The sequence below is a fragment of the Leptinotarsa decemlineata genome, unplaced genomic scaffold, assembly GCF_025532065.1.
Source record: "Leptinotarsa decemlineata unplaced genomic scaffold, Ldec_3_MD MMD2_tig00026340_RagTag_RagTag, whole genome shotgun sequence".
Taxonomy (NCBI): Eukaryota; Metazoa; Arthropoda; class Insecta; order Coleoptera; family Chrysomelidae; genus Leptinotarsa; species Leptinotarsa decemlineata.
The window spans coordinates 10,122,009-10,620,768 of NW_027412694.1; the positions used below are offsets into that span (position 1 = coordinate 10,122,009).

The 498,760-nt window shown below is 34.8% G+C and overlaps 6 protein-coding genes across 14 annotated transcripts; 4 read left to right on the forward strand and 2 right to left on the reverse strand.

The window, feature by feature from the left end:
- Positions 1-35,158: 35,158 nt before the first annotated feature.
- Fer2 (basic helix-loop-helix domain-containing Fer2) lies at positions 35,159-60,902 on the forward strand. Of its 4 annotated transcripts, none has more exons than XM_023160738.2 (5): positions 35,159-35,374; positions 45,885-46,003; positions 53,796-53,925; positions 59,860-60,071; positions 60,682-60,902. In XM_023160738.2, the coding sequence occupies exons 1-5, from the start codon at positions 35,325-35,327 to the stop codon at positions 60,795-60,797; spliced, it is 627 nt and encodes a 208-aa protein (XP_023016506.1). In that variant the 5' UTR covers positions 35,159-35,324; the 3' UTR covers positions 60,798-60,902. The 4 variants fall into 4 exon arrangements, with proteins under 4 accessions (XP_023016506.1, XP_074039731.1, XP_023016505.1 ...); XM_074183630.1 differs by having other exon boundaries at positions 35,162-35,374; positions 45,867-46,003; positions 53,796-53,904; positions 59,863-60,071; XM_023160737.2 differs by having other exon boundaries at positions 35,165-35,374; positions 45,867-46,003.
- Positions 60,903-65,650: 4,748 nt separating this feature from the next.
- On the reverse strand, positions 65,651-86,049 carry LOC111503119 (uncharacterized). The gene is made up of 4 exons (XM_074183710.1): positions 85,786-86,049; positions 85,251-85,732; positions 82,136-82,309; positions 65,651-70,012 (listed from the first exon to the last, which is right to left on the reverse strand). Exons 1-4 carry the CDS (start codon positions 85,879-85,881, stop codon positions 66,532-66,534), a joined length of 4,233 nt encoding a protein of 1,410 aa, XP_074039811.1. The 5' UTR covers positions 85,882-86,049; the 3' UTR covers positions 65,651-66,531.
- Positions 86,050-89,425: 3,376 nt separating this feature from the next.
- On the forward strand, positions 89,426-444,369 carry cno (adherens junction formation factor afadin). Of its 5 annotated transcripts, XM_074183524.1 has the most exons (20): positions 89,426-89,700; positions 168,168-168,290; positions 221,486-221,785; positions 227,359-227,518; positions 227,626-227,751; positions 238,823-239,071; positions 351,896-352,104; positions 380,537-380,835; positions 383,434-383,580; positions 387,296-387,562; positions 392,285-392,636; positions 392,693-392,954; positions 393,031-393,359; positions 398,676-398,997; positions 404,224-404,548; positions 414,873-415,346; positions 418,134-418,671; positions 423,868-424,203; positions 440,598-441,014; positions 442,339-444,369. In XM_074183524.1, the coding sequence occupies exons 2-20, from the start codon at positions 168,177-168,179 to the stop codon at positions 442,660-442,662; spliced, it is 5,550 nt and encodes a 1,849-aa protein (XP_074039625.1). In that variant the 5' UTR covers positions 89,426-89,700; positions 168,168-168,176; the 3' UTR covers positions 442,663-444,369. The 5 variants fall into 5 exon arrangements, with proteins under 5 accessions (XP_074039625.1, XP_074039626.1, XP_074039629.1 ...); XM_074183525.1 differs by lacking the exon at positions 383,434-383,580; XM_074183528.1 differs by lacking the exons at positions 89,426-89,700; positions 168,168-168,290; positions 221,486-221,785; ... (1 more) ...; positions 227,626-227,751; positions 238,823-239,071 and adding an exon at positions 251,839-252,054.
- On the forward strand, positions 399,004-404,217 carry LOC141485894 (uncharacterized). Its single transcript, XM_074183530.1, has one exon. It carries the CDS (start codon positions 402,300-402,302, stop codon positions 404,013-404,015), a length of 1,716 nt encoding a protein of 571 aa, XP_074039631.1. The 5' UTR covers positions 399,004-402,299; the 3' UTR covers positions 404,016-404,217.
- LOC111502734 (uncharacterized) lies at positions 427,794-435,257 on the reverse strand. The gene is made up of 2 exons (XM_023156891.1): positions 434,311-435,257; positions 427,794-428,242 (listed from the first exon to the last, which is right to left on the reverse strand). Exons 1-2 carry the CDS (start codon positions 435,146-435,148, stop codon positions 427,926-427,928), a joined length of 1,155 nt encoding a protein of 384 aa, XP_023012659.1. The 5' UTR covers positions 435,149-435,257; the 3' UTR covers positions 427,794-427,925.
- Positions 444,370-453,846: 9,477 nt separating the features above from the next.
- On the forward strand, positions 453,847-488,108 carry LOC111502735 (novel acetylcholine receptor chaperone). Of its 2 annotated transcripts, none has more exons than XM_023156892.2 (3): positions 453,847-454,135; positions 460,664-460,802; positions 487,420-488,108. In XM_023156892.2, exons 1-3 carry the CDS (start codon positions 454,010-454,012, stop codon positions 487,629-487,631), a joined length of 477 nt encoding a protein of 158 aa, XP_023012660.1. In that variant the 5' UTR covers positions 453,847-454,009; the 3' UTR covers positions 487,632-488,108. The 2 variants fall into 2 exon arrangements, with proteins under 2 accessions (XP_023012660.1, XP_074039798.1); XM_074183697.1 differs by lacking the exon at positions 453,847-454,135 and adding an exon at positions 454,326-454,940.
- Positions 488,109-498,760: the final 10,652 nt, after the last annotated feature.

Genomic DNA, 498,760 nt, shown 5'->3' on the forward strand with positions numbered 1-498,760 from the left:
CAATTCGTACAGCTCTCCATTTGAAATATTCCAGCTAAGGCTCTATTTGCTCTTTTTTGAATTTCAAATATCCTCGAGATATGAACAGACGTGCCCCAGTTTATCAATCCATAAATTAAGAAACTATGAAACATTGCGTGATAAGCGGTATGGGCAGCTTCATTACCGACTTTATTTTTTATCTGCCTGATTGCATAGACCTTGCATGATAGATTTTTTGCTAGTTTGTCAATATGAGGTTTCCAAGTTAACTTTGATTCAATGGTTATACCAAGACATTTCACATTATTTGAGAGGTTATGGGACAGCGAGAACATAACTGTTTGTGACTTGCTTTTATTCACACATAGGCTATTCGCATTAAACCAGACCGTAGCTTCTTGAATAACTCGCTTTTCTAATTCTGATGACTCTTCAATACTTTTTTTTCCGAATGGCGAAGGAAGGTTCATCGGCGAATAGCATTCTAAACATTGCCATTGAATTTAGCAGGTCATTAATATAAATCAAGAAAAGTAGTGGTCCAAGCACACTACCTTGTGGAACACCATTCAATATCGTTTATAAGCTACTGAGTTCTTCATTATATGATACACATTACTTTCTCTCAGTTAGATATGATGCTAGCAGATTGTGTACTATGCCTACAAATCCATAGTATCTCAGTTTTTCTAATGAAATGTCAGTAGAGACGCAGTCGAACGCCTTGCTCAGATCGAGAAATATGCCAAGTGTCGATTCTTTGTTACCGAAACCTTCAGTTATGAAGTCGACTAATTCGAGCACTGCTTTCGACGTGCTTCTTCCTTTCCTGAATCCAAACTGTCTAACTGTCAAGATATTTGTGTACTCCAAATAATTTATCATTCTTATTGCCATTATTTTGTCTACAATTTTTGCAATTACTGGAAGTAGTGCAACTGGTCTGTAGTTTGAAGGAAGATTGATATCACCACTTTCAAAGACCGGAATTATCTTTGCAATTTTTAATTTTGATGGAAATACACCAGATTTCAGAATCAAGTTGACAAAACATGTAATTGGTCCTAGTAGCGCAGATAGATTTTCCTTGTACATAACCACTGAGTGTTCGTAAATATCAAGCGAGCCCGAGTTTTTTTAGGGATTTGATGACTTCATTCATCTCTGCAGTATCAGTTTGATAGAAATGCATCGAGTTATCAGCATTGCATGGAACTTGGTGGAGATAGTTTGTGAATGAATTATTGGGTGTGCTCATGTCATTATTCATATCCAGAGCTACATTTATAAAAAAGTCATTGAACTGCTCTGACGTAAGACAAGAAGAGCAATTCGTGTGATAATTCCTACCTATGTTTTTATTCATGAGCTGCCAGATTGTTTTTTGTTCGTTTCATCGTTTGTTTCATCGCCTTTTCTCTCTTCATTTTCATAAATAATTGTTCGTATTTATATTTTTTTTATTTAAATTCTGATTTAATTTTCTCACAGTTATTAGAAAGTTTCAATTGATCATTCAGTTTCTGAATTTCATTTTTTGTAGCAATTACTTCTGGATATGAATAAATGCTAGGGTCACGCTTGGAATTCATTCTGACTTTCATTGGAGGAAATGATACTTCCATATAGTAGTTCAGGATATTATACAAAACTTGGATCATCTCATTTATCTCATATTTTTTAAATAGTTCAATCCAATTTTCTGTTGTTAATTTATCGAAGAATAAAGTTTTGTTTGCAACATTTTTATTCAAAATTATTTCATATTTTTGTAGAATCTCTCGTTCTGTGTTAATACTTATAATTTGAGAATAATGGTCAGATAGATGAAAGTCAGAAATTTTTGTTGCCTCAACATCAAAATTTGTGAACATATTGTCGATGCAAGATTTTGAATTACCATAAATTCTGGTGTAGCCAAAATTCGTTTGGATAAGCCAAAAGATGAGAATATTTCTATCATATCTTCACTGTGTTTAGAATATGTAGCGAAATCAATATTGAAGTCACCACCAATGACTAGATTGAAAGTTCTGAGTTTTTCTGATTATATTAGGAGCATGGTAGAGATATTATCTATCAATCGCTCTCCACATGGAGAGCGATAGATAGATACGACAATACATCTTTGTTTCAATAGCTTGATGCAGCAAGTTTCAGTGTGCTTTTCCATGTTATATTCATTCAAAGCATCAATTTCTTCAAACAAAATATCATTTCTAATAAAAATACATACTCCTCCGTGAATGTATATGGATCTCGAAAAGGAACTAGCTAATATATAATTTTCCATTTTACAAAAAAATGTTTCATCACTACTCAGCCAATGCTCACTTAATAGTACAATGTCAAAATGATGTTGCAGTATAATTGTTTTAAGGGAGTTCGGCTTATTTCTGAGACATTGTATATTAACATGCATTATCTCAAGTCGAGTTTCCGCTTTCCTAATTCTAAAAAAGTTTTATGGAGATTTTATACGTTGATTACATTGGCCTCCTCACAATTTCCTCACAAATTTATTTAAGATTGAGGACAGGGTGGAAGAGACTGATAAGGTACTCCCCTGGATGCAAGGGTTGCTGCTGGAGGAAGCGGAGGATGAAGGTATGGTCGAGGTGTACTTGGATGCCGAAGCGAATATGGAAAACGGCAGAATGGGTATAGGTTGGGCGTACGAAAGGACTGAGGGTGAATGAGTACATGGAAATGAACGAATCACTGGACATTGCAGCGTGAACGATGCAGAATTGATTGATAGGTATATGTAGTACGAATGAGAGCGTGATTCTGCCATGTCTGAGGAGCGGATGAATGCGGTACGAGTAAAGAATAAGAGGGTGCCTATGATTCAGAGAATGATTGAGGCAAGGAGAGAAAGGTATGGCGTAGGGGTCATCAGAGCGGCAACCTCGGTAATAAGAAGGCTCATGAAGAGACAACTCGAAGCCTCAACCTCGAACGTGTCACTAGGAATGTGAGGAAAATGGACAGTAAGAATGAGGAGAGAAAAAGGATAAAAAAGCACGTCATAGCAGAGGGAATGGGAAGACGGAACGACTGGGCGGCTGTTATACAGGTACTGTAGAACGGTCGGATTTGAATCGCTCAATCTGTCGAGGAAAGCTGAAAACTTTCCTGGTTACCTATCCAGTGTCAACCTGGGACCTGAGGTTCAGTGCCCCTATGGCTGAGGGGAGCCCGAAACAGCAGAGCATGTGCTTGAGAGATGCATGGAGGGCGTGGATGTGAAGAGCGACTCGAACGAGAAAACGGAGAAATGCAACTTAGGGGTGTGAATGGAAAGAAATGGAAATGGATTCGCTTTGTGAATGAATGGGCAGAGAGTGTGGTGAGGGATGAAAAGGAACAATGGGCAAGCTGCCAAAAGGAAATCTGAGAGGAAAGGCGGTGAATGGTTCGCCCCAGTCCTGGCATGGACTTGGTGTGTGAACTCAGATTGCTGATAATTTCTGGACGCTAGATAATGTAACAAGTGGATTATTGTTTTTTTTTTTATTTTGTTACCTTGTTATTCATCAAGGACTATATAGGGGAATGTTATTAGTTAAGTGTATTAAGGGAAATGTAAACATTTAAGTTGAAGTTAGGGTGAAGTCTTTACTGTAATTATGTTATTTTGGGAAATTAATAAAAATGGGTCTTCTACCCCGCTGGTTTCGTCCCTTCGTGTGGCCGGCGTTACGCACCTACTGCACGAAGGGGGGGTGAGTTCGGAGGAGTAGCGGTTCCCTTGACAGTGGTGGCGCTGGATAGAGGAAAGATGCCTAGTTGTAATGCTTTCAAACCAGGCCAGCGAAAGGCGATGGCATTATTCATGTCTTAAGAGAACATTTTCGATATTAATACATCTACTGATAAAACACTATGGAAGATATTGAATCCATTGTTGACAATCAAAAGTGGCGATAGTATCGAAACAAAATACTCTTCAATCTTAGGTGAGAAAAATACTCATTTGATTTTTGTCCATCTACGATATAGTAGTTCTAAGGTAAGGAAGAATCCCATTATAAAAGAGGAAAATAATCTGAGGTTGTTTCAAAAGTTTTGTCCGTTTTGATATTTTTAAAACTCCATATCCCAATTGATATTTATGCTACTGTGTACTATATATATTAATGCTGTTAATTTTTTCAAAATCTCAATTATTTTGCCTTTCTCCAGCTCATTACTATATGATGTAGGTGAGCGATTTTCGACCAATTTTCCTCTACGAATTCAAATTAAACCAAAGCGCTGCCGAAACAGACCGGAAAATCAATTTGACAACTAGACCTTTGGCAACGATAGTGTTAATGACGGCACTGTCCGACGTTGGTTTGCAAAATTTCGTTTCGGAGATTTTAGCTTCGAAGATGATCCCCGAAGTGGTCGAACCGAAGTAATCCAGGACGAGGAATTGAGGAACCTGGTGGATACTGACCTATCACAAACGTTCCGAGGTCTGTTCTTTTTTGCTTTCGCGCAACTAAAACGATTCTTTTTTTGATCGGATCTTTACCTGTGATGAGAAGTGGATCCTCTACGACAACAGAAGACGTTCAGGATAGTGGTTGGACAGCGATGAGCCACTCAGGCACTTGACAAAGGAATGTACCTAAGAAAAAAGAACATGATTACTGTACGGTGGTCAGCCACTGGTGTGATTCACTTTCTGAAACCGGGCCAAACCATCACATCAGAGTTTTTTTGTAGGGAAATATACCGAAAATTGCGTTAGCAGCAGTCAAAACTGATCAACAGAAGAGGTCTGATCCTGTACCACGACAATGACCGTCCGCACGTTTCACAAATCAAACGAATTGAGCCTGGAACTTCTGCCTCACTCACCATACTACCATCTTTTCAAGCACTTTGATAACTTTCTCACCGGTGGAACCTTCACCAATCAGGACCAGGCAAAGACGGCCTTCGTCGACTTCATCGAATCCCGAGTAAACAATTTTCATGCTGACGGAATTAATCGACTTATGTTACGGTGGCAAAAGTGCACTGATTCAAACGTCGCTCATTTCGATCAACCTGAATCTGATATATCACAGTTAAAAGTGGACTCATGAAAACACACACAACTAATGAAGAATTGAACACTTGCTCACAAACTCTATAGGAACTACACAGGCTACTATTTGAAAAGGTTGGTTAAATTATAGATGTCCGTGGTGGAATCATGTGTTTCATACTCTTTTTTGTATATTGATTCAAGAAAGGGTTTGACAGAAATGTTCATAGAGTTTTAAAAAAATAGTTGGCCTGAGATATCGGCCAATTTTTCTTATAGTTTTTCAAAATTGTTTTTTCGTGCTAGTCATGGGATAGCGAGTATTTTCACAAGGATATAATCAGTGAATTTGTATAACTTCTTTGATGTTTGATAAAATTTGCCCTATCCCTATAGTATTTTGATCGGTGAATCAAAACAAAACACAAAAAAAAATATATTGTGTTTTATTCTCACCACTACTTTTTGATATTAGAAGGTATTGAAATAATAAATCATTCCTACTAGAAATGTGGTGGAATGAGAGATGCGATATTCTCCAAAGAAATGGTCCAAAATCAGAAATTATAGCAAGATGATTCAATGCATATCTGACAAACCAAATACAATTTTGTAGTTGACATACCCTTTTTTGTTGCAAATAGCAGTTGTATCAAACCAAGGATACGTAGCGGTTTCGCAACCTTAGTCAATATGGCATTGGGTTGCGCCAGAGATGCATATTGATCACAGATTATATTTGAATCAAAGATTTGGCTTAAAAACGTAAAAAACCTACGAAACAAAGAGAACCAACCACTATTCAAATACAAGTTTTAAAATCTGTAGCGTTCATTTTTTTATTTCATAATTTTTCAATTCAGGTATACCATTTTGCAATTTGTTTTCTCTGCCAATGAAAGAATATTTCATTACATAATATAGGTTAATAATATGAGATATCAAAATTAATCTTAATAAATTTCCAAGTATCTCTTTCCAAACTTCATTTAAAACCCCAAGTGGACGTTTTTTCATTAGCAATAACTTCTCGTGATATTGAAAGATCAGTATTTTCCTTTCTCATCGGTACTTTCCATTTCGCGTTTGTATATGCTATGAATGATATTAGTGATTTCATTTTTTTTGACGCAAAACTGTCAACCAACCAAATTATCGGAATCAATTTTCTTCAGCAACTTCGGAGCAGAGATACATTTATATCAATCAATGTCAAAATTAAGAACGCAAGTAAAAAATCCCTCCGAACCCCTTACTTTCATATGAACATTGAATTATTCATGTTGTGACGCGTTCCTAAAAATAATTGTTTCAATTTCATAACGTTTGTTTGGAGTACAAATGAAAAGTATAATTCAATGTTCACGTGAAAATAGTTGTTTCAAAAAACTGTTTTCTTGTAGTTTGTATGTGAAAAAATGTCTATGCATGAACTACATATTATTATTATATTATTAATTTTTTTATAATATCTGATTTTCCTTCCTTTCTTCGTAAGTTTTTCACATTTTCAATTCAATAATGGAGAAATAGAAAGCCAATAAGCTTTTTTCTTGTTTCATCTATCACCTCATCTATCACCTAATTACAATTCATGTGGATGAAATTTTACATATTTCGTTTACTATATTGTGTATCAATCCTGTGAATGATATCTGATTCAATTCCATAACTCATCTTTGGAGTACAAACTGAATAGGAAGAAGTGTTTCTTGTATAATTCAATGTTCATGTAAAAGTAGTTGTTTGGCTAGTATTTTTTTTGAGGTAATTCAGTGTTTAACACAAATAAAGATCCAACGAATAGCTGCTGGAAACATTGCAATGTCTTCACAAAAACATTCACAGTCGTCGAATTGCTCGAAGAAAACTGTATATGTACCCGGAAGGAATAGCTGACAGATTTTTTACGCAAATGATATAACAACTTCATACACAGTATGATAATTAGCGCCTATCCGGCCGAATACCGGATTTCACACCAATAGATGATTCCACTTATGTATCGCTTGCGTTTGCGCAGTTATTTTTATTAAGTACTTTTCTTGGTTATTCACATATTGTCTTCAATCGAGGACCGCCTGCCCGGTACTGACGATGCCCAATAGGCTGAAACAGATGTCTACCGGTGTTCTCTTAAATTGAAATCAATATGGGAATGCTCAAAATCGTACTTATCTATTTATATTTTGATTTTCATGGAATTATTTTCCAGCAGTTTGACTGCAATAACCTTTCTCGATGTCATATCATTTCTAGAAACATGTGGATTCCTTTTCCGATGTCATTTCAGGTTAGCTTCCCAAATTTCTGCTACCGCAGTTGTCGGTTGATTGGTCAAACCACCAACACTGACATAAAAACTTGGCAAGTTGACTTGGGTGTCACACCAATACGTGGTTCCACTTATATATATATATATATATATATATATATATATATATATATATATATATATATATATATATATATATATATATATATATATATATATACATATATATCTGCGAGCGCTTTCGACATCTAGGCTCTAACTCAAACTGTGGAGTTTGTGGAGATAATTAAATAGAAGTTATAAAGCTTTAAATCCTTTTTGTGACTTACATTAATATTAAAATACTGAAAATAAAGCATCATTCAAAATATATATATATATATATATAGAGGAACTGCAGCAAATTTGGAATACTGCAGGTAAGTTGGAATACCTTGGATACCTAGTTATTATAAGTGCCATCTGTGTTTTCTTCTTGTAAACTTATCGTCACACGCCATACGGAGCTAATGAGCTCTAAAAACCGACCGCCATCTTGACATTTCGGCTGCCAGCCTCGTAGAAGCGAAACGTCAAATTTCAAACTTTTTTCGGTAAAAAAGCAATCATTGATACTCATTTACTATGATTCAAAAAATCTTTGTTGTAATCATTTAAACTAATAAGCAACCTTTTCAGTTAATGGTTTTACTTTTATTTTCTTAATGTTTCTGAAATTAAAAATGTGATATGAAATTTTAGGTTAGGATGTCATGTTGTTAATTTAGAATACCGAAAGTGAATATAATTTCGGATATTCCATCTGTGATTATTGTGACTGATTATTACTTAATAATTATATTAGTGTAAACTATTTTGTTATAAAAATTATTACCAAGAGAACTGAAAACTATAAAACTGTTACAAAAATAAGAAATTTATTAGATAGTAAGGAAACGTGTAAGCAAAGTCAAAGAAAAAAAGTGATCATAATTTGGAATAATATATTCCAAATTATGTGCACCATGCATTCAATTTACATTGGTGAGACCAGTCGTAATCTATCTGGAAGAATCACGTCACATAAAAGTGACTGCAGACTTAACAAACGTTCCTGTGGACTATCTGAACATGTTATCTCATCAGATCATGTTATGGATTATCAAAATACTTAAATTTCAATAGTTGAAAATAATAAATTCAAAAGGCTTTTTCTAGAAATGGTTCACATAAGTAAAAATAATAATAATTCAAACATAGGGGTAAGTCTGAGTATGGTGTGTCCATACTTTTCAGCAATACTCTCAAGGGCATACACTTTTTCAAATGTTTTTGTCTGTAAAACTTCAAGTAGTTGATTTTTGGTATAGTTATCTTCGAAATACAAATTGTTATCCATTAAAAAACTTTGTATTTCATCTTCCCTCGAATTTTTATTCGGTACTTTGATGAGCTGTCGTGAATGGTAGGTTGCGTTGTCAAGAACTATTACACTATTTGCATCCAAATTTGGTATCAATGTGTTTTCAAACCGTTCTTCAAAAATATTAACTTCCATGTTCTTATGATAGTCATTATTGCAGTCCTCAATTTTTTTTCTACATAATTTCAAAGAATTCGGAACCCATCCTTTACTTCCTCCGCAATGCATAATGATTATTCGCGATCCTTTGTTTGCAGGTATGTTAGGCCTACACATTCTCGAACCATCAGTCCACCCTTTCGTAACTGTGTCGTGAGTGTCAGACCAAGATTCGCCCAAATAGAAAATTTGCCGTTGTTTTTGTCTATATTTAATTATTTGTTCTAAGTATTTGATACGCAATTCCACTATTCTTCTGCTTTCCATAACTGCTTGACGTTTGTTTATTATTGTAAATCTGAATCCCAGTTTCTTTATTCAATTCTGAAGAGTTTTGTCACAGCAGCTCACGTTATGGGCGGAAGTATTCAATTTCTTCCTTATGATTTCGATTGTAGGTATCTCATTGCTTTTGTTACAGTCGTATATTGTTTTTTCAATGATGTTATCAGATGAACATCTAAAGGTTTTAGTAATCCCGTATCACATCGCGTCTTACGTATATAAGTTTTGTTTTTAACTATTTTACATACAGCTGAGAAAGGAATTTCGGTCAAATCTGATGTTGCTTGTAATAGTTTGTTTGCCTCTAAACCAAACTTGAGATGTAGGTTCTTATATATATATATATATATATATATATATATATATATATATATATATATATATATATATATATATATATATATATATTAAAATCTACCTACTCTTTGTGTTTCAATATTCAAATGCATCCGAATCTTATTCCCTGGTATCTCTTTTTCGCATTGTTCACCATCGCTGTTGGAATCACTACACAGGAAAAAGTCTGGGTTGTTATCATACTCGTTATTACTATTAGTAGGTACTTGTCCAAGGACGCCACATTTTAAAGAGATAACAACAATTTCGAATAATTATATCTGCACCAATATCGACTTTCAACACTCAAATCGTGATCAGTTCCTGAACTGAACATTGACAACACGACTCTCATAACCATCCTCGCATTCTATTCGTCACCGTAACATGACTTCAAAATTAATTTTAGGACTCTTCAGCCAATCATTAAACTCGGTTAGTAAAAATCATTCAATACGAACCACCAAGTCTACAGTACACGTGGACTAGTTGGCAGCGGCTTTATTTCTCTGTATTAGTTTCTTTGACCTTTGAGATCGCCGACAGCTTCAACTATGCACAATACCGGTTACTTCGACTATATCTGTAACCGTTTTCCTTTGCGAAGGTGACCATACGTGTCAGTATGAAAAGATCTTGGATTGAACATATTTGGAAGTGTGGATGTGGAAATATGAGTGCCAAAGATTGGTGCGAACAGTGAAAATATTGGTTTCAAAATACCTACCGCTAACCACAAAATACAGTTATTCATAATACAATCCACAACTGGATTACAAAGAAAAGAACACTTTTGAAATTTATAGTGTGTGTTTTAATAATTGCGTGAGTTTCAAGATAGCTCATAAGTTTATTTAGAATATATAAATATCAGTATTTAACAAAAGTATTTCTTCAGTCTTCAATGGGTTAAGTGTAATTCAATCTGAAGTCAACGTGGATTAACTAGTTACAAACTCTTATAAATAGTATAAATTCATTTCAAAATTGTAAAGTTCTAAAAAAAATAGGTGAATAATATACTTTTCTCAAGGACCTTAATTTTTTATTGTACCTCCCATGAAATGAAATATTCAAAAAGGATTTATCACCTGTTAATCCCTCTCCAATCCCGTCCATTGAAACCACAAACCCCTAAATCATCACCCTGAGAAAAACAAATTGAGTTGTTCCAATCAAATAAAAACTATGCAGAAACCAAAACCTAAGCCTGGCTTAAAATTAAATAAAGATCACACACACTTATACATAAACCAACAAACAAACTCCCAAATTAATTCATGACAAAGAAATGAATGCAATGCTCAATCCAGTTGGCTTATCTTTCCGGACAATTGAGCGGCCCCGATGACTAGAATGTGTAGAATATGTGCATATATAGGGTGGCTGTGGCTGCAAACCATGTTTGACACATGTAAGTGGGGCCTCTCGTGTACGGCACGTGAACAGGTCACGTGTCGGCGCAAATCACAGGCATAAAGACGATTTGTCAGTCGCAGATCGAAGTTCGCTTTGAAATCGACACACCCATAATGACATATCCTATTTTCGTGAAATAGGTATTAATGTTAACACTCGAAATAGGAATAAGTTATTCGATGGGGTAAAATTTGAAGTTGATGTATTTGTAAACAAATAAAATATGGGCTTCTTAGAAAAGATAACCTCTATATGAATGGCAATTCAAATGTAGATATAAGACAATTTTATAAGATATATTTTGAAATTCGAAAACATCGAGATAAACTATCTAGATGCAAATATATATATATATATATATATATATATATATATATATATATATATATATGTATATATATATATATATATATATATATATATATATATATATATATATATATATATATATATGATGTGTTGTTTTTTCGGGTGTTCATCCGTTATGTACTATTCGATAGTCGACGTTTCGCCATCATCTCAGATGGCATTATCAAGAGGAGTTACTGCTTCGAATAGTACACAACGGATGAACACCCGGAAAAACAACACATCATATTCTACCATCCGTGAAAACCTACATTGTAATATATATATATATATATATATATATATATATATATATATATATATATATATATATATATATATATATATATATATATATATATATATGTTTAGATTTGAAGCATTTCGTGTTTGAAAGTATTTCTAGTGAAACAATTAATCTTCAAGTTCAGATTCAAATGTATGCCTCAAAAACTTTTGAAAGTACTTTTGAAAGAGACATAAATAAGCATTATCAGAAGTAGTGTGAACAGGTGAATGAAATTTAGCTTTAGTCGAAATATTTCGGAATACAAAAGTTTATAACATTCGCTCTGAATTCATTGTTTCATCTCTTGAAATAAACTGGTCTGTCATGAAATGCTTCATTATAATCTCTTCAGTTGAAACAGCAGTTTTCAGCTCTATCGATTAAATATAGTTGATTTCTTGGGGAGACCGGGGTTGGAAGTCACATTTTTTGTTTTTTTGTCCTTTTTTATAAATTAACAATGATATTTTTTCATCAATAGATAATGTTTTTACACTCATTTGAAAAAAACATTTTTTTTCTTCAACATAGAGAAAATATAACAATTCTTATAGAAAAGAAAAAGTGTGACAACCATCCCTGGGCCAGGGATGGTTGTCACAGTATCTATGGCAAGTAGTCACATAGGTAATTGAGCGGTATAAAAAACATTCAAATGAATATTTTCATTGAAAGTGGAATAATATACGTAATTAATTTTATTCAAAAATAGAAAACGTGTATCATTTATAGAAAAAAACATATTTGCTCCAAATAAATAACTTTCTTCTGGTAACTAAAATACCAAAAATATCCAGGCTGCCATGCTGAAAATACCCATCCTAGCAAAATTATATGTAGCTAGTCTAAAATTCAGTGAATATTCGAAATCACAATTATGATAAATGTAACCGGTGGCCTGGTATGGTAAATGTAACCTGGTAAATGTTACGTCTTTTTTTGATAATTCTTTCTTCTATTTGTCGATGAAGATTTGCCTATACCTTTGATAACCAATTTTTGTTAATGTTATTGATAACACCGTGTTGCTTATCTCTTCGACAGTGAATTTTTTATAAAACCGCATTAGAATGCGATAATAATTAATCCCAAAATCACTTCTTTTGTAGCACGCAGTATCATTGTAATACTAGTCGATCAGACTTTCTCATACGATACCATGACATTTCTATGATTTTTTCTAAACCAAATAAAATTGAAGCTCAAAAAGCCAACAAAAAAAGCAGCACACATATATGGTGTTGGTTATCACATGTGACTACCAGCCCCCGTCAAGTTGAGACAATCAGCCCCCGTCAAGTTGAGACAACCAGCCCCAAAAGACATTTCAAAATATAACATGAAGACTTTTCTATGATTTTTTCTAAAACAAACCAAATTGTATATGGTAGAAGTCAAAATGCCAACAAAAAATGTGACCAGCCCCCATGAAGTTGAGACAACCAGCCCCAGTCAAGTTGAGACAACCAGCCCCAAAAGACATTTCAAAATATAACATGAGACATTTCTGTGATTTTTTCTAAAACAAACAAAATTGTATATGGTAAAAGTGAAAAAGCCAACTGGTGTTGGTTATCACATGTGACTACCAGCCCCCGTCAAGTTGGGACAATCAGCCCCCGTCAAGTTGAGACAATCAGCTCCCGTCAAGTTGAAACAACCAGCCCCAAAAGACATTTCAAAATATAACATGAAGACATTTCTATGATTTTTTCTAAAACGAACAAAATTGTATATGGTAAAAGTCAAAAAGCCAACAAAAAATGCAGCACACATATATGGTGTTGGTTATCACATGTGACTACCAGCCCCCGTCAAGTTGAGACAAACAGCCTCAAAAGACATTTCAAGAATGATTCGATCCATTTGACCTTTTTTGGATATACAAAATCCCAACAGGGATTTTGACAATTGATAACGGCCATCTTGCTGAAGTTACATCTGCTAAATTAGTTGTCATTAATTATGTCTATTTTGTCAAATCGCCATGGACGGATAAAGCATTCAACAAAACGTTGTTTTATCAAAATGTGTGTTCTATACGGGCAACGTATCGCGCGCTTCGCTCACTTCACGGTCGCCATAACCGTCCTACCGAGAGGACGATGATTACAAACTCCTTTGGATGATCTGGACACCAACGACAAGTAGTTTCAACAGGACGGCGAAATACCATGTTTTACCTGTCCCAGAACCAATACAACCAATACCAGACCAATACAAGAATTTTCCAACAGAGCCTATGAGCATGAACTAGCTGTTCACCAATCAAATCCTGCCTCATCCCTCTTCAAATAACACCTAAAGACAGGCCACACAATAAGCTTTAAAAACACCAATACCATTGCTACGGAAAAACGCTTCAGGCCAGGATAATCCGTGAAGCCACTGAAATTGTAAAACGTCCCTACTGTCTTAACAAAGAAAGTCGAGGATCCATTTCCGGCAGGTCAGTTACCTGGTGTAATACCTCTACTCTATACCGGCCATCAGCATAAATACTAGATGCGAAGAACAACGTTATCTGGCGCTCTACGCAGACAACACAGCTCTGCTGACGAGATCAACAAGCCAAGCGCACGTCACCAGAGACTTGCAGCAACAGCCAGATGGATTAGAGGAATGGGCCTGTGGAAGATCAGTATAAACCCTAAAAAGAGTCAGGCAATACTGTTCACCCGGGGGATGGTACACCCGGCAGGAAACATCACCTTCAACGGACAAGAGATTTCGTGGACCAACAAAGCTAGATACCTGGGACTCAACCTAGACAAAAGATTAATGTTCAGGTCTTACGTACGACAGAGAATAGCCGAGATCTGCCCGACAAAACCTATTACCAATAATAGATCGAATAAGCAACATGGGATTAAAAGTGAAGCTGCTGATGATAAAGACCGTAATATTACCGATAATTCTGTATGCCTGCACTACCTAGGGCCAGTGTGCAGCGGCATACAGAAGACAGATCCAGTCGCTTATTAACGCGTGCGTAAGGGCTGCCGTAAATGCTCCATCAGGATATGTACCGAAAAAGTACATATTCCGGGATCTAGACTTGAACATACACTACGTAGACGCATATTCGAGACAACACGCAGAGGACATGTTTGACAGAATTCAAGCGCACGACAATACAGCGCTAAGCGATCTACACAATGCACTGAACAGGGATGACCCCAGATTCTGAGTGAGGGACAAACACAGGAGGCCAACGAAGCAGAACCAGAGACCACCCCCCGAGAGTCGCTATCAGGCGGCTCCGGTATGTATAAAAATTTCTTAACAGAATTTCAAATTCATCTCATTTTCAGAATCACTGAGAAACAAAACTTGCTCGCGACATAAAGACACTCGTCTCCGGTAAATCTTGCTGAAGTGCCCTTCAGTAAGTTGAGGACCGCTCCGGAGGAGCGGAGGTGGATGGACAAGATGGGATGCTCTTCACACAGTAACCGTGCGGAGATTTCAACTCAGGGCACTCAACCCGGGAAGGGGCATGTGGAGGCAAGGTTATCGGTGTTTACTTGGAACTGAACAAAGCCAGTGACGAGACTAGGGGGTCAGGTAGATAATGACCCCGTCATCGAGTTATGTAACTTCGTTCCAAGTAGTTCTTGAAAATTGATTCAAAGCCGAAACCTCGAACAGATGAAAAATACAGACGCGGTTCAACTCGCACTACAGTACGCAAAATTGCTCACCGCCAAAACGATGACTTTAGCTGCAGGAAATGAGATTATTGAAATAGGTGTTATGAAAAGATGGAAGCAAATATTCATGTGCTATTCTTTCTAGAGACTTGGAAAAAATAGGCAAAAATGGTAAAACGGTCTTTGGAATTTATCTTTTTTATAAAATTGCTTATCCATTCTAGCACCATTCATCAATCATCGCTAACCAGTTCAAATCACTTTACCGATTGTGTGGGAATCTTTTCCGAGCGTGAAACCGATCCCTTCAACATAAATTATCATATGACAGATAATAAATTAATTGATGCCACCGTGACAGTGTTTGCGGCTATTAGCAAATCGTACCCAGAAACAGTATTCGAGCATCCGTGAAATCGTTGCCAGTTTCAACTTGACGCTTCCCCATAATCAACGAACGTCTCCGCCCCTTTCCCGGGCGAGCGTCCAGAACACGCGACCGCCCGAAGTCCTCAAGGATTGATGCAGTTATACGAGGGGTGGAAGATATCATTTGCAAGGTGAAGGCAGAAATTTTTGAGTAAAACACATTTATAATAAAAAGTTAGCGTTGTGATATGATAGGGATAAAGAGGGGGATTAGTGCTGTTAAATTCTTGCAAATCGTCATCCTTATTACAGCAGTCTTTCTAAGATCTGATTTACGAACAACTGGTCTAAGTTCTCATGCTCGATTGGATTATTACTTCATGGTCTGCCTTATGTCAGTCCTGAGATACTTGAAGCCTTATAATTTGTCCCTGAAAACTTTCGGTCGATCAACTTTTCTTGCTTATACTTATGGATTCACTATTGTAGTAATTTGAATACTGAAAGAAAGCAATATCAAAATCTCGTTAACTCCATCCAGCTGGAAGACAACTGGTCAGTATATTACTGGAGTTTTTTTCCCACACCAGATCGTTATTTTTAACACCTCAACACGTGTTTCGATCACCAAGTGTTCATCTTCAAGAGGAAGATTAAACCAGTTTATATATTTATTGAAAAAGCTCAGTGTCGTTGCTTTTCGGCTTTCAAACTCGAAAAGCAACGACACTGAAAACCTCAGCCGTGAAAGTCTAAACCATTTTATTGAAGAAACTGTCAAATTTCACTTTCAAAAACTTTTCTTGTTTCCAGCTTTATATATAGGTTTTATTGATGCATTTTTTTAAATACTTGGGAATATGTCAAAATTTAAAGATTTGTTAATTATATGTGCATTTAAAATATTTATATATAGAACGTTTGAAATAAAAATGTGGAGATTTTTCAACTCTGCAGTTGAACGTATTCAAAAAACACTTTATTGTGAAATTTTTACTCTAAACAGTTTTACAAAAACGCAACACGTGTAAGGACACCCCAAAGAAGTCATTGTATGGCGAAACACGTGTTGCATTTTTGTAAAACTGTTCAGTAAAAGTCTCAGAATGAAGTGTTTTTTAAATACGTTACTTATAAATTTTCAATAAGTATCGGCCAATTCCATAATATATTTGAAGTTGAATATTGATATGCATAAGTAAAAATGTTTTCAATCAGGTTGGTCTTTCCATTTAATGAAGTTCCTTCGTTCCGTTCCTTTTTTTATCTGACAAAGGGTTTGGTATCTAATGTTCTTCTTCTGACTGTCGAGATTGATGCGGGTTGTCTCGAAAGAATTTAAAGTTGAAGCGATTTATATATATCACCTCCTTTGACCAAAAACTATTTTATAAATTTGCTCTCTGAAATATAGACCTGTCCCGCCTGAAACTTCCGGTTTCAGGCGGGACACACTAGTGTTTCTGGGGTTGTAGCGAGGGCCTATGTATGTTTTTATGTTTTCTTCATCAATTGTGCCTGGAAATCTAGTTAGGAATAGCCAAATTTTCTTTTCACTGTCATTTCTTTCATAGAAATGATCATCTCCATTTCCTTCTATACCTCTTCTCCGACGTCTCGTTACGTTTATGAAAATTTCCTCTTCAGTCATGCTCTTTCCTAACTTGATGATTTCATCCATTGATTGTATTGTTTTGACTTCGATAAGAAAATCAGAAACTTGTTTATCGATAGTTTTTGAGCCCCGCTGTGTTTTGATCACTTGTGGTGTTGTGGCATTGCGTCTTGGATCACCTTGTCTGTGTGAAACATTTTCTGGGGTCTGGTATTTATTGGAGTGATTGTACGTTATTCCTTTTAGTTGTAAAACTCTTCATTCCAGGAGTGATTTGTTTTCTTGGAGTAATCTAATATCATTTTCCAGGAGCCATTCGAGGCATTCATTTTCTACCATCAGTTTTTCCATTTTCATTTGTAAACTGTAGTACGTAGCCACGCTGATGTAATCTTCAAATTCTTTCAGATCATCATCAAGGATAATATTTGTAGTCTTCTCTTCTTTAACCATGTCGTTTTCACGGCAAATGTTATGTGATGTTCAGCTTTTGTGGTATACTTTATCACATTCTATACATTTCTTTTTTTTTTTTCAGTATATTTTCCTTACAATAATGGCAGACATCTTCACTCACGTCTGCTTTTGTGGCCATCTTGATAAGATGATGACAAGAAGATGAGACGAAAAAACTTCAATTCCAATTTAAAATATTCCTGTCCTAACACTTCCATTAAATAATACATCGATCATTATTGACGGGCATTGAAACTAAGTTGTAAAAAGTTGACAAGAAGGTACAGTGTTTGTATGTAGAATTAAGAAATCGACAGTTTATCCAGAATACAAATGGAAGATAATGTAGGTCAGCCCTTGAAAATGAAAATATTACCTGTAAACAAACTCAGACCAGTTATTTTATTTAATGGTTTTTGAGTATCTTATCTGTAAAAAAATATTTATTTTGGATTGTTGGCGACATTTTCAAAATTGTGTTTGATCCGTGTTAGGAATCACACGTTAAATGGTAAGACCTCGTTAGTCCTTAGCTCGCACAAGTTTCCCAACTTCTGAGAGTTGTCGTTCGTTTGGGGGCAACAGCGGATTAACGGAAAAACATATTTTAAACAGATTTTTTAAACAGACAGATCCTTAACTGGAACTGAATTGGTTTAGACAACTTCCGTAAATTAGGCACTGATATGCCACAAGGGTGAAATCTAAGACCCTTACTATTACATTTTTTTCGTTAATGATATTGAGGCCAAAGTTGATATCAATTTGCTCTTAAATGCATGGAAATGTTTCGCCAAGTTATAAGTCCTTAGGCTCCTCAGTCATATTGCCACATACATGACTATACTTTTGAATAATTATTTATCAGGATATCAGCTACCATCTGAAGAAATTTCAAATTACATTTCCATTGTCAACTAGTATTTATGTCCTGTCAATCCTCTTTCACAGGTACAGTGGCGAGGAGAGCTAAAAAACCGGAAACATATGTATATTTCAGTTTATATTATAACGTATTATGTTACCTACTATGTCTGCCGTGACGTCACTTATTCTGAATTATTCCACAGAAAATTCAAATCTCCCGCTTCGATGTTCTGAGATGCAGAAGCCTGCGCTCTGATAGCTTGACAATTTGAGGATGCTACGTGACAATTTGATTGGTTCGCCGCTGGGACACCACAATTTGGTTGGATGCCTTGCGGAGAAGCAACCTGGCTGGTGTGCTGACGTCACCGTCTGTCTGTCTCGCTCAATCCGGCTGTCTGTCTCGCTCAACCGACGGAACCTCTACTACTATTTTATTCACCCTGCTTTTTTGAATGAATTATTTTATTGATAATGGCCCAATTATTCTTAGCTCAGAGTTTAAAGATGATTTGCAAGATAACTGTTGTTATTGTAACTTGTTTCGTCAATGATTATTACTTTACCTAGTCTAGAGTTCAAACACTTTTTGTTATATCAAATTATTCAACAACCCTCGTAATCTCATCGACACCCCTAATCGGGCCACGCTCCCATAAGCACAGGCAATATGCTAAGGACAAAGGGCTAGCGGTTATAGCGTCCTTGTTCCAAAAATATTATAGCCCTAGTTTGCTGGGTGTGCGTCCGGAGTCCTGGGAAAGTTGCGGAAATGCTATTATTATGCATTGTTACAATTTGTTTGCTGACATATTTAAGTGTGGCAGATTACTGTCATTTTACGGCTGGAGTCCACAAAGAAGTTATCTGTGAATTTGTTTTATTAGGGGAGATGAAACGATAAAAAATGGTTGCAGTCTTTATTCGCTCCATTACTATTGAAAGTAAAGTGAACTTTCAACGCGGATTTTTGCAATAATTTTAGATTCTTCATTCATACAATAATATTTTCTAGAAACCAAATAAGAAAGGGCAGGTTTAATATGAGTAGGTCTGTTCGACCCTCCACTGCAACCCGCAAGGGTTTATTATGGCACACACCTATTCAAACTCGAACAAATAAATTCAGCTTCTTGACGAAGCCGTTTACTTCATTTGGTGAGTGATCTTCAAGGTCAACTGGTAAGAGCAAGACTCTGCCAAACGCTCAAAATCTGATCCAGTTCATGACGGGACCAAAGCCTAGAGTTTCCTAGATAAGGGCGGATTTGGATCTATGTATAGTGGTAAAAGCCAATTGGGAAAAAATCATTATTTCGGTTAGTGTACATATTTTTAAAAAATCCCTAAACACGTGAAATGTAAATTATAATTTGACATTCTTCAACGTAAAAATGCCACCACTACCTTCAATCCTCTTCAAATGATAAGTACAACCTCCAATTTTTTATTGGGAAGTATAGGTTTGTGATATATCGTTTGAAAGGTCTCTTCATTCTCTATTCAAAAATGTTATCGCTCTCAAGTATTTTGCAACAATTGAGACAGAATAAAATAAAATCATGTGGTTATAGAAATTTGATAAAATACACTCAAAAACTAAAATGTAATGCAAAACGTAATGAAATGTAGAATAAAAAAAAGAACTATGGATGTCGCGTCTTCGAATACTTAAAAAATAATAAAAATGAAAACAAGAGTGGACTGTAAGAATTGTGGCATAAAGCGAACTCACCGAATTCCTAGCACAAATCCCTGCTTCTGAAAGGGACCTCTCTTGGAGTGTTCTTTCTTCAGCTTCACTGGATTGTACAACAAAACGGGAAGTTAAAATGAGTTATCAAACAGTCGAAGATGACACAGAGTCTAGAGCACACACGGTGAAATAAGTAATTAGAAAAAATAATAGCGATTCACGTAGCGTACTTAGCATGAGATCGTAGGTAGGTCTCTATTCATCTGGTTTAGATAGATAAGCATACTTCAATTGAGTTTTGAGCATGCGCCCTTAGAAGTCGCTCCATGCCAACAATAATAATAGTAATAAAAACAGAAAATTACAAATAAAGACGCAACATTACCGGCCTCCAAAATGCATATGATTAAATATGCATTTTCCAATTCGAAACAAAATTATAATTTTCTAAAATAAAAAAAAAGCAATATTAATGTCAAAAAACTAAATATATTCAAGTTGAAAGAAAAGAATGAATTTCAATCAATTTGTCTCCTCAATTGGTAGAGGACACAATTTGACCAAAGGTCGTGTTAATGTTCCATTTTTTGTTTTGACCACAGCAACACGGGAAATTCCGTCACTACCCGGTTTCAAAGTAATGATTCGACCTAAAGTCCACTGGAGTGGGGGCGTAACATCTTTTATCAAAACTAATGTACCCGGTGCAACCGGAGTCATCGGTTTAATCCATTTGCTACGTTGATGTAATGTATGCAAATACTCAATTTTCCATCGACGCCAGAAATCTTGATGAATTCGTTGGAGTAATTGCCACCGCGATGAAGGGTTCAAAGGAGTTGACGTGAGATCGGAGTCAGGAACGGCAGACAGGGGTTCTAAAGTTAAAAAATGGCCGGGAGTTAGAACTGAAATATCATTAGGATCTGAACTTAAAGGTGTTAATGGACGAGAGTTCAATAATGATTCAATTTGAACCAGCACCTTATAAAGTTCTTCATATGTCAGAACCTGTTCTCCGATTGTTTTATTCAAATGACTCTTTACTGATTTGATTCCCGCCTCCCAAATACCTCCGAACTGCGGTGCTGAAGGGGGGTTGAAGTGAAATTCAATATTCTCAGAGGACGCGGCCTCTTGTAAAAGTTTAAGTTGACTACAAGCTCCAATGAAATTTGTTCCGCAATCACTGCTTATCGAAGAACATCGTCCTCGACGATCTACAAAACGGCGAAGAGCTGCTAAAAATGCGTCACTCGAAAGATCTGAAGCGAGTTCGATGTGAATCGCCTTTGTAGCGAGACATACAAATAGACATATGTATGCCTTGATAGTTTTTGATCCCCTACGTTTATTCATAGTTATAAAAAGTGGACCACCATAATCCACATCAACGTTAGAAAAGGGCTTAATTTGGGAAATGCGTGGTAGAGGAAGATTCCCCATGGGAGGATGTAATGACACAAGGTGCGTCTTCCAACATGCCATGCATCGAGACAAAATTTTGCGAATTACGCGTTTTGATGCCAAAATCCAATATTGTTGAGATAGTAAGAACTGTACAGTTCGTATACCTGCATGGAAATACTTTTTATGAAAATGTTCAATGATTAAATAAGTGAAATCTGAGTTACTAGGTAAAAGAATCGGATGTTTCTTATCGTAAGATAGGTTAGAATTTGTTAATCTTCCTCCCACTCTGAGAAGTCCCTCATTGTCTATAAATATTTTCAATTTTTTGAGCGGCTTCGAAAAATTATGTGATTCAATTTCTTTTGAGAATGCTAGTTGTTGAGTATGTTTAACAAGAAGTTTCGTTGCATTTTGAACCTCTTTAGAAGAAAGAGAACCAGACAATTTGCTTCTCGGATTTTTCGAATTGAAAATGAATCGTTGGCAATATGCTAAAGTCCGTTGTAATTTTCCGAATGATGATATATCTTTTAATATTTCGCTCAAATAGTGTGATCGATTTACTAATAACAAACCAAGTTTGCGTTCGTCCTCATGCGTGGTATACATTTTCAAATCTGACTCGTGCCACTTATTCTTATTTTGCAAAAAAGTGGGTCCTTGAAACCATAGACGACGATTTAGCAACTCAGATGGAAAAGGCCACGAGATGCTATATCAGCAGGATTCTCGTTCGAATCAACATGATGCCAGAATTCAGGCGACACTTTATCTATCCTGAATATATGTGACTCTATTACTCACAAAAGTTTTCCATCTGTGTGGAGAAGCTTTAATCGATGCAAGAGTAATTTCCGAATCTGCCCATGCCCAAATAGAACTGAATTTGAGTTTACCTTGATATACACTAAGGACAAATGACATTAAAGAAGAGAGGAGTACAGCAGCACACAACTCCAGACATGGAATAGATATGCGCTTGAGCAGGGCAATTTTAGATTTCGCACAGACAAAATATAGCTTCGATTTCTGATTTTGTATTTCACGAAAATAAATGACAGCAGCATAACCTTTTTCGGAAGCGTCACAAAAACCATGTAGTTCACATTCTAAATGAATATTGTGTAATAATCTGCGGGGTAATTGAATTCCTGACAGTGAATTCAATTCTTCTTTATAGCGTGACCAATATTGAATAATTCATTCATTGGGAGTTTTGTCCCAGTCCAAACCTGAAACCCATAACTGTTGAATAAGATATTTTGTTGAAAACGTTATAGGGGCAAGAATTCCCAATGGATCGAATACACGGCAAGTTCGGACAGTAAATTTCGCTTCGTGCAAGGTCTATTCAATACTTCAACTGAAAATGAAAAGTTATCTTCAGAACAATTCCAAAATAATCCTAAAATTTTATGGAAGCTTTCTTGGCATTGATCAAAAGAAATTGGAGATGTGTCTAAATATGATTTGGGTGAATGAGACAGTAGGGAGGGCTCATTGCCAGACCACTTACGTAGATCGAAGCCTCCTTTCTTCAATAGAGTTATCAACTCTTTTTGAAGATGTAAAGCACCTTCAAACGTCGCATGACCTGTTACGATGTCATCAATATAACAATCGGACAACAAAGAAGCAGATGCGAGCGGAAAATTGGCACCATCTTCAGCCACCAATTGCTGAATAGTTTTCAGTGACAGATATGGCGAGGCTGAAATTCCATAAGTAAGGGTGCGCAGTCTATAATCTTGAAGAGGTTCAGATGGCGAGAAACGCCATATAATGCGTTGATAATATTGATGAACGGAAGTGATTAAAATCATCCTGTACATTTTTTGCACGTCTGCACATAGGGTATATTTATGTATGCGAAAATTCAACAGGATCGTGACAATATCACGTTGTAATATGGGACCAGTTAATAAATAACCATTGAGTGATAATTCATTTGGATCACGGGCAGACGCATTGAATACTACTCTCAACTTTGTTGTTGAACTTTGTGGTTTAATTACGCAATGGTGCCGTATATAATAACTTTTCATTGGTACTTTGTTTTCCGAAATTAATTCCATGTGATTAAGGTCCAAGTATTCTCGCATAAATGAACAATAATCTTTATATATATATGTGGTTGTTTTTGTAAACGTTTTTCAAGGGCTAAAAAACTCCTGATTGCAAGACATCTACTTCGGGAAAATACAGGGGGTGAGTCTCGAAAAGGTAATGAAACAATGAAGCGCCCAGACTGATCCCTTGTAGTTGACATTTTATATAAATCTTCAGCCATCTTATCTTCTAGGTTACATCAGGAACAGATTCAAGCTCCCAAAATTTTTTAATATTGTTTTCTAGAGATTTATAATTGATCTTACAAAAAAATGAATTTAATGAAGGCGAAGCGTCACAGTTGAATTGACCCATTACAACATAACCAAATACTGTTTCCAAAGCGTACGGTTCCCCATTTCCACCCTTCAAATGATTTCCTAACAAAATTTTTGGAAATATATCTGCGCCTAAAAGGAGATCAATTTGACCTGGACAGTTAAAGTTAGGATCTGCCAACTCAATATTGGAGATATGTGGCCATTTTTGAATAGAAATATTGTTGGAGGGAAGTTTTTCACATATTTTTGGTAAAATAACAGCATCAGTTGTAAATACAGGTGAAGTTTTTCTATATGGTTTGATACACAATGTTTCCCCACCTGAACTAGTAACAGTGTTAGTTTCACCTAATCCTTGCACAGCCAAAGACAAATGATATTTTGGTAAGCCTAAATTGTTGAAAGCTTTTTGAGTAATGAATGTACTTTGACTGCCTGGGTCTAATAAAGCACGAAAATTGTGATAATTTCCTCGATTACTCAAAATTTCAAAGCGTATTGTTGCTAACATTACCACTGAATTGCGTTTCGTAAATTCACACCCACAGTTGACAGTAGCAACTTCTTGAGCAGCAGGCGTGTTGCCAACAGTAGAATTAGATGTAGATGTTTGGGTTTGAGGCGTTGATGAAGTTGATTTTTCCATCAAACATAACAAGGAATGATGTCTTTTATTACACCACCGACAACAGACATTTGACCTGCAGGTCCGAATATCATGCATATTGCTCAGACAATTAAAACATCGATGTAACGATTCACAAAGATTATAGCGATCTGTAACAGTTTTCTCAAGAAAGTTAGGGCAGGTATATAGTAAATGTTTGCTCTGGCAAAGTGGACACTGATTATTTGAAATGCGTTTTTCAGTTTTAGCAAAAAATGAAGCATTTTTTGAAAAATTACCTTTACCTTTAGAGCGGAAATTCATACTTGACTTATTGCTGGTATCTGAACTTTTATTTGATTTTGAAGTGAAAAAGCTGAAGCTTCAATGGCGGTACATTGTTTATCCAAAAAACTATATAAATCCATGTATTTTGGAATAGAGGTAGAACAATGAATTCGCTCAAAATCTCTCATCATTTCTGGATTAATACGCTTAATCAACATTTGAACCAAAATAAAACTCCACTCATCAATAGGAAGACCCATCTTCCTCAACTCTGATAAATTTTCTGAAAAAACATCCAACAGATGTCGAAACGAAATTGGATTTTCACAATCAACTTCTGGACAATTTTCTAACTCATTCCAGTGAGCCGTAGCTCTGAATCTTTCATAGTATATTTCTTCACAAGACTTGCATATGCAGTTGCATAACTGGGTCCTTCTAAAGGATGCATCTTTACTAATGCTAAAGGAGGTCCGTCTAAACATGATACTAAATAATTGATTTTTTCAGAATCATTCAGTGATCCGTTATTATGAACCGTATTGTTGAAAAGATCAATGAACAATGGAAATTCCTTGTAATCACCAGAAAATGTCCTAAGTTCCATTTTAGGTAACCTTATGCGCGAATTATCGGAAATTGAATTCGTATTTTCAACAGTCTGATTCAATTGTAAACTATTTTCAAATAAATCTGCGTATATTGTGCGAATATCATAATATGATTCTAAAAATGTTTCCTTTGAAGTATTTTCCTGATCCAGCTCAAAGTTTGGATCGCTAGATAAACTAACCAAAATATTATTTGGTGTTTCATGAATTAATCTCTGAGAGTTTCTATCTCAGCATATCTAATTTTGAACAAAGTATGTTGACATTTATTAGTCTTTGCCAAATTTGCGATTCCCTGCAAGTAATAAATTTCGTTAAGTGCGCTAGTCCGCCAAGCCTTGTACCTTTTCAATTTATCTGTCATTATTGAACTCTAAACCAGTACAAATTGTAAACAATCTGAGCGAATGCGATAAAATGAAAAGAAAAACAAATGTTTTTTTATAGATTCACTGTTCGTGATAAAGAAACAACTGACACCTGATGTGTTTGTATACTGCGATATCCCCACTACGATCTCTCAACTCTCCTTTGCGCCTGACTGAATGAAAGGAATGGAACTGTGAGCGTTATCAAAACAAAAAATTGTATTGATAAAAAAAATATATTTTCAAACCAATCCGGCTCGAAGGACCAATGTCGCGTCTTCGAATACGTAAAAAATAATAAAAATGAAAACAAGAGTGGACTGTAAGAATTGTGGCATAAAGCGAACTCACCGAATTCCTAGCACAAATCCCTGCTTCTGAAAGGGACCTTTCTTGGAGTGTTCTTTCTTCAGCTTCACTGGATTGTACAGCAAAACGGGAAGTTAAAATGAGTTACCAAACAGTCGAAGATGACACAGAGTCTAGAGCACACACGGTGAAATAAGTAATTAGCAAAAATAATAGCGATTCACGTAGCGTACTTAGCATGAGATCGTAGGTAGGTCTCTATTCATCTGGTTTAGATAGATAAGCATACTTCAATTGAGTTTTGAGCATGCGCCCTTAGAAGTCGCTCCATGCCAACAATAATAATAGTAATAAAAACAGAAAATTACAAATAAAGACGCAACAATGGATATTAACGATGTAGATATTCAAAATGTTCACTGTGAACGTTTTAGCAACATCCTAATCTCAAATAAAACTGTCTTCTAACATTTTTCAACATATCAGGCGTGACCGACCTAATCGCAAATATTATTCGTTCTTTTGAGTCATTGAAATTTGGAGGTTTAGTTTTGTACATAGTACTCTTTACATATCCTCCATATTCCCAAAAAAATCTAATGATGAAAGATCAGGTGATCGCGCTGGCCATTCAATCGATCCTCGCCTCCCTATCCACCGACCGGTAAATGTTGTATCGAGGTATTGCCGAACATTAACTTGGTAATGTGGTGGTGCTCCATCCTGCTGGACCATATCGTATTCCCTGGAACTTGAGAGTTTCCTGGATCAGGATATAAATTTGCTTAACTTGGAATGACATCATTTTGAAGTATGTAGTGCCAAATAATTATCGCCATTCAAATTTCCCTCAGTGAAAAAGAGATCAATGATATGGTTTCCTACAATCCCTGCCCAAACATGAACCTTTTGAGGGTATTGCGTGTGTTCTTTTCTCATCCAGTGAGAATTTTCCGTTGACCGGTAGCGGCAATTTTGCCGGTTAGCATGACCATTAGGAGACAAAGTACACTAACCAGAAAACATAACGTCTTCTAAAGCGAAACTGCTTGTCTATTTTACTTATTGTTCCTTGAGATATGGGCGGCAAATTAAGAAATTTCTCATGAAATAGGCGGGCTACTTCCTGTCGTGTTCCGGTTTTATCTCCTTAACCAATGATTTGTAAAACTGTTATTTTATTTTCGTTAATTTTACCATATGTCATACTTGATGTTAACGAAATTTACACTTAAATTGAAATACTGACAACTAGTGTTGTAACATACAAAAGAAGTTGACAAGACATACAAGAAGTAAAGTTGCCCTGAAATTAATTACAGTTTTTTAAAGTATACCATCTAAAAAGAGCATGCTTACTTTCTCATTATCAATACCTCAACATGAAGTAAGTTTTGAGTATATTGCAATAAGTTTTGATTGTATTTTATCGAATTTCGATAACCACATGATTTTAATTTATTTTATCTCAATTATTGCAATTAACTTGAAAGCAATGATATTTTTGAATGGTAAATGAAGAGGCCTGTCAAACAATATATCACAAGCATATACTTCCCATTTAAAAAATTTGAGGTTGTACCAGTCATTCGAAGGGGGTTAAAGGTAGGGGTAGCAATTTTTCGTTAAAGTAAGTATGCCAAATTACAATTTAAATTTGAAGTGTTTGAGGATTTTGTTAAAATATGTACGGTAACCGAAATAATGAATTTATTCCATTTGGCTTTTACACACTGTGAGTAGGGGGGTAGTTTCTGAATTTTGGAAAGGGGGAATTTTCAGAGGAAATAATTTATGTATAAAAGTATGTTGGTAAGTATATACAGGGCTATTCAAATTCGTTTATGTACATGGGGATCTCGTAAACGATAAGAGATAGAGTGTCGGTTAAATGTTGGCAAAGTTGCATATTTTAGAGACCTATTCAATGATGTAAAAAACCAGGAAAAACCAAAAAATCCTAAATTATTTTTCTGCCTATATCTTCTGTATTCGCAGACATATTAAAAATGTGTCTACATTTTGCTATCGGCACTTGATGTGGGCTATCAGAATATGTCCATGAATTTTTTATACAGGGTGTCATCTGACTTGGGCCACCCCCATCTTTGAATTATTAAATACGGACCTGTATTTTTTGTTGCATTTTTTTTATCGTCGGCTTTCACTTCATACTGATAATTCAAATTAAATTTTATATTTCGGGGTGTTTGGATAATATTTGATTATAATTGTGTGAATTATTCTCTCTTATCGTTTACGAGATCCCCATGTATAGTAACGAATTTGAATAGCCCTGTATATTGATTGATGCTACTAGTTTTCTTATATTTTCAGTATTTTAATATTAGATACCACTTGTACACAAAAAGGATATTCGAATAGTAGTTGACAATTACAATAATTTATGACATTATCATGATATGCTTGAGAATACTTGACAAATAGTATTTCAAGAAAGTTTCAAGGCAACTTGATTACTCATAATAATTCTGTTTTATGGAATCAAATACATTTTTTCCAACCGCAAAGTATGACGCCGCAGTATTTTCCGTTCTATACAAAAACGGCTTCAATGTTATCATTAAAGCATAATTTTGATTCAGAAAATATATACCGTTAGTGGATTGGCTTTGAGATGGAAATTAACGTTTTATAAATTAACACACAATAGCAATGAAAATTCGTACTTATTCTTTTTGGAAATTTTTGTATTGCCGTAATCCTTCTTTCAAGGCATTTTTCTCTCTAATCAATCATAATTCGTAATATTTTTATAACTCTCAATCCTGGAAGTGTTAAAAAAATATGCCAGGATATACAACAGGAATTCAGCGAATTCTACAGGAAATTCACCCTATATAAGCGACAGCAGGAATATTTGTTAATTGTACGTGACAATTCCGGTCTTTTAATTCCTTTAGAAATTACAAGTTTTAGACCAGTAACTGCAACCAAACTGCAGTTTGTTATTTTAACAGGAAAATAATAATGTAACGAAAACCGGAATATGCTTTACTATTTACAGAATCGTTACACTGATTTAATTGGAATTTTCCAGTTATTTTAATGAACTGCCTTACTTTTACCGGAGCTGTAATTTCGATTTAACAGGAATTTCCTGTTTAATAAACAAACTAGACAGTTGTATTCGAAGCTTCGGACTTCAGTTTTTACAAGAATTTCCAGTAGCTAACCGTTAACTAAAACAGGAATTACTTTACGTATACCGGAACTGTAGTGTCGATTCAACAGGAATTTTCCGTTGAATTAAAGAACTTTCCTTTATACATTACAGTACTAGTTAGTTGTATTCGAAGATCACAACCCGAGCTTTTACAGGAATTTCCTGTAGTTACCTAGTATTTAAAAGAAAATTCTTGTATTTTCTATTTAATTACCTGCGTATTTTTGACAGTAATTTCCATCTGTAGTTGACATTTTTTTCCATGGAATTTCACTAGAAGTTTCCAGTTAGTTCTACCGTGCAGCATTGTTGTAATTCACGGTACTTCCTGTTAGTATTCAAGTGCTATTTTTTTGTAACACATTCTGTCTTCTGCCCAAAGAGAGACTTCGCGAATATGTTTCTTGAATTTGGGAGAATTTTACATTTATTTATTATACAGTATTTTAACATAATTCCAACGAATCAAAGAAACATTCGTTGAATATCAGTATTGAAAAGTAGGTACTTCACAGGTTTATATGGTTCGCTCTTCTTTGAAAGACTAAAATTATTTTCGATTACTCGCTACCTCTAGGGGTGCCGTCTGGTATATTAAAACAGACTATGTACAATAGCCACAGAGTATGGACTTTGAATATAGGTCGGGTATAAAATATATGAAATTCAGAATGTTCAAGTTTAGATTTGTTTATTGAAAAAACAATGGTTCGCGTAGGCGCGTACTGCCCCAGAGTACTGTATTGAATTGTGGGATTCACGGGAATTCCGGTAAAATCGACGTTCTGAGCTGTTAGAACAGTGGCGTGGATCGTAGAGATAACAGGAATATAATATTACATGTATTAAAATACTGTTAGTTGAACAAGATTTATTCAGGTAGAATAATCTAAATTTATTTAAGGAAACCAAAAATTCCTGTTGAATTCAATGTGTCCATACTGTTAGTCGTACAAATTGTGTTGCGTTATATTCACAAAAATATTATATTTCACTAGATATTCCTGTAACATTCACTGTGTTTTATTCCGGTTGCACGTATGGTTCTGACCTACGTATGTTTTACAGTCGTAGCTTGTAAACATAGCAAAATATTATTCTAGATACACAGGAAATATTCCTGATTAATTAAAAGTACCTTATTATTGCTATACTTACCGTTTTTCCTGTTCATAAGACTCAAGTCACTTTAACCGGAATCGGCTTGTTAGATTGCAAGTACAGATTGTTATCAGAACGTTTTTTTCTGTTATGGTAACAATAGTTGCGTTTGAACAACAGGAATTAATTTAACCGGAAATTCCCGAAATTCGTTTTTTTCAGTGAACTAAAATATCAGTTTTTGGTCAAAATTTGATTGTTGTGTGATTTGGTATGATCAAACAGCATCTCAATTCATTTACCATCTTAAACGAGTAGGCTTTTCTTGGTTTCTATGCCAGGAAAAATGAATGCGTTATTGATATCTGTTGAGAACTGTCAGACTTTTATGAACTTATCAAAGATGTATTCAAATGATAAATGGACTGATGCAAAATCAAATAGAAATCCTCTTTTGGAAAGGAATATGTATGTTGAGCTATATACCCAAATCGTCTAATTCTGAACATCCAAATGTTTAGACGATTAGAAAGAAATTTGAGAGACTATGATGCATTTGACAGAAAGAAAACAAGAAAATGTGTGGTTACTGGAAGTGTGAGAAATCAAATAAATGTTATGGGTAAACAAATATCACCTCATAAAAATTTACACAGTGAAAACATCTTTTTTTTTATTTAGGATTGGCCAGTTACAAAAATCATGCTAACCAAGATTGTTCTTTACGAGAAATTTCCCACGAAACGGGGATTTCTGTAAAATTCACCAGAACTATTTCGAAAAAGAACAAATATAAATGCTACAGGATACGCAAAGTTCATCACCTCAATGAAAGGGATAACGGAAGGAGAGAACGATTTGCACAGTGGTTAAAATGTAAAAATAGGAAAACTGAAAATATTTTTTTTATATAATATGGACGGACGAATCAAAATTTACCAACAATAGTTCGTTCACCAGAAATATCCATAATGAAAGGTGGAATAGCACAAATGAACATTTACATAGAAAAACCAATTTCCAAGAAAGGTTCGGAATACATTTTTCGTTGGGATTTAGGGGAACAAACAATCTTGGCCCTTTCTTTTACGATCATCATTTGAATGGAATGTATCTTCATTTTATATTCAATAAATTCGATGGCTACTTAGATGAATTGCCACTGAATATCCGCCATGAAATACAATATTTTCAACAGGACGAAGTTCCTCCTCATCTCTGTATCTGTAGAGTAAGAAAGGTGTGTGTAAGCCCACAGCACTTAGGCCACATGTAACCCATTGTACATCCTCCCGAGGAGTTGTCCTCCTAGGTCATCGTCCATCCTGCTCTTTCCAGGAAGGTGAACAGGTCACTGGGAGACATCTTTATATCGGCAGGTGTAGGCCAAGACTCGCCGAACACACACTCTCTTATTGACGATAACTCCGGGCACTCGCACAGGACATGCCTGACAGTCTCATCTTCCTGTTCACACATCCTGCATAGAGGTGTGTCCACTAGCCCCATATTATGTAGGTGTTTCCTTAGCTGACAGTGGCCAGTCAGAAATCCTAATGTTAAACGTAGATTTTTCCTGGTCGTTGCCAGATATTTCTTCGGCGCCAGCTTCCCAGGGTCGCTCAAGGTGATCCTGGCATGATTGCATCCTTTGATTCCATCCCATCTCTCTAAGGATTGAGCATGGGTGTAACATTTGGCTAGTTCCGCAACTGTCGAAGTCATCAGGCCGTAGGTGCCACTGGGTCCTAAGATTAGCCATGGCTGGACTGAGAAAGAGTCGGCAATGCAATTACCTTCACTCCTGGCGTGTCCTTTAACCCACCTCAGGATAATGTTATTATCTACCGAAGCTTTGGCTAAATCTTGGTGACACTCTAGTACTAGTCCTGAGGTTATATGTTGTTTAATTTATATTTTGTAGGGTTTATTAAACACAAACCTAGGTTCAATTGCATCACTGGTTGCCTGCAGCAGAGGTAGGCCCAGCCTCGATTGACCCATTCCTACTTCGAGGTTTACACCAACCGTGCGCAATCGTACCAGTACCATTAACGCAACTTTCTTAACGTACAGGTCCAGAGGGCTTGTGATGTTTAAATAAGCCAGTCGCTGTATTTGATATAATTTTTAGATGGCCGTTGCTAGTAGAACTTCTAGTCCCCATGCAATGGCTCCGTACGTAAACATAGGTCTTATTATTGCAGTATAGATCAAGGTGACCACAAGAGGTGAAAGACCTCATGCACGCCCCACTGTCTTCCGACATTGCTCATAAGCCACGTATGATCTTTTTGCTCTACTCTGTAGGTGAGAGTTCCATGTTAGCTTTCTGTCGATAGTACCAAGGTATTTCACCTCTTCAGAGAAGTTTAGTTTGCTTTTGAAGATTTCGGGAGGTTTTAAGCCCGTTAAACTTCTTTTTCTGGTGAAAAGGACCATCTCAGTCTTCTTGGGATTGATCGACAGTGAGTGTTCCTTACACCATGTTTCTATTAATTTGAGCCCATTCTGCGCTCTATCGCAAATTTGCCGGTCTGCAAGATAACTATGTCGTCTGCGTATGCAATTGTGTAGAATCCATTTTTGTTGAGGTGATCAATTAGGATATCCAGAACTATGTTCCAGAGAGAGTTCTTTCACTGTGATATCATCTACATTAATACTTATTGCTCTACTAGAGAGCGTCTTGAGTATCCATTCTCCTACTACCAAGGATACATTCCTGGAGTGTAGTTGCTGGGTAATTGTTGGAAAGGTTGTTTTATAAAATGCTCCCTCGATATCTATGAATATACCCAGGGTGGATTCTTTGTTGTCCAATGATCTCTCGATTCTGCCAACCACATGGTGAATGTCCGAATCAGTAGACCTTCCCAGAGTATATGCATGCTGATTTGGATGAAGTGGATTGTGAACTAGTACTTATGTACCGCTCACATAGCCTCTACATAGTTTTTAAGAAAAACGATATAAGACTAATTGGTCGGAATGCTTTTGGTATGGTGTAGTCCATCCTACCTGGTTTGGGTATAAATACTACTCTTACTTCCGTCGCCGTATATTTGCCTCTTCCATCTGAACATTCTACTTTAACCGCAGTAAGGTCTGAGGTGCTGAATTGTGCCATCGGAAAGGTTCTGTATTTCCTAGGAACGTAGACAGCCGTCCTAGATTGCTGATTGCTTGGTGAGCTGAAAATTTGACCAGTTGGGCTACTGATGACCAGTTAGGTTACTGAGTTCCTCCCCATAATGCAGCAATAGTAAGGAAACTTTCAGATGCAATATATCCCTAAAAAATGGATTGGAAACAATATACCAATTAACTGGCCAGCTCGATCACCAGATCTTACTCCTTTAGATTTTTTTGTCTAGGGATACATAAAGGATAAAGTTTTTTCAACATCAAGTACAGATATCGACCATCTCAAACGTTGTGTAAAACTTCAAACGTTATGACTTGGAATTCACAGAAGACAAATGGTCAGTTATTTGCACAATTCTTCGTAGGACTTCTTTTCAGAAAGGTAGGGAACACATACGTTTCTTATTCTACAGGATTTTATTTTGCAAACTGGCACCAGAAAATCACATATCGGCTCGAAGTCGAGCTCTTCCATAAAAATAATATGTTTTTATAATTACGGTTGATTCGCCAAACAGAGTGGTACTCGACAAATATACCAATATATAACAGGAAGGTTTGTGATAAATTGAAAAATCATGTTTCTTGTTCATTCTACTAATTGTCAAGTCCAAGAAATTGATTGACTTTGAATTGTCTGCTTCTAATTCAATAGTGAATTCAATGTGTTCATGAATTTTGTTAATATCCCTATGAAATATATCTAATTGGTGGAGAGTGAAGTTTTTCGACGGGAGTGCTGGATAAAAAAGGATTGGAAATCAATTCAACCCCACTTTGGACTTTGTGTCATATAGAAAGTTGGCAACAACTAATGGTGACTGAAAAAATAAAATAAATAATCAAATTTTGAAACATTGACCTCCAACAGACGTGAAATTTATTCTCTACGATTAGTATATGATAACACGAAACATATAGGTTGAGTCATCGTTTTAAATTGACAACGGATATAAATGTAAAATTTGGGTCTGACGCCAAATTGAGGCCAAAAGGTCGAAAAACCAATGTTTCAATAATAATAACCAAGAAATTTTTTTCTAAAATAATTATTATTGTTCAATGAGAGGAGATTGGGGAAAATTTTGCCTCGAATTCATTCAATGTTAATAATAAAAAAATGCAAAAAAACATTATGACAAAATATTTCAGTAAATTTCTTGGGAAAAGCGCTTTCCTTTCTCTTGTTAACGAACTCCAGTCGATAAATTGCAGAATATCTGCAAATGATAGCTCATTTTCCACCTGTCAAAACCAAAACCACTTCAAACAAACATATCTCATCAGAATGTATTCCCGGATTCAACCCTCTATAACCACAGCTGCAGCCAATAGCAGCGCGAATGTAGGGAAACATTCGAAAGACGAATTCGTATTGGTCGAAATTCGGGGGTAAAACATTCCCCAATCAATACATACACAGCACCAAATGCACCCTTAGAGCTTCTGTCGTTTAGAGCTACAATATTTGACCAATTCTTGTTTGAAAGTAAATTGAACTTTTGGGAAGCCTTTATAAAGGTGAATATTGTTTGAAAAATTCTACAGGGAGCACGTATATAAAATAATTCTCTAGGGATTTGATGTCAGTTCAACTTTAATTATTGCGTAAGAATATCGTTTTAAGTTTAATTGTGCTGTGGTTTTGCAATTTTTTTATTGTACAGTGCGACATTAAATTGTCAATATTGCTCCAGCAGTGATTTTAAAGAAGCGTAATAGAAGAATGACAAATCGTGGGCATCAGTTACCCGATTCATCATCTTCACCACCAAAGTAAGTTATTTTCTAACTTCATAACTATAATTTAACTGTAAGTAATCAGAATTTTGTACATTAGTTGTTTTGAATACTGCATGTTACGGTGTTAAAAATCTATATAGATATAATAAATGAAGTGAAGAATTGAAGTAGGTGTTGAAATAAGAAAAATAATGATACTTTATTGGATTCCGTAAGATCAAGAAATGACGGAAATCCGTCAATACGCTATTGTTAAAATTATGAGGGAACACAAAACATAATTACTTATGCATATACAAAACTATCATTAAAACATATATTACAAAACATAGTTGAGAAACTTGTTCACGATATAGAACGTGGAACTGCTTTTAAACATTGTACTTCAATGTCATTATGTTCAATTCATATATGATGTAATTGGCCGACACTTGATGAAAATTCATAACTAACGTATTCAAAAAACACTTTTCACTAAACGATTTTACACGTGTTTCGCCATACAATGGCTTCTTCGGGCGTGTGTTTACTAACTAATTCTACATATTCAATGCTAAATATACCTTATTCCACAATTTGAAAGTACCTTCATTTCAAGTACCTGAGAAGGAGGTAAATAATTCAATAAATTACCTTGACTAAACCATTACTAAAAATAACAATAAACATGAATTTGCAATTTTCCACAAACAATCGCACACCGACATTATCATACATAATTCTTCCACACACCCTTGCCAGCATTACGTTGCTGCATTCGATAGTATGCTTCACAGACTATTGAATATTCCACTGCCTGAGAGTAATTTCCAGAGAGAGCTGAGTTTGATCAAACAAATCGCGGTCAACAACGGTTATAAGGTATATACTATAGACTCCATTCTTTCCAAAAAACTACAAAAGCAAGCCATGGACCTGGTCTATCCAAATTTTAGATAACGTCAGGTATAGGCATTGTCATATTTAGGTGAACCAACCAATAATATTGCCCGTTTTTTCAAGAAAGAATGCGTAAACGTAGCTTACAAAACAAATAATAGTCTAAGTAAATTTATTAAAAACAATAAAGACAAAACTTCAGTGTCGGATAGATCAGGAGTATATAAACTGACTTGTGGCTCTTGCCCTAAACCTTATATTGGCCAAACAGGGAGAACATTTCCTCAAAGAATTAAAGAGCATATAAGTAATTTTGTAAATAGAATGACCAATTACACATTTGCAAACCATCTTTTAGCAGAAGGAAATGAGTTTAATCATGAATATGATGTGTTACATTTAAAACAGAAGAGTTTGAAACTCAATATTCTAAAATATTTAGAAGACAATAGATTGAGGAATTTGGGAATTTACTAAATGATCAATTAGAACTGAATAACTTCCCATAATTAAATATTTTTTCAAATGTGGAAATTGGGACATAAGCACAGGTAACTTAATTCATTACAAACTAAGGTAAAAATCTGGTACCTGAAATATAGATACTTCAAATTGTAGAATAAGGTATATGTAGCATTGAATATGTAGACACTCCCGAAGAAGCCATTGTATGGCGAAACACGTATTGCGTTTTTGTAAAACTGTTGTGAAAATCTCAGAATGAAGTGTTTTTTGAATACGTTATTTTCAGTTCAGACATGATTTCTTAATATTTTCTGTTCATTATACACGTAATTCATTCAGTGAAACATATTTGGCTACAGGTGAAAAAAGGGACTATTTGATTATTATTAAACTGCCGCTAAAAATTTTTTGAATAATATTTCGCTCAAATTGTTTAAAAAATCAAATAAAATCTATCGCTTTTCCAATAAATGATAAGAAATAAGAACATCCATAAAGATGGCAGTCTTCACAAATTATTTCATCACCCTAAAAAAAATATATTTGTATTTGTGATTCGGTTTAATGTGTCAATATTTTTTACATATTTTCATAATCACGATCCTGAGAACTTGAAGGCTATTTAAGAAATTAGAGTTAACACAAATAATTCGAAATCTCAGATCATCACCATTTTTTATATTTTCATGAGAAACAATATGATTTTCTGAATTTTGTGAAATAAATGATGTTAGGTACGTATACAAATAATACTATTCATAAAGACATTATAATGTGAAAAACTGTTACGTATATATGTATCTGTAGGTAGGGAGGGTGAGTGTAACCCCACAGTACTTAGGACACATGTGACCCATTATACATTCTCCCAAGGAGTTGTCCTCCTAGGTCATGGTCCATCCTGTCCTTTTCAGGAAGGTGGACAGGTCTCTGGGAGACATCTCCTTTATATCGGCAGGTGTAGGCCAAGACTCGCCGAACACACACTCTCTTATTGACGATAACTCCGGGCACTCGCACAGGACATGCCTGACAGTCTCATCTTCCTGTTCACACATCCTGCATAGAGGTGTGTCCACTAGCCCCATCTTGTGGAGGTGTTTCCTCAGTTGACAGTAACCAATCAGAAATCCTACTGATAAGCGTAGATTTTTCCTGGTTATCGCCAGATATTTCTTCGGCGCCCAGGGTGATCCTGGCAAGATTGCATCTTTGATTTCATCCCATCTCTTTAGGGATTGAGCATGGGTGTAACGTTTGGCTAGTTCCGCAATTGTGAAAGTCATCAGGCCCTAGTGTCACTGAGTCCTAGAATTTTTAGTCCAACCGATTCCTTGGCTAAAGAGTCAGCAATGAAATTACCTTTACTCCTGTCGTGCCCTTCAACCCACCTCAGGATAATGTTATTATCTACCAAGGGTTTGTCTAAATCTTGGTGGCACTCTAGTACTAGCCCTGAGGTAACACGTTGTCTGTTCAAGGCTAATAAGGTTTGTCTGCTATCAGTGCAGATTGTTATGTTTTTGCCAGAAATTCCTCTCCTGGTTATTTCTTTTGGAACAATTGAGATACCAGCCAGTTATGTTTAGACCACGCTGGTATTTTTTCCCATTCCCCACTTAATCATTAGGCTTAGTGGAGGGCACTCCACATCCTGAGCCGTCTTTGGTTTTTGAGCTGACTCAGTGTTCTGTTTTATTTGTATTTGGTAGGGTTTGTTATGTATATGGACAAAGTAGAATAAAAAGGAATACGATATACGTGGACTGTTTCAAAAATTCTCCATGTTGGTAAACTCGTCTAGAACATATGTTCACCGTTTCAGCTGTTTAGCATGTTTAGTTTGTTGGTGAGAGGCATAAAAGTTAGAAGTTTGTTTGAAGGTGGTTGACAATGTTTCGTGGTACATTTCATTGGTCCGGACTTCCAGAAAAGAGGGGATAGGCGAAAACACTTGAATGATCTATAAATAATCAGATTTTGGAGGAATAAGTCCAATTATTTGTCCTTCTGACAAACGCCAGTTGTAAAGATAAGGGAGCCAGGCTGCAACCTGTTCGAAACCAAGACGGCTGCCGATTGAATAAGTCCAGTTATCACCCGAAGACGATTGTGGATACTAACAATCGAAACGTCGTGAAGTAACTTGGTTTGGAATCTTTTAATTTTTAATTTTCATTTCTTGTTAATGATTTTTGAGTTTCATCTCGTGTTAATAGTCAATATTTTTGATTTTTGATTGTTGCTTACATTTTATTTCATAGTAGGTGATTTCAGTTTTTTTGCTTGATATAATTGTTATTTTCCAGCTATTCTTTTTAATTTTTCATAGATTCTTTCACGGATTTCAAATCAATTTATATCATATTAGACAATAGAAGTCCGAATCAATGAAATGCACAAAGTTAAGTGTTTTGCGAGTTCAGCGATTTTCTGCGATCGAAAAAAATGCATCAAATAATTTACATCAATTTGTGTAAAAAGGAATTAGGTGCTCAAATATACTTGAAATGTTGACAGTGGCATACGGTGATTGTACTCGGAGTCAGAAAAACGTTCACAAGTGGTACAACTTTTTCACAGAAAGTCGTAAAGATGTGAATGACGACGCTCGTCCTGGACACCAAGGCACATCAACATCCGATGAAAAAAATTGTTAAGAATTGTCAAATCAATGTTAGAGAAGTTGTTCAGCTTCTGCTCACTGTTTTCTTCGATTACCGTGGCGTAGTGGTCGTTCGATCAATAAGGTTAGGTTAGGTTAGGTCTAAAGCGAGTGCAAGGCGGTTTTTGAGGAGATGATTCAGTCGCTTCCTGGCTGCGCCACCAAACCTTTTTTTAGGTTCAGTTATTGGATCGGGAGTTGAGAAGCTCTCGCTCGTGAACTAGATTCACAGGGAGATCAGTTGGAGTTGTAAACTCCACATCCGTCTCCTCTGTAGACTCGCTCCTGAACTAAATTTACAGAGAGGTCAGTTGGAGTCGTAAACTCGACATCCATTTCCTCCGTAGGAGATGGATGTCGGTCAATAAGAAGTATTATCTTGAAGTTATGCGCCGCTTGTGAGAAACAATACGAAAAGAACTCCGGTGTTGTGGAAAAACAATGAATGGCTTTTGAATCACGCTTATGCACTAGTCATTGCTTGTTTTTTTACCAAAAGCAACACCATAATCATGCCTCAGCCACCGTATTTACCAGATTTGGTTCCATGTAACTTTTTTCTTTTCCCAAGATTGAAGAGATACATGAATGGTGGACGTTTTGCAATGATTGATGAGATGAAAACCGAATCGTTGAGAGAATTCAAGGACTTACCAAAAGACTCATATCAGAACAAAATAGAAATTGATGAATGAATAAATATTTTTTGAGAAAAATGAAAATTCACCTCATTTTTTGAACAGTAACCGTACGTGTCAGAAATTGGTGTTGCATGTATTGAAAAGCATTTTCAAGGATTTTTTTTTCATTATGGTTGACTTGAGTACTTTTTGATAATATTATGTGGCTGTTTATTTTTGCATGAATAAAACAGTTTTTCATTCATTAAAACATGAAAAAACAAGCAACTTTAACAATGTAATGGTGACCGGTATAATATAGGTTGCAACCTTCCATTTCCTTGTTTTGTACAATCTCACGGAAACTGAAAATAGGTTAATGCATTTATTTCTGACCGGGATATTATAAGCTTATATCGTCATAGTTACCCTATCAATAAAGAGGGTCATAACTCCCTTAGGACATTATAGATTTTATAATTCCCTCTACCTTTCACAAGTAAAAATAAATAGAAATGAAAACTGAACCATATTTTATTTATTCACGTCATTACAAATAATAAATGTACAATTTTGAAATGTTCCCTGAAAATTACCTGCCTCTTCTGATGACAAAGTAGACAACATACGCGCCGTTTTATTTCTCAATTCGATGCTATCCTCCAAGTACCCCTCCGCCACCGTGGAACTTTTCCAACCTCCGTGTCTTTTTAAGTTAGTCATAGTTGCTCCTGCATTGGCTAGAGCAGTAGCAGAAGTGCGACGAAGGCAATGTCCCGTATAGGAAGATGAGTTTGGCAATCCTAAATACATTGCGATTTTGCTGGGGATTTTCCCAAACATGTTTTTTCCAATTGGCTGAGATGTACATTTATTTTGTCGGGGTGAGTGGCGGGGGGTCACTGTCTCTCTCTTATGGGTGTTTGACAGTCCTCCGGTGCAGACCACACGGCACTCACCCAGTAAAGTTATCGGTCAACTACCCTATCCCGCATCTGCGGGCAACAGGCGTTGGCCGATTTCAAGCTAGATGTGTGGTAGAGGTGTCTCGCAAGAGCCCTCGGCGGTTACTCATCCAACGCTGGAAAGGTAGCTTTCCTAACATGAGTGCCCCTCGGGGTAACGTAAGGGTATGCGGTGCAGACCACACGGCGTACACCCAAAAGTCGTAGATGAACCGCCCTATCCCGCACCTATACGGGGAATGGGCGCGACATCTTCGACATATGATGTGTGGTAGAGGATGCTCGCGAGAGTTCTCGACGGTTACTCATCAAACGTTGGAAAGGGAGCTTTCCTAACATGAGTTCTAGGGGGGAGGTGAGTGCCCGCTCGCGGCTGGAGGCTAGTGAGCCTCATCTCCAACTGGCGTTGGCCTCTTAGGGGCAGCGGCTCCGCTAGCGGGTAAAGGGATACAGGGCTGCGGTAATCCATTCATGGGTGCATTGCAGCCCCATTATGAGGCACTGGACGGCTTATGCTGTTCCGTGATCCTCGCCTGCTTCTGTACGGATCCAAGCGTTCGAGGTGTCGGGGCTTGCGGTCCTTCCGGGATCTAGTATCCGAGTCTAGCCTTGGAGGGCACCAAGGCAGACGCTTGAGGTGTCGGAATCCGGATGGACGGAGCTACTAGTATCCGAGCTTAGGACCCCGGCCGGTCACTTCCGGGACCATAGTCCCAATTGATTTGGCATGGCTGGCGGGGGCAGGTGTGCGACGCGAGCACTCTCTGGCGAAAGAAGAGCGTAGTTAACTTGTACGAACGTTCGGTCGAACGCTGCCGATGGTCCTGTCTCTTGGTTAGCCACACTAAGTAGATGTAAGGAAGCAATTCCGGGTTCGGTGAGCGGGAGGAAGCCCTGCGAAATCCTGTTGGTGTGGGGTGAGGGGCGGTACCCGCAAGGATTTCCCGAAAATCCACCCCTCCACGCCCGATCGCATCCAACGCCAGGGTACGTCTGGGGGGCCTAACCGGCCCCCCAGGCCCCCCGGTGCGGTCGTAACTATGACTCTCAAAAAAAATCGTTCAATACCTTTAGGACGCAAAGACATATAAAGTCTTAATAAAGGCAAAGCGGAGAACTCTTTTTCATCCACAACTGTAAATTTCTTCGATACACCAGTTTTACTTTCCGGTACGTTCACTACCATAACGGAATCCCGGTCCTCTATATCCGATATCTTCATATTCAAAAGTTCCTGACTTCTGCATCCTCCAAAATAACCCAAAACAAAAAAACAAGGAAATAAATACACACAAAAAGGAAAATAAGAAAAAAATTACCTTATGCAATAAATGAATATCATTAGGAGCGTCCTTTAGGAATCTGATAACATCTTTAGGAGATAAAACAGCAGACTTTTTCGGCATATAACTCTAACTCTTTCGTTTCAAAAAAGCCTGTAGTTCATTGAACTTGGTGATATCTCGTTTCTCATGTATAGTCACCATCGATTTTAGCATTGACCATTTAGTCCATAAAGAATTCGGACTATACGTTTCTGACTGAAACGAATAAACACAATTACTACCAAATCTACCGAAAAACATAGAAAATTCCTTACCAGTTCTTGAAAATATGCCAGAAATACAGTTTCAGTGACATCTTTTGGCATAACATTTTTCCGTGTCAGCCAGTCCAGATATATCTTGTATTGTTTTTGGTATACGGCTTCACTTTTCGATGGAATTAATGATTCTCTTGCTTGTTCAGCTTTTTTCAAAATATCCTCCATTACATTCGAGGTAGAAAACACGTTTTCACCGCAAACACAGCTTGATAACAAAGTTCTGTTTATAAACAAGTAACATAGCAACAACCTAGCAACAAGAAAACTCTACTATAATCAACGGTACCTGATTCAAATATACCGGGAAGGTAATGAATTGGTACATTTTTCCGTTTCAAAAATGAACAAAATTTTATTGAAATCGGTCAGAAATAAAATTATCTATGTACCACGGGAATTAATGAGCCTTAATAACCTCAGGCAATTGCTGTCCCTCGGGCCAGAGGCCCTCGGGACGCAAACTTTGCCATCGGTAATTAAGGCCCTCCTAATTCCCTTGATACATAAATAACTATTTTAACATTTAAAATAACTTTGATCTAATATATCCCATTCCTATCGTTATAACTAAACGGCAAAAACCCTATCAACGTCTTTGCTGATGGTAGCCATCTAACTCATCGTTTAGGTACAAGCTGAACCAAATTGTCGGTGAAATATAAAACAAATTTTATTAGTTTGGACTTCCAATGTCTAATATGATTCTAAAATGATTGGAAATCTATAAAAGTACAAATAAAATTAGAATGAATAGCTAAACAATCAATAATAAATGAGCAATAAAACTTGAAATGAAAGAAAGAGGTGATAGGTGAAAGCACTCGAATGACATAAATAGTCCAGTTATCACCCGAAGATGATTGTGGAACTAGCAATCGAAACATCATGAAGTAACTTTCTGAGAATCGCAACTTCAGCACACCTTTTCAACAAACGTGTGTTGAGTTTTGTTTTTAGTTGAACTTTTCATGAAACAAGGGAATTGAAAAGGGAATATTTTCAGGAGAGATCAGTATTTTTGGGCAATCATCGATGGCTTACCACCCACTGATCTTTTACCAGTCACTAAATCAGCACCCACTTTTCGTTGGCCGTTAATTGATTCCCACAGGTTGAACAGAACATTTTCTATACAATAATCTGTTTTAAAATCTGTTAAAAATCTGTTTTTCCGTTAATCAGCCCTCGCCCCCATACGAACGACAACTCTCAAAAGATGAGAACTTGTGCGAACTAAGGATTAACGAGGTTTTACCTTTAAACGTGTGAGTCCTAACACGGTTGCAGAATCATCCCAGCTTCAGCCAGATAAATTCTCTCCAGAAAAATATCTGGAGAGGTGGGAATCGAACCCACGGTCTTCCGATCGTGAATCGGGCGCACTACCACCGCGGCCAATTCCACAACAATAAATAATAATAATTATAAATGGGCTTTATTCATTGACATACCTACATTGTTTATAAAGAAGAAATAGATACAAAAATCACTGAAAGCCGAGGCTGTTTTACAATTTAACCTAGGTGATAGCATGTATTATATAAAAATATAAAAATAATTACCTATATAGTATACATTGGTAAGTGAGTAGTTCGTGAATCTTTGTGAAACTAAGATAAAAACAAAGGTTATAAATTCCAAAGTGAATATTAAAAATCTATTTAGCTTAAATAAGGTCAAATATATAGCAAAACATACACAAAAGTGAGACAATAACTTGTGAAAATCTAGTTATGTGAATGTTCTCAGGACGCAATGAACTTCAAAATGGATTCCAAAACATTCACATCAAAATATTGGCTAGTGATGCAGAATGTGCGATCTTTTTCAGCTTCCGTATCAATAAATCTAACAAAACTATTAACGAACTGTCATTATCTATGTCCCGTCACCTCCATCTTGCATCTGATCAGTATGTAGAACAATTATTGCCACAACTTGACTTTTGACTTTGACTTGACTTTCTTCGCCTTTTCAGCAATATATATCAAAAACACTGTTTCACCGGCCCCACAACGTTTTCATCTTTCTCTATTTCGAATGCAACAAGTTCTTTTTATTATTTTATTACACGCTTTATATTAGCTTCACCTGTATGTATGTCTGTATGTATGTTTGTTTGTAACTCTCAAGCTCGGGATCTGTATTTCACAGAATTATCGACATTATTGCTTGATCTATTTGCGGGCAGATGGCGCTGTGCGTAACCTCTTTAATATAATTCGAACTCACTTTACATGTATTTCTTCATTTGAAAAAAGTATTTTTTTCATCAACACGCGCCTTCTGCCTTATTTGTAACCCTCCTTTACGCCCCTGCTGCCTTGGGCTTGGTAGCTGATTTTCAGGCTCCCTCTCCGGAATCGGAAAATATCAATGGTCATTTTTCTACACAATACACGGCTGATTGATCCCAAACTTTACATAAAATAAATATAGTTTAAAAAGACTAAAAAACACGTTTTTATAGCATACGAATCTAAAAAATTAAAAGAACATCGAACTAAAAAGTTGAAAATAGTTTTTTAAATAAGCGTAAAACAATAACGAACGAAAAATACTAGTATTATTGTGGAAAAAGCCTGGGCGCTTTGTGCCATTTTTTTTTGTATATCAAGCGCTCGTCTCTTTTTTCACAATAATACTAGTATTTTTCGTTCGTTATTTATTTTCGGTTCATCAAGAGTTTACTTGAGAATGGTTTGATAAACCGAAACTGGTCGTAACAAATAAAAAACTTTATAAAAATCAGACAAAAAGTATTTTCTCTATCCTATATATGAACCATAGCTGCCTATGACCTTGGCTATTCACAGTTCGTCAGCAGTATTGTGTTGCAGGATCATTTCAATTTCAACTCGATACATTTTCCCGAGAAAAATATATCGTCGAGGAAAGGATCGAACCTGCATCTTTTCACCACTATTAACACCATTATTGAAACTAAAAAGGGCCCTTTGTTTGATCATGATTTAAATTTTGGATTATAGCATTATTTATGCTAGCTAACTTTGGATGATTCCATTCTCTTGATGAATTAACAGCTCGGTGAGGTATACACAAGAAGTTCTCATAATTCTGTTTCGATATGTGCTACCTTCTTAATCTTCTATTCAATTTTTTCTGAAATTTTTTAGTCAAAAAACTTTTCAACACCAATTGTATATCTGGTATTTAATATCTGAAACAAAAATCAAAGTTTGCCTTTGAACGCATGATTGAATGCCAAGTTAATACCCATGCACATGTTTTGTTATAATTAATGCACAACCTCATGTTGAATGTTTTCCCTATATGTAACGCATTTTCCTTCCTTCTATTTAAGCTTACAATTTGGATATAGTGCAGGAGACATCTCTGAAGATGAAGTTTCGGACCTTCCAAGTTGTGCTTTCGCCTCCAGAGCACCACCTACTACTGGAATTCAGCACCCTTATTTGTCTAGTATACATCATAATGCAGGTAAATATATTTCTTTCATAATTGACCAGATTTCAATTGGGAAAATGGTTCTTAATACATTGAAAATTTACATTTAGGGTTGCGTTTTTCAGAGGACGCAATTTTATTTTTTGAATGTGTGAAGGGGGTTAGTATAGGTTAGGTACAAAGTGTGTGGGTCTATTCGGCACTCCACCGCAACCCGCAAGGTTTATTGTGGCTCACACCTATTCACTCAACCAAATAAACCCAGCTTCTTAACGAAGCCGATTAGTTTGTATGGTGAGTGGTCTTTCAGGTCAGATGGTAAGAGTACGGCTTTGCCGAACTCTGTAAACCTGATTCGGTCCCCAACGAGGCAGGCAGTATGTGCTCTGCTGTTTCATCATTTTCCAAACAGAGGCGACACACACCGTCTTCCGACAGTCGGAGTCTCTGCATAACATGATTCAAATGACTGTAACCTGTAAGAAGGCCTGTTAGACATCGTAGTTCATCCCTACTGTAGTCCAACAACTGTTTGTATTGAGCTTCGAAGAGTAAATAAACGTATTGGAATGAGCCAATCTCAAAAGATTCTGTCAGAAGGGAGTCAGTAGCCTCATTGCCTTCCAGGCCAGTATGGCCAGGAATCCAGACCAGAGATCATATGATAAGTTTTCCTATCGAGGAAAATGGTTTTTGGCAATTTGTTACCAATTCAGACGTTGCTCGATAGGAACCAAGAGCATCCAACGCTGTTTGACTGTCCGAGAATAATTTTGTTGACTTGCCTATGAGGTTGGATTCTTCCATTCTCTCCGCACACAATTCAATAGCGTAAATTTCCGCTTGAAATACAGTCGCATAGGTTCTTAGGCAGGTTGATATCTCTGTCCTGGGTCTGCGACAGAAAACACCTGCACCAGAACGGAAGGTGTTTTTAATCCATCTGTGAACCAACAACTATATGCTCTTGATATTTCCTTCTCAGGGGTCATTTCCAGAATGCTGTGACTTCCAGTGTCAACCAATAGTCTGTTGCACTCTGCATTAAATTGATTTGTGCAATTGGCAATGTACACACGTCTATTTGCAGTCCATCTATCGCCTTTCTTCAGAAAAATATAGAGAGAAGGTACATCTAGAAGGATCTCCATGGCCGCTGACAGAATGGTATTGATGGCATCACTGATGACCAGACAAGCCTGACTCTGTAAGCCATAGAGCTGCGCCTGGGCAGTTTTCTGTAAAGCATTCGGCCACCAGAGTTAGTATAAGCTGAAGTTCAAATTTGTGGAGTCGCAATCCTTGTCCCGGCCGCCATCTTGGAAAAAAATGGGTGCAAACGGTTGTATCGCGTTGTGTCTCGTAAACTACCAAACTATACAGAAAATTTTATGAGACATCGTCATCTAGAATAAAAAAGGATTTGTGAAAACTACTCAATAATTATCATGTATAGCGTTATTAATTTTCATTAAGAAACTGGTCAATGCATTCAAACCATCAATTATACTTCATTTCAATCTTGACGTTGATCATTTAGTATAAAGACCTACATTCTCGAATTTTGTCCAGACTGTGCGAAGTATTTCGACAAACTCGAAGTGAGATTTCTGGTCTACATATTTGGGTGGAGTCTCTAATAACAGATATTGGCTAGTTAGTTGTCATTCTGCGATTTTGACTCTTTTGTCGAATATTCATAATTTAATTTTCTTCCTCAGTTAGATCTTTTGTTGGGTTATAGTTACAAGAAAAGTTCAAGACTGGCTATCACATCACCAATTGGTCTGGTTGATGAAGACTTGACTTCACATCTACTTCAAAAAACGTTTCCAATCCAACGTTTGAGTTCAAGAACCATGTTGAGTTAGTCTCATGAAGACTCTTTAATCATATGAAAGAAGCATGCATTAGATTCGCATGGGATTAACGATCTGCACCAATTATCATAAATATATTTACTAATTATGATAGTTCGTATTGTATACCAGAAAAATAATATATTTATTCTATGAAAGAGAGGACATTGGCAGATGTGGTGCTGGAGGTTTTTCCGGGTTTTTCTGCAGCTGAAAAAGCAAATGCGCCACTGAAATCAATCAAGTCGCCCCGGAGCGCCAATCAATTTTTGTTGTTGTTTCATAATTTCATAATTTATATTACTTTTTTTATAGGAAAAATATCTTTTATATATTGTGTTGAAGAGATCTGGTAGAACTCAGCAAATATAATAATAATATAAGTAAAAAAATGTATGTTAAACGGTTTTATTGAAAAAAAGATGATAATGATGTAGAATATGTAGATAATGAACTAAAAACTAAAAAATAATTCGAAAGGTCCTAGGTAGCAGTCATTACACCACTCTCTTCAGCAATCTGCGGTATTGATCAGATAAAAAAAATTAAATCATTGGGCATAACGTAACCTAAATAAATATGTAAACACTACGCCCAACGATTTAATTATTTCTTTATCTGATCAATACCGTATATTGCTGAAGAGAGTGGTGTGATGCTGATACCTAGGACTTTCCGTACATTAGTACATTATCTACATCATTATTATTTCTTTTTTCTTTTAAATAAAACAGAAGTTTTCAGTTTCTAATTTTGTTCTTTTCTCATTCTATTCAGTTTTAGTGCCTCAGTATTACAAGGTAACATGTAATCCGCCATTTTGTAGCTGCGGTCATCTTGAATTTGCATCTTTTTCAAAGTGTACTACTATTCTACTAGTCGAACCCTGTCATTTGATACCCATATCGAGGTAGTTGCGGAACAATACGTAATCTGTCATTTTGTAGCTGCGCCCATCTTGGATTTCAATCAATCAATCAATTTCATTGGTAATAATACGTTCTTTTACAAATCAAGAAAGGAAGAGTATAGGCCAATAGCCAGTAACACGTGTCCGCGGTTTGCCCCTATTTTTTGAGTGTATATATATATATATATATATATATATATATATATATATATATATATATATATATATATATATACAGTGTCACACATAATGTCCGCATCAAATGGGATTTTTTTGTTCATCTCTTCAAGCAACTTTTGATATCTCCATTAGGTTGTGCTTTAAAAATGATGCCAAATGACAGGCATATGACCGATCAAGTGATTTTTCTTCCCTATCAAATTTGACATTTTTTCCAAAAAATGTTCAGAAAAGCAGTTATTGCTCGAAATTTCGAAAATCGGTAAAGAGAAAAGATGATTGTTTTTTCATTTTTTACCCATATACCAATTTTTAGCTCTCTAGTACAAATTTAGTTTTTTTACAGTTGTTTTTTTACCAATTGCAATTCTAAATACAACTTATTTCGCAAAAATTTAAAACACCAGAAAAAATTATGCCAAAAATGATGCAAAGTTGATACATTTTTTAAAAACAGATAAATATTTCACTTTATTTCTACTTTTTGCGAAATAGCTTGATACATAAGCATAATTAAAAAACAATATCAATGAAAAGTCAATAATTTATTCTTTACTGCACTTTTCAAACAGTTAAACTTTGATTTACTGATTACGAAAAATTACAACGCAATTAAACTAAGGGGAGGAATTATACGAAAGTAATTTCACATTTACTAAATATCTTTTATGAGGTATGAATGAACAAAATTACTTCAGAAATCAATTTAGATTTTGTTGCCTAGAAAACTAAACCGTAAAAAATGCTAACAAACATCTGTTGAAATAAAGTTATAATTTAAATTAAGAACACTAATTCAAATCGAAACATATGCCTAAGCCATGTAAATACCAATAGAAATACAAAATAAAAAGTCACATTCCGGTGTGCCTTCCACCACATTCAATGCAATCGATTGTCCTTTTTAAAACATCTTTAACTGCATTCTTTATACTACGGGGTTTCGTGCTTCCAACACATTCTCGAATAACTGCCTCTAAATGGTTTATATCTCGAAAAGGTCTTTGCTTATACACCTTTTGTTTTAAGTAACCCCACAAGAAGAAATCTAGTGGGGTTATATCAGGAGATCTAGGCGGCCAAAAGTGTTCCATATTGCGACTGATTACTTTGCCCCCAAATATTTCCAAAAGACGCTCTTTAACCACCCTTGTAGTATGAATAGGTGCACCATCACACTGATACCACACATTTCTCACTTGAAGGGGCATATTATCCAAAACTTCAGATAGTTCGGTATTCACAAAGTGTAGGTAGTCCGCAGAATTTACATTATGTCTAAAAAAGTATGATCCTATAATTTGATCGTTTAATATGCCACACCATACATTCGTCTTAAACGAATATTGATCTCGACATTCGATTACGAAATGTGGGTTTTCTTTTGCCCACCACCTGCAGTTTTGCGAGCTCACAACGCCACAACACCTGTTCTATCTGCAATATCTTGAATACTTGTTTTTTTATATTCTACGACATCCGAACATATTTCAAATTTCACTTCTTCAGTATGTCTAGAAGGCTGATGTGCTTTTCTAAAATTACTCTCAACCGAGCCAGTAGATTTAAACGTAGCTATTATCCTACTAACTGTTGACTGATGAATATTTCTTGCAGGATGTCTGGCATTGAAAATATCAGCTACTTATCGGTGACCGGTATTCTCGCCGCATATTAAAACGATTTCAATTTTCTCTTGAAGATTCAGCATTTTTAACAACACACTAGACAACGAATAAACTATTTTAAATCTAAAACTGATAAACACTATTTTGAGTTATTCAACAAATGTCATATGACAATAAAATATTTTGCTTATTCAGTTCAGTTCAATTGTTCCCACAGTACCCTTAGTTTAATTTCGTTGTAATTTTTCGTAATTAGTAAATCAAAGTTTGACTGTTTGAAAAGTGCAGTAAAGAATAAATTATTGACTTTTCATTGATATTGTTTTTTAATTATGCTTATGTATCAAGCTATTTCGCAAAAATTAGAAATAAAGTAAAATATTTATCTGTTTCTAAAAACTGTATCAACTTTGCATCATTTTTGGCATAATTTTTTCTGGTGTTTTAAATTTTTGCGAAATAAGTTGTATTTAGAATTGCAATTGGTAATAAAAATGCGTTGAAAAGATAAGTTAGGCATAAAGCACTAACTTTGTTGAGGTTTGGCTAAATTTGAGAAATCGGCAAATGTCAAATTTTTGAAAAACTGTAAAAAAACTAAATTTGTACTAGAGAGCTAAAACTTAGTATATGGGTAAAAAATGAAAAAACAATCATCTTTTCTCTTTACCGATTTTCGAAATTTCGAGCAATAACTGCTTTTCTGAAAATTTTTTGTAAAAAATGTCAAATTGGACAATTGGCGTAAAGTTATCCATAGATTTCTGGCCACACATACTGACGTAGAGGAAAATTAAAATCTGTGGTTGGGATACGAAATTATTAGCACCCGTACTAATATCTGTGGCTGGAAATAACTATTCACTATAGGTTGAACGTGAAATTAATAGGAGTATTTGGTGTAAAACTTTTTTATAGAATTTTGAGTAGATTGACGCGTTGATAATCGTTTTCTCATCAACAATACAAATTTAGGGAAAAATAAAATTGGAAATATTAGACTTACTTTCCAATACCCCATATAAAAATGATATCCGATGATGTGCGTCCATCAAAATCACACAACTTCCATAGTTTCTTGAGTAGATTAACTTGGTGATGACAGTTTTCTTGTCATCTGAACAGATTTCAAAAAAGAAATTGTTGAAACAATCAGAATAATTTTTTGAGATTACTTGTATTCATGAAAATCACACAACTCCTATAGAATCTTTGGTATATCAATATAGTGACAACCATTTTCTTGTCACCCATACAGATTTCGAGAGAAAAATTGTTGCAACAATCAGACTCACTTTTTAAAACACCTTGTAGAATTGTAACCAGGAGATGTGCGTTCATGAAAATTACACAACTCTTATAAAATTTTGGGTAGATTGATATAGTGAAAACCGTTTCCTTGTCACCCATACAGATTTCGAGAGAAAAATTGTTGCAACAATCAGACTCACTTTTTAAAACACCTTGTAGAATTGTAACCAGGAGATGTGCGTTCATGAAAATTACACAACTGTTATAGAATTTTGGGCAGATTGATATAGTGAAAACCGTTTCCTTGTCACCCATACAAAAATTGTTGCAACAGAAGACTCACTTTTTAAAACACCTTGTAGAATTGTAACCAGAAGATGGGCGTTCATGAAAATTACACAACTGTTATAGAATTTTGGGCAGATTGATATAGTGAAAACCGTTTTCTTGTCACCCATACATGGTTCCCATTCTACAAGGTGTTTCAATAAGTGAGTCTGATTGTTGCAACAATTTTTCTCTCGAAATCTGTATGGGTGACAAGAAAACGGATTTGAAGCTCTATAACTTCTATTCGATTATCTGCGGGGGCTTTCGACAACTGGTCGTGCTGTCATCCTCTAGGCTAGGCACTACTCTATCTGAACGTGTCATCCTGTTGTGTAACCTTTTATACGATACGAACGCCTCAATACAGGTACTTCTGTTGCTTTAGGTAAACTTGCCTGTATTTGGATTACATCAGGTAATATATATATATATATATATATATATATATATATATATATATATATATATATATATATATATATGTATATATATATATATATACATTGAAATGTTGGTTTATCATACATTCATAAAATTACGATTTGTTGATTAAGTTAAATATAATTTGAACAATCATATTAGATCAACGTGGTATCCAAGAATTCCTGAATTGAATAAAAGCCATTTTTTACCAAATAATGTTTGTTTTTTTTAAATAATCTCTCCTCAAGGAGTCTTATGGTAACTGGCAAGCAATTGAAAAAATGTACACCCTAGTAGTCAGTTCCTTTTCTGGTTCTATGCTGTGATATTCAAGCATAATATCCTGGTTATGAGGTGTTTCATAGTTATGAAGTTGTCTATGTGTTGAAAATTCTTGTTTACTATTATAGACAGATTCAATACAGTTCAGTATATATGCGCAAAGAAACGTTAGTGTTTTATGCTCAACAAAACAATGTCTGCAGCACTGGCGATATTTAAGATTCATAACAATACGGATGCATCTCCTTTGTAGCCTAATTTTTTTTTTCCGAATGGGAAGAAGAGTGACACCAACTCACCACAGCATTTGTCATGTTTGAATAAAAATAACCATAATGAGTTGACATTATAGTTTCTCTAGATACAGTCTTAACAAGTTATCTTATCATATATATAATTTTCAAGAGCTTAGACGATAGTTAAATTACATTTTTTCCATGTTAGGCCTTTATTAATAAAATTATTCCAAGAAGATTCACCTCATCACTTCTTAGCAGATTTGGATTCAGAGGTCTAAGAAAAAAATTGATATTTTTGGTCTTGGTTTAGTTAAGAGAAAGTTTGTTTGCTAAGAACCATTCTTTCATCTGATTCTGTCCCTCAGCCACAATTTTTTGAATTGGTTCTGATGGGTGATATGATGAGTGGTGTCATCAGCAAATAGTATGAGTTTTGAGCCAGCTACATTGACTTTCAAGTCATTTATGTAGATCAATAAGAGTAGAGGCCCCAAAACTGAGCCCTGTGAAAATCCATGATGCAACTGCATACCATCTGAGAGATTTACAGTGATACAGAATTTATTAAATTGTATATAATTATCAAAACCACATATCATATCAATCTGTCAACAGAAAGGGGATCAAACTTGAAATACTAAATTTAATCCAAATAAATAAATATACAAACAAACAGGGCAAGCTGAATGAAACCGTTTAAAAAAGTATTTCCATTTGTTTCAGACAGCCAGTGCGGAGGAAATCTATCAAGTTCGGCAGATTACTACGGATCATCTCCTTACAGAGTGCAGAGACATGCTGCTAACATCAGGGAACGGAAAAGAATGCTGAGGTCTGCTATTGGACCCACCGGGTACACTTGTCTTGATTTGTGATTGCTCGTTTGTTTTTTGTGCTCGCCACAGTCTAGAAACTATAGTGTTGTTGATCGTGTAGGTCGTTTTATTTTTATCATTAGTAGAAGAATGTATGCATTACTGAAATCACAAACTTGAATGCAAGAAATGTATTTCACGATCATTCCAAAAAACTAAGAGAAATGAAAAATTAAGTGAAGTAAAACTTATTTTCTCTTCCATTTCTTCAATTCCAATCAGAAAAAATGTTGTTTCCGCATAAATCGTAAAATACCACTTTTCAAAAAATAAGAAAATAATTAGATTTTTATCAGTATGATCTGAGCTACTAATAAAAAATAACAGACCAGCCCCAATATTATCCAATATCTCAATAACAGGAGATGCTAAATTTGTCGAAAAAACACAGTATTGTAATCTGAAATGGAAAATAATTAATCAATGGGTTTCACAATACGTTAAAAATTATATGCAAACAATAATAATAATTGAAAAAAACATTACAGAGGAATGATGATGAAAAAAGGACAAAAAAAGTATCCAATTAAGATACTTCACTACGTTGACTATCCATAAAAGTTTTCGGGAAATAACGTCAACGTAGACCTTTCATCCCTCGATCAGGGGTTTCAATACGTTGCGAAACTCCACACTAGTCTGCCTGAATGCGTCTTTCTTGAATATGTACTTGCTTTTGAACAAGTGATCCTTCCTGTGGATGATTTCAGCTTCGTCGGACCACTTAATATTATGTTGGTGGGTTCAAACATATATCTTAATTACCGATTTGATAACTTCTTCTCGCCGGGGATTTTTCTTGTGCTCGCCAATGCGAACTTCCAACGGTCTTTTGGTTTTATACCGATGTAGGACCATAACCACATGGTATCTGGTAAATTCAATTTTTGAAGTCATGGCCTAGTTTCTTGTCAAAATGTTTCCAGTTCCGTGTCACCATGATCCCAGACTACGAAGGTTGCATCAAAGTATCTTAACCAGATCGGGGGTTTTGTGAGCTTTTAAACGTGTCAACATTCCAAACTATCCCCTGTATATGTTGACTTTTACGGGTGAAAGTGACGATCCGGTTGGCAATCCCTCGTCTGCTTGAGGAATTTGACCCCAGCTGGAAACATCGGTTCCGGGCACAGCATCCCATTGGTGAACCCGTTCTGGCTTTCATACATCATCTTCGGATAGCTTCCTGTGTATGATCTGAGGTATTTCCTTGACTGATTACTTTATTTTGCCAATAGTAAGTGGGCATACTTGAAGACTGGCTTTGAATCAAATTATCTAAAGTCATTCAGATAAGCAGTTAGCCTACATGCAGATGAGGCGATGGCAGATATGTTGCTTGTCTTTCGCCTCAGTTTTGTTCGAGGTATGATACTCTGAAATGATTTGATTTTTATTTATAGGAAATCATCGACTTCGTGTTGATGTGGGACACTTACGCCCTTCGTGGTATTATCCAGGGGGGTAGCTGTTTTCTGATAGGTGTCAGTCCATAAACCCAATGTGTAGAGAAGGGAAGACTTATCTATACGAATTGTTACTTTAGATAATTAACTTTATTTTAATTGGCTTGTTGAGATTTTTCCTTATAGCGGTTGAAAGACTGGAAGTACTTAATTTTTTTTAATATAATTTGCTTTCTTGAACGACTTCCCATTCCTCTTCTCATATGTTAACACCTTCGTTGAAACAATGAAAATGTGAATCTCTAACATTCACCAAGATACGTTGCTAATCAAATTCAAACGATTTATGTTAATCTGTTTAAAATATGTTTTTCCGTTAACTAGCTGTCGCACTCCTACGAACGACAACCCTCAGAAGTCTAAACTTGTGCGAGATAATTAACGAGGTCTTACCTGTGACGTGTGATTCCTAACACGGGTTGGACGATAGCAAGTGAAAATCGATCGTTCAGACTAGGGCTTGGAGCACCGACCAACACGTCTCGAATGATTCTAGACTGAATATTATCGTTTGTTTTTATTATTCATCACTGGTAATATCTCACTGTATCTTCGACAACCGTTATGTGAGAGAGAAGGTTGATTATCAGAGTACTAAGTTTTTCTGAATTACTTTTCCTTTCTAGACGGAATTGTATCGAAAACTGTAGCAGGTTTAAATGCGAACTAGTAATATATTAAACCACACATCTGCACCACACATCTGCACATCTGCACATCACTTAAACTGTGATGTCATTAGTCAAAATTTCAACTAATCCACATTTCTACCACAGATAGATACATATTATCAGCAGCTAAAAGTCCTCTCCCTCGCAAAAGTGGATTTTCAGACAGTCCTTTCTGGATGTTTTTCATTCTATTCCGGTAGCAGTTTTGGTTGCCTGGTTAATTGGGTTACATTTTTTGTACTGACGTGAAATAATTTTTTCAAAAATTCATCATTTAGGTTTTCTGTAGGGGTACGATATGTTATTTCTCATTTCAACCTAAAACATTTCAGCATATTGAACAAAGATGAAAAATAAAGTATTTTATTTGACCAATCATAATAAATCAGCGAGGTGTTTTCGTCTCTCATAATAATATGATTATTTTATTGTATTGCATCATTTACAACCATATAAATATATATTAATTGATTGAAAATGTTTACGAAAGTTTTACAACGTTCCTATTCGATTTTTTCTTTCTACACTCTTGTTTGAAGGAGAGTGTGCTTTGGAAATAATTAAAAAAAAACACTGAACAGAAAAAGAGAGGGAGCATGCCCTTCATTTGAAATATCATAGATACTTGATTTCATGAAATGTCAATAATTATCAAATTTACAAATTAACTGTTTTCCTAGAAGTGATATTTTATTAATTGTGCTTTCAAAATCTATTAACTGTAGATTTGGAGATTTGCCAGATCATTTATCTAACTGAGTTTTGACATAATATTTTACCTGGTTTCCTAGAAGTAATATTGTATTGTGATTGTTTTTCCAAAATCTACCTGATTTACCAGATTTATTCATTTGTTTTGTATTGTTTTGTATTGTCATTACCTACTGATATATAAAAGGTATTGTAAAATAGTTTGGTATACCAGTTTTAGTGATTAAACTACCGTGTAGCAAAATGCGTCTTGAATAAAATGTATTGTGAAAATTTCATAATTATTATAATGGACAAATGTTAAAGACTATGAAAATGAAGATTCAGGAGTGAGAACGAAAAATGAAATGAAATATATATTCAAAGAATATAAACTTTCACTGCTGAAGATACCTGTGCCAAAGATATTTTCAGAATTTTTTGGCCGTGGTCTGCAGGTTTTCATACCTGGCATTTCGTCTACTACTGCGGTAGACATTATCAAAGACGATGAGGTAACGGTCATAATGCTTGAGTTGGTGCTCGAGTTGTTGTTTCTGTTCTTCACAACACAGATATTACAATGCTGGTATTTGACTCCGGTTTCATATTATTATAGGTGGGCGTGGCTCGGTTTCTCTTAATTGGACCTTGTTTGTGTACACTTATAGATTGGTAGCCAGATTTTATAATGTTCATTGTCTCTTCTTTTCTATTGAAATTATCCCTATGGTTTTGAATTTCTATTGCCTCTCTATATAGGTTAGGTTACATTAGGTCCAAAGTGAGTGGGTCTATTGGACCCTCCACCGCAACCCACAAAGATTTATTGTGGGATTAGTTCGTATAGTGAGTGGTCTTTCAGGATAGATAGAAGAGTTACGGCTCTGGCAAATTCTGAAAGCCTGATTCGGTCTACAACGGGGCAGGCACAAAATATGTGCTCTGCTGTTTCATCATTTTCCAAACAGGGGCGACACACACTATCTTTCGACAGTCCATGTCTCTGCATATGATGATTTAGACGACAGTGACCTGTGAGAAGGCCCGTTAGACATCGTAGATCATCTCTACTATAGTCCAACCACTGTTTGGTATCAAGCTTCGAAGGGTGAATGAACGCCTTGGAGTGGGCCAATCCTGGAAGACTCTGCCAGAAGTTCATCAATCTTCTTGCCATCCAGGTGTACAATGTTTGTTTGGCAAAGCCTAAAGCGACGCCAATGACAGGTTCTGGTCCGCTGAAGCTGCTTTGCAGCACCCTCCTTTGCAATGGAGTCAGCAGCCTTATTGCCTTCCGGACCAGCATGGCCAGGAATCCAGACCAGAGACAATCTGTTAAGTCTTCCTATCGAGGAGAGTCGTTTTTGGCAATTTGCTACCAATTGAAACGTTGCTCGGTAGGAGCCAAGAGCTTCCAACACCGCTTGACTGTCCGAGAATATTTTTATTGACTTGTGTACGAGGTTGGATTCTTCCCATCTGTCCGCACACATTTCAATAGCGTAAAATTCCGCTTGAAATACAGTCGCATAGGTAGGTTCCTAGGCAGGTTGATATCTCTGTCCTGGATTTGCGACTGAAAACACCTGCACCAGAGCTTGAAGGTGTTTTTTGCCTCTCTATATACTCTTGGGTAGTATTTTTAAGTTTTATCGAGTACTACTGTATCTTTGAATGAGTGCCTTCTTTTTTAAGAGCATGTTCTGATACAGCTGAACAAACGGATGGTATCGCAATAGGCAGTCCATGCCTTGAAAGGAAATGGGTGCAGCAAAGGAGAATTCTGCCGGGTCATACGACCCAGGAGGGAGACCACCAAAGTAACTCCAGCTAGGCTAGTCATGGAAAAAACTTTTCTTCCCGATGTAAAAATGTTACAGACCGGGTTGCAAGATCCTTTGAGAAACACTACGTGAAACCAATATTTGGGCCAACGAAAACTATCAGAGAAAGTACAAGGTATACCTGGGGTATACCGGATTCCTTGAAGTTGCGGGTCAGTCTACATTGGAACCACGAAAAGGAGTATAGTGTGTCTGAACACAAGAGAAATTGTTGCCTAGAATCAACTAGGTACCCGTTAGAAGGTAAGACCTCATTAGTCCTTAACTCGCACAAGTTTCGACTTCGAGTTATTGTTCTTAAGGGGCAACAGCTGGTTAACGGAAAAAAATATTTTTAACAGAAACAGATCTAATTCTAAGATATAGTAATATTCAAAGAAACTCAAAATTGCTATCCAAAAGCATATAGAGAGGCAATAGAAATTCAAAAATATAGATAAATTTACTAGAAAAGAAAAGGCAATGTACCTAAACTTAATTGTGAACATACAAGTTCAGATAATCTAATTAAGAGAAATCGAGCCATGCTCACCTATAATAATAATATAAAACCGGCGTCAAATACCAACAATGTAGTGTCTGCGTTGGGAACAACAACTCGAGCATCACGACCGTTATCTCATCACCTTTAACAATTTCTACCGCAGTAGTGGACGAAACGTCTGGCATAAAAATTGCCGACTTCGGCGACAAAACCCGCAAAATAGCTCTGACACAAATTATATAATTTTCGAAGTATGACTTCAAAGTCAGCCAGTTTTGAGTTTATCTAAGTGGGTATCCTGTCTTTAGTTTAATCGAAACAGTTCAGATCCAAATGAAAAACGTATTCATCGCAATATTGCTCCGAAATTCAATATAAAGACATGGAACCATCACATCGTCAACTGAAAATAGAGTTCTTGAAAAATTAACCACAAGGGTGACAATATATTTACTTCTAAAATGATTATTGTTTAATGACTGTGCATTTGTTTTTCCCCTCTGGACTACTCCATTCTACGCGTAAACATAATGTTTTCATTCCATTTCTGTCCTTTATGGGTTGTAACGGTTTGACCATTCCTTTTTTTTAATAAAGACCAATTATATGACCAATATTAAAGGCGCTTCTAATCAACGACTGCTTTTTTAGTTGCCTACATTGTTATGTAATAAACGTATAATTCGATAAAAACACCTGCACGGTATAGAAGTGCAACTCATCTCAAAATGTCCTTATTAATTTTGGTTTGCAGCAGTATAAACTCTGCATTCGACGAGCTTCGAATGCACGTGCCCACTTTCCCCTATGAAAAAAGGCTGAGCAAAATTGATACCCTTCGATTAGCGATCGCTTACATCGCTCTGCTTCGAGAAGTTCTAACCGCTGACTGCGACCCCCTGACCTATGTGGAGAAATGCCTGAGAGGAGAGATCAAAGCCGATCGAGCAAACTGGAACACGAGTGGTAAGTTCAGTGTTGTCAACCGTAGCGGAATTCCGCTACCGTAGCGGATTTTCTACAAATAATCAATATTGAAAAAATATGGAAGAAGAAGAGGCAGTGGACAGCACTCGAAGCTGACAGCTGACAATTAAATGAACAGTCAATACGTTATAGTCTTAGTAGCTGAGGTCATTACGTGATGAAAGAGAAGAAGAAGATATATAAATATTTTCAAATCTTCGATTTTGAGGAAATGCTCTTCTTCAAAAATCCAATTCCAAAATATTTCAAGCTAAGAAATATATATATATATATATATATATATATATATATATATATATATATATCGCCATAAGAAGTTATCACTTCAAAAACTCTAATTACAATTTGATTGAATATTGTTAAATTGTGTCGGTTGAACGATAAATGAAACTTTGAAACAATGATGTTTTTTGTATATTTCCTTGTTTTCTATAGATTATATAAATTTATATTGGATTCAAAAACTTATACTGATTCAAATAAATATATATGTTTTAAAAACTCATTTATGTGTTACAAATAATGTTTTCAAACCGTTTCAAAAGATATAGTGCCTTTTTTGTGTTTGATTATTATTGTCTCATTTCAGATTTGACCGCTCGATTATCATGGATAAACTGGGAAAATCTTGGAGTTACTCCTGGTAGGCGCAGTGCTTTAACTTCGTTAGCGCTCACTTCAGAGAATGTCAATAATCCACAGTAATGTCATTAGACCCATTAATGAACTGTAAATATTGTAAATATTCAATAATTATAGTTGATTCAGTTACTGAATTGTTTTTGAAAGTGCAATATTATATTGATCATGTATGAGTATCTTTTTATTGGTAGATCCTTTCTTCCACTTGACTATGCCTTTCCTGTTGTTACCAGTTTGTTATGTGAATAAACATACAGAGTGTATCTTCCGATTAATATCAAAGGTAAACGAGGGCTCCCTCTTTGATATATTCGTGAAATGAGTCTAGACTTCCCATAGATGGCGCCTCCATGAGAGCAGATGTCATTGCCTCTATTTACTAAGATTCCTTCTTTATGGGTAATTTATGATTCAATAGAAAGTAGTGAATTCAATGACTGAGATAGAAATTATGTAGCACGAAAATTTAACGAACGTCCAAAAAACAAAATAAACCATGAAGATACTAACAATAGACGCAAAAGAAAAATGTGCATTTCAAAACTGATGAAATGTAATTTAAGTTCGTTAATCAAAATCAAAATGAGAACTAAAAGTTATGACTTCTCAAGAAATGAAACGTAATTCCTGTCTCACTATTGGCCGATCTATGTTGGCCAACCAACATATGATATTGCGTTTTGTTCTGTCACTAATGTGAGGTATTCCCTTAGAGTAACAAACAGGGAATTCCAGATTGAGTCATTCATGCCAAAAGTTATTCACCGTTTTTTCTCGACATATTTTGATCTAGCAGAGAAAGCGAATAACTTCAAACAGGGCGAACAAATCTAGAATAGAGTAATGCGAACGAAACGCACCTAATGTCGCAAGAGAGGATCCGCAGATGAACATAAATTGTGAAATAAATTGATTTCTATCCAATAGACTAGTAAGCAAACGTGTTCGCTCTCCGTAATAAAATATTCCCATTCTAACATTCACATAAAAATCAATCTTGTTCACAAGCACACAAATTGACACCTTTAATAATTACAGATCCTTATAGGGTTAAGGATGAAATAATACTACATCTCCTTATTTACCTCCTAATTTAATGTAATGTAATAAAATGGAGTAAGTCATATTGGTTGAAAGATTCTACAAGAATGAATCGCTACACCAGTGTATAGTATCTTAGTACTGTGGAATTGTTGTGGAATTGGCCGCGGTGGTAGTGCGTCCGACTCACGATCGGAAGGTCGTGTGTTCGATTCCCGCCTCGACCAGATATTTTTCTCGAGAATTTATCTGGTTGAAGCTGGAATGATTCTGCAACCGTGTTAGGAATCACACGTTAAAAGGTAAGACCTCGTTAGTCCTTAGCTCGCACAAGTTTCTCAACTTCTGAGAGTTGTCGTTCGTATGGGGGCGGCAGCTGATTAACGGAAAAACAGATTTTAAACAGATTTTCAAACTGCTTCAGCTCGACAGCTTTCACTATATATACTGAGAATTCGCTTCATTTTATTTAAATGTTCAATAATGATTCGCGCCAGATCTTTAGAGGAAAAAACAAAAAAAAAAAATTCAAAAAATTAATGAAAAAAAGTTTTTTTCTAAGAAGCTACCTTGAATTATTTGAATCAACTCTAGTTCGTAGACCTTCTTCATCCTTTCTTTCCTTTCTTCCTTCACTGTTTTTCTTATTTACGTTTTTTATCTGCAACTACATTACTCTTAAGACTAACTATGACTCATCGAATGATATCAAAAATATCACAATTGTGGAGTACTGCTGAATGATAGAAGCCGGTTTATGTTCAAATCTGAGATTTTTTTAATCCCGTTCTATAATTGTCGGTACATAAACATTGTTAGTTATGATCACATGAGTAAACGACTGATATGCATTGATATTGATATCATTGATGTATATAAAGTGATAACTTTCATTCTTTTCTTTTATCCTTTTCCTTTTTTTTTCTCTCTTTTCTTTCAACCACTATACAAAGCAGTGCTTTATGTGGCTAACTCTTTATTTATTTGTAATATTGGCATTGGTTACTGTAGTTGTTATTCGAAATTCAAAAAAGTGAAGGTAGTTGTATACACATAGAATTGAAATAAATTTCATTGGAAGTGTTAAAAGACCCCTCTTAACATATAAAAAAAGTTGATAGCTCTCGCTCTCTTGGCGTCAGAACAACCTACTTTTCTGTCAAAACGTATTAAAAATGATCCCTTTTTGCAATAATTTTATCCGACTCAGATATCTTGCCCCGTACGAAAGAAGAGTTGGGGAGAGAGATATACAGGGTTTTTCATAATGAGCGTTAATTAGCCGTTTTTGGCAAACTATCTCGAAAACGGTTCAAAATAGAAATAGTATTATCTCAACAAAGTAAATCTAAAATTGGATGTAGACCTCAAAAATGTTGAAATATACAGGGTGTTCCATTTGAAAAAATTGAGTTCCACTCATTTTTTCATGAGATCAAAGTATCTGCATTTTTTGAAGACCCTGTATGAGGCAAATGAAAATATGAATCAGAGTGAAGATCCTCATAGTATCACTCCACTCCATTTGAAATTTGATCGTTTTAGTGCAAGAGAGTTCAAGATTATCAGCATTTATAAAAGTTCATGTTTGGAAATTAATTTATATCTTCTAAACGGTAATAGATAGGTATAGGAATGAATTTGTTGAGAAAGTGATAATGAATCATAATATGATATTATATACGGTGTGTACCATTTGAAAAATCAAAGAAGCCCCTACTTTATAGTAGAAGCGACAACGCCGCTTCGTCTAAAATATTTTAGGCGTGTAGGTCATATCGACTTATGCGTACTGTGGAATTTTCAGGTTGATCCGTTAAATAGTTTGTCAGAAACGGCTAATTAACGTTCATCACGAAAAGCCCTGTATACGTCATACGTCCGCACTGTACACTATCTTTTTTCAAAGGAGATGTGCATTGGCATCTCAACACACTGTATCCAAACCAAGTTAGCATCTTTAGGAGATGATATTTGTTTTCTGGTGTGACGTGTTTTTCAAGAGATTTATTTTGCGTTAGAGGTTCCGATTCTACCCATTAGGCTTATTTGGTTTGACACCAAAACTATATTTCTACATATTTTTGTAATGATAAATCAGTTTTTAAAACTTTACTTTTTTGCTATTTTGTACTGAGGATTTAATTTGGGTACCTTAGGAGAAGGAAAAAATTTTCGCCTTCATTTACAAAGAGAGTTTGTTTCGTTATTTTTCTCTCAAATATATTACAATGGCGTTTTTTCTTGTGCTGGCATCAGACAGATCTAGTTCTTTTCCCCGAACATTTGCACGAATCTACTGCTTTTCATTAGGACTACCTTTCATGACAGTTTCATCACTGATTTCTGTTACATATTTTCTTAGCTCCACGCCTGTGAAATTATTTAAAAATGTTCTAAGATTCATTCACGTCTCTTAAAAAAATAATGTGAATGTTCAAATTTCGCGGGATGCGTACATTCAATTAAATATTTTTGAACTTTTTTATATTGATACTCTCCTTTTGAGAATATATTCACAGTTTCAGCTGTTTAGATTGTTGTTGAGAGGCATAAAAGTTAGAAATGTGGTATAAGCTTTTCACAACAGGTCGAGAAGATGTGAATGATGACGCTCGCCCTGGAAGCCCCAACACAACAACCAATGAAAATGTTGAGAAAGTGGAGAAAATTCTCATAGAGAATCCTCGAATCACTATTAGAGGAGTTGCTGAGGTTGTCGACATATCGGTTGACATGTAATCTTTTCGGAAATTTTGGGCCTGAAGCGTGTGACAGCAAAGTTAATTCCAAAATTGCTGAATTTTGACCAAAAAAAACCGTAGCATACGCATCGCTCTGGAATTGTTGAATGATGTCAACGGCGATACAAATTTGCCTACAAGGGTCATAACTGGTGACGAATCATGAATATATGTTTATAACATTGAAACCAAAGTTCAATCGTCCAAATGGAAAGGCCAGGAGAGGCAAGAATAAAAAAAGCACGTCAAGTTCGATCAAATGTCAAGGTTTTGCTCAGTGTTTTCTTCAATTACCGTGGCGTAGTGCATCAGGAGTACTTGCCACATGGTTGTATAATCAGTAAGGAGTATTATCTTGAAGCTATGTGCTGCTTGTGAGAAGCAATACGAAGGAAACATCCGTTATTGTGGAAAAACAATTCATGGCTTTCGCATCAAGATAGTGCACCTGCTCACTCATCATTGCTTGTTCATATTCACCAGATTTGGTCCCCTGCGACTTTTTCTTGTTCCCAAAATTAAAGAGACCCATGATAGGACGGTGTTTCGCAACAATTGAGGAGATAAAACTTGAGTCACTGAGAGAGATCAAGGACATACCAAAAAGTGCATATCAGAACTGTTTCGAAGATTGGTAAAAACGTGAGCACAAGTGTATTATATCTGAGAGAGACTACTTTGAAGGGGACAAAATAGAAATTGAAGTTTTTTTAAAAAATTAAATGAAAATGAACCTATTTTTTGAACAGACCTCGTTTTCTTCTCTAACAGATTAACAATTTTAATTTCCAACTTTAGCATTTCTTGAAATATTTTGTTGGATATTTTCTCTGTTATCATTCATTCTGTGTGTGAATTTCTAGATGTAATATTTCCTCATTTGTTACCGATTTCTTTTTTGTGAATCTTGTTTCAAGATGTTTACAGTGGACACGTATTGAACTAACATCGTTCATTTGGAAGTTTTTCCTTATTTGGGTATTTCATTGTATTTGAAATGAGTTTTCATTCTCCTCACTTTGATATAGTTAACATAATATTTCCATAGTCATTGAAAAATATTTTACCTGTTACCTGTCCAGAACTGTAGTTATATTTATGTTAACATCATTAAAAAAGAAAGGAGTGATCAAAACGTAAAAAGAGTATTTTATGATCATTTAAAATAAAATAAATGTTTATCACTAACAATTATAAATAAATAATATATCACTTACAATAGTTACTAATCCATATAGAATTCATTATTTACAAACGTGAATAAAAACAATATCAGTCAATAACAACCAATCTAACACGTCTTCGTCTTCCTACCCTTGACAAATTTAAAACTGGTGTTCCAGAGTTGCTTCCCGTTTCTTGAACAGCATTACCATCACCAATATTATGTACATTATTAGAACAACTACTTTTGTTTCCAGCAATTTCATTTTGAGTTGTGAGAGTTGTGCTAACTGTAGGTTCTCCAGTTTTAGGCAACACAACATCAGGAATTTTGGTGGAGGATACTGGAATTTCGCCATTTTCCTGGTTGACAGCACTTTCATTGACGCTCTGAGGCTTATCATCTTTATCAGAAGAAACTTGAAATTTTGTTATATCACATTCCAAATTTGACATATTCATAGTATCTAGCAAATTGATGATGTTTCTATCAAATGATCTTTGAGTACCATCATCATTCAAGTTTTGGAAATGGTTTTCTTCCAAATGTAAGAGAGGAATATCACCATCATGGGTGAGTGTTAAAGGAGAAGCATTTGGTGCAGAAAGATCTTTAGCAAATGAGGGCATACGGTTTTTTTCTAATATATTTTCAAATGTACAAATCGGACTATCATCAATTCTAATTGGTGTTATTCGTTTGCGTACTGGAACCTGATCAACGACTGAATTACCCTGATTGATGTCAACATTCAGTTCATCGGATTTAGGGATACATTTACCTGAACATTCTACATTTAGTGAATTTTTTGAACTAAACACACTGTCTTTCACCTTGGGAGGAACTTTCACTGAAGATATTTTTGGTGGTTCAGAACCCTTGCTTCATCTTCATTCTTCGTTACTTTTTCAGATACTTCCACACTCGCAAATTTTTCTTCAATCGTTTTCGATTTTTGATGTTTTACACTTTTATTTTGCAATGCTCTCCTCTTAGATCTAACATTATCTTTTGAAAGCTTATCTGCTTCCAACAAAGTTTCATTCAATGGTATAAGATTTGGTACTGGTTGTGGATTTGAATCCTCTGGAAGTATATCTGGCATGTTCCTCATTTCTTTATTGTTAATCAGTGTCTCAGTTTCAATATTTTTTGAACATATCTCCGAGCTACGAATTTCTGAAGAATATTTCAAGTTATTCGTTAACAACAATTCCCCATTTTCTCTTTTTCTTTTGTGAGAGGATGAATCTTTCAAATTTTCATCAGTATCAACCTTACTGTCTGACGATTCTGCTAGTGGATGCTCATTACTTTCTGAATCTATCACCCTTTCCTGTTTGTTAAAAGCACATTTCTTTTCTGGTTTTTCCATTGAATTTGTTTCATGAAGCCTTTCAAAGTCAGTTTCGTGATCACTTTCTCTTGAACAAATGTTTACTTGGTTGTTCAAAGAATCTTTAGTTTCAGTTGGTGCTTTCTCGGGTAGACGTTTCACTTTGATTTTCTGTGAAACAGCAGTTTCAATTACATTTTTTCTAATCAAACTTTCTGGATTATTTTTGTCATTGGCACCAGTAGTTGAATCATCTTTTTCAACAGGCTTCTTATCAGTAGTTTGTTTAATTTTTTTTTTATTTATTTCAATTCGTTCATCAGAATTTCTTTTTGGAGGTAAGTTATCTTTCGTTTCCGAACTATTTTCAAACAATTCTTCTTTTTTAGTGTCCTTGTCATTTTCTGAACACGATGCCCTGATAAGCAACAAATTTTCTTTTTCTGATGATACTAAATTCTTATATTTTCCTTGAATTGATTTTGTTTCTTTTTCTTCACATTGACTTTTTCTGGTTAAATTTTTTCCCAAAATGTTGTGGTTATCATGAACTTTATTTGGACTCACAGGTTCTTGTTTTTCAGTTGCAACATCATCGCATGACAATTTTACATCGATTAATTTTTTTCCATCAGTTTCACCAATTTTCTCTTTACTGAAATTGGTGGAAATATCTTCAGACTCTCTGTCTGTAGCCAATATACTTGTTTTCGCAGTGTTTTCTTCCAGATCCTTGTCACGAGTACAATCTTTACTCATTCCTTCCTTAGATTTTTTAGTAGAACACTTGGTATCAGTTCCGTCTTCTGTTGAAGCTTTTTCTAATTTTTCTGTGACTCTATTTTTAGTAGAAGTGTCTTTTTGTAGATCTGGACTACTGTCACATTCAATTGTTTGATGACTTCTCTTACATTTATTACTTTCCTTTTTTACATGTTCATAAATATTATTTATCTCTGAACTGTCATCATTTTCTTGGAGAGAAATTACTCTTGTTCTCTCTAAATTTGTTTCCATTGTCCTTATTTCATCACTCGCCCCATCTATTCGATTTCTACTTTTTGATCTGCCTCTTCTTGGATCCCTAATATAAGATTCATGATTTTTTAAAGAAAAATGAGATTTTTCATTATGATTTCGACTATTATATTTATCAATGCTCTTCCTATATTCACTCTCTCCACTGAAACTTTTTCTTCTGGAATAGATATTCATTCGATTATCAGTTCTAAATCTGAGTTCTGAATGTTTTCCATACTCGTGTCTGTATGTTTCTCTCCGTTCTTCCAAATTATTATGTTCGTGTCTGTATGTTTCTCTACGTTCTTCCAAATTATTATGCTCATGTCTGTATGTTTTTCTCCGTTCTTCCAAGTTATTATGCTCATGTCTGTATGTTTCTCTCCGTTCTTCCAAGTTATCTCTTCTCATGTGACGCCCTCTTGACCCTGAACGGGCTCTGTGTTCTCTTTCTTCTGATTTTCGTTCTATAAAACTTCTTGGAACCGATTTTGGTCTACTTTTTTGGTATCTTTCCTTTGTTCTGTTAGCGTCCCTGTGTCTTCCTTCATATGAACTCTTGTGATCCTCGTTTGACACCAAAACTATATTTCTTTGGGATTCGGAATCATCACATTTTTGTATTGATGAATCAGTTTCCACCGATTGTTTTTCCTTTTTTGGTATTTTGTACTGAGGATTCAGTTTGGCTACCTTTGGAGAAGCAGACAATTCTCGCTTTCGTTTACAACTAGAATTTGTTTCCTCATTTTCTTCCAAAGCTTTTTTTATGTCAACATCAGGAAGATCTAGTTCTTTTTCCCTAGCATTTGCAAGAATCTTCTGTTTTTCATTTAAAGTACTTTTTATAATAGTTTCATCATTAATTTCTGTTATTTCTTTCTTAAGTTCCATGCTCCCAAAATTATCTGAAAGGTTTTCTGAAGATTTATTTTTTTTTACATGTTCTTCTTCGACAGATTGAGAATTTTGATTTTCAATTTTTTTATCTCTTGAAATATTTTGTTGAGGATTTTTTCTGTTATCATTGCGCATATTTTTCTCCTGTACTTTGAATTCACTCTTTTCAATCTGTGTGTGAATTTCTATATGTGATTTTACCTCATGTGAAAATACATCATTATTTATTGACAGATTATTTACTTGCTCATCATTTGTTGCAGAGTTCTTTTGTTGTGAATCTGTTATAGATTCTTCACAACTAAAACTATTCTCAATAATTGTTTCAGTAAAAGAAGTTGCATCATTTAAAATGTTTAATTTACATACCTTTCTCTCAATCTTATTAGTGTCACTCATGATGGATTTAGATTCTTCGATATGACACAATTTTATTTCTGTGTTGATGTTTTTCTCAGAAGAAGATTCAAGAGGTTTATCAGTAATTTTATTTTGATTGTCTTTATTTTCTTTCATTTCTTTTATATCTGAGATTTCTTTCTGTGATTCAACAACTGCCTCTGATTCTTCTTTTGCAAATCGTAGATTGATATCTTTCAAGTTGTGGGAAGTACTTCTATTTTCCCCTTTCTCTTCTTTGTCGTCTTTTCTGTAAGAAATGGAATGTGAAGAAATGGATTCATTATACATTTCTTCTGAACTCGCTTCTTGTTCTTTCTTGGTAACAGTTATTAGCCTTGTATCGTTTATATCGATCAATACACTATCCATGATATGGTTCATATTTTCAGCAAAAAAGTTTCCCGGTTTCTTTTGAATCGACTTCGTTTTACTATGTGACATATTTTCAATAGAAGCTTTTTTCTCCCACATTTTCTGTTCCAGTTTCTGAACAGCTTTCAATTTTTTTCGCACTGGTTTTCTATTCTCTTCATTTGAATTTTTCAACTTCTTCCTTTCAAAATCTATTTCTTTTATGATTTCCACACATGGAATTCTAGAACATTCGTTTTGAACGTTGTGTTCTTCATCACTGGTGTGAGTTTCTTTTTCCACTATCTCATTCCTTTTCCTGGAAAAGTAATAATTAATAAAAATTTATGAATTTTTGTCTAAAAAAATGAATTATTTTAACAATAATGTAATGAAATGATAAATCATGAATGACCTGAATATTTTATATGAACGTGTGAAAAATGCAATACAAAATATTACAGCCACTCAAACTAAAATACTGGGTACCTACGTATGTGTACCATTTTACATCTTTTTAAAAAAATCATGCAAAATAATGAAGGAAAATAATCAAGTTTTTGGTTTCATGATTGTTTCATTTGTTAGATATCAATTTGATTAATTCGGAATTAAAATGATTAAAACTGAGATATGAGGTTTGGAATTTTGGTCCTTCAAGAACGAAGGAATACACGATAACAAGAAATCGCTGTTCAAACATCAGAACGAGTTGGAGCTGGTATGGTATCAACAAAAGTCTTTCAGATAATTTCATTTAGGCGATTTAGGATTTGCTGCAAGAGATGTTATAAACGTGGGTAATTCAATGCTTTTGGGAATTCTCTACCAAATAAAACAAATTGAAGTTAACCTTTTAATAGTTACTTATGGTTTGACAGGTTTGGTGCATATTTTTTCTCTGTAAAATTTATGTAAGGAGGTACTTATTCAAGTAAACTTGTTTTTGGCTCAAATACTCATTACAATTCATTCAAGATATGGGTTTTTGATAGAAAAAAAAAGAAAACAGGAATTTCATTAGAGAAGGATAGAGATGACTTTTCTGAAAACATGTATATAGTTAGTTCAGAAGAAAAACAAAAAAACAAAAGTATGCAGCATATAGCTATTTGAAAAACCTGCCCTGAAAGTGATCAACAAATCTAACCAGACTTCAGAAATGCTTTTATTAGTTTTGTTTAGGAATCAATAATAGAGAAAATTGGGTTTTTTATAATCTACTAGTACTATGTTGGTATATGGCTGCTATTCCAATGTTTGGACAGAATCAGAATCAACGAACTTAGGCGTGCGCAGCGTTATAAAACAGTGCTTTCAAAATATTGTTCTACAGCGCCATCTCGTGACGAGTTACAGAAAAATTGATAGCCTAAAAACCTTCTCTATGAAAAATTACTTATACATGTCAAGTTTCATCACGATCGGTTGAGCGATGTAGAAATTCATCACTTACCAACCAACAAACATCCATTTTTATATATTAGACAGAAAAATTGATAGCCTAAAAACCTTCTCTATGAAAAATTACTTATACATGTCAATTTTCATCATTATCGGTTGGGCGATGTAGAAGTTTATCACTTACCAACCAACCAACAAACATCCATTTTTATATATTAGATTTTTTTTTTTGTATTTAACAGATAAAGTTCCAGTAAATGAATGAACAATCATTTTGATTTTTAGCATTCACCTATATTGCTATTTGAAAATCCTACCCTGAAAATTATCGACAAATCTAACCAGACTTCAAAACTGCTTTTATTAGTTTTGTTTAGGAATCAGTAATGAAGAAAATTTGGTTTTTTATAATCAGTAACGAAGAAAATTTGGTTTTTTATAATCTAAATATTTTTTGTATTTAACAGATAAAGTTCCAGTATATGAAATAACAATTATTTTGATTTTTTGTATTCAACTATATTAAGAATGAGCATTCTCAACTTATATTGTACTGGTAGGCTTACAACGACACATCGTAGAAATTCAAATGAATAAATTATCCACCGCTGGCCTGAAAGAATAGTGCGACCATCGGTGAAATAAAATTTGGGTTGACTTATAGACAATATCATCCCTGAAAAATCAAATTATCAGAAACGTCTTATAATCCAGAAGAAAAATACAAGAAAAGAAAAAAAAAATAAAGCAGGAGATTGAAAATAAAATCAAGATGTTTCACTTGAACAAACTAAATTATTTTAAGCAGCTAAATTCAACAGTAAAAAAGTTCATCATCATGAGTTTCCAGTAAGTATTCCAAATCTAAGTTATATTAATAAACATACCTCAATTGCTGAAAAATGTGACTGAAATGTTGGACACAAGCTGTGAGTCAACCTTGAATGATATTGATTTGCTTTGCCAAACAATTCCCTATAACATTTTCTGGTGAAGACAAAGATTGACACTTTTTTTGATATATTTGTAAGAATTTTTATCAAACGTGTTTCGACCTTTAGAGGTACACGCTCTCCTGATTGTGCACAATTTGTGAAAAATTTGAATGGAACCATACTTTAAACTTGTACAACAAATTCTTTTTTGACATTAGATCCCAATGTCCTTGTTATAACAGAGGCTTTTCAGAAAGTAATGAAAAAAATTAGATTACGGTAAAACTTGTACACAATTTGATGAGGTTCATGAAATCTCGCAGTGAAAAAAAAGTTGAGGCAAGAAAACACCAAATCCAATGGAATTTAAAGATTTTAGGGAAATGAGTATTCTGCCTGTATTGTCAAAAATATTGGAGAGAGCCAAGGAGTTTCAAATTAAAAACCATCTTTTGAACTTCAGTCTGTTGCCTTCTGTTCAATCAGAATTTCAGAAAAGGCATAGCTGTACAACCGCTCTTCTACATTTTACGTATGACGTAATGAAAGCAATAGATAATATAATATGTTATTTATTTAAGATCCAATTATAAATATAAATGAAGAAGTACAAATTGAAAGTTCAAATAAATAACGAGATGCTCGATAAGTAAGTGAATACTTGTAGATGAAATCAAATGTACGGTGTTAGTCCTAGTAGATTTCAGCCGAACGTTTGATACTCAAATATCACAGCTTTCCGGCAAAAATGGCAGACAATGCTTGTGAAATTGTTAATGCAATTTTAGATAAAATTGTTGAACTGGCAACAGACCACTGTTTATTTAAGAACCCTAGTAAATCGAATGTAATGGTCTTTGGTCCAAGATTTCACCGGTCTATAGTGATTAACTCTGCGAATATCTGCATTCAAAATGAACTACTAGATATTGTTTGTGAAGTAAACAATTTTGGTGTTTTGATGGATGTAGATCTGAGATTATAAAAATGTATAAATAAACTCTTACAACGTGCCTACTCTGCATTGAAAATCAACGCATGACGCATACCGCGAAAACTCCGGATGGGTCCCGAAATCCGCAGAGGGATCCGGAACGTTCGTTGACGATATAAAAACGTCGCTATTCGTCCCGAAGAGTAGTCTGTGCCAAGAAAGCGAATCGAGCGGTTAACAAACGGTGAAGATAAATTAAGCGTTAGTTACTGAGTGGTGTAAATAAATTAGTTGTGATAGTGAAGTATTGTTAAAATAAATTTGTTTAAGACAGTCAATTCTTTAATTCGTTATAATTGGTGATCAGAAGTAGATTTTCAAAATAAATTTGAGAGCGCTTGGTGGACAATTTTTGTATCGCAGTGAAATTGACCATAAAACTTTCGCACTTTCGCGCAGATAGACTGGTGATTCATTGTGTTTCGCGAAGCGGACAGTACCGGACGACGGAAATATAAACGGATAGACCTTTCTCGCGAAAAATAGACTTGTGAAAATAAATAAGTGTTTCGGACTCCATTAAATAAGTGGACATATTCAGTTTTGAGTAAAATAGACAGTAAGAGATAAAATGTGTTCAAGAAAAGTGCGCCTAGTGGACTTGAAAGTTGCCGAATTGAAGCAAGAATTGGAGGAGAGAGAACTGGATTCTTCCGGAAAAAAATCAGTACTCCAGAAGAGACTATGGGACAACTTGATTGAATCAGGAGAAGATCCCGAAACATATTTATTCGAAGTTTCTGGGGGTGATTGGAGTTCAATAATGAGGAAACTCGATGGACTTCAACAAAATTCGGTAAGTCTGGAGGAGAAGCTTCTGGAAAATTCGAAGAGTTTGAAAGATGAACTTCAACAAAATTCGAAGTGCTTGAAGGAAGAACAAATATCCGGCAAACCCTCACGGCCCAGGAACAGGAAGACTATGACCAACTTGTGAAGCATCTTGAACTGCGGTATGGACAGGCCCACCTAGAGCACGTTTACCATTCACAGCTCAAGAACCGCTGCCCGAAATCAGGAGAATCCCTACAGGAGTTTGAAGCCGACATAGCTCGATTGGTCCGTCTGGCATATCCTGCTACACCCGAAAATGTAATGGAGCGGTTAGCAGTTCAGGCATTCTTGGATGGACTTCGCGACCAAGAAACGAAGCAGGCCTTGACGCTAGCTCGTCCCAAACATCTTGTGGATGCACTGGCAAGAGCTCTGGAGTTTGAGGCTATAAAACAATCCTGCAAAGACCAGAGCAAAGTTCAAACTATGGAGGAAGATGGGCAGGGTTCTGCTGATATTGAGGCCACTATTAGAAAGGCGATAAAAGGAGTTTTGTCTGAAAGAAAACAAATAAGATGCCTGAACCGTGGGAAAATTGGGCATGTGCGTAGCAAATGTCCAAGCATTCAAAAAACCAACACCAAACCAAAAAACTAGAGAGGTTCCATGAGAAGGTGCAATCGTCAGCCTTTATCCAGCAAGCCCCCTTAATAAACGTAGATGCCCTGTCACGGAGACCATGCCCTGATGACTGCTCACATTGCCGACGAGCAGAAGAGAAGGAAGCAGCCATTTGTCGAACTAGAGCTGTAGACGACAACTGGGAGGATAATAAGATCAGGGAAGACCAAGAGAAAGACCCAGATCTTGGTTTAGTCATCGGATGGAAGAAAAGTAATCGAAGACCATCGTGGCAAGAGGTGGCAGGTTATTCACCAGTGATCAAGTCCTACTGGGCACAATGGAACTCCCTTACTTTGGAAAACGGGGTTCTGAAGCGGGTGTTGGAGTCTGAAGACGGTGAAGAAGAAAGGCACCAGACAGTGGTACCCAGGAGCAGACGACGGGAGGTACTCGAAGAAATCCATGATGGAGTCACTGGAGGACATCTGGGAGTAACGAAGACCCTCCAGAAAGTAAGACAACGGTTTTACTGGGTTAATTGTCAAGCCGACGTCAAGGACTGGTGCAGAAAGTGTGCTGTATGCGCTGCCAGTAACGGACCTAGGATACGACCGAAAGCTCCAATGCGCCAATATAACGTGGGTAGTCCTTTCGAGAGAATCGCCATCGATATCGCCGGCCCATTCCCAGAGTCCCACCATGGGAACAAATACATCCTGGTAGCCATGGACTACTTCAGCAAGTGGGCAGAAGCCTATGCCCTGCCCAACCAGGAAGCCTTTACCGTCGCTGACGTCCTGGTAAAGGAATGGATATGTCAATTCGGTGTCCCATTGGAGCTGCATTCGGACCAGGGCAGAAATTTTGAGTCCAACCTGTTCCAAGAAATATGTAAACTGTTGGACATTCGAAAGACCAGAACCACAGCCCTACATCCACAGTCCGATGGAATGGTGGAACGAATGAATAGGACTATAAACCGCCACTTGTCCAAGGTAGTCTCTGACCATCAAAGAGACTGGGACCAATACCTCCACCTGTTCCTGCTGGCTTATCGTTCGGCAGTGCACGAGTCAACCGGCCAAACCCCTGCCAGTATTATAATGGGACGAGAGCTGCAGCTTCCTTACGACCTAAAATTTGGGATGCCTCCAGAATAAGACACTGCGGGGGAAGACTATGTCAGCAAGCTTCGGCAGAGAATGGACGACATTCATGAACGAGTCCGTCTGAACATCCGGAGTGCCAGCGATAGGATGAAGGAGGCCTATGACATCAAGGCGAATGCTGGAGGATTCGAAATCGGCGACCTAGTTTGGCTGTACAATCCTAAGCGCCGCCGTGGTTTATCACCGAAGTTGCGGAACTCGTGGGAAGGTCCGTACAAAATCATGAAAAAGATTATTGACCTCGTCTACCGAATTCATAAGCCACCTCGAGGAAAGCCTAGGGTCGTCCATTTTAATAGACTGGCTCCTTATGCTGGAAATCACGACCAAGTTCGCGCCCTCAGACCACCAGAGGATGAAATGACGTTCCAGCAATTCATGTCCTTATACTCGAACGGACAGAAGGTCGTATATGGGGTAACTCGAGAAGAGCCACGAGACCTTTTCAAGGTTCCAGTTGATTACGCCCTAGCACACTGCGTGGCAAAGGATCTCCAAATGTCCAAGGGCATCGCTGTGGTATTCAACAAGAAATTCGGTCAGCTTCAAACATTACGAGAACAGAATCCAGAAGTCGGAGGAGTGCTACAGTTGAAGAAGGGTCAGAGAAACATCTTCTACTTGGTGACCAAAAAGCATTCTCGAGACAAACCATCCTATGAAGATGTCTGGAGGAGTCTTACTAGACTGAAGGAGACGATGCTCGACCAGAATCTCGTGGAGTTGGCGATCCCGAAATTAGCCTCTGGGCTCGACAGGCTGGACTGGAGAATTGTGAGAAGCATGTTGGAAACGATCTTCAGATCCAGCGGCATCCAGATTTTGGCGTGTGGTAACCATCTTCCACGACCGAGCATAAAGACTGTGGAGTGTTACTTCCATCGAACTTCACAGTGCCAATATGGAGAGTTCTGCAGGTATCGACACACGCCAAGTATGACATTTCGGGGCGAAACGTCTTTAAGGAGGGTGCAATGTAATGAATCTGAAGCCGGCCCTGACGGTGTCCCAGTCAGCCAACGCATGACGCATACCGCGGAAACTCCGGATGGGTCCCGAAATCCGCAGAGGGATCCGGAACGTTCGTTGACGATATAAAAACGTCGCTATTCGTCCCGAAGAGTAGTCTGTGCCAAGAAAGCGAATCGAGCGGTTAACAAACGGTGAAGATAAATTAAGCGTTAGTTACTGAGTGGTGTAAATAAATTAGTTGTGATAGTGAAGTATTGTTAAAATAAATTTGTTTAAGACAGTCAATTCTTTAATTCGTTACAGTATTGTAAGATTGATTTTCAATATGGAATATAAGATAGCTGTAAACCGATATTTGTCAGAATGCAACTATTATCGGCACCATCAATTTATCTGTTCAAATGTGTTAATTTTGCGAGAAAAAATCTGTCCACTTTTGCAACCAATGCATCATGCCATGCGGCATGGTAGCTTATTGAGAATACCAGCCCACACCACATCTAAATTTAAAAACTGTCCCCAGTATAGTGCTATTACGTTTTATAATAAACTACCCAACTTTTTAAAAAACTCCAAATCAGACAATATTTTTTATAAAAGTACTAAGGAATTTTTTTTGAAAAATGTTTTTATAATGTACAAGAGTATCTGGATGGCAACTTCAGCTGAGTTTCATTTTGTTTAGTATACTCTCATTGAGATTTTAAACTTTATATCTTACTTACTTGCTATATTTTAAATGTATATGTTTAGTATAAATAGTACCTGTTGACATACCATATGTACATATTGTACCTCAGTGGCTAAATAAATTATTATTATTATTATTATTATTATTATTATTATTGAACATTTGAGAAATCTTCTGGGTCTCGGTGAACAAGTTACTGGAGACCACATACAACTAACAGAAATCTGCATGGAACAGAATTACTTTCAGTTTTACAACTTTTTCTGCAGAACGAAGACATGGCAATGGGAAACCAACTGTCCTTCTTTTTCGCTAATTTATTTTGGTGTTAGGAAACAGTGTTTGTTTTGAAAAAGTGGCCCTTATGGGATGCTCATAGGAAAACGTCATCTCAATACACGAATAACAAAGTTGAACAAGGCAACCCAAAGCGGTCTGTTGCAAAGCCAAGCTTCGATTATAATTGCTGAACAAGAATTGTCATCCGTATTTCACTGCAGCTTCCACTACAAGGCAATTAGATGAAACCAGAGCCCAAAAACGAAGAATTGAAAATCCAACACCAGACAGTGCTGTTTCAACACGCCTGGGTTTCATCAGTGGTGCTATGCCGAACCACAAATGACTGCTGGTATCATGTCTTCTTAGAGGACATAACATCTCCCCTTATGGAGACACTATTCACGGGATTTCCAGAAGACTTAATCCACGAATATCAAAGATAAATGAGGCTCTCCAAAGCGGTCAGTTGCAATTCCAATCTTCGACATCGGCCACCGAACGAGGTTCGTCTTGTGTATTTTACCGCAGTTTTCACTTTATGCAACTAGATGAAATCAGCCGCCTAAATCATTTATCCTATTCTATAAAATACGAATTCTAAGACAACATAACAACAACCCCAGAAAATTATACAAGAGATTTCTTTTACACTTTTATATAGGGTCTTCCAACAGAAACTTCCGAACTTTGACGAGTGATAACGGCCATCTTGTTCAAGGTACGTTGGTCAAATTATCTGTTATTGATTCAGTCTGTTTTGCCAAATTGCCATGGACGGATATAGCATTAAACAACACGTGGAAATAATAAAATTGTTTTATCATAATGGGTGTTCTGTACGGGCAACATACCGCGCACTTCGTCCATTTTACGGTCACCATGATCGTCCTTCCAAGAGGACTATTCGCAATGTGTTAGATAAATATAAATCCACTGGTACGTACTTGGACGAAACGCAAAATTTGCCGAAAACATCGCCGCTGTATGTGAGAATGTACAGCAGAATCCGAGGCAGTTGATTTCACGTCGCTCACAAGAACTCGGCCTTTCACAGACCACGAATTGGCAAATTTTGCGTCATGGCTTGGGCCTGCTCCTATACAAATTTCAATTGACCCAGGACCTGAAGGTAAACGGCCATAGACAACAACGCGACGTGTCTTCCCTGAGTGAGCTCTGGAGCAGTTCTTCAAAAAATCATATTCAGCAATGAGGCCCATTTATGGATGAATGAGTAAGTAAACAAATGAAACTCTTGAATTTGGGACGATATCAATCCACATGAGATCCAAAAGCGTCCCATGCATCTCAAAACAGTCACTGTTTGGTCTCTGGATTTTGGGCTGGTGGCGTCATTAGACCATATTTCTTTGACAACGACGTTTTCCAGGCCAACACTATCAATGGCCGATGATTACCACCTTCTTCTGGCCTGAATTGGTTGATCTGGACACCAACTACATGTGGTTTCAACAGGACGGCGGTACGTGCAACACAGCTCATTACCACATTGGATATGCAGTTCTCTCAAGTCCCAGCTGTATACAAATAAGACACAAACCACATACCTATTGGTCAAATTCAGCCTGATTTATGCGCCAGAGTCATGGAGAATTGGACGTTTTGGTTGGGCTCCACCCAGAAAAGCCATAGCAGACATTTGAACTATGATTACAACTCAACAAACATAAGCTGGTTTAACGACGAGCTAGGAGTATCAACTTTTGATAATAGCAACTATGCAGCCCAAGCAATAGTTGATAGTTTTTCTTTTCAAAATCTCTTTCAAGTAAATGACAAAAATAACTGTTACGGTGTAATGTTGCATTTGATTTTTGCAAAGGAACCACACAACTGTAACGTAGATGTATATAATGACTGCTTGTTGCCATGCGATGCTCATCACCCAGCATTAACAATGACTCTATCAATAGTGAATAATTATAAGAAACTAGAGTATGAATATTTCTACTTTGATTTTAAGAAAGCTGATTATTTTGGATTGAATTATTATTTAGCTGGTATTGATTGAGAAATATAACAGATATAAAAGCGGCTACTAACATTTTTTATAATTTTTTGTATGAGGGTATATGTAACTTTGTACCGTATGTTAGGCAAACTAAGTTAAAATTTCTCTGTTGGTTCAACAATGATTTGAAGAAACTCATTATTGAAAAGAAAAAAGCTCATAAAGCCTATAAACTTAGCAAATCTTGGGATGACTACCAAATATTTTCAGATTTCAGAGCCCGATGCAAACTGGTGTCAAAAATTTGTCAAATGATTATATTAAAAGGATTGAAAATAACTTGACATCAAATATGAAAAGCTTTTGGAATTTTGTTAACAACAAACGGGAAAATTATGGCTTTCCTGATACTATGTACTGCGGGGATAATATTTATAAGAATGGAAATGACATTGTTAATGCATTTGCAGACCAGTTTCAATCAGTTTATAGACCACATAAAGATAATGAAATACCAATATTAAGTTATGAGAAAACAATTGATTTCAATAGTTGTACAGTTTCCTTAGAAATTATCCTACAAAAATTATCGGAATTAGATCCATATAAGGATCCGGGACAGATGGCATTTCATCGGTGCTACTGAAAACCTGTAGATTTACACTAGCTAAACCATTATTCTTATTATTTTCAGCTTCACTTAGTTTGGGAAAATTCCCCCTCATTTGAAAATCAAGTTATATAACGCCAATTTTAAAGTCTGGTAACAAAGCTGATATCTTCAATATCGTTGTAAATGATATCAAAGAAAAAATTACTCACTGTGAAATACTGATGTTTGCAGATAATCTAAAAATTTTTAGAGCAATTGATTCGTTGCAGGATTGTGGGAAAATTCAAATTGACCTTAAATCTTTTTCTGATTGGTGTAAGATGAATTATATGGATGTCAATGTGGCAAAATATAAAAGTATTTCCTTTTCAAAGTCATCAAACCTTTATACAGCTGATTATAGTATTGCAGGGAAGAAGTTGGAACGTGTACAATCTATACGAGATCTGGGTGTTATGATGGACTTTCGTTTACAGTATGAACACATATCTAACAAAGCGATGAAAATATTAGGATTCATATGCAGATCAACAAAAGATTTTACCAACATTTTTTCTATTAAAATACTTATACTTTGCATTGGTTAGATCAGTGATTGAGTATTGCACTTGTATCTGGTCTCCAACATACTTCAATCACAGTAATGATATTGAGAAAGTTCAGAATAAATTCCTTAGATATGTTGCCTACAAAATGAACATGCCAGCTAGAACTCATTCGCTCTACTATTGGATTGCTCAAACTCAGTACAAGACGGGCACGTGCAGACATAATATTCTTACATGAATTGTTGAACAACGAAATTAATTGCCCAACTCTTCTCAGTCAAGTCAATCTGCATGTTCCCCCGAGAAGGACACGTAACAACCAAACTTTCAGTCTCGACTTTCATAGGTGTAATTATGGAAAATGGGAAATGGGACCAATATTGATTTTTTTCATATCTCTCAGAGCACTCTTAGATATACTCTGCATGGTTTAGATTTATAAGACTATTTTTTTTTCACAATTTCATTTTAATTTTCCCTATGTAGGCTGATTTATTAGATATGTAGATACTAGAATAGTTAACTTTCTAAGGTTAATATATTGTATAAAAATTGGGGGTTACAAATAAATAAATATTCCACACCTAATATGGCATCAATAGATCTTCAAAACGAATACAAAATTTTGATATCTCACACACTTTATTTTATAATTTAAATTTAAAGATAGGAAGCGCCTAATGAAGGACCCTATACAATTAATTCAATGATTGTGGAAGACATACAATTTGAATTTATTTCATTAGTTCGGACTTCCATTGTCTAATATGATCTAAATTGATTTGAAATCCCTAAGAGAATCTATAAAAAATTAAAAAGGTTAGCTGAAAAATTACAATTATATCAAGTAAAAAAACTGAAATTGCAATGAAATAAAATACAAGCAACAACAAAAAAATCAATTTGAATTTATTAAACCACTAAGTCTAAATATATGAGGGGCTTGGAAAAAGTCCATGTTATTAAACCAGTAAACAGATTATGCTGTTAACAGCAAGTTGATAGTGGAGAAAATGAGGTTTTTTCAGTGGGGGGAAAAAGGTTGGTGTTTAAGTTTAAGAAAGGACATGTGAAAAAATAAAAAAATAAACAAGCAGCTCTTGTTTATTTTGTTGTGGTCATATTGGATTTGATTTGTTAGAATTCAATTCGACTTGATTTGATTAAAAGTGAAGAAAGTTGAGACTGAAGTTGTACGAAACAGTGTGATAGATACATAAAAAATATGTTCTCTTTGATATTTGTTCTAGATGTAGTAACAAGGATCAGACTGATTTAGGAGCAGTTGCCCCTTAGTAGTGACAGGTCGGACAGTACAGACGGTTCTTAAAACTGCCCCATCTGCGAGTGAACTAAACAATTCCATAGTTACTTTTAGCCTATGCTTGAAGTAGATGTGGGATGATACTGTGAAGACTGTAGAACATTATTAACAAAATAAAGAATTTATTATGCATATAATACCTTGGTAATTGACAGGATTCAGTCCTTTGAAATTCCTTTCTGTCATGAGTACGTCTATAATGATTTGAATATCTATCTCCACGTCTTGAATCCTCCTTCCTGCTGTGTATGTAACGATCTTCCTTTCTATCATACATATTACCATTTTTCATTCTTGTGTTGTTTTGACCATAACTAAAAATCAATCAGTCAATAGTATATGGCAAATACTAACAGATTAGTAAAAGTATGTATAAATATATATTTTGAGTGTTTCCCTATCTTTTACTTTGGTTCGTTAATACATTCACCAGCAGTAATAATTAGTTATATCGACATTGAATAGATGCCAAAAGATTATCAAGTTCAGGATTGTTATTAGTTTTTGTTATTGATATTCATTGATTTTTGTATCACCATTTCAATTCAGTGGCATTCATCAACTTTACTTCTAAGTTGTTTCCATTTTGTTGATAATTTTAATAAATTCAAAAGTGAAATATTAAAAGTATGATACGATAATATAAATCTTGCAGCAAATGGCATCTGTAGTATGACGAGGGGTCCACGAATGAAGGCCCAGATTTTATTCTCTCTAATCTTGACTCCCGCCATGGAAGCATACGTCCTAATATTGTTAATGAGTGTATTTGATGTTAATGAAAAAAAAATCGCGGACTCAGAAAGGGGGACAAAGGGTGATCACTGATGGGAAAAACTTGGTTACCGAAAAAAGAAGTCAACAACAGAAGCCAACTGCACATTTATTTTATTAGTTAGAACAGGGGTTCCCAACCTTCTTGCACCTTCATAACAGTTGACTTTTTGATAAATTTTGGCGTACCACGTGACCTAAATATTTAAATAAAGGTATATTTACTTTTATAAAAGTGTTCAAAGGCTTTTTCAATCAAATTCCTGAGAAAACTTCATATTTAATGATTAGATATTTGTTTATTTACAACATGCTATAAAGGCGAAATAAAAAAATTTAAATGATACTAATTTACAGTCTAACAACAAACAAATAAAAAATCAGTGCAAATTAAAAAAAATTAATCATCATACAAAATATACTTTTATAGTCTTCAGTGTGAAACTTGTTTGCCTGTGATTATTAATATCAACGTCAGGTTAGGTTAGGTACAAAGTGAGTGGGTCTATACAAACCTCTACCATAACCCACAAGGGTTTATTGTGGCTCACACCTATTCACACTCGACCAAATAAACCCAGGTTCTTAACGAAGCCGATTAGTTTGCATGGTGAGTGGTCTTTCAGGTCAAATGGTAAGAGTACGGCTCTGCCAAACTTAAACCTTATTCGGTCCCCAGAGGGGCAGGCATAAAGTATGTGCCCTGCTGTTTCATCATTTTTCGAACAGAGGCGACACACCTTGTCTTCCGACAGTCCGAGTCTCTGCATATGATGATTCAAATGACAGTGACCTGCAAGAAGGCCTGTTAGACATCATAGTTCATCCCTACTGTAGTTCAACAACTGTTCGAAGGACGAATAAACACCTTGGAGTGAGCCAATCCTGGAAGATTCTGCTAGAAGTCCATTAATCTTCTTGCCAGCGATGCTAATGACAGGTTCTGGCCCGATGAAGCTGCTTGCCCTCCTTTGCAAGGGAGTCAGCAGCCTCACTGCCTTCCAGGCCAGTATGGTCAGAAATGCAGACCAGAGACAATCTGTTGAGTCTTTCTATCAAGAAGAGTCGTTTTTGGCAATTTGCTACCAATTTAGACTCTTCTAACGTCGCTTGACTGTCCGAGAATATTTTATTGACTTGTGTATGAGGTTGAATTCTTCCAATCTCTCCACACACAATTCATAGCAATTAATGAAAAAATAAACATTCTTTGATAGACACTCTTTTGTGGAGAAAACGGTGTTTCATTGTTTGAGTCAATCTATTGAGTGTCGGACGGTAGCCAGTCAGTTAGACGTGGATGCTTTGTTCACTCGGTGCGACAATTGGTTAACGGAAAAACAGATTTTTTTTCAAAAACTATAGTTAAGGTTCACTCCCAAAGTTTACTGTGGGAAATTCTCATCTGAAGATTGATTTTAGTCAGTAACTTGTCATATCTATGAATTTTACCCATAAATAAAATAATTAAATAAAAAATTTACATACTTAGCTTTCGTAACAATAATCAACGTTTAAAAAATCAGTCTTTTTATTTTCAAAACTTGAAATTCTTAGTGAAAAATGTCTTGATTGATAATAAATAGGCACATATTATTAATCTGACATATTAATGACTAATTAGACTCATGAGAGGTTCATATTACACAATAACATTTTAGAGTGAACTTTCCAGTTAGCTTTTTACGCTCCAGCAACTAGATGAACTCAAGATCCAACACCAGTGATGCTAGGCTGAACCACTGATGAGATTTGGGCAAGTTGAAGCAACTCATTCTGATGCTGGATCATGAGTTCATTGAATTGCCTTTTAGTGTGAGCTGCAATGAAAGAGGATGAATTTCGTTCGGGGGCTGAAGTTGAAGTTTGGCTTTCCAATGAACAGTTTATGGGGAAGCCTCAGTTATCCTTCATATTTGTGGATTGGGTCTTCTATCGATCCCATAGATGGCGTCTTCTTAGGTGGAAATATTACCATCACACTTTAGCAGTTCCACTGTTGATTTACATTTATTTTTCATCGAGAAAAGTAAAATGTTCCTACTTTTTGATGCTTATTCTTCTAAGAACTCAAAAAAAATATTGAGAAAAATAGATTCTGGTGAAATTTTCTATATTTTCTGGAGTGTAACAGAGGAAATTTTTTAGCTCCAATTAGCTGATGCTCTTCAATTAACCTGAGAGAAAATAGGAAAATTAATCATTAGATATTGGTTTGTGGTGGTTCTTTTGGGAATAAGATTATTATTGTCTCGTGAATGTTTTTGGTTTTCTAATATTTTCTAGAGGAAACAGTGAATTATCAAGTTTTGTAATACAATAAATTCCATTGGGAAGTATTTTACTAAATGTATAGTTCTTTGATTTGCTTTCCTACAGTTGCTAGTTGGGACTATATATCCTGCAGCTAGAATGAGTACAGGAAACTGGAACTTAGTACATTTTCAATTCATTAAAAAATATCTACTTAAAAATGTATACCTCTTTGCTCTACTGTTTGTACTATCATTTTCATGTTTGCCATCTCTATCATTCCACTCGTCAACTACATTGGACCTCTCTTCAATATTGAAATGATCAATGTTATCTTTCTCAAAGTTGTTTTTGTTATGTCCACGGTAATCATGTGAATTATTCTCGTGGATTGTTTTTCTGTCATCTGCTACATTGATAGGTGGATCAAATCTTGCTCGCTTGGATAAATGGTCAGGGGAACTGTATAACTCGGGTTTTCTTTTCCTTACATCACGTCGAAAAATAATATCATCCAGTTTTCTCCGTAAATCTTCAATTATACGATCTTTACGTGCCAGTTCAGTTTGGGCAGTGAGAAACAAAGAAGATATATTTTCGGCTAAATTATCTTGTAATGTTTTTAGCCATTTAACGGCTTCTACCAGTTTTTCTACGTCCTGTTGTAAGGAGTCTATATGATCCTCGAGTCGACTATTTTCTTCCTTGAGCTGAAAATTAGAAATTATCGACATTGAAAACTGACAAAAAAAGGTTATTGTACCTTTTCAACTTCGGTTCCCAGATCAAATTCAATGATATCTGAGTAAATATTTTCAGTTTCTGGGCAATCTTTTGACAATTCCTCCTCCATATTCATGAATTCAATCAAACCCAAATGAAAAAATAAAATAAAATAATGCACAACTATAAAAATTTTATATTTATGGAAAGTAACTTGTTCTCTTTTACATATTTTTCATTTAATCTGTAAATATTTACACTGTGTATATGACGGCGGGAGAAAAATGAAAATTGACATTATTAAGCGAATCTATTTTTGGTTATTTCTTCAGTGTTGCCATGTTACCAATAAAAAAAAGAACCCACACTGCCCTGTATCATAATAAACAAAAACCATGTCTTTTTTTATTAAGAACATCAAACAAAATTTTATAAAACTTCTGTCATAATTCACGGATTTTACCCAGTCCAAGAATACTTTTTTAGATACCTTATTCCTTTATTCATAATCAAAAATAAATGGGTCAAATTGAAGTAACCGGATCAGTAATCGCGATATATACCAGTTGACTGTTTTAAATTGCTGAAAACATGTTTAAAAAATTAACACCAACTAGAATTTTTAAACGAGGTTACTTGAAAAATATGTTATTTTTGGTTACTTTTGAAACAGGACAATTGTGTCATTGATGAGTCATTTGCCCAATACTATATACATTATCCAACCAAAATTGATCTCATAATATTCAAACTGAATATTGAAGTTGGCCATTTATTTTCAAAAGTAACTTTAAATTAGGATGGAGGAGTAGAAAGCCTAAAACCTTTCTTTCCCAAAAATTTATCTCATACCCCTTTCAGTTCAAACAAGTTTCCTATGGCTGGGATAAGATTGAATAAGCGAATAAATGTCTTTACGTACTGTCATCTTGACATTAGTAGATTTACCTCATCCGTGACATAAAGTCGTAATGTTATGATTGAATTGAGTGATTTATTTCACACTGAATTTTTTAGTCCAACATTGATGTCCAACATTGAGGTTGACAGTATTCCATGTGAGAGAAATTTTAACTATATCATATATTGTATTGTTTAGCCATCCTATGAATGATATCTGATTCAATTCCATAAAGAATGTTTGGAATACAAACTGTATAATTCAATGATCATATAAAAATAGTTGCCTTGAAAGTACTTGATTCCGTCTAATTCACTGTTTATATGAATGTAGTTGTTTCGAGAGGGTTCTTTAAAATCCCAGTTCGTTTTTGAAAGTAATTTTACTTCATGATCTACACATCTTGGTGAAGACTTTTTCAATGAATTGCCTTTTTCCTTCCTTTGAACAAATCAAACTTTCAAGTTCTGATGAATCATCAGAAGAAGATGAAAATCTCATAGGGCCCCTAAATTTAAAGAATTTCATGTACTGACCATGAAAATAAATTTACTATCCTTCACTCTAGCCCGTTTTTCATCTTATTCATTAAAATAAATGAATAGGTGATTGTAAAAAGAAATGATGACCTGAGTCGTTTTTTGAAATTATAAGTTGGGTACACTTTTGTGTTCTTCAAAGATAGATGCATATTTTAATGTGAAAAGACACCTTAGTTCCTTATATAAGTGTGCCTCACCTGAGTTCATTGGTCACAAATTAAATTACGGCTGAAAAAGGCGATAAAATTGAATGTAGTGAACAGAAACAAGTCGTTTTTAATATTATTGTTTTTAATGTTTATTAAATTTGTATTTGTTTCACTCTGGGTTTCAACGTAGTTTGTCCATTGTCCCGATTACCTAAATGAGAAACTAGTTGATAACCGGAAACTAATCAGAGTTAAAAAGTTCTTGATTCATTATAATTTCCATATTGTTTTCAGAAAATGGTAATGATGAAATGACATGAAAATCATATGATTTTACTCATCTAGAATGTGAAAATATTGTGTAATTAATTATTAACTCTCCAATTACAAAAACTATTTGGGTCAGAATTTTTTTATTGTTTTTCTCTAAGCAACATGAAAGTGGCCGAGGTACTTTTCAACAATGGGGAATGTTCCTCAATACGGGTTATTAGAGCGAATGCAAGTTTGAACAAAATAAAGTTGAGTTTGATTTATGAGTTTTTAAAATTCACTTCGAAAAGTATTCAAATTGATGTTTCAAATGTTGGGTTTTAATTTTTAAAGGGATTTGTTTCTAATTCACATATTGGCAACAGCGCCTATATCAAGTTGAAATAATTTATACGTACCTAGATATTCTAATACCACCTCCACAAGCCATATATACAACAGTTGTTTTGTTATTCATTTATATAGAGGAAGATAGGTTAGGTGCACAAAATGTCATATGTCGCAGAATGTCTCGGAACTCGGAATATAAGTAAACAGAACAGCACGCCTCTGAAATATGTCATCTTTGTTTGTCTCATACAGGTAATATATTCATTGTCCTTTATTAGCTATAACCGATGTTTCCAAATGATGAAATAGAAACGAATCCCTTGAAATGTTGAATGCATTATTGCATTCCTCTTTTTTAAGTATTTAAATAATTTTTTAAAGAAAAAGGTAATGATGAGTTTAAAATGCGTTGTTTTAGAGCTCTTTTATGAAAACTACTTGATTTTCATCAGGAGGAACATTCTCCATTGTCACTTTCACCACAACAAAATCATCGATTAGTTGTTGTTTTTCGTTCAGTCACAGACGAGTAAACTATATCTGCAGCCCTCTATGTTCAATTGGCTGCGTCCTAAGACATGTACCCAGTCACTAATTGGTTAGTATTTTAACGTTTAGTTAACCAGTTTTCAGGAAACCATGTTTTGTATACAACTGGTTTTTCAGTGAAACCACAAAGTGGTAATTTCATAAAAACCAAACCATATTTCTAGTTACTTTTGGAACATATCTTAAATTGGCTATAATGGTTACGCCCAGGGCAAAAAAACAACAAGCACTGCACTGGATACATCAAAAGGAGCTTTTTGAATCAACTGGACATATATTATTGTATGTCAAATCTCATGTCATGTTTTAATTAATGAAACATATAGGTACTCAAACCGTTTCAGAGAGCGATATTTTTTGCTTCTATTGTAATTTTATTATAGTCTTACTAAAAAATATGCTTTTTTTAAATTTTTTTTCGCAAATATGGACGAAATTACAGCAATCATTCAGTGAAGAAAAATCGCTTCAATTCATCCAGCTGCTGCATTCATCAATTATCGTCTCGAACATAATAAATAAATTTTATTTGCTGGAAACTGTTGAATGGAAGAATGTTTTTTTATCGGTTGCCGTTAGGGTCAGAGTATGAATAATAACAACAGCGTACACAGAACTCACAAACTTATATTGTCTAAAGATATAGGTTTACGACTTCCATGATATTTGATTCTGAATTAACTTCTCTGACCTCTCATTACTTGTAACAGGATCCTTTAGCCGTCCTTTCGATGTGTATAATCAACATTCAACGTTCAGAAACGTTCCCGAATTCAGCGACGGATCTGATGGATTCATCTTTTGCTCCATCTATTGGTCAATTTTATGTTGAATTTAAGAACTCATCTTTTACGTCAATTGTCTTTTAACCTGTCAATGAATCAAGTTGCGCATCACATTGTGCGCAGAGAGAAAAAGATATCTTCGTTTGATTACCTTCTTCGTCGTAGCAATCATCGCTTGTTTGGTTTGCTTTGCAGTTTAAGTTGTAAGCGTTTATCACGTTTGACGTACGCTGTTCCTGTTTTTACGCATACTCAGGAAAATTGTTCGAAAAATACGTGTTGGCGGCGAAAATCATGTAAAAGTGTGTTTTTAATTTGAAGTGGGTGTAGTGCATATTGAACAAATTCAGCAGTTATAATAGTATTATTGTGTTCTTAAATGTCCTGTGTTGAGTGCAAATTATTCTAGTTGTGGATAAACAACAGGTAAGATGTTTGTTTTAATTGAGATGCGCAAGAGAAATTCAAAATACCAACTTTCATATTATTATTTGAATAGTTCGTGGAAGTTTTTTCAAAACTTTAACCATTTATGAAAACCACTTATAAACTGTTGAGAAAGTACGGTGGACAGGTAGGAGCCAAGTTTACACGGTGTAAAACGGACACGAGGACGTTTAAATGTCCACTTTAGGTTGAGATCATAAAGATTGTCATCTCTTTTCTCCACGAGGTTTGATTAGAATTCATTATTGAAGAATGTAAAATGATCAATGAATAATAATTTTAGATTCTTTGTTTTCTAGTACTTACCTGGAATATCTGATTTCGATTATAATAAACAAAGAAGTGTTTAACATACGTTAAGGGAATTGTAAGTTGCCTTAATAATACTAGTAGTTTTTGATCAAGGTCAATTTCAAAATTTAATTTTCCTGTGGGGTATGTTAGATATAAATTTGAATAACTGTTGAATGAATATCCTCGAATTTCCTCCAAGAAGGAAATGACCATTGTTTTTCCAGTACTTACCAAAAATCTTACAAATTTTCTTTTGAGTACCCATATTTAATCTTTATAAGATTCAGCATTTCTTATTGTTGGATATCAATAAGGAAATTAAATATTCCCAAAGTTAGTTAAATCTTTTACGTAGGAAGGTATATTATTTTTTGTGGCTGGAGTTCTCATGGATGAACATTACTTAGTGGCATAGTTTCAATCGATATTTCTACTGGTATAATCTGATGAAGGTTTTCATGTCACGCTATGTTCTTCAGTAACAATAAATTTCACAGATATCTGAAAATTTATTGCAAAACAGACCTGTTACTATTTCAACAGTAGTAACAAGATATCACTGAGAATTTAAGGGTCTTTTAGGCTCAAATTTTTGTCTATTTCCGATTTTCCAAGTGTTTTTTTAGTTTCGTGCAAGTATCACTGTCATTGAAAAGTTCAAAAATCGACTTTTTCAGGGGCTTACTTTTGATAAAAAGTATATGAACACAGTGTATACCTCGAGGTATAGGCAGTGTTTTCAGATATATTCTAACCAAAATATACATTTTAAGTACTGGTCTGTATAGCACCTACCTACTTGTCATTAATACTCAAGAGGCTCTGCACCTTCTTAGATTTACAATCTCTGGTAAAAATGTCATAAACTCTGTAGATATTTTATTTGTTTTGGATTCATTTCAAGTATTATGGATCGTACCGAACTATGGTAGGAATATTCTCACTCAATTTTACGTATTCCTGGACATATAGGTTTACATGATAATATTTGAAATGGTTATTTTTGGATTCATTTTGAGGAAATAAACTTCATATGAACATACCCTATTTGATAAAAATAAAGGTGCTATTGTTTTTCTGATAACTCCGCTATGACTTCATGTATTTTCTGTTGAACAACATGATTTTTTATTGTTATGAGTGGTCTCTGTGCGGAGATTGCTCTGAATCAATTTGAAAAGTGATAAGCCACTGATTTTTCTTAAAGCGAGAATCATTTTAGATGTATTCATTCATTTTTGAGTAATCTGGTCTTTCGATTTTTTTTCATTTGGTGTGAGGTTTCATAATGAAATTAAATTGTTGTTAAATTGGAAGGGGTACATTTTTAGGGAAGATTAACATTGGTTTGGAGGACAAACTGAATGAAAAAAGTGTTTTCATATTACTCAGTGTTCTTAAAAGTAGTTGTTTTGAGAGGGGTTTTTGCTTCCAGTTTGTTTATCTTAAACTTACTTCTTTGCATGAACTAGACATCTTTGTTCACTAGCGACCCGCTGATACTGAATATAAATTCGCCCACCAGAAATTTAAGAAACAGTGATGAAAAGATAATTTTGTTTTATGGATGCGCCTTTTTCCCTCCTCGGCTGTCGCCGCAGTTGGAATATTTAATATTCCTTTCTTATTGCACATCTGCAACATAAAACGAACCTACATACAAAATTTCAACACCCGAAAATACAGCGGTACGGGGAAACTGTGATGAAAAGGTAATTTTCTTATGTAAACGCTCCCCTTTTACTCCTACGAGGGGCGCCTCAGTTAGAATATTTGAAAATCATTTCTTAGAGCACATCTTAGACCTAAGAAGCACTTACATACCAAGTTTTAGTTTCCTAGGACTCACCTAGGACTCACCTAACCCAAGAAAAATCACATTTTCTAAATAATAGTGCTGTTGGGAATATTTTTACACAGAACAATAATAGTATTCAACATGTTCTATAACATATACTACTAGTGTTTTTTCCCAACATCAAACCGTTATTTTAACACGTCGACACGTGTTTCGATCACCAAGTGATCATCTTCAAGAGAAAGATTAAAGTAAATATACTTATAATAATTATCCTTATTCATATCATATATACCTCTTGTAGGTAATACCTGCGTCTTAGGTATCTTAAATTAATTTCACAATTGTGCCTTATCTACTAGTCTTAAATTAATTTTACAATGTGTCCTTATGTAATAGTCAGTTAAATCTAATAATTAAAATATTATTTAACAAGCTATATAGTATATATACTATCAGGTATGGATCTCTCGTCGTTATTCATAATATTATTATGTTTATTTATTTCTACACTCTCTCATAGGCATCTAAATGCCTGTTGTTGTGAACTTGTCTAACTAATCTTGATGAACTAAAGTCTATGGAATGGTTTTGTTGCAAAATATGATAGGCGACTGCTGATTTTTCTGGTCTTCCATATTTTAGGTGTGCTAAGCGTTACTTATATATTATATTAAGAGAGTTTTTTGTCTGTCCATAATATTTTGCATCCCAGTCCTTACATTTAATTTCGTAAATTCCAGACTTTTCCGAATTCTCGATCTTGTCTTTTGGATTTGCTAAAAGGCTTTGTAGTGTATGACTTAAAAACCACCTTCATACCTAGTTCCTTGAAAATCTTTCCAAAGTTCTTTGTGTATTGGTGGTATGGAACTGAAATATATTTGTGTTGGTTTTCGTCGTTTTAAAAAGTCGAGATTCCATTCATTCTTGACCTAAACTCTTTATTCCTTATTATATCATCTATAATACCCCTCGAGAAACCGATACTGGCTGCTATTTCCTCTATTGTACGTTTTTCTTTTGTGAACCTCTCATGTGTGAGAGGAAAAGTCAAAATCGAGGCACTCGAAAATTCAGCCCAGCACGTTTGTGCTGTCCACAGTGATGTGAACTCTCAGGAATATATCTGTACGTGCTGGTTTCCTTCCTAAATGCATCGTATTCTAGCCCTCCATATTGACTCCTCATTACCAAAACGTCAAGAAATGGAAGTTGTCCTTTATTTTGTAACTCATACGTGAATTTTATTGATGGAAATCTGTCAATATTCGATTTTTTGTTATCGAATATCGCGAAAATATCATCCTCATACCTTAGCCATATCCTAGGAAAACACTTTGACTTTTCTTTGGTTTCCATTTCAAATCTGCTTATGAACAGGTTTGCCTGATAAGAGGAAAAGTAATTTACCCATAGCCGTTTCCTCCTGTTGTTCATAAAAGCAACCTTCTACCTGGAGACGGTTTTATTTTCATACACAAATTAGTGAGAGAAACAAATTCATCAATTTCGTTATTATTGAAATTATTTTTTCCTAGTAATTCCCAGAGGTATTGTAAGATCTGTGGAATTGGGACGCTAGGAAATAAGAAACTAACATCGAAGGAAACCAAAATCACACCTTCTTGAAGAACGATGTTTATTGTACCTATGTTGTATGAACTATATGGCTCACTAAGAAATTTGAAGGCTTGCCTAGTAGATAAGGCAATATTGTGAATTTAATTGAAGATACCTAAGACGCATGTACCTAGAATATGTATCTATGGTATAAATAAGGATGATTATTGTAAGTATATTTAGTTAAATTTTCCTTTTGCAGATGACCCCCCTGCAACCCTCTATATTGTTTCGATAAAAAAACTCATTTCTTCTGAAAAAAATAGCTCTACTAGAAATATTTTCACATTAAACGAAAGTATTCGGCCTGTTCTATAACTCCCATACCTTTATGGAAATTTTCATAGGTTCCAATCGAAATCTATGAGTATATTTTTGAAATATCCTTGCGGAAGTTTTGTAAGTCAATACCTATTGAAATTTATTTGGATTCGAATTACGTAACTCAGAAAAACTACACTGTTACGCACTCTACCATGTTCCTGTGTGTGTGTTCTTACTCGCCTCTTTATTCATGCGCCCGTATGAAGTGTCTTGTTACACCCACATAAATACAGGGAATTAATCCGATTTAAGTTTCTACTCATTTGGTCAAGAAGAAAAGGTAAATACAAAGGAGTAATGAATGAATCCGTTTTGCAAATTTATTAAATCGGTGGATCGAATTTTTTGAAAAATATGATGTAAATAATAAGTTCCAAGAATGTAGATTATTGATTTTTATTGAAAAACATTCACGCACATGTCCCAAGTTTTTTGTCACAAATATTAGCCAATATGAATTCTTACGACTTGAAACTTACGACTTCAGAATGAAAGTTGAATTTATCTCAAGAACTTGAAAACTAATTCACCAACGCAATGGTGCCACCATGTGTTATAATGATTATTTAGTCTTCAACCCTCTCTGATTGATTTATTCGTAAAGACGGATCTCCACCAAACGGACTCGGTTGCGACTAGTTTCGTTTTCAAAAACTTGTTTCAGTTTCGAAAACAAACTTGAATTCCACCAAACAGATAAAAGTAGTCTGAGTTGGAGTGTTTAGTTGTGAGCTGTCCCTTGCTTTTTTTCGTTCATGTTCTACAAAGAAAAATTAAATCTCATTGTTGTTTGAAATGAACAATAAATCAAAAAAAAAACCTGCATAGTGCCGATAATCGATACCCATCAGAGATTAACACTTGTTTTGGCGAAATCGACACAGCTGCTGTTTTGTTGTGGTTTTGTCCGTTTGGTGGGAATGCGGTACGGTACGGTACGGTACGAACGGTATGACTGATGTTCAATATTGTCTGGCTGCTGAGTATGTGCAAGACTTTGAAAACTTGTGAATTTATTTTAATTCTCGGGAAATGTGTTCCACATATAGCAGGGGAGCTCACGATGCAAAATGGGGATTTACTCGAGCGTCATTGAGACATATTAGGTTGCAAAGCTTAGATGATAAGAAGAAACAAATTTTATATAATATATACCTTTTCATCGGTGGGGGAAGCGGCTATAGATTTTTAAATATGTAAAAAATACTGTTGCATGGACATACTCAAGCGCGTCAGATATTGATAGCATCAATGTCCTACTTATTTTTAATAATGTTGGTATGTTAATCTGATCGTTTGCATGATGTGGGTGGTTCTACGTAAGGGTTGAAAGTGAAAAGAAAAAAATTAAATGGGCGCGTCAGCTTTTCTAAGGGGGTGTTAAGTGCAACAAAAAAAGCTCTCATTCAATAATCTGACGATTTCGATCTGACGCAAACTTGCGGCCATTATTATAATGTGCAAAAAAATTCGCCATTTTGAAATACTCAAGCGCGTCAGATTAAGATATATATGGTTCATGTTTATGTTTTAGACGTGCTGTCTCATAATCTGACGATTATCTAAAGGGATTCGCTTGATCTGACAAAAACAATATTTTTATAATTTTTTTTAGTTCATTGAACTTAATTAATTGAAAAGCTCAGGAAATATCATGCGAATAAATAAGTGTAAGTATGTTTTTTAAGTAGAATACTTGTATTTATAAGAAAATAATTTTTTTAAAATGCTCAAAAAAATTTAATTTTCATAATCAAATGATTAATCAACGAAGAAAAGAGAAATTAAACTTTCTATGTTTTTTACCACTTTTATTTGTAACTAGCGTTAGTGCAGTTTCGTCCTATAAGGACATTTTCAAACTTATATATTGTGTATACAAATATTACAAATAAAAGTACTTATGATGCACTGTTTGGAACCTTTGGTGTAGTAATGAATATTACTAGAGTTTGTTTTCCCCAACACCAAATCGTTATTTTTAACACCTCCTCGTTAAAAATAAAGATTTGGTGTTGGGAAAAAAACTCCAGTAATATACAAATAAAAGTGGTAAAAAAACAAAGAAAGTTTCATTTCTCTTTTCTTCATTATGATTTCCTACCACGTAGTAACGGCTATACATTCATCAGTTAATTGATTAATTAATCATCATCTTCATCACGAACGAGACTCTGTGATCAGCTGTGATGGCGTCATGGCAACAGAATTTAGAGTGGGGTCGGACTGAGAGCGTAATAGATAGAGAAAAAGTGAATAGAGAATAGAGAAATAGAAACTGGGAGAGGGAAATATAGGTATCACACAGCTGCACGCATTAAACTTTATCGAACGAATTTTTGTTATTTCGGCTTGCGGAAATCAGTCAGATTATATATTTTTCGTTATCCTTGAATTATTTCCTTCAAGATAAAAAAATTAGCTGGATTACTGGAATATACACTTTTTAGCAGGTAATTAACACACCCTAATTTAATCTGACACGCTTGAGAATTTCTGATGATCAATTTTTATTTACTAATCTGATCCTTTATCCCTCACAGGCAGCCTTATATATGAGGCTCATATTTGGTGGAGGTATTTAACCGGGTACAAGGTATCCCCTGTATATAAATCTGCCGCGCTTTAGTAAATCCCGAAATCCCCGCTTGGGCTCCCCTAATAATATAAACGCAGTTCTCCAAATGAAACAGTTCTCAAACATTGAAGTTCGAGGTGTACTGAGTTGAACCTCAAACGAAGAGTAGCCACAGTCCGTCGCGTATTTCTGATATGTACCGCTCTTGGTGAAATCAAATGTGCCAAGTCACTTAAACAATTCTCCTGAAAATATCTACAGAAGAGAGATAAATCCCAACCTTTCTTCGATGTTCCAGACTATAAAGATTGCAAGTGATGTTCGCGTCTCCAATTAGGCGGATGGCTCTTTTCTGAATGGAATCCAGCAGCTTCAGGATATGTTTAGGGGCGGAGCTCCATACATGAGAACAATAATCCAAAGAACATCTGATCTGAGCTTTATAAAGCATCAAAAGTTGCTGAGGTGTGTTCAGTTTTCTGGTTCGGAACAGTGTTCCAAGCTTTTGAGAAGCAGCCTTCGCAATTCCAGCGACATGATTGTGCCAAGATATATTGGTGTTAATTTTAACCCCTATTGGTGTTAATTTTAACCCCTATTGGTGTTAATTTTAACCCCTATTGGTGTTAATTTTAACCCCAAACTTATCAAAGTAGAAAACGGAATTGCCAGACCTGACATTATTATATCCGGGTCGGAGACATTTATCTTTTTAAAGAAAACCGATGCCTGGGTTTTTGTGGTATTGAATTGAACCTAGCTAGTTTCACCCCATTTCGAAATTACTTCTAGATCCTCATTAAGATATGCAACCTTCTGCTGCCGGTGAAGATGTGCATCCACAGCCGATGTCCCGGAATCCAAATATAATGACGAGACAAGTGTGCTGTCGTATGCAAAGCGTTATATTGGATTCTTGATTTTTTCCAATAAGTCGTTAATACACAATAAAACGAGAGTTGGAGACAATATGGATCCCTGGGGAACACCAGCTTTGATGGTGAAAACATTCGAGAGACATCTGCGACGGCCACTTGCACGGAATGTTTTTTCAGGAAGCTGAATAGCCACAAACAAAAATGATCTCGACAAGCAGCTCTTGACTCTCCATGTTTCTCAATCGCGTTATTCTAAATATGGGTGATAGAAGGTTGCCTATTCATCTTTGTTTCCGAAAGCCACATTGATGATCGCTCAAGATGTTGAAGCCTTCCAAATACTCAAGGATATGGTGGTTTACGGCTTTCTCCATGATTTTTGGTAACACTGATAGCAAAGCGACTGGTCTATAGTTATTTGGAAGATTTTTCTTGAAGGAAACCCCCCTTTCTTGTAAAACAAGTTGAAAAGTCTGCAAAATACTGGTGCGAGTTCATTTGCTCACTTTTTAATTACGATGACGGGCACTTCATCAGGACCAGGCGCCTTTTTGATATTGAGCTACTAATTTATATTAAACTGAGTATCATCAAAATATGTTAAGAAGATTGGATCTTTTTTGGTTCGTATGAAAAAAGTTTTTATTGTCCGTAATGCCTATTCTCTAAATTTGAAGTTGAGAGACAAAACTGTTTTTCAGACATAAGTTTCTTAAAAAGTGTTTCTTGTAAACGATTATTTCTTATAAAAACACCTGATATTTAAGTATTAGATAAATAAGTTAATAAAAAAAATGTATTTGATTCAGCAGAATCACTTTACGAGGAGATTATCAGATAAATTTGTTCAAGGAATTACCATCGTATCTCCGGACCCTGTAAATGGGACATGTCTGCATTCTGTCTCGATAGTTAGCTTACCTTAACTTCGTGCTCAGCTGGCGGCGATGTCCTCCAAATTGATGAACATTCCTGTTGCCAGGAGGATTCATCCTGAAAGTTAACTACCCTCGTTTGCTTCGTCATCCGATTTAGCAATAATCCAGTTAGTGTTGGATGACGTCATGCCCGCGACTCATAATTGCTCGAGTCGGAGGGATCGCCGTGACTCAAAATAGCGAGCGGCAAGATTGTTATTTCGGCGTAATCAGTCTGTGTGGGTGGCAGCAGTTGAACATTAAATACAGTAAAACCACCTAATAGAATAATTCGGATGAATATGTCAATGAGGTCAGAATCGATTTCATGAACAAAAATGGTTTCTTTGCAATCGTTCGAAATAAATTTATGTTAAAAAAATAAGGTGACTGTTCAGATTTCGTGGGACACGTGTACATTCGATTAGCGATTTTTTCTTTTTTTTATGTTGGTACATTTGTCTCTAACATATGTTGTCAATGTTGTTGTCAATTTGTTGGTGAGAGGCATAAAAGTTAGAAGTGTTTTGCCCGTTCGGCAATTTTCTGCTATCGAAATAATGGATCAAAGCATATGCATTTAGTTTAAAAAATGGAATTGAGTGCTCAAAAACACTTTAAATGGTGACAGTGGCATACGATGATTTTACTCTGGGTCAAAAAAATGTTTACAAGTGGTACAGGATTATTCACTATAAATTACCGACCCCTTATCATCTTTATTATTGCCTACAGAAAAAAAAGTTGAATGTAAAAGTTGTGTGCTTAGGACTAAATTTTGATAAAATGCTGTCAAAAATACAGATGCGTGCAGATTTCAGGGGATACAAAGTTTGTAATATTTTTTTCAAATGAGACACCCAGTATATTAGGTATTGAAATTTTGGAATTGTCTTTTTTTCCTGATTTCAAAAATATACCATATGTTACCCCTATCTTATACCAGATATATGTTCAAGAACATTTGAATAATGTATTCCCAATATGGATAGAAAATAATGGAAGCATTAAACGGCCACCTAACAGTCCAGACTTGACCCCTAAGGATTCATTTTTCTGGGGATTTCTAAAAAACATTGTTAATAACGATAATAATAATAATATTCAATTAATAATAGACACGATTCGACGTGAAATAATGAATATAAATGTCAATAATGAAGCAATTTCCGATGCACTTATAAATATAAGAAGACGTTATCAATTATGCATTCACAATAATGGTGGGCATATTGAACATCTGTTATGACTTATCATGTTATTTGAATTTCCCAAATAAATTTTTTGTTTTCTATTTTTCAATATTTGAAATTTTTCTTCCTCACCTCTAATAACTCAAAAACGTTATAAGATAGGGGTAACATATGGTATATTTTTGAAATCAGGAAAGAAGACCATTCCAAAAATTCAATAATATACTGGGTGTCTCATTTGAAAAAAATATTATAAAATTTGTATCCTCTGAAATCTGCACGCCTCTGTATTTTTGACAGCATTTTATCGAAATTTAGTCATAAGCATACAACTTTAATATTTAACTTTCTTTTCTGTAGGCAATGATAACGATGATAAGGGGGGGGGGGTATATAATTTATAGTGAATAACCCTGTACAAGGTTTTCGAAGAAGGTCGAGAAGATGTGAATAACAACACTCGCCTTGGACGCCTTCTAGCACATCAACACCAATAAAAATGTTGAGAAAGTGAAGAAAATTGTTATGGAGAATCGTTGAATCACAATTAGAAAAGTTGCTGAGAATGTCAACATATCGTTTGGCTCATGCTATGTAATTTTTTTGGAAATTTTGGGCATGAAGCGTGTGGCAGCGGAATTCAATTCAAGATTGCTGAATTTTGACGAAAAAATCGTCTCTAAAGCATCGCTCAAGAATTGTTGAATGCCGTCAACGGCCATACAGATTTTCTTAAAACGGTCATAGCTGGCCAAAAAAAAAATACGAAAATGCGAAAAGAAATACGAAGAAAACGTCCGGTATTGTGAAAAAACAATTCATAGCTTTTGCATTATGATAATGTATCTGCTCACTGGTTATTTAGAATTTTGACAACCCAAATCCAAGTTTCCCGCAATGCACCAATTTTCATCAGGAATAACATTTTTTGACAAATGGATAAAAAAAGTTTCCCATTTGGTGAACACTTTTTGAAACTCATTGTATATGGAAGGAACGGTTGTACAGCAAAATAAGTAACTATGACAAATTACTGAGATAGTTATTACAAAAAAATGTACTATTCAAAATTCGAATAGATCCATATATTTCTATTCAAAATGGCGGCACTTTAACATTATCTGTGGAAATATTGTCGATTAACTAGATGTAGTGAGAAACATGAGACAAGGTTTGTTTAATTGAATAGAACTGGCCGATACTTCATGAAAATCCATATTAAAACTAATCAATACAGTTTATTGTATGATTTTCACTATCTATCACTACAAAAACCGCGACACGTGTTTCTCTATACAATAGCTTCCTCAGGCGTGAACTCTTGAGGAAGGGAAAATCATATAATAAATAGTTTTAAGGTTTGTTTTGTTATTGAGGAAAATTCCAAGAATTGAAAATGTTCACCCATTCACGTACTTTTCATTTATTTTGTTTTATTTTCGGTTTAACTGGTACAGATTTTCAGTCATTTTATCAGTGGAAAAAATATGGGTTTCAATGACTTATAAATATAAATGTTCACATAAGCGAAAAACTAATTTTTGATACAGGATTTTGAATTTTATTCAGTTCAGAAATTGGGTAGTTTTCAGGTGATCTTATTCCAGACTTGGTCAAAGAAAATATTTGAAAAGTTGTAATTGGGTCGTACTGTAAGAATTTTGATCTAAACATTACAGTTTTGTAGAAACGAAATTGTAGCTGAACTGGAAATTGATTAATCTTTGGTAAGATACGTTAATTTCAAAATGTAGCAAAATTATGTTGTCTCTGTGTGTCATAGATTGAAAGATATAGCAGTATAGTTCAAAAACACGTCACTAACTTTCTTCGAAAGCTACTGATAATTCCTCTTCCATATTCTCTGTTTCACTATCACTGTCGTTATTTAAATCAATAATGAATGTATTTCTATATACCATTAATATGGAATTGTTCAATCTCCATATATAGTATTCTTCAACTAAAATTACTTTTTTAATCCTTTTCTGCCAGCATTCTTCGGTAATATTAGATACTTCTCCTTTAATTAGCTCTATTACCTTCTTATCAAATTTTGGAAAAAAATTTACTCCTGATTCTTTGTTTCAGTTTTTTTAAAATCAACTGGATAGGGTTGAAAACACAAAAATAGGGAGGAAGTCTCAGTATGGTGTGTCCATACTTTTCAGCAATACTCTCAAGGGCATACACTTTTTCAAATGTTTTTATCTGTAAAACATCAACTAGTTGGTTTTTGGTATAGTAAACTTCAAAATACAAATTGTTATCCATTAAAAAACTTTGTATTTCATCTTTCCTCGAATTTTTATTTGGTATTTTGATGAGCTGTCGCGAATGATAGGATGCGTTGTCACTATTCGCATCCAAATTTAGGATCCATGTGTTCGGAACCCATCCTTTACTTTGCAGGCATGTTAGGCCTACACATTCTCGAACCATCAGTCCACCCTTTCGTAACTGTGTCGTGAGTGTCATACCAAGATTCGTCCAAATAGAAAAGTTGCCGTTGTTCTTGCCTATATTTAGTAATTTGTTCTAAGTATTTGTTATGCAATTCCACTATTCTTCTGCTTTACAACACTGTTTAACGTTTGTTTATTATTTTAAATCTAAATTCTAGTTTCTTTATCCTAGTCTGAATAGTTTTGTCACAGCGGCTCACGTTATGGCCGGAAGTATTCAATTTCTTCCTTATGATTTCAGTTGTAGGAATCTCATTGCTTTTGTAACAGTCGTATCTTGTTTTTTTAATGATTTTATTAGATGGTAATCCAGTATTAGATCGCGTCTTGCGTTCATAAGGTTTGTTTTTAACTATTTTACGTACATTTGAAAAAAGGAATTTCGGTCAAATCTTATGTTACTTGAAATAGTTTGTTTTCCTCGAAACCAAACTTGAGATGTAGATTCTTATGTACATTGAACCGTACTCTCTGTGTTTCAATATTCAAATGCATCCGAATCCTATTCACTGGTATCTCTTTTTCGCATTGTTCACCATCGCTATTGGAATCATTACACTGGAAAAACTCTGCGTTGTTGTCACATTCGTTATTACTATTAGTACTTGTCCAAGGACGCCACATTTTAAACAGAACTTTTAAGTAATTTTAACTGCACCAATATCGAATTTCAACACTCAAATCGCAATCAGTTCCTGAACTGAACACGACGACGATAACCATCCTTGCATACACCGATTTTTATTCGTCACCGTAACATGACTTCAAATTTAATTTTATGATTCTTCGGCCAATCGTAAAACTCGGTTAGTTGAAATTATCCAATACGAACCACCAATTTTACAGTCCACGTGGATTAGTTCGTAGCTGGTTCATTTCTATGTATGTTTTTGGCCTTTGAGAGTTCCGCCAATATGCACAATATCGTTTATTTCGACTATACAAATCAATTGTGGCCACTTTTTCAGTGGGAATGTATCAATTAGTTGATTGTGATTTCAAAAGTTTTATTAATTCATTAACACAAATAGTTGAACCTCTATTGCGTTTTGTAGGCCAAAAATATTTGTTCTTATTATTGCCATTTGTTGTTTTCTTGCTAAATAGATTATGAACGGTTGTTCGGATTATAAGATGACGCTGTTTTCTAATCACGTTTTAATAGTCTGCTACATCGGTAGGAGTAAGTTTATGAATGCAACCATTGTATTAGTACCCGCTTTCCAAAATTGACGCCACCTATTAGAATACAAAAGTAATAAAACCAGAAGGCAATGACCCTTGCTTTAAATCTTATAGATAATTGCAGACCCAGAATTGTTTTGTACATATCTGTGAAAGTTGTTTAAACTAATTTTATGAAAAAAAAATTGACTATTTCACCTGAATCAACCAGAGTAACATGGGCTGTACTATATTTTCGAAAAATTTAGAGATCCGTATAACAGTTACAATAATATAAAAGTTTGTTATTTGCAGTGCAGTGAAGGGTCGCTTGTCTCTTATAAAGAACAATCACTAATGTCACATTCTGGGTATCAATTCTTCTTATTATTATAACTAATGTTTAAAAAAAATGTGGGTAAATTTTCGTTTTGAGGGAACCCGGCGATTTTGAAAAAAATTTTGAGTGTACTTACGTATTTTGATGCGTAGATTACGAATCCGAAAGAAAAAAGCGGCGCTCTCCCTTATTTACAAAGTTACGACCTTTCAAAGTTAAGAAAAGGGCAACTTTTCAGCCGTCTTTTTCACAAAATAAACTATTTAAAAACACAAGCATTCATTCACTAGGTCACCTTTACACCTTATTCCTCCTTCTTTGACACTTTTCACATCAATATTCAACATTTTTCCAATAAAAATGTTAAAAAATGTACGGAGCTGCTTTTTGGTTACATATCTCTGTATTTTACGTTTTTAAGGTTAATGGCATGGTTGGTACGACTGATGCAGTCCATATTCCTAAAGTAATTCAAATGTTTTTTACCTTCATTCTTTAGATCGTAAATTGGTTTTTGGTGGTGTTATACCATGTATTAAGAATTTGAAATAGTAGGCGGCGGCAAATACCAACCGCTTTTTTTCTGAAATGTCACTAGTAACTAACCTAAAAATAGAAGAATGTCACTAGGAGAAGCATTCGTTTTTTAAATCAAGTGTTTTATAAAAAAAATATTCATTATTGAAGTGAAAAGTGTCAAAGAAGGAGGAATAAGGTGTAAAAGTGACCTAGTGAATAGATGCTTGTGTTTTTAAATAGTTTATTTTGTTAAAAAGACGGCTGAAAACTTGCCCCTTGAAGTGCCGTAACTTTGTAAATAAGAGAGAGCGCCGCTTTTTTCTTTCGGATTCGTAATCTACGCATCACAATACGTAAGTACACTAAAAAATTATTTTAAAATCGCCGGGTGCCCTCAAAACGAAAATTTACCAAATTGTGTTTGTTATAAGAGTAACGAATGGCCATTCGTTTCGATAGACTAATGACCGGAAACGACTCGTGAAGTAGGTATGTAGGTTATAGAAAAACATTTCACATCTAGCGATCTCTCTCGTATTTGCGTTGATCGCCGAGTTGCGATTATTTAATTGTTCACTATCAACCTCTCTTAGGATTTATACAAATAAATGCTGACTGACATTTCGCGAGTTTTCAAGGTCTGCTTAACCTTAATGCAACCTGAACTATTTTTACGCCTGTGTAATTATTCTTATTCGTAGTAATTGTTGGGATAATAATCGATGTTTTGTTTACTGGTTTTCCACGTTGAGATGGGTTTAATTTTTTCAAATATGACTCAGCGTTCTGAGAAACTCGAGGCGAAAGTGTATTAATCACGAACAAGAAACGAAATAATGTAGCATTTTTGTTTCGGTCAACGACATTGAAGCAATAATCACATATTCAGAAATGGTCAATCAACCAACACGAGCAAAAAAATTTTTATAGATATATCTTTGAATGCTATTTATTGATGTTACCCAAACCAAAGAAGATGGTATTGTCATATTGGCAACACCCTGGTGTGTTTACAATCTCTAGCCAAAATGTCAATTCGATATATCTGAGAAAATTCTATAACAACCAATCGATTGTTTTAGCCTACTTTAGATTGTTCTCAATTAATCTTTTTTATGAAAAGTTCACATTTGTAAAAGATTTCGCCTAAAAATATATGATACTAGTACTATATTGCTGTATCGCTGCTGTTCCAATGTTTTGACATAATCAGAATCAACGAACTTAGGCGTGCGCAGTGTTATAGAACAGTGCTTTCAAAAAATTATTCTTCAGCGCCATCTAGTGGCGAATTACAGAAAAATTGATAGCCTAAAAACCTTCTCTACGAAAAATTACTTATACATGTCAAGTTTCATCACGATCGGTTGAGCGATGTAGAAGTTTATCACTTACCAATCAACCAACAAACATCCTTTTTTTAATATATAGATATACGCTTTCGCCACATCTTGAACGAGAATTGAGCGTCCTTCAATGGTACTTTCACTAATACAGCAAAAGTATGACAAAATGTAGAATGTTGTAATTTAACAGTCCCATAGTCTCAGAGCCTGTACTTAGATATTTCAACATCTCCCCTTACGCAGACGCCACCTATCGGATCGACAGATTAAATACTCAAACATAGATAAACGAGGCTTTTCAGGGCGGTTATAGTAAAACCAATAATGATTGAGAGTAAAGCGCGTTGTCATATCTAAATTTTACGTTACCAGTTTATAGCAGAATCAAAATATAGTAAGCAGTAGAGTTGTAGGTTGTGGCAAATTATAGATAATACACAATACTAGTACGATTAAAAGGTATTATTTATGACAAAAATCTGTAATGAGCTTGTAATGGATAATACTTATACATTTCCTGATTACTGAACAGTTAAAATCCATTATTTTCCGTATAGTGCCAACTAGTGGCAACGCTGTACGCAACAATATTTCTGTCTTTGTCACTTTACCGTAACTTCCATCTCATCGTTGCAGTCCTCACTAATGTACTTGCAGCCATGAGCGTATCATTGGTTTGTGAATTATACAGCGTGAATTGTACGTTTTACAGTTAAGTTAGTCAGCAATCGACGTGTTGTGATAACAATTGGTGAAAATAATAGTGCTAATAAGTGTTTAAGCGTTACATAATTATATTTCTACACCGTTCTCAAACTACTCAAAAAATGGGAGACATGGTTGGGCCTTCCACGTCGAAAAAGGTAAAACGGTCGGAGTCTCGGTCAGTAAGAGAAAAACAAATTGTACTGCGAGTATTTCACTGTCTTGAAAGAGATCATCAGCCACCAAAAGATGACTTTGTGCATATGTGCTGTAATTGTACGTGTGTACCTCCGAATAACCAACCGGGCATTTCTACATCATTAAGTTCCACAATTACAAAAGATAAATTAGTTGATATGTGCTCTGATTATACCGGTGTACCAAAATCATCGATTTACAAAATACTACGAGAAGCAGAAATTCATGGGGACGTATAATCGCCAAAAATTAATAGCGGACGAAAAAAAATCACAGTTGATGAAGAAGCCAAAACCAGTATACGCAGAACTATTTACAGTTTCTTTTTCGGAAATGAGCTGCCCACACTACAAACAGTTCTGGAGGCACTTAGCGATCATGAATTGGTCCCAAAAATTGGTAAAGAAACTTTTAGGAAACTTATACACGAAATGAAATTTATGTACGGAAAAGTTGACAGGAAAAGCATTCTCATTGAACGTCAAGAAATAATAGCATGGAGAAGAAACTATCTAAGAAAAATTGACGAATTTCGGAAGCTCAAAAAAAATTGTACTTCATAGACGAGACATGGGTTAACCAAGGACATACGGTCAAAAAAGTATGGCAAGATGGTAATATAACAAGTGCACGACAAGCCTTTATTGAAGGTTTGTCAGTTGGGTTAAAACAGCCATCTGGAAAAGGTAGTCGTCTGATAGTTACGCATATAGGAAGCGACAGTGGATTTTTACCAAATGGTGAATTAATATTTAAATCTAAGAAAACAGGCGACTATCATGAAGAGATGAATGCGGAGGTGTTTGAAAAATGGTTTGAAGGCATCATTCAACTTGTGGAACCTGGGTCTGTCATCGTCATGGACAAAGCCCCATACCATAGTCGATATTTAGAACCATTACCGAAAGAATCATGGAAAAAAGCAGCAATTCAAGAATGGTTAATGAATAAGAACATCCAATATAACAAACATATATTGAAGGCAGAACTGCTTCAGCTAACAAAATTACACACAGACAAATATAAAAAATTCGCAGTGGATGAAATGGCGTTAAGTCGTGGAATTACAGTTTTGAGGTTACCACCATACCACTACGAATTAAACCCAATAGAATTTATCTGGGCGCAAGTAAAAGGATATGTGGCACGTGAAAACAGAACATTTAAATTAGTGGACGTGCAACATCACCTACAAGAAGCTATTCGAACTGTTTCTGCAGAAGACTGGAAGAAATGCATGCAGCATGTTTTAAAAGAGGAGCAAAAAATGTGGGACGTAGACAACCGTATTGAACACAATATTGAACCAATCATAATTCACTTTGATGATAGCGGTAGCAACAGTGACGAATTTGAGGTTGAAGATTAGACGAAAATTTGTACATTTACATTTATATTATATTCTATTATTAAAAATTTGTAATTTGTATTTTCTAGTACCCCTGACGATGAGTTTAAGTTACTCGAAAGTTTGAGAATAGTTATAAAGAGTTCACTTATCAATTGCTGCAACCCAATAGTGAAAAAAAGTTATGTATATATATATATATATATATATATATATATATATATATATAATGTGTTTTTTATTAATATTGTTAATTTATTTGGTACCTACTATAATCACCACGATTATTACTCCGTTTTCATAAGGCCCACCTCTTGACTACAACGATTAGGTAAATTACGATATTGCAAAGTTTTAATGAAATAAATAAAAAATGTGTATGAATATTTTAACTAATTGTACTAAGAATTTTTCTTTCATTCTTAACCCTCTCAAAAATTAATAAGCACGCCCCCGATTTGCTGTCAACTGGGCTTACTCCTACTCTCAATCATTATTGGTTTTAGTATAGTTATATACAAAGTTTCTCACAATAGCTTTCACTGCAAGGCATATAGTTGAAACCAGAACAAAAAAATTAAAGTATTCGTGATTCATCACTCCAAGACTGTTTTGACCCGTTATCAGTGATGCTGAACCACGTATGCATTACTTGACTTGACTGTCCTTGAAAGATATGCGCAAAGAACACCTATATATAGAATGAAATGTCCTGTGGTAAAGCTAGAACACTGGTACTAGCGCTATAGTTGTCCGTTAACAGATCTTATGGACGAATCGGCGCGTCATCTGCTGGACAAAAGAAGAACTATTAAAACGCGGCAAATTTAAAATTCTATGGTTATTATTAGGCTCATCCATGGTTATTGAGCAACGACCAAGTATTTTCTTTTCATGTCTCGCGTGAAAATGACATATTTTTCAAAAAAAAAAGTATAGAGTTGAAAATGAATCGAATACTCCTATAAGAAGCTAAAATGTATCAGTTCTGTTTGCAAGTTTGTACTTGAAATAAGGTAAACAATAGTTTATTTAAATGAAATGAATAAAAAACTTTTGTCTAAATACCACTGGTAAATTTCAGTTATACGTCTGGTTTTGAGATTGACCCCATTATCAAGTATAAAACTGAAATCTGAATTTTGAAATATCGATTTTATTAGAAATTTCAGGTATGCTGCAAAGACAGGTATTTGAGAGACAGGATGCCAACTCAAAATACCACCCTGAAAATTCTAGGGGTTGTTAAACTCATAAATTCAAGAAAGGAGACCTACATAAATCAAGTTGCTAGTTTAGGGGTATGTGTTGGAGGCCATGGAAATTAACAAATCAATTAAAAACTCCTCCTCTCTCATTTAAGTGATCATGAATTACCATAAAGTAATCAAGTCATCAATCACACATACAATAGTTTATGATATCCAAAACTAGGTTTAATAATGAACAATGATGAGGAAATAAAAATTATGAAAGCATGTACCTAATTCAAATTTATTTCTAGAATCAGACGAGCAGAGTCAAAATTGAATTTTACAAATAACTCTGGGATCTAAAAACAGTCGATGTTTAAAATACATACACAGACACAATTACAGTGATAACAAGAGCATTACAGTATCAGAACAACAATTCTCGAATTAAACCCGCAATCAATGGAATATAAACTCAAATTTGGAAAATGCCATTTTTATTAGACAGAAAAAGTAACTTCATATGAGTGCCAGTAGCATTAAAAGTAGAATGTAAATGTGGCAAATTAGTTCAACTTTATTGTTGAATATCAGTAACATCGCTCATTTCCTGTTTGACAAAAAAATTATATATTTTAGGTTTTTTGTCAAAAATGTTTTGTGACCCATAACCTAATAGCAGGGGAGCCCACGATGCAAAATGGGGATTTACCCGAGCGTCATTGAGACATATTAGGTTGCAAAGCTCAGATGATAAGAAGAAAAAAATGTTGTATAATATATACCTTTTCATCGTTGGGGAAAGCGGCTATAGATTTTTAAATATGTTTAATACTGTTGCATGGACATACTCGAGCGCGTCAGATATTGATAGCATCAATGTCCTACGTATTTTTAATAATGGTGGTATGTTAATCTGATCGTTTGCATGATGTGGGTGGTCGTACGTAAGGGTTAAAAGTGAAAAGAAAAAAAATGTAATCGAGCGCGTCAGATTTTGTAAGGGGGTGTTGAGTCCAACAAAAAAAAAGGCTCTCATTCAGTAATCTGACGATTTCGATCTGACGGCTACATCCACTAATTAATTGAATAATTCATCTTCATCTTCATCACGAACGAGTCTCTGTGATCAGCTGTGATGGCGTCATGGCAACAGAATTCAGAGTGGGGACGGAGTGAGAGAGTAATAGATAGAGAAAAGGTGAATAGAGAATAGAGGAATAGAAACTCGGAGAGGCAAGTATAGGTATCACACAGCTGCACGCATTAAACTTTATCGACGAATTTTGGATATTTCGTCTTGCGGAAATCGTCAGATTATATATTTTTCGTTATCCTTGAATTATTTCCTTCAAAATAAAAAAAATTTAGCTACGCTCAAAAATGTCGAAATGACGTTATTTTTTTACAACTTTGCTGCCCTCCCCTTTCTGTACGTCACTCTCAAATTGTCAGATTACTGGAATATACACTTTTTAGCAGGTAATTAACTCACCCTACCTTAATCTGACGCGCTCGAGAATTTCTGATGATAAATTTTTTTTTACTAATCTAATCCTCACAGGCGGCCTTATATATTGGGCTCATATTTGGTGGAGGTACTTAATCGGTTACAAGGTATCCCCCTGTATATTAATCTGCCGCACTTTAGTAAATCCCCGCTTGGGCTCCCCTATTATAATAGGATCTGTATTTAGAGAAGTGTTTAGAGAAATAACAAATTTCGAATCCCTACCTTTCATGATTTTGTTAACTTGTTTACACCAATTTGACCACCATATTTGATTATTTTTACCCTTTTTCATTTGAATGGGGTGAAAATCCGTGAATCTCAAGAATAATTTATGTTTTGAATTATGAATATCTAACATAAATTATCTTAGTGAAGAAGGAAATCTACAAAAATTACGTTCTTTATTAATTTGAACACTAATGATAAAGCTTCCCAATTTCGTGTTTATTTTTGGAAATCCACCGGAAAGGTTTTGTAGACTTCCAGGAATGCGCATTATATTTCTATTTGGGTAACCGATAACAGAGTTCAAACAAGTGGATGTTTACAGGGCCATTGTCTTTAGTGTATCCATTTTCACATTTTGAACGTCTTCCCCAGAAATAGCTGCTACGAAGTTATCTCTGAACATTCCGATTTGATGAATCACTCATGGAATTTCGTATTCAAGAGCTACAACACGTTGGCGGCATTCGTTCAGGTATTACAACTCGCAACACCGCGAAATTTGAGGATATGATTAAATGTCGGAGTGTGCATAGAGTATCACCATATTGGAATGTCCGTTTGTATCGAGTTTTACCCATATATAATGAAGTTATATAAAGTTATAAAGTAATGAAAAGTTAGCCCCCTATTTATAGCAAATTTCTTCTGACATTCCATTTGCTGATGTGATGTGTCTATCTATAGATTGATTGTACTACATTTTCATATTGTCCTTATAAAGAATCGGCGACATACCTACATTCCTTATACAATAAATAATTAGTCGTCGTGAGTTGTCCTTGTCATTGTTATTCAAATTGAATCGCCGCTCCGTACGAGTGGCATCATTGTTTGTAATCCTACGCCCGAGAGATTATTGTTTCTTATTTTTATTGAAAAATGTCGTAGTATACCCGTATAGGGTGATTTTTTACCATAACAATGATGATTGGAATTTGGTGCAATTTGGGAATGCATGTATGCATTTATATACAAGGTGGGTCTATGAAAAGGTTACAAGGCCGATTGCTCATAGTTGACGTATAGAAAAATGCCTCTCAGCGAAATTTTTTGCGCATATTTTCCAACTACACTTCCATCCCCTCGGCGGGGTGAAGTCCAACCTTTGAATCTTATGGGGTTAGGGGTCGAACGGTACTTTGTTTGAAATGTTATCTTTTTGATGTAGCTGTCAACAAAAGATGTTATAAGTTAATCACAAGTAAACAAGAAAATATTTAGAATGAAAACACAATAAATAAATTTATTAAAGAAAAAAACGTTAAGGTAATTAGAGCTTATAAGCACTAATGGGTACGTATACAGTATTTTGCAGACTTTTCTATCTGTCTTATAAAAAAGGGGTTTTTCCTTCTTATTGGAAGATTGCTCGCGTTCAACCTGTTCTCGAGAAGGGGAATAAAAGTCTTCCAAATTAATATAGACCAATCACTTTGCTATCAGTGATACCAAAATCATGGAGAAAGTCGTAAACCACAATATCCTCAAATATTTGGAAGGCTTCAACATCTTGAGCGATCATCAATATGACTTTCGGAAACAAAGATCAACAGGCGAACTCGTATGTCACCAATATTTGGAATGACGCAATCGAGGAACATGGAGAATCAAGGGCTGCTGCGCTTGATATTTCTAAGTCCTTTGACCGTGTGTGGCATGAGGGTTTGCTGGCCAAACTTCGATGCTATGGCTTGTCGGATCCTTTTTGTGTATGGCTCTTCAGCTTCTTGAAAGAACGTTCCCTGCAAGTGGCCGTCGATGGATATCTCTCGAATACCTTCATCATCAACGCTGGTGTTCCCCAGGGATCCATATTGTCTCCAACTCTCTTTTTATTGTATATCAACGACTTATTGGAAAAAAACAAGAATCCAATATATTGCTTTGCTGACGACAGCACAATCGTCTCGGCTACGGAGGCACATCTTCACTTGCAGCAGAAGGTTGCATATCCTAATGAGGATCTAGAAGTAATTTCGAATTGGGGTGAAAGTAACCAGGTTCAATTCAATGCCACAAAAACCCAGGCATCGGTTTTCTCCAAGAAGATAAATGTCTTCGAACTGGATATAATAATGTCAGATCGGAAAATTCCACTTTCTGATTCGATAAGTTTGTTGGGGGTTGAAATGGACACCAACATGTCTTGGCACAGTCATGTCGCTGGAATTGCAAAGGCTGCTTCTCAAAAGTTTGGAACACTGTTCCGAACCCAAAAAACTGTACACACCTCAACAAGTGTTGATGCTTTATAAATTTCAGATCAAACCTTCTCATGTATGGAGCTCTGCCCTAATACATACCCTGAAGTTGCTGGATTCCATCCAGAAAAGAGCCATCCACCTGACTGGAGACGCGAACATCACGTGCAACATTAATAGTCTGGAACACAGAAGAAAGGTTGGAGATTTGTCTCTCTTCTATTGAGCAGTACCAAGAGCAGTACATATTAGAAATACGCGGCGGACTGTGGCTGATCATCGTTTTGAGGTTCAACTCAGTACACGTCGAACTTCACTGTTTAAGAACTCTTTCATCTGGAGAACTGCGTTTATGTGGAATAAACTTCCTGAAAATGTTTTTTCAAAGGGATTTAATCTCCAGCGATTCAAATCTTATGTGAATCGCTATTTTCGCACAGGCACAGCTCTTAGAGCGTCTTGAGGATTTTCATGTAATGCTTGTGCTTTGTCCTTAAAAAAAAAGTGGAACCGAAAAGGACCTACAAGCTCAAATACCTGCATATATAAGATTATTGCTTGGTCGAGTATCTATGAATAAACTGTATTAAGTATGAATAAGGCCGATCCTACATTGGAAGCGGAGTCGATCTGGGCACCAGACCCAACCCTGTCAGACCAGACTAATCCAGACTCAGCGCTCCTACATTGCAGCTAGTTTTCAGCCAGTACTGCGTTGAAAATGAACGGGAACCGAATTGATTTCATGTTACTGGACAGGCATTCATTATTAATTTCACGTAAAAGAAAATGGGTTCATTAGTTCAATGGAGACCACCGTCAAGACCCTGATAAATTCAAAAAATATCTTAGAATAACCGTCGAAACGTTTGATAACATTCTGTCTCATATAGAAATAGACCTAGTTCAGTTAACATTTGTCTAGCATTATGGCATAATTGAACACAAACGCCAAGTTCAAACACCTCGACCAAAGCTTCCATGCAACTGGAAGAAAAAAGAACCTTGTTTGATTGTTGTCAGACCAGTTCAGACCCGATTTCCCTCTTCGGAATGAGCACTGACTCCAGTGTAGGATGGAAGATGGTGCGTCATGTGTTTGTTTTCTTCAGACCGTCTAGTCGGGAGAGATTCCGTTTCCAATGTAGAACCGGCCTAAGCGCCACCTACATTGATTTTTCTGGTAGTCAAATCAGAGTTGCGGAAGAAGGTATATCAAGATTTTAAAAATGAATACATCGACAGTTTTTCCGTAGGTTGTGAACAAGTTCTGAAGTTGCCTTATTTTCGTAGGTCGAGGAAGGCCGACTTGACTCTAACCTATTGTTGTGATGCATTGTTTAGAACCTGAAGGTTTTTCCCAAGACCAAACCGTTATTTTAACACCTCGACACATGATCAAACTGTTTGATCTTTCTCTTGAAGATGATCACTTGGTGATCGAAACACGTGTCGACGTGTTGAAATAATGGTTTGGTCTTAGGAAGAAACTCCAGTAATATTCTAACTGTCGGTCTGACTGGATCTGATCTGTTCATACCGATTCCGCTTCCAATGTAGAAGCAGACTAAGCATGCTAACCGGAAATGCGTGACCCATATTATTCAGTTTTACTCACACCTACCCAGATGATATATTTGCCTATCGGAAAGTAAGTTCGGTCAGATATCGAATCTTTACCAAGGCTTAATAAAAGAATCATTTGATTCAGTGACTCCAAGAATACAACGACTTGCACTTAGATTACTCAAATATAATCCAAAATTAATATACAGGGTGAGAATTTGAAAACTTACAATAGCTATATCTGAGTAACCAAATAAAATATAAGAAATCGCTGAAAACAACTTCCATAATAGGGAGGGGGAAACAAAATGATGTAATAGCTAACTGGTTTTCACTTACTCATTCACCCTCAGCCACCCCAACTTTTAATTCTTAAATGGCAACCCCCTACTTGTAATTACATTATTTAAAGGCTCTTAAGGAATACTCTTCAATGGTACTCTACAAAGCTACATTCGATTTAGTAAGTTTTGTTTTATTAAATAAAAGACTATTTATCAAAATCAAAATTTTATTTTCTGTTATTAACTTAAGAAATTTTTAAAAACAATCTGATTACCATCGTAGCATTAATATTATGACTTACAAACATTATACGCCTGTACTATTTTTGTACTACCTGAAAAAATTGACTATATGACAAGCATAAGTAACAAAAAAGGAGTGTTTGAAATATTCGTTTTTGAGAGGTATTTTTATATTGCATTAAATTGCAATTAAATCAATAATAGAAAATAAAAATTTTATTTTAAATTAATAGTGTTTATTCGAATTACCAAAAACTACTACATTGAATGTAGCTTTCTAGGAAACCATTGAAGAGCATTTCTTTTTAGATAAGGTATCACAAGTAGGGGGTTGCCATTTAAGGCTGTAAAGTTTGGGTGACTGAAGCCAGGGGGTAAGTGAAAACAAATTAGCTATTAAATCATTTTGTTTACCCCTCCCTATTATGGAAATGGTTTTCATCAATTTCTTGGTTGCTTAGATATATCCATTGTAAGTTTTCAAATTGTCACTCTATATATACCTCAGGAAAGCATTCATACATTCACTTTCAAGTCCAGGAAACAAAAACAGATATAGACAATAAAGCTGCACGTATCGATTTTATTAGATAAATCACTTCATGAAATCGAATTGTGGCACTTTTTGCAGAACAAGAATTGAGCCAATGTTGACAAATCGTCTGGGGAAACAGAAAAGCATGGAAATTCTAATCGAATACGAATATTTTTCTAATTTTGGCTGCTGAAATGGGTGTCACCTATAGGTCCAGTGTCAATAACTGGTAAATACGTTACTCATATTATTCAGTTTTACTCACGCCAACCCAATTGAATATGCGAATTGGAAAGGAACTTTCATCAGATCTCAAACCTTTACAAGGTGTAATTAAAAAACCATTTGACTCAGTGACTCCAAAAATACAACGACTAACAGTTAGATTTCTCAAACATAATCTTAAATTAATATATACATCAGGGAAACATTCATACATATCGGATACACATTTCAATCCAGGAAACAAAAAGACATATTAAATACACAGAAACTGAGGAACCCTCCAATAAAAGCATTTTTTATTATCATTATTATTATTACATATTAGGTAATTCATTCTGGCATACCTAGTAAAGCTAAAATAATGAAAAGAGCTGTTCTTCTTCTCAGAGGTAATGACTTCATATTTTTTTCGAAACAAAAGAGCTTTATTATTGAAGTAATAACCAAAGCCCACTAAAGAATCAATGCCTATATTCTGAGAGCAAAAAGAATTAATTATTATTTGTGTGGATTATCCATGTATCTAACTCTATTATTCAATAGGTACATATTTTTCCTGAAATTTGAAGAAAAGATCTCTATTCATAATTTCATTTTAACAAACTATGAAACAACATTTTACTTAAACAAATACACTAAATACACCACTTTCTACTTACCTATTTACATATTTTATTTCCATCAAAGTTCGATAACCGGTGTCGGCAGGTACCTGGTAGTCCTTTACAAATTAGAAATTGATCATATCACAGTAGTTAAAAGCAAATCAAAAGCCCTTTATATATCCCCATGCAACCTTCTTTCCTGCGAAACCCTTGTAGCCATAGGCGTTCCTCAGGTGTTTTTGTAGGAGTGGTTTCTAGTTGGTCTCTGTTGATACATCTGACGGGATATTTCGAACAGCAATAAGGGTATTGTCCTAAACTAAAATAAGTAAAGTAAGTATTTAAAAATACATCGATGAATAGTGATAACTTAATCTACGTGTGTGAAGTTATCCACATCCACAAAGTACACTAAGAAAAAAATATCAAATTATTATTTTTTCATTTACCGACTCTGCACACCTACCATTTTTCAATATGATACGCTTATTGACTGAATTAGTTACAAAAATGAACCGTCCTAGTTCATTAAACTGTCCGAGGGGGTGAGAATATAAAAAAATACGTAACATGAAAAATCAACTTTTTACACCTACAAAATTGAGGTATATGTTATTCCTGATGATCTGTTCGACAAGAAAAACTTCACGTTTTAGTTTTCCAGGCCGTCTGAGGGGGTGAAAATGGGGTGGAAAGTAGAAAAAATCGTATCTTCGAAAATTGAATGTGTACACCTATAAAATTGAGATATGTTATTCCTAATGATCTATTCGATAAAGAAAACTTCACGTTATAGTTTTCCAGGCCGTCTGAGGGTGTGAAAATGAAATGAAATTGAAAAAATCATGTATTCAAAAATTGACTTTGTACACCTACAAAGTTGAGATATGTTATTCCTGACGATCTATTTGACAAGAAAAACTTCACGTTTTAGTTGGTTTAGAATAAACATGGACTCTCAGCGTCGCCACAATGGTATATTTAAATTAAACAGGCCTACATCACACAAATTGGTTCGTTGTGGAAGGTATAATGCTATAAAAAATTCTATATAATGAAAACGGAAGAACAAAATAAGAAATAAATTCAGTGTCCCGGTAGATTGAGTTATCAATATGTTTAATATTCTTCACTAGTATTCCGAACCCGCCAGATAGGTAGATTATTAATTTTTTTTCGTATAACCCATTGCTTCAGACAGCCTGAAAAACTATGACGTGAAGTTTTTCTCGTCAAATCGGGTGTCAGGAATAACATCTCTTAATCTTGTAGGACTACGAACTCAATTTATGAATACATGATTTTTTGAAGTTCCCACCCTATTTTCACACCCTCAGACGGCCTGGAAAACTATAACTTATTCTTTTTTGTTGAATAGATCATTAGGAATAACATATCTCAATTTTATAGGTGTACACATTCGATTCTCTAAGATACGATTTTTTCAATTCTCCACCCCATTTTTTAGATGTACAAAGTCGATTTTTCATGTTACGATTTTTTAAATATTTACACCCAATTTTCACCCCTTCAGATAGTTTAATAAACTAGGACGGTTCTTTTTTTCACTAAATCAGTAAATAAGCGTATCATTGTGAAAAATGGTAAGTGTACAGAGTCGGTAAATGAAAAAATAATAATACCATATTTTTTTCTCAGTGTACTTTGTGAATGTGGATAACTTCACACCCGTATTTAATCTAAGTTGACCTAATATTATACCTTTCCTACCTTTCGGTAGGATATTCTGTAATGTGGTGATAGTTTTATGTTACGTGCATATGTCTATCGCACACTAAACACCGAGTCATGCGAAGAGAGAGAGGCGTCTGTCCGATGAGAGAGGGGAAGCCTGGCTGCCACTGCTATATGCGAGAGAGAAAGGGAAGCCAAGCATACTGGCGGCGTTACGTAACGTAGCGGATTCGGTGCAAATGTTTTTTTGAATGTTTTTCTTTACGGGTTGGAGTTGCATGTGTCCAAAAAAATTACAGCTATTCAGTTTTTACTAAAGACTTGATATATTTGTTTCATTATTAAGGAAAGATATGAAATTATGTTTGTTGATTTCAAAAACTTCGAGATCATTTTCGAAATATTTGTTAGTCTCCTGAGCTTATCTAGCTCGAAGAGTACTTCATATATTGAAGTGTTCGGTAAAACTGCTATTTTTTTATAAATTCATCAACTTCTGTATAAAATTCAGAATAATCAGTTATGATGTATTTCAAATAAAACTATTATCGCCTCATGTATGTATTTAATAACACTTGAACTAATTTCATTTTTTTAACATAATTCTTATTTGAATATTTCTATCTACGCTTATGATCTTCTTCCTTTACATAAATAAATGTATCATATTGCAAAAAGTCCGAACCGGGATTCGGTAAACCGATTCGCACAAGGGGTCAGTAGGTCATAAGGTTTCCTATTACTTCTGCATTATGTTTCATTTTATTTGCTACATTGAACGTTATCGTTAATAACGTCAAAAGTCAGAATAAAAATAAAAAAATTATCTCCACATGTTAATATTGCTTTACTACTTACTATCTTTGTTGATTACTCTTCCTACTTTTTGAAATCCATGTTTGAAATATGTATCATTTTCGAAATCTGAGTTTTTGATTATTTTAGGTTGGCTTCGTGATTTAAAAAAATCTTTTGCAACAGCGGTCTATCCCTACTCTCAAATTCAGTGCTTATGTCATGTAAGGAAGAATAAATGTTTCTGATGAAAATTTCATGACAGTTTTGCGTGATACTACCTATATTCTAGGTACTTCCTATACGCTAGGTGTCCATTTTGACTATCATCTTACTTTTAATAATCACATTAATCCTATTGTTAACTCTGCCTATCGCTCTTACAGTTTCATTGTCAGAAATTGTAAAAATTTCAATAATATTTCATGTCCTACTTCCTCCCTACAACATCATATGTTCCAAACACAAGAACAACAGACGGTAGGCCTAAGTGCTACAACTGCGGAAGAATTGGACATTTTGCTTCATGGTGTCCTATCCACAGGATAGGACAGCACCAGGGTTCAGTTGTGGTGTCCACCAGCACAGGGTTCACAACCCCTCACAGCAATACAACATACTGACAATAGACGGCACCGTAAATAACCAAAACGTTAAAATAATTTTAGACACAGGGGCAGAACAAAATATAGTAAGCAGATACTTGGTTAACTCTTATATACCCAATGATATCAATAAATATCTGTTAGCAGTAGGGGGTAGAAGAATTCCAACTCTTGGCAAAACAAAAATATCAGTGAAAATTGAAAATCTGAGTACAACTTGTGATACTATAGTCATAGATAAGCTACCACATCCCCTGATACTTGGAATGGAATTTTTGAGAAATCATAAAGCAATAATAGATTTTGATAAGAATTCAATAAAATTCAGTAATAAAAATGCCAACGCAATTATTAATTTGTCCCAGAATAAGGAAGAGAGATTTGTAGTGACTACGATACAAAATTTAGGAAAATGTTTCTCATACAAGGACCTATATCAGGAATAGTGCAAAAATAATTTAAGAAAAATCCTTAATGATATTGGGACTGTATCATCAAATAGAAATAAAGAAAATTCCCAAAAGATAGATGAAGAAAAAATATCCAGTGAGGCTCTATTCAACATTAGTTTCGATAATATTTCTCAGTTAGATGAAAACCCAGCCACTAATCTGCATCATGAACACGACAAGGTCAAAGTTACAGTATGTGTCCCTAATATATGTTTAAAAATATGTTTTTCCGTTACCCAGCTGTCGCACTTCTATGAACGACAACCCTCAGAAGTCGATACCAAGGACTAACTAGTTCTTACCTTTCAACGTGTGATTCCTAATAATAAAATCCCATTTATAATCAGTATATTTATAATCAGTATATTGACCAATAAGACTAGTTAATAAGTTTGTTCGTTTAAAATATAGGTTAGATACGTTACCTTAGTTGGAAATTTCTTATCTTTTGTTCTCAGTAAAATGTTTACGCACACAATGTAACAACTAAATCATTCCTTAGTTGGTTTCCATTGAAATTCAAATGTCACAATCCAGTATTGAAAAGATCAGTCACCAGATATATATTTTCCTGAAACACAAAAACAAATTAATAAAACCATTTAGATCAATATTAGAAAACAAAACAACATTACAATTTATTCAAAATTATCCAAATCAATAATTTGAAAGAGTTTCAATTTGTGAAAGGAAAAACACTCAGTATATAAAAAAACCATGTAGCTAAAATATTGCCTAGCCTACTAGGTGAGAGAATTGGAGAGGAGCTCGTGAACTTTGCCAAATGCAAATTTCAAAAATTAATTTTGTAAAATACAGAACATGAATTGTTATAAGACAACCAATATTGTAAATATTAGATATTAGAGTTTGTTTATGAGTACAAATGGTTAATAAACTAAGTGTAGTTTGAGTGAAGTGCCAAAATTTACAAATTAGAAGGTTTTGACAGCATCTAGAATTTTCCAAAATTGGTTGCCAAGGAGATTGGGAGTTTGTTGAAAGGGGAAGCCAAAGAGAGTCGATGATCAACGCTGGAACGAGAAGCACGTACAATTTTTGAAAGTTTTGAAAATTGAATTAAAATTGAGAATTGATGAATCAAACCTATTAAATTACATATAGATCCAATTATAAATAAATATATAAAGTGGAAAGCAGACAATTGAACTTACCCATAGTACCAATTGGGAAAATTGGAGTTGAAAGAAGAAACATCCAGATCAATTCACCGCACCAAAAAGGAAAAGTTTCAAGGTATTTAGAAATCATTTATAAAACTCAAACCGCCATCACTGAACCTGTTTGCTGATAGAAGAAATCCAGGAGAGACATTTCAATTTCTCAGTGTTTGAAAACTCACTGAACATTCATTCACCATTTTAAAACACATTGAGAACGATAACCATTTGTAAAATTGATATTAATGATTAATTTATAAACATTCACTGAGCAGCCATTTTAGTAATCTGTCATAAGGCAGAACAACAAGGTTATACCACGGAACAGCTATTATTATATAGTGGTACCTTTTTGTGTAATTCCATTCAGGATTTAAATTTTAAGATATTTTTCGCAGGTGTAGGTAGGTTAAGGTTAAGGTAATAAGTGCCATAATTCTTGAATTCAATATTATATTTATTATCCTTTTTGAAAAAAAAAATCAAATAAAAAAATTAATACAAAAACAAATTATTAATTATCAACATCACTAGAATATAACAATATATATATATATATATATATATATATATATATATATATATATATATATATATATATATATATATATATATATAAAATCTAGAAAGGTTAATGCAGTCAAGCTGCTGGAAAATAATTCCATGAAAATAAAAAAAAATAGATAAGTACTTTTTTGATCATTCCCATATTGATTTCAACTTAAGAGCCACCGGTAGACAGCTGTTTCAGCCTATTGGGCATCGTCAGTACCGGCAGGCGGTCCCCGATTGAAGACAAAATGAGAAAAACCAAGAAAGTACTTGATAAAAATAGCTGCGTAAACGCAAGCGAAACATAAGTGGAACCACCTATTGGTGTGACACCCAAGTCAACTTGCCAAGTTTTTATGTCAGTGTTGGTGGTTTGACCAATCAACCGACAACTGCGGTAGCAGACATTTGGGAAGCTAACCTGAAATGCCATCGGAAAACGAATCCACATGTTTCTAGAAATGATATGAAATCTAGAAAGGTTAATGCAGTCAAGCTGCTGGTATCATCAACGCCAAGCAGAATATCGAGAATTTGCCCATTTCGCAGGAACGCAGTAGACTGGGTTTGAGGCTGTCACTAAGTATTGCAAGAAGTGCGGCCCAAGAAGGTCTATCTCTGTACCAAAAAATCAAATATATGCTTCCAAAAGTGACTAAAATACAGGGGTGTCTTCATTTTAAGTGTGCCACACTGCATAAAATATTGAGAATTTTTTGAAATACCCTAGTTTTTAAATTTACTGGCGTGTATCTTCAAAGAAATTGCAATTATTCAGAACTATATAGAACTCTTAAGAAGAAAACAAGCATCTGTTCTTTTTTTACATAAGTTGTTAAATGGTAGAATTGATTCTCCACAATAGATTTTCTGGTATAGTAGGTTTTACGGTATATGGTATTGGCTTCCCTTAAAGGGAAGAAAATCACATAATTACACTACACTACACAATGGAATTAAACCAGGTAGTTTATTGCAGTTGATATACCAAGATCAACATCTAGAAGTAATACCATCTTTTTGTGCAAAAGTAATTAGAATTATCTCGTGTACATTTGTGAGTTATGGATAATTGTTATTCATTTATATTACTATAATTATTTGAAAATTTCTGGTTACATTTTATCGCAGGCAATTTTAGTATGTGCATAAAACCAGGAATTGAAATCGAATATTATTTTTTTTAATATCATGTAATAATCATTTTTTTCTAAATTTAAATATCATGCTTGATGAATTAATTAGTGAACCAATATATCAATATGCATATTATTAATGTTCCTACATATTTCTCAATATAAAATTGCTTCAAATGTGCAGGCAGGTTGATATTGATAGGGTGTTTTTAACAGTGAAGTACAATCTTTAGTTACGTTTACGATTGATACCTGAACACTGACTTGAAGAATAAACCCTTTCAGTTTTCATATTTTTCTGTTGCATCAAACTTTCTGAACAATTTCAGATATTTCATATCCTTTTGTTAACATTCATAAATTTTATTCAAAAATGAATATGATTCTTGATGATTTTTTTCGCTTGTGATGAAAAATCAAAAATGGATGATTTTTAAAAATTCTGGATGGAACTTTTGGTCGCATTTGATTTTGTTATATTGAGTATAATTTTACAAAAAAAATCACAACTAGATTTTGGGCAGGATATGTTTTTTGATTGTGCTTGCGATATTGCAGTGTCAGAAAAGAATTGAAACTACGTTTCTAAATGGATCACGAGGTATAGAAAATTGCATAACTAATTTGGAATTTGACCACTTATTGCAGTAATATTATTTTAATTTATGAAAAAAACAGTTGTTTTTCTGAATAAATATATTCACAAGAACCTTTTTCAGTTTACTACTTTAGAGAAATAAGTTATTTCTAGAAAAAAAAATTGATGTCAATATGAATTATTGAAAAATTTGATATATCACAGATACTTTTTGATATGCATACTCTATGAAAAGAGCTATCCGACTGATTGGAGACGCAAACATCACTTACAACCTTGATAGTCTGGAACACAGTGAAGAAAGGTTGGAGATTGGTCTCTTTTCTATTGATACTTCCACGGAAAGTGTTCAAGTGGCTTGGCACATTTGATTCCACCAAGTGCGGTACATATCAGAAATACGCGACGGACTATGGCTGCTCATCGTTTTGAGGTTGTTTAACTCAGTACACCGCGAACTTCACTGTTTAAGAACTCTTTCATCTGGAGAACTGCGTTTATGTGGAATAAACTTCCAGAGAATGTTTTTCCAAATGGATTCAATCTCCAGCGATTGAAATCCAATGTTAATCGCTACTTTCGCTCAGACACCACTTTTCCTGTAAGGGAGACCGTTATCAATTGTAACAAAATTGGTTTTGATTTTTTCCTCAATACAGTAACCACCAACTTGTGAAAATAAAAACATTCAAGGGTTACTTCAAGCTTTTGAAATAACGTGACATAGTCAGATTTGGTGTAATTCAATTAACTTTAGCTTCAGAAATATATTTTTTGTCAAAAACCAAATGTTACTATTGACACCATCTTGGTGACAATAGTAACAGTAACGTAAGAATGAAATTTGATGTTAAGCCCTTGATATATCATTGTGAAGCAACTCTTATTTTCTTCTAAATGAGGTAAAATGATATCATAATTTATTATAACACAATACAAAAAATGTCATTTCAAACAACAACATGAAGACTATTGAATGACAACAACGAAAACTGAAAGTAAAAGTTCGGGAAAAATATGTGACACAAAATTATTTTGAATCTGAGGACTCACAATTATTGCAGACAAATAAAGGATCGGTTCTTAGCACAAGAAGAATGAGCCCAGCCTTGAGACTTCCTGCACTGCAGCTAGTCATTTTTATTGCTGCAGTAAGGACCACAGCATATTAAACATATAGTTTCATCTTCGGATGACTCTTCCGATGATTGTTCGACAATCTTTTGCTTCTTTGCGACGTTTTTTATTTTCCCAGTTTTTTTTAGATGCCATGACGTTTTTTTTAGCGGAAGACACTTTTCTGTTGTATAGTTCTTCTCAGGTTCTTCTATACTTTCTTCTCAGGTGTGTCGGTTATAATTGCCGTTTTCCCATTTCGTCTGGATGTAGTGCATTTTGGTTTGCTGAAATCAGCTTTTGGCAAAGGACGATCTTGCTCCGGAGTATAGGCTTTCATAGGAGGCGCTGGAAGTAGATGCAGAATAACTTTACTATTAGGCGGCTGAATTGGCGTTAAAGGAGCTGTCGATGTGCTGGGTTGGGGGTTGTCAACGGTTTCTATCTTTTTCCACCAAACTTGCTCCAACGGGTCTATCAGCGACACCACAAGGTACAAATTCATCTTCAGTGAAGATATGCCTATTCAAAGGCGGCCATATTCCTGAGCATTTGAAACATGTAGTGATATTTCTGGAAGTTACAGCTAGTGGTAAAGCGTCTCGCACTATTGATGGTATATTGTAAATAGTCATTCGTTTGTCCGGGTTCTTCTTCATCCACTGATCACATTCATTATTAAAAAAAAAATTTAAAAAGCCCATAAACTCCGCGGTCCAGCGGTTGCAATTTATGGGACGTATGCGGTGGAAATGTAAGTAATGTTATGTAGTTTTCTTCGCAAAAATCTATAACGGGAATAGACAGATGCGAGCCATGGGTTCACGTAATGTGCGATATGTTTCATGAAAATCAGAAATTCTCTTTCTTGCATCCAACCGCTCTTGTTCCCAGAACCGATGCATCCATTGGCCCGTCTCTTATGAAATGTTCATGATATCTCATCAAGGGAAAAATAAACATGGGTGGTATACTGTTCCCTAGTGCATTTACGGCTACACATATCGTAACTAACGTTCCTTTTTCTTGCGAAGTTTTTGCACCCTCCTGTTTCACACCTTTTGTTGCTATGATTTTATTAGGTTATTGAACCGTAGTGCACCCGGTTTCATCTACGTTGTAAATATTGTTCGGCCCAAAAATGTATCTTTGTAAGACATCAGCCAGGTCGTCAACAATATTATTGACATTTTCTTGATTGAAATTCATAGCTCTTGCTGAACTGGTTGATTCAGGAGTGCGTATGGACAGATCCGGATTACGCTTTAAAAATGCTGTAAGCCAATCCTCACTCGCAAACTCAGTCCTTTTCCACCCCTGTGGAATTTTACACACATTTTTTTCGGCAAGCTAATTTGCGTAAATCCTTTGGTGTAAGTCCAAAATACAGTTTGGAACAAATTGTGCAGTACTTGCCTAATTGCTGTTGCTGTTCGGAAGTAAAAACTCTATTATGTGGATGGTAACCAACTTATGGGTTTTTATTATTCTTCTTAGCAATAACAAATCGCCTGAGAGAAATATGGCACATTCCATATTTTTTTGCTGTTGTCCTGACTTTTGCATTTCCATTAATAACATCATAAGCAGCCTGCTCGTACAACTCTTGAGGAATTTCACCTCTAGTGGTCTTCTTGACTCTAGGTTTTACCATCTTTTCACTGTAACTGTAACTGTAACAATTAAAGATCTGTTAGGCAGATGTTAGGCAAACTAAGTCAAAATTTCCCCCTTGGTTCAACAATGATTTGAAGAAACTCATTATCTTGTGATGACTACCAAATATTTTCAGATTTCAGAACCCGATGCAAACTGGCGTCAAAAATTTGTCATGATGATTATATTAAAAGAATTGAAAATAACTTGACATCAAACATGAAAGCTTTTGGAATTTTGTTAACAACAAACGGGAAACTTATGGCTTTCCTGATACTATGTACTGCGGGGATAATATTTATAAGAATGGAAATGACATTGTTAATGCATTTGCAGACCAGTTTCAATCAGTTTATAGACCACATAAAGATAATGAAATACCAATATTAAGTTATGTGAAAACAATTGATATCAATAGTTGTACAGTTTCCTTAGAAATTATCCTACAAAAATTATCGGGATTAGATCCATATAAGGGTCCGGGACCAGATGGCATTTCACCGATGTTATTGAAAACCTGTAGATTTACACTAGCTAAACCATTATCCTTATTATTTTCAGCTTCACTTCCCCCTCATTTGGAAATCAAATTATATAACGCCATTTTTTTCAAGTCTGGTAACACATCATTAGTGATAATATAAAGAGTCCTTTAAAACAAGTGATTATCGACGAACAGTACGGATTTAGTGAAGGTAAATCTACCAACACTAATCTACTGTTGTACACCCAGTATATTTTGAATGCTCAGGAAAATATACAACAACTGTACGTAATTTACACCGATTTTTCAAAAGCATTTGACATCGTGAACCATAAAGTTCTTTGTGAAAAATTGAAGGCATTTGGCTTTTTTGGGAGTTTGCTGGACTGGTTCTCAAGTTATCTTTGTGATAGATCTCAGTTTGTGAAAATTAAAGGATTTATCTCTTACGAGGTATCTGTTACCTCAGGAGTACCTCAAGGGAGTCACTTGGGACCTTTTCTCTTCAATATCTTTGTAAATGATATCAAAGAAAAAATTACTCACTGTGAAATACTAATGTTTGCAGATGATCTAAAAATTTTTAGAGCAATTGATTCGTTGCAGGATTGTGCGAAAATTCAAATGGACCTTAAATCTTTTTCTGATTGGTGTAAGATGAACTATATGGATGTCAATGTGGCAAAATGTAAAAGTATTTCCTTTTCAAAGTCATTAAACCTTTATACAGTAGGTTATAGTATTGCAGGGAAGAAGTTGGAACGTGCTGTACAATCTATAGGAGATCTGGGTGTTATGATGGATGACAAGATGGACTTTCGTTTACAGTATGAACACATATCTAACAAAGCGATGAAAATATTAGAATTCATATGCAGATCAACAAAAAATTCAACCAACATTTTTTCTATCAAAATACTATACTTTGCATTGGTTAGATCAGTGATTGAGTATTGCACTTGTATCTGGTCTCCAACATACTTCAATCACAGTTATGATATTGAGAAAGTTCAGAATAAATTTCTTATATATGTTGCCTACAAAATGAACATGCCGGCTTGAAGTCATTCGCTGTTTGAAATTTGCTCTACTATTGGATTGCTCAAACTCAGTACAAGACGGGCACATGCAGACATAATATTCCTACATAAATGATTGAACAACGAAATTAATTGCCCAACTTTATCACAATTTTATTTTAATTTTCTCTATGTAGGTTGATTTATTAGGTATGTAGATACTAGAATAGTTAACTTTCTAAGGTTAATATATTGTATAAAAATTGGGGGTTACCCGTTGAATAAATAAATAAATAAATACTGATATTACCGAAACTGGTGTCAACTGTAACATGTTACGACTAACACCCTCGAATCTGTTACAATTGACACCAACAGCTCCCTAACCGTTACACAATCATTCCACTCAACATAACCAAATTTGGGAATGAAATCAGTGTGAATATTATCGCCGTAACAGCCTGATTTCAGTGTTATAATTGTTTTTGGGGTAAGCTGAATAATAAACTTGCTATCACCACTCAATTATGGAATGCAATACTTGACTTTTAGGTCAAAAATTATATTCGCACGTTCCACAGGCTAACACACTATTGTTAACAAATTGATAGTAATTCATCCTGAGTAGCTTGTAGTAAGCTATTTCACCAGGACATACATTTTTCTTTTTCTCAACACATGGCGGGATATATATCAAAGTTACAATAATTGACACCTGTTGCCATTGATACCGGTCTCGCTTAGTGCAAAAATACAGTAATAACGAGTAATAAATGAGCAAAATTTTTGATTTCTCTTCAATTATTCAAGTACTAGTTTCTCTCTCTGTCTCTCTCTCTCTCTCTGTTTTCCATTATTTCATTAACACCTAATCTACGAAAATTGGATTGCCCTTCACCTTAAATATAAATATCTTCGTCTTCCCTCGTATCCTATCATATTTATGGCGCTTTTAAAACTTCAGATTTATCTTCCGGGAATGTGAAACATAAATAAGAAAGCCCAAGAGGTGCGCTTGAGAAGGATCTGTTTAGTTTTACGGATTAATGGCCCTATGAACGGGTTTCCTAACATGAACTATTTTTAGTAATAAGGGCACTAATCGTACGTCAGTGGTCGAAGTTTTCCGTGATTTATGTCGAGAGGATTTGTCAAGTATTTCGAGAATGTCGAAGCATTCTGCTGAATGAGGGAAATAAATGATGTAGGTACACCGAGAATGGAAAGGCGTTATTATGTTTAGTTCAAAAACGCCTTTCAGGTCAAACTGTTTTCTCCAGCTCCGAAAAATATGATCAAGGTGTTATTCGATTCAGAAAAGCTTCATTAATCATTTGAAATATATAATTTTTCAATATTATTATCGATCCGTTTTTTTATGATCAGAAGCTACCTGAAGATGATTTTTTTAAATTTTCATATGTTATTTTTTGAAAAGTTGTTATGAACAAATGCGTAGTTTATAAATTAATTTAAAATGTTTTTTGCAACATAATCTGTTATGCAAATTATGATAAAAAAAATCATTTCTTGAAAAAAATTATTGGTTAAAAACGGATTTGTTAATTACCACTTTTTTCTACTACTTGTGATTAATATTGGAGGAATACTTTTTTAAAATTATAATTCATCTTGATATTTAATAAATTTAAAGAAAATGTGTTTTTACTTGAATTTTCTTTGTTTATTCAATAAACAATCTCTTATAAAAAATGACATTTTTTCTATATATTTTTTCTCTTTCTGCACAACGTAACACAAACAATCGTGTATTATTCTTTGAGAAAAGGAAAGTATTTATATTTCAAATCAAATTTTAAAAATTCTCTTTCCCTTCACTCCAACATTTTCACCCGATTTTTCATGTGTAAACTTATTATAACTTATGAATTAATTGAGATACGATTGAAAAAATCGGGACATATTCATTGTCTATTTATTAAAGAACAAATTTAGCACAAAATTCAAACCCTTAGCCAATTACTTGTTCCATTTATAACATTTTTTCATACATTTTTTATGCTTGAAATTCCGTTTTGCAGTTTTTAAGTTTGTCGCGTTCAGACCTGTCAGGGGACTTATTTCATAATTTGAAGTGATTTCTAAATTACTGTAGATTTCAAAAAATTATCCGATGACAAAAATTTCCTCACTTTCACAAGAAGTTCTAGTTTTTTTTGTATGAACTCTATTTTAGAAATGAGTTTTCTGAAAAGGTAGTTAGGTTTTTTTCGCAAAGGAAACATTTAATTATTGTTGTCAAAAAATGCCATACATTCAATGATTCAGACAATGAAATGAGTAAAATTTTATTATAAATACAAATGCTACAAAAAAAAAACGGAAAATATCTAGTCACCTCAAATACGTCAACTGTAAACATATATACCGTATTTTCTATAGATTTTGGTGGAATAAGCATAAAAACTGTGTTACATTTTTCATAATACTCGGTAAATATTTTCTTATTAGTCAATGGGCTATGCTTGAAGACTGGCAATAAACAAATCTAAAGAAATGAACTTTAAACGTTCAAGCCAGTCTCGATATACCTACACAGTAAGTTGAATGTACTGACGCCTATCAAAAAACAACTACTTCCCTGATTAATACCACGAAAGGCGTTGGATTACATGCGACAGGCGTCAGTGCAGGAATCTTCTCAGAAAATTTCCTGCATATTCAATTGGTAATACAACTGAAAGAGTCAACCTTCAATTTTGGAACGGGCATACTTTCAGACCGGTTTCGGGCTCATTAGCCACTCGTCAGTGCAAGATAGTTACCATCATCGACTTAAAGTCAATTATATTCCATAATTGAAAATCGACGTTAACCATCTTGATTTTATTCAGGTTGAAGCCTGGCTCCCTTCCCCTTTCAACTGAAATTGAAAATCGGAATTCTTTCAGAGTATATTATTCCTCTTCCGAAGTTGGAGCGAACATCATCAAATGTCACTCCATCTAGTGGACGAGGTACTAACCAACTGCATATCCGTAATTTGCCCGATTCCTCTGAAAAAGGTACAAAAACTTTGCGGTCGACTCTTTCAGTTGTATTGCCAATAGCATATGCAGGAAATTTTCTAATTGCTTACTACTACTTCACTGTATCCTAATTTGTAATTTAAGACGAATCTAAACTTAAAGCCCAGATCCTTATGTGAAATTTTGAAAACCTGGATGAATATTGATTGATTTTGTTTTTGATAAGATTCTCCAAGATTTTCAAAAAAAGTAACATTTTCCGATTATCACATTTCCTGCCTTGAAATCTTGAGTTCAAATTACTAATTGTTAGCTGCTAAGATATCGCCGTTAACACGTTTGTGAAACAGACACCTTTGTTGATGTGATAAAGAAATGTGTTACAAGCAAACTAACATTTAAAAAGCAATTAACACATGTGTTGGTTCATTTATCATTAAAATACAATTTGTTACTGTTTACGGGTAATTACTCATTTCTGGTGCAAGCTGTGGAAAATTAATTTAGGATGAAATTGTTTTGGTTATTTTACCGAAATTGAATAAAATGTTACAAGGTGAAACTAGGTTTATATGATCAGGACTAGAAAGTCTGACAAAATTTACACAATCACAATATTAAGATATCAGCCATCGCCTAAAAAGCGTTATCACTTTTTCAGTCAAATTGAAAATGGGTCAATAAATTGATGGGTGTAGCCGTTACTACGTGATAGGAAATCATAATGAAGAAAAGAGAATTGAAACTTTCTATGTTTTTTACCACTTTTATTTGTAACTATCGTTACTGCAGTTTCGTCCTATAAGGACGTTATACATATAACACCACTATAGGTAATAATAGAGGTACTTATCTTGATTGAGTACCTGAATTCTGTTTACTAGTGATATGCTAATTTGAAAACCGGTGAGTAAACTGAACCATTTGATCATTCAACAGGTTGCACCCGCAATGTTTATGCTTGTGAATTTCCAAGGATTCCAAATCATTGAGTTTGCAACCCTTCTTTGCATGGTGCTAAATTTCCGTATCGTTTAAATTCGGGAACTTATGGTTGCATGCCTAGAAATGGTTTGAAAACGTCGAATAATTTTTTCCTAGTCTGAAGGACCTTTCATGTTCAGCATACTGTTTTTAGAGATTTCGACCACATTGTCCCAGATAAACTCCGGACACTTAAGCTTATAACTCCAGATTTCTCCAACTTGTCCACTTTATCTTTGGCCAGGTTATCTGATTTCCTTTTCAATGCCAAAGATAAAGTGTTCAAGTTGGAGAAAAATTGTATCCAGAAGTCACTCCACTTTGTCAAAATGAATGAACTTCTTTGGAACAACAAAGTCTGTACAAATTCATGTTCATAACTTCCTATTTCGAAGTACTTCCGTGCTCTAGAAATGGTTTAATGATTATGTTGCTGTCGAAGGGGTAATGTATATGAAGTTTGTGACTACAACTATACGACTAAATTCATGAGGTACCTATATGAAATATTGAAATAATTTTTTGGAGAGAAAACGACAGTTTGTTGATGAATGAAATTCTAGAATTGGGTTTTTAAAATTAAGGCTGATAAAAAATGAATGCATCGAATGCACTTTCGAGTACAAAATTCCCAACAAGATCTCTATAGTATTTATATTATATTTTATCATTATTTAAAGTCCCTGTACCAAAAATTAACGTTGTTAAAATAGGTATTTGTCAGTTTATGTACTTTTCAAAATAACATTAAGTATTGACTACCTTTTTTTTAAGGTTCTTGAAGAGAAAACTTTTTTTAGAACGTTATTTCAAGTGATTGTAAGGAAAATACTGAGTTACAAATATAAGTGAACATGTCGACCGGATCGGCGAGTATTTTTTCAATTTGTTTGGAGGAGAATTTGTTTCGGTATTTTTTGTTGCATTATAATATAATATTTATTTGTACTTCCTTATTACATATAAATACAATGATTATTCAATCTATAAAACTAATACAAAACTACAAATGAGGCTAGAAATAACATGTTCCGGAAGAGTACTGTTGGTATTAGTTCTAGCCTTGAAGATACTTATAGGTAAATTATTCTGTCGTGCATAAAATAATTAGATCTCTATAAAATAACAATAATGTAAGAACATTTTCGTCGATATTAAAACTCTGACTTGAAAATTGTGGAAAATTATTTCACAGTTCCTAGAGGTAATTTCAAATTTGCGGAACTCTAAGTTTGCAAAACAACACAAACAAGTAGTACCTAATAGGCCATTAGGTACTTCCAAGGTACTGAAGTGAGAAAATTCAGAGGTGGTTATTTGTTTTTGAAATAATATTAATATGCCTAATTTCAGAAGGCTAATTCAGATACTACAACAATCGATATAAACAACTCTTCAAATGAATCATCACTGAACTTGAAGATTTGAGTTTTAGCAGTGAAAAATAAAACAAAGAATACAAATTCAAATTGATCAATTCATATTATATTTTTTCCCTTTTTCCTTAATTTTTATCGCTTTGCTTTTTGGGATATTTCAATTTTTGCAATCACCTAGGAACTGAGGAAAAATAATAATGATATATTATAGGAAATATGACTTACTTTAGAGGGATATTGAGAATATCCACTATACTTAACACAGCGAGAGTTAACCACCCTGTATAATTGCATAATAAAAAAAACACTGATTTTCATACATACACTAGATCGGCAACCTTCCTTTCGAAGCGCTTCTTAGCAACCAAGTTGGCGTTATAAGGAGATGAACTAGATTCATCTCACAGAGACTAGGCTCAATCTAGTTCATCTCTTGATGACACCAACTTGGTTGGTGAAACGGATGTTATTAATAGTGTTGCAGTGTTGGTTTGTGGGAGCAGTGCTTGTTTTGAATTAGTAATATAATTTTAAAGAAATTCTCCTTTTTTGATAACTTGTCTGAGAGCAATTTCAAATGCTGATCACTGTCAATTTTTACGAAAAATTAATATTATTTATTGGTCTGGTGTTTTTGTTGGTTATGTCTCTATGGTTTTCAGTTATGTAAGGTATTTTCTATCCAAATTACCGGTAGGAAGAACACAAAGACCAATGATACTGTCATACAATCAAGTAAATAAGTAAATATGTTCGATTAAATTTTTTATCTCCGTACCTTCGAACGCCTAATTATGCAAATGATAGCCTATCAGTTATCTGTGTTTTGAAATTTCAAAGTTCTGCATAGTTGTCAAAATAACCTAGGAACTGAGCACTTTTTTTAAACTCCAATTCGTAGTCGAAAGTTTCTTAACTCTGCCTTGTTCAAACGTGAATTTGTTAATATCGTCTCCTACTAATTTTATGTGCATGAGGTGTCATTTATTGAAGTTAATTCAGAAAAACAGAAACATAAAATAACTCAAAAACTATAATGAACACATATGATGTCTATTTTAAAAATAAGTTGAATTTTTATTTTTCTCAAAAAATATTTATTTATTCATCAATTAAAATTTTGTCCACTTCAAAGTATTTCCCCTCAGATATAATACATTTGTTGTAGACGCCTCAGTTTGGGTCACCCTACTATTTGTGCACGTGGAATTTGAATTCAACAACAAAGATTTCAACAGTTAAAACAGTAGTAATCATCGAGACGACATGGATGTAAATTAGGAAATACACCATTTAGAAAAAAAGCGGTAACTTTATTTATAGTTGTTATAAATAACTGTACTGTACACATTTCAAATGTGACTTTACTAAGTTAATGCAATCATATGTACTTGATGTACATTATAATAATTTCTGCAGAAAATCAAAACATGGTTGGGAGACTTGGCTCAAAATATAACATAATCTACCCTTGTAATGTAATCTGTGGTAACAGGAAAATTTCAAAAAGATCTTTTATAACTTGATTCATACATATTTTGAACATATCAGAACTACTGTTTTCGGAAATAAACAAATTAGATATAAATATAGAATTATATCAAAATACTAGGCAGGGTGAGAACACTTGTTTGTTTAGAAATAACGGGGGCAATGAAAACCACTCTTTTGAATCTATGGAAACAAACACAGAAAAACTTTCATAATATAAAGACATTATTTGACAAAAGGACTAAGAAATGCTCTAAAAGCTGGGATCAACTGAGAATAGTTACAGGGCTACTCATTATCTATTTAGAATATATTCGAATAAAATTGGTCTATGTAACAGAGACCTCATCTGCAGATAATGCAACAAAGGGATAGAGGCAGCTAATCATGTTTTATACGAATGTGAGGCTCCAGATCGTAGGAAACAAATAGTTCAAAAACACTCCAAATCATGAAACAGTGAATTTGCGGTATCACTACATAGTATAAAACAAAGTGGCTTTCCGCTGTCTATCCCTATGTTAGATCTTTGAAACTACCCAATGCGGGTAGTTTCAAAGATCTAAGCGATTTTGTTGCGGGTTTTTTAATAGATAGAGTGATTCAAAAGGAGGGTTTATATGTGTACATGTTTACTATAGTAGAATAGTAGAGTTGATAATTTTAGAAGTTTCTAATGTGATGTCGCTCCACCTACAAAATAATGTACTACAGAATTGTACACCTCAAAAGGGTATACAAAAAATATGCGACCAAATAAACCCAGCTTCTCAACGAAGCCGATTAGTTTGTATGGTGAGTGGTCTTTCAGGTCCGACGATAAGAATACAGCTCTGCCGAACTCTAAAAACCTGATTCGGTCCCCAGCGGGGCAGTTACAAAGTATATACTCTGCTGTTTCATCGTTAATTAGTTAGTCGGATAGTCAAGGTGCAAGATACCCGCGACAACCCTTCCCATATGAGGATTTTTGCGCGTCAGCTACACCTGACGATGCCTTAGAATCAACCGTGCAGGGCTTTTTCGCCTCTGGTTTTGGTGAATCATCTTTTGAGTGCAAACGTTTGCTAACCTGCTGATGGGGGGTTTGTTCCTCTACCTGAGACAAGGTGCAAGGCGGTTTCATAAGGTACCCCAGTCTTGAGGAGATGACTGAGTCGTTTCCTGGCTGCACCACCAAACCTTTTTTTTTTAGGTTCAGTTATTGGATCAGGAGTTGGAGAGTTGAGAAGCTCTAGCTCCTGATCTAAATTTACTGGGAGGTCAGTTGGAGTCGTAAGCTTGACATCCATCTCGTTTGTAGACTCAGCGTCACAATTTTTTTTAAGTTTACTCTGTCCATAAAAGTCCCACGAGTAGCTAGGGAAAGAAGGTCAATCACGGCAGAGCGCCGCATTACCGTGACAAGGCGATGCTACGATGAGAGGGCGCCCGGTATCTCGAAGTTTCCGTAGAGACAGCTGATAGGCTCAGCGTCATTCATTCTCTCGGCACGGATACACACATCTTAGGGTTAACCCATCGTTGGGATGCCATTCAGTTAGGGAACAACAGAACTACAAGTGATTATGTCATTCCCGTATCCAGCGGGGCTACGTGGAAGCAGGCATCCGATGGCCGGTTTGCTGAACCCCCACATCCCAAGCCAATGCACTCGCCAAAAACATCATGCCTGTGCATGCTGCATGAACCACTGTTGGTTCAGACAGTGAAAGATGAACAAGGACAGCTAACCCGCCAGTTCCTAAGCGGAATGACGGCTGAATTCTCATCACCAATTCAGTCGTTGCATACCGCAACAAGATTATGATGAACTTCTGATAAAGAGTTTGAACAATTTTGTGAAGGGTCTTGAAAACTTGGGATGAAAAAATGCAATAAACCTAGGCGGTAGTGTTTTCGGAAAACTTGAATGAAATGAGCAAGTAAGAAGCAGCAAGAAAAAGGGGAATCAGTTCCTCAAGTCAGTAACTCTTCCTTCCTCCAAGATTCGGCTCCTTCAGCAAATAAATGCCATCAGGGGATTTATACTCGTATGTAAGCAAGGTCCAAACCGACCGAATGACGAATTTTTTTTCTACTCAATTGAATGCAAACGTTAACTGCTTTGTCTTCCTTTTTTACTCATAGAAGAAAAGGATATTATATGAAAGAATGTGTTTCATTGATCACGCATATGTATTCTTTCATCATCCTGACTGTTTTTGTACTGGTGTTTTCTCACATGGTAGCCTTTCTCGGACCATCCCTATATAAAGGCTTTCCCTTCTCTCTGCCCATGTATATTTTCTTATGGATAGACTTTTGGATCTGGTTCCGTACCAAATATTTTAAAACCGCACAGTTTTTTTTTAATACAATTGAGTTTTTTAAATTTAATAGGACCTATAGCCTAGTTACCCTCTTGTCAATTAATTCCTTTAGTGCAAACATGAGATGAAACTGTTGGTTTGTGGAGTGGTCATTATTGAATAATCAAATAGTATTTCAAATATTAATATCAGTTGGCGATTTGATCAGTGCACTTTTGCCAACGTAACATAAGTCCATTATTTCCATCAGCTCCGGATTCGACGAAGTCGCCGGAGGCCGTTTTTGCCTGGTCCTGATTGGCGAAGGTTCTACCGGTAAGAAATTTATCGAAGTTCTTGAACAGATGGTAGTCAATTGGCAAGAGGTCTGGAGAGTATGGTGGGTGAGGCAGAACTTCAATGCTCGATTCTTTTGATTTTCGAAAGGTAATTTGTGAAACATGCGGATCGGCGTTGTTGTGGAGCAGGATCAAATCCATCACCGTTTGTGATGGGTCAGTCCCCACCAAGGTCTTCAAATCCCTGCCCTGGATCACTGTAGGTCTACAACTTCGAGAATAAAATCTCAAAAACGGAATTTCGCAAACCAAATGTCGAACCGTGCATTCATTAACATTATCGTTGCCAAATGCCTTGTTTCGGCAGCCCTTTGGTTCAATTTGGATTTATAGGGAAAAATTGGCCGAAAATCGGTTAACGACATCATATAGTGACAAGCTGTAAAGAGGCAAAAAATTAAAATTTGGCATCAATGCATAGAAATCAAAATTCTCTTTTGATCAGACACAGTATAATTAAAATTTATTGAGATATGGAGCTACAAAAACACATGACATTAAAACGGACAAAACTTTTGAAACAACCTTATACAATCCTACACAATCTTTGTGTAGGGAATTTACGACAACTTGAATAGGTGAAGGATTAGCGAGTTATTCTTTTTCAACATATGATTCCTAGCACGGGTGGGAAAATTTGCAATGAACATCGATCGTCCCACAGTTGGGATCGAACCAACGTTCACGTAGCGGTTGCTTGAATGAACCGGCTACCGCCCGACCAAATACCAACTGATGCGCAGACTAATGGAAATTGTTCTTTCTGAAACTGTCCAGAGTGAATTCGGGCTGGACGAGATTTCAAACGAACACAGAAACGAAATGAAACAGAATATGCACGCATTTACTTCAGTTTCCATCAATCAGCCTGGTAAACGATTTTAACGGTCGATGTCGCAATAACGACAATGCAATCATTCAGCCTGATTCACTTTGCAGATATTCTGAACGTAACTCTCTACTTTTCAACTAAAATTGACTCTAAGAATCTACCATGCGGAATATATTGGTAATGAAGTAATATTCCTTTAGATGTATAGTTGTTGATTTGTCTCAAGTTATCAATAAGGTTAAAGGGAGCAGAGGAGAAAAATTGGCATAGCTGAAATTGGGTTACTTATTACCTTATTTTATTGCAAGTACGAGTAACAAATAGAAGATTATTTTGTAGGTATGATCTACCTGAATTATCCAGGTATATCGATAGTGTATTCGCAAATAGTTGTGTTCCTGTTCTACCTGAATATTCTTTCGTTCAGTTTAGTAAATCATAAAAACTGATGGCCATAATAAAATACATCAATCTGTCAACAGAAATATCTGAGTTGAACGATTGCAGGTGTGGTTATTAAGAATTCCCAAGTGAATTCATACTTGCAACATGTAGCGGTGTGCCACCATTATTTTAATTTTGTTTTTGTGGCGAGCATGATATGAAATTACTAATAATAGACATCAGCAACATCAATGGTTTCTCAAGAAAATGCCAATATCGAAATAATTTTTTTTTGACTTGATTCATTGTTTTACCTGTTACTCTATTTCTAATCAAAATATTGGAGGTCACAGTGTCAACCACCGCTCAATTTATGATGAAGTAATAAAATTCAGTACACTCATGTTAGTAAAACGTTCCACTCTTTCGATCTGGATTGAGTGTTACATCAAAAATTTTCTCGTAAGTTTTAATATCGTTTTTTACTGCTTAGGAGCTAAAGGATTGTCCATTTCTTTAAAATCTTCGGAAAACTCTTCACAACCTCATGGATATATTGATTCTTTTCACTCTTTTTTTTATGATACCCATTCCAATAATCTTGTTCCTTGTATCAGCTTGTCTGGGTCCCGTGCTAGATTTTCGTAATTTTCTTCTGGAAATAATGTGTTCATACATTGCTTGCCTACTATGATCTAGGAGCGCAGATTCCCGTAAAACATAACAAACTGTTGGAACCTTTGGTGTAGTAATGAATATCACTGGAGTTTAATCCCAACACTAAACCGTTATTTTTAACACCTCGGCACGTATTTCAATCACCATCTGTTCGTCTTCATGAGGAAGGATCTTGATGATTGAATTGGGATTAAACTCCGGTAATATTCATGACAACTGTCTCTGTCCTTGTTGCATCACCTTTTGCTAAGGTCTCCGATAGCTAGTTTTGTTCAGGTGTTCTCCATATGGATACTGCCCATTTTGTTACAGTTCAAGTAAACGATATAGTGCAACCTATCTTCTAACAGTTCCCCTTTAATAATATAGTTAGGGAGCTAACTAATTTTGTTATTCAATATTCTTTTCTGATATGAAAATAACTATATTATTTATATATGTATTTTACATAGATGAGTGGGAAAGTAGGGATTCAAATAGCAGAGTGATGATTGAAAATACTTCTGAATACTACTTACTCACATCGCTTCAAAAACACCTCAACTTTCTTCGAAAGCTTCTGATAATTCCTCTTCCATATTCTCTGTTTCACTATCACTGTCGTCATTTAAATCAATAATTTATTTTCACCATTAATATGGAAGTGTCCAATCTCCATATAGTAGTTGAAAACACAAAAATAGGGGGAAAGTCTCAGTATGGTGTGTCCATACTTTTAAGCAATACTCTCAAAGGCATACAGTTTTTCAAATGTTTTTGTCTGTAAATAGTTGGTTTATGGTATAGTTATCTTCAAAATACAAATTGCTATTCAATAAATAAACTTTCATTCGGTACTTTGATGAGCTGTCGCGAATGATAGGAAGCGTTGTCAAGAACTATTATACTATTCGCATCCAAATTTGGGATTAATGTGTTTTCAAACTATTCTTCAAAAATATTAGCTTCTATGTTCTTATGATAGTCAACATTGCAGTCCTCAAGTTTTTTTCTAGATAATTTCAAAGAATTCGGAACCCATCCGTTACTTCCTCCGCAATGCACAATGATTAGTCGCGATCCTTCGTTTGCAGGCATGTTAGGCGTACACATTCTCGAACCATCAGTCCACACTTTCGTAACTGTGTCGTGAGTGTCATACCAAGTTTCGTCCAAATAGAAAACTTGCGGTTGTTCTTGTCTATACTTAGTTATTTGTTCTAAGTATTTGTTACGCAATTCCACTATTCTTCTGCTTTCCATAACTGCTTGACGTTTGTTTATTATTTTAAATCTAAATCCTAGTTTCTTTATCCAATTCTGAAGAGTTTTGTCACAGCAGCTCACGTTATGGCCGGCAGTATTCAATTTCTTCCTTATGATTTCAGTTGTAGGAATCTCATTGCTTTTGTAACAGTCATATATTGTTTTTACTCGTTATTACTATTAGTACTTTTCCAAGGACACCACATTTTAAACAGATAACAAAAATTGTAAGTATTTATAACTGCACCAATATCGAATTTCAACTCTCAAATCGCGATCAGTTCCTGAACTGAACATTGACAACACGCAGGGTATAAACATTTTCGCATTCTATTCATCACCGTAATATGACTTCGAATTTAATTTTATGACTCTTCAGCCAATCATGAAACTCGGTTAGATTAGTAAAAATTATCCAATACGAACCGCTAATTATTCAGACCACGTGGACTAGTTGGCAGTGGCATCGTTTCTTTGTATTGGTTTTCTTTGGCCTTTGAGCTCGTCCGACAGCTTCAACTATTCACAATAGCGGTTACTTCGATTATACCTGTAATTATTCTGGGTTGATACTGCCCTGATGAAGCGGGTTTCAGTTCTTTTCTTAGATGGTCTCTCTATAAAATGTTTCTCTTCCTTGTCCTAGTTCCTTTTTTACCCGTTTCCTGATCTGGTTTCGTATCGTAGATTTTGGTATCCATACAGGGTACACACAGGGCCCACAATGGAGTTGATGATGCGTGTCTACCACACTTCTTAGCATTTTTGTTGCCTCTGATTCTGTAGCAAGGACTTTCTCAAGTATTTGGCCACTATCAAAAGGTCGTGAAGTAACTTGGTGTGATATCTTTTTTTTAATATTTTTTTTATTTATTCATCATTTATCATCATTTTATTGTACTGTATTTTTATTTCACTTCTTCAGTGTTTGACACAATAATTCGTTTTCTTAACAAATTAGCGTCCTCACCCTTTTGGCTTGTTATTTTTGTTCAGTTTTCTTGACAGTACTCTTGTTTTGTAACTGACTCAACTGAATATTACTGTCCAGTTATTTTCAGTATTTTCAATCATTTCAACATTTAATTCAATTTCATTTTTTCTATCAGTTTTTCCATAAAACCTTAATACCATTTTATACAATAGAATTGTGGAGTTGTAATATATCCAATATTGTTGTGGTTTCCATAGCTTCCGTTTTTCCTAAACAAGCTTTGTACTACTCTGTCCATTTTGTTAATAGCAGTCGATTGTTTCATCTTCAAGCACCATACCAAGAAAAGTATATTATTATTATGGGTTCAACCACCATTGAGGTAGCCAATACATCATGTCTGGTTTCAAAAGAAAGGTGGGTTTCAGGTCAATCTGGGATCTAGTAGCACTACAAAGTATTCAACTTCCTTCGACAGTGGTATTCCTTTACTTCTGAGATGTAGATGCCCGAATCGTTTTGTCTTGGGCCTTTTGGTGAATGCTATAGTTAGCCAATACATCATGTCTGGTTTCTACCCCCGTATCTTTTCGTACGTGGGTCGGCCTTTGCCTTTCTCTATCCTGTGAAAATTTGGGATCCAGGTGAGTCTGGGATGTAGTAACACTAGAAAGATATTAACTTCCTTTGATGGTTGTACTTCTTTGCTTCTGAGTTGTAGATGCCTTAATTCTTTTGTCTTGGTTCTTTGTGAATGCTATGGGTTTTCTAAGGTTATCAATGCAAATGTCGTGAGACTGATTTGTCTCAACCCCTTCTCTGAATCCTGTCTTGATTTTTCCATGTTTCAAAATTAAGGTAACCGTAATCTGACTATTTTACGTCACTTTTTTTAGCATTACTTTATAAATGCCATCTGGTGTTTGTGAGGTTGAATTGAGTTCAAGACGCATTTAATGTTCAAGGTATTCCAAGATCAGCCTGGATGCCACTTTTGGATTCGTTAGTGTGTAGTCTGGCTGTCTGCTTAAAACAAATCTGTTTTTCCGTTAATCAGCTGTCGCACCCCTACGAAGACAACCCTCAGGAGTCGAAACTTGTGCGAGCTAAGGATTAACGAAGTCTCACCTTTTAACGTGTGATTCCTGTGATTCTCTTAACTCGTTGAGACCGCAGACTATAAAATCATTTGATTTTTATTAAAATATAGGGTTTTCCAATAGGGATTTCCAAACTTTGACAATTAATAACGGCTATCTTGTTAAAGATACATCTGTCAAATTGATTGTCATTTATCCATTTTTTGTGGCATCACCATGGACGTTTATAGCATTTAACAACACGTGCAAATAATAAAATTGCTTTATCAAAATGGGTGTTCTGTTCGGGCAACGTACCGAGCGCTTCGTCCAATTTTCGGTCGCTATAATCGTCCTACCGAGATGACTATTCGCAATGTGATGAACAAATTTGAGTTCACTGGTTCAGTAAACGATCGAACACCCGTACTTCGACAAAATGCAAGATTTGCCGAAACATCGACGCTGTCTGTGAGAGTGTGCAGGAGAATCCGAGGCAGTCGATTTCGCGTCGCTCACAAGAAATCAGCCTTTCGCAGACCACAACTTGGCGAATTTTGATCCAGGAATTGAAGGTGAACGACCATAGACAATGACGTGTGTTCGCTGAATGGGCTCTGGAGCAGTTGGCAACTGACCCAAATTTCCATCGAAAAATCATCTTCAGCAATATGGTCCACTTCTGGATGAATGGGTACCTGAACAAACAAAATAGTCGAATTTGGAAAGATACCATTCCACATGAGATCCAAGAGCATCCAAAGCATTTCGAAAAAGTCACTGTTTAGTGTGGATTTTGGGCTGGCTACGTCATCGATCCATATTTCTACGAGATCGATGTTGGCCAGACCATCATTGTCAACGGTGAGCACTATAGGTCCATGATTATCAACTTCTTCTGGTCTGAATTTGATAATCTGGACATATGTGGTTTCAACAGGACGGCGCTAAGTGCCATACATTTCATATCACATTGAATATTGTGCACGAGCGATTTGAGGGCACAGTCATCTCACGTGGAAGTGATGTGAACTGGCCAACGGGATCGTATGATTTGACCCCGTTAGACTTTGAAGATTTCTGTACTTGTGTTGTACTCTTCAATAAAGTGGACTGTATAATTTGATCTGATTTAATTGAGAATTTTGATTGAATGAAACGAATGCATAACTAAACTACACAATATTACGCTCGAATTATGTACCAACACACTGTTGTTGGCGTTGTTGCCGGACTTACAAAATTTAATAAAAAGAAGGAAATTCGTTAACATACTGTCACCTTGAACTGTGAGTTCAACAACATAATTATTAAAATAAAAATGGGGCAATAGGAGGAACAAGTATTTTGAAAGAAAAAAAAAACAAAACAAAATGTCTGTTAGCTTGAGTCATTATGAATCACTATTCTCGTGCACTGGTAGCTGACGAAGTCTTGATATGGCTCGCTTCAGGATGCCGTTCTGGGTTCGTACAGTTGCGACTCTAGCGATGCCGTCATCTCCTGATGCAGTTCGACAATTCTGTCTAGAAGCCAATTTCGTGGTGGTAAGTTATCTTCTTTGATTAACACAAGGAAACCCTTTGCTGCGGTCTGAGACTGTGTATTCCACTTATTTTTCTGCTGCAAGTGCGACAAATATGCTCGTGACCAGCGACGCCAAAAACTCTGCTGAAGCTGCTGGGGCAATTGATATCTGGACAGCTGGTTCATGGGAATGTCCAGTATATTCGGATATGGTGCGGTGACTAGTGGTCGGGACTGAAGGTCGTTTGGGTCAGAGGACAATGGATAGATACATAGGACGAGAATTTAAAATAGCTTCCACTTGAACCAATATTGTAAAAAATTCCTCGTATGTCACTTTAGTAGTAGATGATGTGAATAATCATCTATTACTATTTTGTCGATTCAACCCCTGACTCCCAGAGTCAGGAGTTGAAGTGAGGAGAATTTGGCGGTATAAAAAACCATACTATATTTTGGTTCGCGCAAGCTTGTACTATGTCAGAAGCTGTTTTTGACATGAATTCGCTCAAAACGTTCAACTCTCTTGCTGCGCCCACAAAATTTGTAGTATCATCTGAATAAATGTGACTAGGTTTGCCACGACGTGATGTTAATCGTCTGAAGGCGGCAATAAATGTTTCTGTTGTTAGGTCTGTCACAAGTTCGAGATGAATGGCCTTTGTGGAGAAACAAATAAATAGGCATGCATATCCTTTAATTGATTTGGAACCGCGTCCTTTTTTGTCCTTCAATATAAACGGACCTGCGTAATCAACTCCTGTTATATGAAATGGAGATGTACATGTTACTCTTTCCTTTGGCAAATGTGACACGATTGGATTGTCAACTTTAGGTCGAAATTTAAAACACCTGATATAATTATGTGTAACCCCCTTTGCTATGCTCATTTCCGATATAGCCCAATATTTTTGACGAACGGTTGCTAATAATAATTGTGGACCTGGATGTGATAAGTCGTTGCGGACATTTGACAATGTTTTAAACGAATAAAAAAATTCGATGGTATACATATAAAACTGAAATTGTGTTTGTGATTTCCGAGAGAGAATTATCGATGGCTATTTTTGAGGAATATACCGTTGTTATTTATAGCAGGGAAGCTCACGATGCAAAATGGGGATTTACTCGAGCGTCATTGAGACATATTAGGTTGCAAAGCACAGATATAATAAGAAGAAAAAAATGTTATATAATATATTTTTCTGATTGATTCTGCCGTTACTTGATGAAGATCCATAGTAATTTCACAAACTACACCTAAACGATTTGATCTCCACAAACTTTATTGAAAAAATATATCACAACATGTTTCGCTAAACATTAGCTTTTTCAAGTGGTTAATGTTATATTATACTTTGCCGCGCTTTAGTAAATCCCGAAATCTTATAAGAATCACTGAAATGTCACAATACGCTAAAACTGCTTATTCGTATAATTTCCATTTGAAGGCTTGAGTGAGACAAAATATACAATTTTTGCCATGTCCGACTTTCTAAGATATCTTCACTGAAAAACACAACATTGATACCGTTAACCTCGCGTCAACCGAATACATAATGAATACCCGCTTATGGGTGTATACGTAATAGTGGGTGAGTTTCGAATTAAGTGAAATTCACGAATTATCCCGTGTAACGACCGTGGACAGACGGAATAATTTTCCATTACCGTTTCTAAATATATAGGTTACATTAATAATTATGAAATGTAAATATAGGATGAAGAAAAAAACTTAGATGTCTGTTTTCCACTATGATTTTTATTTGTTACGACCGGTTTCGGTTTACTGAACCATTCTCAAGTAAACTGAGAACTCAAATTTACTTGAGAATGGTTTGGTGAACCGAAACCGATCGTAACACATAAAAATCTTAGTAGAAATCAATCTCTTTTCTATATTCAATGTGAATTTCCACAAAATAAACGGCATTAATCGAAAAAGTGTGATATGTAAACTCAAAATTGCATTTCTCTCATGGTAGGCCGCGACATATTTTCGAAAACCTGTAGAAAACTATCAAGATAGTGAGTTGATAGACGTACACTAACTTCAAATTATTCGAAATATGCTTTCAATTTATACAAAAATATGATAGAACTGACCATTACTTAATGAAAATACATCAACGTACTCAAAAAACACTTGATTTCCACAAATGTCACAATTAAGTTCGTTTCAAATGGTTTTATTTAGCTTGCCGTGCTTGTTTATTTATTTGTTTGGGTCAGTAATTTAATTTTGACCCCGATCTGTTAACAGATTGATCTGACATTTGGTACAAACATTTATAGCAAGCGCCAAACGTGAAGGCGAGCAATTGCCCAGGTATAGACTCTCCCAACTAAATTACTATTGGATTACGATAAGACCCTTGCCGGCCAGTGTCGTTCCTATAATTAATTTTAATCATGATTGCAATTGGAACATGGCTTCTTTGTAATTTCTTTTCATATTTTATTTAGTACCAGTTGTTGCCCGCGGCTTCGCCTGCTTAGAATTTAGTAGTTGTAGTACTAATTAATACTATGTTGCTATATCGCTACTGTTCCATGTTTTGACAGAATCAGAATCAACGAACTTGGGCGTGCGCAGCGTTATAGAACAGTGCTTTCAAAAAATTGTTCTACAGCGCCATCTAGTGGCGCTGTAGTTACAGAAAAATTGATATCCTAGAAACCTTCTCTATGAAAAATTACTTATACATGTCAAGTTTCATCATGATCTGTTGAGCGATGTAGAAATTTATCACTTACCATCTAACCAACCAATAAACATCTATTTTTATATATTAGATTACAGGTAGTAGTACAGTTCATTGAAATGATATAAAATGATACACTCTTGATGACTGTTTTTTTAGGCGATGACATTTTTTCAGAAACAACACAACTCATTCAGACAATGCAAAACGCCAACAGCATTGGAGGAAAATTAATGATACGCCTCTGTACAGAGCATTTGTAGTGGGGGTTACATTGAAAATTAGTGTGTGAGCATGGGGACGGGCTCGCCATCACGTTTGGCGCTTTCTGTAATTTTAAAATTTTAAAAAATTCTGTATCATTGTAAATCCAAAATGGCCGCAGCTACAAAATGGCATATCACTTAATTTTTGACAACTACCTCAATATGGGTATCATATGACAGGGCTTGACTAATAGAATAGTAGTACACTTTGAAAAAGATGCAAATTCAAGATGGCCACAGCTACAAAATGGCGGGTTACATTATTTTTTCACAACTACCTCAATATGGGTTTTAAATGACATGGCTTGACTAGTAGAATAGTAGTAGACTTTGAAAAAGATGCAAATTCAAGATGGCCGCAGCTACAAAATGGCGAATTACAGATTTTTTCACAACTACTTCAATATAGGTATCAAATAATAGGGCTTGACTAGTAGAATAGTGGTACACTTTGAAAAAGATGCTAATTCAAGATGGCCACAGCTACAAAATGGACTTTGTTGAAAAAAAACAACAACTTGGATTGTTTGTTTTGAAAGATTTCAAACTTACATTCATGATATCATTTGAAATGAGAGACATTCATGATGTTGAAAGATTAAGAAAAACTTTTATTGCAGAATCGATCATTCTACAGTAGTGATGCATTTTTTAAAGATAGTTTCTGAATCTCATCTTTTATGTTTCACCTGTATTTCAAAATTGACATGCAAGTTTTGATGTCATTTTTACTGTATTTTTATTGCGGTGTTTATTATCAAGTATTCAGTTTAAGAGCCACCAGTAGACAGCTGTTTCAGTCTATTAGACATCGTCAGTACCGGGCAGGCGGTCCTTGAATGAAGACAAAATGTGAATAACAAAAAAATGTACTTGATAAAAATAACTGCGTTAACGCAAGCGAAACACAAGTAGAAGCACCTATTGGTGTGACACCCAATTCAACTTGCCAAGTTTTTATGTCAGTGTTGGTGGTTTGACCAATCAACTGCGGTAGCAGAAATTTGGGAAGCTATCCTGGAATGCCATCGGTAAACGGATCCACATGTTTCCAGAAATGATATGAAATCGAGAAAGGTTAATACAGTCAATCTGCTAGAAAATAATTCCATGAAAATCAAAAGATGAATAGATAAGTACCATTCTGATCATTCCCATATTGACTTCAACTTAAGAACCACCGGTAGACAGCTGTTTCAGCCTATTAGGCATCGTCAGTACCGTTCAGGCGGTCCTCGATTGAAGACAAAATATTAATAACCAAGTAGTTGATGAAAATAACTACGTAAACGCAAGCGAGACATAAGTGGAACCACCTATTGGTGTGACACCCAAGTCAACTTGTCACGATTGAATTTTTGTTGCTGACTACCTTTGTAATAGATGGCTGATGTATGACTATAAAACCATCTATAAAAAACTAATTGATATAGTTTATTGTATGATTTTCATTATAAAGGGTTTTACAAAAACCGTTACACGAGTTTCGCTATACAATAGTGCGCTATATAATAACGTGTCGCTATATAATAACGTGTCGCTATATAACGTGTCGCTATATAATAGCGACACGTGTTTCGCTATTATATAGCGAAACACGTGTCGCAGTTGTTGTAAAACCCTTTATAGTGAAAATCATACAATTAATGGTATTAATTAGTTTTCAATATGGATTTCCATCAAGTATCGGCCTGTTCTATTCAATTTATTGAAGAAAGCCATTTTAAATCAAAACATTAGAATTTATGCTTGAGAAAGCTATTGTGTAAAGAAACACGTGTCGTGGTTTTTGTAAAACCCTTTATAGTGGAAATCATACAATAAACTGTTTTAATTAGTTTTTTAATATGGATTTTCATCAAGTATCGGCCAGTTCTATTCAAAAGCATCTACTTGTGAAAGAGGATTCTGAAAAAGTTGGGGAACCACAATGAAGAAGTCTTGTTACCATTTAAAATGGTCTTATTCAACATTTAACATCATTGAAATAGTTTTAGATGATTCTGGGCTTGGATTGCAACTGGCGAAGTTACAAACACCGAAAAAGTGACCCCTTTCAATCAAAAATTGACGAGTTTTATCGTTTTTCTAAAAAAATACTTGAGTTTCATTTGATTACGTTGTATATTTCGTAAAAAAACAGTTTCAACTTGGAGAAAAATGCAGGATTTCATTACATTTTTTTGGTTCTGTGAAGGAATAGTTTCTTCACGCCCGTCACGTATCTGGTCGTATTAACTTCGACGGTGTAATTAATCCATCATTCTGTTCCACTATTCCATATCGACCATAATGCACGTTCGTATGTGCTCCGCATATTAGGATTGCATAAATCAGCGGTTCCGTGAGAACTTCAGCGAACGAAGAAGAAGTACATATGCCGTGTAATTAATTCGAATTCAAATGATGTACGCCAACATAAATATATTAAAATCAAAGCAAACCTTGACTCCGTAGGAATCCGTGTCAAGCCAAGATACTACACTCTCTTCATTTGTTTTACCAGGCTTCAACAGAGCGTAATCTGTGGCAAACAAACGATCTGTACGCGTGGAAGATGAAAACGATGAATTGAATGTTTAAACGGTAAATTGGAGGATTTATGAAATTTCCTAGAGAAAGTACAATGTACACTTAGTTTAACACTGCTCTCGTAGGCTTACATTTCTGGAATTGCATTGTTGATTTTTATTTCGTTTTTGCTATTTGTGTTTGTTTGCTGAACCTGATTGTGTAGGCTTTCAATTATCGTTCAATCATAGAAAGTTAGGTTTCACGCATTGTAAATGTTCGAATTGAGTAATTATCACTTATTATAAAAATTGTTGATACTTATTCAATCAACCATATCGGATTTCTTTTGAAGTACTTTTATTGTTTAGACTAATCTTTGCATTTGTCATTAGTGTCATTTATTTGAACACTAAATGGGAAGTTAAAGTCTTTCTTTTTCAAATAACGAACGATATTGAAGAGTCGATAATATCTTCCTTGTAATCGTTGTTGACAACAATTTGTTTGATGAAATTCAATTCTTATTCGAATACATTTTCTTAATTTTTTTTGTATTTGTTTCAATAAGTTCTCTCCCAAAAATTTTTTATACTCGATTGTCTATGCAAATTGAAACCGACCTATTTTTCTATTTATTTTCGACGACTGAAAACAGTGATGATAATTCATGTTCTAATTGTTTAGGAAATTATTTAGTAAAATTCAAATATAGATTCATTTAATTTGTCAGTAATACTACTTGTTTAAAGATTTTTTTTATATAGTTCCCCAAAATTATGAATTTAAAATTGAGGTGAGATGCTTTGTTCAGTTACTCAAATTCGACGTGTTGGTCGGTGGTTCAAACCCCAAGCTGAACGATCGATTTTCACTTGCTATCATCCAACCCGTGTTAGGAATCACACGTTAAAAGGTAATACCTCGTTGGTCCTTAGCTCGCACAAGTTTCGACTTCTGAGGGTTGTCGTTCGTAGGAGTGCGACAGCTGATTAACTGAAAACAGATTTTGAAAAGACAGATAAAACACGACTTTCCAAAATAAGTTTTTTCCTCTATGAAGTCGTAAATACTTGCAGTTGTGAAAATGTGTGTGATAAATGCCAACTTAGTTTTTTGGTGAAGGAATTAAAAATAAATTCGGAGACGTCACCAACAAAAATTATAATATGATTCAAAATGATTTTATAAAGACTCAGATGCAGTCACAATTCTTCTCTGAGTTAATTTGGTTCTTCTTTACCGTTTTTCATTCTGTTACTGTTTTTCATTCAGTTCAGTGGGAGCAATAAACTAAAAATTTGCGAGAAGTGCCTCCCAAGAAATATTCATATCATATTCACTTTGTTGAACGCTTTATTGGTAGATATAATTTTGTTGAACATCAACTCATTGGGGAGAAGCCCTCACAAGCCATAACCTTGACAAGAGGAAATACCCAATTACCGTCATAGGCGGATATATTGTCTAGGTTGTGAAGGACAGACACGAGAGAGTAACGGAATATGTGAAGATTCGTACGTTGTACATATTTAATGGTAGTAATGATATTCTTCCGAAATTTTAACTATTGGGACTCGTTCAGTTTTAGTTTTACGCTTTTTTGGGTGTCAGATGAGGTGATGTTTGCCATACTTACTGATTGTTTTATTGATTATTAGTAAATGAACATTATTATTATTTTTTCACCGTAGTATGCACTGGTCCAGCCCTATCTCCCGAAGCCCAGATACATTCGGGAGGGCGCGCCAGCATTATCAAATTGCGACCGCTCCCCACACCGTGGGGTAAGTGATCATTGGGTCCGAGAATCATGTGCCCTGAGTAAGCGCAGTGAGCCAAGAATGGCAGCCTTCTGCATTTGCCCGGATAAGATTTCTGCCTTATGAAGGTATGATTCGAGAGTAGAGAGGGCATCATTCCACCAAGGACTCCAATAATCAGAACAACCTTCTTGACAGAGTGGTCTGTGGAGTTCGAAGGGAAAATCTCGAAATTTTATCCGTTTTTCCTCCTCTTTTCGGACGATATTCGTCTCGCCATGAGCTGAAAACTCCACGACAAATATCGTCTTGCTCTGGTGGTCGAGAAGGACTACATCAGGCTTATTAGCTTGTATGAGCCTGAGGGTGGGGAACGAATAGTTCCAATAAATTCGGCACTTCTCGTTCCTCACAATGGAGTCAATGTCCCCCGGAGCGTAGAGCAACAACGATGTCTCGTCATTACCGTAAGAGAGTCTTAGATGGTAATATAGCACTCTTAAGGTGGTCCTAAACTCCTAAACGATCAATCTGTTGATCAAACGATTGAGTCAATTGATTGACGCTCGCTTCAATCAACTGCAATGAGTCCTTCAATCTTTTGATCAAAACCTTCTTCTCACCAGAAATGGCACCAGTACACACTTGTTGTTCGTTCGCTGCTGGTTCATTTCGGTGAGCAATGGTTTCGAACACGGATTTGGTCTTCCTCTTCGTCACATTGGTTGCCCTCAAACGGAAAAAAAAAACAGAAAAAGAAACGACGGTGGTCGAAGGAGTGATACATGGTAATGATGCAGTTTTGTTGTTTCTGTTGTAATAGTCCTTGCTCTTCATTTTCCATAATTCCGGACAATCGCGATATAATTCAATCAACAGGTTAATGAATTCCCGCTCAGAGTTTTCGGGAAGCTCACTTCCCGTAGCGGACGCCATGGTTTCTACCTAGTGACTGACGCAAAGCTTGACGAAAATTGCCCTAGACGGTCAACCTCCTCCTTCAACCGCTTGAGTCATTCAAACTTCCTATTAATCACCATCAAGCCTCGCTTCAAGCGTCAAACAGGTTCTTAAACGGTCAATCACGCTTGAGTCAATCAATTGACTCAAGCTTTTGATCAGAATGATTTACCGTCTAGGGCCTCCTTTAGGGCCGCGTTATGTCGATGGATATAGGCCTAGAACGCATATGCCGATAACTAGTGCATTAGCTACTCGGACGCCTCGCGGTAGGCCCTGCACCTTGTGTCAGGAAGCTCTATACCCATCACGCGACTGCGGTAGACTAAGGTGTTGAAGACACCATCCTGGCAAGCCATGATGAACTCCTCAGTTGCGAAAGTCAGGCTCCTTGATAAGCCAAGGTCTTCAATGTTATTGAAGAAGACCCCATGCATTGGCTTATCCTTGTGTTTCCGCAGAAGTGAGGTGATCTCTGCGGCTTTTATATGAGCTTTCTGCTGAACGAGTTCCAACTCGGTGACAGAGTTGTGGTCACCTCGTTCAGTCACCTCGTCATTATAATATTTAATTTTTTTATATAGTATTCAGGAAACACTTTATTGTTAGATGGTTTAGCGAAAATTTCACAATGAAGTGTTTCTTGAATACGTTATAGATTTTCATCAAGTATCCGCCGACATATCTTTGTATGTCAATTGCGTCACGTAGCGCATCAGAAGTTCTTGTCACATGGTCGAACGGTGAATAAGGAGTATTATTCTGAAGTTATGCGTCGCTTGCGAGGAGCAATACGACGAAAAAAGTATTGTAGAAATACAATTCATTTTTTTTGCATCATGATAATGCACCTGTTCACTTTTCATTGCTTGTTCCAAATTTTTTGGACAAAAAAACAACACAGTAATCATGCCCCAACCACCGTATTCACCAGATTTATCCCACTGCGACTGTTTCCTCTTCTCAAGAGTTTACACAAACAACTAAGTTTATTCGGGATTAACGAAATCAAAAATATTCTCGCTCAGTTTCGTGTGAACCACACTGTGAAATCTATCAAATAACATAGATGAGAAACGTGTTTTCAAACATTGAATTTCCCAGTATCTCAGTCAAGTCACCTACTGTTCAAGTACGAAAAAAAATCACTCAAAATCTTCTTTTTGGAAGAACAGCTTTGTCAATACATTTTTTTTCTAAATTTGTCTCATCTGATCTTTTGATACACCAAAACTCGAACCGCTGGGTAATTCATACAATGATATCATGAACAAGACCTGCATTTTGAGCATTTGCTGTGATTTACTTTTGTCTTTACATTTCAGTTAATTATTGTTATTTGTTCAAAGTTCTATTTTCATTGAAAAGGACACAATGTCTAATCAACCTCATACACACACACACACCTCATTCATCAAATTTCGATTGTTGATTCTGTCTCCGTATTTTTTCCTCGGCTTTTCAAACGAACCAAACTCGGTGAGATTTGGATCCAATAACTTGAACATAGTTCGATGTGGTTGTCGTCTTTCGGGATACAAGTTCAAATACATTTCCGATGTCCTAACACTGTTTCTATCGTATTTGTAATAAATTGGTATCATATATCTTTTTTCTTCATTCGTGCAAGCCAAAAATTCAATGACTTGAACAATAACAAAATGTCTTTGAGTGTAACAAATTGAAAGTCAAATTTAGAAACATCAAAGTCAAAGCCTATTCTGATAAATATTAAATGTTTTCAATATCTCCAATTTTTCGAAAAAGAATGATAACTTATGATACATCATTGAAAAGGTAAAATGTGGTTCTATTCAAAACAGAAAGAATCGACTGTAGCGCCCATAAGAAAAAATAAAGTGGTGGTCGGAAGACGAAACGTCGGATAGCAAATCTGAAAACACCATTTTGTAGCAGGGAAAACGGGCCAATGTGGAATGGTAATTTATTTTCGAATACTTCGAAAAAGAAAGCCAGAAAGAAATGAAAACCATTTTCCGATATTTCTGTTTTTTCTGGATGACTCCGGATATACTCTGAAATTCAAAACTTTCTCAACGGCATAATGTTAGCCAGGTAAATGCGCAACTTTGCCCCAAGTTAACCATCTTCGTATCTCTCATAGTTTCCGAGATCTCAATGGTGAGGATCGAATTTGAAACACCCTGTATGCTTGCTTATGCAACTTCATATCGGAAATAATTAAGATGATATCGTATGTTTGTTTATGCTATTCTACTGAGGTCCTTAGTATTTCTTATATGGAAAACTGTCCTTTTGAAAACAATTATCTTGGCAAAAATATGCTGATTATGCCTTTATTACGTTCCGACGATATCATAGCATTTCCCATCCACTCTTGCAGAACCGACTGCACCTGTGTTGTTGTACCAGCCGTTCATTAATCATTCCAATGTTTCACTACATTTTTTTTAACTGCACGAACATCATCACTATTTGGGAAGTTAGTGCAACATTTTTCTATGTTTGAAAATGTCAGCGCAAATATTGATACATCTGAACGATGTTTAGAGAACTGGTTTGTTTATAACGAATTCTTGTTAATTGGTTAACATCTGTTAGATATCTGTATAATTTTTAGATTTAGATGGTGGGAATGTGAAATTGCATATCTGAGTAAACAGCAGCAAATATGTTGATTTTACTCGAGTATTCTCTGTTCACACCATGTGTAAAAATCAATAATTGGATTGCTTCGAATTGATAACAGTATATTTTGAAGACAGTATTTCACGTTATAAGTCCGGTAGGTGACTTGTTACAGTACAGTACAGTTGTTTTACTGTAACAAGTCCTGCAGCAATAAAGGACATGCATAGTATGATATTTTATTTCATTCTATCTTTATAGTATTTCATGAATAAATTAAATAGAAAATTTCATTTGGCAGTTTGAAATAGTACAAATCTTCTTCAAGCTGAATGTATAAAAAATCATAACCAGGAGTATATTCTATAGTTTTCTAATATCTATTATTCATTCACTTAAGTTGATAGTACAAGGAGAAAAAGCTACACTGAATTGAAGATGAATCGTGTTATTTCAAGTTTATCATCATCTTCCCATTCCGCAAGTATAGTTAACTTTGTATTAACGCTTTCTATATACTTGAAATTTGAGTAGTTTCATACTTATTCTAAGATTTAGAACTTCACTACTAAATATAGCTTTCTTTTCGTTTTTGTTTAATCAAGAATAGCTAATGACTCTTAAGATTTGAATATACTTCGTAGAAGAAAAAGAACTTTTTTCAAATTTTCGAATGTATTCATATTAAGTATAGTTTTCAGTATCAAGTATATAAGAATTGTTCATTACTTCATTTAAAAATTGCTATTGACTGAAAGAAATATTTTTCTTGGAAGAAAATAATATTTTATAATATATAACATAATAATTTATGTTTATATTAAGAATAATTACATTGATTGTCCACTTTATACAAGTATTGATGTTTTTACAATAATGTATTTTTCTTGTAGAAAGAACAGATTATATTTTGTCCTATTACAGTACCTACTTTTCTTTGATCTGTCTTCTTTCCTCTTATTTTTTGAACGAATATAATTGGAAAATTGAAATTTGGAATAGAGTATTGGTTTCATAAATGCTACATTTTAGTGTCAGGTAAATTGAAAAATTCTGCAATTTTGTGTTGACTGGAAAAACTAAAAATATACCTTCAAAATTAAGTAACGCAATCCCATTTTGAATATTCTAACAGTCAATATGACACTAAAATGTAACGATTATGTAATAGATACTGAATTTCGAATTTCCTAATTTGATTTGGTCAAAAAATTGTGATAGAGAAAGAAAACATTAAAAAAGCAGTAAGTATTTGTAATCTTATATTTATACCTACCTCAATCAATTTTTGATTTTTCAGTTTTACATTTTTCAGTAACATTTTAGATGAATTGTTAAATACAGTGTCTTCATTTCAAAACTTCCCACCCTTAGTACTTCGTTTAGCAGGAAGAATTTGCCGTAGGCAAAAAACATGTCAATTTAGATATCGAGGGGAAGTTTAAAACCAGTGCCAGTGATATTTTAGGTTCAACCCCCTTACCCCTAGGTACCCCCACTTAATAATTTCAAATGGCACCCTCTATCTTGTAACACATCATTTTAAAGATCTTAAAAATCCTCGTTTAGAAAATTGAAATTGGTTGATCCGTTCTCGTAAAATAGGGCAAAAAGAAAATTAATTATAACAAAATGCAAAAATGTATGGAACCGCTACCACTGACTCAATAACGGTATGTTTATGTCTCTTTTTCACACATAGTTTTTTTGGTTTTGCTGAAAGTGAGATAAGGGCACACAGTTGCTTCTTTGCGTCAGTTACAATTAAATGGTGAAAACAGAATTAGTTATTCCTGATTTTAAACTGTTTGTCAAGTGGTGTCAGTTGCACTGACAGTAATACAAATCGTAATGGTGTACACTTTACAAGAAAGAACTGAAATTATTTTTATTTATGGTGATGAAGATAGGTGTGCTCGTAGCACAGTCCGGGTTTTTAATGAAAGGCATGCAGGCCAAAATGTGAGTCACCGATATGGTCTAGACCTTGTTCAAAAATTTGAAGCAGTAAAGCAGCCGAGAGTTCTTACGAAAGCCGCACAGATTATGTGGCTGAAGTTAGCTTTAGATTTAAATCCGATTGTTTCGATTTTACAGTTGACCAGATGAATAATGCTCATAATGATAGTTTCTCTAAATATGTCTACTTCACAGTGAATTTTGTAGGTAGAAATGCATGATGATATCACACTTATTGGAATTCACATCAAAGATTACACTTAAAGGGCGAGTCACTACCGTAACAGGTATACTTTCAAAAAAAAGTTTCGCAAACCTTTTCGAGATATACTTGGATTTAAAACACAAAATAATGCAAAATGACAGTTACAGTGAAAATTGAGAGGTAATCAGGCTGCCTAAACCTGGAAAGGGTGGTCTCACCCCTATTGCTACAAGTAATGATGATTTCTACTGATAATTGATATCTCTCCACCAAAAACATGACGAGATTGGCAGAAATTTCATTTGTCAAATGATGAAAAAAAATTCTGTATAGATGGCACATGGAGATTTATGATAGTTAATAGACTGAAGAGAGGTTCAACCCCTAATATGAAATTTCTGCCCAGGTCAATTTCTGACGAGAAAATCGAAATCCACGAAAATCTATTATAAGAACATATAGGAATCAACACTAATATCATGAAAATAAATACCATTCATATAATAAGAGGGTGGTCTCGCCCTTATTTTGTCAATATACATAAATTTCTTTTTGTCAAAAACTGAACGAGATCGGAAAAATGTTCTGTACTCAAATGATTCAGTATAACCCTCTTGATAAAATGCATATAGGGATTCATAGCAAAGATCAGGCCATAAGGGCAAGTCGGCACCCCCACAGAAATATATTTGAAAAAGTGTTCGGCAAGAACCTGTTGAGATCGACTAGAATCGGAAACAGAAAAGTAGTGAGAATGAGCCTTACTGAAATATCAAATAGTCACTACTCAGGCTCAAGCAAATTAAAAAGGGTAAACTCACCCCTATTTTCTCCGATACTTAACGCCTCTCCACCAAAAACCTGACGAAATCGGTGAAAACTAAATATATCACGTGATGAACAATGTTACTCTGCATAGATTCCACTTGGAGATTTATGAAAATTAATAGACTGCAAGGGGGATTCAGCCCCTAATATTAAAATTTTTCCTGATGCAGTTTCTCGCGATAAGATGTAGATCAACGAAAATCTACAATAAGAACATATGGAAAACATACCCAATATCATGAAAATAAATATCATCTATATTAATTAATAAGAATAGTGTAGTCCCGCCCTTATTATGTCAATATATATAAATTTCTGTTTGTCAAAAACTGAACGAGATCGGAAAAATTTTCTGTACTCAAATGATTCAGTATAACCCTCTCGATGAAATGCATATAGGGATTCATAGCAAAGATCAGGCCATAAGAGCAAGTCGGCACCCCCACAGAAATATATTTGACAAAGTGTTCGGCAAGAACCTGTTGAGATCGACTAGAATCGGAAACAGAAAAGTAGTGAGAATGAGCCTTACTAGAATATCAAAAAGTCACTTCTCAGGCTTAAGCAAAATAAATATATTAGGGGCTGAATCCCCCTTGCAGTCTATCAACTTTCATAAATCTCCATATGGAATCTATTCAGAGTATTATTGTTCATCACTTGACATATTTAGTTTTCACCGATTTCGTCAGGTTTTTGGTGGAGAGGCGTTAAGTATCTGAGAAAATAGGGGTGAGTTTACCCTTTTTATTTTGCTTGAGCCTGAGTAGTGACTATTCGATATTTTAGTAAGGCTCATTCTCACTACTTTTCTGTTTCCGATTCTAGTCGATCTCAACAGGTTCTTGCCGAACACTTTTTCAAATATATTTCTGTGGGGGTGCCGACTTGCCCTTATGGCCTGATCTTTGCTATGAATCCCTATATGCATTTCATCGAGAGGGTTATACTGAATCATTTGAGTACTGGAAATTTTTCCGATCTCGTTCAATTTTAAACAAATGAAAATTTATATATATATATATATATATATATATATATATATATATATATATATATATATATATATATATATATATATATATATATATATATAGACTAGTCTAGTTGAAAAAACCAGACATCACCAGAAGATGGCAAATGAGACTTTGCCGAAACGTTGTGAAAATAATCCTTATGGGGAGAAAATACACAGAACACGGAGCGAAACCCGAGAAAACAGCTCATCATACTTTATCCGTGAGAATCTTCGAGTTAACATATATATATATATATATATATATATATATATATATATATATATATATATATATATATATATATATATATATATATTGGAGAGGCGTTGAGTATCGGAGAAAATAGGGGTGATTCAACCCTTTTTATTTTGCTTAAGCCTGAGTAGTGACTATTTGATATTTTAGTAAGGCTCATTCTCACTACTTCTCTGTTTCCGATTCTAGTCGATCTCAACAGGTTCTTGCCGAACAGTTTTTCAAATATATTTCTGTGGGGGTGCCGACTTGCCCTATGGCCTGATCTTTGTTATGAATTCCTATATTCGAGAGGGTTATACTGAATCATTTGAGGACAGAAAATTTTTCCGATCTTGTTCAGTTTTTGACAAACAGAAATTTATATATATATATATATATATATATATATATATATATATATATATATATATATATATATATATATATATTGACATAATGAGGGCGGGACTACCCTATTCATTATTAATTAATATAGATGATATTTATTTTCATGATATTGGAATCTATGGAATCTATTCAGAATATTATTGTTATTGTTACGAGTATTGTTATATTTGATTGTCAAATGCCGACCACTCATATAGGATTTGATGCAAGTCAGTATGTTATGTGTCAGTGATTCCAATAGCGATGGTGAACAATGCGAAAAAAAAGTACCGGTGAAAAAGATTCGGATGCATTTGAATATTGAAACACAGAGAATATGTTTCAATGTATATAAAAATCTACATCTCAAGTTTGGTTCCTACAACTGAAATCATATGGAAAAAATTTAATACTTCCGGCCATAACGTGAGTTGCTGTGACAAAACTCTTCAAAATTGAATAAAGAAACTAGGTAGGCAAGAACAACGGTAAATAATTTTCTATTTGGACGAAACTTTGTATGACACTCACGACACAGTTACGAAAGGGTGGACTGACGTGTACGCCTAACATGCCTACAAACAAAGGATCGCGACTAATAGTTGTGCATTGCGGAGAAAGTAAAAGATGGGTTCCGAATTCTTTGAAATTATGTGGAAAAAACTGCAATGTTGACTGTCATAAATACCAATTACAAAACTATTGGCATCAACTTCGGAGTATATGTTATTGAGATAATCATAGGCAGCGGTTTCTATGGAACGGTCTTTCCTAAATCCATGTTGATTATTATTTGATATTATTTGACTCTAAATAATTTACTATTCTAGTAGCCACCACTTTTTCATACAATTTCAAAAGAAAACAAAGTAATGAAATTTGTCGGTAGTTATTCAGGTCATTTCTATTTCCTTTTTTAAAAAGAGGAATGACTAAGGCTTTCTTGAACTCTTCTGGAAAGTAGCCTAGCATGTAGGATTGATTCATTAAATAAATGAGAGGAGATACAATAAGGTCAAATATTTCTTTAACAACTCGTATTGACATGTCATCTGATCCACGCGAATTTTTATTTTTCATTAATCTCAATGCAGCATGAATTTCAGCTTCAGTAATCGGTCCATTCTCAAATGAGTGTACAATATTAACATTCTGGTTGAAAGCGTTATTTTCCCAACGTTTGAGTTGTTCTCATTATTCGTAAAGAATAAGAATGCAGCTTTCCAGAATATTCAAATCCTGTCCATCTGTTGATAAAAAATAACTCAACAAATAAAGAGCCTTGAATGTCCCTGACAATAGATAGTCTAACAAAAGTGAAATGTAATCGGAATCGATTCAAACCCAAATACCGCTACAAAAGCGTATTTGACGGATTAGACTGCCTTCTGGCTCGAAGCGATATCATAATAACTTGTTTTCTTGTCAGTCATATTTGGAAAAATGGTAACAATGGCTTTTAGCGGTTTCTCACGACCCAGTAGTTATCCATTTCCTCTTTAGAAAAGAAAAGGGTCGGGGCGATTCACAGACCGAATCGATTTGAACCCTTTTGAAACTCTGTCTTCCTATCAGAAATTACATTATTTGAAATGAAAAGTTTGAAGCATGTCATTTTTGAACTTAATGTACACAATTTTTGTCAACCGTGTTTTAAATCGATTAGAATATTTGGATTTAATTTAAAGTGAAAAACAGTAAATAAAAAATAAAGAAGAAATAAAGTTTGGAGAATGCAAATGGAATTTTGGTAATGCTAATGTTTTTTGTTGGATATTACTGAAGTTACTGTTACATTGAAACAATGCTATTTTACTATAAATAAGGGTCAAACATGGTTGTTTTCTTCAAGAATCTGTCATAAACACGACTTCTTTGAAAAAATATAAAGAACTATTATATTATAATAAAATTTTATGCAATATATGAGATGTAAAATTTCAAAAATTCCATAATAGCAGGGGAGCCCACGATGCAAAATGGGGATTTACTCGAGCCTTATTGAGACATATTAGGTTGCAAAGCTTAGATGATAAGAAGAAAAAAATGTTATATAATATATACCTTTTCATCGGTGGGGGAAGCGGCTATATTTTTTTAAATATGTAAAAAAATACTGTTGCATGGACATACTCGAGCGCGTCAGATATTGATAGCATCAATGTCCCACGTATTTTTAATAATGTTCGTATGTTAATCTGATCGTTTGCATGATGCAGGTATACGTAAGGGTTAAAAGTGAAAAGAAAAAAAATTTAATCGAGCGCGTCAGATTTTCTAAGGGGGTGTTGAGTGCAACAAAAAAAGCTCTCATTCAATAAACTGACGATTTCGATCTGACGCAAACTCGCGGCCATTATTATAATGTGCAAAAAAAATCGCCATTTTGAAATACTCAAGCGCGTCAGATTAAGATATATATGGTTCATCTTTATGTTTTAGACGTGCTGTCTCATAATCTGACGATTATCTAGTAGGATTCGCTTAATCTGACAAAAACAATATTTTTTAAATTTTTTTAAATTCATTGAACTCAATTGTATAAGTTTGAAAATGTCATTATAGGACGAAACTGCAGTAACGTTAGTAACAGATAAAAGTGGTAAAAACATAGAAAGTTTAATTTCTCTTTTCTTCATTATGATTTCCTACCACGTAGTAACGGCTACATCCATCAATTAATTGATTAATTAATCATCATCTTCATCACGAACGAGTCTCTGTGATCAGCTGTGATGGCGTCATGGCAACAGTATTCAGAGTGGGGACGGAGTGAGAGAGTAATAGATAGAGAAAAAGTGAATAGAGAATAGAGGAATAGAAACTCGAAGAGGGAAATATAGGTATCACACAGCTGCACGCATTAAACTTTATCGACGAATTTTTGTTATTTCGGCTTGCGGAAATCGTCAGACTATATATTTTTCGTTATCCTTGAATTATTTCCTTCAAAATAAAAAAAAATTGCCTCGCTCGAGAATGTCGAAATGACGTTATTTTTTTTTACAACTTTGCTGCCCTCCCCTTTCTTTACGTCACTCTCAAATTGTCAGATTACTGTAATATACAATTTTTAGCAGGTAATTAACTCACCCTACCTTAATCTGACACGTTCGAGAATTTCTGATGATCAATTTTTTTTTACTAATCTGATACTTTATCCTTCACAGGCGTCCTTATATATGGGTCCTTATATATGGGGTAAATCCCGAAATCCCCACTTGGGCTCCCCTATTATAAATAATATATGTATTTCCCAAAGTCTGTTATTTGATTGAGTTGTAATTGAATGCTCCTGAGAAATTTTGAATTTGTTGTTACCCATTCCTCTGGTTCATTTAAACAACCTACTTATAGTATGGTAGAACAAAGGTCAGGTGTTTTGGCAAGGTGAAAAAATTCTAAAGCATAAGCTTGCCATTGAAATTCTGTGTCAACAAACTCATGAATAAAGGTCATGAGGGTTATTTATATTTTGACGAAATCCTTTTCCTGTATTCCAATTTCAAAAATACACACTTCTTGATGAATTAACTGGCTTCATTGTCGATCCTCAATAATCATCTCCAATCATGATTCGCAATCAAAAAAGTTTGCCAAAATTGGTTTCTACTGTTCTGATGTTAATAAAAACAATACATTCAGATTCGGTGGACCCTAGGGATTCCTTCTTACTATACCATCATTAGTATGTTATAATTTAACTTTTTTCAAATCATCTAAAGGAACAATTCGTTCAGGCCAGTCTCAACACCCTACACAGTAGGTTAATGGACTGACACCTATCAGAAAACAACTACTCCCCTGGCTAATACCACGAAGGGCGTTGGATTATATCCGACAGGTGTCAGTGCAGGATTCTTCACATAAGTTATTCCTGCATATGCTGTTGGCAATACAACTGCCGCAATAGATTTTCAATTATTGGAACACACTTGCAGACCGGTTTCGGGCTGTTTGGCCACTCGTCAGTGCAAGGTAGTGTATATCATCAACATAAAGTCGATGATTTCCGATAATTGAAAATCGAATTCCGTCAGAGTATAATTCCTCGAACTAAGCTGAAGACTACAACAAACAACAGGTTTGTCGTCGCTCCATCTGCCTGTGAACGAGGTAACCAACTGCATATCCAAATTTGCCCAATTCCTCGTAAAAGGAAAAAAATCTTTCACGTATAGTCAGTGGGCATACTTGAAGACTGGCTATAAATCAAATCATCTAAAGGAACAATTCGTTCAGGCCAGTCTCAACACCCTACACAGTAGGTTAATGGACTGACACCTATCAGAAAACAACTACTCCCCTGGCTAATACCACGAAGGGCGTTGGATTATATCCGACAGGTGTCAGTGCAGGATTCTTCACAGAAGTTATTCCTGCATATGCTGTTGGCAATACAACTGCCGCAATAGTGGCCAACGAGTGGCCAAACAGCCCGAAACCGGTCTGCAAGTGTGTTCCAATAATTGAAAATCTATTGCGGCAGTTGTATTGCCAACAGCATATGCAGGAATAACTTCTGTGGAGAATCCTGCACTGACACCTGTCGGATATAATCCAACGCCCTTCGTGGTATTAGCCAGGGGAGTAGTTGTTTTCTGATAGGTGTCAGTCCATTAACCTACTGTGTAGGGTGTTGAGACTGGCCTGAACGAATTGTTCCTTTAGATGATTTGATTTATAGCCAGTCTTCAAGTATGCCCACTGACTATACGTGAAAAATTAACTTTTTTCTGTAAAAATCCGTAATATGTAATTCATAGTAATGTCCAAAGTTTTGTAGATTAGAAAAATAACCATAAAAGTGCCCTTGAAATTACCAACCAAAGTGTCGTGCTACCAATTTTCAGTGGTACAATGAATTGTGAAAAATGATCTCATTACGTAAATAAATATTGAATTATGGTATTTGCCCAAGTTTAAAATATCACAATGAAAATTTTGCATACAAATGTTCGTATTCAGATTCATGGAAAATTATTTTATTTATGTGTGTACATTTAATCAATAAGCATATTTATTTTCTTACAGATTTTTTATCTGAATAATTTTATTGTGTAGAGGTTTATCAAATTTTAAGTTGGCCAAAGGCCAACAAATCCAATACATGAAAAGCTGAACGTGGACTGTAGACTTGGCGGTTCGTATTGGATAATTTTTACTAATCGAGTTTTATGATTGGCTGAAGAGTCATAAAATTAAATTTGAAGTCATGCTACGGTGACGAATAGAAATCGGGGAGATGCGGGGATGGTTATCGCCGTCGTGTTCATTTCAGGAACAGATCGCGATTTCAGTGTTGAAATTCGATATTGGTGCAGTTATAATTATTTCAAAAAATTTGTTATCTGTCTTGTCCTTGGACAAGTGCTAATAGTAATAACGAGTGTGATAACAACGCAGACTTTTTCCAGTGTAGTTATTCCAATAGCGATGGTGAACAATGCGAAAAAAAAGTACCGGTGAAAAAGATTCGGATGCATTTGAATATTGAAACACAGAGAATATGTTTCAATGTATATAAAAATCTACATCTCAAGTTTGGTTCCTACAACTGAAATCATATGGAAAAAAATTAATACTTCCGGCCATAACGTGAGTTGCTGTGACAAAACTCTTCAAAATTGAATAAAGAAACTAGGTAGGCAAGAACAACGGTAAATAATTTTGTATTTGGACGAAACTTTGTATGACACTCACGACACAGTTACGAAAGGGTGGACTGGTGTGTACGCCTAACATGCCTGCAAACAAAGGATTGCGACTAATAGTTGTGCATTGCGGAGAAAGTAAAAGATGGGTTCCGAATTCCTTTGAAATTATGTGGAAAAACTGCAATGTTGACTGTCATAAGAACATGGAAGTTAATATTTTCGAGGAATGGTTTGAAAACACATTAATTCCAAAATCGAATGCGAATAGTGTGATTGTTATTGATAATGCTTACTATCATTCGCGACTGCTCATCAAAGTACCGAATAAAAATTTGAGAAAAGATAAAATACAAAGATTTTTAATGGATAACAATGTGTATTTTGAAGATAACTATACCAAAAACCAACTACTTGATGTTTTACAGAGAAAAACATTTGAACAAGTATTGCTGAAAAGTATAGACAAACCATACTGAGACTACTGAGACTTTCCTACTCTTTTTGTGTTTTCAATCTCATCAAGTTGATTTGGAAATTGAAACAAAGCATATCAGACAGAGATGTGAAACAGAGAATATAGAAAAGGAATTATCAAAAGCTATCATGTATTATATATTAATTGTGATTCTTACATAATCAGAAATGATTATTGAATAACGAAACCTAACTCCGACCAGATAGTTGGGTTTATTCTCCTACGCTATATGACTGACAGCGCTACGAATAACCATGATGCTCTCTAGGTGAAAGCATCTGAGCTTTTTTGTATGTGAACCTGATTTTTCAAAGATCGTCCTCTTCAAACCAAAACAGTCCAGGTTTTTTCCTCATGTTTCTTCTTGACCACAAAACAGCTGTTATCCCCTTTTCGAAACAACAAATGATACATGACGAAGGACAATTGAAGCCTACAAATTGTAGGCAACAAATAGTAGGCTTCAATTTTCAACAATAACTTTCCTCAGCATAAAATTAAAAAAATTCCGAAAATTCTCACTAATCCGATTGGTGGATGATGAATATTCAAATATTTGTTCTAATATACATTTGGTATTTGCATGTAAATATTTGTGTGCAAATATATAAACTTGTTAATATATTCACATCATCTCGAGAATTGGACCCCAGGGTGGTGTGTCGATTCTTAATCCGAACCTGCAGTTGCAGTTGAGTGATGTCTACCTGCGTAAAATAGTCTGGGTAGTGACCTCCTAATCACCTAGCTGTATGAAATATACTTTATGACTTGTATTGAAAGGAGTATTTCTTCAGGTGAGATTAATTTTTGGGAAAGTTTGTGTCTGAAAGTTACTTCTATGCATGATCTACACATCCCTCTGAAGACTTTAATGAGAAATTGATTACTTTCTTCATTTCTTTGGGAAATTCCCACATTTTTTGAAAAACAGTAGAAAGACAAATTCTTTCGTTCCCAAAAACTTTACCACTTATTCTCATACCTACTACCTACCTACCTACCTACATGCAGATGACACTCAGTTATATTATCGATTTCCTCCAAGTAACTGGCAGGTGGCAATGGAAAAAATTAACAGCGATCTACAAAAGTTACTGGATCTATCTATAGCCCATAACCTGAAATTTAATTTCTAAAAAATATCAGCCTATACTTTTTGGCCCGAAACACAAAAGACGGGAAATTGAAGGAAGAATTGAAATCCAACTTGGACAAGACTTACTACAAACAATTACAGAAAGCAAGAACTTGGGTTTATGGCTAGATGCTGATCTGAGATTTCACAAACATATAAATTCACTTTGTCGTAGCTCATACAGTATCTTACGTCAACTCTATCAAAGTAGAGATGATATTATGACTTCCAAATTGAAGTTGAAACTTTGCGAAACCCTCATATTGTCTAGATTAGCCGCGATATAATCTACGGGCCTGCTTTGATACAAACTGATGTGAATCGCTTACAAAAAATACAAAACAATTGCATCCGTCTTATGGTATGAGAAAATTCGACCATATCCCCCAAGTTCGAGGAGTCATGTTGGTTACCGATTGCTAAAACCTGACAGTTCCACCTGTCAATACACATAGCTCCACATTTACAAAAAGCCAAATTCTATTTATGAAAGATATAAAACTTTCAAATCACAGAATAATCGAGCACACGTCACACTTTTATTTTATTCCAAAACACTCGATAGCCTGCTTTTCTCGTAGTTTTATTTACAACTCTATAACCTTATTTAAGCTAAATAGATTTTTAATATTTACATTGGAATTTATAACCTTTGTTTTTTCTTAGTTTCACAAAGATTCATGAACTACTACTTATCAATGTATACTAGGTAATTATTTTTATATTTCTATATAATATAATAATAAGTGATCATTGGGTCTGAGAATCATGTGCCCTGAGCAAGCGCAGTGAGCCAAGAATGACAGCCTTCAGCCTTAGTGCGGCAAGCCGGTATGATTTTAAGATTCGAGAGTAGAGAGGACATCATTCCACCAAGGACTCCAATAATCAGAACAACCATCTTGACAGAGTGATCTGGATAGAGTCTGCGGAGTTCGAAGAGAAAATCTCGATATTTTATCCGTTTCTCATCCTCTTTTCTGACGATATTTGTCTCGCCAGGAACTGAAAACTCCACGACAAATATCGTTTTGCTCTGGTGGTCGAGAAGGACTACATCAAGCTTATTAGCTTGTATAATCCTGGGGAATGAATAGTTCCAATAAAAAGCCCATTTATTATTATTATTATTATTACTAAATATACTCAAAAAAATTCATAAAAATCGGTTAAGCCGTTTTGGAGGAGTGCGACCATCTTCACTTATTCATATTGATGTAACTGAAGAGCAGCGTTGCCGGCGGGTAAAATTTGAAATCACCAAATCTATGAAGCAAAAATCACCAGATATCAGACATTCTGTTGAACGAAAAATGAGTAGGAAATTGTGATCAAAACAAGATACACGGATTGGAACAGAAAATATATTGAAATAAATACTCATGCTGACACAATAAATGGAAAAAATTAATTAGGGATTGTATTTATATCCGTATGTAATGAATCTGTTTCGACTGAAGAATGAACAACTACTACAAAAAATACATCATCAATTCGTTAGCTAGACTTGCCCTTCACGAATAATACCTAAAAAATCAACATTATCCATGAATTTCAGCGTCATTAATAAATTTTCCTTATTTTGCATTTTGATATTTTTTATAATATGTATAGATACAAAAAAAGGTTAGGTTTAGCATTCAAAATGGGAACAGAATCACAGAACACAGAAGATATGTGATTGAACATGCCGATGATAAGAATCCGAGATTGTTGTTTTTGGTTACCGGGTTATGCGAGCGACAAGCGCAGCGTTTTTCTTCTCTCTCTCAATTTCAAATTTGTCATAAAAAACAAAAATCACCAAAATATCGCAAAAATATAAAAAGTAATCACCAAATCAAAACATTGACATGAAAATCACCGAATCTGGTAATAAATCACCAGCATTGGCAACATTGCTGAAGAGCATTTCTTTCTGATGGAGTTTTCCTTGGAGGTTTATGTAGAATTGAAGGAAATGAATTTTTTTTCGTTACAGGTGGTGTAGATGCACGGAAACTCGAACGACCGCAGGGCCCTCGAAAGGGAGGCCCTGCGAAACGTCATCAATCAGTGGAATGCCAACAGATTAGATCTTTTCGAACTATCCGAACCAAATGATGTAAGTACATAATTTTTCATCGTACAATTTGGAAAGCATGTGCAATAACATGTGAAATAATAACGAAAAATATTTTTGAAAACAACCTTTTATTCACATGCATATGAAAGAAGAAAATAGGCTCAAAATAAATCTATTCAAAAACGTCTGTTTGAAATATGTTTTTCCATTAACCAGCTGTTTCCCCCCCCCCCTGTGCGAGCTAACGATCAATGAAGTCTTACCTGTTATTGTGCAATTCCGAGCACGGGTTGGACGATAGGCAGTGAAAATCGATCTTCATTGATCGTACGACCTCGCGGCTTGAACCACCGATTCACCAGATGGTTGATTGAATGGATGGAACAAACCATCCATGAAAGCAAGATTCACCAATTTCATAAAAAGCTATGTTCCTCAATCTGTACCTGTCATCTAATGCGTCATTGTTGCATGGTGGATTTCTAACCTATGTCGAGTTATTACTCTTCAAAATTGGTATTGCTTCCATCTTATTTTCCGCCATTTAGAATTTGTCAATGAATAAATGCCAATCACTTGGTTTATATTGTTTCAAACCTTTGTTATCAATGCATTTCAAATGTCTGAACAAATGTCAATATTGTAATATTCTAATAATACTAATATTGTAATAATACAACTTTTGAAAATCTATACTGGGTTAACCGGAAATGAACCCTAGTCTAGAAGTTTAAATAGAACCCTGTATATTTTGTCCGAAGATTTGGTTGGATATGAAAATCTCTTTTCAACGAAAACTTATGTGAATTTCTGGAACTTCATCTAGCTTTTCCTAATATGACTAACAACCAGTCCGTGCAAAGCTTATTGTTAAATCATCTGAAAATGGAATTTTTAACAGGTGATGATCGACTGTATTGCCAAACATGCGCCAATCTAACTGACTTTTATAAGGAAACAAGTATATCTGAGGCACCAGTCAATGTAATAATAACACTGATGATCTTCAAACAAGACTCAACCTCTAACGGAAACAAGAAACTCTTTGGAAGGTTTGAAATAGATGAATGAATGATTTTACTACAAAAAATGTCGAAGATACAATACTGTTCATTTTTCTCTGCCAGTGAAAAGGTGAAAGTGTCAAAGCTGCTCTATATAATTGTCAGTTGATAACTACTTTTTCAATGACACAAAAAATAAACAGCATAGTACCTTAGACATTTCTTTGTAGAACACTTCGATGTCAAAGTTTAAAAAATGTTCCTTCCCATAAATATTTTCGAGATGAATGCAGTATAATATGACTTTTTTCTTTCTTTTTTTTTAAAAAAGGAAAGGAAGGATTTTTGAAAAATTTCAATTTGTGAATTTCTATTCAAAAACTGAGCAAACTCCACCTTTTGTTTCTCCCTACATGGAGTTGTTTGACAATATTTCTATAAATGACGTCATATTGTGGCCATATTGAATTTGATGAAACTACGCCGCCAATCATAAAGAAAATTTTATATCCGAACAGAGTTATATTCAAAATAATTGAATTGGATTCATTTCCAGTTAGCCCTGTATAGATTGTTAAGTGTTTTAAAATTAAAAATATCGGTTTCGACGACCTATACCTTCAATAAGAGTTTCAAGTTTCTTTCCTTATAAAAAGCAGAATGGCGCTATGTTCAATGTTTTCGTTTTTAGTCTGCATACGTAAAAGTTTTCAATGTTTGAAAATGTTTCTAGGATTCAGGTTTAATCTTCTAAAATATGTGCCAATCCATTATTTTTTAAATTTCGCCAAGCAATTGTCTTGAGTCAATAAAAATTTTGAAAAGTCCAGATACCGCAGAACGATGAATTGAAATAACATAAGAAAGGGTTTGCTTATCACCAAAATTTTGAAACTTATGAATTTTTTTCGATTAAGCTATGTTGAGATTATTCCAGAAAAAAGGAATGATAATATAAACGCAAAGAATTACTCATAAATAAAAAAAAACTCTATTTGTGAAATTATAAAACAACAATAAAAATTAATGGGCGCACCGGGGCGACTTTATTCATTCCAGTGGCGCATTTGCTTTTTCAGCTGCAGGAAAACCCGAAAAATCTGCAGCACCAGAATTACTTGTTGAAAACATTGATTTGGACTACTTTTGTCATGAGCACCGATTTCTCGATTTTTAAAATTTGTATATTCTTCTTCTTCTCAACTAACTCTTCACTTTTTCAGATGTGTGGCTAATAGAAATTATTTCTTTCCTACGAAAGTTTAGATATTCTTGAACTTCCTGAGATGTAGGTACTATAATATTTCAAATTAAAATATGACTTCATAAAATCTAAAGATCAAATTCGTTTTATTCATGAACTTTGTCATAACTCCAAAATATATTGGCTACTCAACCAACACTATTAATCAATCATTCACTTGGTTTTTTATACGAACATGATCTATCAGTAACTCTAATGAATTATCTTCGAAACATATCAACAAACTCATCAATATTACCTACAAGTATATGTCGATAATGTGATCCTAAAAAAGCGAATAACGCGACTCTCATTTTTCAGTATCATCTTCTGGAATGTGCATAAGTAAGTGGCTTGAATGGTGAGGATAGGTTTAGTACCTACTTGAAAGTCATTCCTGGAATATATGAAATATTATAGCAATATTGTATACCAGACTAATCGAATTCGAGTCTATGCATGGCATCTCGTACACATTAAAGTATATATAGCATTATAAAGTATATACGAGGTCCGGCTATTAAATAACGAGACTGGTTACGAGAAATGATTTTATTATGAAAATTACTCTACATTCGAATGCTCCCCTTCAATATACTTCCCTACCATCACACACCTTTCCATACGTTTTTTTCATTGATCGAAGCAGTGCTGGAAGTCTTGTTAGGGCCTTTAGGAGCTCTGCTGTTTTTTGCTTTACCGCTTCCATCGACTCAAATCGGGTCCTTTTCGAAGCAGATTTTATATTCAGTAACAAAAAAAAAGTCGCACGGTGCCAAATCTGGTGACTATGGCGCGTGTTCGAGCACTGGAGTGCGTTTATCGGCTTCACAGATAGCGCATTATGGACAGGTGCGTTGTCCTGGTGCAAAATCCACAATCCAAAATCCAATCCTGGTGCAAAATTGATAAATAGTAAGTCTGGTTGATAGTCTGACCCTCTGGAACCCATTCAGTCATCACGATACCGTCAATGTCGAAAAAACGATCAACATTACCTTGAATTTTGATTTTACATTCTTGATTTTTTGATTCTGGGCGATTCAGGCGTCTTCCAATGCATCGATTGCAGTTTTGTTTCAACATCGTATTGAAAAAATCCGCGTTTTATCGCAAGTAATAATGTTTTTCATCAGACCGGAATCTTCTTCTAACCTTTCAAGGAAATCTGAGCAGACCTGATGACGCAAGAGCTTTTGGTCAGAGTCAGGTTTTTTGGCACCAAGTTCGCGCAGAGTTTTGTCATGTGTAATTCTTCGTGTGAAATTTTTCTATGTGTTTCTTTATCAGCGTTTACAACCTCCGCAAACATCCGGATATTCATGCGACGATCTGCACGCACAATTTGGTTGATTATGGTCACTGTATCCGGAGTTGAAACAGTGACAGAGCGACCTAGACGCTGGTCATCTTCAGTGCTCTCTCGGCACGAGATTGATAATTGTCCCAATAGGCGTCTGCTAACAATTTATAGCACTCAATCGGAGTTTTTTTAATTCAACGAGAAATTTGAGATTGATACGTTGCTCCTGTTTTTCGTCACACATGGTTTTCGGCACGAGAAAAAAACACGTTCGTTTCAAACCGCTACAGCACTAATACTATAATAGTGACAAAAACTTGTTTTGATACGTGAATAGAAAAGATTTCCAGATACCCAACGTACTACTCGTTTTTTTCCCACCCCTCTGGGGCGCCCAGTCTCGTTATTTAATAGCCGGACCTCGTACTGTTTCGAAATTTATGTGACAAAATGAACTCCGGATTGATGCCAAGGGGGATTGAAAAAAAGTATATACAGGGTGTCATGAATTCAGATGGTGTTTGCCTATCATATTTTATGAAAATAAGGTAATTTGAACGTATGTCCTAACTTGCTTCGTTTCCGAGTAACGGGGTGTCAAAAAGTTTTACTAAAAATATTGTACTTTTATTGATAACTCGAAAGTCTTTTCGCCAATTTTGATGAAACTTTGTGAGTTTCTTAGCAGTAACAAGCGACTTCTTATCATGAAATTAGATTACGGATAATAATTCCAGTGGCGTCACAGATTGATATCTATGGTAAGAATCATTGCATGCCTCTGTTTCTCTCCAAGTTTGATATTTTTATCAGATTAAACAATCAATAAAAAAACGTGTTTGAAGACAATATTTTTAGTAAAACTGACACTCCGTTACTCAGAAATGAGGCAAGTTAGGACTCACATTCATGTGAACATTTTTTTCATAAAATATGACAAGTAATCACCACCTGAAATTTTATGATATCATTTAAGATATACCCTGTATAGTGGATTGAATTGTGGTAGAGTTGACTGTTTCAGGAAATTTTTTATCATCACACCTCCCACAGGAATCAATCAGTAAAAGTACACATCTTGAGACTATTGAAGTACACTGCTCAACAATTGAAGTGTTTTTTATTATGTGCAGAGTTTTGGACCATATTCCTATATCTGTTTTTTGTGGATATTGTAGGTATAAACAATATACGAGGGGTACTATTTATTTTTCGGGAATAGCAAATAATAACAAACATTTTTTAATGAAAATGGCTTTATTGTTTCTCGAAATATTCCCCTTTATGATCAATACACTTTTGCATTCGTTCAAACCACTTGTCAAAATAGTTTGTCCATTCCTTTCGAGACCTCCAAAACATGGTTTTTGAACGCTTCAACTGCTTCTTCGTCGCTCGTAAATCGTTGACTACGCAGTTCACCTTTACTATTTGCGAACGAGAAGAAGTCATTAGGTGCCATCCTCATCCTCAGTGCAGTCCATCAGGACTGTACGGTCCATCAGTACTTCACGGAGGATGAGTCATCAATTCGATGTTTTGACTGCTTAAAAATTTACCTGTTTGACCAGATGTCCTAAAGTTCGCATTGTCATGATGTAGAATGATTCGTCTTCGACGGCTTCCCGCAAACAAATGGTCGTGTACCACTCAGAATTGACCATTTACGGTGCTCAAGCGGAACAGTGGCCACATGACTCAGTGGCCACATTTGCTTCGCTGTGCTTCTTCCACGAACAACTTCTGTTGGATTTAGCTCGTCTTGGAATACCCACACAGTCGATTGCTGTGAGAGGTACATAAGTGGAACTAATGTGCAATATGTCACATGACGAGCTTGCATTATTAGTTCTCGCACTGCATTGATGTTTTGTGGCACAACAATTGATTTTGGACGACCTTCACGGAATTCGTCGACGATCGAACTATGACCACGATTAAATTCGCTATACCAGCGATATTCGGTGATTCATCGACACACTCTTGTTGAGATAATCCACATCGAAAGTTGTGAAAAATAATCCAACGAAAACCTTCTCTTGAAATTTAATTTTTTGGTCAAATTCATTTCCTTAACTCACTGTGAAGAAAAAAATAGCACTTGTATAGTCGAAGTAACTGATATAGTAATTCTCAAAGCTATCGGCGAACTCAACGGCCAAAAACACCAATACAAAGAAATAATGCCGCTATGAATTAGTCCACGTGGATTGAAGAACGGGCGGTTCGTATTGGACAATTTTTACTAACCGAGTTTTATGATTGGCTGAAGAGTCATAAAATCAAATTTGAAGTCATGTTACGGTGACCAATAAAATGTAGCGATGAGTACCGCCGTTGTGTCTGTCGTCAATGTTCAGTTCAGGAACTGATCGTGATTTGAGTGTTGAAATTCGATACTGATGAAGTTATAATTACTTAAAATTTTTGTTATTTGTTTAAAATGTGGTGTTTTTGGACAAGTACTAATAGTAATAACGAGTGTGATAACAACGCAGACTTTTTCCTGTGTAGTGATTCCAATAGCGCTGGTGAACAATGCGAAAAAGAGATACCAGTGAATAAGATTCGGATGCATTTGAATATTGAAACACAGAGAGTATGTTTCAATGTATATACAAATATACATATATAGTTTGGTTTCGAGAGAAAAAACTATTACAAGCAACATCAGATTTGACAGAAATTCCTTTCTCATCGATACGTAAAATAGTCAAAAACAAACCCTATGAACGTAAGACGCGATGTGATGCGGGATTACCAAATTAGATGTTCATCTAATAAAATCATTTAAAAAACAATATACGAATGTAACAAAAGCAGTGAGAATCCTACAATTGAAATCATAAGGAAGAAATTGAATACTTCATGCCATAAGGTGAGCTGCTGTGAGAAAACTCTTCAGAATTGGATAAAGAAACTAGGATTTAGATTTAAAATAATAAACATACGTCGAACAGTTATGGAAAGCAGAAGAATAGTGGAATTGCGTAACAAATACGTAGAACAAATAACTAAATATAGAACAACGGCAAATTTTCTAATTGGACGAAACTTGGTATGACACTCACTACACAGTTACGAAAGGGTGGACTGATGGTTCGAGAATGTGTACGCCTAACATGACTGCAAACAAAAGATCGCAACTAATCATTGTGCATTGCTGAGGAAGTAAAGGATGAGTTCCGAAATCTTTGAAATTATGTGGAAGAAAATGTGACTCCAATGTTGACTATCATGAGAACATGGAAGCTAATATTTTTGAGGAATGGTTTTAAAACACATTGGACCCAAATTTGGATGCGATAGTGATAGTGCGATAGTATAATAGTTCTTGACAACGCTTCCTATCATTCGCGACAGCTCATCAAAGTACCGAATAAAAATTCGAGGAAAGATGAAATACAAAGTTTTTCAATGGATAACAATTTGTATTTTGAAGATAACTATACCAAAAACCAACTACTTGAAGTTTTACAGACAAAAACATTCGAAAAAGTGCCCTTGAGAGTATTGCTGAAAAGTATGGACACACCATATTGAGACTTCCCCCCTATTTTTATGTTTTCAATCCCATCGAGTTGATTTGGGGAAAATTGAAACAAAGCATCAGACATGAAAATAATTCTGATAATAAGGTGATAGAGCTAGTTGAAGAAGAAGTATCTAATATTACCGAAGAAGACTGGCAGAAAAGGATTAAAAAAGTAATTTTAGTTGAATTAGACTATATGGAGATTGGACATTTCCATATCAATGGTGGAAATAAATTCATTATTGATTTAAATGACGACAGTGATAGTGAAACGGAGAATATGGAAGAGGAATTATCAGAAGCTTTCAAAGAAAGTTATTGAAGAGTTTTTGAAGCGATCGATTGTATATATATATATATATATATATATATATATATATATATATATTATATATATATATATATATATATATATATATATATATATATATATATATATATATATATATATATATATATATATATATGGGCTAGGTTAGTTCACAAGTGAGTGGGTCTATTCGACCCTCCACTGCAACCCGCAAAGGTTTGTTGTGGTTCGCACCTATTCAAATGCGAGTAAGTAGTATTCTGAAGTATTTTCAATGAAAACTCTGTTATTTGAATGCCTACTTTCCCACTCATCTATATAAAAGAAATATTGATATATATAATTATATATATATATATATATATATATATATATATATATATATATATATATATATATATATATATATATAATATAGTTATTGTGATTCTTATATAATCAGAAATGATTATTGAATAACAAAATTAGTTAACTCCCTAAATATTTTATTAAAGGGAACTTCTGGAATGTAGGGTGCACTATATCATTTACTTGAACTATACATCAAAACGTTGTGAGCACGTTTATGTCAAACCTTATTATGGTGTTGCCACATTTACCTATTGACATTTCCCGAAATATAAATAGTTTCCCATCCTATTAAAAGCGATTGTTAACGAAATATTTTCGTATGGTACTTTTAGGAATCTGCAAATTATCTAGCTCAGTTGTTTCGGAGGTTATTAGAAAATATACTACTCGACGTTTAAGAAAAATAAGCTATTCTTGATTAAATCTCGTAAAGGATTATCTCTCCCAATTTGAAACTTATACGAAATTCCTGGATGGTTTGTATATTTTTTATCAAATTCACCGAAATAAGAGATATCTGCAAATTTAGAAATATGCAGCTTTTCTGAAATTAGGAAAGGTTAATTATTAATGAAATTAGTTTTCCCCAAATAACGACTTGTATTTTTCATTTAGTAAATAGAGGTCAAGTTTTTCCGAAGATTCTGAAAGTTGCAAAACATGGCAAAGCCTCTCTGAACACATCGGAGGGTGTGATATCATTTTAGGTACTTTCTATCTCCAAAACCACAAAGGTTACTAACATTTAATTCGAACAAATTCTGATTTCAATGTATTACTTGAGAAGCAGTTTTCTGTGGACTCTTGTTAAACACCTGTTCAGAATACATTCAACAATTTCAGCATAAAGCTTGAGTTCAGTTCCGCCCCTGTTGGAACAGGCATGAGGTAACATTTTTTTGAACGACGTTCTTCACGCGAGGTTGAATTTCGACAATGCGAAATAGGAAGTTATCGACCTACCCAGATCAGTGAAGCGTGGCTCCCGTACGAAAAAAAATAAAGTAACGACTATGTCGCCCCCGTTGATGATACTTTACGGAACGATTAAGATCAAAACATCCGTAAGAAGTATTGTACTTGAAAAGGGGGTTCATGGATTTTAAGTGTCCACCGCGTACTTGATGAAACGGTTTATTGTTTCTGAAGAGCAACAGGTGTTTCGGAATGTGGTAAGGAACTGAATTATTTTGAAAAACGTAAGTGGGAAATATCATACTCTGTAGAGGAAGTTGAATATTTTCATTCCCACTTCACCTGCAATATATTTATTTATTTTAATTATCCATTTAGTTTTATAGGAATTCAAAGATATAATTCACTAATTTTTGCGTATCCAGAACCGTTACTGATACTTTGAACTGCTTACGGAATTAATATACAGTGAGGACGTAAAAAGTCCTATCCCTCCCCTTAACTTTTGAACGGAACAAGCTATCGAGGTCGGGTAAAATTCAGGGTGAAATGGTACTACTTTTACTACTTTTTGTCATAAAAATTATTTTGGTCACGTGTCCTAGTATCAAGAGGGCACCATCAACTTTTTTTTATGTGAAGGGGGTCACGTGGCTCCTAGTTTTGAAAGCCTTCCGAGTGTCTATCCAACACCGCTGTGTTTGTGAAAATCGGCCAAGCCGTTCCAAACTGACAAGCGTTTGAAATTTGCTTCAATTTTTTTTTGTCGTTCCCGTGTTGGTCGCTGGTTCAAGCCCCAGGCTGAAATATAGGAATCACACGTTAACAGGTAAGACCTCGTTAGGCCTTAGCTCACACAAGTTTCGACTTCTGAGAGTTATCGTTCGTAGGGGTGCATGCGACAGCTGGTTAACGGAAAAACATATTTTAAACAGATTTTTTTAAACAAAAGATATCGGCAATTCGTACACTCTGTACCAATTTCGTAAACGGACAAATTCAACTTTTCATTTGCAACTCAACAAATGAATAATTCAATATTTGAGTGACAATAATAATATAAAATTGACAATTTAAACAATTGATCTCAATAATCCATGAAAATGGGACCCATACTATAATGTAAATATCGATTTGATTGAGAATATTCAAAAAAATTCTTAAGGAGTTGTGCTTTTCACTTTGGTATTCAACGAAATGAATATGAGTACAGTCAACTCTTAACCAAGTTAAATATAAAATTATTGGAAAATAGGAGAATTTTTATGAACTTGAGTTTCCTCTTCAAATTAATAAATAGTGAGATAAACTGCCCAGAACTACTTCAACTAATCTGTTTAAAATCTGTTTTTCCGTTAATCAGCTGTCGCCCCCATACGAACGACAACTCCCAGAAGTTGAGAAACTTGTGCGAGCTGAGAACTAACGAGGTCTTACCTTTTAACGTTTGATTCCTAAAGCGGTTGCAGAATCATTCCAGCTTCAACCAGATAAATTCTCTCGAGAAAAATATCTGGTCGAGGCGGGAATCGAACCCACGATCTTCCGATCGTGAGTCGGGCGCACAACCACCGCGGCCAATTCCACAACCAATACTTCAACTAATAATTTTTTATATTAAACAAAACGAGACATCCTGACATTTTTCATATAATTTTTTTCAATACCAATTATGCTTTGAACAGTCCGGTTCCTCGTGTTCTGAAGCTGGGAAATCAATGTCATAACAAGTTAGATCTGTTTAATGTATCACTTCAGGTCTTTAAAAAACAATTGAAAAAGTTTTAGCGTTTTCGAAGCTTTTCTTTACCTTACCATTTTCTTTGTAAGTACCATATTTGTTACTACATCTTTTTTCTCGTACCAAAATTGTTTCATCTTTCAGTAATGTAGTCACTAGACATAAGGATTTATTAATATTTTGTATTTCACACTTCGTTAAATGTTTTGTAAAATTGTAAATTGTAATGAAGACATCAGACATGGGCATTCAAAAATACTTTGTAGTTCCTCACACTTTGTTAAATATGTTTTTGTGAATTGGCTCTGCCGTTGAATAAATAGATAAATAAAAATTCCATAATACCTCAACTTAAACACCCAATATCTCAAGAAATATCGATGTTAGTAATTTGGTGCTCGGGAACTTTTTTCTAGTTGATTGAATTTCCTATTGGTTATTTTTTTTGTAGCTTTTCTAATCCACAAGATAGGGACAAAAAACGAGAATTTTATGAAAAAATTAGGTTCAGTGATCCGTACTACCCCGCCAGTTTGATTCAAGATTACGCCGCCATGGACACTTTTGTAGAGCATTCAATTCTAAAAAAAAATTATCATTGACCAAAACTATACTATAAAATGCCTTTGAGCTGTAGAATATTGAAGAAAAAAATCAAAGTTAAAGTGTATTATAAATGAAAAAACTTAGTATGCCTTGGTCGAGCACATAATATTAATATTTTCGGAGAATTTTCAGAATCGTTAAAATTACCCATTCTGATTTACGAAACGAAAGTTTACCTAATTTCAGTAATTCTCATCCCAAATCTTCAGTAAACAAAATTTCATTTTGTGAAAGAAGAAACTTTCAAAATAATGAAGAAATTGAACACGACAACGTTATACCTTCATTCATATACAGTGTCACCATTAAAGTGCGCACCATATGGGAAACTTTTTTTTTCGAAAAGTTTCAATGAAGTTCAACTTCGGCACTTGTTTGTGCTTTAAATTTAACTCAAAATGATGCGGCCAACTGCGACCCACTGACGTTCAGTGTTTGTCAAATTCAACTTTTTTTCATTGTATTCGGAAAACCGAGCTATACAGACATTACATTCCCAAGTGATTCTTTCCGTCTCGATAGTCATAAATTAGCAGCCTACAATTCTAAGGTTTTGGTAATAATGAGAAGTCGAACCATCTAGCCAGAACTAGTGAGGCTGAACAATTGAGAGCCACTGAGAGCTTTCGAAAACTCTAAGCATTTGATTTGAACAAAGTGTTTATATTTGGCAAGCATACCCTGGAGAAAAACATAAAGGATGCTAATGAAACTCCTGGCAACTGTGGTGCTATCACTTCATCTGCATATAAAAAGGCAAATGATGGCATAGGTCTTTGCTACCTTAGCAAGCAATGATTTTTCTACATAAAAGAATACTCTGAGATATTTAAAAAACTATAATAAGGGACTTTGCTACTTGGCCTCGTCTGACTTATCTATTTCTTTCAAATGCCCATCACTTAATTACATTCATTTCAGCAATATTGTTCACTATATTATTTCCTGTATGAGTTTATACAGGTACCTTTGAATGTTTCTTCTGGATTCAATTTTGATTTCGATTATCCATAAATTGCTTGCCTCATGTCATCCACTTCTCCAAATCCATGTGAAATAGGACGAGCTGTCTCTGTTCTTATTTTATACTACTTTCCTTAGTGTTTCCGTTATATATCCCGTTTGGATAACGACCAGTGAGTAGCTCTGGATCTGTGCCGATCCTACTCTGTTAAAGGAATTCTTTTCCAGACGGTACCTTCATGGGGAGGGAGTTTCCTTTGTGGCTTCCAAAGTTGTACTATATCTCTACAGTGTTCTTTATGATCCCATATTTTTGGTAACCTCAGTTGGTTCAGCGCACTTATAAGGATCATCAAGATTCAGTTCTAGCACATCAACTTCTGTTGCCTATTCTTGAGAATCTTGGCACCCAGTACAGGTTTAATCTTTTCTATCTCATCACTATCCATAAAAATACCGTGAGCAACTTGGCTATCTGATAGAGGGAATACCTACACGCATATTATATTCAGAATCTCATATAGAATATTGGTCAACTTGCTGTGAAGAACGGTCAGAGATCTTATCTTTTTAACAATACATTTCAGAACAAAGTATTTCTGCGGAGACATGAATTTTTGAGAAACATTGTTCCCATTTGTCCAGTTCAATGAAAAGAATACGAAACTTTTTGAGAATGGAATGAATCCCAGAAATATTAGTTGAAATTATTTTGTACTGATGATCCAAAAATAAAGAAGGTGAGAAAAATTCGACAAAAAGTAAAAAAGAAATTAATTAGGTTCAAAATAAAATAATGTACGAAGATGTGTAGATTATTACAGATGCAAACTAGAACAAAAAGCTCATACGAAACAACAACCTTCAAATATATCAACTTTTTCCTGTCCATTTTGTGCTCCAAGCAATCACTATGGAACTAATTGAGTATCATTCACAGTAACGCTATACAACATGATATATGAAACAGTATTTTTAGAAAATTTCACTCACATGCGAATTTGTTATCCTCATGATGTATTTCTCGAATTTTCGGGTTGAATTCGCGTGTCTTCAACTCTTCATCAGCATTATTTTGAATTTCAAAAGAAGCACCGGAAAAAACAATTCTACTCGTGTACATACACATTCATACGATTATTTGATTCAATCCCAGCTATTAGAATTTCGGTCTCACCTGATTTACTATTCACGATTTCAATAGAGACATAATTTGTATCTGTAGAGTAGGGAGGGTGAGTATAGACCCACTGCACTTAGGCCACATGTGACCCATTGTACATCCTCCCGAGGAGTTGTCCTCGCAGGTCATCGTCCATTCTGTCCTTTCCAGGAAGGTGAACAGGTCACTAGAAGGCATCTCCTTTATATTGGCAGGTGTAGGCCAAGACTCGCCGAACACACACTCTTATTGGCAACCTTGAGATGTCTCACGGTGACCTCCGCGAAGGTTTTGGAAGGTGCAGCGACATTACTGAAGTTGCGCGGCTTCTTCAAACTTCCTGAGGTTCCCTCCGTGGAGGTGCACAAGTGAGGGAGCTTTCCTGCAGGGGCAGCCGGTTCCTTGCCTTTGTTCAAGGCGGAGCTCTTGGCGGCTGCCATAGGAAGTGCCCTTGCTGTTGGAGGTGGAGTGGGGGAGGAAATATAGACACAAAGTACCAACGCTAAGATTTATGAAAAATATATCACTGCTAGCATGTATCTTTTTTCCACCAAAATGTATCTCATGTTTTCCGCAGTTATATATAATTTTCTTTTTCATTTCAACAAATTGAACTGTTTTTAAGTATCCTTCAAAATGGTATATTTTCTCGTATATTTCTGAGAGAGTGGTCGACATAATTGCCAGAAAAACTTTCTTCATTGCAGTTTCTAAATGGAACAAAATCGACAAATTTCCGCGAATGAAAGTTTATACCTTCTCTCGGCATACGATGCAAAAATCGTCTTAATTGATGGGAACTCGGTCTCATGTGCAGTGGAATGTTGTGAATTTTAATTGCAGTATTTTAATTTTAATTAGCGTTATTATTACTCCCATGAAGAAATAATAGTTCAACGCGACGAACAATCAGAATTGTTTTTGTTTTCTTTTTCTTACAACCAAAGTGACATTTAAAAGACATTTTCATTTTCTACAAAATTTAATTGAGAAAAGAAATTGGAAAAGAAATTTGAACTTAATAAGTTTGTTACTACGTTTTACGCAGTTGAGGACAATTGAGGACGTATGATTATAAGAATAACTTGGTATATACTTATGTTGTAGTTCTTTCGAGAGTCAATTCGAATAGCATAAAAACTAAATGGTTACCGAACGTCGGCAGTTTCTTTATATGGCATGGGCGGCGTGGTAATTCTAATCATTATTTCTATGTGGGAGGTTTTATATGGTATTAACTAGTAAATTTATCAGACCAGGTGTAGTCGAAGTAACCGGTATTGTGAAGTTAAAACTGTCGACGAGCTCAAAGACCAAAAAAACCAATACAAAGAAATGATGAGGCTACCAACTAGTCCACGTGGACTGAAGAATTGGCGGTTCGTATTGGATAATTTTTACTAACTGAGGTTTATGATTGGCTGAAGAGTCATAAAATTAAATTTAAAGTCACGTTACGCTGACGAATAGAATGGGAGTATGTTTATACCAGTCCTGTTGTCAATGTTAAGTTCAGGAACTGATCCCGATTTGAGTGTTGAAATTCGATATTGATGCACTTATAATTACTTGAAATTTTTGTTATCAGTTTAAAATGTAGCGTCCTTGGACAAGTACCAATAGTACCTAATAACGAGTGTGATATAACAACGCATACTTTTTTCTGTGTAGTGATTCCAATAGCCATGGTGAACAATGCGAAGAAGAGATACCAGTGAATAAGTTTCAGATGCATTTGAATATTAAAACACAGAAAGTATGTTTGTATGTTTGTTATAGTCACTATGACAATAGCAACTTTGGTAATTTCTAAGCAGAATAGTCGCGTATAACTATTTTGGATTCACGTTCGTCATTAATATCAGAAAAGGAAAAAATAGTATCTAAATGATATTTGTATTATTATATTGGTATAACAACCAAAATTTGAAAAATCAATCCAAAATATATCCTTAAATTATACCTTCATAAGAACCCATTCCTTATGGACATGTCTAAACACTATAGGAGAATCGTTTGGAACATCTGAAGACGTGTTCCATTTGTTGTTTCTTCATCAAAACCTCAATATATCAATGGTTTCCAGTTTTTGAATAATCATTTAGAAAAAGCTCTTTATTTGCTTTCGAGACGACGGTACATGTTTGTTTTTATTGAAGCAAGAACGTATCCACCTACTTTCTGCTTCGAAGCAGTACCTCTCACTTCTATTTTTTTTTTTTCAAAGCAATAGCTTTCTCCTTGTGGCTTATTGTGATTAAGTCTCCCATGCTTAGAAAGAACAGATCGATTAAGTTCTAGCTGGTTGCTAGGAAAGTGATTTACAGGCTACGTACATTCGATCAGCGATTTTTTAAATTTTTTCAACTATTAGTTTGTTAGTGAGAGGAGAAAAGTTTCGCGAAAAATATGAATAAAAAAATTTGTGTAAAATTGTAAAAAAATAAATTGATTGTTCAAAAACACTTGGAATGTTGACAGTGGCATACGGTTATTGTACTCTGAGTCAGAAATAAGCTTTTCACAGAAGGTCGAGAAGATGTGAATGACGACGTGTTCGTCCTAGACGCCCCGGCACCGATGAAAACTTTGAGAAAGTGAAGACAATTGTTATGGAGAATCGTCAAATCACTATTAGAGAAGTTGCTGAGAATGTCGGCATATTGGTTGGCTCATGCCATGCATCGGAAATTTTCGACATGAAGCGTGTGTCAGCGGAGTTCGGTCCAAAATTGGTGAATTTTGACCATAAGAAAACTAATAAAAAAAAAAAAATGAATAAATAAAAAATAATAAAAATAACTGGTAGGTATATGGTTATGAAATCGAAACCAATGTCCAATCATCCCAATGGAAGAGCCCAGAAGAGCCAACACTAAAAAAGTTCGATCTAATGTCAAGGTTTTGCTCACTCTTTACTTCGATTACCGTGACGTAGTGCATCAGGAATTCTTGCCACATGGTCGTATGGTCAATAAGGAGTATTGTCTTCAAATTATTTGCCGCTTGCGGGAAATAGTACGAAGAAAACAGTCGGTTCTGATGCCTGCCGGAAAGCAACTACTTCCCCGGCTAATACCACGCTGGGTATTGAATTATATCCGACACACATTTACGCAAGATACGTCACAGGGGTTAGTCTCGTAGATGCTTTTCGTTCATCCAGCAGCAGGATATCATCAGGATATGTTCACATTTTTCTCAAGTTGTTGATTGAAAGAAAAAATTAATTCAAATTCGTTAAAATTGTGATTCATTAACCAGATCGCGATGATTTAATCTAGCATTCATCTCGTCAGGGACGGATAGCTTTTCCTGTTTGTGCAAAATTTGGTTTGCAGCAACTTTTTTTTAGAATATTTTTTATTAAGAGATTAGGATAAGTTTAAACCTGATCCTAATGATATCTTTGTTGAATCAAAACTATACTATTTGGTATTGTATTCGACTATGAGAGCCTGTTTTTAGATTTTGAGAAACCTGAATCTGATTGATTTACGATATTTTGTTATTTGAAATATTTTTCTTCAATTTACTAAGAACAGTCGATTTTCTCCAATGTTTTGATGAAAACGGATTCATATTTAATTAATCAAGAGATTAATTGTTTGGATATGTTTTGTCTAATTTATGGAAAAAGCTTGGTTTACGAGGTGAACAAGCCTACAGCGGTGAAGAACAAACATTTATAACATCCGATGAATATTTGTTTTCTCACATAAGTGTTTCATGATAGGAAGATATGTTGAAGGGATATGCCTTAAATGTATGGCAAATTTTTAATATGTAAAAAAGTTATTCACAACGATGACACTGAGCCTCTTAACAGTCTCGATATTATGATTCACTGAATTTGTCTTTATTGTTGTTTATTGTTAGAAATGACTTCAGCGTATCTACACAGCGCATACTTCGTAAATAAGACGAGTTTGTTTGTGTTAAATCACTTGCGAAATCACGTTCAGGTCTGACTGTTTGCAAATAATTTCGGTAGTTTCAGAATTCTAAATTTCCGTCTTTTATTCTTATGATTTTCGATCATGTGAATATTAATTATTTTGCAGTTACAGTGCAGCATGAATGATACTTACGATAATTTCACTTCAGCAAGCAGTTGTGTTCATTTCATCTTATCATTTTTTTGAAAACAATATAAAAATCTGAACAGTGAAGAGATAGCTCGATTTTTGTTCTCAGTCAGACCGCGACACAGGAAATTATTCTTCCTTTTCGAAAATTTATAGAAAGATGGAACTGAAACTATTTCAGAGCGGATAACATTTTTTGATAGGTAGAATAGAAACTATTGAAACCACTCTCAGCACACCCGAACAAAAATATCATCTTTCTATTGGCGTTATGCTAACCAAGTAAACATCATCAGGCTAAACTTTGTTTCCGTTTCTGTCAAGATGGTTACGAGATTCGATTAAGCTTTTTTATTCCATTTTACCTTCAGAAAATTGGACGAAATCGTACTGAATCGATATATACTCGTGTTGTTTTCTTTTTGTGTGTTGTTAAATTAATCTCCTCCAGTCTAAATCGAAATGAGCGACATTTAAATCAGTGCACTACTGCCAACGTTACACAAGTCGATCATTTCCGTCAGCATAAAAATTCTGTGATCAGTAGACGAAGGCTGTTTTTGTTTGGTCTCCAAACATGACAATTTCTGTTGATCGTTCAAATCGAAAGGCAATTACATAGGTTTCAAGCGACCTACACACATGGGAACCTGATGCGCGAACCATGTTTTTGGTTGGTCACTCCCATCACACAGTGGAGGGAAATGTGAACAACGATTCGATATTTCACCAGTTCCATTCCAGCAGTCGGGATTGCAGAAGCAGAAGATTGAAGATTGCAGAAGCTATTGTCGTATTATATGAGTTTGGGGGTTTCACAAAAAAGAAGAAAGGATAGCAATTTACCAAGCAGTGGCATCGTGAGAGAGAAGTGATCTCACCTCAATCTCAACAGGGTTCAATTATTCATCGGAATTTGTGACACTGTATATATCAAAACAACTCACTTGAGAAAGTCAATATTGGCCGAATATCGCCTCGGTTCGGCACTTCGCTACCTAGCTGGAAGAAACTTGGAGCACTTGAAGTTTTCGTGCGCCATATCACCACAAGCACTGGGGAAAATGGCGAACAACGGTTCTCCTCTTCCACACACAGACGAACTTGGTGCGCCCTAACGGTGAACCAAATAAATGTTTTCCAACCCGATGGAAGACCAACGTCAATATCTATCAAGAATTTATTATTCTCTGCCGTATATCCAATACTGAAGCAGGTTCAGTTTCGTACACATTTTACTTCTAATAGCCTTGTAAAAAAAGCCTGGCGAGCGGGCTGGCCATTCTGTGGGACCTCGACGGTTAATCCAACGACCGGAAAAGTAGTATCCAAATAGTTTCTTACTTTTCTGGAGTAATGTGGTGGTGCTTCATCTTGTTGGAATACAATATCCATATCGAATTCATTAGGATTCGCTTCGACGATTTCAGTGATGAGAGGGTCAACAGTAGTTTCCAGCATATCCAAATATGGTTTTCCAATATTCCTGCCCAAACGTTAATTTTATCTGGATATTGGGTATGTGTTTGAACAGAAAACGTGAAGGTTGGTGTCACTCCAATAACGGCAATTTTGTCTGTGAACATTGCCGTTAAAAAAATGCACATTCGTCACTAAAACAAATATTGTGGAGATAGGTAGGATTCCTTGCAATGGTCACGATTTCGCAGAATTGTTTTTCGATCAGGGTCATCTTCAGTTAATTGGTGTACCATTTTAATTTTGTTTGGATGATACCTATTCCTCTTCAAAAGTCCCCACACAGTAGAATGAGACACCTCATAAACATTGGTGACGGAATAAGTAGATTGTTCAGAATTTACTACCATCTCACCAATTATTTGCACTTTTTCTGGAATGGACGGATGATCTGGGGGACGTTTTGTAATGTAAAATACCGGTAGTTGTGAGTTTGGATACAAGTTTCCTCAAATATTCTCTACAGATAGGACGATTCGGAAAATGTTCATTGAAAATCCTTTCGGTCCCGTAAATAAAAATCGCTTCAATTTTTTCTGCTTCAATTTTTTCTTCCAATGGACGAGAGAGATTGTTGACGTGGTACCTTTCTACTAGTAAAACCGAAAACTAAATGAGAATATTCTGACTGAACAATGATGTTCATTGTCGTACTGTCGTTTTTATAAACAAAAAATAACTTATTAACAAACCATATCGGGTTGTGGGAATATTTATATAAAAAGGAATATTTCTAGAAATATCGATATTAATATGTTTGTATTCAGGAAATTATTAAATGTTCCGCTATTTTGTAGTAGGTGAAGATATTGACTTCATATTCTAGGGTTATGAAGTATTCGTCAGGAGTATCAAAATGATGTGTCACAAGACCCTCCTTTCCATTCAATTTTTTTCCCAGATGTCGCCCAATATTCATGCATTAATTTTATTAAACCAAATTTCAATTTTTGAGTTGACCCGTTAAAAAAATAACAAGGGGTGGCATCAAATAAATGCACTGTATAATAGGTAATACGACAAAACTTTTGATACAACCTAATACAATTTTCTTGAAGATAAAAGTCGTTTTTCTAACCAAATTTGTTGGTTATTGCAGAAATTAGCATAGATTTGTTATATTCAAATTTCGCTATATCCAGATATGTTATCAGGCAATTTTAATTGCAGATGTACTTCTACAATGTTACATCACCGTGCAAATTCTTTTTTAGAATTATTGTTCAAGAAGCTACATAACCATTACAGAAAAACGAGATTTTGTCAGTTATTTAACCGAAGCAAACTCGTTATATCCATGATATTTAGATCACTGAGAGGATAATTTGTTACACGGTTAAGACCTATCATTTTTCAACATTTCTACTACCGTGAAACATTAAGTATGTGGAAAAACAAATATTTATAGTATGTATGTAATAAGTGTTGTTTGCTCTCTCAAATGAATGCTTGTTCACCTCGCAAGCCAGGCATTTTCGAAAGATTTCTTCATAAAGTCAATGTAATATACCCAACTGATTATTTTTAGTAAGATATAAATCACCTTTTGGTTTGTCGAGCGTATACTCGACTATGATTATAGTCAAAGAATTATTTTTATTGAAGTGATTGTCAAAAATAATTATAAATTGGAAACTTTTATGTTGTTTCCATTGCACTTTGGCTTAGTAGATTGCTTTTTGAGTCTTTGCAACTTTCACTGTCAACTAGATGAAGTCAGTGCTAAAATGCATTATAGATCATCGTTGGGCTGGGTCGGGTTTACACTCACCTTTCTTGAATAACAAAAACAATTCTGAACAATAAGTTGCAAGAACGGAAAATTGTCTCCAAAGGCAAAAGTTTTGCTTCAATAATGTAGTCATAGTCTTGAACTTTTAGAAATAGAATCTTCAAAAAAGGCTTATCAATTAGAAACAAAGTTTTTGATGCTTGCTTGCTTCCGATGCTGGAATCATGGACAATGCCTGGAAATATCTCATTGACATTTTCATCATAGGCTTTTAGATTTCGATATGAGAGCAATTGAATATTTTGTCCACTTATTCTTGGATTTCAGGGTACCCTTGGTATGAACAGAAAAGTTATTCCATTGTTCCTGTTTTAGCTGTCAAGTCTTGCTCTTCTCGAATTACATATTGATAGCCTGTTGATTGTACTATATTGGAACTATGTTTTTTTCAGAATTATCTTGCAATGTTTAATGAAACAAAAATTGAAAATCACTGCTTGAAAAATAGAAAAACTACAAGGTCGCTACAAGTTCAATGACAGAACCACGTGGCGTATTTGTACAATGAACCATTAATTTAAGTACCTATTATTTTCACTTTGATATGTGTTCATTACTTGAAATACCAACTGACATTGTAAATTAAAGTGAGGAAATATTAGTATTTCATCAACAGGCACAACCTGCTGTAGTACGCTGGATATTCCGATTACGCCAACGAGGTGAACAGGAAGAGTTTAATGAAGAAGGGGCGAATCAATAGTTGTAGGGGTTGCACTTGCAGGAGTCCGTATAAGGATTCAAAGTCCAAGTGAGAAAATGAACTTCTCAAAATGAGTCAATCGAAAACAAAACGGGCTTGTACTGATGACATTTACATCCCCCGACTACAATGGTTCAATGCAGCCGACTGGCTGGTGTCTGGTCGCCAATGCTGACGTTCCCTTCCTTGTCTGCAGTGGGTTTAGGTTAGGTTAGGTTGGCTCAAAATTGAGTGGGTCTATTCGAGTCTCCACCGCAACCCACAAGGGTTTATTTGGCTCATACCTATTCACACTCGACCAAATAAACCCGGCTTCGTTAAGAAGCTGGGTTTGTATGGTGAGTGGTCTTTCTGGTCAGAGGGCTCTGCGAATTCTAAAATTCTGATTCGGTCCCCAGCAGGTCAGGCACAAAGTATGTGCTCTGCTGTTTCATCATTTTCCAAACAGAGGCGACACACACTTTCTTCTGACATTCCCATTCTATGCATATGATGATTCAAATGACAGTGACCTGTAAGAAGGCCTTTTACATATCGTAGTTCATCCCTGCTGTAGTCCAACAACTGTTTGGTATCAAGCTTCGAAGGGTGAATAAACGCCTGGAAGATTCTGCTGGAAGTCCATAAATATTTGTTTGGCAAAGCCTAAAGCGATGCCAATGTTCGGTTATGGTCCTATGAAGTTGCTTGCAGCACCCTACTTTGCAAGAGAGTCAGCAGCCTCATTGCCTTCAAGGCCAGTATGCTAGGAATCCAGACCAGATACAATATGTTGAGTCTTCCTATCGAGGAGAGTCGTTTTTGGCAATTTGCTACCGCTATAGCTACCGCTATACTTGCGGATGCTGATATTTTGTATGTAGGTTCGTTTTATGTTGTTGATGTGCAATAATCAAGGATTTTTACATATGAAAATTACCTCCTCAACACCGTTTCTTCGTACCATTATATTTTTGAAGACTGAAATTGTGTATGTGGTTTTGTTTTATGGTGTATATGTGCAATGAGAAAGGATTTTTAAATATTCCAACTGGGGCACCAGACGCGGGGAAAAAGGGACGTTTATAAAATAAAGTTACTTTTTCATTACTGTTTTTCCATGTCCTTAAATTTCCGGTGGGTCAATTTATATTTATTATCAGCATTGCACCCATGTGGAGCCGAAGCGGCTCGCTAGTTTCCTCATAAAATTTATATCTATCATATTACGTGAGTATGAGTATGGCAACAAATTCATTATCGAAACCAATTGAAAAACTTCAGAACAAAATTATAAGAAAGTTTTTGGCTTTCTACTACTCCATATTGATACAAAAAAAGGGATGAGGGAATCTTCTGTATAATTCAGTGTTCATATATAGAAGTATTTGTTTCGAAAGAATTTTTTTATTTCGTGTAATTCAATGTTTATATGAAAGTAGCTGTTTCAGGAGGACTTTCTTTCAGTTTGTGTCTGAAAGTTACTTCTCTACATGATCTACACATCCATGTATAGAGTTACTTCCTTCCTTTCTTTGGAAGACTCCCTCATCCTTCTTTTTTTTCTATCAAGATGGAGTAGTAGAAAGCCAAAAACTTTCTTTCCCAAAAATTGATCACTCCTAGAAATATAACCCCTTCAATTCAAATAAGATTCCTCTTGGCTGGGATTAAATCAAATAGGTGAATGTTATCCAATTTGATACTGAAGAGCCTTAGGGCAAGTGTCTTAAGGCGAAACATCGGTGTATACCAGTGAGGGTGACACTGTTCCATGTAAGTGCAATTTATTAGAACGCATGTGAATGATATCTGATTTTTATTCCACAACGAATGTTTGAAATACAAACTGAGTAGAGAAAAGTATTTGTTTCGAAAGAATTTTTTTCTTTCGTTTAATTCAATGTTTATATGAAAGTAGCTGTTTCAGGAGGACTTTCTTTCAGTTTGTGTCTGAAAGTTACTTCTTTGCATGATCTACACATCTATGTATAGATTTACTTATTTTCAAATTGATTACTTCCTCTCTTTGGAAGATTCCCTCATCCCTTTTTTTGTATCAAGATGGAATAGTAGAAAGCCAAAAACTTTATTTCCCAAAAAGTAATCACTCCTAAAAATATAACCCCTTCAATTCAAAAATTATAAGGTTTGTAAACAAGTTGAACTACAACGAATGATTGTGGAAAAATATTAGTTTGAATGGATATATTACATGATAAGTGCATTTATGTTCATATATATACATATATGTATGTTTATATAATATATGTGTATATGTATGTATATTTATATTTTTTCAAGTTTCAGTTCTGATTCATATTTTTTTTGTGTCCTCTGTTCGTACTTAGTTTAGTTATAGTTGATATCTGAAATGATATCGATATTTGTACTTGAATTTTTTTTTAATAGGCAAAATTCAGATTAGATTATAGTTTCTCTCTCATAGAGGGCGTACCTACATGTCTTTTTCTCTGTTCGTGTATACTACTACCCCATTTTATAGCAAAATATCAATGCATCTTTTAGATTTATTTGCTATATCATTTGAGATATTTTGATTTAAAGTAATCGATGTTTTCCAAAAAGTTAAAAAATTTTGTAAAATAACTTTTTGGGTTAACACAAAACCATTTCAAACGCTATTTTTCCAACACCAATAAATAGCGGAACCCTAGAGAAAAAAATCAAATCAAATTACAGCAAATGTAAAAAATCTCCACCCCTAATAACAAAAACGAAATCCAAGAATTGTTTCATATTAGCATTTGAAATAGATCTCTCGGTATCGTTGATCATGCTAACGTCTCCGCTCCTGTGTAGATCTCACTTTTTGTTTTTAGTATTCAAATTTCGTAAAGATTTACCGTTGGCGCGGTCTACTTATCGCTTGAACTTGTCAAAACAAAGGGAGGCAAAAGATATACAAACAATCGATCGTTTGAAAATGGAAGCTTTCAGGCGGATTAGGCGGATTAGACACGATACTAATTCGGAGATTAGTTGATGCGGTTGGTTTGTTTTTCAGGTCTATTATCGTAATAGACCGGGTGATGATACGTAAAAACTTATGCGGTTAATTTCAAAAGATATGATACGAGTATATAGGTATTCTATGTTAAGGAAGCACCTAGAGAATCAGCGGAGTAAGTTCCTTCTGTAAGTAATAATATTTCGAGTAATTTGCTGTGGTAATTGATCTAATGAATTTTTTATCGACCTTTGGGAATTTTTACCTTCCACAATCTGAAAAATATGAAAATTGTAATAGTAAACTTGACACACACACGTGCAGAAAGAGCAATCTTTTTAGTTTACCCCGATAAGTTACTGCGTAAATTCAAAGCACAAAAAATCTGCTATTCATGATTCATTTGTCGTACTTAATGATTTTGCATATCATAAAAAGAGCTACGAAATTATGCAATACTTATCTTAACGTTTTGGAGGCCAAAATCTGCCTCCGTCTTCAGAAATGGATAAAAGTCAAATCTATACGCAGCTTTTCTTTTGCTGATTATTTCCATTTCTCAACTTTTTCGACAGATGTCAAAGGAGTTGATACGGTTGGTTTATTTTTCAGATCTATTATCGTAATATCCCGAGTGATGATACGTAAAAAATTATTCTATGTTGAGGAAGGAGCTATAGAACCAGCGAAGTAATTTCCTTCTATTAGTTATAATATTTCGAGTAATTCATGTAATTCATTTCAAGTTTAGATTTTGTTGAGAACAGTCGTGTTTTTGATTTACTTGGCATGGCTGCGAATTACGTTCGTCTTTGGGATTTGAATTCCCTTCCGAAGAAACCGATGGACGGTATCACTTGTGCTAAACAGCAAATCCTTCTTCGTTCAACGAAAAAGTTAACAGCCATACTGCCGTGCTAAGACAGAAGGTCGTAACTGACCAAAAATTGTATTTCAAGGTTTTCGAATATTTCGCTTCTGTTGAACACAACCTATCCAAGGTACAAAGTCAGAATATCGTATCTTCAGTCTAAATACCTAAGATAACGTTTGTTTGAAGGTGATTGACAATGTTTCGTGATGAATTTCACTAGTTCGGACTTCCATTGTCTATTATATAAAATGATTTGAAATCCCTGAAACAAGTAAAAAAGAATAATTAAAAAAGAATAGTTGAAAATAACAATTATATTAAGCAACAATAAACCTGAAATGAAATGATAGTAAAATAACCTACAAGTAAAAATATAATAATTGAATAAATAAAAATTAAAGGAATGCAAAAAGAAAATAATAAAAAAATAAAAAAGTGTAGAGATTCCAAGTCACGTTAGTTCACGACGTTTCGATTGTTGGTATCTACAATCGTCTTCGGGTGATGACTGGACTGATTCCTCCGAGAGATGACTATTTTATAGGTCGTTGAAATACTTTCACTTTCTCTACTTTCCATTTTCCGCTTCACTGATTCCGTGAGAGATGACCGATTTGGCGGGAGTTGGTCATTTCTCGTTTGATGATGGGTTTCCATATGTTTCGTATATCTACGCTGGCCTGGCTGAATACGTTGTTGGACAACATGTATGCGGCCTCCTTAAATTTTCTCCTGAACCAATGTTCCTCTCTGTGCAAGATCTCAGCTTGGGACCACTCGATGTTGTGTTGATGGGTCCAAACATGGTCTGCTATTCCTGATTTGCTGGTTTCTCCTCGCTGTGTGTGCTTCTTGTGCTCGGCAATGCGAATATTCAATGGCCTCTTAGTTTCACCAATATAGGATTTTCCGCACTCACAGGGTATCCGGTAAATGCAATTCTTGGAATCGCAGTCCGCGTTTGGGGGCCTGGTTTTCGTGAGGCTGCTACGGATAGTGTTACCGGATCTAAAACAGGTTCTAATGTTGTACTTGGAACCAATTCTTCTTATCCTCTCCGATAATCCTCTGATGTAGGGAAGTGCAAGCACTGGTTGTGACGGCTTCTCTTCCTTGCGAGGCTCCTGCTGTCTTTTGGCCAAAGTCTTTTCTACCATCGCTTTGGAGTATCCATTCCGCTGAAGATCACTTTTGATGATGTCTAGTTCCTTCTCGAGACCTTCCTTTGTATTACAAAGCCCAAAAGCACGGTCTAATAGAGTCTTGATGATTCCTCTTTTTGTCGATTGATGGTGGTTGGATTCGTGGTTCAGATACTGTCCCGTATGAGTGGGTTTTCGGTATACAGATGTTTCCCACTTAGTGTCGGTCCTCTTCACCAAAACGTCTAAGAATGGCAATTCATTGTGGATTTCCTTCTCCATTGTGAAAGTGATGGAAGGTCTCACGCTGTTGATGTGTTTCAGAAAGGCGTCTAGTTCAGTACACATCAACAGCGTGAGACCTTCCATCACTTTCACAATGGAGAAGGAAATCCACAATGAATTGCCATTCTTAGACGTTTTGGTGAAGAGGACCGACACTAAGTGGGAAACATCTGTATACCGAAAACCCACTCATACGGGACAGTATCTGAACCACGAATCCAACCACCATCAATCGACAAAAAGAGGAATCATCAAGACTCTATTAGACCGTGCTTTTGGGCTTTGTAATACAAAGGAAGGTCTCGAGAAGGAACTAGACATCATCAAAAGTGATCTTCAGCGGAATGGATACTCCAAAGCGATGGTAGAAAAGACTTTGGCCAAAAGACAGCAGGAGCCTCGCAAGGAAGAGAAGCCGTCACAACCAGTGCTTGCACTTCCCTACATCAGAGGATTATCGGAGAGGATAAGAAGAATTGGTTCCAAGTACAACATTAGAACCTGTTTTAGATCCGGTAACACTATCCGTAGCAGCCTCACGAAAACCAGGCCCCCAAACGCGGACTGCGATTCCAAGAATTGCATTTACCGGATACCCTGTGAGTGCGGAAAATCCTATATTGGTGAAACTAAGAGGCCATTGAATATTCGCTTTGCCGAGCACAAGAAGCACACACAGCGAGGAGAAACCAGCAAATCAGGAATAGCAGACCATGTTTGGACCCATCAACACAACATCGAGTGGTCCCAAGCTGAGATCTTGCACAGAGAGGAACATTGGTTCAGGAGAAAATTTAAGGAGGCCGCATACATGTTGTCCAACAACGTATTCAGCCAGGCCAGCGTAGATATACGAAACATATGGAAACCCATCATCAAACGAGAAATGACCAACTCCCGCCAAATCGGTCATCTCTCACGGAATCAGTGAAGCGGAAAATGGAAAGTAGAGAAAGTGAAAGTATTTCAACGACCTATAAAATAGTCATCTCTCGGAGGAATCAGTCCAGTCATCACCCGAAGACGATTGTAGATACCAACAATCGAAACGTCGTGAACTAACGTAACTTGGAATCTCTACACTTTTTTATTTTTTTATTATTTTCTTTTTGCATTCCTTTAATTTTTATTTATTCAATTATTATATTTTTACTTGTAGGTTATTTTACTATCATTTCATTTCAGGTTTATTGTTGCTTAATATAATTGTTATTTTCAACTATTCTTTTTTAATTATTCTTTTTTACTTGTTTCAGGGATTTCAAATCATTTTATATAATAGACAATGGAAGTCCGAACTAGTGAAATTTACCTAAGATAACATACACTATTTGTCGTATCTCGAGAATATCAAGCGGTTACTAAATCAAAGTATCGTATCTGGTTGATGCTAAGTCATGTCGTCCTATCTGACAGTTGAGACTTCTTATTGCTATTCATAAAGAATTTCATAAGCAAATACATGGTCGAATTGTCCTACCTGCCCTGCACTGAGTCAGATTGTCGTCAGCTTTAAAATTCCTGAATGAACTTAGGTTGACTTCAATTGAAATATGATGAGTACAAAATCTGGCTGAAAATGTGATACTTACGCCTGTTCAATTTAACAGAAGTAAGGTTATGTGTGTGAAAGTTATTTTTTATTGCACCACGTGGTGAATGTATTCTTTCATATTTCTACGAATAATATTAGCGATCACTCCCATACATTTGTTGAACATTGTTTATGAAAACAACAAAATTGACAATTTCACATTGCAACTGAACTTTGGTGAATATATTCAGGTGCTGGAAGGTCACAATCTGACATAATATCAACTTGAAATAAATTTCTATTATCACACAGAGATGACAAAGAAATAACACATTGGATGGATAGTTGTGTAGCCCAGAATAAAAACTGGGCTCTGTACTGTTTTTTAGTTCACTTCATTAATTCTGATTGTACAACAATAAATTTACTGAAACTCAAATATCTTCAAACTGGTCACACTTTCATGAGTGCTGACTCATTCCATCACCAAGTGGAAAAGTCATTGAAACAGAAGAGCAAAGTCGTAGATTTTGAAGACTATAAAACTTGTGTTCAAATATCAAATAGTGGACGTACGACCTGCATTCATATGGATGAAGATGACTTTTTGGATTTTACAGACTGTTCATCCAGATTCAAAGTAAAGAAAACGGAGCTAAAACCTCTATTATTTATGTTTTGTGGAGTAAATTTCGTGAGAGGTTACAAAAGACTATTTTACAAAACAAAGTTTAATAGAGAGCGAATTGAATTGTGTTTCCTAACTGCGAAAGCTCTGAAAGAAGGATCTGCAAATCAGATCCACTCCGAAAGGAATAAACCCAACTTGAAAACATAACTTGATCCAGAAATTACAAAGGATGTCTGTCCCCAAAAATAGACTCAAGTTTTGGGTGGAGTTACCGGAGACCGAAGAAGAAACCGGATTAGATTAAAGTTTTTTTATAAAATATTTCAATCATCAAAAACTGATTTCACTGATTTTCCATTCTCAGTTCCCACGAAATATTGTGAATACATGATTTTTTGTTTCCAATTAATCATAATAAACATCACTTATTCAATTGGTTAGTTCATTTCCCAAATCGATATGTCGTATATGATTCTTCCAAAGTCAAAAAGTCGTATCTCTCACAAGAATACGACTCAAGTTCATTTCATGGTAAGGCATTATAACTTAGTCCAAAAGTCGTATCTGTCAAAGTCATCAAATTCTCTTGAATAGTAATATTTAAAATGTCAAACTATTGAATCATTAACGACTCACCACACTAAACGACAGTTCTCCAAAAAGTAAATTCTGAATACAATAAACACTGATATTCCAATTGGTTTTACTAATCTCCGAATAACTCAAAACTCTTGCAAAACTAGATACGACCTCTTGTCTAAGCACGGCAGCATAGGTGTGCCATGAGTGACATCGAGCAAGACCCGGGTGTTGGACGCTTCCGATGCCCGAAGTATAAGCAGAAAGGTTGCGCTACGATGCCGTTAGATAGGTTAGGTTAGGTTAGGTTAGGTTAGGTTAGGTCAACTGTTTTAAGCCATTTGGAACAACTTTATCATTTGCCCTCTGCGGACCCTGATGGTCATGCCAATTGACTTAAATGTATTCGGTCGCCCTCCAGCAGCGATCCGTAAGACGAATTTTTACCCCTTTCTGCCTATTTCGGGCATCGGAAGCGTCCAACACCCGGGCAACGCTGATATAGCGTTCTCCGAATTTTTTATTTGACCTTTCCGGACGCTAGGGGTCATGTCAATCGACTCAAAATCAAAAGTTATATCGATTCATAAACAAGGTAGCCCTCTAGCGGCGATCCGTTAAGACGAACTTTTACCCTTTTTTCTTTGTGAAGAATACTTTGAATTCACGCAGTAACTTATTGGGGTGAACTAAAAAATTGCCCTTTCTGGTGGTGTATAAAATTCTCCATTACAGTTTTCAGATTTTTCAGATTATGGAAGGTGAAAATCCTTAAGAAGGTCGAAAAAAAAAAACTGATTTTCATACACAAAAATTGACTTTTGTTCAATATCTAATTGATTTTATTGATATTATCAGAATTTGATGTTATCAAAAAAAAATCAGTCCGTTTCTATTATTACTGATCATATTGATATTGCACATTTCTGTAGAATTTGTTATATCCAGAAAAATATAAATTATGATTTCTGTGGACATCATAATATATAAATAATAGATATAACCACGGTTTCTTCTAATGTAAATATGAAACAATCTTATTGATTCAGCACCCTGAGAGTTAGATTAGTTAGGGAGAAATTATGAAACTGAACCTCGATTTTAACTCCCAGTGAAACATTTGAAAACGTTTTCTATTTCAGTAGAGAAATAGTCTGAAGAATCAATACCCATTCACAAAGTGAGATTATCTCGCAATCAGTAGGGCTGTTCCCACAGAAAAACATCTACTTCCCCGGCTAATACCACAATAGACATTGAATTATAATATCCGATAAAAATTTATTTCGAAATATTATTTTTCTTAATACGTCTCTTACTCTCTTCTACTAATACACATTTATTAGACTTAATTAGTAACTGGTGTACTTCTTTCCCGCTTGTGGATGTGTTCAGGAGATGGAGCTCTTACTAGTTTGCAACTAGTACAAACAAATTCGTAGAATTAGATATCTCTCAGACTTTAACCACGATTTTGTGTGGATGTGGATAACTGCAGGTCGGTATACATCTTTATTTGAAATTGCTAAAATTCTATAGCTTTTTCAGGAGCATGAAATGCTTCCACTTTTTTCTCTTTGCCTCTTATTTGCTCGACATCTGTACAGCTCAATTGATCTTTTTCTCCATGGAACGGTAGCCAGTTGTTTTGGCGTGAGTGGGTTATTCCACTCATTCAGTCGGCCCTCAGGTGAAACGGTGGTTCGAGCCACGTGGCCGGAAATCGATTTTCACTACCTATGATCCAACCCCGCAGGTTAAAAGGGAATATCTTGTTAATCCTTAACTTACATAAGTTTCGACTTCTGAAGGTTGTCGTTCGTAGGGAGTGACCGCTGGTTAACAGAAAAACAGATTTAAAACAGATTACTGAAGTGAAAGTCATTGTCGAAAATCAACGTTTGATACTTACTTACCGATTCGTACACGACAAAATAGCGTCAACATGCTTGTATATATTTTGTCAGCTTCAAAGCTATATTTACATTTCCAGTTACTAATAGATGTTTTTTACGGTTTCGAATTTAATTTTTCTTTTGAGGAGAAGAGATTGTGACAGCAGAACTTTTCAGGCAATTTTTACATCTTCCGCTTTGTATAGGATTATATGGTTAACCCTAAAAACGGCTTAGGCTTCAATCCCGGGCCTATTTTTCCCTGTTAAATAGCGATTTCTTTCAGTAAACGTAAATTTCTCAACAGGCATATTGCAAATTCAGTTTAAATACTCCACAAATGAATTTTCAATCTGAGAATTCAAAACTACACCAAGTCACGGCAATTAGTTTGTTTTTTCCTGAATTGAATAACATCGTCCTCGAATGGTGGTGGTGTCCTCGAATAATTTCAGGCGATTGAATTAAAGAACGTCATGCCGAGACACTGCTGACGAGCGACTTATACATAAAAGCGAATATAATTGAGAGATTGCTTTTAGGCTGTGTTCACACTGAGGCAATATAAGAGGTAAATATATTTCGATATAACGCTAGTAAGAGCTAGAGCTATATCGCGCCGCTAACCGCTAAGCCCTAACGCACACGGACGACTATTTCATCAGCCAATCTTACAATATAGATAGGAATGAAAGCACGCACCCAGGCGATCGAGAATCGAGCCGATTTTAAAATCTGTTGCATGTCACAGATTTGTATGAGAGGCGATAGTCGGCCGACCATCTGTAACCATACAGGTTGTAACATGTCCGCGCACACAGTCGATTGAATAATCGGCCAGTAACTAGTAAATCTCCGATGGCATCGGTTGCCTTGATTTTTTTGCGTTTTTGGGGAAATATAGTTGTATAATAAAACTTTAAAAGAATATAGTGATAGAAACGTTAAAGAAAAAATTTGTAGGCAGAATTGCCCATGATGTTCATTCCAAACTTCAGAACTCTACAAGACACTGAATTAAAGGAAAAAGGTTAACTTGAAGAAGTCCATTGTATTTTGATATTTTGAGACCAAATGTACCAATTTCAACTCCACATAACTCGAGACCATCCAATCCTCAACTAAAAAGTTTCTGTGTGCGCCTATATAGACATTAATTCAAGGCGATTTTCAATTGGCCGATTTATTAATCGGCCGTTTAAAAAATCGCCCGTGTGCGCTTAGCCTAAAAAGGTTTCATTCACCCGGATAATAAAACTGTGTTTAGCAACCCAGTTACTACTTCAGTAAAGAAATATCTTAAGAAACTGATCGCCGAGCGACTGGTAAGAGGATACTTTGGAGATATCTCACTTACGAAATATTGTGCAATCGCGTGACTGTGAATCTTTTTTATCTCTTCATTTTAGATGTCTGTGCTTATAGCGTATCGTATATCGTATCGCTTATCTTATATCGCTTCAGTGTGAACACCGCCTTACAAGTTGCCGCGATCTTTGTTGCAACACGACAGACAACAAAAATCGCGCGCGACAAAGAAGCTTTAGTAAAAACAAATGCAAATGAAAACAAAAAACGTGCTATTTTTCGCAAACACCGTGCCTTAGCACCATCACGGACAAATGTGTGGACCGAGGAATATAATTCTCAACCGTGGTTGAATCGCATCGAACCACATTTACAAATATCGTTCGCCATCTTGTTTTTTGTATCGAAAAAAAAATCATAATTTCCGACCCTGAAAATCCCCACATATTCATTTTTATTCGAATCGGACCATAATTACATATTTCTTCCGCCATCTCGGAGCCACCATATTGTTTTGTTTTTTTTTTATTGACAAACAAATCATAATTTCCGACCCTGAAAACCACCACTTATCAATTTTGAATGAAATCGGACTATAATTGCAACTCTTGTCCGTCAGTGTGGAGCCTCCATTTTGTTTCTTCCGTTAAAAAAATTCCATAATGCATTGTCACCGAATTTATGTCAAATTAGCAAATAAAGTAAGTATCATAATTTGGAATACGGAACTTTTTTTTTCTCACAAGAGGGCGCCAAAATAGAAAGTTAGGTAAGGAAAATTGTTATGGCCGAATTCCTTATGAAATAATGTGTCACACTTACTCCTTTCCTTATTCAAATTGTTTGGGTGATAGTGACCGAGAGGGAGAGGTATGACAGTTGAGGTTATGATAGAAAGGTGTCCCCCTTAGGTTACAAATCGACGTGTTTTTAATTATTTTTCAAAAAACATGTGTTTTGAAGATATTCGATCTGTTTCGTTTTCGGTGCCCCACATTCACACATATTTTATATTATTTGTATTAAAAAAAATAATGGAAAATATTCCACTACTTAAAGTTTGTTTCACATTCAACTCTCTGGAGTCTTTGGATGATAAACCAAACGTCTGTTTCCATATCTAAAATGTTATTCCAACCAGTGAAATAAAGTTTATCATCATTTCATTATCACGCGTAATAGCGTGATGTATACACTTCTCCAATTAATTGAAAATTAATACAAATTGCTTGTTTGTAATGCTATCATCGAAACAATATTTACATTTACATGTTGGAGTGATAATTGATATATAGATATCGTAAATCAGGAAATACAGCATTAACCATTTGAAAGAGGTTTAAGGAAAAACAATCTAAAAATTATTAACCTTAATTTAATGATTCATGTGGAAAATCAGAAAATCATGGAATATCTCTTTTCGGATTTTCATTCAGTCAACGTTAACTATTCAGCGGGTATTATTCGGGTATTATACCTCTCATCTGAAATCACCTAAATGTACTGGAATTCTTCACATACACATCATATATATTCTTATTCTGAATACACATTTCTTGTGAAAATTTTTTTATTGTTTGTAGTTTCGCAAACCTTGTATTTCTACATATTTTGGTTTGCTTTCAAATGTTGAAAAAATACTCGAAGCTAACTTTGCTTTTTCAAATAAGACTAACTATCTGATCCGGCAAACGTTGTTTTGTCATATAAATCATTTCCATCAGAACAATAACACTAACAAATAATATAAATCCTTTAATGCTATAGTATGTACAATATTTTTTGTTAGTCCTTGTTTAGCTAGCACAAACCAACTGGATGGTTTGCCCACTCGAGAGCATCCCACGTGTAAAAGGGTTTAAACCCCGGAACATTCCATTTGAAATGCTGGCTTCGAAAACTTTTTCATTAATGGTTTAATGGCTAATCGCGTGCAGTTCCACAGCCGTGGTGGGTTCAAATTACAGAGCGATATAACCTTCAATTGTAAATTATGCGGTGGCATGTCAAGCAAATCAAATGAGTTCAAAAACTCTATTGGATATTTCACAACTTTGGTAGCATCGCAAACTGTATCTACGCTCGATGGAAAAACAATAATAATGGCCGGAAACTGTGTAGGCACTGAAAGAAGGCTCATTGTGTGAGAGAGACAGAAGACCGGCTTCGTTCTCATCCCTACTCCGTGCTGCATCTCTACTCCCTTACCCTGATCTATGATCAGGGTTAAAAATTACTAAAGTAGCTGTTGAAAAATAGCGGATGTTTCCGAATTTACAAATATATGTAGAATCATTCAAAAAAAACAATAAAAAAATTCAAGAAAAACTGAAGGCTTAAAACCGATTCCAGTTTTATCAAGGTAGTGTTGGCTCTTAAGCCGTTTTTGGGAAGTATTGCAACCAACACTGTGACACAAGATTTTTTTTTTGCGAATAGACAGAATTTTAGAACGAGCCATGGAAGTCTGCGAGTCCAGAAAAACATGGACAAAAGCTTTTACTTCCTTTTCATATTGTTCTTTTAGATGTAGGCAATGTATTTGTGATAAAAAAAAATCGAATACAAACATTTACTCAAATTTATAAATTTCATCACATATCTATGATAATGTTCGACCAAAAAAAATTATATCCATCGTTAACACCTAACACCTACCTAACAATGAATTGTGTTCATGTGCGAAAGGGTTTTTGAAGTTATTCAAAATATTGGATAGCTATACCTTTCTAATCACGTGACCGTACTCTGTTTCATTAGCAGTCGTTAGTTCATGAATAAAACCATGTAGTGAATTGACATGAAGCCTCCCCCCTGTTTTTTCGATTTGGAAACAAGTTGGGAAGTGAAGATAGAAGAAATGGTAGTAAAAAAATGAATAAAAATTATAGAAAAGAAAGAGAGAGGTAATAAGGAAAGGGAAAGAACCAGGACAAGGTTGGGATTTCCCAACATACATAACTTGGAGATCCCATACTTTGAAATTCTGAGTTGTTCGAAAAATTCAAAAACGTTTAATTTTTCCCAAGTAAGAGAATAGTTGAACAATCCACAAATTTCGAAATGACAATTTTACAAAATTCACAACTTTTCGCTGTTTATTCGACTTGGAAAAGTTGGGAAATTTCGGACCTTGAAGATAGAAAAAAATAATAGTAGAAAACAATAAGCACAATATTATTTAAGTGTTGTTTCCTTTCATTGAATATTCCTATACATGGTGGATATGGTGGAAGACCAAGGACCTTGGTCCAAAGTAGAATAATTCCCATTATTATTTTTATAATTACCAAAATTTATTTTTGTTTGTGCATACCCTAACGGGCATAAGCATTCAGCCAATCTTTGGATAACTAAGTAAGAAAATTAATATATTATAGTAGTAACTAATTCCTCGACTTTCATTTTTTCAAAAGTTGGGAAATTTTGCTGGTAGGGTTGGGAAAATTTGGAATCCCTCCCCCCCGGTTTTTCCGTTCGCTACGGCCCTGACTGATTATTATACAGTGCATTTCTTAAATGTCCCCCCTTTCATTTTTTTAATAGGTCAACTCAAAAAATTGAAATTTGGGATAATGAAATTATCCCAAATTGTAGGTAGTTCATCACCAGTTTTCTCCATCATCTGGTCAAGCTTTAAAACTCTGGCCAAAACTTCTGAAGACATTAAGAATCAACGGATCTATACATTTTTGACTGGCTTCTGATGTTGCTTCCAACCATGAATACTTGGCTGAATTATACCTACACGAATATAAAATAATGAATCATTTGTCGAACTCTCAGATAATTATTATTACTGGGGTTTTTTTTCCCAACACCAAACCGTTATTTTAACACCTCGACACGTGTTTCGATCAACAAGTGATCATCTTCTAGAGGAGTTTTATCTTCCTCTTGAAGATGATCACTTGGTGATCAAAACACGTGTCGAGGTGTTAAAATAACGGTTTGGTGTTGGGAAAAAAACTCCAGTAATATTCATTACTACACCAAAGGTTCACATCACAAGTACATCTCAGATAATTACATAATCGGCGATAATTTGACAGATAGACGTCTAAGTATGTGCTTAAAATTTTTGAAGCAGGTTTGTCCGACTGTTACAGATATATATCGGACTGAGTCATGGCTGGTGAGAAGCCCCTCCCTCAAGATGTGCAGTAGATGTGTAGAAATCTGTTTATCAGTGTGTTGGATTATTCGAGCCGTAAACATCCAAATTCAGGACCGTATTCAGTTAGTGAGGGAGTTCAAAATTAAATTGCACAAACATATTTTAACACTGACCCAAACTCTACGCAGATACGACTTCTCCCACCGGCCATGGCTCAGTCCGGTAGCTGTACCTGACTGTGTTGCCCTGGGTGTTACCTCTTTTATGCACATTTGAGTCAACTCCTCTCTTGCGAAAATATCACGTGAGAGACCAGCAGCCTCTTAACGAGGATATGTGAAACCGCGGATTAAGAATTATTGAAGGAGAGGGTAATTTATGACAAGCATCGGAAACAATTACAACATTTATATGCACTGAATGACATTGCATAAATTAATTGTTTCATGTAATTTTTTAATAATATTTGAGTCATTCGTGCAGCCAGATTGCAATGCAATAAATTTATTTCCTAGTGTTTTCTATAATTGTAATTCATCAAGGTATACTTTTTAATTCAATAGCAGTATTATAACTTGTGATATATTGCGATGCATTAACTGACTCATGAGCGTGTTCCTATATACTAGCATCAAGTTAAGGGTGATCCTTACATGAAATACTGTAGAATGATGGATTTTAAATAGAAAAAATCTGAAGGTTTCTCACTTTGATGTATTGATGGAAGAGTAAATAGCTATTAATAAATTTTTTTCAAACTAATTTGTCCTATATATATTCCATATTCAATTAATACAATCATACGCCCATAATACGTTTCATAATGATATCCATTATGATACAGATTTATGATAAGGATACAGATTTTTAATCAATGAAAACCCATAATTTTTCAATCAAGTCAGCTGTGCATTTGCTGTTTGTCCAAAATTTCTACCTAATTGTTTTAGTTGTCAAAATCAGTAAGTATCAAATCTTCATAGAATATAACAAAACATCGATTGGTAATTATATTATCAAAATGTCTGATATCAGCGATATAGAAGAATTACCATCGACTCCACACATACTGGAGAGAACAGAAAATGCATTACAACGGTTTATGGACTGGCGAAATACAAATAAGAAATCGATATTCTCCGAATTTGTTTTGATTGCTTATTTGTATGAATTCATGGAAACTATGAAATCATTTAGTATATAAACACATTATTCAATATTGAAGTCGTTGGTAAATATCTCTACTAGATATAGATATAGTTTTAAAAAAATAAAAAACAACTAAAAAACACGCAAAAATAATTTTTTAAATAAGCCTAAAACAATAACCAACGAAAAATACTAGTATTATTGTGAAAAAATCAACGGGCGCTTGGATATACAAAAAATATGGCACAAAGCTCCCACGCTTTTTTCACAATAACACTAGTATTTTTCGTTCGTTATTATTCTAACCATATAAAAAAAAATAATTTCAACTTTTTTGTTCGATGTTCTTTAAAAGCGTGTTTTTTAGTTTTTCAAAACTATATTTATTTTTTACCTTTAAGTTTCATATAATATAAAAGCGTGTTTTTTAGTTTTTTCAAACTATATTTGTTTTTCACATTTTAGTCCGATTTATTGTCAAAAATATTTTTTTTTTAAATTCTAGTCAATAGAATTATGGATCTCTAACAGACGGCGCACGAATGTAAAATTCCTCTCGAACAACATAATAAATTTTGAGGTTTTAAATTCTAAAGTAATACTGAGATGCAGTAAATCTCCAATAGAGGGCGGACAGTTGTAAAATTTGTTTCGAAGTAAAGAGAAAATTTGCAGTAATAATTTCCAAAAGCAATTCAGTCTTGATATTTTGATTTGAAGTTTCATTCAAAATATTAATGGACTAAAAATATTTTTTCAGTTGATAATTTCATTTTTCAAATCAATCTTTTGATTTTATATGTATGTCAATAACTACCATCATCAGTAACAACAATCAATATCCTTTACGAGAAATTGCCCACGAAATGGAGCAAATATAAATGCTACAGGATACGCAAAGTTCATCACCTCAATGAAAGGGGTTACTGAAGGAGAGTACGACTTGCGAAGTGGTTAAGACGTAGGAATAGAGAAGTTGGAAATATTTGTAAAAAAATAATAATGGATGGACGAATAAAAATTCACCAACAATGGTTGGTTTAACAGAAATATCCATTATAGGTGGAATAATACAAATGAACATCCACATAGGGAAACCAATTTCTAAGAAAGGTTCGGAATAAATGTTTGGTTGGGAATTGTGAGAACAAACGTCCTTTTTTTTACGATGATCATTCGAATAGTGAAATGTATCTTCATTTTCTATTCAATGAATTCGATGGCTACTTAGAACTGCCACTGAATATCCGCCATGAAGCACAATATTTTTAAAAGGACGGCGCTCCTCCCCATAATGCAGCAAAATTCCCAAGAAAGTGGATTGGAAACAATGGACCAATCAACTGGCTAGCTCGATTCCCAGATCTCACTCCATTAGATTTTTGGTCTGGGGATACATAAAGGATAAAGTTTTTCAACACCAAGTACAGATATCGACCATCTCAAACAAAAAATAAGAGATGCATGTATTAGTATTAGACCTATTATGCTAGAAAATTGCCCCAGAAATTGTCTGGACTGACAACTTATGTGCATTCGACAAAGAGATGTAGATTGCCATGTAGCTTTGATTTTCCGTATGGGTTTCGTTTTCCCCAAAAGTTCATGATGAAATAAATTGTCATTCTATTTGATTGTTGTCACTGATGATGGTTGTTATTTCAAATGAAACGCTATAAAAATATCAAATGTGATATACCCTTGGATTGTGAATTTATCGTTTTATCAATATATGTAATAAAAAAGACAGATCCGTATTTAAAAAAAGTTGATGGTGGCCATGTTGACACATAACGTTTTATCGAATATTTATTATCACATCGTCATAGTAAACGTCGAATACAATAGCATTTTCCTTTCCATTTTTTTATATTCTCCGAAATAACAATTCATTTTTGGTTTTCCCTGTATAACTCGAGAAGGGCGAGAGTCCCCGTAAAATTTCTTCGACTATTGTATTGTTCCCGATGACACTTACCATTTTTCCCATTTAATGTCTTCGTATCTGTTACGGTTCAGCAATGTTACCACATGATAAAAGACAAGGCTTGTATATGGTTTCGACAATAGTATATTTTGAAAAAAATTCGAATAATGACTGCCGCTTAATTTGATCTCCCAGAGGTCATTTTATCCTTTATTGGCGTAATGTTTTTTCTTTCTTTGTAAGGTTATGTACAATACTTTCTATGTTGATTAATTTGTTCTGCAATAAATAAATATACACTAGCAGGTTCCTTTTAGTTCACAATTAGTAATTTCTGACACTTGAAATCTATTGAAAAGCAACATTGGTCGTTTCCCTTATCGAAGCTCTCATGTGAAGGGCTCATAGAAGCAGAGAATCGGACTTTGGTCTGATTACTGTTCTTGTTCTGTATCCCCATATCAAAAATTTTGAGATTATTATCAGCTTCTCTTGGGAGGATTTAAGTTAAAGAGCCAGATAATGGAAAAGAGTGGCTGTCTACAATAAAAGATAAATGGTTTCTTGCGTTTTTCCTAAATGTTGATCCCGTTCCGGTTAACGTCTTTGTTTCGTTTTCGTTTGGCCACCCTGTACGTACAATATTCAACTCAAATGGAATATAGCGAAAAACCTTTCTTCCGATGTTACACCGGGTATAAAAACAGAAGTCAGATTGCGAACGTCATGCGAGAGATAGCCGGCCCTCATGCCATCCTGTCATCTCGTATAGAATGGATCATAGAATTCAGAGGACAAAGCTGTGAACCGCGCCGAGAGGTCAACGTTCTTTACATACCTTGCTTGTCTACGATTGTAACCTACTATGTATATTCGACACTAGTCTCTGTAGTATTCCTTCACAGAGGAGAATTGACTCGGGCGAGAGTTACCGAAAGGAATTCTGAATGACTGGATTTTTTTATTGAAAGAGTTGAATGATTCATAATAGCTAACATTAAAAATGGGTTTATGATCAACTGTGATACCAGATGTTCTAGGTATGTAATAGAGAACAGTTACATAAAATTATCGAAAGGCTTTGATTACAGATGTTGAAAGCCCTCAACATGATATTACCAAGAATGCTCATCGTTAAATGTCTCTGGATCTCCAAATTGCATAAAATATATAATATATAAAATTTTCTTTGTTTACTACCTCTTTTAAAAAACGCGGGATTGAAGTCACATCCAGTCAGTGCATGAAATCCTGGCAAACTTCCACACAAATATGGTCCCAAGTGCTTGTAAACTTTTTTTAACTGTTTGTTTCTTTTAGTCTAGTTCACATGTACTTTTTTTGTAACATTTTTCAGACCTGTCCAAAAATTATGACCAAGGTGTCATTCGATTCGTATTTTTGCCTAGAAAGTTTAAGGAAAGGTCCGAAAACGCGCCGATAAAAATTACAAAAGTTATGAACAATTAAGTGAAAAAAAATTGGGCTTCAGTCTTTTCTTAATATCTCGGAAAATTTTCAAAATTTTGGAGATTTGAAAAAAGATTTGAAAAGATCAATGAATTTGCGTGAAAAAAGTCCCGACTCCCCAAACTGTATCTCGATTATTTTTAATTTTTATTTTTAATAGAGCCAAAAGCGGGTAGACTGGCTTCCGCTCGCCTTTCGCGCGACATAAAAAAATTATTTAAACATATTAAATGCAAATATTAAGGAATGAAAAAATTTATGTAATGTTGTTGGGATATATCAATAAACGATAACCCGCAGTCAAAAAAGTTTTATCCCAATTTTAACGTTAATTATAAATTTGTTAATTAATAACTTTTTCTGAATTGAAAGTTAATATAAAAATCCCTATAATGATTAAACTAAAACCCTGGCATTTTTTTCCTTTGGTGAAGTTATCCTTAATAGGCAAAAAAATAGATTACCGTTGCCAAAATAAAAAAATTGTTATTTTTTATTTTTTTATTGACAATTTAAAATTATAATTTTATAAAAAATACATTACAAATTTTTTTTTCAAATTTTTTATTGTTTCAATGTATCATGGCTAAAAACTAATTAATAATTTTTTTTTATTTTTTACAGCTCTTGTTAATAAATTTATTATAAACAAATACATTGTTTATAAGCAATTCGAAAAAAATTTTTTTGCATTATGTTCATTGAAAAAAATCATGATTTTTAGAATAAAAATGGTTTCTTAAAAAAATTTCTTTGTTGCTAAAAATGCGTTTGTTAATTAACAATCGTTTTTTGCGACCAAATATTAAAATTAGGGAACCGTTTTTTTTTAAATCATAAATTCTATTGTTCTTTAAGGTTTTGAAAAAACTTTTTTTTATTCTTAAAAAATATTTAGTTGCAAAAAACGATTGTTAATCAACAAACGCAGAAATTTTTTTAAGAAACCATTTTTTTTTCTAAAAATCATGATTTTTTTTAATTAACATAATGCAAAAAAAAATTTCGAATTGCTTATAAACAATGTATTTTAATTTATTAACAATAGCTGAAAAAAAAAATATTATTAATTAGTTTTTAGCCATGAGACATTGAAACAATAAAAAATATAAAAAAAAAATTGTAATATATTTTTTATAAAATTATAATTTTCAATTGTAAATAAAAAAATAGGAAATAACAATTATTTAATTTTGGCAACGGTATTCTATTTTTTGCCTATTAAGGATAACTTCACCAAACGAAAAAAATGCCAGGGTTTTAGTTTAATAATTATAAGGATTTGACAAAATTTGGCAAAATAGACTTAATAAATGACAGCCAATTTGACAGATGTAGCTTCAACAAGATGAACTTTAATGTTTGTCAAAGCTTGGAAGTCCCTTTACAACTATTAGTCTTCAAAAACATCGTGAGACCTGACCAGAGTTCATATTAATTATATCATGTATATTTCTGAACTTGTCATGTGACTCACATGAGAATATTGAAAAAAACTTCCCCAAAACACAACGGAAAAACCTTACGGCAATGTACGAGACCCGTTGGATTGAAAATCATGATGGGTTGTTGAGATTCAAGGAAATCTATAAAGCTATTGTTGATACACCAGACGACTTGAGCACTAACATGGATTGTGAAAAATCGTCAAAGGCTAATTCTTTTCTGAGATCAGTCACTTCAAGTGATTTTGTTATAAGCTTATGTTGCTTAGAAATGTTGTTCCCATACACACTGACACTATGCAAAATACTTCAATCTCCCATTTGCGATTTGGCAGCAGCTTTACAACATGTCGATTTAATCATGAAGACTATTGAAGATATTCGCCAAAATATTAATTCAAAATTTGCTCTGTACTGTAAACGAAGAGATTAAAATTCCGCGAATAACGTCACGCCAAGAGCATGGGGCAAACAAACTACAACACAAAAGATCCTGAAACTTATTTTAGAATTACTATAATGATTCGAGAATTTATTTGGTTGAAGTTGGAATGATTCTGCAACCGTGTTCGGAATCACACGTTGAAAGGTAAGACCTCGTTAGTCCTTAGCTCGCACAAGTTTCTCAATTTCTGAGAGTTGTCGTTCGTATGGGGGCCAGCCAGCTGATTAACGGAAAAACAAATTCCACTTTTGGATGATTTCATTGATCAGCTTCAGAGATTCCAGATTCGAGATTCCAAAATCATAAAGCCACATTATCATCTCTCAACTTTTCCTTCTGTGTGTTGCAAAGAACAAATCAATAACAAATATCAATAATATTCCTTTGAGTTCTATAAAAATATTTAGAATGGGACTTTGTGAATGCTGAATTAGACATGTGGCGGATAAAATGGCTCGAAGAATCTGAACTAGATCGACCAACAACCAACCACGAATCTTGTAACAGTCACTCTATGTATTGCAGAGGGTATTGATTGTCAGTCTCAGACTGATGTCATCTACACTGATTTTTCTAAAGCGTTCGACAGACTTGACCATAGTATCCTGCTCAAAAAAGCTTTCAACTTTTAGGTTATCCAATGACTTGATCCAACTCAAGAGCCTCAAGTCTATCGAATATATAGCCACATCTGGTGTACCACAAGGATCAAATCTAGGACCCCTACTATTCAATATGTTCATTAATGATATCGGAGCTGAGATTGATGTCAATTTCCTTTTATACGCAGATGACTTGAAACTCTATTACAATATAACATGTTTTAATGATTGCGAACGTCTCGCCCTGAATTTAAATCGCGTTGCTACATGGTGTCGAAAGAATAATCTATCTCTCAACATATCCAAGTGTAATGTAATATCTTACTCACTGAAAATCAACCTGAATTTACACAAATACGTCATAAACAATCAAGTTTTGGAGCGTCCTGACACACTCACTGATCTAGGTGTTACTTTTGAATCATCCCTCTCTTTCAATAAACATATTGACACTGCTCTAACAGCAGCTTATCGCATGTATGGATTCTTAGTTAGAAATACAAAAGACTTCGAGAAAGCTTCAACATTGAGATTACTTTATTTCACTTTTGTTCGATCTAGGCTGGAATATGCATCTGTCGTGTGGAGTCCCTACTATCAGGTTCATATAAATCAACTAGAAGCCTTACAGAGGCGCTTCCTAAAATATATGTCCTTTAAACTTAAAGGCATGTATCCTACTGTAGGAATACCCTATTATGAATTGCTTGTGACTCACAATTTTTGTGATCTCGAGGTAAGGCGTAACAGTTATTCATTTCTTTTTTTATTCAAGGTCCTAAACAATATCATCCCCTGCTCTCAACTGTTACATATGTTGAATTTTTGGGTTCCTAGACGGTCATCTAGGAATAGTGTTACACTTTATCTCAAAACTCCGCGTACAAATATAATGAAAAAATTTCCAATTTATACAATGTGCGATACCTTTAATTCTGTTAGTCATGTCCTAGATATATTCAACTGCCAGATTATACAAATCAAAAGACGTTTCTTAGGTAACTGACAGTTCTGTTTTTATTAGTTTTTTGTAGATTCACAAATTATATTATGTAAGTACATATTTGTAAATGCCACTGTTACTCCCTATTCTGCAATTGTGTTCATCCTGTAGAATAGTGTATGAAATAAATAAATAAATAAATAAATAAACATGTGCTATAGAAGCTCTCGGAGAATGCAACTAGTCCTTATTTCCAAACATGCACAAAATTTTGAAGATCTTGGGGACACTGCCTGTTTCCACATGTACCCCTGAGAGGACTTTCTCTTCCCTGAAACGACTCAAAACTTATTTAAAGAAACTACACAAGCCAAGAACGACTAAATGGTTTGGCGTTAATGTCAATCCACCATAGAATTGACATCGACAGCGAGGAGGTAATTGATTTGTTCGCTGCAAAGAAAGCTAGAAAACTAAATTTGATGTTGTAATGGTTTTCTAATAAATATACAGGATGTTCCTTAAACACATGCTAATATTCAGACCCATTTTAAGAAAAAACTTCCTATGAACGTATGTCCTAAAGGCCTTAACTTTTGAAATACAGGGTGGCAAAGTTTTCAAAAATAATCAGTTTTTCAATAATAACTGAAATAATTTTGTAATCTTTGGCATATCTGGTACATACATATGTTCCATGCCTCAAGGCGCATTTTCTGATGTACACAAATTTGTATTTTTTCAAACAGTGGCATCCCTACGGGTTTCGCATTGAATATTTTTGGGGAAAAAGTACTACGCCAATGCTTTCTTTTCAAAATAAAATCATTTTTAAAATCGTCATTTATTTTTGAGAAAATTTGATCTCCTAGTATTTCTTTGTCCGACGCATGATTTTCACTCAAAAAAATAAAAATCGACAGAAAGCAAATTAAGAAATTAGATCAATTCTAAAATGAATGAGAATCTGAAAATTGCTTCATAACGCATTACCAAATCCCTAATAATATTTGAAAACATAATCTGCAAAAAAATAAATTTTTCACAAAAACGAGTTTTATTTTATTTTGTGACAGTAAGTCTAAACGGATAGCACAAATTTGTTAATTAGTAATAATACCAAAACTGATTATAAAAATTGTTGGAAGTGGCCACCTGCACTTAGTATGCATGCTTCCGCCCTTCTACGCATGGAATTACGCACCCGTTCAAATATTCCCGGCGTATTTCGTATAGTTTCACACGAGGCAACTATTCGCTCTCTTAAATCTTCTAAAGTATTAACGGGAGTTTTATACACAAGAGTTTTAAGGTGACCCCATAAAAAAAATCTAAACTGTTGAGATCGGGGGATCTTGCTGGCCATTGCTGAGGTCCTCCGCGACCTATCCAACGATTAGGATAAACTGTATTTAAATGGTTTCGGACAATTACACTGCAATGAGCAGGGGTGCCATCGTGCATGTACCATATTCGATTCCTTAACGCAAGTGGCACATCTTCCAATAACCCAGGTAAGTCTTTTTCGAGAAAGTGTAAATAAGAACGACCATCAAGGCGTCCTGGTAGAAAAATGGGCCTATTAGATGATCACCTATAATTCCTGCCCATACATTAACCGAAAATTGGTGTTGGAAATGGGTTTCGGTTATTGCATGGGGATTTTCTTCAGCCCACACATGACTGTTATGGAAATTTTGAATGGCATTCCGAGAAAAATTTGCTTCGTCTGTGAACAAAATTTGTGTCTCAAACTGCGGATTTAGTGCAATACTTTGTAAATACCACTGACTGAAGTTCACACGCTGTAGAAAATCTCTGGGGAGTAATGCCTGCACTCTTGAAATATGGTATGGGTATAACAAAAAATCAACCAAAATACGCCAAACAATTTGATGACAAATATCCAGAGTTCTAGCGATCTTCCTCGTACTCGTCTCAGGATGTTCCTCAATTTCTTGCAGCACCGCTTCCTCAATTTCAGGAGTTCTTACTACACGAGGTCTACCTTCCGGAGTCCCTTTCTTGAAACTACCAGTTTCCCCAAGTCGACGATGAATATTTGAAAAGGTTCGGCTATCTGGTAAGGCACGATTAGGATATCTTTCCTGATAAATGCGCCTGGCTTCTGTTGCATTACCATCGGCAAGGCCATATACGTAATGCATTTGCGCCATTTCCGCATTCGTATAATTTACCGTATTTACTGATATTCAGAAAAACAGCGGACTGACAGTCCGCTGTGACAGTTTTCAACACCAACACTTTACTTTAAACCAACATCAATATTAGCTACTGACGTTTGTACATACAGAGAATTCGTTTTTTATTGCTATGGTGGGTACGCTGTTTTTTCTGCTTTTAATCTTTAAAAGAAATCACATATCGACAAACTCCATATTTCCAAGAGGTGCAGTAAGTAAATTCTGCTACACGTCATTTATTCCAGGATAACTGAATTTATGTTTTCAAAAATTATTAAGCGGTGCTGCGTTATGACGTAATTTTAATTGAGAACAGTGCATCTGACAACAAACAAATACTTTTTAGATCCTCAATTATTTTGCAACAAATCTGATCTCTTAGTTTGCTTTCAGTCGATGCACGATACCGCATCAGATTTTTAAGGAATTTATCCTTAAGTAAAGCGATTTTTAATTTTTTGAGCGAAAACCATGCGTCGGACAAAGAAAACCCAGCAAATCAAATGTGCTCAAAAATGTATGGAGATTTTAAAAATAATTTTTAATTCAAGATAAAGTAGTGGCGTAGTATTTTTTTCGCCAAAAATATACATTTCAAAACTCGTACGTACGCCACTGGCAGAGAAAATTAAGAAAATTGTACATCAGAAAATGCGCCTTGAGGCATGGAACATATGTACCAAATATGCCAAAGATGTCTACAAAATTATCTCAGTTGTTATTAAAAAACTGATTATTTTTGAAAACTTTGCCACCCTGTATCTCAAAAGTTAAGGCGTTTAGGACATACGTCCATAGGACGTTTTTTCCTTAAAATGGGTCTAAGAATTACCTCCTTAAATATTAGCATGTGTTTAAGGAACACCCTGTATAAGATCATGTAATACCATTTTTTCTTTTGTTTTTTTTTTATATTTCATGTTTTTTTATTGTTCCACCAAACCAAACCCCCCCCCCCGAAATTTTTTTCTGTCTATGGCCTTGCATGTGAGAATGGTTTCAAAGAAAAAATGAAAAAATTAATAGTACAAATTATGTGATCTGAATTCGCACTAATTTCCTACCCGAAGGTAAAAATAGAGGACATACAAGTAATTCCAAGAATCATTCGGAGATCGTAAAATCTATTTACTCCTCTCACTTAAGTGCTTCCTGCAGATGTTTTTTATTTGAACATCATTATATTATTATTGAGTTTCATTAATTCCGAAGAAAGTGAGCCACTAACACAAGAGTTCAAACACTGGTGTCAACAAGATCATTTTAGAATCATTGACGAAATTACAAAAAATTAAATCTTAACTGTTTAATTGATAGGTGCTTGAACTTTGTCGGCGAAAGTTAAGTCACGAACTTTGATAATAATTGTTCTTGTCAGTTTTGATATGCTTGAAACAGCAATCTTTGATATAAATCTCGAACTGTTCATGATTAATGGGCGTAAATATGATATCTGTCTGTTTGAATCTGTTTTTCTGTTAATCAGCAGTCTCCCCCATACGAACAACTCTCAGAAGTTGAGAAACTTGTGCGAGCTAAGGACTAACGAGGTCTTACCTTTTACCGTGGGATTCCTAACACGAAATCATTGCAAATCACACAAATAAATAACTGACATTCATGGTGGCACAAAATCATACATTTTTTTAACTTTCCCTCGTATTTTCAACAGGGAAATGGCACATCCCATAATATTCTTTCAATATTTCTTGAGATACTCCAGAGTCGATAATAGTATCTATCACGGAAAAGAAAAATTGTTTTACTATAAGTATATAGGAAATAACGGGTTTTCAGTCAAAGTCACATTCAAAAAACAAACAAACCTACTCTATTTCTACAATTCGTGAAACTTTCGTCCTGATATTGAGAGTTCTTCGGGACGCTGAACATGAGAACAGAACAGAAAAGTAATCTTAAAATTAGTACAATACTTATGTATTGTATACTTCAATACAATTGTATTGAAATAATGTACTTCAAACCTAAAAATAACAACAAAAGATAGTACAAAATATGATAATGATGTCAAACCTTCGAACATATATGACATGATTCCCATTTTTTTAGGAAGTAAAGTAGAGGAAGTAAAAAAATATTTCTTTTCAGTTTTTTCTAAACATGTGAGAAACAAAGAAAAGAAGAAACTAATTACTTTCAAATCAAACTCTTTATCGCAAATTTGTGTAGATCATGCATAGAAGTTACTTTCAGATACAAACTGGAAAAAAAGGCCCCACAAACAACTACTTTCACACAAACATTGAATTACACGAAAGAAATAATACTTTCGAAACAATTACTTTCATATAAACATTGAATTATACAAAAAAAATACTTTTATCTATTCAGTTCATACTTCAAATATTTGTTATGGAATTGAATCAGATATGGTCCATAGAAACACTTACATGGAACACAGCCATCCTTAATGGTGGACTTCGAAGTTTCGGAGTAAGTCACTTGTTTTATAACCTCATCAGCACCATTCTGGATAATATTATAAGATAAAGCACTGATTTCATTCCTTACATATCTTATACATATCGCGGATGAGATTATTCTACTCATGTAACGATGACATTACGTCATTCATACTCTTATTGAGGTAGCACTTTATTTCCAACAGGTGTACACCCAATTACAGGAAAATATAATGATAAAAATAAATTCAAATTCGCATATTACATACTCAATTGAGAAATTAAAAATTATACAAATAATATAAATGAAATATAATTAGATTCAATTGACATATTATGAATGAATTAGCCTTCACAATGTTGACATAAAACAATTGAAAATTATATAAAAAAAACTATAAATGAAAGGTTCTATGACAGGTACAATCCTTGATAAAGTTCAAAGAGTTTCCACTAATTTCACACATGTTTTCTCGTATCTTGAGTTGAGGCGTGGTACATAAAAATTTATTTTTTGTAGGAGCGGAGCACAGGAGATGTTATTATTGGTTAAATTATGTAGAAATGTGACCGTAATAGGACTCTACGTGTATTCAGTGATATAATAAAAAATTGGTTCAAAAGGATAATTGTTAATTCCTATTTAGGGGTAAATACCTGTAATACGAAAAGACAAAACTTTTTTTGGGCAGCTTCAATTTGCTGTATGTGAGAATTATAAATGGGATACCAGACCATCGCCCCATATTCTAGTTTTGACCTCACATAAGCATAAAATAGCGTGATTATCACCTTTATATCTCTGAATTCTCTGGTGTTCCTCATTATGAAGCCCAACATTCAACTAAAGGACGAAACAGCTTGGTCTTCATACCCATTGAAAGAAATAAAAAAATTAAATCTTCTACCCCACCTTTTGCAAGGTGAACCCCTTTTTTGGTTTCTGGAAACTGGACTATTTTGTTTCACACAAAGACCAAGCTGTTTCGTCTGCTAGTCGCTAGTCCTTTGGGAACTGGACTAAAAGTGAATTTCTGATCAAAATTAATGCCAAGGTCTTTCATTTCATTTAAATTGAAAGGGATATATTTTTAGAAGAGGCTGCTTTTTGGGAAATTGTTATTGTGGCACGGTATATGACAGAATTTTATTGAGCTGGTTAATGAATAAACATATTTTAACAGATTTTCAGCAGAAAAATTTTTCACAAAAGCATGTAAGCATGTGAACAACTAACGCAACATTCTCTTGAAACATACAAATCACACATCAAGTTCAATAAAAAAAAAGTTTTACATTCAGAAAGAAACACGTTCAGGTTTTTTCTCGAAATGGTGGAAATCAATAGTAACCCAAATTGAATGGACAAAATATAGACATTGATCATTTAGGTATAATTTACACTTATTAGGATGTTTCAAAAGTTTCGTCTATTTCAATGTCATGTATTTTTTCAAGCACAAAACACAAGCACTACAAAAAAATCATCAAGGCGCTCTCAGAGCGGTGCCTGTGCGAAAGTAGCGATTCACAATGGATTTGAATCGCTGGAGATTAAATCCATTAGGAAAAACGTTCTCAGGATATTTATTCCACATGAACGCAGTTCTTCAGATGAAAGAGTTCTTAAACAGTGAAGTTCGAAGTGTACTGAGTTGAACCTCAAAACGATGAGCAGCCACAGTCCGTCGCGTATTTTTGATATGTACCGCTCTTCGTGGAAATCAAATGTGCCAAGTCACTTGAACACTGCCCGTGAAAGTATCTATAGAAGAGAGACAAATCGCCAACCTTTCTTTGATGTTCCAGGCTATCAAGGTTGCACGTAATATTCGTGTCTCCAATCAGGTGGATGACTCTTTTCTGGATGAAATCCAGCAACTTCAGGGTATGTTTGGGGGCAGAGCTCCATACATGAGAACAATACTCCAAAGAAGGTCTGATCTGAGCTTTATAAAGCATCAAAAGTTGCTGTGTTTTTGTAGCTCCATATCTCAATAAATATGCATTCTACTGCGTCGTGGGATATACTGATCAATAGAGGATTTTGTACTCTATGCATTGATGCTGTACTTTTTTTCAATCTAATTTTTTTTGTCTCTTCTCAGTTTATGTGTTGTCGTTGAGCGATTTTTTTCTACGAATTGAAATTGAACCAAAGCGCCACCGAAACAGCCCGAAACATCAACTAGACATTTGGCAATGATAGAGTGAACGCACTGTTCGATGTTGCTTCGTGGAATTTCGTTTTGGAGATGAGCCCCGAAGTGGCAGACTTTTAGTAATCCAGGACCAGAATTAGATGATCCTGGAGAACACTTACCCATCAAAATGGTTTAAAACTCATTGGAAATGTAAAAAAGATCGAAAAGTGGGTGCCCCACGATCGACAGATATTGTCACGTTTCGAGGTCTGCTCTTCTTTGCTTTCGCTCAAACAAAATGATCCTTTTTGGATCAGATCGTCACGTTTGATGAAAATAGGATCCTCTACGACAACAGGACAGTCGTGGGATACTGAAAAGTCATTCAGGTGAATGGCTTTTCAGTGTGAGGAAATCGACGAATTGTACCAAAAATTGCTTCAACAGGAGCCGGCAGTGGTCAAGAGAAGAGGTCCGATCTTACTCCACGCGACACTTGTCCGAACATTTCGAAAATCACCGTCCGAACATTGTACGAATTGAGCGTCGAAGTTTGCCTCACCCACCATATTCCCCAGACCTCTCGCCAACCGACTACCATCTTTTCAAACACTTCGATAACTTTCTCATCGGTAGAACCTTCACCAATCGGAACCAATCTAAAACGAACACTTTTTTTACACTGACGGGATTAATCGACTTAGGTTACGTTGGCAAACATGTAGTGCTTCAAATGGCGCTTATTTGGTTGAATTGAAAAAGTATCCACTGAGATATTACAGTTCATAGTAGATTCATAAAAACGGACAAAATCCAAACTTTTGAAACAACCTAGTATCTACTGTAAAAAGATCAGCTTCATTGATCCATATTGAATGAAATAAAACCACGTAGTGTGAAACAATCGATCAAAAAATTATGACAAAAATCTTTTTTTTACTTCAATTCACTCTTTTCATTACAGGTAACGGTGACAATAACAATCATAATGGCAATTATGCTCAATATGATATTTTGTGCAATAATTTCTAAGAATTATTCGGCATAAAGTACATTTTCCTACAGAAATCGTAATATTGAGATGAAATAGAGTACCTACGTTTGTTTATTTGAAGCTGCGTTTGACGGAAAACGCGTTTCCTTTCTTCTGCATGATAACTTAAGCCGTTAATCCCAAAACTAAAAAAACATGCAAATTAAAAAAGTTCCAATCAGTTACTTAATTCACAAAATTGATGATTACGACAAATTACTGAATAATTATACTCGGCAATAGTTTTGCAGCGCGTAAAATCAACTTCTTCATGAACAAACTCCGTTAAACACATACCGAGCCTGATGCGTAAATTTGGTTCACACGAAAACTTCGCACTTACGGAGGCGAGGTTCCGTTACAACCTTGGTATGAACTGTAGTTTTGCATAGACCTTTTTTTATAGAGGCGAGGTTCCGATGCAACCCTTTTTGGACTAATGTTTGGTTAGTTTCGAAGTACTTGGGTCCTTCTTTTATAATTACTTCGAAATTTATCATAGTTTCTATACTGTCACGTTTTTGCCCGTGGGTTGACCAATAATTGACTACACTGAATAATCAAATTTAACTTAAATTCAGTTTAAATACAACAAACACTTCAACTATTATTTGAATGTCTATCGCCTTACTAAATCGCGTACTGCACTGTAACGTCCACTGGACTGTATCGATATGCTCGCATCTAGCGTTTAAATATCGTAATCGAAGACCGTAGAAATTTCGCCGAAGTCTGTCGAAGTCGGTAGCATTATTCTCCCTACTTCTGGAGCTGCAGAAGTGCATTCGCGCGCTCCTAGCTATGTCACTTTTGGTTTATGGTTACCAGTGGCAGCCGGCGTTATTTTCTTTCGGGCATGATTTACAACAATACATATCTATTCAAAAATCAGATCATTTTATCCATATAAAAGTCTATATTTATTTTTTTTTGTTTCAGGACCTCGAATTCCACGGCGTAATGCGTTTCTACTTTCAAGATTCCGGTCAGAAGGTAGCTACCAAGTGCATCCGTGTGGCGTCTGATGCTACTGTCGAAGACGTCATCGGTACCCTAGTAGAAAAATTCCGTCCGGACATGCGGATGCTTTCGGTGCCTTCTTATGCCCTTTACGAATTGCACGAAGGATGTCCTGAACGGAAAATGTCGCCGGATGAGAAACCGCTGCTGGTTCAGCTCAATTGGCACGTGGACGACAGAGAGGGGCGGTTTTTGTTGAAAAACGTTGACGACAAGACGGTGAGTGTCATGTGGTTTATTAGATGTGTTATATGCACCTACCTACCAGTATTTATGTAAAGTTAGCCATAAATTAAATTTTGAGATAATGAAATTAATGCATGAATACTTTATTTTAAAGTGAAATTGACAGATGAAACTTTCAAGATGGAGACTGGGCGCCATCTGGAAAAAAAATTTAATGGACACATCATTTTGAAGCTCCTGACGAATACTTCACAACCCTAGAATATGAAGTCAGTATCTTCACCTACTACAAAATGGCGGAACATTTAATAATTTCCTGAAGACAAACACATTAATATCGATATTTCTAGAAATATTCCTTTTTATCTGCCATATGGCAATTCCAACAGCCCGATAAGGTTTGTTTATAAAAACGACAAAAAATGTCAGTACGACAATGAACATCATGGTTCAGTTATAATATTCTCATTTAGTTTTCGGTTTTACTAGTAGAAAGGTACCACGTCAACAATCTCTAAAATGGCCAAATTCTCCTCCAATGGAAGACAAAATTGAAGCTATTTTTATTTCGATATGGATATTGAATTCCAACAATATGGAACACCACCACATTACTTAAGACAAGTAAGGAATTATTTGGATACTATTTTTCCGGTCGTTGGATTGGCCATCGAGGTCTTACAAAATGGCCTGCCCGCTCGCCAAATTTGACATCTTTGGACTTTTTTATGGGGCTATTTGAAGCAAAAAGTGTACGAACCTGAACCTGTTTCAATATTGGATATAGGGCAGAGAATAATGAACATTTGTATAGATATTGACGTTACTGTGTTTGAAAATGTTCGGCGTGAAATATCAGATAGGCTATTCATATGTTAAGAAGTTCAAGGCAACCATTTTGAGCATCTTCTGAAGTGACCTTAAGCTTATTACTCCATATTATGTAGTTAAATGTCAATGTTTAGAAGTTATTATTGGCAATTATTAGAAGTTCCGCCATTTTGTAGTAGGTGAAGATATTGACTTCATATTCTAGGGTTGTGAAGTATTCGTCAGGATCTTCAAAATGATGTGTCACAAGACCTCCCTTTCCATTTAATTTTTTTTCCCAGATGGCGCCCAGTCGCCCTTTCGAAAGTTTCATCCGTCAATTTTACTTCAAAATAAAGTATTCATGCATTAATTTCATTATCCCAAATTTCAATATCCCAAATTTCAATTTTTTGAGTTGATTCGTTCGAAAAATAAAACGGGAGGGGACATTAAATAAATAAAAGCGCTGTATAATGTTTGGAGCGTTTGAAGGCCGAAACTGCGGAAAAATGACCCCATTTACAAAAATTAAGTGCTGCTTCATCAAGACAATGCACAGTGTCACAAATAAATGAAAACGATAACAAAATAGCATGAAATGGGTCTCGAATGGCTCCCGCATATGCCATATGCTCACCAGTAAGAAATTTCGCTCGAATGAAGAGGTTATTGCTGAAACTGAGGCCTTTTTTGAGGCAAAAGATAAATCTTTCTACAAAAGTACCGATTGTTCATATGCGTAATCATTAAAAGTTTTCTCTGACGATTATGAATACAAACAAGGCACATTTTCTGATATGATCGAAGAAAATCTTCACACTAGTATGATACAAAGGAGATAACTCAAATTTCAATAAATGGGAATAAGAAATGGGATATAAAATTGTTTCACTTTGTAAATATCATGAGGTGGTAAACTCGACAAGAAAATTGAAAAATCACAGACCATGAAAGGCGTTAGGTTAGATTAGGTTAGGTCCAAAGTGAGTGGGTCTATTCGACCCTCTAGCGCAGCCCGCAAGGGTTTATTGTGGCTCACACCTATTCACACTCGGCCAAATAAACCCAGCTTCTCAACGAAGCCGATTAGTTTGTATGGTGAGTGGTCTTTCAGGTCAGATGGTAAGAGTTCGGCTCTGCCAAACTCTGAAAACCTAATTCGGTCCCCAGCGGGGCAGGCACAAAGTATATGGTCTGCTGTTTCATCGTAGTCGTATAGTCATCTCCTCTGTAGACTGAGCGTCAGAAAGAATTTTTAAGTTTACTCTGTCCATGAAAGTCTCACGAGTAGCTAGGAAAGAAGATCAATCACGGCAGAGCCCCGCATTACCGTGACAAGGCGATGCCTCGACGAGAGGGCGTCCGGTATTTTGAAGGTTCCGTAGTGACAGCTGATAGACTCAGCGTCATTCATTCTCTCGGCACGGATACACACATCTTGGTGTTAAGCCATCGTTGGGATGCCATTCAATTAGGGAATAACAGAACCACAAGTGATTCTGTCATTCCCGTATCCAACGGGGCTACGCGGAAGCAGGCATCCGATGGCCGGTTTGCTCAATCTCCACATCCCAAGCCAATGCACTCGCCAAGAACAGCATGCACAGTGGTTCAGGCAGTGAAAAATGAACAAAGACAGCCAACCGCCATGAAAGGCGTACTGGGTTGGAAAATTCTATCAACACAATACAGAAATCAAACAAGTTGAAAGGGGTATATTTTTAGGAGAGATTAATTTTTGGGAAAGGAAGGTTTTGGCTTTATACTTCTCCATCTTTATACAGAAAATATAAGAACTTTCCAAAGGAAGGAAAACAATCCATTTCAAAATGAACTCTTTACAAACATGTGTAAATCATGCTAAAAATGAACTTTCAGTTACAAGCTGAAAGAAAAAGTCCTCTTGATGCAACTACTTTTATATAAAATTTGAATCACACGAATGAAAAAGTACTTTCTAATAAACTACTCTTATTTGAAGGTGATTGACAATGTTTCGTGATGAATTTCACTAGTTCGGACTTCCATTGTCTACTATATAAATTGATTTGAAATCCCTGAAACAAGTAAATAAGAATAATTAAAAAAGAATAGTTGAAAATAACAATTATATTAAGCAACAATAAACCTGAAATGAAATGATAGTGAAATAACCTACAAGTAAAAATATAATAATTGAATAAATAAAAATTAAAGGAATGCAAAAAAGAAAATAATAAAAATAAAGTGTAGAGATTCCAAGTCACGTTAGTTCACGACGTTTCGATTGTTGGTATCTACAATCGTCTTCGGGTGATGACTGGACTGATTCCTTCGAGAGATGACTATTTTATAGGTCGTTGAAATACTTTCACTTTCTCTACTTTCCATTTTCCGCTTCACTGATTCCGTGAGGGATGACCGTTTTGGCGGGAGTTGGTCATTTTTCGTTTGATGATGGGTTTCCATATGTTTCGTATATCTACGCTGGCCTGGCTGAAAACGTTGTTGGACAACATGTATGCGGCTTCCTTAAATTTTCTCCTGAACCAATGTTCCTCTCTGTGCAAGATCTCAGCTTGGGACCACTCGATGTTGTGTTGATGGGTCCAAACATGGTCTGCTATTCCTGATTTGCTGGTTTCTCCTCGCTGTGTATGCTTCTTGTGCTCGGCAATGCGAACATTCAATGGCCTCTTAGTTTCACCAATATAGGATTTTCCGCACTCACAGGGTATCCGGTAAATGCAATTCTTGGAATCGCAGTCCGCGTTTGGGGTCCTGGTTTTCGTGAGGCTGCTACGGATAGTGTTACCGGATCTGAAACAGGTTCTAATGTTGTACTTGGAACCAATTCTTCTTATCCTCTCCGATAATCCTCTGATGTAGGGAAGTGCAAGCACTGGTTGTGACGGCTTCTCTTCCTTGCGAGGCTCCTGCTGTCTTTCAGCCAAAGTCTTTTCTACCATCGCTTTGGAGTATCCATTCCGCTGAAGATCATTTTTGATGATGTCTAGTTCCTTCTCGAGACCTTCCTTTGTATTACAGAGCCCAAAAGCACGGTCTAATAGAGTCTTGATGATTCCTCTTTTTGTCGATTGATGGTGGTTGGATTCGTGGTTCAGATACTGTCCCGTATGAGTGGGTTTTCGGTATACAGATGTTTCCCACTTAGTGTCGGTCCTCTTCACCAAAACGTCTAAGAATGGCAATTCATTGTGGATTTCCTTCTCCATTGTGAAAGTGATGGAAGGTCTCAAGCTGTTGAAGGTGTCGTCAACATATCTCAACCAGACTCGAGGTTTCTTGTGGGCTTCTTCAATGGCCAGAGTTTCAAACCACTCCATATATATGTTGGCTATGACTGGTGAAAGTGGCGATCCCATTGGCAGTCCCTCATCTTGTGTAAAGAATTCGTCCTTCAGTTGGAAATAACAGTTTCGTACACAGCATCCTAGTAATTCCATAATTACTTCTATAGGTAGATTCGTTCTCTCTTTGACTTGTAGGTTATTTCACTATCATTTCATTTCAGGTTTATTGTTGCTTAATATATAATTGTTATTTTCAACTATTCTTTTTTAATTATTCTTTGTTACTTGTTTCTGGGATTTCAAATCATTTTATATAGTAGACAATGGAAGTCCGAACTAGTGAAATTTAAACTACTCTTATGTGAACATTGAATTATACAAAAATACGTTGTGCTATTTAGTTTGTTCTCCTCAGCTCTACCTCAGGGTCGTCGTTCGTTGGGGGCGACAACTGGTTAACAGAAAAAGTTTTTCATCCGGTAAACTGAAAAATTCAAATCAAAATACTAGCTACACTTTCTCGAAATTCTAAATGCGAAATTATCGAGACTTTCTGTATTTAGGATTACAGAAATAAAAAAAACATTTTGAGCTCACTTCATTTTCCTTTCTGACTACCTATATTTTCGACTTTATACACGATTTAAGGGTTAAGCCTTTACGAATAAGTTGACAGAACCAAATCAAAATCTTAGTAATTTCAGGTTCATTTTAGGCTTCCTTTCCACTTCATTGAACAATTGCTTGTTCCTTATTGAAGTGAATATGAAACAGATGATTCCGTCAAGCAAAGACGTTGAAAATGGAAATTACTTCTTTCATTCTCCAAATGATATGAATCAAAACAAATCGGAAATTTCGAGTCCTTCTATTCCCGCCTGTTTCATGTTTATCAAATCAGTGAGTTCTATTCCAATACTAGTTCAAAGTGAGGCTAACGGAACACGCTAAAAATGTGGCCTATACAAATACATTTCAAGTGGTTCATAAATTGGTGAACCATATTTAGACTAAGTTATTGAAACGAATGTTCTTCAAAAAATTTATGATATTCTTCATCTAAAAATAAGGCAATGCAGCGCAAGCTACCAGGAGACTTCTTGTATTGTGGAACGTGATATCATTTGTTTCTATATTATACCGGAAATTCGAAAAAAATTAGTCAACCCACCATTTTCCATAGAAATACCTTGCCTTGAAGGTCTTGACTTTTGAAATTCACCTATAAGGTCATATTTTCGTTAATCTCAGTTCAGTTCCCTTTTTTAATCAAAGAAACTGCGTTCCGCTTATCCCGGCGCATAAGCCAAATAATCAACTTTTATAGGAAATTTGTTTATTTCTTTGGTCATTTTTCTTGAATAAAAATCCCACTTGTTTCTCACAGATCATGTATTTTCCTATAGCAAAAAGAATTTCAAAAATCGGTTAAGAAGCTTTTCAGTTTATGCATTATATCCTTATTAGATTAATTTTCTAGGATACCATTTATTTTTTCAGGTTGGTTCAATGGGTTCGATAGATTCGAATGCGAGCTTCCGACGAAAATTGTCGAAACGAGAGAAAAAGCAACTGAAGAAACAGGAAAAAATGTCAAGGATAAAATTAGAGAACGGCGATAATCAAGATCAAGATGGCGTAGCTGAAAAGTTGTATACCGGTATATATAAACGAATACGTATTTATTTGATATCGTCGATTTAATTCGATCACTTTCCTTTTTCTTGCATTTCGTTATGTTTAAATAATGAAACGTTATTGTTACAGAATTACCCGAAACTTCGTTTACTAGATCGATATCTAATCCTGAGGCAGTTATGAGGAGAAGAAGGCAGCAGAAATTGGAGAAGAAATTGCAACAATTCCGATCAAAAGATGGTGGACCAGATACAGGTGAGGGTTGATACGATCTCTTACTTTATTTTTCTAAATGAACCGATGATAATACTTACTGCCACATGCATCAATAAACTATACAGTCACCACATTTTTATCTAATTTCTATCGCGGGTTAATTTTTCAAAGTGTTGCTTTGTTAAAAAATTTAGACTTCTTTATGATACACATACCATTGATAGATGATAGTGTCGTAAATTAAAGAATTAACTGTCTTAAACAAATTTATTTCCAACAATATTTTAATAATCACAAACTAATTTATTTACAACACTTAACAACTACTAACGCCTAATTTATTTCCATTTGAATTTCTTGTTTAGCCGCTCGATTAACTTTCTGAACTGCCCTCTTGGGTCGGGAAGGCGGGCTTATATCGGTAAAGGTCCTTTCCGGAATTCTTAGTTGGACTATATGCACTTTGTGAGACGTGCTGTTGAATATCCTAATCGTTTTTACCTGACACTCCTATAATCGCCGCCTCCACGAAACCGTCACTTTTTTAAATCCTGACAGAGTTGCAAAACCTGGTTCTTTTAAAAGACGCCAAGTTAAGGATGCAGTTTCGAATTGAACAGAAGGATATCTTAGAACTAGTACTATAAAGATCGCTCTTGAGTCACCATATTGTCTGAAAAATATTGTTGTCTAATCTACTTGCCCCTGCCATGTTCAAAGAGTGCAAACACTTCCCCGTGAATTTCCTCCGCGGATTAACTTATATCAGATGAATCTCCAGAAACTGTTTGGATGTCAAATTCTCTTTACGGATGAAACTAAATTTTCATGAAATGTCGTGCGTCGTTTCTTTCTGAGAAAAATCTTCCCTTCATAGAAGAAGAAGTGTATTTTCTTGAAGACATTCTATTAATTTTAAGAAATGGAATGTATGTTATAGTCCGAGGATATCTATCGGGTCTCGGGTCTTTCATTAAGCACTTCCAATCTTTAAATTTGTATAAAACCTTCAATAAAATGATGGATGTAGCCTCTCTTTATCTCTCTCTCTCTCTCTCTCTCGGTGGAGCGCATCCGAAACGTTCAATTTTCCATGAATGGCGTGATGGCTTGTGATTTTGAGGACCGTTTTGATTTGTGGCTTATTCTCATACCCACTTCGACTTACGAAAATCCAAGGAGGAAAAGTCTAAGGGGGTGAAATCGCACGATCTCGGTGGCAAGTTTATATCACCTCCACGTGGGATGACCATGCCCTCAAATCGCTCGTGCAGAATATCAAAAATGGCATGAGCTGTGTGACAGCTGGTGTCCAGACCATCCAAATCAGGCCAAGAGAAGTTGGTAATCATATATAGTGCTCGTCGTTGAGAGTGACGGCCTGGCTAACGTAGTTCTCGACAAAATATAGACTGATGACGCCGCCAGCACAAAATCCACACCAGACAGTGACTTTTTCGGAGCGCATTTAATGGTATTGGATCTCATGTGGATTAGTATTGACCTAAATTCGACTATTTTCTTTGTTCACGTACTCATTCATCCAGAAATGAACCTTATCGAAAATTAGGATCTGTTGCCAACTACTCCAGAACCCATTCAGCGAACACACGTCGTTGTCTATAGTCGTTTACCATCAGTTCCTTGAAAAGCTTGGAGCCCTGTTGCGAACCAAAAAACTGTACACACCTGCAACTTTTGATGCTTTATAAACCTCAGATCAGACCTCCTTCTTTGGAGTATTTTTCTCATGTATTGTGCTCTGCTCCTATATAATAAGCATACCCTGAAGCTGCTGGATTCCACTCAGAAAAAAGTCGTTCGCCTGATTGGAGCCACGAACATCACTTGCAACCATGATAGTCTGGAACATCGAAGGAAGGTTGAAAATTTGTCCCTGCTTTATAGATATTTTCACGGAAGGTGTTGAAGTGACTTGGCACTTTTGATTTCACCAAGAGCGATACATATCAAAAATACTTGACGGACCCCATTTTAATAAATAGGATATTGTATAACAAGTGAGAAAAACGACGAGTGCCGGTGGAAGTCATCTTGATTTTAGTCAGGTTGGAGCCTGGCTCCCTTACCCTTTGAACTGATGTTTGCCAGAAGGACAAACGGGTCATGACTGATGTGGGTGTTAATGGTATTGCGGCATGAGTGTCCTCAGACATCAGTACCGCCCTTCACGGTGTACCCCTGGGGTGAATTTGATGAAAACGTTGTTCATCTTTCAACGGAAGATATAGAGGCCTCATTCGACAGAGTGTCGGGGCCTTTTATATCGGGAGGGGTCGTCTACAATATAATCCATAGCTTCCCTGACTAATGGGTTTTCATGAGTTTCTGCACCATCGAAAACTCTCTGATTTCTCGACTGAATGGACTGCCGAATGGAAGGCAGTTGCAAATCTCTGCGGATGACTTCATTCCGCACGAACCAAGGAGCATTCACAATCATCCTTATTAGCTTGTTTTGCAATACTTCCAAAATGGTGATATTAGATTTCGCCGCTTGTCCTCAGACGCCTGAAGCATACATGATGACAGGCTTGAACATCGTATTATAAATGGTGATTTTGTTTTTAAGACTCATTTTTTATTTTCTGTTGATCAGAGGGTACAGACGTGCTATCCGACCCTCGATCTTTGATTTGACGCACGTTATGTGCGGGTTCCAAGTGAGCCTACGGTCTATTAGAAGGCCAAGGTACTTTACCCGCGCTTGCCAGTTAATCTCCCTTCCAGAGATTCTCACTTTTCTGGCCGGAGAAGATTTTAGTCTTCCCATGGTTATTACCTGAGTCTTATCCGGGTTCACTCGGATCTTCCAGTTAAGGTACCAGCGCTCGAGGTCGTCCAATGCACGTTGCATATAGACGACGCTGAGCTCCCGACCCATGGAAGATGAGAGGAGAGCCGTGTCATCGGCGTACAGAGATATCTTCACACACTCGGGCCTCGGAAGGTCACTGGTGTAAAGTGAGAACAACGTCGGAGAGAGCACGGCCCCCTGTGGCACTCCAGCAAGAATCTCTCTGTTATCAGACAGAGATCCCTCTACTCTAACCTGAAATGTCCTGTCCTTCAGGAAGGACCCGATCCACCGGACGAGGCCCCGAGGCAGGTTGAACGCATTTAATTTGTGCAGAAGACCTTCGTGCCAAACACGGTCGAAGGCCTTCGAGATGTCTAATAGAACAATGTGCACTTTTTTGTTGATGTTTAACTCGCAAATGGTGTTTTCGGTCCTCAACTTCTTCGTTGAGCCTTTGGAGAACAACTCTTTCAGCCAGCTTAGCCGCCGAAGAGAGTAGACTGATCGGGCGGTAGTTCTGTGGGAACAGCGGCTTCTGACCCTATTTTGGGATCATAACGACGACTGCATGCTTCCACCTACTGGGGAAGTGTCTGAGTGCTAACGAACTATTAATTATGTTCAGTAAGCATTCAACACAGTTGTCCGGGAGCCTCTTCAACAACTTGTTAGATATTGAGTCGACCCCCGGTGCTTTCTTAGCCTTTGCGGCCCTGATATATTCCTTCAGCTCTTTCACTGAAGCTGGACGAATGTCGTCATCGTCATCTTCCCCGAGGAGTCGGTGAACCCGGTCTTCCAACAGCATATCGCGATCGATGTCGTCGTCGTCGTCAACGTTAAGCTGAAACTGACGTTCAGGCTAACGCTTTGTCGGCGGGGCAGTAGCATACTCCGCGCTCTCCGTGAATTGGTGAGAGAGCAGTCTTCTTCGTCTTGAGCCTGCGAGTGACTCACCAAAGATCGTCACTCCCAGGTTCAAAGGATTCCCAAAGATCTTCCCACCTTTCGTTTCGATGATCATTGATGGTCTGCTTAACTTGGTTGGCCATCCTATTTGCCGCAATTTTATCCCCTGGGAAAAGGGCTCTCGTATCAAGGCTTTGATACGAGGGGGAAACTAATAGCTCCTCAGCGGACACTCCTCCCTGGAGGTGGCCTCTCGAAACGCATCATTTACGGAAAGCTCGAAACGCTCGACTGCCGCGTCGAGTTCGTCAGGAGAGTCGAGTACCTCAGGAGGGGCGCGCATCTCTTCGAGTTGGGCTGTGAACGAGTGCCGCAAATCAAGCGAGTGAGAAATATGCCATTTTCTCACGCATTGTACACTGTACTTTTTCTACGGTTGCGTTGGTTTCATGTATTGAAAATTAAAATACATATATAATAATACTTGTATGTCATTAACTCATTTTTATATTTTATTTAAAATAGTAGTTAACAGTTATATTTGAACAATTTTGTAAAGTAATTCCTGGTAGGTCGTTTTGTTTCAACATGTTTTCGGTAATTGAAATATTAGCTGCGGTCGAAGATGATGGGGAAACGTACTGAGCTTCCACAGCATTGTCAGGTATTCTCGGGCATTGTTGTGTTCAGGCCGAGAATACCTTGTGGTAGGTATTCTCGGGTGCAGGTTCTAATGGCGCTGGAGGCTGAATAGATTCTACTATACTTTTTGAAATTTTCATTTTGTTGGCTATGGAGTTGTCGATATCAGATTCAGCAACATTGCTGGATTTCCAACCCCCATGGCGTTTTAAAGTTATTAGATCTGCCCCTGCATTACCTGAAATAGTCGCAGATGACCTTCGGAAACAGTGTTGGGTAATTGCAAAAATTTCGTTATTTCTTTCGCCATGGTGCCAAATTTATTTGTCCCCACAGGCTGTTTCGTACATTTGCTTTTTTTGTAATTAAAAAAAAGTTGTTTCATTTGTGCATGGACGTAGCTTCACATATTTTATGTAAATTTGGTATAATTCTCCTGTGACTGAAATTTCTAGGAAACTTTGTTTTAGTATCGGGTAATTATATTAAAAGGACCGAATTAAGATCTTCCATATCATCAATTTTAAATTTTCGAAGTTCATCACAACGACATGCCCCTGTAAGGCCAATAGCTAAAGCAACCTGAAATCAAAACCAAATATTCATTTTTTGATAACAATTTAAAAAATTTCAATTCATACCTTTATCAGCAAATACTTTTCTTCTGAAGTTGATGTTTTTGACTGTTTTGGAGCATAATTTTCAGATTTGCGAAAAATGCACGTAGTTTTACGTATTTTGATATATCAACACAGTTTTTAGTAATCAAAATACTCCTCAGCATCGAGTTCTGAGACCATAATGTTGATGATTTCAATCTTTTTGACAACTCTTCAAAATAAAATAACAATGTATTTTCGGAAAAAGAATTTACCTAGCTTTCATTTTCCAATCCATAGATTTTCTGTAAGCGATTTCATATTTGCTTCTCAACTCATATTGCTTTCTGAACAATTTCTGGAGGTGTATTTTCCAACTCTAAATCTTCGTGTTCCATTATATTCAATATTTAATAAATCTGAACTGTTTATACTATAACAATCAACAATAAAACTATTTTCATTGGGTAAGTTGATAGCAATAATTATGCAGTGCTTCGGTTTTGTTATGGAAACGCCGACAATGAGCTACTTGGATATTGCACGCGAATCGTCGGCGTAGCGTTGTCAACATGGAGAACATGTCATATCAATCTGATATGTAACAATTCATGACTGACTTGGGTTATCGTGATAACAGTGAGAAATTATTTCTCACTGTAATGGCGGATATTTCTCACGTAGTGAGAAATCTTTCGCTTTGAACGTATGAAAGCGATAAGAGAAGTGGCACATTGTATAGCATCTGTAGAAAAACGGAATGATTTACTAGATGTTTAATAAGGAAAATTCTTGGGACATTTAAAACGAATACGCGTTTCAGAAACAAGACAAACGGCAGCGTTTATTATGGTTGAATGTTGCCATTTTCAACAACTGTTATGAGGAAATTATTAATTCGAATTGTTTTTGTAGCTTCCCGGTAAACACTCTATTTGTGAAATTTCGGACATATGAGACGTGAGACATCGGTGAATAGATGATAATAGTTCTGAACAATTACGCTCATTACGAGATGATCAAATGATTTATGAATTATGTTTACATGATCGTCACCTCAATGACATTCGTTACGACATGATGATGTCATATACGGTGCTGCATATCTTCAATGTCACCCCCCTTTCACTTTTTGAACGGGTCAACTCAAAAAATAGAAATTTGGGATAATGAAATTAATGCATGAATACTTTATTTTGAAGTGAAATTGACAGATGAAACTTTCAAGAGGGCGACTGGGCGCCATCTCAAAAAATAATAAACGGAAAGGGGGGTCTTGTGACACATCTTTTTGAGGCTCCTGACAAATGCGTTTCAACCCTAGAATATGAAGTCAATATCTTCAACTACTACAAAATGGCGGAACTTTTAATAATTTCGTGTATACATTGACATTTAACTATATAATATGAGGTAATAAGCTTGAGGTCAGTTCAGAAGATGCTCGAAATGGTAGCCTTGAATTTCTTGTCATATGAACAGCCTATCCGATGTTTCACGTCGTACATTTTCGAAAGTCAATAACGCCAATATCTCTGCAAATACTTAATATTCTCTGCCGTATATCCAATTTCGAAGCAGGTTCAGTTTCGTACATCTTTTGCTTCAAATAGCCCCATAAAAAGTCCAAAGCTTTCAAATCTGGTGAGCAGGCTGGCCATTCTGTAGGACCTCGACGGCCAATCCAATGACCAGAAAAGTAGTATCCAAATAGTTTCTTACTTGTCTGGAGTAATTTGGTGGTGCTCCATCTTGTTGGAATACAATATTCATATCGTATTCATTAGGATTCACTTCGACGATTTCAGTGACGAGAGGGTCAACAGTAGTTTCTAGCATATTCAAATACAGTTCCCCTGTCGACAATTTTGTCTGTGACCATTGCCGTTTAAAAAATGAACATTCGTCACTAAAACAAATATTGTGGAGATAGGTAGGATGTCTTGCAATGGTTTCCGTCATGATTTCGCAGAATTCTGTTCTTCGATCAGGGTCATCTTCGGTTAATTGGTGTACCATTTTAATTTTGTATGGATGATACCTATTCCTCTTCAAAAGTCTCCACACAGTAGAGAAGGAGACACCTCACAAACATTCGCGACGGAATAAGTAGACTGTTCAAGATTTACTACCATCTCACCAATTATTTGCACTTGATGGTCTTCCGGAATGGACGGATGACCTGGGGGGCTTTTTGTTATGTACACTACCGGGAGTTGTGAATTTGGATACAAGTTCCCTTAAATATTTTCTACAAATAGGACGATTCGGAAAACGTTCATTAAAAATCCTTTAAGTCTCGTGAAAGTTACGCGTCGCAGCGTAAATAGAAATCGCTTCAATTTTTTCTTCCAATGGACGAGAATTGAAAACATTTTAGAGATTATTGAGGTGGAACCTTTCTACTAGTAAAACCAAAAACTTAATGAGAATATTCTAACTAAACAATGGTGTTCATTGTCGTACTGACATTTTTTGTCGTTTTCATATACAAAAAATAACTTAACAAACCTTATCGGGTTGTTGGAATTGCCATATGGCAGATAAAAAGGAATATTTCTAGAAATATTGATATTAATGTGTTTGTCTTCAGGAAATTATTAAATGTTCCGCCATTGTGTAGTAGGTGAAGATATTGACTTCATATTCTAGGCTTGTGAAGTGTTCGTCAGGAGCTTCAAAATGATGTGTCACAAGACTCCCCTTTTCCATTTAATTTTTTTTTCCAGTCAAGATGGCGACTGGGCGCCATCTTACATCCTTATAAAAAGTGGTGCTAGTTAGAACTATTACAGACATTACCTACATTAAAATAGTTTTCTCAAATGAACCAAGTGGCTTTTGTCGATGAATCTTTGGGGTCAGGTTGTTCTGGTTCAATTATCTTCCGTTTATTACATTCACACGATAATTCCTGAAGCCTTTCTGATGTATACAGGATGATTCGATAATTTTCTTACTGGTAGAACCTTCGCCAATCAGGGTCACGCAATGACGAACTTCGTCGACTTCATCGAATCCCGAGCACGCAATTTTCATGCTGACGGTATTGATCGACTTGTGTTACGTTGTCAATCGGTGCTGAATACAACTATCTTACAAATATGTTTAAACCAGTTTTTTCTTTGTTTTATTGAACACAGGAATAAACTTGACTTGAAAGTTCTGAACTCTCCTTTGCATTTCGGGTGAATATCAAATTTGAAGAAAGAACCAACAAACCTGCTAATGATCTTTTATAATAGTTAACTTTATTGTCATTCCCTGAAGCCCGGAGGATTTTCCATTTATGTAACTAATCCTTTTCTTCCATAATGTATGAAAATTAAGAAAAAATCATGGCAAGTAGTGTTTGTTGAAGGTGATAACGATTTCATTACTCTGTTCTAATTGCTACAGTTTCGCAGTTTTATCTGTTCACCGACCAGGTCGACTTAATTAAAAGTTTTTCATTCAATTAATTATTCACATCTAATCTTTTCTCTAATTAACAATGTTTTTAAAGTCAGATCAAACAGTTACACAGCTTCCTTTGTTTCGACTTTCCTTTTCTGTTGCACATAAACCAGGAAACATACTAAAGAGCAATATAAAAATTCAATGAAACTCATTTGTAAATATATAATTCAACTGTGAAATAACAGGTGTAATATTTCATTTAAATTGGTAAGTAGTTTAAAGTGTACCCTTCATAAGTGCTTATGTATAGTATGCTGTAGATCTTTGAAATATTGAACGAAAGTAATTTTTCATCGAAGAGCAAACTTTTCAGTTCACCCCAATAAATTACTGCTCAAATTGGAAGTATTTTTCACAAAGGAAAATATCTATTCATCGATAACTTATCGTATTCAGTGATTATGCCTAACTCAAGCGCATACCAAAAAGTGTCATATCAGAACTGCCTCGAGAATTAAAAAGAACTCTGGCACAAGTGTATTATATCTGAGGGAGTTTCAGCTCTAAAGATCCATCAACTTGCGCTTCTGAAGTCACGGAAGTAATTCTATCATCCATGGATGCATATATCCCCTTTTCAATGAAACGACCTTTTAACGGGAAACCTTGGTTCGACAAAAATTGCAAGCAAGCTGTCGCCTCCAAAAATCTCGCCTATCGACAGTGGCGCAAAAATCCCAGTGCCGGAAACCGAACTAGGTTTGCTAATGCTCGCAACAGCTGCAAACTTAGGGTAAATGAAAGCAAAGACAATCAGATAATTGGGGATAAACTGCTTACCAATCGCAACGGGTCTAGTCTAGATCCTTCTGGTTGGTAGCTAAAGCTGCTAATCAACACTTTACAAAATCCACAATTTTACCACTAACACAAGCGGATGGTTGAATTGCAACAACAGCCATAGAAAAAGCAAATCTACTAGCTGAACCATTTGCGTTTCACTCCACAGTCGATTTTCTGGAAAAGGTACCACCCACTATGCCCATACTAGAATCCATAATGCCGGAAATTACTTTTCGACAACGTCTATTCAGGCGAATTTTGAAACAGCTCAATATCAACAAGGAATCTGGTTCTGATGAAGTGCCAGTCATCGTACCTAAAAAGTGCTCAAATGCACTCGCACCAGTATTTTGCAGATTTTTCAACCTGTCTTACAAGAAAGCGGTTTTTCCTTCTTGTTGTAAAATTGCTCGCGTACAGCTTATTCCCAAAAAGGGCAGGAAAACTCTTTCAAATAACTATAGACCAATCGCTTTGCTAGCAATGTAAACCACCATATCCTCAAATATTTGGAAGGCTTCAACAGCTTAAGCGATCATCAATATGACTTTCGGGAACAACAGGCGACCTTCTATCGTATGTCACCCATATTTGGAATAACGCCATCGAGAAACATGGAGAGTCAAGAGCTGTTGCGCTTGATATTTCTAAGGCCTTTGACCGTGTGTGGCATGATGGTTTGCTGGCCAAACTTCGATGCTATGGCTTTTCGGATTACTTTTGTGTATGGCTCTTCAGCTTCCTGAATGAACGTTCCATGCAAGTGGCTGTCGATGGATATCTCTTTCACCATCAACGCCGGTGTTCTCCAGGGATCCATACTGTCTCCAACCCTCGTTTTATTGTATATTAACGACATTGGAAAAAAACAAGAATTCAATATATTGCTTTGCTGACGACAGCACACTTGCCTTGTTATTACATTTGGATTCCAGGACATCGGCTGCCAATGCACATCTTCACCGGCAGCAGGAGGTTGTATGTTTTAATGAAGACTAGAAGTAATTTTGAATTGGGGTGAAATTAACCAGGTTCAATTCAATGCTACAAAAACCCAGGCATCGATTTTCTCCAAAAAGGTAAATGTTTCCGAACCGGATATAATGACTTGTCAGACAATTCCGCCTTCTGCTTCGATAAGTTTGTTAGGGGTTAAAATGAACACCAATATGTCTTGGCACAATCATGTTGCTGGAATTGCAAAGGCTGTTTCTCAAAAGTTTGGCACACTGTTTCGAACCTGAAAACTGTACACCCATCGGCAGCTTTTGATGCTTTATAAAGTTCAGATCAGACCTTTTTTGGAGTATTGTTCTCATGTATGGATCTCCGCCCCAAACATACCCTGAAACTGCTGGATTCCATCCAGAAAAGAGCCATCCACCTGATTGGAGACGCGAACATCACTTGCAACCTTGATAGTCTGGATCATCGGAGAAAGATTGGAGATTTGTCTTTCATGGGAATTATTCAAGTGAATCGGCACATTAGATTTCACCAAGAGCGGTACATATCAGAAATTCGCAACGGACTATGGCTGCTCATCGTCTTGAGGTTCAACTCAGTGCACCTGAACTTCACTGTTCAAGAATTCTTTCATTTGGTGAACGGCGTTTATGAGGAATAAAGTTCCCTAGAAAGTTTTTCCAAATAGATTTAATCTCCAGCGATTCAAATCCAATGTGAATAATTACTTTCGTACAGGCACCGCTCTGAGAGCGCCTTAAGTATATTCCTGTAGTGTTTGTGTTTTGTCTTGAGAAAAAAAGGGAGACTACTTTGAAGGGTCAGAATATAAATTGAAGAATAAATGATTTTTTGAACAGATCTTGTATTTCGTATTTGCACATTTTTGTAATCAGTGGAATTCCTGTAACTATCAGAATATTTTTTCCAGGTGGAACTCTCAAAATTTACGGAGAAGCCCTATGTAAAGATGTCCCTTATAAAACTCTTCTGTTGTCGGTACGCGATTGCGCAGGAGCCGTGGTACGAGAAATGCTCGACAAATATGGTCTAACAAAAACAGATCCGTCCCAATGGTGCCTTGTCCAGGTTACTCAGCAACCTGGATGTCCAGATACAGAGTATGTTTTAGATGACGATGAATGCCCTTTGAGTATTTTGATGACGTCACCAAATACTGGTAAGTCCTTATTTTTCCAGCATTTTAATGAATATTCTTCTTGTTGCAACTTTGGAAGTTGATGTAGTAAATAACTGAAAATTCACATGATTTTCGATGGGATGAATTTGCTTTCAAAATTTGTGGGATCAAGTCCCAAGAGAAATTGTGAAAAACGGGATCGGTGTTCAATAAGAAAAATTCATTAAACATAAACTCTTCAGCAGCTTTTAATGTTTTCAGCTTGATTGAATCTTATTAATGGTGGACTGCTCCCATTATACCAACAAGAAAGTGACATTACTAACATGTCTAGAGACCTAAAGACTATTCTCGGCCCAGAGAATTAAAAAATGTTCCTTCTGTATAAAATACAAATGTTAACGAAACTGTGAAATGATACTGTATTCCGTTAATTACCAATAACCAATTTGATAAATGTCTATATGTGTACATATGGCACAAAATTTGTAGTCAGTACTTCAATGATGACTACTCCATACTTGAGTATGATAATAGGAATACAAGAAAGAAAATCTTAGAACTGGTATTCTCGGAATTGTCTTCATTCATTTAGGGAAAGCTTACTTTGTGAGTCATATTTGAAAAAATAATAGGTACTCTTAAATAGCAACTAATTTGTGAAAATAAATTGATAGTCACACATTATACAAGATGAAACTCCATCAGTCTATTTTGTCATATTTGATTGAAAAGCATGTTTTCTTGTATTTGTATATATTCATATTTTTTTGTTCTTCTATAATGATGAAAATTAATCATATTTTCTTATGGCTGGAGTAGAATTTTTGAATTCTTAGAAAAGAGAATCCATCTCGTACATCATCATGCTTATATTGGATCTGGATTGAACATTCATAGGTAGTAGTAAAACCTTCAATGAAAATCACTCAATATGCTTGTTTGATTGACGAAACATGCTAAAACAATAAATAAAAATTCCAATAATAATATGCCTTGCATTGATGTACAGAGGAGGTTATTTAACTATACTGATTTTCAACGTCCCTTGGAAGAAAAAACATCAAATACTCAAAATAATTCTTTCAATTTGAAATAGTGTAGTCATTCAACATGTCGAGAGTTTGCTAAGCTTATTCCATGTGTTGTTTTTTCTCCCAAGTTCTCTTCAATTATATTTAATGGTACTTCAAATGGTGTATTATAAATAATTCAATTAGGAGGTTGAAATAAAAGAGGACTATCTTTGTTTTACCAATAGCTTCCCTAGAAACAGTTCTTGTCAGAAAACTTCAGTTTGTATCAACCACACTCTTCTAATATTTGGCGCTGTTCTGGACTCTTTCTGGAACATCATCTAATACTTTTCATTTGCAATTTTTCAATTAAACAATCCATTTGAGAGTATCTATGAAAACTTCCCATAACTCAATCCCTATGCTTCAACGCCCTCTTGTGGAAATTAGTTGAACAACGTTTCCTTCGATGTAGGTTACTTTCTTTGAACTTATTTGAGTTCGTTTACATATCCGGTAGATGGCAGGAGGTATAGTATAACGAACAAAGTATGTTTAGCTCAGATATGTAATAAGGGATTGGACGGCACAAAAATAAAGCATTTGTGAATAGGACAGCATAATAGAAAAACCACATATTTTTGAAACCGAGATTATCCCTATTAAGAATTATTGAAAATGGCATATGTTTTTTGAAATGGAATATTGATGGACCCCTTTAAATATTTTCTTGAATATTCTTGATTGGTTTGTGAAAACAAAAATAGTAAGCACTGAATGAATTTTAGATTTGTTTCCTATTGTTAAACATGAAATGTATAAAATACGAACGAAATTCATTTTTTGTGGGGGAAAATCAGTTTTAAGCGGTTTCTTTAGGTATTTTCTCCTTCCACAATCTGTATTAATACAATCAGAAAATGTTATATCGATTTTTCAATTATTGATCTAAAAATTGTGTAAAATTCCTATTGAATTTTCTATCCAGAGTATAGTGGTAGGAATATATTTTTTTTACCCACTCTGATGTTGATGAAACTACCAATTCATTATTTCTTTCGATTCTTTTAAGTTTTTGAAGAAACATATTTTATCCATTACTCTCTCGTAAGAAAAAAAATCTTATATAGATCAAGTATGAAAGTTTAGGTGTGGGAGGTTCCACAATTCTCAAAAAAATCTTAAAATACTAAATATTCACTATACAATAGACATACAGGCTGATTCACGGTGGATGGCACATTAGACGTTTCTGGTGAACCAGACAACGGATCACTTTGAAAATTTATTGGAGGGCATATTCGGACATTCTCTAGCCAACTAAAATATTTTCGACAATGCGGTGTTGCCTCTTCTATTAGAAAGCAGTAGCAACTTTGGTTTTTCAAATGGAACACTCTGTATATAATATTATTTTTGGAATCTCCAACAATTGCCCGACAACTTTTCTTGATATTTCCCTATACCTATCTGTTACCGTTTTCGAAATAAAAATTAATTTCAATTTTTTTCTTCGAAAATCATGACTTCTAAAAATGCCGATATCTTTCAGTTAAGAAGTACTATGATATCGAAATTTGGTTTGGAGTTAGGTGATACTTGGACACTTCCCACACGTCAGCCTAATCTCCGTTACTTCAATACAGGGTGGTAAAAAAATACAGTTTTTTCGTTTGCTTGAAAAAGTTGCTGAAATTTGATTATTTTAAATGGAACACCCTGTATATTATTGAAAATTCGGAAAGCTGCTGAAATTTGCTTTCTTTCTATGTATATCACACCTATACCTAACTAGTCAAGTTTCGGACTTATGATCATTTATTTGTGAAAATGTCCCTTCAGAATGGTATTTCCATTCGGTATTTGGTAAGCAGGCCATGATTACTATTTGACAGTAGCGTTGTGACATTCTCCTAATAATATCGACATTTTCGTCACTTCAGAAGTTGCAAATACCTTCAAAACGATGGAACAAAACTATTCAAACGAAGTTCTTATGAATTTGTTTATTATTTTTGGACAGTGTGACAAAATTATCAGCAGAACATGTAGAAAGTTCAATGAAATGTATCCGAATCTACCGCCAATGAACCTCAAGAAATTTATACGAATTCAGAACGATTTCAACATGTTTGGATAAACTTTAAAAAAGCACCAAGAAACTTGAAATTGGAAATATTGATATGAATAATTATAAAAATGTAAAACAATCATGTGGAATATTTCAAAATAAGTTCGAATCGCTGGCCGTTCACTTCCAAGCACTTTAAAATGCGGGTGTTGACTGCTTTCGTGGTGGCAGATCTGATTTCATTGGGATCCAAATCTTCAAATGTTTGGACAATCCTTTCTAACAATTCATCTCTCGAACGCACGGGTATTTTGTAAACTTTTTCTTTAAACATTCCCCACAAATAAAAATCTAATGGATTAAGATCGGGTGATCTCGCTGGCCAATTCCATGGTCCCAAGCGCCTCATCCACCGATCGTCAAATAGTCTATCCAGTTCTGCGCTCACTTCTCTTGTGCAATGTGCAGGAGCTCCGTCTAGTTGGTACCAACAGTTTCGATAATCTTCGAGTGGCAGATTATCCACGAAACTGCCTACAGTATTCTCCAAAATATTCAGGTAGCTTCTGGATGTTAATGACTGTCCAAAAATAATAAACAAATTCATAAGAACTTCGTTTGAATAGTTTTGTTCCATCGTTTTGAAGGTATTTGCAACTTCTGAAGTGACGAAAATGTCGATATTATTAGGAGAATGTCACAACGCTACTGTCAAATAGTAATCATGGCCTGCTTACCAAATACCGAATGGAAATACCATTCTGAAGGGACATTTTCACAAATAAATGATCATAAGTCCGAAACTTGACTAGTTAGGTATAGGTATGATATACATAGAAAGAAAGCAAATTTCAGCAGCTTTCCGAATTTTCAATAATATACAGGGTGTTCCATTTAAAATAATCAAATTTCAGCAACTTTTTCAAGCAAACGAAAAAACTGTAAAAAACTGTATTTTTTTACCACCCTGTATTGAAGTAACGGAGATTAGGCTGACATGTGGGAAGTGTCCAAGTATCAGCTAACTCCAAACCAAATTTCGATATCACAGTACTTCTTAACTAAAAGATATCGGCATTTTCAGAAGTCATGATTTTCGAAGAAAAAAATTGAAATTAATTTTTATTTCGAAAACGGTAACAGATAGGTATAGGGAAATATCAAGAAAAGTTGTCGGGCAATTGTTGGAGATTCCAAAAATAATATTATATACAGAGTGTTCCATTTGAAAAATCAAAGTTGCTACTGCTTTCTAATAGAAGCGGCAACACCGCATTGTCGAAAATATTTTAGTTGGCTAGAGAATGTCCGAATATGCCCTCCATTAAATTTTCAAAGTGATCCGTTGTCTGGTTCACCAGAAACGTCTAATGTGCCATCCACCGTGAATCAGCCTGTATGCAGTCACGGCCTTGCAAAACACATGTCTGCATTCCAATAATTTTAGTATCACCCCTACAGCTAGTTCATAATATGGAGTTGATGATGTTCTTCTGTCATATTCATTAGATTTTTCGTTCCTGTTATTCCCGTTCTTTCACAGTTTTTCCACAGTTCTCTATGATATTTCCAGGCTAGTTTCGATGTCATTTTTTGGTTCTTCAATGCGGCCTGGCTATCTGTTGAAATTGGCCAATACTTGACAAAAATCCATAACGGATTCAAGTAACACACACCGATTTTGGTAAATGTTCAGAGAAAATTTAACAATAAGTATTATCTGAATACGGTAGGGATTTTCATAAAGCATCGGACAATTCGGTCACATATCTACAAAGATGTAACGAATTTGTATAACATAAAACTATTTGAGTTTTAAACTGCTCTTATTTTGTTGAGGGGCTAACTTTTGGTAAATGTCAATTTCTTCGCCACATTTTCACGCTTTCTAAGTGGATGCTTTTTTTCTTGTTTTCCGTTAGAAACAATATACACGGTGTAATATAAGTACGTTGAAATTTTCAAGGAACCTCTTCCTGGGACAATTTTTGAAAAAAGTCTGTATATAATGAAATTGAATTTTTTTATTCGTTTTTTTAAAATTACTTTTGCAAAAAATAAGTTTTATTTGCATGAAATTTAGTACCCGGGGTTTTTTGACGTGGGAAATCATAATTTCTTTATAATTTTCATGAAGCATCTAGAGGGCGCTGCGTACGCTGTCATTATTTATTTCAAATTGTCCTAACTTTTTTGGCAGTAAACTTTTGGTACTTTTCATGAGAAAACCTAATTCCCACACCATTTCCAAGTAAAAAAGGTATACTCTCTCAACAACGCTGGAGGTGATCGTTTTCGAGATAATTACAGTTTTCTATATCGACGCATATTAATCTCGCCAAAATAAACAACTTTTTCCTATAAAATGTTATTAAAAAAATCATTCTTTTTCGAGATACAAATTGTTGAAATTTTTCAAAACATGGTTGGTTTGTGCAATTTTAGTTATTTGTATCTCGAAAACGAATGATTTTTCGATAAACTTTTTAAAGAAAAAAATTGTTTTTGTAATATCTCCAGCAACTTCACTTAGCGCCCTAGGAGCTAAGTGATATGCATCGATACAGAAAATTGTAAATATCTCGAAAACGATCACCTCCAATCTTATTGAGGAAGTGTACCTTTTTTACTTGGAAAAGGTGTTGGAATTAGATTTTCTTGTGAAAAGTACCAACAGTTTACTGTCAATAAAGTTACGGCAATTTGAAATGAATACGCAGCTCTCTCTAGGTATTACATAAAAATTAATACGAAATTATGATTTCCCACGTCAAAAAAATCCCTGGTACCAAAGTTCGTGCCAATAACTTATTTTTTGTAAGAGTTATTTTTAAAAAGCGAACAAAAATTTCAATTTCAACACCCTGCAGTTTATATAAGCGTTTTTTTTAAATTGTCTCAGGAATACGTCACGTACTTATATTACACCCTGTATTTCAAAACTTTCATCAGTTCAGTGATTGAATTTAACGTTTGGGAACATGAAGGCTAATTTGCGACGAAAAATGTTAAAACACAACTGTCAAGTTATAAATTTGCTCATCTGTCCCTTTTTTGCACATCAGCGTGCCGATCTCCCACCGGCCAAGTCTCATTCTGTGTGTACCTATTTTATTTAAAACTAAAATTGATAGTTGTGAACATTCTTTTGTTTGAGTGATAGATCATTTTCATTAGTTACAAGCTGATAATGTGTAATGATGTTTCCACTGGTCTTTTTAAATGGAACATCCGAATTGTTTTTTATTTTCCGGAGTCATTTTGCTGAGATGATTCGAATGAAATTAAGACCTTATATAGTCAATGCATGTAATATCAAAAACTCCAATAACCTTAAGACAACGTCGTAAGGTTATTGAACATAGCACAACGGGTGTTCTGCTTTTTTTCCTAGTTCCAAAAGAAAGTCGATTTTTCAAATCAGCTGATCTGGCGATTCCGCTGTTTTCTCATTTATATCCAGCATTCTGGAATTGTTCTATTATCATCTCACGCATCAAAATGCAGCGAAAGTGGATGTGCGTCATCCTGTTGAAATGAAGTTATGCGGTTCTAAGTATTCAAACATCAGGAAAACAGTGTGTCAAAGGAATCAAATCGAATGAGTGTTTTTCAAAGTGTGGGTCACTACCCATTGGGGTTACAAACTTCATACAAAGAGGTCACGAATACTAAATTGGAAGGTACAAATAAGCAAAATGAGTAAGAAGCTTAATTCAGCAATATATTGTATAAGGAGAATGAAAACAATTTTAACACATCAAGCGGCTAAAATAACCTATTTTTCAAACTTTCACAGCATAGCAACTTACGGAATCCTTTTGTGGGGCACAAGTTCTGATTCAAACAAAATATTTGTTCAGCAAAAAAAAGCCATCAGAATTCTATGCGAACTTGCGTATAGAGATAGCTGCAAAGTGGCTTTTCGTCAACATAGAATCCTCACCATTCCCAGTGCATATATATATATATATATATATATATATATATATATATATATATATATATATATATATATATATATATATATATATATATATATATATATATATATATATATATATATATATATATATATATATATATATAGTTATCTAAAATATGTTCACGCAAATCCAGAGAAGTTCTCAAAAAATGTACTCAATCATTCCTATGATACCAGAAATAAAGATTTACTGCAAGTTCCTCTTCATCGATTGAAGAAAACACAGCAAGGATGCGATTATTGGGGCGCAAAATTATATAATAAAATTCCAGACTTTGCAAAAAAGAAACACTCGAATGAATTCTCCATCTGGCTGAAAAATGTCCTCATAGAAAAATGTTTCTATTCAATAGAAGATTTAATAAATGAATAATACATGTACTACATCTCTTGTAGGTTTACATGTGCATGATAATTTTGTATATATTTATTTTATTTTGATCTGTGCATATCTGTGAATATGTATTTTAATTTTAATACTAAGGAAATAACGACGTTGTAATGTTTCATTTACAATGAATACATTGATTGATTGATTGATTGAAAAAAAAAATTGTCGCGAAGTGTTAATGAAAAACAGAATTCAAAATATATGGACATTTATTGTAGGCTAACACAAATTACCTTAATCAATGTGAAGTGTGCGTCTGTTTTGAATTTACCATTTTCCACCAACGTGGATCCATTTTTGCCAAACGCCAGGACTGCAACACTCTTCTCGACGCGTGTTTCACCAAACGATTTAGTGTCTTGAGGATATGAAGTAGACTCACCCACTCACTTCAGAGCTTCTGTAATTGATTCTTTGTTTTCTAATTGTAATTTCAACCAAAAAACATTCGAATTCCAGCAGATTTTTTTTGGTTGGTTGCCAAACTTGCAGTAACAAAAAGCGCATTTCAAAATTCTGCTATTGACTATCTCTATAACAGGTATAACACCTGGGCTGAAAAATCTCGTGCCTTAGAAAGAAAACGCTTTTCTTTTATTCCATCAAGGGCTACACAATCATTCCAGCTCTGCTCTAACATTTCAATATCAATTTTGTAGAACGATTTATCTTTACCCTCAAAATAGATATCAGTTTCAGCAATAACCTCTTCATTCGAGCGAATTTTTTTACCGGTGAGTCTGCGAACAGCCAGTAGTCGCTAGGAACAAAATCTGGTGAATATGGTATATGCGGGAGCAATTCGAAGCCCATGTTTTTCAGTTATAATTAAATTTTCAGCGTTGTATCAGCCGGGGAAGTAACATTTTCCGGCAGACATTTAACAGAACGTACTGTACAGGTAGTTGGGAGAGATGAGTATTTCGAGAAAAGTTCGAAATATTTATTCTCTTATCGTTACGGTTTTCAGACACGTTTTGATCTCAAATAAGTATGCAAATCAAATGAAACTCACCCATACAACGAATCGGAATGATGAGCCAATTGCCTCACGTTACTGATTCCCATGACCTCACGAAAATAATAATAATCCTTTCGATACAAACCCTACTTTGAATACCAATAATTCATATATGATATACATAAATGGCAAGATCATAATCGAAACTCATTGGTTGACATTTTTAATACGAATGACAACGTCATCCTTAATTTCATTAAAATCGAAGAGAATACGCGACGTTCTGGTATTGTATTTTACCGCGCCAAGTAGATCGGGTCCGGGATCTTCGGTCTCACCATACATTTTAATCATTTACGTAATCGAAGATTGTGTTTTCAAGAATTGTATTTTCATATAAATGTTCTTATTGAAATTTCTCTTATTCAGATAATATAAATGATTCTTCCGTGTTAGGAATCACACGTTAAAAGGTAAGACCTCGTTAGTCCTCAGCCGCACAAGTTTCTGAACTTATTAGAGTTCTCGTTCGTATGGGGGCGACAGCTGATTAACGGAAAAACAGACAGACAGACAGATTTTTTCAATTCAATTTGAGATTTGATATTTTGTTCTTATACCGATGCATTGAACTAAGGATATTTCAGGAAATAATCTTTACGAATACCACTCGTCATAAAAAATTTCATAAATAGATTTTTTTCAAACTCGAACTTTATTATTTTGGAGCAATAATAATCGAGCAACCGGCAGTAAATGAAACCAAAGCCCTCGTGGTTTTATCATGTTTGTTGCCACAGTAATGCTGAATAACAAAGTTTAATCATGAAATTAATCGATATAATTCTGAGGTTTCTAATTTCTAGTATTATCAACTTCTGAACCCCGAAAACATTTAGAAACGCGTATTTGAAAAGAATGTTCGCATAAATTTCCTGCCTTCAAATAACTCCATGGATATTAGAAGGTGATTGACAATGTTTCGTGATGAATTTCACTAGTTCGGACTTCCATTGTCTACTATATAGAATGATTTGAAATCCCTGAAACAAGTAAAAAAGAATAATTAAAAAAGAATAGTTGAAAATAACAATTATATTAAGCAACAATAAACCTGAAATGAAATAATAGTGAAATAACCTACAAGTAAAAATATAATAATTGAATAAATAAAAATTAAAGGAATAAAAAAAGAGAATAATAAAAAAATAAAAGAGTGTAGAGATTCCAAGTCACGTTAGTTCACGACGTTTCGATTGTTGGTATCTACAATCGTCTTCGGGTGATGACTGGACTGATTCCTCCGAGAGATGACTATAAAAATAGTCGGCCTATAAAATAGTCATCTCTCGGAGGAATCAGTCCAGTCATCACCCGAAGACGATTGTAGATACCAACAATCGAAACGTCGTGAACTAACGTGACTTGGAATCTCTACACTTTTTTATTTTTTTATTATTCTCTTTTTTTATTCCTTTAATTTTTATTTATTCAATTATTATATTTTTACTTGTAGGTTATTTCACTATCATTTCATTTCAGGTTTATTGTTGCTTAATATAATTGTTATTTTCAACTATTCTTTTTTAATTATTCTTTTTTACTTGTTTCAGGGATTTCAAATCATTCTATATAGTAGACAATGGAAGTCCGAACTAGTGAAATTCAACTCCATGGATAGTTGGGAAATTCATAGATAAACACGACGCCGGGCGGCGGCTAGATAATATTATTCACCTAACAACATTAAAAATCAGTCCAAACCTAGTAAAAAATGGTTTTAAGGATAAACTGCTGAACGATAGTTGAAGACTGTACTAACTAACTATTCATGAAGACAGATTGTGGCTGCTCTGATGACAAAAAAAGTTGATTCTTTATGTGATTGACACCACATTAAATGTTAATAAAATATTGTGTCACATTTTTCTACCAAATCCGGTAGGACTCTCATGGTCCTGATGAGGTTGATATTAAGTCCATTTTAGAAAATAACACTAGCCAACAAATAAGAAAAAAAATTGCGACTAATATTATAATGGCTATACATGAGAGTTTAAAGCATCCTGACTGCGACTTCAACATCAAAAATTTTCCATCACGTAAAGATTTTGAGTTTCAGTTATTTTTATTTTATACAAAAATTTTCACATATAGAGAAATATAAGATCAAAACAAGAAAACAACAATATATTCTGAGGATAACTGACTTTATTTACAATACACATGAAAAAACATTCAAATGAAGTCTTTTGTTCATAACCTTTTTGCAAATGTCGACTTTCGTTTATATGTTTCATCGTTTTCTCTCATAAGGAACCAACAATAATCCCCCATCATTGCTGCATCCCATCTGCCTTGGTAACATTAATCCATTGTCAGTATGTCTTGGTGGAACCTTTTCCCTTGTTCGTCACTGACAGCACCCAAGTTTTCGGGTGAAAAATTCAAATGAAAGTGCAATACATGAATTTTGAGAGACATGCGACATCCCATTCTGCAGTAGTTTTCAAGTAGTTCTTCTACAAACTGATGATCACTTAGTAGTTTTCTAATTTGTGATTCTTGAGTTTTGCATCACTTAATTAAAAAAAAAAGTTTTTAAGATATTTAAACGCATCACCTTCTTTATCTAATGCTTTCACAAAATGTTTCATTAATCCCAGTTCAATGTGTAATGGAGGTAACAAAACGTGTTTGGGATTAACAAGAGGTAAATTCTTCACGTTAGCTTGACCTGGAATATATTTATCTTTCGGAGGCCATTCTTTTACTTCATAATGGCTTTGTGTTGCCCTACTGTTCCAAAGGCAAAGAAAACAGCAAAACTTCGTGAATCCGCCCTGAAGACCTAGTAATAGTCCTATGACTTTTAGGTCACCACATATTTGCCACTTATTGCATTTAGAATAAGTGACATACTTTCGTGTGTTTCCTTCACGGCAACTGCATCTGCAAGAGGAATAGAGGGTCTTTTGTTACCATAGAGCAAGCAGAACGGCTTTTAAACTTCACACCATTTGGATTTACACAAACACACATTTTATACTGCATAGTAAAAAACGAGGATAGCTCATGATTACGGTTCCTAAATATCGTAACTTTGGTTTTAGGGGCTAGTAAATTCTATTGTTGTAATCTAGACCCTAATAAGACCCATTCTCTTTGAACAAGTAGAGGTCCCGAACTAGGTCATTAAATTCAGGTTGTTCGATTAAATGGGGTGTTCTTTCTTCACTCTCGGGAAAATAAGGACCGTTTTTTCTGGCACATCACGGGAACCTGCCTGGTCATCATATATTTCCAAATCTTCCTCCCAATTTGCCGGGGGTGTTGAAACTGGTAAACCTTCTGAAGAACCGACCTTCTTGCAGAAGGAGTATCCGAATATACAATTTTGTGTTGGCTCTTTCTTGAAAAACCAGACACGTTTGTCATGCAAAAGTAACAGTCGTTGTAATGATTTGTTGTTTCTCGCCAAATCATTGGACCTGCAAAAGGCATGGAAGAGCGATTGCCATTTAATCAGTTACTTAGATTTGTTGCACAGGTTTGGCAACATATGTGAGGAGCCCAATCCCGATCTTGATCACCAACAACACATTCAAAATACTTAAAAATATGTTTAAAATATGTTTTTTCCGTTAACCAGCTACCGCACCCCTACGAACGACAACCCTCAAAAGTGGAACTTGTGCGAGCTAAGGACTTTCGAGGTCTTACCTTTCAACGTGTAATTCCTACTTTGGCCATTTGATTAATTGGCCGTTTCTGCGATTTGCGAGTAAACTGACCACATATATAGCAAAAACTATCTGCGGGATTAACGCAGCCACGTTTCTGTACTTTGGACATTTTTGTACTGTTGCGTACGTATTTTCTGGAAACTTCGAGTATCGGAAGTTCGAGAAGCGGCGTTACAAGTATCATATACAGCGGAAGCAGATTCGAATACTGGGCAGAGCCGCTCTGTTGCCAAGATTCATACAATTTCCTCAATTTAGGGGAAAAGCAACTTTGGAATGTCGTGTTCACTCAAAAATCTTACGTGTTTTTACTATCATTTTGACATTAAGGGACCAAAAATTAACAAAGAGCTGCCTTTGGCATTACAGTCGTAAATTGGCTGTAAAGTAGTATTAGAAAACATCTTACTTGGAATTGGTCTGATTTGCATCGGTCGTTGGAATCATTGTTCAGCTTTGAACCTTTCACCTCTTTTTTTGATAATTGCCTCTATACAAGCTGTAAGCGAATGTTTTTCTTTGCATTTCTCGGCTTTCTACAGTTTTTATCGCTTCTCCACTCTGTATCCGCGAAGGTAGCGCATGCTTGAGCGCGCCTCCGTCTCTCTCGAAGAGGTTACCTCGCGTTTCAATCTCGTCAGCCGTGGAAACGAGCGAGGGTGTTCGACCGACTTCATTTGTTTACGTTTATCGTTTGTCTTCTCAATACCGGGTAGAAAATTAGTTGAAATGTCTTTTGACGGGCGCGGTGTCGCTTTCTATTTGTCGGAGGGTGAGATGGGGTGTTCGAAACGTTGCGTAATCCTGACGGGGAGCATGTGAATGTGAAGATGATGGACTGGGGCATCAGACGTAAGTGTTTTGTTTCTAAGGTAAAGGTTAGATTGTGGTTGAGAGAAGAAACTGGTTTTATGGTACGGGGCAAAGCGCCGATTCAGGTGGGTTTTTTTTGTTGGGTGCAGGTCACGCGCCAATGTTTTGTTTTTTGTTGTCGGCTTGGGACTTTGCGGTAGGGGGGTGATTGTCTAGTCGGAGCCGGCTGTCTGTAGGTACTAATTGCTTTGTTCTGTGATTAAATTAATTGGCTGAATGGGAATTGCTGGACCATTTAGAGAGGAAGAAAATCGATGGTAATGCCCCAAATTGATCAATTGACTCTGGGAATTGAATAAATAAAAAAGATTGTAGGCTAAATATACATTTTAAACAATCAACTCACTGGGAAAGGAAGTACGTTTTATATTTCTTTTATCATTGTTAAAACTCTCGTTATTTAGTACTTATTCGGGTTCGCATAGTCCGCTGAACTTCATCTAAAACACAACAAAGGAAATAACTGTGAATTTAGAAAATGTTCATATTTACAAGGAGTAATTTTGCAGCTCGCATCAAGTACTCCTTATTACTAGAGAATCAGTTTTACCGAAAATTAAGAAAAATTATTAACGATCAGAATGCACATTTCCCATTTCTATTGACAGCATTGTTTAAAATGGCCTGCTACTCAATAGTTCAATAGGCCGTCGTCAGAATATTTTTATAAAATTGAATTTTAAATACAAAATTGTTGTTCAGTTAACATTGTAAAAATGTATTCTTCCAGAAACTTCTGAGTGTTCTATTAATTTGATCATCAGTAAAAGTATTGTTTTTTCATTATGACTCGTATAATTGCTCGGACGGAATTTTTTTTTATTGATAATAGATGGCTGTCAAAACATTCCTTAACCGTCTAATGATAATTGAACGAATAAATATGCTTTTTCCCCACTCCTTAATGTCCAGCGATTTTTTCCATGTAGGTACTTATGAGATACAGAAGTTTAAAAAAAATTTTGAACTTTCATGCTCCACCTCTACTTCCTCTCTAACCAAACACTTAATGGGTAGTCTTTGCTGACTAGCATGCAAAATAATACTCTTTGGACATTGATTCCAATATTTCGACACTTTTTATTGTCATCATCAGGGAAAATTGTCCGTGTCAACCATTTGCACACAACCTCATGGACAGTTTTCCCTGATGATGACAATAAAAAGTGTAGAAATATTGGAATCAATGTCCTAAGAGTAGGTATTCTTGAAAAAAATATATGTTTAAAATTTTTTTCCGTTAACCAGCTATCGCACCCCTACGATTAACTGAGTGAACAAAGCCGGGCGGTTCGACGTGGGTGCTTCGTTCACTCGGCCCTACTACCGACCCCTATGTATATATATATATATATATATATATATATATATATATATATATATATATATATATATATATATATATATATATAGCTTAATAACTTCTATTTAATTATATACGAGCGCTTTCGATAGCTTTCGTACTATCACCATCTAGGCTCTACTCAAACTGAGTATGTCCTTTTATGCGGTCCCAACGCCTCAATACAGGTACTCCAGGTTTTTTAGGTGAATTTGCCTGTATTTGGGTTACATCAGGTACTATTGATATATTGAATGTTAGGTCTTGATTTGTACTTGTTCCTCGTTAATGACTGTTAAATTTATGGATGTTTAAGTTTTCCCAAATGTCCATACGGTTTCCCTTATTGACTTGTTTTATGAGTTTCATGTTCTCTGGTGGGGGGAAATTATGTATGTCGATTGAAGAAAAAATGTGAATCACCAAGAAAAGTACTTAATGAAAAATAACTTCGTGAACGCAAGCGAGACATAAGTGGAACCACCTATTGCTGTGACACGCAAGTCAACTTGCCAAGTTTTTATGTCAGTGTTGGTGGTTTGACCAATTTTAAACGCTAGCCGATTGCAGTCAAATCTGATTGGCTAGCGTAAGGAGGCTTGTTAATTTCATACAAAAGATGCAAATGTGCGTGGTGATCATGTATTGATCACACATCTATCTTTGTTTGGGTTGCTTTGTTTGTTGGATGGATATAGTTTAGAAATAACTTTTTAGGTCTCACTTTGTACATTGGTAATTTATAAAGAAAACTGAAATAGATAGGTACCTCTTCATGTCAAACTGGTCTATTGAGGAATGATAGACAGCTGTGAATAGTGTGCATTAGTTTTGAAATATTTGACAAAAATTTTTCATAAATTTAAAATGAATATTTTTAGAAGAAATAACTTTTCGAGGAAAAAGCTATTTGGCTGCTTTCTAGTACAAAGATGGGAAGCTTGCAAAAAAAAAGAAGATATAGTATTAACTTCAATAACAACTCTTACTAGTGTCATGCACAGAAGTCCAACCGAAACAACTACTTTCGTGGATGTGAACACTGAATTCCACGGAAATCACTTGTCTTATTAATTCAGTACTACAGACAGCGGTATATAATGGAATTGAAACAGATATCATTGATAGGAACGCTACAGAACGTAATGTATGGAAAATAGTGATATAAAAATTTTACTTTTATGGAAAACAGTCAAGCTCTCGGTGAACGTTGAAGTTTCGGACAAAGTCACTTCGTCTACATCTCATCATCACCACAATTTTGGACAATCTTATAAGAAAAGAAATACAAAATTATGACTTTATGTCACCGGAAGAGGCAATTCTGATTCCAGATATGTCAGTGTTAGAATTGCGTTCACATTTTTTGAGCTAATTCCAATAAGTTTTTCAAAATCTCACGAACGTATTGAAACATTTATGAAGAAGAACATTCTGCCGATAAAAATTGAAAACTGAGATAGAAAACAATAATTTTGCATCAATACTTTTTCATTTTCGTATAATTTAATGTTAAAAATAAAAACAACAATAAAAATTAATCGGCGCTCCGGGGCGACTTCATTGATTCCAGTGGCGCATTTGTTTTTTCAGCTGCAGGAACACCCGGAAAAATCTGCAGCACCACATCATCTGAAGATCTTGATCTACCAATGTCCTCTCTCTTATAAAACAAAATGTAGGGTGTCTCCAGCGACTCCAATAAATTCAATGCATCGTCAGAACACTTCGTGGCACGACTATCGTCAAACTTAAACCATTCCGTTTCGTCTTTGACCAAGGCGTAATAATGACCAAATTCAACGCCAGAACCACAGTGAACAATGACTGCATGAATATTATAAATAGTGGTCTGCTAGATTGAAATGTTCTCTATTTCGAACCTTCGAAAGAGTTTCTTGCTTCCGTCAAAGGTTGAGTCTTATTTGAAATTCATCAGTGTTATTATTAGATTGACTGGTGCCAAAGCTATACTTCTGTTCTGTTCAAAATCTGTTTTTCCGTTAATCAGCTGTCGCCCCCATACGAACGACAACTCTCAGAAGTTGAGAAACTTGTGCGAGCTAAGGACTAACGAGGTCTTACCTTTTAACGTGTGATTCCTAACACTGTTTCCTTATAACAGTCAGTTAGTTTGGCGTGTTTGGCAATACCAATACAGTCGATCATCACCTGTTAAACAGTTCCATTTTCAGATGATTTAACAATAAACTTTGCATGGACTGGTTATTAGTCATATTAGGAAACGCTAAATGAAGTTCCAGAAATTCACATAAGTTTTTGTTGCCTCTTGAACATTTACTGCAAAGTAAACAAGTGAGGATTTTTTCAGCAAAAGATTTACAAACACAAGATGAGATAGACTGTACGGAATCATTCAATCCAGAGCGGTCATATATAAGATTTTTGAGAATTTCGGATATCCGCAGAGGTTAAATTAATTTTTTCCTATGGATTTTTTCCGTTAAATTATAGAATGAAAAATAAAAGTAAAAAATGAATAGGTATCATATTCTCCGATCACAACACAACAAAAAATATTTTTTGAATGTTTCCTACACTAAATTAGTCAATTTCTACTAATTTTGGGGTGATAAAAACGAAAATAACAACGAAAAATTTTTATTAGCTCTGGTTTTTGAGATACACAGTACTTAATCTTAAAGAGTAGTTATACTATACGTGAAAAGTGAAAGTACATAAAACAATATTGTTATGTTTCTTTTAGAATATTTTAAATACAAAATTAATAAAAAAAAACATTATTCTTAGTGTTTTGACAAATAAAAGAAGTTTGTACCACCAAATTTCAATTAAGTCCATCCGATTCATTGTAAGATCGCTGTCGTTTAGCTTGTCTTTTATAAAACACTTCTTGATCATCCCTACATACAGACCAGCAGTAGTCTGCAAGCATTACTTCATTCCAACGGCCCTGATATCTCTGTTCCATTAAGGCAATGTCTTGATGGAATCTTTCTCCATGTTCGTCACTCACAGCTCCTCAGTTTTGTGGGAAGAAATTAAGATGAGAGTGAAGAAAATGAATTTTTAAGGACATGTTGCATCCAAGTTCTTTAACCAATGCTGTGAAGTTATCATCTCTTTTGTTACCTAAAAACCCATGTACAACCCCCTTAAAGGCTTCCCAGGCTCTTTTTTCATTTCCTGTTAAAATCATGTCAAAAGCAGGATCATTTACGATTTCACGGATTTGAGGCCCAATAAAGATGCCTTCCTTGACTTTAGCATCACTCAACCTGGGAAACTTTGCTCTCAAGTACTTAAAAGCTTGTCCTTCATGGTCCATGGCCTTCACAAAGTTTTTCATTAGTCCCAACTTAATATGTAATGGGGGAAGGAGAACATCCTTAGGATCTACAAGAGGCTCGTAAACTACATTTTTCTCATTAGGGTTTAGGTCTCGTGTAGGCCAGTTCATTTTTTTATAGTGAGATTTCCTATCCCGACTGTCCCACAGACACAAAAAACAACAGTACTTGGTGAACCCTAATTGCATTCCTAGGAGTATAGCAATGACTTTCAGATCACCACAGATGTGCCACTTGTGTTGTTCATATTTGATTGATTGGAGAAGTGTTTTCATATTTATATACGTTTCCTTCATGTGAACTGCATGACCTATAGGAATAGAGGGTAGCTGATTTCCATTATGCAGAAGTACAGCTTTTAAGCTTAGTTTTGAAGAGTCTATAAACAGTCTCCATTCAGATGGAGTGTGATCCAAATTCAAGCAGTCCATCAAACCATTAACATCAGAACAAACTACGAGGTTTTCTTTTTTTCTCAAAAAAAGGAAGCAAATCTTTTTGACGCTGTCTGTACTGAGATATTTTCACATCATGTTTTAGAAGATTCCACTGTTGTAGTCTTGACCCTAACAGCTCAGCCTTTTCCTTAGACAAGCGAAGATCTCTTATAAGGTCACTCAACTTTGCTTGACTAATTCTGTGCGGATCACTAGACCTATCGCTTACCTCAAAATCAGGGTCGTAGGATGTAGAAGGATGGGTTGCTCCTTCTAAACAGTCTTCATCACCTTCCTCTAAAATTTCATAGTTTTGGGGTGGAGAAGGGACTGGCAAATTGTCTGAGTGTGGTACAGGCCGAAGAGCAGATGGGAGATTAGGGTATTTACCCGTTCCTCTTTTCTTCATAGATAAACCTTGCTTAATGGGAGGAGTTAAGCAAAAATAACAGTCATCTGTATGATTGGTAGGCTCACACCAAACCATAGGTACTGCAAAAGCCATTGCCCGGTTTTTATTTTTCAGCCGCTCTCGCAATATGACGGAACAAGAATTACAACATATATGAGGAGCCCATGATTTATCTTGGTCCCCAACTTTCACACCAAAATAATGTTCATAGGCTGTCTTAACGATAGGTGTCATTTTACGTTTCTGAGCCTTAAATGTTATTTCACCACATATATAGCAAAAGCTATCGACAGAATTCACACACTTTCGAGGCATTTCAGATCAGCACTTAAATTAATTTAAAAATCAACTTCACACGATAATTTCAATAGCAACCACGTGCGTACAATTGACAAACTCACATAGGTTATGTTTACTACTTAAGAACAGCTGATGAGAGGGGTGTTATGTAAACAAACATGTGTACCAACTGTTGGTGATGAAATATTTCATTTGTTGAAAACTCAATATACATATATATATATATATATATATATATATATATATATATATATATATATAATATAATGATACTATATCTTGAAAACAAGAGCTAATATATAATTTTTATGGTCACTTTCGGTTTTAACACGTGGAAATACATTAAAATCATCTAATTTCAACCCCGAAACAAAAAATTTGTTGTGTTGTGATAATGTGCGCATAATTTTGATATTGTATGATCGAGCCTATCACTATAGATGTTTCTTTCACTTGATGCTGCATAAATTTGTCCATTCAGATTAGTTCCATCAACAAGTCAGCAACCTACTTGCTATCGATTGAATAATTGAATTTGTTTTATTTTTCACTTACCCACAACTAATAATACTAGAGACAGAGACGATGTGAGCTTTATAGTTGAAATAATCTATTGACTTCGCTGGATAGGTTAAATGAACGGGCGTGTATATTTAATTTCCTTCCGAGCAATTGACTGGAAAATAATCAAATCAATCAATAAGAATAACTGATAATTTGATTGATGACGAAATTTGTCAAGTCTGCGGTTCATTTGACTTGATATTATCAGTAATCAGTTTGTTATAATTTCATTCAATTTCCTTTTCATACTTTCATTCTCATGAGGATACTGTTCAGTGGTTGTTTTTTCATTATCACTCATTATTTTTCATTTCATTTATTCATCGATATTACCTGTTTTTTTCATTATTTTGGACGTGTTCAATGATTGAAGATAAATTACCGCTTCAATGCGGTGTAAAAGAAATGTGAACATCACCCAATATGTCGTCAGGACTGCCCACGGGACTGCCCGTGTACTTCAGATATCGGAAATCTCTAACAATACTAGTGACGTCTGTTGCAGCTTGAAGATGCTTATTGTCGTATCGAGAAAACCGATACTTGGGGTGAGGTAAAATTTACCAATATACAATATCATTGTCAAGACATCACTCACTTTGACGCACTTTTAACGATTCAAATGCCAAACTGAACTCTTGAGTCAGAGAAGAACAAGAACATGTTCCTATTACTGCTGAACTATGGAAGTATGCTCGTTTTCAAGGCAGCAAAAATCAATAACAGAATGGGGAATATTCCTCAATTTGGGTTATTACAGCAAATGCAAGTTTGAACAAAATAAAGTTGAGTTTGATTCATGAGTTTTTCAAATTCACTTGGAAAAGTATTCAAATTGATGTTTCAAATGTTGGGTTTTAATTTTTAAAGGGATTCGTTTCTAATTCATATATTGGTAGCAGCGCCTATATCAAGTTGAAGTAATTTATACGTACCCAGATATTCTACTTCAAAAAAGGAAAATCACCTTTACAATTCAACAATTAAGGCAAAATATAAATTATACTTCAATACCACCTCCACAAGCCACATAACAGTTGTTTTGTTAATTATTTATATACAGGGAGATCGGTTAGGTGCACAAAATGTCATATGTCACAGAATGTCTCGGAACTCGGAACATAAGTAAACAGAACAGCACGCCTCTGAAATATGTCATCTTTGTTTGTCTCATATAGGTAACAGATTCATTGTCCTTTATTAGCTATAACCGATGTTGCCAAATGGTGAAATAGAAACGAATCCCTTTAAATGTTGAATGTATTATTTCATTCCTCTTTTAAGTATTCAAAAAATGGTTACAGGAAAAGGTTGAAATGATGCGTTGTTTTAGAGCTCTTTTATGAAAACTACTCGATTTTCGTCAGAAGGAACATTCCCCATTGAAGAAGGCTGGCTGAGGAGCAGGGGAAAGAATTATTTGTTTGCCTGATTCGTCAACTTGCTAAGCCCATCTTACCAAGTTTATAGGGACGAAGTAAAAACTGAATACTATCTTTATCAGGTGAATTTTCACAATTACGAAAATTCGGTTGGTTCCTATAACTTTTCTCATATTTTTAAAAGTATAATAGTTGTAGTGTTTACGTCACAGTTAACATACGTCAACATAAAATACAAAAAACAATTGTTTAGCAGTTCCAATTTAGTTGAGGGTTCAGTAATAAAATGAATGACCATTATACTTATTCGAAATCAAACTCAAAAAATATTAAGTAATTTGGATACAAAATAGACTCACTTTTAGTTAAATACTATTATATTCTAGTTATATACTTTCATGGCCGGGAAAAAATACTAGTATCTAAGCTATTTTTCGTATTCGTTGTGGGTGAGGATTTTGATGGAATATAAGTTTCACAAGAAGTGCAACATCATGAAGAAAGGAGGACTTAAAGCATCGCACCTCAACAAAAACTAAACATGTGAACAGTGTTGGTGCCTGCGAAAGCCAGGCAGTTTGCCTGGCTTTCGCATAAGTCAGCGGAATGCAGGCTCCTTCTTTCTCATTGGTCGGACAGACGTGGAGTGTTTAGTGTGCGATAGACATATACTGTAGACAATACTATAAAATTCTAACCAGCATGCACTTAATATTCTTTTATTATGTGAAACGTGACGTAAAAATGATGGTAGTAATTTTGTGTATGTACATTATCAGTATCATTATTTAAACCTATAAAAGTAACAATTCGCTTATGGTAGCTATAAGTACATACACAAAATAATCAATATAAGTACATTATAATACATATCAATATACATTAAATTTAAGGCGTAATCTGAGCTTTTCTCAAGTTGAACAATTTCAGTAATAAATTGTTCAACTTAGTAAAATTTTCGGACAGTTGATATTAAGCAAAAATCAATACAAAATATTAATTTTAAAATTTATTATTATTTTTGTTCAATTTTGTAACAAATGAGTATATTACAAAGTTGCTAGTCAACAACATAAAACACTTGAACTTATAAATGAGGTAGATAGGGCAGATATATGAACTTTTATATGAACACTGAATTATACAAAAAACGCTTTCCTCTATTCAGTTTGTTTTCCAAAAATTCGTTATGGAATTGAATAAGATATCACTCACAGGATTGCTAGACAATATGGCCCATGAAAAAGGGGAAATTTCACTTACACTGTCATCCTCAATTTCGGACATCGATGTTTCGAAATAAGATACTTGCCTTATTGTCCCTTCAGTACCATAACATTAAAAGATGAAACACCCAATTCATTCATAAAATCACGAGTTTGTCATGAATGAGTTGAATCTACTCATGCCATTGATGAAAGTACGCTTATTTGATTGAATACTAACCATAGGAATCTTGTATAAATTGAAAAATATGTATTTTTCGGAGAGACTAATTTTTGGGAAAGAAACATGTTTGCTTTCTACTTATCCATCATGGCAAAGTAGAAAGCCAAAATCTCATACCTGTACTTCAGGCAAAAGTTCACGTTGATCTTTCTCGTTATTCAGATAATAAAATTGATTCAATTTGAGAATTGATATTTTATTTTTATACCAAAGCATTTATCTGAGACTATTTCGGAAATAATCCTTACGAATGCCACTCGAAATGAAAAAAAAATCTCAGATAAATGCCTATTTCTTCAAACTCAAACTTTGTCATTCTTGAGCAATACCAATCCAGCAACCAGCGATAGATCAAACCACTCGCTCTACGTACTCGTGGTTTTATAGTGCTGGTTGCTCTCACAGTATTGCAGAATAACAAAGTTTTCATTGAAAAATGGAAGTTTATCGATTAAATTTTGAGGTAAATTCGATAAATTCTCATTCTCAGAAAAAGATTACGAGCACCGGAGGTGTGAAATTTTTCACGCACAATCGAGTTACGAAATTTTGAAAGACTTTTCTCGGACTGTTAACGAAAACTTATCTATATTTCTGGCTTCCGTGATGGGAATAATATATAACATTTGAGGTATGCTATACCTAACTAGGACGGATCGATTTTTCAAACTCGTCGATAAGGTATTGAAACTGAAATGGATACCGAATAAAGTTAGGAAGCGGTCGTAAAAATGAGAATTTATCAGAAGTAATACTACAATACTGTCGATAAATTTTCATTTTACGGTCGCTGCTCAACTCCATTCGGTATTACTTGTGGTATATTACTTCCGATAAATTCACATTTTTACGGCCGCTTTTTAACTTCATTCGATATTACTTGTGGTATTACTGCTGATAAATTCCCATTTTTACAGCCGCTTCTTAACTTCATTCGATATTACTTGTGGTATTACTTCCGATAAATTCTCATTTGCACGGCCGCTTCTTAACTTCATTCGGTATAACTTGTATTATTACTTCCGATAAATTCCCATTTTCGCGGACGCTTCTTAACGTTTCCATTTCTGTTTCAATACCTCATCGATGAGTTTGAAAAATCAATCCATCCTCGTTATAGCATACCTCCAATGTTATATGTCACGCCGATGACGGAAACCAGAAACATAAAGGAGGTTTTGTCAACAGTCCGAAAAAGCTTCTGCAGAGAGAAAATATCTTTCAAAATGTCAGAACTCGTTTGTGCGTGAAAAATTTCACACCGCTGGTGTTCGTAATCTGTTTCTGGACACGCAAGTGAAAAAAAATCTGGGCTATTTATGATGGAGTCTCACTTGTTGCTGTTTGGAATGGGTTATGGTTTTTCTGAGGTATTATTCATTGTCACTTGTGTATTTGCATATTCATTAGGTTGAATAAAAAACTGTCTACCCCTTTGGAACATGCTGTATTTTATTCGAAGTTAATGAAATGTAAGGAATTGATCAAGCGCGTGACGGCACGCAGCTATTTAAAGTTCTACTTCTACAAGGCAAATATAATTAGAATAATGTCCGCAGAGGACGTTGATACCCAAGTGGAGAGTGATATATTTCAACCTGGTACTAGAAATTTACAGACTTGATGTGAATGAATTTTGTCTCGTCGAAAGATTGTAGGTGGAACCTTAAACTCAGCTGAAAATGCCGATGTCACTTAATTAACATTACTATATTTTCTTCGAGTTGTATATTTTTTGGAGTTTTAAAGTAAAAATTCTTTGCAATCGAATGATGTTCATTCACTCATTTCAAGTGATGAGTGATAAAATAGAAAACGCAAGTACTCATTGAATTCATCAAATACTTGACAATACATACAGTGTAGTATGTGAAAGCCAAATGGAATAAATTCATTATTTCGGTTACGGTACATATTTTAACAAAATCCCGAAACACGTCAAATTTAAATTATAATTTGACATACTTGGAAAAATGCTACCCCTACCTTCAACCCCGGTCGAATGACAGGTACAACTCCAAATTTTTTAAAGGGGAAGTATAGGCTTGTGATTTATCGTTTGGTATCTTCATTCTCTATTCAAAAATGTTATCGCTTTCAAGTTTATTGCAAGAATGAAGATAAAATTAATTAAAATCATGTGCTTACCGAAATTTGATAAATTACGCTCAAAACTTTCATGTTGATAATAAAAATATAAGCATAAACCATAGTAATGTTCTTTTTCAGATGGTATCCTATGAAAAACTGTAAATAGTTGCTATGGCAACGTTAGTTTAAAACGCCTTGTCAACTTGTTTTGTAAGTTACAAAATTAGTTGTCAGTACTTTGATTTAAATTTAAAGTTCGTTAACTTCAAGTCTGACAAATGGCTAGATTAACGGAAATGCATAAAATAACAGTTTTACAAATGATTGTTCACGGAGATAAAACCCAAACACAACAGGAAGTAGCTTGCCTATTTCATGAGAAATTTCCTAATTTACCGCCCACGTCTCAAGGAACAATAAGCAAAATAGAAAAGCAATTTAGCGAGCTTGGTCATGTGGGGCAGATAAAAAAAGCAGCTGCAAATGCAATGAGTGATGAACTCAAATCAGATGTGATGCTTGAGTTTGAGGAAAACCCACATTCAACTAGTAGACATGCATCTACTACATTCAATGTTAGCCATACATCGATATTAACATATTAAAAGAAAATAAAATGCATCCCTATAAAATGATACCTACTCAGGAGCTCATGGAAGACGCTTTTGATAAAAGAACTTATTTTTGTGAGCAGATGATGGACATGTTGGATAACATTATCATCCAATTAGAAGACGTTATGTTTTTTGATGAGTATACTTTGTCTCTTAATGATAATGCTAATCGGTAAAAGTGTCGCTACTGGTCAACGGAAAATCTTCAGTGGATGAGAGAAGAATACACGCAATACCCTCAAAAGGTTCATGTTTGGGCAGGGATTATAGGAAACCATATCCTTGGTTCCTATGTCATTTAGGGCAACTTGAATGGCGTTAATTGGGCACTACTTCAAAATGATGTCACTCCAAGTTTAGGAAATTTATATCCTGATCCAGGAAACCCTCAACTTCTAGTGGATATATATGGTTTCAGCAAGATGGAACACCACCACATTACCAAGTTAATATCCGGCAATACCTCGATACAACATTTCCCAATCGGTGGATAAGGAGGCGAGGATCGATTGAATGGCCAGCGCGATCGCCTAATTTTTCATCATTAGATTTCTTTTTATGGGAATATGTAAAGAGCAATGTGTACAAAAGTAAACGATCAGATTGGAATGACTTAAAAGAACGAATTAGGTCGGTCACGCCTGATATGTTGAATAATGTTGAAAGACAGTTTTATTCGAGATTAGGATGTTGCCAAGACGTTCGCGGTAAACATTTTGAACATCTGCTTCGTGAAAATCTATAGTTCTTTTTCGTATTCTACATTTCATTACGTTTTGCATTACATTTTAGTTTCTGAGTGTATTTAATCGAATTTCGGTAATTACATGATTATAATTTATTTTATCTTAATTGTTGCAATGAACTTGAAAGCAATAATATTTCTGAATAGAGAATGAAGAGACTTTTCAAAAGATGTATCACAAACCCATACATCCCATTTAAAAAATTGGGGGTTGTACCTGTCATTCGTAGGGGTTTGAAGGTAGGGGTGGCATTTTTACGTTTAAGAATGTCAAATTATAATTTACAATTGACGTGTTTCAGGATTTTTTTGAATATGTACAGTGAGTAATAATGAATTTATTCCATTTGGCTTTTACACACTGTATATTGTTGCTTAGGATAACACCGCTCTACAAAAAAAAAGTTTTGTGTTGCCCTGGATATTTTTGCTAATTTTTATGTTTTCGAGTGCCTAAATCACGAATATATTTATGAAAGTACTGAATGTGCTCTATTTTTTATGATTTTTACGTATCTTGTATTTTTATTAATAATCGGCTTGTTAGTAAAAAAAATATGTTCTCACTCATGATTAGGCTTCAGCGCAACTTCTTTGCGCGTACAAACATCACGTGATCCTCACTTCTCGGGCTCCTTGCTCTGCAAAACAGCAGAGAACTCAGTTATTTGATAATATTGAAGTACTAACAGGGAAATCTGGATAAGTTGTTATATGTTAATATTTTGTTTCAATTGTTGAGTGTCCGTTCTAATATATTTATCTCGTCTTTTTGAACATGAGTTTGTCACGAAGGAAGTGCAAATATAGTAGTGATTTATTCTGTTATATTTGTGGTATTTATAAATCAAAAAACAAAAAAGAAATATCACAGACTTTGTTGAGAAAATTTATGCTGAATATTTCGGTTTTAAAATGGACAAATTAGATAAATCATGGGTTAAAGTTTGTAAGTCTTGCGTTGAGTCTTTGCGGTTGTGGAAAAAAGGAGAACGTTCTGGATTAGACTTTGGTATTCCTATGATCTGGATGGAGCCTAAGAATCATTTCGATGATTGTTACTTTTGCGTAGCAGATGCTAAAGGTTTTAATCGAAATCAAACGTGGAGATATCCAGACTTACAGTCTACAAAATGTCCTGTTTTACACAGTGAAAATCTCCCTCGGCCTATTTATGTTTCAAAAGTGATTCGCATGCCCTCAGAAACAATGATGTTGCCAAATTCACAGAAATCGAATCAGTCTACCAGTGGAAGTGAATGGGAGGGTGAAACATCTACGCCAAAGTTGTTTTCTCAAAATGAACTCAATGATTTAATACGTGATCTAAATTTATCAAAACAAGGATCAGAACTGTTAGCTTCAAGATTGAAAGAAAAAAATTTATTGGCACCGACAATTACAACGTACAGAACGCAAGAAAGTGAGCTATTACAATTTTGTGATGAAAATGAAGGATTGGTATACTGTAATAATATTGCGAAGCTGCTTCTGAACATGGGTTTGAAAGAATACAAACCTACTGAGTGGCGTCTTTTTATTGATAGCTGTAAAAGAAGTTTGAAATGCGTCTTACTGCAAAATGGAAATAAATTTGCATCAATTCCAATTGCCCATTCTACAAAACTCAAAGAAGAATATGAAAATGTCAAATTAGTTTTAGAAAAAATCAATTACTCGGAGCATCAATGGTCGATCTGTGTGGATTTAAAAATGGTTAATTTTTTACTTGGTCAACAAAGTGGATACACGAAATACCCTTGCTTAATTTGTATGTGGGACAGTAGAGCAAAGCAACGTCATTGGGAAAAAGATGTTTGGCCTGAAAGAAATTCTTTAACTGTCGGTAAAGCCGTTGGTGAGCAGAGACAAAATTATACTTCCACCATTGCATATTAAGTTAGGAATGAGCAAAAGCAATTCGTAAAAGCTTTGGACAAGGAAGGAGATTGTTTTAAATATATTTCTAGAAAATTTCCAAAACTTAGTATAGAAAAGTTGAAAGTTGGAATATTTGATGGTCCTCAAATACGGCAATTGATAAAAGACACTGATTTTATTAAAGTTATGACTATTCCGGAAAGTAAAGCTTGGGAAAGTTTTGTGTTGGTAGTCGAAAATGTCCTAGGTAACCATAAATCATCAAATTGTGAAGAAATTGTACAAAATATGCTGACAAACTTTCAGATTCCAGGAGCAAATATGAGTATCAAGGTACACTATCTTCGCAACCATTTGGACAAATTTCCAGATAATTTAGGAAATTACAGTGAGGAGCAGGGAGAGCGGTTTCACCAGGATCTAAAAGTAATGGAAGAAAGATATCAGAGTCGATGGGATTGTCACATGATGGCCGATTACTGCCGGTCTTTAAAAAGAGATTGTCCTCTGAAAAATTATAAAAGAAAAGCTCTCAATAGGCGGTTCATGGAAATATAACATGTTTTCGAAATTTCCCTCTCTATTTACCTCAAAGTATCATATTTTTTTTCCAAATAAAACTGAGATTATAAATATATCTGTTATTTTGTTTCTTGTTTTCGAATTTTTGTAATGTAAAATGAAAATAAATATTTAAAAGAAAACGAGAGCAAATCTTACAAAACCATTGATAATTTCATGAATTGTGAGTATAAATACATCCAAATCAATCTTATATCTAGGGCAACAAAACCACTGTAGACCAGTGTAATAAATAAAATTGAAAAATATGATTATGGAATATAACATCGTTTAAATGTTCGCCACGGCTTCTTGGGATAGAGAGCGCATCCGAAACATCCAATTTTGCATCCGCCTGCGACTTTGAAAACCCCACAAGAAAAAAGTCAACGGGGTCAAATCGTACAAGCTCGGTGGCCAGTTCCCATCACCTCCACGTGAGAAGACCGTGCCCTCAAATCGCTCGTGCAGAATATCCAATGTGCCGTGAGCTGTGTGGCACGTAGCGCCGTCCTGTTGAAACCACATGTAGTTGGTGTTAAGATCATCCAATTCAGGCCAAATGAAGTTGATATTCATCGACCTGTAGTGCTCGTTGTTCTCAAAGAAATATGAACAAATGACGCCATGAGAGTTCAATATCAACACCTAACAGTGAATTTTTCGGGATGCTTGGACGCTCTCGGATCTCATGTGGAGTGGTATCGTCGCAAATTCGATAGTTTTGTTTGTTCAAGTACCCATTCATTCATCAAGAAATGGGCCTAAAAATGAAGGGTCAACTACTGCAGAGTCCATTCAGCGAATACACGTCGTTGTCTATGGTCGTTTACCTTCAGTTCCTGGGTCAGTTGAATTCGATAAGGATGCAAGTCTAAGTTACGATGCAAAATTTGTCAAGTTGTGGTCTGCGAAAGGCAGAGTTCTTGTGAGCAACGCAAAATCGACTGCTTTAGATTCTCCTGCACACTCTTACAGATAGTTGCGATGTTTTCGGCAGAGGTTGCATTTCGTGTTTTGGTCGATCGTTCACTGAACCAGTGGACTCAAATTTATTTATCACATCGTGAATAGTCCTCCAGGTAGGAGGATTATGGCGACCGTAAAATGGGCGAAGCGCGCGGTACGTTGCCCGAACAGAACACTCATTTTGGTAAAACAATTTTATTATTTGCACGTGTTGTTGAATGCTATATCCGTCTATGGTGATTTGTCAAAACAAACTGAATAAATGGCAACTAATTTGGCAAGATGGCCGTTATCAATTGTCAAGTTCGGAAACCCCTGTTGGAGACCCTAAATAATTCGTGATCACAAAAACATCAAGTCAACAAGTACAAATTTAAGTTATATACAAAAATCTAAATAACGGTAGATATAAATGAGAAAATGAAAGATGAAGAAAATTTGGAACTTCTGGTGGATTATATCACTGAGTAGTTTCCATCGTCCCTGATGCATGGTGCTAACTTGGCTAGCAAAATGCGCGTAAAAAGACAGCATTTCTGTTGTGATGAGGAAAACGTGTTTGAAGAAAACTAATTTCAAACCAAACTATTTCATCCAACTATCAGATTCTCCTTGTCTTTTGGTAATAACGGGCTAATTCCTGATACTTCCAGGTGTTTTCTGCCGATTGCTTGATTTCTCGGTTCCTCCGGCAAATTATAGTAACGACCATTTTGTCAATTTCAATTGTTTTCGAAAAGTGAGAGTTTTGCTAATCCACAGGAAAGCTAAACATTTCTTAAGATATCAACAGAGTTCAAAAATAAAAACATTAGTACTTGATTAGCGAAATGAAATATGAATATAGGCTAATCCCTACCCCAGGCCACAAAAAAAATTAAAAATAAATATCAGATCAATAAATTTACCGGAAATTTTTTTTACTAATATTATTTCCGATTTTTAAGTTGTCGCATAGAGAACTTGCAATGGAACTTGTTTGCTAGGAATAGCTGGATTTGGAGATGGTAAATGATTGTCTTTGTCTGGCTCATATTTCTAATATATAATAATGGATGTTTGTTGATTTGTTGGTTGGTTGGTAAGTGATAAACTTCTACATCGCTCAACCGATCGTGATGAAACTTGACATGTATAAGTAATATTTCATAGAAAAGGTTTTTAGGCTATCAATGTTTCTGTAACTCGCCACTAGATGACGCTGCAGAACAATTTTTTTTGAAAGCACTGTTCTATAACGCTGCGCACGCCTAAGTTCGTTGATTCTGATTCTGTCAAGACATTGGAACAGCAGCGATACAGCAACATAGTACTAGTATTATTGAAGCAAGAAATTACCTGTTTTTATCGATCTATGAATTAATGACCGTATCTGTATCTAATGATTAGTGAAGTTCCGCCGATTTTTTTTTTGAAATTTGATTTGCCACTTTTCTGACATCAACAGGATTATTCTAAAAAGCTACAAAAGTGGCTACAGATAGTAGTAGGCTAAAACAGAATAATAGCAAATTCTATGTTATACATTCAATGTGACTTCTAGAAGGTCTACGAAATCAAAAAAATGATCCACTGAACATTTAAATGGTTGCGAACCTCGTTGTCATTCTGATAAAAATATACCGTTTTTTGGTAACTATAATAATAAATTCACTTTTGATGCACTGTTTGGAACCTTTGGTGTGGTAATGGAGTTTTGTCCCAACACCAAACTGTTATTTCAACACCTCGACACGTGTTTCGATCACCAAGTGATCACCTTCAAAAGGAAGATTAAAGTTTAAAGTTTAATTTAAAATTTTAAAAATTATTTTTATGGTATACCTATGAATAGACTTGACAGATTTTCATATGCACCACCTCAGGCTATGATTCCATAGGTCATAATATCGGAAAATAGTACATGATGAAACAGTAATAAAGTTTTCACTTCAAATATATTTCTTAGGAGTTAGGTTAGGTTAGTTTAGACATTTTCTTAATTTTTTTTGGTAATTCAAGTGAATGTTTTTTCCACTTCAGGCAACAATCTGTATACATTTCTAAATAATTCATTTCAGGGGTTCTATTTAATTTAAGAGTGCAATTGCATTGTTGAAAATGTGTTATCTCCATCCACTATATATATATACACTGTCATCTGCATATGAATAAAGATAACCATCAAGAAGGTAATGAAATTGGCAACACAGCCATAGTTATAAGTAGAGCAGACCATTCTCTTGCATATGGGCCATACAGTCAAATTAAAATTGATGTATGAATTCATTTCTACCTAATTGTGGTCATATCTATTGCCACAGCATTTTTCTTTGTAGTCCTCTACTCAGTTGAAATATCTCCGATTTTTATTGATTTATTTCGTTTTTTAATAAGCATACACGAGACATTTTACACGAAAAAATTTTACACTATTTGCTAACATAATGATGTTGAATTATCGTATCTTATACAATATACAGGTTTTGTTACGACTACTACTATTCGGTGTAAATTTCAGTTTTTATAGTCTAGCACTACTTAAATTCAAGGATAGTTTGTTTATTTTTCAAGTTGGTTTAACCGTTATTCTTGAAGGTCCCGAATAAGCGTCTTCCGTAATAGCCTAACTCTCTCGATAAATAGTGAACACTTCGCTGTCAATAAGTAGTCCACACCAACATACTACAAAACAAATCGATCCAGGTCGTAATATTAAGGTCATAATTTTCAGGAAACCAATAATGGTAGTATATGTCAAGTGAACATCGTATAGAACACAACCGGTACAATTTGGTGCATAATACAAAAATTCAATGTGGATTTACCTATGATGATATCACCTAGCACGACAAAAGTATCCAAGGTTCGTTTTGCACTTTGTTTGAATGGGACAACTTCTTGTGAGTTTGTTTGAGCCGTTATTCTTCTCATTAGTGCTGAAAGTATTCGATCCCAAAGACGGATTTCCAGTAAACGAACAAAACCAAAACGAAACAGCAACTGTGTCGATTTCAACAAAACTTGAGTTGTTAAAATAAGAAACATTTTGAAAATTTTGTATCTCGGGCGATTATTTCTGTTAACGAACACCTAATTTTTCTCCCTGCCAATCGACAGACGGAAAGATCAAAAGATGTCTGTGTTTTTGTAAACAGAGTTCGCTATGTGGAAACAACAAGCAACTATTCAGTTCACTATTTTGTATTGGTGTGTGACTTCATGTGATATTACTTCATTTGAAGTGTTAATTTGAGAAGGCATGGTAAAAACTTGAGTTTCGAGTTTGTTTTCAAAACTAAAACAAGTTGTTTGTTTCTGTTTTTGAAAACGGAACTAGTCGCAAGCGACTCCGTTTGGTGGAAATCCGCCTTAACAAAGCCATGAAGTTGAGGTTCGGAACAAGTCAACGCTAATTTTTTAAGGAATCAATTTTGTGTGTATATTAACTTTATGAATTTAGCGATATAGGAACTTAAAGTTGGGGAAGGGGGTTAGATTACTAAGTTGAAGTCAAGTCAATATTACATATTGATAACAAATGTTAGCTACATTTGAATAAGCTTTGTGCCAACGGGTTATTTGAAATCAAAATAGGTTGGTGATTCAAATACCACTTAGATACATCTCATTATCTAAAAATTTGTCTTGCAAAATACTCAATAATGTTTTTTTTCATTCTAAATCCTTAAACAGCGAAATAATAAACAAACAATGTACATTTAACTCTAAATTTCTCTGATCGAGCACACGGCTGACAGGCAATTTTGCCTAGGCTAATGCGGTCAATCTCGAAATTTATTCTGAAGAGCTATACGTCAAAATTCTATACTTTGTACTCTAATTTTAAGGAAAAAAATGTATGATTTGATATAACAAATATCAAAACATCTAGATACCATTGAAATATTAGCTATTTTCTCTTCAGATATTACATTTAGAATCGTTGATAACAACTCATCATTTCTATACTGCCTTTCCAACTTCCTTTCTTTGTATTGATCTAAAACTGCAATTTGTCACATGAACAATTTGGACTATTAGCCCTTCTATTTATTTATTCTTGTCTTGACAAATTTCAGCTTTCGACTTTCTGCCGCGAATCTTTAACGACATAAGTGACATTTATACGACCCAACTTTTATGGATGTGTCGAGTGTTGTTTCTATAGATTATGCTTGAAAGTGTTTCTGAAAATGACACAGAATTTCGTAGAACAAACTGGTTAAAAAATATGGAAAATATGTTCTATGGGAAACAATAGTTTTGGTCAACTGTCATTTGACACGTCAAGAAGAGTACTTCGACCACGCCACTGAAGATGACTGCTGCAGTTGCAGTCGAAACGTTTGGAGATTATAACCAAAGAAAACCACGGCAAAACCCGGAAGACAACCAAAACATTGACGTCAGTCGTGAATGCCTACATTCCTATACAGGGTGCTTATTAAACATGCGACAAAAAAGAGGATATTCCTTACACTATTCTAAGGATATTTAGTCCTGTGATGATTTTTGATAGTGCGCTTTGTTTCGAAGATACGGAGCGAAAACGAATATCGACAATAACAATTTTGGTAATTTTAAAATTATTAACTTAGCTGAAATGAAAGTATAGCCTACTACATTGGACCTACCAAGTAATAAAAAATCTAACAATAACGTTGGTACCTATCAACAACATTCCGATTACTACAAACGACTGCAGACATTCAGTTTGCTGGGTGTAACGCAATCGGATACGATCCTGGAGTTTTTTAAAGAGTTCGGGAGTCGAGGAGGAGAATATTGTATTCTTGCATCTGAGCGGGGAGTAGTCATTTTCAACAGTTCTTGTAGAATAAGAAACATTACATGTAATTTTTGGTAATACATTGTTTTTGTCGAATATTTTTTCGTTCCATATTTTCGAAACAAAGCGCCCTATCAAAAATCATCACAGTACAAAATATCCTTAGAATAGCCTAAAAATAGCTGCATCTTTAATAAACATCCTGTATACTATATAGAAATCCGATAAATCCCAAACACAAACGAATTGGAAACTCTGTTCTCGTTTTTAGTGTTCTTTTCATAATAAACGACCAATTAAAAAAAAATCCAATGCCGTATTTGTTTTTTATTTCGTAACTCATTTGATATTCAATCAAGAATATCTTCTAAATCCTTCGAAGAATATCTTCAAAAAAAGATTAAAATTTCAGTGTTCCAGAACTCTGTTCTCGTTTTTATTCTTCTTTTCATAAGAAAAGACTAATAAAAAGTATATTGGTATTCTATTACAATTTTTATCTCCTTAATTTTGTTCAATAGTTGCATTATTGTTATTTATTGATAAGAATCCCTATTGAAAAAGTCATTATTTTTAAAATTAAATATGTACGGTGGTACTCAAGGGGTACTCGGAGTATAGATCTTCTTAATGATGTATCACCCACTTTTTTATTGCCAAAACTAGAGAGGTTGCTGTTTCTTACCAATAATATCATCAAAATCGGATCTCCTGCAAATAAAAATTCACGCATTCATTGAAAATTCGGGCCGGGAAAGAGTAACATATTTTCAATTAAATGCCCTGTATATTAATTTATTCGGCCATGTGTAACGTAAGTAACTAGGCAAATAACGGTTTCGGTGGTTATCTGGCCCTGAAAATATTTTATGCAAACATACAACTTTCCAAATTCTGCAGCATTGAACGAACGAATTATCATGATTGATTTGAAACGAATACACTGTATAATGAGATCAATTTATTTCATTTCCATAATTCAAACGTTCTCTCTGTCTCTCGAAAAACTTTGAAGCGCAATACCGTTCTCGTTCATATTCACGTCATCCCAAGTATTGATCAGCCTGAATGAATTTTAATTTCCTGAATGATGTATTGAAATTCGATCTGCAAAGTGTTGCTGTTTATCTTCTTCGTAGGCGTGCTGACTATTATTACAATATTTAATTTGTTTCTATATTTCACTGAATATTGGACACGCCTTCTATCTTCTAGAATATTCTTTAAGAAGGGGTCTGTCGGTTGTGGATTAAGAGAAGTATCATCATTAGTATCCTCCAATGATTCATTTTTGAAAATCATAAGAGACAATCATTGAAATTAGATTAGACGAGTTTTTTTAATTCATACATTGAAACTGCGTTCACGATTTTTTCTGGTTTGTATTTGACACCCTCAGTAATCCCCTCCTGGAGGAGAAAATTGGACGATCTAACGCCACTTTACTTCAATGGTGAGGTCATTCCATTTGGAACGGAAGGGAAATATCTTGGCATTTTCCTTGATAAAAATCTCACCTGGAATGGTCACTCGGAAAAAGTTTTACACAAAGCCAGAATGTCCCTATGGACATTTCAAAGGATTTGTGGTAAAACTTGAGCGTTAGGTCTCAAACAAATCCATTGGATTTTTGTGATGATTGTCAGACCAATGATAACTCATGGTGCAATTGCCTGGTGGCCGAAGGCTTTACAGAAAATGGCCCAGGCGAAGCTCTTTGGTGGTGCCGTCAGTACCACACTGTCAGCGGCCATGGAGATCCTTCTAGATCTACCTCCTCCAAATTTTTCTGGGGAGAGAGGCTAGGTGGACTGCATATAGACTTGTGCACATTGCCAATTACACAAATAAATTTAATGCAGAGTGCAACAGACTGATGGTTGACTTTGAAAGTCACAGGATTCTGGAAATGACCTCTGCCTGGAAAAAAAAGAATCCAACGTCATACACAAGTCAATAAAAATATTCTCGGACAGTCAGGCGGCGGTGGAAGCTCTTGGCTTCTACCGAGCAACGTCTAAATTGGTACAAAATTGCCAAAAACGACTATCCTCGATGGGAAGACTTAATAGATTGTCTCTGGTCTGGATTCCTGGCTATACTGGCCCGAAAGGCAATGAGGCTGCTGACTCCCTTGCAAAGGAGGATGCTGCAAACAGCTTTATCGGACCAGAACCTGTCATTGGCATCACTTTAGGCTTTGCCAAACAAAAATTGAACACCTGGATGGCAGAATCTTCCAGGATTGGCTCACTCCAAGACGTTTATTCACCCTTCGAAACTTGATACAGTTATTGGACTATATTAGGAATGAACTACACATGTCACTGTCATTTAAATCATCATATGCAGAGATTCGGACTATCGGAATACATTGTGTGTCGTCTGTGTTTGGAAAATGGTAAAACATACATACATACATACTTTACCGCTGGGGACCAAATCAGGTTTCTAGAGTTCGGCAGAGCCGTACTCTTACCATCTGACCTGAAAGACCACTCACCATACAAAATAATCGGCTTCGCTAAGAAGCTGGGTTTATTTGGTCGAGTGTGAGTAGGCGTGAGCCACAATAAACCCTTGCGGTTTGCGGTGGAGGTTTGAATAGACCAACTCACTTTGGACTTAACCTAATCTAATCCGTTCTCACCAGTACATTGTTCCAATTGGTATTAGGTCTCAGTGAATAATTTATATACAGGGTTACCCAAATTCAGTTAAGCATAAATCTGAATGCACTTCAGGCAGGGTGTGCCGATCGGCCACAAATCGAAACACACCACGACATAAACTCGTCTCTATTCATCTGAATATGGATTCTTTCGATATCGTGAGGAAAATATATCTCGATAAATATATTTCTTACAAATACAATCTATAAAAATTGTCCAATCATGGTTCTGACAGGATTACGCTACAAATACGTATGTTTAATACGACATACGGTACATATAGCAGATGCCGATTTTTTATAGGCACTGGGATGATGTTATTTCTTTTAGATGCACGGATGATCACTAGGTATTATAGAAACAATATACCGTAAAAAAACGGGTACCAGTACAGAAAACGATAAGATCAATTACATTGATCGATACACTGTCTGTTTCAGCTGTGTAAACGATTAATTTCATTCAATACCCGCCTCACTTTCAAAGTTGGAAATGGCGATAGTAATAGAACATAAATAAACAGAAAAAATGGTTTGAGATTGGAATACGGCCACAACACAGTGGTTGTTTATTTAGTATCGTTTCTGGTAAGGTTTACGCTAGTGCGGTTAAATTTCCATTCGCTTTGTAATGGATACCCAAACGTGAATTATTTGCTCAAGGGAAATTAGCAAAAATGAAAACTTTTTTAACGAATGCACCTATCTAGCGCAGGGTAGTAAATTGAATATTTGCGGAAATACTAACCTGTTCTTGGTTAGATTCGTGGAATAATGTCACAATATGAAACTGTTATAGATTCACCTTTTTTTGAAATCATTATTTGAATTAATTATTGGAGTACAAACAATGCAATAATGAAAAATGAAAAAGTTCATCAAAGTAGTCGATACATTTGAAAAAAGATGTCCAATGCCGTATTTGTTTTCATTTCGTAACTCATTTGATATTCAATCAAGAATATCTTCTAAAGCCTTCGAAGAACATCTTCAAAAAAAGATTAAACATTCAGTGTTCCATTTTGAAAATTATCAAACTTGAAAAATTTTTCAATTGCCAAAATCAAAATCAGGATGATTATTGAACCTCTCTTGTTTTGTTCAACTGAATTGGTCATAACTTTTAAACTATTCGTTTGCACAACTTGGCTCAGATCGTTGAATACTGTGGGAGAGACTAGGACACCTCAATTATACGAAATTTAGTCGTTTTCTGTGAACTGAACGAGGAAATAAAGGAGCTATATTTTTTTATTTATGAGCTATATAAATGAGCTAGTCTGGAATCCTCCTAATATGGGGGATCCCGGACCAGTTTTGCATACTCATAATTACTTCGAACCAAAGTGAAATATAATAGCTTAATACTTCCAGTATTAGTGAAATATTTTTTTGGATTTCTTCACAAACCCGTTGCAGTATTTTCATTTCGAGTTATAATATCAATATGATATTGAATTTCATATCAGTTTGGCAGAGAACGTCTAAGTTTATCACACTGGCAACTCTCTCTAAAGGTGTATTTTGTATAGACTAACATGAAAACATTAGGATTACTTTTTCTGCTGAAGGTTATTACTTAACATTTTGAATGCTTGAATAATAACTTATTTCTGAATGACCAAGTTGTAATGTTAATATCATTCTGAAGATCTAAGTATTCTTTCACGGCCACTATCATCCGATATAGTTTAAAATCCCCAGCGTATAGTAATTGGTTAGATGTTACCTCACTGGCTAATTCGTTGACAAACATCAAAATCATCAGTAGACCAAGATTCGACCCTTGAGGTATCCCTGAGAGGTCTATCCCTTGAAAGTAACAAACTGAGTACGGATTTTTGAATATGATGATAGGAAATTCAACACCTTTTCAATTTGGCTAACATTAGGTCTTGATTAACTTTGTACGTGTATATGCAATCAGTTTGTATTTTGTTACCTAAGTTTTACGTAATTTGGTTTGTGAATGATAATGAATTGGTTTCGACAGATCTCTTGCGACAGAAGCCCTGCTGGACGGTTGTTATTCAATTTTTCAGAGACTTATATATTTTCGTGGTTGACAAATACAACATTTTTTGCTATACAGATCAAATTTTGAATTATTTTGGAAAAATACCTATCTTTAGTGTTTTGCTAAAGATGAGTAATAAATAATGAATGAATTGGGGATTATCTACAAACTTTGAGTATATAACATGGAATAAAATCGTACCTGGTGATCTATTTGATTTGAGTTTTTGAAATGCCTTTTGAAGATTATCTAGGGTAACTTTTCACCTGACCAAATGATATGCCGTTGGTTATCTGTCTCACTACTTTGATATCAGAGGTTGATTCATTTTCACATACTGAAGAATAATAATCTGCAAATTCACTTGCGATTATATTTGCATCTGACACATCTCTATCAACTATATTAAAATTATCTACAGTAGAATTATTTTTCTCGTTGCTCTTGAGGAATTCCAAAATAGGGTTGGATTTTGTTTTATACTATTTTGAACAACTTTCAGATAATTTTGATATGCAACTTTGATTTTTTCTTCATTTGAGCCCTTAAGTTTTCATAATTCATTTAGAATTCTGAGATATCATGTTTACGTTGTGATATTTCCAATTGTTACCAAAAAATTCAATGTTAATTTGTAAATATATATAGTATGTGGTTACACAGAAATGTACAACTGAATGAATACATAACACTACATCTAACTAACTCAATATTATAGTAGGTATTATTTCTGACGAGTTTATAGAAATATAAGATGGCGATGGCGGAAGAGAAATAGTACTTTGTTTCAAAGCAACTTTGTTGTATTGTTTTGTATTGTTTATTCATTATTCAGCTAGGTCAATTCAGTAAAAATGGTTTTTCTATTTTATTTATAGTTCCAAATGTCGAAACCCATTTCAGAGCCATTTTCCACATGGATATTCGGACGCGGCCATTAAATTCAGTGCAGTTGCAATTGATTTAACGATTTTGTTATGGTTTGACCTGAATAAAAGTTTACTCTATATCCTTGTAACTGTAGGAACATGAACCTAAACTTCAGCTGTGCATTAATTTTAGAAATTACAAGAAACTATGTTTATCATTTTTGTGGTACGAATTATAAAAGTGACTTTTACACTGATAGTTGAAGTGTTTATTAATATGTTGTTTCAAAAGATTTGTCCGTTTTTATGGGCCTTCTTCAAACTATGATATCTTGGTTAATAGTCATTCAATTCAATCGACAAAAGCGCTATTTAAATCAGTGCACTTATGCCAACGTAACGCATGTAGAATAATTCCGTAAGCATTAACATTAGGTACTCGGGAAGCCGACGAAAGTCGACTTAGGTTAGGTTAGGTCCAAAGTGATTAAGTCTATTCGACCCTCCACCGCAACCCGCAAGGGTTTATTGTGGGTCACACCTATTCACAGTCGTCCAAAAAAACCCAGTTTCTTAACGAATCCGATTAGTTTGTATGGTGAATGGTCTTTCAGGTCAGATGGTAAGAGTACGGCTCTGCCGAACTCTAATAACCTGATTCCGGTGCCCAGCGGGGCAGGCACAAAGTATATGCTCTGCTGTTTCATCGTTAATGAGGTAGTCAGATAGTCAAGGTGCAAGATTCCCACCTTGATACTTGCGACAACTTTAGTTATATAGCGTGGTAATTAGCTTCTGTTTTCGGCACTATTCCATCGTCACAATCACTGGATGAAATGTTTCTTTTCCCCGCTGTTTCCAAATTATATTGATACCCCAGTCATAAAGTGATTGATTCCTCATAAAACCTCCTATATTTCTTGTTATATTCCCCATAAGTTATCACCAGGAGATACAGAGAAATATAAACAAGTTCTGGAATTATCGTCTTTTCCTAAACTTAAAAGGTCTGCCATATATCTGTCCAATTCAGTTTCAAGCAGTTTTGCTTCGAATTCCTTTTTCCACCGATCCAATGATGGTGTAAATCATCGCATTCATGAAGAAGGCAGCAGTGGGAAATGAAGTATGAACAGTTACAACATTAGATCAGTGCATGATACATCCTTCAGTCGAAACTCATGGACAGTGTAATACCAACTTTTAGCTTCCTGGGATTTATCAGTACGGAGAAAGAAAGATGAATGAATGAGTGTTAGGTGATTGATTTTCGCATTTGTAAGTATATATTACGTTCTAATATCATTTTTGCAATGAAAAAAGTGAAAGTGAACGTATTAACAGAAACGAATTACCATCAACTTTTTTTGTCGCTGTTTGTCGCTGATCATATAATAATTACAGAAAATATTTGTGTTTATGTTTATTAATTTTTTATTTTGAAACAAGTTTTTATTCTTTCAAAATGTTCACAATAATCATGAAAATTTGTTTCTGAAAATGTTTTTCGTGCTTTCGTATGACTCAAGAGGTGCCCTTCAATCTGATAAAACTACTCTTCGAAAACGACATTTTCTCTAACCAGGGGCCGTAACCAAGTTACGGGCCCTCGAAGTTACAAAATGGAAAATGTTTTTCTTTGTTAACTTTTCAAGTGAATATTCAAAATCATCCAAATTTTGGTAATTGACTAAACAAATGAATTCCTTCGATGAGCTTTCATGCAGGAGTCAGTTGTTTTGCTACAAAGTCAGGAACGGACTACCCTCGATGGTCCACACCCCAAAACTTTGAAATGACAGATATTTTTCAATATTTTTCAACAAATTAAGGTTACTTGGACAATTTTATGAATAAAAGTACTCGTGTGGAAAGTCGATCGGAGCAACGAGTCTTGATAAAAATGTAGTTTCACTCGACGACATCAAACCCGCTCGTCCACCATTATTTGAAATGAATAATTATCAAAGCAGAAATAATAATGATAACGTTAATTCAACAACATTTATCCTGAGATGTCTACCATTATTCGAAAATATTAGTTTTTAAGGAAAATGGAAATGATAGGTAAAATGTTCATAACGAATTTTTATAATGCAAACACGTTTAACTAACGAAACTCAAGAGCCTCAAGAGCAAACAGAAATGAAAAATCCGCTACAGAAACTGCTCGATATGACCACCTTCTCTCTCTATACATTTTCTTAGTCTGCGAAGACACCCTCTCTGTACTTGAAATAGCATTCCAGGGTCGTTTCGTATGGCTTCACAATGTAATGTTATTCTATTCAACAATGCATCTCTTGTGTGAATAGGTGTAGCGTAAACAAGGCTTTTTAGATGCCCCCACAGAAAGAAATCCAATGGATTTAAATCCGGAGACCGCGATGGCCATGAATATGGCCCACCTCTACCAATCCATCTATTGTGGAAAATATGGTTCAGATGGTCACGCACATTCAAACTAAAATGAGGAGGAGCGCCATCATGCATAAACCACATATCTCTTCGGGTTTGCAATGGAACATGTTCCAAAAGTCCATTCAAATCGTTCTGAATGAACTCCAAATAACGTTCTCCATTCAATCGGTCCTGTAGAACGAATGGTCCTATAAGATGGTTTCCTATGATACCAGCCCAAACATTCACGTTGAATTTCCGTTGGTGTTTGGTTTGCAATATCCCATGGGGATTTTCTTCGGCCCATATATGGAGATTATGAGAGTTGATAACTCCATCTCTACTGAAACCTGCTTCATCAGTGAATAAAACTCAATTAATAAAAGTCATATCCTCTCTTTGCCTATCCATGAACCAATTGGCATATTCCAGTCGTGCTGGAAAATCTTGAGGTGTCATGGCATGTACCTTCTGGATGTGAAATGGGTGGAGCAGTTGTTCCCTAATTATTCTATGAATAGTGGACTTGGATGTATGGAAATGTTCTGATAGATTTTTGATGCTCATTGAAGAATCATCAGCGACGGCTTCCAAAATATTTTCCTCCAATACAACGGCACGTACAGTCCTAGGAGCGCCCTCACCACCTCGTTTTGGCAAAACTGTACCTACAATAATATCGAAATAAAACAACGTGCTCAAATTAATTATCAATTATTACATACCTGTCTCCCTCAAGCTGCGATCGACACGCTCGAATGTTTCTTTTGACGGTACCGTTCGATTGGGAAAATGCTCGGAATACAGACGACGAGCTTCTGCAGCATTACAAAATGCTCGTCCATAAAATACATGCATATCTGCATATTCATTGAATGTAAACTGTTCGGCCATATCAAAAAAATTCAAAATATCCTATAGAATATTGACAATACAATGATAGTCATATGACAACGCACCACTCAACAAAACAAAATCGCATTCCAGTTTCTCATTTTTCATCAAAACTTTCTAAAAGGTTTTTTTGTCAACATCTGTGAAAGAAATGGAACATAATTAATCCCTGGATATTTTTCACCTGATCATGTGCAGCCGTTTTTGTAGTTCATTCGTTTGCTTTTTATTAGTATAGTAAATATTTTTTCCGATGTGCGTTTTTTCAGCTAAATTTAGATTCGTGTTAAAGAATTTCTCCCATGAAATTATAATTATCAGTGAAACTCCTCAACAGTTTAGCTGTGAAGAAGAATTTGAAACATTCGAATGTTGAGTTTCATGAGATTCAGATAACTGATCAACACGAAACGTGATTATTCCACACGTATTATGTACATACAAAATATGGAATGAATTCGATATTTCATAGTAGAGTAGCTTGTTAGTTTAAAAACACCACGAATCTACAGAACTTGATATTTCTTTTGAAAAAATATCTGCTATCACAATTGTGACTTAAACTTCCATATAGGTACTGTACTTTTTGTTTACGACTTCATTTTAGCATACTTTGTATTATTCCTGTTATAACTGTTGTTGAATTAACGTTATCATTATTATTTCTGCTTTGATAATTATTCATTTCAAATAATGGTGGACGAGCAGGTTTGATGTCGAGTAGAACTACATTTTTATTAAGACTCGTTGCTCCGATCGACTTTCCACACGAGTACTTTTATTCATAAAATTGTCCAAGTAACCTAATTTTGTTGAAAAATATTGAAAAATATCTGTCATTTCAAAGTTTTGGGGTGTGGACCATCGGGGGTAGTCCGTTCCTGACTTTGTAGCAAAACAACTGACTCCTGCATGAAAGCTCATCGACGGAATTCATTTGTTTAGTCAATTACCAAAATTTGGATGATTTTGAATATTCACTTGAAAAGTTATCAAAGAAAAACATTTTCCATTTTGTAACTTCGAGGGCCCGTAACTTGGTTACGAAGACTTTTAGGAAAAAAAGTTATATGAAGTACTGGTGATATTTTGACCCCATCTATACATTCCCGAGAGGAAAAGAGGAAGTCCAGGGACACCCTGTATTATTATTTATTTCAAACAAGAATGAAATTTTATTTTTCTTTGTAGAACGTGAGCGAAAAAAGCAATGGACAAATAAAGAATGCAGCCATTTAGTTGCTGTTCGTGTAGTGGAAGCTATATAAAACAGTTCACAAAAAAAAACACGCGACTCAGACTGGTGAAATTAGTTTTTTTTCAAAGTTAAAACAGGTTTTCTGTTTCTGAAAACGAAACTAGTCGCAAGCGAGTCCGTTTGGTGGAAATCCGTCTTTAGGTCGCCCGAACCAAAGACTGGGTCTCTTTTTTTTCTAGAGTCTCCGCCAAAATAAATAATTGTATTGTTTTTGCGGTAGATTGCACAAATTACCCGTTCAACTCGGAATCCCATTTATCTCCATCACGCGGTAGAATTTGATTCCATACATCTTTATGTGAACCGAACCTCAAATCGCTATTGATCATATAATGAATCTTTCAATTTGGAACGCTATCAAACCGGGATAAATGGTTAATGTCTGCCGAGTCGGGCTAGCTTTCTGTCCGCTTTTCCATTCCAGTTCGGTGTCTACGATTGTATTACCGCACAATGCGGCGAGAGAGCTTGAACCTTTGACATTCAGTAAAACAGTGCCGTAATTTGCTTCTCGTGCGTTTCGGACAAGGTAGTATTTTTAGGAGTTTTATTTACATTCGGGAAACTGGTGGGTATACTCGTAGTTAGAAAGTTGAGTTTATTAATGAAAAACCTATAAATTGAAAGGGGATATTTTTTAAAGATACATTAGTTTTTGGAAAAAAGCTTTATAGCATTATACTTCTCCATCTTCCTGCAGAACATGTGGAAAACTTTTGAAGGAAGGAAAGAAGCGATTAAACTAAAAAAAAAACTTTGCAAAGATATGTAGTTCATGCATATAACTTTGTTTCGGATACAAACTGGAAGATGAAAACCCTTTCAGCAGATTTATTTTCACATGAACATTGAATTATGTGAAAGAGAAAGTACTTTCGAAACAACTGCTTCCATATGATTATAGTAAAAAACACCTGTTACTAATTATGATATGGAAATCTCTTCATCCCTCTGCGGTCAACAACTATCCCCCAATTTTTTTCAATGCATGGGGGGTCAAGCGATACATCATTTGAAAGGTCTTTTGTCCCGCTATTACTTCTGTAATTTTTTTCGAAATTGGTTCATTCGTTATTGAAAAACTAAATGTTTAACGTTTTATTAAAGAAAAACAGAAAATTCGCTGTCGCTCATTTTATTGAGGAAATTAACAAAAGTAATATCAATGGCAACACAATCAACGGATAAAGTGTTCAAAATGACCCCCATCTAGTTCCATACAATAATACAGTCTAGGTACTTTCGAAAGCGTTCCTTACATTATTGAAGATGTCCGGAGTTAGAAATCGGCATTCCCGAACAAGTCTCTGTCGTCTTCTAGATTTGTAGAATTCATTCAATTAGTAGTAAACGTTTTGAAATGGACAACACTGTTAGTTTTTTCTACACTGGTAGTTTTTGCTGAATCTAGTTGTCGTAGAATAAAAAGTAGATAGTTGGCCACTGTCACTTCTTCACGAATTATTATTCAGTGTTCCTTGTTCAATGTGTTCCAACATGGTTTACTCTACTGAAGAAAAAATAAAAATTGTTGCAACCTATAATCATTTGGTGATGGGAACACATTAACAAACTCCACAAAAATTGAATGTCTGGTCCGGCATTCTTGGTAATCATATTGTTGGACCATTCTTCATTGAAGGTAATCTCAATGGAGACATATAATTAAATCTATTACAAGACTATGTGGATCCTGTGTAGATTACACAAATTTTAGAAAATTATGACAGTTTAGTAGAAAATGAAATAAAATTCCAGCAGGATGGTGCACCCCTACATTTTGATATTCGGGTGAGACAGTTTTTGGACCAACGTTTTCTAATGCGTTGGATCAGCAGAAGGAGTCCAGTGGAGTGGCCAGGTAGATCACCTGATCTCATACCGATGGACTTCTTTCTGTGGGGACACCTGAAGTCGAAAGTTAACTATACTAAGCGTACAAGTCTAGAAGACCTGCGACAGATAATTCTTCGGGAATGTCGACTGCTGACTCCGGACATCTTGAGTAATGTACGGAACGATTTCGACAGTAGACTGTATTAATGTATGGAACTAGGTGAAGGTCATTTTGAACAATTCATCCGTTGGATATTAATTGTTGTTGATTTCCTCATTGAAATGAACGACAGCGAATTTTCTGTTTTTCCTTAAATAAAACGTTAATTTCTCAATAACTAATGAACCAATTTCGAAAAAATACAGAGGTAATGAGGGACAAAAGACCGTTCAAATGATGTATCACTCGACCCCCCATGTCATTAAAAAAAATAGGGGGGCAGCTGTTGACCGCAGAGGGGTAAAGTTGCTGGTATGATTTTCATATCAGAATTAGCCCCCTAAAAACAAAAATTGACGTATTCTTTGAAATTCTCAATTACATGTCCGTTTCTGACTTACAGGGGTGGTCAAGTTTTCGTTGGAACGCCCTGTATATTCCTGATCTATTCGACACTGAAGTTTTGTCTTTATTGTTGTTGGTGGGTTAAAAAAAAGTATGTCAATGTCTTGTACCGCTTATTATCATTTCTTGAAGAGGACAGACCTGGTAAATGGTTTGTTTTCGTAGTTTTTTTGGGTGAACGGTTAATAGGTAGATATTATTGACTTCATTTTTCATAAAAAAAATACACTAACAAGCCATTTATCAAATATATTCTACTTCAAAGAACGATAGTAAACATTATAGGACAATGACATACTGTGGTGATCCATCCAATAATATTGCTAATTTTTTGAAAAAGAAAAGGCCTCATCTTATAACCATTTCCAAGGTTAGACGACACTAGATTTTTCAGGTCAACGAAATTTGTTATGGGCTGTGTATTCTTTGAAACGAATTTTAATTTGACACAAGGTCAGAATTCTCATTTGCTCAGTGAACAAGCTGTTTGGGATATACTTTTATTCTCAGATTTTTTTAATTGGTCGAAACTAATTTATATAGAATAAAGAATAAGCTCTGACACATATTTTTTTCGTCAACATTTTAAGTTGTAAATCTCATACGAGTGACATCACACTTAAAGTCGAAACTAGGGATCGAACCCGCATCTACAATAACGATGATTTTATGATTGGAACCAACCAACCAGGAGGAACGTTCTAAATATTCAAATGTATAAAAGTTACTCAATTTGTTGCAGTCTGTTGATCTCTTTATTCTCAATCGGCAATCGATGAATTTTCATTCACTATCTTGTCTGATTAACCATGACGAAAAATATAAGCTTTTTGCTTGAGTGTCCGGACATAGGTTGGGTTAGGTCCAAAGTGAGTGGGTCTCTTCGATCCTCAACCGCAACCACACTCGACCAAATAAACCCAGCTTCTTAACGAAGCCGATCAGTTTATATGGTGAGAGGTCTTTCAGGTCAGATGGTAAGAGTACGGTTCTATCGAACTCTAAAAACCTGATTCGGTCCCCAGCGGGGCAGGAATAAAGTATGTGCACTGCATTTTCCAAACAGAGCCAACACACAACGTAAGACCTGTAAGAAGGCCTGTTAGACATCGTAGTTCATCCCTACTGTAGTCCAACAACTGTTTGGCATCAATATTCAAAGGGTGAATAAACGCCTTGGAGTAAGCCAGTCCCGGAAGATTCTGCCAGAAGTCCATAAATCTTCTTGCCATCCAGGTGTTCAATGTTTGTTTGGCAAAGCCTAAAGCAATGCCAATGACAGGTTCTAGTCCGATGAAGCTGCTCGCAGCACCCTCCTTTGCCTGGCCATACTGGCCTGGAATCCAGACCAGTGACAATCTGTTAAGTCTTCCTATCGAGGAGAGTCGTTTTTGGCAATTTGCTACCAATTTAGACGTTGCTCGGTAGGAAACAAGAGCTTCCAACGCCGCTTGACTGTCTGAGAATATTTTTTTTGACTTGTGTATGAGGTTGAATTCTTCCGGTCATATCACGATTGTCAAACTGCAGACATATCTTATGCATTTTAGATATGTCTGCGGTTTGTAGATTATTTATTGAATAGGTGTGTTTCTACAAATAACTGAAATTTGTCTTCCGAATATCTATATATTTGCTAATTTTATAACAGAGCTATGTCAACAAAAGGTTTAGGAAGCAAATGCTCAATTGTTTGTGCTCGGTATATTTTTTATTTAAGCTGCTCATTTTCACAATTGTTGAAGATTGAGAATGTACAATTAAGAAGCTGTTTTTATCAACGAGTTTCATAATATACTTTTTTGAATTCATAGGGTTTTCTCCTTTGATTTTTCGATTACATTCGTTGAAGTCGAATGTCATAATAATTGCTCAGCCATTGCAGAGAACAGTTGTTTCATTCGAAAAAGTCATTATTTTTTTTAATGAAGTGGATATTTTCAATTCGTGGAAAGTTAATCCAGGTACTTAGTTTGAGTTTGTCGTAAATTTCTCAGAAATCTGATTGGTCGTTAATTCACAAGCAAAGAGTTTATATTTGTTTTATATTCTTAATTTAGAAGTGGAAACGGAAATACTTGTTTATTTCTTCATCCGAAGTTTATCTTTTGTACAGTTAAATTGAATTCAGAAGTTGAAGTAGATTCTGAAGTAGATTTGTCATACTCTATTTTCTTTTGAAGTCTATAGAAATACATGGATATTAATATAATATATAACATAAAGCGATCTAAGTGTGATAACATAATACGAGTTATCATCTCAAGTAAGGAGTTTTTGAAAATTATCAATTTTTTGTCACATTACAAATTTCTGATGGTTTATACTCGTTTTTTAATTTCTTATTTGATGTATTTCTTCTTGTTTTTCGTTAGGAACATATTTCGAAACAACTATCAATTTAGCGATTAGGTTTGACGTTTGGGAACATGTTTTGAATTAAGTTAATTCTTAAAGATTTATTGCGATCATTGTTAACCTCTTTTCAAAAATCTCCGTATATTGACTTTGCAATCTTGCTTCATATATGAATGTCTGTGTTATGTCAGAAATTTAATAGGTGAAAATAAAGTGACTAAGCAAGCGGACATAGACTACCAGCGCCAAAACAAATGTTAAGGCTACCCAAACATAGGTTATGTAAATCGCAAAATTCTTATATATATATATATATATATATATATATATATATATATATATATCATCAACTAATTTGTTGCCTGTCTACTAATAGATATATTTTTGTATAACAATATTTATGTATTTCTATGTAGGTCTTCGTTTCTGGAGATTCCAAGAGTTGATTATATTGACTTTAATTCATATTACTATTCATAGTAGAAGATCCGAACCTAAATCGACCTTCACCGAGCTGATTATAGAATGAAATATACAGGCTGATTCACGGTGGATGGCACATTAGACGTTTCTGGTGAACCAGACAACGGATCACTTTGAAAATTTAATGGAGGGCATATTCGGACATTCTCTAGCCAACTAAAATATTTTTGACAATGCGGTGTTGCCGCTTCTATTAGAAAGCAGTAGCAACTTTGATTTTTCAAATGGAACACTCTGTATATAATATTATTTTTGGAATCTCCAACAATTGCCCGACAACTTTTCTTGATATTTCCCTATACCTATCTGTTACCGTTTTCGAAATAAAAATTAATTTCAATTTTTTTCTTCGAAAATCATGACTTCTAAAAATGCCGATATCTTTTAGTTAAGAAGTACTATGATATCGAAATTTGGTTTGGAGTTAGGTGATACTTGGACACTTCCCACACGTCAGCCTAATCTCCGTTACTTCAATACAGGGTGGTAAAAAAATACAGTTTTTTCGTTTGCTTGAAAAAGTTGCTGAAATTTGATTATTTTAAATGGAACACCCTGTATATTATTGAAAATTCGGAAAGCTGCTGAAATTTGCTTTCTTTCTATGTATATCATACCTATACCTAACTAGTCAAGTTTCGGACTTATGAACATTTATTTGTGAAAATGTCCCTTCAGAATGGTATTTCCATTCGGTATTTGGTAAGCAAGCCATGATTACTATTTGACAGTAGCGTTGTGACATTCTCCTAATAATATCGACATTTTCGTCACTTCAGAAGTTGCAAATACCTTCAAAACGATGGAACAAAAGTATTCAAACGAAGTTCTTATGAATTTGTTTATTATTTTTGGACAGTGTGACAAAATTATCAGCAGAACATATCGAAAGTTCAATGAAATGTATCCGAATCTACCGCCAATGAACCTCAAGAAATTTATACGAATTCAGAACAATTTCAATATGTTAGGATAAACTCTAAAAAAGCACCAAGAAACTTGCCTCGACCCGTAACTTTCGAAGACAACCAGATTAATGTCTTAGCATATTTTCACCATATATATCACCATATATATGTTATATATGGTGATATATATATGGTGATATATATATATATATATATATATATATATATATATATATATATATATATATATATATATATATATATATATATATATATATATATGGTGATATATATATATATGGTGGGCACTATCGTTTTGTTAATATATATTATTATCACATTCATTTTCAACAACATCCATATCGATTTCAACATGTTTTTATATATTATTACTAGTACGCGTATTTTACAATTGCGATTTTATACTTAATTGTCAATTTAGTTTTATATTTGTATGATTTTATTTTTAAATAATATTATATGTCAAAACTGACAACTTTTTATATTTATGCTTTTATTTGTGATTTTATATTATCTTATGTGTTTTCAATTCCATATATTAAGTAGTTTATTCTCATATGCAAATCCCTTTTATGTAATTCATTTTCATACTTTAATATTTATCATATATTCATTTTTTTCCTTTGGAAATCTTTTTCACCACATATAAGCAACATCTGATGTTTCTGTGGTTTCTATGATGTTTATTCAACTGTATGTATTACTTCAGTTATTTATTTTTGTGATTTAAATCTGAATAAACATTATTATTATATTTGGCAATCAATATACGTTAAATACTTCAGTAACGAAAACTGCATAAAGATCCAGACAAATAGAAATAAACATGAAGTTAGGGCTTAAAATAAGTTGCAGAAGCCGGTGACAGTCTCTTGATTATGGGTGTGTGGAATTCCGTTTGATCCTATTGTGTTTCAGTATTGATTCCAAAAAGAGTTTGTCGGGCTGACAAAGTTCGGGCTGATGAAACAAAGTCTATAGCATCTCTATGATTACTAGTCATGGAGATTCGTTTTCTTAATGGTTCAAGGTTGGCCAGATATTAGACAAAGATGTATTCGAAAGAAGACTATAGTCTATTTCAAAAGAGTGTAGAGTAATAAAATCTCATTAAGTATTCAAAAGCGCTCCAGGGTGATCCGTCAATAAATTCTGTCACTTCCCTAGTCCGCATTGCAAAATTATGTCGTTTCATAAAGAGCAGGTAGGTATCACCCTGTTTTAAGGGTTTGTCCATTGTTATCGACGGATAAATACTGAGCCAGAGGCGCGCTAGTGGGATAATTGCCAAAAGAATATGCATTCATAAAAATTATATTAAAGGAAATAAAAATTTAATACAGCAGAACAGTGTTATTAAAAAATATAAAATGTAACAATAAAATATATACGAACCGAAATCGGGAAATACTCACAAACACACACGAACGAACTTTACGTATTGAAACACTTGTGGGGACTTTAAATCAATTTATTCACAAAAACGACAAGAACTTTACTGGATACGTTATTACAATTTGACACTTGAACAATACTAAAACTGTGAACTTCCCTTAACGTTTAACAACACTCTATTTATACCCTAATTGAATGTTCTAGAGATTACTAGGTACAATTTTCGAGAACCTTCCGAGAAAATAATTATTCAGACTACCCTTAATTCTAAACCCTAACCTAAGCAAAAGTGTCACTGTCACTGATACACTGGTCTCTGTCCAGATTGCTTATCCCGCTACAGTATATTTACAATTCAATTAAATTATTCTACATCAGTATAGTCTTCATCCGAAGAACTGTCATCATCCCCTGGTGTTATAATTATAGGGTCAACCACCTGATCGACCAAGTTGTCCAGTTCCCACATTTTATCTTCCTCTTTTAAAACATGCTGGATTGCTTTTTGCCAGTTTTCTGATGTGATTTCCATAATGGCTTGATCAAACAATACCTTGACATCTTTCATTTTAAATGTGGTATTGTGCCTTGCAACATATCCTTTAACTTGTGCCCATATAAGTTCTATAGGATTTAATTCGCAATGATATGGCGGTAGGCGCAGCACAGTTACTTTATACTTTTCTGCTACATCTTCTACGGCATATTTCATGAAGCGAGATTTATGTTGTTTTACTATGGCTAGTAGTTCCTTCTTTACTGAATTCGTCTCAAACTGAATACCTTTATTTGACAGCCAGTTAATAATTTCTTGCTTTCTCCAAGCTGAAGTTGGTACCTTCTCTAAGCGCCTTGAATGGTAGCTTGCATTATCCATAACCACGACCGAATCAGCTGAAAGAAATTTTAACATTTCCCCGAAGTAGTCTTCGAAGACATCCGAATTCATGTCCTCATGATAATCTCCCGTCCGGCACGACTCAAAGCTTAACAAACCTTCTTTTAAAAATCCGTCTTCGCTTCCAATGTGAGCAATTATAAGCCTCTTCCCTTTTCCCGAAGGCACTTTAATACCCGTCGAAAGGCCTTCTATGAAAGCTTGGCGAGAACTTGTTATATTTTTATCTTGCCACATTTTTTTGACTATATAACCTTCGTTTATCCACGTCTCATCAAGATAACAAATTTTCTTTTGCTCTCTGCGGTACTGCTTTATAGTTGTCAAATATTTTCGTCTCCAGCAAACAATTTCATCACTTTCCAGTAATAGTGCCTTTCGATTGTGCTTTTCCCAGGCAAAATTCATACTTTTTAAAGTTTTCCATAAAAGTTTTCTGGATATCAAAGGAATATCGTTATCTTGGCTTATCTCGATAAATATTTTTTCAAGAGTGGGTATTTCCTTTTTAAAATAAAACGAATGAACTTCTCTTCGAATGTCACATTTGGTGTCTTCATCTAAGATTTTTATTGGTCTTCCTGATTTTCTCTTGCATGGACTTACCTGGCCTGATATATTTCTTTCTCGCAATAATTTAAAAATCGTGGACTGTCCAATTCCAGTCATTCGGGCACATCGCTCAACACTTTCTTGCACAGACAAACTAGGGTGATCGTGTTTTATGCAATCATATACATTTAAAATTATAACTTTTTCGCAAACAGATAGCGGAGAATTTTTTACACTTCTTTTCTTTGGAGTAAATGTCCCCATTTTATAACTTTTTCACTATTTCTATATCACAATATCACTGTACGTTTAATTGGTGTAGTAACAATTACTATTATAACTCGAATGTTTAAGACACCATTACAATATATTTAAACCCTTTTTCTTAATTACCTGGGTTTAATAGGTATTGCATGATTGGTGGGCAGGGTCAAAAAGGGATTATTATAATGACATGGCACCTCGGAACTAAGTGTTAACCCTTTTTTGAGAAATCATGCTCAAGTATATGAACCCAAATTGCATATTAAATAAGTTTACAAGAACCACTAAAATTAATCTTAATCTTTTTTTAAGAAATTTTACTTACCTAAATACATGTAGGTACTTAGTTTTAGACCAAATTACTTCCCAAAAATGGCCTTTTATTATTATCTATGTCTGTAATTTTTAATTTACTTTAATTATTAAGTTTAATAATCCTAAGATTTGCCTACGCCCATGGACGACAACGAAATTCAGGCAAATTTTATGACACTTCATGATTTATTACTCTACACTCTTTTGAAATAGACTATAGTGAACTATTGGTTGGAAATTTCTTAGGATAAACAGGCGGTGCCATACACAAATATTGTAGAATATGGTATTATGGCCCTTTGCATAGATCAATTGAGATTTGACATTCGCAGGAAGATCTGCAGTTGATCTTTAATGGCAGACATAATAACAGGGATAATGAATGCGTACTCAAAGTATGATATCAGTTAACACTAAGAATACACCACATCTAAAATTTGTAAAATATTTTTGAGACAATATTCAATTTTCTGATGGGAAAAACTGAGCTTAGATATATAATTCGATTAGCTGAAGCCTCCCCGATATTACCTTTGTCGCATCGCGAAATTGTTTCAAAACAACCCTATCTCCGTTTTATCCTTTTAGCTATCGAGTGTCTCGTTCCCTTGCATAATTATCCACTTATCCTTTCTCGAGGGTCGGTCAAAAGAACATCAACCGAGGAAGACATTTGGTAGGATACGGCGCGCAACTTCATCGATAAACTCGTGAGTACGCGGTGCGCTTGTTGTTGACGTTTATTCACACCAGAGTGGATTCAGTTGATGAACGGACTCGTCGGTCGCCGCCGCCGCCTCTTTGGTCGCCGCCGCCGATCCAGCACGTTTCGGTGTTTGTTCATCCCGAATATTCCTACGCCCACTTTTTGACTCGGTAGCCGTTTGTTTTTTGTTTGAGAATTTGGTCCTTCGGTGCCGGATGTCCGCGATTTCCATTTTGGAAATTCAGTTTTCGATCGGTCGTTGGTGATCATTTTATAATACATAATGCGTCGAAAGAATGATTGAATGGTGTGTCTTTGGGGTTGTTCGTGTTCTAATACGCTTGAAAATAAGTTATGAAATATTCATTTGAGCTTGGTAAATGTATCGTTTAATTTTCTTCCTTCAGAGTTAATTTCATAAAATTTGTAATTCCTATTATCATTATTTTTCTACTAATAAATTTTGCAAAACCGGAATATTTACCCCAGACTTTTCGAGTGAGTAAATTAAACCATAAAGTTATTAGGATATTAACTGAATTTTATGAAATTGAAATTGAATTCTTAATGATAATTTTTTATTTCTTCATGTAGATCACAAATAATATTTAGGAAACGTCAAAATGAAAAAAATACACGGCAAAGAAGCGTTTCGCCTTTCTATTTCTTCATCTTCATACAAAAAGTGCGAAGGAAAACGTCTTCAAAGGGAAAGAATGTGGTAGTATTTGCATTGAATATTGAACCTCGAAGAATCAGCTAACTCTTAAGTGGCAACATTGCAAATTATATAAACTTCTGTGGGAGAACAGCATGTCAAAAATAGCTATTATTTACTGCTAGAATACCTTGATAGCCTCAAAGAACAGTATGATCTGAATTCAGGTATAATATAAGGTATTATTCAATAGGAAAAGGTTAATTATTCATATAGTATTATTTCAAGGTGAATATTTACTTATACCTGACTAAGTATAAAACATCATGGTCAAAAAATGAAAAGGTTCAACACTTGCAATTATCAACTCATTTGTGCACCAATAGATAATACGGATTTAGTTTAACCTTTTTTTTTTCACCCATTACATACTTTCTTATATACCATGAAGTTTAATCTTCCTCTTGAAGATGATCACTTGGTGATCGAAACACGTGTCGAAGTGTAAAAATAACGGTTTGGTGTTGGGAAAAAACTCCAGAAATATTCATACAAAGGTATTCGGTTAGTTAATCTGACAAAATGTCCATAAGGCAGTCTAAATTACCCATTCTTGAAAGGAATCTATTCCTAATAAGAATTTGATGAATATTTCAAAGAGTTGGCCAAAAAGTATCCTAGAAAAAATTCAATTGAATATTGAATTCTGGTAGTTAATTTTACAACTAGTCTAGTTGTAAAACTCCAGACATCACCAGAAGATCGCAAATGAGGTTTGTCGAAATGTTGTGAAAATAATCCCTATGAGGATTAAAACCTGAAACCCGAAAAAACAGCTCATCATATATACCTAATTCAACTTTTTCAAATGGAACACATTGTTTTTTTTTCATTTGTATGAAATGTTACAACATTTAACTACATTTGTTATCAAAGGTATACTATACGAAAAACTGATAACCACAAAAGGATTTTTTCAACACTTATGTTCACACTTATGTTCACATACTCGAATTTGTTTTTCGAATATTCAAAGTAATCGCTGGTACATTAACATATTTCATACTATCTAGTGATACTTATCAGTGATTTCAACGGTAAAAAATGCGTAAAAACCTAAAGAAAATATATTCTGCTTTTTTTTAAACCCAGTTATCTGGCACTTTTGACTGACATCAAAAAATGAATCTCGGAAATTGTCGTGAACACCATGTGTTGAAGTTTCTTTGGTGTGTGGGTTGAATCATTTTCATTATGAATTATGTATTGGAAGATATGGTGCAAATGGTCTTTGCTTTTGGGGAAAGTGATGGAAACTGACTCCTTTCATCTAAGAATTACAAAAAGAAGTTCCCCGAAAGAAGACAACCAGATGGAAGGGCATTTCAGGCTCTAAAAACAAGATTAGAAACGTGTCTGCCCTGTAACAAATGAAGAGAACACATTTCAAATTGCTCTTCACGTTGTTGAAAATCCACATGTGAGTACCAGACACCTGAGCAGGGAATTAGGATTTTCTCAAACCAGCCTAGCCTGTCTCCAATGATACGACGACGTTACGACGTTAACCATCTTGATTTTATTCAGGTTGAAGCCTGGCCTCCTTCCCCTTTTAACTGAAGTTTGTCAGAGAGACAAATGGGTCACAACTGATGTTTGATGGTGGCATGAAAGTCCTTAGACATCCATACCGCCCTTCGCGTTATACCCCTACCTGGCTGGGGTGAGATAGATGAAGATATTATTCATCTGTTAACGGAGGACATAGGGGCCTCATACGACAGAGTGTCGGGGCCTTCTATATCGGGAGGGGTCGTCTACAGCGTAATCTATAGCTTCCCTGACTAAAGGATTTTCGTGAGTTTCAGCATAATCTAAAACTCGCCGATTCCTCGACTGAATGGATCCAATGATACGAGCAAGCAAATTTCATCCTTCTCACATGCAATTGATGCAAGAGTTAAGAAAAAGAGATTTTGAAAAACGTGTTCAATTTTGCCGATGGGGCTCAGAAATGATTAATCAGGAAAATGATTTTTTCGATTTCGTGTTATTTTCTGATGAAGCGGCTTTTCATAGAAATGGAAGTGTGAATCGGCATAACATGCATTATTATGCAATGTAAAACCATCAACAGCATTGGTTACTGAATGTTTGCGGATGGAATTCTCGAAAAAATAGTTATCGGTCCGTATTTTTTGGATGGGCATCTTACTGGAAGAAAATATGTAAGATTTCTTCGGCATGAGTATGAGAATTTATTGGACGGGGTTCCATATGGAACAAAACTTAGAATGTGGCTATAGCTTTCAGGGAAATCTCAGAGGATATGCTGGAACGTGTAGAGAATTTATTTGAAAAAAGACTGACATTATGTGTTGCAGAAAATAGTCGCCATTTTGAACATCTTTTGGACTCCTCTATTCAATAAAAAATGTTGGCGTTATTGTTCATATTGAAAAAATTTTGAGAAAGAACGTAAATAAATGAATTTTTTGCGGTTTCAACAAGTAATATAATTTGTAAAATATATGTTTTTCCTATAGTATACCCCTGATAAAAAATGTAGGGAAATTATGAAACATTTCATAAGAATGAAAAAATACAGAGTGTTCCATTTAAACAAGTTCAATAATGTCTGTTTGAAAATGAATGAAACTTGACCAGGTTTTACCGAGCACTCTATATATTGTTTCCGAAAGTTGAGATTTCCGAAATTATCATAGTAATGTTGACTCACTATTCCTAAAAACAATCCACTCAATTGCTGTAGACATGCGGGTGGTGAATTGAAAAATATTGTCTGCAAAATAGGTTTTTCTGGAATAACTTGGTAATGCCGCAATGGAAATTCGAAAACAAAACTTCTTCAGATAGCTAAAAAAATATAGAATCGAATGACGTATTCATATACTGGGTGTTCCATTTAAAAAAATATAACTTTGGTTGGCCATGCTCGGCTGAATCACCCAGCATGCGAGACAATAATTTTTAAAGATAGTATTTATCGATATGACTGCGAAAAAAAGTGGTGTTTGGATAATTGTCATCCCTAATAGCAGTGGACCGAGGGAATCTTGTTGACGCACCCTGTGGAGGATAGTCAAACAGCCAGACTTTCAAAAGACCGTATTTCCCGCAGGGTGTTGCAGGCAACACCCTGAGAGATGTGCACTCAGTGAACATGTCTACAGGACGGGTCATGCAATTGAATTTGATTCTGTCAAAGTTTTAGCTAAAGAAAATAATGTTTCGAAGAGACTTTTTTGGAAATAACATTCATCTTATAGTCAAAAAATTGCTTAAATGTAAAAAACAGACGTCAGTCATTCAAGTGAAATTTATTCATATTTACTTCTAATAGATAAAAATTGGGATATTCTAGAAGATAACTCATGTGATTCAGTATAACTTTTCCTCTTTCATTGAATTCCATAATAATACTTAGAAATTTTTACTTGCCTAATACTGTTTTCTCACTCCATAAACTACTACTTCAAGACCTGTTGTTTGGCTAAATTTGCTCCAGCAGCTTAGCCCAAGTGATCTCTTCCTCCACATAATTCAAATGACATTTCCATTTTGTTTCTAACCTGTTTGAGTTTCAAATGGTTGATGCATAAAATAAATTCAAATATTTATATAAATTGTGATTAACTATGGGTGTAACTGAATAAGTGTAAAACATTTAAGGAGGTGATTCCTCATCGAAAAAAGATAGGATCTTTCATATAACGAAACTTCACAACAACAAAAAATGTCTCCTGGGTTTTTTACGCAAAATAAACCAGTTCGCAGCAAAAAATTATTTTACGAACAACTACAGAGAAACATCGTCAAAAATGCGAACTGGATTTATTGTTATTTCGTAGTTAGTACCTGCATTAAACGATTAAAGGGTAATAAACAAAACTAATTTATTAATAACAAAACACACAACATGTAGAAATCATAGTGAATGTTCAATATGTCTACCTTCAACAATACGCATGCGTCTAGAGGTCGGCGCATTTGCTCAAATATTCCTAGGGTCTCTCTGATTACCCTGATTACCCGCATCGATGATGCCGTTTCTTAAGTCCTCTACATCGCAAACAGGAGTACGATAAACCAAATGCTGTAAATGGCCACAAATAGAGAAATCGAGAGGATTGAGATCCGTGAATCGAGCGGGCCAGTTCTGTGGTCCTCCTCGACCTATACACTGATTTGCATGTTTCAGTTAAATGCTGACGTGCTACTTCTGACGCCCAAAGGAACTTCCTCCAGCAGTACTGGATGCACTTCTCTTAAAAATTGAACGTATGCCTCACCATTTATTCGAGGAGGTAGAAAATGAGGCCCAATCAAATCATCTCCAATAACTCCGAGCCACACGTTAAGAGAAAACTATTCTTGATGGTTAGTTTCGACAATAGCGTGAGGGTTTTCATCAGCCCATATGTGGTAATTATGAAAATTAAATTAATCTTGTCCCGAGAATAACTACATTCGTCTGTGAATTCTATCGTCTTCAGAAAGTCACAATTTATTCTAATCATTTCCAGCATCCAATTGCAAAATTCAAGACGGTTCGGAAAGTCTCGCGGTAACAGTGCCTGTACTCGTTACAGATAGATGGTAAGGGTATAATAGTTGTTCCTTTGAAATTTGAAATACCGTCATATGATCAACATTTAGCTGGAAAGCAATCTTTCTAGTGCTGGTAGTAGGTTGTTCTTCAATCAAATTAAGTACTGCTTCCTCAAGCTGTGGTGTACGTACTTCTCGATGGCGACCACAATCCTGCGTTCTTTCGTAATCGTTGATGAAGTCGAGCAAATATTCTATGTGAAGGATGCTGCCGTTGAGGATACATTTCAGCATATCTTCTAGAAGTTTCTAACCCATTCCGCTGCGACAGACCGTAAACGTAATGCATATCAGCCATTTCCTCATTTGTATATGCCATTTTAATAACAAGTGAATTATTAAAGTAACAAATTAAGAACAGAAAAACAACACACAATTAGTATTAATTCAATTTCGAAAATTCACACAATGACACAATTCACAAAATTCACACAATTCACCAATTTAATTGTCACTATCGCTAATAGCGACCTACTAGATAGATTAGTTTCGAATTTTCGCATTTATGACGATGTATCTCTGTAGTTGTTTCTAAAATAATTTTTTGCTGCGAACTGGTTTATTTTGGGCAACAAACCCAAGAGACATTTTTTGTTTAGAATGAAACAGGCTATCGGAAAAATTTAAACGGTAAGCAAATAATAAGACAAAAAGTTACATTGGAAATAAATTTTAGAGGTTGCGTTTTCCACCCCTTACAACCACGGGGTAAACCAAATAAATTCCTGGCTAAGTGTCTTTTTGGTAGTACAAAACGTCAGGTTAATTTCAATATTGTAACTTTTTTAGTGCTTGTGAAAAAAATTGTTATACAAATTTTATGTACCCCCTTTAAGGAGCTGTATCTTAACAAGGGTTGCTCCAATGAAATTTCTTTATATGAAAGATCCTATCTTTTTTTCGATGAGGAATCACCTCTTTAAATGTTATACACTTCTTTAGTTAGTATATTTATTATTTAGTATATTTTTCACTCACCATCATTTCATTTTATTTATCATTCTATCAGTCAAATAATATAATTAATTAAATTAATATATATATATATATATATATATATATATATATATATATATATATATATTTATATATATATATATATATATATATATATATTTATATATATATATATATATATTTATATATATATATATATATATATATATATATATATATATATACTTCAATGTTCCCATGAGCAATTATTAAAAAAAAATCATACATTCAGTTGCAAATCGAGAAAACTTCAATTCATCGATAATACTGAATATTTAACAAAAATTACACATTGTAAACAATCTGTCACAGTACAAAAAACACACAATGGTTAAACATGATAGAAATGATAAATGAAGTATTTCCGGGAAAAGCGTAACGTGGCGTGCCAATAAGAATAATTACTAACTGTAGCCAGGCAGTTAGGTTGATTCGGTTTTCAGATAGAAAATACAACGTACGCAGTTGAACATTTTTTTCGATATGTTGACTATGGAAACAGTCTGAACGAAATAATTGTGATTGAACTGGTAGAACCAGGACGGGTTGAATTCACAACTCTCAAAAACCTCCAATACATATAGTTGAAACAGCACCAAACTGTATTAAAATTCCTATTTTGGCATGTCGGCATCTTGATCCCTTACAATGATTTCATTTTATTTTTGTTCAGTTTTACAAAACGCTCAGATGAAATATTTTATAATCTTATCGTGATCTAAATTTAATAAAATGTGAATTAAAATGGGAACATATTCAGAAGAGATTAGGTTTTTGGGAAAAATTTTTTTGGTTTCCTACTTCTCTATCATTAAACTGAATAAAACCTTTTCGAAAGAACTACTTTCTCACGAACATGAATTACACTGAAGAAAAAGTCCTTTCCAAACAACTATTTTCATTGGAAAATTTCATTACACGAAAGAAGTGAATGCTATGTTTTGTAATGTTATTTGTAACTGCGTTGATGAGGTGACAAGACAACTGTTTTGTCCCGAAACTTCGAACTGAATGGGAAAAAGACATGTTCCATGATAGTAGGCACTAAACTCTCAGAAATAGCATTATATTAAAACGAAAACATTGTTATCAAGCTTGTGATTTTATATATATATTCATCATCATTTTTCTTCATCCGTTCTGTGTAATTTCCGTTCGCCACTGCAGGCGACAGATTAAGACATAAACGTCAGAATTTAGTGCCTACTATTTTGGAATTATAGTATAGTTGTTTCGAAAGGGTTTTTTTTCACTTTTTATCTGAAAGTAACTTCTATGCATGATCCCACTGCTCACATTTTTGTTCGATGAAGTGGCAGCAGAATAGCTTTTTCGATAATAGAAATTATTTTGAAGAAAAGAGAATTGAAACTTTCTATGTTTTTTACCACTTTCATTTGTAACTAACGTTACTGCAGTTTCATCCTATAAGGACATTTTCAAACTTATACATTATGTATACGTTTAATGTATAAGTTTGTCCTTTTAGGACAAATATTGGACCACTTATATTTGTAACTAACGTTACAGATTCGTCCTATAAGGACATTTTCAAACTTAGTTACAAATAAAAGTGGTAAAAACCAGAAAGTTTCAATTATCTTCTCTTCATTATGATTTCCTACCACGTAGTAACTAACTGCTATATCCATCAATATATGAAAATTATTTTTATCATCTATACATCAAGACTCCGATATAAAATGTGTTTTAGTGTTGAAGGTATATGACAAGGATACTATAATTTTTGAATGGATTACCAAACATAAAAAATTTTTATTTCCAATTGAATGTGACATGAAAAACTAAAATCGTTCTACCGTGAATTGGTCGTCAACATGATGGGATTTCGTTCGTTTAAACGTTTGCGGAATGCCAAATGCGAAATTCTCTTGGGTATGTATGACAGAATGTTATGAATACAGTTTTTATTACATTTCTATTTAATATATCTTAGATGGTTTTGTTATTTCTATACGATTCTAGACTGAAATTGATGTGGAACAAAAATGAAATCTGAATGATACATATTGATATGGATGTTTATTTTTCCTCCTAAATTTGAAATAATACTGAGATGAATAAAATCATACGTTTATTTTTAAAGGGTTTCATTAAGCTTATCCTGTTTGTTTATTTATTTAATTGGGTCAAATTTGGTAATTAAAGTTTGACCCCCTTCCTGTTGACAGATTGATCTGATATTTGGTACACACATTTAATTTTCATGACAATACAATTTAATAAATTCTGTATATTGTAAATCCAAGATGACTACAGCTACAAAATGGCGGATTGCATATTTTTTCACAACTACCCCAATATGCGTATCAAATGAGATGGCTCGACTAGTACTATAGTAGTACAGTAAAAAAAAGATGCAAATCCAATATGATATATACCAGGGGTCGGCAAATAGTTTTATGTGGGGTTCGGTAACTGTGGGAAAATTTTTACGAGGTCCAGAAAAAACAACTGATAAAAATTAAGTGCTACCTATGTATTATTTTGGTTTCGAATCAAATTCTGAATTATAAAACACAAGACCTAAAATTAAAGTGAGAAATTACACCGACGGTCTTGAGCCAGTTTTTTATAGTTTGGTTCTCGAGAGGAACAGCAAATTCGAAGTGTGTCTTTTAGGTCCAAGAGAAAGATGTTTCACATACATAATATGTCAAGCCAAACATAGTGGCCAAATTTATAGCTAGTTTCTTGCAATTTTCATATTTTTCTGGAACCTGTTTGGTCCAAAATTCTTCAGTGGATACCGTTTTATATATTTGTAAAGACACATCTTCTTGCAAATCAATTATCTCTAGTCGAAGTGATGTCTTTGACAGCCACATCTGTCCATTCTGCTGCTACATCAACTTCAAATGATGATTTAAGAAGGGGAGATAGCTTGCCATCTCTGCAAAGTCTTGGAATCTTGTAGCAAATTCGTTCCTAAGATCGGCCAGAAATTTTACAAACACTGCAGTGTCTTCTTCAGAGTTCTTTTTATATCAAAGAATTGTCGGTGTATGAATGAATTCTTGTCTTGCAATACCTTTTTCAAAGATATCCAGCTGGCGACGAAAAGCAGACACGTTTTGTATCAGGTCATATATTAATTTTCCATTTCCTTGTGTTGAGCGCATTTGAATATTTCAAAATATCTTTTAAAGAAGCCACCACCACCAGCATATTACGCTTGTTTGTGCTTTCTGGCTCCCTCCGTTTCTAAGTTTTGCAAAAAGGAGGTTATTTTTTTATCAGCCAGAAACTTTCAATAACTTGACCTTTACTTAGCCAACGAACATTTTGTCGTGTTGCTGTCAGAAAGAAACTCCTTGAAATGTCAGTACTGAAGAGCAGAATGATATCTCATAAAATTATTCAACTTGACCAAGCGGTCCATCACTTCTTTCAGTTTTCCACAAAGGGCTGCCTGGTTAATTATGCCCTAATACGAAATTAGACCTGAGTTGTTACCCCTGATTCTCTTTACTACACGTTTTTCTTTGCCAATCATTGCTGGGGCCATTTTATCTTAACTAATGTTAGGATTCAGTATTAAATTCATTATTGACCTTGAATAAATATTCTCCTCGAGTGTAACCTTTCAACGGCAATGTTGCTAGCAACTGTTCCCTAAAAATCTGACACTCAATATCAAGAAATGTTACGGAAATAGACATTTGTTCATCATCAACGATGTCACATGATTCATCAAGTGCTATGGCGTAGCAAGGTGCCATTTGCAGAAGTTCAAGAAGAGTGTTTTTAATATCAGCAGCAAAAATGTCCGTTTTTCGTTTATTACTTCTCGCTGATAATGGAATACTTTGAAATGCAGCGACAACCAAATACATAATTTCTGAGGAAAACAGTTAATTCCTATAATTAAGTACGTAAAAAAATACATATTATTCTGATCTTCAGGTTTTATTGGGAAAAGCGCTGTTGATTCGAACACGAATATATTCATCCTGAGAAATCTAAACAATCGTCATGAATCATCATATGTTTTTTGCGCTTAGATTTGTAAATATTTCAGTACTAACCACTGAAATAAACTCAGTTATCATTAATGTTAGTGCTTCAAAAAATAGTTTCTGCTCAAGACAATCATAAGATGTAACTAATAGGCTTTTGCATCATGTGACAAGCGAATGACAAGAGCGGTAGTTTGAAACCCATTAAGTACTGTTTTATGCAAAAAAGTACGGAGAAAGGAAATTTGTCTTCACAGACAAATCAATAATTAGAACAAATTATTCATGGTGCTGTACTCGTTCATAGATCCGTTGAAGCACATAATGATTGTGAACAATTCAAAAAGACACCTAAGTTTTGTGGACGTTGAAAAGTGAAAAAGTGAACTGGTTGACCGTTTAGTTATCGATACAATCGTATTATACAAATTGAAAATAAATTAGATAATCATTGATTGATTTTTTTTAATAAACTATGGCAATTCATTGTTACTGTAAAAACTTTTGTATCAGAAATAGATCACCAACTGAATCTCAAAAAATATCCAAAAGAATATAAATCCTGGTAGTTACAGAGTTGAATTTCATCCCTGAGTTTGTCAGCGCCATCTTTCGGCACCGTATGATAATAATAATAATATTCTTTATTCAGTAGAACACAGAAATACAAAAACGCTACCTACATTATTTCCTATACAAACTGAGCACCTGGAGTGCACAAAGATGGTCTTCCACTCGAAACAAGAGATCGACAGACACAGCTAATCAAAAATTTAGATAAACTAGAGATATCCGTGTTAGGAATCACACGTTAAAAGGTAAGACCTCGTTAGTCCTTAGCTCGCACAAGTTTCTCAACTTCTGAGAGTTGTCGTTCGTATGGGGGCGGCAGCTGATTAACGGAAAAAACATATTTTAAACAGAACAGATATGTGCAGATTCAAATAAACGGTTTCCAAATATTAGAGTTTTATATTCTTAAAATCATTTGAAATAGCATTGTATGTAGTCGGTTCATTATAGGAAAAGCTTCTCTCGAACAATGATGATTTTTGGATTGGTGGAGTTATAGTACTTTTCGATCTAATATTAATATTGGGGACAGTACGGAACACAAGTTAGTAGGGAGTTTTGGTAGTAATCATTTAATGATATAAGGTGTGGCAGTGAAATTTTCGGCGAGATTTCATATTTAGCCACCCGGCTTCTCGTAGTTTATGACTCATAGGTTGCGCCTACGAATACCTCGTATGAAGCGGAGACAATAGTTTTGAATTTTCTGGATATTTTGCGTAATCGTTACCGTAAGACCTAGAGACTCGCAAAGTACTTTTAAGATTCCCATTCAAAGTTGCATGAGATCCAAACAAAATTTTCAATTTCCATATATTTTCATGAATTCATTCCAATACGTGCTTTTCAAATCGTAAGGAGTAAACTATCCAGAACCCCAAATTCTTCACCATATCACAAAACTGTACAGGAATGTTATCAATAGTAGCACAAATAGTTTTTTGGTGGAATAGTCTGTCATTTCGCTTCTCAAATAGCATTTTCTTAGATTTGTTTAGATTAAATGAAAGAGAATGAACTTTTGATATTTCGAAAATTCTATCAAGGTCTGCGATAATTTTCTGACAACCATTCACTACGTCTGAAGGGAGACAGGAATATATCATGTGAGTATCATCCGCGAACATTTGTAGATAACAATGCGAGACAACATTTTTGAAAAACGCTGTGAAAATTACATAGAGAATTGGTGCCAAAATGGATCTCTGTGGAACCCCGACTATTAGTTCTCTTGTTTGAGAAACCCTAGTATTGAGTACAACTCGTTTCTTTCGACCATCTAGATAGCTGTCAAAAAACATAATACATTCTTCTGAGAGTCCAATATATCGTAGAATATGTTTTAGAGCAGAATGGTTTATTTAGGGTATCGAAAGCTTTCGAATAATCTAAGATAACTAGATCAGTAATCATCCCCGAGTACAAATTACACATCCGCCATAATGTAGTTTTCGAACTGTATCAACGTATGTTGCTTCAGTTTCCAGTTTTTTTCTGAATATAGGGCAGACAAAAATATTTATCACTTCATCCTATGCGTGAATTGCATGTTTGATCTGATTAACTCGTAATTATCTCACTAGGTGAAGTTCAATTCAGTTTGATGTATTTGACCTACATTCATAAACAATTAACCATATATCTGTAATTGGAATCAGCACAATTTCAGGTGGACCTACCATTTAGTTTTTGTGCCTGTTAATATCAATAATTCATCTATAGCGAAGTTATCACTTAGTGTGTTATCGATTAATTAAAAAAGGGAGTGAGGTATTGATTTTTTCGCGGAGTTATATAACCGTGGTAACTAATTCAAAGGTTGTGTCATATGATCTCGGTTCGGCAATTTTGAAAAAGTTTCATAAACTGTCAGAACTCGATTATATTCCTGAAATTAAGATAACAGTCATTTCCTGTTGAGCTGCAGCAAAATTGGAGATGTGACAGGCAGATCGGGAAACTCTAGTTGAAAGTGCGGTACGAAGCGATCAAATAAGACGATATACGAGTACATTTGAATAAATTTAAGTCTGAAGTTTCAATTGAAATGTTTGTGTTGTATTTTCAGTGTAGAAGTGAAATTAAGTTGAGTTCAATTGTATAGTCTATAGTCAATTATCGTCAAACCCACGGGGAAAACGTAACAATACATTGAAATGACCTCAGTTGCGGAATAAAATTCATATAAGTACATATCGCAAATTAAGATTTATAGACCGAATCCAACCAAAGTTGAAGTTGTTAAATTCAAGTTGAATTAAAGGGAACAAAATTTAAGATGGGTAGTCCGTGCTCGAATGGAACGTTTCGTCTGCTGCTGTGGCAGACATCATCAGTGGTATGTGCGTCGACTGCGATTATTTAATTATTGTTTTCTGGATTATGCAACTTCTCCTCTCATTAACTTTTTGTGAACTCCATATCATTTTTCTGAAACGCTGAGTCTGTCGTTGCCGAGACTTCGAGATATAACCTTCGTCGTCGTAGTCAACGCACATAACATTGGTGATATCTGCCGCAGTAGCAGACAAAAAGTTTGGTACTTTAGGTACTAGCCCGGATTTTCTTCTCTCTATCGTGACTCCGGCCGTGAAAGACTATGTTCTTTAAATGCTGGTACTTTTAAAGTCGAAATAACGTCTAGACAAAATAGAATATCTTTCGAAAGAAAACTATTGCTCTCTTAAATGAATATACACAGTGTGATCCATTCAAATTAGAATCATATCTGTTTATGATTTTTTCAATATCTAATAATGACACTTTTACAAAGGAATTAAATTTGAAATATCCGTTACAATTTTCAGGGCATACTACCTCTTTTTCATAGTCGAAAATAGGGAAATTTAGTCAGCGATTTTTTATTGAAAAAAAACAAGCTATTGGATTCAGAGTGCCTCTAGATAGCTATGACTAAAATTTTGTAAAAATGTATATTTATTATAAACGAATTTATTTTTACTTAGCCAATCAGTAAGGGGTGTATAAATTCGTTAAAGGAAAAAATTATAACTCCAAATAACTAACTTATAACTAAAAGGGATCAGATGATATTTTTCATTGTGTTTTAGTCTAATTGGATTATTCCAAGGCGTTTGATAGGTTGAACCATCAATTATTAATTTCTTCACTCTATTATATTGGACTAGCTAACAACTCCGTAAGCCTTATAGCAAATTACCTGTCATACCGGTTTCAAGTTGTAATGATAGATGATGAGACTTCACTATCAACAACAGTCAATACAGGTGTCCTACAAGGATCTATACTGGGACCGCTACTTTTCACGGTATATACATCACAGTTTCATAAGTATATATCATATTGTAAAAGTAATGTTTAGGCTGATGACACCCAATTGTACCAGGAATTTTCTTAGACTGATACGCAATATGCATGTGGAAAGATAAATTAGGACTTCCAGAGATTCAAATTGATGAAAACCCACTACTGTTCAGCGATTCGGAGAAAAGTTTTGGGGTAATTTTTGGACACAGATATGAGATTTAATAAACACATCTCCAAACTTATGAGATCTATACCAATAGAAATATACTAAACCCACCCACCCATCTTATGCGTTCAATTTTGCTGACTGTATTTACGGTCCTGCTATCCTTAATTCCGACAGTTAACGTATTCAATCCATTCGAAAATCGTGTGTGCCTTTAATATCTTGATTACGAAGACGAGAACATGTGTCAAGTCATCTTTCTAAACTTGGTTGTCTACCAATGGATAAACGCAGGATTTTACATTGCTGCAGCCCTCAAAATGAAGAAACCTTGATATTTGTATAATAAGGTGAAATTTAGACATGACCAGCACAATATCTGTACGTTATATCCCGAAACATAAAACCTCGTTGATCAAATCATCATTTTCGTAGCCATCTTTTACATCTGATTACAGATTATATTTTCATATTTTCAAAGCAACTGATGAGGGAAATTTGACCTGTCTCATTCTATTAGACTAGATATAGTAAAGCTTTCGATACTTTGGACCCGTCTGTTTTATGTGAGAAATTGAAATATTTTGGCTTCTCTGGCGGTGCAGTTTCACTCCTGGTGAGTTACTTAACTGGAAGAAACTCGAACTATCAATTTGAATGGTGAACAATCTTCTTCCTTAAGAAGACATTGAGGCGTTACACAAGGCTCTGTCTTGGGACCTCTACTCTTTGCTCTCTATATATTCGATTTCCATGAGTACGTCAGATCAATCAAAATACACCATTACGCGGATGGCACTCAATTATACATGTCGTTCATTTTCAGTGAAGTCATCATTGCCGAGGATATACATCTCTTGTACACAATTTGAAGCGCAATTTAAAAAAATCGCAAGTGATGCTGTTTGGTTTAATGTTTAACGAAGAATGATTCGTTTTCGAAATACAGATTGTTGAAATTTTTCAAAACATGGTAGGTTTTTTGCAATTTCAGTTATTTTCATCAAACATATTATTGGAAAATGTTGTTTCTTTTCACGAGATCCACCACATACTTAGTTTTTGTAATGTTCTCAGCAACTTCACTTAGCGCCCTAGGAGCGAAGTAATATGCATCGATATAGAAAATTGTAAATATCTCCTCAACAGCATTGTTGAAGAGGTGTACCTTTTTTACTTGAAAAAGGTGTGTGAATTGGGTTTTTTCATGAAAAGTATCAAAAGTTTACTGTCAAAAAAGTTAAGGCAATTTGAAATAAATAATGACAGCGTACGCAGCGCCCTCTAGATGTTACATGAAAATTAATACGAAATTATGATTTCCCACGTCCGGGTTCCGAACTTCGTGCAAATAACTTATTTTTTGCAAGAGTTATTTTCAAAAAGCTTACAAAAAAATTTAATTTCAACGCCCCGTATCTCCGAAACGAGGCATTTTCGGACACAAGTTCACATAGACTTTTTTTCTTGAAATTGTCTCAGAAATACGTCACTTGAATATTTTAACGTACTTATGTTACACCCTGTTTGTATATGTTTGTGATTTTCTGGCAGTAAAATCGATTATTATTATTATATTATTATATTTTTTTTAAGTGTACTTTGGGATGTGGATAACTTCACACCCGTGTTGGTGGCATTGATGGTGATCTTATTTGCAGGATTTCAATCGAGATGTTGTGAAGAGTTGTGGGTTTGTGTATGTGTGTGCATACGTCAGCATAGATGTGTATTTGTGTGTAAACAGTGTCCGACTTTTAATGGCCACCCTTCTTTTCCAGCTGTTTGAAACGCCATTTCGATGATTCCCATATGACCTATTTTATACTGAACTTGGAATGAATATTCGGACATGAGAATCTATTTTCGATGTTATTAAAATAAATTAATGGAAAAACTTTGTTGACCGTTGAACAGAAAATACGTTATTTTAATAGGCATAACCTTTCTTGAACGAAATATCCAGTTTACAAGTTATAATAACTTTCATTTTAAAAAAATAAAAAAAAAGCTTCATTTCTTCTTCCTCAATTAGCTTTTAAAATAAACATAGGTGTAAGGAATGTTTGGGAACGCCGAATCTGAGTATAAAATCTATTTTAATTGTTATGTAGCGAAACACATGGTTTTTGTAAAACCACTTCACAATGACAATTTCACAGTAAGTTTTATAAACGTTGATAGTTTTTTTTAAAATTATTGCCCGGTATCTTGGTGGTATATACATTTTCATCTGTGACTAATTTCAATATCGAGGCCAGGACAATATCTCTGATTCCAGTGTGCGTCTCAGGACACCCGACAGAAGTGATACCTTTAACTAATCTAAGTTGAACTATTTAATATTGAAGTTGTTCAACTTGGGAAAAGCTCGGGATATTACCTAAATTTTATGTATATTTATATGATAATGTAAGGAAAATGTAATAAAAATATTGATTATTTTGTGTATGTACATATATTATTCTTTTAGATGATTTGATTTATAGCTAGTGACTATATATGAGAAGTTTTCTTTCCTTAAACGAGGAATTGGGCAAATTTCGGATATGCAGTTGGACGCTTGTTATTGATAAATCGTATTATATTATATTATTGAACAAACTTTTCGTTAGGAGATTCTGTAATTTTACGAGGATCATCTTTTGTTTGTTTCATCAATTTTTTTTACAATCACTTTTAAAAGCGGTGATAGTTTTACGTTATATGCTGACTGTCAACAGTATATGGTGACCGCACACTAAACACTGAGTTATGTCCGAGATACGTCTAGCGCTGAGTGTTACAATGAAGAGAAAAGGAAGCCAGACATACTGGCGCCGTTATGCGTTACGTTACCAAGCGGTTTACCCTTCCATAAGAAGTTCAGTTCAAAAATCGAAATGAGATGATAAACCCGAGACTCGTGATTGAAAGTTAGCTCACCTTAAAACAATAGAGGCTACGAAGAAAATTATAGGTGATGGCAGACATGAACTTTGCTTTTAGAAAACAAAAGCCTCATTTGTAATCCGATTGTAAAATGAACTTAAGCTACCTAGATAATAAATATAATATAATTTTATGGTCATTCAATGAATCTCTGTCAAGTCAAAATTTGATATGATTAAATTGTGACTTGATAAAAGATTTCCTCCGCTGCATCTAATTAAGACATAATGGAAATCAAGAGCTCTTCTGACGTTCAAGTCTGAATCAAATAATCACTGTGAAATGGAATTAGAAGGTTATTAGGTGAATTATTCAGTACCTTACGAATTTTGCTTCGAATTCAAACCGTGCAATTCACAAATAATAATACAAAGCATATTTGTTAGCGAGTATTGGAGGGTGTATCACAGGAAATAGTACGGGATCATATAGTATTCCTAATTAAAAATAGAGATGAAAAGTGAAAATTCGAAGAAAATTTGACAAAATCTAGGAATGATGTTCAAAACATTCATTGAAAAAAAAAACGCGTAATCCATTGAAAAAAATGTAAAGGCTACTTTTACATAGATAATTTTGTATTCACTCAATGAAATCAATTATGTTTCCGTGCCGATCATATTCCACTTGGCGGGGGAGCCAAAAGGGGGAGCCAAAAAGTAACATCAATCAAAGATTAATTAATATACTCTTGTGATTAAATAGGACAATGTTTGAGATCTTTTGCTTTTTCTTCGACAATGAAAAGTTCTACTTTTTCAAGAACCTGACTTTGTTTTTTTCTAGTGCTTTCACCTATCCCCCCTTCCCTCTCTTCGCTTCACCGGTTTATCGGTAGATGACCGTTTGGCGGGAGTTGACAAACAAAGTAACCCAAACAATGATAGATGCGTAATCAAAGCATGATCACCACGCACCTTTGCATCTATTGGGTAAAATAAACAAGCATCCTTACGCTGGCCAATCATATTTAACTGCAATCGGCTGGCGGAATTCATTGTTGCAATGTGTGAGTGGTCAGTTACGTTTTAACACATGTGATGTGTACATATGGGTACGGTATTTTGAAGTTTAAAATTTTCAAAATGTCAAGTACTGATACAGCTGAAAAAACTGCTAATTTGTGTCGCTACACTCCACTTTACAAATTTTCCTATACCCACTTGCTTATTATTAAAAAAATAAAATAAAAATTCGGATGTTCCTTACTGCGACTCTGTACAAGCAACCTTGTCTGGGAGATCACGTGCAGTATACATGATAATGTTTTGGAGCACTCGATAGCTCAGATGGACACAGTATAGTTACTGCTGAAGTTGTTGATATTTCTGTCAAAATTGCTCTGAAATGGCGACTTTCGGCTTAATTCAATTATATTTGAGTTTTTATTTTGGTTCTGAATCGAGTTTCGTATATAATCTTTAGTTTCATAAAGAAATATTTATACATTTCAAGAAAGTTTTAAATAGTAGGTATATATACAATGTATATATACAGCAATACAATATACAATGTATATATGTATATATATATATATATATATATATATATATATATATATATAAATGTATATATGTGTATATACAATGTATACCGTGTAAAACACTCAAGATGAAGACTCCCCTGTATTTTATTCATTTTTGAAAGCAGAGATTTGAGTTTTGGTACAGGCGTAGACCTTTATGGGCCACACTTTTCGCAATACTTAGTCGGAGCCTTAAATCTAGCCTACTGCGATCCTGCGAAAAGTGTTTTTATGTGCTGAACCTAAAGACACCTATGATATTTGTCAAATCAAACCAGTAAAGTTATAATTAGGAGCCTTGGTACAGCTCAAAAAGAAAACTGTCAAGCTACGTTTGTTGTTGATTGTTGATAGTTATCACAATAGTGTACATTTTCGTAGACGAATATCTCAAAACTTAAATATTTTTTCTTCAAAACAATCAATGAAGATCTATGGGATGTGATTCACGAAGGAATTGATTGCGGCTAATACTCGTACATAGGGTATGTGATTATTGACATGAGAAGAGTATGAAATATGTGTGAATTGTACTCTGTTTTCAATTCTTTGTTGAATCTAAGTAATTAGTGAACCAAAAATAATTGTTTTTATATTGAATATACCATAATAGTTAACAAATATCGAATGACGTTCATTGGCGCGACAAATTAATAAATGCGTGTTTGCCAGATTGTGAAACTGATCAATATCCTTTGACGTCGTCGTCGTCAAACTATCACTATATTTAAAAAAACGTATGAGAGATGTTCTATGAAATCCAGGTCATAATGCTTTGGAAATGTCATTTCATTTGTTTCAAATGTACTTGTTTGAGAAAGTTTCCCAACTACTTACGCCGGTAATGTTATGAACAGATATTGAAGCTTCATTAAAATCAGTCCAATAGTTATTCAATAATTCAATGTAACTGAACATCGAAATGGAATGCACATTTCTGAGCAGTTGAGGTTGCCCACGATCTCTCATAAAATATTTAAGTTGTCGCCCATTGTTTCTCAAACAAATATTTGTTCGGCTACTGGTATGATTCAGTCACTTACAAATATTTGTGGAGTACTGGAAGAGTTTTCCGCATTTATTATGTTTTTCGATATTTTCTAAAGTTGAAGTAAATTCTCTATTTCTCGAAAAAGTTTTATATGAAAAATATAACAAAGCAATGTCTGATGAACGTAGTAGCTGTTTTTCTATTTTAGATAGGGTTGTCATTGGAGTAATTCCATTTGACATATGCTTTTGTCAATAATTCCTTCATTTTGAAAACATAACTGCATATAACTTATTACAATTCATCTCCAGTTCACGACAACTAAATTCATAAAATGCGTCTCCCAAAAAATGTTGAAGTTATGATTTTTGCAAACAGTTTTTGCAAACATCTATTAAATTCATTTTTTCACGAGGATCTTTGTACAAAAAATCGATATTGTTCTGTGATTTTTTTATGGAAAAACAAAAGAAACAGTATGTGTAAAAACTTTGAATTTTGTTGAACTTTCTTCAGCTTCGTCTGCTTTCAGATATTTTGCTCAATAGAAAAATTGTCTGCTTTCCTTTCATGCACCGGTATGATTTTTCGATAATGCACTAGCTAGTGAATATGAAATAATAAAAAGGGACTTCACTGAAGGCCAATATTTTCAGATTAAGTTACAATTCAGTGATAGAAAGGTACTGTAGAGTTAGCACTGATTCTTTGACACATCATCATAGAGTAGCGGTGTTGATAGTATGATTGACAGGCTATAGAATATTCCACTATCGGAGAGGAATTTTCAACCAAATTGCTGTCAATAACGGTAACAAGTTAAATATTTTCGAATCCATTCTTTCTATGAAAGTACGAAATTAATTCATGAACCAGGTCTACCAAACTTGAGCATTACTCGTTTTTTGAAAAAGAAAGAATCGAACGTGGCTTATAGCATAAATAGTTTCAGCAAATTTATCAAAGACTATGAAGACAAGACGGTGTTAGTTAAATCAGGATGCTCAAACCTTTATATAGGCAAAACGGAATTAATCTTTCCTCAAAGAATGAAAGAGGATAGAAGTAGTTTCTTGAATGTGAAGACCACTTCCACATCTTCGTGTTACATTCGGAAGGTTTGAAACTCAATGTTTTGAAATACTTGATAGTCAAAAGATTCATGAATTTGGAATATTTACTGAATGACCAAATAGAATTGAATAATTCCTCTTTATTAAATTTGTTAATTGGTTGATACGTAATCTCAGGTAAATTTAAATCATAAATTCAAATCAATAATTTATATAAATCACTATTTAGGTGAAATTTAGTAGTATGAATAAAGTGTTACTTGAATTCTTTGCACAAATCACTTATATGGCAGTTTTCGGCCTTTGTATTTCTAAAAGTTCGTCGGAAATTATTCAACTTATATTCCTTTGACAAAATGTTATATTTATTTCAAGAATTGAGTGCATGGCCTTTCAAAATTACTCAAGAGAGTGCTGATTGAGAGTTGATGATAAATGTCCTCACCAGAAACTTCGAATTACAGCTGGAGATTGAAAGTTTTCCAAGTGAAATTTTATATGATAGGTAGTCTTCCATATGTAGCGTTCTTGTGAATACTATCTTGTATGATTCCATTTGTTTTTATATCTGGAATACAAACTGGACGGAAAAAAGTAATTTTCGTGAAATTCAATTTTCACATAGTTATTTCGGATAGATTTTTTCTCAGTAGGCACCCCAGAGAAACTTCTGCGCATGATCTACAAATCTTTATAGTACTTATTGATATATTCATTTTCTTCCTTGGAATTTGAAATGACCATCATGTCAAACTGTTTTATTGTTATTGTAGTAGAAACTGCTCTCACAATTCGTGCTGAAGTAACAAAACAATAAAGAATTCGACAAAAGCAATCTGTTTAAGTAAATCTAAATAGTGTTAACCTATAATTTTCGTGACAGTGTTCCGTTATACTAGATCCAGTTTCAAACGATCAGGAGGTGTCACGTTACGATATTTATTGAATGTTGCTTAGTGACCCTAAAAAATCACGTCATCGAGCGTGAAACGGAATGGAAAAACAATATCGGTCGATGAATTCATCAAACTTGAATAAGTTGACCTGAAATAAAAAATATAGGTTCGTGAACTAACAGAAATCCTGCTTTGTTTCATTAGAAAAATCAGAGCATGAAACTAAAAAAATATTTCGTGGACCAACTAAATGAGTTAAATTGAACGTTTTGAAAACTAGCTTCTAGAGATTAACGCATATTTTGTAATCACCATCTATAATATGCAACTAATTTTCCTTTATTTTGAGTATTTCAATATTAAATTCTACAAAAAGGATTTGAAGCTTTATTTCTTCTATTAATTATCTGCGAGCGCTTTCGACAGTTGGTCGAACTTAAACGTAATATGCGGTATTTTCGCATTCTTTGTCGGTGTTTTCGCGTTCTTTGGCGCATATCCCTATTTTAATGGCTCGTTGACGGCGTCCTCAAGGGATATAGAGGGTAGACATATCTCAATGATTTTGTGGGTGAATTGCAGTAATTGCAGTGCTATTTGCTTGAGACGACTATGTTGCTTTCTTTGATGGAGCGACATGTTTGCATTCTTGAAATTTTCAATACTGAGCGAACCATAGTGAGGATATTGATGATTTTTAAATTATTCAAATCATATATCTTTGGCCATAAAGGCAAGTCAGGTTTATTGCAAATGTGAAGTACACACATCGGAAAAGTCTGGGGATATTTTTAAAAAAGGCAATAATTTTTTTTAGATCGCTTTAGGGAAAAGGCAATAATTTTTTTAGATCGCTTTAGGTAAAAAAAAGTTGACGGGTGATTATTAAACGAATGTAACTTACAACAAAATTTATTAAATGGTCAAAAATACTGAGTGCGCATATAAGCAAAACTAAAAAAAATAGGGCTTTTCTTTGGCACCCCAAAAAAAATCATAATACAAAAAAAATTGGAATCAGTACAAAGTATGGCCTCCACGCTGGTTTATTACGGCCCTACATCTATCGTGCATCGACAAAATGAGATTGTCAATGTCTTGTTGAGGTACATTTGCCCATATAGCGATTAAAAGATCTCTCAATTGAAACGTTGTGTGAATGTTCCCCATATGCGGAGTAATTCTTCGTTGAAGCATGTCCCACACATGCTCGATGGGATTCAGGTCCGGTGATTGTGCTGGCCATGGCAATACATCAACTCCTTCGTTGGTGAGCCAGTCAGTCACTAGACGTGCGACATGTGGACGAGCATTATCGTGCATTAGGTGGAAGTTTTCACCAACAGCATCAACAAACGGACGGACGATAGGTAGAAGAATGGTGTCGAGGTACTGTCGAGTTGTGAGGGAGCGATTTGGAAAAACGAGATCGGTTCTGCCGCCGATCATGATTCCGCCCCATAGCATTACTGTACCACCTCTGTATGTGTGGACTTCCTGGACGTGTCTCAAACGTTCATTATTACCAGGTCGTCTCCACAGTCTTACTCGACGAGAATCTGGATGAAATCCAAATCTGGATTCGTCTGTAAACAAAACTGTGGCCCAATCATTTGCATCCCAGTTTTGATGTTCTTGACACCACTCTAATCTTCTACCGCGATTGCCTCTCGACAAAGGTGGACATCTAAGTAGCCTTCTGTTGTGGAGACCTGCTTCATGCAGTCGATTTCTGACAGTATCACGATCAATGGTTACCTGGTGCGTCTGCTGCAACACGTTAACCAACTCAGGTGCTGTGATTGTCGGTCGTCTTCTTGCGGTTAAGACCAAAAATCGGTCTTGAACTGGTTGTAGCGCGTCCTCGCCCTGGATGTTGTTCGGCTGGACTGCCAGTTTCACTTAAACGCCTCCACAATCGACTGATAACAATTTGGGAGACCCCCAAACGAAGAGCTACATCATTTTGTCGCATGCCACCTTGAAGAAGCCCTACAGCTCTATTCATCTCAGCCAATGGTAAGTGATGGCGTTCCATATTAAAGCACAATATTTTCAGTTTAATTGCTGAGCAAGAACTGCATATTCATTTTAGCCGAAAACCTACAGTTTGTAGGTTTTCGGCTCATCTGGAGTACCTCAGGGGTCGAATCTCGGACCACTTCTTTTCTTATTATCAGTAATTATGTCGATTGTAATAAGTAGATGCAGATGATTTAAAAATATATTTACCTGTCGAAACTATCGAAGACAATGCAACGGCAGTTAGAAAATATAAAGACTTGGTGTGAAGTTAACAAACTTTATCTTAATGAATTCAAATGTAAAGTAGTCTCTTATAGTACGAAAGAGTCAGTCATCGAGTACAATTATCTAGTAGATACCATTTCACTGTCACGTAGTAACTCAATTGAAGATCTTGGTGTATATTTTGATCAAAATTTGTCTTTTTCCAACCACATTAGATCGCAAGTAAATGAAGCATTGAGAGCTTATGGCTTTATAGTTCGCAAATGTAGATCTTTTTCAGATGTATCTGCTTTAATCACTCTTTATGTTAGACTACATAAGGTCAAAATTAGAATATGGCTCTGTTCTGTGGTATCCATTCTACACTTGCTATAATACATTAATTGAAAAAGTTCAGCGTCATAACATTCAATATTGAAAGTCTTGCATTACGTAGAAAACTTTCTGGAAAAATTTTTCTGTATAAATTACTGCATAACAATGTGAATGCTATGGAGGTATTATCTCTTATACATTTCTGCGTGCCTCGTTTTAGAACTAGAAGTACAAACACTTTTTACAGCCGACTGGCCAAAACCAGTATGTACCTCTTTAGCATTTGCAATAATTTCAATTTAATTTCAAATTTGTGTGATATCAATTTTGAATCCCTGGAATATATTGTTGAAAATGCATCTCAGTATTTCATGGAGAATTTTTAATTTTCTGGTATAGTTTTTTTATTTCATTATATTATATTTTTGTTATTCATTTGCTCAAATTGTAACTTTGTAGTTAAGGGCACCTATAATACTTTTTTAATATAGTTAGTTAACTCTGTAAATGGTTTTTAACTGTTGGGTAATAGAAACTATTATTATTATTAATAATTTCTATTTTTTCCTCTTCATAGTAGCCCCCCGCTGACACTTGTGTCGGCGGTTTTTTCCATCCTCGAAGCAGTTCTGATACGCACTTTTTGCTGTATCCTTGAGCTCTATCGGCAATTCGGTTTATGTCTTCTCAATCGTCGCAAAACGCCTTCCTTTCATGGGTCTCTTCGAACTTGAAAACAAGAAAAAGTCGCATGGTGCTAAATCTGGTGAATACGGTGGCTGATTATGATTACGGTGTTGTATTTGGCCAAAAAATCATGAACAAGCACATACGAATGTGCCGGTGCATTATCATGATGCAAAAGCCATGAATTGATTTTCCACAATACTGGACGTATTTTTTGTATCTATTGCTTCTCGTAAGCGGTGTATAACTTTAAGATAATAATCCTTATTGACTGTACGACCATGTGGCAAGAAATCCTGATGTACTACGCGACGGTAATCGAAGAAAATAGTGAGCCAAACCTTGACATTTAATCGAACTAGCCGAGTTTATTTGGTCTTGGCTCTCCTGAGCTCTTCCATTGGGATGATTGGACTTTGGTTTCTGTGTCATAACCATATACTATATATGATTCGTCACCACTTATGTCCCTTTTACGCAAATCTGGATTGCCGTTGACATCATTCAACAATTCCTGGGCGATGCTAATGCGACGGTTTATTTGGTCAAAATTCAGCAGTTTGGAAACGAACTTCTGCTACACGCTCCGTGCCCAAAATTTTCAAAAAAAATTCATGACATGAGAGCCAACCGATATGCCGATATACTCACCAACTCCTCTTATAGTAATTCAACGATTCTCCATAACAGTTTTCTTCACTTTCCCAACATTTTCATCGGTTGTTGATGTGCTGGAATCTCCAGGGTGATCGTTGTCATTCACGTCTTATCGACTTCCTCTGAAAAGCTTATACCACTTTGAAAACATTTTTACGACTCGACAGTACAATCACCGTATACCACTGTCAACATTTCAAGTGTTTTCGAGCACTCAATTCCATTTTTTACACAAAATTTTATGCAAATTCTTTCATCAATTTTTTTCGATAGCACCAACAAACTGAACATGCTACATAACTGAAACTGTTATATTCGGGATAAGAGTACCAACATAAAAAAGTTGAAAAAAATCGCTAATCGAATGTACGTAGTCTGCGGAATTTGAACGTTCAGCTTTTTTTTTTTGAACATAACTCGTATTCCTACATTCCTCCGGTCGGCATGCTGGAAAAACAATATATTTTATGCATACTAACTGCCTTCAAGACTCGGTAGAAGTACTACATTGGTTAAAATCGAAGAAAAGGCATAACCAAAAAAACTACTTTCATATGAACCATAAATTACACAAACAATATTTTCAAAACAACTACTTTTAATTAAACATTGAATTATACAAGAATCCCTTTTTCCTATTCAGTTTGTGTATATGTGCGTATGATGAACACATTTTGTATAGAGTTTATTTTGAACTTAACTGCTCGCTTCCTTCCTTTGGAAGTGTCCTACATTTTTTTGATACAATGGATAAGAAAAAGCCGAAAACTTTTTTTCAAATTTCTTATTAATGAACTACTACATTTATCTATATCCCTCCGGCCGCCATACCAAAAAGTAACCTAAAAGTAAAATTTGTTCTGGATGTTATGCAGTGAGAGTAACCTCAATAAATTTGGGAATCAAAACCGCCAGAACGGTATATTACGCCCTCGTTGAATCCCACCTACGTTATGGAATACCGTTTTGGTGAGTATGCAGTTCATCAGCACTTCTGTCTGTATTAGTACTGCAGAAACGAGCCATCAGGTATATTTGTAAGATTAAACCTTGTGATTCATGCAGACAAAAAATTCGCTGAGCAAAAGATTTTAACAGTGATTGCTTTGTTCATTTTGGAAACGGTTTGCCTCATTTACAAAAATATGTTCCTATTTGAGGCTTCATGCCATTCTTATAGCACCCGTTCCACCGCGATGAGATTGCCAATTCCTTTAACAAATTTGGTCAGGAATTTTATTTATTACAATGGCGTGAAGATGTTTTATCACTTGCCCTCAGATATAAGACAGGCAAATTTGACCAACAAAATGTTTAGAATAATAGTAAAAACATTTTTGGCGATATACCCTATTATAATTTGCAAAATGTGCATATTTGAATTTAGGTTATATAAGATTTTTGCTTATATCCTTGTTTGGATATACATGTTTGTTTGTGATATACAATGGGTGTGTTTATTAATGTTATATTATATATAAGTATATACAGGGTGTAACATAAGTACGTTGAAATATTCGAGTGACGTATTCCTGTGACAATTTTAAGAAAAAAAGTATGTATGAACTTGGGTCCGAAAATGCTTCGCTTCGGAGATATGGGGTGTTGAAATTGAATTTTTTTGTTCACATTTTGAAACTATCTCTTGCAAAAAATAAGTTATTTGCACGAAATTCGGTACCCGGGGTTTTTTTGACGTGGGAAATCATAATTTCATATTTTACTTTACGAATGCTGAAATGGCTGGCTGGCTTGGCTGACGGAAATTCAAGAAAGGCCAGTCGCATATATCAGGAAAGGTATCCCCAACGCGTGACTCCTTATGCAGCGACATTTGCGAATCTTTTCCGGTGACTTTCCGAATCTGAAAGCTTTGAAACAAATTCTGCAGTAGGACGGCCACGGACTTCAAGAACTGTAGAATTGGAAGAAGCGGTTCTCAAAGAAATCAGTGAACATCCAGAGACAACTACAAGAAAATATAGTCAAACTTTAAATATGAGTCACATGACAGTTTACAGAATTTCAAAGGAACAGCAATTATATCCTTATCATATTCAGAGTGTCCAGGCACTTACGCTAGTCCAACAACATCCGCAAATTTTATCGAAAATCCTCTTCACAGATGAGGCTAATTTTTCAAGAAATGGTATCATGAACTTCCATAACAACCACATCTGGGCGGAAGATAACCCACATGCGATAACGCAAACTTATTTCCAAGACAGATTCTCTTTTGATGTATGGGTAGGCATAATTGGGGATTATTGAATTGGGCCCTATTTTCTCCCCTTACGTTTGAATGGAGATGCTTATCTACATTGTTTTGGACACGAGCTTCCCCAACTTATGAAAGCTGTTCCCATTGGTCTCCGAAATCACTCTTGGTTTATGCACGATGGAGCTCCTGCTCATTTTAGTGTGATAGCAAGAAATTTTTCAGGCGTAGCATATCCCCAACGATGGATAGGAAGAGGAGGCACTGAGCATTGGCCCCCGAGGTCACCGGACCTCAATCCCGACAATTTTTTCTTTTGGGGACACCTAAAATCACTAGTTTATGCTAGCCCCATTGAAAACAAGGAAATGTTGAGGGACCGCATCATAGCTTGCTGCGAAACGATGAGAAACACTCCGGGCATTTTTCAACGGGTGCGGAATTCTTTGATGAGGAGAGCAGAAGCTCTCCTCATCTGTTAGGGGTCGTCACTTTGAACAGTTGTTGTAATAGTTGTTGCGCCCTAGCAGCTAAGTAAAATGCATCGATATAGAAAATTGTAAATATCTCGAAAGCGATCACTTCCAGCGTTGTTGAGGAGGTGTACCTTTTTTACTTGGAAAAGGTGTGGGAATTAGGTTTTTTCATAAAAAGTACCAAAAGTTTACTGTCAAAAAAGTTAGGGCAATTTGAAATAAGTAACGACAGAGTACGCAGCGCCCTCTAGATGTTACATGGAAATTAATGCAAAATTATGATTTCCCACGTCAAAAAACCCCGGATACCGAATTTCGTCCAAATAACTTATTTTTTGCAAGAGTTATTTTCAAAAAGCGAACAAAAAAATTCATTTTCAACACCCCGTATCTCCGAAATGAAGCATTCTCGGACACAAGTTCATATAGACTTTTTTTCTTAGAATTGCCTCAGGAATACGTCACTTGAATATTTTAACGTACTTATGTCACACCCTGTATATGTTTGTATGTATTTTTCACAAGCTTTGTCCACAAGATTTATTCTTAATGACAAGGAAGTATATTTTTTTCACCGTAGTGTGCGCCGGTCAGGCCCTATCCCCTGAAGCCCCGATAAAGGGCTAAAGTATATTTTTTTTTGTTTTACCGTAGTATGCGCTGGTCAGGCACTATCCCTCGAAGCCCCGATACATTCGGGAGGGCGCGCCAGCATAATCAACCAATGACCACTCCCCACACCGTGGGGTAAGTGATCATTGGGTTCGAGAATCATGTGCCCTGAGCAAACGCAGTGAGCCAAGAATGGCAGCCTTCTGCATCTGTGCGGCTAAGATTTCTGCCTTAGTGCGGCAAGCCGGTATGATTTTGAGATTCGAGAGTAGAGGAGACATCATTCCACCAAGGACTCCAACAATCAGAACGACCATCTTGACAGAGTGATCTGTATATTATATCAATATTATTATCATTATTATTATTATTATCAATCTTTTTGTGGATACTAACTTCTTTTCAAAACTCTGTAAAAGTTCCACATTGGTTAATATTGCGTTCCCAACACACTAAATTCCTTGGTGAAAAAAATATTCTCGCATTCAGTATCAATTTCTCCTCGGTCACACTTCAGTGACCTTATCCTCCCACACATCCTACCAACGAACAATGTACCATTCGAATAATTGTGACGTACGTATAATAGCAATTTCGTGCATCCCTGATTATGGGTCAGTGCCTGACACAAATGGAAATGGTCCAACTACCTACTTGTTCACTCAGATGTAATGCAATGAAAGAAAAGAGCTGGATGACGAGACTGGAGAATAAAACTGATGATTTCGGGTGTTTGAAGAACTCTGTGAAAATACCCAATCACAATTACGGAACTTGATGGGTAAATTGTTGTTAGGGGATGAAGTCATCAGGTTTTCCTCATAAATAAATCGAAGTTGTAATTTAACGAAGTTGTCTTTCAGTCAGAACCAATTTTATTGTGGTAAATGAATGATATAATAATAATAATGAATCGGCTTTATTGATAATACAAAAAAACAATACCAAGATACATTTGAAAATGAAAATAAGTTACAGGAGATTGTGGTACTCATTGGCGAAGTCTAGCTCAAAGCTACTCTAACTCAACCAAGAAGCACCACTCCATAATGCACGCGAACATACAGAAATAAAAGACAATTAACAGTGATGGTACCACGAAATAAGAAACATGAATAAAAATAATAATTTTTGATCACCCTCTGAAGATATTTGATAAATAATTAAATTTATTTGATCTGTTGTTTATTAATTTGTACAAAGAGCAAAATTTGACATTACTGACTATCATAGATATTATTTTTATATTTGTATTTAAATTTCCTGATATTGAATTTCTTCAATTGCTCGGACAATGAATTATAGCTCCAAAAAGAAATGATCTCTAAAACTGTGCAGTGCGATGTTGTGGCATAGTTAATTTGTTTTTATGTCTAATGTTTCTTGGGTGAATATTTTCACGCAAAATTAGTTTTTATATTAAAAGAGGAAAATGGGGAAGGGTTATCAATTTATGAACAAAACAACCTAAATCATGAATACGGTTTTTTATATTGAGCCAGCGGGAGTTTTTAAAGGCTTCAGAAATTGAATCATACGTACGAAGCCCATAAATTAGGTGGCAACAAGAATTTTGCACTTTTTGTATTCTTTTTTTATTTGAATCATATAAGTATGGCCCATATATGAAGTCACAGTAGTCGAAATGACTTAGCACCAAACTATCACAGAGCATTCTTTTTAGAGGTTGGCTCAAAATAAAACGATTACAGTAAAACAGTTTCAATGACATATTAAATTTTCAACATGACTAGTGAATCTAAGATCAGTGTCAAGCATCACCCCTAAGTTTTTAGCTGTATTGACAGGTGTCGAGATAGTATGACCTACTTCTAAATGGAAATTGCTTTCTGCAAATTTACGATCCAAAATCCACCATCATTGTTTTATTAGGATTAACTTTCAAATCATGTTCACTTGATAGCCCATTGATCAAATCAAGATCAGTGTTGAAGAGATTATGTGCCTCAGCATGATCATCGATTTTAAAGTGCATGTATAATTGTATGTCATCAGCATACGCCTGTATTTTACATTTCTTGATGGACGAGATGGAACCCTGTGGTACTCCTGATATATTATCAAGAGGTAAGGAGTAATGACCATCAACAACAACTTTTTGAGATCGACCAAGTAAATAAGACCAGATTAGAAATAAGGAAGCACTATCAATACCATAGTATTTGAGTTTCATGCAAATCAGCTCATGATTGATGGTAACGAATGCTTTCGAAACATCTAGCAGAACCAGAGTGCTAATCATTCTTTTATCAAATCCCTCAACAATGTCTTGTGTAACAGTAGCAAGAGCTGTAGCCCTACTTAAAACCCTGCCTAAAATCACATTGCGATGGCGATAACAGATTATTGGTGAATTCCACTAGTTCGGACTTCCATTGTCTACTATATAAAATGATTTGAAATCCCTGAAACAACTAAAAAAGAAGAATTGAAAATGAATGGCTGAAAATAACAATTATGTTAACCAAAATAAACTTGAAATGAAATAATAGTGAAATAAAATACAAGTAAAAATAGAACAATTGAATAAATAAAAATAAAGAAATGAAAGAAAATAAAATAAAAAGTGGAGATATTCCAAGTCATGTGAGTTCACGACGTTTCTATTGTTAGTATCTACAATCGCCTTCGGGTGATGACCGAGAGATGACTATTTATAGGTCGTTCGAGTACTTTCACTTATTCCCGCTTTCCATTTTCCGCTTCACTGGTTCCGTGGGAGATGACCGTTTTGGCGGGAGTTGGCCATTTTTCGCTTGATGATGGGTTTCCATATGTTGCGTATTTCTACGCTGGCCTGGCTGAATACTTTGTTGGACAACATGTATGCGGCTTCCTTGAATTTTCTCCTAAACCAATGTTCCTCTCTGTGCAAGATCTCAGCTTGGGACCACTCGATGTTGTGTTGATGGGTCCAAACATGGTCTTTTATTCCTGATTTGCTGGTTTCCCCTCGCTGTGTCCGAACTAGTGAAATGCATCATGAAACATTGTCAATCACCTTCAAACAAACAGATTATTGGTATTGAAATATTCATTAATTTTTGAAAAAATAACTTTCAAAAATTTTACTCATGGTTGGAAGTATACTGACGACACAGAACCACAAGTGATTCTGTCATTTCCGTATCCAGCGGAGCTACATGGAAGCAGGCATCCGATGGCCGATTTGCTCAACCCCCACATCCCAAGCAGGCAGTGGTCCAGGCAGTGAAAGATGAACAAGGACAGGCAACCCTCTGACCATCCCATAACAACCATCTAGAAATTTCTGACAGAATACGAATCTTTTACGTCTCCCTGTGCATGTCTGCATTAATAATTTAGGTGTCACAGTTACGCTATTATGTCGTGTCGTATTACCACAGCTAATAAGCCGTTTCGATAACATCGTAGATTATAATCGTGGATATATACAAAGACTCCACAATAATATTGAGCTCTTAGCGTGTTGAGGATTGCTGTTTTTGGAATATTGTTCACTTTCAGTCACGTGAAACGAAATAAACGACAAATACTTTGTCGTATCAACAAGTCAAATGACGGGTGTAAACGCTTCCTCCGAGAAACGTAATGTTTCCTAGACATGACAGTTTTATTGTGTGTCGATTGAAATCTGAATGGGGATGCTAGACGATGAAGGGCGATATTCTGAAACATGACATTTCATATGCGAGAAATATATGAAGCTGGATTTCCACCAAACGGACAAAACCACAACAAAACAAAAACGCGAGTTGTCAAATTAAGTAACATTACGAAGACTTTGTGTCGCTGGCGATTGTTTTTGGTCAACAACGAAATTTCTCGTTGGCAGGCCGAAAGATCAAAATGTTTTGGTATTTTATCTATGTTCTTGTAAAAAGAGTTCGGAATGGAGACGGTCGACGACAAAAACGAGCAACTATTGAGATATAACATATCTGTAATTTGTATGGGAAAATTGTACTTTATGGGATACTCATGGATTTTCGCGATTTTTCTGGGATGATACTACATGATGGTAGAAATTCAAAACAATTTTTATTTCTTGTAGGACTAAATTAGTTTTCGAGATATAGCCTATCGAAGTTTGTATAATGTCATATTTTACCTTTTTTTAAGCAATAAACGATTGCAACTCATATTTTTTATTCAACACATCTTTTTCCATATTCCACTTTTTTATATCCATTTTCATTCACTTATTGCCAAGTTTCTTGAAATTAGATTGAAGTTCCATAATTTGTCACGTATAACACAAATCACTTTTCATAAATGGCATAAAGTTTCACTGTTGGTATTAGAAAATTATCTACCAACCAAAAACAATGTTTTCAATAATTACTTAGAAACTTATGTTTTTGAATTTTTCAACTTCCATTTGAATATAACATTAATTCTGTTTCTCAAATTCGTAATTGGACATTTCTTAGAAAATTACGAAACGAAAACGATGATCTCAGGTCCATTCATTCCTATATCATCACTTATCAAAACTGCCATAATTTTTATTCCTTCTGTAATATATTCGTCTTCTCAACAATAATCTCATCTAGTGTCTTGGTTTGTTTAGCTTTCACTTTTTTCGCTCTAAAGATTGGATCATAAAAATGTCGCAGTTTATTATAAAAACATTATTTAGAGAAGGCATGATGAAAACTGTTCGTGTAGGTGAAACAATAGAAACATTCAATAACAAAACACGCAACTCAGACTGATTTTTGTCTGTTTGGTGGAATTCTAGTTTCGAATTTGTTTTTGAAACTTGAAAAACTTATTTTTCACTAGTTTGGACTTCCATTGTCTAATATATTTCGGAATATATAAAAGAACAAATACAATTAGAATGATTAACTAAAATATCAATTATTTTAAGCAATAAAACGTGAAATGAAATTACAATAAAACGAATACAATAATCAAGATGAAAGATGAAAATGACCACAACGTGAAAGAAATAAAAAAGAATGAAAAATAAACAAAAGCAAAATAATAAGAAAGATTTCAAACGAAGTTATTGTATCCACAATCGTCTTCGGGTGATGACTATTTTATTTGTACTTTCATAGATTTCGAATCATATTAGACAATGGAAGTTCGAACTAGTAGAAAGTTTCTGTTTTTGAAAACCAAACTAGTCGCAAGCGAGTCCGTTTGGAGGAAAGTCTTAGAGTAAATAGTGTAATTGCTACCTCATGAAATGATTACATTCATTGAATAATCGTTCTGTGGTTGCCATAATTTTATGTGCGGTTTATCAGATGCAAATATCAAAATCAGTGTGATATAAAGTGTCCATCATAAGGTGGAGAGTTGATCTTCGTTCATTATGTCTGAAGCATTGGGAAACGGCTTGTTGTATATTGTCTTGTTAATTGCTGCAGTGTCAGAGTTCGTCAGTGTTAATTTCATTTATTGCTCATAAGCATCTCACTATCATGAGGTGTCGGAACCTGGGTTAAATGCTAGTTTATCAATGATTTCTATCCATCAAGCTTTCAAGGGTTTGTTATAAACCTACGTGCCAAGAGCCTTGTTTTGGTTCAAGAACTTCGTTCTTGAAATTCTTCGTCATGAACAACACTTGTAAAATGCTATTCATGTAGCAAGTGTTTCCTAAATTATCCAATCCAATTTTCTTCTCTAGATTTTCAGGACAACTATCTACTGATTCGTAAGGAAGAACATGTTCCACAGAATCTCCATAAGAACCATTTCTCAAGCTGCGATCGATCCTTCCAAGTGAAGAAGGGTTTCGTAGAGGGATCGATTCGGCTCTTGCTTCAAGAAGCTCCTCCACTGAAAGGGTACCAGTTCTACGAGGACTGCAGCTCATTTTTTGGGGGCAAGATTGACCTGAGTCTACTGACCGCACTGAAAAAGAAGAAGGTGGATCAATCACTTATGAATTAACCTTGATAGGAGACTGATGAATATCCACATATCTTGGCTTGTTTCGAAGAGGTTTCAGTTTCGTACTGAAATTAGGGCAATGCATAATCTCATCAAAATTATGTGAAGGAGGAATAGTTCCAAGTACTGAAGCAGCATTGCCACGTTGAATAGCAATACTAATTCTTTCTATCAAAAAAGAGGTATATAGTTATATATCTTTTTGTATTTTTTTTACTTTAGCTTTTCCAATTGCAGTTACATTATCTGTAACTGCAGAAATATTTTCAATTCATGATCAAGGGCTGATGATTGAAATGAAATGATTGAAATTTGGTACAGTTTTTTTCATCATAAATGTGAAAGTATATCTGCTAACGCCCTAATAAAGTCGATATTTTCGGTCTTCGCTATTGCTAGGTCACACAGGATTTCTGTCTTTTCAGGTTCCCGTACTATTTGACGCAATCAAGTTTAAGAGGGTCTGAAAAGTTTTCTAGGGATGGATGTTCCCAGTATCTGTCTTTACTTTCCGTAATTACATTCTATTAATATATTTGTCCACGAACTATCGATTTGTCTTAGATTGATGGAAACTTTTAAATTGCATGTGGAGAATTCTGAATTCGTTGTCTACTATACTTTATAATATACAGGGCTATTCAATACAACAATTATAGCGGGGTCATACAATTTTTTGAGGTCTGAGAACAGAGAAACGTCTCTGGGGGTAAAATTTGGAGAATAAGGTGGATGCTGAAGCAGTTCGAAGCCCAATTCATACAATTTTGCCATCGTTTTCATTGATTCGTGGCACGGTGCTTTGTCTTGATGAAAACAGCACTTTCTTTTTATTCAAATGGGGCCGTTTTTCAGTGATTTCATCCTTCAAATGTTCTAATAATGCTTTTCAAAATGGTTGATGAATATTATAGCGATACCATAACTTTGTCAGTCCACTGTTGCGTCTTTGCACGCTTTGGAGTTCGTGGACGTGCAGTCCACTCAGAAGACGATTTTTTTTTTTGGTATAAAATGATGGAGCTATGTTTCATCCATTGTCACATATCGATGCATAAATTCGGCTTTTTAATGGTGGAACAACTTCATACACTGCTCGGAATCGTCAATTCGTTGTTTTTGGTCGATTGTGAGCTCGCGCTGCATCTTGTTTAAACAGAGCTTTCTCATACCCAAATATTCATGCATGATATGTCTAACACGTTTAGAGCCTAAGATATCTTGATCAACTTCACTTCGCGGTTATCCAAAATGTTTTCGCCGTAACAGCCTCTTTGGGGTGTCCACTGCGTTCATCGTCATCAGTGCTCATTTCACCTCATTTAAACTTAGCAAACCACTTCTCAACAGTTGGTTTTCCTGTTGCAAAGTCCGAATAATGTTTATCAAGCCAAGCCTTGGCTTCAACAGTATTTTTTCCCACCAAAAATAAATTTTTTATCAACACATGTAATAATGTTTTATCCATTTTCTTTAACATAACAAATGTTGCTTCACTCAAAATGTTCTATCCCACAAACTCATAGTCCCACAGCTGTGAAATGTGTACACGTGTCTTTTGAAGGTTAGGGTTAACTAAAAATCATATGGATTCATCACTAGTATCACCATCTGTGTGTTAACCTACGAATTTTTCTGCCCACCTAATAGGTACGGGGAAATTTTGAAAATTCGAATTTATATTTTCACGTGTATCTTCTTCAATGTGTTTGAACTTTGCCAGGGAAACTTTCGATAGTCTATCAAAATATGCAACCCGATCTGAGTCACCATCATAACTTTGAAGTGTTGAATACCCGTTTTTGTTATAATAATGTTTTATTCGACAATGTTCAGTGTTGAGAAATTTCATTCTCTTTCTGTATTTCTGAGAGTTTTGTGAATTTGAGAATCAAGTGAAATATTGTTTTTAATTACGTCCTTGATGAAAATACCTCAGATGGACTTAATACCTTCGTCTCGTCTATTTCTGAAAAAAACTTTACCGCTCCTCTATTTCCAGTGAGGTTTTCCTCACTGGACAACCTGCAGAAGTGTTTGAGATTGACTTGAACTCTCCCCCAGTTTAATTCTTCAAAATGATTAATGAACCTAGTCAGTTAGTATAAAAATCACACCTTAAGAATATTGAAAAATATTTGAAAAAATTAATCGGTTATTTATTTTTCTTAATATTTTGTAGGATGTTTTGATATCTGTTATGATGGCACGTTTCTTATATGTCGATATTGTTCAATATTCAATATTGTATAAAAATCACACGTTAAAAGGTATGACCTCGTTATTCCTTAGCTCGCACAAGTTTCAACTTCTGAGGGTTGTCGTTCGTAGTGGTGCGATAGGTGGTTAACGGATGTTTGGATTACAAACTTTCATATGAACACAAAGTGTTCATATGAAAGTATTGGTTTCGAAAGAATTTTTCTTTCATGTAATTCAATGTTTATATGAAAGTAGCTATTTCAGAAGCGCTTTTCCTTCCAATTGGTGTCTGAAAGTTACTTTTCTGCATGGTCTACAAATCCGTGTATAAAGTTATTTATTTAAAATTGATTTCTTCCTTCCTTTCTTTGGAAGGTTCCCACATTTTTTTATATCGAGATGGAGTAGTAGAAAGCCGAAAACTTTATTTGCCACAAAAAAACATATTTTTATCGTAAACATATACAGTGTCATCCCCAAAGTATGCACCATATGGGAAACTTTTTTATTAAGGTGATAAAAGTTTGTGCATCCCCTAAAACTGAACATGCACCAACAAAATACAGTAAAACACACGTAATATACGAGGAGCCTTCAAATATTTGATTTTGAGACAGAAGTAAAGTACTCTTATTTTGAAAAGATGTTCAGCATTAAAAAATACATCTAGATTTGAAGTCATGGCCAACTAAGTGAAGTTTTATTTTTTTCCCAATTTTTTTAATGGGCACTACGAAAAAAATTTTGCTAAAACGATAAATAGACAGCATCCTTTATAAGACGGTTTATTTTAAAAGCTTCTAATATTACAAATTACACAACTATGGTGTTAACCACAGTCAATTTTTTGAAGAGTGAAATAATTTTCAAAGTTTTTGGTGCAGAGTTATTTTTATTTTTTGTTAACACTCAATTACTCAAAATTATACAGTACTGTAAAATAACTTGATATTCATTAATATCAAATCACAAAACATCAAAATAAAATAGGTATTTGGGAACAAACTCATTATTTTCTGGAGATTTTCTAGTCCAAAATAATTCTCCAAAATAATCTCCAGAAAATCAATGAGTTTGTTCCAAAATACCTGTTTTATTTGGATGTTTTGTGATTTGATATTATTGAATATTGAGTTCTTGTTACAATACTGTATAATTTTGAGTAATTTTCAGTGTTAACAAGAAATAAAAATAACTTTGCACCAAAATTCTTGAAAATTATATTAATCTTCAAAAAAAATTGATCGTGGTTAGCACCATAGTTGTGTAATTTTTAAAATTGCAGGCTTTTAAAATAAAACGTCGTATACTGCTGTCTATTTATCGTTTTAGCAATTTTTTCGCAGTCCACATTTAAAAAAAATTTATAAAAAAATTAAACTTCGCTTGGATGGCCATGACTTCAAATCTAGATGTAATTTTAAATGCTGAACAACTTTTCTAAATAAAATTTTCCGAAAATAAAAGTACTTTACTCTTGTCTCAAAATAAAATATTTGAAGGCTCCTCGTATATTACGTGTGTTTTATTGTATTTAGTTAGTGCATGTTTAGTTTTAGGAGTTGCGCAAACTTTCATCAAGAATAACTTTTTGTAGGAAACCCCTTAATTGAGAAGTTTTCCCATATGGTGCATACTTTGGCCACGTAAAATAAAGACCATTTATTATTATTATTATTTAGTTACACAGGCGTACTTACATAATTAAGTGAAAAATGTAATATATATATATATATATATATATATATATATATATATATATATATATATAAAATTCACTCTTGTTGATTGATTTGATATTAAAAATATCGAAATACTTCTTCAAGTTGTATGTATACTATGAATAACAAAAATAAGAAACACTCGCATCAATAATTATTAGTAATTAATATATTTTTTTTTAGATAAATACCCAAAATTGTTTTTCACTTTTGAATTTCTATCTAATTTGCAGTACTTTCTATGATTCAGGGATACCTAAGATATTTCTAATTTTCCTTGGAAAAGATTATGACGCTATGATTCGATCAGAGATAATAGGTAGTGCTTCATTTAGGTACGTCATTATCTGAAGAATATGAATTAATGATAAAACCCCTTGCATTGTTACTGATAAATTATACCTAGTGTGTAAATCAAAATGGATACTTCAGTAAAACAAATGAGCATATTTGCTTTTTCCTTTAAGGAAGATTATTATTCTTAATGTATATGACGCTCTCATGGCCCAAAATCCTTCATACTCTCAATATATTCTGTGTTCATTTCCTCTTTTTAGTGCTGTACTTGAAAATGTTGATCGTTTTACTTTTGATTTTTTATTTTTTTAGTTGTCGCTAGACATGTTTCATAAGATGTTCATTTCATTTCATTCTTCTTTATTGCTGGGTCACTCCTAACAACATTTTTTGGAGCACCACCAAAGTGTTACTAACCTTTGGTATGGCGGCAATCTTGTTATCCACCATTTTGAATTGTTTTCCCTTTGAACCTTTCATTCGATAACCATATCATAAGAGTGCAAGTTCAATGTAAGCTGGTAAAATCTAGAAACCATGTCCTATATTCGAGTTTTGTTGAAGTTTTTGGTACAGGCCACACTACTAACGTAAAAACACAACTACTAACCTACATACTTTTGCACTAATTCATCAGATTCTATGAATCGCCACAAAATGGGTAGGAATCAAAACTCCTATGTACAAATGAATCCTAATTTATTAATTGGCTCATACATAAGTGATATTAATTCCCGTAATAATTTATGATAATGTATTTACAGTCTTAATGCTGACTGGACGATATGAATATGTAAGAAAACTTCAGAAGTTGATTCATTCATTTTTAGCTATCGATATGTCACCAATGAAATGATATCGATTTCTGCTATAAATATATAGATACGGTAAGGTATAGGAATACGTACGCATACGATATTACCAATGTAACTGACCTTCTTAATATTTCAATAAACTGGCTGCTAATCAGAAAAACATTTCAGGGAGAAAAATCTTTTTGGCTTTTTACTTCTCCATTATTAAATGTTCCGCCATTTTGTAGTAGGTGAAGATATTGACTTCATATTCTAGGGTTGTTAAAGTATTCGTGAAGAGCTTCAACATGATCTGTCGGCGCCCAGTCGCCATGCAATGGTTACCTTCATTTTTGGTTTATTTCACCAACAATAGGATTAGAAATCTGAAGACTTTTATTCGAAGCCATTGTGAGCAAATTTTGACACTTCTTGAGTGTGTGATTACTTCTCGAAGTAATCTGGCTTGTCCAATATCACAACCTTATATATGGACTTTGTCTGCTTTCAGATAAGAAACATCTTTCCCCCTCAATCTTTTGTTAAATCTTTCTATTTTTGTTTGCACATCATCATTAGTCTCTTTCGATAAGTTATTAAAAATCTATTTCTTGCAAGCTTCCCGATCAAAATATAGAGACCGATGATTTCAACGTTCACGAAGAAACTGCGATTCTACACATCATATTCAAGATCTTTCTTTAAAAGGAACATATTTTTTAGTTATTGCATTTTAAACTGAATGGTTTCTAGATAAATGTTTAGTTTCATTCATAATAATTTCTTAACTCGCCAATTCATTGTTATAAAATCGTTTCATTTCTTTTTCAGTTACATTTCATTAAACACGAGTAAGTACTGGTACTGATATAATTACAAAGAGACGAAAGTTGCAGACATCCCATCCGGCCTGGTAGTGACGTCAATATATTCTAATTTTGAAAGAGCTCTCTTTGTTTTTTAACATGCTTTTAAACTCTCTCTTATTTCCTGGAAGAAACGATGTGCTTCGGATTAGGTGGCATTATCCCTCAGTGTATTTTTGGGTTTCCGCTTAGGGTGGAAAAATCTTTTCAATCCGTTGATACTATTGATACAGTTATTTTAGGTTTTTTATTTGACATTAGTACAACGAATATTTGTCTTATACATGTTCAGGAATATTTTGTTTCCTAAACGCATTTCAGATCATTTTTCCAATTTGATCTTGCATCAAATATTTATTTAATAAACTCTCAATACTCACCTTACATACCAACCTTAATCTCCACGATAAGTTCCCAGAAATCTGTTCATTGTACATATCTACCTTATAATATTATTACAAGTAATAAATAAAAAATAAACATAATTTTCAAAAAGTAAAAAAAATATATTTTATTTTCGAAGAGCTGACTTTTGGATGCTTTTATAAAAATTGTTGATCCTAACTTTTCGCACTTATTAGAATAGTAACTGGACTGCAATATTTACAGTTATCTTTTCAAATTGACTGTCTGTCGGATATAATTCAATATCCATCGTGGTTTTAGCCGGGGAGGTAGTTGTTTTCCGACATACATTTACTAGAACCCACAGTGTAAGTTCATTACGAGATGAATATTTCGAAATTTAATTTCGAAATATTCAGTTACTTATTTCATTGTCTAATTGCAAACCGGATCCAAATAAGTTGAGCCGTTTTTGAAATTAACGTGCACAAACGTACAGACAAACAAGTAGAAATTGTTACAGCCTTCTTTTGAAAAACTCAATAACTTAACGCTGATGTTACAAATAACATTTTTCTCACTGACTACGATCATTCAATAACTAACTTAACAATTTATGTTTTGTAGAAAAATACTGCATGGGAATTAATATGTTAAAAAATCTGTTTTTTCGTTAACCAGCTGTCGCACCCCTACGAACGTCAACTCTCAGAAGTCGAAACTTGTGCGAGCTAAGGATTAACGAGATTTTACCTTTTAACGTGTGATTCCTAACACGGGTTGGACGATAGCAAGTGAAAATCGATCGTTCAGGCTAGGGCTTGAACCACCAACCAACACGGCAGTCAATTCGAGTGAGTCAACAAAGCACCCACGTTGAACCGTGTGGCTACAGACTTGACATAAGTTTCTTCAAATATTTGGAAAAGTGTAATAAATATCAAAGCTTTTTCTTTTATGGAGAGTACTTAGATTTTGTCGATAATTTTTAATTAGTGACCTAATTTTTTATTTTATTTATCTCTTAGCAATATGGAAAGTATTAATTTGGGTCATATATGAATGAAACTATTCAAATCACTGTACACAAAGGACACGTTTGATCCCAAAAGACTTTGTTTCCACTTTTCCAAGCAGGTGGTATCGACCTGATTCATCATATATTGAAATGATGATTAAATTGGTTTTTCCTATATTTTCATTCGTACACTCCAGGTGTTTTGATACACATTTCATTGAATAGTTTCTTACATAACGAATACTTTGATTATCGTTGCTGCAGGAATGTCACGGGATTTTGTAATCAAGTGAAACGGTGATATGGTAAATGCTGAAATAATATTTTCCATAATTGGATTCTTAATTTATTTGTGGTTGCTATCTTTGGAAAAACCCCTACTGGCCTACTGGATTATGAGTTCTCTTCAATTTTCTTAATGGGGAAATTTTACGAGCCTAAACGAGTATCTGAAATAACTAACAAATATCATTCTTGGGGTTATTGTTGAATACTCTTCGTGAGCAAAACAATAGCAAAATCAATACTGCTGACCGCTCTGGATTGAATGATTGCGTACAGTCCATCTCGTCTTGTGTTTGTTAATCTTTTGCTGGAAAAATCCTCACTTGTTGACTTTGTAGTAAATGTTCAAGAGTTAGCGAAAACTTATGTGAGTTTCTGGAACTTCATCTAGCTTTTCTTAATATGACTAATAACCATTCCATGCAAACTTATTGGTAAATCATCTGAAAATGGAATTTTTAACAGGTGATGATCGACTGTATTGCGAAACATGCGCAAGGAAACAAGTATAGCTGAGGCTCCAGTCAATCTAATAATAATACTGATGATCTTCAAACAAGACTCAACCTCTGACGGAAGCAAGAAACTCTTTGGAAGGTTCGAAATAGATGAACATTTCAATCTAGCAGACCACTGTTATAATATTCACGCAGTCATTGTTCACTGTGGTTCTGGCGTTGAATTTGGTCATTATTGCGCCTTGGTCAAAGACGAAACAGAATGGTTGAAGTTGAAGTTTGACGACACGAAGTGTTCTAGCGATGCTTTGAATCTATTTGGAGCCTCTGGAGACACCCTACATTTTGTTTTATAAGAGAGAGGACATTGGTAGATCAAGATCTTCAGATGATGCTGCAGGTTTTTCCGGGTTTTCCTGCAGCTAAAAAAGCAAATGCGCCACTGGAATCAATGAAGTCGCCCCGGAGCACCAATTAATTTTTATTGCTGTTTATCGTTGTTTTAATAACATTTCTAAATATGCAAATATCAATCCATCAAGTGTTATATAGTTTCATCTTTATTTCTAAATTTTTCAACAGTTTGAAAATTGTTCATGGATATATGCAAAACGATTGGTGAAAGTATTTACTTTTGAATATTTTCTCATCTTTTCATTTCTAAGAAAATGAACAAAAATCGCCAGTGATATTTTTTTCAGATGAAAATTGGAGGAAAGATTTTTTTAAACAATTTTTGTCCCCTGTAAATATTGAGTTACATATAAATCACTTTTCACTATATAAACTAAAATCCACGCAAAACCTTACATATTTTTCAAGTATATTACCCTGTTGCTCAAAACACACCTGCTTGTATCTACAATCGTCTTCGAGTGATGACACCTGCTTCTGTCATATTGACAATTTGTAAATTCCTCACATTTTTCTTTATAACACCTGGGCTGAAAATTCCCGGACCTAGGAAAGAAAACGAGTTTTTTTTGTTCAAAATTGGCTTTATTCATCATCGTAATCTCCATCAAGAGCCACACAATCAGCGCTGCTCTAACATACCACATCTGTAGAACGATTTACCTTTTGTCTCAAAATAGGCCTCAGTTTCAGCAATAACAATTCATTCGAGCAAAATTTCTTATCGGTGAGCATTTTTTTAGGTCTGAGAATAGCCAGTAGTCGCTGGGAGCCAAATCTGGCGAATACGGTGGATGTGGGAGCAATTCGAAGTTCAATTCATGTAGTTTTGCCATTGTTTTGATTGCCGTGTGATACGGTGCGTGTTCTTGCCATATGTGGTCGTTTCTTTGTAATTTTAGCCTTCAAACTCTCCAATAACGTTATATAATATTCACTCAAGATAGTAGATGAATATTACACCACGCACATCCCAAATACCGAGGCCATAACCTTTCCAGCCGATTATTGTGCTTTCAGGACGCTTTGGACGAAGTTAATCAATTGGTTTCTATTCAGATGACGATCATTTTAGTCCTGGATTGAAGTGATGGATCCATGTTTCATCCATTGTCACATATCGACGAAAAAAATTTCGATTTGTTTGATAACTTTGAACAGAGTTTTCTCATAGCCAAATGCTCATGCAACATAAAGCTAACACGTTCATTTGATATGTTCACAATGTCAGGTAACTCACGCAACTTCACATTTTGTACATTGAAAACGATTTTATGGATTTTTTTGAAGCCACAACTGATCGAAATCCATGAAATGTGCTACTGAAACTCTTTTAATATTTTGGAAAGACGACCTTCCAAACCTACAAAAGAAGTGATTCATCAAGATTAAAATTTGAGAATTTTAATGACAATGATTAATTACCTACGAGCAAAGATGAAAAATTTCAGTACTAACATCAAAAGAATCATTCGTATGATACTCTTAAAATAATTGGCAATGTAATGAAAAAGTGAATGAGACTCTTGTGAAAAATGTCAATCGTCTCATTTCAACTTTATATTATAATGTAGAAGCTAGTTCTTCCGTACCTCTATTTTCATGATAATATTTAAGATCTTTCCTCGTATTCTAGTGCGATATTCATATTCTTCAAGACCGAAAAATATTCGGTAACCTACTTGGGAATAATGAAAATATAATTTTGTAAGTACAAGAAATGCGTTCTTCACAATAACTTTCAACTAACGAAAATGGATACGACATATTCCTTTGGGGAATATTTCATATTCCAGATTTTCTTCACTACCAAAATATGAATATCTAACAAAATGTTGAAATGGATTCTTCGAGGGAATTTCAGATAAGGTTGATATACTCGTAGTACGAATTTCCGAAAAGGAAATGCCCAAATCCCTGCTTCTTGATTATTAAGCCAGTATAGTTTTGCAGTTAGATTCAAAACAATTTCTGATATATACAGGTTAAACATTCAAGAAGACGAAGATACTGTGTGAAAGATCTTCACATTGTTTTTCATTTCATAATAGCAAAAGGACCGATATTTAAATAAAATTAATAAATATATAGTAAGCTACAGGCTACACCATTCTGATGGTGTTTTTAGCCCTTCTCCATATGAAAAATCCACATAGAGAATCCTGAAAATCGACTGACGTTCCGGAAAAAAGTCCTTTTTTGTTTTCAAAACCTGAAAAACACGGTTACGTCAAATTTCCAACTTCCAAAATAAGTAGAATTTAAAACTTCAAGCGTGAAGTGAAGCCACCAATAAGAACCTCACAATTGAACTATAATGGGCTCCCAAATATTGGTGTGAATCTTTTAATGTGTGTGATTGATGACTTGTTTGTTTTGTGGCAATTCATAATCACTTTAATGAAATGAATAAAAACACTTTTGTCCCATTACCACTAGTTGATTTTATTTACATGACCGGTTTCGGATTTGACCCCATTATCAAGTATAAAAGTGAAATGTGAAATTTGAAAACTCGGTAATAATAATAATAGCAAGACAATATTTGTCATGTCACCAAGAGGAGGAAAAACGGATGAAATATCGAGATTTTCTCTTCGAACTCCGCAGACTCTATCCATACCACTCTTGTCAAGATGGTTGTTCTGATTGTTGGAGTATTTGGTGGAATGATGCCCTTTCGAGTCTCGAATCTTAAAATCATACCGGCTTGCCGCACTAAGGCAGAAATCTTAACCACACAGATGCAGAAGGCTGTCATTCTTGGCTCACTGCGCTTGTTCAGGGCACATGATTCTCGGACCCAATGATCACTTACCCCACGGTGTGTGGAGTGGTCATTGGTTGATGATGCTGGCGCGCCCTCCCGAATGTATCGGGACTTCGGGGGGATAGGGCCTGACCAGCGCACACTACGGTGAAAATAATAGTAATAATAAGTTTATTTCCCAAAAAAATGTTACTACATAGTCAAAACTAGAATTTATTGTTATTGACATGTGAATAAACATGTAATTTCCACTAAAACTGAAGTTGCGCCTGCGATTTGCACAATTAAATTTACAATTTTTTTGATATATCGGGAGTTTTCAGGTAAGATGTTAGGCCAGGTATTTGAAAGACAGGTAGTTGGGCGAACCAGGATGCCAACTTAAAAATTCAACACTGAAAATTCTAGGTGTTGTTAAACTCATAAGTTATATGATGGAATCGGCCGATACTTGATGAAAATCCATAACTAACGTCATACAATGGCTTCATCTGGCGTCAGATGAAGCCATTGTATGGCGAAACACGTGTTGCGTTTTTGTAAAACAATTTAGTGAAAATCTCACAATAAAGTGTTTTTGGAATACGTTAAACTCATGAGTTCGAGAGAGTTTAACAAACCCTAAGATATTCAGTGTTGAATTTTAAAGTTGGCATCCTAGTTCGCCCAACTACCTGGCCTTACATCTTACCTGAAAACTCCCGATATAACCGAGTTTTCAAACTTCACATTTCAGTTTTATACTTGATAATGGGGTCAAACCCGAAACCGGTCGTATAAAAGAAATTAACCAGTGGTAATTAGACAAAAGTGTTTTCATTCATTTCAATAAAATGAAACTTTTAATAAGTTGCCAAAAATCATCATCGATTGTAGCTTTAAGTCATTTATGATCGCTAATTCATTTTAATCTCTGGAGGAGTTTTTCAGAATTTAGTGAACCTTACTAAAACTCATTACTGTTGTTTGTTTAGCTTGCCTGTAACATATACAACTATTTTAACTATCTACTATTATTATTGTATTGATATGTTTCATTATACTTGACATTTTAATTTTTGTATGTGTTGATGTGCATATTTTGAGTAATATGTAATATTATAGTTTGACTTTTATTTTGCCATATATGACTTGCCATATGCACATTATGAATCTTCAATGGTGATTTAAAAGACTTGAAATGAATTGTTCATTTATTCGAACATTGTACTTTCAAACAAATGTTCTTGATGAAATTTCTTGTTATTCGGTTAAGAAAATTCATTTAATGTGAGAATTGATATTTTGTTCTCACATCCATGTTTTCAACTGATGTTTTTTTTGGGAAATAATCTTTCCGAATACTACTCGACCTAAACATTTTCCCAGTTTATTTCCTTTAAACCAATAGTCCACTAAAACAGAGTTCTATAGCGATGAAACGCTTCTTCCCAACAGCAATGAAATTGACAGCCTTTAAATTTATAGTTGTAATTATTCTTGAATCATACGCTACGCTCAGGGACTGATTATGATGCATCATTCTCACAATTTCAATCACTGTCACTGTCCTAATCAAATTGACCCAATGGAATCGAGTATTCAAATATTACTGTGACTAAATATAATTAAAACTTTGCATGAAGGCTTTACAGAAATTCACAGGTTTAATTTGATATTATGATTATGACAGTAACTAGACTACAATTCTACTAAGACAACTCAAATAAATATGTAAATCAAATAAAACTAACCAATACCTTCAATGAACAGATTCAAGATAACGAAATGAAAAATTGGTTTCCATACCTCGCTGAATCATATAACCTCAGGAAGATAATACAACAATCCTCCAATACAAACTCCTCTTTGAATACAAACAATTTTTATGTGATAATCTGAACTCTCAATCTTAAATTCGTAACTTACTAGCACAATAAAACATATTTTATCCGAATGGAAACGTTATTTTGAATTTCAATGGAATCGAAAAGAATACCCAACGTATTGATGATGCATATAGTCGCGTCAAGTAAATCGACTATTGTTAACGGATACGACATTTACGTACTCTGTTCATATATTCAAACTTTCAAACAAATGTTTTTGCTGGAATTTCTCGTTATTCAGGTAATGAAATTTATTTATTTTGAGAATTGATATTATATTTTCTAATATCGATGCATTCAGATGAAAATATTTTCAGGAAGTTCAGGCTGAAAAAGTTTTCGTTAAAAAATGAAAATTCATCGATGAAATTTGGGGCTCTTATGGTCTCACTGTTGATAAATGTCCATTTTTTTAAACCCAAACTTTGTTATTCTTGAGTTTGAGCAATACCACTCGGACAACCATCAATAGATAAAACCACTCGTCATGCGATTTTTTTTAAGGCGAAACACATTGGGGGGTGGCTCTTTTCTGAATGGAATCCAGTAGCCGTGGGATATGCTTAGGGGCGGAGCTCCATACATCAGAACAATACTAGTCCAGTCATTATAGTAAGTTCACCTCGGAATTTCGAGATACCCAGCTGTAAGTCTGTAAATACTTGTATATTGACACCCTAAAAGTTGTCTCAAAACCTACATATGGTAGGGTGTAAGCAACTATTAAATTTCAAGGTCAAAGGTCACAAAAATCGGTTTTTTGCGCTTTTTTTGGAAATATCTCATTTCCTATGGGTTTTTTGCTATTTGGCTTTATTAACAATATTGTAGAATACAAAATTCTCTACAAATTTTGTTTGAAAAAATTTTTTATACGGTGAACCGTTTTCGAGATAGAGGACGGAGAGCACGCGGTCACAGCATCACTTCAGGTCAACCGGTGTCTCCGGTCGAATACGCGCCATATATAGTTGATGAACTATCGATAAATCAATGATTATAAATATTTGTCAATTTTTATTAAGTATTATATTATATTTTATCATTTTTTTTCTAACTTATCCACTTTTTATTCAGTATTATTTTTTTAACAACACTTACCTGCTCATGTAATTGCAGAATTGTTAATGAAAATATAGGAATTATATTTGAGTTTTAACCTAATTAATATTTATTTATAACTTCTTACATGATGAAAAAAAAACAAATAAATTATGAATTACTCTTTTTATTAAAAAATATCATTGAATACATTTATTTTTATTGAAAGTAAAGAAATGAAATAAAGGGTACAAAAACTACAATTTATAATTTTAATCATCTTCTTCCTCTTCATCGTCGTCTTCTGGCTGCTGGTAAATTTCAAACTGGTCTTCATAATCGTCTTCAACGACATTTGTCTCAAGTGCTTCCATGATTTCGGGGTCAAAGGTTCCATCTTCGTTAATGTCGCTCTGATATGGTAGAGCATTGAGACAAGCTTGCCCATTACATTGGCCACAAGCTAAAGAGCATTGCAAGCCCGCTTTCCTGCATCCGCATCGCGAACCACAACCACTCTTGCAGTTGCAGAAAATTGTATTTAGCAAATCTTCTGGAGCAGGTGGTAAAATTGTCATGATAGGCTCCAGAAAATCGTTTCGCATTGCCCAACCCCATACCTGGGGTTCCAAATCATGTCCTAACCAAGTTTGAACTTGATAATATAAACGGTTGAAATGTTGATGAGCAGCTGCACTTGTTGGTGGAATATTTGAAAGCTGCACAGGTTTATTAAGTTTTGTAGACTTGACGTAATGCATATAACGAAGATGATCGAGACTTTTCACAGATTTCGGAGCATTATAGACTGCCAATAAGGTTTGAGTTCCACTCTCTAATAATCTCTGGGCCGAACAATTTTCTTCCTCAAATTCTTCAGCTAGTTCATCCAAATTTGTCAGTTTCTCAAAAACTTTTAAAAATGATTTTTTTCCCGTTTTAAAAAGCGCAGAAGTTGTGTCACAGCCACTTAATGCGTGCACAAATAAAATATGTTTTTTATAATGAGGATAATTATCAAAACTTTTAGTCGAGTATATCTCCGTTTTTACATTACCTTTCCCAACTTTTTTAAAGAAAAGTTTTTCTCTTAATTATTTTTTAATTTTAGTAAACGGTTATCAGTATTATTGAATAGATATAGATTTAATGCATGAAGAAAATGATAAAATATAATATAATAGTTTATAAAAATTGACAAATATTTATAATCATTGATTTATCGATAGTTCATCAACTATATATGGCGCGTTTTCGACCGGAGGCACCGGTTGACCTGAAGTGATGCTGTGACCGCGCGCTCTCCGCCCTCTATCTCGAAAACGGTTCAGCGTATAAAAAATTTTTTTAAACAAAATTTGTAGAGAATTTTGTATTCTACAATATTGATAATGAATACAAATAGCAAAAAACCTATAGGAAATGAGATATTTCCAAAAAAAAGCTCAAAAAACCGATTTTTGTGACCTTTGACCTTGAAATTTAATAGTTGCTTACACCCTACCATATGTAGGTTTTGAGACAACTTTTAGGGTGTCAATATACAAGTATTTACAGACTTACAGCTGGGTATCTCGAATTCCGAGATTCTTACCTAATTTAATCTTAAATGACTGGATTATACCCCAAAGAATGTCTGATGTAAGCTATATGAAGCATCAAAAGTCGCTGGGGTGTGTACAGTTTTCTGGTTCGGAACAGTGTTCCAAGCTTCTGAGAAGCAGCCTTTGCAATTCCAGCGACATGATTGTGCTAAGGCATATTGATTTCCATTTTAACCAACAACAAACTCATCGAAGCAGAAAGCGGCCATTTGCAGGGAACGTTCTTTCTGGAAGCTGGAGAGCCATACACAAAAATTATTCGATAAGCCATAGCATCGAATTTTGGCCAACAAACCCTCAAGCCACACAAGGTCAAAGACCTTAGAAATATCACGCGCAACAACTCTTGACTCTCCATGTTTCTCGACTGCCTTATTCCAAATATAGGTGACTCGTGGTTTTATCATGCTGTTTGCTCCCATGGTATTGCTGAATAACAGAGTTTTCGTTAAAATAAAGAAATGTATCAATACATTTCAAGGTCTTTTGGTATAACTTTCGACGATTTTGTTATTAAAGAATAATTTCAAGGAAAACTAGAAAGTAGGTTTTATTATTTTATGCTCTAAAATTTATCATGTTTTTAAGAGTTTCAAAATTTTGAGTTAGTTCTAGAAACAATTGCCATTGCCTCAACTTTTTTTATTCACTCGATAAACTTTTCATGGACTTGTGACGAGTTTTTAAGATTACATTCAAGTAATACAGTCGAATACATAAAATTAAAATTTCTGTGTTGGTATAGACTTGAAAAATGATTTTTTGGAATTCTTTCATTGCAAATAGCAATTCACATATTTTGGTTGGAATCATTGATTGCACAAAATACATGTCAAGTTTGAGATGTCAAAATCGCAACTAGTTGGTTAGTGATACCGCAGAATGCTTTAGATTTCACTGATTAGTGATTATAGCGTAAACTTTTTAATCAGATACTTTCTCAATATTATTGAATTTTTTTACAGTATTCTCTATTCGTTTTGATCAGAATGAAGTCATCTGATGTCTTCGCTATTTATGCAAACTGCTCATATATCACGATTGTAGTACGGCGATTAATCCGTGTTATTTCAAAGATAATTTTCCTCTGAAAAGATCTTTGTGTCTGAATAATATATCGTCGTATCGTAGATCCCTGGCATCGGTCAGATCCGATTTTTGCCCCGACTAAGTATGAATGGCAGCTTTCAATCTTGACAAGAGGCGCCACTCGTACAAATAACCTGAACGGGATGTTTATACTTGGGAAGCAGCCTTCTACGGGAGAAAGAGAACATTGTTCGAAGAATAAACAAAGAATAGTTCGCATGAACGATACACTTATTGTCTAATTTTTTAGGACTTTATACAAAAGTGATTGGCTATCGGTTTTTTATTTATTTCCGTAGTATTTTCATCCAACTTGGTGAAAAGTGTTTTTTTCAAAAAGTATTCAATTGTTCAAACTAGGCCTTAGCGTTGAAGTTAACAATTTTCATTGCGAAATCGTGATGCTTGGAATATATCAACATTACTTCGTTCTAGTAAAATAACGAAGCATGTTGACATTGAGCTGATTCTTGTTATTATTATACTTTGGTATTGGATGGTACTGGCAGGATCGAGATAAATGATGTTGCAACTTCTAAATTACTAATCAATTAATGCATTTTCGAAAGATAATAATGAAAATAGTTATGTAGTAGTTGACAAAATGAAAATCACACCACAGAACTTCTTCGTCACACGTGAACTATATAGTCCTCCAACAGAGACTTTCGAACTTTGTCAATTGATAACGGTCATCTTATTGAAACTATATCTGTCAAATTAGTTGTCTTTTATTTATTCTGTTTTGCCAAATCTTCATGGACGGATATAGCATTCAGCATCACATGCAAATAATAAAGTTGTTTTATAAAAATGGGTGTTCTGTTCGGGCACCGCGCTTCGCCCATTTTACGGTCGCCATAATCGTCCTACCGAGAGGACTATTCGTAATGTGATGGATAAATTTGGGTCTACGGGTTCAGTGAATGATCGACCAACACCAGTACGTCGACGAAACGCAAAATCTAACGAAAACATCGCCGATGTCGTGAGAGGGTGCAGGAGAATACGAGGAAGTCGATTTCGCGAAGCTCACAAGAACTTGGCCTTTCGCAGACCACAACTTGGCGAATTTTCCGTCGTGACTCAGGCCTGCACCCGTACAAAATTCAACTGACCGAAGGTAAACGATCTCAGATCTCAGAGTTCGCTGAATAGGCTCTGGAGCAGCTGGAGCAACTGACCCTAATTTTCATCGAAAAATCATCTTCAGCGATTATGCTTATTTCTGGATGAGAGGGTACGTGAACACACAAAATTGTCGAATTTGGGATGATTCCAATCCCCATGAGTTCCAATCACGAAAAAGTCACTGTTTAGTGTCCATATTTTTTGGAGAACGACATTGGCCAGGCAATCACTGTCAACAGCGAGCATTATAAGTCGATGATTACCAACTTCTTTTGGCCTGAATTGGATGATCTGGATACCAACGACATGTGGTTTTAACGGGATGGCGCTATATGCCACACATTGGATATTCTGCACGAGCTATTTGAGGGCATAGTCTCACGTGGAGGTAATGTCAACTGGCCACCGATATCGTGCGATTTGATCCCGTCAGACTTTTTCTTGTGGGGTTTTTCTAATTCGCAGATGCATGCGAATAAGCCACAAACCACAGCGATCCTCAAAGCCAACATAACCCATGTCATCGGTCAAATTCAGTCTGATTTATGCGCCAGAGTCATGAAAATTGGACGTTTCAGATGCGCTTCACCCAGAGAAGCCGTGGCGGACATTTAAACAATGTTATATTTCACACATGATGGCATCAATAGGTCTTGCAAATGAATAAAAAAAATTTGATATCTCACACACACTTTGTTTTCTTTAAATATAAAGATGGAAAGCGCTTAATGGAAGACCCTGTATTATGTCTAACAATACAGGGTGGAACAAAATATGGCGGAAAAAGATTTTATTCTCATAAATGACTAGTTTTGGCAAAAACTCTTAACTGTCAATCCGGAAAAACTAAACTTATCACTTTCATTTGCATTAAATCCGGAGCTGCACCATTCCATCGAATTGTAGTCAACTTAACCTGAAAAAACATTATATATTGAATCAGTAAGAACCTCAAATATCTAGGTGTGTATATCGATAATAACTTGAGGTGCAACTCCCATATCAACTTTGTTATTAAAACACTGCGTAAAATTATTTATCAATTCAAAACTCTCAAAAAATGTTTGCCCATCACTAAATTGAAAAAACTGTATTATTATCTTGTTGAGAGTCATTTGAGATATGCTATTACAGTTTGAGGAAACGCATGTAGGATATATTTGAATCCGTTGGAAATAGTCCAAAAAAGATGCATTCGGCTTATTCTCAATAAACCCCTCAGATTTTTTCCGATAGCCTGTATAAAGATTCATTTTTTTTTTTATTTTGGACTGCTATATTTCCTGTATGTAAACATCAGATTTCATTTCTGTAATTCAGAACCAGCTAAGGCAGAACACGAATATAATACACATAATCGAAATGTACTCACCTACCCGTACATTCTAAAGAAATCTATTTCTCAACAAGCCTTTTCATATGTTTCGTTAAAATGTTATAATTCGGTACCTGAAACATTAAAAGTATTTGTTCAGAAAAAAGCTGGGGGTATATATACTCGAACGTGGGAGATATTTTTTACAAATGCTGAACTAGGACTTCAAATACTTACCTGGATTTGACACAACTTTAACAACTGAGTTCAATACATCTTTCGCAAATGAAATTCTCCTTACTCATTGCTTTTTTTATCATATTACTGTATTGAAATTTTATTGTAATGTTGATATACCTACCTGTTACTTCATTATATTACTTAATAGAAATTGAATAACAATTTTTATAGATCTTTTTAAAATTAATTCCATGTATGTTTCATTGCTATAACCAAACAAGTACTTGGCTACTTTTACTGTTTTATTCATTTAATAATTATATATATATATTTTGTATTCTGTACAGCTATCGGTTAAGTGAATAAAGTTATATTATTATATTATAATAATTAAATTAGTATTACGGCGCGAATAAATTACCTAACATGATAACGCCAAGATCGTTCATACAAATAGTACTTTGATTATCAAGAAAATGATTCTGCTGGTACATATTGTCAAACATACAGCTGAATTTCTTCATCGGTAGAAAGAATTATCAATGCCTTGCCTAGAAGCAATTAAAACTCACAAATACTCTGAAATAAGTACCAAAATAACATATGACCTTCGTCACTGTTTCAAAAAAAACCTTCATAGATTTTAAAAATTAAACCCTTTCTCAAAAAGACACATAACAATTGGGGCTGGGGGCTACTATTAATTATCAGTTACTCAACAATTTTTCTTCAATTTCCTGAAAAAGGTCTATTTGGGTTGCTGATTAAAGTACATGCATATTTACAGTAGAAAATAATGGTATTTCATTATTTTATACAAAAAAAAAACAGTAAAAAATATTTAGTCCTCCACAAAAAAAAATGTCGTTTAAAGAGTAATGGTACTCTACTTTTGAATAATTTTATACTGTTTTCATTCAAATGGATGTTTTTCTTTCATGTTTAATATAACCACATGTTCAGTACACATTCCATATGAAAAATTGGTCATGAAACGGAACGGAAATTGTAGTTTTATAAAAAAACGACATGAAGCCTATCAGTTTCCCTATTTGTATCGCACAATTTGTTATTTGATAATATTTTGAATTTATTCCGAACATTTTTTTCATTAAAATTGTTCAGTACTAATAAACTTTACATTAAAATAGGCAGATTTCTGTTGATTCAACAATAATTGCTCACGGTACTTCCCTAGTTTTGTCTTTCTAGAAATATCTTCACTAAATATAACTTATGACTATCATTTCTAGATTTCCTATGTCATGTGTTACTCATTTTATTTTTCAAACTGAATCTTATATTTCTTTCGATTCAACAGAAAACAGTAAATTTTCGTTTCCAATTAGTTTGTCATTGAATTTAGACACTTGAAATGTTTACCTATTTCTAATATTATACAAAATTATTCATATTATTACTTTTGCAACGAACTGTATGAACGAACTACAACTTACTTCATCATTCTCCTAAAACTATAAATGTTAGTATAATGTAGGACTAGAAAATGAAAGCAATTGTGGAAATCTCGTTATTGAACACGAAACGAAATTGCATTTTGCATTGTCTTGTCAGTCCTGTTTCTAATTGTTCGACTTAACCTTGCTTTTTACACGGTTTTTTGCTCAACGTTTATTCGATTTTTTTACATATCCGATGTTTTAATCGGTTTGTTTTCGGACCGACTCCAGCTGCAATTGAACCTATAATAGCCAACAGTGTTTTGGTTTCAGCTGCCAAGTTTTGTATATGTGAGGCAGTTGAAGTGAAATTTCTGTGTGTTTCAAACGAGAAACATGGGTCTTGATCGATGTTTTAATAAAATAGGTTGGTATTGAACTGTTCTTTGTCGGTGTGTTGCTTTCTTTTTCATTTCGTCTGTGTCTATTGAACTGCATCAACTACGATTCGAAACTGTGAATCGAGTATTTTTCTGATCTCAAGGCGGTAATAAGTTCATGCTCGTGCTAAAGTAAATTATTTTTCATTAGAATGGTATGCAAGATTTTGTCTATTTTAAACACGTTATTTCAGTACTTAACGTATACATAATCATTTGTATTGTTTGCAGTGACTTGAATCTTTCACGTGTTCACCCATTTTTTAAAACAAAAACCTGACTAAAAGTTCAAACTATTCATCATTAACACGCTTTCTGACGTAAACACGGTGTTACTTTTACAATACGGTATATCAGAACAACAAAATACACAAATTCAATTTTATACAATGCCCAATATTTTTCATCGCTGCATACGATGTCTGTTCAAAAAATAAGGTGAATTTTAAAATTTCGCGGGCGATTTGCGATTTTTTATTCTTTTATTTGGTACACTTGTCTCCAACATATTGTTACGTTTTTCCCCGTGGGTTCACTTTGAATACAACAAACACTTCAACTAAAACTTCAACTATTATTTGAATGTCTATCGCCTTACTAAATCACTTCGCGTACCGCACTGTAACGTCCACTTGACTGTGTCGATATGCTCGTAGCTAGCGTTTAAATATCGTAAACAAATGCCGTAGAAATTTTGCCCAAGTTCTGTCGAAGTCGGTAGCATTATTCTCGCTGCTACTCGAGTGGCGGGGAGTCATCGTACATTCGCACGCTCTTAGCTACGTCACCAGTGGTTTATGGCTACCAGTGGCGGCCGGCGTTTTTTTTAGGGCATGATTTACAACAATTCGGTTTCAGCTGTTTAGCATGTTTAGTCTATTGCCCCAGCACATCAACAACCGATGAAAATGTTGAGAAAGTGAAGAAAATTGTCATGGAGAGTCGTTGAATCACTATTAGAGAAGTTACTGAGGATGTCGGCATATTGGTTGGCTCATGCCATGCATTTTTTCGTAAATTTCTGCATGAAGCGTATGGCAGCGGAGTTCGTTCCAAAATTGCTGAATTTTGACCAAAAAAACCGTCGCATGAGCATCGCTCAGGAATTGTTAAATGACTTCAACGGCAATCCAGATTTGCTTAAACTTGTCATAACTGGTGACGAATGATGGGTATATGGTTATGACATTTAAACCAAAGTCTCGTTTTGCCTCTCGCCGTTTACGAGAGCCAAAACGAATAAAACGTCCGGTATTGTGTAAAAACAAGTCATGACTTTGCATCATGATAATGCACCTGCTCACCCGACATTGTTCGTTCTTTCCAATTTCATGTCTTGCCCAGAAAATACCTACATTGGCCTGTTATTTGAAACAATCATGAAATACAAATCCATTCAAAGAACTAAGATTATAAAAAAAAGGAAAGAAGAAAAAAAATCACATCAAAGATGCTGCTTCGTTACCTCCTGTTCATAAAAGAAGACATATGTCTCATTGCTTACAAGTGATTTTGGCGAAATTGGGAACACGTGTGAATCGTTGTATTCATGCCACGTGCCACTATATGGGTGTCTGCAATATGCTGTGTAATGTCCGTTATCAGTAGTCCCACTGTGATTTGACTGTGATTGATTTTAGTCCAAAAACAACAGCCACCATATTCACCAGATTCGGCCCCCTGTGACTTTTTATTGTTCCTTAGATTGAAGAGATCCATGAAACACAGCGTTTTACATCGACTGAAGGGGGCAAAATAGAAATTGACGAATAAATGAATATTTTTTGAGAAAAATAATTTACCTTATTTTTTGAGCAAACCTCGTACTTGAGGATTTCGAAAGCTTTCCTGACACTCTGGCCTAATATGCAGATTCTAAGACTTGGATATCTCCGAATTTTTTAACATCTGTTCTGAAAGACCATTCACCATATAAAGTATTCGGCTTCGTTGAAGAGCTGGGTTTATTTGGTCGAGTGTGAATAGGTGCGAGCCACAATAAACCCTTGCGGGTTACAATGGAGGGTCGAATAGACCAACTCACTTTTGACCTAACCTAACCTATCTTCGAATTTGATATAATTCACTATTCAGGGCGAGTTCGTCACTGCTAATTGCGCTTCTGTTTTGGTCGATCTTTTCGTGGTTTCAGTGTACGCATTAGGATAAGTGTCTCGATTTGACTGAATTTTCAGATTAGAAACATACCAAATGTATCACCAACCAAATGGTGATATTGGTCATTCAGGTTTTCAGGCATCAGGTTAATCACTAATTTGTTAACAATAATCCACAGGTGCCTAGGTGGATAGTAATATTAATAAAGACACACTATGTTACTCGGATCTCGCGCAAAGTATAAATAAAGGGATTCAAATCCTGATGACATCATACGAGTGTAATCAATTTAGAATAATTTTAAGGAATATCAATTCATAATTTTTTTCTAACTGATTCGTCATTCAAACTATTGTTTTTTCAGGCTCCATAATGTTTCACGTTAGGAGAAGGCCCGCTGATTGCGCGCCAAGAAAAAGAAAAAAGAAACCAGGAGCCCTCGGTCAAGCGGCCAGTACGAGAGACCTCAGAGGGGATGCGGCTCCACTTTTGATTGAACTTGGACCGGACGGTTCAGCTCCCCATCCTGGAGATGCAGCCAGGACGATAAGATTGACAAATGATGTGATGGAGGTAAGACTTCGATTTGGAGAAATTGAAAATTGGAATTCAGAGTTTTGAACAAGTAAAAAAATCATAAAATCAATTTTGGTCTATTGCTTGCAGAGAGAGGATCGTGTGAAGTAGAGATTTAAGCTTTCGCGACCATTTTTTTAAATTGCTGGTTTCGCGGTTTTAGGCCGTCGTCAATGTATCTCCAACGAATAGTTTTAGAATCGTGTAAACATTGTAAGACGTCTCTAAAAAATGTTTGAAAATATATTCTCCTCCTAATCGTGAGATTCGAAAACTCACCTGAATTATTTTTCTGTTTGAGAAAAAGTTTTTTCTTCCCTCAGTAATCAAAAAATAAAGAATTTATATATGTTGTAGGCATATTTTTATCATTTCAAAAAACTAATCTAATTACATTAATGATACTATTGCTATTAACAAACTAAGGAGGGTGCTGAAACTTGCATGTTTGGGAAAAATGAAAACCACTCCTACAAGTGCTTTGGAGACACTACTGAATCTTCCTACTTTACATCTTACAATAATAGAGGAAGCGCAAGAATAGGCTAATTCAGACTGGAACACCTACCGAGTTACGTGGGATCAAGCAGAACAGAACTTTCTTACTATGTGAAAGAACGAACCTCAAACATGTTCCCGGACCACACGGCACCAAAACGAATCTGAAGCCGCCCCTGATCGATATGCCGGCTGAATCATATAACAAACACATGACATCACCGCGAAAGAATGCAGTCGGCAACCGCCGGTAAAACTCTAGTTGAGTACCGAAACGACTACAGATTTCTAGAAAGAACCGTTACATTATACAGTGCAGTTCTTTAATGCCCCTTTTTTATTTTTTGAACGGGTCACCTCAAAAAATTGATAGATTTGGGAAGCTGAATACTCTTATTGAATGAATGAATCGAAGAGGTGTTTGTATGAAAGTGTATAATTATTAAATTATTGCAAAGCGACGAAAGTCGAAAGCGCTTTGCAATAATTTTATAATTATACACTTTTATACAAAAACCTCTTCGATTCATTCAAAACATTGAAATTTGGGATAATGAAATTAATGAATAATTTATTTTGAAGTAAAATTGACAGATGAAACTTTCAAGATGGCGACGGGTCGCCATCAGGGAAAAATTAAATGGAAAGGGGGGCAGTTTAGAAAGTGAATCGAGCAGCTAAACAAGAAGTTCAAATAGTGAAAATAAATTAAGCGTTAGTTGCTAAGTGTTGTAAAAATTAGTTTGTGATAGTGAAATATTGTTGGAAATAAATTTGTGTGGGAATGTTAATTCTTTAATTATTACAATAGTCTCAAACCGCGAAGAGTGGAGAATGAACAGTCATTCTGAGAATATGTTCTGTAGAACATGTGATATACAGACGGGACTAAAGAGCCTGTGAATGTGCCAGACACGAATCGTCAACTTCATATATGGGCGCTGAGCCAGCTGCTGAGGTACCAAAGTCTTTGCTACGGAACCAGGTTAGAAAGTGAGTCTATAGGAAACATAACCAACCAATTCAAGAAAAAGATAGCAGAATTTCTGCTTTCGATTAATTTTTGGTATTAGAAGAAGAGAAAGAATATCACATAAACTGAAGAATGCCGGCTGGTTAAATATGAACGATAGGAGAGTGTTACATGCTGCAACTTTGTTTCACAAAATAAATAATAGTAAAGTGCCGTCTTACTTACACCAGAAAATTACTTTTAGAACTAATGTGCATAATATTAATGTGAGGTATAAAGGCCGACTAACTCCACCATCCTTTCGCACAAAGTTCTTTAGAAGGAATTTCAGCTATCAGATCTGTGCAATTTATAATGACATTTCCGAGCTCATGAAACGAGCTGACTTCAATTATTTTAATACCAATTTCAAACGATTCTTATTTTCTTCAAACTATTAACGACCCAGTAGCTACCCATTACAAATCTATAAATAGTCATAATATTTTAAGATAATTTAAAATCCTTTTTGTTTATTCCCTTGCGTACTAGGCGACATTTTTGAGGTTGAGTGGAAGAGCAATTGAATGATGACTTGTCATGTAAATTGAACTTCGCCTTTTATCTTCATATAATAAATGAACTGTACCTGATTAATTTGCTTCAAATGTATTAGAAGATAATGAAGACCTTCATAAAGGGACCGTACGAGAAGAGAACCGAAGAATTGTTTCGACAAAGTATGGATTGGCTCTGAACAATCGGAGAGCTACTCACTGGACACTGTTCATTGAGAGGGCATCTGAAAAATAGAACTACACAACGTAGACATTAGCTGCAGGCTGTTATAAACCTTTTAAAACATCAGTTCCGAGCCAATTTTGGGTCTTCGAGATTGTCTGCATTTGAATTTAATTAAGAAGATTGATGGAATTAATGTTCTGCCTCAATCAAAAACAAAAATTCATGAAATGTATAAACAATTTTTTGAAGGAATAGGTAAGATTCCTGGATTATGTTTCATTACTTTAACGAGTGGTGTTAGGCCGGTAATTCAGTACCAGCGGAAAATTCCATTTTCTTTACATTCAAAATTGAAAAATGCTCTTGAAAATTTGTAAAGTCAAAATATTATTAGTAAAGTTGATTATCCTACCAATTGGGTGAATAGTTTGATGATCGTAGACAAAAACCAGATGGATCCCTGAGGCTTTGTATTGATCTAAAATCACTATATAAATATATTCAAAGAGAACATTTCATTATCCCACTTCTGACACCATCTTATGAGGCTTTTAAAACACCCATAAACGGCAACAAACTTTATTATATTTCAGTATCTTCCAACAGTTTTTGTACCTTCTAGTGGTACCTCTATTCTTCTTATCTGCCGTCATGAAAACCACCCTAGCATACAGGGTAATGAATATACATATAACACAGGCAAAGCGACAGAGACAGTTCTTCATATTTTATGCGAATGTGAAGTACTGGAGGAGGTAAACAATTATTGGACCACACGAATTATATCAAGAAGAATATGACATACATTCAAGGGTTCTGTACAAACTAGTACAGAACAGAAGATTGTTGAAATGGGTGTCATGGAGAAGGTGGGAGAAAAACTTAGAAAGTCCCTAAGGCCGCAGTGTTTTCCGGAGACTCGGAAAAATGGATGAGTCAGGCGGCTACCGAGTAGTCGAAAAAACCCAATTCTTTGTAGAAACGCGTCATCTGAAAATAAACCTTTAGCAAAATAATTGTGTGTTCATCCATTTATTAATTTTTTGTCCATACATGATTTCAATTGTACGTACCTATATAATTATCTACACAAACTCAGTCGCGTTGAAGTCGCTGCAGACATGAAAGAACGAGTCAACTCCAACCCCACATTCATAAAATGCATTGTAACTGGTGAAGGTGACCAGTTTTTTTTCGATTACCGCGGTGATGTGCGATAATCGAATCGGTAATCGGAACTCGTGCTATAAGGGGAGGCAGGAAATGAAAAATATCATCTGAGCGTGTGCGACATCATATTCGTCGTAAAAGACCAGATATGTGAAGAGAAAACTCATGGATTTTGCACCACGATAACACAAAATTTCTCAAGACTATAATTGTGAACGAATTTCTGGCCAAAACCTGAACAACTCTTATTGAACAACCACCGTAATAACCTGATATGGCTCCGGCTGATTATTTTTTTCAAAACAGAGAGAATTCTCTGCGAGTACTGGAGGAGTTCAATGAATATGTTAATTAGATATGTTGATGATTGGGTTGTTCGTTGGTGTAACTGTATTATTTCGGAAGGGGCCTCTTTGGGAGACAATGCAATAATTTTGGATGAATATTATATTTCATTGACTGATTTCCGATTCTTTTTTGACATATTGGTACCTAATTATTTCACGTGGCATTTACATTCAATATTGAATTTTTTCAACCAGCCAGAATTTGAGTATCTAGAATAATATTGACCACGTGATAGTTCGTACTGGAACCTCTGACGCAAAATTAATCTATTGGAAACACTTTCCCAACACCAGAAGAAAAATTAAGGCCTCTTGCCGCGCGTTTCGCTAACCAAATTAGCGTCCTTAGGAGGTCATTATCAGTGTTTTCAATAGGTATTGATTTGATCAGTTGACTCATCAGCTTCACTTTTCATTTGACTCAATTTTGGAAATTGTTGGAATCATATTATGAAGGAAACGTCCCCAGGTCATGAAAACCAAGCCAGCGTTTTTTGTCAAAGCTAAGAATGTACAATGTTGAAGCAAGTGATGTGATCGAAGAAATAGAAAAATATGTTTGTGTAACTTTAGCAAAAACGATGTGTTGCGATTCCTTCAAATATTATCGATTATAAATCAACTGTTACAGTTGAGAAACTCAACTCTCAAAATGATTCATTCAGACCAATTATGAAAGAAGAAAGAAAATATATATATATATATATATATATATATATATATATATATATATATATATATATATATATGCCAAGAGTTCTGTCTTAAATATCTATTCAAAAACAAAAAACTTTTCTTTCTCAACTTTTTTCACCTGGAAATAAACAGATTCAATCAATAATGGTGAATTATTCAGTTCAGTTTGAACGTTCATGAACGCTACGCTCACCAATAATGATATAAAACCAGAACCACATCGCATTTTATAATGTCGACCGCAGTAGTAGGCGAAACGTCAGGCATGAAAACCTGCAGACAACGCCTAAAAACCCGGAAAATAGTTTTCACGGCCGTGGAAGTTTACATTATTTGATCAACGAAATTATACTTTACACATGATTGTATAAACAAAAATATAAGGTTTCTCATTCGACGTTTGAAGTAACTTACAAGTGAATCTTGTAAACCAACGTCAATTGAAAATATTTGTCACGTGTTCTCCCAACACCTTTGATCGTATTATATTAACACTTCAAAGTGATGTTGAAACGCTTTGCAATTAAAATTGGTCGACACGTGACAAATAATAGGGGAGCCCAAGCGGGGATTTCGGGATTCAATGAAGCGTGGCAGATTATTATACAGGGGGATACCTTGTACCCGATTGAGTACCTCCACCAAATATGAGCCCCACATATAAGGCCGCCCGTGAAGAATGAAGGATCAGATTAGTAAAAAAAAATTGATCATCAGAAATTCTCGAGCGCGTCAGATTAAGGTAGGGTGAGTTGATTACATGCTAAAAAGTGTATATTCCAGTAATCTGACAATTTTAGAGTGACGTAAAGAAAGGGGAGGGCAACAAAATTGTAAAAAAATAACGTCATTTCGACATTCTCAAGCGTAACTGTTTTTTTTTTATTTTGAAAGAAATAATTCAAGGATAACAAAAAATATATAATCTGACAATTTCCGCAAGCCGAAATAACAAAAATTCGTCAATAAATTTTAATGCGTGCAGCTGTGTGATACCTATATTTCCCTCTCCGAGTTTCTATTCCTCTTTCATTTTTTCTCTATCTATTACTCTCTTACTCCGTCCGCACTCTGAATTCTGTTGCCATGACGCCATCACAGCTGATCACAGAGACTCGTTCGTGATGAAGATGAAGATTAATTAATCAATTGATTACAAAAAATTTAATTTTTTTGAGCATTTTTTCAAAAATATTTTCTTATAAATACAAGTATTCTGCTTAAAAAACATACTCATTTATTTGCAGTTCAATGATTTAAAAAAAAATTTTTTTGTCAGATTAGGCGAATCGCTCTAGATAAGATGAACCATATATATCATCTCAATCTGACGCGCTTGAGTATTTCAAAATGGCGAATTTTTTTTCACATTATAATAATGGCTGCGAGTTTGCATCAGATCGAAATCGTCAGATTATTGAATGAGAGCTTTTTTTTTGTTGCACTCAACACCCCCTTAGAAAATCTGACGCGCCAGATTAATTTTTTTAACCCTTACGTACAAACACCCACATCATGCAAACGATCAGATTAACTTTCGAACATTATTAAAAATACGTAGGACATTGATGCTATCAATATCTGACGCGCTCGAGTATGTCCATGTAACAGTATTTTTTTTTACATATTTAAAAATCTATAGCCGCTTCCCCCACCGATGAAAAGGTATATATAATATAACATTTTTTTCTTCTTATCATCTAAGCTTTGCAACCTAATATATCTCTATGACGATCGAGTAAATCCCTATTTTGCATCATGGGCTTCCCTACTGAAAGGTTTATTCTTCCCTGTCAGGATTGAAGAGTGTTTACTGGAAACGTTTCGGCGTAATTCTGCAATTTGTATGTAGAAATCAACAACAAAACTCGAAATAGCTATTACATCGTTAAAATCGAACTCTAAACGAATTCATTTGAAATGTTTACGGTTCGCATTGCCATTCGATTTGTTCGGATAATATAGCTTTGGTATTAACTGATGATTTGTGATTACAGTTCCACCTGACCCTGAAAATTTATAGCGAAAACAAGAGCAAGTTAGAGCAAGGAGAAAGAAAATAATTGGTCTGAATGAATCATTTTGAGAGTTGAGTTTCTCAACTGTAACAGTTGAATTATAATCGATAATATTTGAAGGAATCGCAACACATCGTTTTTGCTAAAGTTACACAAACATATTTTTCTATTTCTTCGATCACATCACTTGCTTCAACATTGTACATTCTTAGCTTTGACAAAAAACGCTGGCTTGGTTTTGATGACCTGGGAACGTTTTCTTCATAATATGATTCCAACAATTTCCAAAATTGAGTCAAATGAAAAGTGAAGCTTATGAGTCAACTGATCAAATCAATACCTATTGAAAACACTGATAATGATCTCCTAAGGACGCTAATGTGGTTAGCAAAACGCGCGGAAAGTGTTTCCAATAGATTAATTTTGCGTCAGAGGTTCCATTACGAACTATCACGTGGTCAATATTATTCTAGATACTCAAATTCTGGCTGGTTGAAAACATTCAATATTGAATGTAAATTCCACGTAAAATATAGAAATAGATATTTAAGACAGAACTCTTGGTATATATATATATATATATATATATATATATATATATATATATATATATATATATATATATATACCGAGAACCCACACACACCAACCGCTACCTACAAGCAACATCACACCACCACCCTACCCAGCTACAATCCGTAGCCAACACTTAATATCCCGCAGTTTCCGCCTAACAGAACCAACAAACAAGGCAACAGAATTGGGGGAGACAACAAAGGCTCTGCGACAAAATGGCTACGGACCAAAGATCATTCAAAAGGCCATCGACAGACAAAGAAGAACCAACAAAACATCCACTAGATCGACAGAAGACTCTCCACACGACAGACAATCTGTGACACTACCTTATATCAAAGGTGTGACCGACAAAATCGGGAGAATACTAAGACGTAAAAACATTCGGACAACCTACAAACCACACAAAACGATATCCAGTTGGCTGCCCAGACCGAAAGAGAGAATTTCCCTAGAAAACCAAGGAGTATATAGCATCACATGCGAGGACTGTGGACAACAATATATCGGTCAGACCAACAGACGTATATCTGCCAGAACCCAGGAGCACAAAAACTCGATAAGAACTAAACAAACCTCCTCTGCCCTCTTTCAACACCATCTACAAACAGGTCACAAGATTATATTTTGAGTCCACAAAACAGATAGCACAGGTGCAAAACCCAAGAATACGACAAATCAGGGAAGCTATCGAAATCGAAAAGCAAGGCCTCATCAACAAAAGGGATGACTCACTAAACATCCCAAGGATTTGGAAAACAATAATTAAAAACAACCACCAAAGACAACCACAAATTGATAATGAACCATCGCAGGTAGGAGAACCGCCAGAAGCCATTAACAACCCTCAGGTAGAAAAACAGGTAGGAGAACTACCAAAAGCCATCAACAACCCTCAGGTAGAAAAACAGGTAACAAATCCATACAACTTACGCAAGCGAAACCATATAAAAACACCACAAGAAGAACCTGACATCAGTTACACCTCTCGAAGCGAAGCAGTAACTCGTCTTGATAATAATATATCTTTGGGATATAGTAAGGTGCGTTTTCGGCGGCCCTTACGCTCGCGTTCATAAACGATTGTATCTTCTTTCTGTATGTCTGTGCGCACTGGCCTCAGGTAGTGCAGGCATACAGTATTATGGGCATGAGAACGGTTTTAATCATCAGCATCTTTATTTTCAACCCCATGTTGCTTCTGCGTCCTATAATTGGTGCCAGGCGTTGTCTGGCGTGTCTAGCCATTCCGATTCTCTGCCGTACGTGAAATGTTAGTTTCCTGTCTAGGATGACCTCCAAGTATGTCGCTTTGTTGGTCCACAGAATCTCTCGTCCGTTGAAGGTGACGTTGTCTTCCGGTTGTACAAGCCTGCGAGTGAACAGTATCGCCTGATTCTTGTCAGGGTTTATACTGATCTTCCACAGGTTGGCCCATTCTTCTAATCTGTCTGCCTGTTGCTGCAAGTATCTCGTGACATGCGCTTGGCTCGTGGATATCGCCAGCAGGGCCGTATCCTCCGCGTAGAGCGCCAACTTGTTAAAGTTGTTCTCTGGCTTATGCACGTCTGCTGTGTATACGGAGAAGAGGTGTGGCGAAAGCACTGCTCTTTGCGGGACCTCTGCTTCCAGTAGTCGAATTGTTGATAATTCGTCTCCTACTCTGCAACGGCATCGCCTGTCAGTTAGAAAAGACTGAATTACCAATTACACAGTGGTTTTGTGTATCCAAAATCGCTCATCTTGGCCAGTAGTCCGTCATGCCAAACTCTGTCGAACGCCTTGGAGACGTCTAAGAAGATGGCTCCGGTGTTGTATCCTTTGCCGAGGTTAAGGCCTTCGGTCGCAAAGTCTACTACCCTCAGGACTTGTAGCGAAAACAACAACAATTTGATGATTTTGAGCAGTGTTGAAGCTGTTCCACCAGAAAAAAAAACAAGTTTATGCGTCGATATATGTGACACTGGATGAAACATGGCTTCGTCATTTCACACCAGGGTCAAAACGATTGTCGTCTGAGTGGACTGCACTCCAAACCGTGCAAAGACCCAACCGTTGGCAAGTTTATAGTATCAGTATCTGGAAAAGCGAAAAACCATGACGCCATGGAGCGTTTGAAGGACGACATCGCGAAAAAACGGCCCCATTTGTGCCCCATAAAGTGCTGTTTCATTAAAAAAATGCACTGCGTCACATATCAATAAAAACAATGGCAAAATTGCATGAATTGGGCTTCTAATTGCTTCCGCATCCACTGTTTTCTCCAGATCTGGTCTCCAGCGCCTTTTTTTTGTAATCAGTCTTCGAAAAAATGCTCGATGGAATGAAATTTAGCGACGATGAAGAGGTAATTTTCGAAACTGAGACCAACTTTTAGGCTAAAGACAAAATGTATTATAAAAATGGTACCGAAAAGTTGTATGACCCTTTATAATCGTTATATCGTCCTCGAAGGCAACTATATCGAATAATAAAATCAAATGTTATAAAAAAAATCTTTTTCTATGTTAGCGTACGAAATTTTCGGCTGTTATTTAATTTTCGTCTATAATATTTGAAATTTGAAATTATGGGGATATTTTCAATTAACTCGGTAGTTAAAATTATCAGTACTCTCATGGAAACATAATTTGTAGAAAGCTACCAGCCAGTATTCTAAAATTATTAACGATAACGGCAACAGCAGCCTCTTGAAACCTCTCTAGACGTGAGGACCATTCATCGCGATAAAGGAAGTGAAAGAAGGCGCGATATGTTGTCATTTGTTTTCCGAAGTTGTGTTCAAAGGCGACTCTTGTTTTATAAATGAAGACGGGCAGCTGGTGCTTGATGTTGGGAAAAATCTAATGTCGGGTAAACGACTACTTTTCTTGTTCAATTTCACTTGAGAGCACTTCAGCTTCTTCAACTTTGAATGAATGGGTACTGAAAGAGAAACAGATTGTGAGTTACGCCTTGAGAAAATTCATCAAATGCTTAATTGATGAAATTGCCTCTCTCAATGTGCCTGCTTTCATTTTAATTGAATTTAAAATGCAAGTAGTCACAACATTTCACCCGTCATCTCGATTAAGGACTCTTTATATATATCTCTTCCGACTTCAGAACTCTTGTCATTGATAAAATATTAAATGAATGTAGAAGGAAAATGAAATCAGGAGTGTCTTTCCTACGACGAGTACCAAATTTGTCGAGATATATTCAGTATTTTTCCAATTGATAATCTTATAAATATTCATATTTTCAGACCATTCATAGAATGTTGTTCCGAAACAGCAAACACTTCGTTATTTCTTATTTCTACAGTGCATTTTTTAATGTCCTCCCCCCTTTTATTTTTTGAACGGGCCAACTCAAAAAATTTAAATTGGGGATAATGAAATTAATGCATTAATACTTTATTTTGGAGTGAAATTGACAGATGAAACTTTCAAGATGGCGACTGGGTGCCATCATTTTGAAGCTCCTGACGAATACTTCACAACCCTAGAATATGAAGTTAATATATTCACCTACTACAAAATGGCGGAACATTTAATAATTTCCTGAAGACAAACACATTAATATCTATATTTCTATAAATATTCCTTTTTATCTGCCATATGGCAATTCCAACAACCCGATAAAGTTTATTAAGTTATTTTTTGTTTATAAAAACGACAAAAAATGTTAGTACGACAATGAACACCATTGTTCAGTTGGAATATTCTCATTTAGTTTTCGGTTTTACTAATAGAAAGGTACCACGTCAACAGTCTGTCAATACTAGAAAACCATATTGTAGGACCTCTATTTATTGATCAAAATTTAACAGGGAAACTGTATTTGAATATGCTGGAAACTACTGTTTACCCTCTCATCACTGAAATCGTCGAAGCGAATCCTAATGAATTCGATATGGATATTGTATTCGAACAAGATGAAGCACCACCACATTACTCCAGACAAGTAAGAAACTATTTGGATACTACCTTTCCGTCGAGGTCCTATAGAATAGCCAGCGCGCTCGCCAGATTTGACACCTTTGGATTTTTTATGGGGCTATTTGAAGCAAAAGGTGTACGAAACTGAACCTGTTTCAATATTGGATATACTGCAGAGAATAATAAATATTTGAAGAAATATTGACGTTACTGTGTTCGAAAATGTTCGGCGTGAAATATCAGATAGGCTATTCATTTGTCAAGAAGTTCAAGGCAACCATTTTGAGCATCTTTTGAACTGATATCAAGCTAATTACCTATTATGTAGTTAAATGTAAATGTTTTCAGGCAGTTATTGAAAGTTCTGCCATTTTATAGTAGGTGAAGATATTGACTTCATGTTCTAGGGTTGTAGAGTATTCGTCAAGAGCTTGAAAAATATGTGTCACAAGACCTCCCTATTCATTTAATTTTTTCCTAGATGGCGCCCAGTCGCGGTTTTAAAAGATTCATCTATCAATTTCACTTCAAAATACAGTATTCATGCATCAATTTCAATATCCCAAATTTCAATTTTTTGAGTTGACCCGTTCAAAAAAAAACTGTATAAATACGTTTTATTGGAAAGTGGAAAGTAGAATTGGGACCACTGATAGAATCCAGTACAATCGCTGCTTCCACACACTAGAACATTGATTTTACTTCTACTTGTACTTGCTTCTACTTCTACTTTAATTGTTTCGTCAGATAGCACAAAGATACGTCACTGCATATTATCATAATATTAGCTCGCATGCAACTTCACCCTGCCAGAGCTGTTGCAGTGGAATTTTCAGGGAGTTATAGGGTGTGGAACCAGCATCCACCATTTAGAGACATACGTAATGACGTAAATCTTCATTGAAGATGTCATCTAGTCTATCGTGAGTTGTTTTTCTAGGACCTCGAAAGTATACCAGAAACTTTTTAAAACTAAGGCAATGTGAGTGTTCCACCTTTTTTCATGCAATCTCAAAAATGATCTCTGCCACTCATATGGCAAACTTTTTCAGAGTTTGTCATAAAATAGATTTTTATAATCTTCGAAATCGTCCACAGCCAGCGTGTCAGTGGTTTTATGGCACACTCCACTGTGTTTCGTTTTTTCGAAAAATGTTTATTTATTCATTAATGTCTATTTTGCCCCCTTCAGAATAGTCCCCTTCATATACAGTGAGTTTCAAAAAGTTTGCACCATGTGGGAAACTTTTTGATTATCCATTTGTCAGAAAATTTTATTCCCGGTAAAAATTGGTGCATTGAGGGAAACTTGGTTGTGAGATGTGGAAATTCTAAATTTTCGAACGGTGTACAGGGGAGAACAAAAAATAGAAATTTTGATAAAGAGTAAACTACCCTTATTTTCGACATGATTGAAAAAGTTCATTTGGAAAAGTTGTTTGGATTTGAAAGTTATTTTCAGATTTGAAATCACAGCCACCTACGTAACAAAACAAAAAAACGTTTGTTTGAAGGTGATTGACAATGTTTCATGATGAATTTCATTTTATATAATATTAGACAATGGAAGTCCGAACTAATGAAAAACAAAAAAAGTAATCTTTTTATGGTTCCTGCCTCATAAAGAATGCTAGGATCTCATATACACCTTAGGCGCCTCCTTCATATTACTATAATAATATTTCAATGGGAAATTTGGTCCAATTCATTATTAGAACTAGTTTATCGATGTTTGTTGAAAATTGCTCAATATTTACTAGTTTTTTGGTGCAAAATTGATATTTCACTCTGTATGTATGTCCATAATAACTATCAATATGATTTGATGATAAAAAATACTTGACTAAATTAATTAATGCTGAACAATTGAGTAATATACAAATCTGTAAGTAGTACTAGTACTGTTTATGAGGCTAGAACCATAAAAAGATGTTTTTTGTTTTGTTACGTAGGTGGCTGTGATTCCAAATCTGAATATCGTTTTTGAATTTATACAACTTTTCTAAATAAACTTTTTCAATAATGTCGAAAATAAGGGTAGTTTACTATTGATCAAAATTTACATTTTTTCCCCCTGTACACCATTCGGAAATTTAGAAAATTAGAATATGAAAAAGTTTTCCATATGGTGCAGACTTTTTGAAACTCACTGTATAATACACATACATGTGTATTATACAATCCTCGAAACAGTTCTGATGTGCACTTTTTGTCATTGAGCCCTCTTAGCGATTCGGTTTTTATGTCTTCAATCATCGCAAAACGCCGCCCTCTTCAATCTTGGGAATAGAAAAAACTCGCAGGAGGGCAAATCTGGTGAATACAGTGACTGAGGTATGATTACGGTGTTGTTTTTAATCAAAAAATTACGAACAGGCAACGATGAATGAGCAGATGCATTATCGTGATGTATAAGCCAAAAATTGTTTTTTCGTATTGCTTTTCGCAAGCAGCGCATGACTTCAAGATAATACTTCTTATTGATCCTACGACCATGTGGCAAAAACTCCTGATGCACTACGCTACGGTAATCGAAGAAAACAGTGAGCAAAACTCTGACATTTGGTCGAACTTGGCGTCGTTTTTTTGGTATTGGCTCCTTCGGGCTCTTCCATTGGGACGATTGGACTATGATTTTAATGCCATAACCATATACTCATGATTCGTCACTGCTTAACATCCCAAATTTACAAAGCGATAGATAATAGAAAACCCAGTCTGTGTATATTTTCAGATCTCTTCACAGCTACTCGAAACCCTGGAAAATATTGGAGTTCGAGGAACAACTTATAATCTAGTAGAAAGTTATCTATACCAGAGGAAACAATTTGTACAAATTGAAAATAAACTCAGTTCAGAAGAGTTACTATAATGTGGTGTGCCACAAGGCACTGTCCTTGGGCCACTATTATTCTCAATATATCTTAATAATTTAATAACTTCAAATACTACAGGAACTATAATCAGTTTCGCAGATGATACTGTGATAATGTATGAGGATGAAAATTGGAATGACTTGAAAGAAAAAGTGGAGTCTGATATGCCAAAGATAATTGATTGGTTTAATCATCAACTTTTAACAATGAACTTTGAAAAAACCAAATTTCTGAGTTTTACAGCTCATAGAAATCATTTACCAAATTTCAGCACCCTCAATATACATAACAACGAGTCGGTTATTGATATTTACAGAACATATACCATTAAATATTTAGGAGTAACAATGGATAGTCATATGAGATGGGATGTTCACATTGAGAAAGTTACAAAAACCTTAATAAGTATGCTGTTCAAATTCAAATATTTGCTAAATTACTTGACACTCACCACTTGAAGATCATTTATTTCGCCCTAGTGGAATCTCATATTCAATATGCCATATTGAGCTGGGGTGGGGTCGCTGCCATTCACCTGAAAAAGTTAGGAACAGTACGGTAACGAATTCTGAAAATTATGTATGGAAAAGAACCAACCTTCTCTAGCAATTTACTCTTTTCACAAGCAAGAATATGCGATGTAAGACAAACATTTGTTAGAAATATACTTACGCATATACACAAAAATAGATATCTATTGAATAATATCGACCACGAATATTTTACTTAAAAAAAAATAATATGTTAAAACATCTCTGAGCAGTACAAAAATCGGACAACGAAATATAACTTACCTCATTCCAAAAATCTTCAATTTTCTGCCCACTGAACAAAAAATGAATGTAATGAATATAAATTCTTGTCAAATGTTGAAAAAAATAATCAGAAACTACGTACTTAACTTGAATCGAGATCTGGTTCGCTCTCTCATCGACTAACTGACCTTCTGAATCTTATGTTATTATTAAATTTTTATATGAATCGATATAGTTTGTCAATTTTAATAATTCGCATATTGTTTGTTTACTGTTTTTGTGTATTGTTAACTTTATCGTACTCATATCTAAAACAAGTGTCAAAATGTTGAGAATCGATATAGAAATTAACAAAGTGAGGCCAATTCAAACCACTATATATTGTAAATGTAAAAAAAATTAATTGTGCAACTTTAGTTTCAGTGGTAATTCCATGTTTATTTACATCTCAATAACAATTAATTCTAGTGTTGATTATGTAGCAACATTTTTTTTGTAAATAAACTTATTATTATTATTATTAGTTATGATCCTTTCGAGCACGTCTGGATCGCCGTTGACGTTATTCAATAATTTCTGGGCGATGCACAAACAACGGTTATTTTGGTAAAAATCCAGCAATTTTGGAACGAATTTCGCTGCCACACGTTTCATGAACAAAATTTTCGAAAAAACAACTTCTCCAAGAGTGAATCGACGATTATCCATTAAAATTTTCTTCACTTTCTCAACATTTTCATTGGTTGTCGATGTACTGGGGCATCCATGGCGGGCATCGTCATTCACATCTTCTCTATCTTCTGTGAAAAGCTTGTAAACATGTTTTTCTCAGAGTACAATCATCGTATGCCACTGTCATCATTTTAAGTGTTTTTAAGTACTCAATTCCATTTTTTACACAAAATTTGATATACACTTTCAACTTTAATGCCTCCCGCTAACAAACTGAACATGCTCAACAGCTGAAACTATGACCATATGTTCGAGACGAGTGTACCAACTTAAAAAAATATCGCTAGTCGAATGTAACGTAGCCCGGGATATTTTTACAATCAACTTATTTTTTGAACAGGCTACGTATATACCGACTGTCGAAATATTTTGATGAAACAATTGATTTGTACGAGTAGTAATTTTCAGTAAGTTTCTGAAAGACATACTTGCCCAAAATAAGTATCAAGAAGATAAACTTCCAAATAATTGTAGAAGTTGAATTCAATAATGAGAAAAGTGTTATTTTGTATCTGTTAAAGCAAAGTTTAGATATTCTCATTGGATATTCATAAATTAAGTTCAACCCGTCAAAGCATTTTTTTCTTGTTAAATTTCATGAATACCTGAAAAACTAGGAGAATTGTTTCCGTTAGTGCACTCTGTATGTGCTTTCATGAAGTAAATAGAATTCCTGTTTTCCCTTGAGGTCGAATATCGGAACTTTTCATTATCAACTGCGCATTGAAATTAGTATTTGTAAATATGATGACCACGAGTTATTCTACAATGAATCAAAACAATCGCAGAAATATTGAGTGGAATTTCAACAAATTATCTTATAGTTACGAAGAAAAAATCTGAGCTGATAGGCCCAGTACCAAACTTTTCATCCGCTACTGCGGCAGACATCTTCAGTGTGATTGTAGGCTTTGACTGCGAGTACAAAGGTAATACTCGTATCTCCAAGTCTCACCAATAACTAGGGCTTGTTTCAAGAGCAGCTAATGAAGTTACCCTGATATTATCTCTAAATTTTTTTGCTAAAATATATACCCGATCAAATTCACGACTTTCTTGTTGAAAATTGAATATGCTATATATATATAGCATATTCAAAGTATGCACTATATGGGAAACTTATTTATTAAGGGTTTTTCGACAAAAAGTTATTCTTGATAAAGGTTTGTGCATCCCCTAAAACTAAACATGCACCAAGTACAACATAAGTAATATACGAGTTTGTGACAAGAGTACAGTACTTATTTTGAAAAATCTCGGGAAATGTTATTTAGAAAAGTTGTTAAGCATTGAAAAAATACATCAAGATTTGAAATCATGATCATCTAAGTGAAGTTTTATTTTTTTACTCATTTCTTTAAATGGGGACTACGAAAAACAAATTTTTGCTACCACGATGAATTTTTTTGTAAAGTAAATGAATTTTCAAAGTTTTTGCTGCAAAGTTATTTTTATTTTTGATATCACCGAAAATTACTTAAAATTCTACAGTATTCTAACAAAAACTTAATATTCAATAATATCAAATCACAAAATATCAAAATAAAATATGTATTTCAGAACAAACTCATTGATTTCCTGCAGATTTTCTAGTCCAAAATTAGTGTTTCAAGTTGTATCTCCAGAAAATCAATGAGTTTCTTCCGGAATACCTATTTTATTTTGATGTTTTTTTTTCAATATCATTGAATATTAAGTTCTTGTTACAATACTGTATAATTTCGAGTGATGTTCGGTGTTAACAAAAAATAAAAATAACTTTGCACCAAAAACTTTGAAAATTCATTTACTTTTCAAAACAATTGACCGTGCTTAACATCATAGTTGTGTGATTTGTAATAATACAGGATTTCAAAATGAACCGTCGTATACAGGATGCTGTCTACTTATCGTTTTAGCAACATTTTTTTCGTAGTCCCCATTAAAAAAAATAGTAAAAAAATACTTCACTTAGCTAGCCATAACTTCAAATCTAGATGTATTTTTCAATGCTGAACAACTTTTTTGAAAAACATTTCCCGAGATTTTTCAAAATAAGAGTACTTCATTTTTGTCACAAAATCAAATATTTGAAAGCTCCTCGTATATTACGTGTGTTGTACTGTATTTTGTTGGTGCATGTTCAGTTTTTGGGGGATGTACAAACTTTTATCTAGAAAAACTTTTTGTCGAAAATAAATAATAAATGAGTTTCCCATATAGTGCATACTTTGGGGATGACACTGTATACATGCATATACGGGTCCAGGAGAGCCAATACCAAAAACTAAGCACACCAAGTTCGATCGCATGTCAAGGCTTTGCTCACTGTTTTCTTAGATTACTGTGGCGTAGTGCATTAGGAGAATTCTTGCACATGGTCGTAAGGTCAATAAGAAGTATTATCTTGAAGTTATGCGACGCTTTCGAGAAACAATACGAAGAAAACGTCTGGTACTGTAGAAAAAACATTCATTGCTTTTGCTTCACGATAATACACCTGCACACTCATCATTGCTTGTTCGTAATTTATTGGCCAAAAACAACACCGTTTTGGGCACCGTATTCACCAGATTTGACCTCCTGCAGCTTTTTTCTTTTCTTCAGTTCATAGAGACCCATGAAAGGACGGTGTTTTGCAAACTATTGAGGAGATAAAAACCGAATTGCTGAGGAGCAGAACGACATACCAAAGAGTGCATATCAGAACTGCTTCGGGGATGTACCGACTTTGAAAGATGACAATTTCCAATTATGGTACTTGACGAGCTCTATCCAAATATGTTGACAGATATGAATTATTCTCAATGGGTCGAAATTTCGAGAAGAATCATTAGGAATTTTTTATCGAAAAAGTGGATACCCCATTCGATTTAGGCATATTTGGAACATCTAGATTCCAAGTTCCAGCCCAACATCTCATACAGGGTGTTAGCTTTATGATAACAAATTTCTAAATGCACGATTTTTTGACTGATCCTGTATGAAAGTCTATGAACTTTACAGAAAAGATAAAGTAACCATTCAATGCAGTAATCGCATACTCAGCTACGAACTTACACAGGTTGTAATCGTTTCACGGAGTTGTCTCTAGTTTAATAAAAATCAACAAATCAAAAATTGAAAACGTGTTTTTAATTTCAGAAAAACTACCAACAACAGAAATAAATTAAATGATGAGTGGAACAGTTTTTTTCACATATTGAAGTTTTCAATTCAAGCTCTATACATTTTTCATAACGTCGCTTCAAATTCTGGCGGTCTTCCTCAAATGGCTTGGTGTTATTTCACCACACTTTTGCCATATCCTTTCCTTCAATTTGTTCAAATTTCGTAGTCTATTTCTATAAACACTTTTTTTCAAATATCCCCACAGAAAAAAATCTGATGGAGTCAGATCTGGTGATCGAGGGGGCCAACAAATAAAGGGGCTATTCCTTCCAATCCATCTTTCTTGAAATTTTTCATCAAGATATTGCCGCAAAGGAATCACATTGAGATTGGAGGCTGAAATATATCATTTCTGCGTTCTTCAATGTTTAGTTCTTCCATGAAATTCAAGAATTTCGTTGTCAAAAAATTATAAAATCCTCCACCGTTTAGTGTGTTTTTGAAACTGGACCTATTATAAGGTTTTTTAATATTCCTACCCAGACATTGATTTTTTGTGAATATTGTCTTTTTGCGTTTGTCATCCAGTGTCGATTCTCTCTTGCTCAGTACCTACCTGAAATTCTAAGTAGACTCTGTACCGTTAGTGGTAAATGTGAAGTTATTATTATTATGGCAGAATAAACAGAATTCCAACCTTCCTTCCTCATCGCATCTTTCTAACGTTTGCATGATTTTCGCTTTGAAGCAAATAACTTTATTTATTTTCAAACATGTACCTATTTTCGATATACTAACGTGTAAAACTTGTGAAATCTGCCGCAAGTTATTTTTGGGGTTTACTTAAAAATACTCTAAAATTTGTATCTCTATATTCCCTCTTTGTCTCGGTACATGTGTTACTCTCCCGGTTCTATTGAACAACGTATTGATCCTGGAGACGGTTGTATGGTGAATTGGTTCACCATCTGGATGTCTTCTGTTAAATTATTTCGCGGCCACCCTCGTTGATCGAGCATTATCACCAACTAAGCGTTTCGACGTGAGTGCTTTGTTCACTCACTCGAATTGACTACCGTGTTGGTCGGTGGTTCAAGCCCTAGTCTGAACGATCGATTTTCACTTGCTATCGTCCAACCCATGTTAGAAATCACACGTTAAAAGGTAAGACATCGGTAATCCTTAGCTCGCACTAGTTTCGCCTTCTGAGGGTTGTCGTTAACGGAAACACAGTTCTGAACAGATTTTTTTAAAACAGATATGAATATATCATCCGAAATGAAATGAATTTTGCCAAAATCTGTCACCGGGTTGAAACAGATGTTTACAAAAAGCATATAAAGAGGTATTTTTACAATCGTTGATTGACTATTTATTATACCAAACGATATGATAAAACATTTTCAACTTTTGATTTTTGGCTGAACTAGGGGCATCTGTCTATACCTGTGACGATGGTAAAACTTCGTATTTGAATATTTCATGTGTTTCTCATTTCAATGGCTACTTCATCTTTCCTTTGAAGTTCACAGTTTGTTATACAGCGTCAGCCAAAAAAATCATGAATTTAGGAATTTGTCATCATATAACTAACGCACTGTATGAAATATTGAGCTGAAACTTGGTACATAGGAGTTTGAAATATGCCCGAATAGAATGGGCTATCCACTTTTCCGATAAAAAATACCTAATGGCCCTTCTCGAAATGTTGACCCATTGAGGAGGTCATCGTAGTAGACCTTGAAAATAAAAAAACCCATATCTATCTTTGAATAGAGCTCGTCGAGTACTATAATTTGAAATTTTTATTTTTCAAAATCGGTTCATGGGTTCCAAAATAACAGGGTGTTGCGGTTTGAAATTGCACACACTGTATATAACAAAATTGTTATTAATTTATCATGTATATATATGAGTATATCTTGAGGTAAAACATTCGAGCAAATGCTAAAAAGAGCTACATGAACAAATGTAAAACAATTAATGCAACGTTAACCATATTCTCATAGGAGAATATAATTCATTATATCAAGTAACTTTTCGATTCCACAAACATTTTCACAGTGCTTTGTACAAGCTCACTCCTCTTCTGTTATGCATTGGTTACCCCGTTGAAAATTTTCCCACGGGTCAAGGGCCTTATTAAAGACTGCCTGTGCTCTAGCTTGGAAGTGAAACATCGTCGTATTCTAATTTGTCCCACCCTATATCTACATCACGATCATTATCCAATTACTGAAATGAACACTACTAATTAGACGGTCGTACAGGGTTTTACGTCGCTCGCTGCTCAGCATCGGACGTCTGTTTCGTTTCAAGTGTTTTTAAATTGAACGATATATCCGACGGGGTGTTGTTTTACACATGGGAATATCGACTATCCTGTTATGTTGTTGTTATTGTGCTGTGGTAGCCAAACGCGAGTTTCGAAAATAACAATTGTTGAATTCTGGTGGGATTATAAGTGTGTTTGTTGATTTTGATGTTGTAGTACGGTTTTCTCAATCATATTGAGTGAGTATATCTACCAGTATAATAATGTCTCAAAGGTAAAAACAGCATTGCAAAAGTAATAAAATGTGCTAGGGTGTGTTTTGCCAAATAATAATTTTAAAATACTTGCAGTAGGGGGATGCAATGAAACACCACTAACAAAGAAAATGGACGAGAGAATCTTCCAAAGAAAGGAAGGATTAATCAATTTGAAAATAAGTAACTCTATACATGGATGTGTAGATCATGCAAAGAAGTAACTTTCAGACAGGAGGACTTTCTTTCAGTTTGTGTCTGAAAGTTACTTCTTTGCATGATCTACACATCCATGTATAGAGTTACTTATTTTCAAATTGATTAATCCTTCCTTTCTTTGGAAGATTCTCTTATCCATTTTTTTTGTATCAGATGGAGTAGTAGAAAGCCAAAAACCTTCTTTCCCAAAAAATTAATCACTCCTAAAAATATAACCCTTTCAAACCACTAACAAGTTACCCAGCTAGGTCAGTAGTGGTAGGTTCGATTAATAAAAAAAAAGAAAGGTTGTTCTTTATTGGTCCATCTAATTTTGGCCAGAAAAAAAAGGAAACCGCATTGATAACTATGGAACCCACTACTGCAATCTGTTAAAATATGTTCTATTAAAATATGTTTTTCCGTTAATCAGCTGTCGCCCCCATACGAACGACAACTCTCAGAAGTTGAGAAACTTGTGCGAGCTAAGGACTAAAGAAGTCTTACCTTTTAACGTGTTATTCCTAACACGGTTGCAGAATCATTCCAGCTTCAACCAGATAAATTCTCTCGAGAAAAATATCTTGTTGAGGCAGGAATCGAACCTACGGCTTTCCGATCGTGAGTCGGGCGCACTACCACCGCGGCCAATTCCAATATCTCGGTAAAACTAGAAATAATCTTAAATATGTCTTTTATAAAAATATCTGGAAAGAAGATTCAGTTTCAGCACATGGGAAATATCAGAGAGTAAAGAAATATTCAACATAAATCTTAATAAACAGGTATATTAGTATATAAAAAAAAACACGATGCAAAAGGTTCAAGATACCCTGACAGAATCTTGAATTAACTATTCGGTGGTTGAACTCCCAACGGTATGGGCTGAGAAAGTATTATTATCAAAACTGAGATACTGATTTGATTAGCCAAATCAATGAGGAGAGGAACGTTTATAAGTAAGAAAATTAATATCTATTAACAGTTATGTATGTAGGGGATGCTGATTTGTGACGTTATTTCAGAGTACCAAAATAATAATAATAATATTACTAGCCGTAATCAACATATATCTATATATAAATATCTTAGCTGTTTCAACTCCCTCCGTCAGGTGTATTAAGGTTGCTACGAGGGGTGCAGCCGGCTTCAAAAGTGTCCAAGGCGCTGTTCAGCCTGTGATGGCTGGGAGCTGCTCTCACTTAAAAGGCTACCACACCGGTGTCTTATACAAAATGATTACCATGCAGAGGTACAGGAATGGAAGAACGGAAGAATCCATTGAAGAAAACAAAACTAAAGCCGACGGTTCTATTGGCTTTCACAGTCGGTTGCTTAACCGGAGAATAACAACCTCTTAGTTGAGGGTGTTTCCACTGACAGATGTCTGACAGGACGGGGAAAAACAAAACGGTTCTGACGGAAGTTGGCAGTGGAGATAGTCCAAACAATTGGAATAATCAGGCCGGTGCTTTATAAATCCGGTGGATTGCCGAAAGGATTTCTGTCTATAAGAATCTAAAAACAAAACGGTTCTGACGGAAGTTGGCAGTGGAGATAGTCCAAACAATTGGAATAATCAGGCCGGTGCTTTATAAATCCGGTGGATTTCCGAAAGGATTTCTGTGTTCCAACGAAAATATAAGTTTCAGACAACCACAAAACAACGCCAGAAATCACTGAGTCCGAAAATTCGAAGTGCCAGGATGCATGCACAAATTGCTGCAAGATAATTCGGATCGCAAACAACACCTTATCATCAATCTCCAGAATCTAAAGGAAAGATAATTGACATGTTATTTCAGAAGGAAACAGATTGGTGACAGCGATGACAGGTCGAATAATTTACCTACTTCTGCGGTCACAAAATAGTTGACCTTGAAAAAAGGTAACAGAACGGAATACCTACGGTATTCCGTTTTGTGGCCCAAATCCACCAAATCTCAGCGAGTTAACAGCCAGAGGACATACGAACTCCATGGTCCTGTTTAAAAAACGCGAAAGTCATTCAAAGCTGGGTCAAGTATATGACATTTCCGATTCAAGTACGAAATAAAAATACCTTCGAAAAACTATACTTGGGTACAAGTACAAATATTCACTTCGAGACAATAGTTAGGCGCTTTCAAATTCAAATACTCCAAGAAAAAGTTACTTGGCATGTACTCTTCAAGTAGGTACTTTTAAATGACATATTTTCCAAAGAAATATAATGATAATAATAACGATTTATTTCCCAAGAAACAATAATTCAAAAACTAACTGCCTATAACATAACTAAGTACTAACAAAGCACCAAAAAAAAATAAATCAGAACTGAAACTTGAAAAAAATATAAATATACATATATACATACATGTTTGAATATGATCGTCAATAGACATAAATGCACTCATCAGATAATACATTTATGCAAACAAATATTTTTTCAAATCAATCCGGAATTTTTGTTTATTAAATTTTTTTAAAGCATTCAGTACCTCATTGTAAAACTTCATGAATATTTGGTTTCTTTTTCATTAATTTTATATTGCTTGAATATCTTGTCAAATGGTTGTGTTGGTCAACATTGATTTTGAAAGTCAGGATGTAAGGATGACAAATCTAATAGTTTTTTTGGTTCATACAAGTTGACTGTAGGCTCCTTGTAGCTCAACTTTAATATACACCTTATAATTTTGTTTTGAAGTTTTTTAATTGGTTTTAATAAGGAATTTGTTGCCATTCCCCATACTGATATTAGATATTGAATTGTGGAATGTAATAAAGAAAAATAAAACAACTTGAGGTATTTTAGGGGTACAATAGTTCTCATTTTGAATAAAATTCCAATTATGGGACCTATTTTTTTCTTATCAATTCAATGTGTTGTCTCCTTGATACATTTTTATCTATAGAATAAGACCAAGAAATTTAGCACTAGGAGAATTTGATATTTTCTTTATTAAATTCAATTTGATCTTTTGCATTAATTGCTATAGGCCTTTTCGATATGAACATATATGAAGATTTCTGAAAATTCAGTGACAGTTTATGATATTGAAGCCATACAGATATTTGATCAAGGTCTTTTCAAATATTAATTTTAATTTTAATTTCCTGTACACTAACATTTATAATTTACCAAATACATTTACTGTAGCCAAAGAATTTTTAATATATAAGAAACAAAACAGGTCCAAGTATTGATCCTTGCAGTATATATATGTTCATTAAATAATTTTGAAACCAATTATAAACTAGACCTCTGATATCCGTATTCCACGGTATCAAATGCTTTCTTTCTTTAGGTCTAATGAAAGAACTCCACATTTTTTGTTCAAATCTAAATCTAGCTGGATTTGGTTAGGGCTAATACCGCGGATTCTGTGTTGCAATTTTTTCGAAGTTAGTATTGCCCATCATATAATTATTTTGTTTTTTCAAGATATTCAAACAATCCAGAATGTACTGATTTCTCAATGATTTTAGATAAAACTGGAAAGGATTTTTAAGTATTCCATCTGGGGAACCCCCACTGGGAATAAAAGGGGAGCGTTTACATATGAAAATTTCCTTTTCATAACTGTTTCTCCGTACCTCTATATTTTCGGAGTCTGAAATTTTGTATGTATTAATATCAGCATTGCACTCGTTCGGGGCAGGGGCGGATCGCTAGTCATTAATACGAATGAAAATATTAAGTAAACTGTAGTTGTTGTTTTATTGGTATGCTTGAATTGTCTTGTGTAACTGAGTTAGTCAACAGTGAAAGGACTACAGTATTTCTGTAAATTTCTGTAGATGGCTTCCTAATAAGAGCTTTTAATTTGGTAACGCCCTTTTCAGCTTTTATAATCGAATTTCTATAAAAATCAAGAACTGACCTGCCACCAAAAATCAAGAGCTAGACATTCCAACTGGGCACAAATACTACTTTCTTGCTCTAAATCAAGAAAATAGTAGGAATACGATATAATATAATGGCAAACAATTGAAATAGGTATAGTGGCCTTTGGCCTAATTAAAGACGAAAAGTTAACTTGGAGAAATCACATTGAGGATTTAAGAAATAAATTTTTTTCACTTGTTGGCGTTTTCTAGAGAGTGCGTGAATATGTCCAGATTCAATATCCAAAAAATAATATATTTTTCTTCGGTTTATTCCAAACTATATTACTTGATATTGACATGAGTTTCAGCTTCCACACAACCATTGAAGAAGTTGCAAAATAATCTATTTTCACCATTTTCAGAACGAACGTGAAATTCATACGAACCTGCAAATTTATTAAGTATTGAAAGACAAAACAAATCACGAATCTGCTGTTTCATTAATTCAGTTATGATAAAGAATAACTTAAATCCAAAATTCATAATCATGGCCAATATCCGTAATTATCAAACTATGCAAATCAATTATTTATAGTCTATTTCAAAAGAGTGTAGAGTAATAAAATCTCATTAAGTATTCAAAAGCGCTACAGGGTGATCCGTCAATAAATTCTGTCACTTCCCTAGTCCGCATTGCAAAATTATGTCGTTTCATAAAGAGCAGGTAGGTATCACCCTGTTTGAAGGGATTTGTCCATTGTTATCGACGGATAAATACTGAGCCAGAGGCGCGCTAGTGGGATAATTGCCAAAAGAATATGCATTCATAAAAATTATATTAAAGGAAATAAAAATTTAATACAGCAGAACAGTGTTATTAAAAAAATATAAAATGTAACAATAAAATATATACGAACCGAAATCGGGAAATACTCACAAACACACACGAACGAACTTTACGTATTGAAACACTTGTGGGGACTTATTCACAAAAACGACAAGAACTTTACTGGATACGTTATTACAATTTGACACTTGAACAATACTGAAACTGTGAACTTCCCTTAACGTTTAACAACACTCTATTTATACCCTAATTGAATGTTACTAGGTACAATTACTAGGTACAATTTTCGAGAACCTTCCGAGAAAATAATTATTCAGACTACCCTTAATTCTAAACCCTAACCTAAGCAAAAGTGTCACTGTCACTGATACACTGGTCTCTGTCCAGATTGCTTATCCCGCTACAGTATATTTACAATTCAATTAAATTATTCTACATCAGTATAGTCTTCATCCGAAGAACTGTCATCATCCCCTGGTGTTATAATTATAGGGTCAACCACCTGATCGACCAAGTTGTCCAGTTCCCACATTTTATCTTCCTCTTTTAAAACATGCTGGATTGCTTTTTGCCAGTTTTCTGATGTGATTTCCATAATGGCTTGATCAAACAATACCTTGACATCTTTCATTTTAAATGTGGTATTGTGCCTTGCAACATATCCTTTAACTTGTGCCCATATAAGTTCTATAGGATTTAATTCGCAATGATATGGCGGTAGGCGCAGCACAGTTACTTTATACTTTTCTGCTACATCTTCTACGGCATATTTCATGAAGCGAGATTTATGTTGTTTTACTATGGCTAGTAGTTCCTTCTTTACTGAATTCGTCTCAAACTGAATACCTTTATTTGACAGCCAGTTAATAATTTCTTGCTTTCTCCAAGCTGAAGTTGGTACCTTCTCTAAGCGCCTTGAATGGTAGCTTGCATTATCCATAACCACGACCGAATCAGCTGAAAGAAATTTTAACATTTCCCCGAAGTAGTCTTCGAAGACATCCGAATTCATGTCCTCATGATAATCTCCCGTCCGGCACGACTCAAAGCTTAACAAACCTTCTTTTAAAAATCCGTCTTCGCTTCCAATGTGAGCAATTATAAGCCTCTTCCCTTTTCCCGAAGGCACTTTAATACCCGTCGAAAGGCCTTCTATGAAAGCTTGGCGAGAACTTGTTATATTTTTATCTTGCCACATTTTTTTGACTATATAACCTTCGTTTATCCACGTCTCATCAAGATAAAAAATTTTCTTTTGCTCTCTGCGGTACTGCTTTATAGTTGTCAAATATTTTCGTCTCCAGCAAACAATTTCATCACTTTCCAGTAATAGTGCCTTTCGATTGTGCTTTTCCCAGGCAAAATTCATACTTTTTAAAGTTTTCCATAAAAGTTTTCTGGATATCAAAGGAATATCGTTATCTTGGCTTATCTCGATAAATATTTTTTCAAGAGTGGGTATTTCCTTTTTAAAATAAAACGAATGAACTTTTCTTCGAATGTCACATTTGGTGTCTTCATCTAAGATTTTTATTGGTCTTCCTGATTTTCTCTTGCATGGACTTACCTGGCCTGATATCTTTCTTTCTCGCAATAATTTAAAAATCGTGGACTGTCCAATTCCAGTCATTCGGGCACATCGCTCAACACTTTCTTGCACAGACAAACTAGGGTGATCGTGTTTTATGCAATCATATACATTTAAAATTATAACTTTTTCGCAAACAGATAGCGGAGAATTTTTTACACTTCTTTTCTTTGGAGTAAATGTCCCCATTTTATAACTTTTTCACTATTTCTATATCACAATATCACTGTACGTTTAATTGGTGTAGTAACAATTACTATTATAACTCGAATGTTTAAGACACCATTACAATATATTTAAACCCTTTTTCTTAATTACCTGAGTTTAATAGGTATTGCATGATTGGTGGGCAGGGTCAAAAAGGGATTATTATAATGACATGGCACCTCGGAACTAAGTGTTAACCCTTTTTTGAGAAATCATGCTCAAGTATATGAACCCAAATTGCATATTAAATAAGTTTACAAGAACCACTAAAATTAATCTTAATCTTTTTTTAAGAAATTTTACTTACCTAAATACATGTAGGTACTTAGTTTTAGACCAAATTACTTCCCAAAAATGGCCTTTTATTATTATCTATGTCTGTAATTTTTAATTTACTTTAATTATTAAGTTTAATAATCCTAAGATTTGCCTACGCCCATGGACGACAACGAAATTCAGGCAAATTTTATGACACTTCATGATTTATTACTCTACACTCTTTTGAAATAGACTATAGATTCGGAATAAATCGAAACAAAATGATTTTGTTACCAAAAAAGAAAGGTTTTCTGATACAATGTATATATTAAAAAATTCTTTGGAAAAGTTCATGCTAAATGACAAGTAAATATCAGATTTTTACTACAATTGTTTCTCTCCTTTTTAGAAGAACTCTTCTGTAAAACTCATTGATTTTTTTTTCACTGTAATTGCACTTCATAATGTAATTTGTTCCCTGTTGATTTTTCTTTGGAATAATAAAGTTGATTCAAACTCGCTCCCCAATGCAGTTGGGATAAAAAAACACTCAAGTCATCAAGTCAATCAATGTTGAACCAAGTTCACTAATAATGTTTTTCTCACTTTCAGGTTGGCTCTGCGAACGGCATCGCCTTACAACTATACGGTCCCCACATACAACCTCGCCACTGCGTAATCACCAACGCTGCTGACGGTGTGACGTCACTGACGCCTTGTAACGCTGATGCCCATACTTACGTTAATGGTCAGCGCATCCATCAGGCGACAGTGCTGCAGCACGGAAGCTTGGTGAAGTTCGGCCACAGTAACACCTACCGGTTTCTGGATCCCTCTCACGAAGACAGGAGTAGGCCGGCCTTTGCTAGTGGTGGTGGAGTTGATAATGGAAGCGGCAGGATGTACGAAAGGTAGGTTGGAGTCTTTGTGTTTTGGAAAGTCTTGAGTGTCTTGCACATAATTACAAAGCTTTTTGTTTCGCTTTTATTTGTTTTTGTTGCTCTCGGCTTGGTTTATTTTGATTTTAAACAACTTCGAAAAAAAAAATTAATAACGGTTTCAAAAACTAGGCGTTAAAAGGTATTTTCGATTATATATTTTGACTCCTTGAAAGTTGAACAACAATGAGTTCAAAAGATTCATTATCAAAATACATCTTCGTCATGATACAATGAATTGTAAATTTCTATATACTTTAATAAATTCAGAACACAGAACAACGAGTGCCCAGATGAGGTGGGTTTTTTTATGGTTATTGCTATACTGGGAGTTGTCAATCATTGTTAAAGGTTTCAAAAAAAAAATTATAAATTTTTGATTTCACATTATACCTACTCGAGCAGTTTGGAACAGTGTTATAAAATAAATTGGGTATATCTTGATTCACGAAAAACGATAAAATCATTAAAATCATTGGCAGATGCATCTCAAGTGTTTTTTTTAATTTGTTATTATAAGGACGGCATCTTCAACGACCCCTAAGAAAATGTTCAAATATTTCAACCCTAATGAAAATTTTATTAGTTTTTATGTGGAATAATCTAAACACGTATCATATTCCACTTGTACACTATAGTCAAATATACATCATTCCTATATGCTATATTAGAAGGTCTAATTCTGAGGAACGTAGTGTATAATGAAACAAGTAAATATTTTGTTTTTGGTGATATTTCATTCATATTTCCCAAAATAATGAAGTCTGAACAAACCTTCAATAATGTAGATCATAATCCTTTACCATTTCGATAATATTATATATTCCAATCATAAATCAAAAACCTCGAACACAGTGATTGATTTTCTGTATTCGTATAGTGATTGGCGGTATTACATCGAAACAAATAGGAATAAAATCAATTGAAGGAAATCAATAGAATAGTAGAATCTAAAATATTACAAATAGTAAGCGCCAAACGTGATGGCGAGCACGCCCCCATACGCACAAACTCATTTTCAATGTAACCCCCACTGCAGCTCTTGCAAGATATACAAATGCTCTGTACATAGGCGTATCATTACTTTTCCTCCAATACTGTTGGCGTTTGGATTGATTGTCTGAATAATTTGTGTTGTTTATGAAAAAATGTCATCACCTAGCAAGAGTTTATTTTTGGATAAGTGTATCATTATATAACATTTCAATGAACTACTACCTGTAATACTAAATAAAATATGAAAAGAAATTACAAAGAAGTCATGTTCCATTTGCTACTCCAATTAAAACTAGTTATAGGCAAGAGGCTTATCACAAGTAGTAATCACGTTGGGAGAGTCTATAACTGCGCGATCATTCGCCATCATGTTTGGCGCTTGCTGTAACTAGCTTTCAGAATGGTTTTGCTTTTTCCTTATAGTCTCTTTAATGGTATTAATATATTTAGAGTAACTTATTCAGTCATTCAAAATCATTGTCTTCTGAGACGAACTTTTGTTTGAAGATTCAGAACATTGATAAATCACCAAATGTGGATATTTTTTGCCAATGGTCAAATAGTTAAATATACTGGATATACTATGACACATTTTTCAATCCTAACTAAATCCGACTAAATAGAATATATTATTCGTGCCTACACTAATCACAGGAATTTGTTAATCTTGTTCTATGTCCTACACAAGCAATCACTATCAAGCATCGATGTTTTCTAGTGAAAAAATGTATTTTGGATGTTATTTTTACACATTTTTCAAATTTTTGATGGTACTTCATCTTGGAAAGTCGTCGTGATTTAATAGTCTATGATTATAGCAGAAGAAAATATTCAATCTTTTTTTTTCGACAGAATTCAATTTTTATCTAAGTCATGTCAATATCAAAACAAATTTTATTTGTATGACAAAACTTTCTGAGAATGTACCTCAAATCTGGTATCAGTTCCTAATGTATAGGTTTCAACCCGTGTTTAAAATGTCAACATCTAGTTTTATCTGTAACAAACATATTTGCTTTGAAATGAAATCAGATATTTATGAATGTTACTCCTTTCGAACATCATAATCAATTGAAAATACAGATTGATGGATGATTATACAATTTTTGAAAAATATTTTGACCTCGATTACTTGTGCTATTTTTGCTAGCATCTTTGAAAAAATAGATTTGAAACACTGGGGGGAAATTACTAGAGGTATTCGAAAAGTTGTTTTCCATGTCTAGAACCATTACTTAAACTGTTGAATAAATACAAGATAGAAAAAATATTCAATAAATCACGTGAAATACGAAAACTGTTCAATTTTAATAGTTTTTGTAGAGAGGTCTCAGTATCTAGTAAGAAATGTGTTACGAGTCTTTTGATGTATATGTTTTTCAAATGATTTCCAAATAAAATGTTCTGCCACTAATTCTGAAATATTATTGGCCTCAACGTTTAAACGTTTTTTATTGTTTGAATAACTTTTCACGTTTTTCTCTCAATTTTATTTTTATTCTCATCCTGTTTTTTTTATTTTACTTTGTTTAATTTACCTTTTATTTGTTTCTGCTTTTCTCTTTGCTTCGATAGTCGGTCACCTCGAGCTCTGAGCCCAACGGACACATCGAGAGACAATATCGAAACTACTTTCGATTTGGAAGGAAATGTGGAAACTATTTCCACTGCTAGCGGTCCAAGGGAGGATAGTAGGTCATTGGGATCATCATCGGAAAATAGGTACAACGAAGCACACATTTTTCTACTTCTGGCTTATGTGACTCAAAATTATTTGGCAAAACTTTACACACTAGATTGGTTTTGAAATGTAGAATATTTGGATTCCGGATCACATACACACTATCTTAAAAAACAGTAACACCTACTTCTATTATTCCTAAAACTGTAACATTTTACTGTGCGAAAGCTATTTTCCGGGTTTTCTGGCCGTGGTCTGCAGGTTTTTAAGAGTGACGTTTCGTCTACTGCTGCGGTAGACAGTATTGAAGGAGGTGTGGTAAGGGTCATAGTGCCCAATTTGGTGCTCCCATTGTTCCGAGCGCATTAACTATGATGCTGGTATTTGACTATGATTTTATAATAATAATAATATCGTTTATTATGCATAAAGAATACATTTATACATAAAAGGAAAAAGGGTTAGCCAAAGGCTATCTTCCATCCCTCCCAAAAATTATACAGTGAGTGTAAGAAAATAATTATAAAAATACTTATTTACTATCATAACAATGATGGAGACGGGAAAAAATAATAGATCATATACTTGCTAATAACTCTTAATATTCTTAACATTATTCTGGTCAATTCAACAATTTCATTGCACTACCATACATTGAATTTTGAATTTTTTAAATTATCACTGAGCAGTAAGGATCTGTGATTTTATTTCTTTCTTAAATTGATGAATATTATGATTTGAAAGGGGTAGAATTTCATTCAGATAGGAAGGGGTTACATAAGAAAAACATCCTTGAAATTTGGAAGTACGGTGCCTAGGTATGTTGAATGAGTTGATTCTCAAATTGACCATATTTATGTGAGAATGCCTGCTTAATAAACTATATAAATACCAAGTTGTTTTAGTTTGAAGCCACTTAAACAACAAATTTTTTATCAAATATTGGACTCTGTACCTCACATTCAGCTATTTCATTTTTAACAAAAATGGTGCGACATGTTCACCATATGGTATATAGCATACGAATCGCATGCAAGCATTTTGTATACGTTGTAACTTCTGCTTGTTATATTGCAGCAAAAAATTGTAATACACCGAACAACAATACTCGATATGGGGGTAAATGAGAGTTTTAACTAACCTGAGTTTCATTTCTTCTGATAACTGATACTTGAATTTGTATAGCGATTTGAGTTTGAAGAATGATACTTTGAAAATGTTTGTCACATGTTCATGGAAAGACAAAGAACTATCTATGGTTTCGCCAAGATTTTTAGCACTGTCTACCCAGTCAATGTCTACGTTATCGAGAGTGAGCCTAAAGTTACACAGAGTTTCTATTTGTCTTTAAGACTCTATGCATAAGGCCAAAGTTTTATTTGGATTGATTTTCAGTCCATGATTCTCCAAGTATAGGAATGTTTGGTGCAAATCTGTGTTTATATTGGCCACGCAAATTTCTGGATCGGTGACAAATATAACTGTATATTATCTGCGTATAGATGTACTTGACGATGTGATAAGAAAGTGAGGTAATCAAAAATAAACACAGAAAACATCAAGGAACCTAAAATACTTCCCTGAGATTGTTTCTTTTAGGCATGACCGTGAGTAATCATCCAATTTAACCCTCTCTGTGATCGGCCTGTGAGATAGCTGGTGACCCATTTAAGAGAAATGTTGTCATCGAATCCTATGAACTTGAGCTTGCTGATGAGTAAATCGAAATAACCTAAATTGAAAGCTTCACTTTGATCAAGCAGTACTAAAATGGTGACTTTTGATTGATCCCTGAATCTCACAAGATCGTCGATTACTTTCTAGAGGGCAGTCTATGTTCTGTGTTTTTTGCGGAACCCAGACTGCCCATACGGGAGTATTCGATTTTCTTCAACAAAAGCTCTTACTTGACGGGAAACATTTTTCTCGAATATTTCAGAGAATGACGGCAGAATGCTGATAGGGTGTAGGTCACTGAACGTGGTAGATGCATTCTTTTTCGGAATTGGAATTATATTAGCAGCCTTCCAAACATCTGGAAAAATACCCTGTCTGAAGGACTCGTTGAAAATATCAATCAATACAGTGTGGTGTCACTAAAGAAATCATTTTGATATTTATATTGTCAATACCCAAAGCATTAGATTATATTTCTTTGATAGCAGTCAAAATATCATCATCACATATATCGATGAGGGGTTTGTATTATCAATTTGATATTATAAGTTATATACGGGGATGCTTTATTTTTCTGTTTACAGTGCAAATTGGAGCATGTTTATCAAAAAGCATAATGATGCATTCGTTGAGAAAATTCACTTAGGAATTAATATCTTGCATAGTCACAATATCACCCCATGATAAGGTAGCATCTTGAGAAAAAGTTCATGATTGAACTCCTTGAAATTTCTATAAAAAATCAAGTTATTATAAGTATCTTCACCTTCGAAATCAATATCGCAAAGTACCATCAGGTGATCAGTAATACCATTCATATCAAGTGTATTCGACATCAATCAGAGATTCAGAAGCTGTTGTTATCCGAGTAGAATTTTCTAAATTTGATTCATATCGAAACTAGAAACTAGGACAATGAATAGTTGAGTGTCGCGAGAGTCACAATTTAACAAATTGATATTGATATTACCAACTAACACCACAGCAGGTGTTTCCAAATACACTCCTTTCAGTACATCATCTAACTCCTGCATACAATTCTCAACATTTGTTCCTGGTGGTCGATAAAAAACTCCGCAGGCTACTTTTTGTTTGTTTATATTGACTATAATCCATAGCTGCTCTAGACTATTTGCCAAAATACACTAGTAGTATAATTTGTATTTATACAGTGATTTTCAGGGTACGCTACTGATTAGAAAATGAGTCTGTGTTTATAACTAACGAAAACAAGTATTTTGTGGAAATGATATTGAACATTAGAAATTCATGGATCATATGGTTCGTTATTTCAAAGTTTTACAAAGAATTTGAAATTAATTTTGATCTGGATTCAGTTCAATTATCATCAACTTATTTTGATGAACAATTTAATTCCATCGGTAGCATTCAACTAAGTTCCAAGTATAAAAAGTACCCAAAATCATTTTCAGATGTGTAGTCTCACATGTGGTAATGAAGAATTCAATAAGAATCAAAGATGAGCTTACTAACTATTATTTCATGATTCTTAGTCTTCAGTCAGATACTAACAATAAGGATGAGTAGGGACTTAAAATAGACAAAACAATATCATCACTAAATTATAATTTTAATACAGTTTTGAATAATTATTAATGGAATACTTAAGTACCAAACAAACACAATTGAAAAGAATTGATGTTCTTAGAGAATTTTTCAAGGTTTAAGATTTATTGCAATCAACTTCATTTAGGGTTGCTATCAATAATTTTTTATTGTAAAAAGTCGAATCTTTTCAAATAAAAGTGTGCATTCCAGAAAATATTTATAACTGTGATTTATGTTTTAGAATGATACATTGAAAAAGTTCACATAACTTTATTCTATTATCGATAAAATTGAACTTTAATAAAAATAGCACTACTCATGTCTGGAGGTAATAGAATTATCTCCGAATATTATTACCAAATATAACAGCGTTATAGTGTTACAGAAAAGTGTTACAATATTTGTAATGGCTGAAGGAAGTGTCAAAGTTCTGCTAAAAAATTCTTCAAACACATCTTAGCTCTTAAAATATTAAGTCTGTTCTGTTCTTAACTCCATCTGCTTCTTTAGGTTGAGTGGAATCGATAGATTCCCCAGAGGCCAAGATCCAATTCTACCTGCCGTTCTGGAATTTCCAGAGGAACCTCAAGAACAATTTCTCGCCCGTGTCATAACTCATCTAGATGTCACTACCCCAACGTTTCGTCTGGCGCCTGCTTACACTCTCTACCTTTGCGCAAGGTATCGAGCTTCCACCCACTATCGACCAGAGCTGACTCCTACGGAGCGTGCACATAAGTTGACTTTGTTGCTGCAGCATGCAGCAATGCTAATTAGGTATGAAAACAGAGTCATATCAAAATGGAATATGAACTCAACTTATATATTACTTTATGATGTCATCAGCTATTATCATTACAATAGAACTAACTAGTAACTTCATTGTATTATTCTCCACATGAAAGGGCTTATACTTTAACAATGACAAAATCGAATGTAACTCACATTTTTCATCATGAAATCTTCTACAGAAAAAAGTTTATGTTTTTTATGTAAAATTAATTCTTCATTATTTTATAAATTGGCTATGATAAAATTATATACAGAGTGTTCTTTATGAGTATTTGAAATAATCAATATGAATCAATTTTGTAAAATATTTTTGTTTCATCAACTGAAAAACATTTTCAGTGGTCACTTTCAAAGAACAAACAACCAAACACTAGATATCCAACTAAATCAAAGTCATAAGAAATTTTGAAAATATCCACCTCCTGTCAGTATGCAGGCAATAAAGGATTACGTAGGCATATATGTTTATTCTACAGTATTTTTGTATTCTCAAGTCACAAATAGTATCTTGAAATCGTTTTCATTCCTTTTGCGAAAGAGCCTTTCCTGGTGGTTTGATGAAGCATGGAAGACATGAACTGATTTCACATAGAACTATTGAAACCAAATAAAAAATCACAAAATGAATGGGTGCCGGTTGACAAGAAGATATCCTTCACTACGCTGCTGACTAACAGATTTTAGGTTAGGTTAGAGTCTATTCGACCCTCCACCGCAACCCGCAAGGGTTTATTGTGGCTCACACCTATTAACACTCGAACAAATAAACCCCGCTTCTTAACGAAGCCCGTTAGATTCTATGGTGAGTGGCCTTTTAGGTCAGATGGTAAGAGTACGGCTCTTCTGAACTCTAAAAACCTGATTCGGTTCTCCAGCGAGGCAGGCACAAAGTATGTGCTCTGCTGTTTCATCATTTTCATAACAGCGGCGACACACACTGTCTTCCGACAGTCCGAGTCTCTGCATGTGTTGATTCAAATGACGGTGACCTGTAAGAAGGCCTGTTAGACCTTCTTAGGTAGGTAGTTCCTCCCTACTGTAGTTCAACAACTGTTCAAAGGACGAATAAACACCTTGGAGTGAGCCAATCCTGGAAGATTCTGCCAGAAGTCCATAAATCTTCTTGCCAATCAGGTGTTTAATCTTTGTTTGGCAAAGCGTAAAGCGATGCCAATGACAGGTTCTGATCCGATGAAGTTGCTTGCAGCACCCTCCTTTGCAATGGAGTCAGCAGCCTCATTGCCTTCCAGGCCAGTATGGTCAGGAATCCAGACCAGAGACAATCTGTTAAGTCTTCCTTTCGTAGAGAGTCGTTTTTAGTAATTTGCTACCAATTTAGATGTAAAAAAATATGACTTTTTTTTATTCGGTAAACCTAATTCAGGGTTGATTTGTCAAACACCTTTAGCTGACACGTCGCCTTTTGTCACAAGGTTTTCTTCATCTTCTGTGATGAATAAAGCCGATTATTATTTATAATTATTACTAATTTACAATATTACATTATGAAATATTTGTTGATTTGACTTTCACATATTCATCTGGATGATACGGTACCTTTGTCATATTGACCTCTTCAATTTTCGATTTTTAAATTCCAAAAATGAAATGTTATCGTAATTTGAATTATAATGACAAAAAACATGTATGAGCAAATCCGATACTTCAGCGGGTTTTTTACTGGATATACAGGGCTTTTCATGATGAGCGTTAATTAGCCGTTTCTGACAAACTATTTAACGGATCAACCTGAAAATTTCACAGTATGCATAAGTCAATATGACCTACACGCCTAAAATATTTCAGACGAAGCGGCGTTGTCACTTCTTCTATAAAGTAGCGGCTTCTTTGATTTTTCAAATGGAACACCCCGTATATAATATCATATTAAGATTCATTATCACTTTGTCAACAAATTCATATACTATTTCCTTATACCTATCTATTACCGTTTAGAAGGTATAAATTAATTTCGATATTTTTTTACCAAACATGAACTTTTATAAATGCTGATAAATCTTGAACTCTCTTGCACTAAAAAGATCAAATTTGAAATGGAGTGGAGTGATACTATGAGGATCTTCACTCCGAGTCATATTTTCATTTGCCTCATACAGGGTCTTCAAAAAATGCAGATACTTTGATCTCATGAAAAAATGAGTGGAACTCAATTTTTTCAAATGGAACACCCTGTATATTTCAACATTTTTGAGCTCTACATACAATTTTAGATTAACTTTGTTCAGATAATACTATTTCTATTTTGAACCGTTTTCGAGATGAACTGTTTCAAACGGAAACTGACGTTGTTTTCTTGCTCGTTTTTTTGAATTCATCACTTATTTTGGATATTCAACATTTTTTTTTATACCTAGTAATATTTCTTTTTGATCCAGTTTTTTAACTGTCTCAGATCAGTCAATTCGAAATTGGTATGTACCTACCTTAGAAAAAGTTACAATTTGTATACATTGAGGTATTGGTCTCTAACGTACAACAGTACACATTAATATTTTTTAATAGTGTGCTTTGGAAAAGTAAATAACGTCAGACTTTCGTTGGTGGTTTTGACTGATTGTGATAGCAACCAATTATAATAGAATAATGTCAAGATTAGGTTACAGTAATGAAGATTTCTTGAATTTATTAATAATTTATGGTGAGTGCAATAGAACTGCAAGTAGAACATGCCGAGTATTTCATGAAAGATATCCACAACTTCCGAAGCCGAATAATAATGTGATAAATCGACTACTAAAAAACTGTAGGTTGAATGGAACCTTCCGTCCAAAAATCATTCGTAAGAAGACTAAAGTGGATGATGATGACAATATTATAACAGTTTTGGGATACTTTCATGCATTTCCAAATGCTTCTCTGCACGAGGCTGAAAGGGAGATAGATATACCATACGTGACAATTTGTCGAATTCTCAATAAGCATAAATGACACCCCTATAAGTTCTACTGTGTCCAACATTTGAAAGAGACTTATTCACCTCGTAGAGTGGAATTCTTTGAATGGTTACTTGTCAAGACTCAAGAGGATGAACATTTCCTTGACAATATCATATGGACAGATGAGGCCAAGTTCACAAAAAATGGAGTTTTCAATAGACACAACAGTCATTAATGGGCGCCAGAAAATCCCCATGTTGTCCGCCAAAGGGGTTTTCAAGAAAGATGGCAGTTCAATGTATTTTGTGCCATAAAGAATGAGTCAATTTTTTATATCGAGTTTTATGATGATAATTTGAATGCATCAAAATATGAAGATTTACTAAGGAATGGAATTCAAATGATTTTAAATAATAGACCAGGAAGAGAACGTGTATGGTACCAAATGGATGGTGCTCCACCTCATAATTCTCATTCAGTCAGCGAAGCTTTATCCGAAATCTTCGAAGACAGATGGATTGGTAATAATGGACCTTCTCGTTGGCCTCCTAGAACACCAGATGGCAATTCATTAGGTTATTTCGTGTGGGGTTTCATTAAAAATATGGTTTACTCTACTCCAATAACAACAATGGAAGATATGAAATCGAGAGTTACTGCTTTCAATAGTTTGACTCCAGACTTGATCAGAAGCGCTACACATGACAATCTTTTAAAGAGAATACATGTTTGTTTAAGTACAGGTGGAGATGTGTTTGAACATATTCTGAAATACACTGACAATTAAATTAACTCATTAATTTGTGGGTTTATTATTTTCAGTTTGTGTTTCAGCGTTAATAAAACTATTGTTTGAAGAGAAGTTTCATTCGATGGTTGAGGAGTATTTTAATAATAATCTTTTCATTGTATTATCTGTGACTAATTGAGAAACATCAAACGAAATCTGTTTTACAAAAATGAGTGATGAACAAGGAAACCATGTCAATTTCCGTTTGAAACAGTTAATCTCGAAAACTGTTCAAAATAGAAATAGTATTATCTGAACAAAGTTAATCTAAAATTGGATGTAGAGCTCAAAAATGTTGAAATATACAGGGTGTTCCATTTGAAAAAATTGAATTCCACTTATTTTTTCATGAGATCAAAGTATCTGCATTTTTTGAAGACCACCCTGTATGAGGCAAATGAAAATATGACTCGGAGTGAAGATCCTCATAGTATCGCTTCACTCCTTTTGAAATTTGATCGTTTTAGTGCAAGAGAGTTCAAGATTATCAGCATTTATAAAAGTTCATGTTTGGTAAAAAAAATATCGAAATTAATTTATATCTTCTAAACGCTAATAGATAGGTATAGGGAAATAGTATATGAATTTGTTGACAAAGTGATAATGAATCATAATTGATTTCAAATCATGATATGATTTGAAAAATCAAAGAAGCCGCTACTTTATAGTAGAAGCGACAACGCCGCTTCGTCTAAAATAGTTTAGGCGTGTAGGTCATATTGACTTATGCATACTGTGGAATTTTCAGGTTGATCCGTTGAATAGTTTGCCAGAAACGGCTAATTAACGTTCATCATGAAAAGCCCTGTATATTTAGAAAAAAATTTAGCGAACCTGCGAGATGAGCCTGTTTGATACCTAAAATCCTGGTTTGTTGATTCAATCCCTGTGTTAGAAATTTTTAGCGTTGAAATAGTTAATGAGTAAATTATTTTCGAAACATATTGTTTTTTTAACAAAATATATCAATACTACACAGAAAATTGGAATGTTTTTCAAAATTTTTGGTGTTTCTTTAAGGCACACTGTCCAAGACCGAAGCACAGAAAGTACCTCCCAAGCATTCTGGTTGGCAAATGCAAGCGAATTGCTTCATTTTCTAAAATCTGACAGGCATGTCAGCGCTTTCTCTCTTCAAGCACAGGATACCTTAGCGGATGCTGTTCAATTAGCGTTTAAGAACCTTGTGGCTTGCCTTACCGACGAGCTCAACTCTGCCATGAGTTATTTAATGTCAGTGACCAGTGACGATCACCCTAGAGAGGTGATTAATATACTAAGTGGGGCCATGAACTTACTGAGGAAGTGTAGAGTAAATGCTGCCTTGACCATACAACTATTTTCCCAGTTGTTCCATTGGGTATCAGCAAAGGTAAAAAACTATGACTTTTTTGAAAGTAGCTCTGAGGCATTAATTTTTTTCCACAGGCTTTGTCGAATGTCATCAGTAACAGCAATCTCTGCACGCGAAATTTCGGTAACAAACTCTTCAATCGATTAAGGAATCTGCAAGCTTGGGCAGAATCTCAAGGTTTAGAACTGGCAGCAGAGTGTCACTTGGCTAAAATCGTACAGTGTGCTCACCTTTTACAAGCTCCAAAGTATGCTCCTGAAGAACTCGCCAACTTGTCAGCTGCTTGTTTCAAGTTAAATTCGATGCAGTTGGGAGCCTTGTTAATGCAATATAAAGGTAAACAAAATTTATTCCACTCCCAAAATCTCATTTCAATTCGCAATTGTTTTAATCGAATTTATTTTGTTATCAGCTGAACCGGGTGAAAAATTGGCTTCTCCTTCTCTTCTTGAACAAGCGGCCAAAGCTGCTGAGAGCGTTGCAGACGAACTAGCCCGTGCTGAAGGTCGGGAAGTTACTCTTTATGAAGATCCTGCACCTCCATTACAACTCTTACTGCCTGATGATGGTTTCAGTTGTGATGTCGTACAGGGAGTCCCTCCTGGGTTGGCAGATTTCCTTCATCCGTTGCAAGCATCAGGGTTGTGCAGGCTAGCAGCACAGCCAACAAGTTCTGGACATTGGACAGTATATATGTCAGCACCAAGGCCACCTTCTGCATTGAGTACGACACAGCCAGAGGTAGCTATTTGCATAATTAGTAAGACAGTCAAGGTTATAAACATCACTTATCCAGAGCTGGAAAAGTGTATATACCTGAAGTTAAGGAAAACTTCCTTTTCTCCTGATATGCACTAACTATAATTACACAACACAACAAAAAAATATTTTTTGAATGTTTCCTACACTAAATTAGTCAATTTCTACTAATTTTGGGATGATAAAAACGAAAATAACAATGAAAAAATTTTTATTAGCTCTGGTTTTTGAAATACACAGTACTTAATCTTAAAGAGTAGTTAGACTACGTGAAAAGTGAAAGTACATAAAACAATATTGTTATGTTTCTTTTAGAATATTTTAAGTACAAAATGAATAAAAAAAAAACATTATTCTTAGTGTTTTGACAAATAAAAGAAGTTTGTACCACCAAATTTCAATTAAGTCCATCCGATTCATTGTAAGATCGCTGTCGTTTAGCTTATCTTTTATAAAACACTTCTGGAGCATCCCTACACACAGACCAGCAGTAGTCTGCAAGCATTGCTTCATTCCAACGGCCCTGATATCTCTGTTCCATTAAGGCAATGTCTTGATGGAATCTTTCTCCATGTTCGTCACTCACAGCTCCACAGTTTTGTGGGAAGAAATTAAGATGAGAGTGAAGAAAATGAATTTTTAAGGACATGTTGCATCCAAGTTGGTGGTAAGCTTGAAGAAGCTCTTTAACAAATGGTGTGAAGTTATCATCTCTTTTGTTACCTAAAACCCATGTACAACCCCCTTAAAGGCTTCCCAGGCTCTTTTTTCATTTCCTGTTGAAATCATGTCAAAAGCAGGATCATTTACGATTTCACGGATTTGAGGCCCAATAAAGATGCCTTCCTTGACTTTAGCATCACTCAACCTGGGAAACTTTGCTCTCAAGTACTTAAAAGCTTGTCCTTCCTGGTCCATGGCCTTCACAAAGTTTTTCATTAGTCCCAACTTAATATATAATGGGGGAAGGAGAACATCCTTAGGATCTACAAGAGGCTCGTAAACTACATTTTTCTCATTAGGGTTTAGGTCTCGTGTAGGCCAGTTCATTTTTTTATAGTGAGATTTTCTATCCTGACTGTCCCACAGACACAAAAAACAACAGTACTTGGTGAACCCTATTTGCATTCCTAGGAGTATAGCAATGACTTTCAGATCACCACAGATGTGCCACTTGTGTTGTTCATAATTGATTGATTGGAGAAGGAGAACGTTTCCTTCATGTGAACTGCATGACCTATAGGAATAGAGGGTAGCTGATTTCCATTATGCAGAAGTACAACTTTTAAGCTTAGTTTTGAAGAGTCTATAAACAGTCTCCATTCGGATGGAGTGTGATCCAAATTCAAGCAGTCCATCAAACCATTAACATCAGAACAAACTACGAGGTTTTCTTTTTTCTCAAAAAAAAGGAAGCAAATCTTTTTGACGCTGTCTGTACTGAGATATTTTCACATCATGTTTTAGAAGATTCCACTGTTGTAGTCTTGACCCTAACAGCTCAGCCTTTTCCTTAGACAAGCGAAGATCTCTTATAAGGTCACTCAACTATGCTTGACTAATTCTGTGCGGATCACTAGACCTATCGCTTACCTCAAAATCAGGGTCATAGGATGTAGAAGGATGGGTTGCTCCTTCTAAACAGTCTTCATCACCTTCCTCTAAAATTTCATAGTTTTGGGGTGGAGAAGGGACTGGCAAATTGTCTGAGTGTGGTACAGGCCGAAGAGCAGATGGGAGATTCTTTTCTTCATAGATAAACCTTGCTTAATGGGAGGAGTTAAGCAGAAATAACAGTCGTCTGTACGATTGGTAGGCTCACGCCAAACCATAGGTACTGCAAAAGCCATTGCCCGGTTTTTATTTTTCAGCCACTCTCGCAATATGACGGAACAAAAATTACAACATATATGAGGAGCCCATGATTTATCTTGGTCCCCAACTTTCACACCAAAATAATGTTCATAGGCTGTCTTAACGATAGGTGTCATTTTACGTTTCTGAGCCTTAAATGTTATTTCACCACATATATAGCAAAAGCTATCGACAGAATTCACACACTTTCGAGGCATTTCAGATCAGCACTTAAATTAATTTAAAAATCAACTTCACACGATAATTTCAATAGCAACCACGTGCGTACAATTGACAAACTCACATAGGTTATGTTTACTACTTAAGAACAGCTGATGAGAGGGGTGTTATGTAAACAAACATGTGTACCAACTGTTGGTGATGAAATATTTCATTTGTTGAAAACTCAATATACATATATATAATATAATGATACTATATCTTGAAAACAAGAGCTAATATATAATTTTTATGGTCACTTTCGGTTTTAACTCGTGGAAATACATTAAAATCATCTAATTTCAACCCCGAAACAAAAACTTTGTTGTGTTGTGTTATTATACTAAGATGTTTAGAGAATAATATACTGTGATACTCACAGCGAGACCTAACTTTGTTATTTCAAGAGATAGATCACAATCACTGATTAGATGAAAAAATTGTTCAGAATCAAAACATAAAATGTTTTGGAGAATTCTGTCTGTCTGAATGTCCGTTCGTCTGTCGTGTTGAAAACCTATCGGCAGAATATTTGCCGAATTGGATGAGACACTTGAGTTGAAATTTTAATCAATGATTGGACACTACATGATCTAGAAGATCCAATGGAAAGCTGCCAAAATTTTTATATAACCCATTTAGATGTCTCAACTTTTTTTCGATTACTGGAAATATCAACGTTATTGATGAGGCATTTTATTCCCCTCTGATAGTTCAACTAGAAATTTTGAGAAACATTTTTTCGTATTTATAAAAAAACATTGTATTCAAACACTTGGAAAAAAATCTTCAATAAAGACAGACAAATGTCTACTAAAAACTATAAATATAATAATTGATTTGTTGCTTCTGAAAAGGTGAAAAAACACTTTGTTATAGTCTTTCTGTAATTGCTAAAGAATTGGATTAATTTCAAAAACTGACCAAAATTTTAACTCTATAAATTATTACCCCATTCTACTTACTCAGTCGTCTCCTTTAAGGCAGTTATGCCCAATAATGCAATAATGGTTCAGCCTAGCACCACTGATAAGACTCGATGTTGGTCGAAATATTTTGGACCTTCAAGACAGTTTTTCAGTAATTACTATAGTTCAGAAAGTATTGGTCAAAAATTGGAAAAAAACTATTTTTTGTTCGGAAGGTTGAAAGAACTTATTCAAAATGTTCATAAAATTTAAATTCATGATGGCGGACGATGTCGCGGAACCGGCACACGAGTGTATATATTGTACAAATGAGAATTGAAACTTCCTCTGTAGATAATCTGCGTTTATGTGGAATAAATTCAGCTATTCAAATCCAATGTGAATCACTACTTTCGCACAGCCCCAGCCTTAGAACGCCTTAAATATTTCCCTGTATTGCTTGTGTTTTTTCCATTAAAAAAAATCTTTTATTATTTTACCCCAGCAAATTCAGGATCTAGCAAATATCTGGTTTACTTGTACTAAAGCTCAAAAATAAAAACACTCAAATAATCTGAATTGAAGGGGTTATATATTTTTTTTTAGGGGTGATTTGATTTTTCCCAAACTCAAATAATCATTATTATATTCTCAAATGCTGATGTTCCACTTGAATAAAAAATGTTGAGTTTTTGAGCTTTGTTTCTGATGATCGTCTAGTTGGTCAAGTCACATTGAGAGTAATACTAATACTCATAAACTATCTAGTGCTCTTCTTGTCTTCAGCCAACTGAGGAATACTATAGAATAAAACTTGCATTCACGTTTTCACTTCATAATCTCCTATAGAGTTTTGATTTGGGGCAAGTCTACAAACTCAGTAAGTATTTTCAAATTTCTGAAAAAGGCTATTAAAATTTTGGCAAATGTGGGATATAGGAATTGTCGTCCTTTATTTATTCAACTTGGCATTGTGTCACTACCTGCTATGTATGTTTATGCTGTATTGTTAGAAATTCATGAAAATACTGAGTATTTTCCGGACCACTACCATAACCATGATTATTCTACAATATCCCTGAAATTATTGTATCTTCCTAAACATAGACTAGCATCACAGTAGAATAATACAACCAGTAGGCTCTCTTACCACGTGATCTGCCCGAGTTGCCTGGGACCTTCAACCGCTCTTAGAATGAGATTCTCATCCAACGCTTTCAGTGCTGTAATATCGAAGGATTTGATGGTTCCACGGACATCGGATTAGTTATAATAAACGGTTGGAAATTGATATTGTGTTTAATTTACTCACTGTTGTTATTATTGTTTTCAGTTTTTGTTCTTGGTTCCTTATAAGTAATTTACCACAAAATATAAATATAATAACCTTAAATTTCGTTTTTATATGAGCGCACGCCTATGGTAAAAGAACGAAATTGGCTTCACACTTCGTTTCGAGGTCACCAAAAACTTTGCGAATTTATGAATGAAAGTAGTGGGAGTGGACTTACTGGTTGATATTGATATTGATGCAGATGGACTATTTATAATAATGGTTCTATTATTTTTTCATGTTCACAGAATTTGCCAAAAATATGTTTTGTTCATGCTCATTTCAATGTGGATAAATTTGTTTCTTGTCATATGTCATATATGTTTTTAAAATTTTTATTGTTTGAAAAAGGTTCAATAAGTTACTCTATTCTATGGTTATCTCAAAAAGTCATGTTGAATAGTTCTACAAGTCTTCCTTGTTGAATAAATAATTTTGCAATTATTTGCCTCAAAATTATTAACAGTCAGAAATTTAGTCAACAGCAGACTAATTGGAACTAAAAACTGATAATATCGTTGACGTCATTGTTTCCTACAAGATGATAAACAAGATATTTGATTTACAATTTTGTTATAATTGTTATAGTCAGGAATTGCTACTTACTAATTGGATTTTTTTTATTTGTTTGAAATGTTCAAATATCCAAAATTTATTTAAACAAATTTTGCAGACGTCAATAAGTACCATTAAAAGGTAATCATGCATTTTTCCAAAAAGGCAATAGTTCAGAAATAATTTAAGAAATTCTAGAAAATTGAGCAATTGATTCAGAATATTTTCGCTATTTGAGAACATCATCATAGTATTCACAGTATTGATATGCAATCATAGTTGAAAATGATAATTTGTATTTCAGTCAATTGTTCATTCTTCTAGTTCATCTGGTCTACATTCTGTCCTAGTATTCATTTAATTGGTAACGACAGTTTCAAACAATTTTATCTTTCAAGCTCCTCAACTTCTACATGTTTACTCTTACAGGTACAAGTAATAAGGCTCCATAAGTCTGGAGGCGGTATGGGTCTCTCAATCGTAGCTGCGAAAGGTGCTGGCCAAGAACGATTGGGAATCTATATAAAATCTGTTGTGCCAGGTGGGGCAGCTGATCGAGATGGAAGATTGGCTGCGGGAGACCAACTATTGTCAGTTGACGGTCAGTCACTGTTAGGAATAACACAAGAAAAGGCTGCAGAGTTTTTACAAAGGACAAGTAGTGTCGTCACCCTGGAGGTAGCCAAAGCAGGTGCTGTGTATCATGGTCTAGCGACTTTGCTTCAGCAACCAAGTCCGACACCACATAGAGGTAGGTGTGCAAACAATAACTATGAACGATTTTGAAACTAAAATTAGTATATGGTTTATTTTTGTATAGAAAGAGTATGCAGACGTCTGCACATTCACATACAGACATATGATAAGTATTCTGGGATTTCAAAAGTATTGCTAATTTTGTATTTCTGTTAGAAATATAGGTAATGCCTCATAATCATATTTTCTTTGTAATTTGCTTGAGTAAAATAAAACAAAATTATGCTAGTTTCTGCCTAATTCTTTTATTGTAATTTGTTTGTTATTTATCAAATATACAAGTGGTGAAAGTTTCTGTTGGAAACTCATTTGAGATGTTGAAAAAGAAAGACCACTTTTGGGAATAATGTTTATGATTTGGAATTTCATTTCTATAAAATATATCAAGTGTATTAATTTCTGTTTGAAATATTTGAATCTGTAATATTCAATTTCAATTAGGAGACTGCAAAATGAAATGATGAAATGTATATTCAAACTGCCTAATCTTGAATCCATGTCAAAATTTCATGAACCCTGTGATTTTTCAGATATTCAACTAATTTTTCAGTTGAAAGTATGATTTATTCATTTGAAAAATAAACGAACATATTTTCAACTTTGGAGTTCACTAAAATATATACCATTCATGATCATACAACCCAAACCAAACAACTATTCCCGACCCAAAATATGTAATAATCCTTCAGAAAAAATGAAAATTAATCAAAATTTAAATCTGAATGAAATTTCTTTCTCTACTTGAAATAGTGATTTCCATATTGAACACTTTTGTAACAATATATGCTATAGTGATTAATTTCAAATAATTCAATTACTATTTATTTTTATCCCTCTCTTGTTTATTCCAAATATTGAAGTGTATTATTATCAAAAAGTAGATTCATTTTTTGACCTACTCTTCAACTTTAATGATGAGCCAACACTTTATGTGAGCATAGAGTGAGGTCTATCACGAGCTGGAAGTATGTTCCAAAGAAACGGTATTTGCAGTAGAGGCACTGGTCCAAACACTTCTGGCAGAAGCGATATAATAAGACGTTTTTCCCACAGTTACAGTAGGAATCTTCAACAGTTATGCAGTAGTCTTGACAAGCTGCGCAAGACACTTTTATGACCATTTTGTTGGCTACTATGCTATGATTGGTTGGTTGGTTGATTGCTGGCTGCGATTGGTAAACCCGTTTTTTGTGTGATTTGATAGATTCTGGTTCTAATATCATGGTGCTAGGATAAGGTGTTTTAATCAAGCTTCTCCGAAGCTGAAATAATCCTCCGGTTTCAAAAAATGTGGAAATGAAACTATTCCATAATACATAGGCAAGCACACCCATATGATAGGAACCAAAATTAATCAAATCACAATAGAACATGTCTGCCAATCTTTGCCTAGAAGATAACCAGCTAGGTAATGACAGCACAGTTGCCAACTACCTATCCACATATAAATTCCTCCTCAAACTAAGTCGCTAGATATATGTACCAACCCTTCATTGAGAACAATAACACCTGGGCTGAAAAGTCCCGGACCTTAGAATGAAAACGCGTTTATTTTTGTTGAAAATTGGCTTTATTCATCAAAGTAATCTCCATCAAGAGTCACACAGTCATTTTAGCGCCGCTCTAACACTTCAATACCACTTTTGCAGAACCATTTATCTTTTTCCTCAAAATAGGCGTCAGTTTCAGCAATACCCCCTTCATTCGAGCGAAATTTCTTACCGCTGAGCATTTTCTTGGGGTCTGCGAACAGTCAGTAGTCACTAGGAGCCAAATCTGCTGAATATGCGAATATGCAAAGCCCATTTCATGCAATTTTGCTATCATTTTCATTGATTTGTGACACTATTCATTGTCTTGATGAAGCAGCACTTCCTTTTTCTTCAAATGGGATCGTTTCTCCTCAATTTCGCTCTTCAAATGCTCCAATAACGCTATATAATATTCACTGTTGGTGATATTTCTCTTCTGAAGATAGTCAAAGAATATTACACCATGCACATCCCAAAATACCGAAACGATAACCTTTCCAGCAGCTTTCAGGCGCTTTGGACAAGGTTCACCAGTTGCTCTCTACTCAGATCATGATCATTTTGATTCCGGAGTGACGTTATGGATCCATGATTCATCCATTGTCACATATCGACTCAAAAATTCCGGTTTATTAGGTTTAAACATGGCCATACACTGCTCAGAATCATCAAGACGTTTTTGTTTCTGGTCAACAGTGACCTCGCGCAGCCCCCACTCTGAACAGAACATTCTCATAGTCAAATGCTCATACAGTATAAAGCCAACACGTTCTTTTGACATCTTTACAATGTCAGCCAACTCACGGAACTTCACTTTTAGATCATTCAAAACGATTTTGTGGATTTTTTTATGTTTTCTGGTGTTTCTGCCTCATTTTGACGACCTCATTTGAAGTCAGCAAAGCAACGTTTAATTGTTGTTTTTGATAGAGCAAAGGCCATATAATACTTTTCAAGCCATTGTTTCGCTCCAACGGTATTTCTTCATCAAGAAAAAGTGTAAAATTAAAACACGAAATTGTTTTCGAATCATCGTTTTGGAAATAACAAAAGTAGGGTCACTTTTAGTACATTGACTCACAAATTCATGAGTAGGATATCATGAAATTTCAACAGCTTTCTTTTGGAGGTTAGTACTAACTGAAATAGCAGTGAATGCATTAAGACAAGCGCCATCTATGTGTTAGGTCCGAGACTTTGCAGCCCATGTAGTACATATTAACACATATTTTTTATGTCTCTGTTCTTATACAGATTCCTGCAGTATTACTCTCAGTGAAACATTCTGTTTCCATATATGAACCTCACAAAAACCTCATAATTTTAGAATGTTAACGAACATCTACCATAGAAGTTCTCAGCAATAATAAAGTAAATAGTATATTACTATTTCAATTGTTCAATCTTGTTTTCATTTAACACGTTATTTTGAGAGAACATGTGTTTCGCTATACAATAGCTTCCTCAGACGTGTGAAGTTTTCACTATAAACAGTTACCATAAGCGAAACACGCGTTTCACTATTCAATAACTTACTAAAGCTTGTTCATACAAGCATGAGGAAACTATTGTATAGCATAAACTGTTCGGTGAAAATCTCACAATAAACTGTTACTAGATAGAATACGTCATGTGTTTTCATCAAGTATCAGCCAATTCCATGTTTTATCTCGTTCAAATATTTGAAGAATGAATAAATTCTTATCAACTATTCTATTCATTTGCATAATACTTCACAAAAGAATTTTCTTTTGTGCAAGCAGCAATGGACAGCTACTACTATTACAACTACGATAATGTACAGGACTCCTACGAGTCTCTGTGCAGCCCACAGAGCCATCGAATATTTACACCACCAGTAACTAAACCAAAAAATAATGTATTCTTCAACTCGGACGATAGTTTGTTCAAATCTGAGAGACGCAAGTTCACCATTCCTCGCATTGAAATTGAATCAGACGAGCCAGTATTCAACTTACATGTGACAGATTTTTCTGACCCTGCTCCAAAGAATGTAACTTTAACTTATGATGAAACGGGAAAAGGACTGCAGCCTGAAAAACTGGAAGAGTTCTGTGTTAAACCAAGTACCAAAACTAAAAAAGATAATTTCGCCCAACAGAAAAGTTTTTCTATTGAAGTGAACAAGAGTTTATATTCCATAGACAGTATTAGTGATACTGACAAGTTTTTGAGTATTGGTGCTAGAAGATGCAGACAACATGGTCTGATGATGTCTTCATCTCTGCAGGACTTATCCAGTTCTACTTCGAGTATCAATAGCGGCATACATGAATCCAATTTGGACCTGAGTCAGATAGATCCACATACTCCTTTGCGGCAGAAAAACTGGAAATCTCCGTATGAAATACGTTATAGAAACGTCAAAGATCTAGCCAAAAAATTCGAAGATAAGGCTACAAGCGTACCGTCTTTAACCAGACGAAGATATGTAACAAACAGAAGTAAAAGTGTGAGTGAGGAGAACTTGAACGATAAACTGACTGAGTATGAAAGATTGGAGGTGTTGAAACTGCTTTATGACTGGAGCCTTGTTGGATCAGAGTCAAAAAGTGAATGTAATATAAAACTCTCAGGTGAAGGTGAACATGGAAAATCCGATCTCAAGAAGGATAGAATTAAATTCAACTCCGAACCAGATTTGTCGCCAAAATCAAAGGTGAATGGTTTGATAGTTATAACAAAATTTTTATCTGATAATTCTTTAAACACCAGTTCAAACTTGGACCAATTTTCTCACAACTGTGAATACAGAAACTGCATTTTTAATGTTGGGACCAAAGAAAAAGACTCCAAAGCCGATGATGTGACCAAAACTAAACCAAAAAGTATTCTCAAACCTTCCAAAGATGCCACTGAAGAATTAGAATGTCTCAATAACATCACTAACTTGCAAAAAAAGCCAAAATATAGTAGAAGGCATAGTGAAATCATAGACATGAAACCATTTGATAGTCAGTTAGTACGTTGTGATAGCTTAGAAAGGTTGAATGACTTGCAGAAGAGACATCATAAAAAGTTTCCTGACTCTTACATTGTTACCAGGCGTAACAGCGTGAGAAAGTTCATACAAAAGTCTAATCACGAAAATGTTGGCTCTCCTAAAGTCGTTGTAATTCGAAAAAAGTATTTGCCAAAAACATGGAAGAGTTGTTCTGATATCAAAACGAAAAAGAGTGTCAGAAAATGCTGTAGATATGCTAAAAAAAGTTGTCCGGTTCTGAAGAATTGTGCAGATTCACCTAAATCATCAAGGAAAACCAAGAGTTGTGCTTGTATTGGACTAACTGATGAGCCAGACAACGCTGCTAGGTTAGGTGCTTTAAAGGATTATGAACTTGGCGCTGCTGCTAATCGTAAGATTACGATTATCTGTTGCGCACTCTATTTTTTTGTAGAAATGCTTTATCATGATTATTTGTTGCTTTATCTGTTGCCCTTAATTTCATTTTGTAGCTGAATTATAAGCAATAAGCTTCATGATTGATTACAAAAGAGGTACATGATGTTTATGAAATAGTTAATAATGAAACTTACTGAAACTTGTTGCTTTTAACATCAACCAAAAATATATTTTCGTTTTGCTACGTTGCTCTTTTCATCAGTGTAGATACTTTTCTGATAATCAAAGTTTTTCTCAAGTTTGATATTTCTATTTTCAAATCCAGGTCCAAGGCGGATGTCGGAACGCGACTTGCCGTCTAAAGTAGATACAGAACGATCTATACCCTCATCGAAATCCGTTCCCGCCCTTCATCAGATCCCTGGAGCAAACGAACACGCCACTCGTCCTAACCATGATGCCTATAGTCGAACGTCTTCCAACAACAGCATAAACAACGGTCAACAAATGGTGAATGGAGGACCTGCTGTCAGCAATGCAGCATTGAGAAGCAGGTCAACACATAATCTGCATCAGCAGGATGGAGGGTTCTATCAAAACCTGAGTATCTACAGGAATAAAATTCCTAGTCCACAACAACTAGGTGATAGGTTAGTGACGCTTATTAATGTTTATTCATTATTTGAAGGATATTTCAATGGAAAAATACAAGGAAAAATTTAATAAAATGTGTTTAATGCAAACAGTAAAAAAATTATGATAAGGATACTTTTTTAATCCAAAAATCAAAAGCATTATCATCATAATGTTGTGACCCAAATAGAAACTTTAAAACATTGTGTGAATATATTACTAAAAAATATCATGCAACAATCACAGGTGGTCTTTATACAAATGACTTACGTCCCCACATAAACAAAGGGCAGGTCTTCATTTATGCAGATGATTCATCAATTATATTAACTGCTAAAAATTTACTTGACTTGATGAATTTTATACAACTAGTAGTAAAGAATTTCACTCAATGGTGTGAGAGAAATCACCTCATTATTAATATGAATAAAATGGTCCTTATCCAATTCAGTAGTCCACAAAAACACTTGAACAACATGAAGTTCAATTTAGGCCACACTGATATCTTAATATCAGAAAGCATAAAATTCCTTGGTATGGAGATAGATTACATATTAACCTCCAACAACCAAATTGATAACATGTAAGAAACTGAATAAACTGTATTATGCTTTTACTAGCCGCAAATCCAACTTTCACAGAAACTTCTTGATTAACATGTATTACGCTCTTGTCTACATGACAATCAACTGTATTATCGTTATATGGGGTAGGTTAACTGAAGTGTCACGAGTGTTCATTTTCCAAAAACGATTTATAAGACTCATATATATATATATATATATATATATATATATATATATATATATATATATATATATATATATATATATATATATATATATTGGTATATATTGGAAAATTGGTTGTCGAAAAAGTATAATATGATTTTTTGCTGGATATATTACTTTATATATTACTTTTTTCACTATTGGGTTGCAGCAATTGATAAGTGAACTCTTTATAACTATTCTCAAGCTTTCGAGTAACTTGAACTCATCGTCAGGGGTACTAGAAAATACAAATTACAAATTTTTGATAATATAATATAAATGTAAATGAACAAATTTTCGTGTAATCTTCAACGTCAGATTTGTCGCTGTTGCTACCGCTATCATCAAAGTGAATTATGATAGGTTCAATATTGTGTTCAATACGGTTGTCTACGTCCCATATTTTTTGCTCCTCTTTTAAAACATGCTGCATGCATTTCTTCCAGTCTTCTGCAGAAACAGTTCGAATAGCTTCTTGTAGGTGATGTTGCACGTCCACTAATTTACATGTTCTGTTTTCTCGTGCCACTACCTTTTTCAGATGGCTGTTTTAACCCAACTGACAAACCTTCAATAAAGGCTTGTCGTGCACTTGTTATATTACCATCCTGCCATACTTTTTTGACCGTATGTCCTTGGTTAATCCATGTCTCGTCCATGAAGTACAATTTTTTATTGAGCTTCCGAAATTCGTCAATTTTTCTTAGATAGTTTCTTCTCCATACTATTATTTCTTGACGTTCAATGAGAATGCTTTTCCTGTCAACTTTTCCGTACGTAAATTTAATTTCGTGTACAAGTTTCCTAAAAGTTTCTTTACCCATTTTTGGGACCAATTCATGATCGCTAAGTGCCTCCAGAACTGTTTGTAGTGTGGGCAGCTCATTTCTGAAAAAGAAACTGTGAATAGTTCTGCGTATACTGGTTTTGGCTTCTTCATCAACTGTGATTTTTTTTCGTCCGCTACTAGTTTTTGGGGTTTGTATGTCCCCATGAATTTCTGCTTTTCTTAGTATTTTGTAAATCGATGATTTTGGTACACCGGTATAATCAGAGCACATACAACTAATTTATCTTTTGTAATTGTGGAACTTAATGATGTAGAAATGCCCGGTTGGTTATTCGGAGGTACATACGTAGAATTACAGCACATATGCACAAAGTCATCTTTGGTGGCTGATGATCTCTTTCAAGACAGTGAAATACTCGCAGTACAATTTGTTTTTCTCTTACTGACCGAGACTCCGACCGTTTTACCTTTTTCGACGTGGAAGGCCCGACCATGTCTCCCATTTTTTGAGTAGTTTGAGAATGGTGTAGAAATATAATTATGTAACACTTAAACACTTATTAGCACTATTATTTTCACCAATTGTTATCACAACACTTCGATTGCTGACTAACTTAACTGTAAAACGTACAATTCACGATGTATAATTCACAAACCAATGATACGCTCATGGCTGCAAGTACATTAGTGAGGACTGCAACGATGAGATGGAAGTTACGGTAAAGTGACAAAGACAGAAATATCGTTGCGTACAGCGTTGCCACTAGTTGTAATAAATATCTAACACTATACAGAAAATAATTAATTTTAACTGATCAGTAATCAGGAAATGTATAAGTATTACTCATTACAAGCTCATTACTGATTTTTGTCATAAATAATACCTTTTAATCGTACTAGTATTGTGTATTATCTATAATTTGCCACAACCTACAACTCTACTGCTTAGTATATTTTGATTCTGCTATAAACTGGTAACGTAAAATTTAGATATGACAACGCGCTTTACTCTCAATCATTATTGGTTTTACTATAGGCATATATTATTCATAATATACATTATTCAAAATGTATGCCTAATGTATTCAAAAACCCGGTGGCTCTTAAATTGAAATCAAAATGGAAATGATCAAAAAGTACTTATCTATTCATTTTTTGATTTTCATGGAATTATTTTCCAGCAGCTTGACTTTATTAACCTTTCTAGATTTCATATCATTTCTAGAAATATGTGGATTCGTTTCCGATGGCATTTCAGGTTAGCTTCCCAAATTTCTGCTACCGCAGTTGTCAGTTGATTGGTCAAACTACCAACACTGACATAAAAACTTGGCAAGTTGACTTGGGTATCACACCAATAGGTGGTTCCACTTATGTTTCGCTTGCGTTTACGCAGCTATTTTTATCAAGTACTTTCTTGGTTTTTTCCCATTTTGTCTTCAATCGAGGACCGCCTGCCCGGTACTGACGATGCCCAATAGGCTGAAACAGCTGTCTACCGGTGGCTCTTAAATTGAAATCAATATGGGAATGATCAAAAAGTACTTATCTATTCATTTTATATATATATATATATATATATATATATATATATATATATATATATATATATATATATATATATATTTGTTCATTGCATATTGGTGAGCCCGGTATATGAACGGGGCGTTGGTCCACCCAGCACTTCCCGAATATATTTAAGTATATACTTTTCGGAATACTCTTCAGTGGTATGATTTTATTAATAGGCCCATCAGAGGGGTAGATTTTTTCTGAAAATAAAAATTTTACATATCCTTTAAACCTTTGTCAGCCCCATGCTGTTGGTCAGCCCATAGTTATACAAATCGCTATATGAAGAGCATCTTGGTCAGCCCTACAATGCTGCCACATCGAAGGGCTGACCAGGACCATTTCAGTGTATCATTGGATTTCATCGTGAGGGTATTAAGTGTTTTTAAAATCCTGGCAAATCCAGTTTTTCAGAGGTAAACTATGTGTTAGTTTACCGGAAAAAATATATTAGGAAAAGAAAAAGATGCCGTTACTATTGACTATTTATGTTTCATATAGTTTCTGTATTATGTATGATTGACTACTTGTTTATTTTGTGGTAATTCATGATCACTTTAATGAAATGAATGAAAACACTTTTGTCTAAGTACCACTAGTTGATTTTATGTATACGACCAGTTTCGGGTTTGACCCCGCATTATTAAGTATTTTTTCAATACTTCAAATCAAATCAAAAATCTTTATTTCCGTAGACCTAGGGACGGCATGGAAAAAGTCACATAACTTAGTACAATTACAATGAAGTCACAATCATAAAACAACATAATTATATGATATATTACATAATATTCAGACCATAAAAGGGGTACAAAAATTAAAATTTAAAATTCCAAATCAGACTGAAAAAATTCATCAAGCAAATAAAATACCTTTTCACATAATACTTTCCGAACTTTTTGTTTAGAGAGCTTTACACTAGTTATTTTTTAATGGATATTGGGAGCTTGTTGTACAGTTTTTTTGACATGATATGAGGTCCATTAGTCACCTTGGCTAACTTATGACTAGGAATTAAAATGTTATAGTTTTTTCTCAGGATGAAGCCCGAAAGAAGACATGTATCATCTCTGTTCTAAAACTTGGAGCAATTTGATTTAACGTAGATTACGCAATTAACAATATACATGCAAGTAACAGTTAATATATTCAACTTTGCAAATAGTGGTTTACAGGAATCGAGTTTTTTTTTAAACAAATTGTTCTAATATTTTTTTTCTGGAAAATTAATAAGACACTGATTCTATTGCAGTTGCCAAAACAAATAATACAGTAATTGAGGGCAGAGTAAATATATGCGTAATAGTAACTTTTAAGAATTTCAATAGACACAAAATTACGCAGATTCCATATAACGAAACAATGTGTCGCTAATTTCTTCAGTATGAAATCAACATGATGATTCCAATTGAGTTGGGAATCAATAAAAACTCGTTAAAATTTTTTATAGTTTACCTGTTAAATATTTTTAATCTCAGACCTAACCAATACACTACAATCAGTTTCCTGAATTGTAAAGAAAATGGTGTTGGTTTTAAGATTATTTAGAATCAAGCCATTCTTAGAACAATAATTTTGCATGTTGAATACAGCATCATTTGCTCTTACTGACAATGTTTCACATTCCGAACTACTGACAGTAAAAGATGTGTCATCAGCAAATTGTATAGAGCACTGTGGATGATTAATTTTTGAAAGGTCATTAACAAATAAAATAAATAGTGTAGGCCTCAAAACACTACCTTGGGGCACACCTGTAACAACGTTTCGAAATTCAGAGAAAAATGACCCAGTCTGAAGCCTAACTTTAACAACCTGTGTACGACCAGTTGAATAGGTTTCAATCCATTTCAGACTTGGACCACGAACGCCCATGCCAAACAGTTCATCAAGAAGAAGGCCATGATGACTGATATCAAACGCTCGTGTCAAGTCGAAAAGAACACTAAGTGATTTTTCATCGTTGTCGAAGTTTGATAATACATGATTATGTAGAGAAAGGATGGCATCCTGGGTTGACAAGCCCACTTGAAACCCATATTGGTTGTCAGATTGTCAGATTGTATTTATTAAAAAGGACACAAGTTTTGATATGATTCTTCAAATATTTTCGAAAATGGAGATAGTAAAGCAATACCTCTGTAGTTCGACATTATATGCTTATCGCTTTTTTTATAGACTGGAACGACCATTGCTTGCTTAAGTCGGGAAGGAAAAATACCTTCAGAGAAAGATAAATTGATTAGATAAATCAGAGGTTCCATTATTTTCAAAGCAGCCTTCATTAAAACATTGCCTGGCAATTCATCAACCCCACTGGAATTTTTCGAACATGCGAATTCAATTATTTCCACGAGTTCAGTTTCATCTATTGGATAGAAGAAAAGACTTTCAGTTGTTACACAACGATTTTCAATGCCACCAGGTGCAGTATTTTTTACTAATGACTCCACTGAATCGACAAAATAACTACTAAATGCTTGAGATATACCGGGACCATCGTCAACAAGTACACCATCGCCAATGTCTTAGATGAATCGTTTATAATAGTATTTTTCCTGATGATAGACCAGGCAGCTTCAGATTATGTTGAGCCTTGAGGAATTGATTATTAAAGTATTGACTTTTTGAGAGCACAATTTTTTGTCTATGATTTTTTAAGAGTTGCTTATATTGACCCAATAAATGTACATTGGTTTGGCTCTTGTTCAAATTATAAATATCTCTGAGTAATATACCTTCTTCAACGATATCCTTAGTAATCCATGGTTTGTGTCTACTTGAATTTTGATTTTGTTTAATTTTTTGAAACTGTTTAGGAAAGGATATATCAAAAGCTTGAAGAAAAACATCATGAAAATGGGAAAATTTAGTATCGAAGTCAATTTCAGTGAAGTATAGAAAATTGCACTTTTCATCCGATAATAAATTTATGAAATGGAGGATATTATGATCATTAAAATTTCTCTTTAAAAAATAATGGTATATATCAGCGGCGACGAAATTTATAGGTAAGGTAATACTTGGTAATGGGGTCAAACCCGAAAACGGTCATATAAATAAAATCAAATATAGGTGATTAGACAAAAGTGATTTTATTCATTTCATTAAAGTTTCAGTATTCCTACGAAATCTGCAATTGTTTGACACGCGTTAACTATTTTGGCGCGAAACTCTTTGAGAACCGTTACGATCTTTGCAATGGTCCTAATGCTAATTTGTTAATTGGCTTGCCAATATTTTGGTATACTTAGAGAATAATTAGAGAATATATAGGTATATGACGATTACAAATAAATATCATAGAATCTACTTAATTTTAAGTAATTCACTCTTTTCCAATTCCTAACTCAAATGAAATATTATTTTCCTGTGTTTTCATTTTTAGTTCGAATGGATGTTCCAAATTTTGTATATCGATTTGATGTGAATGTGTGTAGAAAGTAGCAAGTATGAGAATAAATATGATACTTCACGGTAGCTCATCAATTTTTTTTTATCAAATAGACGTTACAGTTTGTTCAGGACTGTTGTATTAAATATTCATTATGCATTACAAAAAATAACAATGAACATGAATTTGCAATTTTCCACAAACCATCTTACACGGACATTATCATACATAATTCCTCTACGCACTCTTACCAGCATAAAGTTGCTGCATTCAATAATATTCTTCATAGACTATTGAATAATTTCCAGAGAGAGCTGAGTTTGATCAAACAAATCAAACAAATACTACAAAAGCAAGCCATGGACCATATATCTATCCAAATTCAAGATGCGATAACGTCAGTTATGAGACATTGTCATTTTTGGCTGAACCAACTAATAATATTTTTTTAAGAAAGACTGCGTAAACTTAGCTCACAGAAATAGTAATAGTCTGAATAATAGTGTAAGTGCATTTATTAAAAACAATAAAGACAAAACTTCGGTATCGGATAGATCAGGAGTATATCAGCTGAGTAGTGGCTCTTGTCCAAAACTGTATAATGGCCAAACAGGGAGATTATTTTCCAAAGAATTGAAAGCTTAGATGTAATTTTGTGAATAGAAAGACCAATTTCACATTTGCAAACCACCTTTTAGCAGAAGTACATGAGTTCAGTCATGAATATGACATGTTATATTTAGAAGAGAAGAGTTTGAAATTCAATCTTCTAAAATGTCAAGCAATCAATAGATTCAAGAATTCGGGTAATTAACTAAATGATCAATTAGAATTGAATAACCGTTACTGAATATTTTTCAAATGTGGGGACTGGGACATAAGCTCAGGTCATTTAATCCATTACAAACTTAAGTACTTGAAATGTAGGTACTTTAAATTTTAAAATTAGGTATACCAAGCATTAAATTTGTAAAATATTGTAGATAAAGATACGCCCGAAGAAGCCATTGTATGGCGAAACACGTGTCGCGTTTTTATAAAACTATTTAGTGGAACATTTTTGGCTGTGAGTTTTAGAAAGTATTTTGAAGTGTTTTGTGTGAGAAACTTTGCCAAAAATCCGACAGATATAATTCAACGCGACAAAAGTTGTTTTCTGTTAGGAACTTAACAATAGAAATAATTGTTGTATACGTTTTTGTGAGAGATTTTATCAATTAATCTAAAAAGACGTTCACTTATACTTCAAGGTCCTTCTTCACAGTAAATTAGAAATCAACCCTGAAAAATCATCGTTGAATTCCTGATAAAATCACTTATCCAATAGATGGCATATATGGGGTTATTTTGTTTGATATTTTGAAGAGGAGTGTGTACGCATCTTAGCGATACCTTATATTATTTCACAAAAAATAGGTGTTTCGGGAAATTTACATTACTGTCTTATTTATGGAGATATTGAACGTGGCTCGTTTTGAAAAAAATTCCCTATATGCAATCAATTATTTATATTTTGAGCTGTTTTGGAATCATCCGTATCTGTGAGTATAGGTTGGAAATGAGTCAAATCACTTTTCAGTATCGTCCTTCTATTTTTTATTTTTATCATTCATTTTTGGATCCATTTTCAACCCGTTTGATATCTTGATAGAGTTTTTTAACACACTGATCTCATTTCAGATCATCAGACACGCACAGTTTTGAAAACAATAAAACCTTCTCAGAAACAAACTTGGTCTAAGGAGCAAAACGAAATATAGTAAAAAAGTTTTTCGCTCCGAAAAAAAAAGAAGTGCTAGAATTGAATTAGTTCTTGTTTGTATCTAAAATATAAGGAAAAGAAATATTCATCATTATTAAAAAATAGAAACTGGGCTGCAATCAAAGAATACGTTTACTGTTGTTATAGAAAGAAGAAATAATATTAATAGTTTTCATTTGATATTTTTTTACCCATGTTGTAGTTTCATTTCATTAGAAATTATGTTATTTTTTCATACTACGTGTTTATTAGTTTACCGAACAATTTTTGTCAGCAGTTCTCAAATTGAAGAATAATACTCCATTCAAATAAATGTTTATTCAACCTGATCAAGTTTTTTCTGTGCTGAAATATTCCAAGTCTTTTTTATTTTGATTGAAATGTCTGCTGCAGGTTATAATCGATGACGATATGACGTATTCATCGTCATTAACAGTCAACATAATAAAAAAACATTGGTTTAATCTCCACTTCATTATGTTCAACCTGAACAACATCATACCTCCAAAAACTGAAAGGGAGTTTTCGAAAAAACTATTGCTAAGAAAAAGAGAATTGAAACTTATTACTAATAATTGTTTCACAAATTATATCTCACCTTATGCTAGTCACTCAGAATTTCGTTTCGTCATAGAAAACATACTTAGTGCGATTTTTACCTAATTTTTGAACTAAATTATATATCGGAAATCCGTAGTGCTGCTGCGGATTTTTATATAGAATTTATTGAAACTGTAGACATTCTGGATATTCACTATTCATTTCTCAATAAATTCATTACCAGATCATTCATCACATTTTAGATTTTTCGTTTGTGAAAAAAATGTCATTTTTCATCTACTCATTTCTACTCAGTCACACTTCGATTATTTTTATGCAGTCAGGTTTTCAAATCTACAATTTCAAAGTCAAATCCGAAGTTTCCTACTTAATGTCTAAAATTGATTTACACAACGCGATTTCTGTTGAGGCGTCCATGCCAAATAATTAGAATTTGAAAATCTACATTTGAAAATACAAACAGGAAACGGTTTAAAATATGTATGTCGCACCCCTACGAACGACAACCCTCAGAAGTATAAACTTGTACTAGCTATAGATTAACGAGGTCTTACATTTTAACGTGTGATTCCGAACACTATATTGATATTTTCAACTTATAACATATTCAAATTTTTGTATCTAAGATAGTGCAGAGGTTAAAATTGCTTCGACAAGCTAAATGGAATAACGCACTGTTAGTAATTATATTATTATTATCCTAACTGGAACGGAAACAGTACATTTCCGTACTCGACACCGTTATCCGAAAAAGCTGATTTCGGGTAAGTAGTCGAATGTGGGAAAGTATGAGTTCAGATCAAGCATTTTTCTACAAGTGAATATGTTACGAAGCTCTGATAAAACTTTTATATGCAAAACAATTCCTGATCTAAATTGCTTGTATAGATATAGGGTGATGCACGCACACGAACGCTTGTACAAAAAACATACAAAACAGGAACTTTTTCATAAAATTCTACATCTCTCAAAAAATTTTCCATTTCTATTATCGAATTTCTGCACCACGACAATCTAGTTAGAATCTTGAAATGCAAGTGCAGCGTTGCCCGATTGTGGGCTGACCAACATGCTATCCATTGAAAGTGTTCGTATAAACCTGGGCTCACAAAGACACTATTCACATCAGGTGTATACAATTACACAGCCACGCCTCCTGGCGAAGTTTTGTGAAAGTAGGTGGTGTATCAGCTATGTGTATATGGTGTAATGGTCGGCCCAACCGAAAATTTGCTAAAGGTCATTTCACATGATAACATGTCCAAAAAACACTATATACAGTGGGAAACGTTGGTGAGCCCAAAACCGGGACGACCGACGTTTCCGAGGGCTGACCAGAGTTCACATCGTATATTCTACGGGCTGACAAATGACCGTTTACATATATATATATATATATATATATATATATATATATATATATATATATATATATATATATATATATATATATATACTATAAACTATAGAAATTTATTCAAAATTTCAGGACCTCGGCTCTTCGTAGCTCCCAAAACTCCTTACACTCCTCAGTAGCTAATTCCCAACGCCCTTCATCCGCTTACTATCCACCCCCGACATCAGCCACCCCTCGACCTAACAAGCTTCATCAATCGATACCTAATCTCAAAAGCCCTCCTTCAACACACCGACTTCACAACAGTGATGAAAGTGGCAGAACATCTTCATTTCCTAATGTTCAGTATGGGCAGAGCTATTATCCACCTCAAATGAAGAATAGTTATGTGAATCCAGAAGAAGCAAGTAAAGTACCGTATGGAGGGTCTCATCACAGCCCAACGCATAATACATATCCCAATAACGTTCAGCAGTCAACACATGTCAATCCGAATTTGAGGCTGGACGACAGAGGACAAGATATCAGGTATAACAACGGTGGTGGTTTGCTTAGAGAAGATGTGTTTAGGCAATCACAAACCTCACGGCATGATGAAATGATGAGGTTAGTAACGAAACTATTATTTCCTAATATCAGTCATTCTCTTTCGTGAATCTTGTTTTTTTTAATGTATTTATTTGTATGTATGTATTTATATTCTATTTCGTAATATTTAAATATGGGATTATATTCGTTTTTAGTCTGTATTGGAAATTGTTCACCATTTTCTTCGATTACTAGTGAGATTTTAACTAGAAGATTTTATTTTATTGTAAGTTAAATATACTTTATGATGATAGGGAAATTAAACATTAATAGTAAAAATAATTCCACATCCACCATTCTTTTAGAGTTATGTCGTGATCATTTGTAATAAAGCAAAGTTCAAGTATGAATATAATTTTTGTAAAAATTCGTTTTCAAAAAGTCTAAATTTAAATTTATCCAATAATTTTTCTGAAGAAAGGTTGGTTGGGTAATAGGATCAATTTGTTCTTGATAAAACAATTGTTTTCTTGCCAACGTAACGAATTTAGTTGAAGTCTTATTCAGGTCTCGAAAAGTAGTTTCTTTGTCGGTCGGTAGCCGGTCGGTTCGACGTGGTTGCTTTGTTCACTCACTCAAATTGACCGCCGTGTTGGTCGGTGGTTCAAGTCTTAGGCTGAACGATAGATTTTCACTTGCTATCGCCCAACACGTGTTAGGAATGACACTTTGAAAGGTAAGACCTCGTTAGTTCTTAGCTCACAGAAGTTTCGACTGAGGGTTGTCGTTCGTAGGGGTGCGAAGGGAAAAACAGATTTCAAACAGATTTTTTTTTCGTGTATTTATTTTGAAGGCAACATATCTGAAAAATGTGTTCTGAACTTTCTCAATATAATGACTATGGTTGAAGTAAGTTGGAAACCAGATACAAGAGCAATACTCAATCACTGATTTTACCAATACGAAGTATAATATTTTAATAGAAGAAATCTTTAGTTGATCTGCATACGAATCCTTCATTTTCAACGCTTTGTTAGATATGTGTTTATACTGTTAAAGAAAGTCCATCTTGACATCCATCATAACATCCAGATCTCGTATAGATTGTACACGTTCCAACTTCTTCCCTGCAATACTATAACTAGTCGTATAAAGGTTGAGTGACTTTGAAAAGAAAATACTTTCACATTTTGACATCCATGTAATTCACTTTACACCAGTCTGAGAAAGATTCAAGGTCCATTTGAATTTTCATACAATCCTGCAATTAATCTATTGCCCTGAACATTTTTAGATCGTCAGCAAACATCAGTATTTCAGAATGAGTAATTTTTTCTTTGATATCATTCACAAAGATATTGAAGAGAAAAGGTCCCAAGTGACTGCCTTGACGTACTCTTGAGCTAACAAATATCTCATGAGAAATAGATCTTTTAATTTTCACAAACTATGATCTATCACAAACTCCCAAAAAAAAAAGGCAATTGCCTTTAACTTTTCACCAAGAACTTGGTTCACGATTTCAAATGCTTTTGAAAAATCGGTGTAAATTACGTCCACTTGTTGTTTATTTTCCAGAGCATTAAAAATATACTGGGTGTACAACAGTAAATTTGTATTGGTAGATTTACCTTCACTAAATCCATGTTGTTCATTAATAATCACTTGTTTTAAAGGAATCCTTAAATTACCAAACAAAAAATGTTGTGTTTGAGTAGTTTGGGTATTGTACTTGATATGCTGAACGGTCGAAAATTATTATGTCTGCTTTGTTACCAGACTTGAAAATTGGCGTTATATAACTTGATTTCCAAACTAAGTGAAGCTGAAAATAATAAGAACAGTGGTTTAGCATTGTATGGATCCAATCTTATAATTTTTGTAGAATAATTTCTAAGGAAACTACAACTATTGGTATCAATTATTTTCTCATAACTTAATATTGGTATTTCATTATCTATATGTGACATTAACAATGTCACTTCCATTTTTATAGATATTATCCCCGCAGTACATAGCATCAGGAAAGCCATAATTTTCCCGTTTGTTTACAAAAGTCGAAAAGTGCTTTATGGATGTCAACTTATTTTCAATTTTTTTAATATAATTATCATTGCAAATTTTTGACGCCGGTTTGCATCAGGCTCTGAGATCTGAAAATATTTGATATTTATCCCAAGATTTACCAAATTTATAGAGATTTATGAGATTTTTTTTCCAATAATGTGTTTCTTCAAATCATTGTCGAACCTACAGAAAAATTTTGACTTGGTTTGCCTAAAATATCAGATACATATTAAAAAAAATAAATAAAAAACATTGCAACAATAAAATTTCCAAGGCAACACCAACACAAAATGACATGAAACAAACGAATGATTCGTCTGATCTAATATGTCTGATGGTTTTTAAAATAGTAATATTATCAACACGAAAAACTCTTTTTCGAGCCTTGAGGAAGAATTTAATTAAATTAGAAACGACGGCAAGAAAACAATTTTTTTAAAGAAAAATTGATCCTATTACCCATCCAACCTTTATTTAAATTTTCCTTATTGAATTTTCAAAACTGTATTTGTCAGATTGTTGATAAATTTCATGACATAGATATCTAGTTTTTTCAACAGAATGGTCACATAATTGAAGCTTTCTACGATAGTCCTAGCAAAATATTTTTGATTACAGGGGCTGGCTGCCATATTGGTATTAAGGCTTTATTGTTCACTTTAATAGCTTAACTATACATTGTGATGGAAATATTTTTTGAATTATCATTCATTCATTAGGTCATAAATATAACATGTTCAAGTGAATGAATAACACATTGTTAGAATGAAGGTAACACATACATTTCTTCATTACCAGGTACCCCAGCCAAGGAAACATTCGTATATCAGAGGCTCAGATCCAACAGAGTGACATGTCTCGATACAATGAGATGCGTACCTCAAAAAGTGAAGACTTGTTGAAACATCATACCCAACAGCAAAATGACATGATGCGATATGCTAGCAGTGGTAATATCAGGGAGGGCAATAAGGTCGATGTTCAGCAACTCCGACAAAATCCAGACCATCCACCTCATCACAGACTTGGCAATGAGGACAGACACCAGAGAGGTGTTGCCAAAATAACAGAGATGTCAGAAGAGGTGAGGAGGAGACAGAACAGAGTACCTTACAATCAGCAACAGGGTCAATATCTGCAGCAACAGCAACACTATTATAATCACATGATGTCACAGAATGCACAGAGTATGCAAAATCTGAGTATCAACCATCAGCATCCACAATATACTGGCCAGCAACATGGTCAATATCAGCAGCAACACCAGCCAAATCACATGCAACCTTTATCACCAACATACAAGAATGCTCCTCTAACTGTAAAACCATCTAGAAAAGTAAGACATTTTTGGTTTGACCGTCTAATTGATTTAACAGTATAATCAGTCAGTAATTGCTCATTAAGTGTTCAAATAATACTGTGTCTTTTTCAAATTCAATATTTTATATTATTCAGATATTTGGAGTAATACCTCAAACATTAAAAACAAAAATTCAAATTTCATGAAACTAACGAGAATGAAATTTACACCATTCTGTTAGGTATTAAATCTAATGCTGTTGGACCTGATAATATCAGCATACAAATGTTATTATATTGTTGTCCAATTATTTTATCTCACATATGCCACTTATGCATAATTTTATTCAAAAAAATATTTATCTAACTGACCTTCGCCCAATTAGTATTTTGTGTGCCATATCTAAAGCATTTGAAAAAATTGAAAACTTGCAGATACGTAACTACTTGAATGATTTCAATATATTACCTACATGTCAATCAGGGTTCCCGCCAAACCACAACTGCACAACAGCTCTTTTGAAAGTTGTTGATGATTTACATTGTTCTATCGACAATAATAAACTTTGTCTTCTAGTATTGCTGGACTACTCTAAAGCATTTGATCTTATTAACCACTCTCTACTTCTGGCAATACTGAAGTACCTGGGTTTTGCCTCTAGCATGATCACGCTGCTTGGAAGTTATCTCAGTGTGTCATACTCAATTACAAAAAATCGAATACCCTTAAAATAAATAATGGGGTCCCTCAAGGATCGATTTTAGGTCCAATTCTTTTTGTTTTATATACTTCTCAATTCTCACACTGCCTTCTTCACATTTCCATGCATTGTTACGTCGACGATACACAGTTGTATTTACAATTCGATGAAAATTCACTCAATATTGCGCTAGAACGAATGAGTCCTGATCTGTACTCTCTAATAACTGAATCAAGTAAATATTATCTCTCTGTAAACCCAACTAAATCTTGTGTCATGCTCTTCGGTAGGCCAAATGTAAAGAATCGTTGCACCGAGTTGATTAACATTTCCATCGATGAGGTTCAATTACCAAAAAGTGATGTCACGAAAAATTTAGGCCTTCATCTCAATAATTCTCTGCGTTTCACTACACATGTTTCTCAGATTCTTAGGAAGGGTTATATGAATCTAAAATTAGTATACTCGAGTAAAAATCTTTTGAGCAAAAAAAATAAAACATTATTCTGCGACGCACTGCCTCATGCCAACTATGCTGATACTGTTTATGGTCCAGGACTCTTGAAATCTGACAGGCAGAGACTTCAAAAACTGCAGAATTCGTGCATAAGACTCATCACAGGCGTAAGGAGACGTGAGCATGTGTCTCAATACTTGGAACAACTCAGGTCGTTGAACATGGATGCTAGGCGCACACTGCATTCTGCTAGTTTATTCCATAAGGTCATATCCACTGGGAAACCTGCCTACCTATTCACGAAACTGTCCTTTAGAACCGATATACATAATCCAAATTTGAGATTTAAACATTTTTTGACTGCACCTAAACATAAAACTTCTCTTTTTTGAGGATCTTTTTCTTATAACATTGCCCGCTTATATAATCGACTACCCATTGAATTGAAATCCCTACCACCACTTAGTTTCAAAAAAAATCCGAAGAGATTTATACTACAATCCGGTTCTCTTCTTTTATTATAACATTTATCAGTTGACACCTATACATAATATGTTTTTACCATAAATATGTAGAAATCATCAAATTTATCATTATGTTTGTGACATGATTATCCACATATAAAACATCAAACTTTCATTTATTCTTTTTTTGCCTCTCTTTTCTACTTTCCTTTCTTTTTCTTCTGCTTCTTTTTTTTCATTTTAATTTTCATCAAGCAAATAATGTGTATTAAGTTATCTCTTACTGGTTGGATGGAAGAGCAATTTCTGCCTTGATTTATCATGCGCAGACTTTTGAATTCTGCCATTTGTTAGGTTAGATTAGTATCTCTTGTACTGAGTAACCTTTCAATAAAAGCATTCATTATTATTATTAAGAGCAGATAGTTGTTGGTTCACAGATGGATCAGGAACACCTTCAGGTTCTGGTGCAAGTGTTTCAAAAGCAGACCCAGGACAGAGATATCAACCTGCCTAGGGACCTATGCGACTGTATTTCAAGGGGAAATATATGCTATTGAATTGTGTGCGGAAAGATTGGTAGAATCCAACCTCATACATAGGTCAATAAAAGCATTCTTGGACAGTCAAGCGGCGTTGGAAGCTCCTCAATAGGGAGACTTAACAAATTGTCTCTGGTCTGGATTCCTGGTCATACTGGCCTGAAAGGTAATGAGGCTGCTGACTTCCTTGCAAAGGAGGGTGCTGCAAGCAGCTTCATTGGACCAGAATCTGTCAGACATGCTGAATTAATCACTTATTTTGTATTTGATAATATACTTGACATTTACACTCTTGCATTTCATGGCTTACCAACCAAAAGACATATATTTCTGAAGTCCAAGATTTCCACTGAATTTCATCTATGATTTTCTCATACTTCATGATGCTTTTTTTTATTGCCTTTTGTTGATATACTCACTTTTTAAATAATAAATGTTTTCTGATCTAGCTACGCATTTTCAAGACATTTGGAGACGCTTGGTGTTGATACAAATATTATTGGAATTGAAGGGGTTATATTTTTAGGAGTGATTAATTTTTGGGAAAGTTTTTGGCTTTCTACTACTCCATCTTTCTTTGGAAGATTCCCTCATCTTTTTTTTTGTATCAAGATGGGGTAGTAGAAAGCCAAAAACTTTCTTTCCCAAAAATTAATCACTCCTAAAAATATAACCCCTTCAATTCAATAAGATTCCTCTTGGCTGGGATTGAATCAAATTCAAGATTTTCAAGATTTTTATTTGTAGGTCATCATTTTTACAGTTTTTGCAGTTATATTTACAGTTAATATTTCCCTCAGTGTGAGGATGGACGCACCTAAGTAACTAAAGTACTTGTGTTGTGCTTTCCATCTACCACTCAGGGTATTCAATTATATACAATTGACTGTCTTATACCTATATCTATATACACACGCTTCAATATAGTTAATTGATTTACAGAATTGATGAACATTAGGAATGATGAAGAGCTTGCTGAACATTGTTTATATTTAGCCGAATAAATCGAGAAGTTCGGTATTGGACATAATGAACGTTTTGATGGATTTTTTGAATTTATTGAGATTGGAATTGTTTCTTATGTTAGCTGGCAGAAGATTGAATAATTTTGGGCCGTGATAGAAAATACATCTCTGTGTGTGACTTTTATTGAATGTTGGTATGTTTATGGAAGAGCTAGTAACGAATCTTGTTTGTTTTTCTTTGTTTGTTGATTGAAGTGTGAGTTTGTTTGTGTACACCCAAACTAAACATTGGTGGATATAAAGTTCTCTTGTTTTCAGTAACTGCGTTTCCTTATATAAACATTTAGTAGAGTATATTTTAGGTTTCTTGAATAGTATTTTCAAGATTGTATTTTGAGATATTTGGAGGGTATTGATGGAATTGTTAAATGTACCACCCCAGGCAGCAATACAGTATCTTATTACAGATTCTGCTAAAGACTGGTATATGGTGATCAAACTTTTGTATTCCAGAATATTTCTCAATTCATAGAATTTTTTTGTTAAAAGTCTGAGCCGTTTAACAACATAGTTTATGTGGTCATCCCACCTCATATGCCGATCCACTATAACTCCCAGATACTTAATCATTTTCGTTCTTTCTATAACAGCACAATTGCAATCTGTTGTATTAGTACACTCTCTGTCATGTATATGGATTATGTTATTTCCAGGTTGATCATTCTGTAATAGGGTGAATGTAATAAATTTAGTTTTTTAAATAGGTGAATGAATGCCATTACAATGTCATCGATGACATAATCAGATCAAGCTTATTCCGTGACATTAAAAATCGTAATTCATGAATGAATTGTATGTATTTTCTATAATGTTATCCAATTTGGTACTGAAGAGCCTTAGGACAAGTGTCTTAAGGCGAAACATCGATGTATACCAGTGAGGATGACAGTGTTCCATGTAAGTGCAATTTGTTGCCATTCATTTAAAGTAGAACTCATGTGAATGATATCTGATTTTTATTCCACAACGAATGTTTCAAATACAAACTGAGTAGAGTAAAGTATCTTCTGTATACTTCAGTGTTCATATAGCAGTATTTGTTTCGAAAGATTTTTTTTCTTTCATGTAATTCAATGTTTATATGAAAGTAGCTGTTTCAGGAGGACTTTCTTTCAGTATGTGTCTGATCTACACATCCATGTATAGAGTTAGTTATTTTCAAATTGATTATTTCCTTCCTTTCCTTGGAAAATTCCTTCATCCTTTTTTTTTGTATCAAGACGGAGTAGTAGAAAGCCAAAAACTTTCTTTCCCAAAAATATTAATCCTGCCAGCGCCCAATCCAGCTATGTCGCTGCTTCGGGCAAAATTATATTTTCCGCCTTTTACCCATGCGTTATTCCATAGATGGTATAATTTTAACCTATTTTTGCCGCCCTGCGGCGCTGGATCCTGCCTTTTTTAAGTTATCTTCGACAAGAAAGCTCTATTCAGATTCCAGTTACATTTGGAAATTTGGCATTCCAATAAAAAAGTTATGTTAGAGTATTGGGGATCTTTTTGAAAAGAATTTCTTCAAGAAATACTGTTGATTAATTTGTAATATTAACGACAACCAGAATCTATAAAAAAATATACAGATACGTGTTTTTAAAATATATTTTGTTGATGGATTTCAATTGACGAAACTTTGCATTGAAAAAATAGGTCAAAACAATATATGACAAGAATGTAATGAAGTGAAAAGCTCCATTACCATTTTTTTATGGTATTGAAAATGAAGTGCTAGAGCAAAAAATTAAATGTCGTTTTCATTTTAATGCAAATATCTCAAACATTTACTGATTTTTTTGATCTGAGAGTATCAATCTGTTCTATCTTCAAAGAGACAACTTTTGTTTAATTTAACGAACTTTGTAGGACTTATCAAGTTCGAAATAGCAGCTAACAAACGAACTGACCTGTATATAAAATATTTGGGTAATGTTCTAATCTCTTGCAGACGCACGTCGAGTAAAGTGTTGTAATTCTTGTGTTTGGGAACAGTGCTTATTTTGCTAAAATATTCAAGCTGATTATTTCAAAAATATTTTACCTATTCTAGGAGGAGCTCATTCCCGAAGTGCCACCCAATAACACCCACCCATTGTACTCTGCTAGTAGTCAGGACCCTCCCAAAATGGCCTTTTACCCCACTACAGGTTCACAATCTAGTAAGCCTCCTAGGGACCCATGGGCTAGAGAAGAACAGGAAAGGCAACAAGAAGCTAGAAGAGAAGCAGCCAGGCAATGGCAAGAACAACAGATAAGAGAATTAACCTCGATGGCTTACAGAAGCCCACAGCAAGACGAACAGCTGAGGGTGTTGCAGCTTGAAAGGGAATTCCAAAGGAGGGCGATGGAGGCGTCTGCTGAAGAAGGGGATGATGATACGGAGAAGGTGAGAGAGATTGTTTCATTGATAGTAGGCAGTAGGCATAAATATTGTGGGATTATTGTTTTTTTTTGCGATCAGTTTGTGAATAGTAAAATATTTTCATTGGACGGAAAAATAAAGCAACACATACCTGAAATGTATTAGTATCCAACCATTCATTTCCATGGTGGTTTTTCCATATTCTTCAACCTTCAGAAGTTTGAACAATATGAACTTTTTTCTACCCTTCTTTCGGCTATCGCGGTGTTTAGTAAGTACTATAGTTTATGAAAGTATGAAAAAAAAACTGATGTTGACTTCATCCCGCAAATTGATTATTTTTTTCTAATTTAACGATTACAAAAAGCTCCTGTTGGGGTGTGTGTGTGTGTGAACCAATTTAAATCAATAACATTATCAGGAATTTGACTATTGAGCCAAAGTTCACATATCACTACTAGTTCTCACGACTCTTTCACTGTAAGTAATTTAACATCATTAATTGATGGTAATAAAGATCTAATATTTGGGCTAGCTATTTTTTTGAGTTCTCATGAAATTACTATGAATATTCTACACCAGGCTACATGGGTTTTCTGTTCAAGATATAGAAAAATTACAAACCTGATTAGGTCAGCGGTGTGCAGTAAATCGTGAGTGCAATAATTCAAAAAAAAGGGGAGCACCACCAAATTTTCTTGACCAGATAAAAACCGGAAAACTGCCCTGTTGATGCGGGTATCTACTATCGTATAAAAAAAATGAATATCTGAATCTGAAGTATACTACTAATAAAGACAATTTATTCGGATTTCAAGCTCACACCATTTATCGCAATCAGGTAATTGCAGTATAGCAAAAATATAAACACAAGCAAGTTTCTTCATTTGTTTTTTTTTCAATGAACTTGGCCTAAACTTGGCTGCTTTTTTGGTAATCTTTATAACGTTGCAAGGGGTGCAGACTGCTCTAACAATAGTCTGGTGATACTGACGCCTTGGATATTCGACGATATATCCACAAAAAGAAATCGTTGAAACAAGCAATTTTTTCCAATTTATTTGAATTCAGCTTGCAGATACGTTTTTCTAAGAGGATAGCTTAACACCCTGAAGAAAATATTTTTTGTCACGATAATAGTTATAATCCGGTCAATCTAGACATTGGAAGGTAGATAAATTTACAACAAGCTGCAAACGCGTGTAATTGTTCAAAACATAGTTAAAAATGAGATTTTGAAATTCCAAATGATTGCGATGCCTGGAAAAAATTTATTCGAGGTCAAAGGTCAAAAATCTCGAAAAAAATTGTTTTTTCGCGATTTTCAGAAAACGGTAAGTTTTATCATAAAATAACCTCAGATAAAAATTGTAGATCATAAAATTCTCTACAAAAAATGTATTGATACTTTTTTTTCTTAGAGCCACCGTTTCTGAGATTTCGGATGTCTTTAGCATACTATTGAGTCACTCGCATCAACTTGCTGCTCGTTCGTATCCATCCTAACATTAGCGAGATCTTCTGATTTTTCACACACTGTATTCATTGCATGCATACTATAAACGACCCTAGCCACGCACACAATTGAACAGGGAGACAGATGTCGGCTCAAGGTTACACTAGTGTACAAATTAAGGGACTGGATTTCATTCTACCTGATATTCTTATATTTATACTTATGTATACCAATAGAAAAATATTTTTACTTAAATTACAACTTCAGAGATTTTTGACCTTTGACCTCTAATATATTTTTTTCCAGGCATCGTAATTATTCGGAATTTTAAAATCTTATTTTTAACTATGTTTTGAACAATTACACGCATTTGTAGCTTGTAAATTTATGTACCTTCACTCTTATTTTTTAGTCTAATTTGACAGGACTATTACCTGAATAGTGTGAAAAAAAATTCAGAAGTTGAGAGTTGAGTTGCACGAAAAGATTATACTAACCTCCTGACAATGGAGGGTGTTTTCATGGTGATTTTCCTTGGAAAGTTGATAGGAGATGTAGATGCTATTATCTGCCTGGTATAAATTCTGCGTTTGCAGCTATGGTTTTTAATACTAAAAGATGCTCTAAAGCACACAATATCAAAAAGATACCACACTCAGCCAAAAATTTCAAAATCCCTTTTAGGTAATTAACCAACGAAATAATTCGACTAGGCAAAACTTCAGTTAGGAATCAACTACTACTGAATTGGTTTCCGTCAAAACTTTCGTTTTTGAAGAAAACAATACAAAATCGCTTTATTGTTTTTATATTGGAATAATCATAGGCGGGTCAAACGTGAATAAAGGATCACCAATCTGCAGAAAAGTCATATGAAAATAGTCACAAAGTCAAAATTTTTAAATTGAACCGTAACAACCAAATCTCAATCAGTTCAAGAGAACATAGAGATAAACAATTGATTCATTACAGGTGAATTAATTCGTTGTAAAAAGTGAGAGATAAAGTTCAAGAGTTGAACAAGAGAAAAATTCATTTTTCATAGCAACCCGCATTTTTTATCACTGATTGACTTTCACAAGAGGGCTTAGCAATAGTGTTCATTGAATACCAAGAGAGTGGGAAATGGAGGTGGGGGATTTAGCAGAAAAATCTCATTGGTAATTTTGAGGTGTTGATATCAATACATTTCAAGTATGCAACTGAGTGCAAAAAAAAATTTTTTGAGAATCAGCTGTGGAACATAGTGTACATAGTGTTTCCATGTGAGCAATTATCAGTAGCCTAATATAAAAACGTTTCTTGATGATCATTAAATTACCCAAACTTTCAGGAACTTCAAGATCAATTTGATATCTCAGTATTATATGAATATTACCGCATAAAAATCAATATAGACGTAAGGGTTCCAATATGAAATTTCAAAGTTGAGGATAGACTGGGTCTAAAAATCTGTATATAATTTCTGTGAATAGTTTCCGTTAGGTTATTGAGAGTTTCTATGATTAAGTACAAATTACCTCTACAGATAAAAAAAATACAGTAAAAAATTTTAATTTGAAACTTTTTGGTATCGTTCAACAAAATACTACTCTAAAATAGTCAGCTTTACCACAGTTAAACTGACTATCTATCTCCTACCATTCACAAGAACTCCAATTCGATTATACCTCTATACTAATTTGTAATATGATTTCCAAAAAAATCAGCAGCTTAGGAGCCATCTATTAATCACGTGATGTATTTTTAGCATTTATTAACCCCATCCTTCCCCCTTGGTGATAGGTGGTGAGGTTTAAGACTAACCCTCTCCCCCCTTCCCACACCCAAAATCACGTGTATTTTTCAGTACCTACAAAGAATCTTAAAATTTGTCTCTTCTTATACTCTGCAAATAGGTCTTGTATACATGTCACCTAGTTAAGACATTGTTTTGATGTTGTTTTGTTATAGTCCAAAATCCCAGAACAGACACCTGTCAGTTCGGCGAAGATAATATATAGGAACAAGGATGGGTACATATTTGCTAACAACAATTGGAGACAGATAAATTCCTGTCTGCAGACATATTTTGAATAAAATTGGAAAAATAACAATTTATATAATTGTGATTGGAAGAGAATGTGTTCAATTCTGATAATAATTGAAGAAATCGAACTGTTAGTGAAAAAATCTTTATTGTTCTTATATTTTTATCCTACCATAAAAACGTCAAAAAATATTGCTTTATTCATAGTAATATTTGTAACATTATGTTTTGAAGTAACTTTAAAATCTCAGAAAAGTACTTTCAATACCTTCTGTTATATCCACGTCTGCCACCTCTTTGATTATTCTTATTCATATCAACACCCCCGTAATATATCAAGTAAGCAGGATAAAATTCATTATCTTCGTACTTGACAATAACATGTTCTTTTTCGTTTGTTGTTGTGTCGTAATGCTTCGGAGGTATATTCATATGTTGGGCTCCTAGACATTTGTTCCCTATAAGCACTTTCACAAGGAACATCACCTTGTTATATCCATCGTCTCCATAGTGTGTTGCATAGTTTGATATGGGGGTGAGAGAAATACCTTGCCCAAATTTATGTCCTTTTGCAGTACCTAAAAATAATGTATTTGAATGAGATATAAAAATAATATAGTATTTATAATAGAATAACAAATATTGGGGTAATATTGTATTATGTCCAAGTTGATAAGATATTAGGGGATCGAACTCTTGATACAACATTTTTTATTTTCGCTCTAGAAAGAATGCAGAAAAAATTAAAATGCTAATTTATTTTTCAATGATGATGTCCTCTAAATGTCTCTAGGACATAAAAGGGACTATCAACGATCAAACTTTGCAATCTTGAAGATATCCTGTACCTTTTGTCAGACCAAGTCTGGGATCATTTTATTCTTATATATAATATCTCATGAATTTCATGTATCACCATTGGGATCTCGGAAACTATGAGAGATACGAAGATGGTTAAATTGTCGTTTAGAAAGTTCTGAAATTCCGAGTATATCCGGAGATATTAGGAGAAAAGTGAAATTTCGGATAATGGTTTTTATTTTTTTCTGTCTTTATTTTCCAAAGGAAATGGTGTTTTTAGATTTGCTATCCGACATTTCGCCTTCCGGCCACCATCATCAACTTTATTTTTTCTTATGGGCGCTAAATTGGATTCTTTCTGTTTTGAATAGAGCCAGATTTTACCTTTTCATTGATGTATCATCATAAGTTATCTTTTTTTTTTGAAAAATTGGAGATAATGAAAAAAATTCATTCTTATCATAATAAGGCTTTGACTTTGATGTTTATAAATTTGAATTTCAATTTGTTACACTAAATGACATTTTCTTATTGTACAAGTCATTGAATTTTTGACAAAAATGGCTTTCACTAATGAAAAAAACGAGATATGATACAAATTTATTACAAATACTATACAAACAGTGTTAGAACATCGGATTTGTATTCAAACTTGTATTCCGAAAGACGACAACCACATCGAACTGTGTTCAAGTTATTGGATCAAAATCTCATCGAGTTTGGTTCATTCGAAAAGCTGAGGAAAAAATACGGAGACAGAATGGGCCAGGAAACTAAAGAAAATTTGATAAATGAGGTATGTATGAGGTACGTTAGACATTGTGCCCTTTTCAATAAAATTTAATAATTTGCAGATAAACATGAACCCGGGGAAATCTGCACGTCAAATTTCCTCCGAAATGAATATTTGTCATACAAGTGCTTGGAGACATCTCAAAAAAAGCTGTTTAAAATGTTACAAAATACACATATCTTGAAAATTGCATCCAGTTGATCCCGAAAGGCGATTGGAATTTTGTAATTGGCTGAGACCTGATTTTCCTGGAAAATGTAATTTGGACAGATGAAAGCACTTTTACGAATTGTGGAATATTCAACCGAAATAACGAACACATTTAGAGCATAAACAACCGCAGCCATTTCCGAGAAATTCGACCTCAAGTGCGATTCAGTATTAATGTGTGGGCAGGAATTTACAAGATGGAACTTTGAGTCCTCATTCATTTGATGGAATTCTGAATAGAGAAACCTATCACCAGTTTTTAATGTCGATTTTCGAAGACTATTTGGATGATCTACCTTTGGCTAACTATAACAACATCTGGTTTAAACATGATGGTGCTCCACCGTACACTACCAGACGAGTATCTTATTACCCGACTGAAAGGTTTGGTAATGAATGGATAGGAAATAATGGGCCGAAGAGGTGGCCAGCAAGGTCTCCAGACCTAAATGTTATGGATACATTCTTATGAGGTACACTGAAAAAGAGTTTATGGTCAGAGGGAATATCAAAATATTGAGGACCAGCATTGTTAGGTAGTTCGGAAGATCGAGAAGGAGGGAAATTAATCGTGCAGTGAATAATATTCAAAGAAGGGCACAGTTGTGTTATCATGAACAAGGCCAGCATTTTGAGCATTTGCTGTGATTTCAATCAATCAATACTTTATTGTCATAAAGAACAAGGAATTCTTGTGGACAAAGTTCTTATATAAATAAAACACTAAATGCTAAAAGGTACAATTTGTCAGTCAACATATAGTATTAAAATCCTTAACAATGAGAGAAAAAATAAGTAAATAAAATAGAAAATAATCAGATTAAAAGCTATCCGCATAAAATTCTTCCAAAGTATAATACAGGCGACTACACAGTAAGAAGTAAACAGCCTTTTTAAAATTATCTAATGTGTTAATTTCTATTATACAATCAGGTAAGTGACTGAACATCTTGCAACCATTATAAACAATAGAGTCCTTCACTAAAGTAGAGTTCGGCTTGGGTAAGTTATTACTGCTTTGACTTTCTACTACTCCATCTTGATACAAAAAATGTGGGAATCTTCCAAAAAAAGGAAGGAAGTAATAAATTTGAAAATAAGTAACTCTATACATGGATGTGTAGATCATGCAAAGAAATAACTTTCAGACACAAACTGGAAGAAAGCTACTTTCATATAAACATTGAATTACACGAAAGAAAAAATCTTTCGAAACAAATACTTTTGAACACTGAATTATACAGAAGATACTTTTCTCTACTCGGTTTGTATTCCAAACATTCGTTATGGAATAAAATCAGATATCATTCACAGGAGTTCTACTTTAAATGAATGGTAACAAATTGCACTTACATGGAACACTGCCAATCTCACTGGTAGACATCGATGTTTCACCTTAGGGTTCTTCAGTACCAAAATCTGGATAACATTATACGAAACAACACACAATTCATTCATGAATTACGATTTTTAATGTCACGGAATAAGTTTGATCTACTCATGTCATCGATGACATCGAAATGACATTCATTCACTCCTGTTATAGGTTAGTTATTTCTTTGTATGATCTACACATCTATGTATAGAGTTACTCATTTTCAAATTCATTACTTCCTTCCTTCCTTTGGAAGATTCCCACATTTTTTTGTATCAAGATGGAGTAGTAGAAAGCCAAAAACTTTCCCAAAAATTAATCACTCCTAAAAAATATAACCCCTTCAATTCAAGTTAATTATTGTTATTTGATCAAAGTTCTATTTTCATTGAAAAGGACACAATGTCTAATTTACCTTATACACACCTCATTTATTAAATTTTGATTGTTAGTTCTGTCTCCGTATTTTTTCTTTGGCTTTTCAAAAAAAGCCACTTTTTCCCTGCTACACCATTATGTAGCAGGGAAAAAGTGGCAACGTGGAAGTGCAATTTATTTTCGAATTCGTTGGAAAATAAAGCCAGAAGAAAATAAAAACCATTATCCGAAATTTCAGTTTTTTCCGGATATCTCCGGATGCACTCGAAATTTCAGAACTTTCTCAAGGCATATTTAGTCAAGTAAATGTGCAACTTTGCCGATCAGAAATGAAAAATTTACTCATAACGAATAGTTTGATCAATCTTTTTTTAAATTTTCGTCCAGAAAAAGTAAATTTAATTTTTTAGCTTCCATCGAATAAAAAATCCGATATTATTTTTGAATCTTTTTATACACTGGCGAATCCTGACGACTGGTTATTCATAGAATTAAAATATATAAAATGGGTAAATATAAAGTTCCGTACTATAGGTAGATAATAGAAATGAAAAATATTCAAGATAGAAAAAAAATTCAAATAAAACAACATTCAGATTATGAGAATAGGTAAAATTGAATAACTTCAATAGTTTCTTCACATTGACAAGACCAGATAATCATCTCCTGTGTCATAATCGGCCGAAGCCAGGATTTTGATATTCAATAGGAAAACGGACCCACCAGATGGAATACTATCTGGAAGTGTACATAATATCTACAAAAGCATTTTGATTATTGGAAAATATCTCCGTTACATTCCTTGAATGCTATCAGACCACAACCAGGCCAGGTTTACTACAGTTTATTGAGTATTCTTTAAAAGTATGAAAACTTACTCGGAGACTAAATCTAAATCACAGAAGTCTTCATAATACATAAGGTAAACTACCAGTCGTCGCCACTCTACCATTCATTGCCACTTCGTCACAAAAACTTAAAGATTAAGGAAACATTTCAAAATAGTATATTATTTGCTGCAATTATTAGTAACCAATAGTATTTGGCAACTATGTACCATTGCACAAGCTCTCGTTCACGCCAATTTTGTTGTAAACCACATGTTATCGGACAGTGTGAAATTCCGATGTGTTTTCTCGTTTTTGCAGTGAAAATTTTAAGGTAAGCACATTTTTAAATTCTTGGTACAAATTTATAACAAAAAATTTTTGTATACTTGTGTATTGTTACTTATTTTAGGTACCTTAGAGTATAAATATTTTGTATTTTGATTATTTTAGGGTTATGTTTTCCTTAAAAAACAAGCCTGGCAATAACTGGTATCACAAAATATTATAACAACCAATTATTGCCATTAGTGGCTATCACTGGTTTTGCATATTTTTTACTACCTATATTTTAGGAATAATGCATTTAAGATTGCAATGTTGCCACTATTTATTTCATTGCATACATAATACTTTAACCAGTTATTGCCACTGGTGGCCATCATTGGTTTGCAAGTGGCAATAATTGGTCATATTTAGCAAACAATTTTTTTAATTCCAGAAATGGCTCCCAAACGGGACTATACGACAGAACAAATGTCCAAAGCACTAGCCGATTCCTGCAGCCGTTGCAGCCAAAAAATATGGGGTTCCCCGAAGTACCTTGAGAAGAGGAGTTCACTCTTGTAGACTGGATCATAAAGTTGTCTAAAAGGCATTTTCCTGTGTCAAAGGAGCAACTTTTAGATACCGTTCAAAAAATCACAAATTCTACAAAGGCTAAAACATTCATGAAGAACCGCCCCAGTGACAAATGGTTCCGCCTTTTTTAAATAGACATCCCGAAATCTCCCAGAGTATCACAAAATTCAACTCGCAAGTCGAGAGAGTGTGACTGAAAATCAAATTCGAAATTGGTTTGCTGAGATAAAAGAATACCTAGAGTCGAAACACTTGTTTGATATCACAAGAAATCCAAACAGAATTTTCAGCGCTGATGAAAGCGCATTCTATTTATCCCTAAAAGAGGGTAAGGTTTTGGCCACAAAAGGAAGTAAAAATGTTTACCGTTCTGCTGGAGACTAGAAAGAAAACGTAACGGTATTGCTTACAGCCAATGCTGCTGAAAAAATTGCTCCGTCAATGATTGTTTTGGCATGTGAAAGAATTCCAGCGGCTATATCTCCAAATCTATATACCCAAATTCCACGCATTTACTCCAGTCAATGGATGTATCTGTTTTCAGGCCCTTAAAACTGGCATTCAGAAATGAAGTACATAAGTGGCGTATGGATAACTATGGCACTAACCTCAAAAGTGTAATTCTGCTGTGGTGTTTGAGAAGGCTTTGTCTCATATTACTGGAAGAAACTATTTAAAATGGGTTCAAGGCTTCCGGGTTACATCCGTTGAATGTTAAAAATGTCCACTTCAAAAAAATTAGTGCTAATAACAATACAGATAAAATTGATTCAGAGTCTTCTGTCACATCACCAGTAGATGTTTATGAAGTATAGATTCCTTTTAATTTTTGATTTCAATTTTGAAATCAAAAATATTTTTTGTGAGAGTTCCTTTTTCAGTTCCTTTTTTTATTTTTGTTATTATTTTTATGGCTTATTTGTCTTTTATAAACATTTTCTATAAATGATTAATAATAAAAATGTTTTATCAGTAAGTAAAATGTAGCTGCTAATTTATGCTTGATTGATGGCAATAATTGGGATGGCAACCATTGGTTTTGTTAAAAAATTAGTGGCAATAATTGGTATTTTCGGATACCATGTATTTTGCCTTTAAACTTCTTATAGTGGCAATGACTGGTCGGTTACCTTATATAGTTACATAACAAAAATCAGAACTAACTAGTATTTCAATTATTTAAAATATTAATCACTTTCATTGCTGAGAGTTGCGTTGACGAAAGAACGTAATATAAAATATTTTGGTATTTGAAGTTCGAATTTCAACCCCTTGGATCCACCACTGAGGGTATATTGACTCAGGTCAAATGTTAAACATGTTTTTGAGATAATTTACATAAATATTTAAGGGCCAGACTTCTATGGTGTTTAATTTTCAATTTCAATACTGTTTTCTTACCTCTCAATCTCCAGTTGAAATTATTGTTGCAAATACTTTCGATGTTGGATTTTCTAGTACCGTGAAAGAGTTCATGTTCTACATTCCGGCCATATTTTGCCAAATACTGTAATTTTTTCAGACTGTACTGCAGCAATAAATATGGATTGTTAATTGTTTCAATTTTTTGAACTGTAAAGCATCGCTTATTGGTAGCTCTAAACAGTCTCTCGACTCTCTGGTAGTCTGAAGAGAACTGATCCAAATTTTCCAGCTGGTATGTCACATGAGAATAATATGATGATTTGTTGGTAATAAATAACAAATTATCTATCATTTCTGGATTCTTTATTATTTTTTCAGGCGGCTTCAAAGTCAAATTGTTCAATTGATGACATAAATTCCCTCTGAATTGCCGAATCGGCTGATTAAAATTCTGTTTTTTGATTCCCAGGGCATTTTGATCTCCAACGATTTCTTTCCATTTTTTTGCATCAGCAATTTCTTTTTGCTTGTTCTGCTGATTGAAATGCTGTTTTTGGATTTGAATAGCTTTTTGTTTTTCAATAGATTCGTTTAGTTTATTTTTATCAGCAATTTCTTTTTGCGTTTTGTAATCAGCAGAATTATATCGATTCAGCTGCCATTCTCTTTGTACACTACTTGTTTGAACATTGGCAGGTATTGATTTGGACTTTCGGTCATCACTTCCCGATAGTTCCCTTGTTGCAGTTACGTCTAAGTGAACAACGCCATAATGTACTGTTTCTTGCCTATTTTCCACTGTGTTTTTTGCACGTCTGTTAGTTCCTTTGCCATTATTTTCACTATTATTAGCAGGCTTAAAACAATTTCCCATGTTACCTAGATAGCCGCATACGGATGATTTAACGATATGATTACAAACAACACATGTGAATTCCCGGCTATGAGGAGAAACACTTCACTACGTGAAGGTCGAACCATAACTGAAAAGTGAACCGTCAGCAAGTGATTACGAATGTATATTATGCATCCAAACTTACATTTCCAAGTGAAATTTACCGTCCGAGTTTAAATTCGCAATTTAGAGTTTATAGTCGAAATTTTGATATTAAAGTCGTAATTTCGAGTTTGAAGTCGTAATTCCGAGTATAAAGTTGTAATTTCGAGTTTACGAGTCGAAATTTCGAGTTCAAAGTCATTCAGCTACAATGAATGCATACCTACATAAATAAACAAAATATTGATATATTCACATAAATCGCACTGTCTATGAAGAGAACTCAACTGATTTCTCAAATAGCCCTATTCCATAATATTTAGCTGCAGTGACGGCTCGTGCATTGGAGAACAGGAAGGCTAAAGTCATAAAGACTATATACCTACACACAGAAAAGCCCGCCGGAGGCCCGAACATTTTTATGTTGTTGCACGCTTTGCTTAATACTAAATTTAGGGCATGATCATGACAATGCGTAAAAAGTGCATGAGGAGCTATAGACTTTATGTTAGTTTGTAAACCATTTAAATGGCCGGCCAGGACCGCAGCCCTATCATAGGTTTGCGCAATTAACTTTCGCCTAAAATTATAGGTGTCACACGTACGAATTAAAAAAATTAAACAAATCGTCAGCTGTTCGCCCAGATTAAAAGTTGTGATGTTTTTGAGGTGTCCAAAAAAACGCTACCGTTTAAAAAAGTGCTAAATTGTGAATCATATTTGCCCCACAACATTAAAAGTTTCTTGTAATTGCCGCGATTAATCGAATCTTCGGTTTCATCGTATCCGCGAAAAGCTAATTCTTGCGAACCCAAATAATTCGTTATATCGGTAAGTCTTTTTAAATTCGACCGATTTTCCCTAATCTTATTATTAAAAAAAATTATGGCCTCTTTTTGAGCTGTATCTAAAGAGGTTGCTATATTTTGTTTGCTAAACAATTTCAATTTACAAGACAAAAATATATGCTCCTTAGATTTAAAATGTCTTTCTGTAGAACGAGGTAAATTTTTTAAATCGGAGTATCCTATTTTAGACCATGTTTGGTATTCGGTTTGTACGGAAAATAAAACACAGAGCCAGGGGAGTAGTTGTTTTCTTATAGGCGTCAGTCCATTCAACCTACTGTGTAGGTATATTCGAGACTGGCTTGAACGTTTAAAGTTCATTTCTTTAGATTTGTTTACTGCCAGTCTTCAAGCATAGCCCACTGACTAATAAGAAAGTTATTAAACTATATTTATTTTTCATTTTTTAGTTTCGTATGCCATAAAAGCGTGTTTTTTTAAAACTATATTAATTTTATCTAAACTTTGGGATCAATCAGCCGTATATTGTTAAGAAAAATAACGATTGATATTTTACGATTCCGGAGAGGGAGCCTGAAAATCAGCCACTAAGCCCAAGGTAGCAGGCGCGCAAAGGAGGGATACAAATAATGAAGCAGGCGCGCGTGTTAATAAAAAAAATACCTTTTTCCAAATGAATAAATATATGTAAAGTGAGTTCGAATTATATCAACGAGGTTACGTACAGCGCCATCTGCCCGCGAATAGATCAAGCAATAATGTCGATAATTCTGTCAAATACAGATCCCGAGCTTGAGAGTTACAAACAAACAAAAAAAAACCTACATACATACAGGTGAAGTTAATAAAAGCATGTTAAAAATGTTTATCAGAACTATTTCGAGTATTGGAAAAAGCGCTGGCACAGTGTATTATATCTAAGGGGATCTACTTTGGAGGGAACAAAATAGAAATTGATGACTAAATAAATATTTTTTAGGAAAATGAAAATTCACCTAACGTTTTTAACAGCCTCGTAAATAATCACCTATACCTAATTATAGTTTTCTGTGATTCCAAAATGATTATGTTCATATACTCACAGTTTTCCTAAAATAATTCAAGTAATAATCGCAGAACGTTTTTCAGGTTGTGAATAGAATCTTTTTCATTTTTCATTCATTTTTTGATTAATTTGAAAGAAGTTCGCGACATATGGAAGTTTTTTTATTAATCGATATAATGAAAATTTGACTTGGCAGTTAGTTTGAGCTTGAAAAATGAGTAAGAAACAGCCTCTTTCCTTTTGTCATGTGCTACTCTAAACCTGTCAAATTTGACATTTTTTCTCGATAATCCTCAAAAAATCATTTTTTTTGTACAATTCGAAAAATGCCACAGAAAAAAGTTGCTCAATTTCCAATTTTATACCTTGCTCGAAATTTGGACGCTCTACTGTCAATTCAACAATTTTACATTTTTTAAAATTTTTTGAATATTACGCTCTATTGATTCGACGAAACATGATTGAAAATTTCATAATTTTGATGAATACCAGACTTCAATGTCATATCTTGCCCAGAAAATAACCCGCATTAGCCTGTTACCAGAAAAAGAAATAAATACAGCTCCATAACCTCGTCTTTGTTATTGCAAAGTTCATCTAGTTTTTTCGAAGTGACAGTAGAGAGTCTAAATTTCGAACAAGGGTATAAAATTGAAAACTGAGAAACCTGATTTTTTGAGGATTTTCGAAAAATATGTCAATTTGGCAGGTTTTTTACTCATTTTTCAAGTACAAACTAACTGCGAAGTCAAATTTTCATTATATCTTTTAATAAAGAAAACTTCCATATGTCGCTAACTTTATGCGTGACAATGTATAAAAGCTACCTCTAAAAATTAAACGCGAATCCTGCATGAAATTTGGCAACGGTGTATTGTATAGTTAAAGTTATATAAATAGATCGTATCATTTCAATGGAGCAGATAACAAATTGATGTTTTTATCGCGTTCAGCAATGGAATATTGATTCCTTGAAAACACAGAATGTCCCAACAATAATGAGGCAAAGTATCATCTTCATTATAAAATTTCAATAATAATTGAACATTCAATTTGAAATGTTTTAAAAGAGATTAGAAAATGATAATTGTTTATGAAATAATCATTTATTTTCATTAAATACAAAAATCAAAAATTCAAATTATTTACACTCGATTCCACTATCATTAGAAAATTAAATAATTAATCAATTTTTTGACGTTCCTGTTAAAACAAATAACAAAAACAATTGTGCGCTACTCATTAACAGCTGATTTTGAAATACAATTTTGTCAGTTTTAATAATATTCATTCTTTAAGCAAGTATTTTAGTGCATTATTTTTCATAATAATGAATATAAAAGTAATTAACTGATAATTAATTTAAAAATACCATATGCTATGAAAATTGTGTAAACTTTAATCTAACAAGAGAGTATTACTGACCCTTGAGACAGAACAAATAGCAACCTGTATTCAGTTACATTTTCAATTAGGTCAGGGAAAAATAATATGATTTCATTTGAGGTACTATGTACCTAGCTATAACCTACAAAATACCTACAATGAAATGGGAAAATTCCCGAAAAAATTAATGGGGTGCCCACCCTGTATAATTAACTCACTTATGACTTGATAGTGTTTTGTAGTGTGATTTTGCCTTCTTTGCAGGAGACTGCCCATTTTCACTTTCTAAATTATCACTGTGAGACATATTCAATTTTTAATTATTTAAAATAATGATTTATTTAGTAAAACACAGGTTACGTATACTATTTTGATTCAAATAATGCAATGAAATAAGAACTACCTACTATTTGAAAAAGTCAATATTTGAAAAACTGTTTGAAGGTGATTGACAATGTTTCATGATGAATTTCACTAGTTCGGACTTCCATTGTCTACTATATAAAATGATTTGAAATCCCCGGAACAACTGAAAAAGAAGAATTAAAAATAAATAGCTGAAAATAACAATTATGTTAAGCAAAAATAACCTGAAATGAAATTATAGTGAAATAAAATACAAGTAAAATTAAAACGATTGAACAAAAAATAAGAAATACAAATAAATATAAATAAAAAAAAGTTAAGAGATTCCAAGCCACGTTAGTTCACGACGTTTCGATTGTTGGTATCTACAATCGTCTTCAGGTGATGACTGGACTAATTCCTCCGAGAGATGACTATGGGTGTTCGAGTACTTTCACTTATCTTGTTTTTCTGCTCCACTGATTTAGCGGGATGTGACCGTTTGGAAGGCAGTTATTTATTTTCCAATTATATCTAGCATTTTCATAAATAACTCTAGAACGGTTACAATTAGTCACATAGTACCTTATATGAAATCATATTTTTTCCTGACCTATTCAAAAATGTAACGAAATACATGATGTCCCAGTTAAAAAAAAACATAACTTTGATATGTCAAAGTTTTTGAGCTACCCTGTAGTCTTCAAAATTACTTCCTTCTACAGCTTTAATCAATATACATATGATGAAATGGAGAAATTCCCAAAAAAAGTAATGGTTTGGTTTACAAGGAACGTGTCATATGGGGTGCCCCCCCTGTATATAGGCATTTATCAATTGTCAGACAGTATATATCATTTTCAAATTTAGGTGGACACCTGTCAAATAATTGATTGTTATCTGAAGACGAAATCATATTGAGGCCTCCGAAACATCAACATAAGTATCCTATAAAATTCTTAGATCATATTTCTTCGATAAGTTTTCCCATTTGGTTTTAAAAACAAAATTTCCTTTTCACCTGACAAATCATGTTTATTGAAAACGGAATTTTTTTGGAAAACTACGTTTACTGAAAAAAACTTTTTTGCTTCTACTTGTCTATTAACCTACAGGGAGTGGTTATTTTCCAGAGAAAAAATTAATGACTTTGACAAATTGACCGTTTTTGTATGTCGACGGGGATGCAGAAAGCAAAAGGTTTTGTTTGGAATATTTCGTGATAGGTAAAATTAAACATACAAGTTACTAACTAATTGGACCTTTTTTTAATGTTATTATTATGTAGATAGTAAGTAACTAAGTAACTATTCGGGGTGAACTTTTCAGTTCCCCTTTATTCACACTTAATCGATTTTACAGACTGCGGAAGGTGAAAGTCTAAGATGAGAGCTACAAACATTGATTACCTACTCAACATTACATGTCTTTTCAAGTATACTTCTACAAAAGATAATATATTTTAGCATTATATATTTTAGCACTAACAACTCAAGGGTTCTATTTGATATGTGCTAACTTGCCAGTGACAGGAAATCAATAACCTCCAATTCATTGACAACTGATATTTACTATAATGGACGTCAGTCCATTAAACCTACTGTGTAGGTATATAGAGACTGGCTTGAACGTTTGAAGTTCATTTGCTTTAGATTAGGTTTTTTGTCTGGCAAAAGTATTGTTTTCTATTTTCTAATTGTTCATTTTCTTGAAATATTCTGACCTCCCTGTTTCGTTTCAGGAGAGTCTAAGTCCTCAACAGCATCCACCAGCACCTCAACCTGTTTCCAGTCAGACTGTGGTTAGTACTATGACAGCCACAACCGTATCAAGCAAACAAGAACCATCTCAGATACCACCTGCTTCAATTCTCAAACCTAACGTTAATAGCAATAATGGGAACCAACATCACCAGCTGCAGCAAGAGCAACATCAGCAGCAACACTTGCAGCAATATCAAGGACAGCCTTCTCCAGAAGTAGTGAACGCTCCTCCTCCTCCCGAAAGAGGTTCTAGTTTTGCAGTAATGTCGATGCGAACCAAAGAAACAACAAAAAGGGTATCTTTCAATGATGTTTCTGCAGGAGGGGGTATTTCTACACCGTCTCAGCCGCCCAATACTCTTCAGATTGAAGAAACGATAAGGGAAGATCCGAATGTGAGTACCAAAGAGATTTTTAATCGTCAAAATTTATTTTCGAAACAGTGAAGACATATTTCCTCAAGATATCTTCTATGGGATCGATAAAAGTTTCAATGTATGCATATCAAATATAAACGAGGCTCCCAGAGGCAGTCTGATGCGAAGTCAAGCTTTTCAACCCCTGAGTGAATTTGTTCTTTGTGTTTCTCTGTATCCTGCACTGTGAGACAACTAGTCAAAACTTGAGCTTTAAAATAAAGCATAGATGATGCCTTCTTTATTTTCATTGCTTGTCCTTCAAGCACAGTTGAGTCCAGCGTTTCTTGGTCAGTCTAGCAACACGGATGAGACCTATGATGGGTGGAAACAGCACTTTCCGGTATTCGACCATGAATGCTTTGAGTTGGACTCTCTGGTTTTGACATGAACAAAACTCAATTCGATCACTTATAACTATACATCAATGGTAAATTGCAGGGTGTGCATCGAACAGGATTATTTCATTTTCATATTTTGTGAAACATGGTTTGACAGATCACTTTCTCAAATAAGATTTTGTCTGGCAATTTTGAATTTTTTAACCAATCGTACATAAACGAACACTTTTCCAAATCACAAAAAGTGCAATATCCTTCCCGGCGCGCGTTTTACCAACCAAGTTGGCGTCTTTAGATGACGAAGAAAACTGATTTCTAGCTCTAAAACTCTCTATTCATATCTAACAGGGTACATTTTCACTTTCCGATATACATCAATGATTTTGGATGAAAATCTATGGACAACTTCCACGTGAGAGTTTCCTCCCTATACAATAGCTCTATCAAACTATTGTTTAACGAAACATGTGTTGCGGTTTTGTAAATTGTCTGGTGGAAATCTCACAATAAAGTGTTACTAGATTGAGTTATGGATTTTCATCAAGTATAGGCCAATTCCATAACAAATTTCAGACAGTTTTCACTTTCTCTATGGCAGTTCTCAAAGACGTGTCGAGCCACAGTAGATTTTTCTGGTCGTCGAAATCGGATATGCGTGTTCTTTGAAACGAGTTTTAATGGCTCGCTTAGTCTGGCCAATATATTTTTATAGCCGTTCTTACAGCCCTCTTATATATACCCGACTTTTTATTTTTCTACATATGAAAGCTTTTATCCTACTCTGATATCAAGAGCAGCTCAGGGTTTATTCTTTGTCGTTTTTCATTATTTCCTCCATACAGTGTTTTTGAAATTGACAGAAGTCATATATGTAGGTTTTGTGCAATTGATTAATGGGGTGATTTTTTAAATTTAGTGTTGTTCTTTCCGTTCTTTGATTTGGAATAATTTACCTATTTCAGAGTTTTATTCGCCAAGCCGAATCATTACTGGCATCTCCCACGACACCTACTGATTCGTCTCCGGGCATGCTTACTGCCACTCCAGGAGTCATAGGGGCTCAAGAAGTGTATAGGGACCCAAGAACGCGTCGTCTAGCAGAACAGGCTCAACGCAAGGACCAAACACAAAGTGCTGCAGTCCCAGAGAAATTATCTTTTAAGGAGAAAATGAAAATGTTTGCCATGGAGACCGGAGAACAAGAAACACCAAAGGACAAGAGTAAAATCAGCAGGGCACAGAGGGACATCGATAATTTGTCTTCACCTAATATGGTGGTGCATTGAGAGAAATTAAACATTTGCCTCATGTGGTTTCTAAGATTCAAATCATTTTCGTGGACGAGTCTTATGATTCCCAAAGGGTATGAGTTGAAATTTGTTTCATTCACATTCACACAATAAAGATGATGTGATAGTAATATAATTTTGGGCATTTTATTTTTGTAAATATTATATCATCCCAAAATTATTTTTGCGGGAATATTTATTTGTCTTTAGTTACCAGGAGAATTTTATTTTTATATCTGAAATCATCACAACAGCAGAGAAGCTTCAATAATTAAAAAATATACAGCGAGGATTGGATTGTTTATTACTCACCTTACCCAAAATCAATTTTATACAGTTCTTTCCATCTTTGAAAATATTAAAAAATTGGAAGACAGTAAGGTTCTATTCAAAAAACCAAATTTCAGCTCATAGTCATTGAAAATGTCGAAAAATTACAGAATATAGAAACGATATAATTTTATACATTCATGACCATTGTTCAATTTGAATGAATGAAACTTGTGGACCTAATTGAATAATTATCGTGCTTGATACTGAATATGCTTAAAGACCTCTGAACAAATAATATGTGATAGTTTTTTCAGTATGATAAGTATAGACCAATTAGTCAGTATATGAAATTTTCTTCTGGAAATCATTACTTCTTCTAGTGAAAGGAATTGTCTTGTTTTATGCCTTATATGTAAAATTTTTGTTTTGACATTTTTTGAGATTATTAAACCGAAGTACATACGTCCTCCTACAAATAATCATCATTATTTCTATTTCATGTTGGAATTTTTGATTTCCAAGTAAGTTTTATGACTAGATGAGTAGGTTTCTGTTGCCTGCTAATAACTAAGTACCGTCCAAATGCAGCTAGCAAAAAGTATTACAACGATTGAGTTTTAACATTGAGTTTTAATTCCTCTTTTTCCAAGATTATCACGAATCGCTTGGATGGAGTTAAATGCAGGATATTGTGCAAATGTCCTCTTATTATTTTCTGAACGTAGTGGCTTAAAAAGTGATTACTCTGAACCTTATGAAAAGTTTCTTTCATTAAGCGATATTGAACTATATATTGTATTATACTGTAGAATCCCTATTTTTTTGTCAATTCAAATGATTTAGATAGTAGATAATATTTAAAAAATCTAGCAATACATTTCACATAAGGACCAATATACATGATTTTATCTATATTATACACTCATTCCATAAATTCAATTCATTACTAGACCATGTAGTTTCTGAAAGATTTTTGACTAGTGAATAACAGTTTACATGTTATGATAGTTCTAGTGTACTCAGAAATTATTTTTAACTAAAGCCAAGATTTGCAATACTGTCTAAGAAACGGTATGGCCAAGAGACGGTCAAGAATGTGATGGTTTCTCTTTTACCTTGAAAAATATTTTTATGGTTTACGAGTTTTCTGATGTGCAGTTAAATTTCAAATTATTGACCAGATTATTCTGGATTTTATTCAATTGTACAAATCAAGAACAAAAACGACCTTCTTTTATTTGCTTGATGACGTCAATTCATGAGCAATATAATGTATAATTTGATTAGGAAACGTCTTATTTCCTAGTGTATATAAGAATGTAAATTATGACTAAAGGTAGATAGATGATTATCATCATATAGATTTTAGAACAGATTATTGATTTGTTGAAATATGTATTATCTTGAAATAAACAGATATTATATAATCAACTTATTGTTTTTTTACTCATCTTCTTTTACTTAGTGAATACGAGGTCTGTTCCAAAAGTAAGATGAATGTTTACATTTCGCTGGCTACCTACATTCGATTAGCGATTTATATATTTTCTTGTTAGCACACTTGTCTCGAACATATGTTCACAGATTCAGCCGTTAAGCATGTTTAGTTTGTTGATGGAATCACGTGCTCAAAAACACTTGAAATGTTGACAGTGGCATACGGTGATTGTACTCTTGAGTCAGAAAAATGTTCACAAGTGGTACAGAAGGTAGAGAAGATGTGAATTTCGACGCTTGCCCTGGACGTTATAACCGATGAAGATGACATATCTAATAATAGAAACTACAGAAAAAATTGAAACCCTGGATGACTGTGAGGCTCTTAAATTATAGATGATAAAAGGTCAAAAAATTTCCGATGATAAAAACAAATCAAATTACTTAATGGTTTTTTTTTCAAATAATGAGCAACAAATGACAGGAAAAATTGATAAACACAACACTTTATCAGAAAGAGATTCTTTGATGGTGTTTTCAGTTTTTATGACTCCATTATGTCATAACTTATGTTTCATACAAGGATGTGTACCTACCTATTGTTTTTAAACACTTTTTACCATCCCAATCTTCAAATCTAACATCAAGAAACTTGCCACAAATTATAGGCCAATAACTATCACGAACGATTTGCTAAAGTTTTTAAAAATGCTTGCAAAATAGACTTGTTCATTTCCTATAGAAGAATAATGCTGTCTTTCAATCGGTTCACAGTGTATGTAATAATTTCAATATTGAGAAAAAGAGCCTTAAAGTTTTTATAGATTTTCGAAAGCCTGTGACACTGTCAATGATATCTCACTGAGGCATTTAGAAATCATTATAGTAAGAAGAATAATCTTAACCTTTTTGAAAATTACCTATCTGGCAGAAATCAGATTATTAAAATTAACAATATTTATAGTAATCCACTACCTATAACTATGGGCGTCCCCCAGAGGACAGTACTAGGCCCAATTTTGTTCTTAATATACATTAATGTCATTTGCAAACGTGAAACCATCCAAGGCAGCATTATATCTTATGCAGACGATACAGCTCTGTCATTTCTAGGCGATACGAGGGAGGACGTCTATAAGAGAGCTGAAAGGGGACTCACATCTGTTTTCTCTTGGTTGAACACAAGTCTTTTGAGCCTAAACATCGCTAAAACTAAGTATGTGACGTTCACCCCCACATATAAAGATCAACATTCCAAGAATAGGCTCACTATATATCAACCTATTTGCCAAACTCCAATGATATGCACATGTCCTAAAGTTAATGAGGTAAAGCAACATCTGCGATGGGACGAACATGTAGACCAGACTTATACATTCTACCAACTCAGAAATCTGAATAAAAAAGCTATTAATAATGATATATATTTCACTAGCAGAATCAATTCTAAAGTATTGCATTATAATATAGGCGGGTGGTTTCAGCAAAATCCTGTTATATAATTTAGAGGTAATGCAAAATAATATCCTGATAATCATTTTCAATCGTTAAAAAGTATTTCACTGTAGCACTTTACAAAGACTTATTTGATGTGAGAAAATTATACACTTATGACTGTATACTATGGATGCATAATAACCCTACCCCCAATTAAAATCATAATAAAAAAACCCGAGCGAAACTTCATTAAAAAACGAATGCCACTCACTGTAGATTAATTTGCACTCGAAATATTTATATCATATATCTGGCCCAAAAGTGATAAACCTATTTCCTACAGAATTTGGATCAATCTTTAATAAATAAAAATTCGAGTCAAATCTGAAAGAAAACTGTATATGAATTGGATTCCTAATCGAAGTTCTCCATAGGCTATAGATATAAACTATATTCAAATTGTAGGTAATACCTTGAATTAGTTGAACAATTCAGCGTCAACCTCTCTGACTTTTATAGGTTGATACTATAACTCAAGCTCTGCTTAGGTAGCTCAGCATTTGTAATAGCTTATTTATGAGTCAATGTTTATAATTATGAAAATATGTAATTACCTGAATTAAATTTCTATTACTTATTTCTAGGTTGCCTCTCATCAATTTAGATTACCAAAAGGTATTTTTTTTTTCGTTAACCAGCTATCGCACCCCTACGAACGACAACCCTCAGAATTCGAAACTTGTGCGAGCTAAGAACTAACGAGGTCTTACCTTTTAACATGTGATTCTTAACACGGGTTGGACGATAGCAAGTGAAAAACCGATAGTTCAGCCTGGGGCTTGAACCACCGACCAACACGGCGATCAATTTGAGTGAGTGAACAAAGCACCCACGTCGAACCGACCGGCTACCGACCGACAGATACATACAGTTATAGCCACTTCTGTTTCCATTAAGGCTTCGCTAGGTCTCTTACAAACTGTTTGACACTCTTTATACAATAAGTTTGTGAAATTTCTTTGACCTTGTTGGATATTGGAAGATGATTTAAGTTTTAGATATTTTGTAAAGTTCATATTCATCAACGAACTTACGAACTTGAGAACTTGGATAGTGATTTGAGGAAGAGCTAACTCATCATTTTCAACTGTATAGGGTGGATAATAAAAAAAATATTTGCAAGCCACGACTGCAGGGAAAAGAACTTTTCGAAAAAATCCACAATTTCGGCACCCAACCAAATATCTGATTTTTCTGGTGAATTGATTCGTTTTTTGTGTCTTTCTCATACAAAAGCGTTTTTCAAAATTGAGATATATCAAAATTAGTACGTTGAAAAAAGAATCTATTCAATTTGCATCAATTTCTCTTTTAGACGTGGCAGCAAGAACATTAAAAATTATTAATTTTTTGCTATTTTCATTACGGTTTTACAGTAACAAACATGGAAAAATACTACTGAGACTGAGAGCAACTGGCTTCACCTTCACTAACAGCGAAGAAAAACAAAGAGCTATGTGAATTTTTATCTATTTGCGGCTCTGCCAAACCAAATGAACCGATTTAAATCCTAGGTATATTTTTTTCTTTGAAAAATGAAATTGGAACTTTATATACTATAGGTACACACATTACTTAGGTTGTTCAACAGTTTTGTCCGTTTTTATTAGTCTACTTTGAACTGTAATATCTCGCTGAATACTTATTTCATTCAAATAAAATAAACAGTGCACTTTTGCCAACGTAACACAAGTCGATTAATTTCATCAGCATGAAAATTGGGTGCTCGAGATTCGATCGAGTCGACGAAGGCCGTTTTTGCCTGGTCCAGATTGGCGAAAGTTATCAAAGTGCATGAAAAGATGGTAGGTAGTCGATTTCCAAGAGGTGACTGGGGAGTATGGTGGGTGAGGCAGAACTTCGACGCTAAATCCGTTCAATTTTCAAAAGATGATTTGTGAAAAAGTGGACGGGCGTTGTCGTGGAGCAAGATCGTACTGTTGACCAGTGCCGGCTGCTGCTGACGCATTTTTTGGTATATTTTCCCGATTTCCTCACAATAGGTCTCTGCTGTGATGGTTTGGCCCGGTTGCACAAAGTTATGGTGAATCACATCAGCCGCTGACCACCATACAATAACCACGTTTTTTTGGTGGGTTTTCGCCTTTGGGAAGTGTCTGGGTGGCTCATCGGTGTCCAACAACTCCCCCATACGTCTCCTGTTGTCGTAGATGATCCACTTTTCATTACATGTGACGATCCGATCCACAACAGCAAATGAAGAACATACCTACCTCGAAACGTGACAATTTCTGTCGATCGTTCAAATTGTGGGCATACACTTTTTGAACTCTTTCCAATACCTTTTGAACCATCAAAAACCGCATGAGAGCTGACGCCCAATTCTTTCGCCATCCCACGCACCATTTGTGATGGATACGTCTTCACCAGGGTCCTCAAATCCTCGTCCTAGAAAAAAATTGGCCGAAAATCACTTAACGATTTCATATATTAATAAGCTAAAAAGGGAGAAAACAATTAAAATTTGGAAAAAAATCAAAAATTTGGAAAAAAATTGACAGCATCAACGTATAGTATAGAGTATAAATTTCTCTATCGATCAGAACATAACACGATACAGTAGAATAAATACGAGTATCTATTGAGATATGGAGTTACAAAAACACATGATATTGAAACGGACAAAACCTTTGAAACAACCTGTATACAAACCTGTATTTTTTCAGTAATTCTTTTTTTATCACTATTTTTGTAAGTTTTTCATGAAATATTCTATTTTAGTATCGATAATTCATATTCATTTGATATTTTCATATGATTGTTTTTGATTTGCCTGTAAATTATATTAGTCGAAATACTGTTAATTATACCAGCACCCTTTCAACATATATGTGTTTGGAATTTTTGCATTATTATTTAATTTTTTTTTCCAAAAAATGTGCATGAGATATAGCTGAATGTCAATGGTTGACAACGTTTCTTGTCGAATCCAAAGAAGAAAACAACCCAAAAAATGATAGATGCGTGATCAAATGATGATCATGACGCTCATTTGCATCTGTTGGGTAAAATATACAAGACTCCTTACGCTGGACAATCAGATTTAACTGCAATCAGTTGGCGGAATTCATTGTTACAGTATCGGAGTGGTCAATAACATTTTAACGCCTGTGGTGTGAACATTTACGGTATTTTAAAGTTTGAAAATTTTAAAATATCAAGTACCGATACGGCTGAAGAAACTGCTAACTGGTGTCCCTACACTCCACCTGAAATTATTCTATATCCAGCCACATAATGTTCTTCCTTACGAATCAGTAGATAGTTGTCCTGAAAATCTAGAGAAGAAAATTGGATTGGATAATTTAGGAAACACTTGCTACATGAATAGCATTTTACAAGTGTTGTTCATGACGAAGAATTTCAAGAACGAAGTTCTTAATGATGAACGAGAACGGGAATGTTTCCTACTTATTCATCAAACTCAAACACCTGTTCATTCAGCTGCAGTTTCGTAAGAAGGTATCATCTTTCCCTCCAACCGATTTCCTGGAGTCTTTGAAGTCTACTAGATACTCGTTAGGACAACAAGAGGATTGTTCCGAATTCTTGGGGTTCTTGTTGAATTACTCTTCGTGAGCAAAACAATAGCAAAATCAATACTCCTGACCGCTCTGGATTGAATGATTTCGTACTGCCCATCTCGTCTTATGTTTGTAAATATTTTGCTGGAAAAATCCTCACTTGTTTACTTTGTAGTAAATGTTCAAGAAGTACCGAAAACTTATGTGAATTTCTGGATCTTCATTTAGCTTTTCCTAATATGACTAATAACCAGTCTGTGCAAAGCTTACTGTTAAATCATCTGAAAATGGAATTTTTAACAGGTGATGATCGACTGTATTGTCAAACATGCGCCAAACTAACTGACTGTTATAAGGAAACAAGTAAAGCTGAGGCACCAGTCAATCTAATAATAACACTGATGATTTTCAAACAAGACTCAACCTCTAACAGAAGCAAGATACTCTTTGGAAGGTTCGAAATAGATGAACATTTCAACCTAGCAGACCACTATTATAATATTCATGCAGTCATTGTTCACTGTGGTTCTGGCGTTGAATTCGGTCATTATTACGCCTTGGTCAAAGACGAAACGGACTGGTTTAAGTTTGACGATAGTCGTGTCACGAAGTGTTCTGGCGATGCATTGAATTTATTGGAGCCTCTGGAGACACCCTACAATTTGTTTTATAAGAGAGGGGACATTGTTAGATCAAGATCTTCAGATGATGTGGTGCTGCAGGTTTTTCCGGGTTTTCCTGCAGCTGAAAAAGCAAATGCGCCACTGGAATCAATGAAGTCTCCCCGGAGCGCCAATTAATTTTTATTGTTGTTTTTATTTTATTTTTATCGTTGTTTTAATAAAATGTTCAAAGTTCAATAACTAAAAATTTCAAGTAAAGCTTTGATTGGCCTATGAATTTTAAACTTCGTGGAACCCTTTTGATATATATTCTTTATACGATACTGCGATAAAAAAAATTCGGTCGTTTTTTATTTTGACTGTACAAGCAGCCTTGTCTGGGAGATCACGTGCACTATGCATGATAATCTTTTGGAGTACTCTGTTGCCTGGTTGGACAGAGTATAGTGCAAATTAGACCAACTTTTAAGCAGCAAATTGACCAACGGCAGATTTACTCAGTTTCTACGATGACTTTTCAGCTTTGCCGCACTGATATCTATTATCGTGTTTAAATAATGCTTAAAATCTGTCACGAACTTCGTGAGATCCGTCATTTTGACTTTGTAACTCTCTCTTGTATTTTTAATGTACTGATCCGCGTTTCTAGCTCTGTCCGCCATGATCGATTTTTTTGACAATTCCTACAGCTTTTGGAGAAGTAAATGACAAGATTTGTTTCACCAACTGGCAAAAAAAATTACTTGAGTTGCAGAAAGTAATTTTGTATTTCATTAGTTTGAACTTCCATTGTCTAATATGACTCATTGCTGTGTGTGTTTCTTATGCTCGGCAATGCGAACTTTCAATGGCCTCTTAGTTCCACCGATGTATGATTCTCCGGTAAATGCAATTCTTGGAATCGCAGTCTGCGTTTGGTGGCCTGGTTTTCGTGAGGCTGCTACGGATAGTGTTCCCAGATCTGAATCAGGTTCTGATGTTATACTTGGACCCAATCCTTTTTTATCCTTTCCGACAATCCTCTGATGTAGGTTTTGATGGCTTCTCTTCCTTGTGGAGCTCTTGCTGTCTTCTAGCTAAATACTGTTCCACCATCACTTTGGAGTAATGCCATTTCTGGCATTTCAAATCAATTTATATCACATTAAACAATGGAAGTCCGAACTATTGAAATGCACCACGAAACATTGTCAACCACCTTCAAATAATTTTGTTATTTATAGTGTTCATTCAATAATGATGTAAGCTGAAATCTAAATCAAGGCTTTTTCCATACACTTTCCAGAAATGCACTATATCCCCCAAGTAGTTCAATGAATTTACTAAGCATTTATATCACAAAACAATGTAATTTTAGTGACAGTTCACTGATGTTAGCATCACCGACTAATGACTTGCTGGAGATTTCTGGATAATAGCGTTGCTCGCTTCTAAACATGGTTTATTCGATTAGGACGAAGAACTTTAATGAAAAACTTACAACAAAATTATTGAAATGTACAGGATGTCAAAAGAAAGGACAATATTCTCATTGATTATTAAACATAAAAGAAATTCTGGCACATTCCATCCGATCACAACAGGGGCACCTTTTTCAGTAGGATTAAAAATTCTGTATTTTCACATTTGCATTATGAAGAAATTGAAGTTTTATTTATAAATTAAAGCTTCATTAGGATAATATACTTGTTGATATCAAAATATTTTAAAAATGAGGCATATGCGTGCTCCCTATTTTGTTTCTTTTGAGCTTTCCATCAAACGATACAGCAACGACCAAAAATATTCGACTGTGATGAAGATGGTTAAAATATAATGTATTTTGAAATACTAAATAGTATTAACAATATTGATATTATTTTTTTTACCAAAAAGTAGTGAATAATATGAAAAAGACACATCAAATATAAAATCAAAAGTATAAAATCTCTAAACATGTAAATGAACATATAGTAGAACATAAAAAACGTAAAAATTCAAATGTGTAAACAAATAAAAATATGAATGTTACAATATATAATACATACTCGTTTTAAATTGAAAGTATTCAAAATGCTAGGTAGTGATGATAAATATATATGAAAATTGAGACATTAATTCAATAGAATTTGTTCATAGTAATGTTATATTTTCATTTTTGAGCCATTCCATCACTGAAATTTTGAATAACTTAAACACATATTCCGTTTTTATATGATCTGGAACAAGATTGTATAATTTGAGTCCAATATATGTAATTAATCTTTGTCCAATAGCTTTGTTCATTTTCGGTATACCTAAATTACTCGCTTTAATTCGGGTTTCATATCAAAGTTGATGATTTATGAACTTATTTCTGTTGTGAAATATAAATATTAATAAATGTTTGAAAGGATCACAATATTGAAATATTTGTGCCGATGGGAAACGAAAATTCAAATTGTAGATAATTTTGAGAAATTGTTTCTGTAGTACCATAAGCGGTTGTACAGTTGTACTATTGACCCCACCCCATCCTAGATTTCCATACATTGAGAGGGATTGAACTAACGAAAAATATATACTGCGCAAATCATTGATACTCAATAAATCAAATCATCTAAAAGAACAATTCGTTCAGGCCAGTCTCAACTCCCTACACTGTAGGGTAATTGATTGACACCTATTAGAAAACAACTACTTCTCTGGCTAATACCACGAAGGGCGTTGAATTATATCCGACACCTTGGTTACCAAAAAAAAAAAACAAATGCACGGATCCACCAGCAGGAGCCAGCCTCACATTTGTGGTTTCAGTTAATAGATCTTGTGTTTACAAGAAAACTATCAAAATCACCAATATGGCATCTATAGCTACCTGCGTGACATCCGGGTCCAGGAAATAATACAAATATGAAGGTTATTCAGTGACTTGATACAGATACAGAAGTTAATAATCGGACATAGCACTCAAGAAACTGGCAAACCATAGACACGCGTTTCGAAATGGATCCAGATGTCACGCGGGTAGCTATAGCTGTCTCCGTGGTGATTTCGATAGTTTTCTTGTCAACACAAGATCTATTAACTGAAACCACAAATGTGCGGCATGCTCCTGCTGGTGGATCCGTGCATTTGTTTTTCTTTCTTTTGGTAACCAACTGTTGCCATCCTTACACTTGGCCGCACCATACTGATGATGGGCCAAGAGCTCGAAATAAAAAATAACCACCTAACTGGATATTTTATGATCTCAAGAGAGATACATTTTACAGTTTTCATAGAAATTTTGAACTGTTGGACAAAATTAACAAAATATTCGGAAATTGTTCTTTGGCCACCAATTACTTTTATTCCACCATTAATTTTATATTTCTCCTTGAAGTATTTGATGGTTGGTTCATATTTTTTTTCTTATTTTTTACGTTTTCTTTTCACCCTATGAATAGTTCACTATTGAATAACCCGTCCAACTGAATTGTGAAGTTTATACGACATTTTGAACTTAAATTATTGAAATGATTTTAATCTATATACAATGGCAACCCACGATTTGTTGACTTGCTTCACGGTGACTAGATCAGACATCAAAATGGGGTATAAATTGAAGGCAAACGTAATTATGCCCCATTAGTTATATCAATTTCGAATTATTTTCAAATAATATAAAGTTTATGTATTCAATACATTGTATTAATCGACTTGCAGACACTCTTCTAAACAAAACGTTAGCTCAATAAATCTCAAATTATAAATAATTTATATGAAATATAAAGTTCCGCTCTTCATCGGTTAAATTGAAAAATGGCGCGTAATATTTTTAGAACTGTTAGTAGACAGAAACGCGCGGAATATTGATTTCTCAAAGCGTCGCGACGTTCAAAATGGAGATGCCGCGTATCCAAAAAACAAACTGAATTGTAACTGGGTTTAACTGAAAGAAAGGACTAACTTTTTGAATAAATTTGAAAATATGTGTTATCAGTGATACGTGAATAATAGTATATAAAAATGAACAATCAAAAGATGGGTTCAATTGTTCTGAGGTCGCTATCGATTTTGCTGGGTTTGTTTTTCATTTTTGTGGGTTTGATTAAAATATCTAGTGTGCTTTCAAAGGATTTACACAAAGATCTGGTGAGCTTTTAATTAATATTGGAGTTGTTCATTATTTGTTTTTTTGAACTTTTTATTACACAATACTCATATGAGAGAATTCAAAACTTTTGGCCGAATGCCTGGCTAGGTTGTTGCAAATATTTTTAAATGTGCGGAGAAATTATTTTATTGTGCTCGATGCGGATTTACGTCATGTTATTTGCAAGGCGAAAATTTTCAAACTGTGCCAGTAATTAGGAAAAACGCATTTCAGTGATGAGTCAGATTATATTATTCGAAAGAATATTCAGAGAAGTTTCAAATGCCGAAAGGGTCAACTCATTTTGAAAAATTGTAATGTTATTGTTGAAAAAACATTTTTGAAAAGGCTTGTGTGAAGTAATAATTTCAGAATACGTGTTTTAGAATCGAAATTAACGAAAACAGCTGTTGTTTTCTCAGATTTGAGAATTAAATCACTATAGAATGAATACGTGGTTTGGAATCGAAATTACAAAAGCATCTGTTGTTTTCTCAGATTTGAGAATTAAATTACTATTAAATGTAAGAATGTTAGGTGTACAGTTATAGTAATATTAAAAATAACGATAAATTAAGATTAAGATCGAAAGAAAAATCAAACCATTTGAATATATGGGATGTATGAAATGACCATGCAGTATATCTGAAATTTTAAAGAGATGTTTTCTTGATGTCATGAGATGAGAAATGCAAGATGAATTGCACAGCAACTGTGTTCAAAATTGTTTTTCATGATCCCATAAACATCTCTCAATATTTTGAGAATGTGAAACACGTGACTGAAATCTGTTCAACTGACCAGGTGAGTATTCTTCATCAAAATGTTTGAGATAATATTAAGAGGAGATAATTTTGGAAGCGGTGATTATAAAATAAGTTAATAATTAACTGGATATGGACAAAAAAACAACTTTCATAAATTTAGTTCACACGCCCAACTTGAAAGTTGATTGTTTGATTTATTTCATTTCGAATAAATTTTTTGTCCTAAAGCATTCGACAAAAAGATATATCGAGCTCAAATCTTGCAACTTTTTCCTCAATCTATCGATTCTATTCAACCAAACGAGCAACCAAAATATTTCTTTCAATATTGACGAACAGCTGACAGGATTAAATCTATCTAAAGTTGAAATAAGACCAATTTCACTGATACTACGGTTCTATAATCATCAGATGCCTCTTTACAGTTGGAATAAAAAGTTCGCAGTTTAACATAGAAAAAATTTTTTTATACAATTTGATTTTATTATTCAGTAGCTTCAAAATAGCCTTCAGTTTCGACGATTAATTCTTCATCGGCGCTAAATTTCTTTTCAGCGAGCATTCTCTTGAGGTCTAAGAACAGAAAAAAGCTGCTGGGGCCAGATCTGGAGAATACGGAGGATGCGAAAGCTATTCGAAGCCTAATTCATGCAATTTTGCCATCGTTTTCATTGATTTATGACACTGTGTACTGTCTTGATGGAACATAACTTTATTTTTATTAACTGAGGCCTTTTTTCCGCGATTACGTCCTTCAAATGCTTCAATAACGTTTGGGACGTCCATTTAGTATATCATCCTCGGTGCTTATTGCACCTCGTTTAAACTTAGCAAAGCAGTTATCAACGGTTGATTTTCCTGGTGCAAAGTCCGAATAATGTTCACCAAGCCAAGCCTTGGCTTCAACTATATTTTTCTCGCCAAAAAGCAATACTTTATTAACACACGAAAATCCTTTTCATCTATTTTCTTCAAACCAATAAAAGTTGCTGCACTCAAAATGTTCTATCCCATAAAATAATAGTCCTAGAGCTGATAATTTGTATACGTGTCTTTTGAAGGTTACGGTTAACTAATAACTGTGATCAATTCGTTCTAGCAGTTCATCGTATGATGTTTCGATCGTCATGATTCTTCCCAAGTTTTAAAAAAACTCTTCTCCCAAAATGTTGAAAATTATATGAATATTGGTGACAACAGTATTTGGCGAGTTTTCACCTCAAAGTTCAGGATCAGGAACAACCCTACCACAAGAAAATATATTAGAATTGAAGGGGTTATATTTTTAGGAGTGATTAATTTTTAGGAAAGAAAGTTTTTGGCTTTCTACTACTCCATCTTGATACAAAAAACAAGGATGAGGGAATCTTCCAAGGAAAGGAAGGAAGTAATCAATTTTAAAATGAGTAACTCTATACATGGATGTGTAGATCATGCAAAGGAATAACTTTCAGACACAAACTGAAAGAAAGTCCTCCTGAAACATCTACTTTCATATAAACATTGAATTATACGAAAGAAAAAAATTCTTTCGAAACAAATACTTCTATATGAACACTGAATTATACAGAAGATACTTTCCTCTTCTCAGTTTGTATTCGTTATGGAATAAAAATCAGATATCATTCACAGGAGTTCTACTTTAAATGAATGATAACAAATTGCACTTACATGGAACACTGTCATCCTCACTGGTAGACATCGATGTTTCGCCGTAAGACACTTGCCTTAAGGCTCTTCAGTACTAAATTGGATAACATTATACAAAATACACACAATTCATTCATGAATTATGATTTTTAATGTCACGAAATATACATCGGTGTATACCAGTGAGGGTGACAGTGTTCCATGTAAGTGCAATTTATTACTATTCATTTAAAGTAGAACTCATGTGAATGATATCTGATTTTTATTTCACATCAAATGTTCAAAATACAAACTGAGTAGAGAGAAGTATCTTCTGAATAATTCAGTGTTCATATAGAAGTATTTGTTTCGAAAGAATTTTTTTCTTTCGTGTAATTCAATGTTTATATGAAAGTAGCTGTTTCAGGAGGACTTTCTTTCAGTTTGTGTATGAAAGTTACTTCTTTGCATGATCTACACATCCATGTATAGAGTTACTTATTTTAAAATTGATTACTTCCTTCCTTTCCTTGGAAGATTCCCTCATCCTTGTTTTTTGTAACAAGATGGAGTAGTAGAAAGCCAATAACTTTCTTTCCCAAAAAAAGAAAATATACTATGTAAAATGGACCGGAGGTTTGAATATGGGTTCAACTTAGGTTTGATATGTGTTTGTAATTGCCATCTCTCTACGAATGGCAAAAGAGATCTCAATACTTTTCAAACGTGCGATTCTCTAGCACTGCAGTGGATTTAGCAGAAAACGTCTTGTGATGCACTGTTTGGAACCTTTGGTGTAGTAATGAATATTACTGGAGTTTTTTCCCAATACCAAACCGTTATTTTAATACCTCAATACGTGTTTCGATCACCAAGTGATCATCTTCACATGTCGAGGAAAACTCTGCTCGAACACTGGTCACTTACCTAGACGATAGATGCACATAGCGTTTGTTTCAGCGGTCCAGATTTTACACTGACCCGATTCCGTCCCCAAGATAATGAATGAATTGAATTATGGGATTAATTCAGAGAAAGCAAGAAATTGTATAACGAAAAATTCAAGAAATCTTGAAAATGGAACTCGTATAACATTCATAGCGTTCCATCAAAATGATCGAGCCAAAAAGTTCTGGCACCGCCTTAGATAAACATTTTGTCATTTCAAGATAATGTCGCAAATTTGGAATATGATAGGTCACTTTGTTTTATACAATCCGGACGTAAATAGTTCCTGCGTTCTTGACTTTCGAAAAGGATAAGATATTAAGGTCGGACAAAATTAACGTAAAAAGGTATCATTTTTAGTTTTTTTGTTGCATCGCTTGTCGCCTAGAGAACGACACTAAGATTCTTTTCAAATGGAATGGGGGGAGGATTGATATGCATTCAATTATCAACTTAACTATTTTTCATTGTTGGAAATCGAATCAGCCGATAATGAGTAATTAGCACTTTTATATTATTTTTGAGGATCTGCAAAAAAGCGATAGGCAAATGTCATTATTTGAAAAAAAAACTGTATTCTAAAGTCATTCCAGTTAATATGTCAAAATGTTCATCATTCTTGGGTAATTTCGTTAGGATCACCTCCTATTCCAATTATGATCTTTGAAATAGACTGCGGTTGTGTACTTTAGATTTCACGAATCTCCAAAAAAATTTAAAAGCGTCATATTGGATAATCTAGCAGGTCATTTTGAGAAAGCACATTTGCCTATCCACCGGTTTGGATAATTGTCATATAGCCACTTTCAAAACATTTGGGTTCGTCAATTATCCAAACCGGTAGACAAGCACTCGTGGCCCATTAGAGGAGCAGACTAGATTACCTGAAATGACGCCTATAGATATTTTTGAGGGGATGCATGACATCAGAAGTGTACGATACACGTACACAAGTGTACGATGCAATGAAATTACTCATGGAAAATTTCATAATGTAGGAAATGAGATTTCATTATTGTCAGTTGGTAATCATTTGGAACATTTATTGAAACTGAGTTTTGAGTTTTGAAAAACTTTTTTTTTGGGGAATGGCTAACCCGACTTCCAAAAATGAAAGAGTAGTGAACAGAGCGGTGATCGCAAAGTACCAAAATTATATTTTTTCACGTAATTTTTTCCGACTCTGATATCTCGTCCTGTTCAAAATTTGAAAGGCATTAGTTTGTTTTCTGTCCGTGAATACGTATTAAATTCAATCGAAATAAGCGCCATTTGAATCAGGCCACGTTTGCCAACGTAATCCATGTCGATTAATTCCTTCAGCATTTAAACCGCGTTCTCAGGCTTCGTTCAACCCGGTTGCGGAACGGTATACAGTAAATACAGGAATACAGTGAATATGATCATTTTTGGTGAATTTTCGCCTTTGTGAAGTTCTTAGGTGGCTCATCGGTGTCCAACCATTTTCCTGAACGCCTCATGTGGTTTGGGTTGCGCAAACGCAATGAAGAACAGACCTCTAAACATGACAACTTCTGTCGAACGTTCAAATCATGGTGTACCCACTTTTCGAGGTTTTTGACCTTTCCAATGCGTTTTGAACCATAAAAATCGCATGAGAGCTAACGCCCAATTCTTCCGCCATCCCACACACCGTTTGCGATGGGTTAGTCTCCACCAGGGTTATCAAAACCTCGTTCTGGATTTCTGTAGGTCGACCACTTCGGGGCTCATCTTTGAGACTGAAATTTCAGGGACAAAATTTCGCAAACCAAAGTCGAATAGTGCGTTCATCAACACTATCATTGCCAAATGCCTGGTTTTTCTGAATGAACTCAATCCCCATTGATTCAAATCCAATATGAATCGCTAGTTTCGCACAGGCACCGCTCTGGGAGCGCCTTTTTTCCTGTAGTGCTTGTGTTTTGTCCTTGAAAAAATAGCAGATTTACCAACTGAAACGTTCATTTGCAATGTAGGCCATTAAATTCTATGACCTTAATTTAATAACTTTCATAGTATGAATTGTACTCAAGACGTATTTCATATTATTGTCACGTTTTCCCTGTGGGTTTGACAATAATTGTCCACAATGTACAATTTAATGCAATTTCATTTCACTGCTACTCGTACAATACAACACACACACTTTACTTGAAACTCCAGAGAAATTCTCAAATGTCTATCGTCTCATTAGATTACTTCATACCGCATTTTCAACTAGACTTTCCCAATCTGCTTGTTGGTTGTATTTATATATCGTAATGGAAGTCTCTGAAAGCCTCTCGAAGCGACGCGACATCTAGAGAAGGGCAAGTCGAGTTAGGCGCGACCTTAGCCAAGTGGTCAAGTCATAGTTGATTGACGAAGACCAGCGGCGGCCGGTATTATTTTATTTCGGGGAATAATTTAGAACATTATTTCACTCAAAACGCGGTACACTACACAGTAGTGTCTTCAAACTGAACCAGTCAGTAATATAGAACTTCTAAGCCATTCCATATGGAGAAACACGTGCAACCGAAGTAACAACTGTGTATTGAAATGCGTCTTGAGTAAAGGTCAAGAATAAAGGTCATTGAATTTTAAGTTTCATCAAATAATGGGTCAGAGTATTCATAATTCTATGTGAAATAATTCAAATTGGAACTTCTTAAATGTCAAGCCAGGCTATTCTGAATCTTTAAATTTTTGAGTTCTTTGTCCTTTTACATCTTTCTACATGCTTCTTTTTTAATTCGCAATAAAAACGATTAGAAAATATTTGGCAAAATTCAAATAAAACTTAACGTTGGTCTATGAATTCAATTCTTGCTTAGTTCAACAAAAAACAATATTGACTTCAAAGATTTGACAAATATGTCAACTTTTTCAGTATATATAAATGAGTGAATCCGTCTATTGAAAATCTGAAGACGTGCAGTTTCTCTGAACTCTTCAATGCTCACTTCAACAACGTATCTTCAACAAATAGAAAATTGAATTGAGAGGATTTAACAAAGATATTGTATGATATCGTACACGATCCTTCATTGGTCTATATTTTTATTGTAGATCGATAAATTGAGAATAACCATAATAATAATTATTTCACAAACATTGCGTTTCGCTAACACTGTAGCTTCCTCAGTACAAAATATATTTTTGAAACATAACAGGTGATATTTGTTTTCATATTTTCAGAGAAAGGAATACGTGAAATATGCCAAAGTATTCCCATTCTCCGAAATGATGGATTTCAAGATCCCATCAAAATGGTATAGACGGACGGTTGGGGCTCTGGAGATGATATGTGGCGCTGCAATGGCATTCATTCCAAATCGTAAGTAAAACAATCATGCTCCCTTAATTTCATAGTGGATAAACAGACATCTATTCACAGACAATATTTCAAATGTCTTTGTTAATTTGTGTAATCATTCTATGAATAATTAAGTAACAACAGCTCCGACCTTCAAATTCAGAAATTTTTTTCTTCGTACATTTTTATTTTTGATTACATTTTGGAATCTCAAAGGAGATAAACCTACCTTCAAACATTTGTGACACTTTCAGACAAGCTCCGTCACTACAATGAACTGTTACCCATACGATGGTGAATATAAGTAATAATCAAACCACAAACTTCAAAGACGACAATCATCCCAAAATATGTAGATACTTTCAAGGTTCTTCAGCTCCAGACGAAACATGAACCAGACACAGAACCTGAAGTGATGAGGGGTCTCCCCAATTAGCATTGGAGAGAGTTCAGAATCTAAAAATATTATTTTTTTGTGTAGATTCTATCATCTGTCTTTTTTCTGTCTATACACCTGTCTTTCTTTATCTATCATCCATAGAGGTATTGTCAAAGATAACTTTCAAAAGACAGAGGATTGCCAGTAGCAAATGGGATCTCCTCCCATATTTCCCCGCTATTAAGTAACCTTGTATTTATTTTATTTTTATTTATGAAGAAGAAAAAACTTAATTAGTATTATGTCTGAAATTTTAACCATTTATTGAGCCCGTGATAAAGTCTTGATAAAGACCAGGATTCCTGACCGTGATGGAGAATATGCTAGTCTGCTGGATTTATACCTAACAGCCAATCCATAAATTTACTCAGTCACCGTAAGGTCTCCATTGAGATCTTCTGACCACAAACTCAATTCAGTGTTGAGTGAATTACCGATAAATGTTGGGAAACAATCTAAGCCAGGCAAAGTTTGGCATTACAGCTCAGCCGAATGCAATAAGGGTCTTCAAGACCATTTACGAAATTTCCCCTGGCTAGATGTTTGTTTCAGCTCTAAATATCCATCAACTTGTGCTTCTGAAGTCACGAAAATTATTCTATCATCCATGGATGATAGAACGACCTTCTAACGGCAAACCTTGGTTCAACAAAAATTTCGAGCAAGCTGTCGCCTCCAAAAATCTCGCCTAACGGCAGTGGCGCTAAAATCCCAATGACGAAAACTGTATTAGGTTTGTTATTGCTCACAACAGCTGCCAACTTAGGATAAATGAAAGCAAAGAACTTCACAATCAGAGAATTAGGGATAAACTGCTTGCCAATCCCAATGGGTCTAAATACTTCTGGTCAGTAGCTAAAGCCTTTAATCAGAACTTTACAAAATCCACAATTCCACCACTAACACAAGCGGATGGTTTAATTACAACAACACCATAGAAAAGCCAGGCAAATCTAATAGCTTCCGAAGTTTGTCGTTCGTAGGGGTGTGACAGCTGGTTAACGGAAAAACAGATTTTTTTTAAAACTAGCTGAACAATTTGCGTCTCACTACACAGTCGATTTTCTGCGAAAGGCACCTCCCAATATTTCCACACTAGAATTCACATTGCCGGAAATTAGTTTTCGACAGCGTCTAGTCTGGCGAATTTTGAAACAGCCTAATATCAACAAGGTGTTTGGTCCTGATGAAGTGCCCGTCATCCTACTTAAAAAGTGCGCAAATGAACTAGCATCAGTATTTTGCAGACTTTTCAACCTTTACAAGAAAGGGGTTTTTCCTTCTTCTTGAAACATTGCTCGCGTGCAGCCTATTCCCAAAAAGAGAAAGAAAACTTTTCCCTCTTAGCTCAGTTGGAAATTTGTGAAATTGAAAATTATACTCACAGATTGAGATTTGGTTGTTGATACTTTTCCTTGGCTTGTCGGTCCAACTGTGTTCACTAGGTAAAGTTGGTTGGAAAGGAAAGTTGGGCTAAGGAAATATAAGCAATTCCACAATTTCTTAAAATCGAAAGGACCAGCTAGCCGAACCTAGCACGGTTGTCGAGATTTTGCAATAACTCATAAAAAATAAAGAAAACCGTCGAGGAATGTAAACCCGATGTGCATTGATGTTAATATATTCTATCATTGAATTGTTTTCCCACTCTCTGGTCAGCCGAAGAATACTATGTTGCCGGACTGTCCTTAACTAAAAATAAAAGAAAGGCGAGAACAATAACAATAGACTAGTCGCTTTGCTATCGGTGGTATAAAAATCATAGAGAAAGCCGTAAACTACCATATTCTCTAATATGTAGAAGGCTTCAACATCTTGAGCGATCATCAATATGGCTTCCGGAAACAAAGATCAACAGGCGACCTTCTTTCGTATGTCACCCATATTTAGAATAACGCTATCGAGAAACATGGAGAGTCATGAGCTATTGCGCTTGATATTTCTAAGGCCTTTGACTGTGTGTGGCATGATGGTTTGCTGGCCAAAATTCGATGCTATGGTTTGTCGGATCATTTTTGTGTATGGCTCTTCAGCTTCCTGGAAGAACGTTCCCTGCAAGTGGCCGTCGATGAATATCTCTCGAATACTTTCACCAACAACGTTGATGTTCCCCAGGGATCCATATTGTCTCCAACCCTCTTTTTATTGTATATCAACGACTAATTGAAAAAAAACTAATAATCCAATATAATGCTTGCTGATGACAGTACACTTGTCTCGTCATTATATTTGGATTCCAGGACATCGGCTGCGGATGTACATTTTCACCAGTAGCAAGAGCTTCAATCTAGAAGTGATTTCGAATTGGGGTGAAAATAAACAGAGTCAATTCAATGCCACAAAAACCCAGTCATCGGTTTTCTCTAAAATGATAAATGTTTCCGAACCGGATGTGAAAATGCCAGAACAGACCATTCCGCTTTCTGCTTCAAAACGTTTTTGGGGGTCAAAATGGACACCAATATGTCTTGGCACAATCATGTCGCTAAAATTGTGAAGGCTGCTTCTCAAAAGCTTGGAACTCTGTTCCCAATCAGATAACTGTACACACCTCAGCAACTTTTGATGCTTTATGAAGCTCAAATCAGACCTTCTTTGGAGTAATATTCTCAGGGAGCTCCGTCCCCAAACATACACTGAAGCTGCTGGATTCTATCCAGAAAAAAACTATCTGTCTGGTTGGAGACGCGAACATCACGTGCAACCTTGGCAATCTGGAACATCGAAGAAAGGTTGGAGATTTGACTCTCTTCTATAGATACTGTCACGGGAAGTAGTCAAGTGACTTGGCACATTTGATTCCACCAAGAGCGGTACATATCAGAAATACGTGACAGACTGTGACTGCTCATCGTTTTGAGGTTCAACTCAGTATACCACGAACTTCACTGTGTAAAAACTTGTTCATTTGGAGAACTTTGTTTATATGGAATAAACTTTCTGAGAACGTTTTTCCAAATGGATTTAATCTTTCAGCGATTCAAATTCAATGTGAGTCACTACTTTCGCACAGCCACCGCTCTACGATCGCCTTGAGGATTTTCCTGTAATGCTTGTGTTTCGTTCTTAAAAAAATGAGCTCGAAGCGGGTGGAAGTTTCGACAAAAAAAAAGAATTTCAGTTTTATGCACTTCTGTTTCGATAGTACCTATGGGAGATACCCTAGAAATTCCAAGTTGACTGGATATTTCAAAGTGACTGATTCATTTTGAAGAGTTCTACAAAAATATTCGGAAGTTATTTCAGATATTTTGTATTTTGGAAAATCTGCTGAAATGTTGACGATTTTTTCGATGGTTGACAAGTTCAAACTATGAATTTCAAATAAGCTGTCCGTTTAAAAAATAAGGTGAATTTTCATTATGCTAAAAAAAAATTTTTTATTCATCAATTTCTATTTTGTTCCCTTCAAAGTAGTCCCTTTCAGATATAATACACTTGTGTCAGCGTTTGTTTCAATCCTCGAAAAAGTTCTGAAATGCACTTTTTGGTATGTCCTTGATCTCGATTTGGTTTTTATCTTCTTTCGTGAGGTCTCTTCAATCTTAGGAACAGAAAAAAAGTCGCTGAGTACCATATCTGATGAATACTGTGGCTGATGCATGATTAGGGTGTTGTTTTTTGGCCAAAAAATACGAACAAGCAATGACGAGTGAGCTGGTGCATTATCGTGACGCAAAAGCCATGAATTGTTTTTCTACAATACTGAAGGTTTTCTTCGTATTGCTTCTCGTAAGCGGTGTATAATTTCAAGATAATACTCTTTATTGACCATATAACCGTGTGGCAAGAACTACTGTCCTACGCTACGGTAATCAAAGAAAACACTGACCAAAACCTTGACATTTGATCGAACTTGCCGTGATTGATTGGACTTTGATTTCGATGTCATAACCCATGATTCCTCGCCAGTTTTGACCGTAGGCAAATATGGATCGCCGTTGACGTCATTCAACAATGGCTTGTTTCATGCTATGGAAAATGAGGTAAATTTTCGTTATGTGGACACCCGGCGATTTTGAAAAAATTTTTGACTGTACTTACGTATTTTGATGCGTAGATTACGAATCCGAAAGAAAAAAGCGGCGCTCTCCCTTATTTAAAAAGTTATGGCCCTTCAAAGTTCAGAAAAGGGCAACTTTTCAGCCTTCTTTTTCACAAAATAAACTATTTAAAAACACAAGCATCTAATCACTAGGTCCCCTTTACACCTTATTCTTCCTTCTTTAACACTTTTCACTTCAATAATCAACATTTTTCTTATAAAAATGTTAAAAAATGTACGGAGCTGCTTTTTGGTTACATATCACTGTATTTTACGTTTTTAAGGTTAATGATATGGTTGGTACGACTGATGCAGTCCATATTCCTGAAGTAATTCAAATGTTTTTTACCTTCATTCTTTATATCGTAAATTGGTTTTTGGTGGTGTATTACGAATTTGAAATAGTAGGCGACGGCAAATACCAACCGCTTTTTTCTGAAATGTCACTAGTAACTAACCTAAAAATAGAATAATGTCACCAGGAGAAGCATTCGTTTTTAAATTAAGTTTTTTATAAGAAAAATGTTGATTATTGAAGCGAAAAGTGTTAAAGAAGGAGGAATAAGGTAAAAAGGTGACCTAGTGAATAAATGCTTGTTTTTTTAAATAGTTTATTTAGTGAAAAAGAAGGCTGAAAAGTTGCCCTTTTCTGAAATTTGAAGGGCCGTAACTTTTTAAATAAGGGAGAGCGCCGCTTTTTTCTTTCGGATTCATAATCTACGCATCAAAATACGTAAGTACAGTCAAAAATTTTTTCAAAATCGCCGGGTGTCCACATAACGAAAATTTACCCAAAACTAGGCTCAACATTCATTTTGAAATTATTTTAACAAAAATACGAAGTTTGTGGAAACCGTTGACATTAGAAAGAGCACATTGTCGCATACACTGGCTGATTGGATGACAATATGGTTACTATACCAGTAACGTTGAATTTCTTATTTCTGGTGGTTGACATGAATGCATAATTGATTTATTTTATTAGGGTTCATGAGCATTCGAAAACCATTTGAAAATACAGCTCGTTTAATTCTATTTAGAATCATATTTTCTTGTAGGTACTATATCAGTTATCAAGGCAAATATTATTGTCCATTCATTCGTGGATTCGAGCGATCTTATTATTGTATATTTATTTGTTTGCTGGCATTATTCTTGAAAAAACTGAATGAATAATTACAGAAAATTTTAATTGATTGTTAATTTTCTCAGGAAAATGGAGTACCCATATCACAATTTATTGGTTTATTCGGCATTGAAAATGTATGTCATATCTGATCCATTCTGCTTATTTTTGCAACATTGAGTTTCAATTTTTTCTTAGCTGACAGGTCGCGTAGGAATAATTCATTTTTTCATCGAGTTTAGTTTGTGTGTAGGTATTTTAAAAGTGTTTTAGAGATATATTTAAATATTAATATGGTGCATTCTTGTGTTGATTTTAATTGTGCGGAAAGGCACAAGAAAACAGAAAGCGCATTGGTTTATAGATGAGTTATTTCATATAATGAGTTTAGGTTCCCAAATGATAAAATGATGAGAAAAAAATTGGGTGAAAGTATTGAAAAGAAAGAAATACAATCCTTCTACTCTTCCAATATTTTATAGAAATCATTTGATAAGTGACTATAAATGAAAGGGAAACGAAAATATTGAATTTGATGACACAGTTTTTCATTTCAACTTCAAGTATTCTCCACAGAAAGTATTATCTGGAGTTAATACTGTTGCTGAAAGTATGATAAATTTTACATCATTAAATTTTATCATATGATTAATGGTATTACCTCAAAAGCTTTTGTTGGATCAGTTCGAGTACAATCAATTCTGTCTATACTTGACCTCATTCAACCTTCCTCTCAAGTTTTGGAAGATTCAACAGATTATCCAAGCGAGCATATAACGCTTGAATTTAGTAGCTATATTAGAAAGAGGTATATATGTAGGAATCATTTTTATTGTAATGAATTGCAGTTGTACAGATTGAGGATTGTCGAATAAATTGGATATTTGAAATGATTATTTAATCCAGTTTGCTATATTTTTTGATTTTCATAACTGTATATTATTAAATAATACATAAAATCATAGTTTAGGTAAATATTTTGTGATCTATCGACTTTGTGTAGTGATTCTAGATATAGAACTTTTTTCCAAACATGATTTTTCGTGTACATTTACTCCATATGGGGAATTTTCCATTAATGGAAACGGTAAGGGGTTTATATACACTTTCATAATTAAAATTATAATTATAGGCTCCGTAAATTTTACTATTTGGCAATGTTGATTTCTATTGTTTCTATTGGTCAATTGAACAAGAAGCGGGAATAGGGCCGTGACGTCACCACCCTATCACATTCGATTTCTAATAATTAATTATGGGAATACTACGGTATTTAGAGAGATTAAACAAAGTGCACTGTTTTTCAATTTAAAATTTCTATCAAGTGAATTATAAACCAAAAATCATGAAACAAGCCTATTCTTGAGTGATGCTCATACGACGATTTTTATGCAATGTTGGAACAAACTTTGTTGCCACACGCTTCGTACCAAACTTCTCCGAAAAAAATGTATGGCATAGGCCAACCGATATGTCGACATCCTCAGCAACTTCTCCAATAGTGATTCGACGATTCTCCATAACAATATTTTTCACTTTCTCAACATTTTCATCGGTTTTTGATATGCTGGGGCGTCCAGGGCGAGCGTCGTCATTAATATTATTTTCTCGACCTTCTTTGAAAAGCTTGTACCACCCGTAAACATTTTTCTGACTCAGAGTACAGTCACCGTATGCCACTGTCACCTTTTCAAGTATTTTTTTGGGCACTTAATTCCATTTTTTTTTAATTTGATGCATACTCTTTGATCCATTTTTTTCCATAGCAGAAAATCGCCGATCACGCAAAACATTTCTAACTTCTATGCCTCTCACCAACAACAAGAAAATGGAAAAATTGCTAGTCGAATGTACGTAGCCCAAAAAATTTAAACATTCACCTTATTTTTTCAACAGTCCACGATATAGAAGTAATTGATAGAATATGGCAACACAGGTTTTCAGGGCCAGAGTTATGATAAGAGAGAACAAAATGTGGTTTGGTAGGGCGTGGTCGAATGTTTCGAACGTTTCGTGTGCTACTGCGGCAGACACCATCAGTAGTATGTGCGTTGAGTGCGAGGACGAAGATTATATATACGAAGTGTCAGATACGCCTGACTGACTTATAGAACATTTTTCATAGACGTTACTAATTGGTTAAATAAACTAAAAAAATATTCAGCAATTTCGTAAACGAAATAGTTTAGGAATCATTTACGATGCCTCAAAAATTTCAGAACATTTAATCAACTGTATAAGATCTTTTTGGTTGTCTAAGAAATTCAAATGAAATTTTATTATAATTTTTTTGTAATTGCTTGAGTTCAGGAAATGGTAATGAAAGTGAGAAAAATTGTTTTCTCTTTGAACGGTTCAAAATTAATCTCTTCTGTGAAAAGATTTTTTTTATAGTGTAAATAGTTTAAAAACTTTTTATCAAAAGTTGGAAAACTGGAAAAACGAGTCTCTACTATTTTTTTCAATATCAAAAATTCTCTACCACACACACACCCAAAAACGTTTTAGTAAGTAGATTTCAATGTGTTCTGTGAAATATATGAATATATTTGTGAATATAGAAGATCGAGTAAATAGACTTCTTATGAAACTGAGTTGAAAGTCATATTCGGTCCGGTCCGGTTTGGTAGTAGTATTTAAATACGATAAATCGCCTGTTTCAAGACTCATCAAGCTCGGAAACTTCTACAAATCGACATCCACGGAGTGGCTTGTTTCAGTTTCTCAAGGATTTTGTAAGTGAAATTGATGATGTTTCAAATTTTGATTTATAAATATCAAACAAACGAAGGAAACACGTTCAAACAATTTCAATCCGGAGTCCGAGGAGTTTATCGAAAGTCACTTAAAATAAAAAATTTATTAAAATATAGTTTCAGATGAATAATCATTAACTTGAAACAATTTTAAAAGCTAGATATAATAGAGTGATAACGTAACGTGTCGACATAGATTATTTATTTGAAGTTTTATGGAATGTACATATTGACCAGAATAAAAATAATTACTTGCCTGAATTGTTTTACGGCTCTCAATATTTATTATTGTATCGTAGGTGGTTAGTTTTAGAAGTGTATACTTATTCATACACAGAACGAATAATAAGATAACAAATTTTCAGAAATGGTTCTGAATGTATATTGAAATTATAGTTTGAAATTGATGGACTATATTTCTTAACCGCGACACGGTTGTCCAGCGAAACACGTGTCGCGTTTTTGTAAACCTTTTATCGTGGAAATCAAAATAAATTTATCAGGTATCGGTGAGTTTCATCTAATTGATAATTCAATGGTTATATTGCGAAAGTACATAAATATGTACCCCAAGTTTCGAAATAGAACTTTTTTTTTCAATCCTAAACATAGCTACCTACGATAGAGACAAGTCGATCTACCAAATGTTTTCCGTTATTATTGAAAATCCTTTATGAACTCTCTTGAAACCTGCAGAATATATTCAAGTTGTCTTGTCTAATAACATGAAGGGTTCCCAAATTGTGACGATAAGAATAAGGGGAGTGTTTACGGTGATCAAGTCTATTGTATCGGAGGTACAAATGCCATAGTGGCCTACTTAACATATCTTTCTTTGAATTTAATGATTTTATGAAATTTTATTTTTGTGAAAGATGAAATAGGTATTTATTTGAAATGTATATCAATCAACATAGTTTCTTAAATCATTATTCATTTAGATTCACAGTTTCTTTTTATTTCTAAAAAAATCTTCCTTACAGATTAATTCCATTGCAAATTACAATCAACGTTTATTTCTTCCGAAAATTGCATTTAGTGCTAGAATTTACCGCACTGACTATTTTTGTCATAGGTACTTGGATTTTTCTTCATGTTGTCAAAAAATCCACTGCAGGTTGTGGACACAGAGTTAATAGTTACAATCAGGTCAGCTTTCATTATTTGTACAGAATATCTGTTTCGTATGTCAGTCCACTTCAAGGTCATATGTGAAAAAACCCTTTAGACGAACGCATGTGAATGCACAAGCAAAATTAGACAACCTTGCATAAATTTGACAGCTCGGGGCTCTTTTGAAATAACATTTTCCATTTACTCCCAACGCTCATTTCCTTTTTCTCGACAAGGGGTTCAATGCAGTCTTTTACTGACGAAAATTCGTCGTATAAATCGTCTAGGGATACTCTATCACTAAGCATCAACTGCTCGAGGATAGAGGTAAAGTCATTAAGTTGAAGATTGTGATTAAAGGCCATTGCTCTTAAAATAAATAGGGGATTGGCATCCGTGAAATCCAACCATTTCTTCAAGTACTCCACTACTGTTTCCGAAAACAACTAATCTAATTTCATTGCCTTTCCAACAAAAGATCCGTTAAAACTGTCTTCTATTCTATTTTCCAATTTCTTCACCAACTTAACCATTATTTCATATATCTCAGCTGCTTGCAGCCTCAAAAACAGGTGAGTCATTACTAAGAAAATGGAAAACTCTTGCGATGTAATTAGTTTTACACTCCTCTTCTGTGATTTCTTCATTTAAAAGCAACAATCTTTCAAGACACTTGGGAATGTCATCCCCTTGACTGATAAAGTAAGACAGGCTGTACACATTACTCGCTAGTGCGGTGTGGCGTGGGCAGACAGACATTCGTCAAATATTTTGTGTTTAAAATTAATTTTATCAAATAAATTTGTCCCTTCAGCAGAATACGGGACTTTTGCTGTCCCTTACCGGGACAGTTTACCGGGACGCGGGACAAAAGTATAAATTAAGAGACTGTCCCATAAAATCCGGGACGTTTGGCAACCCTGAATGTAATGTGGGTATGAATGAAGCATTTTTTGAAAATAATTCTGATTTTTCAACGAGTCATATCCTAAAGAAATGATCGGGTGGCTTTGTTATATTTTCATTCTCATTTCTCTTAAATATGCTTCCAAACTTTTGTTTGGAAAAATGACAAATTGATGGATGTACATTTTTTTTCATCATCTACTAGTGAATACAGTAGCATTCAACTCAATTAAACAAAATATGTATCATAAAATGATCAAAGATAGAACTGAAATTCGGAAATTTTGTTTATTGAATTTTTCAAAGCATTCAGAAACTTATTGATACCTTCATAATAAATTGAATTTTGCCCAATATTTGTTCTCATTTTCATTAATTTCATTTTTTTTCGCTTTTCAATAAATTTTCAATGATAGAAAATTATAAAATTATAAAATAAATAATACAATTTATAAAATTATGAAATAACAAAAATGAATTGGCGCTTCAGGGCGACTTGATTCATTCTAGTGGCGCATTTGCTTTTTCAGCTGCAGGAAAACCCGAAAAAATCTGTAGCACCACATCATCTGAAGATCTTGATCTGCCAGTGTCCTCTCTTTCATAGAATAAAGTGTAGGGTATCTTCAGAGGCTTCAATGAATTCAAAATATCGCCAGAATATTTAGTGACACGACTATCGTCAAACTTAAACCATTCCGTTTCGTCTTTCACCAATGCGTATCTAATAATGACCAGATTCAACGCCAGAACCACAGTGAACAATGACTACATGAAGGTTATAATAATGGTCTGCTAGATTGAAGAGTTCATCTATTTTGAACCTTCGTGAGAGTTTGGTGCTTCCGTCAGAGGTTGAGCTCAGCTATATTTGTTGTCCTATAATAGTCAGTTAGTTTGGCGCATATTTGGCAAGACAGTTGATCATCACCCATTAATAGTTCTATTTTCAGATGATTCAACAATAAACTTTGCACGGACTGGTTATCAGTCATATTAGGAAACGCTAGTTGAAGTTCTAGAAAGTCACATACGTTTTTGCTACCTCTTGAAAATGTACTACAAAGTAAACTAGTGAGGATTTGTCCAGAAAAAGATCCACAAACACAAGACGAGATAGACTGTACGGAATCATTCAATCCAGAGCGGTCAGGAGTATTGATTCTGCTATTTTCCTGCTCACGAAGAGTATTCAACAAGAACCCCAAGAATTCGGAACAATCCTCTTGTTGTCCTATCGAGTATCTAGTGGACTTCAAAGACTCTATGAAGTCGGTTGGTGCGAAAGATGATATATTCTCACGAAAGAAACTGCAGCTGCATGAATAGTTGTTTGAGTTTGGTAAATAAGTAGGAAACATTCTCGTTCTCGTTCATCGTTAAAACCTCGTTTTCCAATCTTGATCTGAAATGAACCGAAATAGTCGAATCCAGTAGCGGTAAATGGTTTCTGACAAATCAGTAATCATTCTCGAGGCAAAATTACCATCTTTAATTGGACTTGAATTGCGAATAGATGATGACAGTATATGTATTGTGTTTATATTGCCTAAATAACTTGTCGAATGGTTGTGTTGGTCACCATTGATTTTGATAGTTAGATTTGTATGTTTGAGCTTATTTTTGACCAAATGAATGTAGGTACATAATTTGAATATATGTAAGGATGATAAATCTGATAGTTTTTTGGTTTATACAAGTTAACTATAGGCTTCTTATTGTTTAACTTGAATATACACCTTATAATTTTGTTCTGAAGTTGTTCAGTTGGTTGTTATATGGAATTTGTTGACATTCCCCATACTAATATTAAATATTGTTTTTTTGGATTATATTTATGAAAAATGAATCAATTCAAGGTATTTTAGTGGTATACTTTTTTATTTTGAATGAAATTCTGATTATGGTTGCTACTTTTCTTCTTATTATTTCAATATGTTGTCTCAATGATATATTTCCATCTACAATAAGACCAAGAAATTCAGCACTAGCAGAGTATTTGATATTTTCATTATAGAATCCAACTGAATTTTTTGAATCAGTTAATATAAACCTTTTTGATATTGATATAGATATATAAAAATTTCTGAAAATTCGGTGACATTTCATCGCATTGAAGTAGAGAATGTGATTTTTCTTGTTGAGCATCGTCAAATCAATTAAATAAACCATAATCAATTTTCTAACAAACTCTGATGCTTTCATTGTTACTTTCTGAGAATTGGAAGATTCCTATTTATTCACAAGAGGAAAATGTAGTTTTTCTTTATATTCATGATTACACTACCAGTTGAGAAAAAAAAATCATGGAATAAACTTCTACGACTCTGAAGGTTAAAACAAAAAATCACACAATCAACGCTATGAATAAAAGTTAGTGGGTCATAGGTATTTTGCCTCAAACTTATGAGTTATAAGTGTGTACTGTGCAAATATAAACTTGAACTGCCCTAGAACCTACCTTGAAGACTTAATGATCCTTAATGTTTTCTGGTTCACTAAGCTTTCACAATACGAAAAATATATAAATGAAAAGATCACCAGAGAATCTGCTCAAGTGCAATGAAGGACAAACTAGAAAGTTCACCATAAGAGTTACTGCGTTATTTAAACCTATAGGTTCGACAGAAGACTCAATTCCCGAGTATCATGGATAAACGAGGCTCCCAAAGGCGGCTCATTGCAAAGCCAAACTTCGATATCTACCGCCGAACAAAATTCGACCTATTCTTTTATTGCAGCTTTCACTGCAACAAAATCAGATTCACTCGTGATCCAACACCAAACAACACTGTTTCGACTCGTTGAAGTTTCATCAGTGGTGGTAGGTTGAATCACGGAACTATCTTAAAAATGACAAGTCTAATTGTAAAGGTGATGTCATTCTTCCCTACGAGGAGCCTTGTGTATCCATGATATATTAATTTTGTCAATAGAATGATAGCTTGTTAATATTCAGCTTTTTTAAACCTGCTACCGTCTCAGTCCTTTTTGGGTCTCAACACCTGGAAAAAATATTGTAAAATACAGCTCTTTTGAAAATATGTGTATTTTATAAGGAAATAAATATTTCGAAATGAATTTCTAAATATTAATCTCTCCAAACTACCTACGTGTGGTGTGGTAAACTTCGGTTGAAAAACAACTACTTTCCCGGCTAATAACACGCTGCCAGCAGCAGGACCATGCTGGAATTATTCCAGTAAATCACCTGCAAACCGCAGTTTCGAGGTATTACCTCTCGTCAGTACAGGAAAGATCCTATCCAGACAGCAAAGTGTCTGGGACTAGATTAATTTCAACACGGCTCCGCTACATATATGAAACCTTCGTTTGAGAGGAAGATTGTTAACTAGTAACAACTCCATCTCGTGAACGGAGTCCCAAGCGCGGAATAAACATCCTATATACCAAAACTCTAACAGAAATCATAAGTGAAAACTATCGAGGAGAGATACATACATATAAGGAAATAAATATCGAAATATTAATCTCGGATGTTATTCAATATCCAGCGTGGTATTAGCCGGAAAAGTAGTTGTTTTTCGACAGACGTTCACCATACCCTACTGTATAGGTAATTGTGAGAAATTAATAGTTCCAAATTTATTTCGAAATATTTATTTCCATATAGGTATGTATCTCTCCTTGATAGTTTTCACTTATGATTTATGTGTATTTTGTTCGACAAATATCACAAAAATAAAGTGTCGAGAGTCTACTGTATATATGAACCCAGGATTGTCAGAGAACTCAATTCAAGTTAATATTTTCGTTCTAGCAATAATAATCATATGTGATCCGTTTCTATAGAATAAGCTGAAATACACTCGTTACCTGCCAAAAGTTATAGTGAATCATTTGAATTTTTTCGTTTTATCGTTAGGTTCTCTGTAAACAATTTTTGTTTAATTTCATCTCATTGCATGATCCAACAAAACCCGAGAATATGGATGAAAATTCGAAAGAGTGTATTTATAGTACAAGGTCTGTTCAAAAAATGAGGTGAATGTTTTAATTTCGCGGGCTACTTACATTCGATTAAATTTTTTTTTCATTTTTTATGTTGGTACTCTCGTTTCGAACATATGTTCACAGTTTCAGCTGTTTAGAATGTTTAGTTTGTTGCTGAGAGCCATAAAAGTGAGAAGTGTTTTACGTGTTCGGTATTTTTCTACTGTAAAAAAAGTTTATCAGAGAATTTGCATCAAATTTTGTATAAAAAATGGAATTGGGTGCTCAAAAACACTTGAAATGTTGACAGTGGCATATGGTGAATGTACTCTGAGTGAGAAAAATGTTTACAAGTGGTACAAGCTTTTCGCAGAAGATCGAGAACATGTGAATGACGACGTTCGCCCTGGACGTCCCGGAACATCAACAACCGATGAAAATGTTGAGCGGGTGAAGAAAATTGTTATGGGGAATCGTCGAATCACTATTAGAGAAGTTGCTGGGGATATCCTTTAGCTCATGCCATGCAAGGTTTCGGCAATTCTGGGCGGGAAGCGTGTGGCAGCGAAGTTCGTTCCAAAATTGCTGAATTTTGACAAAAAAAACCATTGCATAAGTATTGTTCAGAAATTGTTGAATGATGTCAATAGCGAGCCATATTTGCTTAAAAGAGTCATAACTGTTGACAAATCATGGGCATATGGTTATGGCATCGAAATCAAAATCCAATCGTCCCAACGGAAGAGCCCAGTTCTTCATCAAAAGGAATACCAATAACATGAACAAAAAGACTGAGCTAAACAACCTCAGCAATATTTATAATTATATCTCAAAATTGGAACTAATTCCTCCAGGTTCCCCAAGCAACAGATAGTGTTTGGTTTGGGCGCAGTGCTGAGTCTGTCAAAAAACCATTTACTTCATTTGTGAGTGTTTGGCAGCACTGTACCCAGAGTCAGATACTTTTGGTTTTGTTTGTGTCAGCCATGGTGTTGGTGTGCCTTTTGGTAATCCTGTTTTGTTGTTTTACTGTCAAATTATCAAACTTCAAATGTCTTTTCATAATGTCAATTATAAAATTTCAAATATTTCCTCTTTCCTCTCTCTTTTTGGTTGCCAGCACGCCACCGAGTAAGTGCCAAGCATGGCCAGTGAAATAATTTTAAAATTTTTAAATGTTTAAATAAAATAAGTTTTTTGAACTTTTTCTCTGAAATTCTAAATTTAATGTGTGACACTTTTCTACATGATGAAAAGTATTACCTTTGTTTTTCTCATTACAACGTCTGACATTTTACTATAACCTCAAGTTAGTAAGTACATTTTTTACCTATTTGTTTTACAATCTTGCTGCAATGTTTTAAATTTCTAACAATATATATTCATGATATATATTGTGTTTAAAAAGTCTTCCAAGACCACTGGTCATAATAGCGACAAATGTGGAAGCTAGGACCAAAATTAAGAAGGAGAGTATTATCTTGAAGTTATGCGCTGCATGCAATAAACAACACGGAGAAAACGTACAGTAATGTGGAAAAACAATTCATGGCTTTTGCATCACGATAATGCACCTGCTCACTCGTCATTACTTGTTCATATTTTTTGGCCAAAAACAAAACCGTAAGCATGCCTCAGCCACGGTATTAACACCTCAGCCACCTTATTCACCAGATTTGCCCCCTGCGACTTTTTCATCCTCTCAAGATTGAAGAGACTCATGAAAGGAAGGGGTGTTGCGACGATTGAGGAGATAAAAACCGAATCACTGAGAGAGGATTAAAAAAACGCTGGAACAAGTGTATTATTATATCTGATGGGGACTACTTTGAAGAGGAAAAAATAGAAATTGGTTGATAAATAAATATTTTTTGAGAAAAGCGAGAATTGACTTTTTTTTCAACAGATCTCGTATATCTTGTTCCCGTTGAAAAAATATATATGTGAAACTTCAAAATCCCTGAAATAAAGAGAAAATGATGTACTTTTCAGGTTGCCTTCTATTACACTTGAGCAGACTTTTTTTGATTCACATTCATTTATTGATGATCATTTCTTCACTTTAGCACAGATAATGTCTTGAATGTGCATTGACATAGTTATAATTTTAAATGAACACTAGGTATATTCGTTAATAAAATGACAGATTGAAGGAATAAGTCAACTTGAATGCGATGATATCAATATTGAAATTGATAAGATAAGGAACTATAAGCCACAAATGTTGTTTCATAGTTTAATGTTTGATAAGTGTCATATTACAACATTGTCATTGAAACCATCAATTTCTAAGATATGTTCTCATTGGCAATTCGTTAAAAATACGAATGAAAACATAGTAGTGATTTGTGTTGAATAATCCTATACGTAATTTACTAACATCTATCTGAAATAGTCATAAATGTATCTGGTATATTTGAATTTCACAATTATCAAATCCCACGGCAATGTAAAACTAAATTAGATTTTATTTGTGGAACTCATGAACCATCTGTTTATTTTTGGAGTGTTATTACCGAATTTTTGACCGCAACCTACATTTTGTCAATGTTACGACTATAAATATTACCTGTGGGAAAACATAAATAATATACAGGGTGTTACTAAACATGCGGCAAAAAATTTAGGGACTATTCCTTGAACTATTCTGAGGATATTATGCTATCAAAAGCAAAAATCTTTTTATTTAAACAATATATATATATATATATATATATATATATATATATATATATATATATATATATATATATATATATATATATCTTATGTTTCGTTTTCACGGACAGGAATATGTTGAAATTATTCTTCGGGTTTGTTCCGTGTGGTGTATTGTCATTCCCGATAGGAATGAATTTCGCAACGTTTCGACAAAATCACATTTGTCATCATCTGGCGATTATTTTTAAAGTGTTCGGACGTCGTCTGACCCTACTCAGATGACTTCTTACTGTGCGGGTACTATGATGTTATTACATATATATACCGTTCTTGATTACCTGAATTTGGTACCTGAATGTTTTGGTTCTTCTTCTTCTCAATATGACCTTATCTCCCCGTAAAGGTTTGAAATGTGAATCGAAGGTTTTCACGGACAGGAATATGTTGAAATTATTCTTCGGGTTTGTTCCGTGTGGTGTATTGTCATTCCCGATACGAATGAATTTGGCAACGTTTCGACAAAATCACATTTGTCATCATCTGGCGATTATTTGTGAAGTGTTCGGAAGTCGTCTGACCCTACCTACTCAGATGATATAGACATACATAAAGACATACAGAAGTATGAAAAAACATAAAACTGAAAAATGTGACAATTGAAAATAGTACAGTCTAAACTGTTGCAATCAAGTTATTAATATTTCCAAATCAGCCTGGAAGTATTCATTGAGGGAATAAAATGTATTGTCATGTAACAGTTTTTTAACATTTTTTTAAGGAATGCAGGGTTGATAACTTTTTAAGAGAGATAGGTAGTTTGTTGTATAACTTGATGGGCATAATTAGAGGGCCGTTTGCTGCTTTCGTCAATTTATGGTGGGGAACAATAAAATTATAGTTAGATCTTAACGTATATCCTATGGCGAGCCGAAGATTATCTCTTGATTGAAATTTGTCGAGATGAGTTTTGACATGCACAACATAGTTGAATATATATAGTGAAATAATAGTTAGAATATCCAAATCGGTAAACAGCTCCCTACATGAGTCATCATATTTTTTGAAACACATTGTTCTCACTATCTATTTTTGAGCTATTAGTAATTCGTTTATTCTGGTACAGTTACCAAAATTGATCAGACAATAACCGAATGAAGATTGAATATAAGCATAGTAATAGGTCTTCAATATATTTAATGGAACAAAATTACGGAGATTACGAATTACAAAACAATGTTTCGACATTTTACTCAAAATATAATCAATGTGCTTGTTCCAAGAGAGTTGAGCATCAATGTTCAAACCTAAAAATTTTACAGATGAGGTTTGTTGCATTGACTTGCCATTTATTTTAACCAGAACACTGCGGTCATTCTCATGAAGTGAAAACACGATTGTATTAGTTTTTGAGCTGTTCAGAATGAGACCATTTTGAGAACAATATTGTTGCATATTAGCAACTGCTTGATTGGCCTGACTCGACAATCCCTCAAAATCTGAAGACTTCAGAGTGAACGAAGAATCGTCGGCAAATTGCACTGTACGATGTTGACGATTACTGTTGTTGAGGTCATGTATGAATAAAAGAAAGAGAATAGGTCCTAGGACGCTACCCTGGGAACACTGGTGGGAACGACACAGGTTCTAGAGTGGAAGGTCCCAGCCTCTAGTGTAACCCTCACAGTTCACGTTCTGCAATCCAGATAAGATCTCAACCAATCCAGAGATAAGCCACGAATTCCTAGAAAAAACAGCTTGCTCAAAAGTATATCGTGATCAACAATGTCGAAAGCTCGTGATAAGTCGAATAGAACACTTATTGTTTTTTCACATATATCGAGATTAGAAATGACTTCATTGACTAAATTCACCGTGGCATCCTGAGTGGACTTGCCAATTTGGAAGCCATATTTAAAAAGTTACGGCCCTTCAAAGTTCAGAAAAGGGCAACTTTTCAGCCTTCTTTTTCACTAAATAAACTATTTAAAAACACAAGCATTTATTCAGTAGGTCACCTTTACACCTTATTCCTCCTTCTTCAACACTTTTCACTTCAATAATCAACATTTTTCTTATAAAAAACTTAATTTAAAAACGAATGCTTCTCCTGGTGACATTATTCTATTTTTAGGATAGTTACTAGTGACATTTCAGAAAAAAGCGGTTGGTATTTGCCGTCGCCTACTATTTCAAATTCGTAATACACCACCAAAAACCAATTTACGATCTAAAGAATGAAGGTAAAAAACATTTGAATTACTTCAGGAATATGGACTGCATCAGTCGTACCAACTATATCATCAACCTTAAAAACGTAAAATAGAGTGATATGTAACCAAAAAGCAGCTCCGTACATTTTTTAACATTTTTATAAGAAAATGTTGATTATTGAAGTGAAAAGTGTTAAAGAAGGAGGAATAAGGTGTAAAGGTAACCTACTGAATAAATGCTTGTGTTTTTTAATAGTTTATTTAGTGAAAAAGAAGGCTGAAAAGTTGCCCTTTTCTGAACTTTGAAGGGCCGTAACTTTGTAAATAAGGGAGAGCGCCCCTTTTTCCTTTCGGATTCGTAATCTACGCATCAAAATACGTAAGTACAGTCAAACATTTTTTCAAAATCGCCGGGTGTCCACATAACGAAAATTTACCAACCCCACCGTGACGGCGGGGTTGTTTATGATAAACTCTAATTAACTGCCGTGTAGGTTTGTTCTGGTTCTACGAAATTCAGGTTCTAGGACGACAGGATCATGCGCACTTGATATAGAGCGTTCTGGTTTATTGAGGATAATTTCGGATTGATGAATCCTCTGTTCTGGTTTCGACTGCGAGATGATCCTATAGTCTATTTCAAAAGAGTGTAGAGTAATAAATTATGAAGTGTCATAAAATTTGCCTGAATTTCGTTGTCGTCCATGGGCGTAGGCAAATCTTAGGATTATTAAACTTAATAATTAAAGTAAATTAAAAATTACAGACATAGATAATAATAAAAGGCCATTTTTGGGAAGTAATTTGGTCTAAAACTAAGTACCTACATGTATTTAGGTAAGTAAAATTTCTTAAAAAAAGATTAAGATCAATTTTAGTGGTTCTTGTAAACTTATTTAATATGCAATTTGGGTTCATATACTTGAGCATGATTTCTCAAAAAAGGGTTAACACTTAGTTCCGAGGTGCCATTATAATAATCCCTTTTTGACCCTGCCCACCAATCATGCAATACCTATTAAACCCAGGTAATTAAGAAAAAGGGTTTAAATATATTGTAATGGTGTCTTAAACATTCGAGTTATAATAGTAATTGTTACTACACCAATTAAACGTACAGTGATATTGTGATATAGAAATAGTGAAAAAGTTATAAAATGGGGACATTTACTCCAAAGAAAAGAAGTGTAAAAAATTCTCCGCTATCTGTTTGCGAAAAAGTTATAATTTTAAATGTATATGATTACATAAAACACGATCACCCTAGTTTGTCTGTGCAAGAAAGTGTTGAGCGATGTGCCCGAATGACTGGAATTGGACAGTCCACGATTTTTAAATTATTGCGAGAAAGAAAGATATCAGGCCAGGTAAGTCCATGCAAGAGAAAATCAGGAAGACCAATAAAAATCTTAGATGAAGACACCAAATGTGACATTCGAAGAAAAGTTCATTCGTTTTATTTTAAAAAGGAAATACCCACTCTTGAAAAAATATTTATCGAGATAAGCCAAGATAACGATATTCCTTTGATATCCAGAAAACTTTTATGGAAAACTTTAAAAAGTATGAATTTTGCCTGGGAAAAGCACAATCGAAAGGCACTATTACTGGAAAGTGATGAAATTGTTTGCTGGAGACGAAAATATTTGACAACTATAAAACAGTACCACAGAGAGCAAAAGAAAATTTTTTATCTTGATGAGACGTGGATACACGAAGGTTATATAGTCAAAAAAATGTGGCAAGATAAAAATATAACAAGTTCTCGCCAAGCTTTCATAGAAGGCCTTTCGACGGGTATTAAAGTGCCTTCGGGAAAAAGGAAGAGGCTTATAATTGCTCACATTGGAAGCGAAGACGGATTTTTAAAAGAAGGTTTGTTAAGCTTTGAGTCGTGCCGGACGGGAGATTATCATGAGGACATGAATTCGGATGTCTTCGAAGACTACTTCGGGGAAATGTTAAAATTTCTTTCAGCTGATTCGGTCGTGGTTATGGATAATGCAAGCTACCATTCAAGGCGCTTAGAGAAGGTACCAACTTCAGCTTGGAGAAAGCAAGAAATTATTAACTGGCTGTCAAATAAAGGTATTCAGTTTGAGACGAATTCAGTAAAGAAGGAACTACTAGCCATAGTAGAACAACATAAATCTCGCTTCATGAAATATGCCGTAGAAGATGTAGCAGAAAAGTATAAAGTAACTGTGCTGCGCCTACCGCCATATCATTGCGAATTAAATCCTATAGAACTTATATGGGCACAAGTTAAAGGATATGTTGCAAGGCACAATACCACATTTAAAATGAAAGATGTCAAGGTATTGTTTGATCAAGCCATTATGGAAATCACATCGGAAATCTGGCAAAAAGCAATCCAGCATGTTTTAAAAGAGGAAGATAAAATGTGGGAACTGGACAACTTGGTCGATCAGGTGGTTGACCCTATAATTATAACACCAGGGGATGATGACAGTTCTTCGGATGAAGACTACGCTGATGTAGAATAATTTAATTGAATTGTAAATATACTGTAGCGGGATAAGCAATCTGGACAGAGACCAGTGTATCAGTGACAGTGACACTTTTGCTTAGGTTAGGGTTTAGAATTAAGGGTAGTCTGAATAATTATTTTCTCGGAAGGTTCTCGAAAATTGTACCTAGTAATCTCTAGAACATTCATTTAGGGTATAAATAGAGTGTTGTTAAACGTTAAGGGAAGTTCACAGTTTTAGTATTGTTCAAGTGTCAAATTGTAATAACGTATCCAGTAAAGTTCTTGTCGTTTTTGTGAATAAATTGATTTAAAGTCCCCACAAGTGTTTCAATACGTAAAGTTCGTTCGTGTGTGTTTGTGAGTAATTCCCGATTTCGGTTCGTATATATTTTATTGTTACATTTTATATTTTTTTAATAACACTGTTCTGCTGTATTAAATTTTTATTTCCTTTAATATAATTTTTATGAATGCATATTCTTTTGGCAATTATCCCACTAGCGCGCCTCTGGCTCAGTATTTATCCGTCGATAACAATGGACAAATCCCTTAAAACAGGGTGATACCTACCTGCTCTTTATGAAACGACATAATTTTGCAATGCGGACTAAGGAAGTGACAGAATTTATTGACGGATAACATTGTAGCGCTTTTGAATACTTAATGAGATTTTATTACTCTACACTCTTTTGAAATAGACTATAAATTGTCTTGAACTGTCTCGAATCGTTCTTGGTCTCGAGGTTGAAATGTTGAGAACTGTTCCTGTTGCTCATGCGCATTCATGTGGAAATTTGTAAAAATAAACTATTTACATAAAAATTAATGTGATGATTGACATTGACGCAAACCATTTACAATTTCTGATGAATCTGACACATAAATACTACATGCTACTCTCAAATGCCTGCTACTTCAAATCGCCTAACGCAGGTGGAATCTGAGAGCTGTAGTTTCCTGATTTGTGATATTATCTGTGGTTTGTTGCTAAACTTTTCAAATAATATATTTGAAGCATTTATAAAACACTCATTCACAATCTCAGCGTCACTAAATGGTTTCATATGTTTTCCTAGTAAATAACAAATTTCGTAGGACGCTCTCGTCAGTCACTGTTACATCTTGTGACATTGAAACTGACATAATATTTTGCTGCTGCTATAACGACTTTTTCAAGACGCATAGTTTTTTTCGCAATGCAGAGCTGTCTGGAAAACTATCGCCAAACATCTTGTGTTTTGTATTATAATGCCTCATAATATTATATTTTTTAATATCACACTTTCTCGACAAATCAAACAAGTACTTGAACTGTGTTTGTTAAGTACCTACAACAAAATGTTCTTCCTCCCAATTGTCTTGAAATAATCTATTTTCGTCAGAAATTTTACGTTTTGATTTTGAGGACACACCAGCCATTGTAATGGTTACGAATTCTCGGCACTAGTGAAAGAAACTCAGTCGACTGACGAATACAAATGAACCGAATATTTCACAAGTGCCACGTGGCTTTGGAACTAAAGAGAGAGAGAGAGAGAGAAGAATCATAATTTTTTTCTTCCACTTGTTGATGAAACCGGAAATCCGGCATTCAGTCTTGCCAACACCGTTCGCGAGTATTCGAACACAAGGCTTTCCAGTGTTCGAACACAGTATTCGATTTGGGTCAAAAACCTCTACACATTTTTGTGTCGTTATCAGAAAATACTATTGTCAAATAATCTAAAAATATTGTATTTGCCTTCAGGCTGTAGAAAAGGCTAGAGCCGCTAGAGGGCCGCAGGTTGAGTATCGCTGCTCTATATCAACTGCGCATGATCCTGACGTCCTAGCACCTGAATTTCATAGAACCAGTACAAACCTAGCACCTTTCGAGTCTCCACAACTGAGTCCTCTTAAGGCTGCACGTGGGTGTTGGTACCTATCAACAACATTCCGATTACTACCAACAGCTGCAGATATTCAACATGCTGGGTGTAACGCAATCAAAAACGATCCTGGTGGTTTTGAAAGAGTTCGGGAGTCGATGAGGAGAAGATTGGATTCCTGCATTCGAGCGCGGGGTGGATATTTTCAAAAGTTCTTGTGTAGATTGAGAAACATTACATGTAATTTTTGGTAATAAATTGTTATTGTCGAATTTTTTTTTCGCTACGTATCTTCGAAACAAAGCGCCCCTTCAAAAATCATCAAAGGACAAAATATCATTAGAATAGTCCAAGGGATAGTCCCTGCAGTTGCTGCATGTTTAATGAACACCCTGTAATTTTTTTAGATAAATGTGTCAGTTTCCAAAGGTCATGTGAGGAGTATCACATAGAAATTGAGGGATGTATTACATGCATTCAATATTCAGTAACTATTTGAAATATAGTTACTGATTCCATTTTTGGGATACACTCATATCAGAAACACGTAGAATCTTTAACTTATTTGAAAATCTTTTGAGAACTTATTTGAAAATCTTTTCGTGTTAGCGGTCTCTCAAAAATTTTATAGTTAAAAAAAATCAACTTCGAATTCAATTCAATCAATTTGGCTGTTTATATAGGGTCTTCCAATAGGAACTTGCGAACTTAGATCTGCCGGAAAAAATCCCCGCTGTGTGTGAGAGTGTGCAGGAGAATCTGAGGCTGTTGATTTCGCATCGCTCGGCCTTCCACAGACCACAACTTGGCGAATTTTACGTGACTTGGGCTTGCAGCCGTACAAACCTAGGATCTGAAGGTAAACGACCATAGAAAACGTGTGTTCGCTGAAAGGGCTCTAGAGCAGTGGGCAACTGACCCTAATTTTCATCGAAAAATCATCTTCAGCGATGGTGCCCATTTCTGGATGAATGGGTACGTGAACCAACAAAATTGTCGTAGTTGCGTCAATTTGGGCGTCATCGGTCCATTTTTTTGAGAACGACGTTGGTGAACACCGTGAGTCAATGATTACCATCTTCTATCGGCTAAGTTTATGATCTGAACTAACGACATGTGGTTTCAAGAGGACGGCGCTACGTGCCACACAGCACATGCCACAGTGGATATTTTGCACGAGCGATTTGAGGACATAGTCATCTCACGTGGAGGTTATGTGAACTGCCACCAAGATCGTGCTATTTGACCCCGTTAGACTTTTTCTTAGACTTAACAAAACCCCACCTTCTTGTGGGGTTTTGTTAAGTCGCAGGTGTATGCAAATACACCACAAACCATAGCGGTTCTCAAAGCCAACATAAACCATGCCATCGGTCAAATTCAGCCTGATTTATGGGCCAGTCATGGAAATTTGAACGTTTCGGAAACCGTGGCGAACATTTGAACGATGTTATATTCCACACATAATGGCATCAATAGGTCTTTCAAATGAATGAAAAATTTCGATAGATCGAAGACATTTTGTGTTATTGAAATTTGAAGATAGAACGTGCCTAATGAAAGACCCTTTACTTTCCCATCGCTTTTAAAATTGTCCACTATGTATTGGAATCAGTAGGTCTTAGTTGTGTATGTTTATAAAAATCCTTCACGAAAACCTCACCCTCCTGCAAATGTTTCTAGAACAGATGTTTCTTCGAAATATAATTGGCAGATTGTATTGGTTATTATTTCAATAGAGTCAGTAGTTTTTTAGAGTCATTATTCTAACTCGATTCAAAGTGTTATAATTAGGTATAAGTTGAATGTAAGACACGTGATGTAGTATGCTGTCTGAAAGGTATTCTGTGCTGGATGTTAGCTTCTTCTATGAGGATGAAATGAACTTCTGCATTCACTAAGTCAGGTGTAACTTTATTTGATTTTTTCCTAGATTATATCCACCCAATCCTACTCTGGTTTCCTACTTGTTATCTTTTGGTCAGCTAAAGGGTTGGTTTCCTTCACCTCCCGTTTAACCTCTGTCACAATGGCACATATGGTTAATCAATGCTTGATATTATTATGGCTGGAGAGATTCAACAGTACTCTTCTTGGCAAATATCTGTATCTGTGGAGTAGGGAGGGTAAGTGTAGACTCACAGGACTTAGGCCACATGTGACCCAATGTACATCCTCCCGAGGAGTTGTCCTCCTGGGTCATCGTCCATCCTGTCCTTTCCAGGAAGGTCAACAGTTCACTAGGAGACATCTCCTTTATATTGGCAGGTGTAGGCCAAGACTCGCCCAACACACACTCTCTTTGGCAGGGGCAGCCTTTGTTCAAGTCGGAGCTCTTGGCGCCTGCCGCTGGAAGTGCCCTTGCTGTTGGAGGTGATCTGCTATATCCATCCTCATTCCAAGCGGTAGATTGGGGTGGACATTTCTGTTTATCCCCAGCCACCGCCTTAGATTGAGGTCAGCACTTGTGTCCAGCATCGGGATTGGTTTTTGCTTTTGCTGTTTCTCTTTTTGTGTTGTTTCATTCATTTGTGTTCCCACGCGTAGCAAGAGAAGAGTTGGTCACCTCTGGCAGAGCTCCGCATTACCAGAGGTAGGCTGATTGCCGTGACTGCATATCACCCTGCGGCCATTCAGCTGTCGACACGATTCCTTACACCTTAGCTTGGGTAGGCTGGTCCACGGTGAAATGTTTTGCAAAGACTTTTGGGGGGTTTTAGTTTCCCTCACCCTACTTATTTCTGGTACTGACCAGGAGTTCGGCGACCCCGTCCGTAAAGCCACATTGGCTTCCCGGACAGGGACTCCAGTCCCCTGGCCGTTCCCTATCCGCCACCTGTGGACGCACCCGATAGGTAGCCCAACCCACGGGTTCTTGGCAAATAATTTCACGTTATTGACAAGTTATTCAATTTTGATTAGTGAGTTTGATAATACCAACCCAACTTGCGCAAGAAATTAGTTATGAGGCTGAATAAATGTTTATGAAATGTTTGCTTCAGATGTGATGAAATTTGAAAAAATAAACGTTGCGAAAAGTATATGCTGAAATATTTTTTTTTTCAGATAAAATAAAAAATGCCTCCAACATTATCCTCCTCCTACTAACCCTGATGGCGGTCTACTCCCATTACATGGTGGCGGACAAGCTAGAAAGAACGGCACCAGCTCTAGTTTTTCTATTCATGCTCAGCGGGCGATTGGTGGTTTATTTCCAACTACAGAGGAGGGAAGAGGATCACATGGAACCAACTGTCAACGGCATGAAACAGGAGTAAACGAAAATAACTAGAAATAGGCAATTTTTGTTATAAGAAAAGACAAAGGATGCGGAAAGTTGATAAAATGAAAAAGTGATGGAAATTCGTGTTTTCAAATGAAGTACTGGGATGCGACCACAAGTTATGAATATTTTCAATGTGATATATTATTTTTCCTGATGAAAAGTTTCATTAAAATATTTGGCGAAAACTAATGCGATACTGAATAATAGTGAGAGCTGGTATTACTCTTTGAGTCTACATTTATATTTGTAACTTAATCTTATGCTGACTCAGTAATCACAGTCGCCATTCTGTTTTTTTTGTGTGAATCGAAGTGTATCAGAAAGTAAAGACCGATAGAAAACATCTTAGCAAAAACTGAAATATGCTCGACCAACTTCATAAACAATATTACCGAATTATGATATCTTTTTGATACCCCCTATAAAAGTAAAATCAGGAAAGAAAAATGAATGATCTTAGTGTAACTAACTGTAATGGGTGATTCGAAAAATAAAATCTCACGTATATTGAAAAAAGTAGATGTTGAACATGATGTGGAAAAAGAACACATCAATAATAAATTTGAAAAATAAAATTGAAATGAACATTTTCATCTTTTCGATATCCATTAAATTTTTTTGATAATATCTGACCTAATATATCTTTTCTTTTTTTCAGCTACTTGATTCCATTATTTTCTCTCTATCACTCCTGATTTTCCAAATGTGTCGGGTAGTTTTCAGAATTCCAGCATTTTTTGAAAGGTTAAACAAAAAATCAGCCCTCCAGTCGATTATACTAATTCGCAATTGTTAGCGTCCCTAGCGTTCGTCCATAAATCCATTAAAGAAACTGAAGTGCTATGTATAAATTGACTATAAATTCCATTGACAAATTATTCATCTGTTCATGAATATATAAAAATAGCATGACAGTAACAATCAATGTCTAAAAGAATCTGGCAGAAAAATATTCAACCAAGACAGAAACCGTCACTGCCAAATTTGAATACTGCAGTAGATACTTGAAATAAAATATATTTTGTTATTTATATGCAGTTATTATCAGAAATAATTGATTTTTAAAATATTTCACCAGATGAACAGTTTTTAAAATGTTCAGAAATAAACAATAAAATATCAACTTTCTGAATAGAGAAAGTGAATGTATGGTAGACTTTGAACACTATTGGAATGGAGCCGCAGCTCCATATAGTTGTTTCGAAGTGATTCTGTATTTGACTTACATTCAAAATCCTAGACTCTAGGTGCATACAAACGGCCACCTTCATTGACAACCAAATTTTGATCTTGAATAACCCAGTTATTTTTAGTCCGATTTTGATTTTTTTTCAATTAATACTATGGAAGGACATTCATCAAATTGATTTTCTAATATGGTCCGATAATAATAGTAATAATTATTATTTATGCCTCCGGAGAGAAGAATCTCCATCAGTCCTTGAGGATAGGGGAAGAGTATACACATGCTGTTGTGGAATTGGCCGCGGTGGTAGGGCGCCCGACTCACGATCGGAAGACCGTGGGTTCGATTCCCGCCTCAACCAGATATTTTTCTCGAGATAATTTATCTGGTTGAAGCTGGGATGATTCTGCAACCGTGTTAGGAATCACACGTTAAAAGGTAAGACTTCTTTAGTCCTTAGCTCGCACAAGTTTCTCAACTTCTGAGAATTGTCGTTCGTATGGGAGCGACAGCTGATTAACGGAAAAATATATTTTGAACAGATTTGAACAGATGCTATCGGTATGAATTCGGGGTAGACAAATAAGCAAAGGTTCATCGCAAAAGAGGACGATATGGGGACTACGGAGAGGATGTGCAGCTCGTAGATGGAAGCATCCTACACCATTTGGATGCCGGAGAGACGTAAACTTACCTCGGAGTGGAACAACGCCACTCACAAGAGGTAACAGCAGTGAAGAACTCTGTCCGCGGCAAGTATCAGCACAAACTTCGACAGATCTGGTCATCGGAACTCTCTGCAATAAATATGCTTGCCGTTCCAATCTTACTCTACTCGTTTGGAGTAGTGAAGTAGACTCGGGAAGAGCTGTACCAACTCGACGTAAAGACCCGAAAAATGATGCATCTCTATAGGAGTTTAAATCCCAAATCTTCCGTTCCACGGTTGTACTTCCCCCAACAATAAGGAGGCCGTGGACTTTTGAGTGTCTACATGATAGAATGGTACTGGATACAGCCTGTAAAGTCGTCAGGAGTTCGGATCCCCTTCTCTGCATGGTCCGTGACCATGAGAGACCAAGAATTGGAGCATTTATCTTTAGGAAAGCTGACTGAGCAGCTGATGAACTCGGTATAGTTTTTGACACTGAACGAGGTGACCATAATGTTGTTTTACATAACCGCTTCAGCAGAAAAACTTAAAAACTTTATTGGTGAGAGTTGGTTTTTCATATTGTTTTCTTAAATTCTCCCAAGCTTCTTTGGCTGTTTTACAATTCTTAACATGTATCACTTGTGAATCTTCGATTAGTAAACCAATTGTAGCTCTCGCTTTACCATCTTTTGCATCCCAATCACTGTTCTTTTGTTCAGGTGGGTTTTGATTGACTATTCTCCATAGTTCTTCTTTCAGTAGAAGCATTTCAACCTTGTATTTCCATATTTGGGAATTATTGCTATTCAGTCTGACTATGTTGAATTTTGTCACATCCATATCAACAACAGTTTTACTTATATATGCCAGTTTTATTGAAACGTGCCTGGGCCCATAACCTGTTTGAAGATACTTTATATTTATGATAAGAACTTTATGGAAACTTTTTATAATTTTTATTTCTGGTAAAATATAACAACTGAACTTGACAATATATAACAACACACAACCATAGAAACATCGAATCAAAAACATATAAATATAATGTGGCTCAAATTCATTTTTGTTGTTAATCTCCAACAACCACAACTTTGTCACCGAGTTGGAACCCGTTCAGCAAAAAGCTCATATAAAAGCCGCAGAGATAACCTCACTTCTGCGGAAACACAAGGATAAGCCAATGCATGAGGTCTTTTTCAATAACATTGGAAACCTTGGCTTATCAAAGCGCCTGACATTTGCTTTCCTCAGGTCGAGTTGGCTGAAGTCGGAAACTGAGGGGTTCCTGACACAAATTGCAGGGCCTGCCACGAGGTGTCCGAGACCCTAATGCACTTGCTATCAGTATGTTCAGCATATGCGGTCTCGGCTTATATCCATCGACATAACGCGGCTCTGAGAGTGTATATTACCATCTATGGCACTTTTACGATATTGACGAGACACCGGTGTTGCCCTACGCTCTGGGGGATATTAAATCCTTTGTGGGGAACGATAAGTGCCAAATTCATGGAACTTTTCGTTCCCCACTCTCAGGCTCATACAAGCTAATAAGCCTGATGTAGCCCTTCTTGACCACCAGAGCAAAAAGATATTTGTCGTGGAGTTTTCAGCTCCTGGCGAGACGAATATCGCCCGAAAAGAGGAGGAGAAACGCATAAAATATCGAGATTTTCTTTTCGTACTCCACAGACTCTATTCAGACCACTCTGTCAAGATGGTTGTTCTGATTATTGTCTTTGTCTTTGGTGGAATGAATCTTAAAATCATACCGGCCTGCCGCACTAAGGCAAAAATCTTAGCCAAACAGATGCAGAAGGCTGCCATTCTTGGCTCACTGCGCTTGCTCAGGGCACATGACTCTCGGGCCCAATGATCACTTACCCCACGGTGTGGGGAGTGGTCGTTGGTTGATAATGCTGGCGCGCCCTTCCGAATGTATCGGGGCTTCGGGGGATAGGGCCTAACCAGCGCATACTTCGGTAAAAAAAATAATAATGTTTTTATTCCTTTGAAATGATCATTTAACAATGATAAAGGAAACAAGTAAAAAAAAACATTTAGATGTATAATACGGAGTTAATGAATAACATAGAGATTACAGATCATTGATCACAATTATTTGGAAGTATACTCAAAATACTCATTGATAGAATAAAAACATCCCTCTATAGTATATTCTTTATCTTTCCGTTCGAAAGTAGACATTAATGGGAAACTCTTTATATTCGAAGGCAGACAATTGAATAGCTTGGAGCCTGCTAGTGAGGGTGATTTTTAAAACAATCTCGTACGATTTTGCTGCAGCTTAATTAGATTTCCATTTCTTGTTGGGTAATTGTGACATTTTGAATTAGTTTCAAACTCAGACCCCTTTTTTTTATAAAAAGTAGACAATTGTAAATGTATATCAATGGTATCGTTAAAATTTTTCTTTCCCTAAAAATGGGTCTACAGGAATCTCTGTGTCGAAGACCATTCAACATACGTATTATCCGTTTTTAAGAGATGAATGCTTGACTGATGTTAATCCCTTCTCTCCACAAAAGCATATATACATTATACCTACGATGGTTCAAGCCGCAGGCTGAACTATCGTCCAACCCGTGTTAGGAATCACACTTTGAAAGGTAAGACCTTGTTAGTCCTTAGCTCGCAAAGTTTCGACTTCTGAGGATTGTCGTTCGTGGTAGACAAAACATCGGACATAAAAACCTGCAAACCATGGCCAAAAATCCTGGAATGAATGAACCGAGCTTGAAAACGGGATGATTTTGAGTGTCATCCAAAAGCTGTGTTTCAGCACAGGATGTCCTAAACATAGATGATATAAACATTTCCTTGTGTTTACTCGTATGATGTGTATAAATTGGGATTCATTAGAAAGTCAGTTCGATACAAATCAATCTGGGACAAATTTTCTTCCCTTCATTAAAAAATATCAAAATCGGGCTAAAAATAAAAGAGTTATACAAGGTCAAAATTTGTTAACATATCAAGGTGACTGTTTTTTATGCAACTGTTTTCAGTCCTGTTCACTTCCTGACTCTTGTCATATCCAGTCCTCTTCGTTTATTCACATATATGTGTTTTGATGAGTATCTATTCGCTTTTCACGAACGTAATGGAAAATTGAAAATTCGAGATTTTTCATTTGGAAAAATTCTTTGATTGATTTTGTGATATATTTTTTATTTTCGTTTCACTAGGTAAGAAACGTGACTTGTATTAGACATAACTGTTTATGAATATGGTTGGCAATCATAAGATTTTTTTTGATATCTAGTTGTTGAGTCATGAATCACCTATATCTACTTTTGAATTGTTTCGTTTTCTGTTTATATTACTAAACGCTCGTCACCACATACATTCATAGAATTCACTTAGATTAAAAGAAAATAGTAGTGATTCATCTTTTGGCTAGATATCATTCAGAAGTTACAGATTTTCCACGAATACTGGACATAAAACAATAAGTTCATATAAAACAGAAGCTTTCAAAAACTAAACAAATTTGTAATTATTTTTCCTACTCAAATAATGGTCATATTTGGAGAAATGACCTAAAAGCAGGTGTCGAATTTTTATTGTGAAAAAAATCTTAAAAGTTCAGTAATTCTGTAGGAAAAATAACTTTTTCATATTGGTGTATTTTGTTGCTTTAGTATTAGATATTAGTTCAAATACATTTTTATAAGCTCAAAATAACATAAGGTGTAAACATTACTTCTTCAGGAAAAATGTCATAGTTATGTATTGAGTCAATCCTCATTTGTAACATGCATTACAAAATTTGTGAACTCACTGCCACATGTAAAAATATTCATCATCAAAAATAAATCTTTAAAGAGATTTAACAAAATTTTCTTTGAAAAAATCTTCCATAAATCACTGCCAGCAAACTTCAAATCTACGTGACATATTGATATCAGTGATATTGAATGTAGGCTAAAAAACACGAAATAAGTTTGTTCCCATGCTACAGCTTCAATCAAATGACAGACTTGCATATATTTTATGGATAATGTATCGAGATATCTGAAATACCTCATCATTAAAAAATTGTATATGAAAAAGTTAAGATTTTATTAGAAATATTATAATTCCATTGTTTATTTTCAGGTACACCATATCCACAGAGTTGGAAAAGCAGTTTATCAAAATCCTCTCTGCAAATATAACTTTACTCCTACTGGTAGATGAAGAGAACACATACAAAGTATCTGATTTATTCTTTTCTCGGTCAGGTGGGTTGAAGTTATAGAATCGAAGAATTTATCATGTCCTGGTTAACCGTACTCTAACCATATGAGTATGGAGGCTGATACCAAGTTGCTAATTTGCTATTAGTATGTCCACATACTGGACTACGATTCTTATATACAACAGAAGTAGTTACCTTGCTTACTTGATAAATGTTACATGAGATAACAGGTGAAAGTTGAAATGCAATCTCAGTTCTCAGCAGATAAATTTTGAATATGAATAATTATTGACATAATGGAAAAAGGTTTAATAACGGTGAGTGATTAACCTCTTGTTGGCCGTTCAATAGGGAATTTGAACGTTTGCCCTAACTGATTTCCATTGACTTTTCAATAAGGGAAAACATTCAAATCCCAATTGAATGACCAACAAGAGCTCACAATACAATGAAATACAACACATTTATTTTCAAAAAGACCTGCAAAGTACAAGTGTACGATAATGTTAAAATAATGCTGTATTGCATGGTGGTTAAGACGACTTTTCAACATGAATTTGAAGTTGTAATAACTATTTAATATTTTTCAAATCGATTGGTAGCTTGTCGATTAGTTTAGCAGGTAGCAGGACTATTAAGAACTAGCGTTAATATGTGACTCGGGATTTCCGAATAATTTTGACGGAATTGATAGAGTATTGAATCGTATCGTGAAATAGAGAACTCTGATGGATTTTTCCAAAAATGCAAATATACTGTTCAAGATATTGTTGGAAATCATGCCCTAAAGAAAGTAACGCTTGCCGCTACTGGTAGCCATAAACCAATTGTGACGTAGCTAAGAGCGCGCGCATGAACGATGTTCGCTGCCTTTCTAGATGTAGCGAGAATAATGCAACCGTCTTCGATGGAATTCCGAGGAATTCCGATATTTCATGAATGCAGACGGTTTGAATCACAAGAAAAAGAACAAACAGTGTCCATAATACAACCATTACAAGGAAAAACATCGTCTTTTGTGAAAAATGTAAGGCACTACTAGGGACAATTGAAGTCACACAGGAAGATCAACTGATCAGTTTCGACGTGGAAAGCCTTTACACCAACGTTCCGGTAGAAGACGCACACCAAATCATACAGAGGAAGCTATCCGAAAACTGCCCATTGGCAGTCCCCAACAAGATGGGGGACTGCCAATGGGATCGCCACTTTCACCAGTCATAGCTAACATATATATGGAGTGGTTTGAAACTTTGGCCACTGAAGAAGCCCACAAGAAACCTCGTGTCTGGTTGAGATACGTTGACGATACCTTCATAATATGGAACCATGGGGATACTGAACTAGACGCCTTCCTGAAACACATCAACAGTGTAAAACCTTCCATCACTTTCACAATGGAGAAGGAAGTCCACAATGATGTGCCATTCTTAGACGTATTGGTGAAGAGGACCGACACTAAGTGGGAAACATCTGTATACTGAAAACCCAATCACACGGGACAGTATCTGAACCACGAATCCAAACACTATCAATCGACTAAAAGAGGAATCATCAAGACTCTAATAGACCATGCTTTCGGGCTCTGTATTACGAAGGAAGGTCTCGAGAACATCAGAACCTGCTTTGGATCCGAAAACACTATCCGCACTATCCAGGCCACCAAACGCGGATTGCAATACCAAGAATTGCATTACCGGATACCCTGCGAGTGCGGAAAATCCTATATCGGTCAAACTAAGAGGCCATTAAATGTTCGCATTGCGGAGCACAAGAAACACACACAGCGAGCGGAAACCAGCAAATCAGGAATAGCAGACCATGTTTGGACCCATCAACATAACATCGATTTGCCCCAAGCTGAGATCATACACAGGGAGGAACATTGGTTTAGGAGGAAATTCAAAGAAGCCGCATACAAGTTGTCCAACAATGTATTTAGCCAAGATGGTGTAGAGATACGCAACATATGGAAACCCACAATCAAGCGAAAAATGGATAATTCCCATCAAACAGTAATTTCCCACTAAACCGGTGAAGCGGAAAAAGGAAAGTGGAGACAAGTGAAAGGACTCGAATGACCCATAGTTATCTATCGGAGGAATTAGTCCAGTCAGAAGGCGATTGTGGATACTAACAATCGCAACGTCGTGAAGTAACTTGGCTTGGAATCTCTAAATTTTTTAATTTTATTTTTTGTTCAGTTGTTCTATTTTTACTTGTATTTTATTTCACTATTATTTCATTTCAGGTTAATTTTGCTTAATATAACTGTTCATTATTACTTCTTTCGGGGATTTTAAACCATTTTATATAATATCAGACAATGGAAGTCCGAACTAATGAAATTTGAGCAATGTCCTTATTCAAAACCAAGCACTTTTCCCGATCATCATAAATGCAATACTTTTTTCGACGCCCGTTTCACCAACCAGTGAGATACTACTTGATAGTTAGTAATTCACTTTGAGGTCATTGAATTTGAACGATTCCATAGACATATTTTTTCTCGATAAAAAATTGTCACCAATGGTTAGGTTCCACAGGAAGACAAATTATTCCTTCTCCGAATACACCATATACCTCTTATAAAAGTGTGCACAGTTCCACTCTTGCTTTCTGATCTGAAAAATCACCACCGATAGGTGTGAGCCACAATAAACCCACGCAGGTTGCAGTTTAGGATAGAATAAAATCACCTCTCACGCATAAAGAGGTAAAATGATAAAACTTGTAATCATTTTTCTACCTTATAAAAATAGATGTTTTTGTTACATGATGCGGATTTGAAATAAATCAGTGAATTGAATAGACATTTTTATTGACTGGTACAAATATACAAAAATTTAGTTGGTACTGGGAATAATTCTACAAATAAATTAAATAAATAATATTAACAATATCTACAGTCATAAACTACTTAGTTCCTAGGTGATTTGTTAAATAAATAAATTATCACAGATCATGTTTCAATATGAAACATTCCATATAACTTGTTTGAATTGAAGGAGAAACATTTTCAGGAAATATTTTGGGAAAGAAAAATTCTGGCTTTCTACTCCTCCAGCTTTATACGTGGGAAATTTCAAAATAGACTCTTTACAAAGACGCAAAGAAGTAATTTTTAGACATAAAGTGTCTAAATTCTTTGTATGAAAAAGTCCTCTCGAAACAATTAATTTCGTATAAATGTTGAAACACCTGCCTACTTTTATATGAACATTGAATTTTTATATGATTCAATGTTCATATGAATGTACTTTTCCGAGAGACATACATCTGCATCTCAGTTCTAGTCTCAAATGAAGATATACGTTTTTGGTATATAAATATGAAAACCAGAAGTTTCCTTTGTCTCTGCGAGAGTATCATAAATGAGAGCAAACATGTGGAGTTTGTTGATTATTTCACCGGCCCAGGTGACGAATTTACTCTTCAACACTCCTCTATTAAGCGTTTTAAAAACTTCGCATTCGATTTGTAGTAGTGTTTGGTTGAAGATAGATTTAGCGCACGTTATACGGTTCCGAGTTATAGTACAGTCAAATTGTATTTACGACTTAGTTAGCTTATTCAACTTCTTTGTTCAAAAGCTGTATTCTCGATATAAGTTAGTCTATTTTAGTTTCATTTTTAACAAGTTGTTGATTAATCTTTTAGTGAAGAAGTCAGTGTCAAGACATTAGTGATTTTCGATGCTATTTTTTTGAATTCCTGTGTATTCTTGGTAGACTTTTGGTTGTTTCTGATTTCTGATTATATTAACGTTCCAGTGTTACATAGTTCCAAATACTATTACTATCTGAACGACAGTGTGTTGAAGAGTTTGATACTGATTCACATGAACTTCAAATGTCATCACCCAGAATCTGTCTTTGATGAAAAATTCATAAAATTGTATCTCGGTGAGGGTCCTAATATTTTTATTGAATGGGTATGTCGTACCATCAGCATATAAGCCTATAACGCATATTCTACCCATTTTTACTCAGTTCATTCAATACAAATATGACATGTTGATTTAAAACTTCGGTCGTCCCTATAGATGCGATAATGAATGTCGTAATTATCTTGATTCGATTATTTTCGGGTGTTCTGTTAGTGCATGTTACTGGGAAGCTAAATACTCCCTGTTATTTATGTTCTCGATTCCCAATCCGAAAGGAGCCGATTTTCCGAGTGGAATAGGTTGAACTTGAAATATATTCAGAAATTCAAAATGCACTCATAAAAATATACACAAGTTCATCGTTTGACTTCAAGTTAACACATACAAATAACCGAATTATCATTAATAGTTTCAGTATATCATAATAAGTACAATCAGGGCCGTAGCGAAAAAAAAAGCAAGGGGGTAGGGAATCCAAATTTTCCCAACCTCACCAGCAAAATTCCCCAACTTTCGAAAAAATGAAAGCCGAGGGATTAGTTACTACTATAATATATTAATTTTCTTACCTAGCTATCCAAAGATTGGCTGAATGCTTATGCCCGTTAGGGTATGCACAAACAAAAATGAATTTTGGTATTTATAAAAATAATAATGGGAATTATTCTACTTTGGACCAAGGTCCTAGGTTTTCCACCATATCCACCATGTACAGGAATATTCAATACAAATGAAAGGAAACAACACTTAAATAATATTGTGCTTATTGTTTTCTACTATTATTTTTTCCATTTTCACGGCCCGAAATTTCCCAACTTTTCCAAGTCGAAAAAACAGCGAAAAGTTGAAAATTTTGTAAAATTATCACTTCAAAATTTGTGGACTGTTCAGAACGGTTCTCTTACTTGGGAGAAATTAAGCTTTTTTGAAGTTTTCAAACAACTCAGGATTTCAAAGTATGGGATCTCCAAGTTATGCATGTTGGGAAATCCCATCCTTCTCCTGGTTCTTTTCCTTTTCTTATTACCTCTCCCTTTTTTTCTATCATTTTTATTTTTTTAATTCTTGTTCATTTTTTACTATTATTTTTTTCTATCTTCATGGCCAAAAATTTCCCAACTTTTTCCCAAGTCGAAAAAGCAAGGGGGAAGCCCCCCCTCCATTCCCCCTATGGCGACGGCCCCGAG

Bases quoted from the DNA above. Each gene is read 5' to 3' on its own strand.
- Fer2 (XM_023160737.2), top strand. From the start codon at position 35,325: ATGACAAATCGTGGGCATCAGTTACCCGATTCATCATCTTCACCACCA. The intron at 35,375-45,866 runs GTAAGTTATTTT...CTTCTATTTAAG, and splicing joins TCATCATCTTCACCACCAAA to CTTACAATTTGGATATAGTG. The intron at 53,926-59,859 runs GTACACTTGTCT...TTTGGTTTGCAG, and splicing joins TCTGCTATTGGACCCACCGG to CAGTATAAACTCTGCATTCG.
- LOC111503119 (XM_074183710.1), bottom strand. From the start codon at position 85,881: ATGAATATGGAGGAGGAATTGTCAAAAGATTGCCCAGAAACTGAAAAT. The intron at 85,733-85,785 runs GTACAATAACCT...TCTAATTTTCAG, and splicing joins TGGGAACCGAAGTTGAAAAG to CTCAAGGAAGAAAATAGTCG. The intron at 82,310-85,250 runs GTATACATTTTT...ATTGATTTTTAG, and splicing joins ACAAACAGTAGAGCAAAGAG to TTATGGTCAAAACAACACAA.
- cno (XM_074183524.1), top strand. From the start codon at position 168,177: ATGCACGGAAACTCGAACGACCGCAGGGCCCTCGAAAGGGAGGCCCTG. The intron at 398,998-404,223 runs GTAGGTGTGCAA...TTTCAAATCCAG, and splicing joins AAGTCCGACACCACATAGAG to GTCCAAGGCGGATGTCGGAA. The intron at 404,549-414,872 runs GTTAGTGACGCT...TCAAAATTTCAG, and splicing joins CCACAACAACTAGGTGATAG to GACCTCGGCTCTTCGTAGCT.
- LOC141485894 (XM_074183530.1), top strand. From the start codon at position 402,300: ATGGACAGCTACTACTATTACAACTACGATAATGTACAGGACTCCTAC.
- LOC111502734 (XM_023156891.1), bottom strand. From the start codon at position 435,148: ATGGGAAATTGTTTTAAGCCTGCTAATAATAGTGAAAATAATGGCAAA. The intron at 428,243-434,310 runs GTAAGAAAACAG...CATTATTTTTAG, and splicing joins TTTCAACTGGAGATTGAGAG to GTACTGCAAAAGGACATAAA.
- LOC111502735 (XM_023156892.2), top strand. From the start codon at position 454,010: ATGAACAATCAAAAGATGGGTTCAATTGTTCTGAGGTCGCTATCGATT. The intron at 454,136-460,663 runs GTGAGCTTTTAA...TCATATTTTCAG, and splicing joins AGGATTTACACAAAGATCTG to AGAAAGGAATACGTGAAATA. The intron at 460,803-487,419 runs GTAAGTAAAACA...TTTTTTTTTCAG, and splicing joins AATGGCATTCATTCCAAATC to ATAAAATAAAAAATGCCTCC.